Genomic DNA, 576,716 nt, shown 5'->3' with positions numbered 1-576,716 from the left:
ATAGACTTTATTTATGCACCCAGTTGTTGTCTTTAAGCGAAGTTAGTTTAAATGATACATAGTTAACAGTTTTGTCTTTGTTTTATCAAAAAATTTAGAAAAAAAAATGAGTGACGCTTACATATATATTTTGAAAGATATTGCTGGCTTTATGCTGATAGTAATCAATATTTTACTAATCTAGCATAAACATTAATTTGCTACCTCAAAACAGACTTTTTAATGGTTTTTTCTTGTGTGTGCAAGGGACAATTTTTAATATTCTCTGTAGCTTAATCTTCTTGTCTTCAAGCAGTTGAGATTGCAATAGATATACAGTACGACTATATTATTATCATATAGGAAAATGAACTATAAACATTAAATATTGTAAATCCTCTTTTCTACTTCTGAATTTAGCACAGATACTACAACATTCTGCAGCATAAATACAGCACAGATACTAGTATTGTATAACATGGAGCTGACAACTCTGACTTCTGTCACTTAAAGTTGTAACTGCAGTAGTCAGATATGCAATATAAATGCAAATTAAAACTCCTACTATGTCTGTTTAAAACAAAATATATGTGGTCTATATGCAATTCTGGTTAGTGCAGAGAAAAATCTTCCATACTGAATATACTTTAGAGTTTAATTCTGACTGTACTCAGTGCTTTTACCAAGGAATGACTGAAGGTGATTATCTGGGAGAGATGGCCTGGAAGATTCATGAGGAAAGCCTAGAGATTATGGTTGGAGTTCACCATTTAAGCCAAATCTGCTGAGGGAAAGTAGTCACTCATTCTTCCTTTGCCAATACTAAGCATTCTTCCTGTGCTCCAATAAGAAGTATCTTTTATTGCTAAACATACTCAACAAGATTGCCTGCACTGCCTAGGGCCTGAAATATTAGTATAGACTACATGTTAAAACCCTAGATTGCAGACACAGGGACTTTGGGAAAGTGGACTATTTCAGGTAGATGAAGTCGAACGAAAAAGGCATATGCTGGGTAACTAGATTTGTCCTCTTATGGGAAAGTGTTATGAAGCATGGGGCACTAGTGTAAGTACTTGGATCTGAGCCTGAGTTGGTTTTACTTATGATGTGTGGCACATACAAACTATGTTTGTTGTCAGCTTCAACTGGTATTGTTTTGTTCCAGAAAGCATTAAAGATTCTTCTAAGGACTAATTCTGTGGTCATGAAAAGTTTGTAAGAGCTCTCTCCTGGAAATATGGGTAAAGTACTCACCAGTCTCTGGGAAGGAAAGTTTATTTCATTTTTTCCTTATTATTCCCCCACCCCTCATCTGCATACACAAAGGCAAACAAAATCAACTTCTGCCTAAGTCATTGCAAAAAATCAATTTCCGCTGATTGTCCACTTTTACATGAATTTCCAGTGCCTCAGTTGCTCATGATGTTGAAGCACGTACTTCTCAGTCTCATTGTTATTCAGAGTCTTGGCACTGCACCACTGTACTTTCCTGAGCTGTGGAGGCAGGTCAGTGAGGCTTCTTGCAATTCTTCCCAATGACCACCCCCTCTTTTGGTAAATATTGTTGCTGCAAATCAAATAGACTATATAGCAGCTTTGTACTGAAGAAAAGGAGCAGGTGCCATCTCAGTGATAAATCTTGACTCTAAAGCAAGCTTCTTGAATGCTTTTTGGAATGGCTGATTCAAGAGCTGCTACATACATGCAGTGTATTGACTGAAACACCTGCTTTTCCTCTGCATAAAAGGACCTCCTATTGGCTCTAATGTTCACTTCCTGATGCATTGCTTTTTGAAAAAACATTATGTTTGTTCTGTGTGTAAAACCTACTGTTCATTCAGTGAAACTATTCCCATTTGAGAAGCACATGCTGCAAAAGTCATTAAGTACCCACATGTCCTGCGGTGACTTTATGATGCTTCTATCCCCATTTGTCTGTTTAGCCCAGAAATAAGTTTTGCATCTTCAAGAGTGGTTCTGAGACTGAAGGAGAGAGAAGAAGCATGCAGTTTGTTTTCAGAAACTGCACTTGCTCCCTGCATCTTTCTCATAGACTGTGCTGTCTGCAGCACGGACAGATGGTAGAACAGAACTCTCCTTTGCTTTGAGTTAGTTTTGAGCTAGCGGAGCAGAGAAGTTCTGGATTGTGGCTTTTCTTTTTCTTGGACTTATTTAAACCTGCTCTGAACACCCAGAAGAGCACTGGCAGCTTGCACGTGCAGCCCACTGGGCTGGGCCAGGTCCATGGCATTTCCAGTGCCGGAGGGGCTGAGCTAGAGCCCACCAAGAGGACTTCCCGAGTTTGTCATCTCTTCGGATTGGCAAGAGGTTTTATTGTTTAATATTGTTCATATTTTTTTGTGCTGGTGAATGCTTTGCCTGTTAAATAAACAGTTTTTTCCCTCTTTCCTCCAAGGAAATCCTTTTCCCGAACCAGCTGGGGGAGGGAGCTGCTTGAATCTGTCTTCTAGAGGAAATCCATTGGAGGTTTTCTCCCAAATTTGCCCTAAACCAGGACACCCTGACAGAATTTAAATGGATGTAGGTCTCATGCAGAATAATAGGCTCAGCCTTCACATTATTTCCAGTAGAAATGAAATCATAATGTTTAAAAATGTATGGAAAAAAATTTCTGCTTAGTTACATTCCAAGCTTTTTGATGCTAGACTTTTAAAATAAAATACAAAATATATGGTTTTTTTGTCATATTTTTTTTAGGTAAAAAATAAAGACTATCTGGGTCTAACAGATTACTTCTTTCTCCAACTCTGTTCAGAGGAAGTCTTTGCACTGTCTTGAAAGCCATTAGAGCTCAGAGGAATGGTGCCAAAAGACCAGCGCATGAAAGCATGTGTTTTTCCCATAAATGCATTTTTCCTTCCTCTTTACCATTGTTTGACACTGCACTCTGACCTCTCTAAAAATACATATTTGAACATTAGAGCTATTGATATAATTCTTTGCCTGCATGTCCATAACCAGAGTGTTCATTGCTATTGTTGGTTGACTGCACTTGCCATATATTTAAGTAGTTGTCATAGGGCTGGAATTATCTGGTACACTGGATGAATACAAAAAAGTTGACTTTACCACCTTCCTTATGTTTTTGCTTTACAAGATTTATGGATGAGTAATTATGAAGGCAATCCTAGTGGCAAATTAGATTATCATGCACAAACATGCATTTCATATTCTTGAAACTAGAGCCATATGACCTTGTTTTTTGTTTCTAACCAGATGAGAATATCCTGTACTAAAATCTGAGGAAGCAGGTACTGCCTAAACTAAATCCTTCTTTCTGAGTGTACCTAAACAAAGAACATAAAAAGTGGTTCTTATGATAGAAGAAATTGTAAATACAAAACATCAGACCCTGCTAGAAGCTAACCAGAATAGTTCAGTGGTAATTTTTGAACTGTGTATGCCATAGAGACTTTTGTTTTCCTTCTGCTATGCAGAGAGAGTAGCTAGACTTTGATAACTATTAAAAAATATAATATTCTCTAGAATATTGAATTTTCTTGAAGTAATGTTTTTACTTGTAGTTATTTGAACAGGCAAAATACTCTCTGAAAAGCTATACTAGTGGATGCTAGAGATTCCAAAGCAAGATCAAAATTTATATTGCCAGCACAGCATTAATTGTTGTTCCTCTGCATTTTGTTATGGTTACCAGAAATATGGATGGTAGCTTCTCAGAGAATAGAATTCCATCTGAATAATTAATTTCTCTTCTTCATCATATATAGATATATGCTTCTTTAGGAGTAATTGTCCACTTATTTTTTCTGTTCTTACTTGTAAGTATCTCAATTTTGCTGGATCATAATATGCCCAAATTTCAAATAATACAATCTAATAAATTCTGTCATTTTTTTATTTCAACTTTTGGGGTTTTTTTTCTGTTCCTAACATTCCTATCAGAGCAGCAACTATGATGAGATAACAATATAATTTTATGAGAAAAGAAACAGGGACCAAGGGACTTAAGCCAATGAGTCAACGGGAAAGGCAGAATCCAAACCTACTTTCAACCAAATTTGTGACCATGCTTACACTTCCATAACAAGCAGCTTGGTGTTTTGATTGCAGTTCTGAGAATGTATGCAGATTAGATTTCAATTAGGCAGGTTAAAAATGAGTAATATGGAAGCTACTGTAGTGAGAGTTTCTCTGCGTTTTGGCAGTGTAAGGGATCCTTCCCTGAGGATTGTCTGTTACTCCTCCTTGCTAGAAAATGCTACTGCAGATGAACAGCTAATGAAATTACTTGTGACCCAGCATCGACTCTGGCTGGAAACTGGCCTGGTCCATGAAATGTCTTTAAATGACACAATGGTTTCTGCAATGAATATCCAACTGTGCATTCTATGGCCAGCTGCCAGAATTTTGCTCAGCTCCTTATGCAGAAGTCATGATGACAGAACTGGGTTCATTTGCAAACATCAGTCCAACACATCCTGTCTTTATCTACCTGCCTTTATGCTCTCATTTTCTGCACAATTTGCAAGTTCCAGAGCACTTGGGACAGACTATGCAAACAGACTGATTAATTGCCATCCTGATTAATTCTTCTGCACCATCAGTCCTGCATACCAAAGGAACATGCCCATAGGAGTGCCAGGCACAGTGAGCTAAACTAAAATACTATGGCTGAATTTTCCCTTATGGTTGTACTCAGTTTTTTTTTTTTTCATTTTGGTGAAGTGTGTAAGATTTTGCTATAAATAAGAGCAAGAGAAGGAAACAGACATCCAAAATATGAATGCACCAAATAGATTAAGAGGCAGTTGCAGATATTTGAGATAGGATGTGATGATTTCTCTGAAACAATGAAAATGTTCCCGCCTAATGGAAATAATTGTGACCTAATGCTAGAGCTTACTGCCAGCTCCCTAGCATGATAATGTACTGCATGTATAACAAGGATGACAGGGAACTGTGGAAGTATTTAACTTGGAAATAAGGAATAAAATGCAGATAGACAATATGTCATTAATCATGTATGGAATCTGTCAACCACTCAACATCTCTACTCTGGTGAACAAATTACTACCTGCTTTTAAAGACTCAAGAATGATCATAAAGTTGATCTGACATTAAAGTCCAAGTTGGAAAACCTTCCTCGGTTTTGATTTTCAGCCTAAGTTTTCAGATCTGAGAGAAGGTAGATGCCTCTAACTGAAATCTAATGAGATCTACAGGGGATCAGCATCTCACAAAACTACATCCTCACATTTGACCTCCAGAGGCTTATTCTTAATATCCCTGATGAAATAGGACTTATGTCTCAGTAGGTCTGATGATTGGTGTTTTAACTACCTATGCAGAATAGAAAATCAAGCAATAATTATTTTTCTTCCTGAGTTATGTATAGCTAAGGGACCCAAAAATATCTATTAGGTTGTTTCCTGCCACAACAGCCTCTTCTAACACAGCTGCAGAGTATTCATGGGAAGCACTTGATAAAATCACCATGATATCATTAACAGCAACTGTGTTTCTGTCTTGAAATGCTCATCAGAGGAGAAAAATCAAGAAAAATTAAATTTTATTAGAGGTAGATGTGAATATCTTTATTTCCTCATTCTTTTTATATTTCTGGCTGAAAAATATACAAGCTGACTATATGTGGTTTTTTTCAACTGTTTCTTCTTTTCACCTTTTTTTTTTTTTTTTTTACTTAAGTCTGTAGTTACTATAGCAGAAATTTTGAAAATAAAGTCTAGGGAACTGTAGAAGAATTAATGAACTGTAGCTATTTATGTAATTTCCATTAATTACTGGGAGCTTTATGCTAATATCATATTGAGGGAAGACAGACAAGTCAGATGCAAAATGAATAAACACATCATCCACACATCTCACTGACTATGTGTATATCTGATAAAACTGGTCAGATTCTTTCTTTAATCAATCAACCTTTCATCAAGAGTAGAAAAAAAAAATCAGACTGCTTGGCTTGAGAGGCTAAACCCCACTGTTTATGGCTGCTAATTCCCTTGACCTTTCTGCAAAACCTTAAACATATTAATTAATTACAGAGCATTTACTACTATGCTATTTTAAAGATCCTTTTGGCAGTGCAGAAATTATTTGACAGGACAAACTGTGTGAAAATTCCTACCAGAGCAGTAGTCCCAGAACCCCTCTCTCTCGGTCATCTGATTGACCTGAGCTGTTGTCAGCACTGAGCCATCAATGCCGTCCAGTGACCATCCAGACTGGTGATGTGGCATATCACAGACCGACAAAACTTGGCCATTAGAATTTCTCTGGTTTCTACAATTTGATGTATGCTCTTTTCTGCTATCAGAGCTTCTTCTTGTCTAGGTCAAATCTTATGAATAATGGTATAGAGATGCAAGAACTATTCTTCTGACATACAGAAAGTTTATGTTGATGACATTTCACCATGAATAGAAGTCCTGTTGCAAAAGCATTACATGAGCAATACATTTGGCATGAAATTTAAATGCATTTTTTAAATTTGACTATGCATGCACTGCTAGAAAATATCTCTACAGGTATATGCACAGTTCCAAGCATGGACTTTAGTTCCATAATTTCTATAATCTTAACCACAATCTGTCCATGATGATGAATACACATCACTTTGAACTCCTCTTGAATGTTTTGCAGACTCTAAGGGTTAAGTCCCTTTTTCATGAGACAGCCAAGCAGATATTTTTTACGATTTTTGAAGTTAGAGTTGGTACAAAAATCTGTGCCAGAAGACATGTTACTGCCGCCTTCAGCGGCTCCAGGTGGCATTTTCTCCCTTGCCTGGATAGGTCACTGGACAGGCAGATGCATAGTGGTGTGAATGCTCACATTAGGGGGTGGTGAGTCAAGAGTTAGATGTTACTGTTCTTCAGCTTGGGGACACAGAGTATAGGGAGATGCCTTCAAAGGGAGGAGTGTGAAATGCCTGTTTGAGCTCCACAGACCTGAGTGACCTTACTGCAGACAAGACCATGGTGCTGTGCAATAGAAAGTGAAAATCACAAGTTCTCCCTTTTCTACACAGCAATGAAACCTTTGCATGCAGACTATGAGGATGCATAAAATGTGATGGTGCATGTGGTGCTGTGATCAGTAGTCATTGCAACAACAGTGCAAAGACAGATTAATCCAATGTTCTTTTCCATTAACAGCAAAACTGTGGTTATTTATGCTGGTCCTATACCCACAAGATGAAAGGCTGCATTTCAGTTCTATGTTACAGGTCTAGTGGTTGCAAAGTTTAAAAGTGAACAGACCAACAGTATCTTCTGTTCTGAGAAACAGAAGAAGTGAAAAAAAAAAAACCCTGACAGAACTGTTTGCTTGTCTTTCATTGTAATACAGGCCTGTCAAGTCTCATGTGATGAGCATCAGACTTGCTCTTTTACCAACTGCTTTCTCATTCCCTACTGTAGCATCTCCAGTTCATGCATCAGCAGTGTGCTGTCATGTGGCCTGACATGTGAGTCTGGTCTGTTGGGATTTTAAGGATTTGCAGAATCTGTCAAAGTCACAAATCCAAGTATCTATACATCAGTGAAGAATCTTCATCTGTTGCAAATACAACATGGTTTACCTCATGACAAGATTCTATGTACTTTATCTGTCTTTTAGCCTGACAAGAACTACCCACAGATTTTTTTCAATGGCTCTGTATTGGAGATTTGTGCTTGAGACAGATCTTATCTTGGTGCCAAACCCACTATCAATTTCTAGCTTAATTTTAGAACTGTATTTTGTTGATTTATGCTTGGCTTCATGATAAAATAATATTTAAAACTGGAAAGAAACATTCCTGAGGTCTCTGATCACCATTTTCTTGCTCTCTACATTTCCTGTTTACCTAGCCTCATACTTTTTGAGTAAGATCTCATATTTTTTTTTTTTAAGAAATATCTAAAGAAGGCATACCTCAACATTTACATTTTTACAATCATACAATCATAAGCCAGATTTGAAAACATGACAGACTGAGTGAGGGTGAATGACCTTTATTGCTTTGTGAAACACTCGTGACTCCCTTTTTTTCTGTTCCGTGCATCCCAAGTCCAATCTCAGGATAAGCCAAATGGCATGCTGGAGGAAAAGAAACACTGTTTTCTAAAAGGTCAGCAGAAAAAAAGAAAGCTATTTGACCTTATCGAAGAGAACATGACAGACAACATTGTCAAGTGGTACTGATCTTTCATAATCGTTTGAATGATGTACCTTTTAAGAACCTCTATTTTCTTAAATCAAAAACTGAAAGTATTTCTATACTGATCTAAGAATTACAAGAAATGAACCATAAACATTAGTTAACTGTCTTTGCTTATTATTCTCCATATTAACTCAAATTTCTTCTACTTTTGAATCGTACTTACTTGCTAATATTAGCAAATGGCCTACACTTTGAAGTTTTGAAAGCACAGAGAATATTTGCTCCCAATATATGCACTGAACTTGTGAAATTACATTGAACCTGTGTTTATTTATGTAGATGTCTTGTGCAAAATTGAGAAACATCTTTGTTAATATCTCCATCATTTCAGAGTTCACGCACTCAAAACAACTCACTTGGTTACAAACCAGCTGCCTCCTGGTGCCTTTATTATTATATGTTTTCTTACATTTCATATGCAGCTCTGAAAGTTATTATTTATCTTCTATGTGCTGTAGAATAGTGTTTTGGGTTCAAAACCCAAACTGTGCTACAAAGATTAAAAAGTGTCCCCAAAAAAGCTTGTTCTGTGAATCCCATTTAGTATGGGGAAAAAATAATTCCTGTGATTGTAGGTAAAACAAATGAAAAGGAGGTAGTATAATCAATACACCTGAAAATCTAAATTGATATTTATGACTACTCCTCTGGTGCTTCTACTACACCTGGTTAAAAGAATAAGGGATTTTATTAACCTGGACCTCCTGTATGTTAACACCTGGTGAAAATAAATAGTTCATAGAAATTAGGTTTAAAAGGGAGCTTCAAGTACACCGTGCTTCAAAAATATTAATATATGGTGGCCCAGTGATTACTAATCAACCAAAACTGTTGACCCATGAACACAGCACTCTGTGGACAAGAGTATTCAGGAGTATCATCACAGCAGGCCACCATGCTTGAGATACAAAAGCCTGCTGGTGTCTAGCACTATACTATTTCATTTCTCTCCAATACTGTCTTCAAAAGCTCCTGAAGAAGACAGAAGGAAAAAGAGGAAGTTTCTGACAGGCAACAAAGAGATAAAAGTGGAGTAATAAAAAAATTACCCCAGTATCACCTCTTTAACCAACACAAAATGCAAAATGACAGGAACAAGCTGGAGGGACCTTTGAGCAACCTGGTCTAGTGGAGTCCCTGCTCAGTGCAGGGGAGTTAGAACCAGATGATCCCTTCCAACAAACTACTCTATGATTCTTCAAAATCGGTGTTATTTCTGCATTTTTATGCATTTCAAAATTAAAGAAAGAAAAAGTTTTGTTTTCTTTTTTCTTTAACATTTGCACTAGAAGAAAATAAACCCCATGCTTTATAAAAGGACATATGATAATGTAGAAGTAAGATAAGTGCAAATATAATTGAAAGCTATGGAGGATCTTTATCTTGGGATAAATTTGGGAATCTGGCATCATTTAAGTCTTAAATGTCTAATGTATCTGTAAACTTTAAAAGTTTAATACAATAGTAAATCCATATCTATGTTATAAATTCCATAATCAAAAACTTCTCTGAACACTTAAATCAACTGTTTCAAATATTTATTCATCTAGGATTTAAAATGACATTTCTGAATGAAAAATGTTTTATGGAAAACTATAGTTTAATATCTATTCAAGATTATGTGATATATTTATAATACTTTTTAAAACAAAAAGCCCATGAAACAAAATTTTCATAGGAGAAAAAAGCTCTCTGTTTTTTCCCTAACTACAATTGGTAACACATATAATGTGTTTTTAGAGGGAAATGGGTTTTTATTCATGATTTTTAAATCAATAGTATAATCAATAGACTAAATTGCATGCATTAAGAAAACTCAAAAGTGATTTTTAGCACCCATGCAGGTGGGTCTAAAATACTGAGCAAATTCAAGATATCTACAATGTCAGAAAGAGCAACATTCTGTGTTTCATGCAGGAAAGAAGGGTGAGCTCCAAAAAATGCACAATGTCTTTGAAAAATACTTCCTATCTTCCTATTATAGTGGGGTAGGTATAAACAGGTACAAATGAAATAAAAACCTGCAAATCTAGAATGAAATTTCTTCTTATATACACTTTAACCCATATTCATGTCTCTATGACACAATTTGTTTGTGTCACAGCTCCTATGGGTATTTAATTTCATGAATGTATACCACATATGTAAAGTGGATAACCCACCGGGCCAACTGCTGTTTTCATGCTGCCTCAGCCACCACTGCTGCCTTCTCCTGCCCTTTCTTCTGCCTGGGATATGTCCAGCTCTCAAACCTTGGCCAGAGTCACCCATGGCTGATCTTCACTTTCATTGGAGCAGAACTTGCCAAATATTAAATCTGGCTCTAACACCCTTTATACATTTTTCTATCCTGTATGGACCCGTCCATGTAGACCCAAGGTAAATAGGCTTTGCATTAGAGGATGGGGTTATACAAAAGTGCTGAGACAGATATTTAAAACATCTTGAATGATTAGGCACCACCTCATAATGACATCAGTACGGACATCAAAAACGGCTGTCACCATCCAAAAGCGATGTCCACGCGGGGCCATGGCCATGGCACTGCAGCACGACACAGTGCTGCCCCACCCTGTTTGTCAGCAGTCGGACAAAAGCCAGGCGAGGCAAGAGAAAGCAGGACAGCGGAATGCGATGAGAAAACAGCCCAGGGAATGTCATTGTGCAGAGCAAGGACACTGACCAGCAGTCCTCAAGCTGAAGGGTGCTCGGCCGCCCAGCCCCAGCGCTGGAGGTGGGCAACGGGGCGCGGCCATAACGGGACAAGCCGGAATGCAGGACCAGGATAACGGGGTAGGAACGGGATAAAGGGGAGGGAGCGAGATAAAGGGGCGGGAGCGGGATAACGGGGCGGGAGCGAGATAACGGGGCGGGAACGGGATAACGGGGTGGGAACGGGATAACGGGGCGGGAACGGGATAACGGGGCGGGAGCGGGATAACGGGGCGGGAGCGGGATAACGGTGTGGGAGCGGCCCTGCGTCGCGGAGCCTGAGGGCGCCCCCTCCCCCTACCCGCAGAGGGCGCTGTGTAGCGCCGCCGGGGCCCGGGTGAGTCCGCTCCGCTCCACCGAGCGGTTTCCGCAGCCCCCCCCGAGCGCCGCCCGCGCTCTCCAGGCCGGCGCTGCTCCTCTTGGCTGCTGGCGGTCGGGCCGGGAGGGCGGCGCATTCGCCGAGCCGGCGGTGTCTGCTCCGCCCGCTTCGGGCGGACGGGCGCACGGGCACGGCGCACCGCGGCCCCGCCCCACCACAGGGCCCCCGCTCCTCGGCCCCGCCACCCTCTGCGGCCCCGAGACGGGATCGCGGAGCTCCGCGCTCCCCGCGCTGCCCGCTCCGCCCCGCCTGTTCGCGGCCTGGCGCCGAGCACCCCGGGAGCTGTAGTGCCTTCTCCCAGAGCCGAGGGCGGGGGACCCGCGCAGCAGGACTACGACTCCCGGAAGAGCACGGGAGCGAGGGCGGGGCAGGCCGGGGGCGGGGCGGGGACAGCTCCGGTGCTGATCTCGACGCGGGTTTGCCGGCAGAGCCGGGGCGGGCGGCGGAGGCTGTTGGCGTGCGGGAACGAGCGGCAGCCGGCGGGCGGTGGGGCCGCGCCCGACGATGAGGCACGAAGCGCCCATGCAGGTCGGTCCCCGGGCCGGAGCCGAGCGAGGGGGGCGGCGGGCGGGGTGCAGCCGAGAGCCGGGACGGGGCAGGAGCCCCCTCCTCCCGGGCCGCCGGGCCGGCTCTGCTGCTGAGGGCAGAGGGTGAGGATACCCCTTGCGTGTAGGGGGCCCGGGGCATGTGCAAGGGGTCATGTCCCCGGGAGGGTGGGCCCGTCGCGGGGCAGCGGGTGGGTTTCGAGTCACACTCGGGCACATCGAACGGTGTTTTTCAGATACTGCCCCCCGAGCGCCGGTCGCAGCTCTCCTGGGTGGTACTGGCTGTGAGGTGTTGGATGATGAGCTGTACCTCGGTCCTACCGAGGACCGAGGAAGGAAGCAGAGGAAGTTGGCACGATGCCTCCACTTGTGTAGTCATGGAGCAGTTGTCTGCCTACACCGGGGAGAGGTGGCTCGTGGGAGAGCTGGGGGTAGGAAAGAGAGGCCCCTTCTCAGCAGTTTGTATGTATGGAAAGATCATTTCAAAGGTGGCTGAGGGGAGAAAAAAATTAGGAAGTAGGAGATAATTTGTAAATTATCTCTTTTGCCAAGGAAAGAAATAGAAACATTTTTCCTTAGTTTTTCCTATCCTGTTATCACTGGCAATAGTTATGTCTAGACAAGGTATGTTTATAGCAGACATATCCAAACACAATGCAGAAGGGGAAGCCAAAATGCTGCTTACAGATATTTAAGAAGTTACTATAAAATTATGATAAAAAAGGCCAAACAAAGCTATTAGATACAGGAGTTTGCATGACAATTCAGCTCCTATCACTCAGCAAAATTATTAGATATGAGTTCATAGATCTCATAGATCTCTCTCTAATATCATATAATTAGATATGATATTATTACTGTGAGTTTATAGTAGAAGCACTGGAGTACAAGAGCCTGCCAAGCCACTAAGTCCACAGAAAGACTCATATACACCTTTTAGTTAACTGATCTAGCTGCATCTGGAATCTGTAGTCCTCTTTCTGCCACACCCCTTTTTGGAAGTGTACTGTTGAAGTTTGTTAACTTGCTGGTTAGGTATTTACTAACCTCCAGCTCAGACACACTCAGTGTATGCTATTGATAACATCCAGCATCTGCTCCAATATACATCAGTCTAAAGAGCTCTTATTGCATCATGACCAAATTACTAACCAGAGAAACAAGCTAATGTTTTGTTTACTGGTTTTTTTTTTTTTTTTTTTTTTTTTTTTTTTTTTTTTTTTTTTGTTCTTATTTCTGCCATAAGATAAGCTCATCTTTCTTCTAATCTTCCTGTTAACCTTTCTGGGTGTTTTACCTTTTGAACTTGGCTTTTATAAACACACTTGATTAGAATTGTTGCTAATGCTGTCTCACCAGTGCCCTAGACAGTGGCATTAGTATTTCACTTAGTCTCTTAGCCTGATGCAGCTTCTCTGGCAAGCAAAAAGGTACCTAGTCTCATGACCCTGAGTGCCGTACTAAATAGAGTAAATCGCAGAAAGCTTCAGCCATCTCATTTTCATTCTTTCATATTCCCTAGTAAATCTAAATGTATTTCTTCTGGAGTACCTGGGCTGACACAGCTTTTATTTTTTATTTCCATAGCTGCACTATTTTGGTGGCCTCCTAATATCCTGTGTTATACTAACCCTCTTAGGACTGTATCTCTTTTTGTCACTATTGAAAGAAGGGGGTTTTTAAATGCTACCTAGCGTGGAAATATGCTTCTTAAGCTACCCTTTTCATAGACAAAGTAAATTTAGGTTAAAGAAAGAGAAATGAGGGATAATTTGCGAGCTCACCACAAGAATCCAGGTGTTAGAGCCCTGCCAAAACTGTTTTTACTACCTTACATTCTACTGTCCTGGGCATCTCCTGGCAGTGTGGCCATATTCATGCTAGTTTTGCTGATATGAAGCAGGTAGAGCTTCTCTGAAGTGTTTTAGACCTAACATCTCAGTATCTTCTTGGTATTCCTCAACTTTGCCTTTTAGTGTTCTGCTTAAAAAAACCCTTTGCATTTATAACTACATGTTTCTAATTGTGCTGGGATTCATTTACATATATATGCGATGCTGACCCCATAATACCTTGAAGCAGATAAGCTTTTCCTGATGCTGCCAAGTACATTAGTTTACAAGCTGTGCTCTGCAGATGGCTGGCAGTCAGTAAATTCCAAATAAGTGGCTGGTGCATTGTCTACTGAACCCTGTTAATTCTTGTTAATTGGTTAAAAAATAAATTATTAAGATTTGTGAGATTTGTGAGAATTGGCTGTGGTCTACATATGTGGATATCAATGCTGAGATCACAAAAATACAAGAGAGTAAGCAGCTTGCCCAAGATGTAGAAAAGAAGAAAACAAAATCCATAGGACACATCTGAAAGAGTTAAGATTAAAATCCAGTCCTAGATTAATCTGATGTTTCTCCTCAAAAGTAATTAATCTCTTCATGGCTGGGTTATTTGTCACAGTGTTCTTATACATAAGGATTTTGGTAATTTTTTAACTACTCTGATGATGTAAGTTGACCTACAAACAAAAGATGGCTATGTGCAGTGAGTGTCACTCACCTGTACATCCTACATACAGTTTGGTAAGTTAGAGTAATTTAATTTTTCCATTGTATTCCATAGTTTCAATATCCATTGATTATGTTTGACTAATTATATTTTACAAAAGGCAGAAAGATCACCTTGCGAAAGGCTGCATATGCAGGAAACTCTGTTTTTACTAAAATATCAACTAAAGTCAGCTGCTGTATAGACCCTGTATATAGGAAAGAAACATTTCTCTTTCCACTGCAACTATGTATGTATAACCACTCGTCAGTCAGTGCTGTTCCACTCTCATCTGACTGAAGTTATCTGTTAAAAAGGGCCTCAGTTACCCCACTTTCAGAGGTCGGCTGTAACAACACTGGACAGAAAGAGAGTGTTGCACTTTGAAGCAACTTTAAGTTTGCTAATTAGTCTCTATCCTCACTGTACATAGAAGGAAGATATTTCCTCTGGGCTTACTGATGGTCTTTTCCTTTAAGACGTGATTGTTACTAGAGTTTTTAAAAGGAAGCAGCTTATTTGCTAAAGATGTGAAGGAATAAATTTCATTGTTTTCAATGTCAGGTTTTCTTGCCTTTGCACCATATTTTCCAGGGGCAAATCATCCTACACGAAGCATGAAGAGTGGGGTCATGCATATATAAGTGCAAACTAAAGTTATGTGCAGGTCATGAAGGTCACAGCATCTTGCGCTGCTCAAGTAAGAAAGCTGTTCAAATTGATTCTGCCAAAGAGTGAGGCAGGCCAAGGCATAGAGAAAAAGCCCAATGTTTTATTATGATCATGAAGGTGGCAGGTAAACACAGTTTTTCTGACATTTGTTCTCAACCCTGCTCTATTTTCACCTTTTCTTTTGGGATCAAGGAAACAACTAACATGAGACTTGGAAAGCATCTGGGAAGAAAACTCTGCTTAATGATTGAACTTGCCTATGCCCTTGAATAATCCATGTTTAAGGAGTTTGGAGATGTGCTGTAAGCAGGAAAGCATACAAAGTTATCCTTTATTTGTCCTTGCACCATATTCAAACTGGCAACATAACTCCTCCTGGCTTTGATAAGGAGCAAGCATGTGAGATCGCCTGTCTATAGGTTTTCTGTTCATTGTCTTGAGCTTAGACTTCTCAGTCGACTCTCAAGTCTGTCCTAAGTCCTGTAGGAAATGGCTTGAGGCTGCTTTTGGTGCTAATGAAAATAACCCTGTGCATTTTCTCTTCAATTTTACCAAATCAGGGCAAAATTGTACTGAAGAGAAAACTCAGCGTGTTTTGTTGAAAGTGATGCTTGTTTAATATCCATTTAACCTTTGAGAGCAGGTTAGTCAAAATAAAGGTATGTATTAGCGAGGTTTATTTGGTTCTCATCCATGTATGTAATGTTGATTATGGGTGGGAGCACAGCATTCCTAGTGATTGCTTCCAGTATAACTTCCAAAGGTGGAACTTAGCATCATCATGACCTTCTTCATATTTTACAAATGCCTCCAATAGTAGGGAAAACTACTGTCAGGAGTGAACTGACATATTAGTACCTTGGGAAGTGGATTACAGTGCATTCCATACTTAATTTTTAAGTCAGCAGCTTGCATTTAAGAAAGAGAAGTGCTACAGGCTTATTCAAAAAGTTCAAAAGGACCAGGCATCTATATTTCCCTTACAGTCAGCAGAAATACAGATATTCCTTTAGGGTATCATTTAGATTGTGAACATAATGTGGATTGTTCTTGGAAGAATTTGTCTTGTTTGCTTACTACAGAAGGAGTAAGTTTGGGAAGTAATGTCAAAGTCTTAGCAAATGCACGGAGTTTGATATTTCTTTACACTAGTGCAGGCTCATTTGGGTTTTGGACAGGAGAAAAGATCACTGTCAGTAGTCTAGGGAGACTGGTTTGCTAAGCTAAAGTTAGTCTCTCCAAACAGTTTCAATTATTACCTCACTAATCCTCTTAAAGAAATTAGTATTTTCCTATGCCTTTTGCATATTCTAATAAGCAGATATACTCCTGCCTCTGAAATAAAAATAGCTTCAAATCTGTGTTCAACACACCTGTAATTCTGCCTATGATACTGCAAGTAATGACTCCATAAGTTTACGGCACAGTGAAGGTGTTGAGTTTTTTAATTTTTTTTTTTCAGTACTGTTAAGGAAAGTCCTGCATGAGTAATGCAACCACACCAATTTAGAGGAGCACTAAAATTTCTGTGGGTAAAATCTGTCTTTAAAACTATCCACAGGAAATACATTATTACTCAGGAAGGCTACACAATGTACATGGTTTAGCAGGACTATTATTAGAATCCAGGTCTCCTGATTTCTCTGCTCACTGAACCATACTGTTTCTGAAGTGTTAGGCATTAAAGTACATAGGGATGAGTTGGCAGCTTCATAGGATTCAGGGCAGCAAATGGATGAAAGTTTAAACCTCTTTTTATAAATCTTAAGCTGGTTGAAGGAGCTATGTGAAAGGCTTTCTAGGAGATAAAATCAGGCAAGAATATTATATTCCTCCTTGCTACAAGGGGTAACTACTGCTGGCAGCTGCAGCACAACAGAGGGGAGCCAGAAGGGCAATGGAACAGGCTGCTGTAGCAACCCACAGTGGTCACACATCTGGCACCCACAGCCACTGCAGTCTTTGGCCTGATAGACCTCATTGACTTGTTATTGCAAACTCTACACATCATCAGCATGCCCTGTGTTATACTGCTTTATAGCAACTTGTGAGTAGACTCGTTTAATCAATATCTGATTTTCTTTTTCTCATGTTCTAAGCAAAATATCCCCAAGTAGTTATACAATATAGGACAGTAATGAAAATTTCTCTCTTTTATATAGAAATAATAAAGCTGAAAGATTAGTAATGTGTATGCTTGACAATATTCAGGTTTTAATTCTAAATCTTCTTTGCTGCATAGCTGTGGAAGAAATGAATAAATTTTAAGGTCAATGCAAACACTCAGGTTGCAAGCGTGTAGGTACCCAATACTACATTTAATGAAGAAGGTATTTCTGAAATTGAATTCTGAAATAAAATACTCCCTACTCTATAATTTATGAAATATATATCTGACACTGAATTTTCTATTAAAAACTTGCTACTTCCAATGTCTTCTTCAGAGATTTTTGTCCCCACTCCTGTATGCCTCTTCAGTAGCCCAGTAGCTGGCACAATGTTTTTGATGCTATGAGATAGCAGAATTATCTAAAATATTATACATAACTAAACTATAACTAAAACTAAACTATAACTAAAATTTTGCTGAGTGTGAGTTAGTGCACAGCTGTCATCCTGCTTCCATTTGTCCTTTCTGATTGCCCAAATGTATTCTGAGATGCCTAAATTAGAAAGCTTTTATATGAGCTGCTTTACTGTAAGCCTTTATGTTAGGTTATGGTGTCTGTCGTTCTGTCTCAAATCAGCATGCAAAAGTGTTGTTCTTAGAATAATCATAATCAAAGAACTTCCACAGGCTCTCAAAGTACTTGATAATTTTTCTTGAAAACTCAGCTGAAGCACTGTAAGTTCTTTATTTTTGCCATTTGATTTTGGGCAATCTACGTAGAACTTCGGTCACATTTTTACTCTAATAGCTGCGATTTTCCTGAAAGCCTAAGGTATACTTTTTATAAATAGAATCCATGATCTTTGAAGTCCCTAGAGCAAAACAGGTTGCTCTTTAACAGTATTCAGTAATCTGTGCTTATTCAGGTGTTTTATATAGATTAAAAATTGTATTTTAAGAAATGTATTTAAAAATTGTTGATGTCATCCAGCAGGACCTTGACACAGTTGGGAGATGGGCCACTGCAAACCTCAACAAGGCCAAATACAAGGTCTTACACCTGGTTCATGGCAATTCCAGGCACACCCACAGGCTGGGCAGAGAAGTGATTGAGAGGAGCCCTGTGGGGAAAAGCTTGGGGGTGGTGGCTGATGAAAAACTCACCATGAGCCTGCAGTGAGTGCTCCCAGCCCAGAAAGCCATGGGAATCCTGGGCTGCATCCAAAGCAGCTTTGGCCAGCAGATTGAGAGAGGGGTTCTACCCCTCTGCTCTGCTCTGATGAGCTCCCACTGGAGCACTGCATCCAGCCCTGGGGTCCCCAGCACGTTGACAAGGAGTTGTTAAAACAAGTCCAGAGAAGGGCCAGGAGGTTGGTAAGAGGGCTGGAGCACCCCTGCTATGAGGATAGGCTGAGCAAGTTGGGGCTGTTCAGCCTGGAGAAGAGAGAAGCTTCTGTTTGAAAATATACCTACTGTGTCAAAATGAAGCATTGATCTCTTATTTCTCTCTTATACAAATGATATATATTTTATATATTTTTATCTTTTTTACATATTTTCTGGAAACAAATATTTTTAGTGATATAATCAGGAATTCTCCTGGACTTTTAGAATTATTATTTTTTGTTTTGGTACCAGTCACCAGTCATTTTTATATCCTCTATTGCTAGCAGAACTACTGCTAGATACAATAATCACTAAAAATAATTAGATCTCTGTGCATTTCTTGAAGTTCACATTGAAGCACACACATGACTAATCTTTCAAGAAGATTATTCTTTTTGAGCTTCATTGGTATCTGGTATGAAAAACTTCAATAAAATCTAAATGTTTCCATTTTTTATGATAAAAGAGTCAATAAGATATTTCTTTTTTATTTTGAATTACAGATGGCATCCGTTCAAGATTCCAGATATGGCCAGAAAGATACATCTGACCAGAACTTTGATTACATGTTCAAACTGCTCATTATCGGCAACAGCAGTGTTGGAAAAACCTCCTTTTTGTTCCGATATGCTGATGATTCCTTTACATCTGCATTTGTAAGCACGGTTGGGATCGATTTCAAAGTAAAAACGGTTTTCAAAAATGAAAAAAGAATTAAGCTACAGATTTGGGTAAGCTAAAAAATAATTCTGTGAATTAAGCAAACTGTAGTAATTTTGACAGCACAACTGCACTTTTGCTTTAAGTGTCACAACCCTTATATATTTAGAAAGACAGAGCGTAGGAATGAAATAGCAGTTAATTATTTCTTGCATAGTTTTTCTGTCTTGAATATTAGAGTGCAAAGTATTTTTAAGGTATTGAAGTACAGTTCTTTATAATTTATTAAATTCCTTTTGGAAATAATACAGGTTGACACATATTAATATCTGTGTAGTGAGTTATAAATGTCTGTGCAATATGTGGACTATTGAAAGTGATACATGTTATATCAAAGTACCTCGAAACACCAATTTTAAATTTGGTGTCTTCCCTTAAAAAAATTATGAATGCACGTGTGAGCTATAATTGTGGATGTGTAACAGAAGGCATAATTTTTTGTGCTGTCATCCTGATCACCTGAAACATCTCTCATCTTCTGTTGAGGAAGGAAACTTGTGCAAAGAGATAGTTTTACCCAGGCATACAAACCCCTTCCTTCCTTGCCTTTACTTTAGAGAGAGTAGAAAGATACCCAGTGAAGAAAAATGAGATGAAAGGGAATAGGTTTCCCTTTCCACCACTTCTCATCAAAAATAAATTATAGCCAAAACTTTTTCCATAGAATCATAAAATATGAGTTCGGAGGAACCCCATCCTGGCCCTGCACAGAACCAACACAACAATCACTCCATGTGCCTGATAGTCCTGTAAAAAACTTGAATTCTGGCAGATTTGGTGCCATGACCACCTCCCTGGGGACCCTGTTCCAACACCCAGGCACCCTCTGAAAAAGGTGAAAAACCTTTTCCTAATATTCAACCTAAAGCTCCCATGACACAGCTTCATGCCATTCCCTTGCGCCCTGTGACAGGTCATAGAGAGAAGAGATCAGTGCCTGCCCCTTCTCTTCCCCTCACAAAGAGTTTGTAACTGCAGTGGGGTCTCCCCTCAGTCTCCTCCAGGCCGAACAGACCAAGTGAGCTCAGCTGCTCCTCATATGGCTTCCCCTCAAGGATGCTTTCTAATACCTTTGTGTTATTTTTGTATTATGGTGGCCAAACCACACACAGGACTTGAGGTGAAGCTGCCCAGTGCCCATCATGATGCCTTGGAGTGGCTACCTGGAACAGAGGCTAGATAAGATTAAGAGAGTAAAAAGCAAGTATTTATTAAAGGCCTTCAATAGCTACACCTTGGGCAGTCAAAAGCCTCCGGGAGGCTGCACCCAAGATAGACCATGGTCAGGAGTTTTTCAGACAGATATGTTTGGTCCATTTACATATCAGGGGTTAATCCTCCAATTACAGCTGCAGGTAATGAAGTCATATACCCCCAGTTTGCTCCCTGTCCCAACTCACTGTTGTTTGTAATTTCGGGCCTGAGAGAGTAAGGTGTACTTGAGCTTGAGGCCTGTGGTGATTGTTTTCTCTGACCAAAATCTGAAGACAGTAGCTATAAAGTTTTAGAGTTATCCACTGAAACAGAACAGAATTTGAAAAATTTAAAAGCTAAAATCCTAAGGCATCATTCCCCTGAAAACCACAATTCCTCTAGGCCAGAGGAATGCAGAGCAAAGTAGGAGAATCCCTTCCCTTGCCCAGCTGTGCCTGGTGCATCCCAGGACATGGTTTGATTTAGGATAGATTCACTGATACATCCCCTCATTCTTGGGTGATACTAAAAGGAGAGGGAAAAATAGCAAGACCTTTAGTAATGTGGAGCTAGAGCTGCAGGTCTTCCTGGTCCTTGAAGACTTTGAGCAGTGTTCCCTTTTTCCCTTTGTGAAAGATTTTCCTTTTTTTTTTTTTTTTTGGAGCATGAATAGTTTAAAATTCATTTAACAATGGGCAGCCATTAAGTCTCAGAAAATCTTGGTTCAAATCTGACCAGTTAATCTAATATGATTTAAACAGCAGATAAAAGCAGATAAATTGAATATTTTCTTAATATAGTACAATGGAGAATTTCCCAGGGTTCTCTAGACTCTATCTCATTAGGCTTCAGCCCTTGGTACCTCAAATAATTTGTTGTTCTGTTCCTCTAGGAACTAGAACATAGACTTTTTGCCTCTCAACGTTTTTATGCTTAGATTATCACTATTGTCATTAGTATAACAATGGTACATGCTAGGTAACTATATATCACATGAATATAATGTGATACATATATATAGGTATATGTATGTGTATATATATATATAACACTTCAATAACATGCTGATTTAATTTTAGTAGTTTAATGTTGGAGGTCGCATTGACAGAACCGTGTTTTTTTTTATAATGGAGCAATAAGATTGTGTTCATATTACGGATTTTACGCAGTTCTTTTAATTACCAAGTAACCATTACAGAAGGTTTTATTGCTCATGTCTTTCCTAGCAAGAGCAGCAATGTTAGTTTACAAGGTTGTCATGTGATTAGTTTGACACCAGTATATTTTTTGCCTCTCCATGTCACAAATAATGTGCTTAGCTCAAAGCTGTCCAGTGATCTAGATGTGTTATGGTCTATCCCTGGCATAGATGGGATATAGTAGCTGTATTCTTCTCACTTGTAGCAAAATATATTTTGTTGTTCTTTGCATGGCATTAACATGAGAGTCCAAAGAGGCTCTGACAGTTCTTGCCTGAAAAAACCAAAATGATTGAAAAAAACCAAGAGCTCTGTGTTCTTTAGGGAAGAGGAAACAGAGGGTCAGAGCACAGAAGAGACCTTCCTGCTTGAAGAGTCATGTGCCAGGATGTAGGGCTGGAGACAGGACTTCAGATCACACTTTCATAGGAAAGGGTTTTAATTCAAGCTAGCACTGCATCTTTATTTGTGTTGGTGGTTGTTTTTTTGGTGGCTTTTTTTTTTTTTTTTTTTTTTTTTTTTTTTTTTTTTTTTTTTTTTGGGGAGGGGGGGTTTGTGGGCAAGTTGTTTGTTTTCCACTAAATTTCTAATGCCAGTTCTTAAAAGGCCTCCTCATTACTAAATTAACTTAAATAGCAACAGCTCACTTACAGCTGTCTGTGCTTTTTAGATGGAGTGTTCTGTGTTGGAGCATTGTTGCAATTAAGCTTGCTAGTAAATCCTTTGATTGTTGCATCTCTGAGACCTTCAATAAAATTAGTAAGGGATCTCAGAAAGCTATTCTAGTGCACAAAATCTGAAATAGGGCACTATTATCCTGTCTCCTAAGTTATATCCAGAGCAGAATTGTTCTTAATACATGTTGTCTATACATGTAGCTTGTGTCTATATTATATTATACTTTGTTATTTTTATTGGTTATGCAAATAACATTTTAAAATTAATAGTGCTCTTGCAATATCCATTTCCATTTCATTTATTTATTTATCCCTTTATGAAAGACAATTTATATTAGATAGAATATAAAATCAAATTAATTATAGTGAGTGTGATTTGATGTTATATCTGAGTAGAAGCATAAGGTCATAATACTTGCATGAAGTTATAACACTTCCCTCAAAATCAGCGACAAACTATTTGGTGGCATCATGTGATAGCTGATGTTCAGCATATATGAAATAAAATGTTATTGAAAGTCTCACAGTTTTGTAAACTCAGAAGACTGCAGATGCAACTTTAAAATGTGTTTTGAATGACAAAATTAGAACTGAATTACTTTGCCATGCACTTCAGTGAAGAAATACATGGAATGATGCTGCTTTGCTATTCTTGCTTGACAATAAAATGCAGAAATATGTAAATAGTAATGCTGTTAAGTCACTGAAATTCCCTATGTAGATACACAATCAATCCAATCCAATTTTTCCTGTTACAATTTCGTACATATTCTTCTAGGTTATCATTCCTGTTTAATAATGCTTTCAACAAGATACTTTGTGTTCTACTTGAAGCCTGTTGGAGCTTGCAGATTCCATCAGAATAAGATTCTCTTATGCTTACCAGTGAAGGTTATAAACTTGTTTAAAGCTGGGCACTCAAGGAAGCACAGCCATTATTTAATAATAAAATTCACAGTGTATTATCATGGATGAACTAGGAAGGGTTATCAGAATGAGGCAGGTGTTGTTTACATATTGGGATGCCCTGCAAGTCTTTTCTTTGTTTGAGGTTTTTTCTTGCTTGGAGGCAATAGTGTCTTATTCTTGAACTGTCTTCTTTCATTTTTCAAGTCAGGGAGAATGGGCTCCATCTAGTCCTTCCTGTAATAAACAAATAAACATTCCAAATGGTCAGAAAGAGCCTGCTGGGAGCACTGTAACATTTGCTTTTTTTTCCTTCTGAGCCTAACATCATCTTTCCACAGTATTTACTACTGGAATTGAAAGAAGTTCAGAGTTCAAGTGTTATATTTATTAGTGGCAGCATATTACCTTGTCATAGGACCACCATCTGGCCCTGAAATTTTGTTTCACAGCATATTATAAGTGTGACAATCTGCTATGGACTTTAGCAAGACAGAATATTAACATGTCTCTTATTTTTTAGAGGACAGGAATAAAAAAAATGTGATTTACCTAAAAAGATACTGATTTCTCCATTGAAACTATACAAAAATTTTGTAAAGAAAAGTTGTCTGTATGCAGCACATACAGACACAGGATAAAAGCCCATTAAAGGGCTTTAGGATGTTTTACAGTGTCAAATAATAAAAAGTAATATATCTTTCATCCATTTGGTTTGAATTAGTAATATTAAAGGAAAGAGCTGAAACTAGTAGGCTATAAGATTTTCTCACTTTCAAACTTAGACTGAATTTTTAAAAATGATTTCTCATTTATTAATTCAGACAAAAATACATTATATCTAAAATTATTAAAAGCTCAAATGTGTGCAAATCAGAAAATAAAAATAAGAACCTTTTAAATCTCTCTGTGGCTGTAGTGTTGTAAAGCCTTGTATTACTTTTGTGAACTGTCAGTGGTGTAATACAAGTAACAGCCTGCAGTAGTTTATGGGCAAATTATAGGCTTATTTGGGCCATAGAATTTGTAAGCTAACATGTCAAAATAAACCACAGAATAGAGAGGAAAAAATAAGGAAAAATAAAGTCCAGAGATTGGCTCTTAGAAGAAAGCATAACATTTGCAAAGACAGGTCAACATATTTAACTGACAGTTCATCCATACCTTGTCTTTGGCTCATTTTTAAAATCTACTTGATCAGAAGTCTCAGTGATTTCTAATTGATTTCAGTACAAATTTTGTCTGAGGAATAAAGTATCAAGTTTTCCCTCCGTGATTTGTTTATTGCACAAAGAAGTTATAATTGCATTCATACCTGATATCTGATTGTAGCACTTTGGTGCAAATATCAAATAAGACCACTGCTCTGTCTTTTGCTGCTCAGATGGCTTTTTGCTGGGACTAGCTGTAGACTTCAAGGACTGGGTGCAATAATCACATAGAAAGATATCCTCCTAGAGAAGGCAGGATATGTACTGCTGTGTCAGCATGCCCGTCTCAGAAGTGCCCGTGACAGTTTCATTTGATACCCAAAATGTTGCTTCCTTCACATCAACAGCTTCTATAAATCATCATAGGGCTTAGGGACTAAGTGAGGACTAGATTTTGTAAGCTGATTGAGAAAATGCAATGTCATCATTCAATAACTAAAACTATTGTAACTGTTAAAAAAAAATCTATAAATATTAGGCACCTGATTTTTCTCTACAAGCTTCCTAAATAGAATTCAGATTAAAAAAAAAAAAAGTGAGAGTGTGTGTTTGTGTGTGTGTGTGTGTGTGGTAGAAGGGTCTGTAGAGTACCAATATACATGAGTATTATCTTGATATTGAGGTATTTGGAGGGTATTCTGCAGTAACTTAAAAGTGTGGAGGCAGTGCAATATTGCAGAAATACCCTGAAACACTGCCTGTGGCTATAAGAATCAGTTTAAGAATCACTAAATACACTGGTTCAGTAGAAAGATAGTGAAAGCTGAAGCAATAAAAGTGGAGGTAGGAGTAGCATGTGAAGAAAGAGAATACTCGCAAATGTAGCAAGTATTTAATTACAGGATTTCCAATCACATCTGTCTCATCTGATTATTTTTAATTCCTATGATAGGCAGTGCAAACTATATTTCATTATTCCTTTCTCAGCTACTGGTGACAATGTGTAGCTGCTACTTTGAATGCACAATCTTTTTAGATGAGGACAGTAAATCTAATGTTGAAAATGAAACTTCCTCATCTCAGCATGAAAATCAAATGTGTATACTGTAATACATCAGATAAAGTGATGTGAAGAGAGTAATGTAGAATCATGGAATGTGCTGAGTTGGAAAGGACCCATCAGGATCGTCAGGTCTGACTCCTGGCCCCGCACAGGACATCCCGAGTTACATCATGTGCTTGAGAGCATTGTCCAAATGGTGGCACGACCACTTCCATGGGGACACCATTCCAGGGCTGGAATTTGAGATTTCTCTGGATTCAGCTATATTAGTAAATGAAGCGTTCTAAGACTGACCTTAGGCACCGGTATTCAGCTGGTATGGAATAGTTTTTGTCCATATGTTTAAACTCTTTCAGTCTCTGAAAGAGAATGGACACATCTGGATCTTGTATTGGGAAAGGTGTCTGTCTTTTGCTAAGTCCTGGACTCTGCCCAAGAACTGCTAGTGCTTGCAAGCGTGGGTCAAAGCAGCGTGACAAAACATGACGGCAGTTTCACAGCATAGACAAATTTGATAGCCTTCAAGTGCTTCTTGTTACAACTTAATCTGCTGTTACAGGCATGGCCTGAAAGAGCAGCACCTCCAGGCAGACATGAGTAGGGCTGACCTGTCCACTGTGATAAGAAGTGCAATATGTTCACAAACATTGGTCTGTTAGAAGGTCCTAAAGAAACCATTCCCAAGAAAAGATGGTTAATGAGTAATGTAGTTTTGACAGATATAATGCTATTGTCTTTCTAGACTTCTTTTGTTAAATTTTAAGATGCCTTTCAACAGGTAAATGTTATCCAGTTGTTGGATGTGGTTTGCCTGAATTATTTAATTTCTCCTATTTTGCTTATTAATTTCTCCTATTTTGCTTATTTCTACACAAAATAAATCATTGAAGAGCCTGAAAGTTTTGGGGTAGGATCCTAAAAGGCGTGTTCCATTCAGACTTCAGTGCAAAGAGCATATGTTGTACACTTTGTGGGACATGCCATGTTGGTCAGTGATTGTACTTTTAAAAATTCATATGCTATTTATTTAAAATGCAGCACTGGCTGTTCAAATATTTATGAGATATTACAATTTTATTCCTATTTAAAAGTGCCTGTATTGAGAGTATTAAACACTGTCTTTAAACCCAACTCCAAAAAAAGGATGGTGACCATAAGTTCAGCACCCTGTCTAGGCAGTCCTTTGTCCTGATGCTGCATGTTTTCTCTAAAATGCATACCAAAGTGGTTGCAAATTCATGGCCTCAGATAGTTTGGAGAGGAAATGTGAGTCAGTTCTGCAATGTCAGTTCTAAAACTGCAACCAGCATTAAGTTCCCATGTTTTTCTCAATGTTACAACAGTTTTCGAAAGCTTTCTGTAGAGTCTTGGGTTAAGGATTTCACTCTTTTATGAAGTCCTGTACTTTACAGAACCCAGTGCTTACTTCACATAGCTGGATTCTAAATATTCGTTGACAAAGACTCCTGTTACTAGAAAAGTGATACATCTGTATTCAAAGGCATATATTAATTGGAAAGAAAAGGTGTCATTTAGCATAATTGAGATTCCAAATAAGGCTTATCTCACTGTTTAACTTGAAGCTTATATGGGAATTCTTTAAGAGAAACTTATCTAGTGTAAGATCCTTTCCAGCACACTTTTATATAGTGTGTCTTAGGCAGTTTTCTTCATTGGACTCCTGGGAAATGCATCTTGCTATGTTCTAGGCCAACAAATCATCAAACTGCCACACTTCAAATAATTGCAGCTCCCCCTGACCTGTGACCAGACTGCTTTCTGGTATTACATTTTTATAGCTACCTTTACCTGCCACATAATGATCTGCAAGTCACCAGCTTGTGGCTGTCAGAAAGCATATACCAGTGGAAGAACTGTCATGAACCAGCACTTGCACACATGCAAATATCATATAAATGTTACATAGGCCCCATAAAAGCTGGTGATGAGAAAAGAAAAGAGAAGATAGAAGAGCATTTCATAGATGTGTGTCTGAATATTTCTGTATCTGAAAGATTTTTGTTTTGTTTTTTGTTTTTTTCAAGAGAGGAAAAACTTTCAGAGTGGGAAAGAAATAATAAAAGGAATGATTTTGCTGTGGGATCTGGATCAAGAACAGTTACATTGGACTAAATTTGAAAAATAAATAAGCTATTTGTACAAGCTCAACTGAATTCAGAGAATCTGACAGTATACTTTTAAACTGTCAATGTAACTTATACTTACTAAGTTATCATTTTAATAAGCAAAACTAAGCCTGTTTCTAAAATGAAATTGATGTTGATGGCATTCCTAAAAGTGAAATCAACTGTGCTGCAAGGTCCCATGAACCACTTTAGCAGCAAATTGATAACATCTCTACAGTTGCAGTGAATCTACAAAGAACAGCAAAATAGAAGAAGCCCATAAAAGCTCTTTGCTGAATTTTAATAAGATTCATGTTTTAGATTTGAGCAAAATGTTGCACTCTTGCTGTGCAGTTGTTGCTTTGAAATCACAGGACCAGAGCCTTGGACAGGAGCCATAATGTAAATACCATGAGAATGGGAGTGTAGCGATAATATTTAAAGCTCACTTTTGCCGTCTCCTGCTGCTCAATACAAGCTGTTTTTCTGCACTATGTCAGAACATCTTGAAGTCATTCTGAAATTATGCTGGGTTGAAAGGGACACAAGTGACTGAGGGAGGATATGGGGATCGCACAAAAGGACCTAATTTTTATTTAATGCTAGTCAATTTGCATTTTTTTCAGGTAGTAAGCTTAGGTGCATTTTGTAGGAGCACAGAGCCATCAGGGTCTCTAGTCACATGAGGATGTTTGTAGTAGCTTATATAGTAGCCTATATCATGGTCAATGCATGCAGATTTTACATGAGAAATTATAATATCAAACAAAACAACACCTCTGGAGAATTTAGCTCTGTATTTACATTGATATCTGTTGGTCAGATACGAAAAACAGTTAGTATATTGGTTGCAATATTTTTTTTTCTATTAGGGTAACTGCTTTTTGCACTTTTCTTTCTTTTCAGTGTAGTCGAAGGCTAATCTCCTTCAGTCTTTCCTGAATAAACATATTGTTCTTTTGTAATCGTCTTGGTATTTCTGGTTTAACCCAGATTGTTTTATTACTCATTCTTCATAAACAAATTCTTTCCCCAGTTTTTACCTCTTATGACTTTATTTATTCATTAATTGCAGTTTGAGAAATACAGAGAAATTTTACCTCAATGAATTCAGTCAATAACTCAGATGGATGTTGTCAATGGTGTAATTTGCTGACTTCTTTACTCTAAAATTAGTATGGTATCTGTCTATATATGATGGTAGCTGTATATATATAAAGTTCGTTCTTACTTTTCTGGACATGAGGTTATTATTTTTGTGTATTCATAGAAAGAAAAAGGAATTTAGGTCTGCCACAGGAAATCAATTTTTCTCTTGTGACAGCAAGAATGATACTCAGTGGGCATTGTTGCCCCTTAAAGATTAGATACTATTGACTTTGGTTTATTTTATTTGGAAATAAAACCCACTCTGCAAAAACGAATATGAAGTAAACTCTCATAGGGTTTCTGGTTTTCCTTTATAGATGGTTTGGTTTGTTAGGCTAACTACTAAGGCCTATATTTGTTCATCTTAATGAAGCATTCCAGAATGAGCTGAGCTAAATAAAAAACACCTGGATATGTAATATCTCAGAATTCACTTAAAATTAGGACATGTACTTTCTGCAATGTCCGTAAATCTTTTGGGACTGATTATTTCTGACCTCTTCGCCAACAGTTACTCAAATTCTAGTCATCTTACAAGACTTCTTAACAGCCATTGGTGCAATTTACTTCAGGTGCAATTTGTTTGGAGAATTCTGTGATTAGGGTTTCTAGATTTTAGTGGATATGATCACACACAATATAGCATCATGTATGCTAACAGTGAACTAAAAAGGTATCAGCTGAAGTGTGGCAGCATCTCTGCTGACTGGGTGTAAAGGTAAGATTCTTCAACTGTATGAACAAAAGGAATCAAAGTAATTTCCTGCAGAGCACTGATTTCACTACTGGAAAGAAGAGTGGGTGAGGAACTAATGACAAGCTGTTTTGACAGGAGAGGACATCAGACTTCAAATGCATTGTGTAAAGGTTTTAGGACTCAAATAGTAAACTTAACACATAGTAGGTATATGCTAATAATGATTGTATATTATGGTAAGTTGGAAGGCGTTCCCAGTATAGAAGAGGAGATCAGTATATAATACATAAAAAAGCCCCTACTAGCTTTCAAATGTCAGGTAATAGGATTGGAATTTAATTTAATGATATCAAATTCGACACTTCGGGAACAAGAATAAGAAAGTACTTTTTAAAGTATAACTTGTTTAGTTAACAACCACTGAATTAAGGCATGAACTCAGTATATGAGAAAACAAAGAAATTACTATGAACCATCCAAGGAAAAACAGTTAATATGGTTTTTGCATGTGCCTGATGAAATATTTCCAGAGGAAATTGGACTATTTCATTATTTACTGCATTGGAGATACTTCTTATGGAGAAAGAACTTCAAACTGACAACAGGTAAAGAAAAAAGCCTTACTGTACTACATAGAGGAACTAAAGGAAATAGAAGGAGATAAATAATGTAAGTTTCTTTCTCCAGAAAAAAAAGGCAAGACTAGTACTTTAATTTTTTATAAAGCTTGTGGGGTTTGTTTGGTTTTTTTTTTTCCCCCCCACAAACACACTTTATTTTGTCTAAAATGCACAATCCTCCATTGAGAAATAGTTTAGGTGAGAAAAAAATGTGTAAGCAGGCCCATTATTTGCATGTTGTTAATGTGCTGAAGAAACCTGTAACAAATGAACAGGATATATACTGATCATCTGTGTAACAGACAGAGGCATTCATGGTTTGACTTAGAACACTTCTATGGATTTGGGCTGACAAGTGGTACTTGGACCTTTCTGAATGCTCACAATTGCTACTTCCCCAATTGTATGCTTTTATGATATTTTGAATATGGTGGTAGTCTTACATAGAGTACCTAAAGGATTCAGGTATTTGTCTTGCTTCTCTTCTTCATGAGAAAACAACATTTTTTCTGCTCTTGTTTAGACCAATTCCCTTTCAGAATGTCCATCTGTCAGATACTAATAATGCTTTCTTTTCATAGCACTCTGCTTCTGGAAGTTTAATTTATTGAGGGGTTCAAAACAGTGTCAGTAGCTAGCTGCATACCATAAGGTAGAGCTGGTGGCATGTAGCAGAATCACAACAGAAGGAAAAGTGATCAATCGGAAATCAGTCTGGTCTTCGGACGTGATGTGTCTGGAGACAAAGAAGCTCACTAAACAGCTGCTGAGTGTGAACATGTCTTTTGCCATGATGCAGGTAGTATGGAACCTCTCAAGGCAGAAAGACATTTAAAAGATCATATAATGGCAAAGGGGGTTATAGTGGCTTTGGCTGGGAAATGGGAATGCTGGGATAGCCAGTATTGTGCTAATTAGAGGAGAAGAGACAAAAAGAAAGATGTGATGGAAGCATATATGAGGAGTCCTGTGAAAATAAGTGTCAAATCTGAAGTAAGATTGTAATTTGCAGCCTGAAGGATGAAAAGACCTTACAGAAAAGTCAGATAGTCCAGGACAAATGTGTCTATGCTGACGGTTATGAATGCCATTATGGTTGTGTAGAAACAGGAATCTTAAAGCTAACTGGAATAAGCAATGATAGAAGATTGCGTTTGTACATGAAAGAAGCAATGATAGAAGGCATTTGTACAGAACAGTCTTAATTGGACTTCAGCTGTGGAGATTAAGCTTACATATATTTAGAGCTTTTTTTTTTCTTGCTCTAACTGGAAGGCTAAAGCACACTAAAGAATATCCTGTTTTAAACCAGCCATCTTAATAGCTGGTATGCATGAGAAGAATGAGCCTGGGATTTTAAATGGATAGAAAGAATAAAACCTGGAATTCTTCATAAATTTTGTCAGTCCCATACATGTAGATAAGCAATGGCAGTTCTTGGTAAAAAATTATGTGAATCAAGAGAAGTCTGGGCAAACTCATGTTAAGAGATACTCACTGAGAGTATTTATAGAAACAGAAACTACTTCTAGCTCAGGAAACTGGTATGTGGTTGGAGATTGGAGGCATATTAAAAAGGGCTATCATATATGTCCACCTTGTTGCAATTTTCCCTAAATATTTAATAAACACTATTAGAGAGGATACTGACTACATACATTTTTAATTTGACCCAGCAAGACTGGCCATACATACAGGTGTGTTATCTACAAAACAAATCAGTTTTTTGCCTTCTCCCAGGAGAAGCTTCCCTGCTTTTTATGAAGGTATATTTCCTAGCTAGACAGGTGCAAGATAATTCAGTCATGGACATTTTAGTGCTCAGGCCTCCATTACATACAAATGAGTCTTAATACTTTGAAAACGATGGGATCCATGGAAATAGGAAATTTTCCTCCTGGTCCCTTACAACAAAGATTTTTAAGAGCTGTGTGGTAGTAGTTCACAAGTCATCACAGAAGTGGTTGAAGGTAAGGCAGGGCAGGACTGCGGTCTTCTTGTTTCACTGTAGTGAAGGATGCAGAATGGTGAAGGATGTATTCCAGGAAATCTTCTGGTAATACTTGTGCTTTGATTCCCATTTTTAAATATTACTAAGAGCTAGATTTTTTTATTTTGTAGTGTCTGATAGATTACGTACTAGCTTTTATTTACTAAATTATAATTTTTTTTTCTTCTTTTGAAGTGTCAGATATCAACAACTATTTCTATCTGAATTCCTTTAGAAATTCTTGGCTCCAATGCAGTGGTTCTTAGCCATTCGTGTTTGGGACAGTGGTGTCCTCTAGGACAATCAGACAGAGTCTAAGGAAGGAATGCAGATATAAAATGCATTCTCACACATGTAAGTAAGGAAGGAAAATGAGGGAAAAGTAATAGTTTACATGATTAGCCTAGCTAGTACACAAATGCACTAATACACTAGCCTAGTATATTTGACTAGAAATAAAAACTCTTGTGGGGCATCTTGGAAAAATAAGTTGAGTAACCTTGACTTGGAAAGTCAAGGTGTATTTTCCCTGTGCAAACACAGGAGCATTACTCTATCCTATACTACTTTGTATAAACTGTGGGGTTCACTCTGAGTACTACACAGCCCTTGGGACCGAGTCCAGTAATATTTTTCATTTTGTGTTGCCAGCTAGGAAGTAAAATAACATTGCATGACTTTCCTTCTCTGGGTATAAAATAATAAATTAATATATAAACCTTATTTAAGAATAGGAGATATTCAGGCAAGACTGAGTTAAGTGTGGCTCAGGAAACTTGTATTTTGAATATATTCTGGCAAGATGCTAGGGGCTATCTCTGTTTACAATGATGAACATGGATTCATCTTACACAATTTTGTCTCAGTTCAATCACCATTCAAAGCAGTGTTGCAGTCACACAGTATGGTACCACACCAAGGGTCTCTAACATGAAGTAGTGACACAGGGGAACAGCATGATCGTCCTTGCATTTTTAAGTTTGGGGAGTTTTTTATTTGACCTTTGCTTTTTTTTACCTGATTTACTTACGTATAATACAGTGAGAACATGCAGAGTACCCAATGGTTTGCCCTCATTTACAGACCAATGCAGATAAATTGCTGAATACAAAAGTGTATTTGTTTTTTTGTTTCCCCTTGTGTACATATGATCTTAGAAAATGGGGTTCTGTAAGCCAGGAGAACTCACTTCCTTACAGATGTTTTTTTCTGATCATGTAGAAGAAAGACCTACTTAGTTAAGAGTTGCCCAAATATAACTTTCAATAGACCAAAATGAGTGTAACTCATTTTTGTGAGTGTAACTTGTGAGAACTCGAGTTTTCAAAAGTACCTCCTACTATGGTATTTCTCTTGGAAGCATACAGTTAAATCCAGTAATATTGGAATATCTTCTTTAATGTATAAACATGGCCTGTTTAGAATGGAATTTTAAATGCTGGAAGTTTCTTTTATTTTACAAATTTTTATCTGCATAAAATATCCATTGGTGTATTTTCCGTTTTTTTTTTTGTCAGTGGCTGTAACTACAAGCCTAAGTAAGGATTTTTTTCTGAATGTCATATGGATTTTGTCAGTACAAGGGTTTTACATGTACTTGACTGTTTCACAGATTTTGATCACATATGGCTTTTAATCATAGAAAAAAATCTTTCTTTATGACAAACATTTCCAAGACTGAGAGAACTAATGTTGGATCACTGCGATTCATCCCCTTGGTAATCCAAATTGTATCTCAAGGGCTGCCAGACTTTTAGCATTTAGGAGATTAATAGCCTCTGTTTTCTGTTTCTGAAAGGGATTTTGTAGTTGGTCTTTGAGTAGGTTAGGGAGAAACAAAATAAATTTAATAGCTTTTAATGTCCTTGGAAGTCTTAATTCAAGTGATTGACTGTACTTCATCTAGAACCAAATCACCTGTAAATCTCACTTAGCCATTAGTGCTGTGACTATTGTGATTAAGTCAACAGCCAGCTTATATCAAAGTTCACTTCTAACTATTGCATCACAAAATTTTCTCTTACAAAACTGAATTGTTTTCTGGACCTATGATGAGATTTCCACATAGATTTCTAAATCTGGTAAATTTATGGACAGAACTTCCAAACCTGAGGATGTTCACTTTTGAGTAATTCAAGCAAAAAAGCCTTCAGAAAAGCTTCAGAAAGATAAGCAAGTTCTAATTTAATCTGTTCTGAAGTTGTAAATAACTCTTACACAAAGTGACAGGTTTTCAGTTGGTACACAGTTGGTTCTCAGTGTTCTCCCAAAGTGAAAAGAGTCAAGTTAACAAACAAGCTTCATTAGATGGAGATACAGGTGTAAGATTAGAAACTGGAGGAAAGGGAGGTGATTTAGAAGTGGAATCAGAAACTCAAGGTCTTAATAAGCTAAAATTTAGGTATCTGTTTGAAGTTAGTAGTCTACCATGGCTCTATGACTGGTAGCCAGATTTATTTCTTTATTAGCTTTATTTCTGTACTAAAAAGCATCTCTAAAACAAAAGTTCCATCTAAAATTTTCCTCTCTAGAAATATATGTTCTATTAAACAGAGAAAGAAGTGGGCAGAAATATAGTAAAATAGATGCTTATATTTTTGATGTCTGAATCACACCTTTATCAGCTGAAAAAAAAACAGGGAGGCCTTTAACAACAAGAACCAATGGATGAGAGATTAATTTCAGTTTATTCATGGCTTTTCAGAACTTTCGTAAAAATCAATGTACTATAAATTGATGACCACCAGAGCACTTTGGGCAGATTATGAATAGCACAAATTATATTAAGGAGACAGACATGAACCAATGAATCAGTGTTATGCATGTAGAAGCCTCCTGTAGCTGGATGCCATTGCTGAGATGATGCCAATAGTTAATAATATTAGGGAATTTTTAAATTTTGTTTATTAGAACCAAGTGTCTTCATTCACATTCTGTGAACAAAGTTCATGTCTGGTGAAAATAAAGGATTTTTTCAGAAGGAATACTGGGATGGATGGTAATAATTATCAGTCAGGAAAGTTTAGAACTCAAAGATGTGAATATGCCAGTTTTGTTAATTTTTCAGAAATGCTTTGAGAAAAAGCACAGCCATCAAGGTAGAAATTTCAAGTGAAACAATACATCCTAATCCTACTGTGTATGTATCCATTTTAGGGAAAAAATAGAGGTATATTGATTATTTGATCTGATGTCTCTGTGGAGACCAAATGATAGTTTGAATTTTATTTTAATAATGGATATTTATTGGAACACCTTTGCAGCAGAATCCAGAATATTCTAGGAAATCTATACTTTTTGGTCCAGAAAATGGTGCTGATGCTATATTTTTACAAATACCTGCCAATTTCTTTTGGTGTAAGGTAATATTTTCCAATTTTCCTTTGACCTTTGAAGTTAGGTCATAATACCTGTTTCAGGCTGACAGGTTTAAAATCTTCTGTAGACCACTTATAGTTTCCAAAGGTGTTTATAGAATCATGGAATCTTTTGGGTTGAGTATTTGGGAAGAGACCTTAAAGATCATCTAGTTTCAACACCTCTGCTCTGGAGAGGGACACCTTCAACAACACCAGGTTGCTCAAAGCTTCATCCAGCCTGGTTTTGTTTTGAACACTATGGATGGGGCATCCATAGCTTTTTTGGGCAAGCTGTTCAAGCTGAAGCCTCACCATCCTCTTTCCAAAGGAAAGAATTTCTTTCATATATCTAATCTAAATCTGCCTTTGTTCAGTTTAGAGCCATTCCCCCTTGTCCTATCAGTACATGATCTTGTAACCATTCCCTTTCCAGCCTTCTTATAGACTTCAGGTACTGGAAGGTGCAATAAGGCCCCCCCAAAGCCTTCTCTTCTCCAGGCTGAACAACCCCAGCTCTCTTGGCCTTTCCTCACAAACAGGTGCTCAAGACCCCTGATCATTTTGTCTCATCTATACTTGCTTCAACAGATCCAAATCATTCTTATCTTGGAGGCTTGAACTGGAACTTTCTGGCCACACTTCTTTGGATGCAGTCCAGGACACATTTGGCTCTCTGGGCAGTGAGTGCCTATGTCTGGGTCACGTCCAGCCTGTCACCCACCAGCACTCCCAAGTCCTTCTTCTGAGGGCTGCTCTTCATCCATTCACTGCCCAGCCTGTATTTGTTGGGATTGCTCTGGCCCATGTGCAGGACTTTGCACTTGGCCTTATTGAACTTCAAGAGATTCCCATGGGCCATCCTGCCAAGCCTGTCCATGTGCCTCTGGATGACATCCCATCCTTCAGGTGCGTCAAAAGCACCACACATCTTGGTGCTATCTGCAAAGGGTCCACTTGATCCCAATGCCCATGCCACCATGTGTTGTTTGTGATGAACCCTTTCTATGGAGAAAGAGGCTATACTTTAAATTTGATATTTTATAAGCATTCTGGGCGTGATTTTTCATAAGCAAAAGCTGCTTTATCATTGGTAACACAGTGCCTTATAAACAACTTGCTGAGGAGTTTGTATGATTTTTTTAAATCTTAGAATTTTTGATTGGTCACTTTTTATAATGCTTTTAAAAGTTGTCTTTTTTTCCCCAAAATATTCTACAAATATTTTGGTTTTCATGTTTGGAAAAGGACTACATAGACCCCAATAGGACATGAACCAGGCAGCAAAAGGTCTCCTGGGACTATACATTAGATCAGGAAAGAACTTTAGAACAAACTGGCAAGAATGTCTTTGTTTTTTCCTGTTATTTATGGGAGCAGGAATCTGTGCTTCATAACTATAGTTTAGGAAAAAGGTACATAATTAGTTTTCTCAGCAGAAAGTTCTGCTCACCAATCCATTTTTTAATTTGTTTATATTTGTCAGAGAAAATTGTGTAATGCTTGCTGCCATTCCTCTTACTGTTGATTATCTGGACAGTAATTTAATTGTCTTTTGTAGTGTTCTGCATTAGAAGTCTTAAATAGTTTATTTCCTAAAAGCCAGGCATTTCCCTTGAACCCAAGCCAAGATTTTGCAGTATATGACTTAAATAAATGAGCTGCATGTGATACTAATCATTTTGGTTTTATCTCTTTCAGTCTCTGACAGGCTTTGGCACAAATCTGTACTTTTCCATGTCTTTTCAAAATTATTTCTGGGGTTCTTTAAAAAGGGGATTTGTAAGTAATTTTTGTGATTTTTCTTCCATGCCAGTATGCTGCTTATATGCATGAAAACAGCATACTTCTCTCTACCCTCTTCCCTCCATGCACAAGAGCATGTTCAGAAGAAACTCAGTTCTTTGGCTTTGTGCTCCTTCCTGTTGTCAGGGGCTTGCAGAATTTATATCACTTGCAAGTGAAAATCTTAATTTTTAGCTTTAGATCTCAGTTCTGCATCCTCTGTGAGAGTGATTCCTGCTCACACAAATAGGACTATTGCAAAATAGTTAACTTGGGCAAATAGAGACTGGCAGACGGGACAATATTATTTACTCGCTAAAGAGGAGTCCACATTGAATGAAATCATTCAGCTTCAAATGTTACCATCAGTTTATCTCATGGCTAAATATATCTCTCTCTAGTAACAACTAATTCCTAGTGGCAGCTGCCTGTTCTCAAATCACATTTTGTCCCCATGTGCCTGTAACATATGTAGTTAATTATGATAAAGGACCTGGAAATGTTATTAGAGTCCAACCACTCAAAAACCCTCATTAATTGTGTGCAGGGCTATCTGTGATTGGTTACATTGGACACTGAGCATCATCTGTGTACTGTTGTGTCTGCACAGAGAAAAAAATCACGAGAACTAACATGTAGAAAGAAAGCATCTACATTTAATTTGATAAGGAGAATATTGCCTAAGGATCTTCAAAAATAGGAGAAAATTTAATACTGATATTTCAGGACTGTCTAATTTGTGGTGGAATATCTGAAATACTGATATTAGATGAGTGCGTATGTTCCTTTCTTCTTGTTATAAAAAATTACCTTGTCATAAAAAATTGCTATTATTTCTGAGGAATGTTAATACTCTTTTGTTCCCTTCTGAGTTTTTGAGGAAGAAAGGAAGGAGGAAGAATAACATTAGGTGAAGGGTGCCCTTACAGACTTAAGAAACCTTCTGCTTATAACAGCTGAATGTCATGTCTCAGGACTTGTTAGTCTTCTTGTTTGTACACACATCACCTGTTCTTGTACTGTAGGCTGAGATGAGGCCTTCTTTTTTCACAAAAAGAGGTTAAAAAGTGGAAATAGCAGTTAGGGTAGGATTATGTAAGAGAGAAAAAATAAATTTGGGGTTAGAAGCTTACTATGAAATTTTTCTGCTCTTAAAATATCCTTAAATATTGAAGTGTCTCCTCTCTTGTTACTATTTCTTTCTATGAATGTAACTGCATGTTACACTGGATAAGGAGAGATTATCCTTGTGGTTGCTGGGAATGTGCTGTTGGCAAGAATGTGAATAGTGGTGTCTTCCCCACAGCATTGACAAACAACAGAAGAGTGTCCACAGTTTGCATCAGGATTACAGATCAAAGCTGTAATTCTTCAGCTTTCCTCTTGCTTCTTGAGGTTTCTTGTCTCTTACCATGAGGTCTGTGAAGAAATCAGCATATGTGGTCTTCCTGTGTGCCTGCAAATAAATTTATTAAAAGCTGCAACACAAAATTACAGTTGTATCTGATTTTTGCCTTACTTTACACTGGACTTTTAATTGCAATATTTCAGAACTTAATAACTTTGCAGTGTTATTCTCTAATGTTATTTTAAAATAGGGAATTCAGTGGGCAGGGTGTACTTAGCTTAACGAAAAAAAAACTGGGTAACTTTTACTTAAAGCAGCATTTCTCCTCAGATCTTTGCTGTAGAGAAATGCTAAATTACAATCCTAACAGTAAAACAATGGATTTTGTAGAGGTTAGGAGTAGCAAAAAAATGTCTAAGTTTTGTGCTAGCTTGTTGCATAGGGGTAAATAGCATTCTTTTATCTTAAAATGATAGCTTGATATCACAGTATATTAAGTGACTATTTAAATAGTAAAGAATTTCAAGCAAAATTTCCAAAGATTTCCCATAGAATAGAAATCACTTAAGTGTTTTCATGATTAAAAAAAAAAAAAAAAACAAAATGATGTCTGTCAGTACTTGTAAAAAAGGGCAGCTGGTAAGCTGGAAAATCTTGTTCTTCCTAGAAAACAATAATTTTGCATTCATGTGTTTTGCTTTGTTTGCATGTATTTCTTTCACTTCTGGCTTTCAAAACTTCTTAGTGTGTAATTCAATTTAGTTTGTCATTTCATGGTAAGCTAAGTGTGATTATTGTGCCTCATGTTTCTCCTTCTTAAGGGCCAAACTACACAGTGGTAGGAATTAACTGGAACTAACAGCACTAATCATCCCCCTTGGATACATACCAGGAGTAGCTGATTTAGTCTGCTCCATTTTCAGTAAATAGCTCATTACATTCCTCCTCCTATCATTGCATAGGATCTCTGCATTTGCAGTGACTGGATTTTAAATAGGGAATTTAGCACAGATGAAAGATGATAGCTAGTAATTTTAAAATTATCTCATTTTAACACAGTTTCCTTTGGTTTTTCTATGAAGTCTCTCTGTCACTGGGGTATGGCATGCTAGTTTGTGTGAACTGTGAATGACACAGGTACATTTTTGTATTCAGTGTCTTCAAGGAGGCAGCAACTGGAACAAACTTGGTGTGCGGATGCTTCAGTGGTACTGGTGCCTCAGGACGTTTCATAGCGCTGTTGAATTTGGGACAACAACATACAGAGATTAGTGCAAGGCTACTGACAGATGAGAAATAGTTGTTTTTATCATCTAAAATTTAAAAAAATCAAGGGATAGTGTTACTGAGTATGGTGCTGGATGAGCCTTATCTAGTATGGGTTGCCTTTCAGTAGCTAGGAAAGTCCTTTAGGTTCAAAGGTGGAACTGGATTCCTTAGCTATCTTCAATTCATTATATCTTTTTAAGAGCTAAAGTTAATTTTATCTCTTGGTTAACTTAAATTGCTCTATATAAAGCACATGTATACACATACATTTTGTGTGATCTTTAATAATCTACATGTTAATACTATATCACCCTTGATGCTGCTGGAAATTTTGTAGAAGAATTATGTAGCTTTGGGGACTCTATTAGCACAACCCTCTTCATTAACTGCACACACTGTGTTTTCCCTGCCCTCTCACCTTCCTCATGGATGATGTACTTGAGCAAGTTCAGCAGAGGGTTTACAGACTGCCAAGGAAGCTGGAGCTCTTGCATTGTAAGGAGAAACTGTGTGATCTGAACTAGCTGAAGTGTTGTAGGTTCAGAAGGACCTCGGAGCATCCTTCCCATACATGTAAGGAGGTATCAGGCTGTATGTCACAGAATCATAGAATTGTTAAGGTTGGAAAAGACCTTTATGCTCATTAAGTCCAGTCATCAACGGTCCTCCAGAAAGAAATCTATTTCTCTGTATATGGAAAGGTTTTTCTCCACAATAGCAACAGTAAAGTAGTGAAAGAGATTGCTCTGAGACCTTGTGCAATATTTTTTTTTTGAGGTTTTTCAATATACAATTGAACACAGCTCTAAGCAACCTGATCTGTTCTTAGAGATTACCCTGCACAGAGGTGTAGGCTGGGTTAGATGATCTTCCAAGGAGCCTTCCAATCTGAAATAATTTATGGCCCTACAATTAAGTTATGTGTTTAAAGAAAAGGGGCCTGGTGAGAGGAACAGAAGAATACCCAAATACTTCAGTAGTCAGGCATTCAACACAAGAGTTGTAAATGTGCAAGCAATAGCAGAGAAAGTTTAAACCACCTGTCCTGGCTGATGATGATCTACTTCTCTGCTAAGATTCATTTCTTCTTGACTCCTTATTTAATGTGGATTATTTGTAGACTTATTTCAGGTTAGGAAATTTTTAAAGGCATTCATGTTGTCTTTTGTAGTGGCTTATGTAGATGAAAACGCCATTATTTAACATTTACAGATAAAAATATTCTTTCATATAAAATATTTTCCAATATTTTATTTTACTCCCTCCCAGTATGTCAGAAAACTTTTCTGAGGTAGCATATATAGAGCAAGAAACAATCAATGCAATCAGTCAAACTTATATTCTAAATCTCTGATGGCATCATTGGCCCAGAAATAAAGAATACCTTAATTCTTGAAAAAAGTAGTCATTCTGATTAAAAGGCCTTTTTTTCCTTCACACTACCTTACTAATTTTTAATTGATTTGAAAGCAGTTAAAAATGGGCTTTGTCTTCCTTTTCTTTCCACTGTACAAGGGATCCTTTGAATTAAAAGTATTCAGCTTTCTTATCTCATTTTTTTACTCTAGATGTTTTTCTATATCGTCTTTATATTGGTAGAGAACTATTATTTCTTCCTTTTATGGAACTTTTAAAATATTTCCCCTTTACTAGTAGATGAAAAAAGTGCTTTTCAACAAGGCAGCATTATTCATGCTGATTCATCTGTGCTAGTCAGTTTTGAGGCAGAAGCATTTACTGATGATAATGCTACAAAAAATGGTCTTTTGGGGACAGAAGACAAATCCTCCATTTTATTACATTGGTTCAGATGCCAAACATTCCCAAGAACAGTAACAATACAGACCAGTGATATCTTTCAAAAGCTACACTTTGTATATATTTTTTGATCCAGAAATATATTCTGCACAAGCGCTGTTTATAAATAGGTGGAATGCATTCTGGATACTTAGTGAAGTTGATGTTCCTAATTCACTATGAGCAGAAATATGCTGTATGTATTAAATCTCATTCCATGACTGATGCTATCTGCTTTTCAAACAGTTCAGGTGTATTCTTAGTGACCTCCATTCTCTGTTTGGCAAACATTATTCCATGAAGCATCACTGCTGAAAATTACTCAAAAATTGATTTGAGTTCCTAAATAACTGTTGGTGTCTTCTTGGCCACCTGGGCACACCCTGGCTCATGTTCAGCTGCTGTCACCAGCACCCCCAGGTCCTTTCCAGCCACTCTGTCCCAGCCTGTGGCAATGCCTGGGGCTGTTGAGACCCAAGGGCAGGACCTGGCACTTGGCCTTGTTGAACCTGACACCATTGGCCTCAGCCCATCGATGCAGCCTGTCCATATCAGTGCTTGAAATTAGTAATCTTGTGCATCTTCTTTTTTTTTTTTTTTTCTTAAGTTTTGGAATTTTCTTGGTGGAGTTTTTTGTGGTTTGTTTTTTATGGCTTGGGTTTTTTTTTTTTCTTTCTTGTAATTTGTTAGATTTTGTTTGTTTTTGGGGGTTTCTTTTTTTTTACTTTGGTTTGGTTTTGTTGTGGTTTTGGGGCTTTTGTGCGGGGGTTTGTTTTGTTTTGCTGGCTTGTTTTTGTTTTTGCTCTGCAGTTTTTGTAGGGGTTTTTTTGTTTGTTTGTTTTGTTTTGCTATGTTTTGTGGTTTTGTTTTTTCCAGAGGTACGGATAAAGTTCTGCTTTCCTCAAATGGTCATTTTGTAATCAGGACGTGACTGAAGACACAAATGTATCTAAGAGAACAGTGACATAGTTCATATATAAGCAATCTTTTTCCACATTTATTCCTATGGTACTTCATTTTTTTCATAGCAATGACATTTCTTTCCCCTAAAAAGTTCAAGGGCATGTGTGGAAGAAGCAGTAAAAGGAGAACAGGAGCAATTGCATTCCAACCAGATTAAGTGTAACTTGTTTTTGAGTAACTATTTTCACTATTGTTCCAGATCTGCTTCTCAGTAATTAAAAAATGGAGGAAATTCCAAACCTTTTACTTAATATATTACAGAATTGAATACTAACTCTGCATGTGCAGATGGTCATCTCCACTGTGAACTGTTATGCTTTAGTTTAAATGGAAAAATAGAGAATAACTCTACTAGAATATAAATGTCTCTGTGGATACTGAGATTACAATAGTTGTCTTTCTAGCATAAAAGAAGGTAAAACTAATTATTCATGTCCTGTGAGTGACTGATATGAACAGGAAGCAGCAGATCCTGAAAATTCTTCTGATACCCAAGACTGGAAGTCTCAAAGATCAACTGATGTTTTTGTTTGCCTTATGTTGCAGACCCACAAGGCAAACAAGAGCCCAAGTTTGGATTTCCTAACTTAGTGTAGAGCCCAACAGGTCTCATACCGGTAGATTTGACTCTGCTGATATAAGTGCCAAGACCTCCTTCCTCGGCAGCAGAGAGAAGGGAGGGTTTCTCTCACAGTCATGGCTTCATGCAGGATTCAAACCCTAGAGTAACTACTGAGTTATATTGAATCATAGATTCCTATTGTCATATTTGTATCAGAATTTCAATATTCTGTTTTGTGTGTTCCCTTCAGTCCTAGGTGGAAAATAATTTGCCTCACTAAAGAACCCTCCAGAAGATACTTTCATTCTGTTTCTATGTTAAATTTAGGTTTCTCTCTTTAGAGCATATAAAGGGATATGACTTAGATCAGTTTTTAAAAGCCTGTATTTTAACAATGCAGTGCTTATCCGATTTCTTCACTTCTTACAGTCCTACAGGACAGGATTTATAAAACACTTTTTATCTTTATACTTACATAATTTCAGAATTTTACTGTTTCAACTCCTAAGTGGTATATGAAACAACAAGATCATAAATAAGGAGTGTAATTCTCACAAGTAACTGTATTTAATAATTGATGATTTAAGGCAAATAACAGACTTTTTTAGCTGGGAGAAATCACATGAGAGTCATGACAGTTTTTCCTTGCTTTTCTTCTTCCCTAACTTAGCTGTTTTGCATATTATGGACCGAAGTATTGCTTCTCTATGCTACTGCCCGGCTGCCATAGCTTTGACTTACTGTGAACCCATTATGTACAATACTATCTGGACATTTTATGTCCACCAATTTTGCAATAACATTATGATGTGCAACCCTTGCTTATCAGCAAGGCATATGCTTAAACTTCAAAGTCAGTGGAAACTTCGCCTTTATTTCTGTGTACTAAACTTCTCTGCAGATTTTCTGCTGCCAGCTGTCCCAACAATCCAGAACCTTCTTTGCCCTTAAATCTTTTGCATATGATAGTTCAGGGGTCCTTTTGAATGACTCGTTAATATGGGACATTCTTTTCCCACAAGGAATCCAGTGTATGGACTTAAGAGGAAACAGCATAATTCTTTGAAGTTAATGTAATAATAGGATATGATATTCTCATTATAGAGCATCCTTGTTTTATTTAATAAATAAATAATAATTTATTTATTATTGTATTTATTACAATAATAAAAAGAAACTCTCAGAAGAATAATTTTGCAACACGTTGTGGAACATGAAAGCTGTGTGTCATTTAAAGACTCTCCATCAGTCTTTAACTCAGCTGTCAGCCTTTCAGATAGCTTCAGTTGGCATCCTAAGCAGCTGACAGTCTAACAAATCCTTGGCCTGTACTCCTTTGTTTCCCTGCTAATGTATAAGGGAACCTCAGTTGTTTTCTATTGTTATTCAGTGAGTTGATAGTCTTTTCAGATTTTATTTTATTGCCCCTGTCTTTGGCTCCATCCTGATCTGTATATCAGTTTCTGCAGTGTGCTCTCTGGCTGACTTCATAGCATTTCTTCTGTCACACCTGCTTCAAGCTGGGGAACCTGTATGATTCTGTGGTTGGCGTTCCTTTTGTTTTACCTGTCTTCAAACTGTATCTTGCCTTGGAGCATGTGTTTACTTCTCATTGTGCATTTTGGTAGACTTTCTTAACTCTTTTGCTTGACCTTCTAGGTGTTCTTTCTGATCTGGCCACTTTTACTCCTGCTTCTTCTCCCTACAACCTCTGTTAAAGCTGGAGGAAAATGACATTCAGGATTTCCCATCCCCAAGTGCTAACTTAATTTGTGTTTTCAGCTAGCCTCCAATCCCAGCTCAAACAATAACTGAGGATGAAAATCAGAGGATGTCAGTGTTTAAGAGGTAAACCAAGTGTATCAAATTTCTGTAGAGTGTTTACATTCATATATCTATGAATTGATTAGATATTCATGAGCTCTTCAGGCCTTTGTAGTCTCATAGCAGCAAGTCCATAAGTGTTCTTAACATTTCTTCTACAGCAGGACCTGTGCTATGGATAAGCTCTTAAGCATTTTCAGTACACTTCACTTATTTTAGACTAACTTCAAGTGGAACATCTAATTCTGTTGCACTGGGGAAATGCTTCAGGCACTGTGGATTTCTGAGAATACAATACTCTGTGTACAGCACTGAGTTTTGAATCACAGTCATGACCACACCACTGCATATAGAAAGCACTGATCCTGTGCACTTTCACGGTATCAAATTTGTTTGATAAGTGTTTGAGATCCCATTGCATGTGACCTTCATATCATATTAACCCAAGTTACTCTAATCTTAAATTAAATCAATAATGTCTGCCATTCTGCAAGTTATGTACAACCATGATGTCGAATTAATTTCTATAAGGGTACATTCTGGGTAATTGAATAAAAGATTGTTAAGGTGCCTGTTCTGGATCTGGATCAATTTAATACTCCCATGTGTTCTCTTATATTTATGGAAGCATAAATGTCATTAGCAAATAACTCAGCAGTTCCTAAAATGTAGCTGAAAAAGACAACATTTCTAGCAGAATCCTGTTCTTCCAATAACTTAATGTATTTTCCACATGTCTTCATTAGACATACTTTATTTAAACATCAAGCTATAATACACTAAAGGACTACCTTTTTAATATTTAAGTTGTTTCCATAGAAAGTAGTGGAAATGTATTAATTTGTTATTATCCTTGAGACATGGACAAATGCAGAGAGGATGAGTATTTTCCATACTGAGGTATAATACAAGTTGTTTATCACCTTCAGAGGTTTTGTCTAAAACAAAACCAGCAACAACAAACCCCCATAAACAAAACAAAACAAACAAACAGACAAAAATCCCAAAACCCTCAAAGCAAAAAAGAAAAAGGTTTCACATGCATATTATTATCTTAAAATTCCTTAGATAGAGGTTTCATTCATAAAAGGGAAATATAGAACTTTCATATTTCAGTTAAATAATCATAATATTAAAGCTGAGAATTGTGTTGATCTGTTTTTCATGAAATTGAAACAGTTTTCTGATTTTTATTTATGAGCTTTTGAGGAAGTGCTGAATTTTAATAAATGATCCATATTTAAAGCAGATTGTCTAAATAATTTCCTCTCCCTTAGCAGGAAGCTATGGGTAGATATGTTGTAGCTTGAAGAAATCAGTCTTTGTCTCTGCTCACACTGACCTCATTTTTGTAGGAGTTCAAGATACATAGATATTAATTTCTTCCTGGAAGTTGCTTTCTGTTTTTCTTGTCAGATGAATTTCTCAGGATAGATAATGTGGGAATATTGCTACAAATAGTTGTAATTTCTCTAATGTCTGACCTGTCATATCTGGCTAGTTTAATGGACATGAAAGTCTCTTTCTTTAAATCTCTGTTAAGATAATTTCATTAGTGATTTACACAATAAACAGTAAATAAGTGATACTTGACAATTAAAAATATGTAGTTGGACCTTGCTAATGCAAATGTTAATGCAAATGTTGTTATGCAGATCCCCCTTTACAAAAATTCTTTAGGAAAGTAAAGAATTAAAATAAATGTGTGCTTTTCTTCTAGAATTCACATTAATTTGATCTGTTTTTTGAGGAATTAGAATATTCTAAAAGAATAAAAAGATGCAAAGCAGTTGGTGTCACTTCAGTTTGCCATCATTAAAATTATTCTGAAGGTACTGTAAGCCTAATTCTACAGCCCTTACAAAATGATCCATCTGTTGCAGCAGGCTTGAGGATCTTGCTAGAAATCCATATAAATATAAAATCTTGCAATAACTCATGACAAGAAGGAAATTAAAAATGTAGAGAGACAAAATTTTAAATAAGGTAGTTTGCCTGTGCCATGTTTGAAAACATAAATAATTAAAATTGCCCACTCTGAGTGCCTAGGGCCTCCACAAAGAGAAAAATAGTGGACTCTCAACTTAAAAACTGCAGGTAAGTATTCTTTTTTTCATTCTGTAAATTGTAGCAGACTTGGTCAGTGCTTCTTAGACATATGTTGGCTGTATGGTTTAAATCACAGAATTTTCCCTTTTAACTAAATAGAAAATAAATCTCTTAGTAACTGTTAGAAGAACTATACAGACAAGAAACAAAGTACCCACTTAATGTAAGTGATGAAAACCTTCATGCTGACAGAATGTCAGCCTTGAGGGTCATGAACAAAACCAAGAACCAAGCTAATATTAGCTGCTTAGCTCAGGTTAGAAACGTTTATTCATTATCTGGGTTTGAATTGCAATTCCTATATAAAGTGTGGAATTACAATCACATAAATTAAATATATTACTATATTTACTTTTCACTCAATTCTCTTCCTCAAAGCACAGTGTAGAAAAGTATCTATTTGTAATAGTTTAGAAAGAAAGCTGTCAATCAAATGAATCATAATAATTGTCTTATGATAGTTTACGTATAGGTAGGAAAAAATAACCTTCTTTATTTTACTTCATTTACTGGAATCTACAAAATAGTGACCTACAGACCTATTTAGCTCAGGCTAAATTGAAACACAATATTTGGTGTGCTAGTGAAGTAAATATTCACCATAGAAAACAATACAAATCCAACACAAAATAATAAGAAAAGGACAAATTTAAGAGTTTACCTTCTGTACAGATTTTGTTAAAAATCAAAAAAGTATTTTATGAGCTACTCATATTTCTCTAATTTGCAAAGAGGTTCAGCTCAGAAGTTAGTCTATTCAAATAATAAATAATGATTTTCAATGCTTTTCCAGAATTTTCAGCTCAAATTTCCTATTACAAAACAGAAGTTCCAGTAACTCATGTCCAGTAACTCTCCAGTAACTCAGTAGTCAAAATGTTGGTCTCCTTTGATTTTATTCTTTGGGTTTTTTGTAACCTAGTGGCACTGTCAAATATTCAAGATCTACTCTGCTTTTCTTTTTTCCTGATTAAATTAGGGACTGGCTCCTTCTGCTTTTATTCAAAATTTAAATAACCATGGTACAGTAGCACTTGTCAGCTGTGGTGAAAATATTGCCAATTTCATAAAGTGATTATGAAAGAACTCTGTGCAAAGCTCAGTGGCTATTCACCAGCATATAGATGATGGGAAATGCTATTGGGTTTTTGCTGTTAACCTGCAGCAGAGGTTTATCACTATTTTTTTTAGTGTTTGTATTTTTATGAATTTATTATGCAAGTCATAACATAGAAGCATAAAACCCTTTAAAGATCAGCTGGTGTAACTGTTCATGGAAAAGAGAGCCTAGATTTGGTTAAAACAACTATTAAATTGTTAAAAATAAATTGAGGGATTGGAAATGTAAAGGAATTTTATTATAATTATTAATTTTAATTTTTCCCTAGATTCCCAGAATTCTCTGTAGGATACATAAAATATATCAGTACTGGGAACAGATTTTTAAAAATGTGGATGTCAGCAAAGTCTAGCTCAGAAATCCATTCCTCTAACTCAATAAAATGCATTAAAATATTGTTCGATTTAAGTGGCTTCTATGTTCTTTATCTCTATGTTGAATATCCAGCTCATTCCTAATCTATGGGAGTCAAATTCAGTGCTCACTGCTGCCAGGAGTCAGAGCCACTGTTTTCTTCTTCATGCAAAAAGTCCTACCTGTAGGCTCTGGAGATAAGTCTTGTGTTTATCTGTGAAAGACATAAGTCTCCTTTAATGTCTGTCTGCATTCCTAAGGCCAGAGATGAGAGAGGACATTGACTAGGTGTGGAGAGTCAAGTGATAAGAGCACTTTCCTGAAAGGTGGATATTAATTAACAGTCTTCAGCCGTTGGACTGCCCGGGCTTTGATCTCTTTTATGTCCTACCCGGATCCGAGCTGTATCTGTGAGGTTACCACATAAAAATGGTGACTGACACCATAACCACTGAGGGTTTTGTGAGAGAAGTGGCAGTAGCTGCAGTGTTTTGTGCTGAGTTCAATACCGTCAGCACATCAAAAGCTGTTGTTAAGGGAAACTCCTTGGGGTTTAATTACCTGCATTCCTAGTTTGTGATTTCCAAATATATTTATAATAATGAGAGACACTCTTGACCTAAACAGTAGGGGCAAGTTTTACACACATATAATTGCATCATTAAGAGGACTATTAAAATGGTAAGGTGTGGATTTGACATGTGTTGTCAGCCAGGCAAGAAAGGTGTGGATTGTAGATGTGACATTTGAATTCTCTATCATACATGTCCACACAGCAGTGGTACAACTGAGGAGATACTTGATGGTCCCAGAGTTTTAGGAGAGAGGTCATAACCATGTATTTATGTGATGCATCTACAAAAAAGAAATGAGTAATAGCAAATGCTGAAGTATTAACAACTAAATTACCACAAAACACATGAATGTGTATTTGAATATCCAAATAGATATTAGCTGTATCGACAGCCCTTATTAAATGTGGGGAATTTCTTCAAATTAGGACATCTTTTTTGTGTTCAGTTACACATTGTGTAGTTCAAATGACCTTACGTACATTAATGTAATTTATAGATTGCCTTCCAGCAGCATTCATCAGGGGTTGGAAAGAGCATACAACTCACAATTAGATCATTTTCAGAGCACCACTTCATATGACTCATGTTGCACACCTTTGCACAGAAAATATGAATCACAATTATAGTACTGCTCTTCATTTGCAGCACTCTCCATACAGTGCTTCCTGTTTTTCAGGGGTGTACCCGGCTCTGGCTCTAAGCAGTTCAGTGTGATACTACCTAGTGGTGGTAACGGGGCATTTCACAACATGACTATGGGAGACCAATGGCTAACAGTAAGCAGTGTAGCAGAAGGGTATAGCAAAAAACTGAGGTGGGATAGGGCTAAAGGCAGAGCTGAGGAAGCTGCATCATGCACAGTACTAGCAGACATGGAGAGAATGAGAAGAAATAGGGTAGTGTGGGTGAGGGAGTGGATGAAGTGCCATAGCTAGTGAACAGAAGCTGGTTACACTCTGGTGCTGTGCAATGCACAGCTCTTCTTAGTGCAGTGATGTGTGATGAACAGCCAGAGCAGAGCATCCAACTAGCCATCCCCAAACTGAAAAATACTGTGTTGTCACATGTGAGCAGTGGCTGACATTTGGGACAAGAGATACTGAAAATGAAGAGTGTAACTTTCAGCAGGCCTGAAGGCCTAAGATGCTGCAGTGGAGCTGAACCAGAAAGCCTCAGCAAGATGTTTACAGATTCACCTTCTGCTGACAGGTCTTGAATTCACTCTGTAACACATCCTCATTACTGTGGCTGGCAATCACTTTTTGAAGATACTAATTTTCATGGTAAATTTTCAATTTTTAGCAACTTGGGTAAATGGTTCTTTTGATATTCATTGAAGCACATGAGAATCCCCCTAAAAAGATGAAGCATTTATTATCCCTGTCCCTGCTTAAGAAAAAAGCTATTTGAATGTGATAGGTTTTTAATTGGAAAAGAAGTCATGAATAATTCTTAAAAGCTTTGAAATTTAATATAATCTAATCTTTAGCTAAATTTTTGTTGAAGTTATATATTAAATTGATATAGAGTACATTTTTATATACTAAATGTTGGAGGACATTAACTATGCTGTTTTGTCCTAATGACACAGATCGAATTTATAAGTTTATTCTGTATGGTATATAACATACAAAATACAGATACTTATTTTTTACAAAATGCAAGATACTTATTGGGAAAAGTTATCTATATTTACAGAAGTAAACACTTTTAACTGTATCTTTCATAAAATCCAGTCCTTAGCCCTATGTACCTATGTAAATGAATTTTTAATAATACTAGAAATCTTTTTTGTGTATTAATGAGATACCCATTTTGAGTATTAATGAAATACCCAATTACACATCTCTGAGAATTAAAGTAAGTAATATAATAATGTGAGGCATCTTTTTTTTTTTTTTTTCATGGTTAGACATTGTGTTGCAATTACTTTCTTTATGAGAAAAGGCATGGAATGATACTATACAGGAGATTTTACTATTTTAGGAGCAAATAAATGCTGTACTAAGGATATAATCACTTCTCAGAAAGAAAGTTGGAAGGGAAGAGAAAAACTGGCACAGTTGTAAGAGGTCTTGGATTTAATATTCTGTTCTGTGAATGAATTACATAGGTAATTCATTCAAGATATTCTGTTTTAAACATTCCACCTGGGAGATATGCAGTTTGCCTATTTCTTTGTTTTTTACAGATAAACAGGTTATAAATGCACAAAGGAACTTTAAGAGTCAAAGAGAAGACAGAGGGGAAAACACATCATGTTTAAAAGCAAAGTATAGGAGTTTTGTTGAGCACTGAGAAAGAGAAAAATGCAGCCTAAAAGATTTTTCTAGCTTTAGTCTTCAGCATTCTGTTATACAAATTAGAAAATTAAAATATAAACAAACCAACCTCCAAACAATTCTGAACTTTCTAAATTAAGTGAAGTTCTAATAAGAGGCAATGATGGAGTATGAATGATCTTAGGTCATCAGTCAGAACCCAAGTTCATTTATTGTCACTAGTACATCCGGATCTCAGACCCTTGCTCACACTTCCTGCTGCACTTTAGTCAGTTCAGACATTCCTAGCCCTGATCATGCTGCCTGGATCCTGGGGTGATGGTCAGCAGAGAAGAGAGATGTTTGGGTGTTGTGGGTTGAAAGTTTATCACCCATCTTCAACACTGTATTTCTGCCATTTTTGCTTCCTTTGGTAAGATTTAGTCTAAAATATCCTATAAAAAATGGATGTACATTTTTATGCTTGAATCTGTATATGTTTGTTTTTTTAAAGTAGAGTTTATATGCAATGTATAATTATATATAATAGATTTGTTATTAAATGCTTTTGTGGTACACATTATTGAAATGAATTTAATGAGTTACTTTCAGCAGTGTTTCCAAAGATTGTTAATTCACAAGATGTTCTGATAAAATACAGGGTGACTCTGATGTTCCAGTTATTCTATTTTAGATAAGCATATGGCAAGTCTAATAAAATATTTGAGGGCAGAGAGTAATTTTTGTGGTTGGTAATTTTGCTCCAAGTTCAGTTAAATTGTTCTGTGAGATTAAGATCCTTCTTGTGTGCATGAAATGACTAAATTGAGTGTATTTCATTTGAATTTGTGATTTAAAAATATTAATTAGTTATTGATTGAATTTAATATTTCTGTACACTATATAATAAAGTACATCTTGTGCTTCATTCTGAAATATCCATGGTGGAACCACATGAACCTGTTCAATCTTCTTGAACACCTAATGATGACTTACAGAGCTGTCCTCATTCACAGTTTTGAAGATTAAGTATCTAAAGTACTCAGGAACTCCTGTACGTTAGAGAAGCTTGGTTTCAAAATTTTGGAGAACATATACTTCCTGCAGCATCCAGTAACTTTGATGGAACCTGGCACCAAAGAAAATGTAAAATGAAACCAAAAGATTGTTGTATATCCATCTTAGACAAAATTATGTGTCACAAAAAACACGTTTTCATCACATTGAAGATTAAAAGGGAGAGAATGGGGAAAAAGTATCATGTGCTCCTTATATTCATTTGTTGCCTCTGCTCATCCGTAAATGTGACTGTGAAATCCAAAGAAGTTGGGTTTAGGAAAATTAATAACTTCTGTTTGAGCTGTGTGCTGTAGGCTGAAACAGAGACCCCTGGGAGCCTACATGGAGCTTCCTAATAAACAACCCTGGCAAATTATCTTCAAAGCAGCAATCTTTGAGCATGCTTACATGTGAAATGAGCAGACTTTTTTTCCCATCACAGTATAGTAGAAACTATATATTAGGAAAAAGCCCCAACCCTCCTTACTGGGATCAGTTCTCACTTTGATCTTTATTCAAGTCTTCCCTTTAACTGTCAGTCTGCCTTTTCAGTCAAAGAAGCATTTTGTCAGCTGATGGATGATAATTCAGTTATGTCTGCACAATGAAATAACATGTCCCACAATTTAATCAAATCAGGGTAGAAAAAATCTCCAATTTTAATCTAGGATCAAAGAACACGTGGCTTAATGTCTAATAATGCAATTTCCAGTTAATATGCTGGTCAGTGCTATATTCAGTGAACAGATTGCTGGGCTTTCTATTCAGGTTGCAGTAAAGGCAGAGTTTACATCAAGGAAAAATACAGGTCCACCCAAAAAGGTGTCTTTTGCAGTGAAAGAAGCCTGGAGAGGCATTGTTAAGGAACCTGGATTATGTTCTCTGCTGTGTACTTAAAAGTTCACTTAAAATCCAGGTATTTATTGGCATGGCTTTTCACATATTTTTAGTCTAATCTATATTTGAAAAAGAGTCATTTAATGTACCATCATTTACACTTAACTTTGAATTTCTTTGGTAGATAATATATGAATCCAAAATAATTCCAATGTATTAGTATGCTTGCAGATCTGATTCACCCTCCTGAATTTAGCTCTGCTGTTAGATAATTCCTCTCTTTGTTTATAATTAATAAAATGCAAATGTATAAAGGAAAAATTATGGAGAAGTGTATTTCCTTCACCTCTTGCTTTGAGGAGGTCAGTAAGAATTCTAGGACTGTAGGCACAAATTTGCAATGTGAAAAATTTGGTTTCTTCTTCCCTAATATAAAGGCATAATACATAGGGCATGTTTACAAGATGCCACACCTCTTTATAGCACAATAGGAATAGTGGAATAGGTATGATTTTTGTTATATACATATGGTCATATTATATGCATATATACTTATGAATTGCTGTATGTACACAGGAACACTCACCTTCGGCACTATATTGTTGACAAATTAGGAAACCTTACTACTACTACTACTTCTACTACTCTAAAACCACTATTATGTGAGTTATAAGAGTTTTTCCTGGGAAGGAATGGGATAGAGATGTAGTAGAATATGGTGGCTTTCAGGAAGCTTAATTTTGCTGATATTTTAAATTACAGAAAAATATCACAGTATATAAATTGAAGCAGAATTCTTGTGATCTGACATCCACTACTTCAATGTAGTCAGTGGTGCACTATAGGCAGCAAAGCCCTTTGAAAGTTATTTACACTTAATTTGCTTTTAGACTGTTCTTTGACTGTATATAAGCCCAATGTCTGGTTTTGAAGTAGCTAGTGCTTTAATGTAGCTCTGATTATAATTATACTTGCTACAGATTTCACAGCTGGCCATTTTCTGCTTCCATTAGACAGTAATTTCCTATTCCTTTATGATGCATTAAGACAGAATAATTCTGATTTTTGAAAGAACACCTGTCGTTCAAGAATCTCAGCTGAAGAATAACACTAATTATAGTTCATCATATATGATCTAAATCCTACCTCTAGAAATTATTTATACCAGCACATTTTATTTTATTGAAATATTTGCATTCAAAACTTCAAATAAACTTGGCAATCATTCTGCCTGATAATAAATATGAGAATTATATAATATTTGGGAAGGAATTGTGCATTTCACTCAGGCCTTCTACCCTGACAAGTCTAAATCTCTTCATTGTTTTGATTTGGTATTTGGTTTGAGCTCTTGTGATGACATTGCAGTTTCAGTATGAATAGGATTCTACCCCTTTTCTTATATCAGCATAAATGGTTTTGGATTTTTCTAAAAGGTTAATTAATTTACTATTAAAGATCCAGTTTTTCTGTCTTTAAATATACATTTTGTTACATAAATGAAATTAAGCATAGATATGGTGCAACTATGTATCTGCAAAAGCAAGGAGACTTTTTTCTCTCAATGTGTTCTGCTTGAAAATTTCATGTTAATTTATCTCATAATTAACTGTTTCACTTGCTTAAAAAATAAGGCAAAGGAAGATAAAATTAACACTGTGAAATTAAAAACATTGTGAGCTACTCAGAAAACTGAGAGATCTATCTGCTTGGATTTTAAAAGGATCAGTAATTTTTGGGTGAAACATTAGAAGTGAGTCATCAAAAATAATTGCATAAATTCTCAGGTGTAAAGTGGTGGGGTGTCTCAGGCCTTTGTGGATCTTGTGATTTTTAAGCCTGTAAATGTGAACCCAAAACCAGACAGGGACAGCCATGTTTTCTATATCCAAGAAGGTGTTTCAGGAAATGTTTTTATGATTCTGCTACTCACTGGATCCTACAGCCTATGACCTATTTCTAGAGGTAGTTATTTTAAGGTTTTGGCCAGTAATTCCTTGATGCACTTTGATCCAATTACCTGCTGTAATGAATTTTTTCACACAGACATAAAGTTCAGCAATCAAAAAAAAGCAAATCAGCTTGCATCAATAATCCCAAGTGCTAGTATTATTTCTTCAGTAAATTTAGCAGTAAAATAATGAACTTTTTATATGATCTTTTTCATTTAATAGGGACTTATTATTTACTGCCTGGGAGTCACAGCAAACTATTATTCATATGTAAAAGGTAAAGATGTTCATCACTTTTAAATCATAAAGAATTAGCAGCTTCACATTTTTTCTGAAGTTCTAAATGCAAAATATTAGTTTTACAAATTTTGTTAACCGCCACCTCTGTTTCTTCACCTATGTATAAAAAATTAGATTTTCTTAAAAGTCCAAGGAGTAATGTTAGCTCATCTAATATTTGATTCCAGAATGTGATTACTGTTTGAGTCATCATCCAGCAGAGCACCTGAAGCTTGAATTCCTTATAAAAATTACTTCTCTTCATCAAGATTTCTGGAAATGTCTCTTTATCAAAGTGCATCAGCCTACCTATGCATTTATAAAGTTTTTGACATACTTTTTTTGTTAAGAATCAGTCCATGTTCTCTTGCCAGGTTCCATGGACACTTCTAAAACTTTGAAGGCTATTCCTTGAAGTGTAGAGGTCTTGCTGCTCTTTTGTTTGCCTGGTGCTTTTTGAAATATAAATATAGGAGGAAAATTTCCTAGTTAATAAACTTCATCTTTGATACCTTTTCTTTGCTTCACTTATTGCTCTGTTTATTGAAGAAACTCTTGAATAATATTGCTTTCTGTCATAGAGATGAGGTCCGTACCCCCAAACCTGTTAGTGTTTAACAGGATAATGCTCATAAAATCACGCTGTAGCTTTTGGTCAGCCCTGAAAGTGGTCAGACAGTTGTACAGTCTCTTCCAACTGAAATTTTCATGGGACAGTCCCTTCCAAATGAAATTCCCTTTGCCTTTGCTTTTGCCTTTGCCTTTGCCTTTGCCTTTGCCTTTGCCTTTGCCTTTGCCTTTTCCCTTTCCCTTTCCATTTCCCCCCCCTTTCCCTTCCCTTTCATTTCCTTCCATTCCTAGGCTTGGCAATTATGCTTTCTGGTAAGATTGTGTTTTTTCCCCAAAGTTTGATGTTAAAATTACAAAGTCATTAGAATTGCTAAATATGCTTATGCATATGCTAGGCACACAGCTCTCAAACAGTCTGACCTAACAGAAAAAGAGAGACCAAGGGCCAAATTAAATAGCAATTTAGATGATATCTGATTTAATTGTGTCACTTTATGCCAGAATCCCCTAGCAAGAGAAAGCAAATACAGGGGCACTGTACTTGAAATAATTCAAAATTCATAGATTAATCACACCTGACATATTTAACTTCTTTTTACAACTCATTCTTTACTATTCTTTAATAATTTGCTGTTTTAAATTATAACAAAATAACAAACATGATTGGTGGGTGTGCATTAAACAGTGTCAGCTGCTGACACATTTTCATGCTAAATAACTATTTTCTTGTTAGAATAACCAGTGCTCTCTTCAATTACATGTCTTTCATCAAATACCAGGACAATAGAGAAGTGTTCTAAGCATGACCTTTTGATATGCAGCCATAGTTCAGAGGTATTTATTGACAAGCAAGAGAACACAATGTCCTTTTGTTTTGGATGAAAATTATCTATTTTTGGACAAAACCCCACTCTCATATAATGTAGTAGATTAAATTTTTGGATCTATTTAGCATCTTTAAACTTTCTTTCCTTAGTGAAGATATTTTAGGAGTGCTTATAATGTATCTAAGAGTTCCATCTTGCTTTGATGAGAGTTCTTTTTTTGTGACTTTGATCCAGTTTAGAGTTTCCCCAAATTAGTAGATAAATCTTACATGTAGATAATTCTAGCAGCATATTGATAACAAAAGTTTATTTATGTTATAGGGAATGTGTCCTCTTAATTCTAGCACAAGGAAACTAAAGTAATTAAGAGTAAGGAAAAAGTGTTTTCCAGCATCTTGCAAGATTTGGTAATTAAAGACAGGCTTTGAAAGAGTTAGAGTAGTCATCCTAAGTCTAAAAGACTTGGAGCCAGATTCTTGGCCTTCCTTGAATCACCTTTGTTTCAATAACTGTCTGAAAACCATGGTGGACTACTGTGTAGTAAAAAAGAGATAAAAAACTGTTGGAAAACAAAGGATTCAAAAGTGGAAGAGAGAGGTTGGTGGAGAGTGTCTGGAAAACACACATCTCAATAGCTCTGTGTCAGTGTAGGGAACAGTCTCAGGAAATACATGAAGGAGCTGTGTTGCTGATGGAGAGAGAATGATACATTCTGTGCTTTGGATACATCACTGGTGAGGTTCTCCAGAAAAAAACAAGTGCTTCTTCAGCTGAGCCTTAGAGTATAAAATACCTGCCTAAGGTGTGATAAACAAAGAACTTCCAGTTTCCTTTGGTATCTTTTTGCTTTCCCCATGAAACAACGGTGCCACAGACTCAGAGCATACAGAAGTTACCTATAGATCCTCCTACAAGGAAGGCTCTTCCAGACAGCTCTAAAGCAGCATTTTGTTCTCAAGGTAGAAAGAAGCTGTTGTAGCACTGTAGCACTGTAGCCCAGTACTTTTAGTGAGCAGGTATTCTAAAACACAAAGTTCTGCATTTTACCAGTCCTCAGGTAAGTTCTGGATGGGATTGGACTTCTGCCATGCCTGAACTCTTCCAGAAATATTGCATTTATAGTTTGTTACTTAAAGTAGGTAAAATGTGTCTAGTTCTGTGTTGCAAGTTGTCTTATTTCCTTTTTATAGATTTTAAATTTAAAGAAAATATGGCAAAAGTACAAGTTTATAGTAATTCCAGTGAGCCTTTAAACATGTTCTTAAACTTAATATTCTGACTAGAATTGCATTCATTTACTCCTGGGGAGGTTTGGGAGGTTGTTAAAATTTAATAGAAATGTTTCTGTAATTTGTTCCAAATGACAGACACTTCACTGCAGATTTAAACACAGAGGCTTATCTGAAAAGAAAAAGCAGAGGTGGGGAGAGAGTTTCTGGCAAGAGTGGTTGGTTTATGGTTTTAAAATGTCCTTTTTACTATGAGGTCATTTTTCTCTTAGAGTTGGAGTGTTATAAGACTGTGCTTCTAAAAAAGACCCAGAACAAAATGCTAAGCACACAAAATGAGTGCTAAGCTCACTGGTGTCATGAGGAAAGAGTTCCTTATTGAGACCTATTTTCTTAGGTCTCAATAGCCAAGAGGTACTGTTAGCTAATCAGTGGACAAAGATTTGTATAATATTGTAATATGATGGCACTATTATGCAAATTTTTTCAGTGCAATGAGCCACTAACATAGAACTGTTATCAAAATGGTTGGTCAAACTTTTTGCTGTCAGTGGATCCCAATTCATCCTCAATAATAAGGGTAAGTTAATTAAATATGAACAATGAATATTAATAGAGAAAGCCATTAGAGATGCAGAATAGAAATGAATAACAAGGGGAAGAGAAAGATGAAAGGTTATTATTTTGTGAATAAAAAAGTTCTAGAGAGAAGCAGTTAATCAAAAAGATTTATAGCTATATAATCAAAGTACAGAAATGGGAAGAGCAATATATTCTAGCATTCCAATATCCCTTAACATTGTTCTTTGTTTATATGATAGTAGTCAACTTGCCTCTAAGTCTGTTAACTTCCAATATAGATCAGTGGTTTTTTCTGCTCACTGCTAAATGAAAGGCATCTGTGACTCTGTATGTTTCATCTGTCGATGAAACAGCTCTACTTCTTAAATAAGAGGTCTCACAGCATTAGAAATGACCTTTCCAGCAATACCCATCCCACTGTAAGTGTGACAGCTATTGTTTAGTGTCCAAATTAACAAGTACACTCCTGGAGCTTAAGGGCACTTTCTCTGAAGGTTTTCTGTAGTTTAGTATGAGGTTTTTAAGATTACCATCCCTTGTAATGTTATTATAGATCTTATATTTCTTCTTCTTTTCATTGAAATGCAGGTTGTTCTGATCCTCTCAGGCTTTTCCAGAATTCAGTGGAATTTCAGCATTCTGAAATTATTTTGGTTTTAGTAAAAATTTTATTGATAATGCATTAATATCAGTTTGTATTAAAAGTTTTGCCTTTTTTTTTAATTATTCACAAGAGCACATTTTTGATGTCTGAATACAAAAACTAAAAAGAAGAAAAAAAGCTGTTCTTGTACGATCTCAGGAGAGCAGGAGTTTTAAAAAACAAAAACTGTCAAAACTAAGGATATTACATCTTTTTCATGTGCTGTTTCCTGAATGTTAATAACTACCTGTAAAACAAAGATACTTGTCACAGCTTTGCTGGTTTTGATTGTATAGAGCTATTATTTTTTTTTTTTTTCAGAATGGGTCTCTGTTGCTTCATTATTTTCCTGAAAAATATGAGGAAATTTTTACATTTTGATTTTCAAGTATTTCAAAATAATACAAATAGAAAGTTATCTATTTTTTTTCTGTAGATATAGTGACAAACTGCACTTCAATATTAATTACCTTTTAATGTGACTCCTAAAATATACTTGCAATAGTACAGGAAGTGAAAATTAGATTTTATGAGGTCATTATTTCCACTATGTGGTTTTGGTAGCTGTATATAACCCTTGATTTTGTAACACTTGTCATAAAATAGGAAAAAAAAAAAAAGATCTCGAAAGCAAAACCTGAGCCTTTCCAGAAAGAAATTCTTCTTAAGACTTAAGAGGAAGTTTGATTAAAATATAAAAGAGTATTTTAATTTGTTTTACTTTTGAGGATAGTGCCAAGTTCTATTGATCCAATGCATGTCCAAACATGGGAAAGAAGGACAAGAGGAATTAATCCTCACATCCAGCAAATTAGGACAGACGACAGTCAAAGTGAAGATAGGACCAGGAGAAAGCTACAGCCTGTGATGGGAAAAGAGGGGGGCATGCACTGAAATGGCAGCAGGGTTCAAAAATTGAGGCCAGAACTGTTGGCAACTGAGGTCAAGTTCCACTGGGCTAGAAAGGAGACAGTGCTACACTGATTTCCTAAATTTTGTGTGTTAGGAAGGCATGATAGCTGAACTGCAAAGAATTATGTGAGTCTTAAAAATAAAGGAGAGAGAAGAAAGAAAAAAGAGAGAGGAAAGGATAAAAGCATAAAATTTAAAATTATATTAATTTCAGGTGCAATAAGCAGCTCCATAGATGGAGTGAGAGAAAGTTAATCTGGCAGTAAAATACTATTGCAATGCTAGCCCGGACCTTTCTAGGATCCAGTCTCTTAGTGCAGGCTCTTCTGTACCTTTGTCCTGCCAGGACAGCCCCCCAGGGTTGTCAGCCATCTTTGGAATAATGCCTCTCCCCACTGCTCTGAGCCCAGATATTTCCAGCTAGCCCTGCCATGTTCCTGCATCCCTCCTGTTTCAGGAAGGAACTGTCAGCTCTGATTTTGAGGAGAGTTGTAAGGACTAGCACATAAAATTAGCAAGTATGTATTGGCAAGCTCAGTAGCTGGCTTTCCAAGCTCCAAATACCTATATATATTTCTAAAAACACATGTATGCTTTCACAGATACACTCATATATTTATACATGTATAAATACGTGTGTATATATATACACACATATACAGATATGAATATAAAAGACAGACTTCCAGGGAGACAAAAGCCATGAGAAATTTGGAAAGAGCTGCTAACAGAAAATAGGTACATAAGCAAAGACCGAATTGGCAATACACTCTGTTACATCTTTTGTGCATACATTAGCTAAAATAAGCATTTTGAATTGTGTTTTCCTTTCTTTGTTGTAAGTGCTCATCTGTCTGTGTTTCTGTGTGCCTAACGCTTTCTATTGAAAATGCTGTTTGTTGAGAAACAGTGCTCCCGGGATAATCAGCTCCTCCTGCTCCAGCAGCTTTTCTCCTTGTCCACTTTCTATGTGCCCTGCCCGGTTGCTTCTGATATAAACTCACAGCTGCTCTTTCTGGGTGCTTAGCAGTGGGTTTCAGGTAGGTTTTCTCCTCATCTCAAGAGGGGTTTTTCAGAGATCCTCTCTTGCTCCTCCTTGAATAACTTCTTTGGTTGATGTATGTTTGTTTGTTTGTTTGTTTTGTGGGTTTCTTTCTTTTCTTTTTTTTTTTTTTTTTTTTTTTTTTTTTTTTTTTTTTTTTTTCCTTTTGGTTGGTTCTGAGGGGGTGAATATTTGGCTTTTGGAGAGGTTTTTTAGAGGTTTTTTGTGGTTTTTGGTTGGGGGGTTATGGTTTGTCATGCTTTTATTTTCATGCTTTTTTTCCTGAGACTCCAGAAATACTTGAGGAGAGATCAGAAAAATTAGAGAAATTCATACTCTCTTTGATTGAGTATATAAATAACCTTAGGGTAGCAACAGCAGGAAAGAGAAATGAAACTCATTAGGGAGCTGAGGTTCTTGATTGCTGTGCCAGTTTTCTTTACCTTAACAGAAAAATTTGGCTGGCAAATTGAGGATTCACCCAACTCACATTTCTAATTTTATCTTTCTATTTGCCTTGCCTTCAAGTGGTATGGATGTGAAGCAGAGGTATAAATACCATCCAATAAATCCTCCTCTACTCTTTCCAGGTTTGTGGCACATAGAACAAGCTGTATTATGATATAAGTAAAACTTGTAGTGAGAAAGTGGATCTAAAAATGATAATTGTATGTTTGGCATACAGAACAGAAATGCAGATGCACAGAGTCACTTAAGGATGCTAAAAAATAAATTTGTGTTTTGCAGGCTGAACTCTCATGACAGGCTCATTAAAAGTTCTTGCTGCCAAATGCTGTCTGTTTCCACCTCCGGAACTGCCTATGTTAATAATGAGGAACTGCCCTTGCAAGTTATTTGCATAAAGTATTGTTCCTGTCAGTAGTGCAGTGCTAGGTGAGGGTGAGAGGGAGGGCACACAACAGATGAATTCAAGCGTCTAATTTAACCCATTGCAAAAACGCTGGCAAAGTCTAAGCTGGTATGACACATTCTCAATGAAGTCTAGCTTAGCAGGACTTGACAGTAGGAGGAGTTTACTTCTGTTGAGTTAGATAACTGTGCTTTTCAATTAAGAGACAAAATAGTATCTCCAGGATTACTGCCAGAGCCCTGGTTTGTGTTTTGAGACTTTCCAGCCCCCAAAACTCTTAACTTCATGTGAAACACATTATTTCCTCTCAAGTCAGCCAGCTTCCTGTCCTCAAGTGTTTCTACTTTCACAGATAGCTGTTATATGATATCTCTCCAATCCTCTGGGAGCATTGTTGTCGGCAGCTGGTGCATTCCCCATACACTACAGCCTCCAATTATACAGCAGTTTCACAGTAACAATCAGAATCATGACATTATTAAAGAGAGGAACACAGGACAAATACAGATTCATGTGAATACTGTACAAACAACTAACATATCTTTTCTTATTCCTTTATTGTATGTAAAATTTCACAGCTTTAAGTTTAACTCAAATGAAGAGCCAAGGTAATATGGAATTATTTGTCTGCCTATCATTTGATACATATACGATCAGAGGAATCAAAGGAGAGTTTGCCAAAAGCATACCAGATTGCTATCTTTATCAAGAGGCAGAAACAGATATTTTGCATTCAGTCTATACCTCTACCATTCTTCTTTCCCTGTCTACAGATGTATGTGCCCTCTTCAAGACCTTTACTGGTAGAAAAACTTTACTGGTCATTTTAGCTATTGAGTCTCTTGCAAAAAAACCAGTGAATTTTTCTAATATGAAATCATACACATCGAGCATATATATGGAGCACAAAAATATTTGCAGATGACTAATCTCTATTATACATGAAAAGCATCAGTTAAGAAAAGAAGCCCAACAAAGCATACTAGAGGCATCAAAACATGAAAAGTAAATCTGTGCAAGTATCAGAGTCTTCCAAATATTCAAGACTGTGGGCTATTAGCTAATGGGCTGTATACAATGCTCAGAAAATGGACAATTTCTAAAGTACTGTGACCACTAAACCTTATAATAATGTTATTTAATAATTAAAATCTGATGCCTAATAAAAAAGATTCACAAAGATAGGATCAGCTAACCAGAAGTAAATGGAATAGTGTATCTGTATTAAAAATTGAATTTATGAATGTAATATTTGAAAATATTTCTTGTAGTTGCTGAGATTTGTGTGTGTTTGTGTGTGTGTTTTGTCTAAGATTTCTAAAATACCTCTATTTGTCTTTTGTGTGTGGTAGTTTTCATAAAGCATTCCCTCACCCTCTTTCATTCCCTTCTACATTTCCACTCGTTTAATAAATAATCATCTGTTTTTACCAGACATTAACTACATGAATGAAGAAGTCCCCAACATGATCTATGCGTCTTGTTTTCTGCTCATCAAAGATAAAAATGTACGGCATTGTTTAAAATGCCAGTCAATAATAGGTCAAATTTTATTCTTCCTCGGGGTTATTTTATTTCATTTGCTTAGAAATAAACATCAGTCAATGCAAGTACAGATGTTATATTTTAGAATTTAAATCTAAGAAGACAGTCATCAGATCAATTCTGTGGTCTTGCCAAATAGACTAAGAATACAGCAGCAGACAGTAACCCCACCTGAACTGGAAAAGGTTTTCTTCAAGTACAAGTATATTAGAGTACCTGAGGATACAATCATAGTGATGTACAACTATAAAGATGATAAAATATGAAATAAATTATTTTCTGCTTTGTTCTTCCATAAGAATAAAAGCTAATAAACAGAAAGACCATATACATAGTATTATCTGTTTGAAATAAACAAAATGAGTGTAGTAAAATATAATATTTCATATTGAAGTTTATTATTTTTCTAGTGTGCTATCTCTCCTGTCAAATGGTATTTAAGTTCCTTGATAGTCATATGAAAGGACCTATCCTTGGGGCAGCTATGAAGATATTCTTGCCTGAATACAAAGAACATGCTTATGAATGTGTGGGACACAAAAGTTTTGACACATTGGTTATTTATGTTTGGGTTCATTTCTTACATGGTTATAAAAACTTTACTGCATAAATTTTGCATTAAGCCTATTAAAATTTTAATTGTTTCTTCATAGCAAGTGAATATAAAATAATGCAAAGAAGAATGATTATCTATATGTGGAACTAATCTAATCCCCTTTATTAATGGTCATCCATCTATGCCATGTATACTGAAATATCACTTTTAGAAAATATTTTTTTATCATCCTATTAACATAGCATTAGAAATTCTATGAATTTAGAATTATGAATTAGAATTTGAGAACAACTCCAAATACCTGGCTCCTTCCCAGACTGAGAAACTTGAGTCTAGACAAACATCTGTCCCAAAGTCAGTCAGTGTTTGGATCTTTATCTGCAGCTTCCTGCCCCTTTGTGTAAAATCATTTAAGAGCTTTCATCTTGATTTGTCATCTTTTAAACTATTTTTTTATTTTCATTATTTATTTTTATAATCAAGAGTTTCTAAGCCCACCCTACATGGCTTCACACTGAACAGAAAATAGTTGGTGTCTGGGACAGAAAGTGTCATTGACTAATGGCTTTATTGATAGGGCTTTTCAGTCTTATCTACAGGTGGGCTTCAGTGGGGGAAACCACCCAGAGCAAAATAAAATTGTCTTCAGTAAAAGTGGCCTCCTGCTTATCATACTATCATTCTAATCAAACATGTCTCTAACTAAAAACTAAGCAGATAGACATTGATAAAATTTGTTTGAAAATCCTCTCCTGGACAGGCCAAATGCTTGCTGTGGACCATATTTTGCTTCTGTCCCTCCTAGATGTTTTTTCTAATAAAAAATCAAATAAATGAAACCAACAACAACCAAAAACCCACAAACTCAAACAACAACCCAACAAACAGAAAAAGTGGAAAAAAAAGAGCTTTTTTTATAAATGAAATATGCACAGGTTTAGTGCATATCTTAATACTTTAATATTCAGGAGCACCAGAACATCTGGGAGCAGCTATCTAAGCTCCAGACCACAGCTGGTAGAGGCTCAGCCAGTTCAGAGCATAAACAGAAACAGTTTAGGTCTGTCTGGCCTTTCCCACCAAGATGTAACCTAACTTCATGTGAGACCTGCTAAAGTCTAGCTACTACTTTAGCTTTCCATCTTGAATCACTGAACCTACTTCAAAGCAGCAGCTACTGTAATCCAGGACAAACAGGAATCATATATTCTACCTAATGTTAGTTTCAGTGATGCCCTTGGATATGTTTTTTAATCTAAAAACGTTTTCTGTTGCACGTATAATCTCCTTATTTTATTACTTTATGAAATAGATGATATATATGCAGAAATGGAGGTCTACCTAATCTATTTTTTAGTTGTTCACAAGGGAGTACTTCTAGACCAGAAACTATTTCAGAAAACACACCAAATATGTTTGTTACTGCTTAGTCTTCTTTGTAGGAAGGTAAATGAAATGGATTTATCTATTTAATTTTCTAGCTATTGAAAAAAAATTGGAAATAATTATATTAATTTTCAAAGTTTGTTAAAATTAAATTTGCACAGATGATCTGTTAATTACAGGATTGCACTGAAATATGTCTCCTGCAATGCTATTAATATTAATGGCTTAAAATATTAAATAGGTAGACTGGAACATGAAATAGTTATGTATTTCCTGTATTTCAGATATTGCTATTGTGTCTCAATTTAGTGCAGACATAGGAGGTTGTATTACAGAATCAGAGAATACTTACTGTTGGGAAAGACCCCTGGAGATCATCCTGTCCAACCCCTGGGCCAGTGTGAGGTCATCCAGAGAAGGTGACACAGGAACACATCCAGTTGGGGGTTGAGTTTCTCCAGAGAGGGACACTCCACAACCACCTTGGGCAGCCTGCTCCAGTGCCACCCTCAATGTAAAGAAGTTCTTCATCAAGCTGAGGTTAAACTTTTTGTGCTTAGTTTATGGCCATTGTTCCTTGTCCTATAAGTGGGCACCACTGAAAAGTCTAGTACCATCCTCTTGGCACATGTCTTGAAATATTTATATTATATTAATAAAAGCATTAATGAGACCTGCTGCCAACCTTCTTTTCTCTAGACTGAACTCTATTCTGGATATTGCATTAAATATATTGAAAGCTTGTTGGTCCCCTGAAAACTTTTTAATGGATATAAGGAAAACAAGGAATAGGAGATAAGACTAACATTTCTACATTTCTTGCTTTAAAGACAGTTGGTTAAGATGAGGGAGAAAACTAGGTTGATAGCAAATTTCTTTTTTTTTTTTTTTTTTTTTTTTTTTGCCAGATATCATCCATTTTTAAGAGCACTGCCATACAGGTGTTTTTTTTGGTCAGCAGTAAGATGTATTGGTGCTCGATGACATGAGCACCTGTGGATTAAAATCACAAGAACAGAACAATTAGACATTGCCTTTTTGTTCCAGATGTTTCCTGTCTTCAGGAACCATCCTGTTCTTGTAATGAAGGTCCTAAGGAAGTTATTTTGTTCCAGCATTTTATTCACATTTTACTTCTGCCATACTGGGAAGACACAAGGCAGGATCAGAAGAGAAAGTTCTTACCCAACTCTCAGGGTGAATAAAATGAATCACTAATGACTCAGATTATATGGGTTGACAGGGGGCCATGCCTTTCTGTTGCTCTCCACTCTCCCCTCGTAACAGAATTGATATGTCCCTCCTGTTATGATCCAATGCAGAGTTCTCATATTTGTACTTTCAGGATTACAGAGTTGTACAATAACTCTTTATTTTCTATAAAAGAAAAAAAAAAGAAAACAAAAAGTTGTCAATTTATGTGCAATGTAAAATTTTTGTTTGTTATTGTTTCAGGACACAGCAGGCCAGGAGAGGTACAGAACAATTACCACAGCTTACTACCGGGGTGCAATGGGCTTCATTTTAATGTATGACATCACAAATGAAGACTCTTTCAATGCTGTTCAGGATTGGTAAGTAAAAATTGGTAAAAATTGGAATTTATATTAAATAAATACTCAGAGAGTATGTTTGATAGCATTTATCTGCTGTGACAATGTAAATTATTTTGGAAAACTTACTGCCAGTTAATGCTCAAGCATTCCTGTACCTGAATATATGGTGGTGGGTTTTTTTTTTTCAGTCAGAAAAGACAATGAATATTTTAAAATGCTTTGCATATAATTAATTGTAACTATTGTGTTTTCTGTAAATTCAGTTCATGTACATTACTGATACTACTAAAACCACAAACATGCTAATGTGGAGACTAACTGCTAAGATACCAGAAAGTGTTCCCATAACTTTATGGAAAAAAATGAGATACCATTTGAGGGTCACTTTTGAATTTAATTTTTTTATCTGTAGCTGGATATACGTTGTTTTATCCATCCTGTGAATCAAGTGTTAAAATGAGTGAACTTTATCAGAATACCAGAACCCCTAGAATGGATGGAATTTGTGTTACCTGGTCTTATGTGAACATACGGATGTCTCTATGAAAGTGGAGATATCATTTTAATCACACATGAGTCAGTCAGCCTCCAGACAATTTAAAGCTTTTTAAAGTAAAGCTAGCATAAAAGGAAATCCAGAGTTTCCCTCAGTGATTTTTTTCCTTTATGTGTTATTTTAATATCCAAGACCCTTTCGTCAGTTTTCTGAGTGATATGAATAATATTTGTAATGTGTACTCCACATGCTCTCTTGCATGTAGTTCCCACAGTTCTTTCAAACTGTGTTTGAAAGAGGATTTTGTTTGGAGTTTGTGTGATTTGTTTCAGTATATTTCTCTGGCTTTTGAAAATTTATTTTAAGGTATGTTCTAGTGTATACTTCTTTCAGGAGAGACAAGGTCAGAAGCATGTTTCACACTTAAAAAGTAATGATGCTGTGATGCCTGTTTTTAACAGAAATAGTTACACAGCATTAAACTATCCAAGAAAAATAATTTTCTCTCTTTCATACTCTTCTGCTTATCATTGTGGTAGAAGGTGTCACTTTCCCTCTCAACATCTGGAGTTTTTCTTGGTCTGTATAAGATGAGATTGGTCATGTATCACTCTGAAAATAATAACTGAAAACCTCAGCTTGACTCTGCTGCAGTAAAATGGGATCTTGGGTTGCCTAACATTTCCCATGTAAGCACCAGGGATGTAATAATTTACAGTCCTCCAGGGAAAAGGGGCAACTCCAGACTGTGTCCCAACATTTCTCCATCAAGTTATCTGTATGCTTCTATACCAAATTGCTCTTATGAGCAACTCCTTCCATTTTTGAGAGAATCTATAAACTTGCATGAGTAGTATAGATTGAGTAACTATCTTTGAACAATTTAATATATCTGAGTGGAGTCTCTGTTTGATACTCCAAGAGGAAGGAACCTTTGCTCCCTGTGAGTTATGACAAAGGGATGTTTTGCCCATGTTTTACAAGTATAAGTATAGTATAAGTACTTGCTATTACACATTTGTGACTACTACTCTGTTCAACAGCATGAGACAGAATCTCCTACCTAACAGGAGTTAGCTGAAAGTGCTAATTCATAGATGCTGCTGCAAAAGTTTAACAAAACAGGAGATCAAGGAGTACATCAATCTCCCAGCTGAACCTGCAGATGTGACTGCCAATGGCACTGCTTCCTGGCCCTGCCAGAAGAAGCACTTTCTTGCTTTGTCCTGTTTTTCATTGTCCATGGACTGATTCTATTCTAGCACTGGGTTGATAATGTCTTGCCTTGGACCAGCTGTGATCTGAAAATTTCAATGTCCCATCTCCAGGCAAACCAGATGGCATGCCACGTGTTATCTCTCTTCCTCTAACACAAAGACTCCTTTTATAGCAAGTGTAAATATGAGTACTTATTATTAATTTTCCCACCTATTTGTTTTCCAGTCTCCTAGATCTGTTATGTTTGGCACTCTGTCTCCTGGTAAAAAGTAACTAGGCTTCATGCTAATTAAAAAGAAAAAAGTCACTGTAAAATGAAGCAAGAAAATATTTTAAAGCTACAGAGTTCTCAAGTAGATTAATTATGAAATATGATTCTTCAACCATTTTTATCTAGAAGTTTTACAAAGAGTTGACAGCTCTTATAGAAATTTGGTAGAAAGAAGGGATTGCAGTATTATGTGTCGAGAGCTACTGAGAAGTCATCTGCATGATGAAAGGAATGACAGATATGCTGAGTGCCTCACTTGTCGGGATGAGACATAGATTTGCCTGTTATTTGTATTTTTAGTATCATAAGCCCAGTTGCTGTTCTGCTGTTCTTCCTTTTTTTCATTACTCCCATCTCACAGCTCATAACTAATTTTGATCAGCCCTGGCTTCAATTTTGATAGTAATTGCACAACTTGCTTCTGAATATGAGAAAAGTTAAAGAAAACTGGCAATTACTAATGCTGCAGAAAAGCAAGTATGGCTATGTGCGGGTATCTGTGTCTTTGTGAAAGTTACAGGAGGAGAGAGCAAGGGCTTTTAAGTCTTTTCAGTCCTTTTCTCTGTCATAAATGTGCCTGTCTAAGCAGTAGTCCCTTTTTGTATACATGGACAACAGGTGAAGTCCAAGTTCAGATCACATCACATCAGCTTCAAGATTTGATCTAGAAACTGCACTGCAGTCAAGACAATGAATCTTGTACCTTTTAGGTACAGGTACCTTTTAGTTTTGGATAAAAGACTTTGGTTTAAAATGTGTGTTGGGATGATTTTTTATATTAAAAGATAGTTTTTGCAGCCTGGAATATAACTGACATTTCTCCATTTTAACTACAGATATAGATAAATAATATTTGTACCTCTAGATACCATATCTAAGTCAGCATATATCTATTCAACTGTGAAAAATTCTATAGCCAATGTTACTATTAACATTTTACATTTATAAAATCAATATCCATAATTTTATCTAAATCTATTAGCACCTATATATGTAATATGTAGCCAATAATTCAGAGAGAGTGGATTTGTGCTGAAGTCTGTCTGCTAGCAAAAAGAGCAAATCAAACATGCTTTGACTCAGCAGTTCTTCGATGGAACTCTCCCCAGGATCTGAAACTGCCTTTACTAAGAGGCTTTTTCTTTCAGAAATGCAGCTAATGCTGCAAGATGTGTACCTTGAAATAGCTTGATGCACTTTGGTCATGTCATCCTAAAGAGATGAAGATTTTGGGAATGGATATATTTGCTTCAAATAGGAATCAGTTGCAGGGCATAATTTTCTGCTTGCCTGAGTTTTAAAATAGAAAAAGGGTATAAGCAAATAACCAAAACTTCCCATTTAGCTGAATTCTTAAGACAGCATCCACATGTTTCAACAAAGTGGTCTAGTGGGATCTATTTTCTTTAGAAATTCTTTCTATTTAAATTTGAAGGAGAAATAGGTGAATGTTGAGAGTGGCTCGATGCCATGTCAATGAGTAATTTTTAGTTCAGCTGTAATGTCACAGTGCTTGCATTAATTCCTGTTTTGTACTAGCATCTGTAGTATCTACATTTGTTAGCCTTTTCTCTCTATATATTTCACTTGGAGGTGCTATGCCCCTTTTCATCTCAGTGTTTCACTGCACATAAGTCGTGTCCTTAATGGCAGTGGTCCGTTATGGTAGAAAGGAGAGGGTGAAGGTTTTGTACCGTCTTTGCAGCTGGTACCAACTTAATATGCTGAGTTCTGTAGAAGTTCCAGGCAAATAAATGTCTCTGAGTTGAAGTTAAACCTGGTTTTATAAGTACTTTTCTAGACATCTAATGAATTAATTGGAAGGATTTGAAATGTTTCAGCATGTTTCTAATGCAATATCTTACCTAGGTCAGAAACAGCAGGTATCTAAAACATTATCTAAAAGGCTGAAGTTTTATGTTCTAGGTTGAAACCCTCTATGTGAAACTTCTCTAGGTGTGAAGGATGAATGGGGATAGAACACATGGTATAGTTTTTTACACTCACTCTACGTTGCTCCTCTGCCCCTGAAAACATTCTCCCAACTACAAATGTTTGTCCAGCAATATTTTTATCACAGTCTGGTGACTGCTGAAGACACTGCTGTGGAGGGCTCCCTTATGCATGAATTCAAAAATCAAGATTTTCGCATTCCTGAAATCTCAGATACAGGGGTGTTTCCTCAGGAAACACATAAGGCTATTGAGCTATTGATCTGTTTTGTAAACCTGTCAAGGTGTACAAAATTGGCTTTTCCTGCATTTTTGGCTGAGGTCTATAGGAGTAAGGAAGAAAGTATGCTAGGAAACACCTTGATTACCCTTACCCTTTAAAAATATAGCATTTGTGAAAAATTATATGATAGATGTTTTTTAATGTCCCTGTTGGAAAGATAATGGTTACACATCTTCTTAAAGAATTCAGAGGGTCTTCCATGAAAGATATTTATCTTTCCTTTTCTTCTTTGCTTTTTCTAAGATGTCATTTTAACTGCCCCCTTCTCCCCTGCTGCAGACTGCTCAAGCTCATGATCTTTGAAAAGAAATCAACTGGCTCAAAGTTTTGTACATGCCATAAAGTATTACCCTCTCTTATCACTGACATTGCCAATGTATGGCTTTAGGAAAACTCTCCAAGAAAAAGGACAAACATATACCTGTTTTTCTAAAGGCTTTTCTTGATAACATTTGATGTTAGGATTAAGCATCACTCTAGCCTGAACTATTTGCTTTGATAAAGATACTTATATTTTTCTTCCAACTAAACCCTGAATTTAAATATATACATTACAAATAGGAATTTCTGCAAATCCTAATCAAAATGGTGTCTTGAAAATAGTAAACCATTGACTTAAAAGTACAAACCTTATGAGAAAATGTTTTCTGTGGGTTTACTGCCCAAAAACTAATTCATGCATTATAACAGTTAATCAGGAAAGACAGATGTTAAGTTTTCATGGTATTTTTCATTCTTTGCTGTCTTTATGCCCTTAAACCATAGAGAGAAAAAAGTCTGTGGAACAGAAAATTTTTGTATGTGCTCATTGGTCCTATTGGCTCTTACTCATACTTGCCCCTTTCATTTATTTTGTTGTGGGACTAAGGGCTTCTGTAGGTTTTACACCACTCCCTGGAACCTCCTTCACTGTAAATGTGACATTTTCTTTGATTATAGGCAGCCACCCAGTATCAGGGTGTCCATTCAGCTGTCCTCAGCTGCATCAAACCCTACTGATGCTGCCAGTGGGAAGTCTAATAAGAAAGAGGAGTAAATACTGACAGAGTTCCCTCAGGGTGTACTATGTCCTTCTTTTCCCTCTAATTTAAGCTCAGGCAGTGCAGTCAGTAAGTCACTGACAGCAATCACACACTCAGGTCCTACTCAGTCACCGACTGGTGGGTGCAGCTCCTTAGTGGAGCTTGTGTCAACAACATGCTTCAGGATTAAGCCACTCTTGACTTCCTAATTCACTTAAATAGCTTTCTGTATATTAATATCTACCAGCTGACATGCTTGTGGATAAGGGCAGCTGTTGGCCATAACTAGACATTAGCTATTGCCACCACATTGCAGTCTCCTTGTTAGCACCAGTTGCAGACTGGCAGCTACATCCTGAGTGTGGCTGCAACTTCTAAAAGCATGCACCTTTTTCTACAGCTGCCACTCCTGCAGATAAGGGCTGAAGTTCTGGGGATTGATTTCTTCTCTTCTTGTTGTACCTGGTCTGTGGTAAGGAAGGATGCATCACTCCTTTCCTAAGACCCTTTTCCTCAGTCATAGAAATGTGGAGGTCTGTCTGATATGAAATGGCCAGAATCTTTTACCTGGGAAAACATGACAAACTAGCAAATTATGCCTTGCTGCTACCTACATCTGGTAAGAGGAGAGTTCTGGCTTAACTATCCCCATAAACTTGCTTTGTTGGACTGTAAATTTCACAGTGGAGAGTTATTGTGCAGTTGATGAGGTAATGCAAATAGTCAGCCATTCAGAGAACTGTTGTTCATTAAAGGAGGTGTCTTCCAATCTGTACCACATCCTGCTCTTCTTTAGATATGATCACAGAGGGTTACACTGAGGTGGATAAAAGCAAACCAGATGATCAGATAAGTATCTGAATGCTGCTGGGCCGAACTTCTATCCATTAATTAGATCATGCTAAAGTACTCTTAATGAGATTTTCAGTTTTGTCTGTTTTTTCCTACATCAGTGCTTTTATTTTTCAAAAGGTTAAAGTGGAAAATACCTCTGACAAGCTAGTGGTGAGATGCTGGAGTATCAGAAAGATAAACAAACTTAGTGATGGTAAAATATAACAGTATGCTAAAGAAGGTACATGAAACGCTTAGTTTAATATTTAGCAAGTCTGTCCATTTTATAGTTACACACTGACAATAATAAAAGAAACAAACTCTGGTAAATTTTAATCAACACACAATGTTTATTTTTGTTAGCAATAGAAGTCTTACAATCTTGTGGCAATAGTAGTTTTTGTTGGCTGAGCAGTTAACTAATACACTCTTCTTATCTCCCTGTAACTGTATGTTGACAGAGTTACACAGTTGCTCAGCATTCCCAAATGAAAACTCTGCTGCCAGCCAACAACACGACTAATCAGGGACTTAGTAATGTCCCTGAACAGTTTCTACTCTCATCTGAAGCTGCAGATTCTTTTCTCAGTACTCTAATATTCTGAATTTGTTACTCTTCAGAGGAATATCACGATCCCTGTAGCTTGAAATTTGTTGATGGAGCTGTTCCTTTGGGGTTTCAATTTTGCATATATCTTCTGCGGGTTGGGATATCTCAGTAGCAATGACTGCAGTTTCAGTCATGCAGCCTAGATGATTTTTGTTCAAAATCTCAAAAAAAAACAGACTGTGTGAGTCAGTAGTAAAGCAGTGTACAACTTTGTGGGCAGCATGAAGTTCAACTGAGTCCTTCTCCCTCATGAACTTTCTCACCTTTGCTCCCCTCTCCCCTCCTTTCTTCTGCACATGATTTCAAGATGCCCTGTTTCAAGTGTCAAGCCTTGTCATTTGTGCAAGTATATTAGTTATGTGGGATACAGTCTATATGTGGAGGAGTACAACAAGATTTATTGGAATTGATCCCTCTGGTCAAAAACTGCCATTAATGTTCTTGTATTGAAACATAAACTGCAATGTGACACAGCAATGTGACCTGCTGGTAGTGTTTATTTTCAAAGCATATCCAAATGCTAGTTAGGTGATTTAGGTTGTCTTTCACCAGAACATTGCAAAGCCTTGATCATTAAACCAAGGCATTTATAGTGAATGCTTAATAATGATGGTTTTCAGCCTTCATTTTAAGTCAATTTTTTCCAATCTCATTTATTGTGCTGTGCTATGCTAGCCATAAAATTCTTAATTAAGAAAATATTAAGAAAATAAAGCCTTAATTGTAACTACAGCTTAGTATCATCATCATTCTGCCAAGGATCCCTAAAATAACTTGTCTGTCCTCTTCGTGTCAGGTGACAGCATGTTAAAGTCAAATAAACATTTCTGATTTGGTAGACTTATGAATATAAAGTCATTATAAAATAAGGAAAAGAAAGGGAAAAATATTTTCATTCCAAATTAAAATTTCTACATTTACGCAGTGCTCACTCTTATTTCCCACAATACAAGAAGCATTACAGTCTCTTTAAGTAGGACAAAAACCCTGCCTGCTATTTGGACCAAGATTTAGGATGTTTATTAAATATGCTTTAGCAGAAAACATACTTTAAAAGCACTGAATTTATCTAGATATTGTGAGAACGGGCAATAAAATCTGCACCTTCAAGGTCACAAACTGGTTTTAAAACTCCCCACAGGGACCAGAGGAGGGACTGGCTTTCTGCTTTAATCCTTCTCTGTGCTGGCCACTGAGCAACTGAGGACCACCTCAGTGGCTGAATATGTTGCAGTTGCCTTTGGCAAATAATGCAGCACCACAGAAACCTGCGATCAAGCTGAGATGTCCCAGCGAGAGTCTGGGATAACAGTGTTTCCAATACATAAATTAAATTGCCTCACCCATACTTGGATATCATGGTGTAGTGCTGAGTTCTACATACAAATTATTCTTGCAAAACTATGCAGCTGTCCCTGAGATTAGACCCCACACATGTTGCTTTAGAAATTTAGGACTGACCATCACAAGGGGTCAGGCAGTGGCAGCTCAGTGATAACATGTGTAAAGTATTTAATCTCTGCATCACTGCTTTAGCAGGAGATTGACAGCTACAGCTTTACTGGAGTTGAGGATATGGTTTTATTTAAGCTGGGGAGAGGGAAGTTGAAGGCATTGGTCTGTGCACAACTGTGGGAAACAGCAAGGAAAGTGTGGAAAAGCAGATACTGCTGCACAGCAGATTAGTTTTAACATTGCCAAGGACAGTAGTGACTTTATTCTTTCTTCTTTCTTGATACCATTGGGATTTTAAAAAAATCAAACTAAAAGTTGATTCTCACATGAAAACACGAGAAAAGTTGTACCTGTCCAATGTTCATAGCAGGGAAGGCTTTCCTAAGCTCTTCACTTCCCTCTATGGTAGCAAATGTGCTCTGCCATAAGTTCACATCATGAAGAACTCCAAGGAGAAAAATAAATCAATGTTTTTTATCTTCAATTGCCTTCTCCCACTCATATGATACATCTCTACTTACAGTGCTTTGTACACAACAAGAGAAAAGAAAATGTTATATCAATTAAAAAGCAATTCATACCGAACGGCTCCCTTGGAAAACCATAATATCAACAAAACTGATTTCAGGCCCAGTTTGGCAGACAAATCTGCATGACATTTTCAGTTTTTCTATATCTGCATGATATCCCCAGTTTTGTTTTTTAAAATAGGGCATTTAGATAATGCCTGGAACAGGCTTACCTAGAGACAGAGGCCAAGCAAAGTTAAAAAGATAAAAACAGATATATTATCAAAGGACCTTCAGGTATATTAAGGGCAGACAAATCCTCCTCAAGGGACTACACCAAAGATGGACAATGATCATGAGTTTTTCAGACAGATATAAGTTTGGTCTATTTTCATACCAGGAGTTAATTCTCCAATTATTGCTTCAGGTAATGAAGTCATATACCCACAGTTCTCTCCCCCCACTCCGATTCACTTTTGTTTATACTTTCCAGGGCCTGAGGCAGAGGGTGTCCTTGGTTCTGAGGCTTAAAAGGATTGCTTTGTCTGTCCAAAATGCGAAGAGATCTTACTAATGCTCTATGGAGTTCAGAGTTATACACTAATGCAGTACAGGATCTGAAAAATATAAAACCTAAAATCTTAAGGTACACTGAGCGAGAAAATGAGCATCTGTCACCACCTAGTCTGTCATGAGGTGGTTGTTTTTTTCTATTGTTCCTGGAGGGAAAAACAAATACATACTAATTGAACATATTAAATTCTTACTTAGATATGTGCGTACATTACAGAGGCAAAGTGTGCTAAAGAAAGCAAAAATGAAGTAAATGAAGTAAATTCTGCTTCAAAACAATTCTGAAGAAAGTACAAGACTCTAGCAGTTTCTTTTGCTGGTCAGTGAGAGGAGCCTGTGTATTACAGCTCGCTTGTTACAAGCCAGAGTTGCAGACCTGACTGTTACAGCCTCTGGGAGAAAGAGAGAGAACAAAATATAAGCCAGGCAGAATGGACAGGAATACAAACCCTCCTTTGATGTAATATTTAGCATTAGTCCTTTCAGTATAACAGAGCTGAGTGTTACGGCCTCTGGGAGAGAGGGAGAGAACAAAATATGAGCCAGGCAGAATGGATGGCAATACAAGCCTTCCTTTGATGTAATATTTAGTATCAGTCCTTTTGGTTTTGCTTGCTTGGAGAGAATCAGCAAATACACCATAAAGACTCAATGACAAGAAACCTGCACCTGCAATTAAAAAAAAAAAAAAAGAAAAAGAAAAAGAAAAAGAAAAAATTGTTTATGTAAGCTGTAGTAAAGTTGAGAGAAATAATACATATTTTACTTACTCTATATATATATGACTTATATATATATATAAAAGATATATATATAAAATATAACTTTTGCATTAAATTTTTAGATGTGTAAATTGAAATTTGCCATTTTAGCCTCTCTCCTTATTTAGTACATCCTTTTAAATCTACATATTTTCTGAGCTTTTAAACTACAAATGCTCAATTCTTTGCCTAGAAGTTAAAGTTACAATTCAAGCAGATTTAAATTAACCCCTGGTATGAAAATAGATTCCTTCATAGATCAAGGAAAATCAGTATTGGTAGTTCATCTGAGATAACAAATGCTTGTTCAGTTTTTATGATCTTCTCAGAGTTTTGTTGTGTATGCATATTTGAGTGAGCAGATTACAAAAAATATAGAGAAGTAACTAAGAATGATTAGGAAATGTTTCCTCTGGCAACTCATACAATATCTGGTAATAGAGATATTTATATTCCGAAAGTCATGGGTGTTTAAAATGACTTTCCAGTCTCCATGGAAACTCTACTGAGTTAGTTACTGCAGTCACAGCTTAGATATATAAACAAAAGCAAGACTATGATGGCTAGAGGGAAAGTCTGCGTTTATCTGAGGTTGTTAAAGGGCTTTTCATTTTGTCTGCAATAGCAAACCTGTCTTCCAATCCAGTGGGCTATTAAAAATCCAAAACTTAATCTTTGTTTTCACATTTAAGTTAAGGTTTTATACTTTCATACTTTAAATAGTTAATTAGGTGTCTTGAATTTACTTTCCCAAGAGAGAACTCGCAGGACTCATATTTTCAAGAATTTTGGGATATGTTACAAGCTGTTTTATGAAACTATCTAAACTGCAAACTTTGAGCTAAAGCTGAATTTGTTTTAATTCCAGCTCTGTTGTCTCTTTCTCAATAAAGTTATACAACGAAATCTATTCAGAGCTTACAAGAGCTGTCCTGTCAGCTTTATTTGAAGTATCCCAGGAGGAAGATGGGAACTGTGGAAGAGAGTGACAAAACTGTTATTCTCTTTAAGATTCCAAAAAATGATGCTGATCTACTTAGCAAACAGGGAGTGCAGACAGAGAAAGTGAATGGTCTGAGGCCCTGTCTCCTTTTCAGCAAAGATGGCAAAATCCTCAATGAACAGAAAGGAAATTTTTAAAGAAGGCATCTGAAAAAATAAATAGATTCTCTAAGTCAGTCAAAGGGAAGCAAAGAAGTTTGTCCAGAGTGAGTTGTGTTGAAGAGTTGTTTGCTCGGTTTTTTTGTTTGCTTGATTTGGATTTTGTGGGTTTTGTTTGTTTGTTTGTTTGGTTGGTTGTTTTGTTTTGTTTTGTTTTGTTTTGTTTTGTTTTGTTTTGTTTTGTAGAGAAGAACTGGAATGTAATTAGGCATCCTTCTGAGCTTTCCTCAAGCCAGGTTCTGCAGTGGGTGAAGGGCAGAAACTTGCTGAAGGCCACAGTACTTGCAGAGAAGTGGGGATCACAGATCTGTGGGAGATATCACAGGGACCTGTGGGAAGCAGAAAATGCCATTAATCAGAGGGAGGTGAGTGAGACCTGTGGAATAAGGCAGTTTGAGCACCCACTCTGACTGGGATGAAGCAAGTGGGCTCACACACTAAAATCACTGAGGAATGGTTGCTGGAAGCTTGTCTTTGTTTGGTATATCTTTTATTGGTCTTTATTTAATTCATATGTCCCCTCATGCTGATTTCCCTTCTTAGTCTCTATTGCATCACTTCAAAAATAATTTGTCACAGTATTCTGGTTGCCTTCCATATCCTTTGTTTTTGTTGCTGTTAGTTTTAATCCTGAAACCAGAGCACCAACCTCTTCTTGAGAAGCATCTTCCAAAAAAGGGGTTTATCCCCTCCTCACTTAACTGGTGAACGATTTTGTGGGAAGGCTCAAAGGAGGAAGGAAAAAGGCTTTTGCAAGAAAGAAGAGTGCTGAGACTGTGAACACTTCATAAAGTAGAAGTAGATTTGTAAAATACATTTAAACAAATCTTGAAATGTTTCTGTTTTCACTTAGAGCCTGCCAGAGCCCACTATTGAACACATGTATTGCTGGAACATTTCTGACAGAGATTTTTTGCATTTCAGTCTGATTTTTTTTTAAATAATAAATTGCCGAAGTTTAGTTTTCTAAGTGCAAAGGTTATCTTGAAAACAATGCAACAAAACACCAAACCAGAGTATTTCAATATTGATCTGGTATATTCGTACCACAAATCAGGAGCTGATAATGACAGTCCCTTCTCCGCAAAATTGTTTCCTGAGCAGTGACAGCTAGCAGGCACTTTCAAAGAACACTCAGCTTCAAACAACAGAGAGCTGTGTTCTCCCAGAAGTGCAGGAATGGCTTGGAAAAGCACAACTATCCCCACTTGTATGCACAGCTCTCTGCTGTAAGAACATTGCCAGGTCTTCTCCCTGGGCAATAATAACTCACTGTGCTCTGAAGGAGCAGTTTCAAGTACTGCTGTTCATCCCATAAGTTACTTAAAGGTGATGAATACAAAGGCTTGTGTTAAATAGTGTGTAGCTTAGTGTAGTTTATATTTCCATGAGGTGTGCTAAGTGAGGACAGCTGGACACTGTCTTCTCTAGCCCATTGTCCTATACAGAGGAAATGTTTAAATTTGCTTTTATGGCTTCCAGACTAAAACTTCCTTATCTGGAGCTACCTTATTCCTCAAGCACAGACAGAGCTTGCTATTTTCTCTTCCAGCTCAGCCAGCCAGAAAGAACTGAGGTAGTATTTTGAAGTTTAAAGTTGCATTGTATGCACACGTTGGATTAAGATGCTCTTGTAGCAGCCCACAGATTGCACAGATCCCTGTCACAGCTTCATTTCCTGCAGGTGATTTTTGCCTTTGTAAAGGCAAAATACTCCTGGTGTGCAGCATTCTTACCAATATACAGTATATTGAAATCAGTTTATAGATTTATTTAATAAAGGTGTTGGAGAAAATGAATAAAAATTAAGCTTTACGAGCTGCAAGAACTGTCAAGGTGTATACTGATTCTTGTTTCATAGAATATTCAAATGATTACCTTCTTCTATGATGTATATACGTGTACAATATGTTTCTATATTTTCTATGCTTATTCATCTTTTTAATAGTCAAGCAGAGTGAACACTGATCTCTTCTATACTTGGACTGACTTGGACTAAAATTTTGATTTCAATTTTCCAAAAAAAGAATAATATTCTAGCAGTAAAAGCTATAAGGACGTGAATGCCATGATAAAGTAACTATTTTGATATTTGAATATATCTATGTGGTTTTTTAGTAGGGATTACTCATATTACTATTAACTAAAAACTCCCAGAAAAGTGGAACTGCTTTCTTATGTAGTAATACTTCAAAAGAAAAACAAACTCTATACATTCTGCATAAGAATCCTGGGAAGGGAAGAACTTAATAACAAAAATGTTTAGATTCACTTTTCAGCATGATTAAGTCAATCATTTAATACAGATTTCGTAACCTTCATTTTTTATTGTATTGGTTTTTGGAGTTTTTTGTTTATGCTGAAGGCATTGTTGCACTTTCCAAGGTTGACTTAATTGAAAATTATTGATTCATTACATTGGTTGCTCTCCGTTTTTTATTTTTTCTTTTTCACAGTCATGGCCAGTTCCATACACATAAAAAACTGGTGTAGAGAGAGCTGAAGTCCTCCACACTTAAAAATCAGGTCTTAAATATCTTTTGCTTTTACTTTTTCAGCTATAACTAAGGCCATCAAGGATGGAATCAGCCAATCCTTCTTAACTGAGTATCTGAAAAATATGAATGCTTGGAGTATTACTTTTTTTTATAATTAGCATTTAATCAGCATTTTTAGCATTTCCTTTGATTGCCATTTCATGATTTATTATTTTTAATTGAATTTTGCATTCATAAAAAACCTCAGGAAACTAAGGAAACAAAAGGAGAGATTCTGTTCATTTCTGTAAAGAACGTGAACATACCTTACCCTGAAGTATGTAATTTGCTTCTGAGCCTAAGCAATGAAGACTGCTGGCAATGTCCTCTAGTTTTGTTTAGCATCTAAAGCAGGGGGGAAATGGGGGTGGGGTGTGTGAAATCAAAAGACATGAAAAAATTGAGATTAAATTTTTGCTGCTATATCAGGTAACTATTTTGTTGTGGGTTTTTTCTGATTATTTTCTGTTCACATAAAAGTGTTAACCAGGATACTTGGTGGATGAAGATTGTTTGGTTGGGCTCTGGCTTTTGGGAAGGTGGCTATATAATAAAGAAAAAAGCCTGACTGTAAAATAAGAGGCCCAAATGTCTAAAGAATGAGGGTGGGGGGTGGCATGTATGTTAAGAGTGAGAATAGTGAGAACTGTACTTAAGAAGGATAGGAAAAACATAGTAAGAATCACTCTTTTGAGGAAAGAGAATGAAGAAATAAAGTTGTTCTGGTGGGCTTTCATCAGGGCAGCAGCACTGCCTGTTCTTATTCCAGACACTCCCCATTTTGTCAAACTCCAGTGTCCCCATGGATGTCAGACAAGCAGTGCACATTTTGTGCATTTGTGCACCTTTTGCTCACCGCGATGCAAAAGGGCAGGGCTGCTCAGCCTGTAGGCCAGGGACAATTTTAAGCCAGAGCAAGCTGTCATATATAGAAGCTGTAAGAGTTTTTCTCTTCAGCTAGGGCAATGCCAGGACTGGCCAAGCTTCCTGGACTGGCAGCATCCTTGATGCTACCACCAGAACTTTAGACCTCCATGGAATAAGACACAATAATAAATGAAGGTGTAGACCAATTCCAGAAAAATTAAAAGGAAAAATATAATGTTCAGAGAAAAAAAAAAAAAAAAGGTCAAAATATATACTACCTGACATGTAAAACTGTGGAGATGAAAAAGATACAATACAGTGGAGCTGAGCCTGTTTCTTTCTCCAGATATTTTTTTCCTTTTTTCTGTGTATTAATTCATGGCAGCAGCAGTGAATATTCATTTATTTAATGACAATATGTAATCATGTGTCTGTAACTTAGTGAACAGCTAGCAAATGTGTTATAAGCTAGTAACACAAAAAACACTGGAGAGTGTGTTAAGCAAAGCACATCCAAACATTTGGTGTCTTACACACATTGAAGAGAGAGACACTGGGTTTTAAGGCATCTAGAAAAACTGCAGCCAACATGTTACTTTTCATGGTAACGAAAAGCATGTGGCCACCTTCCTTCCACAAGCTACTTAGGTCATTTGTAGATCAGCATCAATACTGTTCAGTTTTTTTTGGCTATACCTCACTGTTGTGAAAGAGTGTGATGTGAATGATGCAAGGAATGCATCCAGAGTGCTTCATTGTTATTTTGAAATATGTATGACTGTTAAAGGAGTACTTGGAAAATTAGCAGTGGAACTCCATTTTTCACTATCAAGAACTGAAGAAATAATTGGATTTCATCTCTTTAGCTTAAGTGACTCTGCTTTTGATGTGCAACCTGTGCACTATCACTTTTCCCTGATACATTTCAACAGGATTTTTGGTGTTGCTGATCTGTACTGAGCTGTGAGGAAAAAAAAAAGTCTAGAGAAGAGTGGGTTCAGAAGCATGAAAAAAAAATGTTTTACATAACATTTGTACACCATTGACATAAAATTCATATACCATTGACAGGAAGGAAAGCGTTAATCTTTAGCGAGACAGATTTAATTAGACTAATAGAAGCATATGAGAATGAGGGCTCTAAAATATAGTACTTATGCATATATGTCAATACATAACAGGAAAAGCAGATGAACTTTGGGACATTATGAACTGCAAAGAGATTATAGCCTAATTGTTGACACTTCATCCATATGAATGATTTTTATGATGGATTTTCAGACCCTTTGCAAGAGTGTCAACAATTATCTGGTCTGAACCTGGTACACAGTGAAAAAGGACAAAGAAATAAATGCTCTGATAATAACTTTGAGTTGTGCTGTGCCAGATACGTGCCCAGTGTTTTAAAGACAGGTGGGTCCCTGTACATAGATAGGGAGCACATCCTATTAGACTAGCAGCTGGATACATGGCTGGGCTGGGAAAGTTCTGATTCTCTGTCCAAACAGAAAAAAAAAATTAGTCTGTCTGAGTATCTTTATACCTCCAAAATAATATTTTTACTGAGTAAGATCTGAAGGGAAGAGAGGGGAGGGGTTGGTGTGAAATACCAGAGTGAAATAAATGTTTTGTTGTCCCTTAAAACTGGAAACACTTTTTGATGAAAGGGATTTGTGGCTTGCAAATGACTCAATTCCGTTTTGTTTCCAAAGGTCAGAAATACCTTTTTTTTTTTTTTTTCATTTTAAATGTTTTCAGACACATACCTTGACAGCTAAAAATATCTCCTTTTTTAAAAAATGCATGTAATATTACAATCTCAAGAGCAAGTATTTAGAAGAAAATGCTGAGGTTCGTTGTATTCTTAGAGTGAATGTGCAAAAATATAACCTTTTAATTATTAAATATTATATTTATATCTATATATCATTATATAAATATTATATTTATATACTATATACTATATACTATATACTATATTAGATATTAGATATTAGATATTAGATATTAGATATTAGATATTAGATATTATAGATATCTTTTTATATGTATATTATATATAAATAGTATTGTTATTTTATTTATATATTTTATTATTATTAAATATATTTCCTAGCAAGAAACATATCCTACCACAAACAAATCTATCTATTCTCCCTGAAAGTTACTAAAAAATGTATGGCTTCAGAAAATATGATATATACAATGAGCTTAACAATTACTCTTAAGATTATGTTATCATTAGATATGATGATATTAAGTAACTTTATGCAGTTTTCAATTATTTCCTTCATCTACAGGTCCAGTTGAATTTAATTTATGAGTTCTATTGCCTTGCTTTCTTTCTGCTCCTTGTCTTGCTTGGAAAGCTTGGGCTTTCAGTGATGCCAAGGAATACAGAATAAATACACCCAAAATAGTTTGGATCAGATAATTGATATACGCACCAGACAGGCAATCTGACTGCTTCATCACTGCAGCAGTGATGCTGCATTGCACTGTATTATTTAGATATCCAGACTATCTAGGAGGTTCCCAAAATAAGTAACACGTGATGCTGTAAACATGTTGTCCATCTGTATTTGTGTGTTTATCAATCGTACAATAATGATCCTTTTTCCCTTTCCTGATATCCTGAAGTTTAGTAGAATATGATGAGAAAGGTAGATTGATTTAGTTACAGTTACCCCTCTGCTGTTAATGCACTGCATTCAAGGTCTTCACAGATCTGATTGCTGGTTGTATTAGGCTTCATGAAAAAATGCTGTGTAAAATGTCTGTTCCCACAAAAATAAACCTTTGGAGCTGAGATGGTGGAAGACAAAATAAAGCTGAACATCTGCACTTGTCTCAGGAACTCTGTCTGTAGGTTAAAGTTTTGTAATGGGATGAGGAGTGGCTGTTTCCATAAACATTTTTTTACCTATATTAATTGTTATTTGAAAGAAGACCAAAATATCGACCAAAATATGTTTAGTGTTCGCAAGTAGTTTATATGCATTGGAAACAAATTCTTGTTGAGGAGATGATGACATCCCTTTTTCTTTTCTGTTCACAACTATTTTTTCATTTGAAAGGCTTAGAGATATAGAGGAAACAAAGTAATGCATTTGATAAATAAATAAATTCAAAAAATAAAGATTCGGTGTTGATAGGAAGACCTTTTTCTATAAACTTTGCATATATAGATCCACCTTAAATCTATACAGCAGCTGGAAATAGGTCAACATCTTGTTGTTTGATGAAAGAATTCAAACCTGTTTCCAAGGTAACCAATCCCATCCTCTACAAATCTCTGGCATGCTTCTACCTGTTTTGTGAAGATGAATGCTCCTCTCATTTCCTGAGGTATAGCTTGAACTTTAACACACACATGTACACACACACCACATGCTGCTTTGTTTCCACTGTGATGAAAGAGACAACAAAAGTAAATAGGAGTTAGTTAATATTTAAACTGTTAATGCAGGTGTCTCAGTAGCACATTCATAGAGCTTTTGTAAGTGGTGCCAAGCAGCCCTTGAACAAACAGCTTTTACAGGAATGGCAGATTAATTTTGGATGAATTTCTGGGTACTTGGGCGTGAGGTCAATATCATCTTCTTTGTTCTCTGCTCTCTACACAGAGATGGACTAAGATGGATACTGTATTCTGTGGAGAGTAATGAGGATGTGTCAATAGAAGCAAATGATATTCACTAATGCCATTTAGTGCATAAACTGCCATGTCTCTATCACATTAGGTAGCTGCTCCACACATCTGCATGTAAAGACAGAACATTTATTTTAGCAAATTTTCTTTGCACGTTCCAAGTGCATCTACACATTAAAACATTTTCTGCAAAAGTTCAGAAAGATCATTTTTTGGTTTAAAGTTGCATTTTATTTTGAGACAGTAAGTCTTTGAGAAGATTGGAACACAAAATATGTGGCAGTAGAACATAGAAGAATACAGAGTAATGGAGATGTGTCAGGCACTAAAAAACCTCTTGCAAAAATATCTTCTTTTATCTGGAAAAAACTGTGAACATGATATCTCACTGAGGATGTTCTGAGTATTCCCACTATATTAAAGAAAGCATATTCAACTTTATTTTACTTTTGCCTTATTTATTTACATATTGACCACATAGGCAGTTTAGAGTTTCCTAAATGGTTGACAGAGTAAAGTAAAACATAGTAATTGCTGCAAGATGAAAACTGCTCTTGCTCCGGAAGCATTTATCTCTGTAATCGAAGCTGTACAGAGTTTCAGTGCAAGGTGCATAATTCAAGGAGAAGCAGTGAAGTTAATTCATGTTAATTTTATAAAAAATCATGTTTCTCTGCCTCTTCTGTAAAATGTCTTTTACCAATCAGCATGAAACATATCTGCCTATATCATCAGGAATGCAAAACCCAACATTCTACATAGGCATATTTATTTTAAAATTATTTATTTTGCAATTTTATTTAATTGCAAGCTGTTCAATATAGCTGTTCAATTCATATAGCCATGACCTCTTTAGGTCTTTTATAATAGCCTTGCACATTTTGGCCACAGGACTCACTGTTATTTTAAAAACTGCTTATTATCTTGTTCATACAGAAAAATGCACTTTATGTTCAGTAAATTTCTCTTTTAGTGAAGTTTTACTGCTTACCAGTAAACATTGCTGTTGGTAAGTTCTCAGGTCACTACTGGATGTGTTTGTTTTTTTTTTTTTTCACTGTTGATCTCTATTTATATTTCTAGTCCAAAGTTTATTTTTTCTCTGCTTATATATAGCATCTCCAAACTCTTAAAAGTCTATTTACTTTCTATAGGTGTTGCATATTAATCAACGTTCATTTGCCTTCAGATCTCTGTAAATTTAGATGATTAAGCAATATAATAAAATGGGGGTTTTAATAATAGAATCAAATTCCCTTAACTTTGAATATCTCTTAATTTAGGTTTTAGTCCATCAAGTCTCTATGATAATCAAATAAGAGAAATAAGAACCTGGGAGGGTTTATAGTGATTATACAGGGGATTGAACTGCTGTCTTTGCTTTGACTGAGGATTGAACCATGCCTTTGCTTAGACTGAGGAAGGATTGAAAGCACCTGGATTAGACTGGATGTCTAGGCTTTCAGATGCTGAAGTTAAAAGTATTGAATTCTAGCCTTGCCATATTTTATTTTGGATTTAGGACTGCTCACAGCTCCACATAAAAAACTGTAGACATTCAGGATGAAAATATCCATCTGAGGCTACTTTTTTTTTTTTTTTTTTTTTTTTTTGGTATCTGATTGGAGTTTTTGAAAATGTCTTAGAGTATTCTCTACTGTTACTTCATCTACCATAATTTTTAAATTCAGGTTATAATCGAAGGTTATAATCCTTTATTATTTTTCCCAAGAGTCTAATCTTTTTTTCTATCTTGTTTCTGTCCTCTCTCTTCTCCTAATTTATCTCTCAACTGTTGCATTAAAATGTAGCAAGTGGAATGAATAATCCTTGTTCTTTATAATACTTCTTAATTCTATCAGGCCTTAGATTCGTTTTGTCACTTTGTAACCTGCACTTAGTTTTTGGTCACTGCTGCCCCAGTCTTCTTTTCTTTAGAAACACTATCTAGTCAGTTATCTCAAAGCTCATGTTTATGTATTTTCCCAGAAGGTAACACGTTGCACTCAGTTGTATTAAATTCCATCTCATTGATTTCAGATTGCTCCATAAGTCTAACAAAGCCACTTAGAATTTTGATCCTGTTCACTGCAATTCTTGCAAATACTTCCCCCCAGCATGGCCTCTACAGAATAAATCAGTGTATTTCCTATTTTGTCATCCAGATCATTAATATAACAACAAATGGAATTGACACCCTATGTTCAAACTGCCTTTCTAGCATTCCTACCTAACCTGAGAGCAAATTTAAAATTTAATATAATTTTTTAATTTTTTTTTTATAATCTTATTTGCATATTTACTTTGCTGCTATATCAAGAGGAATCACAGGCATTTCCATATAGTGATTAGACAAGGGGAAATGAATCAAAAATAAAAGAGGTAAAATTTAGATATTAGGTGGAAATACGTTACCATGAACATGGTGAGGCACTGGAATAGGTTGCTCAGGGAGGTTGTGGATGTCCCATTCCTGGAAGTGCTGGATCAGGTTTGGAGCAACCTAATGTAGTGAGAGGTGTCCCTGCCCATTGCAGAGCAGTTGGAACTAGAAGATTTTTAAGGTTCCTTCCAACCCAAACCATTCTTTGATACCATGATTCTTTGCATAATTAGTAGAATAATTTGTATTATCCGAACAAAAACTAAATCCTTCAGTTTTATACAAAAATCAAATACCAAAATTGTCAGCATGCACAGTGGTATTGTAATTGTGATGATCTAAAGATATAAGTAGAGAGACATTGATATGCAAAGGTGTTAATTTTATTGAGTCACTCAGTGTATTGAAAAAAACAGAGACCACTTTGGGTTGCCTTGTTGCTTGAAGTCATGCCACAGTAGAGGCAGGATACAAACTGATATGTTTAAAATGCACAATATTGTTACAAATATTTTTATAGGGAAGGGTTGTTGAACTGAAAAAAACCCAAAACATACTTTGTCTGCTTAGACAACAATTAGATCAGAGGGACCTTCTCCCACTACATATTTGTTTTTTGCTGTAAAGCACCCCAAAAGTGTTCTGCCACTGAACAAGTCCCTGCAGGATGTATTTTGTTGTGTTTCCCTGAGCCCATAGTTCCCTGTGAAAAATGGCTGGAGAAAGCACTGACTAATCTCATGAGTTGTTCAAGCTGTCCTTCCTATCATCTTCAGAGAACATCATGTTTCTGCTGTGCATGGATTCAAAGACTATTAAGCATCTTTTTCTATTAATCTACAGTTACTTGAAAACTTGTACCTTCAGTGTTTTGGGTTTTTGTAAGAACTACTTGGCTATGGGGGGTTGAAAACATCCCTGTTATCCATATTTGTCAGAAAACTTTGATTTACTTAATTATGTACCAAAGTAGACATCTCCACGTTGTGTATGGCAATTGGTATTATATTTAATGGGAAAATTACATGTTGAGCATGAATAAAAGTATTCATGCCATGTAAAATGCTGAAGTCCAGAAAAAAAAATTAAATATTCTTCTTTTTGAGACCTACAAATTTTTAAGTCTTATATGCTGTTCTTGGATAAAATGATTGTTTTTTGGCTTCCATTTGCTACATTTAATTTCTTTTTTTGTTGTTATTTCCATCTGTCAGTTACAACAAGCTAGCTTAATTAAGACTTTTAGCTTGTACTCATGTGCCCTAAACTGGACTTAATTCTGACTTGCAGCTAAGAATGCTTGGGAACACCAGAGCATTCTTTCATTCAGGTACCAGGCAGCTGCATTCTTCTCAGTTATTAATTACACCGTAAAGCAACAGAATGATTTTTTTGGTACATTTTGAAAACTTGAAAAATAGCTGAACAGTTTTCAGAATTAATATGTCATGCTTCTGTCAGTGAAACTGATAAATTCATTTATTTTAATCTAAAGTAAAAGCAAATGTAGCAATCATTGGTTATAGGTACATAGGACATTAACAGTTCACGGGACAACAAAAATTCCAATTTCCATGTCATACAGTGTGTTTTTTCTCAAGTCTTGTTTTATCTCAAGGCTGATTTTATTTATACTTTTCTGTGCCAGAGGGACTGTTCTGAGCAAGCTTCTGTAAAAAAGTTTATATATTGGACCTACTGGGCTTTTACACTGTAAATAACTCAGTTTAGGCAAGATGGAGCCTGTTCTATGTATTTAAAGATAGAAGACCAAGAAACAGCCAAAACAAACACTCCCCCAACCTCCAAATATGAAGATTTGACCTCCAAGAAAATTCAAGGAGTTCTTTGAGTAAGGATTTCTTTTGGGAATAGATTGGGTTTATGACATTTGGGAACTGTGAGAAAAATTAATATCTCAAATTTAATTTCTATTGTGACCTCAGCTTTGAGCACATTTTTTGTATGTGAAAGACACTGCATCAAAGATACATGAGATACTCTCCTTAAAAAATGAAAAAATAAATAAAACAACAGAAACACCCAAAAGAGCACTGCTGACAAACCCATGAAATTGGCTAATGACCTTGGACAAGAGGTTTTTTTTTAGTATTCTCAACCATGTTATGCTTGCAGCTAGCATTTTGCTTAGTTATTTAACTATTGCACTGTATTGAACATTGATTTTTGTTAGGCACCTTGCAATGACACTTGAGGTTTTCCTAAGTGATTGTAGTTAATTTAGACTTCATTAGAGAAGGTTAGTCATACAGATTATTCCTTCTAATGTGCCTGTTTTAAATTTATAAACACTAAATTTTAGTAACTGTGACTCTGTCCATTCATTTTGATTCCTTCACTCATGCAGAAATGTCTCAGTCTCATTTTTCATCCTGACAATCTAATCCGGGATTTTCCATGTGCTTTCATTTTATGTTGTTTTTCACAATGTTATTTTTACTGTCTCACAGTAAAAATGGAGACATTGCTGCTCTTTTTTAACCAAATTAAATGTTTTCTCTTTGTCTTGTGTTTCCTATCCAGCTCTTATTCGATAATGGCATTTTAAGGCTTGTACTTTAGTAATTTTCTTGGGTTTACTGCACAAACATCTGCAATAGTCTGAGATGTTACTTCCCTGCATCACCTATGTTTAGCTGCTCTTCCTTTATATTCTTGCTATACACAATTCAGCAGGACAACACAGCAGCTCAACCAGCTCATAGCCCAGATCCACAGTTTATCCTCAGTTAAGTTTATATATTGCTGTGGGTGAAAATATCTGAGAAAATATCTATTATGTTTAGTCTCTTACACTAAACCTCCAGCAGAAAAATAGCTAGGTGAATGGGTTTTCATGTGTCCAAACCCTTGAACTTCTTTTAAATGTTTCAAAATTTTAATAGTCCAAAGAAACTGTGTCAACCAAATGGTTCATAACCAATAGGAAAGCTATTACTGAACTTTATGAATTTCTTCAGAGTACTTCAACTGCATGTTCCGTAAGGGTTTTTGTACAAAAGAAATCTTATTCTATTTAACCCTGTAGAATCTGACATAGCATCCTAGAAAGTACAATAAATATCAAGAGTTTACATTCTGCTTTTATTTTATTACTAACACTTTAGAATGCTATGAACTGGGGAGTGCGTGTATGTGTATTTTATTATGCCTACATAAGCACCCTACATAGCTTATATTCAGCCTTTAGCACAGCTGTTTCTCTGTGATGCAGAGATTTGTTCCCCATTCAGGTGTAATAACTATTTCATTTACAAGAACTCATGAAGTGTCCTGCTTCCATGAACACAATAGAAGCAAGCAAGAGCCACAGTTCTTCTTGTGTGTCAGTACATGAAATTCCCCCATCTTCCTCCTGCATCTATATCTGGCTCTGGTAACATCTCTTGCTCCAATTTGCCCCTAAGAACAAGACAGCTACAAACCTATACTATGTTGTATTCCCATGTGCTTTGCTCTAACCTGCAGTCTGGCTTAATCCTTGGCCTTTTCATCAGTGTTTGCAGCTCTCTTTGTTGTTTTCAAGTCTGATGTAGGATGTGACATACCGTTATGTTAATTGCTGCATATTAGTACAAAAAAAAAAAAAATTCTGCCTAAAAGAGTCTGAGTCTGAGTGAAGCATGGGCACAAGCTTACAGAAAAAACACAGGATGCCAGTGAAACAGTAAGAATTAGTGTAATGAATTCAGTCCTAGCATGCAATGAATTGGCTATTCATTGAAGAGGGACATGACTACACAGGTTATTTATCAGCAGAGATTTAAAGGAGGATAAAGTAATGCTGTTTTTGTACAAAAGACAGATTGGGAGAATGTGTAGAGGTTACTATTAGAATAATGAAACATGTTGTCAGTCCAGGCTTCTGACTCACGTCAAAGGTGAGGTTTGGTGGCATCTTTACATATAAGAAATGTGAGGGGTTTTGTACAGAAATATTCCAACCAGTAGCAGTTATCTGGGATTTCAGAGAAAGAATAAAATCTTTCTTCCATCTGTTTTGTTTTGTACTTAAAGATTGAGTCAGATCCTATCAAGATCATTTCAAGGTCAAATATGTGGATGTTTGATGTCTGAATATCACACACTGTAGTGAAGACCCTCAGGAAGCTGTGAAAATGAGAAGCTTGTAGTTCTTCTCATGGCTTGTGGGCAATATTAAATGGAGGATTAAATGGATCTATTCTAATTGATAGTCCCAAGATAGATTCATAAATCCATATTGAGATACCTGAAGAACCAAGCTAGTTTAGCAGAACTCAAGACCCAAATTCACAGATCAGCATAACATGACTCTAAATTCTAGATGTCCGTTCCCTGAAAATGTCATCAACTTTGAGTATTGCAGCACCATATACATTGCTACCAAACCCTGTTAGGACACTACAGTTACCATCTGTCTGTGATTTACATAGTAATACTTCAGATTACAAATAGAAATACTTTTCTTCCTCTTGTCCTAGTTTGAGAATGAATAGTTATGATGTGTCTGCTTTTTCTTTGACTTCTCTGATCAAAGGTGTTAGACCTCCTGCTCTTCATAATGAGGGACTACCTGTGCCACCTTACTCCCTGACATGAATTTGCAGGAAGCAGTAACACCCTGTTACATACAGAATTAGAGCCCAGATGTCCTGATGCTTGCAGAGTGACACTTAACAGCACAAGCAACACTGACTGTTTTACCATTAATCCTTTAGCTAAAGATCTGCACACAAGGAATGAGTGTGCAGCACACCTGAGGTATAATTTGGGAGAAAAGCTGTTTGCACCATCTTTCAGAATCAAGACAGAGGGCATTATCCTCAGTTTCCTTTTATGCTGTTGTAGTGGACAGTCTCTCTTCTCTCAGCTGTTTAGCCTTTATACCTGCATTAGAATGTATTATGTATTCTTTTTAAAACCCTGAACAAAGGTCAGGGATAGAGGCCTGTAGGGATCAATTGTGCATTACCTATTGTTTCTCTGCATGAGGTTTTTATAAGATAAGTCATTTATTTGATTGCTAGGTATTCTTAAAGTGGTTGGCTAGAAAGCTTTGAACTTCAGTGAACTAAAAAAAGCAAGCTGTTCATTTAATCAGCACATTTAATTCATCCTGCTTTGCATGCTGTGCCACACTGTCTTCTTTCCATATAAGGATTCTGTGGTATCTTCCTGCAGCACCCCTGCCTCTCTTCTGCAAGCAGCTGAAGATGGCTTTGTGCATATTGCTTATATATATGCTATAGGCCCAACTACTTTTTGGTATGCAATGTAGCAGCTACCTCCTTCTTATATATCTCTTCTTTTCAGGTGAGTTGTTTATATTCAAGGTTTCTTATTTTCTTTTTTTTTTCCTTCACACTGACTGAGAGCATGTTCTTAATTTATCTTGCTTTTAAATATTTATCTTTGCGCTGTGTAACTAAGTGGGAAGAGAATCAGCAAACTGAGTTTTGGTTATATTAAGAATTTATATAATTTTAAAGTGTCTTCTACCTTTAGATATTTCATTTTGTTTATTACTGTTAATTCATCAGATTTCTCTTTAAGCAGCCATTGTTTAGAGTGCCATGAGGATTTTCTAATGCTATGCAAAAATTTTAGAAAAACCTTCAAGAATAACTGAGGAAAGGGGAAAATATTTCTAATTTAGCAATCATATTATATTAAGAAAAAATAGAGCATATTTGTTCCAGGAATAAGGCTATCTATTTTTTCTCTCAGCCTCACTCACTGACACATGATACATAAATATGTAACATGTAATTTTCAAAAAAAATTAATAGGACCTTTTGTGTCACTTTCAGTAGTCTTTATTTTTTTAATGTGGTTTACCTTTATATTCAAAATTGTTTAAGTGCAGAGAGGTGCTTCAGAGCTTTCAGAGATTATCTACCACAAATGTTAGAAAAGGTACTTGATTATCACTTAGTATCTCTTCATTAATACCCCTTTTTCAACTGAATGGCTTTCAGATAACTCATAATTTGCTTCAGTCACATCCTCTCTTCCATTCTAAATCCTTCCCCTGCCAGATATCCAGAGAAAAAAGTTAAAATTTGTTTATGGAATGATTGATCTATTCAGTACTGCTGTGACAAACAGGAAAGGAGGATACAAGATTTAAGCCTTGCTGTTCAAATTATCTTCTCTTTTTCCAAGTGGAGGACTGCAGCTATAAATGCTCTCCTAGAGGTCAGGGGGCTGCCATGAGAAGCACTAGGTCCAAGGGGCCAGCCTTTTTACTCTGAGTATACTCTGCATGTCCCCCAGGGGCTCTGTGGCTCTCAAGAAAAGAGGGTAGATCAATTGCATTGCAATTTAAGTAGTAGTTCAGTTGCATTCTGCTTCCCCTCCCAAACCTCCCACATCTTTGCCTCAGGTTGGCCTTGGATTGCATCAATTAATTTATATGGACTTGACTGTCTGTCTGAGAGAGTTAGTCATCATTTGTGTCTTTGAACACAAGCCTTGATAAGACTGTACACCCTGCTTGAAATTTCTTTTCTTTTTTTGATTGTGGGTTTTTTTTTTTTGTGTTAAAAGAGCATTGATCTTCTCTTCACCCCTTGATGTGTCCCATACGCAATTCCCCAGTCTGTAAATCCACAATCCATTGCACAAAAGCCTACTCACTGAGGGCACCTTGTGTCTGTGAGCAGAGCTATCAACTAAGTCCTCATTTTAGAGGTCTGGAGGTGACCTTTTAGCAGCCTTAGTAAAATCTTGAAATCTACCCTCACACTACAGTAAAATTTGGCAAAGCCAAACTGGAGGAACTGACCACTTCAACTTCAGTCAGTGTCTGTGATCAGCGACCCCCCCTGCTTACAGAGTTAAATGAGCTCAGAGCAGCACACATTGCTATGAAGACAGTGAGGGCTAGCTAAAGTTTCTGAGGTGTAAATGTTTTATACCAAATGATTTCTTACTCTAATCCCAGCAGATGATGTGTATACATACAAAGGCATGTATAAATGATGCCAGATTTGCTGTAACCACCCATTCATCTGCGAACAACAGAGACCTCACTTTCAAATGTTGCTATGAAGTTTTTAGCTTCATTGAAATACAGGAATTTTTCCAGATTACATCAGCCAAAGCCTCTCTTTGTTGTGGGACCTGGTGGTTAATACCATCCAGCTTTTCAGATCTGTTGTTCTTCCCTTTAAATCTTTCTTAGCTCTTCTGGTCAGTGTAGGAAAACACAGGGTTATTCCCCCAGACACGCTCACTGTGGTTAAGGTGCAATTTTGGGCAAAGAGATCAAGTGATGAAAAGAGGCTGAGTGGCAGGTGGTTGCCTTCCAAAAACCCTTCCACAGTTCTGCCATGCACACAGATGTGTACTCAGCTGACCACGGAGTCTGCCACAAACCAAGCCCAGCATTTTTCCTTCTTCCTCTTCTCCATAGCTTATAAAGACCCGATGACCAGCTCATTCATTCACAATTACTCATTTGAAATTGCAGACATTAATTTCTGGCCATATGTAGGAAATGTTTTATTCTTTTGATCTTTCAGTACATTACTTCACTCTGCTCCACAATACAGAGCAATTCTACTGATGAATTTTTGATTTTCTGATGCTTGTCCTTATAATCTTTCCATACAAAGATTACTGTCCACCCAAACACCTGTTTAATGAACATGATTGTGTCCTCTTAGAGGTGTGTTTACCCACTGAAGTCAGTGATGAAGTCCCAATAAAACAACATTAAACTGTTCTGCTTTCTTTTTTTGTTTTACCAGAAGGAAGCTGTAACCTTTGAAATATGTTAGTGAACATGGTTCAAACAGTATGCTTTAAAGACCTCACAGGGAAAGTGAGATAAACTTTAATTTTTGAAAGTTCAACATGAGCCCAAGGAGAGGGCTCTAGCTTGTTGAAATGCCACTGTGTTCAGTTTTCAAGAGTATTAAAAAGTTTTACATCCAATCTCCATGGATATTTTACTAGAAAGTTGTACTTATGCCTGCATGTATTGCTATTAACTTCTGCAATACTCAGGCTTTTGGGGAAAAACATGCTATTTTGGTTTGCAGAATTGTGATGGAGAAGAAAATTCAAATATATACTAGCCAGGGCTTGAGAGGCGAAGATATAGATATAGATATAGATATAGATATATATGAAATTATCGATATATATATATATGTATGAAATTATGGATATATATATATATCCATAATAGATATGGATATATATATCCATATAGATACATATACCCATATGTATCTATAAACCCATTTTTTGATTTGTGAATCAGGTAGTAGCACTACTGACATTTGGAATGAATACACAACCCTTTTTATCCCCTTAAAAAAAAAATCTTATTTTCTTTTTAATCCTAGAAATAAAATCTGAAGTCTAATGCCTCCCTCCATCTTCTGTGCGTCAGCAGGAATAAAGCTGCAGTTTACTTGCTTGCAGTGTGAGTCAGCAAGACAATCCTGCCACCCTGTGCCAGACAGGATGTAGACAGGGAAATGGTTTTTACTGTTGTCTTTGGCTACAGAATGAATTTTGATCAGCAGTACCCCAAAAGCAAAATGTGGTCAGACAAATTGAAAATTTACACTCATTACCTCAAAGGAGAAAAAAAAAAACCAAACTACCAACCCCCCAAAACTCCCAGTACAATTGCATAACTCATACTTGACTAGTTAACCAGTTAGCATCAGTTAACCATGAGATAAAAATAGATGCTATTTTGCCAATCCAGTTCCAGGTATCTGTGACAAAAGTCAGAAGTGCACATGTTCAACTGAAAACTAGGCCACATTTCAAAATTTTGGACCTCAAATCCCTTGTATTTGCAAGTGTATAGCCACACAGGGAAATTACTTCCAAAGAGGTATGATTGCAAGGACACAATGGAGAATCAAAATTTAATGCCTCAGTATAGTTCTGAATGTTTCCATTGCTCTGCTTCCAGAGAATAACAGGGTAAACAGCCTTAAAGAACAAATGCTACTAAGATTTATATAGATTTTGTGTAGAATAATAGTAACAGAAGAAACATATCCTTGATATTTTAGTAAAACAATGCTATCTCTCTTATCAAAAAGAAGTAAAATAATTTACATGATTGCCCTGATACTTGCAGGATTCATGAATCCTTAACAAGGAGAGGTCATGATAATTTATCAAAAGTGGCTTCAATAACCTGGTAAGTTTTTTCAGTGATTACATTTAGGTATGATTTGTTTCAGCTCCATCTCTAATACTCAAACACAGGCATTTCAGGACTCAATTTATGTGCATATAAGACTGAGTTGTTTTTGAAAGAGTTAATGTAAAATACCAAATGAAAAATATAATCCAAAATTATCTAAGAAAACTGGACATAAGAGAAGTAATAGCACAGTTCATTTAAACTTGAAAAAAAAAAGAAAGCTAAAACAATACAGGAAGTGAAATCCAAAGAAGTGAATTTGATAAGTGAGAGAAACTTGGAAGTCATTCCTCATGAAAGAGGTAGAAAGGGATTAAGAGTGACAAATGTGCAATGCATTTCATAATGATATTTGACAGTAAAAAGTCAGGGTCAACTCAGAGTTCCTGAGAGTTGATTAATCAGAAGTTCCTTAAAATAGGGATGTCCTGTTGGCAGATACTTGCCATATATATTGTAAATATGAATCTGGACTTGCTATTTAAAAGAAAAGATGAAAAAATAAATAATCCTGTGTGATCCAGCTCAATGATTGCTATAAAACTTTCAATACTGGTACAAAACAAAAGAACTTAACCATGCCTTTAAGAACTTCACTATTGCCAAAATGCCAGCTCTCTGGGGCTGGAGATGAGACGCTAGTCAGTAATCCCAGGTGCAAGAGCCTTTTTGGTAGGCAGTGCAGTCCTTGGTTAGGGGATTGTCATAGGTGCAGTAAAGAGGAAAGTATTAGATATGAGAGTCTAGGACCAAAAGAACTTGTTCAGCATCAGTATTGCTTGCTTAGCTATATTTTTTTATATTATTAAAAGCCCATCAGTTTAAGAAAGAAAAAAAGAAAATGAGGACACATACATATCTGTCTGTACCTGTTTCCTTATATATATTCTTATATATAAGAATACAAAATAGCAAGCAAAAAAAATTTTAAGTGACAGCAAATTGCTCATTTACTTGAAAATACAATATACACAAACAGATGCTGTAGTTGTTTTAGTAAATTTTTTCATAACTCCCTTGTTTTAGAGCTCTGTTTTTCAAATATGAGAGTTAGGATCAGCTGGATTGATTAGGGTCATCACTTGGAATTCCAGCGACAGTCTAGGCAATCAACATAAATTGGTGATAAACAGAATCATTTATATGGAAGCATCTGGAACATGAAAACAAGGGAATAATCAAAAGATGTCCAAGTACAGTCTGTATTTTGCCTTTTATTGTTTCCATGAATATTATTTTCCTATAAAGACTTTTTTCCATCTCTTTTCAAACCCCTTTTTTTGGATTGTCTTCAGTCTGCATGTGTGGTAGCAGCTTTGAAGGATGATAATTTAATGGTGGGTTTCTCAGTGGGGAGAAAATTAAAATGTATGGCCTTTTGTCTGTGTGGCGAGTTGTTAAATCACTTCCCACAATATGACACAGCTTGTGGCATTATACATGACATAAAAACTCTTCATTAACACGTGTCCTACTGTGAAAAATGTGCTATATTAGTTGGTCTGCCCATAAGTAAACCTTGCTGCAAGAGAGGATTTTGTACTCCTGTGAATAAGAATTAAATATTGAGATGTACTTTATATTGTTTTATCTTGACAAAAAATACAAGGAAGTTGCTTGGAAGATCTCTTTTCCCTTGTGTCTAACACACTATTTTTATCTATTATTCACTGGTTTCATAAATATCCGTTCTACTTTTCTATGCAAAAAGCCTGTGAAGCCAGTATATACTACACACCAGAAAAGGAAGAAATTACAAGGACTGACAAGGAATTTACTCTCTCTTAATGAATTCAGCATACCTTCAGCCAAAGCCCACCTTGCCTTGGATTAGGTTGTGAACTCCCTCACAAATTCTCTGTTCTCTGTCTCTGTGACAAAGCAGTCTGCAGTGTGTGCAATGCCAGGTGTACTGTGTGTGGTGACCTTACTGTGCTGAGGGCTGAGGTGTGCTGGCTGTGTAGGTACAGGAAAACACCCCACCTGGAGGGCTTTTACTCTAAAGAGGGGGCCATCATAGCTCAAGCACAGGAGGTACTGGGGAGGAAGGATAGAGAGCATAGTACTAATTTAGAGCTTTTTTTTTATTATTATTTTAACTTAAGTCTTTTTTATTTTTATCAATGCCACAATTTCATACTGAGCTCTTGCTACACTGATATTGGAAAGCAGTTTCAAGGTGTATTTGACAGGTGTGAAAAAAGCAGTTTGCAAAGATTGTGCCAAAGATGCCAAAACCGAGGACATCTACAATCTGATTAGCAGAAATTGAGTATGCCCTGGAGGCTTCTGGTTCTTCATTCTTACTCCAACTAAAGTATGTAAAAGTTATATGTTATGTAAAGTATGATTTTTACATACTTAGAGTCCAAACTTAATGTCTTTTGCCAACACTATATTAATTTGGCATCATAGACCATTATCCAATTGATTTGAATTTTAGTGTCAGAAAACAATTTTCAGACAATAACAGACACTTGGTGCTCTTATTTGAAACAACACTGTACAGAAAAGGCACCAAAGCTAATACATGAACTCTTCTAAAAAATATTTGTATATTATATGAAAGGTGAAATGTAACTCAATAAAGTACTCAGCAGAGAACTCTGGATGGGAAGACACTTCCATGGGCAGAGTAGGAACAGCTAGAGATGGTTGACTAGAAAGACAATTCTGGTTGATGAACATCTATAATGCCTTACCTCTCATCCTAATTACCAGACAGAATTGTGTAATTATTAATCTATGTCAGTCGTTATTATATTCTACTAAATGCAGTAGACTGGGTAAGCATATACTTCCTCATTACAATTATGGTAATGGAATATCACCAAGAATAAATAAGAATAAATGTCATAAACACACAAAGAACATCAGCTCTTACATCTTAACTGTTAACTCTGCTTTCTATCTTTTTTTTTTGTTTGTAGATAATTAAAGTTTTTTGCAAAATGTTGCATTTCCTTGCATAAGGTTATAAAAATGCACATATTAAAGATCAGCTCAGTTTTATCTCCAAAAGAAGTGGATTAATTTTGAATAACTTTACAGCCTGTCAAAACTGAAATGTAGCACCAGGTTTTCTAAAATGAAGTTATGGCCTCGGAAATTTGTAGTGAAGGATTTTTTCATTAAAGTAGACCCAATTCTTACGAGAACAACGAAAACCTGTGATGATCTGGCTAATGTGCATTTTGACTAGCTTTCTGGCTGATAATGAACCAGAAAATTGTTAGTGTCACACCTGTCATGCAGGTCCTGCATCATCAGTCTATCTTCCTCTAAGGAAAGGTTAAATGTGCATTCTTTCTTTGCACAGTGTGCACTCTTTGGCTCTGCACAAGGAAGATAAAGGCTGTCATAAGAGTGGTGAATAATTGGTATTGTTCTGGTTTCTTCAATATCAGTGTTTTTTTTCACAAACATTAGGCATTTTTCTTCATTTGCCCTTCAATCCAGACAGAAAACACAGTATTGTATAAACAACAACTGACACATCAGATACTGTCAGTTTTGAGCAATATTCATATATCCTGCTCTGTTGCAAGCATAGAGGGGCCTCACCTGGGCTAAGACGAAAACCTCTTCACTGCGGGTGGCTCCATTGACCCTGCAGGTGCCCCCTTTGACTCCCTACACACCCCACACTTGCACAGTCAGACCAGGTTTCCTCACTGGCTCTCCTACCTTTCCCATAGCAGAGTCTCAGACATCCACAGAAGAGGCTCAGACATCTGTACCCTTAAAATAATTTAATCATGGTGCAGAAACAAATTAACAGCTCAAGCTGATGCCTTTGAGAAGGGACACCTAATAAAGATGTGCTAGGCTTTTATAGCCTGAGAGTCTAAGCTCTCAAAAGTCTGGGGTGATCAGTTCCTGTTGTGTCTGATTGTCTAGTCACCTGGCTGACACCACAGGTTCCTGGGTTTTTTGTTATGCAAAGAGTAGCTCAGGTTTCCTTTTCCTTGAGCTCCTGCCACCCAGAGTACAATATGCAGCTCGAACTGCCCTGCTTACCAAGCTATCCACACTAAACATATCCTTAGCTCATCCACTTCTCCCACGATTCTTTTCCTCTTGCTGTGTTGTGATATTAAGGGTGGAGTAAGTTTACTTTTCATTTTCATCCTCCTTTCATTGCTCTTCTCCATCCATTTTCAGTACTCTGTTGCTGGGATGTCTTTACCTATTCTCTTTCATACATTAATAAGCACTTGCAGTCAGTAGGTGCAGTGCTATCACAGAAAATAAATATCACAAATTCAATATATCATTAATTCTGGAGAGGCATGAAGCTGCTAGAATGTCAGCTGGGTTTTAAACCCTCCTTGGGAATGACTGAGATGCAATTTCCTCATTCTGGTCACATGTTCATCTACATCAGCTTTTTTATTTTGATAAATATTTTCTTTATCCATTGCTCCCCATGATTTTCAGTAATGGTTTCATTAATTATTAAGGAGTTCATAAATGCAAGAGATAAAACTATTTATATTAGCCACAATCCTGAAGGTTTCAACTGCTGCCCCAGGGCCACTGTCCCACCCAGGGCAGCAGCACACTGGTCTGCAGGTAGAGCACACCAGAAAGATGAAACAAGTAGAAAAATTGCAAAAGTTGCAGATATCCAGATTTTCCTTGTCAGTAGAGGAGGAAAGATCCTGAACAGTTTCTTAAAGATAATTCTGTTTCTGTGTATGGCTCCAGCTTTTCATTAGTTCAATTAAAATCTGGCAAATGTTAGCATATTCTTTTTATTATTACTGACATTATTACTAATTTTTTCTAGTATATTCGTATGTCAATAACTGTGGCCACAAAAATCTAGTATTCAAGTACACCAGGAGCCTTTGCTGTGTTTTTTGCTAAGACTGCTTCAAAATTTTAACCTTAGTACTCTCTTCAAAATTCTAATTAGAGAGCTAAGTTGGGGTTTTGGTTGGTAGGTTTATATTTTTGAATGGCTTGTCTCCTACTAATACTAGATTGTTTACTGGAGAACAGATGAAAAGCCTGAGGCCACCTCTCTCCCTGGCCTGCCTGCAGCAAGGTCTAAGCACCCAGTGCAGAGCAGCTGGTACAGACCCAGATTCCAAATGACCATCAAGACTGAGCATTGCAGTCATTTAATGTGCCATACAGAATAATCCTACATATGCCCCATTTTCATAATATCCAAAAGATAAGTGTGAAAGAGACAGGGGATGGTAAACTCCAAGATGCTGGGGCATTCTTAAGGCACATAACCTATCAGTATTGCTGGGAATAATAAGAGTTCAGGTGACACAGAGAGCATGGGAAAAAGAATGGAGCATATGGTGTACACTGAAGTGTAGAAAACACTTGGTTGTATGAAGGAGCCCTCAGACTCACTCTGTGGAAAACCTGGCTTGAATGGGAAGTGTGTCAGAGCTCCTCACAGACAAGGAGAGTGGGAAAGGATTCATGGCATAATTCCATCTGAAAAAATGTGAATGACAGAGCTTCCCCTTACCATCCCTGTCCATATTAGGAGTTTGAGAGGCTAGTGGTGTGTCTTCCCACATCACAGGATGGAGACAAAGGGAAGGGGCAAAGAAACCCTTCCTTACTTCAATTACAGAAGGAAAATTATGTCTCCTGACAAAGCTGGAGAGCAGCCCTTCCTGCTCAGAGAGGCACAACACTTGGCACAGTCTTTAGCAAATAAAGGCAGGAAGTTCAGTTGGGGACACTGAACACTTTTGGAAACCCCTCCAAACTCATAGTTGCTTCTCTGATACTTTGTCTTACCAAATAAATAAACTGAGAAAGAATAGATAACCTGGGTTCCACCTGAGATCCCACCACTACACTGTGACCTCTAATACTTCAGCTAGTGGACTTTGCAGTCACTCTGCTGTAGATAGACAGCAGAATTTTAAGGATTAATCAGTGGACTCAACATAACAGTAATTAAAAAAAACCAAAAAATCCAGTTTGGTAGAGGTTTCTTTAATTTGGTTTTGGTTTGTTTGAAGCTTTTTGCATAGCTTTGAGTTTTTTTATTTCTTTTTCCTGGCAAGACGATGCACCCCAGTTCATTGAGTACTCCTTTTATAAATCAAAACATCAGAAGTACAACATGTTTCCTGAACTTACTGGAATAAGCATTATACATAGCCCCCTCTGGAGCATTTTCATTAGGTTGTTTCTCTTGCTGTCTATGCATGTGACTTACTACATGATTAATCTAAAAAGCCTGTAAAAAGAGCCTACCAGCGTCTTTATGGTAGGCAAGCGTCCTTGGAGGACTTGGTCCAAAGAGTGGTGAATAGATTGAGGCTATCTAAAAGTTCATATTCCTGGTATATTTGCTCTATGTCTTTAGTGAATATATTTCCTTGCCTTCCATGCAGTCTGTGGGTGAAAATATTACAGGTTATATAAATATTTAGCCTGTATATAGATGAGTTAGTAAAAAGTGATAATCTGAAGGGATTCAGAGTAAACTCAAGGTATGCCAGCAGTGGGAGCAACCTGAAATATATTGAGTGCAGCAAACAGCAGGTTTGCTTTCCATAGCAATTTCTTCAGGAAACAATGCAGTGTCATAGTCAAATTAAGCCTGAACTCAGGGGAAAATATATACTGCTGGATCTGACTAAGAGGGGAGAGGTTGCTGCAGCTCCATATCCCAGGTCCAACCAGTAGTGAAGTTGAAGGTCTATTCCCGGAATGCCCTGTGCACATAACTTACAAAGGTACAACTTATATATATATATATATATATATATATATATATATATATACATATACATATATATACATGCCCATATACAGATACATTGCAGACAACAACACCCAGGACCACCCAGAGTGCTCCCACAAACACCAAAAGCATCATCATCCACACACTGCTCCCCTCCAAAACAGTGCAGCATCCAAGAATGAGAATATGTACAGCATCCATTCATGAGAATATGAATCTGTGGAGACACACACACTGCGGCTCCCATCAGCTGGGCTTAAAAACTCAATCTGCCCAGTAGCTGCCCCTGGATCCCAGTCTCCTCAGTTTCTGACACCTGGACATAAGCCTCCAGTGTTGACTTGCAGTGATGGGTTTCATGCTGGACAGTGGGCTGGGACTTTCTTGGAACAACCTTGGAAGAGACCTGGATGTGGTGTCCAGGTATTTTTCTGATAATTTAGTAACCTGCTTTAGCACAATCCTGCTCCACCAGGCTAGTGGACATAGGCTTTAGATAATCTGATGTTTCCTGCAATAGGCCTGAGAGCAACCAGGGCCAGGATATTATCTGGGCTCTCTCTCCTGCCATAATCTCTCTGTGCTTCTTTTGGATGTACAGATAAGCTTTTATCACCTAATCTAATGCGAACAGTCTGGTTTCCTCAGGAGTAACATCAGAGTAGCTCCCCCATATTGATTTGTGCTATCTGCCTTGTCTTCCAGCATCTCAGCTGCCTCAGCCAGATGGGATTGTGTGTTCCTGAACCCCACTCTGTCACACTGCAGAGCATTCCCTGCAAGCTGACCAAGAGCACATACAGGCCCCCTGCCATTGTTGCCTGGGCAATTATTTGAAGATCTCACTGTTTTAAGATAAGCCAATAGGATTGCTTTTGTTTGCATTCAGCAAGTGCTCTTTTCTGTCCAGGGGTTGGTAGAATTACAGTACAGGGAGAACTAGCATGGTGTTGATCATGGAAAGAAATGGATCATTCCACTCCTCCATTAATCTGCCCCTCTGGAGTCTATACATTATAAAAATTCAAGTATGATGCAGATTGCCTGCCTACCATAAAACTAGAAAGGGAAAGATTTACAGGGTAAATTACTACTGACATACACCAGGTCACTGAGAGTGAACAGGAACTGTCTTTTTCAGCTTACTGCAAACACAATCATGTCTTCAATCTTCCTGAAGCTGAAGTTCTTTACAAGGACAACTGTTTGTGTTTTGGATTAATCAGAAGCCCTGGTCATTTGAAAGGTTATGTAGGCAAGGAACAGCAAAATCTCTTTTTTTTTCAAGTGACCTATGTGTTGGCTTGGATGGAGAATTGTGGGAATCAAAACCTACAGAAGCCAACAGTGGAACTATATGTATAAAAGAAAACATAACAGTGATAAGCCTATTATATCCTTTGAATCAAGCTTCTGCTGATGTGGTGTGGGGCGTGAATACATTTGATTTATTTTCAGACAGTTATATTTTTGAGCTACTGAGTTGTTTGCAAAATGTAAGCCTTTGGATTTGTTTGCAAGGACAAGATCCCTTCTTGTTACTTAAAAAATATAACTAGAAGATGAGACAAAAGCAAGACAGATTAAAAAAAAAGTCTATGAATAAAATAAGTTGCTTTAGTAATGAGAAGAATTTGAATGCACATATTTGTAGTTGTAGAATAAAAAAATCACATCTGGCTGCAATAAAATGAAGGGACCTTACATTCTTAATGAAAGAAACTGATGTAAAGCTCTGGAGGCAAAGTCTGCAAAACATGGCTGAATGAATGCTCTTTACACTTGTCTGAGGATATTTCTTCAGGCTGTATTTCTTCATCAGTTTATTCTATTTCAACTTTACAGATTATGTAAGTAATTCCTTCTGTAAAGCTTAATATCTTTTCTGTATATTTTTCTTTTGAAGTATATTTGATTTCCTGCTGGCATAAAGGGAATAAATTGGCTCCCAACTAATAACTGTTCAGAGCTAAGCTCTTCTAGAGTCCTTAATGGACTAATATACTCTGACATTTGAGGTACTAGTATTGCAAAGTTTCTGTGGTGACCAATGTAGTTCGACTTAAAAAACACAATAATAATTCTACTTTGCTTAACCACTCAGCATGATTCCAAACAGACATTTCCACCAAAGTGAAAGCATGTTGTCCTTTTTTTCTGAGAAATGGTATCTTTAGAAAAATATAAATGTATGGAGAAGTCTGACTTCTTTTTGGTCACAGTACCTTACACCTACTCAAATTACTATTAAAACAGACTTAAAGTAGCACAGTGTCTACTTCTTGAAGAAAAGATCAGGTCAGGTCTAAGGGAACAATCTGTAGCACAAAATATCTGGGACTTGCTTCAGCTTCTTTTTGGTCACTGTGATAAAATGAAACATTCCTAAAAGCAGTGATCCTTCCCTTTAAGTTTCTCTGCCTGTCACTGCAAACCCATCAGACGTGGCCTAGAGGTTTTTTGACTCATGCATGGAACCTGTAGGCAATGGCATTGGACCCAGGGTCACAGTGATAGCTATAGCAGCGTTTGCCCATGGCCATTCCTCTGGTTTTGCAGTAAGCAAAGCCAGCTGGGGAGATTTGACCCATTTTCTGTCTTTTTCTAGAATCAGTTGTCAAACTAGATCATGATCTTTTTTTTTGAATGTAAGACTTTGCAGACAGGGGTCTCAATGAGAAGGGATGATGGCTGTGTTATGAGAATGAGTCACTAGTGAATGTACCCATGCAGTACCCATGCAGACCAGCTTCCAAGACATTTAGGTGACAGATTTTTGAAGCTGTTTCATCTTTTGTCAAAGAGACTTCGAGAAAAAAGTCCATCATATGCCACAGGATCCATTTCCAGGGTGTCCTCTCATAAATGTGTAGTTACAGAAATTAGATTCTGTTCTATTGCCATTTTCCCAAGCACTCTCGTATTGTCCAAGGAGGGAGGGAGGGAGGAAATGGTGTGGGACAGGCCGGCAGAAAGAGGTATACTGTCTATCTTTTTCTCTCTCCATTGATCATTGATCCCACCAAAAACTTAGAGCCTAGAGCCAGACATAGTCACAAACCCAAGACAAAGTGTAGGTGCTTGGAGTATATTTCCTGCATCCTGTGTTACCTTCAAGGGCACATACTGCTCCCAGTCAGAAGGTGGTAACCAGCAGAATCACTCTTGGCTGAGCCTGGAGACAGCCATGGAGCTTTTCTTCTACAGAGCAGATCTGGGTACCAGCAGAATGGTGGCAGGCAAAAACTGATAGGTACCATGAGTATGGTTCCAAGTCACCCATTATCTGCTCACATTCAAAGAAAGCACTGTTAAGCTGTTTCACCACCAGCACTCATGGTCCCTATGGTGTTTTAAGGCCTCAAATACTTCCATTCAGCTGCAGTCATGGTTAATGCTTGTATAATTTAAATGGGAGGTAAATCAGAGTTCAAACTCAGTCCCTGCCCATGGCTTAATGTACGATGTAAGTGTTGCTGACCTTCTAGTAGATCAAAGACCTGCAGAGGAATGTGCTGGAGAGAAACAACAGAAGGAAGACAGCCTATCTCTGAAATTTTTGGTTTTGCTGCTAAATTTACATCCTGATCTCAAAAGTAAAAGACAAGAAATTAATAGGTTGCTGATTTTTCTTTCAGAGCTCTGTTTTTAGATTATAAGGTTTGTATTAAAATGTGAAAATGGGAGAAAGTATAATCTCTTCTTTCTAAAAGTAAAGGAAGAATGTTGATGACAGGAGAAAATATTAATTTTAGCGAGCAAAAGTAAAACCTGTGTTGATACTATCTTTGTAATAGTAATATCTGACAGATAATCCTTAGTTTATTCAAAATCTGTAATTAAACAGAATCATGTTACCCTAGTTGTCAAAATCAGTTTTGTCTCTTTCTTCTTTTTGCAGCTCTGTTTGAAATGAAGGGGAATTTGTTTTGCTTTGACTCCTCTCTCTCCTTTTCTCTTTTAAGGTCAACTCAAATCAAAACGTACTCTTGGGATAATGCCCAGGTTATTTTGGTTGGCAACAAATGTGACATGGAGGATGAAAGGGTAATCTTTGCTGAGAGGGGAAGACATTTAGCGGAGCAGCTTGGTAAGAAATGACTCAACAAAAGCTTTCTGGTTTCTTATGAGAATGCACAAATTAATTTCATTTATTGCTACAATACTTGCAAATACATGTTCATGACACATTCATTGTAAAGGAATAGTCACACACTGCTTCCCTTTTATTTCTACAGCCTTTTACAGCTCCTTTTTGGAGCAAGGAAACAAGTAAATCAAAAAACCCCAATGAAGCGCTGTCCTCTCAAAAAAAAAAAAAAAAAAAAAACAACTTACTAGACTTTTTTGCAACTTGAGTAGATTTGTGTTATGATTAGCAATACCAATAATCCAGAACAGAAATATGCTGCTGTCCAATTCAAGTCCCACTGCTAACACTTCATCCACTGATCTACTGTACATTCACAGAACTGTAGATTTGAACTTGTTTCATAAAGTCTCCCCGTGGGAAGCAAATCTGTACACACAGAAAATTGCCAAGCTGTGAGCACCTTTGCTGTTTCTGTTTCTACACAACAGTGTTATCCTTTCATACCATGAAATGTTTTTGAAGTGATACTGGCCAAACTTTAATGGAAAATCTCCAGAGCATCATTGTAATAATTCTACCCAGCCTCTTTTTTCCTTCAAGTTTCCTGATCTCTGGAGAGTAAGCTCAGCAGGTGTGTAAATCAAACTCTGGCATTGTTAGAGGTCAATTTATGTACAGGGAATCACAAATTACAGGCATGGATTTGTTAATGTTTTTTAAAACTATGTATGTGTGGTAAAAGCTCAGTCTGGTCAAAATATGTGTAGCCAAGATCTCCTTGTCACTATTGCTATGGTAGGTAGAAGAAAGGATGTTTTAATAGAGGATATGATCTCATGCTGGTGGTTCTTAAGTCATGCATATTCATAGGTCAATGATCTTATTTTTTAAAAATACCGTTTTCCACTTGCACAATTACTTTTCCTGGTAAACAATTTCATCAGAATAATATACCTTCCTATTGTATCTGTCTTAATAAGTGTTGCATACTTAAGAAAAAGAGCTCCTTGAATGAATACATTAATGATTACTGTAAGTTAGTCTTTGAAAGATGACAGGAAATATTTAACAGAAGACTATCCAGAAAACTTACCAATATTTGTAAAGAATTAAGTTTCTCAAACTACTTGCAACCAAACAATTAACAGGGGATATTTTTTTGCAGAAATACATGTCATATTTTTATATATTTTTCTATCTCTGTTCTTCCCATTTCTAATGTTTACTCATTGTACTAGGAGATAGCAATGTGTATACATTGGACAAAGAGATCCCAAAAATCTAACTGTATACTTTGACCATGAATTTTGACAAGGTGCTGAAATGTTTAGCAACAACCATAAATTTTCACTATAAAGTTTGAATTTTTTTTAAAGTCACATAAAAAAATCTGAATTTCTATTCCTTGAACCATATTCCTATTAAAAAAAAATTAATGCAATGAATTGACAAGGCGTCCCCAAGGTCATGAATTCATCAAGACAATAAGGAACTTTGCATGTTTTACAGTCAAGAATCCTCAGATGTAATAACCAATGCTTGAAAAAAAGAAAAAAGGGTAATGAGATAGATAACAAAACTCATGTTTCAGGCTTTAAAGCAAATTCTAATTCCTGGGGTTTAAAATTCAATCTTTATGGAAGAAGATTATCCTCTATTTCCATATTTATCTACTCAGGGGGTTTCTTTTCTCAGATATATATCCTGTGGCTATCTCAAGGGCAGATAATTTTATTAGAAAACTTGTGTCTCTGATTTAGTCATTTACTGTAGTCAGACTGCACACACAAATGTTTACATGTTTCCTCTACAGCTACAATAATTTCTTAAATCTGCCCAGAGACTGAGTGGGATGATGTCAGGAACACCAGAAGAAAGACTTTCCCCTAACTGTAGTAGGTGCACTGGCCTTGCTGGCTGGTTTGGAGGGCATCCATTGTTATCCACATGGGACTGTCTTTTGTTTCTCTGGCAGTAAGTTGATAACAGCTCTTACAGACAAGTTTTAAAAATAACAATATAGATTTTTCTGTCCAGCCAGACATTTTAAAACTGTAGGCCCTTTGAACACAATGTTGATCACAGACACAAGCCAATAAGATTCATGAGTGCTGTACAAAAACTACACTGTGACACCCTCTGTTCTCAAGTGTGGTTTTATTTTCAGCCCTTGTTTATTTGAAGACACTGAGAAAATGAGCACATGCACCTTTTGGGGTGAATATTCAGAAGGTCAAAAAGAGCACTGGGAATTTCACTCTTTGGGGAACATGGTGTTCTGTTGAGAACTGTTGTTGGAAAATGGGGCCTACTTCTGGCTGCTGACCTCTCTGAAAAGTGTGGCCTTAAAGTTTATTAACAAGGTGTAATTATTCATTTCTTTAAATCTCTGTGCTGGCTTATTTCTCAAGTGTAACCCAAACAAGGTGTTTAAATGAACCAAAAATAAGTCTCATTACCGTTGGAGGAGGTCTGCTGAACTAGTCAAGTACCCTGTGGTACATCTGCATACCTTTTTCATAGCACTACTCAACGTTCACAAAAGAATGAAGGAATAGTTAGGAACCCAGACCTCACCTTGAAGAAAAATTACAGAATTTTATGAGGTCAGAATCTGTCTTGTTTGCTTTGAAGATTTTTTTTTTAATTTATTGTTAATATAATGACATTGACAATACCACTATGGATCATAGCTACAAGCAGTGTTGTAGGTGTTTTGTGGAAGATGTGAACTGGCAAACATGCAGCGATACTTTCTCTGACCATAGAAAATTATATGTGTGGGTCTCACAAACCAAATGCAATACATTTATATTCAATATAGGCCTTTTGTAATTTTTTTTTTCATGGATTTGTACAATGATGTCTTTGAAGACATATAGAATCAAACCACCCACAGCATCCTTTAAATATGCACAGTTTATCTGTTAGCTAGTGCTCCTTTGAATTAGCCCCCTGATAGTTTAATTTTATTTTTCTTTACTGTTATATTCTTACAAACAGTGTACAATTGTTTGTTGTTACCTGCTCTGTACCTCTCCAGGTTTCAGAGAGCTCTGTCATATTCCCTTTTTCTCCATAAGGTAATTCTCAGAATATTTAATTGTTCCAGGCATAAAGACACAAAGACATATATTAGTCATTCCTTATCATCCTATTCAGTACTTTTTTAAAGTGTTTTTTCAGAAATCAGTTCATGGTCATTTAACACAATAGCATCATTAACAGGCTAAGGTTAGAAGGAAATGAAAATAGATGAGATCAAATAAAGTCACATAACTTTTCCTCATATAAATATTATTCCAAGAATGTGTAGAAATGTAACAAACCAGCCAATGGAGATAATTAATGCAAGGTTAGTATTGATTTGGTAATGACAGCAAATACATTTAAAGAAGTTTATTCACTAATCATTATAAAAAATGGTATGGAATATAATTTTTATGATATTTTCTGTCTTCAGGAATATTTGGTTTGAGCAGTACATGGATTGGCTATTGAGTGATTAGAAATATAGTCAGCACTTACAAGCTTTAAAGCATTTTAGTAAGACAAGAGTTGGAATTGGTGAGAAAATTGCATGCAATCTTGCCACCTGAATTGCTCACACAGTTTTCTGAGATATTGATCTCATGCCTTTCAGCAAAAATCATACATTCATAAAAGTTGGTATCAATTATCAAAAGAGAAATAAAAGGAGTGACTCGCAGGTGGCTTCATGTATTGTTTCTTCTATTCATGGTCTGTATGATATATTCATATTGTAATCTACCTATGGATTTGCCTAAGAATTAGCAGGTAGAGATGTGCACAGACCTTTGAATAGAGTCTGAATAACTGCACAGGGAAATGAATAGCTGCATATACAATTTGACATACAGTTTTTCCATTAACTTGGGACACTCTACTGTGCCTGCTAATTAGATACATCAATTTTTATGTGCTCTTTGGTTTCTCAGGTTCTTCTTATGCTTTGCCATCCAGGATCAACTGTGGCTGGGGGCATTCATCATGTCTAAACATGCCCTAGGTTGCACTTGCCTGTTTTCTAAATTTGTCCTGGCATGCTCTTTCTCCTAGAGGCCAACAGCCAATGTCAGAAAACAAAATGAAACAGGCCTTTCTGGATGAGCTCTCACATTCTCTTCTGCAAGGGGCAGCAGAAACTAGGCCTCACACTGTATTCAGGGAACCTGCAAAGGGCTATGAATATTATGTGTGTCATGGTCAGCAGTGCCTGTGACTTCAGTGCACCTCCACAGCTTGTCACTGAGAGAGATAGTAATTTTACCCCACAGGTGTAACTACATACCTTATCACCATATTTTCTCTTCTTATTTGGGTGACCTCTTCCTTTAAGTCTTTGCTTTATCTTTCCTTCCTTCCTTCCTTCCTTCCTTCCTTCCTTCCTTCCTTCCTTCCTTCCTTCCTTCCTTCCTTCCTTCCTTCCTTCCTCTCCTCTCCTCTCCTCTCCTCTCCTCTCCTCTCCTCTCCTCTCCTCTCCTCTCCTCTCCTCTCCTCTCCTCTCCTCTCCTCTCCTCTCCTCTCCTCTCCTCTCCTCTCCTCTCCTCTCCTCTCCTCTCCTCTCCTCTCTCCTCTCCTCTCCTCTCCTCTCCTCTCCTCTCCTCTCCTCTCCTCTCCTCTCCTCTCCTCTCCTCTCCTCTCCTCTCCTCTCCTCTCCTCTCCTCTCCTCTCCTCTCCTCTCCTCTCCTCTCCTCTCCTCTCCTCTCCTCTCCTCTCCTCTCCTCTCCTCTCCTCTCCTCTCCTCTCCTCTCCTCTCCTCTCCTCTCCTCTCCTCTCCTGTCTTCTTTCTCTTCTTTCTCTTCTTTCTCTTCTTTCTCTTCTCTTTCTCTTATCTTTTTCTTCTTTATTTTTTCTTTATTTTTCTTTTATTTCTACTTCCTTTTTTTCTCTCTCTCCTTCTCTTGTTTCCCAGTGCTTTGAAAATAATTTCCACCACAAACAATAGGAAAAATTCTTAGTTCAAACAGAATCATCCTTCCCTGACTATTTAGCTTTCATTTTGTTCTTGGCTCATATATTTATGTAGGTAATGGTTTTGCCAAGGAGACAACAGAGACAGGATTGAGCTGTGATTGCATTTCTTCAAATTAAACCATTTAGCATGCCAGTAAGCCTGAAAGTGGGGCATTTGTCAGTGTTGGTGTCAGGTCTTACAGAGGGTGCAATTGTATGTGGTCTGACCCAGCCTGCAAGAGCAGACCTGCTGCTGAGATGGAACAGGAACACAACTGATTTCTGGAGCCTTCCAGGGTTGGGGCACAAGGCAGCATCAGGGCTGGGGTGCACCTTCAATTGCCAGGGGTATGAGCCCTGGGGGGTAACACGTACATTAGGCAACTGTGGATATGCTGTGCTAGGCAGCTGTGAGTTTAGGCACTGAACTGAAGAGACATTTTTAGTGCTGTAATTTTGGCATGTAAATCAGGAACCAAGTGGGAACTGACACCTCAGCACACAGGTTGCTAGAACAGCAAGTTCTGTTTTGCCTCTGTGGCTGACTGGAGACTCCAGACACAAGGCAGGGTCACCCATAGCTTAGAGAGCATGGACATATGGCTGAATCTAAATTTGCATTAAAAATGAAAATTGGGTTGTGCCACAATATGCCAGTTCAAACTCCCATCCTTCACTGTTTTTTAGCTCTTTTTAATGGGCAAATGTTAGTTCCAGGGGAAAGATGCAGACTGACAGCACTGACAAATACCAGTCTTCTGTTTAGCTACAGCACAGACAGGATATTGGCAGAGCAATTACAGGCTCCTGTCCCCAGGATGTTCTTTTACTGACAGGAAAGCCAACCTGCTGTTGCTTTCACATACTGGGAGCTGCATTACAGCAAAGTTATTTAATAACAATGAGGAGCAAGGGTTTGTTTAGCACATGTCTCCTGTAAACACACACAAAAATAAATCTTTGCCAGAATTCTAATTTATTACCCAAATGCCCTCATTTAAAAAGTATCTAGAAATAACAAACAAAATCAAAACAACTGTAATTTATATGAAACCTTCTGTTCCAAAAGACTGGAAAATGAGATGTTAGCTAGAGCATGACCAGTAACAGCCCCTTGGGTCTCCCCATTCTGCCACAGCTGACAGTCCCTCTTTAGCTTTGTTCTTGTTAATAAATTCAGCCATCCTAAAGACTGGATAAATACCTTAGCATTTCTGTTAATAATGTTTATCTTCCTTTTAATTCCCTATCTTGAGTGGTGATAAAGCACTGAGATAATATTAGCAGAGTCCTGTTCTGAGGCTCAATGTTGTTTTAATAATTTTCTGTTCATAGTCCAGCACTTGGGCATGTTAGCACAGCAGAGATCCTATCCTACTGATCTAGAGAGCAAAGCACAGCAAACCAGAACTGCTGCCATAACCACATAGTTGCTGATGTAGGAGATACTTTGAAGAACAGCAGTGGTCTCCAGCTACTTTCAGCCCAGTTTCCTAGGAGAGATGACCTTTGCAGTCATGCTATGTGTGTCCTTTCTCTCTTTGACTAAAAAATATTGACAGTTCTGAGGAAGTGGACATCTGAGTAGAGGAGAAAGGTCTTGCAGTTGCCTTGACAGCCTGTAATGTGAATCCGAAACTTATTAGATACTATTCATATCAGGCAAGAAGGTAAGTGCCTGCCAGTGCCCCCTCAGAACTACCCACAGGATGCAATTTTAAGAAATTAAGGTCTTTTTATCTCCTCTCCTTTATATACAAAGATATTGTTAAATTATTAATTCCCATGATTTCCTGGAGGTTGCCTTTTACATCCTACTCTTACAAAGGGAGCAGCTTCCTGCAGCCATTCCTTGCTCTGATGCTGCAGTCTCCTACTTCTCCTCACAATTCTGGATTGAACAAGATGCTGACAAAAGCAGCACTAAGGACCACAGCTCAAGCTGGCCTTCATGAAAGTTAAGAAAGATAGTTTTTGAGGGAACATGTCCTTGTGGACATCTGTAAAACATAACATCAGGGGTGATAAGTTAAAATGTCTTTATTGTAGAAAAACACTCTGAAGCCAAAATGCCTCCTGCTCAACTTGTGAAACATCACCGTAGATCTTGTCTGTATTGTCTGTGGAAATGTTCTTAAAATTTGCTGTCTAGCCTGTGCTCTTGATGTCATGTTTTCTCAGAAAGATGAGAGGGTGCAGAATGTTCTTCTATTTGCATATGACTCTGCTTTCTGGGCTTTTTTCTTTCCTGTGTTTTGAAAGCAGACATAAATAAGTGTTAATGAGCAGTTGTGAAGGAGCCTCTACAGAGCCAGCACATATATGAAGCAAAGAGGGTACAAAGTCAGTAATTCTGGCTGTGTGTATGATTCAGGAAAGCCATCTAAATGCTCTGTGTGCATTGTAGATGACCAGGTGAACAACAGAACTGTGCCAGTGCCCTGTCTTGCTCTGCTGCTGTAGTGCTCTGTAGGAGAAGCCAAGAGCTTGCCAGCTTTCTGTGAGTCAGTAGTAGAAAAAGAGGGAATCAGCAAAGGAAAACAGAATTAAACACAAAATAAGCATTTAAAATATCATATTACACGTTCCACACGCGTGTATATATATACACCACATGCGTGGTATATATGTTCAGGCAACACTCTGATGTGTTGGATTTTCTGAGTTTCAGCTCTCTTCTGCCTGACCTACCCATTTACCTCTTGGGCTTGTCATGTCTTTGCAATAATCTCCTCTGCCTGGCCTCATCCACATCAGCAGTACAGATCACAGGTGGTGGGAACATGGTGTTCCTTGAGCTCTGCTTCCCTGGGCAGCACCAGATAGCTGCCTCACTTCACACTTATACCCTCATGGAAAATATTTTCTCCCAATTAATAATGAGCAGTGGAAAAAATCCCTGCAAAAAGTATTAAAAATCATAGAACTTTGGCTGCCATACATATGGGATTTATGAAGCTTAGGGTGTCTAAGAGCCATTAGTAAAATAATTGCAGGATGAGTCAGGAGAGAAGGAGCTGTCATGGGGAAAAAAGATCTGCAAAATATTCCATAAGAAAATGAAAAAAGACAGAATTCAAGTGCGGATTCCAGGCACACTCTGCTAGGAAAAATTCTGTATATCTCCTTGAAACTGTTCCACAGGCAGGGTTTTGGTTAAACAATCAAATCAGCCAAAAAACCAATCCTATTTGTTGGGGTATCTTGCACAAGGTAATACTCCCATGAGAAATTGAATCCCTTGCCCAGGACAATCAGTTGCTGTTTGGGTACCTACAGGAGCCTCTCTTGCAAGGGTCTTTGTAATGGTGTCTTTGGCTGCATCAGATGAGATTCTGAGCTCCTGTTCTGCTGAATTTTTGTAATCCAGTTGGTCCTACCTGCTCAGTACATACCACAATGCTTTGACAGTGATTACCAGAAACTGCAAAAAGCTTTTCTTAACTGTCTTAATTGGCTTCAAAAGACTCTTCTATGTTACCATTTCCACACCTGTGAGAACAGTGTCTTACCTATGTGCAGCTGCATCTGTTTTACAGCAGGAACTGCCTGGAAGGAGCTCACATGTATGCCCCATTCTCTTCTTGGGAAGATGGATGTTTAGTTGCACATTCAAGCATATAAAAACCACCATATAAACCACAAGCATATAAAGACCAGTATCATAGGTCTATACACAGAAGGAGCTGTTTGGGCTAATTTCCCAGACTGTTCAGAATTCCCACCTGTACAGTTCCAGTAAAGAATACAGCATTAGTTTTATTGTGGAGGCAATTGGGTGCTCAATCATTTTCTTTCAGATCTGTCCATTGTTTCATCTGTGCAGCAAAGACTAGCCTAGCAGGTCCAGGCAATTAATGTCCATGTTGATGGAATACCCCCATAGCCTGATATACAACTACATCACTGCTATGACTGCAATTTCCTTCTTATATCAGAATCATACCTGAAATTCCATAGAAACCTCCACAGTATTTTATTTGAATCAATTATTTTGTGCTTGACACTCTGTAACCCTCCATTTAATCTGGAGAATGGGTGCCTTGTAAGTTTTTCATGATGTTCTGCAAACCATCCTCACCAAGATAGTGGAGTGATCTTATCCTTGTTACAGAAGTTCTTGGCATGGGCCTCCTCTGTGACTCTTTTCCTTTCATTTTCTGCTTTTCTCTATCTAGATCTCTTATCTAGATACCATATCTGCTATTTCATGATCATCTGATATGCTCATTCCATCTTTATAACTGTAAAACTGTTCCACTCCTAAATTTTCTTTAGATTCAGTGTTCTTCCTATCATCTCCAAAGCTTTGATGCACCATTCCCCGATTGCTACTCAGCCCTTCTGTCCTATGATTCTGCTTGTTCCTCTGTGGAACAGCTGCTTTCCTCCTCCTTCCTGTGGAGAAGACACTAAGAGTTGTGGAAGATTCTTGACTGCATTTCCGGGCTAGATCTGCATCTGGGTTTCAACACAGCATACTGAAATTGTAGAGGATCTTCCTTTCCCCAAGCAGCTCCCAAATTATCTGAACAGCTTTCTCCTGCATGGAGCTCTGCAGGAGGGCCAAAGCCACCAGCAAGTGATGCTACACTGTCTTTCCTCATTTTCCTTCTATTTTAGAGCAAATGAAATGTGCGAGCAATGCTAAACTAAAACAGTATCTTATAGATTAAAACTATATCCTTGTATGTAATTTTTGTAGAAAGTCTTTTATTATTCACAGTTTTCCTGCTTTGCAGAAAAATGTGGAATGGAAAAGTTTTTATGACAGTGTATTCTCATACTGGTGATCTTACCCTTACACTTCTTCCTGATGCTAACAGAAGTCATATGGCCAAATAAATACCTGTACAATATTTGTAGCTCTTGTTATCTAATCTGCCTATGAACACTGCTTAGCTCCTATACCTTTAAACATTTTAGTAGTTCAGTCCAGCACCTTACCTAAATTAAAAATACAAAAAAAATTCAGAGCAGAGTTGAGTTTGTACATTGCTTATTACTTCTTGCTGGGTTATCATGTCAAGCTAAATATAATTATTTGCAGTAATTCTAGGGTAGAACTCAAATTGCAAAAGCTGCATGGACAACAGCTTTAGGACTGAATGTGTAGATTACATTCTCTTTAGATGACATACTGAGTATGTATTACTAATGATACCAAAGTACTTGCATTTAAATATCATGTGGCTTTTCAAAACAGAAAAAAAACATTTTAAAAAATCAAACCAAACCACCAGACCTGCAAAGATTTGTTTTCTGTCCTTCTGCCAGGAATTTCAAGTAATTGAAATTTTCTGACAGGGATTTTTCTCATACTTAAAGACAGTGGTAATTGCACATTAATATTCAGATTTAATCAGAAGGAATCAAAATAATTATGCAAAGAGTAAAACAGACTGTGCAAAGGCTTCTGTAAAGCTACCAGTGAATCAGATGTTTTGTAAACCATTTCAATATTGAACCCATAGGTAGTGGAAAGACAGGAATGGAAGAAAGTTTTGAACTATCAGGGAACGGGTGAGCAATGTCCTAACTTGGGAAAAATGTGGGAAAAGTCCTAGAAAACAATAAATTAAAGAACACAAATGCTTTGCAAAGGAAACAAGCATGTGGGAAGACCCAGCACTGGCAGAAGCTTTCTAGGTTGCAGGCTGACTGCCAAGCTGCAAACCTGGCCTAGATGGCCTGGACAAACATGTGGGAGGTGAGATGTGGTACAAATGGGGGCAGAGAAGAGAACTTAGTAAAACTGTCTCTGGAGGGCTTAGAAAAGCTGTCTCTGCTCCGTAAAAACTTTCTGTGTCCCTTAAGGGCTAAGGATAGCTCTGGTTTTTGCCTTTGGGCTAATCATTTGGAATGAATAGGTAAAAAGTCCTTCTGTACAAATTAATTAAGATGTTTTCTTCCTTATGTGCATTTCTGTTGTTTGGGTTTTTTGGTTTTTTTTTTCTTTTTTTATTAGTTCTCTTTGTGGAGTTGGGAATCCTTTTGGTCCCATGGATTCACATCTAACTTTAGTAACTAACTTTAGTAACTATCAAATTACAAAAATCTTTTCTTGTCTTGCTTGGTTTTTTACCTGACTTTTCCAAGTGTCATTTTGTATTTTGGCACCCCTTAATAACACAATGGAAATGGCTGTTTCCAACTGAATAATGCTCAGAGGAACATAATAGCTAGAGATGGAGCAGCAGATTACTTGTTCCCAAGGGCTGTAAATATAGGGCTTTCCTAAAATAATTCTCTGAAACAGGTATCAAGTTTTAGATTAAAATGTGTTAAAGTAGAATTTTTCTAAGGGAATATGTTTGGAGTAGTCCTGACTTCATCCAGCCGTGTATAAAGCCAGTAGCACTAGTGTACTTTGATTGTGTTACAATTTTAACTGCTCTTCTTTCACATGTGTGCTCTCAAGTGTTTCCTTTCTGAGTGTCTCTTGCTCAAGAGAAGTTTGTACGTTTACTGGAGATACCGAAATATGCCTAGAACATAAACGTGTTCTTTATTTTCTTAGGATTTGAATTTTTTGAAACAAGTGCCAAGGAAAACATTAATGTCAAGCAGACGTTTGAGCGACTTGTGGATATCATCTGTGACAAAATGTCAGAAAGTCTGGAGACGAATCCCACCATTGCTGCCAGCAACCAGAACACACAGCTAAAGGACACCCCTCCTCCACAGCAGCCCAACTGCAGCTGCTAATGCAACTATCAGCAAAGGCAGCTCCAGTGTGTTCTATTGCCAACAGAGTATTTACGAATGGTTTATATGCCTTTATTTATACTGTCTTATTAATTTATTTGGGAGAACAGTCTTGTTTTACATCAGCTGTTTGGATGTGCATATGGGGATAGAGCAGTTTTTAGTCTGAAAGGATGATCCATATTTTAGAACCTGGCTTTTGCATGCAGGGTGTATATTAATTCCTGTTCTCTTTCTACTGTTTTATGTCACACTTCAGCTGGTGCCATGTCCTCAGACCATGTTTGCCTATAATTGTCTCTTGCTTCATCATTTTCAAGTTATATAGTTGAATTTTTAGAGTAGTGGTCAGGGTGTTAGCTTCCTGATGCCACTGTACATTTTCCTGACTGAAAATGAATTTAGAAGTATTCTTGTAGTGAGCAAATCCCTCATTCTGCCAGGTCACTTGTATGAGGGACATTTCCTGGAGCACATTGCCTTGCAAAATCCACACTCACTATGTTACACATCCTGGCTGACTGAAAACTCCAGAAATCAGAAGTTAGGTCCTGGGCCCAAAACCATCAAAATTTCCAGCTGTTCATCAACAATTTCCAACTGGATGTGGATATTCAGTCCAGAGTCTCAGAGATATTAGGTGCTTCATTCTGTTTGGACAGCTAGAGTATTTACTTTTACATAGGAGCTGCATGTCTAATTAATAATTTTCTGAAACTGGACTTAATTCCTCATTCCATCATTATGGAGATCTCAGTCTTACCTACCCCTGTAGTAGAAGGCTAGTTAGCTCTTTCCATGTCTGCCTGCATGAGACATTAACCACACAGTCCTATATTATGTCTGACAGAGCCAAATCCATTGTGTTTGGTTGTTCATAGCCAAAAGCTGCCTTGTCACATTGCTGTCAAACCTGCATGCTTCAGTTTTCAGAAATTTCATCTCCCATTCAGTCACTGAGACAGCTACCACCACAGTGGCTATAAATGTCTGTATTTTACTCAGATCTATTGCAGAAATGCTGATGGTGTCAGTGAACTGAAGTTTGACCTGATTTTTTTGCATTTATTTTGACAAGAGAATTAGGATTTTTAAAACTTTAGGAGAAATAAAACTGTCAACATTTCTAATCTTAGGCTGAATACATTGAAAATATCAGCAAAAAAAAAAGTGAAGATAGTTGAATAAAGTACACAAATTCTTTTATGGTAAAGTGTTAAAATAGTTATATTTTACAGTTTTTACTCCTCTAGTAATTGGTGGAAGTTTCTTAAATCAGTGTCCTGAAGTACTTTGTACAACTGCTTTACTTGCATCATAGTGACTTTTTTTAGCTGAACAGCATAACTGAAGAAGCCCTGATTATTTTATTTTTCCAATTAGACAGAATTTAAGACAAGGCTGAAATTTTATAAACTGTCAGCAATGGGAAAAATCTGAAAAATAAAATAAAAGGAAGTAACACATAGTACATTGAATGACTCACAACTACAAAGAAATCCTTCTTTACAGTTTATGTTTTTTGAAGGTAACTTATGTAACTCCTGATACACACTAAGAGAAAATGGCCTCTTTTTAAAAATTGATTAAATAAGCTAAATACACTTTGACACAATAAAAGTTACTTCCAAACAAGGCACATATACACATGTAAATAGGATATGCCAGGAGGATTCTACCTGGGCTGCCTAAGTTAAATTAATAAATGCTGTCTTCATTCTGTGTCTTCAAACTATGTCTGTCTGTTAGGTAGTTTATTCAAGTAGTTTTCCCCCTAGTATACATTTACCTCCATAAAGAGAAAGCACCCTCCTTTTTAGAGTGGAGGACCAGCCAGGTGGAATATGTTATGTTCTATCCAAACCATGTCCTTTCTCTCTCCAGAGTGCTTCTTTTCCCTCCCCATTAAAGATAGCATGTTGCTAAGTGTGTTGAGAGGCTTTCACTAGTACATTTTCACCCCGTAGGTGCCAGCTGATTGGAAAAAACAGAAGTGGTACAAAGCTGAGCAAGTTTCATTTGAGATGTCTGCTGGGCAGTTTTCCATGAGCTCCTTGTTATGTCAGTGAGTCCTGCTCACGAAGGAGCAGGAAAGCCTTGAGACAGAATTAAGCTTCAGTTCTCAAGTTCTTTAGACGAGTCTTAGATTGTATTATTAGTCTGAACCATATCAGGCAAGAAGGGGAGAGACATAATCACGTTGACAAGGATCTTGGGCATATCCTGAATCATGCAGCTTGGCAAGAAGTGCAAGTATTCTTCCAGCTTTGCTCTGAGATATATGATGTGAAATTGTCATCTCCTGTGCACAGTGCATTAAGGAAAAAAAGACTTCAATGTGTCCCTTGCTGCAGTCACACTTTGCTTGTATTCCATTGCAATGAATAACCTGCCTGGTTATGACCATTTAGACTTGGTGGTAGAAACACATTATTAGCATATATCTTTTTAAACAAATTGAGTGGTAGATAAAAAGTTCTTTACATAAATGGGATTAATGAATTGCTTTTCATTTTGCATCAGGAGTCTAGGAAGAAGAGTAACTGCAAAATCTAAGGAAAACCACTGCTTCAAGTTTCTGAGGCAACTAACCTGCTAGGCCTCCACATGTTTGGCCTTCTGCATGAGATGGGGTGGCTGGAGGAAGCAGCTATCAGAGTAGTGTTGTTCCTTACAGTGCTAAAAATGTGTTAAAAGGAAAAAGCTTATCTGAAATACAACAGCAGAGAATGAGTCTGTATCTAAAATCTCCTCAACTAACACTCAGACGGTTGTCATGGAGTTGAGTGTTAGATTAATTTTTAAAATGTTCAAATAAAATATTTGGAGTTTTTCAAGATAAGACTAAAACCCTAGGAAAATCACTCAACCCTCTCAGTTGACACTGTTTTGAGTAGAAGGTTGGAAAGGATGACCTGCTGTGGTCCCATCAAACCAAATTTATCCTACCATTACTTTCACTGCAATTGAAAATGTGTGGAAGTTCAAGCAGGCTTTTTCTTTTCAAACTGGGTTACCTACTGTCAGAAAAGTAGGCTCTGATATTCCATCACAGGTTGGCTTTTGCAGTCACATGCTTCATGGCAATATTGAGTTTTCTGCTATAAAGTTGGTCACATTTAGATCATGAGCATCATGATCTCAGTACCTCTCTCTAGTCGAACTTGCCTTTTGTAGAGAAACAATAAAGACAGAAAACCTTTTGAGATGTAACTTACCAAGCATTCCTCAAATATTCCAAGAATTCTGAGGGGACTAGCAGTGTTAGAATTTTCATTCTATGTAAACTTATTCCTTGGTCTTCTATGGGATAGATTATCCAACAGCAGCCTGTGTCAACCTGTTTCAGTTCCTCTTGACTACAGGATAGAACTGCAGTTTTCTTAAATTCAGGTAGGCTGAACATTTTTGAAGAACCTGTCACAACTTGATCAAGGGCCTAAATTTAAACAATCAATACCTTGTTCTTCACATATATCCAGTAGTCACTGATTATGAGTTCCTGGAGGAGACAAGCAGGTTTTGGTTATATCCCTGATCTATCCAGTGGAGTGGCACAATTCCTTCACATACCAGGCTACAAAGCACCATATTTTGTGATGGAAGAGGGGAGGGCTCAGATGAAAACTGGGATAGCAGAAACAAAACTACTTTCAGCCTCATCATAAATATTAGTGAAAAAGTTCTTGCACACCTTTCATTAATTTGTACTTTCAACATAGAAATAAGAATGAATGTCACAGCAAATCATTGGTCCTGCCATACATACCCCCTTCAGCAGAAATTTATCACTTGGTGAAATACAGCAGTTAATACACAGATTATGTTAAATTTCTGAGAGATGAAATGCCTTTGGGCAGAGAGTCCTGAGCTACATAGTGCCAGCTGAAGCTGAACTAATACTACACAATCCTTTTTCCGAGTTATGATCCAGACTAAAGCTTATAGCAGCTGGCTAATCCTGTGCATGGGCCATGCACCAGCCTTATCATGCTCTGACAATGTGCTGTTTTCTGCACCTTCAAGCTGCTGGTCAGAAAATACCTTGGGAGCACCCAGGAACATGGGGATTGAGTGGTTCCTGCGGTGCCTCTGGCACCAACCTGCCAAAAAGCTAGCCAGCCCTGCTGGATTGAATATTCAGATGCATGTTTTTGATTATTTTAAGAGTTCATGTTCACAAGTTACAAGTGCAACTGACTTAATACTGTGTCTGTTATTTTTGGTGGTGGTGATTAGTTTATTTAGTCTTGTTCATTTGGTGTTTTAAATAAATATGAACTAGCCTAATTTTCTGTCAAAAAATACTCTTTCACTCTGAACAGCTATGTAAGTGACTGTTAACTGAAATTCTTTGTTCCATTGTGCTTATACTTAATGCAACATCTAGAGAAATTACCTGAGGCCGCATCTATGTGGCCTTTTCCAGAGCACGAGTCTGAAAGATTTTTTTTTCCCAGTCTGCTCAGTTTCGCTGTACCATCTTCATCTTCTTTATTTTAGAAATGAAGTGCTATTTCAGGATGCACAAATTTTGCTGGAGTTTAATCCTTACTTTGAGAATGCATTAAATTTGCCATTTTTAGGGGAAAAAAAGTAACAAAAATTCTACAGTTGGTGGTTATGCATTTGTTTCTTCAGAGCAGACAAATGATGTTGCAATTGCATTCCAAGAGAAACCCCCTTACAAACTCCACCTCTCCAAAGCTACTGTTTTCTATATTTGTTTTTAGAGAAGAAAGTTTTATTATTTACATTTTTACAGGCATCAATTAAATTTCATGTCTGAGAGACCGATTCCTCCTTGGCCTGTTTCATATAGACTCACAATGTATGAGCCTAGTTCTTCTTTAGCATGACAGATTTAGCAATGTGAGACCATGAGTTTAAAGCCTCATAGATGCATCCTCAGGGGGTTTAGCAACGTATCTTCACCTATACCAACAGGGGAATAATTTGCACCATTGATCCATACATTCTGACTCCAGATTCTCCAAGGCTGATCACTTGTCCAGTCTCATTTAAAAAGGCAACATATTTCAATTATTTGAATGAACTCTGCCAGTTTGATTTAGGGGTAAATGTAGCTCACCTTTGCAAATTAAGTTTTCTCTTTTTTTTTTCCTTTTGTTTATCCATGGGTGTTCAGTGAAGCAGAATTTGTGACTACGCACATCTTATATGCACATATATACAGTAGTACATCTTTGATACTCATTCATATGTTCAGTGCCACTTTTCCAAAATTTATCCTTAAGTTGTCATTATTGCTGGAAATCAAATGTGTTACCATTTGAAGACCATAGGTTTATTAACCATGGTTCCAGCAGAGGTAGGTGGCTTGTCATTTGTACAATGAAGTACTTGGTATCTGATCTGGGGGGGAAGCAAAAGTCCTGATTTTCCCATAACTTCATGTTCACCTATAAAACACAAATATGAAACATTGTTTACCACTTCTGGTGATAAATTTCCTCAAGTAATTCTGACATGTACCTGCAACTAGTGATATATGAAATGTTTGTGCTGTAACTCCTGTTTGGTATTTTGTCAGTAATGTCAGATGTGTTGTGACTCAGTTGGATCGTCACAATGTGTAACCTATATACTAGCATTCGTGTATGTCAAATGTCTTACATGTTGCATGAAAAAAATGTTATAAAAATAGATATTTTTTCTATTTTGGAATACCTCAAGACTGAGGAATCATGGGCCAATAAGTGCAATATTTAATTATTTACTCAGTGTATATAAACTTGTGTGAAAGGGAGAAGCATCATGTATGTGTGATAAGCTGTTGATGATGCCTGTGTGGCTTAAGATTTCTAGTAAATGTACACGTCTTGTAGAAATATTATATAGTAAACACTTTACAAGTGTAGTGTAAGAATTCCTAAGTAACTTAAGCTATTTTTCATATATGAGACTATGGTTAAAGATATTTGTATGTTTATTGCAAGTGCATGTCAATTTTACTTTTAGAGTTCTGAGTGTCCTTTTTTGAGAATTGTCATGTTACACCAACACTAGTGGGACAGGCCTTCTGTCAGAAAATGCTTTAAACCATTTATAAACTGTCTGCCTATACTTTTTAAAGCAGTTCTCTAGAAGCACTAAAAGAACCTCTTAGAGCTCAGCATTTATGGTGAGTTAATTATTTATTCTTAAAGAGTCAGTTACATGCTCTGTCTGCCTCTATTGCATAATATCATGTGGACATGTTTTCTTTAATCTGACACAGTTAATTCATAATACTTACCTGAAATAATAAATAGGGGTACCCAATATTCTTGCAGATGACTTGGCAGACTTTGTTTGGTGCCCTGGTTTAACATGTTTGCAAACAGCTTCAAGGTCACAGTCAGCAGCACAGCAGAGTGGAAGGTGACCTTAATTGGTCACTTTTGACAATTAAGTTTCTTAAGTTCTCTAGAAACTAAAGATGGAAGATACCTCCTTAAAGATACTGACCCACATTCTTCACTCCATTTTTACATGGCCTTCAAAGTTCAGCATTTCCAGTATTAGGAGTAAAGCTGAGGTACAAATGGAAACAAAATGCAGGCTAGAATCTAACCCCGAAATTAAAAGGAGACATCCAATAATTTATTTACTCCTACTTACTTGCATAATTCTAATGGTTTTCTAAGAACATGAGCAAGGCCATCAATACTCAGCAACACCCTTGGGTACATTTGGGACCTTAAACCCTGAATCACTGATCTGCCATGGGTTCCCAGCTGTGCCCATAGAGCCTGCAGAAAAGCTCATTCTGATAATTTTTGCTAAATCTCCAGCTTCAAAGGCATGTGTCATCTGCATTATGAATTTACTAAACAGAGACGGGTCACTGAGTCTGGGCCACGGGGAAGAACTGGGGAATTGGTTTTGCCAGACAATTTTCCTAAAAAATATATATTCATTAATGCCACGCTAAAAAGTACATAAGTAGATTTTTAATTTTATTTAATGCATTTTTGTGACAATATATGAGGTTGAATAAGTTATGGTTTTTTGTTGCTTTGTTTTGGTTTTTTTTAATTTGCTTGATCTGGAAAAGAATGAAATTCTAAGGCCTACTGGAAACCAGTATCATGGGTTTCCTTTCTGATGTCATCAAACACATTCTCTGAGAAAGCAAAGTAGCCAAATTGCATTAAGTAGCACATGACAGTACTTGCAATGACCTGAAAAGTCCTTAAAAAACTTTTTTTGTACCTAATGCCATTAAAACTTCTGCAAATTTATATAGACCAGAGTGAAATGAAAATGTATGTAGATAGAAATTTGGGATTGCTTAATATAAAAAGGAAATTATTGGCATCATTGTTGCTGAGCAACAAAGTTAGAGTCAGAATATGAGGTACCACTGAAATGGAAATGTACAGCCTGCTACAGGACTCCCAAAACTTTTTATTGTTAAGTGACCTGACAGTTCAAGGGCTGGCAGTTAATTTTACCTAGTTTTTATAATTCCTCATAGACATGTGATTACATGCACGAAAATAAATGCATTCCTTGATAACATGTAGCTGTTCTGGTTCTCTCAAACCAGCGTGTTTGCTGAACTGTTCTTGAATAAAAATTGAAGTATATGTTTAGGATACCTTTGTGAGGGGGTGAGACTCAATCTGTGCCTTCTCCCCCAACTCTTACTGCAATATAGCTAGTGTGATTTTAAAAAATAGGTTAGCTAAAATGCTGCTGGGTGATAAATTTTGTGAATTTTCTCCATAAATCCATGGAAGCTGTTGTCTGAATGTTCAGTACAAGTTTTATCCACATGGAGAGTTTAATTCTGTGCTGACGTAGCAACCATGTGTATTCCATTGGAAATTCTTTTTGTATGTGACTTCTGTATACCAAGTGGATTTTTTTTTGTTTGATTTTTTGCTGAAAGTTTTTTTTTTTTTTCCTTTTGCAGTTACAATAAATATTCAAGAGACTATATTCATTAATATCTCAGTTGTGGTGTCATGGTCTTACACCCCACCCCTCTCCCTCCATTTATTTCCTTTTACTTACTAAAATTGGAAAACAATAACTTCATTTTTGACTAAATGATCGACAAACATACCACATCTGCAATAATTCATTTCACTAATATCCTCACAGTAGCACTAGTGACTTAGTGACTGTAGCTCTGTATGAATTCCATAGAATTCTATGGGAATTTTGCCCTAATAGTATGAAAGAGAAACATTTGTTAGACATTTCCCTAGCAAAAGCACACTTCCTCTAAGCTGACTTTAAAATAGGGCAACATTTTTCTTTTGATTTTTTTCACTGTCTAAACTGCTTAACAGAATATGTGCTTTTTGTAAGCTGTTGTTACTTGATCATGTAATCTTAGTTCAAATGCACCATCTCAGTTGTGGTGGGTGGTTATTTCACACAAATTATGATGCATCACTCTCCAGTTTTTGCTTTTTCCAACACTTACACACACACTTGTGCTAGTTTGAACCCTGCTGTGACTCCTGAATTTATTTTCCCTCCACATAAATCCTAATCTTCAATCAATCTATTGATCAGGTTGCACCATCCCCTGTCCCCCTCAACTCCTGTGAGCAGGTGCCTACATACAAAATCCTTTAGCATGTTCTACTGTGTTCCAGCCAAATCCCCCTATTTTTTCTAGTATATTTACATGTCATCTGCAAAATATCTCATGATAATTGCTTAATTTTCTCTCAACATTGAGTGCTTCCATGCTTGCTGTTTGTGATCCTGTATCTCTAGACAGGCTTTTGCTGAAGGTTCTGTTTGTGCAGCTTACTTCCTTCACACATAGATCATCTCTTTTTAGCATGGACTCTTGTCATCAAATCACGTCTGAGAATGAAATTCCTTCATTCCTTCCAGATATTGGCAAATGTAGTGTCTTTTTCATCTACCTCCCTCATTCCATTGCTCTCTGAGATTTCTGCTAATGTACTTGCTTTGTGTATTACGGAGAGTGGAAGACAAGAAAATGAAATGTAAGAGGGGAAAGATAACAGGGAAAAAAAAGATCATTTCTGATGGATACCTTGGAATGAGAGAATTTTTGAACTGATTTTATTTTGAACATGCTGAAACTTTTAAAGAACTATACTAGGGAAAATCACAGATGGGTAGATGGGAACAGTGATCTACCAGGATGAAACCTCTCTCAGCAATAGGTATTTCTTGCTCAAGGAATACAATTTTTATCCTATTTCCAGTCAGAAGGCTGAAGACAAAATGTTTCTGACTAACCCCCCCCCCCCCAAAAAAAAAAAAAAGGTCAAACAGGCAGAATATCCCAGTGAAGTAAGAGTGGGTGACTTAGCATTGTGATCCACCAAAACTGAGAAAAACAAACTGTGGCTTACACCTAACTGAGGGGACTCAGCAAGGTAATGGAAAACTGAGGGTTAGCTGTTTTTTGTATAGATCTGTGCAACTCTTTAGTTGCAAAGTGAAAAACAGAGGTGCCATCAAAAATCTGAAGTGTCTTTCTACACCTCTGTACCTGTTGGCACGAATGCAAGATCCTGAAGAAATTAACTGTAAGACAGAAGATTTACAACTTAACTGTCTCATGTAAAAAAGGTTTGTGCTTTAAACCATGGTGAACACAGGTCATCAGCGGCAGGCACAGGCTGTAGGAAGCTGGTATGAGATCCTGTTCTCTATGATATCCCAGCCAGAGTGTCTTCCATTGGGTCTGGTCCTAATGCTCCACTGGAGTTGGAGAAGCTAAAGGTGCTGAATGAGTGGCAGGATGAAAAGACTCCAGCCCTGGCTAAGCCTAGGAGTGAACCCAGGCAACTCTGCAACCCACTGCAGTGCAATGGAAAATGAGACCAGAGACTATTCCAGAAAAATTGTGTGAAAGGTCCAAAGCCCACCCAAACTCACGATTGTTAGGAAGATAAAAAACATTGTCTTCAAGAGTTAGACACTCTGGTATCACACTGTTCACTTCCCAACAGCTGCCCCTGAGGAGGCTATCTGGGGCCCCCACAAGAAGCACCATGGTTTCCTGAGGAGATACAGCCTTTTCCACATGTTCAAGCACATGTGAAGAGTGACCTTGGACTGCCAAATTATCACCCCCATTGAGGCAGTGTAGCTAATCCAAATTAATTGTGCTGGGTGCAGACAATCAGCATGCTCACAGCAGAGCAGCTTCATGCTGGGGGCCCTACAGGGTGTTCTGAGGCCCCAGGAAGTGCATACTCTCGTTTCAAATCAATGCCTGTGGTTAGAAAACAAGCCCATGAATAGCTGCAGAACATCTGGGGATGTCACACAGAATAACTGTGTCTAACCAGACTAGAGACTTTAAAGCTTCGATAGGGTTCTAGGAATAAAAAACTCTGCCCTGCTTGCCTTTCAAGAAGATTTGCCCTAAGAGATATGTCTTCATTTTTACTGTTTTCTTTAATACTTTTCCAAGCAGGAGAAGGCTTAGCCCCTGACCCCAGCAGCTCCAGCCCCTGTGCAGACCAGCACCACAGTGCACACAGCCCAGCCACCCGTGCCCTGCAGCCATTGGCTCAGGCAGCATCTGCTCAGTGTCTCAAGTGGGACCTGCCTTTGGGCCATCTCTTTTATTTCTGTTGGGGTACAACACCACAAATTGTGTGGAAAATACAGCCCACTTCAAACTGAAGTTTCTCTCTTCAGTGATTAACAATAGGGAGATGAGTTTTCTGGTGCCTTTGCTGCATGAGGGCACATAACCATCCACATGCCACCTGGCATAGCAGAAAAACACCAAGGTTTTACTCTATAACTGCTAACATGGAGTGAATCTGTGGGAGGGGTTCCTGCTCTCCCTTGGGAGGCAGCAGCAGTCTAGAAAAGGTTGCCAATCAACTGCTGCTCTCCGCCCCAGGAGAGCTGTCCATCAATGCTTGGTACTCTCCCCAGTTCCAGAAAGTTCAGTTATTCTGTTATCCCCATTGGCTCCTGTTAGAATACCACTCCTCCTCTGTACCCCGATTGGTTCTCTGTATGTCACCCCACTCTGTCTCCCCGCCTTTACCCGTTGGCTGTTTTGTACCCTAACCACGCCCACTTCTTTGCCCTTAATACCCAGCCCCGCCTTCCCTCAGGGCTCCCTGAAGTTTGCTCCCTCTTAGAGCGCTTGTGTCCCTCGTCTCCTCCTCCTGTTCCTGCGCCTCTCCTACAATAAAGCCTCTAGGAATACAGCTACTCCGGAGTCCTCTCGTTCGTACGGTGGAGCTATCCGGGTCCCGCCACCTCCTCCCCGCGGACCGGTCAGCCGAGGGTTTTCCCCCGGACAGGCTGGGCACCCGGGTGAAGCCTGGAGGACTTAAAATTTAATACACGAATCTTGCTTTGTGTCTATGCAGGATTAAAATATCTTCACTTACATTGCAGACAAGCCGGTTAAATAGCTTCCTTTTATCTTGCAGGGAGTGGGGACCATCTACAAGGATGGAGGTACTTGGTGTCCATAGCAAGCCTACAGGAGGTCATTCAACCTTGAGCACACACAGGATTTCAGATACAGCCATTCATTCATTTCAGGAGTCCTATGCCTTTGGTCAATAGTCTGGCTGCTATCTGCTTTTATTGTATGAGTTTTCTGTACCATGGTATTAGGGGACATAAGGATCTGGTCCTGGGATAAACATTTCTATCTGAAAATTGTCTAATTCCTCTTCTGCATGTGGCTCCCAGTTTTCTACTAATTCTACTAATTATTTTCCTGACATGTAATAATAGAGATTCCCAAACCATTAGAGGAGGGATTTCTTTTTATTTCCTTATCAGATAATATTTTCATTATTACATTTCAGAGGAAGCCAGAAAGACAATTTATTAGTCTGCTAAGCTTTCTTTCTTGCCTTACCAATCTTGGCTAAATATAATCCATGTCTGCAAAGTCCCATAATGCACAAATCACTAACTCAGAGCGGCAGGTACCTGGCAACTGCTAACCAAAGAAAAGGGAGAAATCACAGAACTACATTTTGACATTTTGGAGATGTGCTGGCAACGGGCATCCCTCCTGCACTGGGCTCATTGGTGGGTTGGGTAAGAAGCCTTAGTGTCTCAGTGCTAAGCAAACAGACTCTTTCTCCTCCATTCACCACTTATATTCCAAAGACAAACTGTCCTTTTTATGGGGCTGGGATGATGCTATGTGAGGTGTTTTTTTTTTTTTGTTTTTTTTTTTTTTTTTTTAATGATGTCACAAACCAGAAAAAAAAATAATTGTACCAGGAGAGCTGTAGATAAATGTTGCACTCAAATAATATGCATACATGAATGATGATCATGACAGACAAGCCACAGAGAAAAGGAGCTGGGCCTGGATAGTTCAGGTGACCACAGATACCATGCAAAGCTACTTCCAAGTATAAGCAATGGAAACTATGATTTTTTGGACAGCTACATTTCTGGCTGTCTATTTGCCTTCACCCTTCATGATCCAGGCATGAGGTTTCTGCATTTTCTCAAAGGTGCTGCTACAATGCAACAGTGGGGAATCACGCAGCTAATGGTCTTAGAGTGCTAAAAGAAGGTATGGGGAAAGGGAAAAAGAAAGGTGTGTGTGTAAGACTTGCAAAAGTCTTGGTATAAAGGCAATACTCTTCAAGAGTAGGACTAAAGTTAGTAAATCAACAATGACCTAGTCCTTTTGTCCATTTTAGCAGTCTAAGGATTTTTGGCTCATCAGAGCCTTGATACAAGCACTTCATAAATCTTGCTGTGGGTCCTACACCCTTGGCTATGCGTACCTAGGTACAGAGATCCCTGGGGGTGGTCAATAGAACTTGCTGCTGGAGCCTCACTCTGCTGTGATCCATTCCAGTGGTCCACTGCTGTGATCCATGACCAATGTTCAAACTAGCTGTGTTATTTCAGCATAACTTTGAACTGCCTGGTAATGACAGGCTCATTTAAAAAAAAAAATTGCTTTCCTTCCCTGTTTTTCTTTTTCTTTGCATTGAAATGAAAATCAGATGACAGAAATATCTTTTAACTCATCATCTTTTCTGGTCTCACAGCAAGAACCTTCCTTTGTATTATTCCAATGGCCCATATAGGTGCTACAGGCTAAAATCTCCCCCAGCTGCCTTCCAGTCCCCTCTCCCTCTGCCCCTTGGGAAGGAGAGATGGGTGCCTCTCTGTGCAGCTCATGATTGCATTCCATAGCCCTCTAATGTGTGTGTGCGGCACTGTGCTGTGCAGTGCAGCTGCTCCCCACCACCTGGCAGGGACCTGTCCTGTCACCTGTCACCTGCCACACAGCAGAACATTTGGCCTTGGGAGCAATCTTTTGTCATGTCAGCTTTCATGGGAAGATTTCAGTTTTTAAGCCATTCACTCAACCCCGGGCTGCTGCTCAGCCTGGTAAACAGATTGAGCTATCCCATCTTCTACTACTTTCTTTATCTCTGTATTTGAATGTCAGGCTTGAGAACTAAGCCTGGCTGTATTTTCTGGTTGTGCATTACCCCACTCATTCCCTGCAAGACACATGCAAGCAGGCACGCAACACTGTCTCTTGGTATAAGAGGGGTTGATCCCTAAGAGGCTATCCTAACCAGGGCAAGAGTTAAAGTGAGGGCTCAGAGAGTTTGCAATGCACACTGCTGCACCAGTGACTGTGTACAGTCACTCTGTCTTCCTGACCCCTGGTTAACAGTGGCTGGATATGAGCCAGGGTGTGCCCAGGTGGCCAAGAAGGCCAATGGCACCCTGGCCTGGATCAGCAATGGTGTGGCCAGCAGGAGCAGGGCAGGGATTGTCCCCCTGTGCTGGGCACTGGTGAGGCCACACCTCCAGTGCTGTGTCCAGCTCTGGGCCCCTCACTCCAAGAAAGACACTGAGGAGCTGGAGTAAGTCCAGAGAAGGAGCTGGGCAGGGGAAGGGTCTGGAGCACAAGTCCTGTGAGAAGCAGCTGAGGGAGCTGGGGATGTTTATCCTGGAGAAAAGAAGGTGACCCATTGCTCTTTATAAGTACATGAAAGGAGGTTTTAGCAAGGTGGGGGTCAATCTCTTCTCACAAGTAACATGCAACAAGACGAGGAAATGGCCTCAAGTTGTGTTGCGGAGGTTTAGACTGGGGAGTAGGAAAGATTTCTTCACTGAAAGGGTGGTTAGACATTGGAATAGCCTGCTCAGGGAACTGGTGGGAGCACCAACGCCAGAAGTCTGCAAAAGACGTGCAGGTATGGCACTCGAGGACATGGTTTAGTGGTGGACTTGACAGTGCTGGGTTGAGGATTCCACTTTATCTTAAGCATCTTTCCTAGCCTAACAGGTGTTATGACTCTATTCTATGATTCCTGTGCCTTACTCCACCACAGCTGGGTGCTGGAGGACAGGCATGTGCTAGGCACAGCGCAGCTCTGAAAACAAAAAGGGTCATGCCTGAGACATGCGCACTTTGCCCGAACTCTGCCCCGGCGGTTCCCGTTCCGAGCGCAGCAGGACGGGATAACCCCGCCTGGAGCTGCCGGGGCTGCGCGGGCGGCGGGGACGGCAGAGGGAGCGCCGGAGCCGCGCAGCGCATCCTAGCTGCACCGGGCCTCGCGGCACGAAGCGGGGGCTGCGGTGCCCCTTCCACACCTTGGGAGCCTCTCCGTAGGTCGCTCCCTCCTGCAGCTTGCCTTTACGCGTGTACCTAGCTTTCCCCGTTTTCCTGCTCAGAAACAGAGGTAGGAGGGCTGTGCTACCGACGCCAGAAATGAGTGGCCTCGCTTGTCCACGATGTGGCGACAAGGTTTTTTCTTAGTTTGTTGCCGTCTGATGGATGCCTGAGAGATATCCTTATCTGCTACTTTTAACCTTCACAGATCCAATCGTGGGAAAGATTTCTGCTCCACTCCAGCCCTTTCCATTTTTTTTTCCCATGCGTTCCCCATCCTGCTCCTCCCACAGCACACATTTTGGTGGCAGCTGCTAACACTTTTCAACTCTGCATTTAATTAAAGAGTTCAATATTGTCATTCTTGTAATTTCCCAAACCATGAGTCTGACTTGTGGAAAGCTGTGAAATAGGCGCCTAAAAATCATATAATACATTGGCTTCATCCCTTCTATTGTCTGGTACATAGGGCTTCTTGTCGGTACTTCAAGTGCATCTGAGATGTGTGTTTAAATGTGTGTTAGTGTGTGTGTGCTTAGGTGAAGGACAGAAAGAGCAAGAAGGAGAAATGCTTCATGCTGTCACCTCTCAAGAGGAAGAAAAAAAGAGTCTCTAGACAAAAATTATCAAAGATGGTCTTCTTCTATCCCTTGTGGGTACTCTGGTCTGCAACTTCCCATTTCAGCTCAGCACCACAGTGCCGCATCTGCTTATGACACCTCCCACATTGTAAGCCTTTCTACAAGCACCAAGGGCTAAAAACTCCCTGGAGAATTAGTGCTAATGGATTATTTAATCGTTTCTTACCAACTCTAAGGCAAGAAATTATAGTTCCATTGCCAGAAACAACTCGATATTGACAAGCTTGGAGGTTTACTCAAAATTCTGTGGTTTTTTCAGGCAAAAGGTTAGTTATGCATTTGCCAACATTTCCAGATGGGTTCACAGGGTCACCCTAATAGGCTTTCCTGTTCAGGTCCTGCAATTCAGACAGAAGCAGGAGCTGCTGCTGCACAGGGCACACAGCCTGTTGTGGCCTGGGCAAGAGGCTAGGAGGCAGGAAGAGCTTCTCACCCACAGCAGCTACAGAGAGAGTGAAACAAACAGCTTTAATGGGGACCCCACAATCTCATGTTCCTTATTAACTCATTGCTCAGGAGAAGTGGGCCTACTCCTGATTGTGCTCCTCTACCTGGGCAGTACACCACATGGGGATGTGGAGAGATTAGGGACAGGATGGCCCTACTCTTCATCGAGCACAGACTGTGAACATCTCAGGCCTCCTCATCCTTTTTTCAACCCAGATATGGGGACCACCAGGTTTGGAGGCCCGGGGCAGGCATTTACATTAAATAGAGGTTTATAGCTTCAAGAGAGAGCAGAACTGGCTGCAAATTCTCAACTGATCACCTTCTAAAATATATGGGGCTCCTGCCCCATTCCTGTATAGGAGAAGTGACTGGTTTTCTGCTCTCTTCCCCCATAGCTCAAATGTGCCCCCAAACAGCTAGAAGGCAGGGTGAAAAGATGCTCAGTTCAGACAGATGCACAATTCTCCTGTCCTCACTTGTGAGCCTCACAGGTTTCCCAGCCCCAGCTTCATGGTGTCAGCAAGAAAGGTAGCTAAGAACACAAAGGCTTCATGTGGTACCTAGTGCTGTGCCCTCTTAACCTCTCTTGTATACAATGCAGAAATATCTCTTAAGAGACCCACATGCAAAGCATGAATGCCAGTGCTGCCTTCCAGAGTCATCACCTCCAGAAAGGATGCTAATCTGATTTCTGAGGGTCTTAGGAAAGGAATATGTGCTCTTGCCCTTTGTGACTAAGTGGAAGAGAAAGATGGCTGAGGGAAAGGGCACTGCCAATGCTGCTGCGCAAAAATTTGCTCATGGAGCAGGGACGGAGGGCAGAATTTATGTGCCATTCAAAACTTACTAAAGCTATGGGTTTCTCCCTCCCAATCTTCCCCGTCACTTCTCATTTAAAGATACGACTCCTCCTATAATCCCTTTTTTTTCCCAAGGGAGACATGCTGGCACAGCATACAGCCCTCAGACAGCTTTGCTGTGCAGGATCTGTGTTCTCAGATCACAGTATTCTGCCTTAATATGCCTGCAGAAAGCAATTAGAAGAAATACTTCAGCTCCAATTTATATAGCAATGTCAGTAATCATTGCTCACAAGAGCATGAAGCATTATAAACAGGAAAATAAAACCCCAGAAATGGAGGCAGAACAACTCATTTGAGGCACGAGTTGGCTCTGCACTGGCTTTTCATGTGGATGGCTGCTGTGACCTGCCAAGGGACTTTCCATGCCCACAATCACTCTCTTATGCCTTTGCCTTGTCTTGGCTGTCATTTGCTTGCTGTACTGGCCAAGGCTTTGTCTCTGAATGATGTGTCTGAGATATAAACATCACACTTTCCTAGCAGGCCAAGAGCAGCCTGGGAAGACTCATCCCTGCTCTCAACAGTTCTTGCATCTCCTACAGTTTCCACCTTCTCTCACTTTCTCAGTTTAAACTGACTGGGGAGGTCCCACAGCAGAGCAGGGTCTCAGCTGTCAGACAGGGGACAGGTGCTTGCAACTGTAAGAGGCAGCATGGCAGAGGTTGCAAATTTAGACCTTACTGAGACACCTGGAAGGGAACAAAGCCATTTATTAAGTGGTTGGGTGGAGGAAATGTCATATAAGAATTAGGAAGTATCAGGTTCAGAAAAGATTTTGAAAATTTGCAGATACTGAATGAAAAGTGAAAACAGTAAGAAAAGCTGAAACAGAGAACATGGACGCAATTTCAGACCATGGAAGCATCTTATCTTTCCTACTGGGAAGCTCTGTTGCTGCTTCTTTTTGAACAAGAGAAGATGCTGCCCTGGTGCCCTTCTCAAAGGGAAGCAGAGCTTTGTGGGATGGGAAGGGCAGGATGATCAGAGCTAAACATTGTGTAACCTGTAGTTATTCACATCCATGTTCTGCACCTGTAGTTGATGAGGGACCTTGTAGGCCTGCTGGTAGTTCCGACAGCAGACTAGCCCCAGGGACAGCACCAGTGCTCTTATGGGGTCAGTTGCTCCCCTGCTGCCTGCCCTAATGCTCAGTGAAGACCACTTTGGTGCAGAACCAGAAATGTAGAGGCCCATTAGTGACTACACAGAATACTGCAACATGGCCCAGTGATTCCAAGAAGCTGGAGAGCTGTAAAAATATGCTGGACTTGGTAACCATATCTGCAGTGGGAGCATAGTCTGCTTCTGCAGGAGTGCCTTTGTTGGTGGCCAGAGGGCACAGATACAGTGATAGAAAATCTTCAGTCAGCAGTCCCTCCCAGCAAAATCCTGAATGGACGAGTTTTACAGAGTGAGAGACATTTCTTGTCATTTCAGTGTAAAATCTCTTCCCCAGACTCGAGGGTTTTACTGTTAGCTCTCCCAAATTCTCTTAACATTAAATCACACACTGACATGTGGAGGAAAAATAAATGTCTTGGGCTTTCCATGGGGATCATAGAATTGCAGAATCATAGAATGGTTTGAGTTGGAAGGGACCTTAAATATTATCTACTGTCAACCCTGCCCCATCATGGGACCATATTGCAATCTTATAAATATTCTACAGTCTCCTTAATGTCTCAGAACTCAGGCTGAAGCCTCTTTCTCAATTTATATTAGGCTTTTGAAGATTAAAGTTTTACCTGTATTATAGCCACTTAGTGTTCATCCAAAATGCCACTGTTTTCAGGTTTAAAACAGGAGGAACTATGGAAAATATGTTTTCACTGTTGAGTTACTGTAATCACTCTTTCTGGAGCAAGTTCACAGTGTGTCACATTTTCACCTCTCAGCAATGCAGAAGAGCCTTCCAGAAGAGTCAGCTTCTGTTATGCTGTGCTTCTCTGGCCCATCAAACACTTTTCATAGGCCCACAGTAGAAAGAGGAAGGCAATTAATAATATAAACTAATAATATAATATAACATGATTTAAAGAAATAGTTATTGAATGCTAAGTACTTCCATTTTTTTTACATTCCTACATGTTTTTTGGTTTTGGGGTTTTTTGTTTGTTTGTTTTTGATTTTTGGTTTGGTTTTTTTTTTTTTTTTTTTGTGTCCAGCTGGTTTTCAGGTTTTTAAAATAGTTTTGGATCAACAGAGCAACAGAAATTCAAGTCTGCTGTTACAATGTGCTATCAAAGGTTACCTTGCTTCTGCAAAAAGGTCAGAATTTACACAAAAAGAAGAGAAAAACAGTAGCAGCAGCAGCATGTATAAATAGATGTGTTCAACAAGTAATAGCAATTAACACAGTACAGCACACAGTGCTTAGTAAATGTGTGAAGCCTGATTCACCTTTTGAATAATGTTAAACATGAGTATCTCAATAAAACTTTAAAATTATCTACTGCAATGCTACCAGTTCACAGTGTGTTATTTTCAAAAATGGCATTTTAGTGCGGGTGCATGTGGAATGAAGTCCAGCATGTGCAGGCCAGTAGGTGTGTTATTTGCTTCAGAACATGGTAGTGATACAATGGCTAAGCAGAAAATCCTCATTCATTTAAATTCTTGCTCTGCTTTTTTTATGCATTGAGATCAGTGGGTGTGCCTCAGGGGCATTTCTTTTTAAGATTTAGGAAACCAGGGGGGAGAGGAGAGGAGAGGAGAGGAGAGGAGAGGAGAGGAGAGGAGAGGAGAGGAGAGGAGAGGAGAGGAGAGGAGAGGAGAGGAGAGGAGAGGAGAGGAGAGGAGAGGAGAGGAGAGGAGAGGAGAGGAGAGGAGAGGAGAGGAGAGGAGAGGAGAGGAGAGGAGAGGAGAGGAGAGGAGAGGAGAGGAGAGGAGAGGAGAGGAGAGGAGAGGAGAGGAGAGGAGAGGAGAGGAGAGGAGAGGAGAGGAGAGGAGAGGAGAGGAGAGGAGAGGAGAGGAGAGGAGAGGAGAGGAGAGGTCTGAAGAAGCGCTGCCAAAGTCTGTGAAAACCAAAGAGGGACACAGAGAGAGAGACACACAGAGCAGCTTTTCTGACAGGTGTCTGTGTATGGTAATTTCAGAAAAAGCTGAAGGTATTGGTGGTCTTATATTATGTCTCTGGTCCATCAGAAGCAACCACATTGGTATTACTTTTCAAAGGTCTGTTTGCTGTATGAGCTCTCCTCTCTGTCATAGAGCATAAGATTAGGTACCTGCACCATCCACTTCTTTCCCCAGGACCATTTACACCAAAGCATAACCTGTATATGCTTAGTTGTGACCCTCTTGCACGCCAACAAGGCTTTCTAGGAGATCACACTGTCACTGTGCTGTTACCTAGTTTAAGGTTCTCAAAGATCCCTCTCTTTCCTACACAGAAATGCTCTTCAGATTTAGGGGGGTGTTGACCATGCTCAGGTACTCTTTATGCAAATGAAGCCTGCTCTAAAATGCTGCTAGGCTGACAGCTGCACTGACTGATTCCTCACTCAGCATGGAAACCTGGGCAATGTCTAATGTACAGACTTGACGTGGTACTTCCTTGTCCTCAGTAGCACCTTTGAGCCCTTGCTCAGACACCCAGGGGCTTTCCTGTCTTACCAGCTCAGACAGAACTCCTGCATATAAGTGAATTTCACTTTTGAAGATGATGATTAATAAAGAATGAATTTTACTGCAGCTGGGAAGCCTGTCTGTCCAGCTCTGACAAAAATTTCCCTATAGAGAAAGAAATCTCTTCAGAATAAGCGGTTTCTTCAAAAGAAAGATAAAACAGTTTGGAATAAGAGCTTAAAAAAAAAGTATCCAACTACTTGAATATAATACTGGAATATCTTCTGGTTTTAGCCAAACTGCTTTGAGTAACTACATGTAAGTAAATGAGGTGGGAGCTGGAGATTTTGGCTCTTCTTAGTTAATATTACCAAACCCACAAAGAATTCCTGCCACCACTTTCAGTAGCTACAGTGCTTCCTTCCCCAGTACTGACAGCTTCCTTCCCCACCAGATGACATCGCTGGATTCACGTTGCCTGTTTCATACGTGACATGCTAAGTAGAGACCTTCTTTAAAACAGGCATTTATGTGTCACTTGCTATTCAGCTATGCTATCAAAAAAACACAGTTTGAATACATAAGGGCATGAAATAAAACACTGAATAATTTTCTCTGACACTATAATTCTCAAGTTGAAAATGCTGCAAGTTCCTGGAGCAATGCAGCCTGGTTTTATCACCACAAGCACATCTGAAAACACAGCTCAGGGCTATTTTATATTCCTCAGCGTGACAACCTCGACCAGTACCTCTGGAAGCACGAATCACATCTCAAGGCAATGTGCCCAGCTAACCCACTGCTGACTGCTGGGCTGGAAAACCTCACATGTTTTCCTATTGCAGGAGCTGCTAAAATGTGGAGATATCAACAGAGGAAAAAAAAAAAAAGAGAATAAGAAAAATACCTCTCATGCCCACAAACGTGCATGTTTTCAGCTTTCAGCTTGTTTTCACATTAGACAATGCATTTCCAGTATTTAGAGAAAATAATTTCTTTCATAAATGAATTTACCGCCATCAGCTTCCTGAAAGCAAGCTTAAATCAGTTATCCATAGCAGTCATTTAAAACCCTCCATGTTTCTAAGCCTGCATAGCTTTAGGTAGAAGAAAAAAAACACACTTTAGGCATGTAACTGCGCATGCCCATGAGGTCTACATAGCAAGATTTTTACTTTCAATTGACTAAATTATGTTATGACCAGGTGGCACTGCCATTCTTTAAAGCAACATGTGATGCTGGTTGCGTTGGAGGTGATTCAAAAGAGGCAATGAGCTAAAATTATAGCACGCATTCTCTGGTTCCTGTTGTTCTCATTAGCAGCCTAAATTTCCAATGTACATTTATGATTCTAGTTGTAGGAGAGCTAGATACAATTCGCACCTGCATAGGTGGTACAGGAAGAACGGTGCTCTGCTTACGTCTCACTTACAAGCAGTATTTTGAACAGCTTACCTAGTTTGTACTGATTCTTGGAAAGAATTGCACCTATTTTTGAAGAAAGCAAAACCATTGCACAAACAGTGGTTTACAGTGGTCCTGCCAGGTGACAGCACAGATTCAGACCTAACCATGGCCTCTACTTGAATGTGGCAAAGATGTCAGCTTCATCTCCCTGTTCTGTCCCAAACATCTTAAATTGCTGGATGGAGCATAGGATTTTGGCCAAGCTAGAGACTTCAAGCTTTTGCAGGGTATCAAGAAAAATGGACACATCAAACCAAAATATCTTCTTGCTTATGCTCGTCCATAGCATCAAGTCATGAAAGAAGCAGGAACTTAAAGATATGTGTTAACCTTATCACTCTGCATATTCTCCACCCATTCAAAACTTTCAAGTGCTGTAAGAGAAAGTTGTGAAATAAATAGCCTCTGGCATAATTTTTGCTTTCATACCAGGGTGCCTTCTGTGTGGCTGAATTAAAAGCCTGTGTCAAGATGTTATACTGCTACAGGATGTGAAGTCTGAGTCTGTTGTGAAAAAAGGCTTTGAGAAGTTTGTCAATGGATGTCAATCCTGTGGGGCTTTGGGAATAATCTTTTCTCCACAGCAGAAGGAAGCTGGGTCTGGCCAACTCCAAGGGGCCTGGACATGAGCAACCCAAGGCAAAGGTCTGCCGTGGTCAGACTGATAGCCATATGCTGCAGAAAAATGGGAAAAGAAGGTGCTATAATTTTGCCTGGGACAGGCTGGTTTACATTACTTTAATGGGAATCACACACACTCACCTGAGAGCTGTGCCTGGCCTGTGCAGGCAAACGAGGTTATACCTGTTTGCCTTGCCCTACCACTGCTGCTTCTATACAGATATCCATAATCATCAGATGTTGCAATGAGAAAGCAGAAAACAACACTACTTCATTTTTCCTACCTATAAAAAGACATGAGGTCATTAGGCTTTGTTTCATTTCCCCTTTTTTTGGTACATTACATATACCTGTTCAGAAGTTAGAGTTGAGAAAAGAGGATGGAAGGTATCAGTCATTGCTTCGATTGGGTTGGTATTAACATGTCACCAGGGGCATCAGGGGATTCATCAAAGTCAGGAATAGCAGGTGACTCACAGGCAGTGTCTGTGCTTTTGTACATGTCTGGTTCAGGTAATGTATTCACTCATTGGATTTTATGTGTCATGCAAGTGAGATGGATTTGTCAAGGCTGAATCTGGGTTTAGCTGTTGGAGTAGAGCCTCCACATGGCTCCCTGAAATGGCTGCACCCAGGACACTAAAAAGCACAGTGTTCATTGTCCCAGGAGGAACATCCATGGCTGTGGCTCACTGCACAGACACACCCTCAAAGAGCTTGTTCAATGGTTTGTGCTGCAGAATCCCCACCCTAATACTTGCACTCTGATCTAGGTCAGCAAACTTTTTTGTTATGGTTGTAGCTGACAGAGACTGTGGGAAGAACTTTGTGCCTTGCAGTCACTGCTTTTCTACATCCCTGAAGGAAAATGGAATATCTTTTCTCTCTCTCACCCTCCATCTTTTCTGGTTTCTTCTCCAGTGTGGCAGATGGAATCTTCTCAGAGACGGACAAGATTCCCCAAGGAGTGCCTTGCTCTGTATCAGGTGTGAGTGAGTTATGAGTGTCCTGGGGTACTGGTGGAGTGATCTCTGCCTACTCAGCAGCTGCCTGTTCATTTCAGCAGCAAAGAACAGTATACAGTTTTCAATGCTGTCTCTAATTAAATACTGGAAAGATGACCAGGACTAGTACTAAGGCACCCAGACACAATATGGCTACTACCATATTTCCCCATGTTCCAGGTACTACCCACTCTACAGAGGAAATTCCTTTGGCTGGGAGATCCCTCTATGACATTGGCCAAAGCCCTGGGCTTTCTTCAGAAGCCAGAGGAAGACAGTTTGCACAGCAGTGCCCGGTTTTTAGTTACTTTTCTATTGCATTGCAGGACCCCTCTTCTGGAACAAAGACCGAGGCTCCTGTCAGAACCTGATGCCCCGTGTCCAGGTCAGCCACTGCTCTCAGACATTGTTCTCTGCTTGAAACTTTCCTGTGAAGAGCTCTCTGAAGCTCTCTGAAGCTCAGTGGCCCCACCTACATTTTGGTGCCAGATGAAATTACTTAGACCCAGCCAATTGACCCCTTTGCCATGCTAGAGGGTGAGCCTGTCTGCAGACACCAACTTCCCTCTAGAAGGAGAACAAACCACTCAACTTGGTCACTCTTGCAGATCTGGTTCTTGGTGGGTCTGAGCACAGCACTTCCACCTAGACAGCACAAAGTAAGGCATCATGTGCGCATCAAAACTTCTTTTTTTCCACTCAGCCCACTCCTGGTTGTGGCTATCTTTCCAAGTGCAGTGTGAGGAGAGGTAGAATCAAACAGGGCTTCATAGCATGGTCTAGATCCTATAAGCCTAGATTTAATAGGTATCCTTGCAGTTAGTAATAAACTTCTGCCCTGTCTCTCCCAGACAAATAACTTCATTGGAGGCAGATGTTCTTTACACAGATGCAGCTCAAAATATGGGCTTGAGGCCAAGTTTTATCCTTTTCCAATTGGATCACCAGGCACTGAGAACCAGCCTTTAAAAATTTTTACACTGCTGGGCTTCCTTGATCCATCCCATTATTATACCTGGGTCCTTGAGTTTGTTTAGTTTCCTACTGTGCTGACATCTGTCAAGCTCAGCTTTTTACCTTCTTTTTTTTCGGTTGTTGTTTTTGTTACATTTCTCCAAGCAGAGGAAAAGTCTGCTGGGTGGTTCAGGGCAAGATGTCTTCCTTGTTCTAATGGACCACAGCCTCTTGCTCATTGAACAGCAGAGAGCCTGTGTGCATGCACAGTGACCCTCCCCACTCCATCCTTCACAAAGGCATGGATCGATTCCGTGTGAATGCAGCTACACCTATCTGGGAGGGTGGGAGTATGTGATGACAGCACACCATTCACACTGTGCTGGCTGCTACACTGTCTGATGAGTGTCATCTCCACTGTTTGTGAAGATGCCTTTCTTGTGCAGAGACACAGGAAGGGAGCAGGCACCAAACATTAGTGCCTGCTTCCGTGCACATTTCTGTGTCTTTGCACAACTGAACCTTCAGTGTCAGTGTCATCAATGATGCTGGGCTTTGTGTGGCAAAGGTTGACTCATGGGCAATGTTCCCTGTGGGTGACTGCGCTCTGGGAGAAGAACCTTCCCAAAGGATACAGGAGGCAGGTCAGAGATCCCACATGCTCTGTGTGTACTCCATCCAGAGTAATCAGAAAGAAACAAGCACTTCCTGCAATCTGAAGTGAGATAGCTTATGCTTTGATGAGAGAATGGGGCCAAAATCCTTTTGTTTAGATGATGCAAGGGTTTATTTTTAATACAGCATCAAAGGTACAATTTATGTTTAAAAATACCTATTGTGGAATGATTAAATTATGTTTACCAGGAAGAAAAATCTGAAGAAGTTTTTTTTTTGGAAACTCAGAGCCAAGAGAAGAATGTTTGTCTGTTACACACCAGTATCACTCACTTCAGGTATCCATTCCAAGCAACAAAATATGATAGAGATGAGTTGTCCCATTCTAGCAAGCAAAGAGAGCAGAACAACCACTTCACAGTGCTTAAACAAGGAAGCTGAAAGTGTGAGAGTATCAAGATGATGACATATGAAATATAAAGAAAGAAACCTTATGGGACCAGGGAAAACCAACAGTGAATGCTCCAGCCTAAGAGGAAAGGACCCATGTGTTCAGAAATGCTGTGACTGCAAACAGTTGCTGGGAGGAAATATGTGAGAAGTGATAATGAAATGTGCTGAATATGATGAACTGCACTTAAAATGCAGTTGATAAATGGCTTAGTTCTGTAGAGCTGTGAAAGAAGCGGATTTGGAGGGTGGTCAGAGTGAGGCTGTAGCCCCTTCTTTGGCTCTGCAACCTCTTCCAGCTCCTCCTGTCCTCTTGGAGGCTAAGAATCACTTTGGGTAACAGGTTTTCCAGTAGCACTCTAGCTATTGGAAGAGGAGTAGATTTTTAATCCCTTTTTCAGTGCCTGACAGGAAAAGGAGGTAACAGAGAGTATGTAAAATAGGAAAATGAATATGCTGTTAAAAAAGCCACAGTGTTAGGCCTTTGCCCTCTGCTTATAGCACAGGATTGGTGGGACAAAAAAAACACTCTGTTATTAAAAGTGCCCCAGATAATATGCATTATTTGAACCAAAATGGGTTGGCATAAACATGGCTTTGGGCAGCAATGTTGGTAGTAAGTCCCTGGAGAAGGGTAGGACAGGGGCTCCAGTTTCTTTGCCAGAGTTGCTGCTGCAAGTTCCAGGCTTGCACAGGATCCCCACTGATCTCCAAGAAAATTACTGACCATTGCAGATAAACAGATGCAGATTTCATGTTTTGACTCAGGGTTTTTAAGATGGCCCTGTCAAATCTTACTGCCAATAAATTTGTCATTAACAAAAGCCACAGATAAACAGTGACAGAATTCTGCAATTTTGTTCCATTTTTATCAGAGAGCCACCTCTGCTTTCTCTCTTCATCTAGATTAATAAAAAAAAGAAAAGAAAAAAGAAAAAGAGAAAAAAAAAGTCATTAAATAAAAAGAGGAGGCAGTATTTTATCACCCACTCTAGCCTACACAGCCAGCCTCTGTGACCACTTGGTTGTCTTGCTTTTTCTGCAGCAAGGGTGAACCCTGAGCCAATGGCAGTGTGAACTTTTCATATTTTTCTAGATGAGTGTCAAATTTAAAGTCTACTTTAAAAATTGAAATGCCTCTACCTGTTTGATCCTTGAGACTTTCTTCACTGCCCCAATATGGACTATATGACACGCTTTTAAAGTGCAGGCAGAATTCAGTCTGTTGCATGATTTCCCCATGGCTCTGTTCCTGTGAGCCATCTTAAGCAATTTCTGAGCTCTGTTCTTCATATGTAATGCAAGAACATCTCTTTTTGTATGTGCCTCTGTGAGTGTGTGTCTTTGTTACCAATTGTGCTTAGCTACACGATTGTCTTGAGTCTTGCTTCTAAGCCATATGCACTTTGCTGCTTATATTCAGAGCAAGGGGAATGGTGCCTCAGGACTGTGCTTATCCCCCAGCCCTATGCCCCCTGCAGCAGAGCTGGAGCTGTGGGACCAGCCACATCAGTGCAGAGCTCCCTGCTGCAGCTTCTACTGGCAAAGGTCAGGTCAGTCAGGGCCTGCAGGACTTGCATTGCATCTGTCAATAAACACTAACAGGTTCCCTCTTGCTGACATTTTTTGCAAGGGATGTCCTTTCTTATAGGTAGTCTGATGAGAGGTTCACTCCTGGTCACTGCTGGAATTGCTCTAGGGCACACACACTAATTGGCTATGGAGAGCTCCTGTTTTCTGCAGAGCACAACTGTCGCACTAGAGAAGCATAGTCATCCATACATTCACACAGAATTTCCTCTTTTCAACCAGTATCTATAGCTATATCTAGTCTATCATCTATGCCTATATAATCTATTGATCTGTCTATCATCTATCTATCTATCTATCTATCTATCTATCTATCTATCTATCTATCATTTATATCTATCTCTATCTGGGTGCATATTCATCTATGTGCTTTTTCACACCAAGCATAGATTAGAAACACAATAATCTTCCTTGAGGAGTTAGTTTCAAAAGCTCAATTGAGTATTAGTGATTTCTGTACTGTAAAAGCTTTTCAGAAAGCCCTAACTTGCAGACATGCACCACTTCTACCAAACTAAAGCTTTTTAACAGATGTCAAACAACCAACCTGCCTTCTTGACATGGATAATTGCTCAAAGTAATCAGGCATTCATTTCCCTCAGTATTGGAGGAAGTTGCTAGTTTATGTTGGTGAGAAGAGATGATAAAATAAGTTGTAGAGGGACTAAAATAGGATCCTAATCTGCCATGCCAATGTTCAACACAGATGTTTTCCAGGGCCTGACTTACTCCACACAAGCTATCCTGTAGATGTTATTCCAAGGACTCTTTTCCTTTCTTGTGCCAGAAGTGTGACAACAGAATGTTCCTCCCTCACCCTGTAAGGATGCTGTGGCCCCTGTGTCTCAATGCTTGCTGGGTGTGCAGCTTTACTGCTACCCTAAAGGTGTTCCCAGCATCCCTTTATCCACCATTTATTTCCCTCTGTGCTCAGATACTCACTATAACATAATTCCTCAGCCAGGATTATGCCCTTGTGTACTTCCCTGCATCAGCCATTCCTGAGAGATACCTAGGTGGGAGTTTGTGACCAGGCAAGCAGCAGAGCCAGGTACCTTTGCAGTGTGTCCAGGAGGCTGCAGGGCACCAAGACCCAGGCACTCCTTACTTTGCTGCAACCTGCCTCATGAAAAAACTCAGGCTTTTTTAGCTGTTACTTAAGAGATTCTCAGAAACCTCATGTTTTCCTCTCCTCTAAGAAGCATGATTGTGCTGCTGTGCCAGCCGTGCTGCAGTTGTCAAGGTTGTGTTCCCTATTGTGTATTTGTTTTCTCTTCCTGGAGAACCTTCATGTCACATTCACCTTATATGGTGCCTTCACTTTTTGTCATCTACCACTATTAGCTACAGCAAGAAGAACACATTTCCATTCACTTTTACACACAGAGCACTCCTTCCCAGAGCTATGGTGTAAGAGCAGCTGTGTGGATCTGCAGACATGCCCTTTGGCTGTGACAGAAGATAACGTGGCTGAGCCCCACTTTCCTACTGTATTAATTATTAATGAACCTGGACATAAGAGCGATTCATCTGAAGTAGCACAAAGAAAAAAGGAATGATTCATACCTGCCCTTGCTAATGCTTTCAGATTTGCTGGATTTCCAGCGGCCCAAAATTAAATCCCCATACCCTCCCTTTTTCTTTCTAAATCAGGTACAAAGCTCTATCCAGCTAGAGGAAATTTCAGCTTATCAGAGGCAGAGTGGTCTCTATATGACACCATCAAGTCACATACAAAACAGTCCAATAGCAATACCTGGAAATACAACATGGGGTTTTGGATAGGAAGTCTACTACAAAGGGCTTTCTGATCTATTTTTCACAATAGCATGCTGTTCTGTACTGAAATGAACGTGTAGAGATTAGCATGTGCCCAAAGCAGTGTTTTCCTCCCACCATAAGCACAAAAAAAATCCCATTGCATCGGCCAGTGACTGGCTAAGCTGCTCCTCTGCAGTGCCTTGGCAGCAGCACAGCAGCAGGATATGCAACCCAGGGTTGTGGCACAGCCGGCAGCACCCCTGCATTGAGGGTCCCTGGAGGCGCACCGCCTGTCCCCAGAAAACAGTGGAAATGCACTGCCTGCTGCTGGCTAGCTACTGAAAGGGTGGTGGGGCGTGTCACTGGGATTTCATCTCCATTCCTCCTGAATCCTGTACAGCAGAGGAAAATTTGGATACCACCATGAGGATACCTTTTGCTAAAAGCAGCCAAATTCTAATGTCTTCTCCCCAGGGAAATAAACACCATTAGTGATGCCAGGGAGAGCTGCAACTATAAGGAGAGCTGCAGGACTCTGCAGAAATGCATCAGAAAATTGATCAAATTTATCTAAAAAAGACCCTCCAAGTTTTTAGGTTGGCTGTGGGAAACAACAGTACTGGCATCCCAAAACATCACCCCCCCCCCACACTCATCCCCATGAAACAGTGCCATTGCTCTTGGTTATGATTTCCACCACTCCCCAAGCACAAAGTTCTGAGGATCCTGCAGCACATTAAAACTGTCAGAGAAAAATCCTGCACCACTACACACAGTTTCTGCAGCCTGGCAGCTTGTGCAACCTGATCGGCAGCAGAGGAGCTCCAGGACTGCTGTTGCAGGCATCCCACAAGGAAACAGTGCTGAGGGCACCCACTCATCCGGGCTGGTGGAGCACTGGAACAGCAAACCCGGGAAACCAGACGGTCTGAGGCTTGTTGCCAACTTATCAGAGACAAAAGCTGAATGGTTCTGCAAGAGCATATCTTTAAGGGAGTCCCCACTAGTCTCTCCAGACAGCAGCAGGTTTGGGAGAAGCACTGGAAGGTATTAATATTTATGGAGGGAATTCTGGTGAGGAAAAAATGGACCATGATAGCAAACATTTCTAATGAAGCATGAACTTGAGAGTTACTTTACTTACCTGCAGGGAAAAGACACCAAACTATTACTAGTTCAGTTAGAAGTCATGCTTCTGAAGGTTTTTTCAGCTTCTACAGAATAATGAATAAATTGAATACTAATACTACTTATTATTAATTACTGTCTGTGGAGGAGGATGCTAGGAGACAGCCCATGTCCTGTGCCCCTGCTGGAGACACTATCTGTGTCTCACAGCTGCCCTGACTTTGCTGTGCTCTTGAGTGCTGCAGATCAGAGGCTCCAAATGGTGTAGCACCTCACTCCCATTTGAGAAGATAAGATTTAAAGGTCTTTGAAATTTACAGAGTGCACCAGCTGGCTGGCCCCAAGTGAGGGGGCAATGATACTCCATAGCAACCCACAGGAGCACAGCAGGTTTCTCTCTGGGGCAGCTGCACTTTACAGCACTTGTGAGAGTTTTGGGGTGCATTTCAGCCTCAGGGCACTGGCAGTTTTCAGGGATATCCACCCCTCTAATGACTTCAGAGCAGCTGGCACCACAGCCTGCATGCCGCACTGTGCACTGAGCTCTGAGCCGTGACTCTGGCTGCACCACTACATGGGCAAGGAGCAACTGTGCAGCCCAGAACATCAGTGTGTAACAGACACAGCTCACAGTGACAGGTTTTAGTTGTGATTGGCTGTTCCTTAATCATCCCCAGAGCAGCAATGGCTGTGGTTGAGTCACTCCTTGAGTGAGGGCTTTTTTCTTGCTTTTTCCCTCCCCTCACTACACAAGCCTGTCCACTTCTTCTCAATTTGAAGGCCTGTATGCCTACTGCACAGAAGAACTTCAGAGGACACAGCTGGAGGTTGTATCCCTGCTAAGAAATGTCAAAATGCAGAGCCAGATTGCAATAATCTCTTATTCAAACATTTTTTTGGTCCTTTTCCCTCCATACATTTTCTTAAAACATTTCCTCCTTCTCTCTCCTCACTTGTGTGTTTCACTGGGTTTCATACTCCACTTCAAGGCAACCCCAGACAGATCACTTTTGATAGGTTTCAATGAGATCTTGTCTTGGTTTAACCCCAGCCATCAACCAAGCTCTACAAGCTGCTTCTCCACAAATGGGGCTGGGAGGGAATCAGAAGGGTAGAAGCTGGAGAACTCATGAGCTGAGGTACAGACACTTTAATAGGGAAAGCAAAAGCTGTGCACGCAAGCAAAGAAAAACAAGGTATGAATTCACTGCTTGCCATGGGCAGGCAGGAGTTCAGCCATCTCCAAGAGAGCAGGGCCTAATCACACATAATGGTGACTTGGGAAGACAAACTCCTCACTCCAAATGTCCCCCTTTCCTCCTCTTCCCCCACTTTATATAGTGAGCATGATGCCACGTGGTCTGGAATCTCCCTTTGCTCAGCTGGGGTCACCTGTCCTGGCTGTATGTCCTCCCAGCTTCCGAGGCACTCCCAGTCCCCTCACCACCATGGCAGTAGAAGAAGCAGAAAAGGCCTTGGCTCTGTGAGAGCCCTGCTCAGCCATAACAAAAACATCTCTGTATTGTCAGCCCCAGCACAAATCTAAAACACAGCCCCTGTGAAGACAATTAACTCTACCTCAGAGAAAACCAGCACACAGTAAAATAACAAATTTAACTTAGGTTCTTAAGAGACTTGGTTATTAGCTTTCTGGAGTCTCAGAAGATTCTGAGGATTTTAAGCTAACTTTAACTGTCTCTGCCTAGCCCCATGCAATGATGGCTTACAGGCATTTGCTGCAAGCCAAGTCCAACATCTGTACAAAGCACGCCTCTGTAGTTTGACTACCACACGCTGCAAAACCTCTGTCTTGTTTTCTAGACTTCTTCAGACAAAAAAACGGTCTCTGCTGCATATTAGAAATGCTGATATTGTAGGCATCTAAACTCAATGGATGTTGGAGAAGGATGGCGGTAGAACTGGAAGTAACATAATTGATGAGTTTCTCATCTCAGTATTTGCTGTCTTCCCAGCTCATCAGCACTAGTTAATTAACGTTACCTGGAGTCCTATGTCTTCTCCCTCTTGCTTTCACTAGGGGCTGTTTACTCAGGTGTGATATCTCCCACGCTAAGGGCTTGTTTATCTGAGACAGTCATCCCACATTTTTAGTCTTTAAAGCTGAGATTAACCCTGCATTGTATCAAACAATTTTTAGATTTTTATATATAGATCTTAACTACATAAACAGTTTTTACCAGTAACTTCAAAGAACTCAAAATATTTGCTTTGCAAAAAGTCAAAAAAGATACACTTTTGTACCCAAGGAACTGAGACAAAAATCAAACTCTGTTCTGCTAATGTCCATATTCAAACTATGGGATGTCTTTGATGAGATGATATTATTTTAGTTGGAGAGAATTTCTCCCTGCTCAGGTTTTGCTCCCAGTTTGTCACTCCAATTTCTGTTTGGACTTCCTATCCCCCTTTATTACTTTTGCAGATTTCTTAACCAGTTTGACTGGAGGAAGCTAGAGATTTTCTTTATTCTACAGACTAAACTAAACTGAACTAAGGCTTTTATAACATCTTTGAACTTTTTTCTATTTTTTTTCCCCTGGAAAAACCTAAGCAAAATTAATCACAGCTGGAGAGAAATTGGACTGATCATTCCAGTAAACACTACGTGTGCTAGTAACTGTGACTTTCATTTTCCACATTGCAGAGACATTTAGCAAACAAAGCTGCAGCTATTCAGACTATTTGTCTCATTAGGAAATAGAAGAGTCATTTGTTCATAAATACATTGAAGTGCTACAGCAGCAGCTGTGTGTACTGAAACAGGGGACACATTTTGGTTTTGCTCTGAAACTTCTCTATTCTGATTCATTATTTCCATGCACAGAGACTGACAAAGTAATACCAGAGACTGTAGGAAGGAAGCCATGAGCTACTGCTGCCAGCTTCAGGCTTATGCATGGCTGTGGTACCTGATCTGCTTACTGAAAAGGTTTTAGTACTGTCAACAATAATTTGGGACTCCTTCTTCCTTATAATAATAGACATGATGTATGCAAGCCATTTTCTTATTAGGGCTCCTGGAAACATGCAAGGAGAAGCCTGACAGGAGTGACAGACGTCATCTAATTTATCCACTCACTGCAGCATCCTTCATCTTCCCCACACAGAACTTATCAGCATTTTCTGACACAAAGGTGTGAATGAAAAAGTAGTCCTAAGAATTCATTCTCCTTGCAAACTAATCCCTAAACCCAAAGAAGGACCTAAGAGACTTAAAGAAAAAAATGAACATAGGTTTGTTTTTTTTTAATTCAACCATGAACTATTTTCAGTTAAGCAAAGAGTCCCACAAAACATCACACTGATCCTGAAAGCCAGGCACCTAAAAAGTCCCTGAAAACCACTTTAAGATTTGGACTCATGTTAAGACCATATTTCTTCCTCAAGAAAACACTATAATTTAAGAATTTTATTTTTAAGACCAGTTTCTTTTTATCATCCATTTGGAACAGAGATTGTGACAATGTTTAACTGTGGTACATTTTCTTTTTTGTTTGTTTGGTTTGGTTATGTTTCTTTGTTGTATCCCAGCATATTGCTCCTCTAGACAATCTCTAGACATCTAGTTTCTTTAAAGCCATTGAAGCCAGTGGTAAAATTTTCTGAAAACAAAGACTGTATGCCTTTATATAACTATAACTATATATGCGATGCATAACTATACGTCACACCTTTGTGAATTAGGTTCCTTAAATAATACCATATTTGATTGACTTTTCTGATTTGCTCATATTTATTTTGTATTATCTATGCAAACCACTATTCTGACAAAATATGATAATCAAATTATTCTGGAAATGTGTTTTCTCTTAAGCTGTCAAAACTATGGGATGCATGTAAAAAAAGTTAACTTTCAAAAAAAATTAAATGCAGTAACTAGGCAGAATCAACACATGCTTTTATTTCCATTGCATATAAAATTTCATATGAAGGTATTGATGTACAGTACTAACCCATAGGCTGTAAGAGAGGCTAAGAAACCAGTGAAAGAATAGCCATGTGCAATGTTCACACAAGTTGCCACTCTCAAGACATCCCCAAAGAAAATACCGAATTAAAACAGTAACAAGAAATTGTTCAGGATATCTGTTGTTGTAGTGTCCCTTTTAGACCATATAAAACAAAAGCATTCGAATTCCTTTGGGCCAGGGCTGCTAAAATCTACAGTTTGTGTCAAAAAGGAGATTCTGCTTTTTCTTGGAAAAGAATCTCTCCTTTCATGAATAAGTTGCAAGTTACATGGGCTGGGCATCACTGGAATGGAGAAGAGGTTTTTACCTCACTCTGGCAAATTCAGTGATACCAGCTCTGAGTTATCTGGAGCAATGTGACAAGTCAAACAGCAAGAGTTGCTCAGTCCAACCTGCAAACCTAATAGTAGTGTTATTGAAACATCTAACAGTTTACTGCTCTTCTGGAGAGCTAGTGCACAATGCTACACACACCTGCACAAAGCGTTAGCTACACCTATATAAAATAAACTTTGGCTACTTGTAACACTAATATTGGAAAGCATTTCCAAGACTGAAGTTGTATATCCTACTATGGATTCTGCTTATACAGTGATCATTTGTGCTACTAAAGAAGAGACATTACAGACAATTGTAAAAGTGTATGAGTTACACCCTCTTAATTCTGATCATTCCATTTCACAAGATGCATTAAAATCAAACGTTTATTAGAGATGCTTTCCAAAGCTGTTTCAGTGCATTTCAGCACTGAAATGCAGCATCAATTATTTATCTTTTTTAGGAACAAAAAATGGTTGCAATAATCCCCAATTACAGGCTGTAAAAAGATATTCAGAGACAATACAATTACATTACCAGAAGTCTGCAAAAGCTTGAACTTCCAGCAGGGTCAAGAATGAAAATTTATTGTAGAATTACACATATTAGCTTGTAAGAGTATCCCCCATCAGTCAGCAACTAAAAATATGATAGAAATGCCCAGCCCCAGCCCCAAGGCTACCTTACTTTCAAATGCAGCTTAAACAAGAAAATATTGTTTAAAGTTAAGGCACAGCCCTGGGACCAAAGACCTGCAGCTTTTTAAATTGATATATCTTTATGTATTTTATACTTTTCTTGAATCTTCCATAAATGAGCTCTATGGTGACACTGAATATATTACAGGAGAAGAAATGTACAAGGAATATGTATACACGATAGTCATTCTCTCACCAAGAGTTTCCAGATACAGCAACACCACCCTGATAAGGATGATGTTATAATAAGAACTGATAATTTACAATCAACATTACAGTATGTACATTACAATAAATACATGGTTGTAAACAGAGACAAACAAGACTGTATTACAGGTAAGGTCATTTGGTGAGAAAAATGTATGGCACAAAAAATAAATAACGCATTTGAAAAGAACTGTCAAAGCTTTCTATAAAATCCATTTCATTCAAGTTTTTTAACTTCTGAATGCTATTTGTTCTATCTATATTATTTTGTTATCCTTCTTTAATGACACAAAACAACTTAAGAATTTAAATACAGCATTACTGAGTACAGCAACTTGCAAGCTAAAGTGTACTGTTATAAACAAGGTGATTTTTCTTTTTTCCTCCCACTCAATATCCACTCACTGCATTTTTTATGGCAAAAATATTAACAACACATAAAGCCACTTGTAGATTGTATTGTTTTAAAGCAGTGAACAATGCTAAAACATACTTTGGCAAAAGAGGGAAAAAAAGATTGTACAGTGCATTATATCCCCAACTCTAAGAAATGGTATCATTTTCTATGATTTGATTGTCCACATGTACAGGTGTATATCTCACAATATGGTTTTATGTCTATTTACTTTCAATTAGTGCAGAAACAAAACCTTCCAGGTCCTACTTGTTATTCTGGAATTTATATTGCTTTTCCACTACTGAGGTTCCAGGCACTCTTGGGGGCTGAAAGGACTTTTAGATGGATCAGGTTCAGCAAGAAATAATGAAAAAAAGAAAAAAAAAAGGAATTAAAAAAAAAGTCAAAACACAAAAAAATCACATGAATTATCTTAATTCTTTTACTCTTTCTGCATCTTCTGTGCTAAGGCCCTGTACAGGCTAATGGTAAAGAAAATTATGACCTGGATATAGAAGAATGCAAAATTTATTTAAAAGTTGAACTATTAGCTAATTAGTTTAAAACAAGCTTTTATTCTAGGTTTCTGGTAATTTAAAAGTACCTGCATTCATATCTGCAAATTTGCTACAAAAAAATCCAAAGGGAAAATAATGGCTGCTTCTATCAACTTTTGTTAAGAAATTATCTTGATATTATCATTTTAACAGAATTTTGCAACATGGGAATCTGTTAGCCTCCCTAGGAAACTATTTCCCATCTTCTACACTCAAAACTACAATTCTAATGAAGAGTAAAGTGGAGGAAATAAAATCATTTCTTCCATGTGACCAAACATCAAGACTGAAAAATGACAAATATGAACTCCCACCTCCCTTTAGCTTTCCAAGTTACCAAGGAAGCTTTCAGTACCAATCAAACTGAAAGGTAGGATTCTCTTAGCACATACTGGATAAAGGATGAAAAGATCTAAGATTGAAATAATATGGAGAAAACTAGAACTCTGATGATGCACTGCTCACTTACACAATAATATAAAAAGACAAGACTGGCCTGGCTCTTCTACCAACAAAGACATGAAAAAATAACACTAATCGTAATTTTTATGTAGCACACCTCTCAGATTAGCAAATGGTTTAACTAGATAGCTACCCAGATTAAAAGTTACTGGGAGTCATAAATTGGACATATTACACTAATGATTTTTTGCACCAGAACAAATATTTCATACATTGTATTCGTCTGTTCTGATTTAGCAGTCTATAGCTCCCAGACACAAGCAGTCTGAAAAACCATGTTTCAGAGGAACAAAATTTATTAGAATAGCAAAAGAGGTGCTTTTGTACTGATGACAATTCATTACTCTTTTTACAGGCTCTGGTCCTGTAAATCCTAATGTTAGTGGTCCCAGCTGGTATCACCGAGACCACTTCTTGTAGTAAGACAGAGTTGGCAAGATCAGGCTACTATGAGGGCAAAAGCACTATATAAGTCCACTAACACATTTGGGAAAATTGATGAAAAAACAAATAAACAAAGAAAGCTATTCTATTGAAAAAGTTTTGTGCAACACAAATACTCATGGAACTCACTGATATATAAAACAATAGACATTTACAGCTCAATATTACCATGACATTTTAAGGTGCCAAACAAAATTAAAAAAAGAGAATTAAAAAAAAAAAAAAAACCTACAAGTATTATCCAGTGTAGTACAGATTTGTACTAAAAACTTGTAAGTTACTCTTTGGAAAAAAAAATAACCAGTGGCAGATGAAAGTGGGGTTTTTTTAAATATAATACCTTGGTATATTTAATAAAAGTGAGCTCTAAAAAAGATCTCTCTTTCACATATTATACAAAATGGTGAGGTTAGTGCAACCCACTGGGTCACATTTTTTTCAGTCATGTTTCAGAAGATTAGAAATTAGAAAATTATGTAATTTTCACAGCTTATATTTATGTTGGTAACAGAATCCATTTGTGTCCCATCATTTTTTGTGAATTTGTTTTCCAGTAGGAACCTCAATGTCTTTTCTGTCTGTTTCTTCCACAGATGAACGTTAACAAATATCTTACAATACAATACAACGAATTCAAAAATTATCAAAGCACACCAACATTTGTTTGGCAGGTGGTACTCCTCGGAAAGCATTTGCTTTATTTAATGGAATCTGCCAAATAGAGAACTTATTAAAATGTAATTTATGGATGCTCTCCCCCTGCTTTCTGAGAGCATGGAGGTGAAAATGCTGTTTACAATATTCCTGAGTGCCAAACTGAATCATCAGCTTCAGTTTTGATCAACAATCATTCTGGCAGATAACACCAACTTCTGACCATGGTTGTAGTATGTGACATATACTTTGGAAATCATTACCTACATTAAAAAAAAAAAGAAAATAAAAATAAAAAATCCATAACAAAACTGAAAATGCCCCTGACCCCATCTCACAAAAAATAAATTAAAAAAAACAAAAAAAAAAAAAAAACAACAAAAAAAAACTAAACCAAACCAAAACAAAACAAAGCAAAAAAAAACCCCAAAAAAATAAAAAAAAAAAAAAAAAGAAAAAAGAGAGTGAGAAAGAGGAAAAGAAAGGGAGTGAGCAAGAGAGATAAAGACTGAGTTTTCATTGTTATGTGTCAGAAGAATGTTCTTCTACCATACAAGGCTCTGCTGTTTGGTTCTCGTCCTCTTCCACTTCTTCCCCTACTTGTTCATCAAGAGGAATTTCAGTAGATTCTGAATCCTGGGTGCAAAGAGTCTTGGAGTCACTGAAGCTGGTGTCTTCTTCTACTTGACTTCCACTGTCCTTTTCGGTGTCTGACTCACCGTCTTCCTCCAGCGTTAGTTCAAACTGGAATTTTTCAGTTTGACCCTGATTTCCCTCTTCCTTTTCTTCAGGTGCAGGAGAGGGACTTCTAGGGATTGTGCTCTGGTACCATTCTCGATTGTCCTCCAGTGTATCTAAGATATCCTGGGCATCTGGGTGAACGAGATCTGCCCACGTCTCCCACAAGGGATGAACAATGTAATCTATAAAACCCACCTGTTTCAAATAATGCAAGAATATGATTAATCACAGAGAAATGAATAAGTCATGCAAAGTATGAGAAATATAATGTTAGGAAGAGACACAAGATACATTACCCTTAGAAGTGGCTGAAAGGAAACCATACTAGTTTATAAAATAGATAAGGTCTTTTACTTTTCGGAAGTCTGATCCAGGATACTGGATAATGGCATGGAAAGGAGTTGTTTTCAAGCAAACTGCTCATTCCAAACAACTCCACTGCATCTAGTGAGCTAAATACCCGCTTTATATTTAATTATGTTTTCGAAGGAAACCCCAATCAGCTGTACAATAATCTCTTTTGGCATGTATGCTGCTTTTCAGGTCAGGACAGTGGTGGAATCCCTTCAGCAAACACACTGCCACACACTGTGTTTTCACAGTAAAATCCTCAATTTGCTTCACTTACTACTGAGGAGCTGAATCCATCAACTCAGAAGAAGAGAAGAAAAAAGTGCTTTCAGAAATTGTTCAAAACAAGACTATTTACCATCCTTTTCTTCTAAATGGTTTAACTACTTTATAAAATCAATTACCTGTGATTTTTCTACAGATGCATTGTGCTTATCACACATGGGACTTATCTCCATTCCCCTCTCTCGTTCCCGGTCTCCCTGACGGAAAAATTCCTCCATTATTCTATCTGTCCATTGGCGGTAGAGATGGAGCGGCTTGGTAGGGTTGCTCAGATCTGCACAGTGCACCATATTCTGAAGAACCTAGAATACATTGAACACCTGTGGTGTTATTGCGATGAAGAAAAGCAGCTCCTTTTTTATTTACATTTCTGGTGACTGTAAAACAAAATCTTGAAAATACACGTAATGAAAAATTTATTCTAAACAGCCAAAACTTATGTGCTTGTGTGCTTTTCACACTTGCAGTAACATCCATGAATTACGTGGCTTCTGCTGCTTCTGCCATTATAAAGGTCACAAAATCCTTGTGAGAAAGAGAATCACTTTTTGATAATTTGAAGGGAAGGCCAAAGCCTCTTTTAGTCCTGAACTACCCTAGCGCTTTGTTAGTCTCCCAGAGAGTCAGTTAAACCATGTCACTTAGACCAGGGAGGAAACAGAGGGAAACAGCAAATCACGGTGTAATAGAGAGAGCTCTAATCCATGCTGGAGAATGGGGAAAACAATGTTATTAAGTATGCAATACAAGTGAACATTTTCAGATGCATTTCCTTACTTGAATCCTGTCTGAATAGTTATCAAGAAGCAAGACACCAGAACTGGTCACTTTTTTAGTTTCAACCATAGTTTTTAAATCAGCCAGTAGATTCATATGCTTAGACATATCTGTTGCAAGTACCTAGAAAAAAACAACAAAAAAAAAGAAGACTATGTAAATTATTCTACTGGGGTTTTTTGAAAAATAATATAAATCAAAATTTTTGGAAGGAACCCAATACATGATACAAGTAAGAGTCCTATATGTTCATAATAGTAGGTTCTCTTTTTTTTTTTTTTTTTAAGAACATGACAAAATCATTGTTCAGTATTGCTCAAAATGAACTGATCAGCCCACATTCATTATTAATTCAGTAGCAAATTTCTAACTGTAATGGTAGAATGGCATCATGTCAGTACAAAACCAGCTTGAAACAGAATGGTATACCTTCCAGAAATGCATAGAAAGTGAGTGAAACTTAAAAGAACCCACTATTTGTATTTGGGTAAGATGTGACAAAACTTCAAACTTTCACTTCATTGTTTACAGATCTGATGACATGAAATTTATCAAAAAATGCTTCTGTGCTTTATTATTCAATACCCTAGCTCCATGGAAGACAGAGTCTCAAAACTCACAATGTCAATGACCATTTTCCTCAATGATTGTCTCTGTTTTTTGGTCAAATTCTGGAAAATGTCACAATTTTCTTCCTGCAGCAGCTTGAAACCCACAGCCAAGTGATGATTCTCCAGTACTGATGAGTCATTGTACATCAAGGCGAGTTCAGAATCTGCAATAACAGTCGCAGGGCAGAAGGTTATTAAAGCCTGTGCTTCTACCAAATCCCTTAAGATATTTTTCAAATTCATTACATGAATAACAAGATTTACAGATAAACTTTTAGTAGCAGCCCTGAAAGTTACAGAATTATTGACTGAATAACTTACTGGGTCAGGCCAAAGTTGAGCAAAACAAAGAAAAAAGGCTTTGCATGAACATGTGCCTGGAGTGGCAAGTTAGAAAAAATATAAGAAAGGTTATTTTTAGAATAAATTTTCATATCTGCATGAGGTAACTTAGAAGATATTATATGCACAATATATGCATAAACACACCTCAACTAAAACACACTGATGTGTTGTCGTCTCACGCCTCTCTCCCTTCACAACACCTACAATTTTACTGTTAGTCAAGTTTCAGCTTCCTAGCACTTTTACCTGGGAACACATAGCTGAGACTTTTCTACAGGTCTGCTGTGGAGCACAAGCTTCTTGGTTTTCAAATAATGTCTTTCTGCAGTTATCTAAGACGCTCAGATGCCTAGTGAACTAGGCTTACAGTCATTAGTCCATCACAACTGAAGGCTGATAGAATGGTAACAAGCTTCTGTCTTTTTCATGTAATTTCATGTGGTGTGAAACTGCAGGCAGTGGCCTTGTCTGCTGCCTTGTGTTTGGGCATGGTCAGTCCCTGGTGCTCTCTGTAATACTGTCTTCACCAATGGAATTATTCTTACCTCAGTCACCCCATATGACTGTGAGAATAACACACACTTCCCAGCCATGCCTCTGCTAAGGCACACCTGTAAGGTCAGTTTAGACCTGATCAACAGACATCTCTGTAAAATCAAAGCAGTCTGCAGAGCTTTAGCTTTAATCCAGGAATGCTGCACAGGAAACTTGCACATGCTTCAAGATACAGCTTGTAAATAAATCTATCACAAAAATCTCAAATACTTTTTATGCAATCATGCTTTTCCTGTGCTATATTAACTTCTGTTTATTACAGCTGTTCTAGCCTAAGTCTAAACATACATCAGTGTATTCCACTCTTAGTCCTCTTTTCTTCTTTTACAGCAGCCATGTTTTAAAATGCTTCTGGTTCAATGGGAGGTCTCTAAAGCTTTGATCTTCAAATTTCATTAATCTCATTATCTATTCTCCTGCTGTCTTCCTCTCCTGTCTTGAATAAGTCGATCTTGAATCAGGAAAATCTTCCTCTGCCTTTCCTTATCCCAAAGACAGCAAAACCATAATAGCAGAAGCAGAAAGAAAGCAAGTTTGTAAAATGATCTCTCTTTCATCTTTCACAGAACACATACAAAGCTTGCATACTTGTTTTTCTCATGCAGAAAACAGGCACTAGTTTATTTTCCTTTCAAACAGCCTTCTAATTTGCTTCAACTGCAAAACAATCCACATTGCCAAAATATTTTGGAAGAGCTGGAGCTACAGACACAGCTAAAATGCACTCAACTTCAAAATGGGTGCAAAAATGGAAGAAAGTTCCCCCTCTGTAACACATTGTAAGATTCAGGAATATTTTTCTGGAAGGACAGAGTTACAGTGGTAAAATAAACATCTCCTCTGATGCTAATATACTTCATATTTGTTTGTTCTTTAATAGCATTCAAGAGGGATCCATTTAGTTGACAACTCTGTAATAAACTTTAAATAGGAAAATAATAGTCAGAAAAGTCACAAAATTAATTATAAAAAAAGAAAATATGGCAAATATATACATTTACATACAATATATATATTCAAGTAACTACATCTATAATTTTTAATACATTCTTATATTTAGTGAAATCTTAATACACTGTTCAGTTAATTGGAAAAACAAAATTAGATGGAAGCAAATTATTTTCTAGAGGTTAGGAAAATTTTGGATTTGAGAAACCAACATTAGATGATCTTTTTCTGTCTCTGTTCCTGCAGTTTCTTCCTTGTACACAGAACAATTTAAAATAAACAAAATCTCTTTGTATCTTTCAGCCTTGCAACAGCAGTTTCAATTACTGTTTTTACTTGACTGACACATAAGCCTCCTTTATCAAAAGCTGAATTGAGAAAAACAAGTTATATTTTCTAAGCTGGTAATTATCAGCATGAGTATGACTCCTACATTAGCTGAATTTCAATCTGTCTAACTAGAAGTAAAAGCTTTATGCACCAATACTCATCCCTTCAACTAAGTTAACACTCTTAAACCTAAACAATTCATTGGTTTCCTCACAGAACCTTGGAGCCACCAGTATAACCTGGTACTCAATTTCTGACTCAACAAGCAAGGAAAAAGCTTTACTTACACATGCCCACTCTTAAGAATTCAATTAAGAATTCTTTGGTTTTGCACAAAGCTTGATTCACTTTCTGCCTGCACTGCTGAACTGTACTGGTCCCCAGTAAAGCACAAAAAACCCAGAGTCAATCTTAATCCTCTTTCATGAAGATGAGTCATCAAATTCAATTTCATTTTAGGGTGGCACTTAGGCCATTGAGACAAACAAAACTAGGTGCAGGCTAAACTGAAGTGCGTATCTTATTTGAATATACAGCAGCAATGAGTCAGAGGAGGAGTCCCTTCTTCAAACTCTACCGCTGATTTGGGGTCATTGTATTTTAACCCCTGTGAAATAGATTCTGCCCATGTGCAGAAGTGACAGTATCTATAAATGTGCAACCAGATGGGTCAAATACACAGCCCTATGTATGTTTCTATTTCTGTTGCTTTTTCTTCTTTTGTGTTTGGATTACTGGTATTATTTAAACTTTGCACTTCTGGGTCAGTTATCATAAAAGGAGAAGTTGTCAGAGCGCAGAAGAAATAACATAGTATGATGGAACTTGTACTGACCTACAAATGGAAATAGTGACATAAGGCAACAAAATCCAAGCAAGTTGCCACTGGGGCAACAAACCATTGAGTAAATATGTAATGATCAAGTTCAATAAAGTTAACAGTTTTTCTTTCAGTAGATGAATGATGCGATAGAGGTTCAGCAATGTTGCCAACAACAGCCTTGAGGAATGCACACTGTGCAATGTACACTGGGTTTCAAATTTGGAGATGACATAAGGGTCAGAAAAAAACAAATAAGTTTATCATAGCTGCAGAAACAGGGTGAGGAAACAGTCTACAAAGCATGAGAGATCAAAAGCCAAGTACAGGATCCAGGCAGAAATCCTGTACTTGTCCTCACTGTCTGTTTGCTAAAAAGAAACTTGCTTTTCTGCTTTCTGAATTTCTATCCTTGGTTATGTCATATGTTTCCAATATAAACACATAAACTCTTTTTTTTTTTTTTTTTAATCTTCCTTCATTCTCTTTCTAAAACTTCATCTACTTAATGGGATCAACTATATTTCCAGGAGAGAAAACATGCCAGGTTTATAGTTTGAAACAATGCCAGGTTTATAGTTTATACCTTAGTAATTCTTGCTAGTGTACTATGTAAATAATTTCTGAAGTTAGAAAAACTGCAAAGTAATATCAGGTTTAAAATATAAACATCTATCTATTTACTGAGAAAAGTTAGAGACAGAAGCAAACAAGAAATGAAATTGGTATTTTTCAGGTTATGTCTGTGCTATGTGCAGACCTCACAGCAAATTTCTGAGAAAACCCCTGAACATCAAACTTACTTGTGTTGATAAGAAATTGGTTTGAAACCCCAGGATGATCTACATCATGTATTGCGCTGGCAAAAATTGCTGCAAGAATCTCCAAATCAGTGAATACGGCCTAGAATATAATGAAACAGAATTTACAATCACCAAACAGTGAAAAAGTGTTTTCAATAAAAAGGATTCTACTTGAATCTGGATGTGAGCAGCCAAAACACTTTTAAAATATACCATGATCTCTAGAGACTTTACACACAAGCTATCAAGCCCTTTGTAAAATCATCAATTATGTAGAATTTAATAAATACTTAAACTTTTGCCAAAGTAAAGTAATTCGTACTTCATATAGAGAGCAGCCCTAAATTCTGCCACAACTGAAGTATTTTCAACTTCAGTCTGTAAATAAATCCACATTTATTAGGCAATTAAGTACAGGTTTCTAACTTATAGCACAAATTAAAGTTAATATTTCAGCCTGACTCCTCTGTATCATCCTGTACTTGAAAGATGCACATCTCCTACATAAAGGAAATAGGGACAGACTACACATCATCTCACTTAGCATTTACTGATTTTCCATTTGTAGAGATTACTAGGAAGATAGGAAAAGAGGACAGCAATGGACAGGAATGGGATGTCACTGAGCCCAGTGCCCTGTTGTCAGAAGCACCCACATGATGAAAAGGCTTTCAAAATTGATCAAGGACAGCTCAGAAGTGCCAAGACCAGCAGTGGCACTGGGCAGACATTGCCATTTCACCAGCTAAAGCTCTGCTGAGAAGAAGGCCATGAGGAAAAAAACAGACAGAAAAAAAAAAAAACAAAAACCCAGAATTGTACTGATGACAGCTGTGTGGTTAAGCCAGTAGTGTTTTAAGAACATTATCTGATCTTTCTTCTTGAAAGCAGGAAAATCTTTCTCAAGAGATTTCCAAGTCTTTGAGGATCGAAACCTGCCAATAATCTCAAGGTCCACTTATAACCCTCTTTTTAAGACGAAGGTAAAACAGATGTATTTCAGTAATATGAAATATTGACCATTATAGGAGAGTCAAAATGCAGCCCTTCTTTAAAATGAAGGTAAATCCTTTCAAACTAATAAAATTTCTACTGTTTCCTTTACTTGAATTTTTCTAACTGCTTGCTGGGATATATCAACATCAACATTTGCTACGTTAAGACCTGAACTGTGCTTAAAAAAGCATCCTTCACATCCTTTCACATCCTTCTACTTCAGAGATTTAAGAACTTTCAAGAAGAGAATTGCTACAAAAAGAATAGATTAATTTTTTTCCCCAAAAAATTTGAAATATTTATCGGGGGGAGGGGTGTAAAAAAAAGAGGTAGTCCACTGAAACTTTAGTACATGTTCCAGTCTGTCTTAGAAATAAATACAAAAGTCTTTCCGGATCAGAATAAACTTTTCTAAGAAATTCCACTTACTGTGGTTAGGTAGAATCTCACATGGGAAATAACTACAGAAGAGGATGTAGCATAAATAACATGGTAGAAACAAGATATGCATTGTGTTACAGTGAAAAAAGATTATGACAGCAAAAATTTCCATGATTTAAAATGAAATGAATTGATGTTTTCTGCACAATATTTACATGCAACTTTGATCCTCACAAAAGGTCTTCAAAAGAACAGAATTCATTAAATAAATGCTAAGATTTCTTTTAAAAACATTGCAGAAACTAAGATCTTTAGTTTAGAAGACTCTGAGTGCATCCCCTTCTCTCACGACTGCCCCTTTTCTTCTTCACTGTAGTTTACCTCTAATGCTGGGGTTGATAGTAGGACATGGGTTGACTGAACAACATCTGCAGCATGTATGTTATTGTGGTATGCCACATCTGCATGGTAGTGGTCTTCCAGGGTCATCAAGTAAGTTATTAAAGTATCTACTGGAATCTTAAAAGTTTTTAACAAGTCCCGCTCCTATAAAAGTAAAGGAAAAACAATTAGATTTCAAAGCACAGAACAGTCTCCAAGATAAGAAAAAAAGCAGCATGACTGCTCATACTTGCCTGAAAAATAGTGTGCATGATGACAGTCAGAGGTCTGTTACCAGATAACTCTGCTACTCTGAAAACCTGAAGGCCCCACTTGTTCAAATCTTCAAGTTCCTACAGTAAAATCAAGCAATGAACAGGTTGAAACCTAACACAAAAAATTGTGCAATTTTTGAGAGAAGCAATTATAAACAGAGGACTCATTAAGACCTGGCCACTGTGCACCTGACATGCTGAACTTTGCAAGGGCTAAGCTCTAAACTCTGCAGCTGCTACTAATCTTGCAATATCGGAATTTACATCTACCCATTTTTCAGATTTTATTAGTCTAAGCAGGAAAGACTGCCTCTTAAGTGGATTGCTCCAGGAGGAAAAGCTCTACAGTATCTTGAATGAGTTTAACTAACACACTTTGCTATCTCACTGTCCATTGACAATGAAGTTCAGCGAGGAGAAAACCTCCAGAAATGTGGCAATTCTGCTTCTCTCTCCCTAGTTCTCAGAAACACTCTTCAAATAAGATTCCTGAAAATGCTAGAAGAGGCATAATTCAATCAAAGGTCCCTTTATACCAAGTTATTACCAAGTAGTCAGCTGCTGGTGCAAAAATAAGAAATTTTATTAAAAAATAAGAGAAGGAATGCACATAAAATGATACAGCTAAAAACAGGAAGGGTAGTCTAATGCTATATACCCTTGTGCATTTAAAAAAAATAAGTTTGGTATCTATACATTTCCATTCCTGTGACATTATACAATATGTTTACTCTTCAATCTTCAGATACTATTTATGAATAGGAAGCTTTCTTAATGCATACACAAGTGCTAATTTACATTCCATCTCCAGATGATATTGTCCTCATGTTGAAATTAACCCTTATAGTCTGATTCTGATTTTACTTGCTATTCTTCCACTCCAACAAATTTGGATTATTTCAAGTGATATAAAGGCTTGGTGCTGCAGCTTAAAATCAATGTGTATAAGCAGAGAACAATAAGCAGAACAATACTGAAAAGTCCACACTCTGTTTATATAGTTTCAAGGATATATATATTCTCTACCTTGGCAAGGACATCTTCTTGGTCTGTTTTAACTCCAAACCTGGGAATACTGGAATTAGTTAGGCTGGAGCTGTGCATGAGTTTTTTGACTCCACTGATCTGAGACATTGGCCTCTTCTTTTTCTCTTTCTCCTTCTGTGTCGGAGAAGGGATTTCGACTTCATGTTGCTTGTCTTCAAAAGAATGAATAAAAAGAGAGTAATTTAAAAAAGATTATAAATATTATAAAATTCATATAATTGTGCAACTGTTGAGTTGCACCTTCTGGACTTTTAATTCTTAGAAAAACCTCTTTTAAGATTTTGCAATAGATTCTTTCTGTCAAGGTCACTAAACCCATGAGAAGTTAAATATAGACCTATACTTCAGTAAAAGCAGATCTCTTTTACTCAAATTGCTTCATTATTTCTGAATTGGCTTTAAAAATAATTGTGTGACTGTCTAATTACCACTTCTGCCATATCCCTAGTGCTGAAGAAAGGGTCAATCATCTCAGTATAAAAATGTTATTACAACTGCACAAGAATACACTTTGCAAGAAAAAATAATTTTCTTTCTTTTTTCAGGAGAAACATTCTCTGAAATTGTATTTCAAAACTCTCTATGTGTGTCTTCATGTAAACCTTTCGAAAACGTTTTCAGGACTCGAAGACTCGAAGAATTTAATACTTGTGGACTGGTCCTGTCTACCGAGACTGTACAACTTGGAAAGCCTTTTGTGCTTTCCAAGTCACATCTACAAGCACTTTGGATTGCTGGTAGTTCATGCCACCAATGTAGCATTTCTGCACCTCCCAACTAGAGTCAGTAACAATGACAAAATGAGAGAGTGCTTTGTTAACCACTGAATTTTGCTATGGGCTTTTGCCTCCATAGCAGTATCAGCAGCATCACTTAATAAAATTTATCAACATATGTGACAGCAAAACTTTAGACAAGAATTAAACTGAGAATAAAATATATTTAGGCAACTGCCATAGGATTGCCACAAAATCAGTATGGGGTTGTGGAGCACTGCAAACATCTGCTCCAAAGAAACCCAAGTTAGTGCAATGAAGGGCTTTTCTGAAAAAAAAAAAAAAAAAAAAAAAAAACTACTGAGAACATGAATTATTTTTTGTTTCTTTTATTCATACTGTATTTCAACCTAGAGTTTAATGACTCCCTTCAAATTACCTCTTTTACTGAAATGTACCTCCACCTTTTCTAGACCTCAAGGAATATACCAGTAAACCCACAAAAATCCAGAAAAGATGTTTCTGACACGGAGATGAGCCAAAACAGCTAAAAAAACCTTAAATCAAAATAAAATTTGAAAAGAAAGTAAGAAAAATTGGGATTTTTACATGTGCATTTTTTTCCTTTCTGCAATATTCATTTCCAATACAGACTTTAAACCAGATGAGGTTAGCAAGTCCATTTCTAATTATGAGCTCATTGTGTATTTGCTTCTTCACTTTCTTTTCTTACTTTTCTTTTTTTAATTACTTTTTAGCAGATACATTTAATGGATACCTCAAATTCCAAACAAATCACAATGAAGTAGAGACTTTGGAAATGTCACCAGTTTGTAGCCTGCAGCACTGAGTCCCCATACTGCCCCACCATACTTCACCACTCTCCTTGTAAGGAGAAAAAGGGGAGGTGGAGCATGGCAGCCCTTCTCTGGTGCAAACTGACAACAGATGAGGAGCTATGACTTGTGCCTGTGCTTTGATGTTTATAGTTTCAGTCATATGCACAAAGTTTAGACCCATCAAACAGAGGTTTGTTAGCTGAGCTGTCAGACAAACTCAAGTGAAAGGAAGTGTCTGTCTGAATGACTTGAGATCTCCAGAGAAACTCCGTGGGACTGCTTCTTCTTTTGCAACTTTGAGCACACAGGGCTGTGCCCATCTGAACATCCAGAAAAGACAGCTAGCCGTTTTGACCCTGCTTATGCTATGTTCAATTAGAGGTTCTAAACCTTTTCCATTCATAGAAAACAGGTTAATATGCTGAAAAAGGAAACTTTGCATATTATTATACACAATGTAGGAGACTTATGTCATATACACAGATTATATTTCTTATCATTGTAAATAACTTCAAATATTCATATAGCCCTAAAGGAAACAGGTTTTGGGTTGTGGGTTTTTTTTTTTGTTTTGTTTTGTTGTTTTTTTTTTTTTTTTTTTTTTTTTTGTTTGTTTGTTTTGTTTTGTCTTTTTTTTTCTTTTTTTTTTTTCTTATAAGAAGAACAGAAAACCCTTTCCTAACTTACAAATGTGAGAAAGTTGTAGATATTGAGGAGGTTAAGTTATGTATTAAAAAATAAGTTAGATAATAAACTCATTAAATACTTCTAGGGAGAGAAAGTTTTCTCTCTGCATAGATGTTCAGAACCTATATACTTAGGCTGCATATTTTGAAAATATTGAAGCAATACATCTGTATATGAGGTGTTTTCACTATTGTGCTTCTCTTATACCTACAATTCTAATTTCATGCAGACAGAAAACAATACCCATGGTCCAGTAAATTAGAAGTGATTGCCTTTCCAGCCCTCTTTCTGCTCATGACTGAGATCTCATATGAAAGGCTGATGGATGCATTTCTTTATTGTCAAAGTAAGTCTTAAGCTTTCAAGTGAAAGCAAGCAGAAGCTGGCATCTCAGTCTCCACAGCCTAAGTGGGTCATCCTTTCAGGCAACTGCACACTGTGGTTTTCAGAGCATCTGAAGCTGGGCAATATTGCTTGTCCATGACAGAGGCTTATCCCTTTCCCACTGTGTGAAACCCTGCTGTGCTGCAGCAGTTGGCACACTGCTGCAACCATATGCCCCCTGAAAAGACACATTCAACCATCCATTTTGGACAGCGTGACAGGACAAAAAGTACTTCACAGAAACCCCACTTCTTTCAAAAAAGCCACAAAAAGCACCAGCTATGGTATCTCATACAGAATAAGATGGATATTAATATGTACTTTTTAAAGTACTTGTTATCCTAATTTAGATGAATTTGACTGTGCCTCTCTTATTACACTGTCTTTATGAACCAATGGTATTTTGCTCAAAACATATTTTGAGATGGGTATAGTATCTTTATCTTCACATTCAAAATCAGCAATATGGAAGTTTTCTTGATTTTCATGACTTTTAAGGAAAAAAAATCCATTGTTAAGGAACCATATTCTTTGTAATATTGTGTTGGGCTTTTATTAATGCTCACATCCCAGCATGCCATGATTTTGAGCTGCAAAAAACTTACTGGAAAAAGTCTATTCAGATGTTTATTTAGTCACATGCACCTAACTGTGCATGTACAGGCAGGGAATACCAAAATATCTTAACTGCTTGCTGTGAGATTTTATGAGGTTACATGTGCTTATGTGCTTCTAGCACACTGAAACCTCTACAATAATTCCAGTAGGAAAATATAGTGGTAGAATTCTCTTATATATATATATATATATATATATATAAAATTACCACTCTGAGATTAGCCCAATTATATATATATATATAATTACCACTCTGAGATTAGCCCAATTGGTTAGTGCATGAGGCAAATAAAGCCAGGTTGTACGTTTGAGCCCTGTATGAGCCATTCACTTTTAGAGTTGGACTTGATGATCCTTGTGTGATCCTGAGTTGTCTTTCCAACTCAGAAGGATATTCTGTGAATCTCTGTAATTTCTTATAATTCATTATATTAATTATCTTAATACGGTATAAATATAATAGTTGTAATATGTACATGAATATTTATCTGCAATTACACATACAGGAAAATCACCTACACAAAGTAATTGAACTGTGAAGAAGTGGATCTAACCTGATTTCTCTGCACAAATGCTGACAACAATATGCTAAATGCACAGTTTCTGAAAGCAGAAAGTAATATGGAAATGCACTTGTTTTTAGGTTCTAACACAGCCAAGAGAGACTTAAAAACCCCCAAAGGCAAAAAAGCTCTTCATAGTCTTACCTAAGAAAGTGTTTGATATATATTCTGAGACCTGATTGCCCGACCTGCTCATTTCAGAGAGGTGGGTTAGCTCACGGTTGAGCATTCTTTTAAACTGCAAAAGAAAACAAAAATTGTAAAGTTAGCTACATCAAGATATATTTTAGTTAGAATAAGAAAATGCAGTCACTTTGTAACTGGGGAAAGAACATGGCATTGAGAATATATACTAAATTAAGACAACTATGAAAGCAGAAATCACATGTACCAATGATCTACCCAACCAACTTACTCATGGATTGGACAATGTCATTCTTAACCTCCTACAATACACCACAGTGATTCAATGACTAAGGTACAGTGTCCTACTAGTAACTGAAAACTCTACGGCATTTGCACACACACAAGTTATAATATTGTCTTTCCAACTTTTCAATTTTAATTTGGAAGTAAATATAAATGTATTTATGTTGGAGCTGTTCTCTACTACTTTTCTCACAATATTTACAAATTAATCTCTTTTTGCATTTTTTGCAATTCATTAGGTAACATTTCAAGTCTATCTTACCTCTCATAATTAATCTACTTAAAATTACTTGAAAATATTGCTCCAAACAATCCAAATATCTTATTGATTTCATACTAGCCAATAGGAAAAGAGTTAGGTTTTGTTGTCTCTGACGTGAAATTGTAATATTCAACCAATGACTTGACCATTCCACTGTCTCGGAAAACTGCAAGCGAGAAACATTGGGGTAGAAAATACCCATCTGTGGAAACACCTTCTATTTCCCTCTTAGTTAGCAATTCACTCTAGGCAGTCCATAGGATAGAAGCAGATACTAATATTCCATGAAATGTATAATTAATTAGGTACACATCACTGAGCCTTTCTTGATTTCTTCTAGACTCCAGGGTGAAATGATATCCTGTGGTATTATTCTTGACAGGTTAATTGCATAATATAGCTCTGTCTTAGGTACATTTTCAATGATTATAGCTCTGCCTTGATATTACCAACAAACAGAAGTCAGCAATACTTAGTAATAATTCAAACTTTTGCCACTGAAAATTGGCATGCATATGTCACTATTGAATTTTGCCTCCTATTGTGCCATTCTTTTATTTTGTTGTTAGATTTCTCAGTCATCTTTTCTCTTAACAAAGCAAAATGATTTGTGCCACTTTCAGAATCACCTTTTACTTTCTTCATGCAGTCATGACTACCCACTATATCAAGGAGTATATACATGTAAACATTCCTCTGTGTTCAAAACTGGTAATTTATAGTTTATTCTTCTTCAAAGGAGATAAACCACTATAGTGAATATTAACCATCATATTTCCATTCCACTGGAATCATCAAAGCTACTTCTTCAAAGTAGCCTTGCATAGTGAAAGGTGTTATTTTCTTCACAATATCTTTGTAACCCACCAATTACCATATTGCTTACAATGTGACCAACAAAATTACCTTTAATAAAACATTCTAACCATTAGCCACTGCATTTTCCTGCCATCTTGATGTGTCATCAGCTCAGGAAGTTCCAGAGCTACAAAGACTGAATCCTACTTTAGTCACAAGCCAAAGGCTCATCTTTGATCTCAGATAGAGCGATGTGCTACAAATTGCTCAACACATGTCTGAAAATTAGAACCATACTGCAAACACAGCTACACATACTATGAGAACTACAGAGCTATGCATTCTAGACAAAAACAGTCTCAATGTCTTCAGCAAAGTCTAATGTTTATCACCAACATCAAATGCTGAAAAATCAAGCCAAGTTTACCAAGCAATAAAATGACTGGTCCAAAAATACCAAGACCTTTTTTTAAAAGTCTGTCTTTAAACTTTTAAACACTTAAGTCATGCTTACACACTTTTTCTTCTGTTCCCACAAAAGGTGAGAAACTGTAATATATAAGACAAAAAACTGAAGATGTAATGGAATAGCTTGTCTCTAGACAGCATCCAGACACTGCAGCTTCAAATTAAATATTGAATATAGGAATATTAATAAAATACCAGGAGCAGACAAAAGCACAATAACTTCCAGGAATGTCATCAGTTTATCCATTAGTACTTCAATATTCTCTCTTCCTTAATTTAATTAGCTAGTTCACTGAATCCTAACTTCAATAGATCTTCATCTGCCTGGTTGTTTCTTAGTAAACACTTCTACATAATGCCCAACTTGGTGTTGCTCCTTTTTGCTGCAGAAAAACACTAATTGTGTCATGTTCCACACTCGGGGAACATCTAGCTACCACTGGCATGTACTCTTCAGGATGTCTTCTTAAAAGTTTTCCATCCTTGAAAGAGGAACAAATCAGTATTTGCAGGTACCTGACACAGGAAATAGGAAGGATTCGCCCCCCCCCCCCCCCCCCCCCCCCCCCCCCCCCCGGATAAAAAATTTACCTGCAAGGAGTGCATGGAGAGGTTTGTTATTACATACTGGGAATCATCTTATGGAACTTATGGAGCATATATTCTCTAAGAATTTTCAGCTCAGTATTTGTTGTATGAATATCCACAGCAAACGGAAGGTACATAACATTATTTTCTAGTGCTATGTTCCCCACTAGTCTGATGCCAACCCTCATCTTCCCACCTCCCATCACCCCACAAGTCAACAGAACATGAGTAGAACTCAACCATCTGCATGAGAACTGCAGAATAGTCTGTATTACTGCTGAACAAGTGTGTAAAGTGAAACAAGTCCCTCAGCCTCTGCAAGGCCTTCCTGCTGAGAGCAAATTCAATTGGAGATGCCTTTGGCTTTGAAGAACTGTAGCTGCCCAATTTCCTCATACTCTTTCACATGTTGCTGACACCACAGGACCAAGACTTTAATTGACATGAAAACTTCTGGACTAAGCAGGAGTTTAGAGAACTGTTTTGATTTTTCTAATTATCTGACAAGGCCTTACAACCGTCATTGCCACGGAATCAGATGAAGCTGAAGACCATATGCAGATCATCAGCAGTTGCTGATGCAAAACAATAATGCTCTTTGAGAATATTAAAAAAAATCAAACATGAGAGACAAACAGCAATCAAGCTATTCAGGCATTTTTTTGTTTATACTCTGTTTCACTGTATTGGTACATTGCTCAGTCCCCTTACATTTCATAACTTGCCTTTTGAGGAAAAAAATCCTTTTTCTAAGAAAACAGCAATCAAAACAGCAAAACCAAATTTAACCCTATTATTTTTCCCAGTTTTACCTATTTCTCAAAGATTTAATTTGGGCCCAAGTGCACCCATGCATAGTAACTGTTTCAAAGATCCACGTCTTACACAGCTCTGCACAATTACTTTATAATGAAATTTGCCTCTCACATGGCTCCCACAAGTTCTTATTGCCAGCCAGAGAAGTTGGTTACATCAGCCAACACTGTTTTATTTATCCAAGAAACACCCTTAAGTGCATGAAACTTAGCTAGAATCAACAATCTCATATTGGAAATAACACGTTGCATGTTATATTCTAAACAAGTCAAAGAGAACATAAAACCACCTTGTTCTTAACAGCAGTATATATTAAAGATGATATTTTGAATAAGAATTTTAAAAATCTGAATGCCATATACTTTCCAAATTCAAGAAAATAAATCATAAAGATCAAAACTCTTGATATTAATAAACATTTAAACAATACAATTTAATTATGATATTGTGAGCTCAGCATGGAGAGGAAGCAGAGGTTTTTGGCTGATCTATGCATATATTGTATTTTTGTCAGAAAGAAAGATTTTCACACATCCCACTAGGCATTGTTAAGTTGGAAAAATGACACATGCATCGCTTTGGAATATGACAGTCCTTGACTATATCCTTAGAAAATCACCCTGAAAATGAACTGGCAATAAAATGCCAATTAAGTCAATTATACAGTTCTTCACTGCCAAATACTGATGTCAGAGTAATGGAGTCATAAGCTCTTTTCTAAAACAAATCCTGAAAATATTTCCTTAAGCAAAATTTTTAAATTTTCATTTGTTTCTATTTATTTTAGATTTTAATCTCAGCTGGGGTTAGGGGGATGGGGGAAATAAGACAACAGATACAACAGAGCATTCAAATAACATTAAACACAAATACAACAGAGCATTCAAATAACATTAAAAATGTTTCTAAAGTGAAAAGAGTAGATGTGCACCTTTATCTTCCTTTATAAACCTAAGAAATCTTCTGTAGCAAAAACTGTAATATATGAGAATAAAGGTATAATACATTAATGATAATGAACTGAGAACGATTTCCTAAATTGTTTTAAGTTCCCAAGAAGAGGTTTGTTGTTTAGGTCTTTCTGGGCTAAAGCCCAGTGTGTGCACATCTCTGTAGCTATATTACTACTCTCAGCCTAGGATAAGCATACATGGAGGAGTTTTTTTGAAAAATAAGATACTTTTCTGATGCCACAAAGACAAAGACAAACTTTTGGAATAACCATGTTCCCAGATGGCAATCAGAGCATTGATACATTTTTTGGAAGAATTTCAAGGTATGTTAGAAAGAATCACCAACTCCAAGATCCAAATAAAGTTGATTCATGGCCACGAACAAGTTTGGACCACACGCTTTATATATATATATGGGTTATTGTTTACACTTTAGAAGATTTTACAAATTTTCTATAAAGTTCTTGACTAAATAACAAAGAGCTTAAGTAAAGAAGCAGCCAGCAGTTAGTTGTGTCAAGAGGAAGCACACAGAACCACTCTTGCTGTAGACTCCCTGCAGCAGCAGGGTCACTTCCATGCAGGTTTTCTGTTCCTGTAGAGAAACCTGCTGCATCCCGGGGACTGTAAAGAGGCTGTCTCCAACACAGCCTTTGGCACGAATACTGAAGGTGAAGCTAGAGTTAGAAGGCAGTCCATGGACCAAAAAGCCCAGTCCTGCCTGGCCTTCAGTTTGAGCATTTATCAAGTTCCAAGTCCAGTGGAGGCTAGAATAAAAATGCTCAAGAGTGACAGGGGACTCTCACAGCACTGGCTCCCAAACCCACAGGGCCAAGATCCAAGTTTCAGCCTTTGTGGCTGCCTCTTTTCTAGGTAACATTTCTAAAATCTTACATGAAATAGAATACAATCATGGAACATACTATTAATACTTGGAACATTCAACTTACATGACTATGTTTTGTTTCTGAAATACCTACCTATGTTATTTTTAAAATATACTTGTATCTCAAAAATAAACTAGATATATAAAATATTACTAGATTTGAAAAGCTTGTATTCTACAATATAACAAGGAATTTTAAATAAGTCAGCCTTACAAATTAACATAAGGCTTCTGTCTGCACTGCTTATCGATGCAAAACTATCTTTAATTTTAGCAGCATTCTAAATACATAAACAGCATTCTTAATAGCTAAAGGTTTGTGTTGGAAGCCCATGGGATTAATTAGTATCAAGGTCAGGCACTGTTTTTTATAATGAGCTACAGAAAGGCAGATATCCCTAAGGCTGTCATTGTGATAGAGGTGCTCATTTTTTTCAGTAAAAGATACTCAACAAAAGCCAGGGATAAACATTTTCCAAAATATAATTCACAGGAGATAAAGTACAGCCTGAAGCACACAGAAATATGTGTATAATAAGGGATAGAAACATATACAGTGTTATATCTTATATTACAAACAATGAGAATAAGATACATCTTTTATATTACAATCTGAGAATAAGATATATCAATCTTCAGAATTTCATAAATTCTCTACATAATTGTTTTGAATGTCACAAAGAACAGAACGTCTTTGCTTCTTCTCGCATTTTTGCTCTTACAAAAACACTGTAATAAAATTGTGCTCAAGGACAACTTAGCTTAGTAACTAAAATCATTGTCTGTAGACAGTATAGGTCACTCTCTATACAAAGAACATTTTTTCCCCACGTGTACTCAATTACACCTACCATGGTCTCTGCTAAACTTCACTTAGGAAAAAAAAAAAAGTCTATGAATTCTAAAGGCTAAAGAGTAAGAGTGAAGTTTAATTTTTTGTTTTTTTAACTGGTGATTGAATTTTTCTGATTTAGCAAGAGGAACATGACAACAGCTGCCTAGAAATGGAGGAAATACTTTCTAGTAAATTACAATAAATTACTTTTAGCTGAAATGCAAAGTAATTTCATCTCATTGTTTTGGCAAACAAGAAAGTAATCTACCTAGCTAGTATAATGGGATGAATTTCTTCACAGATGACTGATCAAAATCCTTGGTAATATTTTGTAACAATTCAGCATTAGCTGAAAGTACTCATAATTGGACATAATCAGGCTTTGCACTTCTATTTTAAAATACATATATCTATTGTAAAAGTAGGTATTAATAAAAGAAAGCATAAGAAATTCAATTGTGTAAATATAATGCTCGTGCTATTTTTAGTCATTTAATTCAACATATGCCTTATTTAGTTTAGGAGAAATCAGAATTTCTTTAAAGCAGACTGATTTGGTACCTTTATTGTATGTCAAGCACAGGATAATTTTTTTTTGCATACTCAATAATAATTATAAAAGTATAAAAGCAGCAGCGTTTTTCTTAAGCACAAACATAATTTTTTAGGAATAAACCAAAGCTCAGATGTGGTTTTCTATTAAGTGGATTTCAGTTCTGTGTGTTGACAGGCACACTGATTTAACTCTTTAATGCTAAATTTTCCATAAAAGAGATAAAGCTTATTGCATTTTCTAGCAGTATTGCTATTTCAAGCTAGTTCACACTGCCCCATGTAACAATATAGATCAGTATTAAAAGATGGCACTTTCCAATTTTTTAATCAATAAGCTGTCACACTCACAGAGGCTACCAAAAATGCTGTTGAAACACAGTGTTCATAATTTCACCTTTCTTCAGCTATTAAAACCAGTATGAGTCATGCATCCACCCATTATCCTCAGCTTCTTTACTCATGCTCTTTTCTATTGTATAGTATCTCTGTTTTGGGGTATTTGGCATTTTAAAAAAACATTTTAATGGCTAGAAATACAGTTTTGTAGAAACCTTTTTCTGATAGAACACAAAACTGTTCTGAATTTCTTTGGCTTTAGACTTGGTCTAATCATTCACTGAAGTAATATTATTTTAAAAGTCCCAGCACAGTTTCTAAGAAAGACTATACTGTGCAGTTCATTCTTCTTGCTGAACAAAGACTTGTCTGATTTTTTACTTCAAATTAATCATATCACCCACAAATCCTCATGCGATCCAGTGATCATGCAATCATGCACCATAAATCAAAGTTCTTAAAAGGTAAAACAAAAACCTACCTTTATGTAGCCCCAAGAAACTGAGAGTAAATAGTTTGCCTCAGGCATTTTTGATTTTTTCTATACTACCAATCTAAGCTATCAGTTCTTTGCTATCTGACACTGCAAAAGACTTCCAAGAATCAAGATTTTGTCTTCCCTCTCCTAATTCTTTTTGCTGGTCTTCAGGTTCTCAGCAACTGTGTGCTCAGGACGCATACTGAAATGAAATCCAACCGTGTGGTCTTCCGATTGTATAAATGCCATTTATGAAACTCCAAGCATTCAGCGGCAACGTTGAAGACACATATTGTACGAGCTGAAGAAATTTCTGAAGAGCTAGGGATATGCATATTTCCTGAACACCAGGATTTAATGAATAATGTATGTCAAGATGCTCAGCTGCTCAAAGACTTGCTCTATCAACAGCTACCAAATAAGGACCTGAAGAGGAAGCCACAGACAGTGGCAGCGATCCCTCCCATAGAGCCATACTAGCAGCCAATAGTGTGTCACCCTAAAATATATACATCCGCAGGGCTGGTGTCATGATGTACGGTAATTTCCCGTTGGCTGATTCTGGGGACTCTCCTAGGCATGGGATGGGATATTTCTTTTTTTCTTTTTTTTTTTTTTTTCCCTGACAGCAAATGCCCTTTCCTAATGGCATCCCTGCCTGCAGCATTCACATGCCATTCAAAAATAATTGGGCTAAAGTCTCGTCACTTCAGCAGCATTTACCAGTTTTCAACAGACACACCATCCAAGCAGTCAAAATTAGTATTATGCATACATCTGTCTGGATTGCTTAGTGGGTTTATTTTTTCATATGGAAGAAAAATATATTGTGAGGTGTTTTTTTATGGGGAAGAAACCCAACATAAATAGATCTATCTTGTTTCTTGAGTAGTTTATGATGTACCTTAAAAATGAAAATATTTGGCTTTTATGCCATATACATTAAAAACTGATCTACTTCAGAATATTGGGCCAGGCTGCTAATGCTTTTTTATTTAAAGAGATAAACGCAGTTACTATTAAACTAAAGCAAGTCACATGTCTTACAATTCCCAGTAAATGTTAATTCTATGGAGATGTAAAAAAGTGAGATAAGAGTCCTCAAATTTTCACTGTATTTATTCAACTTTTGCTTTTTGCCTCAGCAGATTATTATAATCAATTACTACTATACATCATTGAAAAAAAGAAGGGATTAATTGAAAGTGGAGTTTGTCAGTGAGCTGACTCAAGCATTAAATAAAAGATCCCACCATCTGCCACTCAGAGACCAAAACTTGAAAGGAGGAATATATTATGCCCACGGCAGGGGGGGTGGAACTAGATGGTCTTTAAAGTCCCTTCCATCCCAAGCCATTCTATAGTTCTCTGATTATCTTGCTCCACTCTGTGCAAGCACATGCATTACTTCAGCAAATTTCTGAGTCTTTTTGTGTCAAAAGCAAGCGAGAGTGACAATGGGTAAATGCCTAAGGACAAGCTGAATGAGGTGCAGCATTCAGCCTAATCCCACACTGCTGATTCATTGGAAGATGCTGACTGAGAATGGTCATAAGAGAGGTTTTGGCTGAAGTAGTCAGCAACACTAAGTGCTTCAAAAAGAATTGAACTTGTAAAGATCAATAGGGCAAAATATGATATCAACAAATCTCTTCCTTACAGGAGAGAAACCTAGAGCAGTATGAAAACTGGGTACAATCAACAGATCATCAGTATTTAAAGTATTTTCATGTGGAAGGCATACTGTTTGCCTTAGAATAGATAATATAAAACATTTCTGACACATTTTAATATTCACAGTTATACTTGGTCTGAATCTATGAAGCTAAATGTATATAAAACAATTGCGTTTTGAAAACAGACCTGGGGTTACTAGACACTCAGCAAGACATTAAAGAAGTCAAAAGGTACTCGAAGAAAATATTTCTCCTGATTCTTCCAGCTCAACTTCATAATGCTGAATATAAATCTTCTCTACATCTGTGTTTCATTGTCTTCCTATCATCCACAAGAGAGCACTGCTGCCACCTACCCAGCATCAACACAGACCTGGAAAAATGATGCCTTTCTTCAGGAGGCAATTTCAAGCATGACTTAGAAAATGGTAAAATAACTTTTGGCTACTTTAGGAATTAAGTGGGTATGAAATTTTGTATGCAAGAGGTTGTATGAGAAGACATGAGAAAGTCAAGATTTAAATATTTTTTTTTCTTACTTTGCTACTAAAGGCTGCTTCCTCATGAAATATTAACAACTCTTCCCCAAGAACTGTTTCCAAAAGAACTTGATTCAGATAAAAACATTTAAAATGTCTGGTATGTAAATTATACCAGCTGTAAAGCATGTAGTAAAAAGTCATCAAATTTTTTTTCTTCCCCACTAATGTATGAGACACAGATATTAGTCTTTATAAGAATTATAAAGGGTTACAGTAGGTAGAATTTATTGAAGAATGGTGTTTATCAAGTTATTAGCTAGGTAATTTTGATATAAAAAACAGGAAAAAACATTTCCCTCCAATGTAAGTATACATTACATCAATTCACTATAGTTCCATATTAATTATACTGATCAGCAATTACACCTGATTCAGACTGCTTATTACTGACTTGTATTATTTTTTCAATACCCATAGTCTCAACCTCATAAAATTAACGATTGCTGTAATAGAATTTAATTGTATGACTTCACTGAGTTAGAAAGTATGCCCCCTGACTTTGGCCATATGATCTTAGATGAGGAGAGTCAGGAAATTCAAACCAGCTATGATTTACAAGAATAGTTTTGGTTGATTTTCCTCCTGAATTCCCAGGTTACAATCATTGTATAACTAGCTTTAGAGGAGGTTATGGTGGATAGATGAGTACATGGCAAATAGCTGCCACTAACTAAATACCTAGAGGAATTCAAGATAAGAAAACCAAAATTTAGAGATTCTTGTTTTTTGTACAAATATACATCCATGAAGATAAAACATGGGGGAAGGAAGGACATAATGACATTTTCTATAATGGTTCCAATCAATCAGAGTATATGGAAATGGGAAAGGTGTAATTTGAAATTATAGTAAGTGAGTAATAAAATAATTCAGGGAAAAAAAAAAAAAAAGCAAGTTTTTAATGAGTACTGCTATGTGTTTTGAAAGAATCAAGACAATGACCTTGAAAGACTCAAAGATGATGAAGTCCCTTAACAACCTTAGCAAATGTTAGCTATTATTTAATCAATGATTCTGGACAACCTTCTCCAAAGAAGTCATAAAAGTAGGTGGCAGAGATCCCAGGAGCTGCAATGTTCGGTTTTAGCATACTTTTAAAGACTTTAAAAATGTTAATTTGTGCTAATTAAAATTCACAAGCAGGATGGATGGGTATGTTCAGACCACTTCATGAAACCCCAGTCCTGGGTATAATGACAGAAGAGCTGATATACACATATTCCATGTTTTTGCTCAATATAGAAGTGAGACTTAAAAGAGCAATTAATGCCAGTCAGTATCATTTATGTGTTTGAGCATGTAATATTCTTATACAGTCATAGAGCATTAGATTTATAACTGTAAAATATTCTGCACCACTCCCAATGTTGAGAAGGCACACTGAGTGGGCTAAGAATCTGATTATAGACTCATTCCTAATGGTCATAAACAGGCTGTTTTCATCTAATGGGACTGTTTTAAGTAAGGCCTTGCATTATTTGAAACTGTTTTATGGTACTAAATTTCTTTGTTGGTGATCTGCAATTCATCACTACCATGAAGATTTCCAGTGTAAAAATTTCCTGAGAACAGAAACAACTGGGAGGAGGGGTGGTTCATGGGATAAATTGTGAGGATGTGAAAGTCACCACCAGCAGCCTTGCTTATTTAGAATGTTGACATCATTCATGTAAACTACAGTTCAGGTAATTCAAGGGGAAAACAAAATACAGTTCAGGGAATTTAATGTCTGCAAGGACACCCACCATCAATAAGGAACACGGTTCACGACTAGGTAAACGACACTGAAGAAAGCAAGAACCCTGCAGAGTATGTAAAGTCACAACAGGGCATTTCATGGTGATACTGTCACCCCCTAAAACCTGTGTCTTCTGTGTCTCTAAATAAAAAGAGGCTCTAAGCCTCTTATTCTGGCAACATACATAATGGAACAGTGCATAGAGCTTTAGTGTATCTTTTCCTAATTTCTATTAAGTGCATTGTGTAGGAAAAAATACTTGAAAATATTATTAATGTGACAGAGAAAATCTTCTGTAATAAAATAAAAACCTCAGTCTATTTAACTTATAAGCCCACAGCTAATGTGGAGAATCATGAAAATAAGAAAACACAGCACACCAGACCTAATTCTCTAGCACAAAGGAAGCAACAAAAAGCAATGGAAGGCAGCTGAAACTGCTTCAAACCAACTGGGCTGAAACCAACAAACACTACAAGATGACATAGGGAAGGTCAGTGGTACCCTGGGTGTAGTAGGAAGAACATTGCCAGCATGTCACAGAGGGTGATCCTGCCCCGTTACTCAGTCCCTCACCAGGAGGGCTGTGTCCAGTTCTGGGCTCCTCAGGACAAGAAAGACATGAGAGTCCTGGAACAAGTCCGGAAGAGGGAAGCAAAGATGATTTGGGGGCTGGAGCATCTCTTTCACAACGAAAGGCTGAGAGAGCTGGGCATGTTCAGCTTCAAGAAGAAAAGATTGAGAGGGAACCTCATCAATGTATGCAATATCTAAAGGGAGGATGTTAAAAGGATGGACCAGGCTCTTCTCAGTGGTGCCAAGAAATAGGACAAGAGACAATGGGCAGAAACTGATGCACGGAAAGTTCCCCCTGAACATGAGGAAGTACCTTACTATGTGGGTGACTGCACAGGAACAGACTGCCGGAGAGGCTGTGTAGTCTCCCTCACTGGACATATTCAAGCACCATCTGGACTCAATCCCATGCAATGTGCTTCAGGATGGTTCTGCAAGAAGGTGGGACCAGATGACCCACTGGGGTCACTTTCAACCTTATATTCTGATTCTGTGATTCAGTTGCAGTACTTTTATGAACTGTCACATGGGAGACTTACCACCTTGGTCTTTCCTACTACAGGTAAGTGATGGGTAATACAAAAATGTACTTAGCTTTGAGGGAAGAAGAGTGCTCTCAAATGCAACCCTTAGATTGACTATGAAATTGCACTAAGAGCATTTTGAGAGATGTCTGAGCATCAATTCTGAATACAAGTGTGCTGGACGTAATGCATATTGTCTAGTAAACAGCAAAAAGTAAAGCAAAGAAGTAGACATCTAAGCATAATCACCAGTTTTAGTTTTCAAGGTTTGCATTACAAACAAGAACAGATTGCCTGAACAAATTCTATATGCCAAATGAAGAGCCTTTGAAAACATGAAAAACAAGGCCTGTGGCAGGTGGTTAGAACTAGATAATCTTTAAGATCCCTTCCAACCCAAACATTTCTATGATTCTATGATTTTTAGACTGATCTTCACACATCAGAGAACAGCAATAATCACCCATATCAAATCCAGCTCCTACTCGTCACAAACGCAGAACTGTTTTCACAGCATTAGCCAGCTCCATCTGTGAGTTGTGCTGGTATGTACACCACCAGAAAGCTTCCCCACAAAATGGAGAGTCTACTCAGTGCTAGAAGACCACAGCAGAAAAGAATGGTCATTTCATCCACCAAGCAAGAGCACGTATCAGCCAAAACCCAGAGCCGGAATAGAGGAAGCAGCAGGACAGCCAGAGAAAAGAAAACTAGGCTGAATCAACTAGCCGCACCAAAATCCTCTGGGTTCCACATAAGAATCCAGGCTAGGACAGAAACTGTAGGATTTAAGTAAAAAGTCCCAGAGAAACAATTAGTAATTTTACAAATATAAGAAGTTGTTTCAACTGCAGCAACCAGCTGCCACACTGGTTGGTGGGGGGACAGAGAAAAAGCATGGGTCTTATGCTGATATCAAAAAGAGATGAACTTCACTGGTGGCTGACAACTGATGACAGTAAGTGGAACACATCTCCAGTTCTTCTGAAGGAAGTTTTAAGTGTGCTAACTGTAGCATGATTATACTGCTGTAAAAAGGTTTTCTTGAAAGCCTTCTGCCTGTCAAAATTACACTTGTTAAAAATTACAGAATAGTCTATGCAGTATCATTTTTCAGATATTTTTATTTGGAATATATAATTCTTATGCATAAAATATAAAAATGTTATGTTGCTAAACAAACTGAGATGACGATGTTCTTCTGAACTATTATAGGGAAAATATGTAGCAAAACCCAGAAGCTAAGGTGTTTAATAAAGAGTAAGGTTCCCTTATTATTTTAAATTTAACAAAGAAAAAAAAATTAATACATTCTGATAAGATACGTAATTCAGTGTTTGTATTTACTGCCCTCTAGTGATAATAAAAGCATTAGCTATGAATATGTAGGAACATGAAGCTTTTTTCAGATCATAAATGTCACAACATAGCTCACTAATTTTCAACCATACCAGGGCAGGGTCTTTACAGGTATTCTCTACAGCTGCAGCATTTTCAATAGACACTTGTGAGGAATTGTACATGCAACAGAAACAACACCTATTTCAACTCTTATTTTGGGGATCACTGTCAATTCTTTAAGACACAATATATACTAATCATTCTCTTGAAAGTTTTCCACATAACGACAGAGTACATGTGTATGCAATAGTCTCTAAAAAACACCCTACACTATATGGAGTTTAATTTCAACAAATATTAAACCTTTTACAATATTCTGCTATGTATTTATTTCCCCCTGACTGTAATCCTATCAAAACTATGTAAATTACAAAGAAGCTACTGTTAAAACATAATTTAGATCAGAGAAAGGTCGGCCAGGGTGTGACAAGCTGTAGTTATGACAGCAGATTTCAGGAGACAGAAAGCAGTAACAAATAGTTCAGGTGGTTATTGCTCTGACAGAATATTGGCAACTGACACATCAATGATCCTAAAAACGCAGAATTGTATGAAAACCTTATTTCTATTTTTTAATGTAAAATGCACCCTGCAAGTAAATAAGCACCCTGTATTTACCATAACATAGCCATGTAAGAAGTTTATACCAATATTATACATTTTTGCACATAGCTATATCCAGGAAAAGTGCAAAGAGGTGTAATACTTAATTCAGAGAGCTGCAATGGCACACTTATCCTAAGACTGATACAGCTATACCACTACAATCCCAAACAGGGATTCCTAGCTCATACAGAAAGCTGGTTTGCTATGTAAGAACAAACCTCAGCTTTTTTACAGGTATTGCTGGATTAATCTTACTTCTCCTGTATCATGGCATTCTTATTTTAATGATGTGTTCCTACTGCAGACCTTGCCAAAGTCAAGCTTTAACAGTTCATCAGAAATACTGCTGAATGGTTGTAATTTCACCATAAAAGAAATGTGTTTTTCATCCCTCTTTGTACAGCTGTGGGGAAAAAAAAAAAGATTCCACATTCAAAACCAGAGATTTGTGGAATATGAAGTGATTACTAACACTGCAACAAGCTCAATACAGCTCTGATAAACATGCCTTAGCAAATGCCCACAAATCACACACTGTAGATACCAACATTTTGAAAGCAAACTGCAAGTTGTTTCATGCAATTTTGTTGGTTCACACTCCAGTTCTTATTAAACCATGGGTGTTGTATTTCTTATTAAAATGTATGTGATAGCATCATTGTTCTTTCAAGGAAGAAATGATAATACTCATTTCAATGTGTCCTTCATACCTTTCATTTGATTATTTATTTAGATGCTAGAAATATGCTCCACACCTATAGAGATTCACAAAATAATGAACATCTATTCATTTGGAACAAGAGAAACAACTAGTCTCATCCATTACACCCTTGTCTCATGCATATAGAGAAACAAAACAAAATTTCATGCTTGTTTTTCTGTGGAAGTGAGCATTTCACCTGAATGCCTCTAGGTAAAATTAAGCAAGCAATCACAAAACCCAAGTGGTTTCCAGTCCCACATTCAGGCGTACTGTGAAGTTGGGTTTATGGCTCCACATGAGGGAGATGGAGACATGATAACATAACCAGGCTAAAGGCAGCTCTGTAGTTTCCTGAATAGCATACTTATTACCACTGTGATTTAAATCCCTCTTACAAGAAGTCTCAATATTTGCATGAGGCAGCTTGTGGTACGTTTCATTACTCCTTGCCTATAGATACCAGAGATTTGCCTCCCATGCTACACACAGAAACCGAGTGCCTTTAGGGTCTTTGCTTCTCACGTGGTAGTGACAGTGCACGCTGGGTGCTGCTGCATTCCGATCACGTGGACTGGCTCTGCTCCACTGTCTGGTGCTCAGCTAATGAGCCATGAATGAGTTCACACAGAGCCAGGGCTTAGCAGGTTCAGACCAGGCCATGCTGGGAGATGTTGGCCAAACACTGAGCATGCGACTCACCCACACCTGACAGTGAACACTCCTTGCAGTCCCAAGCCACCAAGTCCCCTTTTGAGATTCTTCCACGAATGCAGACCTGCATCACTCCATCCCAAGAGTGTTTTGCTCCTTCCTACTCCATAGTATAGGTTGTTGTGAGACAGATGTATTAACTCAGAACCATTCTTGTGCTACAAGGCTCAAACCTCACCAGCTCAGAGTCCATGGGCTACAGCCAGAAGCCCTTCCAAATACAGCCATTTTTACACCAGGTTTTAGCTACAACAGAGCTACAACTCACACAACTCCTACATCTACTAATCTCCAACACAGTTATCGCAACAGTAGAAATTTTGTAGGGGTCCTCTCACCTGCATGAATTTCTCTTCTTTTTGTGAAACTAATCTAACACCAAAGCAGGCACCATGAGTATCTTAAGTCATTTGAGTACAAACTACGTTTGAGTATAAACATACACATTTCTCATTAACGTTGTAGAAATGGATTTTAGGTGGATTTTAGTCATCCTCCAGGGGTATTTTTTCAATATTTTTATATTATTCACAACTGACTGTTCAAATGTAGAAAATGCTTTTTTGCTAATTTTCTACAAGAATTATTGTAGAAATATTTTATGTATAATTGTATTTCATGTTGCTCCTGAAAAACATCAATTTGACAATAAATCCATATTTCCAAACAAACCGTTTGATAGTTAAATCAATATTTTCTTTTAAAATACTCCAATGTGGCTTGTATTTAGCAGTTTCCACTGTGTACTGTAACACCATACAGTAATCCCCTTTTGCAAACACTGCTTTTATGCATGGTTTATAATCACTTAATATTTTGTACTTAACAATCATTAAAAGTACATTCATAACAAATTAATATACTTTAGCTTTGATAATTTAGTTCACTTATGAACTTACATAGCACAGAAAAGCCTTAAAGAAAACTTCATTTAAAATTAAAAACCTCTGTTTAACCAATGATAACCCATAAATGATTTCTTCTTTTCTGAACACTAAACTGATGAATCTTGTCATTCATACAAAATTTGAAGTGAAAAGTAGATTAAAAAACATGAAAGTAATGTTGCATACTGAAAATTGATTAGGCTCCACTAACTGAAATCCAACATTAGATTGAGCTATATTCTTTGAAGGACTTGCAATATGGATACAAAATGCACAGACATTATTAAAGTAAAAGACTGTCTATTGATCTTTCATTATTATTAGGCATTTTAACAGGAAACAACGTATTTTTCATATTTCAGTCTTCTTAGATAGGTACTCTTATGTCTCTATAAAAATCATCCCTAATTTGAAAAACATCTTAAAATCACACAAAACCAATAAGGGCTAAATAGGTATGGCATCATCATCTTTGGCTCACATTTTCATTAGTTAAAAAAAACCAACCTGGGAAACTTTGCCTGCTTTTTTGCCCATTTACATGCAATATTTGGAGCAGCTCAAAAAGCTCTGAGCAGCACATGAAACACCGGAAAGATCTCGGCAGATGCAGAAAGACATCAGCCTACACAGTTACATGGGAACACATGCAGAAGCCGACTTTTGCCCTGACAAGGACAGAAACATTAAAAATGCTCACAGTCTTTGTCTAAATAAGTTTTCTCCAGTCTTCCAAAGAAGCTCCTGTGTAAAAGCTGATTCTATCAGCTCTTTATCAAAGTGACAGCAATGACAAATAAAACTAACTTTGGGTTCCATTCCCAGCCTGATGAAATAAATGTAAAGATTCTCACTAGCTCCAGCTAGTTGAAGTCACACAAAGTTTTCAAATATCCCAGGCAACAGGAGTGATGCACTGGTACATCAGTCCTGCCCACCCCTGTCCAATGCCATCTTTTGTTCAATCTCCAAACCAGACAAAAAAAACCTGAAACCGTGTAATAAATGCAGTTCATCCATGCAGGACTGTAAAGTTAGCCAGGAGTTTATGCCTCATTTAAGGCAAAATCCATTCAAAATGATATGCAATATTTGATAACTTCAGTGAATATTTAAATTAATTTTCATACTCATTTCATAAGATTGATACACCTATATTGTTAATTACTGCTTAATTTACTGCTACACATGTAAAAATCATAATCCTAGCTTAACAAAAACAAAATGTTGAACCAAAATGTTTCTCATTTTTAGATTGTTTCCTCTGTGCATTAGGTGGTGAGAATTCCCAATATTACCCCATCCAGTGTAAGCACAACACATACTTTTCATGACTAAAATGAGGATTCGCCTTGTCTATTTTCTAGTGCACCTCTATATTTGTCACCTCGTATTAAAATACTAGTATAAGTTCCTAATACCAGTTAAAGTCACACGTCTTGATTAGAAAATTTTCTGAGAGAGAAAGGCCTATGAAGCAAAGCAGAGTGATTTGTCCAAGTCTGGAAACAGACTTCTCAAAAGACCCAGGTAGTCAAGAAGTACAAGTCAAAAAGGATCTTATCCCTTCCAGGGCTGCTACCTATGAGTCCATAAGCAACAATCAGCAGACACAGTACAGGTCAGTGTACTGTGTATAGTGTACTCTCACCATTCAATAACATTATGTGCAACACCCAAAGGTAAGACGCAGGATGTGGGGGTGAAAAGAGATGCTGGAGAACACAAAAGATTTGTAGGCAGCATGCTATTTCACAATAGCCAAGACACTGCAGAAGGAAACAAAGAAAAAAACCAAAACAAAACAAAACAAAAAACCCATGTAACTCTTCCCTCAAGAGTAATTAAGGCACAGTTTCCTACTTAGCCACATGATTGAAATGACAGGTTGTAATAAGATTTAAAACTCAACATCTGTCCTCTCATTTTGCCTCTGATCAGTAAGGCAGCTTTAGTTTTCTACAACTGGGACATTTTTCAAGCTCTTATAACAATTTCAAGAACAAACCAAAAGTGCCTACATACATCAGCATGCTTTTATTTACATGACATCTTTTAGATCTATACAATCTAAAAAGACACATGAGCACAGGAGTAGTATCTAGCTGAAAAGACAAAACACTACCACATAGTTATCAAACTATTTTTCCTCCTGCAGATTTATTTTATCCTAACAGCACAGTTTTATTTTGTATTATCATTCCTATAACCTATCTATCTTTCACAGACCTAGGAAAAAAAATCAAATTACAGAGGTATATTCCTGACCACAAAAAAAAAAAAAAAGGTTTAGCTTCCAAATGCCAAGATTTGTTTTTGCACAAATTTTTAGAGCACTTTATCATCTTATATTTAAAATTTAGCTGCTGCATTTTTAAAATAGATGTATGTACAGAAAGCTGTGCTACAAATGCCAAGTTCTGACTACATATCAAAAACTTCTTCATCCTGAAACCTTTTGAGCAACAACCAAAATGAGCTGCAGAAAATCCATCCCGGCTAGAAAATGCACATCAGTTTTTACTGATGATAAGAAAGGGGTGGGGGGTGAAAAACTACCAAATTTCAAAATGTAATCTTACCTGGGTCCAGTATTTAGGCAGGCAAAACTTTGCCCATGCTTCAGAGTACAGGAAAAATGTCAGTCATTTTACTGAGAAATCTAGGTATTGGGCTTTAAAGTTTATGTAGCCAAACAGATATTCAGTGATTTGTCAAAAAATTAATCACATTAATAACTCTAGTACTAAACATGCTTTTAAGTTCTCCACCTGAAACTTCCATTGCAAGCAAAAAAATAATTGTTTTTAAGGCATTCTTACAGATTTAATTTCATTTTTTGTTTTTTTAAAACTGTTTTCCTGAAAGGAGTGCATAACAGAAAGACTCTGACAGGTACACGTAGAATAGTTTTGTAAAAGCATCAAGGATACTTTCTGGCTTCTTGCTGAGACACCATAGCCTACACTTACTACAAAATGGCACACTCATCTCTGCTTGTTGCTTTGGCCACGGCATAGGTCAGGCTTGCCATGGACCTGTTTGTTTAGGACAGGCCCAGGCACTTCCTATCTTGGTGCCTGGATCAGCAAGGCGAACATTCACAGCAGCAGCAGTCACAGGAGCTGCCACCCTCTGCCGAGGAGATCAGCAAGCAGCAGAGGGCAGAAATGCAGAGGAATCGAAGCACTCTCCCTGCAACACCAAACACAAGGTCTGCTTTGACACATGTTATATCTCATGCAAAAAAATGCATCTGAATTAGGCTGAAGAACTACTTTTAAGCTCCAGTTCTCTGCGGCAGAAGTTGAACAGGGCTAAGGCTAAGAGGGAAGAATCCAGATAACTACAGGTTTAGAAAGCCAAATAAACACTGCACATTGCAAGGATTCAAGTATCTGTCAGTCCCCTGGTTCTGAGATGCTGCTATTGAATCTCAAAGAAGTGAGCAGGTTTATTCAAATAATAAGAGCTCAGTAAAGAAACATCCTTACAAATATGCTCATAATTAACCTTCAAATATAATTATTTTATTCATTCATTCCAGCAACCAAACTGAAAACATTGATTCATGTGTACTTCTAGAGGAAGTCCCTTTGTGCATGGGGAAAGAACAGCCAAAACCAAAGTGTTGGAGACTCTCATAACTACTCATGCATCATTTTTAATGTATCAGGGTGTCCCCATTGTACATGTGGTAACAAAATCACCAATGCCACTATTGTGGCCACAAACTTTATCAACAGTAGCCAAGAATCACACTACTGCTGACATACTCAACAACATCAACCACATGTAAAGCCAGCAGTAGTACACCTGCATAACCATTTGCAGAACCAAAGAGTAATTTTATTTATTTATTTTTTAAAGTTATCAAGTCATTAAAAAAACAAACTCAAATGTTCCTTGTATTCATTATTACTTATCACAGTGCCAATAAAGTTTGGCAAACACATCAACTACTCAAAATATTATTACATGTGTAAAAGAAGTTTGTTTTTTGCCTTGGCAATTTTTCATTAAAACATACTTGAAGATGCACAGGTCCACAGTGTCCATCCAGCAGCCTGCTTTTTATTTGTTTCTGTTCTACAGACTGTTTTCTACTCTATTAGTGAAAGAGCACTATCCTGCTATTTCTTTTTTTCTTACTCTAAGCTCTACTGTGCCTTCTACTCAGAGTTGTGCTACTTTTTCCATATACTAGAGATGAAGTTTGTAGAAATACTACTAAAGAGCATAAACTAAATAAAACCTAGGATGCTTATATTTCCTTTGTACTGATCAGCTCTGAAAACAATCAACTGCTTTCTTATGTCAGCAAGTACACAAGAATCACATCCTCACTTATTAAAAACTGCTCTTCATTTCGATGATCCTTGAAGCACCAAAGGTGGGGGGCAATATATTATGAAAAGTCATAATTTCTATAAAAAATAATCCTTCCATTTACATTTTACAATGCTCAATATAAACCACTACACCGGGAGAGAGTAGGAAAAAATATCTGCCACCTTCATATCTAGTCCCTGCAATTGAAATACCTTCTTAAGTACCGACTGGTGCAGGGGTTCCGAATCTATTGACAGGTATTGGTATAGAACAAGAGAATTTTATTTTATTATAAAATTCTACCTACCCAGTTTGGAGTTCTCTTCTTAGAATTTGATTTATGGTAACTAAAGCAACTTTATTGCTATTCATTTTACTCTTGGTCATTAGAAAAAGACATCTCTGTCATAACAGCTGATTCTGGATCACAAACATCATGTTTTTGAAAATATTAGTATCTTAGCTGACAGTGTGAGGTTGTCTGTAACCCTGGATAAAACTACTGCATTAAGGCTGTACAGTCAATCTTGAACACAAATCAGATAACCTGGTTTAAATACATTAACGCCTGCTTTTACAGGTCCTCTAAATCACATAAACAAATTCAATTAAAAACCACACATTTTTACATGCATCAAAAAATATTCCTGGACTTACACATCTGGGTAAAATGACTGACGTAGTGGAATGGTTAGGAGGTTGAAGTTAACTGTACGTATTTCCTGTAAGGCTTGGCTGTTTATTCCAGAATAAAATTAACATTGACTTCATTTTGCATAAACCAGCAGCAATTCTGAGTGGAAGGTTTAGTCGATGGTATTGTCTTGCTGTAGGATCTTATACAAGTATTCAACCTTGAGCAATTCAAGCTCATTTTCATCAGCTGGCCATATGTTAGTGGACTACAACTTAATAAAAGCAGCAAGCTGTTTAAATTTTCTAGTTTCTAGAGTATCTTGTAATCAGGCCTGACACATTAGCTTGATTTAATACTGCTCAACTGCTGGCGATTGTAGATGGTACTGCTGTCTGTGCAGTTCCTTTTCAACACCTGGAGCAGGCAAACAGAGAGAACAACAGGCAGAACTTGAAGTTGCCCTAGCACAGCAATGCCTCCCTTGGCTGTCGACCCGACCCAGATGAAGCAGCAGTCCCCCACGGCAGCACATCATGCCCACCAGGCACATAACAGGGGAGTCACAGGGCAGGTTCACCTTTGACCTGCTCAGAGGTGAACATGCTCCAGAGGCAGGTGCTGGCCACCACCCTGCTCACATGGTTTCAAGGCAGGATGAGTAGCATCAATTTCCATCATGCCTTAGCTTGCCTAGATTCAGTTTTGTAGTTCACATGGGGACCCATTGTGAGTTAACTGGGATCAATTTCTATTGAAATAAGCTTTATTAAAAAAAAAAAAAAAAACAACCAAAAAACACCAGACAAACAAAGAAAAAATCACAGACTGGGAAATACCCATCTACAATATACTTAATCCTGTGGTGAGTGTCCTAAACATGTAAAATTTTAGCAGATGATACCAAAACCCCTACTAATAAAACTAAAACAGGAGAACAATAGAACAATTTTATAGAACAGCGTCATCTTTATGAGACAAAGACTGAAGTGACATTTCAGCAAATACCACATTTGTTGTACCAAAACTTCATATAATAGTAGAAGCTGCCTCTTATTAGAAACACAAAATTGATTTACAAAAAAAAACAAACAAACAAAAAAAAAAAAAGGATGGCCACTGCTTTCCTAAATTCTTCACATGTTACAGTCTAACCCTGACTAAAGCATCACCCTACCAGGATTACAATGATAGCATTCTTGGCTCTAAATACCATCACAAGGAGCCACAAGTATTTAGATATTTCTTATACCTTTCAGTAGTCATGAATATCACCTTATAACTGAAGGAAGTTATTAGATATGCATACCCATGAAAAACCTTTCAAAATAAGAGCTTTTGGGGGAAAAAAATTGTAAATGCCTAAAAAAAAGGCACAATGATGTCTGCATCTTAACTAAATAATACAATTCCTGAAAAAAAATCATAATTTTAAAATCTGTTATTATGATGGTTGAAAATAATGTAGTTTTCCCACATTAAACCCTAGTTATTTACCCGGTAACACTTTGTCTGTTTTTTCTGTCCCATTATGCTAAAGGAAAGAATATTTCATACTGGTATTTCCTATAATTAAAGAGGCTACAATAAAGGTTTGTTTGTTTGTTAGCATGGACCATTTGTTTATATTTATGGGAAAAAATTATCAAGTTAGGACTGAGAAACTCTGCAATCTTAGAAGCAGCTAAAAAGCTGGAAAGTGTTAAATAATATCAACCCTCTGAGAGGTATAATGCCTTTTTTACACATCTCTTACATCCAGAACCTTTTAAAAAGCAGTGAATGAGAGATGCAAAAACCTACTTTTCCTATAAAATTTAACATACAAAATGAATCTGTGAGATTCAGAGTTCCTATCTTGTTTTTGAGCCTTGAAATACCAGTGTTCTTTCTATCAACTGTTATGTCTATGAACTCTACGCTCCTTTCCACTGGTGCAGAACTGGATAGCCTGTGCTGGATAATTCTGTTGGACAAAAGTCACAAAAAATGTGGATGAGGCTGACACTCCCACAGATCCAAGATGTTTTGAAATCACAACTGCCTGCTTGTCATGGCCGAGGAGGCCAGTGATTGCCATTATGTACAAGGAGTAAGGGCTGCTTACAGCTCAGTTGCCTTGAGCTTCACTCACCACACACATTTACTTCACTCTCCTAGCAGAAAAAACTCTGTTTCATTATTTTTCTCATTTGTCAGCAACCCCACAACCCCTATGGAAGCAGCAGGATTTGTACAGAAGAGATTCAGCCACACCTGAAGTGGCACCACTACTCCATCCACTTCTTTCTGAGAAGATGGAGGTGTCCATAAATGATAAAGAGGGGCTGGTGCAAAGCATCTGCAGGAAGGCAAGTTTCACCCTTTATCTTGCTGCAGCACATCCCTGTACAGTACAGCAAGGAAAGTGCTATCTCCTTTTATTTTTTTATGTATACATATATGTACACCTCACTCATCACTGCAGTTACCCCAGAGCAAGTCTCCTGCTCTCCAGAAGCATGAGAAGTCTTACATGAGAGCAAGTAAAGTTGTGTACAGGGAACTGCACTCAAGCCCAGAGGTCTTAAAATTCTTTCAGTCTGGCTTCAGTGAATGGAAAGCGAGCAGTTTTCCAACAAAATTAGTTCTTCCTTACCTCCACAATATTCTTGCCCTTTTCTTTTGCTATAAAGTACAACAAAATTGGGGAAGCCACACAAGTGTGCATTAACTAAACTTTAGGCTTGCCACTTACCAGTATACCTTTACTTTGTCACTGTACGAATGGAAATCTTTAATGAATAAAAAATTTCCTGATGCTGCACTGAACAAGCAGTTTCTGGCTAACAGCTGCCCCTTAATCACATTCTTAATCACAAGCAGCACTCTAAAGAGCTAACCAAATCCTCAGATTTTCTTCAAGAGATCTGAGAATTTAAGACCCAATTAAACTATAATGTCACCCAGCCAAAAGCAATGGCATTGCCAGACATTATATAAGAAGACTGCCACATAACAAATCCTATATTTACGCATGAAAACAACAAATTTCTTTTCTAGTGATATGTTTCCAGTACCTATTTTTTATATGCAGTAGCTAACCCAAGTGAATGACCAATGTATAATTCCTCTTAAGTGGATATAACATATTATCTTCTCCCTTAACTGGAAACAGGTCAATTTAACCAGTGGCTGTGACAGAGGAGACAATTTTACTCTGGCTGAGTTTCCACATTTGGAAAAACCAATGCAAAAATATTATGCTTTTACATACAAAAGGTGATTTCTGAAGGCAAGCTCCTCACTGTGCCATGAACCTAACCCCACAGCTGGAAGCAAGAACACAAAAAAGACAACAGTAAAATCTAGCCTGTTAACAAAAGACTCAGTCACATTGATTAGTTCTAGACATAGCCTATCTAGGACCATACAAAAGTACCGGCCACCACAGCACTTATGCTTTTTCACAGAACAAGACAAAATAAAACAGATGGATGGACTAAATCAGAAGTCAGTCTGTCATCAGCTCCATTTTTTCTGGGCCTGGGTAAACTCAGAGAGCTACTGTCAGCCTGGGGTAACACGATAATGCTTCTCCATTCAGTGGGGGATTTTATCTAAGAGCTGCCAAGGAGCTCTGCTCTGCTTTTTTCACCCCAGCAAGGGTCATGCTGGAATGCTGGCAGCAGGGCTTTCCTAGGAAAACACAGTGAAGGTAACACAGCACCTCTGTTTGAAGCATTTTAGGGTTTATACATGGTCCATTATTTGACCTAAGTAATGAATTTAGCCTCACTCTTTCCCCAGGTATTATGTTAGTCAGTCACCCATTACCTCTGTGAGCTTTTTAGTGCTGAAAAGATGAGAGGAAAAATATTTTTTAGCATTAAGAAAATATGATTACAAACGAGCTCAAAGTAGCAGAGGAGGAAATGTAAAAAAAAAAAAAAAAGTAACTGAACAGATTTCAAGTTGCCTTCAAGTATCATTTTGGTTTACATTAAATATTTACAGGTAAGTAATTTTACAGGTTAAGTAATTTTTAAAAAATAAAGTATCATTAAGATTATTGTTTAGATGTACATAGTAGGTGACAAGTACAGAACTATAAATATAAGCCCTGTGTTACATTAGGGTAAGCTGGTTGATAAAATTGATACTTTGGGTATTTTCAAATCACCAAAAGAAATTTCAATTTTTTTAAAAAAAGTAAATAGCACTAGTAACTGTCTGTAAATAGACTTCTACGCTAATCTGTAAGCAATTGCACATACTGGTATACAACCTGGACAATTATAAGTCTATATTTAAAAAGCAGATTTGTAGTTAACATGGTCCGACTAAATGAAATCAAATTTTTCTTGGCTCTAACACCTAAAAGAGATTCCTGGACAAGGGCATTCACCTGCACTTGTAGTGGGAAAGAAGTGCCCTATGACTGACATCTTCTGTACTCTTGCTCTTTACCAGTTATTAGCAAATCCTGCAAAAAACATCATCTGCAGGAGAGCTAAAGCTGAAACAAAAATGACTGAGTTCGAAACTTTTCCCATGTCTAAGTTCAGATATTAGACACATAAAGCATCCAACAGGAGATGCTTGCAAAATCACGATTACAGAAGCGAAAATACACTTTTGCAAACAAGTTTCATTATAGAAACTCCTCCATTTTTGACTAATCTACAAATAATGCTAACGGAGAGGAGTTGCTACATTTTTATTACTGGAATTTTTAATTTATATATTGTCTATCACAGAATAACTCTCAGATCCATAAACTAGGTAGCGGTAAACTTCATAGTGGAAGAAGACAGTTCTTCTCCCAGAGAATTTAAAATCTATTAAATATTGCTTTAATATTATTTAGCAGGTAAAAAACCCAGGATGCTATGCATAAAAAAAAACAAAACCACAACTATTAAAAAAAATAAGCATAAAATCATCACTCTGCAAATTGGAAATTTTAAAATATCATTTGCTTGTATATGTGCATCAAAGTGCAGCTGTATCTAAAGTTAGAAATCACAATCAACAAGTTAGTAGCCTCCTAAACCCCATATTTTTATATTTTTCAGGAGATTACTCACAATTCAGTCTAACAAGAAGTGATATGGGTTGGGATACGTGGAAATGTGAACAGTTAAACAATGACATCTAATTATGCCTTGGGATCCTATCTCTAATGACCCAGATTTGTAAACTATATCCTAAAATTATTTTTTATCTGTTCAAGAAAGCATTACCCAGAAAAACACAACAATACTACAGTCCACTAACACCAGGCAATATTAAGAGTACATCATACAGAAAACCAGTTCTCCAAAAATGAAAGACATTTTAGTAAATTTTCTATATTTAAGGTGCTTCTTCTATGTTTGCTTTGGAACCTTTCGAAACTTTAAAGGGTTTCTAGAGGAGAACGAAGATGACAAACTTCCTGCGCTTTTGAAAAGCTGGTTTTCTCTTGCTAGTACCCAATTTCAGAAGCTAGCACTGTAAGTAAACACCAAGTACTGCAAGATTTATAACAACACAATGACAAGTGACACTACAACTACATATTATGTCCTTTCAAAATCATAGTAATTTACAATCTATGCCTATGGGTGCACCAGAGATCCATCCATCAGTTACTTCACATGCAATGGCTGGAAGCATTTGGAAATCTTTGTGTCATTGAGATGGCTGGGAAATGGGAAATTATCTGGATATTCCAGTCATACTGATGTAATGTGGCAGCCAAGCATCACAGCAGGCTTCCTACAGAACACACCTACAGACAGCTTTCAATGTTTTTGGGTAACACTTAGTCCCACAACATACCAGGGCACATCCAGAGGTTGTGGATAGCACCCTGTCACTACTGCTTTAATCAAATTTAAGTAGGGAGAAGAAGGATCTTATGTATCTGCGTCATTCCACTTTCTGTCATCCAAAGCCATGAGCTGGCACGTCATAGACTACTGCTAATTGAGCATGAGGGGCATTTAAACAAAACAAATATCCCTGGACTGGGATATGCTAATGCTAGTCCTACGCAAGCATTACAACAGTAAAGAGATTCCAAACAGATGAAGCCAACCGTTCAGACTGTCAGCTCACTGCAGAGAAGAGGACTGGAGTTAAGACTCACTCCTTGGATTACTCCAAGCATTCAGGACGTAAAATACTGCTCCCACCCCAGGTTTGTTTGGTTTTTTTTTTTTTTTTCTGTTCTACGGCAGCTTTTCCACAATGGGAAAAGTTCTTACCTAGTGCAGAGTTCAATTCTTACACCACCCCTTATATCTTGCATTTGTTCACATAAATAAAGAAAACAAATACTGATGAAAATGCTGTTGCATACAAAATAAAGGGGAGAGAAATAAGTAAGGGAAGTAGCTGTAAGTCCACGGGGAAAAACACCACACCAGCAGTCAGTCTTGTGGGTTGGATCTTTGAGAAATCCAGACAAAAAGAAAGAGAGAAACACTGTAAGAAACTATGTTCTTCTGTACAACCAACATTCCTTTTCTTGACTTTCTCATCTGATTTTACAGGACTACTCTTCAGATAGAGAACAGAGTACTCTTGCATGTTCACTTCTGTACTGAAGTTCTCAGCCTTGAGCAAAACTTTTCTTCTTCAGTTTCTCAATAAGGTGAAATAGTACAATTTCTATATGCCTCACTGAGAGGTTGAAGTTTGCAGTTATATTACAACAGGAGGTATTGCATGGGTATAACAGGAGATATTGCTGGGTATGTTTCAGTAATAAGAATTAAAATTATTCTTTAGAATAACCTGCTGTAACCCGAAATGAAAATCCTCCTGCACTAATTTTTCTCACACTATGGTATAGGCTTCCTGGTTTATATTCAAGATTGTTCATATTCTGGTTAGTGGCACAGATTTAGACTTTGTTGTTGTTTTTGGTTTGGATTTTTTTGGTTTTTTTGTCTGTTCTTTGGGTTTTTAAAATTATCTTACCAACCAAAACAAAAACTTCCTAAATGAGGAGGTTTGAAAGATCACTGAAAGATAACACAAATTTGTATACAAGCAGTTAGATTTCCAAAAAGAAAGTGAAAATGCTTACTTACTCAAACAAGTACAAACAAAACATAGTATCAAAATCAGTAGCACCTCTGGGTCTACTTAGAGATGTAAATCAGTTGTCAAATTTTATTTTTAAAATGTCCTCTTTTTGTAAAAATCTGAATATACTTGGCAAACCCTAAAAAACATTGATTTGCAATTAATTTTACCTCATTCTAGTAACAGCTTACCCTCACTGTTATTCAAATGCACTGCATATCTTATCTATTATAGGGAGTTAAGAAATAAATACTTGAAGAAAATGCAGCATTTTGTGAAAGAATGGTTATACAAACATCACAAGTCAGGAAATAGACAGGTGTTCAAACTTATTAGAAAGAAAAGACCAGGTTGCATGTGTCTGTCTGATCTCACTCCCTTTGGAAACAAAGTCTCAGATTCATACAGTGCTGAAACAGCCTTGGAAACTCTTGACTTTGTAACTTACCAATGCATATACAATAGGTACTAGTAACAAGATCTTTTAGCTGCAATAAAAACTGAAAATGCAGTTCTGAGAATAGCATAATGCCAGGCAAGAAACTCTTAAAACAGAGATCGAATTGGTGCTAAGAGTCCCTAAAGCCAAGAAATAAAAGTACAGGGAATATTACATTGTGGGATTAAACTACAAGTGTGCAGATACTTCATATCTGGCATGCAGGCATACTTCAACAGGAACTTAAAAACAGTCAATAACAAAGAGCAGATACTTGGTAAGAGCAGTCAAAGCAAGACAGTAGAGTATTAAGAAGGCATAAGCTGAGTCAAAAAAAAACTATCTTCCAACTTAAAATATTAATTACAACTGAAATGATTAAAAGATGCTAAAATATCATCAGTTGCCTTTGCAAACGTAAGAGTAGGAAAACTAGCTTATTTAATTAAAGCTTTCTTATAATTTCTAATTGTATATGTTGCTGTTCAAGTACTCAGTTGATGAAAAATATAAAAATAAATTTTGAAGTAACACAGACTTTTATTAATTCACCTTAAAAAAAAACCCAAAAAAAAACAACAAAAAAAAAAAAAAAAAAAAAAACCAAACCAAAACAAACAAACAAACAAAAAAAACCCTCCAGAAATGTACCTGCATATTTCTTACAAATCAAAATCAGGAAAAAAAAGTTTACTTATGGATGAAAGATGTCGAAACTCAATTTCAAATTGCAAAACCAAAGCACATACAGACCATAGCAGATCCTGGCACAGAGTTCCCAGATAATGCAAATCCTCAGCTTCCAGGATGTGCACAATCTGTTGCAGAAGCACACCTCTGGATGTAGGTGTCTATTGTGATGGCACTTTGGTTGAGAGCACGTTTTTTCATAACAAATAGTATTATGAGAGGTGTCATCATCATTGTTTACAAGTAGAATCCACCATACAGCTCATCTGGGCTCAGGAACTATCTTTATCACCTTTCATACTGCTTTCTACACAGTTTCTAGGAAAAATCTAGAAAAGTTTCTAGGTAGTATTCTATATGGGGTTCTGTGAAAAGAAGGAGCAACTGAAGAGATAATTGCCAGCAGCCCTGAACAATCTCTTTTTGTTTTTAAACTAACACAAACAAGAAAGCAGTATAGCTTTACAAAACCTGCGTCACTTTCACAACTTGCACTGAAATTTAAAAGAATTGGTGTATAAAACCACAACAGAACCCGCTCCCGCTCCCAAGACTACGTTTGGACACTGCTTGTCCAGGTCAAGTCTCTCCGCTCGGGGCCGTTCCAGCGCCTTGGCCCCTCCGGCCGCCCCTGACCCTGCAAAGCCGCGGCTGCCGCGACCCCCCGCCCGCGCTCAAGGAGGAGCGGGACGGCGGGATCGAGCCCGCGGGCTCCTACCTTGTTCGAGGCCATTTCGCTGACGGAGTGCCTGGTCTGCAGGGTCTCCAGCTGGTCCAGGCACCAGTCCAGCTCCTCCATGGTCTCGCTAGCCAGTTTTTGGTAGGCCTCCTCTGCGAAAAGACAGGGAAAGGCGCGTTCAGTTCGCAAGCGTTTCACAGGGCTCACGGGGAGTAGTGCCAGCGCGCCCATCCTCTGCTGTCCGGTGCCCGGACATGGGCGCTGGTCCCTCATTCTGCCGGCGCGGGCAGCGGCTCTGCCCCTCCGCTGGGCCGCGCTCTGCGGAGACACCGGGGCTGCGCGGGCAAGTAACTTCGGTCCTGCCGGGCTCGCCCCTTGCCTCAGCTCGCCGCCCACCCCGGGGCCGCTGCCGCCTGCAGCGCCGCCCCCTCGAGGGAGGTGTCCGGCTCCGCTCCGCGCCCCGGCACCGCGGCGGGGCAAGCACGGTGCGGGGCTGCACGCAGCGCGGGGCCACGGCTGCTGAGGGCACCCACAGCCATCCACTCTCCGCCGGCAGGAGCGCTGAGCCGTCCTCCCCGTCCTTCTCTTACCTACCGACCGCGGCATCATCAGAAATTAACCGGGTAACCTTTATAGAAGCGTGGGTGAAGGTGTAAGAGCACATGTAAGTGCTCCGAACAACGCCGGCCCGCCGAAGCGCCAGCTGTCAAAGCAGTGCTCAAATAACTGCAGTCGTATTTGTTGTAACCCAAAGCCTGTGTGTGTGTGTGTGTGTGTGTGTGCTAGAGCAGGCACAAAATATTGCATGCTGACTGTAAGCAGAAAAGAACAGATGAAAAGGTTTTGGAACTGGATATAGGAATACAATATGGGAAATGAACCCAATAATGGTATGGAAAACCATGGTTTAACCTAAATTGCTAAATATTCAATTGGAACTGTCTTGCAGAAGTTTCAGTTAAAGACAGGAAGATATACCCTTCTTCAGCAACTCCCCAACAACAGGAAATCTGTTGTCAGTATGCAAATAATTTTAGAAAAATAATCCTATATATAGAGTGCAAGCCTCCCTACCAAGCCTGGCTATTTTTTATTCTAATGTAGATCTGAAGGCAAGAATGCTTCTCCACATTGAACTCAGAGCTGAGTGAGTTTTAGCCCAGGTATCCCGTCTTGCAAGCTGTGTATCTGAAACATCAAGTTTTGAAACTGCTGGCATGGACACATCTAGATCAGCTACATGCAAACATTCCTCCAAGGCAGAGAAATATTTCTTCAGGGCACTGGTTATGAACATCTATAACATTTCCCTTGACTTGTTTCACATCTATAACATCTCTCTTAACTTGTTTCATATCAAATTAACCTTATTTTTAAAATGTCAGACAAGCAAAAAGTCAGGAAAAGAAATTAACTAAAATTCCTTTTCAAATTAAACATCCCAGCACGGACTACTGTCAAATAGCTCAGTGCATTACTGTACAACATCCTGGATGCTAGACCTGTATCTTTTTATGTTTCAGAACACATGCTCAGAAACTTCAGGTTCCCTCACAACTTTTAAACTTCACATACTTGTGGCTATTGCAAAAACACCCCAAAATTTTGAATAAAGTTCACTATCATCTGAAAAAAAAAAAGTAACACAGGAAGAAGTTTGAATTGAGATTAATTGGCAGAACCATTTAATGAAAATTTTGCAGTGCTTGCCACTTCAGTAAACACATTAAGCAACACTCAACAAAAACCTTTCCCATTAAACTGTAAACTCTGTCATTCAGATGCATACTTACTACAAATGCTGTCTCATCCAAAGGAATTTCCTGGCCAATAAAGCCAGGATTTCCAGCCTGTTTATCTATTGAAAGAGAATCCATGATGGTCTATAATACAACACACATCACAGATCACAAGTTCTTGAACACAGTAAAACAAATTTGTATGATATTATTTTCCTGCTAGCCTGAAGCCTGCCCAACAGCAATTCTTGAAAATCAGATACTGGGAACCATGTTTTTCTTAACAAGATATTCCTTCTTAACGTCCCTTCTAATATTTAAGAGAGTATGTAGATAAGGTTTTTTTCCCCAAGTATGAAAACAACAAAATAAACTCAAGGGATAAAATATTCAGGTAAAACTAATAAAATGTTTGCTATTTATTTAGCAAAAATATATACATTACCAATGACACCTTACATTCAGGAATCTTTGTCTACTATTTACCTTACCAGTACATCTCAAAGCACATTAGAAAGCACAATCCATCACTCACAAGTATGTCACCCCCAGGTTGCTTCTCACAATCTCCCACTTCAAGACTGCCACACTTCAAGAGTCTGTGACTGCCATGGGGACCTGACTGACCACTCAGGCTAAGTAAAATTCTGATGGCCAATGCTAGGCTTAAGACTTGCTGGACTTGGCACCTCCTGACAATTCTTAGAACTCAGAGCTGTCAGACCAATCTTAAATGGAAATAAAAGGTTTTCTAAATGATGGCAAAGTACCCATCAAATAAGCACACCTGCAGTTCTGAAGGGCAGAACAACCGTAGGAAAGCTTTTTTCTGAACAGTACCAAAGCTCTAAATTTGGCCCACACTTTTGTTGTTATACAATGTGGTGGAAAATGTTGAGGTTAACAGCTTTTCAAATATAACACTCTGGTGCCACTAAGCTAAGAATAAAAGAATAATTATCAGCTGTGCAGCTTTGAGAACCTCAAAACACTGTTTCTGACTTCTCTGTTACCTCTAAGATAGCACCCTGTAATTAGATCCAGGACTGATCTACCAATAGGTTTTTTTTTTTTTTTGTTTTAGACACACGATTAATCTTCCCCACCCAGATGATGAAGTCTTAAAACATATTAACTTCTGAAAATGAGAGGCATCTTGAAATCTCAAAGGTTCTTTTATGTCTCATTAGGCTCTAATATAAGGAAGAGACGTATTAACACCAGCTGCTTTAAGAATTTGCATGTTATTTTGTATATGTTTTTAGAAAAAAAGGAAGTGACAGCAAGTGTTCTCTTTTCAGTTTACAGTTTACAGGTTACAGGCAATTCCAATATATGTAGCTTTCAGTATGGTACATAGGGAAAAAAATCAAAGGCTAGCAGAAAGAAAAAGCTCTACCATAATCATTTGGCACTGCAAAGCTATTTTTTTAAAGCGTATTCTATTGTCTGTGTTTATAGAAGTCTTGATTCTTAGCACAGTGCCTAACACACCACCATAGATGGCTGTACTTTAACTCACATGATTATTTGGGAACAATTTCTGTTCAAAAATTTGGAAAGGAAAAAATTACTATATGGCAATACTTATGTAAAGTGTCCACTTTATGTAATGGTTTGTCATGATTTTCATATATGTTATTCTGCTACTCCTGGAGAACAAAAAGCAATATTATACTTTTCCACTCAAGTAGAAAGGCACTCAAGTGTATTTGTAGTAATCTTTGTAGTATTTTAATGAATTTCAAAAGAGCAAAATCAAAAGAGCAAAATCAAAAAATAAGTACAGATTCTTCATTATTGTCTGATCAGTTGAGATCATCTAAGTGACACAAAGATCCTGGAAAAGAGTTGACTCAGCAAGCACACAGTGAAGGCCTTTGACAACTTGCCTTAAAATGGGAGTGTCTTGGAGGCATGACAAGTACTCTGCTAAGCAGTGATGTGATCCAGAGAGTCTTGGCATGTGTACTGTCTTTTGGAGCTGCAGGCTGCTGAAAACCTCCAGGCTAAATAAACAGAAGATCTAACCAGAAAAGGAAAATCAAAGAAGGTGTGCGCCCCCTGATAAACAATGCTAAAAATAAACTGGTAACAACACATGAAAAGAAAGTTGAGGTTCTCAACAATTTTTTGTCACAATCTTCATTTCTCTCTTTGCATACCTCTTGAGAGGACAGACAGATGGATGGGGACTGGGATAGCAAAGCCCTTATAAGGGAAGATCATGTTTGTGACCACCTAAGGACCCCTAACATAGATAAGTCTATGGGACCTAATGGGATACATCCCAGAGTCTTCAATTAAATGTCCGATATAGTTACCAAGCCACTCTTCATGATATTTGAAAAGTCATGGCAGTCAGATGAGAAGTCCTTCATGACTGGAAAACAGGAAACATTGTGCCCATCTTTAAAAAGGGTAGAAAGAGTACCCTGGAAACTACTGACCTGTCAAAGTTACTTCTGTGCCTGGGAAGATCATGGAACAAATCCTCCTGGAAGCTGTGCTAAGGCACATGGAGGACAGGGAGATGATTTGAGACACCAGCACAGCTTCACCAAGGGTAAGTCCTGTCTTAGTAATCCAGTGGCCTTTTGTAGTGGACTGGCTGCATCAGTGGACAAGGGAAGGGGTGTGGATGTTCTGGACTTCTGTAAATCCTTTGACATGATCCCTCACAATATCCTACTCTCTAAATTGGAGAAATGGATTTGTGGACTATTAGATGGATAATAAATTGGTTAGATGGTCACATCCAGAGGGTTGTGGCCAAGGACTCAGAATCCCAATGGACATCAGTGACAAGTGGTGCCGTAAGGGGTCTGCACTGGGACCAGAGTTATTTAATATCTTCATCAGCGATCAAGTGCACCCTCAGCAAATTTGCAGATGACCCCAAGCTGAGTGGTGCCGTTGACACACCTGAATGATGGGATGTCATCCAGAGGGACCTGGACAAGCTGGGAACATGTGGCCCATGGGAACTCCATGAGATTTACTAGACCAAGTGCTTGTGCTGCATCTGGGTTGAGGTAATCCCTGGTATCAACATAGGCTGGGGATGAACAGTTCCACAGCAGCCCTGCCCAGAAGGACCTGGGGGTGCTGGTGGCTGAGAGGCTGGACATGACCCAGCCATGGCACTCACAGCCCAGAGAGCCAAACATGTCCTGGGCTGCATCCAGAGCAGTGTGGGCAGCAGGGCCAGGGAGGGGATTCTGCCCCTCTGCTCTGCTCTGCTGAGACCCCACCTGCAGTGCTGCATCAGCTCTGGGGTCACAGCACAGGAAGGACATGGAACTGCTCAAGCAAGTCCAGAGGAGGCCAGAAGCATGATCCACAAGCATGATCAGAGGGATGGAGCACCTCTCCTATGAGGAAAGACTGCGTTGGGATAATTTAGCCTGGAAAAGAGAAGGCTTTGAGGTGACCTAATTGTGGTTTTCCTGTACCTCAAGGGAACCATTAAGGGAGATGGAGAGAGGCTTTTTACAAGTGAATGTAGTGACAGGACAAGGGGGAATGGCTTCAAATTGAAAGAAAATAGGTTTATATTAGGTATTGGGAGGAGGTCTTTATTGCAAGGGTGGTGAGACACTGGAACAGGTTGTCCAGAAAAGCTGTGGATGCCCCATCCCAGGAAGTGTTCAAAGCCAGGTTGGATGGAGCTCTGAGAAATCTGGTCTGGTAAAAAGTGGCCTTGCCCACGGCAGGAGGTTTAGAAGTAGATGATCTTCCAACCCATCATTTTATGATTCTATGATCTACTGTGAGATTTAGACCCTGGACACCATCCCTGAATTTTCTGTCCATCTTTTTGCTCTTCAGCCTACTGAGTTTGGAGCAACGGAATTGCAGAAGCAAGATTTTCAGTTTCTCTTACAACTACCATTTCAATAAAATCCTCAGAGGTTCAAATCAGTAAGTTTTTCTGTAAATGAAGATGTTCATACTTAGGGACTTAAGTGATGACCTAAAATTGAAGTGACTGATATATTTAGTCAATATTGATAGTTTCTATTAATTATAGGCATGTTAGCTCTTATTCAGCACAGAGATAGTATCCATTTTCTTGCAACTTATTTTTTTTATATCTACTGAGAAAATCACACATATTGTGACTTAAAAGGCTATTTTTAAGGAGTGTTTACATGTGTTACTGTTGATAAAATGTAATTATGAAAGACACTTCTGTTCGACATCTAGAAATTTTTGCACATCTCTCCACAATCACAGGCAAACCAATACCCTTTATCAGGTTTTAGAATGAGCATCTGGGAAAACCACTCAGCTGCAGCAGGTTTCTCAGCAAGTGTCTTTATGGTCCCACTCATAACACTCATTTTTTCCATGCTAGGAATATCTCCAAGTTTCTTCTTAAGGTAAAGAAAATATTGCTTGTACATGTTAGTAGCTTTACACATAGAGACTATCGAAATGACAAGGATATACTGCTTTATACAAATAGCACTAGCTTTAGGCTGTGAAAACTGCCTTATCTCCTTGAACAGAGAAGGTAGAAACTTTCAAGTTATAATAGGAGGAAAATTATTAATTCCAGTTATGCTCAAATTGTCAAAATACTTGATTATAGTTACATAATAAAAAAAGGAGTGCATAAAGAATTGTAGAAACAAAACACCTCTTAAATGAGGATTTAGGAAAAAAGTAATTTTTATTCCTGAAACAGATTTTATTTCTCTCATGGTCTTAGAACAAACCAAATATCTCATGCAACAATATCTCTGCATACTAAGACTCTATGTCAAGGGCAAAAGGATAAAAAGTATATGTTTGTATTGTTACAAATCCAGGTAACAGGAACACTGCAGATATCTAGGAAGAACTTACTGGGCTCTTGAAACAGGCCTATAACACTAAGTATAGAGTAAATAAAACACTTCTGATTCCTTTATAACAAAGAACTGTATCATTAAGCTCTCACTATGTGGCTTGGTTTCTCTGTGTGGGACTGCTAACTTGTGCTGGCTTTTTTTTTTTTTTCTGTAATAATTTTATGTATTTATTGGAAAAAACGTCTGGAACAAAGTTACTCATACTGATATAAATTGCCCCAAAGTCTAGACGAATTTCTGCTTGAAGTATTTGCAAATTTGTCTAAACAAACAGTCTTGAGATGCCATACTAAGGCAGAATATATATAAAAAAGTGTTTTCTGTTGAAGCCAAGCAGAAAAACATGCATACAGTGCAGACAGTATATTTAAATTTATTGCCTCAATGACAAAGCACACCAAAATTTTGCAGTGTGAATGTTTAAATCTACTCTTTTCTATTATCAAATATCCAGAAAGGCCAAATGAATGTATTTTTGTTACCAGTTATCCCTGCCCAGTGCTCCTTTCCCCTCTGATCAATTTGGCAAAGTACTAACACATTCCTTACTCCACTGCCTATAAGAATTTGCCAGAAGCACCACTGTCACTTACTCACTGACAAAAAGGAGTAAGCCTTTTCATCAAGCAATCAGCTTGCCCAAAATGAAGAAAAAGAAGGAAGCTCTTGATTTTCAAGTAGCTCATGTAGCACCATGTCCTTTTAATGTATTTTTATTATTTTTTAATGAAAAAACTTAATTTTGAGAAAAGATGTGTTTCTTTTTAAAATCTCTTTTTCTCCCAACACCTATGAAAGAATTGTGTCAATTATATTCCTTTGTCAACAAGGAGTTCAATAATGGATTCATTGCTCAAGTTGCTTTCTTATCCTATTTTTATATCATAGAAAAAATATTTCTTCTAGTGGAGAGGATATATCCTCAAACCAGTTTCCCCTGTAGCTGTAAGCCAGTTTCTTTCCAAGAAGGATACTGCTGTTGATTCAACATAATGACAGAAGTGAAAGATTTTCAAAGTGGAACAAAATCAGAGGCAATAGGCACAAACTAAACAGGGTGCTCCCTCTGAAGATTGCAAAACTTTCACTTTGAGGGTGACTGAACACTGGCACAGGTTGTTCCGTGGAGTCTCTATGCTTGTAAATCTTCAAAAGGCGTCAGGACATAATCTAGGCAACCAGCTACAGCTGGCACTGCCTAAGCAGGGGGATTGGACTATGTGGCCTGCAGAAGTTCCTTTCAGCTTCCACCATTCTTTGATTAAATTAGCAACTGAGAAAAAAAAGCCATTTGCAAAAAGTGTGTGGTTCAAATGGCAATCCTGTCATGTTTGCAATTCTGTAATAGTCTTGGTTCCTGCTAGAAGGGATCAAAGGATATTACACACTGTTTCCATCAGGATTTTGCTGAAGAGCTCTTTTCATCTATATTGATATGGACATTATGATGAAAAAAAAGAAATAAAAATCACTAAATGTAAATGTGTAAAATTTCACTATTAAAAAGACCACAGTTTTGTTTTCCTGCTTTCTTAGGACATATAATCTGAACACAAAGGAACAGCTCAAGTTTTTATCTAAAACAGCTCATTAGAGATGCATGATACTGCTAAGATCAAGTAATTTAACTGATGGCAAGACTGAGCAGAGAGAGGTTTTATCTCAGAACCTCAGATATTGCAAGAGAGCAGAAAGTTCTCAGCCTTGCCCCAGCTGTGTAGCAGGAAGAATGCTTTCTTTCCAACAAAGCAAAAGGAGAAATACAAGAATACACAAATTCAATCATCTTTATTCCTGAAAGCAGAAGAAAGGGCAGTAGCATGAATGAACTTTTCTTCTTTCTTTCTGTGAAGCTCTTCTTCCCTCCACACACAATTAGCTGTTGTGTTTACATAGCACAGAGGCACTACACTTTTTCACTCTTCCCTAAAATAAGAACAGAGGCAACTGGCAAACATCCCTTTTAGCTTCAATATTTATTTAGTTTTTAAAGCTTTGTTCCCAGGTGAAGTGGTGTCTGAATCAGCCTTTGGGTTAACAGCACACTCCTTATCACTGAACTCTCATGCCCTACTAATGACAATGGAAAAATGTGAAATTCTTGTCTGAATGGATACTCTTGACAGATTATTCCCAGTGAACAAGTGCTGAATCAGGCCCTTGCTCTACAAAAGGTACAGATCATCTCCTTCATCTCTTGTAAAATTCCATACTTCTCTGTGACAGTGCTGAAGAAGTGAATAATCCTTTTGCCTAAAAGTATAAGACTAAGATGGTAGATAAACTCTAGTTTTAATTAGGTAATTCTGATAGAACTTTTACTATTGTCACCAGTATTTTTATGATCTCCTTGGTTTTAGCATAACTACTTATAAATATATTCAAAATATTTTTCTAGTAGTACTCAAGAGATGTATTCAGGATTAGATGGTACAAATCCATCAAAATTTGGGGTCTTCTCCCCTATTTTTTTTCTGTTAATGTTCTTCTGATATGGATAAATAGGAAGCTTCTCCCCTTCTAGACCTGCAAGTGCCCAGTATAATTTTTCTTCTCATTTTGCTTTGTGTCAAACCACAGGATAATATAAAAGACAAAGAACATAATAAGTAAAAATCAAAATAGAAATTTAAAAAAACCCAACCCAAGTAATATGATTTAATATACAAAACACAAAATTGAATCATGAAAGCTATCAAAACCTTTGTTTTTTAAAGAAGGAAAAGAAAAAAGTAACCGTTTTAGTCCCAGTAACATTCATGTGTGGACTTCAAGTGATGGATGGATTCATGTGTGGATTTCCAGTGACTGCATTTTAAAATCAAAATAAAATGTCCTGAGATCTAGGGGCCAGCACCACTTTTCTCCTGAAGAATTACAGCATCAACAGCTGATTGGAGCAGAGCTCCTCTACATGTTGCCGGTGAAATCAGTTCACCCAAGAGAAATGTAAGTCTTTCAACATTTTTCAGGGAAGCATAGGCATTTTAAATGTCATCAGTTAAAATGCAAGTATTGGGAAATAAGATACATACAACTTTTAAACTATATTATTAAGCAGGCAGCTCCAGGATGGATCCACCACGGGCCAAGGCTGAGTCTGTCAGTGACAGTGGCAATACCTCTGGGATAGTGTATTTGAGAGGAAAAAAGTTGTGCAGAAGCAAATTGTGGCCAGAAAAGAGTGGGGTGAGGATATGTGACAGGAGCAGCTTTGAAGACACCAAGGTCAATGCAGAAGGAAGGTTAGGAGGTGCTCCAGGTGCCAGAGCTGAGATTGCCCTGCAGCCTGTGGTGCAGACATGGGGAGGTAGCTGCAGCCCGTGGAGGAGACCCATGCTGGAGCAGCTGGATGCCTGGGAGTCAGCTGTGACCCCATAGGTAACCTGTGCTGGAGTAAGGTCCTGGCAGGGACCTGTGACTCTGTGGGGGACCCGTCCTGGAGCAGGCTGCACCTGAAGGACTGCAACCTGTAGAAGCAACACATGCTGGAGCAGTTTGTGAAGAACTGCAGTCAGCAGGAAGGGCTCACATAGGGGAAGTACACAGAGAATTGTCTCCCATGGGAGATATCCCATGATGGAGCAGGTGAAGGAGTCCTGTCTTGAGGAAGAAGCAGTGACAGAAACAATGTGTGATGAACTAACCATAACCTCCATTACCCACTCCCCTGCAGCACTGGAGGGGAAGAGGTAGAGGAAACTGGGAAAAAAGTTAAGCACAGGAAGTAGGGGACAAGGTGGAAAGGTGATTTTAAGATTTTGAGATTTTAAGATTTGAGTTTTAATTCTCATTATCCTACTTTGATGTGATTGTTAATAAACTAAACTAATTTTCCCAAGTTGAGCCTGTTTTACCTGTGATGGTAACTAATGAGTAATCTCTTTCTGGCCTTATCTCAACCTTTTGTTAGTCTTTCTCTCCCTGTCCATTTGAGGGAAGGAGTGATAGAGCAGGTTTGCTGGGCACTCGTGTCCAGCAGCATGCACATCATGCTTATTGTACCTGCTAGAGGGAAATCCCCTGTTGCATCCTGGTTTGGGTTCATATTAGAGGTTCTGATATATGTTAGTTAGCCGGTTCTGTGTACCCCTGTGCACTCCCCATGTTTTCCCGCCCTCCCCCCAGGGTGGCCCACTCCGGGTCTCTTATCATTAGAGCATCACCCTGCCAGTCCTGTAACCACCCCCCTCTGCACTCCGGAGAGTTCGGTGTCTGTTACCCCATTCCCGCAACCCCATTCGCCCCGGAGCCCCATGTCCACCCCTGTCACGTCCCCGTTGGTTACCCCGGTCCATGCCACTCCCCCGTAGCCTGCCCCCTATAAAACTCCATGAGTTCCTTTGTTTGGGGCCATTTTGTCCACACGGTGCTGTAGAGCGAGTCGCGGCTCTCCACCGCAGCTCCCCACGGCAGATAAAAGCTCTCCAGCCGACCATGCCAACAGAGTGGACAATTCCTTCCTTCTTTGTCTTGTCCCTCGCACACGGCAGCAGAACGCGGCCAGCCCACCCCGGTGTGCGGAATGCAGCAGCGCCTGGGACCAGCGGCACCCCAGTCCCACCGAGAAACAACGCCCGTGCCAGGCTCGCTGGAGCTGCCTGGGACCAGGGAAGAACAAAGCAACACTGCAAGTGGCGTCCAACGTAGGGGCCACAGCCAGCACGAAGCCACCGGCGCAGGTAGAGATTCACCGCAAAGCACTGGCAAGCTGTGCGGACAGCCGCTGCTGCCGTTACGGGGCCACGCCGCTGACCAGCGAGCGCCGCCACCCAGCCGAGTGAGCTGCGGTCCGTGCCGAAACAGTGCTTTGTGCCGGACTGAAAACAGTAGCGCAGACTCCCTGAAGTAGTACATCAGTGAAATCTCCACCACACCCGAGGAAAGCACGCAGTGTTTCCCTGCGTGGGAGAGGAAGCGCAATTTTTCACAGCCACGGAAAGCCGAAGAGAAGCCATTTCCCAGGAGCTGAGGACACTGCTTGCAGTTTTTGTTTGCGGAGATTCAGGTTTGGTGAGTAATTAGTGGTAGGGACGGAGCCAGCTAATACTCTCCTTCACGTGGGTGCGCTTTGCCGCATTCCTGGGGCAAGGGGATGCGCAGTGCACAGTGCGAGCGGCAGCCACTGGGCTCTTTCACCTTTTTTGGTTTTTTTTCTGCTTTTTCTGCAATCAGGGGTGAGGTTGGGTGGGTGGAAATAGCATGGGGACCATGCTAACCACCCAACAGAAGGAATTCTATACCCAAGTTAAAGAAATTCTATTGGTGAAGGGCCCCTATCCCAAAAGTTCTGTTAAAAATTTTGTTTGATGGCTGTGCTTTTCCTTCCCATGCATTTCCGCGGAGGACGCCCACAAAAAACAGTTCTGGGAGCGGGTGGGAGCAAATGCAAGTTAGCGGAGGGAATCAAACGCAGGGATCCCTCCGTGAAAGATTGCTTCCTTAAGCTCCATGTGTTAATTTGGGAGGTTGTAAAAGCAGAGAGCGTGCGGGATGCGAGCCGGGAAGGGAAAAAAACATCGGACAAAACTGTTCCCCCTGAACCCGTTTCCCCACCTTCCTCTCCTACCCCTTCTTCCACTAACTCAGGTGCGCAGGGGGGAGTACTCTGCCACTCTAAAGCGCAGGGCAGCTCCACAAACGTGGGCCGTGCTCCTGGCTCCCCCGAGCCCCCTCGGCGCCCCCGCCTCAGCGAAATTGGCCACTTTGCTGAGGAATTGACCCCAAACCCTTTTTCCAATCCCTTTTCCCCAGTTAAGAATCCCAGTTTTGGTGCTACCCCACGCAGTTCTGTTTCTCTGAATCCTTTTCTTTGTTCCCCTGAGGAAGCTGCGGCCATGTGGTCGGTGCCTTTGTCTCCACAAGATGGAGGATGGCCATGTAGGGGGGCTTCTTCTTCCCACAACCCCTTTCTCTCCTTTGTTCCCTGTGTCCCCACCTTTGACCCAACCCCCTCCTGCTTCCCTGTGGGTGTGGGCACCGCCCCCTTGGGAGATAGGTTACTCCCCCACCCACTGTTCCCCCTCATGTGGGCAGTCCCTCCAGTCCTTTACATGTTCTCCCAGTTGCATCATCAACCCCGCCCTCTCCCTCCAAGGAGAGCTCTGCTATCTCCGCCCCGCTGCCTCAGGAAGGGGACAGCCCCTGTCCTGTCCCCAGTGCCCTACCTCCATCTTCCCATGGGCCCCAGAGATCCTGAGGGGGGGAGAGGAGGGAGAGGGGAGCGGGAGTCCCTGCCCCCATATTCCCATGGTTCCTGGAGACCCAAGAGGAGGGAAGCAGGGGGAGGGGGGAGCAGGAGCAGGTTTCTGAGCCTTTTGCAGATTCCATGGATTGGGTCAAAGGGACAGTTGAGAGGCATGTAGAGGGATCAGAGGTCCAAGACAAGCTTGTCCCAGAAACAACATCCATGAATGCTGAAACACAGCTTGAGATCCCAGAAAAGCCCAGAAACCACGTGGTCGCCTTGGCTGCTGTGCCTCCAAAGAACTTTGCTCCGAGGCAGTCTCCATCAAAACGCCAATGCTTCCACTGTGATTGGAAGGGACATTTTGTAATCCAATATCCATTTTTTGGGAGGGCACCCCCAGGGACAGCGGGTGGGATGGCGGGGAGGGAGACCCCACTTTCCCAAAAAACTGAAAGAGGAACGCTAATTTGCCTCATGTAAAGATAAAAATAAGGCAGGCCACAGCACCTCAAGGGGAGCTGTGATTTATCAAGTAGTGCAGGTGGTGAGTCGCAACATCAGAGTGCCTGTGAGTGCAGCAGATGACCTCTCTAACTGGGTGGTGGCATCAAACCACAGGCGCTGCAAGGAGAAAAGAAATTCTACATCTCTTTAAAAAATGTTTTTTCCCCAAAGCCACAGAAAAATCCCCTCAGCTACCCCAGTCTGTTTGTGCCCCCCGTCCACGTGTTTGTAATAAAGTTGTTGTCCCAGTTCCCCTATCCCCAAACACCCAGAGAAGAGCCAGTCCCAGCATCATCACAGTGAGCCCTCTCCATCTGCAAAGGGCAGACGCTGCAGCAGCAGAAGAAAACACCAGGAGAAGAAGCTGAGTGACCAGACAAGCAGCGAAGACGACCAAATAGCCATCCTTTTTCATATATTGAACAACAGGGACATGTTGCATCCTGGGTTTGGGTTCAGGTTAGGTGTTCTGATATGTGTTAGTTAGCTGGTTCTGTGCACCCCCTGTGTTTCCCCTCCTGCGGTGGTCCGCTCTGGGTTACTTACCATTGGAGCTCACCATGCCAGTCCTGTAACCACCCCCCTGCCCACTCCGGAGATTTCGGTGTCTGTTACCCTGTTCCCGCAACCCCATTCGCCCCGGAGCACTGTGTCCGCCCCTGTCACATCCCCGTTGGTTACCCCAGTCCATGTCACACCCCCTGTAGCCTGTCCCCACTGGGCAAGGGGGACTTCCGCCCTCTAAACCCCATGAGTTCCTTTGTTTGGGGCCATTTTGTCCACACGGTGCTGGGGAGCGAGTCACGGCTCTCCACTGCAGCTCCCTGTGGCAAATAAAAGCTCTCCAGCCAACCATGCAGACAGAGTGGACAGTTCCTTCCCTCATTGTCTTGTCCCTCGCACACAGCAGCAGAACGCAGCCGACCCACCTCGGTGTGCGGAATGCAGCAGCGCCTGGGACCAGCAGTGCCGCGGTCCCACTGAGAAGTAGTGCCCTTGCTGGGCCCTCCGGAGGTGCCCGGGACCGGGAAAAACAATGCAACACTGCAGTCCCCGATATGAGGAATTAAAAAATACCAAATATAGTTATGATGAGCATTTTCTTTGATTGTTTTGGAAGTCATTGTGGTAGATAATGAAATTCAATGAGGAATATAGGAAAGGATTGAAAAAGAATGAGATTAGCTATAAAACAAGAAGAGATGCTCAATTTGGTCAGACTCCATAATGAGACAATGAATTTTCCAAAAGGGAAAATGGTATAAACTGGAAAATAGTCATTAGATTATAAAACTTTTCAACTGGAAAACAGCAGCAAAAACCACAGCTCCAATGAATTCTTGTGCATAACTTCCACTGACTGCAACAAACCAGAATTTCACTGAAGTGTCACTCCAGAGTTGTCAGGAGTGATAGAAGGACTGATTAATAGAGACTGTAAAATGACAGTGGTGGTTGTGTTTTCTTTTTTGACTTCTTAAGATATGGCCTCACCAGTGCCCAGTACAGGGGGACAATCTCTGCTCTGATCCTGCTGACCACACCATTGCTGATCCAGGCCAGGATGCCATTGGCCTTCTTGGTATCATGTTCAGCTTGTGTTCAGCTGCTGTCACCAGCGCCCCCAGGTCCTTTCCAGTCACTCTGCCCCAGCCTGTGGCACTGCCTGGGGTTGTTGTGACCCAAGGGCAGGACCTGGCACTTGGCCTTGTTGAACCTCATACTGTCAGTTTCAGCCCATCTATCTCACATCTCCAAGCCCCTCTATAAAGCCTTCCAATACTACTATCCAACATGATGTGGGTAAACTTACTGAGGGTACACTAATTCCCATAATTCAGATAATCAATAAAGATACTGAAAAGGATTGGGCCCAATTCTGAGTCCTGAGAAACACTGCTAGTGACCAAAATCAATTAAAAAGTGATTATTTAAAAAAAAAAATCTTTAAGAAAGCTTATTAGAAACAAACACAGCAATCTAGAACAAGTAGCTGAATGTTCTGCTATAAGAAACTTTAAATCAGGCTTTGATTATCAGGTAAATTCTCTTAACCTCTGTGACACAAGTATTGTTGTGACTCTAGATTGCTTCTTAATGAATTTTGCAACCTACTTTAAATATGGAAGAGTGTTCTGATTTAAATTCTGTTTGGTCCAGTGTAAAGGTCACTCTTTTTTTTAAGGCAAGGAGAGTGTTTTGTTTGCAGAGGTATAGTTTTAACACCTTATCTTCTAAAACACAGTACATCTCTGCAAAGGAAATAATAGAAAAATAAATGGCTACATCTTAGCCAATAGATAGACATCAGATTTTAATAGTGGCACACTGATTTACTGTAGGTGAGGATGTGGCCTGTAGCTTACATTTGTTTATACAAATGAATTCAGCCTCAGGAGTAAGAAGATAAGTCTGTAAAGTTAGACCAGCAAACAGGTCAAGCCATGTGTTCCAGCAGGTTTAGACAAGTGGTCAAGGCATTGAAATGTGAAAGCCAAAAATGAGTGTTTTACATAATCTACAAAGTTACCTCATATTACAAACCTTAAAACAATTCATTGTCATCACAACATTTTTCTCATAGAGAAGTAACAGTGCCTGAGCTTGGTTGACTGCTGATGGCCCTGCTTGCCAGGCACAGGAAGCTGGTGAACTGCAGCTTGGGCCACCCTGGTGTGTCTAACATGAACAGTCACAGAATGAGGCTGTGCTGGACTCTGTGCTGCAGAGCTCATGGCAGGAAGGTATGTGCTGTGTAGAAAATCAGATAATCTGATTTTCTCCTCTGGGATGGTTCAGTCCAGTAAACTACATGCACCTTACAGTCATCAAAGTCACATATTTTTTACCTCCTGCCAGAGATGCTTCATAGAATCATGGAACAGTTCAAGTTGGAAGGGACCTTTTAAAGATTGTCTAGTCCAAACCTCTTGCAATGAACAGAGACATCTTCAACTGGATCAGTTTGTTTAGAGCCCTGTCCAACCTGAATTATTCCTACAGAAATTCTGTCCTGTAAAATTCTGAGGCCAACTCATAACTTCTTCTAGAATTCAGATGATCTTTGCTTTGACTATGGATAGGTAAAGACCTAAGTAGTTAAAAATGTTTGGGCTTTTCATATAGGATGAGGACAAATGCACCTTCAATCTCTCCCATCCCTTTAAATTGAAGGAGAAAAATATTAGAGCAGCGTCTAAAGGAATATGTATAGATAAAGAGTAGGAGAAGTACATAAAAAAAGTTTAGTGACAAGAAAACAAGATAGATTCAACCCACCAAAGAACTCTAACGTTACAGATGACAAATCTGAATTGGCAGAAGACCACTTTTGAGAACACTGCTAAAGTTTAATAAATAGCATGTATATAAGGATATAACAATTCTTTTACCAATCCACAGGGAGCTCCACAATTACTCTTGTCATCCACCTCCATGTGCCAGCAAAGAGGTTTTTAGATTTAGTAGAAAACCACAAGAATGACAGCCATTAGAAAAAAAATGGAAAGGACTGGGATTAATTTCTTTATATTCCAAAGAGAACTCTGTCTATACCTGGAAATGACAATCCTTTCTGAAGTGCTGCATGTAGCATGCTCAGTAAATTTGTAAGGAGAAAGCCCAAAGGAAGCTCAGCTTGCTGCTGCAGATTAATGAAATGCTTTGAACTACGGGCAATATGCACACCCAAATTACATAATGTAATGCAGTATTTGAGCTGCTCCACACAGTAGAAGCCAATTATTTTTGGCAAGCATCCTCATCATGCCTTCCAGCTCCCCATCCTTAACATGTAGATTATTGCCACATGAAAAGAACCCAGACAAAAATTTTATAATTCCTTACAGATGAAGATCAAGTGGAAGAAATACTCAACATTTTTGAGTAAGATTTCACATAAGAGTATCATTCATCTGCTCACAGGTGTTATCAGTATAGCTTTTTGCAAGCAAGAATAACAGCTGAAAATTCAGTTTATCTAAATTTATGGTGCCTATGAGTCCAGTGACTTTTTGTTTTACTACAGAGAAATAAAGTGAGACAATGGGAAATATGAATTACATTACATGTAAAAATCAAATAACTATAATTCTTTTCATGGACTTGTACATTTCTACAGAAGCTTGGTCACTAACTGGTTTAAGATAGTAATTATACATACTATAGTAATGCTAAAGGAGTTAAAAAACTGAACATCAAGTCTCTACTGATACTTACTGAAGAACATTACGTTAAGACACAGTCCACAATCTAAGCTATCTGTACTCCAACAGAAAGGCATAGAGGGGGAAAATAAGTTATGAAATCTATACATATACCTTGTTTATCCACAAGTGTGACCAGAGATCAGATCTCTGAAATATTCAGCTCAGGATTCCACCTAGGAATCACAGTTATCTAGAAGTAATGTGATTAAAAATGATTCTCAGGTACCCTGTTAGCTTCAAAAGCTTCTTCTATTTTTCCTTCATACAACAAGAATAATTTTGGAGCACAATTTGACTTGCATCACCAGTTACACAAGAATAATTCTGGGGCAAAATATGACTTGCAGCTAAAGTTAATATAGTAATGGCAGCAAGCTCTCAGAGAAAATAAAAGACATATCTAACTCAAGTGTTCCATAACACTGCACCACCAAGGGCTGTGATACTTGAATGACAGACTTCACTGTACACAAAAGAGCAAAATGTTATGCTTGGGAAGGGAGCAAGTGTTTAACTTAGATCTGCTGCAATAAATAAAAATATAGGAAGTTTCTGGTTGAGTCTGCTAGGGAATCAAATTTAAAAAATAAGATCTTCTTGCTTATCATAAGAAAACTTTACTATTAGCAAAGTAGTTAGGTGGAAGAAGAAATTCATGATGAAAGAGAATGTGAGAAGAAATGCAATCTCCCTAGCATTCAGGTGGACTATGGTAAACTGTGGCATTCACATTCTCTGGACAGAGAGACATAATTCTGTCTGTCAGGAGAAGCACAGGGAGAAGAAGAGAAGACAATCTTTATCTCTGCTCCTTTTTTCCTCCATTTGGAATGTGGTATGGAGATTGTTTACCTGAAGTGATTGCTTGATTGGATTCTGGTGAAGGTTGTTTGGGTTCAATGACCAATCGGATCCAGCTGTGTCTTGGACTCTCAGCAGAGAGTCACGAGTTTGTTAGTAGTTGATAGGTAAATAAGAAATAAGTATGTAGAATAGGATAGTCTCTCTTTATATAGTATATGAATGTATATGTAATGTAGTATAGTTTTAATAAAGATATCCTTCAGCCTTCTGATCTGGAGCCAGACATCATCATTTCTTCCCCGTCGGGGTTGCCCTTTTTTAGTATAGTAAACTTGCCACCCGGCTCTGACCAACAAAGGTCACGATTTGTTGGTACAAATACAATTAGCGGCTTACAATATAGTCATCAGCCATGAGTCCTGCATCAGATCTGATAAAAAAATCAAAGGTTGGGCAAAGCAGAAAAACCCACATTGTTGCCACATTGTTTAACATGATAAGGAGGGCTGTGCAATTAGCTCTGTTAGAAAATGAAACTTATTACTAAGAAGGAAAGGATATCAGATGATAATATTTTTAATCAACATCATCCACACAACAGAAGTCCTGAGATGCTTGGGCTATGCAGCCACAAAGTGACAGAGGAGGAATATGCTGAAGGAAGTGGGCTCCTAAAGGAATTTTGCTCTCTGTTTTTCCATGGAGAAATTTGGAATGCAGAAAAACAGAGAGTTCTGTCATATTTCTTTTAAACTCTAAATTATCATTCCACCAGAAATAGATTAAACTTATTTCAGCAAAATTTCTAATGTTTGCTGCACTTTTAAAAATATTTAAATATAAAATGATATTTTATAATATGTCACTTAAGCAGGTATGAACTTTTGGATGGGGATAAGAGCACACTACTCAACATTGAAGAACAAGTCCAAAACAAAAGTGTTTCTTGGAACCAGGGTTTGTATTTACCTAATCCATCACAAATGAATCTCCTACCTACTGAAACTGGTCCTGAATTATACAGCTGGAAGTAGAAACTTTTATCATCCCACAACAGATTCAAAAATGATTCAGTCCTAATACATAGCTAAAGCACATTTCATGTGATTGTAGCTCATATTTGAAATTATTTTGGAAATCTACAGACAACTATTACCCAAAAGGAAAAGGTTGTCATGGTGAGCTCAGTACCACTGTATATCTGACATCATTACTCCCACAGATGAGTGCAGCATTGGGGCATGTCCTTAGATCCTCACACTTGGTGATGTCCTGAAAAAGACCAAGGTTAATTTTCCCTTCAATCATATTTTCTCTCCTACTTTAAGATAAATGAGAGAGCAGTTTTGGCTTGTTCATGATTTAAAATAATTTTGATTACTTCTGTTTACTATTTTAGATGCAAATAATTCAGCTAATATCTTCAACAGCTCTAAGTTGCTCCCAAAATTCAGCACTGAATTTATAATTTTCTTACTTTTCTTTCTTTTTGCTTTTTACATTGACATTGGTTTATACTCCCTTCATATAAACTACAAAGGATTTCACTGTGCTGCTGTACTTGACAAATACCTATTGAGAAGTGCTTCACAGTCTGCCCAGATTAGCATTTTTAATCACTATAAATAGACTGGTGTAAGGACAGTCAATGAGTCTCTAATATGCATAAACATTCAGAATCACTCACCCAAATTCACGACATCTGTGGCAACAAAGTGCATGAAGGTAGTCAGTGGTGAGATGTTAAGAAGAAAAATCCTGTGCTCCACACTATCATTTAAAGATTTGAGACCAGTTTATCACTGTGCATCGCACACATAAATTCAGTCTGCCCTGCCATGTCTTTCTAAATCAGAATCACAGAAGCACAGATTAAGCTGAGCTGGAAAGAACCCACAAGAATCATCAAGTCCCACTACTGGGCCTGCACAGCACCATCCCCAAGAATCCCACCACATACCAAGAACATTGTCTATATAAGACTCTTTTACTTAAACATTAATTGCAAATCTCCATGAACATCCATGAATGGTGTGTAGTCAAGTTTAACATTAATTTCACCTTTGCCTCAATTATGAATATCCTTTAAAAAGGATTTTAGCTTCCATTATATAAACTTTCTTTTTTTTTTTTTTTTTTTTTTTTTTAATGAAAGACTGATATATAAATTCTCACCAAAGAAATATAAACTATTCTTCAAGTTCCTGCATTCCAGCCAGGTGATACTCAAATAAAGGTTTTCCCAGAAGGCTATTTTTTTATTTCTCAGTCAGACTATAATTAAACAAAGATAAAATATACAACAAATGTACTTTTCTGATTCCATGTGGAACCTCCTTCATTGTGTGAAAGATTCCTAACAGAGCAGTGCATACTGCAATATAATTAAAATTTGGAATCCCACAACAAGTATTACAACACTAATGAGGTAAATAATAATGTCAGCCAACATCCTCTGCTAAGAAGGTTGAAAGAGTAAGGGATAATAGATGTGAATAGACTTCAAAGAGAATGCCAAGTTCAAATATAAACAAACCTAAAGCACATAAAATTTAAATTAGGGCTTTGCAGTGATGTCATGTTGCAGTATGATGTCAGCCCTGAAGAAAACAAGGTACAGAAAAGTGACGCATTTTTGTCCAAAGCCCACAAGAAAGGACTGTGTCTTTCCAATAAAACAAAAGAAAATTAAATTAAATGCAGTACCCAGGGCAGGATGCTTATTATTTTTTAAGCTATTACTCTGTAAGTGGCAGCATATTCATTTCTTTCTTCTTCTTTGTCTGTTGGAGCTCACTGACACAAAAGGAATATTTTTGGAACAGTTAATGTAGCTCCATGCACACAATGCCAATGAAACAAAAGGATGTTATTGATTTTATGGTTTCTTTCCAGCTGTGTTTTTGATGTTCAGATAAAGTACTTAGGAAAAGTAGTTTATTCTTTTATCACCAAGTTAAACGCAAGCATGACCTTTAAAAACTCTCTATAATGACCTTCATGGATGTCTAATGGTTTTTTATTGTTGAACATATCCTGAGCTATTTCATTATTTCACTGAATATGCTTACACAGCCTGCATACCCCATTTAGCTATTATTTCTCTTATTGGAAATTATGAAAAACTCATAATGATTTACAAGGAATTCATGTATTTAACTATCAGAAGTCACAAATAAACATTAAACATGCAGTTTTATTCTTAGAGTTTCCTTGAATTCAAAGTCAGAGCTATTTAATAAGAGCACAACCCTAATCATTATTATCTTTAAACAAAGTCACCAAAGAACTTTAAATCGTACACCTGGCTAACAATGAGGCATGGCTTTTCTAATTTTTCTCAAAATATTGCCAAAAAGACCCTAGATTTTATTGTTTATATCGATTGAGTGTAACTTACTTTATGCTTTAAAGCCTATTGCTTTTTCTTTTCATGTTGTTAGCATTGATTTGCAGAACCTAATAGTTCAGGCTTGTACAGGCAAATCTAGAAAATAAATAGCTCCTCTTATGAGGTATTACATGTGTTAACCTGATCAGTAGGAGACCTGTAAACATCAATGCAATTCCAGTAAAAGTAACAAAAGCATCATTAAGGTACAAAGAAACATGTTTATTAGATACTTCTTAGAAACATTTTCAGGGCTTTCGTTAGAATATACCCAGCATGTGCTTCATGGCAGCAGGATCTGGCAATTGGCATGACCTTGGTCATAACTTTCACCAAGAAAATAGATAACAGAACAATTTCAAAACTTTGTGAAAACATTAATATAGACCTGATCCCCCTAACTTGCTCAGTCTCTGTATGTTCACATTATTCATAACACCCCTCTTATGGCTACTTCTTTTCTAATGTGCCAAAAAATTAGCCATTTGTATTAGGGTTTAAATACTTTACAAGATATCTTTCAATCTCATTCCTGACTCAGTCCTGAGACATTACTTATCTGGTCTCTTCACCTTTAAACTGTGACATTTGCAATTCTACTGCAGTTTCACACATGCAGGGTCTTATCTATATGTTAGGAAAACTATACCATTCTTACTGAAATTATGCCCCTATGTTCCAATTGCTGTTATGTATTTAAAACTGCTAAATTGAAAACTGCTGCTGTTTCGTGTCAACTGCCTCTCATGCCAAATAATGCCATCAAAGTGATTTCTTGTTCATAATTTCATCATTCCTTTCTTCTGAATCTACCCATCTTCTTCCTTTACATTCTAATAATAATAAAAGCCTCTTTGAGACACAGACCAGCAGCTATAGCTTATTAGTACAAGCCCTCATCTAGGCCTGGAGCTACTTTACTGGTACAGTGGTACTGACAACAAAAAAGGAGACTTCTCTTGTTATTAAATCAGTGATGCCAACAATCAAGAACATCAGAGTGTGGACTCAGGCACCTTCAGAAACACTGAGAAGTCCCATTTTAAAAAGTTGATTAACTACAACTAGTAAATTCTTCCAATACTAAAATATTTATTGTTTTTCAGACTTTAGTTGGAATGAGTTAGTCCTGACACTGCAAATTATAATCAGGTAACAAAAATATGTCAGCCTAACATCCTTAGTATTTTGACTTTTTCACACAGAAGGTCCAGCTAACTTCACTGCTTCTGTTACAGCCTTCCTACCTCTAATTGTGCAACAGGATAAATAGTCAACATCCAGATTTAAAACAAAATCTTCTAGGATGCTCATGTTAAGTGTTAACTCTGTTCTAGATTTAAACATCTGCATAGGATAGAACTGGTGGAGGGCCAAATGTACAGAAATTATATATGTGCTCATTATTTTCCCAAGTTGACTATATCAGCAATATTCTTTTACAGTGTTTTCCTTTTTAAAAAGCAGGTAAATCTAGAATTGGTAATCCTTTAAGAAAAACTGAGTGTCTTTCTAAGATTCTGATTCTGAAAGGTAGCAAAACACTATTGTGCTGTTATCTTTCAAAACATCATTGATACCAGAGGTATTACTGCATGAGAATATTCAGGATGCTTGCAAGAGGCACCAGTTACAAGAAATCTCCTGTGCAAGGTTCCCTGAAGGTGACTGTGCCATAGACACTGTGCAGAATGGCAACCACTTCACACAGCAGCAGCTCAGTTTGGAGACAATGTACTGACAAAGACCACAAGAAGGAAATGGTATTTTCTAATATACATCAGTGCTGGGTGACTAGTCCTGGGAAACACAGTCAGACCTATGCTTCTGTGACTCATGTCTTTATTACATTATGTATTTTCTAGTTAAATTGATAAGGCCACACTATAAATACTATGTGTATTAATCATGTAAATTTTATTACATGAAGTGATGGAAACACAACCACTTCCAGTCCTTGTAGATCTTATACCTTTATGATATCAAAAAAAAATAAAGTCCTCCATTATGATATTTTAAGCAAATTTATCAGAAATGTGAAAGATAAAAACTACTAATGAGTATTTATAATAATAACTACTAGATAACTAATCTAACTAATGATAACAGCTATCTAATTCAATAATTCACATGGTAAATGTTAAAATTCGAGGTAGAGTCACTCAACTTATTTCAAGGACAGCTCAGTTACAATAAAGCTACTGTTACAATTAATGTACATTGAAATAGTTCTGATACAGCCTAAGGATTTTATATGGTTAATGAAATCAGGTCAAGCACCAAATAAAGGGCTATAGGTAATACCACTTGCATTGTCCTTAGCTGAATTATTTCCTGGAGCACAGTATCTAAATGCAGGAAATTTGTTATTAAAGGGATTTGGAAAATCCCTTTGGAGAAATACAGAAAGTATCACTGTAAATTCTGTCTCTCTTTCTCTCTTTTTAATGCATAGTTCTCTTTTTTATGGATTACCAAGCAAATAGATGTGACATTAATACACAGTATCAGATATATGATGTATAGTCTTAGGTTGAAGAAAACTGTAAAATAACTAGGAAAATTAAATAGAAGCTAAGCAAACTGGGAGTGTTTTACAATGGTTGATGTGTACTCAGCAAACAAGGGCATTCTCATTTCAGGGCAACCACTGCTCTCTGGGAAATTAGTTTAAAACTGTTTCATTTAAGTAAATTCATGTCCACATCCATAAGGCTATGGAAAGCTAGCCAATTTAAGCAGCATTCAGTTATAATCCACTTATAGAGTGCCACAGTTAGACAGGCACAAACTGTCTCTTTCAGCTGCGTTTTCTAGACTATCTCATAAAGTATCTACTTTTAAATCTGAAAATGGGAACTGTTTCATGTTGATAGCAGGGGGATTTTCAGAGATCACAGTGACATGCCCAAAGGCAACACAGGGAAAGGCACACAGAGTTAGAGGATACTCCAAGTAGATTGCTGACTTCTAGATGTAGGAGGAAAGGAGTTTTTTTGATCACATGTTAATGTTCTAAACATGGGAAATTTGCCTCTTTCCTGACACTATTGCTGTATAAGACCCTAATTAATGGCTCTAGGCTTGAAGAACAGAATTCTCACTCATTGCACAGACTCGCAAGATCTTTAGAAAGGTACATATATCCCCATATATGTCTTATGTGCAGTGTATAACTAAAGCCTAAACCAGAAAAAGTGTCATCCTACTGATGCTGTCTCATTTGAAGCCAGTTTTTAAGCATGTATTAAGAAATAGGGACACTAGAAATATCAAACATCAAAAGGAATAAAGCCATAAATAAGACTAAACAGAACAGCTACAAATTTGATGGGGTTGAATAAGACATGCTGAAATTTATTTGCAGGTTGAAAATCACATCTGACACCTGATTGTTGTTGATGATTTTTATGATTTTATACGGATATTGAGGAATTAGAGTAAGTAGTTAATTCATTAATTAAATAGTTAATATGCAAGGAAATATGAAATTATTTCTACATTTTATGAAATTACATCAGTTACTACCACAGTGTATTTTTGAGGTGATTTCAATTAAGAGACTTCCTTTTCTTCCCCATCAAAACACAAATTTAGAGAAGCACCTATATCCTCTTCCTCACACATCCAACAACTACAAATTACTAAGGGAATTGGGATTGTTCAGCCTGAAAAGAGAAAGCTTCAGAGTGGCTTTATTGTGGCTTTTGTTTACATAAAGGCAACTTACAAGAGAGCTGGAGAGGTACATTTAAATGGACAAGCACAGCTTTAAACAGAAAGAAGAGAGGTTTGCATCAGATATCAGAAAGAACTTCTTTACTGTGAGGATAGTGAAGCACTGGAACAGGTTGCCCAGGCAAGTGGATGCCCTGTTCCTGAAAGTGTTCAGGGCCAGGTTGGATAAGGCTGTCAGCAGCCTAGCCAAGTCGAGGTGTCCCTGCCCATGGCAGAGGGTTTGGAAGAAGATGATCTCTAAGGTGCCTTCCAGCCAAACCGTTCCATGTTTCTACAAACATGAACACGCAGATTGCAGACACGTAAGAACTCGGCTCCAGCTGCGGGCCATGTCGGTGGCGCAGCTCTGGCTATGTGTGCCCTATTTGGAATGTTACCGGGCACAGCTCGAGTCAGGGGCGGCGGAGGAGCGGGACGGACGCTCCGAGCACCCCTTCCCCACTCGGCAGCCCTCGCTTCTGCTGGCGTCAGTGCCATCGCTTGTCGCACCGCCGGCCGCCGCAGCCCCTGGACCGTGCCCTCCGGCCGGCCTCATCCCGTCCAGCCCTGTCCCCGACAGCTCCTGGTGCCGGACGAGCAGTTTTTCCCTTACACGGGTTACCCGGCCTGGAGCCGGCTCTCATCCTCGCCATCGGCAGAGAGCGTTCCGGGGGAGCACGGGCTGAGCAGGCGGCGGGCCGCAGGACCTCCGGGCAGCCGGCACCACGGGGAGTTCAGTCGAGAGACAGGGAAAAGTTGTTTTCCTAAAGGCACTGAAAGTTTGAACAATGCGGTTTCAAGCCGAAGTGTCTAAAACATTCACTCCGAGGGGCTGTGTCTTTCCCCTTCCATGGTGGTGTCCTGTCACACCTAGCATCTCTGTTTTTGACAGCATGCCACCTAACTACAGCAGCAGGAGGATGAGAAGTACCTGGCACCGTACAGTTGTTTTAGCACCATGGGTGATGGGGTTTGACAACTGGCAATATTCCTTGGGGAGTATTTAAGCTATAGGGATGCAATGCTTTTATGTTCAAGATGATGCTGGGAAAACTGAGTGGAAAGAACAGGCATTAAGAAGTGTGTGTGGCAGCTAGGAGGTCAAGGCCACTGATATGCAGGCAGGATATTGCACGAAATTGCAGACGCTCTGTTGTAGAAAAAAAAAGGGGAAAAGAACTGAGAATTTATGAGATAAACCACATTCCAAGCCTGAACTAGTGAGCAAACTAGGGAAAGTTTGGGAAACTAAGGGAAAGGAGGACAGTGATTAGTTTGTCAGATGGCGTGATGACATCAGGTCTTACAGGACTTGCACTGAAATCTGCAACACCCGTATAGTGTGTCAGTCTGATGCACACCTCATAACATGTGACTTGGCTGATTGTGAGTTACCTTTATCAGCTGTTGCTATAAATGTCCCAAAATGTTTTTTCTTACGTGCTTTCCTCTCCTGTCCAAACCTTTACTCACAACCCTTTAAACAACACTTTATGTGTTGTTTATACCTCCCCAATATATTCTATGTATACTCATATGTATAAAATCCATCAAACTCAATTTTATAAAATTAGCCCAGTTTATTTCCTTGAATGTAAAGCAAAATTACTCTCTGAATGAAATGTATTAGCATCATTTAAGCCCCAAGTTTTTTACATACTGATACCAATTCCTGGATTGTTTCTGATTTTACAGTCAGATACATTTTAACAAACAGTTTGCAACTGATGTACTGTGAACGTAATGAATCATTAGCACTCCCATCCACCCAAAAGCGAGAGACAAATGTTCAGTCCTAGCAAAAACACTTGAAACTCCATTACTTTTCAAAATAATTACAGCTGCTGGTCCTGTGTATGACTTCAGTCCACAAAGTGGGAAGTGGCACTTGGACTTGCAGAGGCAAAGCATAACAGACTGGCAGAGATGTAGACACTCCTGCTGCAACTGAGGTTCTTGCATTGTTTCATTGTAATATCTGCACTTCACAAATATTCTTGTTACTTCTGCTTTAGAAAGCTTTTCTTCAAGTCGATGGTTATGCACAGATAATGAGATAGAAAAAGCATATAGAAATTATACATATTCATTTTCTGCTAGTAAGCACATCACTTATTTTAGATTTTTTTTTTTTTCCTATTACGGGAAGTGAGTAATTTCCACAGAAAGCAAAAGGCTCAAAAAGGTTGAATTAGAATAGAAAGGAGTGGAAATTTAGCAGCATTTTCTTAGTATGATAGTCATATATTATTCTTGATTGTGGTGACAGCTGTCTCTTACAAGAATGAAGACAATGTAAGGGAAAAAATAGAAAAACAGACCCTGTCCTATATCTACACTCTTCAAAATAGTGATTCTTCTCCAGAAGGTCAGATGTGTTATAAAATTGTCCTGCTGCATCAACAGGATTAAGCTAGAGCTGGCCTTTGCTTAAAAAAGACTGAAAAAATTGTCAAAAATGGTTTGAGGCAACCAGGCTTAATCCATTTACAGACAAGCTCCCTAAAGCCATGACTAAATTCCTTAATTTTTAAAATTGGACTGTTGTTGTTGTCAGTCTTCCAGATACAGCAATAAAGGTGCAAATGCAGACCAGCCATCACCTTTTTCAATGAGAAGAACTATAATACTACCAAGTGGTAAATTGTGAGAGGACTGCTATCGTTCATACCACCTTTTTAGTGAGGTAAAAATACAGAGAAAGAGAAACTGAAAAAATTAAGTCAAATCTTGGCCAGGCCTGAAAAAATGTAATCAAATTCTGCTCACTGGGATTGCTACTTCAATTCCAGACTGGGCAGTCAAACCAAGAGCAGCAACTGACTAATCAGTGCAATTAAACCCAGATTTCCATTCATTAAAATATACTTTAAAAAATTGTTAAGATTCATGCATAATGGTTAATAGAATATTGGAAAACAATTTTTAAACAGAATTCACTCTTTATATTGAATGCACCCATTTTAAGATCCAGAGGAACTGATAGCTCTAAATGTGGAGTTTTATGGCAAAAGTCATAAAACTTTTGTGATGAACTTCCTGTGATGAATTCAAGAGTCTCTGGCTCTGAGAAAATAATGTATTAATCTTTGTTTATGTATAGATATCAAAAGAAATTCAGAAGTTACTGGGAGGATTCTGAGATTAAGCTTATAAAAATTCTGTTTGTGTAACTCTTTCAAATGAGATAAGATTTTTATTTGTCTAGGATGTAGAATCCATTTAAGATCATCAATATAGCAGCAAAGACTAAAAATGATCCCTACAGCATATAAAGTGCTTTGTCTGTGCACTTACAGAAGTAAATAAAATTTTAAAATCTACTCTTCTTATTATTATATTAAAAAAAAATAAACTTATAATGATTTTGAGTCCAATATGAAAGTAGTAGAATGTTGAACTGGCAGGTAACTACCTATACAAAGTAAATATGTATGGATATTCTCAGTTCAGTCAGAGAGAAAAAGAGAGAGATTCTACCAGGCTAAGCCTGGGAAAGAGTTGGAAAGGAATGTAAATAATTCACTCTCTCTTGTTGTTCACATTGTTTATAGATATATTCTGCCACCATGTGTCATTCACTGCGCACCAATGGTGTGAGATGTTTTTTACTTTAAGACCAATGAAATTAGTCTTCACGATGTTCTCTTTAAAAAGAGCAATGTATTTGAAATAAATCAGTTTTCTTCTCGCCTTCTGAATTGGAGTCTTTCTTTCCCATCCTGCCTCAACAGCGACAAATATGTACAGTGTTTCAGGATTGGATAACAATATATTAAACTGAAAGTAAAACAATTTAAAAATTAGAAGCCAAATTATATTTTTTCCCCAGAATTAGTAGCCAGAAGATGTTTCTTTCCTCAGATATAATTTTTGGCTGCGTGTTTCTGATAAATCCACCTAACAGACTCCTGCACAATGACAACCACTGATCCATGTTCTTGCCTTAGGAGTAGCCTTGAAATTCCATTCCCATTTACAGCTGTGGTGGACTACATTCTGTTTTGGTAACATTTCCATTTCATAGAAGAGCCTGACATTTATTTGTCAGCTACACATTTCGAAAGTGTTAGTAACACTAACATTAAAACCTGTGTTTTCATATTACAGGAGTTCCTGTAATGGCGAGAAGCAAAAATTGCAGCCTTGAAATATGGCCAGATAGAAATAGTGGCCATGTTAGTATCATGAATAACATTCTCTTAATGGAGAAACCCTTTACAGAAGAACACAGGAAGCAGAAAGCCTTCTGACCTCCATTGCCCCTTTAAAGGACAGTTTCTGTTTCCAGCCTCAGCTAACAGAACAGATTGTATGAAGTGAACAAAGTCAAGAAAACTATTTTCTGAGTCCTGTTCCTCTGCTAAACAAATTCATGACTAAACATTAGATGTGGGGAACAATGTTCTCTATGAAAAAGCTCATGTTTTAGTTTACTGTGCTGGTTGCATAGACTAAAGCCTTTGTTAATGATCCTGACTGTCACCTGGTAACTGTTCATTCTCCACCAACACAACCAGCAACACAACACAGAGACGAGTTTGAGAACTTCTAGTAGCAATCTTGTGTAAAGGAAAGTGTTGAGTATGGTCTTCAAATGTGTGATAACTTTTATTTAAAGCGATGTTGCTACTGATGCTAGGGATTTGACCATAGGTAAACCAGTTTTGATGTGCTAGCCATGAATCTGTGAGACTGTGGGCTTTAGACTGGGGATTTACTAACACCGGGCATTTATTCTGGTGGATGAAAGTCGCACTGTACTTCTTAATCTCTGTTGGTGTCTGCTCACTAAACAGAATGAGCTGAGAGGTATTTATATGTCTTGTAGTCTCCCTCATTTGCAAGGCTGCCTGAGAATGCACTAGGGAAGCTCTTTACCTGCACTGAAATATTAACACTAGCTTCCAAATAACCTTGTCTAAGCACTGTCAGATGAGGAGCTAATCAATAACTCTGACAATAAAATGGTAATCTGCCTTTTCCATTAACTTGCTGAACAATGTAAAAAAATAACATTAATTACTTTTTAGTAGGAGAAAGATGGATTTTTTACAGTGTATTTTTGACTGATGGAGTTGTAACTTTGAAAGAGCTAGGTTTTTAAAGAAAATTTTTATTATATTTTGATTTTATTCTATGGAATTTTAGTCTTTAGAATATTTATACAAACCTATTTATTTTGCAAAGGTAATGTGGCTATAGTAGATGTTTTATAATTTAGCTCTTCAGGATTGAGCTGTGATTGGAAATAATGCTTGCAGAACTGATCTCTCACAGAACCAGCAATGCATACCGTTTTCAAAAATAAATGCTTATAAGCAAATTTATGTATATTATGAAGTAGGAATATCTATTTATATTAACAACCAATCTTCAAAGAAATTCTTGGAAAATATGTGCAATTTTTTATAGCCCTTCTTTTATAGAGAAGACCAACATCTTTTTTGGAGAAAAATGTCTTGAAAGTAGAACTGGAAAGTATTTCAGCACACCAGGTCTTACCACAAACATATTATTTGTTGAATATATTTGTTTAAGCATCAACTCTGTCTTTCAGTGGGTATGTTTAGACAATAGTATTTGTGGAACAGAATTGTGCCCTTCTCTTTTGGAGTGTGTAGTGACACTACAAGGAGTCTTTTTCTTCCTAGTGTCTTCCCACATCATGGCTTCTCACTGCACCATATCTTAAAGCCACCCCTGCCTCCTAGGGAAGAAATAAACCAAACACAAAACAGAAGTCAAGGGAGTATAAATCTGCAAGGAGGGTGGAACTGCACTAGACCAAAAAAAAGTGTTGTAAAAAATTTATTCGTGCTGCAATTTCAGATTTTACTCAGCAAAGCAGAAACTGGCAGATTTCATAATGAGAATCAGCAGAAGCAAGGCAAACAGGCTTTGGTTTCACAATATCATACAGTGAATATCTATGGCTGATAGGTAACATGCTTACATATATTTCCAAGCAGCAGAAACATGTGATAACTACATGGTTTAACCACTTGACTGTTGTTTTCCCATGTGAAAGGCATATGCATACTATCTAAGTCAGCTGCTTGCTCTTTGAAAATACCACCTCAAACTGCAAAAGCATATATTGCTGTAGGACTATTGCTTCTCTGCTCACTTCCTTTATGCCATAGGTTTTCAAGATTGTATGAGGAATGACAAGATTCAAACAAACAGATCAGATTGTGATGAGATTAATGAGATGAAATTTTATGAGATGCAAATTCTCTTTATCTTATATCTGATATGCAAAAAATATTTTGAGATTCACCCCCAAACTCACCACAAAAAAAAAAAAAAAAAAAAAAAAAAAAAAAAAAAAAAAAAAAAAAAAAAAAAAGGAGGAAGCCACCAGAGAAAAATGTATTTCTGCATCTGAAATGCTGAAATAGGTCATACACACAATTAGGGGGTCAGGTAGCATTTGTCATTGCTTGTATTAGCTGCAATCCAATTTAAAATAACTAACCTACACAAAATTCTGATTTTTATTTTTCACTTTGAAAAGCAGAGTTCAAACCCAGTAGTATTAATAGCAGAACCAACCGCATCTACAATAACATTAACAACAATGCTAAAGACTCTTCCCAAACCAAATACTGTTTTCTTTCCCATTAGTTGACTTCTGTCATCTGTTGGACCTTCCCAAATCCCACTGACAACATTTAGGTTGCTCAGCTTTCCAGGTTTTGAAATTCTTGTTTGATTTTCTCCTTCATTTCTATGGCACAGACTTCTTCCTAGGCTTTTTATTCTAGTCATCTTTGTACTCCTTAAATGAAAGACTAATTAGTCAATAGTTCCTATAGTATGTGCTCTAAGTTATTAGCATATGACTTACTTGGTACAAGGGGAATTTGTAAATGCTTGCTAATCCAATAGTCACTTCTGTAATATGCTTCTGATTTAATTCACATTTTTTTAGTATAGTAGTAAGTAATATAATGGCTAAATTCACTTGCATGGATATAATCCCACCTTGCTTATTGTAATTAAGAAAATAAACCTTTTATTTTTATCATAATATCCTATGATTTAAGAGATAGATCCTAAATTTTTGTCTCTCATCTGTATTTTTTATTTGGCTTAACATCTGTCCAAATTCATATCTAATATAAACATTCAAATATAAATATCATTGCAGAAATTAATTTAAAATACTGTGTGCAGAAAGAATAATTAATCAGATTGGCAATTTTATGCTAACATTTGATGCAAATATTTGGGAATAATTTTTAATGTTTCATAAAAACTAAAGCTATATGCATGTGACCACAGCTGCTTTATTAACTCAGAATATCATCATAATGGCAATAAAATCAAGACTTTCCTAGTACAAAAGCAGTTTGCCTCTACTCAGAGATAATCTTCTTAATGGTAAGCTGATTAAGGACTATGGCAAAAGAATGTAAATTTTAAAATTTTATTAACAGAAAGCAAGAGTCATTGAGCTATGAAAACCTGTGTCCTGGTTCAAGGTAAATTTGGGAGAGAATCCCCAAAGGGGGTCCTCTAGAAGGCAGATTGAACTGGCCCCTCCCCCAACCGGTTCGGGGAAAAATACTTCCCTGGAGAAAAGTGGAAAAAACTGTTTATTAAACAAGAAAACCTAAACAATATTAAACAATGAAATTTCTTGCTGCTTTAAAAGAGAGACAAACTCAGAAAAAAATCCCCCCCACACCCCAGGCTGCAGCTCGGCTCACTCACTCTCTGATCACTCCCTCCGGCGCTGGAAATGCCGCGGCCCAGGCCCGGCCCGCTGGGCCGCAGGTGCGAGCTGCTGCTGCTCTTCTGGGTGTTCAGTCCAGAGCAGGTTTGAGCAGGTCCAAAGAAAAGGAAAAAAACACAGGCCAGGGAACTTCTTTGCCTCAGCTAGCTAAAACTAACTAAAAAGCAAAGGAGAGCTCTGTCTCGCTGTCTGTCTGTCTGCCGACAAGACAGTCCAGGAGAAGGAACGTGGAGGAGTGAGTGCAGTTTCTGAAAACAAACTCCGCGCTTCTTCTCCCTCCCTTCACTCCTGGAACAAGTCTTAAAGGTGCAAAACTTATTATTCAGCATAAATAGAACAGACGATTGGGGTTAAAAGCATCATACAGTCAACCTAGGACAACCTGTCTGAATACTATAGTTTGGGTTTGATTAGGAAATTTTAAAGTCATACCTTGGCACATTTCACACTTCAAGTGAAAGTTCTCCAGTAAGAACTACTGTTTCTTTCACTGCCTCCCATCATCTCCCCCAAAGTCCCAAAGTCAAATTTGGTAAAATTTTCACTGCAACTCTTCCCTGACAAGTTTCTGCTAGAGAATACTTTAGAATGTTTGGGACTATGCTAGGCCACTCACTGCTGGTGTTTCTCATGGACAGTGACACCAAAGTAATGTCCACTGGATAACTCAAGATTTTGCACAGGCAGTGTAGGGGTTTAGGGCCTGTGTAGAGCATGTGGGTTCCCTGAGACACCTGCTTGCCTTCCCTGACTATAAAGAATGCATGTGGTTGTTTAGAGGGATTTGATATCAAGAGAGCCAACTGGAAGCATGAAGCACAGGGGCAAGTCTGAATATATTACTGTATGCAAATCAGTTGCTTCCATTCTGACTAGTTCACACTATCAGCTATTTTCCGAGCTGAGTTACCTAACATTGGAAAAAGAGGTCTTTTTGTAACTTTTGGCTTGAGAGCAGAAGACTGAATTTTAGGCATTGCTTATTCTTGAAATTTTTAGTCCTAGTTCCTGAGAAAGTGCAGTAGACACAAGTGGCTGTTCCTACCATCAGACCTGGAATTACACCTTTCAGTTGAAGATGAGTCATTTTGCAGGATGTAAAGCAAAATACATGAGGCCAGAGAGAGAAAATACAGAAAAGGGAGGCTTTGTTGTAGCTTGTCTCCAGGGTTGTCTGACCATGGCTTCTGGCTGCTCTGATTCACTGCTGTGTTCAAGCTCCTTACTCAGGAACCTGCATATAACAAAAGCAGAACTCATGCACTTTAATGGATGATTTCAATGTAACCCTTAATTTTAAAACAGATGCTCAGGAAAGTGAATAGGCTTGAATAGGCTAGTTTCTCTGTAATCTGTTAAAGGAAAAAATATCCACTTTGAAATAAATCTTTTCAACTGGACAGGTGAAAATGTGTCCCTGATAAGAAATGTCAGAAGCTGGATGAAGATGTGAAAAGAAGATACACTCAGACTACATCCAAGTCATACCAGAAACCACACCTGCTTCAGTTTTATTTTCTATATTCATCAGACAAAGGACTGCATTTGTAATGGGAAGGAGAAAAATGACACAGGCAAGAGTCCTATTTTTCTTTCTGATTCTTCTCAACTCTGTCCTAAAAACCAAACTATTTCTTCTTTTCAGTTTTTCTGCTATTATGAAAACAATAAATACAGTCTGGGGCCATGTACAGTTCTCTGCTGTGCTACACTACCAGTGCCTGTAAGGGACACAGGCTGAAAGAAGAAGCACATGAAGCTTGTCACCTTGTCTCTCTTTCCAGTGAAGTGGACAGTTTGGGTGAAATAGTAATATAAGGACTTTTACTGGTGCAGCAAAATATGACACCAAATTGAAAGTAAGAAGAAAAGATTTAAGTGGGGTTGCATATCAGATTATTGATGTGAAGATTGATAATGCCTCTGATGTTTTCTTTTTAAATGGATCCCTAGTCTAACTCCAAGATATGTGAGTCTGAAAGAAAATCAAGGCTCTACTACACTGCAGTCTTATGAAAAGTAACCTGAAGTGCTAGATGAAGATAAAAAGCAAAGGTCAGCCCTATGATGGGTTCTAGTCTCTATGCACTTTAATAACCACCACATATTTCTAAGGAAACAGACTGCTGAAAAATTGAATTCATACACAAGGTCTAAGTGTTCTCATCTACACACTGCAAAACATCTCCTTTTATTTTCTAATTTTTGTTTCAAGTAGTTAGGTTTAATTACATGGACATTCTTGCCAGGAATCTCGTAAACTATGACATATATTACTTTGTTTAACTTTCTATTTTGTGAAAGCTTACATATTTGCCTCTCATGTATCAGTGTTGAACAGCACTATTCAAATATAGAGAATATCTGTTTTGTGCCCTGGTTTTATTCACTTCCTTGAATGTGAGATGATACATGAACAGCTTATCTGGTTCAAAACCATGTCAGTCCTCTTCCTGCTGTTCTGCCTTAAGGTTAATCACTGTTTTACAAACCCACTCATCCTAAAAGAACCCTACATATAGATTTAATTTGAAGGATTTGAGTTAGAAAACTTTTGCAACATTAATTAAAAATCCACAAATCAAGATAAAGAAAGCCTTCAGCAAACCTTCACAGTTTTACCCTGTTAATAACAACCTCTTCCCTAAACTAATGGGGATGAACTTGAGACAATACTTTTCTGAAAAGGAAAACCAGTTTATTAAATGACTCCATTTAAGCAGCTATTTTTAAAAATTGTAGCGCATGAAAGTACTGCAGCAGCTGTGACACTGAGAATTTTTTTTATGAATGCAAGCAAATATGGCTTCAATTTATTAATATCAAATGCTCACAAACTCTGCATTTGCAAGGGATAAAGTTGCTAATTCAGCCCCAAAGATAAGGAAGTGACTTTGAAGGTCTGAGTGGGGAGCTGACTGGAAGATCTCTGATGCCTTACCTGTTAGGTGCATACCTTACTTCCTATGGGTCAGGGGACATATGAATGAATTTCAGTCTGAATGTAATTTGTGCCCTGTATCTCAAAAAGCAATATGATTTTTTTTGTGTTGTGGCTAACAAGGCTATAAATGAGATAACTCTCTGGTGATCATGAGCTAGATAAGGACTTTTAATGATTAACTGAAAAGAGTATCTGATGTAAATATGGCTGTTTCCCAAATCTGTCATATTTATGAAAATATTATTGATTGTTTAAGAAAGCAATATACAGGTCACTTTAAAGTGCTTTTCACCGTAATGATGGGGAACTGGTTCAACTCCACTAGAATTGTTCAACTCCACTAAACCAGATGATTATCAAACCTATATTCAAAACATTTGTTGGGAAAATTGTGAGCTTGTTTTGCAAAAATGAGATAGCTGAAACTAGTTAAAACAACCAACAGCTGCACTGCTACTTGGTTACTGAACTTTATGGATCAGATGGAGGGATTTTAATGGAAACTAAATCTAAATATGCTCTGAACTGCAAAATATAAATGTTTCTTTTTCTCAATTATTAGAATTCATAGAAACATAAAACGGTTTGGGTTAGAAAAGACTTTAAAGATCATCTAGTTTCAACACCTTCCACTAGACCAGGTTGCTCAGAGCCCCTGCTCAAACACATCCAGGGATGGGGCATTCAGATCTTCTCTGGGCAACCTGTTCCAGGGCCTCATCACCCTCAGAATATTTCTTCTAATGTCTACTGTAAATCTGCCCTCTTTCAGCTTAAAACCATTTCCCCTTTCCTATCATGACAAACCCTTGTAAAGAGTCCCTCTTCAGCTTTCCTGTATGCCCCTTTATGTACTTGAAGGCTTGTACTTGATCTTACTTATTTAAGATCACCCGCCACTTCTCTGAACATAGCACAGCTCTATCAGCCTGTCCTCACAGGAGAGGTGTTCCAGCTCTCTCTGATCATCCCTGATAATGGCTTCCTCTGGACTGGCTCAAGAAGGTACAAGTCTTTCTTATGCTGGGGGGCCCAGGTCTCCAGGTGAGGTCTCATGCAATGACTTCAGCATGAGTCGACACTGTCTCTGACAATATATATCATCATAAGCAAACTCTGGAAGTCTGGACTGGATGAGTGGACAGAATTGTAGTATAAAACTTTTAAGCTCAATCCTTGAGTCACAGATAGTTCCTTTTTTTTTTTTTTTTGAAAACAAAGTATTTGTATTTCACTGGTTCTGTTAAAAGAGTTACTGTCAGTTTGAAATGACATACCAGAAAATATGATTCATGGTGAGAGAAACCTCTCTTTTGGTTGAAGTACAGAACACCAAGCATGAGAGAACTGTTTAGCAAACCCTGTTATTCCAGGCTGGTCTTAGTCATGAGAGAGACATGGCACCTGTAAGAAATTCATATCCATTTGAAGCCTTCTAATAGGAGTAAATTTTCATATCTGCTTGTTCACACTGACAATAGTTAAAACTGATATTTACATCCTAGAATCTAAAGAAAGTATGAAAGCTGTCATCTAAAAATTCTATTTCTCCCATGTCCTGCCCCCTAATTTGTCTGCAAAAGGAGCACTCAGCACGCTTTAGCATAATTGTCTGATAATGAACATGATGTTGTATGTCAATGATATTCATTAGGTTCTTTCAACACAGTTTCCAATAGGGATTCATGTGGATATATTGAATAGAAAAGACTTAATTTTGATCACAACTGCTACATATTTACATTGAAAAATCACCATAAATTTTAAGGCTGCCATGGTGGCTGTTGCTTCTAAGAATTTGAACAGATGATTCCGGTGCTGCTTCACTTCTCAATGTCATAGTTTCTTACTTTTTTGCTAAGGTATGCTGACACAGATTTATGCCTCATAGTGAATTCTTAAAACAACAAATGAGAGAATTTTGCTCTTGCTTTTTTAGTTACTTGGCTTTACTAGATTGCTTTTCATGTTTGCTTTGTTGGTACCCCCATATCTTCTGCAGTAATTCCCTTCTGTTATTATCCCTTTCCTCAGAGAGAATCTTTCCAGAGACACATCTTTCTGGAAGTTTAGCAACATAAAATCTCCATCTTAAGTGTCTCTTTTCTGGTTTATCATCAATATAGCTTAGTGACACTTGCCCTCTAGTCACCTAGATTGCTAGCTTGCCAGTAAGTTCTTGCTGGGATTGCAAGCTGAGCCATCTGGATGACATGATGTGGCTCTACCCTAGCTGGTGTATTTTTCTGGATACTCCTTGACACAAATTCTGAGAGCAGCAAAACCAGGAGGATTTCTCAGCAGGAAGGATCTCTATAAGCTATATTTTGAATGTTGCCCCCAAGTATTCAAAAAACTTAGTAGCATCTGAAAGGGCTTTCAATTATTCTGTGAATTGTAGCAGAAGTGTTTTTAATCTTCCTTCTTAATATACTGCTGTTAAGATGTTTTACTAGGATTCTATATGCCCCAAGAACAAACCTATGCATATTTCTGCACCGATGCCATTAAATTTTTTGCCATGGAAATATGAAAAACCAGCTCATAACAAAGAACAGGCAAACTCTTTTATGCAAACTAGTATCCAGCCTCAATTTCCATTCAACAGGCAAAATGAATTGTAGCTATTTTCATGCTTTATAGTGGCTTAATATCTTTGTTATATCATTAAAGTCTTTCAACCACTTATATCCAGTGCACACAGGTTCCAGGTCAATGCATAATTTGGGCACAGAAATTCCAGCAGCATCTCTGAGAAATCAGACTAAACTAAATTAGATTAAATTATCCTTACTATTCTTTGCCTTTTCTTGCTGCCTTTGAATTTATTGGCAAAGAAGAATTTTCTAGATAAATTGGAGAGCTGACTGTAGTACCTTCTTTCTAACTTTAAAATTTCAGATGGCTGACATGTAGACTGCACTCTGAGGATTAACTGAATGGAAACCTTCAGATCAGGGAGAATTTAAAAAGAGCAACAGCATCTTCCAACAGAGAGTGTTTTGGGTCCTGCTGTCTGAACAGCTTCTCCTGCTGGAGAAAAGAAGTTGACCTCAGGCAAATAGCTGTGGGAGAGCATGTAAGGTAGTGCTCACAGGCATGCACATCTTCTCTTTCAGTTATCATTTTCTTTTACTGTCATGAATTTCACTATGTTTTCTAAAGTGTGTCCCTTGGAGTTAAAGAAAGAGCCCTATATTTGAGTATCTCTGTCTCCAGTTAACATATTTCTGGATTACTCTGCTGTGAAACAAATCACAAAATCAAAAATAGATGTAATATCCATAACTGAAATAGTTTATAGAGAGCAATTTGAAAACAATGCCCAGAATTACCTCTTCAAGAAATACATTAACAAAGGATCATTAATATAATTGGTCTACTTATATAGTATATCTTCTTTCTATTATTTAATTAACATGATGTGTTTCTATTTATAGTATAGATTCAAACACATAACTTTCTGTCCCCTGATGAGCTCTACCCACAAATGTTCATATTGTATGAGTTCCTAGAAGAATAAAACTATAGACAACTGCCAAGACCGGGTCCTTTTAAGACGAGAAGTTAGCTGAAAAAACCCATTGATTTTAACACATTCCAGAGCCTAACGGCAGAAACTATTGAACATTGGAAAGCTACACTGCTCCTCAAAATTGTTGAAGTGCCTTTTTTTTTCTTAGAGATACAAATGTATAATTCAATTAAAAATATGAGGATTTTGAAAATTATGGAAAATTGCATTTCTGGTTGTGGTTGAAATGATAATTTGCCTGTTTAGTAAGTGTCTGTATATTTTCATCAAGAAGAAAAGCAAATGCTCTTTCACTCTGACAGAACACAATCGAGAAAGTAACACCTGGAAAATTACACAATATAAGTTGTGAATTAACATTACGTAAAAAATATGGGGTCCAATAAAGTGTATTTCCCTAAAGACAACCAAGACCAAGTTGTCATCAAAATAACCAAAGTAGTGTGGGGTAAAATTTTCAAGAAAATTTAATGTAATTTACATTGCTAGTCTTGTTTTTAAGTCAATGTTTCCTTAAAAATAATACTATATTTTAAAAGGAAATTTCTTTCTCATACAAATGTTATAAAAATTGGATTTACAATTCTAAATCGGAAAATTCAGTTTTGAAATTTTCTCCTCATAGCATAAACACTTTTAGAGTTATAAAGTGCATAAGCACTTTGTGTCTGCATAGCTACAGAGCTCTATGTCCCAAAAAGAAAGATGAATGGATTCCTCATATCAGTTTTTTATATTAGATTTCCTTGCAAAAAGTTACTAATGAATTTAGTAATGACATGGTCACACACTGGTGGGTAAGGAAAAAGAATTGGGAAAGAACTTAAATTAAAACTAGAATAATAAAATAGAAATCAGAAGTTAACAGGACAGAACACTAGAAGTCACCAATTTGAGTCCCTATGTGACTCAAAAACTCAAAAGCTCTTTAATAAAACAAGGATATGAAGCAATATAAGTATATGAAACAATATATGTTTACTATTATAAAATGCATTTTTCAGTTACATGCTTTTTTAAATAAATTATTCTTACCTGTTATAGTTGCTTTGTTAATAGATGGTTGGCTACACATTGGTGATCTTCTATTAAAAAGGAAATGAAAAAGGTTTAAGCCTGATAAATTCACTGGTGACAGAATTCTTGAACAATACAATAGAAAATACATTACCTGGGAATTTATTTGGGAACTTCAGAACAGGAATATTTTAGGAACTTACAGGTTTATTAAAAGCCTGTCTAATCACATCTACAGCAAATTTTAAATAATTTGAAATGTGACTTATAAACATATACAAAAGACATTATTTTCTTTGGAATGCTAATTACTTCTAGGTCTTGAGATGCATGTTTTGGGTGAGGGAAATAACTTCACTACATTTTCCAGTGTAACTAACATTAGTTAATTGTGATGCTGTAACATGACTGGAGAGAGATCATATTTATGCTGCCTAATTTATTGTTATGAATTACTGTGGATTGGTAGGGTATCACTACCTTGGATGAGCGAAGTAGAGTTCTAGGTTCAGATCATGCAAGCGAGTGCAGCTGTCTGCTCACTGTTTCATTTGCAATACTCAGACTGAGCCTGAATGGTCATCTTTGAATGATCTTAGACATATGACTACTTTATTTAAAATCACATAAGGTGAAAAACCTATTCCAAGTTTATGAAAGGACAACAACTGCAAGATCAATTAGAAGTCAAGGGGGCTATTGTCTCAGCTACCAACTGTAATATCTTTAAGGGATTAATAAACTTATTCCTCATCATTGTTTTATGCAGGTTTTGTGGCACAGACTGAAATCTATAACTCCTATTTGTCTTCTTAGCTTACATTAAAAAAGTATCACTGCAAAAAGTTCAGTGGCCAAAAAGTGACACTCACTTGCTGGGTGCCCGGTCTTGTAAATTGGTTAATGCAGCAAAGTTATTCCGGACAGTACGCAGGCTGGCCAGAACCTGGAACAAAAAAAGTGGTTTCAGTATCAATTTCTGCACAAGTGAGACTGATCTATCTCTGCTCCACTGTGCTGAAAGAAAATGGAAAGCACATTGCAAAACCACTGTAAAAGGTTTCCTGGGCAGGTTAGTCTGGAACCTTTGGCTATTATTTAACAATAATATGTCTGTAATACAGAGGCAGTAGTTTACCTCTATTTTTTTGTTCCCCTCATAAACAACTCATTATCTGTCTGAAGGCACAGGCTGACTTGCAGGGGAGGAAAGTTTTTTACATAATTCTACTTATTTCTTTAAAATAATAAGAAAAACATTTGAGTCTGGAAGATAATAGCCCATTCAACCCTAATACTTCATGCATAAGAAATAATTACAAAATCTTAATTTGCAGTTCAGTCCCCATAAACTTCAAAGGACAAAGGAAATGAGACTGTCTAGACTGCCAGGAAAAGTAAAAAGTAAGTGTCTCCTCTAAGAGGCACAGTTGATTTAGGGACTTAGTGCAGAAGGGCAGAGAAAGAGGAAGTTCTCCCCTGAGAATGCAGGAAAAATCTGCAGGCTCTTACAAGCTTTACCCATTGGGAAAGACAACATAGATGAACTGCTTCCTTTCTGGACTTAATTTCATGCAAGATAGCAGACAGTGAATGCAGTGGAGTGTCTTCTTGTTATAAGTGGCATAGGCACTCTCTTCTGAAGGCAGTTAGATAACACACAAAAGTTGTTTTTTTTGCCATGTGAGGGTGAAAAGATGAACTTCTCTGTCAGGGAGAGGTTGTTCAGCTGATGTCAGAGAGAAACCATGAGTTGATTTGAGCTAGGCTGAAAATGGGAGAAAGCAGCAACACTAATCACTGGTATATCTTTGCAGAAGTTGACCATTTTTTTTTTCTCAGCCCAGACTGGGCTGGGTTTCTGGTGAACCCATCTGAAGAATAACAAAAGCAGTGATGGGAAGCTGAGTTTCAGAGATCTGAGTTGAGGAGGGCACAACCCTCTTTTCATAGCACCTTAAATGTATACAGGAGGTAGGAAGTAAGTAGGACACCAAAGAAAAAAAGAATAAATTAATGAAAGTTTGTAACAGAAAGTATTTAAGAAATAGCAATGACTGGCAGTGGTCAAGCTATTGGAGGTAATTTCCAATGAAGTTAAGATAATAAATACATTTGGCTAACTAAACAACATTAATTTTGTTATGTTTTTCTTTCGAAAAATCAGGAAGCAAACTGACTTATTTTTAATTCAGCATGGATTAAAACAAATTATATATGTCATCAAATTTGTATATTCAGGGTACAGTGGAGATTTCAGAGTATTTTATAAAAGGCTCTTGCTTAATATTTTCTCTGCTAGTAAAAGATGATGGTTTTATTCATGATAAGAACGTGATTGAGTCTTATAAACACTGAATCTCTTTGCAATATAATTAAATGTGTAATAAAGTATTTAATTAATATTCTTTTAATAGCTTATTATTTGACCAAAGCAACCTGCATAGTGTGGCTGAAGCTGCCACATATGCTTATATGTGGCATATATATTTCATATATATATGACATATGATGTATATTATATGATCTATAAAATATATATTATATATACATTGCATTCTTATAATATTCTTATTTGACAGTGCTGTGTGACTCGACCTTTCTCTTTCCATTCACCTTCAATAGCATATGACCTCATAATTACAGTAATTTAACTTTAATTCCTATCTGTTTTGGAGTAAAACCGATCATCATGAGTTCAAGGCAAAACAATGTTAACTTTTCATACTTTATAAGGAAGCTCTCTTGTGAAAAACTGTGGCTTTTTAATCTGAATTATAAAGAATTTTGAACTAGTGTTTGATAAACCAGAATCTGAATAGAAAAAACAAACCTGGTTTTGTAATGGAACATAAGTGTTTTGGGTAAAATTTACCACATGTCTAAAAATCTCATTGTATTTAATTCATAAAAGATGTTAAAGTGGAGAAATTGTAATTAGAAAAATAACAGAATAACAGGAGTCAAAGATTTGTCTTAATCATCACTGCCTGCTACAGTATTTGGAAGAGATCAAAGGTGTTTGTCATGCTGTTGCGCTCCAACTTTTCAGATAATCAAGAAGTATTAAGAAAGAGAGGTATAGTTAAGAGAGTGGGAGGATTATGACTTTCTGTTAAAACACTTTTCTTGTTTCAGGCAAACATATATAATATCAAGAATGGAAAACAACTGGTTTGGACACTTTGTTTTTAAATTACAAGGCCATGTGAGAAATATGATAAAGCTGTTCCTACCTGAGCAAATGGTGTCACAATCAAGTCATCTCCATGTCTGAAAAAAAAATAAGCAGAGTTGTGAGTTAGGTATCACAAAAAATTGCTGCTTTAACAGAAAGAAAATCAAGTTTTACAAAGTTACACTTTGTTATTGCTACTCTTTGAAAAGCAAGTATCAACTTAGTTATTGCCCAACTGCCTGGTAAGTCTTTGGGAACGTTGGCAGACCACCCACTTTCTGTGCTGTGGGTATGGCAGGTGACTGACCATCCAGGATTAATGATGACAGACATGTTATCCCAAAGGACAGAGGTGAATGCTCCAAAAGTGACTCTATGGAGGGTTGTCACCAGACTTGTGTGGACAGAACAAGTGAATGGCTGGGAAGCACATCACAGATGAAGAAAAACCTACTAAAACTTCCAAACTGACTGAGACTTCTGTAGTTATATGGCCTGTGACCAAGGGAGTGCTGTCACTGTGGCAATCTCACCTCCATGGCGGGGATACATGGGACAAGGTGCCAGGATAACACACCATGGGACAAAAGGCAGGAAGAGAAAGTAGGGTTCCTACTCTTCAGCATGAAAAACTGCTACTTGAAATGTTTGTCAAAAACTACAGTCCCGTAAACACAAGTAGACAGAAGGGCATAAATATAATCTGCAGGACTGAGGATATAGAGTCAAAACATAGGGACACAGAAAATTTGGCATTTTCAGTTATCATATCCAGTATATGTCAGCAATCAAGGTGAAAAGAAATTTTCCAAAGGCAAAAATACAATAAGTTTTAAATTTTCTTGTACTTCCCTGTAGTGAATTTATCATAAGTACAAGTTGCAACTTCTAACAGAAACTACCAATGATTTGGTGCTATTTTAATGTTAGTTAAGTTTAAGCATAAAATATCAGTTTTGAACATTGGATTTCCAGTCCATGAAAATCTAATTAGAAAAAGGCTGATAAATGGAAAAATTTGACTTGTGTTTGACTTGCTACAACATTATTCTTATAATTTATATACTGTCCACAAGATAGTAATGGTTTGCAGATATTGCAAGAACCTAATTAAAAAGTAGTAGGTGCAATCTGTACCACTGTACAATCAGTCTGTAAGGATGAAACAAAACTCCCCAATATTCAAGATCATGAGAATGTTAAATAACCATTTTTATTATCATCTCTTTTTATTCCTTTTGTAATAGAAGAATGGATTTTTAAACACCCTGTGGAAGAAATCTGCACTTTGAACACAGTCTTTGCAGGAGTGGTTGGAATAGGGTGTTCTTTCAGGTGAAACCACAGGCCCAGACTGGACAGAAAGCATATAAGCCTGACTCTTAGAATGAACCAAAAGAAACATTTACCTCCATGGGAGGAACTCAGAGGCTTTAATTGTTCTGGGAAGCCAAATCCAATCAGGTATAACAGACAACATGAATCAGCCCAGAGCATTAACAGGAGAGTTAATGATCAGCTGGATTTAATGCCTCTTTATGTTTTCATTGGGTCAGGAAAACATCGGCAAATGCCCTTCACTATAATTTTAGATAAGGGTTGCCTAATGAATTACACAAAGGCTTTAGCAGAAGATAAGCCAAGTGCTTTTTTTTTTTTTTTTTTTTTTTTTTTTTTTTTTTTTTTTTTTGTCCTGTTCTCCACTGAAAGAGAGTGTGACTATGCTACTTCGCTTTCAGGAAAATTATGCTCTTTGTCTTCAAGTCCTGTGAAATGGCATTGTCTGATATGTGATAGCTGGCTTAAATATTTCTCAGTAGTCCTTTAATTTCTTATCTTTTATAAAGGATATTTTTATTATTTTCATAGAGCTACTTCAGTTTTTACTTCTTTTTTAACATTTAAAGGGGGTCCAGCTCAAAATATAAAACCAAATTTTAGTGATCTAGTCTAATCTGCACATTCAGAAATTATGAAAGGCCAGAATTATGAAGATGAAAGTGTTTACAGGTAGCAGAAGCACTGGACAAAGAATAAAAATATTCAGTTGTTTCTACCTGTAAATAAGACAGTGGAGAGATGGAGATGGTTCTTTCCAGCATCTGTCAGTGGCAAACACTCTTAATGCCCAATATATGACACAAATGCGCAAAATATTCACCAGTGCCTTAAAGTACCAGACAATTTCTGAAACATAGTCACTAACAGTTAACTGCAGATTGGCAAAAAATATGAAAATAAGATTGTCCTCCTCAAAATCTCTTGTGGGATTATTTATTGTAGATCGTGCTTCCTCTCTTTCCCATTTAGCCCCTGTTTGCCACTCCTTGGATGCTGAGGCACCCATAAAAGGCAACAGCTACATTTTCTTGGCTTTCTGCCCTGGAGGATCTTTTATTCTTTTATGTAAAATAATATGATGTCACTTTTCTCATTTTCAAACATGATTCTGCTTGAGTTGTTTCTGGACTGCATTTCAATGAAGAACACTAATATCATAACATAGCTTGTTATTCTTTAGAAAAAGCATGATTAAGTAATAATTTAATGTACGGAAATCAAGCCAGGACTTAATTTTCACTTTTCAAATCCTCCTTGTGTCAAGAGCAAGAAATCTGGATATTATCATTATTTTGGTGAATCTGATACTGAAAGTACAGATATCCACAGATTTCGCAAAATAGTTTAGCACTCACCAGACCACTTGAACTGCAATGCAATCGTAAAAGGTGGTGAGCAATCTTTGATCCACATTGGGTCAGAAAATCTGGACAAGGTGAGAGGGTTCAAAAATAGAGCAGACACATCCAAAGAAGCTGTGGTAATTTTAATATAGAATAGCAAGAACATATGATTCAAAATGCCATTGATACACAGTGTACTAGTTGATACACTAGTGTAATAAACACTACAATGTATCAGTGTCCTCCTTTCTAGATGACATGGAAGCTGATGGGTGATTTGTTCTGGATTCCAGATAGGATAGTGCTACACGTCTCTATTTAGAATCAAGAGGGAGTGTAAATACTTCAATATGTCACAAGCTTCTAAATATAGACAGAGGTATTAGCTTTTAAAGTTAGAAGAAATTGTTCACATCAGTGTTAGACTCTTTTAACTAGAATGCCTGGCATATTTGTTCACATCTTCATTTTTCAAAGAAAATACAAGTTTGAAAACAGAATATTTTTACAGAGCCCCAAAATTTAAAATTATCTGTTCTCTGCCACCAAAGAACATTGCTAAAATATGCACCAGCCTACATGAAATTAATGACTCTTACATAAAACAAAAGCGAAATTCTCTCTAGCAGACCGAAGATTATACACACATCGCAAGCTATTTGCCACAGTAAAGTGGTGAAGCCTAGACTTCTGCAAATTTCTGACTTTTTCTTCATAACATTTCCTATGTGACACTTGAACTTTCACCATATAGCCAACACTGATCCCCTCCCTAAAGAGGAGATGGAAGTTCTATATTAAGTCAGAAGTTAGTTGAACATGTTCAGTATAAAAGTTCTGCTTTCTTTCCTCAGGATTTGCACAATTTATCTCTTCTATCCCAATTGTAGAACAGTAATTAACTTTTCCCCTAATAATAAGGAACTTAGAGATGCATGGACAGACAGAGAAGCAGGCAGGAAGATTAACCCAAGGATAAGACAGGGTGACTGCATAACCTTTACTTCATAATTAAGCTGTCATAATTTAATATAGCATCTAATAAGGGAAGTAATTAGAGAGATATTCTGCAGACCTATCAGGATACACTTAAAAAATAGTGGATGTTTTTTATAGTGGCTAGAAAAAACTCACTACATCCATTAAGGAGAAGGAAATCCCAGGCTTTAGAGACCATGAGGAGTGAGGGACTTGCCACTGTGGAGCTTCACAGGGAAGGTACTTAAGGTTTGTCTTTCTAAAGGTCATAGTAAAGAGAGATTAAGGTTTTCTAGGTCTTTCTGGACTTCACATGAATATCAACTGGGTGATCTTGAGGAAATGCATTGAAGTTATGAGATATAAACAGGATAAAGAGGAGCTCTGCTTTATTTAAATAGAGGGGAGAAAACATACAACACATATTTACACCAGTTTGACACAAATATACCAGTCTAAAGTATGATTTTATTGGTTTGCAACACTGCCCCCATTGAATCACAACTTTCTTATATTCTCAAGAGAAGTACTGGCTGAGGATGCTGGTCAGGCCTTGAATCCAACTGGCATTGTCCATGCTGGATTCTCTGGCTACAAACTTTGGACAGAGACCATTTGAAAGAATAAAGCTGCCAACTGAATTGAAAAGCCCAAGAGGACAGTGGCTGTATGGAATCCCTGAATGAAGCTCCACATCAAGAGCTGAAGCTTTCATCACACTGTCATATGAATTTATTCTATTTTTAAAGAATTGTATAAGAAAGAAGATAGACACTAAGGTAGTCTTCTTTTTCGGTCAGAAAAAATATGGCAGCTGCCTTTTGCAGTGTAAACATCTGGATTTGGATAAAACATAGCATCCACTCATTTCTGTTTACAAGTTTGTATATTTACTGTCCAATAGTGTTTCTCAGCTTAGATGAGACATTTGTGTTTTGTTTGCATATATGCTGGAACTCAATTATACCATATACAAAACCACACATGAAAGACAGAGAATAAGCTAATGGAGTACTCTAACTGCCAGGATTTTCTTTTTTGTCCCAATAACATTTCCTAGGTGAAGCCAAATATGCACACAAAAAACATATGAATTAAGTATGGTGAAGTATTCACATTGCTCAGATTCACATTTTAGCCGCGGTGAGAGATGATTCTAGATTTCACCCTGATATGGCAATGGTAATGGTACTAGCTATCAGAAGTTGTGCTTTAAGGACAGTGAGCAGCAGTGGCTGCCTGTTCCATGCAACTTGATCTTAATTCTCATCATCTGCATTTGGAAAATACAAATGGGTTGATTGCAAAATGGATTTTGTGATGTCAGAAATCACAGTGCTCCAAGACAGCTTATTCTGCAGGAATAGTGCTTAAGCAATGTCATCTCAATTTTTAAAGACTTTGAGAAAAAAATTTCTAGTCCTGAGATAGCTTAGGCCTGGGTCAAAAAGCCAAGACTAAATAAGTGTGTGTGGCAGCTCTTAATGTTTTGCCCACATTACAAAATGGGGTTACATATTTTCCTAGATAGCCAGTGGGTTATAAGTGATTTGCATGTCTTTGAAAGGGTAAGCACAATCTGGGGGATGATTGGGCATCTCAGGCAGGGGATAGAGTCTATGACACTGTGAGCAGGCTGGTATTTAGGTTTAGAGAACAAGCAATTAAAATTGATATCAGAGCCATGAGATATAGAGGAGGGGGTTGCTTTTCCCAGAGCATTTTATTTCTGTGAACATGTATGTAAGAGGATTGTTAAAAAGAGCTACTTGAAATCACAGAAATTAGACCCTGAATGAAGCAGACTCAACAACTATTGTCTGAGTATTTCAGATCACCACAATTTTCTGTAACACTGTGCAGTTATGTCCTCCTGATACATCATCTAATTCAGCAACACAGCTAGCCCTAATTAGTGAAAAAGTATTGCTGTAAAATTGGGAGTTCAGTACAGTTAATTTAATCAAGCTTAACCAGATGAAGGAGGATTGGCTCCGAAAAGCAACAGCACCTGAGATGTCCATTATCCTAGCCAAAAGAACGCTGGTTATAGTAATTCTCCTTGGACTGTCTAACTTATCAAGTGAGATTTAGAAAGATAGACTAAAGGGAGAAAAAAATTCTCCAGCATAACTGTCACTAGTAAAAACTTCAGATATAAGTCTTTCCAAAGACCTCAATTGACTTCATAGGGAGCATAAATCAAGTTACTCCACTATGATGTTCATGAAGAAAACAATTGTCTTTCTTACAGAGATCAAAAAAACCTCAAAAGATTGAATTATTACATTTGGTTAATACACATATGTTATGTACTAAAATACCTAGAGTCTTCTAGATACAACTTGTATTTTATATAAGAAAATACTTTAATTTTTCATGTCACCTTTTTAGCATCTCAGATCCCAAAGATAGACTTGGTTAGGCTTGAAAGAAGTCATTGAATTCTTGAAATCTAGCCTGTTGCAGTCATCAGTGCTAGGTTACCCAAACTGCAATCTTAATTCAAGCTGAACTGCATTAGCACCCAAAGTTAGAAGCTCTCTCAAGACTTGGAAAGACAAAAGGACCACATCTCTTACAGACTAAGGAACTGGAAAGGAATAGTGTTAGCAATTCTAAATCAGTATTTTGAGACTTAATCCAGAGCCTATTAGGTACATACTATCTGGCTATGTGTGCACCTCACTGTGCATTAATAGCTCCCTTTCATAGTGCCTCTACTTTTGACCAGATTTAAAAAAAAAAAAAAACAACAGGTTTTGCTGGGTGACAAGGGCTATTTTAGGTCTCAGTGACAGTGATCTGAACTAAGACCCATCAAATCTGGAGCTTCATTCAGAATTGCTGGATGAGCTGGAATCAGAATTGGCTATCTCAAAAGACCAGGAATTATTACTGTTTTTTCCCATCCAATATAATGTGCTGTAGGAACACGACTAGGCTTCTTGCATCTACCAAGAAAGTTTCCAACACCTTTGGTAGAGTTTGACGACCACCAGGATCTCTTATGTCAGTCCCAGCTATTTTGCTCAGAAGCTTAAACCTCTTCCAAAGACATTGTCCTCACACATTTGGCTTGTGTAATCTGCCTGAGGAAATCACACAGGTAGTGATATAGTAGACCACCACAGTAGGATGCTAGCATAATGTGTAACATAAAAAACCAACGATAACTCAAGAAATAATTTGTATCATATTGCCCTAGTCATTCACCAAGCTTCAATGCTTTAATCCTGTCATTATATAGCAGACCATTTAGATTACAACTGAATGGTGGGCAACTAACTGAGCAACTGGCCTCTATTAATTCTGACAATTATTCAGTCCTGAAGGGAAACAGAGCATGGCCTTGCCAGAGTGTATCACTGCTGCAGGTGGTTTTCTTTCTGAAATCAGAAGGTAGTCTGCCTGGGGGTCACTGAGGCAATGGCAAGGGAAAAGAAGTTACAGCAGTGTGGGGCTTTGTTTTGTGTATTGAAGGAGAAGCTGGATTAAGCCAGAGGAGATAGGACTTTGAATGAGAAAAATGCTGAACTCAATCAGAGGAGTCCAGGCCAACTCAGCAGTGCCAATATTGGACTGTTCATACAACCAAAATCATCATTTAGCTATATCAAGCCTGGAAAACAAAGAGGCATCAGAGACTACAGAGTAGTTCTGTTTTCTTCTCAGGTTTGAGAAAATTAGTGATTGGGTTTGTATACATGAATGGAAGCAATCAAGTTAGTGCCACTTAATGAGTTACCATTAGTGAGTTTTGATTGCATTGCTGACACACATAAACTTTTATCTTGTATCAAATTAAAATGAAATGTGTTTCCTGTAACTGCTTTTAATCATTAGGTATTTGGTTGTTTGCTTGTCCCTGTCCCACATGCTTAAGTGTTTAAAACTGATATGGGTGTGTTACTTCTGAAGAATAAGACTACATGACTTTCCATGTAAGCCTCCTACTGATGCAGGCTGAAAGATTCCCTCCTTAAAAAAAATAGTAGAGCTGCTGAGGACAAGGCACTCATCCAATTCAACGCACCCTGAGAGAGCTTCTTATCAGCCAGCCACAGAGATTTTCAAAGTTTATAAAAAAATGGTCCCTTAACTAAATTCAGAGGTCCCTAAACGTAGGTAAGAAGAAACTGACTTCAAGAAAAACAAGACAAAAACATCAGATTTTCAGACTGTACACTTTCAGGGATTGAACTCTACAACTAACTCAGCATTAGTGCCATTAAAAGAATTCAGAACATTTAGTTTGTGCCCTGAAGTGTGGAATGACAGCTAATGTTTTTCTAAGTTTTGAAATAAATTTGACCTGCACACGAAGGTGATCACTGAACCAGAAAAACAGTCCGAAAGAGATCCCCCCAAAACATTCAAGTCCCCTTTTATAAAGCTGCCTCTCTTCACACTGCTTCTATCCTTTAGCATTGCAGGCACACAAAATGCACGTCTATCCTCCCCTCCACTGCTGATCAGTGTTGCAAGCCCAGGGAGTAGTGGTGTTGTGATGTACCTGAAATCCCAGCTAAGAATTTGGTTTGGTACCATATTTTTAAGAACACGCCATCTGTGACTGAAAAGATGTAGGAATTCAGTCTGGTTAGGTTGTAGCTTCAGTAATCACTTGTTATTTTCCTTCAAACAGCTGTTGTTTCCAGAGAAGGGAAGAAAAACACCTAAAACATTTAAAGTATTTAAAGGGGAAGCAATGTGTTTAACAACTGAGACTTATGTTTGGAAAATTGTAAGGTTTTAGCAATCTCACACAAAACCAATCATGATTCTGTATTGATTGAAAATAAATACAATATATTTTCATTTCATCAAGAAAAATTCTCCCCTGAATAACAAGCAGATAGTCTTCTCCATGCAAAAATGCTTTCTTTTTGTTTTCCAACATAACCAATTTCCTGATCAACAAATAAAGTTAACACAAATTTATTATTCAACTTTAAGCTACTTGCATTCTAAGTTGAGTACTTTGTTTTGAATTTCTCCTGTAAAATGTGTCAACCAGAAAAGACAGTCATATTTTTTTTTTCAAAGTTTTTTTCGTTTATAGCTCAAAGTATACTGTAAGTGATTTGAAAATTACTTAGATTAATTTAAGCTGCAACCTGGAACTTCTTTTAAGGATCTTAAAAAAAAAAAAAAAATAAAAACACAAAGAAGCAAAATATTTGTCTGTTTTTTCTAAAGTGATGTAACTACATTTCTTTACATGAACAAATGACTCAAGCAACTGAATATATTTTTTAAATTAAAGATTGTTTCTAAACAAAGTCACACATAGAAAATGCTTCTTATTTAGAGCAGGCTGAACTTTGAAGTTTAATTGTTCATTATCAGCCAGTAATAATGACAAAATAATAATATTAGAGATTCCTAGAAAAGAATATTATTGAAAAGAATTTCAGCTGCAAATTTTCTGGAGAATAGATAATTATTTCTAATTTTTTAAACTGAAGTGCAATTACTCTCAGTAAACACATCTTGTCTGCTGTCCTAGAATCTTGGCTAGCACCTTTCATGAAAAAGATGTATTTTTTCTCCATAACTTAAGATTCATAATTACAATATTTGATTAATAAAAGGCCTTACTGGTTCAGAAAAAAAAGAAAAAGCTTGCCTTTGGGGATGAGAAAATATATCCTCTGTAACTGTAGCTGTAGGGAAAATGTCCTGGAGAAAACTTCATCCTCTTTCTTTTATCATAGACAGCAGCAGAGGGATGCTGTCATCCACAGAAGTTACTGACTGAGTAGGTTGTCCAGGTCGGGGAATGGGTGTATGGTGGCCATTTAGCAAATCACCAGATCAGTGACCCTGCAGTTCCCCACAGCTCCTTGGCTGGGTTCTGCTTCTTTTTTTTTGCATACAAGCAAGTTTTAATAGAAATCAGCAAATTTTGTGTAATAATAATAGTTGGAGCTTATAGTGATAAGCTGATGAAGAAAACAATGCTGCCCTTCTCTAAAGAAAGCTGTAAAACTCCCCCAGCAGTTGCTTTTTTTGAGTGAGGTTCAGCTGGCCAAGTCCTGAGGAAACCAGAATATCTGTGCTGTACTGTGTTCTGAGAGCTTGTGGAAATGGGAGAAGAAAAGACTTAAATGAGAGGTCAGAAGATGTCTTCTTACACTCAGAAGACACAGTGGAGTTTGGGCAGACTACTGTCTACTGAGAATGTCTACTGAGAATGTCTTGGTCTTCTGGTCTAGACTGCTATCCTCTGGTCTGCTTTTTCAGAATCACAGGGGGATTATACATGTTTTTGCCCTTCAGAGTGGCATAAAACCTATTTTTTAACCTGATTAGAGACCTGGGTTCTGCTAAAACAGAAATTCTCTACTGATTTGATCTCTTCCTCCATTAACCAGGGCAGTGATCCCTTACCAAGAGAGAGTATAAAAAGTGTTATCACTTCAACCTCTTCCTGCATTTGTAAGTTCTGGACAGCCACTGCAGTTCAAACAAGTCCACCTTATGTAATCAGACCACCTCAGCAAGACATCCACACAGCTCTCTGCATCACTAATGTCTTCAAATATAGGTCTGACAATTTTTCCAATAATAACGTTTCACATCTTTCATCTAGATACTACTTCCTTTCTCCTCTGTGTTACTGTTGGAACCTTTTTTGGGTTTTTTTTTTTTGTTTTCCATTCTTTATTCTTCTTCCCTTTAAACTTGTTTTCCTGTCTTTCATCACAGATCCTGAACTATAATCCTTCATATTGTCTCACTACCCCTCACTGCCTCATTCAGTTACTTCTTTTTATCTTGCACATCCTTTTCTCTGCTGGAAATCCCACAGAGATGCTTCAAAACACACATGTGCTCATCTGCCTTGGACCTTGTATCTTCCTGCCTAAACTATTCACCTCTCCAGTTCACAAACTTTAGCAGCCTTCCCTAGTCTCTGTATATAATCTCCATGTCCTAGTTTTATTATTGTCAAAGATCATATTATTTCTTCCAAGGGATAATTAAAACAATGTTACTGACCCCCACTTCAATTTATGTCCTTTTCTTTTCTTACACTGAGCTGCTTTTTCTTCCAAACTGCACCCACAATAGTCCCACCAATCTTCTATCATCAAAGCAGCCTTGCACTCATCCTATCTTTTTATTCTTTTCCATAACTAATTAATGAAAATATACTTTAGATTCTCTGATTTAAAAAAAAAAAATCCACCTGCCCTTTCTCTGCCCTTATTTCTTTACTTTCCATCTCAACTCCATGAATGAAACTCCCTTTGCTTTCTCTGTGAGGTTAACTATTTTGAGCATAGCAACTCACACTGTATCTTCTTCTGGGGATAGTATCTGACTGTATTTGTCTCTTGGTTATTATCTTTGACTTTATAGGTCCTTTGTAGCAGAGCCCATCTTTTCATTTTGGGTTTGCAAACAACTGAGCACAACTTGTTCCCTGCCTTGGTTGGAGCTGCATATATAGTAAATAATGACACAATGAATTTAGCACTTTAGCACTGCCATCCACTGGCTGTCTTAACATGACATTCCACATCTGACTAAAATTTTGAAACATTGCTACTGACTGGAAAGTATTATTCTAAGTTCAGTATTTCAGAGTAATGAAAATGCCAGAATTCTTTTTGTTCTACCCTTTCAAATACAAGACGTATGCTTTTTGAGGTGTCTTTTTCTTTACAAAGTGAAATATTGAGGCTGGTTGAAGAATCAGGGAATCTAGACTAAACTGCTGTGTACAATTAATTGACTTACATTACCTGAATGATGTGTATATTTTGTAATATACATTGCTCATGTTTTAAAAACAAACAATACTTAAGCATGTATATAGATGCAAAAGGAAATAGAATAATTTGACACTAATCTAAAATTTGTGTACTTCCTCTGTCAACTCCACTCTGTCAAGTGGAACTTTCATCTTCCACTTCATTTAGCAAGGTTGTGAATCAGAATTGTTTCTTTATTTTAATAATATTTGATGGGTTTTCTTTCCATAAGCACATTCAGTTTATGGTTGAATACATACATAAGGACTTTTGTGACTTTTATCTTTTATTCCTTGTGATTTTATCTTTTTTAACTTTCCCCTATTTTATTCCCTGTCTTTCTTTCACTTAATTTCTGTGATACAGCCAAGCTTATTATAATTAGGCTTATTGATAAATGATTAATATTCCATGGTGAGAACAACTTGCCTTTTACATTTCCTAATGTGCTCTCCTCCAAAACAGTGGCAGGAATATTTACCTTCTTAGTACAAAGGTTCATCTGAGACGAGAGATTGTGATAATCTATCCAGATGTGAGGTCAAATAAATTTTATATGTAAATGTGTTTCCAGAAAAATTTGAAAAGAAAATAGAGAGGGGGAAAAAAGGGGGAAAATGTGTGCTGTTTCAGTAATTATATTGTTTATCCAATTTACTGCCATGTCCTGAAATATTACCCAAAATTCTAGGAAATTAAGTGGATTGTGAGTTCAAGGATGGAGCACTAATTGAATTTTTCATTGAAATGACTCATCTAAGCAATGCAGTCAGCTGGATTGTCCTCCTGAATGTAAAAATCTTTGCAAATGTTATCCTGGTACTGGTGCCATAATAAAAGCTTCAACCTTCTCCCTCCAAAAAAAATCTGTCAGAGGAAGATTTGCTATTCCCAAGAAAAATGCATATTTTTTATAAAAAAACAAGCTGATTTTTTCTTGTTCTAACCCATTTAGTCTCAACAAAAACTGGTCACATTTGGCACAAAGATTATTGAGTATTTCAATCCACAGATCTTAACTGAGTCATAGACCTTACACTAACCCTCTCTAAAGGCAGGAAACGTTCTTACCTTGAAACACTATATAGAAAAAGAGCTATAATTAAACAAAGCAACAGTTCTAAAAATTATATAAGCTGAAAAAAAAATAGAGTGTTTATTTATGACTTTAAGTTAAATATCAGGTCTAATTTCACTCATTTTTATGAAAACTCTTATTCTTTTTTTGTGCCTACTTTTATTTAGATGGTATTGATTGGTCTTTGCCTCATTAAAAACCAGCATTCACTGTGATATCCTGTCAAGCCTGTTCCTTTATTTTAGATATATATTTGAACCATAAACACCAATTTGGCAGTGCAAATTGGAGCCATTTAGGCAAAAAAAAAAAAAAAAGCAAACATAAAATAGTTAATAATTTCTCCTAATTAGAAGTGATTAGAAGATGGAACATTTAAATATTTTTGGCATTTTACTAATAAACAGAGAGTTGCATGACTTCCACTACACATGGAACTTGGGATCCACACATACTTGAAAAGCATGACTTACTAGCAGAAAATACACACTTCACAGAATAGTGAGAGAGGACAGAATAAGCTTAAAAAGGTCTTTTGTTAGAATTTTGTCTTTTAGTTAAGATGGTATTTGAAATAATTTTTTCTCTCTCAAATATATTATTTTCTCCCAGCTGGTAAATCTTTTGTCTAAAAACATAAAAGACCCCAGTTGGAAATAAATGGAATGTATTTCTTAAAATTATGAAGAAGCATAAATTGAGTTTGTATTGTTTCTCTTGAAAATAAGAGCCAGAAAATAGCTCTCCTTACCATTTTAGTACACCAGTATTGACTATCATTATTATTCTGTCAAAGCTAGTAGAGTGCATAAACATGTCAAGTGCACCCTCATGATATCTTTCAAAAAGCTGCAGGAACAAGTATAATCTTCATTAAAGAAATAAACAAACAATTTGCCATTACTTCACTAGCATAAGTGATTACAGTCTGACTTAAAAAAAATTTCTCGTGGCTGCAAAAGTCTTGATATTGGACAAATGATAGACTAGAAGTATTTTATAAGGTACTTACATATCACTGGCAATGGAGGAATTCCTGGACATAGACTTTGGAGACAGATCATAATCACTGTCTGACCGGTAAAGGAAAGACTCCCTACGTTGGCTGTGGACAAAATTTGCCTGAAGAATTAGCCCTGACCCTGGGCTTGTCATGGGGTCCAAGGGACTTCGTCCTGATGATGTACCATTGTCTACATCGAAACTGCAAAAAGAAGAGAATTTTTTTTATGTTATTGACCTAAGAATTTTAAAATATAATAAACACCCTTCTGACAAATTATCATAACTAATTGCATCTTGATAGTAGTGGAGAAATAAAGACCTGGTCCTGTCCACTGCTATGAAAAAACACAAACCACACAAGAGAGATACTTTAAAATTACTGATAAACAAAAAACCCCCCAAGGCTGAAGTAAAAGAAAATTGGCAGAGAAAAATCCCATTCTATTAGAAATACAGGAAGCTTTCTACTTTCTGCATGTAGAGTATCCATGAGCTCTATACCAGAGGAAACATTATATTTCACTATTTAATTCTTCAGATCCCGACTCTCCTGAGCTGGACACCAATTATCCTGTCTCCCATTGCTAATCCTAATATTTTGTTACTACAAAAATATTTCAAGTACATACTTTATCTTGTCCCAGTAAACAAAGTGCTGCGGTGGCATTAAGGCATATGCATGTGCTGGAGCACATCTGCAGGCATTAGATTTGTTGTTTTACAAATGATGGAAGCAGTGAGTCCTTTGTTAATGGCCAAGCAGCAGAACTTCTGTAGCCATTTGTGTCTTTGAACTACACAGTTTAGATTCAGCACTTTTGGTTATTGTGTTTGGTATGAAGAGTGGTAAAGAGGCTTATCATTCCTAGAGAACACTTTTCTCTAGAGAGGCTGAAGGACGACGGAACAGAAAGAAAAAGGAGAGAGTAGATGCTATTTTACATAGACAGTAAAATTTCTACAAAGGGCTTTGAAAATCAGTGCAGAGACCTTGAACAGGAGTCTGCAAACAACACTGGTACAGGGTGGGTGGTACTGAGAGGATGCGTTCATGGCAATCTGTGTTGCTTGAGAGCCCGAACAGCTCCATTTGATAGTGTATGGAGGCTTTTTGCAGTATGTGGCTTCATGTTTGGATGCCTTGTGGTATGCAGTCTGAGAGCGGATTAGCAAGACTAGCTGTCGAGGCTCATTTGCCATACTAATGGGGACAAAAATAACACTGCTAAAACATTTAAGAATGAGGGATAATATATTTTTTTCACATTTTTTTCGCATAATTTTTTAAACATAGGTAAGTGTTAGCAGCATATTATGCATTTTTGCTGAACCCATATAAAGTATTCATTTTGAAAATGGTGTTCATTTGAAGGACACCCACAGGTTTCCATGTACAGCTAAGGACAGCAGAAAACATGCAGTGCAAGTCAGCTGTTGATTAGACTTCAGGCTAGCACAAGTGTCATAGCTGGTACATGCTACTTTGTACCAGCTTATCTCCCATTGACCTGAGGTTTCAATGAGGTTGCTACTTCAATCCTTCGCTGAAGTGACAGGATTCCCATGACCATTTTTTCCTTTTCTAAATGAACTAATCAAAGAAACATATATTGCTTATTTTGACACAGATGCACATGGCCTGGCAGAGGATAGATTTTTGTTTCATTATTTATTTCACTGTTTATTTTTACTTTGCACATTTTTTCTAGAACTGCAAGCTTACTGCCACATTCAGACTATATTATTTTCTTTGTATTTACCACTCAGACTATATTATTTTCTTTGTATTTACCACTTACAGTTTGAATGTAGAAAAACAAGTGTAGTTGGTTTGTTTGTTTCTCTTTTTAAAAAAAATAAATACAGAAAATATTATTTTAAAACTTCAGGAGAGTACAATAATTTAATTCTCTTTTCACTGCAGTTTTCAGAACAATTACCTGTCATTAAATCCAAACACATACATTTCTTCCCAGGACTGATTTGATTTGATTATGCCTGTATCTTAAAATGTCCTACTGCTTTATGAACCTCAAACTAAGAAATCTTAAACCATGAGACAACAAATTAGACTCTGCCACCAGCCTTCTAGGTGATCTTGGACTGTGCAGAGTTCTTCTTTGCCTTTCATTTCCCCTATTTTTGTGATGCATCTGTGAATGCATCTGTGAAATCTCCTCACAAGGAGTATTTGAGAATATATTGGAAAGCTCAAGATACCATGAACACTACAGTAAAATGTCCCTTGCAGCTTCTAGTGTCATTCATTCATAACCACATTGCCATTGTTACTAGCATGACTACTATCACTTGTTATCAATCAATGTCTTTTTAGCTTGAATTCCTAAATATTGCAGGAACACAAAATAATCAAAATGGTAATGAAGGGTTTAGCTCATCATATTCAAATTTCCTAACATTAATATTTTGTTTCCTGAATAACTTTTATGCCCTTTAAACAGCTTCAAGAAAACACAAACTCCTAATCAATACATAGTCTGCATATCTTGTTTTTCTATTGAGGGCAGGAGGGCAGATAATTCCTGCAATTTTAGGTAAAACAGAAGACTGTTCTCAGTAAGACTAAATTCTTCAATGGCAGTATCTTTTCAAATATATATGAACTTAAAGTTAAAGGCTGGATATAAATAAATGAAGATTAATGTAAGTCCCTCTCACAGAATGAAAATTTTGAATAAAGAGTTAATACTAAATTGATTTCTTTAACAGTGGACTTAAATATTCAACTGAATCAAAAGTATTCAGTTGGATTAAAGAAATATGGTTTTATTTGCAATTTTCTTTTATTTTCTTCATCCCCCTTTTGTGGACACAACATGAATATTATATTACCAGTCTTATTTCTTCCAGTCAGAAACTAAGACAGGCTTCTACAAATGATTTCACTGTCAGATTGTAACATAGTCAATTTTTAAAATTTAGAAGTCTCTTAGGTGAAACTGCAGTTTCACCAGCTGGGAGAGGTCCTTTGTTTTGCATCTCCAGGAAAGGACAAACTTGTACAAGACATTGCTGTTGCAACAGAAATTTTATCCTGTTGTCCTGCATGGCGACCACTAGATGGGTGTAAAAAGTAAAAAACAGGATCCAAATATATCAGCTGGATTTGCCTCATGCTGTTCCAAGAAAACGTCTTTTCTGAACCTATGCATCAAGAAAAATAGTGTTCAGCTCTACAATTAAAGGAAAGTGTGAATACAGAAATATTTTTAAAGAAACCCATGTTTATAATAAAAAATTTCTGAAATGTTATAGTATTTAGATATTTCTTAGACATTTGCCAACACTTTCAGATACAAAAGTTTGTAGAATTCTATATCAAAAGAAGAGTTATTACAATGAAAATCATATAAATTGTTTCTTTGTCTGAATCACAAGTGTTATTTTTAAGAAGCTGTACTTCTGACTACGCTGTATCAAAAGAAGAGAGAATCAGAACCCTTCCACTCCAGTTCTTTGCTCTTTGTTGTTGCATATACTGGAAAAATCAAAAATTTAAGACACAAAATAGGACAGGCTCTTTAACTTGCCTGAACAGAATTTGCTAAAAGACATCTGTGCTTGCTTCATATTTATCTTTTCACTCTCAATAGGTTTAAATCCACAGCAAGAATATGCTGTGAATTAGAAAGAACAGAGAAACAGAACATCTTCATGGAAGTTGTTGCTAAAGAGGACAGGAACTCTTTTGCTTTCATTTCACAGGTAGTAAGTGGAAGTTTAAAGACAGAATTTTACACCATTACTCTGCAGCCAGCTCTGGGCACTTTGCATAACACATGCAAACTGAAACTGCCTTTGGTGACAGAAGGATTTGGCACAGACATCACAGAATTTTATAGGTTCAAAGAGCTTTGCTGCAACTTCAGAGACTCCAAAGCCCTGAAAAGCCAACGATAATTCAGCAGCTTTTGTGTCTGCATTTTGACAAAATGTTTTAAGGCATTAGCGGATAGTGTTTATCTTTAGAGCCTGCCTTATTCAATGTTCAATGCTGACAAACTTGACATGAGACGAAATTCAGAGTTTTTTTCCTTGTTTGGCTATTCATCTTGTTTGCACTTCTTGCCCACTTTCTGTCATCCAGGCTCTGCATTAAGACGAGGACAAAACAGAGTGATTTGCTCCTAACACAACAAGTACAAATAACACCACAGGCAAACATTAGGAAGATTATTAGAGATTTGCTTCAGACAATACTAGGACTCTGTTGCAAGAACCAGAGAGGTTCTGGATCCTGAATCTTAGCAGCACTTTTTCATTGTTAATGACTGCACAGCTTCTTTGCATAATAAAAGAAACAGTGGACTTCCTTTTGAGTCCCTAAAAAATGGTTTCCTACTCTCTGCCATGCTGCTAAAAGAAAAAATGTGGAGGCCTGTATATAAAATATAGATTTTAGTTACATAAGGAATAATACCATCATAATCACTATACCCAAGAGTTTATAATTAAGGCTGCATAGAAAATCTTAGTGTTGGTTTTCCTTAGTACTGAGAATTTAGCCTAATCCTGCAGCATTTTTTTTTGGGAGGGGGTTAATTTTCTTTACTTTTTGTGTGTTTTTTTTTTAGAGAAATATGCAATAGTAGGAGAGAAAAGGAAATAAATTTCACCCTAGAATTAAGAACTTACTAGACTTTTTAAGAATGCAAATTGTATTCCTGCTATTCCCCTTAAAGTGTCTCCCCACTTTCATCATGGAAACTACAGGGAGGGAGAGTCAAATTAATTGAACCTCTTGGGGACGTCTTATCTTTTAAGGCCATCTTTAGCATTACAGAGTGACAGAGGGACAGTTCTAGAGGAGCAATTTTTTTCCCCCATCAAAGAAGCCCATTGTCCTAGTGTCAAGCAATCTCTCCAGCCATCTGTGCTATGACCTATATACTCATCTCAATGTCTTCACTTCCAAGAAGTGAAGCTTCTTCTTGCAGTGTCCTGCTTTTTCACCTGGTAGCACAATCCAAATATAACACAAAATAGGTGCATTTGGTGTAGCAGTTGTAATTCACTGAAATTATCAGAGAAGACCTGCCCTGCAGCAACTCCCTTTGAGCAGGATCCAATTTAGAGAAAAAGCAAGGTAATAAAACGATAAGGTTCCAAGGAAAGGGCAAACTTTTTATTGTTTGTGCCCCAGGACAGGAGTCCATCTCTGAGGAAGGAAGCCTTAGCAACTGGAGAAAGGGAAGGAATGGATGCTGCCTTCAAAAGCAGAACTGCTTGGATTGCTTCAGATTTAAAGCAGTGGGTCACCATAGCTGATGGCATGCACCATGAGTATGGAGAATTGTAGAGAAAGGCCAGATTGTACCTGTATCTAAGACTGCTCACTAGGTCTTTGTGATTTCACTTGGGCCTTTTTGTTGCTTATTAATAAACTAAGCATTAAATTGAGACAACAGCTGACTTGGGTGTCCCTTTTATTTTGTCAGGCATATTTATCCCTAAGAGAGAGATGAAACTTTAGAACTCTCTTTATCATAAAGAAATAAGTTGTCACTAGTCTGCTCCTGCCACAGGCTCCCAGAAGATTTTAGATATTGATAGGCTAACCTGCAGCATCAGAAAAAAAACAAGTAAAAACCAAGTAAAACTAAATAATTGGATTTATATATTTAATACCAAGCTAATTACTTGTTGAGGCCTTTCAAAATGTTTCCTTACTGACAGTGTCTACCCAGTGATGCAGAAAAGTCCACATCTGTGATCTCTTTTCTTTCCATCTTTTCCCCCAAGACTACTTAAAAAACCAAAAAACCCAAAAACAAAAAACCCAAACAAAAAAAAGCCACCAAAAAAACCAAGCCAAACAAAAAAATCCAAAACAACAAAAAAACCCCTCAGTAAAATGAGGGAAGAAAAATAAAAACATTTGTATTGATATAGAAGGAATATAATACCTACTCTCTACATTTGAAGAAAGAAGTGTTTATATATGAACTGATATTTTTATATTCTTTGTAGCAAAATGAAGAAAAATTTTTGCCTTCCATTAGTTAAAATATTTCCAGTCAATTGTAACCAAATGATATTAAAAGGAACATATGATCTAAATCTGAATTTTCATGTACCACAGTAGAATTCAAGCCAATTATCTGGTTGTGGCTTTGAGTTTCCAGTTCAGCGATTCAGAAAGCAAACCCTGTGATTAATGCCATATTTAGAAGTGATGTGGGTAGATTTTCCTGTATCAAAATTCCAAGCAAAAAATAAAATACAGCATTTTGTGATTGTTTTTTTAGCAGTAGAACTTGGCTTTTGTTCTTGGCATTAACTCTTTTTAGAAACATTTGCGTGAACAAGGCTTAATATTAGGTCTAAAATTACAAGACTTAGTATTAAAAACCCAGGAAATGGACAAATAGAAGATGTGTAGGATGAAAAACAAGCAGACTGGTTTGTAAGAACTGGTCAACTCAAACATGTTAACAGAGTTAACTATTATCTATGCTATTTATCTTCTGGGTCATACTTTTCTAGCAAGCATCTCAAGAAATCCAATCTCTCAAAATAAACTGCTTCATATTTTGTTATGAAGTTTCCAAGCAATGAGTTTCCTGGGAAGACTATTCAATTTCTTTGGTACTTTAGCTTTGAATTGTTTCCTGGTACTCAACTGAAGATGTGCTTTCCACAATGTTACCTCATTATTCCTAATTGTACCTCAGTGGTCTATCCATTTGGCAGCAAATACTTTTTTAAAGCATATATTACATCAACTTGCCTCTGTGCTCAGCTGTATCAGGATTCCCTTTGTTATTCCTTATATTTTTTTCCTCAGAGAGAATATCTTCCCTCACCTGGCAAGTTTAGTTCTCTAAACTGGGTCTTGGGAGTGAACTTCTTTCTACTAATATGATGCTCAAACTGAATGCCAGATTCCAGATCATATCACCTGGCAAGTTTAGTTCTCTAAACTGGGTCTTGGGAGTGAACTTTTTTCTACTAATATGATGCTCAAACTGAATGCCAGATTCCAGATCATATCACATGGATTTGATGTTTTGATGTTTCTTTGAAACTGTATAATAACAATTTAAACAAGAACCACAAGAGAAATGAAATTAAAAATAATTTCCAAGAAATGTGGTAATCTGTACATGCTTTTATTAAATTTAAGTCACTTTGTATGGTTCTCCTGATCTAATAGATCTAAGGGGATTAATATTCCTACTTTTCGATAATAAAAAAAGCCACCAAGACAGTAACTCTTTTTTCCCAGTGCTTCTGCTAAAATCTGTGGCAGCTTGAGATCTGAATGAGAAAACCTGCAGAAAATGTTGAAGAATTAGAAGTATTTTAAGCAATCTGAGAAAAAGAATGTTGAAAAACAGAACCACTTGATCCAGACATGAGAAAGACTAGGCAGCAAGCCCTGGGGTGCTCCAAGTATCCCACGAGCCTGCTGGTCCCTGCCACCCCCATATGCCATTGCTGCAGGTACTCTTCACCTGCATTTCTAGGATTGCACTCTCAGCCGGAGTGATGGTTCTCTGTTCTACTACTGTCATTATTTGATTGCAGTGACACATTGCAGTATCACCATTCACTTAAATCATTCCATAATCCTATGGGTTTATGATTCTATGATCCCCAGGGTTGGGGAATCTACAACTTTCCTGGGCAACTTGTTCCAGTGCCTCACCACCCTTACAGTAAAGAATTTTTTCCTAATATCTAATCCAACCACCTGCTTTCTTTTACTTTGAAGCCATTCCTCCTTTTCCTGTGAATTTGCATACTCTTGTAAATGGTCTCTCTCCATTCTTCCAGTAAATTCCCTTTGGGTACTTGGAGACTGCAATTAGGTCACCCCAAAGCCCTCTCTTTTCCAGGCTCTACAAACTTAACTCTCTTAGTATTTCCTAATAGGAGAGGTGCTCCATCCCTCTGATCATCTTTGTGGCCTTCTCTGGATTCTGTCCAGCAGTTCCATGTCCTCCTTTTGTGCTGTGACCCCAGAGCTGATGCAGCACTGCAGGTGGGGTCTCAGCAGAGCAGAGGGGCAGAATCCCCTCCCTCCCCTGCTGCCCACACTGCTATGGATGCAGCTCAGGACACATGTGGCTCTCTGGGGTATGAGTGCCCATGGCTGGGTCATGTCCAGCCTCACAAGTCCTTCTCCCTGGAGCTGCTCTTGATCTGTTCATCCCCTCAGGTGTTGCCCTGACCAGCACACTGGTCAAGTCCAGCACACTGCACTTGGTCTTACTAAACTTGTTAAGATTCCCATGCACTTCAGCCTATTTAGGTTCCTCTGGACGGCATAAATACTGAACTATCTTCAGATGTTTTTTAAAAAATCACTTTACCTAGTTTATTTAAGTTCAAGAATTTTTTTTTTCTTTCCAGGGTGAGTTTTGATTCAAATATACCAACTTCTTTTTCTCCACCATTACTCTTAGGGCAGTATTTGGATGCTAGGATACAAAACCAACTTGCACTAAGTGTGACCATGTGGAATAAATTTACTGTAATGCGCAGTGCCATTAATGTTATCTTATTTTAAATGTAGTAGAATAAAATTTCAAAGCATATCAAAATGCTTATTTATAAATTAATAAAAATATGCAAATCATCCACCAAGCATGTTTCCTAACCCTAGTTAAAATGCAGTTTCCCTAAGATATTAGCAGAACATGGTTGAGAACCAAGATGGTACCAGAGATGAAAAATTCAATACACTGAAAGAGCTCAGCCTCCTCTTTCTGCGAATCCAGTCAGATGCCATTATGAAAAGCGATTAAATTGCTTATATAATCTTTGTGAATTACTGGTGTGATAAAGCAAATGTAGGAAAACAGGGAGTTTCTCAGACCTATAATATTTAAATCAACACTCTATAGTACTGATGAAAACACAGAGTCCATATAATAAGTAAAAATATTCCAAGCGATAACACTAATATTCATTACGAAGTTTCCTAGCAAAACGTCTTCCTGAGGCATCATGATATACAACCCCAATGGTGATAAATGCTAGGTCACAGAAGATATGGTTACACCTACCTTGTGTAGGCAAAGATCTTTTGCAAGGAGTACCTGTGACAGAAGGTGGCTGGACTAAGCGTTCGTGGTTACTTCATGCTATTTTCCCATATCAGAAAATACAGCACAGAATGATAGAACCATAGACTGGTTTGGTTTGGAAGGGACCAAAAAATTATCTCGTTTCAGCCCACCTGCCATGAGCAGGAATACACCTTCCACCAGATCAGGTTTCTTTGATCTCCATCCAACCTGACCTTGAACACTTCCAGGGATGGGACATTCACAATGTTTCAGGGCAACATGTTCCAGAGGCTTACCATCCTCACAAAGAGGAATTTCTTCCTAACATCTAATCTGAAGTTATCCTTCTTCATCTCAACACCATTACCTTGTCTCTTGTCATTACATTCTCTTATAAAACATCTCTCTTGAATGTTCTTGTAGGCCCCCTTCAGGTACTGGAAGGTGTTCTAACGTCTCCCTGGTGTTCTATATCTCCCTTCTCTTCTCTAGGTTGAATAAGCTCAGCTATCTCAGCCTGTTCCCCTAGAAGAGGCCCAGGTCCTTCTTAGAAAGGGATCCAGTGAGCCAGATGGTATGACCATTATGACAAGAGGACCCACAATCCTCAGTATCACTTAGTTCATAATTATTAAATCTTTGCACAACTGACCTTAAGCAACCCTTTCTTCAAAAATTGTGCATTGAAGAAAATGGGTAAGGGCTGTGTACAGAAAGGTCCAAAGAGAAGAAGCTCTAAAGCCCAAACTATGGGGACCTTGCACATAGAAGATGATTTGTTTCACCAGTACAATGTGCACACATAAATATCAACATGAAATCAAGGCCAGCTTCAGAGAAAGGTGGACAGGAGACAGCTAGATAAGAAATTGCAGTTGTTTCTTTAGGTATGGTTCTAGATTGCCCATGAAAGCTTTAGGTAAAGGATGTAAAATTATATTTGAAAGGAAACATTTTTTTTTTCTACCATTGTAGCATTCCTCTCATTGCAATAAGCAATTGCTGGCAATAAATCACAAAAAAAATTCTGCTTCCACAGGAATTTGTGTTGGGATATGTTAATAGCAATTATGACTGACGGAAAGCTATATATTTTGTAAAGGGTGAAAGCTCAAGGTACTAAGACCTTTAGAGTTCTAAAATTTTTCTGCTTTAGTTTAGCGAAATTGTTTCATCCTTTCCACTTCAGTTCATTTCAGCTCTTTAAATCCTGAATATTGGATTTTTTTTTTTTAGTTTCTATTTTGTTATATTGAATTATTTTTATTTTATACTGTATTTTTGTATTTAGTTTACCAAATGTGCTAGATTTTTGTCTCTTCCTCTTCCATAGACTTCTACTAAATGCATCAAGATATATGTAGTGATTTGATTTTTGAGGAAGTTCTTTACCACATCCAAGCAACAACCTTTAAAGGATAACAAGTTCAGAAGCTAACCTTGGAAGATTGCTAAGATGAATTACCTCTTGCGTATGCACTCACACTTGTGTTAGACCCTGATCACATTCACTGAGTGCATGTAATTTCGAAGATAATTCATGTCACAAGTCCAAAGCAAATTATAATCTACAATAATGAATCATTTAGGTCTTGTTTTTCCTGATTTTTAGGATATTATTTTAATGTTAAATGTATTATTACAATGCCTAATAGCATTACCTAGGAGGGATGTCTGGTGTTCCACAGTATAGGACTGTGTTTTCTTGTTGCTAAATCACAAAATTCTGTGCTGCAATTTTCTTTCCAAGTTTTTAAGAGGCAAAGAGGGTCAACTGTTGATAGAAAGTGACAGAGGAAATAATATTTTTTCATATCTAAGACATTCTGGAAACTGTTTTGTAAGATACTCTAGTGACTCATATTTTGTTGTACAAAGTAGGGTTTAGCCAAGTGTCTGCAAAATGTGGTTTTTTACTGATTCTGTGAACCTCTTCATAAATTTCAAAAGGTTATAAGTATAGGCCAAGCTTAAGTCTGTCACCTCATGTATCATCATTATTGAAAAAAATCTGAAGTGCTACTGTAGTATTTTTCACAAATCTCCTGTCTTGCCCAGAGTCTCAGAGGACTCTGAGGAAGAAGCCCCTCTTGGGGGGTGGTATTTGTGTCTTTCACCACAGAAGACAGGTACTGATCAAAGGGCTACCAAGAAGTAAGAGTGATTTTATTATCAGGAACTGGAAAGAATTGCTCCAGCTGCAAAGCACCTGAACCAATGACTTACACCAACTTTATCCTGCATCACCAGTTAAGTATTTTTCATTCTTGAGGTATCCACATGCTTAAGCCATGAACACTCACAAACACAGATTAACTCAAAACCTCTGAGCAGCTACTGCTCAGGATGGATCAAAGGTCCATCAAATTCACTGTTCTCTCTCTACGAGTGCCAAAAGTGAATGCCAATGGAAAATGGTAAGAAGGAGCAAGTAGAAGTGCTACATCTTCCTTGTAACCCAGCCCCTCCTCATTTGCTCACTCTTTCATTGAAACAATGCTCTGAATACAAGAGTCATTCCATGCCAAGGAGATAAAAACCCAAAGTCCTGTACAACATATTTTAAATGTTTGAGTTAGGTAATACTTTCATTTTAATCTCTGTGGTTTAGTACCTATTAAGTAAGGATGATACAATTCCTTCTATCACAAGGGCAAGGTGAAAATTAATTTATTCATCTGTGAGAAGCAGTGAAGTGTCATAGTGGTGAGCAGCGCAGAAAAGCTAATGAAAGCACTAGAGCTGCCTTTACAATACATTTGAACATCAGATTGTCAATAAAGTATGTGACCATATAATGAGAAGCAAGAAAATGATAATATACTGAATATCTTATTAATTGAATTGCATTTGTTTTGAGCACTCAGTGAAGTAAAAATAATATAGAACCACATAGGTAAAGTATAAAATTATTTATGCACAGGACTAACCTAAAGTTCCAAAGACATATGCAATATTGACTTTTGTGCTTGACTTTTGAGTCATAATAACATGGATATCAAGTTATTGTGTATACATTTGAGCACATGTTGAAGACCCTTGCATTTACTATTGCTTATCTCCAGTTTTCTATTTCAGCCTGATGTAGTACTGCTGACAGCTGTTAATGGCAGACCATCAGAAATCTGACTTCAAATGTAGTGTTGCAGGTTTACCTTCTAACAATTAGTACATTAATGAAGAAGAACACATTCCATTTTGGTTATAATGAATATTTGATTAACTTCATCTTCTGCTCATCCTCAAAATCATTGTAACTTCATTCACAGTCTCATTTTGATGAACTACTACTGTAATATAGCGTGTTCTTGTTACAATTTCTTGTGCATGTTCTTGTTACAATTTCTTGTGCTCCTGTATTGACTGTTTCTACCAGCTGCTATAAGATCCCTATCGAGCACATGACTCCTGGACTCTAAAAGCAAATGTGACAAAGCAAAACCTACAGAGCTATAAATTTAGTGCTTTACCTATTAGTAAAACAAAGAAAATATTGTGTGGCATAAAGTTACTATACATATGATACAATTCTCATTTGGTGAAATATCTAAATGAACAGAAGTCTGAAAATGCTCAAGGACTATTAAAAATTTTAACTAAAAATGAGAGAAAGCCTCTAACACTGGTTGCTACAGTCTTCAGATGCCAGATACAGTGCTAAGCTAAGTGTGCCTCATCAAAGAAATTAGTCTTTCTCTCATAAAGGAATGTAGTAACAGAAAGGCCAATTTACATTGCTTGTAGCAAGACATTTTTCTTCCAGTATTAAATAAACCTACAAGCAGATTATATGCAGTTAATTGAAAGGGAAGCTGCAAAAAATATACTTTTTTAAAATAAATGTGAGTGACCTGGCAAGCCAAAGCTGTTAAAAATTACTGTGTATTGCAAAACAAAATAGTTTGTGAAATTCTTCTCACAGAACAAGACCAAATCATTCTATTAAAATTTACAACTCAGTCTTGTGCCATGCAAAAATATATACCTGTAGATCTATCAAGGCCAGCTAAAAATTTCTCGTCAGTTACAGAGTTATCTGTAAGCACAAAGCAGTTCCATAGTATAAGATTTGTGCTCCATTTTGCACTAAAAATCTGGGAGAGATGATTGCTTTCTACTCGTTTCGTCGATTAACTGTCCTTCCTGTTGTAACAATTCTTCTTCTGCCATTCTCCATCGGGCAAAATGCACTGCCTTTTTTCATCCTTTCCACAAGCCCCTCCCCAAACACCAAAAGAATGTATGTTTAAACTAACATAAATCACTGCAAAGTCTGGACAAATCATAACAATTATTATAGATTATAGAGTTTCTTAGGACAAAATGATTAATATGAAGTATGTTTACAAATAGAAAAAAAAATCAAAAGCATTTTTTTGATCTTGATGTCATTACTAAAATTGGCATAGGATACGCCATAATTGCTGGTGCCAAGTAGGTGATTATATCACTCAGGAAACATCACAAAATGCACAATCCAAGAGCGCAAAAGAAAATCCATCATCTCTCATTAGCCCCTACAGATGAAAAAATGTCAGTGTAACATTGTTGATTTTGGAACAACATCGTCAACTATTTTCCCCTGATGTCTTGTTATTTCATCCTGTGAAGAGTTCCCAGTTGAATCAACAATTTTGCCAAATAAAAACTACTTTTTAGGCAGTGCTTTTCAGCAAAACTCAGCCGAGGTACCCAAAGCCCTGCCATACTGCCCACACACGGTGGTGGTGATGTGCTCTCATAGCTGGCGCCACTGTAGATGCACCATCCATCACCTTGTTCTGCTGTAAAACTTGCATACAGTCTTTGGCTCTTAAGGAGAAACCTTAAGCAGATGGGAAAGGGGTCCCAGGCTACTGAAGGAGGGACAAACTATCAGGATATCCTTTGTTACATTTGTTTCTTTTTTGGGAATACAGTAGAATAAGAGGATACTAAAACCAGTTCTCTCCCTGGGTGAGTCATCCTGACTAAATCATTTTATCCTCTTCTATGCTTACATTTCCCTACCTGCAAAATGGGAACTTCATAAGGAACCAAGTTCTGAAGCTTAAAATCAACCAAAACAAAATAAATTAAAAACTACATATTACCTAAAATTAATAGTAATTAATTTTAGTAGTGGGAGATTTAATTTGGTAGTAGGAGTTTACAAAAGGTAACAAGAGAAGTATCAGAAACATTGTTTTTTAGGGTGCATCAAAAGCAGGTATAGGTGAGGAAAGGAGAAATTTAGAAAATTTACTAGTTTTCCTCATAGAAAACCTGTGAAGGAATAGGAAGAATAGAAGACTAGCTTATTTACTTGCTTTGGTACATATGCTTTTCAAGATCCCCTCCATAAAAATGCAGCAGAAGACATTAGAATGGGTATTTCTGTAACTTTTCTATGTAAAAGAAGAGAATAATGCAGAAAAAATACAAGAGAAAAAAAAGACAACAAAATAAACCATCAGCAAACAAACAAACATCCTTCACCAAACAATTATTACAAGAAATTTCATTTAAAAAAATTAGAAAACAAAGGAGAACATCTTTCTCACTTCAGGTTAGAAGCTGACTAGATTTTTTGAAAATGTGGTTTTATTTTTTGCCCCACCAAGCTGTAGTTCTATAAGACAAAGAAAACCATTCTGAATTCTCATTTCAGATAGAATTAAATGGTTTGTTTGGTTCTGTTTGGTTTCCGGTATTTTTCAGAACAGTAACAGAAAGGACTAAATAAATTTTTTAAAAAAAGTTAAATGGACAATTAATGCACCAGATGAAACATTACTGAGGTGTAAAGGAGAAAAACCTGTCAGTGGCTAAATATGTGCTTAGAATACCCTACTACACAGCCCTGCTAAGACAGCACATGGACAAGTATCTCCTCCTGGGAATCTTGTAGTTTTGCATTAAGGAAGCCTTGTCAGTACATATCTTCCCACAGTATTCTTTTTTTTACCCCTCCCAGCCATGGTTTTGTTGCCCACAGACCTTTTTGTCTATCCATGAGAAACACAGGCTATTAAAAACATAGCAGGTTTGTGTACTATTTTCCTCTGAAATCTTTCCGTGATTGTTAATAATTAAGGCAATGAAAACAGAAACCAATTTATATCTGACTTCTCCAATGCATGAATGAAGTACCATTAAGTAAATACAGTTTTTGCTAATGAACTTCAGTGTCAATATAGAAGTGCAGCATAAATATATAAGGATTTGTACAATTTAAGGGATAGCATGCTTGAAAAATTAAATGTTTGATTAAAACAAAATAAATTCCTCAATGAGTATTAAAAGAAGGGAGGTAAGGCAGAGAATTTTTGCTTATAATTCAAATATTAAAGTTCATACCATTCCCTGGCATGTGAGAAAGTAAAATAAACAATTATGGGAATATCTGAAGAATATCTGAATCTTCAAGAACTATTAGATTATGCAGTAATGTTTGTAATCGTCTCTATATTCTATCCTTTATGGGAAGCTGGATTGAATTTATTTTCAAAGCACCTGCAATAAAAAATATTGCACAAGACCTCATTCTGCAAAGCTAAATTTCAGGAAACGGGTCCTTTAATTTACCATCAATGAATACAGTATCTGAGGCTAATTCAACATCAAATGAACTAGAAAGTAAATCTGAAACCAGATCCTGGTTCTGAGCCACAGAGAGATAGCAAGGTCAAAGAGTTTCAGAAGTCTGCTCTCAAAATCAATATTCACCAATATTTTTATGGTAAGATCCTTCGTAAGATTCACACACTTTAAAAAGAGGAGCAGCTGACAAAAGGGGAATGGACTGGACATGTGTGGAGAAGGGAGAGGAAACAATAAAGCATCTTTAAGCAAGCTCATCCCTTTTAGAGAATATCTATCTCCAGCAAATGAAATTATATTTATCAATACTTCATATTAAAGATTTGAGAAAAGGGATGTGCTAGTGAGTAAAAGTACATTCCAAGCTGATAGCCCTTAAATTTTCTTCTCTAGATAAAAAAAAAAAAAAAACTGAAATAGAATTTCAATTATTATCACAATTTTATTATTACTTTATTTAAGTGGTCTCTTCTGAGGATTTTTGAAAGCAAATGGAAAGTTCTTGAACTCTTCACTTTTTGATTCTATATTTCCAATTGCCAACAAGTATTTAAACTAAAATAACATCTTATTTTGAAGTAAAAGCCCAAATATTACTATACTCAATACCTCAAATAGAAAAAAGGAAAAATTGAGAAGGCAGAGAGAGCAGCTGGCCTATCTGAATGTTAAAAAAGACACAGTGTTTTGCTTTCAGTTACAATGAATCATACAGAACTTCTATTTCTAGTACCAGGAACCAATAAGAACATAACTACTGGTTAGGAAATCAATCAGTTTTAGGTGATGAAGTCAAACATTCTGAGGAGCTACTGGAAATGGAAAAATGCATGCTTCTCATCCATCTAGAGCTATGTAATGATACATGTGCCATACTAACGGCATGAATACAAAGCAAAACTTTACTTTTGAAATCAATAATTGTAAGATAATTATAAATGTTATAAATGCACAATATCAGAAACAAAGTCATATGGTCATCTTACTAACACAGGGAGAAACTGTGGGGGAGGGAAGTCTTTCTGTGGTGGAAAAGCTGTTTGGACAAGATGAAAGGCTGTGATGGCTTTACAAAATATCATTTCCTAGTTATTCATTTCCAGCCTTTTTCAAGAATGGATATTCTAAGGAGAAAAATGCATTGCTTCACAGCTGTGAACATCCTGCTTGCCAAAAATGCTAATGTAATTACTATCGTGAATCAAAGAAAAACTGTGGCACTGCTGATAAATATGAGTAAGACCTAAACCCTGCCATGTTTGCCACATCCCTGGAAGTCTTCAGGGCTGTGCAGGATGGGGCTGTCAGTAACCTGACCTAACAGAGGAAAGGTGTCTCTGCCCATGACAAGGAGGTTGCAGACAGATGATCTTTAAGGTCCCTTCCAACACAAACCATTCTAACCTTCTGTGGCTTTATGGAAATGCAGATCTCTACAGGTGAAATTCAGATTCATTGGGAAGGGCTCTCTGTAACAGTAAGAACATCAGTTACAAACTGACTGATAACAGGATCACAGTTGTAAGAGAAAAAATCCTTTTAATAGGCAATTGTGGTATTTGAGTTACCACAAATGCTAAGAGTTTATGAAGGCTGACACTACCACTAGGGGTTCAAAGAGTGATTCCTAATGTTTTCCCAGCTCACGTCTCTGACCCTTAAATAATGGAAAACATATGCCAGCAATTAGGTCACTAATCATAGTGTTACCAAGCATAAAAACAGTGCCGGTGCCAATATCAACTGAGTCACTTAATATATTTTCTCAAATGTCCTGGACTCTACATGGCACCAAACCTAAACAGTCATTTTGGTCATACTGAAACCTAGGCAAGAATAGATCTTTCCTTAACAGCATGGAGGTCAGAGCACTGAGCACTGAGGTAACTATCATGTCTTGACTAATGTCAAAAGGGACATTAAAACAAAAACCAAAACAGAGATTAGCTTGACCAGTGTTCCCTAGAGGATAAATCAAAAACAAGCTTTTGCAGACTAGGCTGCAAAGGACACAGCTTCAATATCACTGAACCAGCCAGCATCATTTTCCAGCTCATTAAATGAAGGACATCTGAACAGTTTGCTTGAGAATTGACACAGAGTAGGTTGAACTTTTGAAAAGTAATTAATTATGCAATGGTAGTGTCTATCACTGATGATCAGCAAATTTAGACCAAGGGGTCCCATTGGCTTTGATTCTTATATTCTCTTCTCACACCTTTCAAAAATATTCTAACTTTTAAATGACCCTTATGCTGTGTATATTTCCCCTTGAATGCTGTAATTCCACCCCCCCCCCCCCACACAGTGTCAATTACTCCTTGATTCTTGACAGATTTCCTCTATGTGTGGGTAAAAATGAAAGGTTATTATCACCAGGATTTCCTGTAATTTCAGGTAACAGTGGTAACAGCCTGGTACACAGTTTTACTGTCTTTGGATTCTAAATCACAGATTTCTTTCTATTGTGAAATATATTTTGAACTGTCAGCAATTTAAGGCAGACAAAACTATCAAATCAGGATTTAAATATACTAAAGAGAGGGAGAAGGTAACAAAGATAACAATCTGCTCACCTCTTTGGACACTGACTGTTTTCTAGATCTAATAGAGTAGTTGTAGAAATGGGCACTGAACAGTAATACTGAAACTTTGGAGGTACTGGGATACTTACAGTGCAGGTTTTGGTGTATCGTAAGCTGCATACTAGGGAAATATTACATTTCAAATTTTAAAATTCTGTTTATTAAAGCATAAGAAAAGAACTGAGAGTTATGAAAGAATATAAAGACAGAGCCAAAATGTTCCCTATCCAAGACACAAACCAAAGAGTTACTTGACCAGAATGTTTTTTCTTCCCTTATCACAGGAAAGGCACACATCTACTATCTCATTATCTTATTCATGCAGAGGTTTATACTGCAGAATAAAGGCAGAAAAGAAGTCAGGGAAACATGTTATTCAATCTGGACAGAAATGAATCACAATAGTTCATGACACACAACCAATTCTCCTTTCAGCCCTGTTCTGTTGAAAGAACACAATCAGGACTGGTTTGACTTTTTCAGAATCTCTGAAAAAAATTAAATTGCGAAACAGTGGGTATTAAAAGGTTAATAAACCTAAAGAAATTTAGAAAATAATGGAACAAGAGAAAGAATAGGAGCCAGGAATGAAAAGCTATCAAAACCCAATTTTCTGCTGCTGTAAATAAGCATTTACTTAATTTATAGTGCAGATATTTTTTTCCATTTAAATGTTGTTCCCAAGCAAACAAGATGCCAGGACTGAGCAGAATATATTTGAAACTGCGACCTGTATTATGAATTGTTTCATGTCCAGGTGTTGAATGACTGGCAAGAGATAAAAAGAATAGTAGGAAATTAAATTATTTTAGTCTATATATTTCAATTTCAGAATTCAGTACTATTTTAAGACTAAAGTTATGTAAAATTGAGGTTACATAAAGAAAACATGAAACTCATTTGGAAGCCCTAACAATATCTCTGTAAATGTTCCTTTCAATCTAGCTGCCTACTGCAAAGTAGTTTCAAGCCATGCTTTACAGAAGCATGCTCAAATGAAATTATGTTTGTACATTTTTAATTGCTTTCACATCACTGAAAATTATTTGAAGAAAACTTGTGCTACAATGAGCTACAATGAGTGGGAAAGGGGTCTTTAGTCTCCAGCATCAGCAAAGGATCCCTTCAGGGCTTTAAGAACAGGCCAGTAAGAACGTATGGTGGGTTTTTTCCCATTTCCACTACTGAACTTAGGGTAACTCTGTTTGTTTGGTAGCCAAAATAAGCATGCAAGGAGTGCAACAAGGGACTAATATGGCCTCTGCCACTAAGAAACATCTGCTGATGAGTATAACCAGAACATCTACAAGCTGAGGTACTGATGTTACTGCTGTTCTTTTGTGACCTGACATTTTCATTTGTCATAGGCAAATATGTTCCATTTTACCCTTATTGGGTCTCTAAGATGAAGCTTAAATAGAAGTCTCGCACTCTTACTGCAAGCATAAGCCTGCTGACTTTTAATTGTTCATCTTTACTTAATCATATTTCTCTCCACAAAATAGGGCTATACCTGCCAACATTTTAAAATGCAGTTTCAGATTTAACAGATGAAAAATAACTAAAAACTGCACACAGGAATCAGACAAAATCTATCCAGCATCTGTGAAACAGCATTTCAGTCCATCAAATGTCCTTCCTCTGTATTACCTTTTTCCTGTGTACACTACAACACCAGCAGATATTATCACACAATCTTTATGCAAAACATGCATAGTAAATATACATATTAATCAAGAATAAGACAAGAATAAGAAGTAAATACACCCAGAAAGATATCTTTTTTTGCTCTTTTTTTTCAAGGCAAAACTTGAAAAAACAGGTTTTTTTGATCACACAGGGAAAATTAACAACACAAGTTTGCACAGCTGTCTAAACTTGAAGGTCAGGCCTTCTAGAAGTCCCTGGGGAGAGAGCTCAGAGGAAATCTGGGAACACCTGTCTGCATTAGGATGTAATTTCTGATTTTCTGAACAGCCTTCTGGACTTACATGAATTCCCTTGTTGACTATGCTAGCATAGGTGAAAGGATTGTCTTAAAATGGTAAGATTTTCAAAGCACCAGATTTTTCCTCACCTTTTAATTTGTGAAATTTACAGTATTTTCTATAATAATTAAATCTTTAATTTTTAAATGTGAGAGCTGAGAATGTTGTGTGACTATTAGACTTGAGCACATAAAAATTACTCAATCTATACTAAGGGAGAAGACAATAGAAGATTGATGAAAGATTTTTATGAAAGAAAAATATTTGACTGGAACAAAAGTTAGAATTGGAAAAAGAAAAAAGGTATTTATGTATAGAGTTTAATTCAGACACCTCAGGATGGCATGCAATGAAATCAGCAAGATTAAATACTAGTAAAACCAAGAGGTTCACTTCTGGAAATGTGATACACTTCACTTGATCTCATAGAACATAAGGAGTGCAGGCTTTATCACACTGTGGCTTCTCACAATAAATGTGAAGATATACCACTTGTGAGAGGTAAATAAAATTTTTTGTTCACTGGAAACACCTGGAAAATACATAGATACAAGCAAGGAAAGTGTAAATTATACCGTATAATATAGATTATATATTTCAAGTAGATATGCACATTTCCACAAAAGGACTTTTGACCAACTTTACGGGCATCACACATCTAAGGTGCAAATATAGTAAAAGGATGAAACTGATTTGAGCATGTCTGTATTCATGATACAGCAATAAGGGTGTCAAACAATTTAGGAGATGTTGAACCAGGAAGGATGGAAGCTGCAATAATGCAATTGCTCAGTTTTAGGCATAAAAATACCTATTTTATATCTAGAAGTTTTGAAGGCTAAAATTGAAACAAGTATTTTTTTCATTAAGTGAAGTTAACAATATGAAAAGAACAGTTTTCTGGCAGTCTTGCAAAGGTAAATTTTAATGGCATTCAAATGGCAAAGGCTATTTCTAACTCAGTTGGAAAGGAAACTCGGACAGAAAATGTGCAAATGGGAGGAAGTAAAGGTAAACTAGTTACAGTGTCAGAGCTCAGTAATAAGGCATATATAGAGGGCTAGAACAAGAGAAAAATAGATGTTGGTTAAGTCAAGGAAAGACCACATATCAAATGAAAGCACGGCTCACAAGCTTAAAACTACTAAATGTGGAAACCTCTGAGACAATAAAGATGATTATGAATATGAATATAAAGCTCTGAGAAGAAGATGATCTTATATAACTGATCTTGTGTAGGTGACACTTCAGGGCAGCAGCACCCAAGGAGCTTTCATAGTGACTGGTTGTTTACTTCTCAGTATATACCTCTTGTAAAGAATTTCCTAAAAGCACTTACTGCAATCTGCCCTGATGTGTGTGGGGATGGATGCTGGCAGCAGCTATGAGATGTAGTACAACACCACGTGGAATTAGTCACTGTCCACAAGCAGCCTGTCATGGTGTCAGAGGGTTAACTGGCCTTGTTACAGCACCATCCCACCAGCCTCCAGGGCAGTACAGCAAGCGCCAACATGCAACTCTTTGCCATGCGTTGTACTGTAGGAATGCAGTACTTGTGTCCTTTTTCTGAAACTTGTTTTGGGTACACATCATAGAGAGACAGTTTCAGTAGGTTATTATATAACTGCATATGGAAAGTTCTTCAAAATTTAGATAATTAACTGATATAACTACCCCAAAATTACAATTATTAAAAGAAATTTAAGGATAAATTTCAGAAGTACTGAAAGGTATTTTCATTTTAAAAAATTCCTTTTTTTCTAGTCTAAGCTAATTTTTATTCAAATAGTTTATTTGAATAATGATTTTCAATTACTAAATTGAAACAAAGTACCATGAAGCTACAAGAATTTTGTTAAATTGATCTGTGCTGGATGTATTTTGAGAGATCTGACAAAGAGAAAGGAAGTTTTTAATGTTTCTGAAGCAACCATCTTTTTTTTTTTTTTTAATGCTTAACACTTTGATAAAAGGGGGAAAGTTATTTCTTAAATAACTATTAAAAAATTATTTTTGAATTAGTACATGAGGTTTTGAGTCTATTTATAAAGGCACCAAAAAGTGCTGTAATAAAGCTTGCAAATGAAATAGAGAAGCAACAAATTTAAGTAATGGGTTCTTTGTGCCTCTCAAATCCTTGAAAATGAGGTCAGATGAACAAATCTGTTTCTGCCATTTAGCTTCTGAAACTGTTCTGCCATTTTATACATTATAGATCTGAAAAGCTTTCATGATTTTTGATGAAAGAAAAATATTTAAAAGGTCATATAATATTATACTATGCATCTATCTAAGTCATTAATGCCCTCAATCTTCCTTTCGTATCAGCCATGGTACCAAATGAAGAAGTGCAGAAATCTACTTCTGGCTGTGTAATGTGAGCTAAGAAACATACTCTAGGGCATATTAGTCTGAATTAGAAACTACCATAGCTGAAATCTGATGGGAATCACAATAATGAGATTAAGTAATTTGTGCTGTCATTGGAATGACATCACTGCTTAGTGATTTCATGGTTGTGAATTGACCTCACTTTGACTGCAAGGTTCTTTCAATACTATATTTAGCCCAAGTAGGTTCTTGCTGTTGTGTTCTAATACTTCCTATTCCATACTGGACTTCCCTTATTTTATGTGGATCTTCCCCTTATATTAGAAGATAATAGTAAAACTACTAAATATTAAAGCATTTATTCAGCATAAGCTAATTTAGTTGCATCAGAAAGAATTAATCTGGCTATATATGCATACTGCAGGTGTCACATACAAGTTAGATTTCATGAGTGGTGCTTAGGCTGATTAAACCATTGACATCAAGAGTGCCTCTTTCTGAGGCAGGCATCTAAAATATGTCACAGACACGTCATACCCTGAAAGCAAATATTTCTCTCCACCAAGAGGTTACTAGACCAGGTATGATAAAAATCTGTCTAGATGAGGTGAATCCCACCTATTATGCTTTACACTATAATTGTGCCTCTCAGAATACAAGGTAGGGAGAAAGATAACCTCTCAGTGTGGAATTAGATACAAACAAATGGTTCAGACATGGTGTAATGGAAGGCAAGGACTTGCCTTATGGCAACTCAGCATTGATTCAAGTTGTGACTACCTTCTATCCTCATTTGAACCAGCTGTGAATGGGCTTTTCGTCATTCGGCTGAGCTGTCAATTGAACTCCTCATGGAACTTGCTGTCCTCTCCCTTATTTCACACTAGGGACAGACACTGAAGTGCCACATCTTCACTGGGCCTCATGGTTGTTAGATTTGAACAGAGCTTTGTCCACAAGCTGATAACATACCAGATGTGCTCAAGGAGAAGGTGTGAGAACTGTGCTGTAAAGACAAGATTATATTTTCAGGAAAACTGAAAGTGGATTATTAATACACTCAAGTGAGTGGCAGAGAACTAAATTGTGTGGTTGTGTGTGGTGGAGAAAGAATTTTACATAAGTTAATATGGATGCAGCTTCAAAGAAAGTATCTTGTAGGAAGTGCCTTTCTTTGCTGGAGTCACACTTTGCAATTTGTTCTCTTTGGCAGGATTTGCAATGTTTGTTTATTTTTTTAAAAAAAATCCACATATCCTATAAAAATCCACAATTTCTATATGGAGTTCTTATCACATTAATGTTAAAGTAACTGGATTTTATTATTGCAATGCTAATTCTTCTACTCTACAAAAATACAGATATGGGAACATGCCAAAAAAAATAGCTAGAAAACCCAGTAAAAATTATTTAAAAATATAGCTCAACCTGAAATGGCAGTCAAAAAAGCTAACAGCATACTGGACATCAACAAAGGTGCTGAGAAAAAAAAAAAAACAGGTATAATTTTACCACTTTGTGAGAACTTTGGTGTGTTCATGTCTTGGATAATGCCTGCCTTGATCTTTGTATTTCAAGGACACAGCAGTCTTTGACAAAATACAATGAATGGGAGCTAAAATGATCAAGAGATGGGGCAGTAGCCTGTTTAGGGAAATATAAGAAAGCTACAACTTTTCCATTTCTAAAAGAAAAGGCTCAGGAGGTTATAACTGAACATCACAGAATCATGAAGCTGTTGTATAAGTGAATGCAGACTCTTTCACAAAATGCTGCAATGACAGAACTCATTTTAAAGCACGCTAAAGAAAATGGCTTTCCTAGATAGGCAAAAGATTGTCAGAAGGCTGTAGGGGAAGTCAGTTTATTGGCAAATTCAGAAAAGACATTAGGTAAATCTGTAGGCAAACAGGTACATAGACGATCTGAAAAAGAGAAGCCCAGGGTGAACCCTGTAACATCCCTAATACAACACCAGTTAATGTTGGGCAACAGGATGGACTGCAGAAACTGCACAGGTACTCAAGTATTCCTGTTGCTACAGGTGATAACAGAATACTCGGTTAGGAAGACTATTGGCCAGGCCCATGTCTTATTCTGTTAGAAAATAGACTACTTGATAATTTCAAAATCTACCACAACTTTGTTGACAAAACTGCAATTTTTCCCTTTCATTTTGTAAAAATAATACTTGTTAACATATTGCACTATGGAAAATAGTGTCATGCTGACTTTGCAGACTTCCTCACTAGCACGGAGCAATAAATAAAAGCATATATACCACCTTGAATTTATATGGTTGTCTTGATTTGATGTCCATACTGCTTACAAAAGCCTATTTATCTTAATGAAGTCACCTATGAAGTCCATCAAAGTCAGACTTCATGTAGGAAAGACTATATCTATAGCTTGCAAGCTTTTCTCAACTTTCAGAAATCCCATAATTTTACATATGATACTTGTACTTCAATCCCTACCTACGAGTTTGAATGGTGTGCAGCTTGCATTGAACTTTCCCAGAGCACTCTATTCAATACCTTCAACTACTAAAAGTGCAATTGGATATTATGTGAGGTCCCAACCCTCTTTTGTTTAAGAGCAGTTTTATAAGATATGGCAACAAGGGACAAGTAATATCACCAACAATGCCTCACACAGACAATTATAATACTCTAGAGGAAAAGAAATTCACTCAACAAGGAAATAAAAAGCCTTAACCCTTTAGCAGCCAAGTGATATGAATGCTGTTAATATTGTTCACAGTTATATTTACCTATGTTAACATTCTCTGCCCCGTAGACAAAGATTCCTTCAAGGAGTACCCTGGTTTTGGTGTTGATGTCACCAGTAGTGGGATTCCCATCCTGGAAATCAGCAGCTAACTTTAAATACAGGTCTGATAATAATAACCTAGAAGTATATGACTCATTCAGTGTCATTTATTGAATATATTAATCATCTTTGTAATGGCAATAGGCTTGTTAGCACCAAGGGATTAACCAAGGAACTGAATTATTTTGGGATGGCCAGTTACAAAGCAGTGTGATGTGGCCACAGCTTCCTCCTGTCAGACAGGGCTACCAAAAGATTGGGTCACACTTTTTCCAGAGTTCCACTTCATGGTACCTTTAAATCAGGAAAGCAGTGCACCTACCTGAGGTCAGCATAGCTGAACGTCAGCTTGTTTGTTTGTTCTAGCTCTTCTGCCCCAGAAACAATGCTAGTCACTGATGTCAAGTCACAAGAATTTTGCTCTCGCTATTCAATAAAATTTTATTACCATCCCTCTTGTGATCCACATATTAAAGGTTAGAGAAAGTCCATACAAGAGATAAGTTTTGTCCCACTTATCTATAAATATGTCATAGACTGAGAAATACATATTTGACAACATCTTTCAGTAATTTCCATCATATTGCATACAAGCAATATCACTCACTTCTAGAGCTAAGTAAGAACAGATGCATTGTTTCACACAATACCACAGACTCTATTGTTGAAGACCTCTGCTCTCTGGGTTTAGACAGGTCACTAGACAGGCTGTGCCCTTTGCAGGTAAATCTACCCTAAGTTCCAAAACCCAGAAAAGCCTGAACTGGTCAGTGTTACAAAAACAAAATAAACTCAGTAATGCCAACTCACAGAGTAAACATGTAACTATCTCTAGTCACATAATGCAGAAAGAATTGTGGAAAAAAGCTGACAATACTCCAGAGGCTTATAGCTCTTTTGGCTAGTTATATGTATCATGAAACACGAAGGCTGATAAACTGCACTATTTACAGGCAGTAGGTTCTGTCCAACAACTGAGGCTGCTTTCTTGACTTGCCATCAAGCAAGCATTCTCAACTTCTCATTTAAACTTCCAAAATTCTGATTCAATTCTTCCAAATAGATTTTTTTTTTATATGTTCAAACTTTTCTTTCATTACAAAAGGAAAAAATCAACAGAAATATGACATTTTCAGTAGAACACTACTGCTTTACTGTTCAGTGGCAAATAGTCAAGAAAATGTAATCATATTATCATTTGTCTGTCTCAGCCAAAGTTTAATTTACTGTGATTTCTTTACTTCCTTGTTATTCCTTCTCTGGAATAAAATGACTCATCAATTGTCTTAGTTGAAAAGTCTGCACAAACATTTATCCCTTCTAGATTATTCTCTAGAAGATTTATGATATAACACCATACTTCACAATCACACCCTGAATGTAGGAATGAGTGGGAATGTGTGGAAGAATTGAGCAGCAATAACATAACAGGTAATAACCCTTATATAAGTCACTTTCTTGTTCTGTATAAATACTAACCATCTGCTTTTTCTTCAGTCACCATAACATCGAGATAAATTTTCCAGGCCACAAGGGCAAGAGAAGATTTGCCTACAGACCTTATCATCACAGTAAAGAGCAGCCATCCCCAACCCATTCACCTTTAAAGCAGAGGCATCAGCACAGCCTGGGCCTGCCTGCATCTGCTCAAAGCCAGATGGGGTACTCATCATAGCACCACCAGTGAGATATCTCCACCAAAGGAGTTACCCTTTGATTGCTTTCTAATATTGATACTGAAAAGAATATCATGCTTTTACCACACGTATGCTTTTACACTGAACTTACTGTATTTTTTGGAGAAAGAGTGAGTCTGATTTCAGGGCACCAAGAGCAGAGGTTTCTCTATCTTATCTTTACATCTCTTCTGTCCTTTCACTGGCCTCTGTGTGTTGGGAGCCTGACTTCTGATCCTCACAGGAACTTTATTCACATGAGAAATGGTAGAGGAAATCCTGGGATCATTTTTTCTCAAACCCTTGCAAAAGGGGTATCCATACTTTAAAACAGTCCTGTCAGTCAAGTCCCTGTGCTCTTGAGACCCATCTTCTCCTTCCTCCTGGGCACTTCTGATCCTCCTACATAGAGTGAGATCACTATATCAACAGATTCAAAAAAGATAATTATGCTCTTCCTGTCTTCTGGCCTGAACACCTACCAATGCTTCTGATTTAACCCTGATTTAACTTTTCCCTAAGCATTAATATGGTGGCAAGACTATAGTGTTGTTACTCTCTCCTAGAGAGCTGCAGGAAGGTGCTGACCCATGGGTACAAACCCACAGACTCAGGCAACAACGCACACAAAGCAAAGTCAAACAGACAGTTTGGAAACTGGTCCTGCTCAGGCCCTTGAAGGTGGCTGGCTGGGCAGCGTGGGTAGGGTGGGCTGGTCTCAGCTGCCACCTCCCCAGAGGCAGCCAGCAGCTGAGCTCGGTGTGGGCAGCCAGCAGTTCGCTCCCATTCTCTCTTATCTCTGCAGTCTTGTTTTCCCTCTGGTTGGGACAGGGCCTGCCTGGCTTTGCTCCACACCACCACAGAACAGCATGTACCCTCTCCAGTAGCCTTCAAGTATCTCCCTGAGAGCTACCTCTGAGCTCAGGTCATGTTCCCAAACAGCAGGGTAGCAGAGGACTTCCAGCTTACAACCAGCAGAACAGGTATTCTCAGATATCAGATTAGCACTATGACTAAAGGCAACAGCAACAAAAGAAAGGCAGGAAGGCATTTTAGACAGAATACTTGGTGCTTAAATTAGTCTGCAACTATTAGTTACAAGGATTTTTTTTTTCTTCTAAACTATTTTTTTTCCTGCAAGAATTAACGGAGGCAGTCAACAACAACAACAAAAAAAGGGCAAACTTAATCAGAGGTCCTGATTTATTTGCACAGTTGTACGTAACAGCGAAGGTATGTATGTTTTAGCTCACTTCCTTGGAGACACCCTGCAGAATGTAGCAAATTAGCAATATTTAGTTTACCAACATGGCATTGAATTTTAATAAAGACATAGAGACACTACTTACTGCATTTATTTCAGCAGAACTCTGCCTTAGCACTTTCTGAGAACAACTAGGACTACTCTTTAGATTGAGTAGTGTACTTGTTTAATTTCCTTTTACTACAAAATGGTTTAAGTAAAAGATAACTGGAAGAAATTTCTAACTGCTTTAACAGTAATACTGGCATGGCTTTAGCTCAGAGTCAAAATTATTTGAAACATAAAGGTTTTATAAGGCTAATATTTAATTAACTGGATGTATGTCCTCACAAAGAACTGTATTTAGTCACTAGTCTATCCCTCAGTAACACATCAGCCATTTATATATTAGAAAAAAGCTATATTTTAAAACACTTCTTTTAAACCTGTAAAATATAGCTCTGAACAATTAGTCTAATATGTGTTTATTAAAATTGTGGTCGTTTTACTAAGTCACAGGGAGAAGAACAAAATGTGGGACACATTAAGAGAGTAAATTAATTTATTTCTCATACTTCATAGAAATCTGTCCTGTCAGTGCCTACCAAGTTTTAAAAAGCATGAAGTGATGCTTAAAAAACATAAAAAAAAATAATTATTCAAAAGAGAAAGCTTTGCTGATTCATAACTAAAAAATATGCAAAAAAATTATACAGACAGATCAATATCACAAACTACTTCTACTCCTTTAAGACTCAGAGAGCAGGGGAAACACATGAAGCATAATACAGCACAGTCTTACACATGCTGCTACAAAGTCTGCTGTTTCCCAGGATACATCTCTACCAGTAAGTCTATTTATGCAGCGAAACTACATGTAAGCATCCCAAAATAGCTCACACAGCCTATAACTTCATTTTACTCTCCAGCCACTAGAAATGCAAGATTTGTGTTGTGTGTTTCTCTTACTGAAATAAGTGTACTGAAGATTTTTAGATGACATCTCTAACTGTAAGGAGTATACCCGACTGCTGAATGGGTAAAACCTTGTAACATGTTACAAAAAGTATGAAAAGGATTATCTTTTTAAAAATTATAGGCACTGTATTTTATAACAAAAAGCTACATAATTTTGTTTCTTACTAATAATTGTGCAACTCAGCAGCTGAACACCTTCAATAACTATGCAATATCTATCAAATCAAAATTAAAGCCTGTGACTTTCTTGGGACATATCTCTGTGTCATAATAGGAAGGAGAGCCTGAAAGAAACAAGTGAACCACATTACCACATTGCGTCGGCAGTCCTTAAGGAGCTGGTAGATCGGGATCTTGGCTTCATAACAATGCTCATTTTGAAAAATTCCTTCAGTCACACGTCAGTTGTCCTTAAAAAGATCATTCTCAAAGTGCTCAATTTCAGAGAATTTTTAAAAATCCTCTGCTTTTTAACACCCTCCAAATCCGTCTTGTGTAAAAATCCAGGCTGTGGAGGAAGAATTCTAACATGCTGCAACTCCTTCCTTTTTCATGCTGAGTTTACTCTAGCACTGTGCTGTTCGGAAATGACAGTGCTTTTCTCCTCTGTCTTGTATTGCCCTGGGAGGAACTAGTCTATTTTGAACCTATTCTCCTTTCAGGTCACATGAGAATGAAGGCAGCGGAAAAGAGTCCCTATCTCTTTCTTTCAGTTTGATAACAACAGGTTTAAAGGTCAATAACATTAAAAAAAAAAAAAAAAGAAAAAAAAAAAAAAGGAAGAAACAATAGTTCTGGATAATAAATGAAAGAAAAGGATGAATGTAAGTTACAGCAACATTTCTGAGTTTGCAAAGAAATTCCACTTACAGACATGCTAGATAAATTAGTCCCTGTGGAGTAAAGAGAGGAACAAAGATTTTTTTCATTCCAAATCAGCCAAAACCCTTACCCAGAAATGTAATTCTTCCCTTTCTCTTTCTCCTAACCCTTGCTCAGATACTGTGAAATAGTTCTATTATCTAACTTCACAAACCAGAAAGTATTCCCTGTCTGAAAGACATTCAGAACACTGTGGGGAAGTTAAGTAAAAATTAGATTCCTTGTTGACTGTTAAAGTCAAACACACATACAGATGGTGATTGTTATTAATCACTGAAGGACAAAATACCTTACTTGAAGAACTACAATATGACTTCCTTTCTGCTGTACTTCAGTTATCTTTTCCTGTTATAATAATTACATTAATAGTTTATGCATTACAAAAATATTGCATTTATAATTTCTAATAAAAAAAATTCAAAAAATCTTTGAGAGTTAATTCCTATGTTAATATATTTGATATATTTCAGCATTAAAAGAGGGGGAAATTCAGCAAATAAGATAGGGGTTATATTGCTTAATTTATACATTTTTGAAAATGCTCTGAAGAGTGTTAGAATTGGTTTTAAACTGAAAGAACAAATTTATTGTAGAACAAGTGTTTACATGCTTAATAGCCATTCCTTTGCAGTCTCTACAGGTTTTGCAGTACATTATTTTGGATGGGAGTGAAATAATGAAATAATGAAAACAAGCACTGAAGATTATTTTTATAAAATTTATATAGGCTTGGCAAATAGAAGGAAAATATGATAAATAGATTATGCATCAAAAGAGCAAAAAATTAATCTATTTTTGATTAATTAATTTTTAATTAATTTTTGATTAATTAATAGTTTGTAAGGCTCCCTACAACTTTTGCACTTTATTTTATGACAGTACAATAAAATGTATTCCCAACTACACTGTATATCACTAGAAAAGATCCTAACTTGCCTAGAGGCTTTTGACGGTAATCTGCATACAAATTGTTCCACAACAGCAGAAGTAATGTTAATAATGGTTCTTGCTCTGCGTTCTGTTCTTCATGTTTTCCATGTTTTCTGGCACCTGTCTCTCAAATATCACTTAGTGACTTGCAAAGGACCTTTTGTAGTAGTTCTATGGAATCAAAAAAGTTAGCATCAATGAATGGAAAAGACATCTGTAGTAAATTTAGCTCTAAGGGTCATACATAGGACCTTTATTAACAGTTGGGTCTGTTACTGTGCAGGTCACACATCTATAGAAGTGCACATAAATCAGGTACCATGTTGTAAAACTTTTTTATTCCTTTAGCAGATAGAATAGGTCATTAAAAAAAAACAGATAAAATAGAGATCATTGACTGTTGCAGAATACCTGATCATTTTAAAGCTGTTTTTTTTAGTTTTGTTGATTATTTATAATTTATAAATATAAACATTATTCCAATTTTACACAGAAAAACAAAATTAAGCAAAACAGAGCTTCTGACTAAGTTTTTTTGCAGTACCATACTGAAATTGAATATTCAAAGACTATTTCTGTTTTGTCACAAAGTAAATATCTCAGGATGGTCTGTTTTCAGTAGTATATCAAACAAGATGCTGCCTTTTACTTGTAGTTACTAGAAATATAACTAGAAATATTAACATACATATATACTAAGCACTACTATACATTATAAATACATTTTAGTTGCAGGTACTCAATCTGAGTCACTGTTTTTCAATGGCAATTCAGAAAAAAAAGTCCTCATGGGGTCACAGCTCTCCATCTCATTAACTAACACCCACTGCAAACCTGCTTTGTTAGTCTCCATCCTCAGCTCTTTAGAAATAACCTCCTGTTCTCCAAGTGCCTACTAACTTCAACTACTATGAAATATATATTAAGCAACCATACTTCAAGTGGCCAAATCAGAGACTGTCTTCAAGGAGCAACCTCAGACTCATAGGCTTCCCACAAAAAAAGGGAATGTACCAGCAGGGAGATCACAGACCTCTAGGGAATGTTCTAGGGAAATTAATCAGCTGACTTTGTGGAAGCAAAGGAACCTCTTAATATTCATCATGAGAAAGGGCAATCTTTTTCTAGAGAGGTTTCTAGAGAACTCATTAGAACAACTTTGGCAGTTACAATAGGTTCTAATTCGTACATAAAATCTGTTGTGCTACAATTAACAACAGAGGCAGATTTGTCTAAGTTTTATGTAAAGATAGGAGAATACTAGTCCACTGTGCTCATAGAAGATGATGTAGCATTTATTTTTGTATTTGGCATGAGGTCAAATAATAAAAACTCTCAATTTCTCATTATTTGAGGAATTAAGAGAAAAAAGAATTAAGGAAAATTAAGAGACTAAATAAAATTGTTTAAATACCTGATTTGTGCATGTAATCTTGTAACTTAAAAAGAACCCCTAACAATCCCATATTTATTTTCCTTTTTTTCCTTTTATTTTTTTTTATGGTGGCAGGAAAAAAGCTTTGGAAGAGAAGTCTTAGGATGCCATCACGTTTAAGGCAAGTGATGATTGTATAATAAAAGTAATGAAGAAATTATTTAAAATTAATGAAACTACTTAAAGATGGAGATATTCAGTACTACGAAATATACTAATAATAAAAGAATCAAGAAAAGCAATAATATTTTTTATCTGCATGTAACATCAACCGAGGTTTTAGCTGTATAGTTAAAAGGTCTAAGGAAAATAGACACAGAAACCAAACCCCGTTAAATGAAAAGTGTGCTGGATTCAGCCCACTTTGAGCAAGCTTACATTTTAGTTACCTTTCTTCAAATTAGTAACTAATTGAATTATACCAGTGCTACAGTGCAAAGAATTGAAAATTAAAATGAATTGCCAGAAGCATGGCTTATGGAATGAGGTACAGGACTGATTCTTTTGTTCCATGCTTGGGAACATCTCTTTCTTCAGGGTATGGAAAACTCGCTGAAACATTCAGAATTTTGTCTTCCTAGTTCGTAAAACAAGGATAACCCACATAATGCTGCTTGAAAAGCACTTGGACATCATACTGATGAAAAATGCAATAGGAGACAGGTTATTTTTGTTGCTCTATACTAGCTGAAGAAATGGATTCACAACTTCAAGCCTTCAGATATGAATAACAACTGGGCTCTTAAGTGTGGAGCTTGGAATATACATTACCAAATGAAAGCTATAAAACAATCTGCTGCCTTTTGATATGCAATCTTAGTTTTGCCTTGGGTTTTTTTTTTTTTTTCAAGCAGGATAGCTAAAATATCTTTAAAAACCTGGAGCTGGGCTCATTCACTTAGGATTGTCCATGCCATTTTTTACTGTTGCATCTAGTCTTGCTCACAGTTTGTATCTTTCCTTTCTTCATATACACTTTCCAGATTCTACATTTATGTGAAATACAGTTTTCAATAAATAAAGAATATGCATTTAAACTTGAAATCAAATTTCTAGTCTGCTGGAGCACACATTTCATCGTTGGAAACATTTTTTCACAAACTAAGCACCACAAAAATTAGTTCTGTGAAACTCTTGAGTTGCACAGTTCATTCTAGTTCATCCACAGAACTAGATTATCCTCGTATTGTCCTGTACTGCATAATAAGCTGAAGGACAGAAAAGATTAATAAAATATTCTTATATTACCTACATGAGTGGGTCTGAGAACTAGTAGTGCAGGCGTAGGTTCAGGAGACGTATCTTTCCTAAACAAGTATTAAGTCAGAGAATTTGAGAAAAAAATTTTTGACCCAGCTGCGGATTTTGCCACTGTTCAACATAGTAAGTGATTTTAAAAACACTTTTTGTAGGGTTGGAATTCCAGAAAACTAAACTTTGCCATTCATGTCTAGATAACTCCTTTTGACTGGAGTTCTTTAACAAAGAGGAAAAAGTTACACATAACTGCATAAGTAAGAACACTAAAAAATATAATGATAACTAGAGATTAGAATTCATAAGAATTAAAAAAGGCAAACCAAAGGGCACAGCAGAAACATGACGTATGTCACTGGTGTTTCCTTTCTGTATCCACTTGCATCTAGCTGCCTGGATTGAGCTACCTAACTTATAAATATGGTTTATTAGCTCAGAGCCTGCTGTGTAAACAAAGTTACTACATGCTCTACAAAGGCCTTACACACAATTAAATGTGCAAAACTCCTCATAGACCTTATGACAGAGAGGGTCTTCTGTAAGAATACCCAATTCTAATATGATGCTTATCTGAAAATGCTTGATCTGTTTCCTTTGAAGCTGCCAGGTGCTGCTGGCTGAGCTGTACCATGAGCAGTAAAGGAGGTAAGAGTCACAGAGAGGCCTCACAGTGCCTCACTCCTTTATGTAGCAAAGTCAGGTTCTTGATATATATATGTCAGACTGAAAACGTGTCCTTCTGCCTTCACTTCTGCCTACTTTTAATTCCGTTTAATCAGTTATGCAATTAGAGGTTAGCAACCTCAGTACTAACTGACCATTGTTGGTCTGCATAGATTCCATTGCAAAAATAAAAATAGAACCTGTGCAAATCTTCATTGCTAGAGATTCAAAAAGAAAATGAAAAGAGATAGTTTTTAGGAGTAGGAGAATACTTTTTTTCAGAGAAACATTATATTCTAGGCAAACAGTACCACCAGCTATGCTGTGGTCTGTCATTAAGGTGGAATAAATTATATCTGCTAATGTTGGATTAACGCTGTATACCAACAAATAGCCTAAAATTAAATACTACCCTACTAGCAGACTTTGAACATCAGCTGAGCTAAGGCTGCCTAGCGTGTCAGGCTGTTTTCCTCTTTTTTTTTTTTAATAAACATAAAAATTCCCCCCAGATGGAACCATAGATATATCTATCTATATCTATATCATCTATATCTATATCATCTATATCTATATCTATATCTATCTATATCAATATCTAAACACATAGACATAAAAATACAGGTTGCGTTATAAAAACATTGACTTTTGTCAAATCTAAATGGGGTTACTGCAGTAATACAGGACTAATTACAAGGTTATAAGGACAAATCTATCAATGTTTCCATCAGACCTTCTGTTTTTGAACTATTTGCTCCACACAAACTCAGATTATAATTTCTTAGCTAAATAGTTGCTTAAAAAATAAAAATTGGTGGTTCATACTCAACTCAGTAGGGAGTTAAGAAGTAGCTATAGTTTCCAAGAATAATATGCCAGCTTTTTTAGGCTAAAAGAAAGTAGACTCATATTTTTTTTCTTTCTTTCTTTCTTTCTTTTTTTTTTTTTCCAAATGAAGCAGTGGCTGCTTGGAAAGGCAAGAGAGAATTGTATTCCTTTTACAAAGCTTTCATAATTATGAATGGTCCTGAACAAAGTTACTCTCGAGTGCCAGGCTATCAGAGAACCATTATATTTTGTAAGACATGCCTTCTTTCATCATCATCTTATTCAGAACAATGGGATAGTGTGAGATTAATTGAGGTTAGTGTGAGGTTGGAAGACTCTTAGGAATACCACCATTTCAAGACAATGGATGCATTTCAAGAGTACACACAGACCACCGTTTCAAGCAAAGAAAACTTGTATGTGCAATTTGAAAATTTATACTTAAATTTTAAGCATGTTAGCTAGCCTTATATAGTAAAGTGCTTTCTTTTTTCCTATTTTGTCTTGTTTAGAACAAAAAGCAAACATTAGCAGAAAAGCTGCCCAACCCAACATTAATCAACCAACAAATAATCAACCAACAATTAATCTGCCCAACCAACATTAATCAAAAATAAATGTTTAACATTTTGTCTTTTTGGAAACAATAAACTTCTACTGTCAGAAAGCCATCCTGAAAGCAAATCTGTGGTGAGGTAACCACATTAGTGTAACAGAAGAGTTCTCTACAAAACAGTAGAGTGGATTTCTCCATGTCCTTCACTGGAAACTTGGCATCCACAGGTATGGGATCACGGCCTGAATGAGTCAGACATGGATAAGACTCTTGTTTGGTAGAATGACATCATCCATACTTCTAAGTCCTTCAGAAAAATGTCAGGAACTAAAATTAAATTTAAATTATGCATTATGTTACAAAGCCTTTCTTGAAGAGGAAGTACACCTCTATAACACTTAAGTTTCAAAAAATCCACTTGAATTTGTATAAAATTTGCTACTCATATTTCACTTCTGTTTGTTTTTAAGGTATGGAAAACTCCAAAGCATGGCTTGTATGAGGTGAAAAAGGAAAAAAAAAACCTAAACATTTTATATGAACACTCAAAAGTACAAAATGTGTTTGACTTTTAATGTGAAACCTATAATTAAAGGAAAAAAACTATGTATTTAAAAAAGTTGCAAGTTACTGGGGAGTTTCTATAAGAACAAATGAAGGTTACATTGAGAGTACATTACTTGTCATGAATTATTCACTGAAAGTTAAACAAGGCACACTAAGAAAGGAGTTTTCTCACTAGCTGTGAGCTGCCAGAGGATTGGTTGCTCATTTAACTGGTCAGCTAGGCTCCTGCTAGAGACATCTTTGTTAGGCACTTGCTGGGGTAGTCTGTTTCCATGATTCAGACATCTATTTTAAGACAGACAGAACTGCTCCTCTCAGCTGTCTAGCTATCCTTCTGTGGACTATGGCTTCCTGCCTATTTTATGTTAGAAACCTAAGTTTTGGGCAACTCAAGATGTACTTAATAAATTCTACGTTACCAGAATAAAACCGATAGGTTTATATAACAGGGGGATTGTAGATTTTTGCCTCACAGCTCTCTTACTTGTAGCAGTTGAACTGAATGTAGATAGGATTAATTTTTTTTCCTTTTATAGAAATAGAAACTTTTACATATTTTCATATTTGGCCTCACATCATATTTGGATTTTGTGAGAGGTGAACAATGCCAAGGCACCACTGCCCCAATCCATATTTAATGTAGTCAAAAAAAAAAAAAAAAAAAAAAAAAAAAAAAAAAAAAAAAAAAAAAAAGCTGCACTTCTGACCTCTCCCCTCCTTCCTTCCCGGGGGAGGAAAAGCAAACTGATCAAAAGAAATACCCATGTATATAGTACAGCAGTTATGCCTACCACTGAAAACTCACATAAGACCTAATTCTTCTGAATATTCAGGCATCTGGAGGGAGAGATACAGTATGTTCTTATATTCATTGATTCTAAATTTCTTCTCAGTTTAGGACTAATTTGTTAGATCTAGATGAATTCTTTATTCCATATTTATATGTTTGAATGTCCCCTTATTAAACAATGTACCAGGCACAAGAAAACCATGTTGCACTATAAATCTTAGCAACGCTGGCTGTAAATACCACCAGAGATGACAGTAGCCAGAAACTTCATGTTCTTGTGGGAATTTAAATTGCCTGAATTGGATGTTGCCAGTGAATTGCCATGGACAATGTGCATCTTTCCTCTTTACTCTCCTATGAGTAAGAGATACTTTGTGTGTCATCAAACATGTCATAGCTTAGCCTAGTGTATGGATATACACAGAGGAATACATAAGTATATAGACCTCAACATACTTCCTGCTCAGGAGAGCAATTCTGAGACCAGTACAGTTTCACTTCATACCTAGCTAGTGTTTTACATATGTAGCCTTCTAATAAGCAAATCAATCTATTCTTTTCTCTTGATGGTCTCCTTCAGTATCTGATTAGCAAAGCTATCTCTGTTTTTAACACTGAATTCAATCCAGCTAACTTCCTTCTAGGTATTTGCTGCTATGTTAAACGCAGAAAGAGAGAATCTCTGGCTGAAATAAGATGAAAGACATTAAATCTTCCTCTTTCTTTATTTAGGGTGTTATTTTTTTAATTAAGTGGGCTTCATCAACTGTATAGCATATTTCCTTAGGAAAAAAAAAAAAAAAAAAAAATCATAGAAACATAGGATGGCTTGGGTTAGAAGGGATCTTAAATATGACCTACTTCCAACCCTTCTACCATTGGCAGGGGCACCTTCCACTGGACCAGTCTACTCAGAGCCTCACCAAACCTGGCCATGAACAAAGCCAGGAAAAGGGCATTCAAAATTTCTCTGAGCAACTTGTTCCAGTGCCTCACTACCATCTGAATAAATAATTTCTTCCTAATATCTAATCTAATTCCCTCCTTTTTTTAATCTTAAAAATCTTATTCTATCACTATCTGTCGCTGTAAAAAGCTGTTCTCTCTCTTTTTTTTTAAGTCACTTTAACTATTAGAAGGCTGAAATGTGGTCTTACTGGAGCCTTCTTCTCTCCAGGTTTAATAACCCCAATACTCTCAGCCTCTTTTCACAGAAAAGGAACTCCAGCCTGTTCATTATCTCTGTCGTCTCCTCTGGACTTGCTCCAACAGGTCCTTCCTGTGCTGGGACCCCAGAGCTGATGCAGCACTGCAGGTGGGGTCTCGCCAGAGCAGAGCAGAGGGGCAGAATCCCTCACCACTCTCTGCTGACCACATTGCCTTGGATGTAGCCCAGGACATGTTTGGCTTTCTGGGCTGCAAGGGTACATTGCTGGGTCATGTCCAGCTTTTCAGCCATAAGAACTTCCAAGTCCTTCTTGGCAGGGCTGCTCTCAATAAGTGTTACTCCCAGTCCTGTACTCATATCTAGGACTGCTCTGACTGTGGTGCAGCACTTGCACTTTGACTTTTTAACATCCTTAACTTCTCATGGTCTCAGTTCTCAAGGTTGTCCTGGTGCCCCTGGATGGCATCCCATCTTTCTGTAGCGTCACCTGCACTGCTCAGCTTCCTGTGACTGCAAATGTACTGAGGGTGCACTCAGTCCCACTGCCTCTGACACAGATAAAGATACTGAAGAGCCTAAGTCTCAAGACAGCCCTGAGGGACACCACTCATCACTGGGCCTCCATCTGGACACAGAGCCATTGACTGCAACTCTCTGGCTGCATTCATCTCACCCTTTTCATAGTTTAACCTTAAAATCCAACTCCAAATCTCCAGCTTGGAGTTTTTGATTGCATGTGAAACTGTGTTTAAAGTTTTCAGAAGCTTTGTAGATATCTGAACATTGCTTCCATGAGAATCTATTCCATGAATATAAAGAAAAGAAATCTAAATTGCAGCAGTCCTTATTTGAAACAACTTAATTCATGCAGCACGTCTAACAGAATGTGTTCACTGTTGGTTAAGACCATATGGGCTGTATTTCAGTGTGTTTGCACAAAACCTACAAAAACCAGAGTCAACCCTTTTAAATTACTGTAAGCATTTCACATGTAATTTTGAAGGATGGTTTGTTTGCTTTCCTTTTTTACATGTCTAAAGGCGGGTTAAAAAATAAAACAGACTGGGGTGAAAAGACACTTCAGAATTTTTTTTAATTATCACCTGAGATTACCTATGAAAATGCTGAAAAAAAAAATCTATGATTTCTCTATGTGAAAGCTTACATGAAGATTCATTTATAGAAAATTTTGGAAAAATTTATTCTACAAATATTGCAATAATGAATTTTTTTTCTTTTATAATTCACTATAGTAAAAATTCACAAAATGGTTTTGTATTTTTTATTGCAAACATTGCTAAAGACAACTACTGACATTAAATGTTAGCTGTAATATTGGCTGTATACTGACTTTAAATGTTGACTGTATATTCTTTTAATTTACATGCTCATATGCACATATTTCATAACTTATAATTTAATTTGAACTAACTTTCAAAATACACTGGCAGGTTTACAAATCCCAGCAAGATGCACATTACTGTCTCTGGAATATGAAGTTACAAAATGTAGGAATTTATTTTTGCTGTTTAAGCAATTTTGTATGTGTAAATAAAGTCAGTCTTGCAAAGTCAATCCAGCTGATCATCATCCAAATAAAGTGGCATTTAAGAAGAGAGAAACTGGCAGGGAATTTTTTCCGTCCTGTTTCTATCTATTGTGTTCTATTATTTTGGACGAGAACACAACTAAATTATTCACTTTTGCCTTTTACAACTTAAAAAGTCTTGGCATCTAAACCCTTTCTCAGCTAGGATGACATTTTTGCAAAGACAAGGATGAACTACTAAGCTGCTTTGCTTGAAAAGTTCTTGACCTATTACATATTGCTCTGACTGCAGGATGAAAAACTAGGATTTCTTCAGTGTTTATTTTAAACTGTATATAAGAGTGTTGATAAATTTAATACTGCTATGAATATTTGGAGCTTAGTTACCCCATCTCTTTTCTCCAAAGTCTTCCAAGCAGCATACTGGAAGTTCTGTTTTCCTTCCAGCATAGCAGTGTTCCCCTCAAGCAGTCTGTTGCTTACTTTCTTTATGACTCTTGGCCAGATGGTTAAAAAAAATCTTAATTTTAGAGAAAGCTCTGTGCAGAAATCTTTATTCTGAAAAAGCTTACACAGAACCACTTATAGCAACCACTAATTCTGGTAATATTCTTTCTCAGAGGCATTTAAGGAAAACAAAGATTAAAAAACTTTTCTAATAATTAATACATTTTCAACCACCTAGACCAATACAAAAGTATTATCTTAACTCAAGAAACTGAGAAAAGCCCATTTCAAAACCATGACTACTTGAATTATGATCACATTTCTCAGCTTTGCACTTTATGCAAAGGTTCATGTCCTCTTGTCTGAGGATAAGCATGAGGTTTTTTTTAATACAGACCCTCTGTATGCCAGTCCCAGCAAATGAAGCACTAGGAAGTGTGGCTGAGTTGCCTGACACAGACATGTGCCAGGCTGCACATTACTGGAGGCTCAGAGGTCTCAGGGAAGAGGCTGAGCTTTCAGGAATGCAACGTGCCTTCAGATCTACTCATTCACAGCCTTGATAGGGATGACCAAAAATTTCTGAAATATAGGTCAGTAGATATTTTTACTAAGTATCAGTTCTTGACTTCTAGAAGAGTATGGATGTTGGAGAAGGATTGCTTTTGTTTTCAAAATAAATCTGGCTAAGTCCTGTCCTTCTAAGATCTGAATGAAAGTTTTCAAATATGTAGGTACCGACAATCAAACCTGTAGTGCCAAAATAAGTCAGAGTTCAAATATATTAATGTTCTAAGTTCTTAATCAAAGAAAGACATTTATAGTGATGTCAGATTTTCAGAAAAAGATGTCTCTCAAGAAATGATTTGACAGTGCTAGAATAAAACAAACCCACAGGAAAACAAAACAAAACAAAAGAGCACTCAAGAAGAAAGAGATGCTGAAAAGGAAACAAATAACAGGTCTGTGGAGACCAAAAAGAGAGAAACAGCATCTATAGAATAGAAGGCGATGAGTGGGATTGTAAGGAAAATATATGCTTGAAAATAACAATGACTCTGTGGTTCTATTAATTTTAGTGTCCAACAGAATGACAACTTTCAATTCCCTGTTTTGCCCTTTGCATGTCACATTGAGGGATGAGATACAACAAAGCTCCTCTTGCTTTTGACCTTCCTCCATTGCTTCAGAAAGATGATTCTAGGTTGCAGAACTTGTCTATTTTGATTCACATGGTTTCTATGATGATGGCCAGTGCAAGGGATAAAGTATACTACAATAATGAGAATCCATGGATTTTCATTAAAAAAAAAAACAAAAAAACAAAACAAAAAACCCAACTGATTGAGATAGTTTTGGAGATGCATTGCATTCTTAATAGATGAAAATATTCTACATTAAAAACTTCATTTTGTGGGTCTAAGACTTTTGCCTTTAAGCTCTCTCAAGTCTTTCTGGCTTGGCTTTGCTTTGTTTTTTGGAGAATAACATTTTAAATAGGCCTCCTTCAACTCTGTAAACACCTTATGGCTAAGGGTTTTACGGAGCATTAGAGAACAAAAAAATGCATTGGAGCTTAAGAATAATATGAGTAATTTCCCTGACAAAAAGCTCTTTTCAACTCTTATCAACAAACAAAATCTTAATGAAGAAAAGCCATTGAACATCAGAATAGTTAAATCACTTTTCTAAACAATCTTTTAGGCCTCTCCTATAATACAGTCTTCCTTTCATCCTTTATGTATCCTGTGTTTGGTGTAATTTTAGTTTGAACATGAAATTTATTTAATGTTTTGTCTGTTGCAGTATGTAATGAAATAAATAACTTGAATCTTTCTCTCCTGTAGAGATTTATCCACAGATATATGGAATGGAAAGAACTTTAATAATTCAAATTTGTGGTGTAGACATGAATCTCTGGTTTAAATATGAATATGCATGACACCACAACATTCAAAGTTATCCCACTTCAGCTCTTTTAAGAGAGGCCCTTTTGATAAGGCAGAGCAGCTACAATAGAGTGAGACAACCTGTTGTTCTTCCCTTAGTAGGCATTTCTGTGAAAAAAGTAATAATTTTCCCTAAAGTGGAAAACATGACACATATTGCAAAAAAAAGTACTACTAATACTATCACTGTTACATGAAAAGTAATGTTAAAATTATAATTTCCAATGATACTTGACTCGCATTTCTTCAATTTAGACTTCAGATTCACTTCCCTTACAGTTTGTCATCTTGCTCATGTCTGAAATCAGTCTGGGATCTCTTTCAGGCTCAGCTGATGGGCCATTATTCCTGAACAACTAAGCCTTGCTACAGCAAACATAACTATTAAGTACACAAAGTGTTATTTAACTGCTCAATATATTTAGTTGACATGACAGATTTTAGGTACACACACTGATTTTTATTTTTACTGTGTTACAATTGATTTACAAATTGAAGTTGGTGATTGCTAATAACACTTTCCTGCCTCATTTTGCATTGTAACTTCAGCAAATACTGACTCTAACCACTCAGTAAACTGATGTCTTATTTACACCATTAGAGAAAAAAAAATAAAAACAAAGCAATAATGTATCATGATACTCTTGTTTAAAGTCAGTTTGCAGAAAGATTAAGACAGAAGCCTCACCAAACAAAAATGCCCTTATGTTTAAAAAACAAAACATATAACTAGCAAGAACAAAATATAAAATGAATAATAAACCAAATGCATCTGCAGCTTTTGTAATTAGTTTTCTATTTGAATGAACAGCTGAAGAACCTCTTCATATCTCAGGGTTGGTTTTTTATTTTATGTGTTCCACTGTCACGTCTCTCTTTTAATATATAAGTTAGAAATACAACTATACTGGACTATCTATGTCAAGTATCCAGTTGAATTTTGTGCTAAATGATTCCCTAAATCTTTTGCAGTCCATGTATTTCCATGGTTTTAATCAACTTGGATTATTCATTCTGATATGTCACTTCCTGATTATGATCTCAGCAAGATAGGTTCAGTTCAGTCAACTTTGTTTCCTATGGCTCTTGGAAAACATTTTTCCTTGTAAATTTACTGGTGTAAGTAGAAAGAAGCTGAACTACCTCAGAATTTTTTTCCCTGACCACTATCTTATCTATTTTTTAATATTTTATATAGAAAGAAATCTCACAAGATATGCAAATATCAAAGTTGAACCAAATTAAATAGACGCCAAAAAGCCAATCCTGAAATTATTTTTCCTGTACTTCTATCTAACATGTCAGTAGACCCTAACTACAGTGTGCTGCAGAACATTCTTCATGAATTTGAGCGCATACCAAATTACAGGTAAAATGTACATTGTTTCTATAGTGTATGTGGCTTCTGTTTAATACACTCAGGAATATTCAACATTGATCAAATCTTAGAGCTGCACTGTACTGTCCATTTTAACTAGCCCTCAAATTTTTGTTTTTGTTTTTGAGCAGAAAAAATGCAAGTTTTGTTTTGAACTAAAAATGGAAAAGAACAACAACAAAAACTCTTGACTTCCTTATCAGCAAACACTAACCTTTTGTACCATTTCAAAATGATAGAAGATTAAATGCAAGATTTCAAGGTGATGTTTTACACAAACTAAATTTTACAGCATTGACTAATTCACTTTACAGCAGTTCTAAGAGGGAGGAGATGAAGCAGTACTGGTTTACTGTTCATTACTCCAAAGGGTGCAGACCTCCAAACCCATGTGGAGCAGGAATGTTTTTTTTTGGTCTTGTGAGCTGCTATTCTAGGAAATTTCAGTGCCTGCAGGCCACTTGGGTGGCCTGGATAGTACAGCAAGTGAATTTGTAAATTAAATTTCCAGCAGTATTGCTTAAATGGTATTTCCTTTGTTAAAACTTTCTTTAGAGAGCCTTTAAGTTTTTGTTATATTTTTCGTTATATTTAGAGGCATCAACAGGTGCTTTGCAAATTCTGAATATTTGCCAACAAGAATCACAAATATTTTTTTTTTTAGTGATACTAAATTCACCATGGTAGAGTAAGTTCCAAAATAAATGAATGCCACTCCAATTTCAATGGCTGTGAGAGATACAGAATGGATAAAAAATTATGTAAAATTTTATGAATATGGTTTGAGGCTGGAAAGAGAAAATTTCTGTGTGCTAGCACCAGTGGCCTGCCATGTTTGTCAATGCTAAGGGTTTGCCATAAAATTTTGCCTTGAAAACTGTAATGAAGCTTTTACTCACTATAGGCATCTGCATCCTGGTTTTACTGGTTAGTGGCAACCTGGGGTGGCTCTGACCTATGCCTGACCATTACACATATTACTAGTTATTTCTTAGATAAATATTTATAATCAGTTAATTTATATTACTGGAAGAGAATGCATATCATGTTCTCTTGAACTCGGTAAGGTATAACCATGAAGGTAACTCACCAGGCTAGAGTGTTACCTCCAAGAACTCCGGTCTTTAAGGAGCTCCAAATATTGTTTTGCTATAAACAGACATTACAGATCAGAAGGCTCTAGGCAGGTGGGAGACAATTTCAGCCCTTCAAAACAGAGAAATGAAAAAATTGAGCTGGAGCAGTATGATGTAGTTTTTGCTACAGAGTTAATAGACAGAGATCTCATTGTCTCTTCCATTGCAGACTATTGCCCCCTTAACATTTTTTTCTCATTTCCACTCTTTGATCTATAGTTTCCTGTCATGTTGCCAAATAAAAATATCAAATCTATAGAAGTTAATTCTGTGACTCTTCTGAATTTTCTGTAGTTAACCATTTAGTGACACAAGAAAGAAGGTAACTAAAGCAGGCAATTCATTAGCCAGAAATAAATTCCCAAAACATGGCAGAAAATCTACAGTGACTTTAATTAAGGAATAGGATAACAACTACATTTAAAAAATATTTAGGTTATACATAAAAGTATTAAATACAGAAGAACTAAAGATGTAAAAATTAAAAAGAAGAAAAAAAAATACCATTCCTTCAGGATGTAGAACCACAAGGCCTTTCTAACATTACATTCATACTTTACTTTACTAGAAGATCCAATATAAATGCAAAAATAATGCTGTTGCCCAAAGTTAGGATAAGCACTGTGGACTTCAAGTGCGGATGTCCAAGAACACTTTATATTGTTACCACAGAGAGTTTTACATTGCTTTACATTATCACCATAACTTCTAAAGCTGCTATTTTGAAGTGACTTTGTAAACCTGAAGGGCTGCCATGAACAAGCTCATGTCTTACTGAAACAATATGTACTTGGAAGCAGTTTTATCCTTTTATAGTAACAGAGTGTATGACATTTAACGGTGAATTAAATGTTCCAGGATCAAATAAATATCTTGCACCAAAAGTAAATGTTATCTAAACCATTTAGAAGCATCATGTGAGAAAATATTTACAATGAATTGCTAATATAATCCATCAACTTTTCTTTATCAAAGTCAAGAACCTGGTGAACTGCAAATCAATTAGATAGCCCTACACTGCAATAAATAATTTTCACTGCATCCTCTGAGTGCTTTTTATTCTCCTTCATTTAAACTTACATTAGCTACTGTAAACCATAATCACAACGACATGTTAATTCAAAATAAATTGTCCAAATTATAAAAATAACTTCTTGGTCAAAGACCAGTTGTTTCTTTAAAAGGATGAAGAGAGTAAAAATCCAGGAAATCTTTCTCTTAGTGGAAAGAGCAAGCACAGTTTTTCCAGGACTGTCTGCTCCTTTCCCTACTTCCTAAACCAGTTGCATTAGACAGCTGGGAAATCTGCATTTTGGAAGAATGTCAGGGAAGAAACTGATGAGTTTTGCATGACAACATTAGTCTAGGTGAAATAATGCTACCTAACAGTTCTCTACTTTGAACCCAAAAAAGTGCCCTGCATAGGGCACTACAATGACCACTCTGGGTCACACATCCACTCCGTGCAATGAAAACTAGAATTTTAGATAGCTAAATATTTCGAGGTGTGGCTGTCAAAGTCACAGTATTCTGCCTTGCTACCCTCTGAAATGATAGTTCCAGTCTCACAGACTAAGTATTTTCCTTAAAGTTTCTAGAGTCCAGGTTTTAGATTAAAATCTCAACTGCATCTTAAGGAAGTTCCTAGCTTTTCTGGTTCTGATAAACCCTTTAAGATTTAGATAAGGAAAAAAGAAAGGCTTTTTACACAAACTCTTAGGATTCTCCAAGATATAGCTAAAAAACAGTTGAAGTTGACTGTACTGTAATATATGCAAGCCCAAAACAATATATTCCTGTATAAAATTTGATAAATCTATTTTAATGCAGTAAAAAGGCTTATGCCCTTCTTGGTTTGAATGCTACTGTGGACCACCTGAGCCCTGAAGAGTATTTTGGCACCTCATATTCCATTCCAGGGAGCAGGAGTGGTTAGTGTTACTGACATGGCCCTGTCACAGAATCACAGAATTAACTAGGTTGGAAAACACCTTGGAGATTATTAAGTCCAGCCTAAAACCTAAAACCACCTTGTCAACAAAACCATGGCACTGAGTGCCATATCCAGTCTCTTTTTAACACACCTTCAGGGATGGTGATTCCATCACTTCCCTGGGCAGCTCATTCCAATGCTTCTCAACCACTCTTTCTGTCAAGAATTTTTTCTCTAATGTCTAGCCTAAAATTTCCTTGGCACAGCTTAAGACTGTGCCCTCTGTCCTGTTTCTGATTGCCTGGGAGAAGAGTCAGACCAGCACCTGGCTACAGCCTCCTTGCCATGTCACACCATCTAGTCACAGTTCACCAGATGAAAAGATTTCTGGGTTGTTTTATTCACTATGCAGATTCAACGATGGAAAAATCATAAGCCCCACATAGTACTCACTAAAATCAGAGGAGCTAGCACTTTCTGATAATATCAAGCTACCTAAAAAAGAGGTTTTAAATCAGATTTTTACAAAAATATATAGTGTGTGACTTTCAGAATTTATAATGCAGACATATCATTGTATAATTAGATGTTTAACAGACAGTACCTAATATGTATTACTTCATACTACTATATTTATATTTAAATATTACATGAATTTATGGGTTAATATATGGTGCACGTAGTAATACAGACTGAAAATTATGTACACTATAAATAAAACTTTATATTTTAATTGTAGTCTAATAGGCGTAGTCAAGCATGAAGAACTGTGACAACAAAACTTAAATCTTTTGTGTATCACAGACACATCTGTTCCTCTGTATTTGAGGATGAAATTTTGTCAGTATCGTGAAACAGATTTTTAATGGCATAACACAACATTTTGCTATTGGCCCCACCTATAAATTAATATAACACCTGTTTAAAATAATTTTATTCTTATCTGTAAACAGTAAGCCCTATTTTGGCATAAATGTGTGCTTGTATTTGTATTTGTATTGTATAACTACTCTGTCTAAAATTCCTTTTGTCTCCTATGACAGCAAGCAGAGTTTATTGTAAAACAGAACTACATGTATTTTTATGCCAAAATGAGATAAGCCTCAAATATGTCATGTTCCAGGTTCCAAATAACACTTTACTGTGTCATGTGGGAGAGAGCTTAAACAAAGACTGTGGCCAAGAGGAGACGTGGAACAAACACCATTTGCCACTTACACGCTCATTAAGACTGCACAACTACCTTATTAAGGGAGTCATCTGGATGCCAGGATCAATGCTAAGAAATTACATTCCCTTTATATCTCTTTTTGTCTCCTTTTTTCCCCTCTTTTTTTCTCCCTTCTATTTGAAACAGAAACATTTCTTCACAAATCAACATTTTCTTTCAGAAGCTTCATAAGATTAGCCACATATACTAGACTAGTGTAAATTTCTTCCTGATTCTCAGGTGCCAATGGTGCTTCTCTTGAGGAGCCCATTACTTCTAGATGTGGCATGGCAAGCTCATGTTTTTCTTATAGGATGTTTAAAAGACACTTAATTTTCTCCTTTGCCATCAGTAGAAGCCTAACTCAGAGGACTTTGTTTCCACTGTTTCAGTGACATAACCTAGTTTCCAAATTATCAGTTTTCTGATTTTTCAATAGAAAAATGGTTTAATAGAGTGCAAATGATGTTGAAACACTTGACTTAGCCTCTAGCGCATGATATAAATCAGATGAACTTTGTTGCTTAAAATAACCGGTTTTTCTGAGTTTCCAGTTTAATGTTTGCATGATGATATTTGCATTTTCTTATGTCACAAGGAAGAATAAGAAGTAAAGAAAAATTATGTAATTGGTAAAGAAGTGAAGAAAATGATGCAACCTAGAATCTTAAGTACATTTCATACACTTGGGAAAACCAAGTAAATTTAAGAATTCACCCACATCTATTAGTACCTATGAAGGTAAAAAATGCATTTGTTTCACAGTGCCACGCAAAGCTTGTGCCTTACACCAGAGCTGTCTGAGCAGCAGATTCTGCTCCATCTGCAATGACCACTTCCCTGCAGCTGCTAATTGAGTTGGATTCACAGGGTAACTCATAGCACCTATCAAAGTAATGTATATGTAGCTTCAGCTGGAGTTATAAATTTATTTATTTATTTCTTGTATTTGTCCCTTTGCTTCACCTACATACACGTCATAACAAGAAAAAAAGTGAGGCCTCCCATCCTCCATCTGAAGAAAATTATTTCCCCTTTAAACATTTTTTTTTTCAATTTCTGGTTTCTTTACTTGCTAAAGAACTTCAGTTAATGTTAACAAGAGTTTATCTGATCCTGGTGTTTGTTCAACTGTGTCATTTACTTTTACAACTGCAACAGAAATTTGTACCAAAGCCTGTGAAAGCTAAGTCTCTGAGGAGCCAAGTATCAACTGGAAATGTTGCAAAGGTAAAACAAATAAAGGAAAATCAAGTTCATTTGGACAAACAATAAAGTGCTTTATTCAGCTTCTTCCTGGAAAACTTCTCATAGTTTGTACACTTCAGTGTAGGAAACACCCACATGTGTGTGTGCAGACCCACATGTGTATGTGTGCAGACTGTTTATCTAGCACACATGTATATAATGATCAAGTGTATGGGTATGTTGATGGGAAACATCTATCTCCTCCTACTGCTAAAAGCCCCCATATCTTCAGCTGCATGGATTATGACATATTTCCTGAATTACTTCCTAGCCTTCTAATGAGTCAGAAATCCTGAAGACACTATAAGAAAAGAAAACCTGAATAACATTTTATGTTTTCTTATCTAAAAATAAAAATGATCTTCCCATAGAAAACTATGTAAAACTGTTTAGTACAAGGTTGGGTGTTTTTTTCTTTCAAAAATGCAAAATTTCTAGTGAGACTGAAATTCTGAAATGAATACTGAAATGATCCTTGTTGTCTTTACACAATACAGTATCCTTGTAAACTTCTCTGAGAAAAGAGAATGGGGAGAGATGAACTAAAAAGTACACAGTAATGGAAGTTAGACTACCCAACAGGGTTAAGAACACAGAATATCTAGCCTGGCCAGTCCAGACACCACTAGGAATGAGAGGTTACCACTTAAAACCAGTTAATCAGCAAGTCTGTTAATCTACATCAGAAACGAGATAGAGGGGAATAATGTAAGTTTAATAATGGATTTCTTTTTCCTTGAGAATAGTAATATTATGATTCTACATCTATTGTCCTCATCAGAATCTCTGTGTTTGCTCCTAGTCATTCTGCATTAGAAAGAGCATTGAGATAGGAGAAGGTGTTAAGAGATTGGCAACATGAATGATGGACACAAAATTTTTCCATGTGAAAAGATTAGTGAGAAAGCTGATGAAAAAGAGTGACCTACAAATATATAAAACAACAAATCCTTGGGTCACAATACGTCTACTATTGGGAAAATTAAACACCAGGATGAAGAAAATCTTGTACATTGCATGGGGTTCATCTGTGGAAGTGAGTATAAAAAAATACTGCAAAAGAAAAAATCAGCATTTTTTTTTATTGTATAATGATCAGCATTTACTGTGAATAAGTAAAATACTCAGATTTTCTAGGCTAAGTAATACATACAATAAGGAGAGTTCTGGCATACACATACACAGGAGCTACTGAAGATGTTGAGGAGATCATCCCTCAAGGAAGATTATACTGTAACCACCAAGTTTCTTACTGTTCCCATTCAAATATTTGCTGATGACTGCTGGAGAGACTAAGAGCTGGATTAGCTTGCATGGACCACCCATGTACTGAAGTATAACTGCCCCTACTGCTGAGAGCACCACACTGGTGTTTGTGCCAGACCCCTCTAGGTGGGCAGGAGCCTCTGTTTTTCACTCCTATTTTCTTTTATTGCCCCATGAAGAAAGGTGCTTTAGAGCATTAAAATACCTTTCAGCATATTAGTGAAGTTTCAATTAATACTCACAAATTCCTCTCATAGAGACAACTGAAGCATAAAATGACCTGCAGATTATTAGGCTTCTAGGTCACAGAAATCAATTATATTTACTAATTCCAATAGGAAATGTCAGTTTTCCATTAAAAACAAAGAAAACAAAAACAACTTTTCAGATTCACAATGGAAAAAAGCAAATTCTAGAATGCCATAAAATAAACATTAATATGTTACCCTTGTATTACTTTTCTTATTTAATGAAGTATCTAGAAAATAATTACAACACTTGGACATGGTACATGCTGAATTTATGTCAGCTTGTTCCTGATGTATTCGGTATCAGATTGAATGATAGGTCTATTTATAGTGCTCTGAGAATTTGTGATACATCAGGGAATTACAAGCCAGATACTTCTGACATTTACATAAATATCCATGGACATCTACAATTTGTAAATCAAACTGAGTATTTCCTGGCATTTATGGTTAGTGCAATCTTTTAATGCATCCCAAGAGATGTTAGTGTCTGGGCCTAGCTCCATCTTGAAGGCTGGCTTTGTGTGGCCATGTTTTAGCCACAAACAGCAAAGACCAGCCATTTATTTACTGTAAACTGTAGCAACACTAGTCATCATACTTTACCTCACTCTGTATGAAGGAATGTTTCCTGTGGTTATTAATAGAAGATCTGGCTTTGGCTGTCAAAACATATTTAAACATAAATTTGAAAAAATTTGTTAATAAAATGCCTTTGATATACTTCTGTTTTCTGTTTATTTCACCGTAATTAAATCACTTTCAAGGCTGCAGCAAGAACGACAAAATCCCACTGAATAAGCACTCAGGTAACACTAATTGGAAGCAGCAATAAGAAACCCTGATGGATTCAACCTGTCCCACTGTGATAGATTCACTTAACCTATCTGTATGATGATCAGCTATATAAAAAAAAAAAATAATAATCAAAAGCCTTATCTTATGAACAAGGTACTTCTCTGCAGGTTTTTCTTGCTTTTTGTGACCTAAGGACTGGAGCTTGACTTTCTGAGCTGTTAGGAAATTGTATAGAGATTATATTTATTCACTATAAGGGACTCTGTAGGCAGTTTTAACAAGGAGGTAAGTCTGCAGCAACACTGTGATTCACTTGCACCTGGTCTCCCACTGCTTCTTAATCTGACTTGCAATATACCTTGCTATTTTGCCACTTTTCCCAAGACTTCAAGTCAACATTGCCAAATATCTGAATTGGATAGATGATATTTCGGCATGTAAATTCATCTAAAATAAGTCTGAGTGAGGTTCAAAACATCCCTTTAGTGGTGACATGGCATTCTATGAATTACAGAACATGAACAGCTAAATATGAAGTCAAATGTATGATTCATGATGTTCATTAGAAAAGTTCACAATTATGCATTCAAATATTTTATTTCCCAGAAAATGTTGAATGGCTTGTCAAATAGGACCAAGATATTTCCAGTGAGCTGGGACTCTAATACCTAAAAAATAAAATAATAAATTTTAATCTGGTTTTGATTTCCATTTCATCACCAAACTTGTAATATACCAAAAAGTTCTAATATTACGTTCTTTTCACTAAGACAGCTATGACATAATTAAGAAATCCCCTTAGAGAAGGAATTCCTGAAAACTGTTGTTTAAGAGAGATATACCACTTTCCAGCCCAGTTCCCAAGAGTTTAGTGGCTTGGAGTACAATTATCTGGCAGGAGGGAATCTACCTTCTTATGTACTAATGCTGTGAGCAGCTGGCTGCAGAAGTGGTGTTGGCAGTAGTTTCAGCCACATGATTGTTTCTCTAGTCCAGGGAACTATGCCAAATGGCAGCCAAAGAAGAAAAACAGAAAGAAAGCAGAGCAAAAGAAAATCACTTCACCCAGCAAAGAACCTCTCTTTCTTTTCCAGATGAAGGTATAAATGTCATGATTATTGTTTCAGGAATTGTATCTCCACAGCTAACTGAATGAAGATGTAGTTCTGACAATGTAATACTTACTAATAATTTGATTATTCAATTTAATGCATATTATTGACGTGCCATTTCTCCATAGCACCCATTTTACTTTGGAGCTTACCATCTTTACAAAACTGTCTCCACAGAAAGGTTTTACTCAGCAGATAGTCCTGTGATTTTCACAAATGATGAAACAACTCACATATAGTGGGAAAAGAAGACTTAATCACAGCCAGGCAGATCCTGATGCCTCTGGAGGATCTTCTAAGTGGTCCTGAGGACCTGTCACTAGGTCAGTGGGAGGTGTGTTTAATATCTAGCTGGGCTGAGTGTCATGGAACATGTTCTTATTCATATATTTCAGTAATGTGCAATTTTGATAGGTGCTTTAGTTCTGTGACAGGATTTAGAGATCATGAAAAAAGCTTCTAAAGTTTCTATGTTAATTTTTCAGAGGTTTCATGAGGCTCAAAAGCTTAACTGTGCTGTTATTAGGATATCGTTTTTACCATCACATCTAGTGCTATTTTCTTGAGCAAATCTAAAAGCAGCAGGAAAACCGTATCCTTATTTGCATTTCAGTAAGTGAAGTGTGCTTTGATTAGAGAGACTTAGGGCTTTAAAATGAAAGAAAAAAAAAGGGAGAGGGGATAAAAAAAGGAAAAGAGGTGATCTAATCTGTGTTATGGAAACAAAAATAAAGATGTACACTTTTTTTTTTTGTATTGGAGTAGAAGAATGTTCATCTTCCTGAGAACAGAGTGGGTACACATCCCTACAAAACTAAACAACCCTCCTCCTCCAGCCTGCAAGAAGTTGTGTAAAATGTGAAAAGTTTTGGTGGTCTCCTGAGTCTGCTCTCTGTAAAAAACTGACTCCTGGCCTTGGCGTTATATCTAATTCTGTGAATATTTGCATTTCTAGTGTAGAATCAATCATAAGTGTATCTACCAGCTCTTTTAGTGTACTTTGTTTTTGTTCAGTTCAATTTGCTGAAGTTTTAAGACATGGGTTATTTGATGGGACAGGTGGAGTAAGAAGAGCTCTAACTGACTGCATTGCATTCCAGCTCTTCCTAGAAAAATTGCTTTGTTTCAAGGCATATTTTTCTCCAAACCTGGGAAAACTTGCATCAGCCTGAGTCTTCTGTTATCTTCTGAAAGCACTTCCTGATGAGCAAAGAAACTCAATTCACTATTTTGCTATGAGGTAACATTCTAATTTGCCTGTAAGGGACATCAATGTATCACAGAATCTCCCCGAAATTAAGTATATAAAATAAAACATGATGGCCTATTTAACCAATAGATGGTGAGTATCTCACAAAAGAAACATTCTGGTTTTTTCTCAAAATGTAAGAAAAGAAAATTTTAAATTATGGCAAACTTCACCATTTAAATGGCTTGCTGAACAATGTTCACCATGGAATGCATGGACAGCACTGTCACATATATAGTTTTAGAAACTAACGTCCCTTGACATCAAATGGTTGAGTACTGTGAGCAGAACTGTCAGTGGATATAAACAAGGTTATTAAATTACATAGGCACTGAGTACCGTAAAATTTTGTAGTAAATTTCTAAATATAACCTACTGTGTGAATGGAGCCATGGCAGTGACATGGCAATATATATATATTAAGGATTTTAATTTCTCCTCTTAGAGACTTACAGTTAAATGAAACAGCAATAGCAAAGACTATGGCTCAAATTCAGTAATACAACTATGACTTTTATTTTTTTTAATTCTCTTCAACCTCATCCTAGTTCTTAAATGCTCCTGAAAAACAAATATGTAACACTCTAGGGTAACACAAAATTTATTCACACCTCTGGACTTTCAACAGTTTCCTTGTTTTTTTTTGTTCTTTTTTTTTTTTTTTTAGTTTAATTAACAACTTTTAAGAATATTTTCACTTTGCTATATTGAAAAATTAGAAAAAGTGCAATATGTAAATAACAATGAAAATAATCAGACCCTATATTAACATGTTACATGAAACATGTTTGGTTTTGTCTTTAAAGCAATTAGATAGATAAATAGAAATATAAATAGATATAGATATATTGATATAAATTTGTAAAAGAAACATAAGCAGCTTACTTTAAGCAAGAAAATCCCTTAAGATTTCTTAAGGGAATCTCAAATGAAATCTATGATCTAATTCTGAACAGATTCTAATACCTTTAACTGTTATTATTATTTTTGTCATAAACCTAGCTCCCTCTGTATAAACAGACTAACTTTTACAAAAGAAAATACTGAGAGAAATTGGACAGCAGCTAGCGAGTTTTTTTAAACTATATATATATACACAGTGTTTGCTATCAGTAATCTTTCATAAAGCATTTATACTCTGAAGCATTTTGTATTGCACATGTCTGCAAATAATTTTGAATGTTGCATTGATTAAAAATTTTTTATTATGATATGTAGTAAGGTTTTCAATTCATTATATTCAAATGGAAGGATTGTAAGAGTTTTTATTTGAAAATGTACATTAATCTGTAAGGAAGGAATCTGTAATAAATGTAAGGAAGTTGAAGAACAAATATTGGTTCAATTACCAAAAGTAATGTGACAAATTATGGAAATCAAGCATTGATACTGCTATTTTTAGACAGTAATTTAGGAAAAAATACAATTTGTGTGTTTTTCTCATTTGCTAAACTTACTTTCAAATATGTTTAAAATAAAATTAATTAATAAATATGATTGTCTGGCAAAAGCCTCACAACTCTAAATATTAATTCAGGTATGGTACTCTATACTAGTGTGTCATATTTTTAATTAAATATGCTAACTCATAAGTACTGAGAATACTTACAATTAATATTTTCATAAGAACATTGACATAAATGTTAATCTACCTTTTCCCCCAACTTGGTATGCTAAAAATATTCAAAGGTATCATTTACTTAAAAAGTGCAGTTGCATACACTTCCATGATCACTTGTTCACAGTATTTTTTCTTATACAGAAACAATACCTTTTTTCCTGATATACCATGTTCAAGCACAACCTTTACGAGCTCAAGAGAATCACAATTAATACAAGCCATTTCCATTTTTTGATATACTGTAATGCTCTAAAAGAATAAAAAAGATCCACAGTTGCAACTATTACCACTGTCAATTGCACTGTAAGCCACCAGAAGAGATACCTGTAGGACTTCAAAAAGCGAAATCTCATCTTATTTCTTGGAGATGAACGAGGCATATAGGCTCCAAAAGGATCCCACAGAAAGGCCATGGGAAAAACTAATTCTAAAACTGTCTAATAAGTATATCCCTGAGGGGAACAGGACAGTAGTGCTGCAAGTGCCACACACTAATCATGAAACGCTCGTAACTGTGTAAGGGTACGTCCTTTTCCTATGGTATGCTTTGGCAGAGACGTGGCTGGCTGAGAGCACAGGCTAAAGGGATAACTGGGATTTCCTGCTGAGTGAGGCTTGCCCTTTGCATAAACATCTCCTATATTCAGGGCTCTTATCGCATTATTCAAGTGAGAACTCTTATGGTAAACCCTTAGATAGTTACAGCAGCCACTAAAGAACACAGAACTATGGAGCTAAGGGAGACCAGAAATAGCCAATGCTCTGATTATTCACTGCTGCCCAGACAAAACCCCTCAAATTCTTAACAAAGTATTTTTAATATGGATCCTATTTGAACAACCTATTCCAACTGACATCAGGCAGATAAGGGTACAGAGAGGAAAAAAGCCAAATGAACACCCCCCCCCCCAAATTAAAATCTGCTGCATCACTCAATGTGTGCCCCCAGCACAGCAAGAAGCTAGTAAACAGGGAGCAAAACTGCTGCTGAAAACACAATCACAAAGCCCTCAATTGCGTCTTTGTTTAATTCTTAACTCTTTTCAAGTGTGTTTTCCATCCTCACAGTTTCTTAAGAGAATCAATTTATAACATTAAGCAGCTTTCCTGAGAGGGCTTAATGATCTACAAGAGATCAGCCACTCTAAGAAAGTAAGTCTCAGTCTGGTAGATAATTTTCAGGCCTCTTCACAGCTTTTCTCAATGACATCACTCCTGCGTTGTATTACCACCAGTGACATTGAGAATTTAACTCAGTTCCTTCCTACCTGAGGTCATTGCAGTTCAGTGTCTTTTTACTGTTTGTTTGGCTGGCTGGCTTTTCACTTCATTTTGTTTTATTATTTATTTATTTATTCAAGCCTCAACTCTCGCATACAGTTGTTTCAGCCTACCTTAAGTAGTGCTAAAAGCAAGTGGCTGTCACCCTGGCTATGATCTCTCAACACTGGTAGGCAGAGTATTCTCCCCTTCCAGTGAAGTTGAAACAAAATAAATTCAGATATTTTTATTCATAAGAAATGTGATCAAGAAGAAACTGAGTATTCATCCAGAGCAAGGTTAAAGATAAAAATTTAGAATTACTCAGGGCTTTACCAAAAAAGTTCAGAGACTTAGAAAAATGAATTTCTAGGAAAAAATGACGACTATGCATCAATTTTCTGATAAAATGTACTGTTTTCATGGTAAAGTGTACTATGAGTAAGTACACTCTTCAGAAATATTATAAATATAACTGGCTGTATTGTCCTCCTTGGAGGAACAATTTTTCTCCTTTTACATTGAGAAATGTGCTACAGCATCAACTGACAGTATCTTCACATCATAAGTTTTCGATATGTGGGATTCATAGGTGAAAGCCTTAAGGCCAAAACTAATTTTTTGTTTGAGCACTTAAAAGTATAGACTATATAATTGAATGAAAATATTGTAGCAAGTAATTTTCAAAGGAATATAATTGAAATCATTCCCACAGTGATTAGTAAGGTACCTTCTGAGTATCATAAGCTATAGTCTTCTTCAAAATGATGATATTATTAACGTCTGACTGATTAATAGATCACCTTAATCATGCCTGAATAATACTGAATGTGAGCATTGACAAAATCAATATTTTGCTTCTGGCAAATAAAGCCAAGGTAGGCTGTATTTTTATAATTGTATCCTAAGTATCTTAATATTGCCAGTTTTTTTCCTTTTTACATTCTGTTTCTAAAAATGATTTTGTACAACATATTAACACAGCAGTAACATTTGCCTTTTTATTTCTTTTAATAAAGAAAACTGAACCAAATAATCTGAACACACTTATTGTGAGTTCTCTTTCCTCCTTGGTGGCTTTCCTTCACTGTAGCACTAAATCTTCTAATGAAGGCAACCACAATAAGGTCATAGAAATAAGCCTCTTACGAGATTAGTAAAGACTAAATTTATACCTTGATATCAAAACCACTTATTGTCACTGTGTAGTGGCATGCAGTAAATCACTGTACCAAAGCATGTCCCAGTGCTTACAGAAATTCAAAGAAATGAAGAAGCAAATAAGTCTGTAATACACCTTGACTTTTACAGAGAGGTTGCTAGACTCTTACAGCCATTTCCTTTTTCTTTCAGACCAAAACAAAACATTTCTAGGAATACTCAAATAATATAAAATTATTTGACATGAAGTTGCTTTTTAGAAGTGAGGTTTTTTTTAAAAAAAATAGCTAAATAGTGTGAGTAAACAAACTCATAGTTTTATATAAAAGAGGTGTAATCAGTCATTGCATTTAATGATAATACATACCTCTTATAGAAATGAACGCTGTAACAAAAAATTATGGTGCAATATCTTTGACATTCTATGCAATTTTGTGATTGCAACTTCTGTTCCACATTTTTTGACAGATAGTGAGATATCAGCACCACACTCTAGTTCCTTAATGGTACCCCTGTAGTGTGCTATGATGGCTTTAGGTTTACAGGATCCACAAAGGTGAATTTTTAGAAACTGTTTAACTATTCTCTCATAGATGTCAACTACTACTTTATATGGAAAAGTTTAGTATCAATAAATAGCAAAATAACATTTAGCATGATTAAAAATTTGAAACTTAAAGTAACAATGAGCACATAATCCCACAAGAAATTAGGGTTTATTTTGGTCATTTGAAGTCAGGTAAGTGTAAAACTTCCTGTAAGTAACTAGGTCTGGTCATTAGCATAAATACCCTCACAGGCGTGGTATACTTTCCTATTTTGACAGATGATGTAGTAGTGGTAGATGTAGGAAGCAGAAGGTGTGTGGTTCTATTGTATTCAGTGTTATACCTTGAGAGAAAGGATGTTACAGTTCCTATTGTGACAATGGCAATGGCATGGCTGAGTTGGAATCTACCGGTCAAACTAAAGGAAAAGAAGGAACTGCACAAAACGATGAAGCTAAGATGGGTGACATAGGAAGAGTATAGAGGAGGATGGCAAAGCTGGAGCTGAACTTGTCAAGGAACACAAAGAACACCAAGAAGGGCTCCTATGGCTATGTTAACCAGAAAAGGAAGGTCAAATAAGGAGTAATGGCCTCTGTTGAACAAAGCCATAAAACTGGTAACAAGGATGAGGAAAAGGCTGAGATACTCAACAATATTTTTGCCTTGGGCTTCAGTGATAGCCTCTCTTCTCACACTTCTCAAGTGGATGGACAGGAGGATGGGGACTTGGGGAGCAAAGTCCATCCCACTGTAAGTAAAGATCAGATTGGTGACCACCTGAAGACCCTGAATGTACATAAATCAATGGGACCTGGTAAAATTCATCCCAGAGTCCTGAGGGAAAGGGCAGCTGTAGGTACCAAGCCACTCTCCATGATTGAACAGTCATGGCAGTCCCAGGAGACTGGAAAAGGGGAAACATTGTGCCCATCTTTTAAAAGGATAAAAAGGAGGACTCTGGAGGTATCAATCTGTCAGCCAGTACAGGAAGGATATGGACTTGTTGGAGCAAGTCCAGAGGAGGTCACAAGGATTATAAGAGGGACGGGTGAATCTCCTGTGAGGAAAGACTGTGATAATTGTGTTTGCTCAACTTGGAAAAGAGAAGGCTTTGGGGTGACCTTACATTACCTGAAGGGAATACGAGAGCTGTAGTGACAGGACAAGAAGGAATGGTTTCAAACTGAAAGAGAGTAGGTTTAGATTAGGTATTAGGAGGAAGTTCTTCGCTGGGAGGGTGATGCAGCAGTGGAATGGGTTGCCCAGAGAAGCAGTGGATGCCACATCCCTGGAAGTGTCCGAAGCCAGACTGGATGGAGCTCTGACTAACCTGGTCTAGTGGGAGGTGTCCCTGGCCATGGCAGGGAGGTCAGAACTGGATGATATTTAAGGTCCCTTCTAACTCAAATAATTCTATGTTTATATGGTTCTATGATATAAACTCTGTCATGTGGTTTAAAAAATTCTTACTTATCAACAACTGGAAACTTGAAAAGAGTTCAATCTGAGGTCATTACAACAGGCAGGATGATTTACATTGGCATACAGCATTTTACAGATGCTTCTCTCAGAGTTATTCCTTCTGTTTTCAAACATTGTCTTATGGTTTTGTTAGACACCTCCAAACAAAATGCCACTGAATTTTGTACAGCTAGAATCAAATATTTACCCACCATTTCAAAGATATATCTTGCACAATTCAAATTACAAATAATTTAATAGTATTAATGTAAATTTTGTTGTGGACTAGATATTTTCCCAGCTTTTTTACTTTCTGTCTTGCTATCAAAACAAATGAAACACAACCTCCAAAACAAGAATTATGAGGAAACAATTTGAATATAGGATAAATTTACATTCTAATTTTCCCCAGTAGAATGATGTGTGTTCGTTTTCACATAGAGATACCTGAATAAAAGTTTATGCTGGAAAGCTAAAAATATGTAAGGCCTAGAATTATATAAAATTATTTTCTATATTTCATTTACGTTTTGAACTACTTTAAGTTTATTTTTAAAAAATTCTTCTAACTTCCATTTTTTACATTATTCCTTTATTCAGAATATTATAATTCATAACATAGGTCTTTTCCTCTGTAAAAAGTATCCTGAAATTTGAAGTATTCCTTTTTCACCTGAGAAAAAAGGGTCACCCTAAACAAAAAAAACCCTACCCAAATCTGACTGAGTTGTAAACAGAAAACCTGAACTTTCAACTCCCCTCAAAAGGCAAGCAGATTTTCTTCAGTCTTTCATTTTTTCCATCACCCTGATCTATTTTAACACCTCAGCAAGTCTGAATATATATTGTTTTTGATACCAGTTTGGCTCTATTAAAGTGTACAATGCAAAATAAATCACAAGTTGTTTCATTTGGGATGAAATATCAAGAAAAAGGCATGCTGTCTCCACGTTTTGTTTTGTAGACTTAAATAGTCTGCCCAAGACTAGTATCTATTTGCACTGCAAATGCTTTCTGATTATTATTATTTATCATCCCTTCTTAGATTTAGTGCTAAATCCTGCAGTCTGTGTCTGTGAAAAAAATCTGGCTAAAATATTTCTGTAAGGCTTTTTTATTGAGCAACAGTTTCTGAAGTGGCTGGTAGTAGTGACACTTCTTTTGTGATTCCATAAGAATGCTCTACTGATGGCTTAACACTTAATCACTTTTTGCGATTTGCAAAGATTCGGCATGGCCTGTAGCCCTTCTGTCAAAAGGGTTTCTCACATATCTAGCCTACTACAATTGTGAACTTCTGATCATTTTAATGATCTCCCAGATTCCTATAAAATGATTGCTCTAAAGGATTAAAAATTATCTAGAAGGAGGACATACAAATATGCACACACAAGCATGTACTTACTTACTTTTGTAATTAGAAAATATATATTAATTCTGAAAACATCATAAAATATCTGGATTTTGCTTTTTCGGTAACTTTTATAGTAATGTATTTATTGCTAGTGCTAGTTTTACAGATACAACCCAATTTGAAATGCATGTTATAAAGGATTTTGTCTCATCAATCATAACTATTTTTGGCTTCTCATATATTTATTGTGTGGAAATTATTGTAAATAGCGATGACTAATTTAAAGTGAGAGGAAGTTTGATGCTCTTGCCATTGTCACCAGAGTCATTTGATGAAGCTCTCGCTCAGAAAGTAAAATGACTGTCTGTGCTGCAAGCAAATCACATGAATAGATAAGTGTATGAAGGATTAAAAAAGTGTGAAATTCTTTCCTACAGATTAAGGTACTAATACTGGAGAGCAAGAAGAGAGTTGTCAAAAATATACCAGCCTAAGCAGATAGCTCTTCCATTAGTCATGCATACAGATGCTACCTACTATAGGTGACAGATATCATCAAAAAGGGAATATCAGAATGAAAACCAGGAGAGACCTGCACTCAGAAATAAGTTATTTTAATAATGAAAGTGTTAAGCCATGCAGCAATGTTAAGAGTATTGAAATACCTAGCAGAGTTTTTATGAAATTTGCACCAGCTTTTACTGAGCAAGGTTTTTGTCTGAATTTGTCTGACAACCCCTGCAGCCTGTGTAAACACATTATCCTTGGTACACACTACTGTGGTTATCTATGGACATTATACAAGCAGTGAGCACTGATCTTCAGCTTTAGAGTTATAAACTACAGAATTCTGTATAAAACATGCTTGAAAGTATTTTTTTAATGGTAGCCAGATTAAACTTTTTATATAAATGCCATAATTTCTAGTAATTTTCCAAGAAATTTTATTTTATTTATTAAATCTATATTTACAAAAAAAAAGTTTTGCATAAGAAATGTGTGTTTTAGTAATTGATTTTTAAGTCACTGCTGAAATCAAAGCTTTTCTGTTTATCTGTTCTCTCAAAGGATGCTGATAAACTTCAAGGACAAATAACGTCTCTAGAACTACTGAGGAACCTAATTTTAGTACAAATGAAATTGAAGAGCTTGTGCAAACGATTACCAGGCACCTTTGACTCATGTTTGGAGCTGGCTTATTGAAAGGGAATTTCACAGATAAACTAAATGTATATTCAGCAGATTACCTAGGAAGCCTTTCCATTTTTTGTTTGATTCCACAAAGATCTGTCAGAGAATTATAGTCGTTACTTGCCCTGAACACTTGAAATCCTATGCTTTTAGTGGGATTTCAAAAACTATTTGGCAGGAGCACATTCTACTTCTAGGTGACTGCAACAGAAGCGGCAACAGAGTCACTTAGATAAGAGCTAATTTGAGAAGTGCCTTAGGACAAGGGCAAAAAATGGGACATCTCTGGACAGTGCTGAGATGCGAAAGAACTAAGCTTAGTTTATAGTCTACTTTTCAATTTACTGAATGTGCTGTTAACACACATGATGCTGTTTGCATCATGCATAATATTAAGTGATATTTTGTAAAGGTGGAAATAAAGATCCTGCTTCAGTGCCTGAGGAGCAGAATATAGAATTTGCTGCTAGCAAGATTTGGGAAATCTGAGTCTTAAAGTCTGTACAACTCAGCCCCGTTTGTCTGTGTGACAGTGAAAAAAGCATGGATCAATTCTCCTGCTGCTCAGATAGGTACATCCCTCTGTCTTTTAAAGATGATGAACAACATTTATAAGTAATTTCTTAAACAGAAACGTTTGTCTTATGCATCAAAATCTTACTCAGAAGAAAGGAACAATTAGAGGAACGGCATTAGGTCTGCCCAGGACACACTTATTAGAGAATTAGCAAACTGTGGTTTACCTTTAGTCTCCAAGAAAATATACCCTGTGAAAATGAGTAGAGTGAATTGGTAGTCAACATGGCTACCAGTCAAAATACTGGAAAATCCCAGAAGTGATGCCTGCAAGGAAAAAGTGGAGATAATTCTCTTGTCTCCATGCATAAATATTGATTCAAAACTCACATTTCCCCTATATTGTTAAAGGCTTAAAGGAACAAATTGACTTAACCAATATTCTACATATTTTATATTCAAAAGAACTGTTAAATAAAGTATTCAATAGAACACTTTAGGTACCTATATTGTGTGTTTCAATAGTTTATCAAAATGTTATCAAAATTAAAACTATCCATCTGTAAATAAGTGTTTTTTCATGCAGTGAAAATGGAAGTTGAAGTGGGAAACTTAGATGCTTTAACCTAAACCTAAAAGGATATCAGTACCTGAACTAGGACCAAAATCTTGCTTAACACATGACTCTAATGTATAATAATAATTCATAATTTATAGTAATGTAAATGTAATAAACTTAACTTTGAAACTAGGAATTATATTGCAGATAGGAAAAACTATTATATTTAGTTTTTAATAATTTTTCATTATATTTATTCCCATTCAATTTATGCTTAAGTATATGAAAATCAAGACAATTATATTTATAATTAATTCCTTTAGCTCTACTGACTTATTTAATTGCACAGTCCTAACACAAGAATTATTATATTAGATAATGAGAACAGCTTATTTAGATTTTATGTTGAAAGTACTATCATAAAGTTCCTAGCATAAATTATGAAAATTAATTTAGGAAAAGGATGAAAGAGGTAATGCTTGGCATTACAAGTTACCCTAAAAACTGAACAGATATGAAAGTAATATTAGACCTCTTGTTACTGCAGGTGAGTTAAGAAAATTCATTAAGAATTTACTGAAACATTCTTGACAGAAATAAAAAAAAATGATGCAAAACTATAGAGTAATTATTTTGGTCACTTTGTGTTGAAAGCATGTCAAAACTACATATAAAGCCATAAAGATAACAAGTGACATGGTCTAGGACCACCTGTTCCAGGTGACCTTGCTTGAGCAGGGGGGCTGGACTAAAGGATTTCCAGAGGTGGCTTCCAGCCTGATAGATTCTGTGATGATGTAAAGCAGTCCCACTTTTGACAAGTTTTGATATCATGAAAGCTATGGGATTTCAGAAGTGTTTTAACATGCCTGCAAAGCATCTCTCCCTCTCTAGAAACATGCTTCCATGCCCTCTGGTGTTCAATATAATAAAAAATGTTACTTTCAGAACTTACTTCTAAAATAATAAGACATCCATAACCAGGTCATTTTCTTCCTTTGGAGGGGTTTGTTCAGCTAGCTGCCACCAGATGTATCTGTGTGGTGAACTCAGCTGATCTTTAAGCTACAGCTGGCTCTTGGCTGCAGTAGCTCCGATGCCTCTCACACATACACAGATCACATCTTAATTCAGAGGGTTGTCCTAACTGGAGCAAGCTCCTTCCCTTTACTCTTAAGGGCTTAAAACCCTCAGAAAACAGGAGTTAGACAACATTTTTAAAGGAAGCATAATTCCTAGCATTTAAAAATGTGAGCTGTGTAAAATTCAAAGCACTAAACATATTATTCAGTCTCAACATGATGTGACTGTACGGTAGTAGTAACAAATGAACCAATTTAAAGATGATTGCAGCAGTATGGCTGACTTATGCCTCTCTTCTTAGTAGCTGAGGTTGAAACATATTTTTTCTTAAAAAAGAAAAAGCAGCAGCCATCTGTATTTTACTTGCATATACCGCTTCAGTATTTGAAATTGTGAGGAATATTGGGACCATCTCCAATACACAATTCCATACCAACTGCTGACATGCATGCCCAGCATGAATCATAAATTAGAATTTAATTCAGCAGCTTGGGAATACCAGTAAGTTTGTGCTCAATAAGAAAGGATCAAATCCTGGATATATGAACAGAAAAAACTGTACATTTTCAAGTTGTGACATGGCTCAGAGTCTTGCTCAAGGGCAGTTCTTTGTCACTGGCCACTTGATGTTGTCATGCTTACCGCACCCTGGCCCAGTGGAAAGGGGCACACTGCCACCTTCCAGCTCCAACAAGGCAGCCCATTATTTCAACAGCCAGAGCTAAGTCTTCATATATACTTAAAAAAAAAACCCAACCAAACCCTGAGAATTTCACTTACCATGAAAAAATAAAGTTAAACTCCAAACATATTCACTACTAATACCCCTTCATCTTGTCTGTTACTAAAAAAAAGAATGGAAACTGAAGACTAATTCTAAACAAAAAAAAACAAAAACAAAAACAAACAAACAAACAAAAAAAAAAAAAAAAAAAACAACACAAAAAATTTAGACAGTGGATCTGAAATGGAGACAGTGAAAATTTCTTTTCCTCTCAGACCCTGACAGAATTGAAAATGCTGATTTCCTTCTATCCCACAAATTTTTAAAATGGTTCTTTTGAAAATGAAAATAGGAAAAGTACTATCACCATTTACCATGATATGAGGCTGCAAGACACAGACTGCCTATAGAGAATTCAGATACAGTTGTTCATCCATGATTATTTCCTTTCACATGAACATGTGAATAATAGATTTATATAAAGTTTTCTACCCCAAAGAATTTGACTAGAAAGTTGGAACAGTAGAACAAAGATCCAAACAGATTTTTTTTTTATTCTTTTCAGAAAGAAAATATGAAAAACTATCAATGAGAACACATGAAAAAAATTAGCAGTGGACATTCCCCAAACAGATAAACACAGTGATGCTACTTTTGGATAACCTTTGGAAAAAAGTTATTTACCAAGTACTTTTTTCACATTATTTCAGATTACAAACTCAGATTAGATTATTTTGCACTATGCTGTCTTTTACTTATTTGTACAGCAAAATTTTATTTTTTAGTAAGTATATTTGTTTCTTAGTTTCACACATAAAATTATAGAGAATGCAGTATGTGTGTGTGTGTGTGTGTGTGTGTGTGTGTGTGTGTGTGTGTGTGTGTGTGTTTAGAAGCCAACAAAGCCCTTTGTTCAGAAGCAGAATGGCAATATTGCTTCATGAGAAGCCAAGGCCCAAGAAAGAGCAAGGTACCAGTCCTGGAGTCAGATGCATCTAGCTGAAATTTGAGTTTGAAGAAGATTTAATTAAAGCCACAGAAAAGGATAAGAAAAGGGCTCCACGCAGAATGATGTAGTACTCTGAGAAAATAAGGGAAGATGGAAATCTACCAGAAGAACTGTAAAAACAGGTTGGAGTTATCAGACAAGAAAGGAATAGGAGATGTTACAAGAAGCACAGAGATGACAGAGGAAATACAACTGAAGAAACCTCTGGTTTCAAATTCAAATAATTTCTGGGGAAGAGAAGAGATATTTCTAGACTTAAATATTTTGCCACTTTCTTTTATTTCCAATTCATGGGAGAAATTGCTTCATTACTATATATGTGTTTTGGTGAGAGAAGAAATATGTATTTCAACCATTTTCCATCAAAAATTATTTTCCCCTTATAACAAAGTCTTGGTGAAAGCCCATGCAATAGGCTTGAAATACATTATGTGACTTTGGCTTCATATACCTTGGAAATTTGTGCTAGGCTTTTATAGTTGCATTAACTAGTACAGAAAATTTATTCATGCTAAATATAGAAATTTGGAACAGAGTTACTAGTACTTTTATGAGCACAAGTAAAAGGAAAATAGAGATCTGAAAGTTCCTAGCAGTGATTATCAACTTGGTTTCATAACAGGTTTTTTTTCTCTATTTTCAAGGTGTAAGTCAGCACTTCTGTTGCTCAATATTCTCAAATTATGTAGAAGTTGTGATTATATATTGTATTGCAAGGTTACATTTGAAAAAAAAAGGAGAATACTATGCTGATTTGCAAAATTGGTTGCCAGTATGCCAAAACATCTTTATCAGCTTCACAGTTCTGGGGAACATACAATATTTAGTTGAATGAATAAAGACATTTTGGAAATTAGTTCAATGATATTTCTGTAAATGGACAGTTGATGGTAACAGAAAAAGCTGAGTCATCAGTCAATCATGGCTGAAACCAGGAAATGCAGCTCTAGAGTACATTGATTTTATGTCTATTATGCTGGTAATAAATCTTCAAGACATTTTACCAATCTGATCAAGTTTTAACTCAATATAAGTCACTTAGTATCACTTAATATTTTTTTTCTGTTTTATAATAAAGACTTTGCTGATTATTAATGTTTCTCCTAATTTTTTTTATTTTGTCAATATTTCTCCTCATTAGAAGTCCGGATATTTAAAATATTTTCAACTGTAAACTTTTCTGATGGATTACCTCTAAGAATCAGTTGAAATGCATCTGTTAAATTGGATATAAGTGAAAAAAATGTGTTCTCCATAAAATATGAGATTTTGGTGCCTGTGGAGCTGCCTTTCTAAGACTGAGACAGATTTACTGTGTCTGTCCACACTGTGCATTCACTGTCTTTTTCTGGTAAAAAATCCCAAACCTAACAATTTTTCAATAATGTTAGTATTTTGGCAGTGTCATGGATTATTCTGCCCATTTGACATTACACAGAAAATGTCACCCCCAGAATAGGTGTAGGCTGCCTGGCTCACCTCATATTATAATGGTCTAGTCACTTGACAACTAAAGACACTACTGAATTAAGTTAATGCCATGAACTCTGCTGAGTTTTCCTCCCTAGTTTTAAGTGTTGAAATTCCATCTTGCCCCAAAATTATTGCACAGTGACGTTGGTATAGCCATTATTTGACAAGAATAATGCTTTTCAGCTAACTTCAAAGTGAAAGACAAAATAAAACACTGCCGAATAAGTACTAATGCTGCAAGGACTTACAAGTTTCTCTTACAGCATCCTGCAAAAAGATCATCTTATTTACAAGATAATTTAAAATTTAGTGAAGCTGTTTTCTAGAGCAGATGTTAGGAGTGTAGAAAGAGTGCCCTGGCATTTCAAATTCAAAGTGTACCTGTGATTTTCTATGCTATTCATCTGCTATGGTCTGATAACTATGACTGATATTAAGCCTTCTATTTTAACAAAACTATTAGTCCCTGTCAGCAAAAGCTTCTTACGTAAATCCAATAATACCTATTATTTTTTTAACATAATTGCCTCCACTCATGAATAATAACATTTAATAATGTAACTATGTTCATGAAGACATGCAAAACATTCAATTAAAAAAATATCAAACCAGGATAAGAAAAAAAATACTTTGTTTTCCAGGATTCCAGTACATTAAACACAAGAGTCAAGTTTAATACATTATCTCAGACATGTTAGCAATTGGCTTCTGTGAAGGGAACAGAACATTGGAGCCACTTGACGTTGAAAGTCTAATTTCTGGATTCTTAATTCAAAATGTTTTGCATGGCTTTGTTTTAGGGCCTTGGGTGGGATTATGTAGCCAGCTGTGTAGCAGACCATTTTTCACTTACTAAGAGCAACTATATAACATTCGCATATTACATTGGCTACTTAGTTTTATGTAATTGCTGTATTTGTTACAAAACTGTCTATCACATGATAGAATGAAGGAAGTGGTAATTCTGTTCTCTTCTGGTGACAGCGCTGGGAAGTTTAGTGGGCAAAATGGAGAATCCCTCATTCCATGTCTACAATAAACTCACACATCTCGGCACTGTCTCAACTAGCCTTGATTCAAAAATCTTCAACAGAATTGGATTAGACAAACTCTTCCTTGTCCTTTGAGGTCTCTTATCGGTTACTGGGGGGAAATACAGAGAACTCTTGTTTTCTACTAGACCTTTTATTAATCCAGTCCTGACTGTTTAGCCAATTAATATTATTATTTCAGTTAGTATTTGTTAAATTTTTCTGCTAATTTCAGTTAATGTTTGTTAATTTTTTTAAGTTTATATTATTTAAAAAGTATTCACCTTTTTTTTTTTTATTTCAAGCAGCCAAGATGCAAAGAGGACTTCTTGTGTTAAAAGTGCACACTGAGAATTAGAATCTGTATACACAATTACCAATATTTTCAATACCTATTCTTGAAGAAAAAACAGGCTAAATTAAAATGTCTGTAACTATGAAAATACCTTTGTCCTCCTTGTACATTGTTGTGCATTGTGCTTTATGGAAAGGACCTTATACACCTTTTACCCACTGAAGTCTACATCATCCACTAAGATGAAGCTGCAGAGGGGAAAGTAAGTATGGACAGATAAGAGAATAATGTCTCACAGCTATGTAGTAAATACAAGGGGAAATTATAGAAATTGAAGATTGACCTTAGTAAGGAAATTGAAGGCAGAAGAAGAAAAAATTATAGCAGTTATAATTTCTTCATATTCTGGGTACCTGAGTTAGCTTTGCTAATGTGCTAATGTTCATAATCACAGATGAAGGTAAAGAAAGATTTTTGAAAACAAGTAAAGAAGTTTACTACAAACCTTAAAGACATTCAACCAAGTACACAAAATTAAGAATGAAACTTTGATCTTACTTGTTCTCTATTTGGTACCCATTTACAGAAAGAAAGCAATATTAGACCCTCATCAATCAGACCCCATTGTGAAGGAAATAAAAACTTCTGCTGTACAGTATTCAAGTATTGCAGCAATGAACCATGGACTCACACACTCGGTGGAAGGGTCTCAGAAACTCATCTCTCCCAATCTCCTGCTGGCAGTGGGATATCACCAATACTGAGTATTCCAGACATTATTCACCTACTTGAGTCTGAGAAATTTACAAAGATGAAGAACTGACAGCATATCCAGGTGTCGATGGAACACTGCACTACCCTCACAGTTGGGGGAAAAAAAAAAAAAAAAACCCAACGTATTTCAAAACCAGATACAAAGACCCAAAGTCAATTTGTGACCATTTTTCCTATTTAGAGCACTGTTCACTATGAAGAACATATGCAAGCTATGTCACTGCTTGCAGCTATCCTTCACTAGCTGTTATTAGCCTGTTACTACTAGCTTCAGACTATTAGATCCCTCCTTAGTTCCTCTTTCCTACTTGAGTAAACTTGAACATCTCTTTAGTCCTTCTTGCAAGCTCCCTTACTGGATCTCTGATGGCTTTTCCACATCCCTCTTTAATTGTATCCCAGAACTACAGGAAGTATTTCAGAAACTCACAATTTATGATGAAAATAACTGCTTTCATTGATCTGCTGGCCACAGATCACTTAATGTATCTCAGTATGTAGCTTGTTTTGCTCACGATGAAAGTGTGCTATTAGCCCATATTCAACCAGTTGTCCATCAAAATCTGCAGGTGCTTTTCAGTAGAATTGCCAGTTAGGTATTTACTCCATACATGGGTTATTGTGACCCGGCACCATGTGTTTCTCCTTACTGAACTTCATAAGGTTAGCTCAATCCTCCTGTCACTCACACCACACGAATTGCTGACATTTGTCATGTTAGTCACTTTCCTTTTGCCCCACAAATCAAAATGCCTCCTGGATGTGCTTTGCTTGTTTTGGAATACATATAGTCTTATGTTTATTTCATTCTTTAAATCCCAAAAGCTATTTATCACGCATGTGGAGTCTGAAATAAAATACTGAATATTTAAAAGTTATTAATTATTTAGTGCTATTTCTAAATTATTTTGAATTTAAAAGACTGAATGAAAAAGTTCAAGTGAACATCAGACCAATAACCAAGTAATGAATCAATTTTCCTGCATTGGTAAAGTCAGATTAGAAGCTGTTTAATTCTTCAAAAACTTACACATGTATTGGCAGCAATCTATATTTCACATGTGCATTTAAACCATCAACTCTTAACTATGCATAATCATCTTAAATTCTTAAAAATAAAATTTCTGACTTCAAGGATAATTTTGGGATCTCCAAACTTTCCTCTTTTAGCAAATAGGATCTCAGGAGCTTGAACACTCTCAACAGCAACATTTCAATTTCTAAATCAACCCTTATTGCAGTAGTCACTATACATGCACATAGCAAAGAAGCAAGCCTCCATTTCATAAAATGAAAATTATGGGATATTCTTCTATGGAATTTTAAAAAATTGTTGACTTCTCATCTGGTATTCTTCATTGTTTCTGGTAACTCAAGAAACTGTTCTAGATAGCTTTACTTGTTCCTATTGCAAAAAAAACAAAAAAACAAAACAAAACAAAACAAAACAAAACAAAAACAAAACAAAAACAAAAAACCCAAACAAACAAAAAAACCCCCCCAAAAAACCAAACAAAAACGCCAAAAAAAAAAAACCAACAAACCCTATTGTTTCAACATGAAAAGAATTTCCCTCACTTACTTTCAGTTATTTAAAAGTTAGCTTAATTTGAAATATTTTGACTAATCTGTGTATAGTAATGAACAAAGAAAGACATCTTGAAAATGTGATCAATTTCACTTATCTTAAAAGTCAGGTTTGGACAAAACTTTAGAGGTGCCCCCTCTCTTTTAAGTACTCATAAAATAAATGTAGGTGATTATTAACAAAGATGCTTTGCTTTTAAATTACTGGGTTGGGAGCTGAATCACAATCCAATTAATTATTCTTAGGATGTAGCTGTATTAATTTAATTTCTTTTACTTGCTAAGTCCCTTTTCTTCAAGTTTCTAAACTTAAAAACACATTCTTTTTCACTAAAGAAATTATTTAAGAAACACACATAAAGGATACAAATTTAATTTGATATTATGACTATCAAGGCTTATTTTCATTTTAACCTATACTTTTAAACTCTTTTCTTCATTGTGGAATATTGGATTGCAGGGTATGTATTCTACACTTATCTTGCTACACAGGAACTCAAACACATAGTGTTGCTTCTTACTGCAAGCACCTTTTTTCACACAACTCATTATGCAGTGGTTGGAGGATTGTCTTTCCCATTTTCCAAACAATCATTTTGTTGGCCAATTTATTACCGATTTTCAAATTCTCAATACACCTGGCTCTGTCATGCCTTGCAAATGAGGGATTGGGAGTGGGGCATTTGTTTCTTGGTTCTCTGTCAGGTGTGGGAAGAGAGGGGAATTGGGCTAGGAAGTGTCCTGCTTCGTGGGTCTAAAGTGCCACAGCATCATGGGAGAGACTAGTACATTACTAGAGAATTACAGTGGACCTATCTCAGATAAATTGTCATAAAATTTGCTCTTTTTTATAAAAGCAGCATATTCTGTTGTGATAAATCAGCAGACTATGGCCCATTACAGCTGTCATCTTGAGGAAAGCGCATTTAGTGACAGTCTTGGTATTGCCTTGTGTTTGATATTTCCTTTGGGAGATATTTTGTGATAAAGAATCCACATTCCTAATAATCTTATTTTGTGAAGCTGAATACTATTCCTTGAAAATGCTCTTTTCAGCAGTTCAGATCTAGCTTCCCTTTGATAAGTAACATTTCTTCAATAGATATGTTATTTCAGAGAGCTGCCATATCACGTTTCAGAAGTAATCAGTACTAAGAATATCTACCCCATGCATTTACTTTTTCATCAGTAAAACAATAGCTTATCTCAAAATTCAACAGCAGTATTTCTTCTTATCTCTGCTTATTATGATTAACTGCAATACCCAGGAACTTTCAAAGTGAACTAGGGCTCAGGGTTACTAGCTGTGAACCAAGAACATTCCTGCCATACAGAAGATCTTACATTCAAATAATTCCAATGGGCCAAGCACAATCAAGTAAACAATATCAGAAGGAAAAATTAATCTAAATTTATTAAAGCTGATATTTATGTTTACACTTTTTTTTTTTTTTTTTTTTTTTTTTTTTTTTTTTTAAATACAGCCTTTTATAAAGTGCTTTTATGTACACCTTGAAATTCAACAGAAAATCTTTGGGTTCCCAAACTTTTCTTATTAAACTGAGCGTAATTCAGAATTATCTATTTCTGCAATATCTCTACGCAGAAAATACACTGATATGATTGTTTTCCCAGCCTGAAAAGATGTATTAGTGATCCGCTCTAATAACAGCAACATTTTAGGAAACACAGTTAACAAGTATCAGTATGGTAGTGTCATTTGAGTGATGTTTAAGTCACAAGAAAAAGCATTCTATTAAAATGTTTGAAGAGAGACCAAAGTCATTATGCCATATGCTATCTTGAAATTGTTAAAAGGTTTAATCACAACAGCACTAAAGCAGATGCAAATGAAAGATGTGTGTGAGCTATTGCTGTAATACAGAGGACTGTATTTTTTTGTGTGGAAAAATCCTGGAAAAAATTTAGAGTTATTTAATGAACCAGCAAAGCATAGAAAACTCTTTTTCTTCAAATTATTTGTATCACTGAATAGCCACCTGCAATAGTATACTGATGAAAGAGAGAGAAAAAAAAACTACCGGTAGAAGAGAGCAGACTGATCAGAAGTGATCGTAAATACAAATAACTATATGATTTATAAATTGGAAAGTAAATTTGAAAATAACATGAGGGAAGCTACAGCTATATACCTCAGTATTTGAGCATGTAAGAAAAATCTTAGCTGAGTTTTTGTGTAAGGGGAGATAAAGGGAAATAGTCAAATCTACTACTCAGCTCTCAACCAGTTTTTGAAAGCTTGTATCATCTTTGGCCAAATTACTAGTCTAGGAAATTTAAATGTATACTATTCTGGCCCAGTTTCTGAAGCACTGTGATCTCATTAGTAGAAATATCTAAAAATTGATTCTTTTGGAATTTCTTTGGAAATTTTTCAGTTACATTAAAGTAACCTAATGCATCTGCACTACTCCCTTAAATGACTCATATGCCCACAGGAATGTTAGTAGCTGAAAAACAACTATTAATTATCTCTTATGCAAGACCGAGGTGAAATTCAGGAGTGTGTGAGAATTGGGACTGGCTGAGACATAGTTTTCCCCATAGCAGCCCTCACAGTGCTGTGCTTTGCAGTGGTACCTAGGAAGATATTGACAAGATACCTGTGTTTTGGGACTGCTGGGAAGTGCTGGCTCTCCCAACATGCCCTCCCTGCATCAGTAGGCTGGGGATGGGCAAAATCAAGGAAGGGGGCACAGCTGACCAAAGGGTTATTCCTACCTATAGGATTTGCTCTGCAGCAAAAGCTAAGCGAAAGAACAAAGAAAAGGGGCTATTTACTCTTCATATTTATTGCCTGAAGAAACCTCTATCTTTTCTGAAGCCCTGCTTTCCAAGAAGTGGCTGATCACCTGCTGGTGGGAAATAGAGAAGAAAATATATTTCTTCCTTTGCTTCCACACAGCCTTTGCTTTTACTTTATTAAACTGTTTTTATTTTGACCTACAAGGTTTTCCATCTTATTTTCTGTCCCTACTTTTCTGCTGAGGTGGGTGTGTGGTGGGCACCTGGCATCCAGCTGTGGTCAACTCATCACAGCATGTTAGTAGAAGTAATAAGTAGAAGTAGTAAGACCACATGCAGAATCCCCATGGCTCACACACAACAGCTCTCCTATCAGACAGAAGGCTTCATGTTGACTGATAGCTGCTGTCACTCAGTATGCTTAGTGTTGCTCATTGATCCCACATTTAAACTTCCCTTTGCATATTCCTATAGCCCATCACAATAAACAAAGCTCAGTTAGCAGTTCAGCCCACTGATAACTATGATAGATTGTTTATCCCATTCTCCCGCAAACGCTTTCTGTACAGCCCATTACCAGCCATGTTCTGCCTCAGGCATTTGTAAAAAATGAGGGGTGAGGGGATGAGGGTTGTTAATGGCATCATCTTAGTGTACGCTGGCTAATTACCACACTGCTGTTAGGAGACCTGGTTACAAGTGTAATAGGAAATAGGTATGCTTCCATTGCTGCTTCTTGCATTATGGTTTTGCATTATTTTCTGTAGATTATAAATAGAAAGGTTAAACTTCCATGGTGTTCCTATTTATTAACCAAGTTTTAATATTCTAAAATATTTCTTCAAAGTGAAGGAATAGAAGTAACTAAATAAAAATTTTAAAAATATTAAATTAATTCTGACAATTGTGGCTTGTAAATATTTTGTGGAAATACCCTCTTATGACAAATAAATAAATAAATACAAATATAAATTTTTTTTTTACTCATGTAAACTCAATGAGAACAACATCCTTTGATGAAGATTTCCATACCTTAACCACACATTTCATGGAAGGGTGTCTTCCCTGTTCCTGACCAGTGCTTTGTCATTGTTCTGAAAAAGATACTGAGCAGCTGTTTTCCAGCCACATTCCTCGTCTTTCTCAAACTTTCCAGTTGTTCTTCTTTTCTAAGCTGAAAATCCCTAGTCTTTGTTCAGTTTCTCAGATGTTCCTCCTATTCATCATGTTTGCTATCTTTTTCTCTAGCTTTTTCAACTACTCTTTTTTTTAAATCAAAAGAAATCAGAGCATCTAACATCCAAAACATGGTCACAATATAGCTATAAAATAATGGCATGAAGTTTCCCTTTCCGTTCCTTACGTTTTTCATCATAACTCCAGATATAATTTTATTCTTTGGCTTCTAAACAATGCTAACATAATTTATTTATGTTTAATGTTTTCAGGGGGCTATTAAAACATTAAGATTTTGTTTCTGAATGAAACTTGGTATTTAAGAGCTCTAATTTTTTTTCACACATCTTAACCTCATATTTATAAGTTTTTATTTAAACCTGTTCTTTCGTTAAATATCCAGCACACTGAGGTCCTTTCCAAGCTTGTTTCTGTTGGTATATTTGAGATGGAGTATCACCACCATGTTTGTTATTCACCACAGTCTACAAGTCCTTTCTTAATAGCTCTTTGCAGAGCTGCCCACCTATTTACACAGTCTGTTTCTTCTTTCTGAACACTTTGTATTTGTCTACACTGAATTTCATCTGGATTTGATTTCAGCTATGACGCTAAGCCTTTTGACCCCTCCTCAGATTGTCATTGTATTTCTTCCTGTTTCACCACTTAAATCAAGATATCCACATAAGTTCATTTAATTCACCCTACTTGACATTAAATGTTTGCTATTTTCTGAAAATACATTTAAATTTAAAGATGGATACTCAGTTTATACTAATTTAATCCAAACCACCGTAACTGCTTTGCTTGCAAGTCTCTCAGGGAATAGTAGCATAGCTTTCCTCAATATTAGTCGAGTTATCCTGCTAAAGAGCATTACATTAGTTGGTCATAATTTGCCCTGGTCCAAAAAGCTTGTCAGGGCTTCTTTTCAACTTAATTGTCTACCAGGTGCATATAAAATGATTGTGTGAAAAATTATTAAGGAACCTTCTCATCATGAAGACTAAGGCTCAAATATGCAGCTACACTTAAAAAGTTTTCATTCTTCTTCAAATCCAGACTGTTGTGTAACTTTTTAGGCTATGACAAGCCACAGGCTAAATGTTTTAGCTTTAAATTTTGACAGAAAATATATCATTAAAAAGACAGAAATAGTAGAAGGTACTACTGCCTCACTAAACTAGAAGGTAAATTAATACCCAGAACCAAATCTAGACATGGCTGGGGTTCAGAAATTTATTAACAAACAGATCAAACATAATTTTTATGAGCAGAACAGCTGGCTGAGAGCATTGATTGAGAGTTTGAGCTACCTGATTTTACTTTCTGTATGCCTGTCCAAGCTCTCAATTTGCAATAGTTGAGACTGAAGGTGAGGAACTTTTTTCTTCTGACTGCAAAAGACAAGAGCTGTTACCAAAGATCAATTAAATGAGGTAGCATAGCCCTGTGCCTCAGCTATCAGTATGACTGCTGTACTTCAGGCAGCTCTTCCCTCAGCCTTTAAGGATGGAGCGTTGTATGTCATTATTTCTCTTGATGTATCTCACTGTATAAAAATAAAGAATTGTTATCTAGGTAATTCCTTAAAGATGTTCAGTTAAAGCTACTAAAAAGTGAGGCTGTCAATTGTCTAAAATTGGTTGCTAGTGACAGAACTGCTTTGTTCTTAGGACTGAAACAGCATTTTACATTCTCACTGGTATAATGACAGCCTTCAAATCTCAGAACTTTTTCTGGCACATCTCCATGTGCCTAAATCTACCATCAACCATCGACGTATTTGCCTGCAATACAGTGTTACCTAAGCCAGGTGATTTAGGAAATATCAGTACTTGGTTTCAGAACATTGCTTTCAGTGAAGAGAAAGTTTGAAATCAGACCCTATTTTAAAGCTAAATTATTATAAAGAAAAATTACTCAATTGTTCTTACTCTTTCCCCCTCACCCTCAACCACTGCTACTGACTATGTAATATTTAATTACTGGTTAGCAAACTACATTCTAAACACAACAGGCCACGCACACTTCATTAATATCTTTCCATTACTTATTACTGCAACCAAAAAACCCAACTATTTATTTCTAAGCTATTTTGATATTCTGTGAGTCATTGTAATTCCTGAAAAAAAAACACTGTCATAATTTCTTTGCAGGACTAATTCTACTTTTGCTCAGATTGCTCCCAAACCAGGTTGACACCATACAGGGCAATAGAGGATGAGGTAGAAAAAGAAATGGGAATTTTACAGTAATGAACAGAATTGTAAATCAGTTGAGGGACTTCCTCAGTTTGCCACTACACTTTTTTGATCACACAATAACCTACTAAAGCAGCATCTCTTTCAAATGCTCTGAAGTTTAATTTCAAAAATAATCTACCCAATGTAGAGTTAAAACAGGAAAAACTGAAAGAATATGACACAGTTTTCATATGATAAAGCAACACACTTTAGAATTGCACCAAAATAAAAGCAGTTTTTAGAGAGCATTTCAGACAAAACAGAGTAGTAAAATGTTGTAATGCAAGATCTGCTTGGGAAATGAAGTTGCTCACGCCAAATGAGAACAGAGCAGAAATAAACTAAACAGATGTTCAGCTCCCTGGTTTGTGTCTGCTTGTGCCACAGATTAAGAAGCACTAATGACAGGGTTTAATACTCATGTTTTATATCAATATCTGACTTGCCAAGTGCTCCTTAAGTTGTCACTTCCAGCTCTACTGGGCCACCAAAGCACTGCATTAACAGCGTGCATGATATATTGTATTTAAAAGAAAAATATTTTCCCCCTACACGTTGGATATAATTTCCCCTCTGGGGTTCTTTTTTTTTCTTTTTTTTTTGAGCAGGAAAAAACAGGTTTTCCTTCTTGGAACAGGGTGAGCTCTGCAACATGATTCACCATACATTGGGATTCACTGATTGTTTCATTCTGTTTCTATGGACATGAAGATATATCTAAAACATTGTCATTAGTCTAAGTCCTACCCATTGTGACATTGGAATTTAAACATTTAACAGATATCATTACAAAATGGCAACTGGCTTGGTGATTCGACAAAACCTCTGATTTGTACTCCTGGGAAGGACAATATCAGGAACAATCTTTTTGCTTCAACTGGTAGTATTGCAATCCCAGAATTTCATCCTATTCCAGAACATAATACTAATTATTAATGCAGAAATTTCAAGTGACACAAGATTTTAAAAGGCTTGCATATAGGTTAATTGAAATGTATTTGGTATTAGAAACCTGAAATGTTTCTCCTATTTGTTGGGGATTTTTTTTATTAGCATGTGGAAGACTTATAAAAATCTAAAATCAAAAATCTCCTTTGCAACAAATATTTGACATATTTCCTCCTAAAGACAATATGGAATTATCAAATGGAATATCTTCAAGGAATTTGGTGTTATACATTACTGTAAAAGGTATTAGTTTACAAGACACACTGGGAAACATCTAGCTAGCACTACTGCGATAGAGAAATTCTTGTCTTAGTTTTGGTGACAGCCATGAAAACAAGCATTACATAATTTCAAAATGTATATATTTGTGGTGTGTCTATTTAGAAGGTTTATATGTTCAAATGTAAGTGATTGGTTTTTCTCTAAAAAGAGACCTGTACTTATCAGCATAATTCATAGTTCTAACTCTACAACCTCAATATATCTACGTCTCACCTCCTGAGTCCCTTGTTATAAAAGATGCAATTACTTTCCCAAGCCTTGATGATATTTTTGCATTGATGACAAAAACAAAGTCAGCAAAGAGACACCTTGCATGTCAAGCAACACAAAGTGTGATCTTTGAGAAAAACTCTTGTATCTCATACACCCACTGAAAGCAAGAATAAACAAATGCTACCTAATGGCAAACAATACCCATAAAAGTTCTTCTATTCACACTCTGCACTTTTTTCCTATTAGTCATGAAAAGTCTTGTTGCAAATCCTTCCTCTGAAAGACTAATTTGGTGTGTTTGGAGGTAGAAGCATTCTCAGTGACCCAATCATCTTAAATGTTGCATGGTTGACTTCAAGTTATGGCTTCAAGGTTACAATAAATATTTTCATTTCCACTATATAAATACTCTCATTTGTCTTAATCTTTTTAAATAGTTTGAATTCTACTCTCTTACAAGCTCCTAAATAATACTTGACATGACAATACTAATAATTATATTTTGCTTAGAAATTCTTCACCTACAATTTTTACAAGTCCTGCCTCAAAGTAATGCACTGAAAAATGTGACCCATATGTGTTTTGTATATACTTCAAATTAACTTGTACATAGAACCTCTTCTCCCTGAAAAAGTCAGCAAGTAGTCCTGTGTACTATAAGAAGTACATTCCCGCACTGTTGTTCATGAGTTTTCTAAAGAAGGTCAAACTACAAGTAGAAAACAATGAAAGTGTGGAAGATCTTCAATTATTTATTATTTTGTTTTTAAACTGATTTGGATTTGAGCTGTCACTAAAGGAAGAATGGACAGTCACACAATGCATCAACCTCCTAAAAAAACAGAGACCAAAGTATTACATCAATATAATAAAGGTTAAAAACTTAACTAGAACAGTTATTAAACAAGAGAGCATCATCTTTCTAAAAGGCAGTAGTGCTGCAGCCTCCAGACTGGTGTGACACCTTAGAAAGGCCATGGAAATGGAGACTGACAGATATGTCATATCATATTTACCAGATGCTAGCACCAGCCTCCATATTCTTTAAAGACACCTGAGATTGGAATGAATTTCCCACTCTTAATGCCATGTAACAGAGGAAATTTCTCTGGCTTACAGACAAAAAATGAATCACTGGTTGTAAAATCAAGTTATGCATTTGTACAAGATCATTTGTAATTCTGTTGCTTTGTTGGTTTGTTTTTTCTCCCCAGTATATCACCAGCTCTGATGAAGTTATATTGATATGTACTCAGCAAACACAGATGTCCACATGGTGTGGGATCACCAACAGACCAGAGAAATATACCCTTCTAATACCAAAATCAAAGCTCAAGCTTTAGCATAGCCTGAAACTATCCTAGGACAATGAAATAAAATCTTGGGAAAAATTATGTATTACACTGATTTTTCAAACTGTAAACAATTAAGAGGAAATTAGATTTTGTAGCAAAATCATAGGGCTCTCTAAGCATTACAATAAAAGGTACTCAACATTTTTGTATTACTGTGGTTACCTTTCTAGCAGTATTTTTTTAAATTAACATCAGAAATATTATGGAAAAGTACTGTTTGTTTGGTTTTTTTTTTCAATTGGAGAAAGGTTTTCATTGAAGTTTTCCAGTAGATTTTTCATTCTCCTAGTCAGAATTTGCATTCTCTATTTAAAATCTACATATAACCTGGTAATTTCAAGAAAAAGTACCATGAAATATATAAATACATGAAAGATTTTGGACTATAAATATTGATTTCACCTGAAATTACTTGGGGTAAGGCAGCTAGTATAAAAGTTCTTTTTTTTTCTTAAGGCAGCTTTTTTCATTAGAATCTCTTTCTTTTCTCTTTTTCTTTTTTTTTTTTTTATTTTTTTAATTTCAAAAATACTGTGCTAAAACACTAATCAGATATCACCATTTCTCTGATTTTACATGGAACTTTGCATCCTTTTTTTTTTATGGTGGGACAAAATCAAGGGAGAGCAATTTTTTCACACAAGATGTTTCAGTACCTCTTTTAATTCCATCAATAAAGAAAATTTCTCTTCATGTCACAGTTTGATAAAATTGGATGGAAATTCTGTCCCAATGAACAATATGCAAAAAAGGTGTATAAACTACTTTGCTAAAATATGTAACAAATATATTCCAGAGAAAAAGATAGAAGGTATCTAATGTCATACATAATGCACATAATATCTGACAAATTGGATTAAGAAATAATTTGTCAGTAGTCAAATTCCTAGTATGTTTTTTATCTGAAATTTAAAGATAATACCTTTAGTTTCACCTTTTATCCCTGAAAAACTTTTGAATTATTGGTAACTGCACACACATACAGCACAAATATAATTTTCTGCTGCTATAATTTTTTCTGTTACCTGGTATTGTACCTTTTTCTTTTTTTATTACACTTCTCTTCCATGATTCAATACTGAGCACACAAACAGCAAAATGTTTTTTATAGCACACCCCTTCTCCCCCTCTCTCTACACAAAAGCACAGAAGTTTTAAAGGCAGCAAGCTGTAGACAATGCAAACACTTTGCTGAAGAATAATAAAGTCTCATACCGTCTCCTTTGCTGTTTAATATCAATTGGCTTGTTAATAGCATAAGATGATCCATGAGTGCAAGCATTCTGGAATCTAGCCACTTTCCCCAGAGCCAGGTGGTCACAGCTGGGTGGTAAAGTCATTTTATCCCAACAGAAGCAGCACAAGACTAACAGCCCAAAGGATGCATTCCTGGGAAAACTGGAAACAAAATGTTACGTAATCAACATCATTGAAGTATGCTGCTCCAAAGGAGCTGAGCAGTCCTGTGCAAATGATCCTCATCTCAGCTGCATCAGTCACCATCATGGATGCAGGAAGTTAGCTGTTTATTTCCACCCAGTCATATTCCAACCAATTACTGATTAATCAGATAAAGTAGAAAGTCACTCAGGAACAGATTCCCTCACCTGTGGACACTAACCCTAATAATTTTTATTTTCTATTTTTTTTTCCCCTCTATTTTTTTTTTGGGGGGGGGGGAGTGGGGGAGACTGACCATAAGCATAGTTTAATCAGTTAAGACTAATATCTGAAAAAGCCACAGACTGAATTCACTTTGAAGAAGCAGGTGGCCCTGAAGAGATGTTTTTGCATATATCAAAAGGAAGAAGCAGGATCTACCCAGTAATAGACTTGAAATGGTCAAATAATATTTAAGATTCATGATATGAACTCAGACTGATTAGATTTGCTCCACAAATTATTTCCAAATTTTATCTCTATGAAGACTAAATGAAGAACATGTAATTTATTATATATTTTATGAAGTTTCATATTCTGAGGTATGTTTCTTATTGAATAACAAAGCATTTTCCACTAATACAAAGTAATAAAATGTGAATAACCCTTCGAAGAATCTACTCTGTCTCTGAAAAACAGCAATATATAAAGTTGTTTTCTCATATCTATAAGACATTTTATACAATTCAACAACTCAAAATTATCCATGGAATTGCCTTTATTTATGAGACTACATCTACTTGGCCTCCACTACCTCAGTCTCTGTGCAATGTTCTTAGAGGTACCAACTACAAAAAAAATCCAGGAAAGTATTATGACAGTGCTACTTTCACACACAATAAAATTATGAAGTACATTTTACACTGTAGCATGAAAATTGGAAGGATAGAAAGATATTTATGTCCAGCACAGAAAAAAAACTATCATGGAGAAGTGGAAAACTTCATGGAAAACTATCATGGAGAAGTGGAAAACTATCATGGAGAAGTGGAAAACTATTTTGTGTGTATCATGTGTAAGTATTATAAGAACCTCAATCTATATATCTAGTATTAATCCCCTTAAATTCCCAGCATTAAATCAAAGGAGGTTGCAAAGCTGGAAACCTAACAGGAAGCAAAAGAAAAGAAAAGAAAGAACGATATGGCACCTTGTGAGAACAATGGGCACAGGACACTTACCAAAAGGGCAATACCCTATGCCTTGCTCCAGAGGTTGTGACATTTACTTTTCCCAGGCTGCAGTTCACTAGAGAAGGAAAAAGAAGTGAATGACGAGAATGTGCCCAATATACCTCAGAGGTAGCAGAGGTGTCCTACAAATGGGAAGCAGGATGCCTTGCCTTGGAACTGCTAAAATGAAGTGCAATCAGGAATTCAAAAGTTCAGATGCATCAGAGGGGTGCTCTGGCCTGCAATCACAATGCACCTGGTCCATGTGCTGACACCCTCAGTGCCTTGCTGGAAACAGAAGCAATTTGTCATGGACCCTTGGCAGGAGTCAAAGTGTTCAAAGGATGATGATGAAAAAAACAGGCAAAAGGTGGACAGTCATCCATACTGTGTGTTTTCCTTGCATCTAATACAAATTATAAATGTAATGCATAAGACTTTTTATAGGTTGTTCTTAATTCTATTTGTGTCCTGAAACTGTTTTGTCTGTATAACTTTGCACAGCTATTACAAGACTGAATTCAATCCAGGCAAACTTTCTATTGCATTAACACCCACTCTAAGTAAAGAGGAATCCATTCTCTTGGAAAGATGAAAATGTGACTGATGTGAGCTGAAAATCTGCACTAGTCTTTTAACTGTGACATTAGTATAAGGCTACATCTGATTCTACTTGGGTCATAAAATACCAGCAGTTAAAAAATCTTTCAGAAACTACTTCAGCTTTGTACAACAGAAAGTTAAAATAAATAAATATATCTAACCTAAGCCTCAAGTAGCCATTATCCAACTTGCAAATACAATTACTATGAAGAAAAAAAACCCCAAGCTAAAAAACAAGCATTATTATTATTATTATGCCTATTATCTCTGTAGTTAAGAAAGAAAAAGAAAGGAGAAAAAGGCAGGGAAAGCAGGCTTAACTAAAAATAATCTAAGAAAAATCAGATCAGAGGAAAATCAGAGGGTTTTTCCTCAGTTGTGGCTTGTTTATTGGGTTCTTGTTTTGTTGTGGTTTTTTTCTTTTTTGTTTATATTTGGGGTTTATTTAAGTGAAACTAAAGTTGATTTTAAGCCAGTATTTTTATATATGGAACAGTTTCTTCCTTGTGAATGAAATGGAATAGTTTATTTTCATTTCATAATGGGTACATACGCACAACTGGAAATATTTTTCCAGATACAAAATTGATTTAATTTATGCATTGAAGATTCTTCACCAAAGAAGGAATTAAAATATGTACAACAGCACTTCAGAAGCCATGCTGTGTCAGTAAATGCTCCATTGCAGTGCTGATGCCTGCACCCCAGCCACCAGGTTGCCCTCAGCAGCACTAGACTGGAAGAACTGGGAGGCTCCAAACTTCCTCCCAGTAATGTGTTTTTGAAGGCCATGAAAATTTACTGGGAAATTTACAGCAAATAATATTTTCCCATCTCATGGCCTGGGGTCACATGTGGGATGGAATATTATATCCACTGTAAAGCACTTTCTTCAAATCTGAACAGCCTATTGGACATGACAATTTTTATCTTATTTGGGTAGATTCAAAGTATGGAGCTATTATAATTTTGAAGTCTCATGGATACCAGACATGCTCCATGGAACTTGTCTGTGAGCTCTTTTGTTCCTCCATGAAGGATGAATTTTTGAAAACAACACATTATACACATCTTCAGATTTAACACCTTTGTACAGTATGCAGCCAGAAAAAGTGAACTCTGACATAATGTTTCCAAAATAATGAATCTGCAGGTAATTAGACCATATTTAAAATAGTCTCAAGGGAAATTTCAGTGGAAAAGTTAGCATTAGGATATATCAAGGCATTTTGAGATTGGATTGACTTTTGTGGAATTTTGGCAGAAAAATTAAAACCACTTAATCTTGATATCTTAAGAGCAATCTAAATTTTTCCATGAAGATGTGGTCTTCAAAAATTCTCTAAAATCAACATTTATGTGAAATAAATATCTTCAATTTTTGAATCTGATATATTTAAATTGATGTAAAACTAATCCATCTAAGATTTTACTGTGTGGATGGATATCGATATTTTGGATTGCCACACACCTTAATTTAAATATCTCAAAATACTTGACAAAAATGAAATGAAATTTAATCATAGTTTTTTCACATAATATCATTGAAGATTCAAGTATTAATCAAACATCTTCCTATTTACTTGCCTTATGAAAAGCTTTTCAACATTTTTTTAAATTTTAACTTAAAAAGTTACATTTTTTATTACCCTTTATTCCTATACCAAAGTCTCAGTAAAATACTAACCTTGTGTCTTTTAAGGAATTACATTTATTTTGGCATATGGTATATTTGTCTTACTATTTTTATGTATCAAATTTTAACAATATTTGCAAAACTTTGCAAAAGTTTGACATTGGGAAATAATTAGATATTAAAGAATAATTAGAAAATCATCTCTTGCTGTATGAGAGAAAATCACATAAGATTTTGACCCCTATTACTCCTATTACTACTGTTAGATTGCAGAGTTTTGACTAGATGGTCTCAGCCAATGCCATGGGCTTCACTAGACTAGCAAACATTTTAAGGAAAGGTCAGGTGTTCCTCACATTCACAGCCCAAATATATAGAAAGATTTTTCTTCATCTGTATAGTGTCAGTTTCTATCTATTGACTAGACTTTTTCCTTGTGGCAAGAATTTTTTTCCCAGAAATATGACTGAAAAAGAATCAACAGATAACATGAAAATGGTTTGGCAACATGTGACAAACTTTTCTGATGAAGTTATGGTCTCTCCAGAATACAATTATAATTAAGGACCTTCATTTATAGATTAATAGACTAGACAAAGCTCCTCTTCCCATGATTGCTTTGAAGATTTTCCCTCCATATGTATGTGTTTATTTGTCTAAATAACTAGTTAAAATATTGCTGTTGAACATTTCCTGACTGCTGAATAAACTCTAAATGGAAAGGCAAAAGAAATGCGAGAATACAAGTGTTATTTCAACACATATCTTCTTGATTGATGAATATTTGATTGTCTCTCCCACTTTTTAGAGAATGAATTTCCTAAAAAATGTAGTGCTAATTTACTTAAAAAGAAGACTATTGCTTGAATTGTCCAAAACTATTTGCATGGATTTTTAATTAAGTGTTAATTGGTGGTAATCTGAGATAGTATGCCATAGATTTATGGCACACTACATAGTGCTAGCCAAAGCAAACACACAAACAAAAATTCGTAACATATGGATCATATAATAAAGTTGTGAATAAGAAACAGCTCTTGCTTATACCACTGCACAGATTGCATAGACATATTGTGAGTCTTTCTATTACATATGGGGACAATGAAAATGCTTTTATATAGTCTACGTCAAATACATACTGGAAAAGACTCCCCAGTTCAAAGGAGTTAGACAAATATTCAGTAACAGCATATACTTGGCTTCAGTTTTTAATGTTTGGATTTGTCTTATAAAGATGGATCAGGTTTTAACATATGTTCTTTTAACTCTGCCAATACACTTTTGCTATTGAAATGTAGAGCTACCTGCTGCTTGAAGACCCGTTTTTCTCAATTGACTCCTACACACTTTTGCTTCCTTTTATCTCATTAAATAACTCAGGGAATCATTAATGAAGACCTTCTATTCTCTACTGCACACATCATTAAGCCTTTAGAATAGTTGCAGTGGGTCCATTCAGCTCAGCACCCCATGCAACACTAGCCCAGAAGCCTGACCTTTATTTGGCATGCATCTTACCAATAAAACCAAAAAGGTTTGAAAGATTGAATTTCAGCTATCTCATTGCAAGGAAATCACATTCTTCTGACAGAAAAATTATATAAGGGCATAAAATAGCTGATGAATAGAAGCAATTAAAAATCAGGAGTTCTTATTAAATTCAATCTGCAAGCATAGATAGTGTCACTGTATATAATATTACTCATTACAAGACATATAATATTACTCATTACAACACAGTAATACTGCAGTAATTACACAGCAGAAAAATTCTGTTTATTCATCTCACCAAATGAACAACTTCCTTGAACTGCTACTACTATATTTAGAATATCAAGTTAGCATTGCCAATGTTGTTTACTGAGTAGGCAAACGAAGATATAATAGAAATGTTAGTTGCTGGTAATATGCATTACTTCTATGGCATACTAAGTACAAATTTGTCTATTTAGGATTAAATTTTATATTTTGTATAGATTAATAATCAAGTATTTTCTTAGTCCAATTTTTTAGGTACCATTTAATATGTGAGATGTGTTGACATGTCACAACTGTTATCACCTCTGTTATTTTTATTTATTCTATTTATTTATTCTATTTTATTTATAATGTCTTGGTTTCAGCGGGAGTAGATTACTTTCTTCTCAGTAGCTGTTACAGTGCTGTGTTTAGGATTCAGGTGAAAATAGTGTTGCTAACACACTGATGTTTTGTTTTTGCCAAGTTGTGCTTGTCCTAAGTCAAAGACTTTTATTTTTCCCTTGTCTCATGCTCTACCAGTGAGGACATACGCAAAAAAAACCACCAAAAAACCCTAACAAAACTGGGATGGAGCACAGCCAGGACAGGTGATCCAAACTGACTAAAGAGGTATTCCACACCACAGAAGTCATGCCTAGGATGTAAACTGGAGTGAATTACCTGGAAGCGTGGCTGATCTAGGTTCAGAAACATGGATCTGACTTCAGTCAGCAGGTCATGAAAAATTGTACTGTGCATCACTTAGTTTTTTTTTCTTTTTATTTTCATACTTATTATTTAAAATTATTATATTATTTTATTTTCAATTATTAAACTGTTCTTATCTCAATATACAAGTTTTACTTCCATTCTCCTCCCCATTCCATTGCAGGGGGCAGCAAGGAGAAGAGAAAAGGGGTTGAGCAAATGGCAGCATGATGTTATCTGTAGCTGGGTTGAAAACCATGGCAAATGTACAGGTTTTATATCAGGCTATGTAGTTCACTACAGGTTTCCACAGATAATTAATTTTCAAGAAAGATATTTTCCATCAGAAACTGTCAATTTGTAAAGGTTATGACTTCTGGTTAGTTTTCAACTTTTTTTTTTTTTTTAAGTGACAACTCCATGAAGAAAGTGAAGAACTGTGCTGTCCTCTTTAACACTGACATTACAAAGGCCTTTTGATTCCCATAGATAAACTCTAAGGAATAGATATCCCTACTTGGCATAAATTCATCCCAACATTCCATGACATTTTAAAATTTATAGTATAGATCTAATAGTATTCTTCATCTCTTCTCAGAATGATATAACCAGGCTGTCTTAAAACCATCCTATAGAACAAAACAACATAAAACAAAACTCACAGTGATATTGTCCATATGGCTGTCACACCCCACACAAATCACACATGAGAGAAAGAGCAGAAGGATGTGCCTTTAACTTAACCTAACTGTTGGGAAAAATCCTTTCCTGAAGGCAAAAGGAGTCTTAATTCTACATTGCCAAGGAAAAAGGAGGAACTCTTGCACTAAAAACAGAGTGATCTAGCATAATTACAGGATATATCTTGATATATGTTGTAACAAGCTGAGTTCTTCTTACTCTGAGAAATTTTCACAGTACCTTGTTTACAGCACTGTTTAACATGATCTATCACTCTAAAGAGTTAAGGATTTGTCGAGGAATCAATATTTAAATATTTTTTCTTATATTTAAAAATAAAATAACTCGAGATCCTGAGTGTCTTACAACAGTTTTGACTGCCACAACCTGTCAGAGCTGAGCCTGGATAAAGGTACATGTGTGTACATACACATAACTGAGCTGCTTCCAGCTTCCCTCCTGCTCTTGTGTGGATTAGGGTGCTCATTTGAGCCCCTGGTGAACTGATTCCAGTTACTAATTGAAAGAGCAAAGAAAGCTGTCATGTTTTGCTAAGATGAGTATTCAAAGTTCTAGAATGAAAGAAATTATTCCCGAAGAGTATTGATATAGTTTCCATTAAAAGTGCCTAATGCAACATCCACAAATGTAATGTCTAGGATAGTGATTGTTGCATCCTGGGATTGGGTTTTAGGGGTTCTTATTTGTGTTAGCTAGCTGAGTCCTGGGTACTCCCGCGCTTCCCCCGTGTCGTTCCCCTCCTCGCGGTTTCTGGCCCCATGCTGCCTGCTGTTGGGCTTTCCCCTCTGCCGCTCCTGTAACCACTCCTCCATCCGGCCCCGGGAAACCCCATGCCTGCCACCCCATCCCCACGATCCCACTCAGCACGAGGCTCGGTGTCCGCCCCTGCGATTCCCTGATTGGTTGCTGCCCTACATCATCACTGGGGGGCAGTGTCTGCCCTCCCTATCACATCCCCTATATCATCCCGCTTCCTCCCGGGTCCCGCCGCCATTTCCCCCACGTGGAGTGGGAAGTGCGGATTGCTAGCCCCCCACCACAGCTCTAAGTGACAATAAAGCCTTCCTGCCTTCCTCGTGGGTGATCTGGACATTCCTTCACTCTTTACCTCGGATCCTGTAGCACGGGCAAGAGAACCCGGCAGACCCCAACCCACGTGCCGGTGCCAGCGGCACGTGGGAGACAAATGGCGAACCCAGAAGTCCGGGGGGAGGCGGCACCAGAGGGTGTCGGAGCTGCCCCGGACCGGGGAGAAAGAGAAAACGCCGCAAGTGATGTCTACCTTTAACCAGGGTATCATGGGATCCTTTGTACCTCTTCTGTGGAACTGCTGAACATTAATTTGTCTTTCTGATGAGTGATATGACCAAAAAGATGCCATAAAAAAACCCCACAAAATAAAACAATTAGATCATTAGTTTGCAAATTAAATACCAGAAATACATAGCATATATTTTTGGCATTGATCTTTCTGTGTCTGACAATAGAAGAGTTGCCATAATTTTAGATGTTCAGGTTACTGTAAAGATAAGTGTAGACCCAGATATTATACTGTTGAACACTTCAGAAAAATGAACAAAGGAATTAATTTTTTTTACCAGTCAGGACTCACAATGTTCTATAGCCAGTGGGACAGAGTTACTTTTTAAAAGGGTAAAAAAAAGGGAAGGGGATTCTCCACAAAAACCAGTGAAGATAAAATAAGAAACTGTCCTGTCAGCCTCAATGAATATATAAGGTTAAAGTCCTTTGTAAAAGCTCACAATTAAACATCTGAAGACTATCAGTTCATGTATGCACAGTCAAAATTAACTTTATTAAATAAGGATAATTTAATTCTTTATAAATCTAGAATGTCAAAATTTGCAACACATGTTTCTTAATGCTTTTCTTTTGGTATGGAATTTTAAGTATGTTGTAGCAGATGAAGCAAATTGAAAATACGAGAATATTCCCAGTTATGAAAATACTGCATAAATCAAAGTCTGTATAGAAAAAAACAAATCCCCTTTTTTCCACAGAGATCTTTTAAGTTCTGCACTTTAGCTATTCACTATGATAGCTGTAACACTTTGTGCTGCACCAACCATATTGACTATTGAACTCTTTTCCTTGATACCATCATCCCAAATTTTAATCTCTGCTACAAATAAACTTCATGCACTGCAGAGAAAATTACATGCTGATTTGCAACTGAAATGAACAGAGAATCTGCTTCCACATACAGGGACACAGTTTCTGTGTTGCTGCATGTAGGGTGACAGGTATGCTATTATGATTTGCTTTTTATAATAAAAGAGCAGTTTTATTTCTCATGCAGGAAGTGGTGAAAAAAGTTTCATTTCCCCTTTTCAAAGTGCTTAAATAATTAGTATTTAGTCATCCTCTCTTCCACTATAATGGATGCACCTGTTTGTAATCTATGTCTATCATGGAGAAGTTCTGATTTCTATCATGACAAAATGCAAGCCACCATCACTTCCTAGAAAATATTTCTTTTTAAAATGGCTTCGTTGTATGAAATAAGTCATACTGCTTCATGGGCTGAGCTGCAGAGCAAGAGTTAAGGAGAACAATAGGGTCACTAAGTATTTGCAAATATTACTTCACACTCCTTCCAAAATTCATGAGCATATATTGAAGACCAATATAAAAGTGAGGAGAAACATTAAAATTGAGCTATTATCTCATTTTTGTATTGTAAATAATTGTTAATGCATAATAATTTAAGTAAAGTAAATAACATTCATCACAAAGCTCTTGAAGCTTTGTACTAAAAGGCTGGTTTTCCTTTCATGACCATAAATTTGAAGTCCATTTAAATTTCTCATTTGAACTGCTAAAGACTACCAGTTAAAGGCTACTTACTTCTGTGTTATCAGAGACTTAAACTAGTGGAGAAAATGAAATAAATCTGCTCTGTAATGTTGACATTAATTAGAACGTTATAAATACAAATGCTAAGGTGACCTTTGTCAACACTTTCATGTTTTCTATGGCTTGAAGTTAAACCTAAGAACAGCACCAGATGACACATGATGTCATCTTAAGTATAATTACAGCAGGTAAAATGCCTGGGAAAAATTTCAGGAAATTGCCTAGCAAGCCCTGAGAGAAAAGGAGGCAAGTTATTTTCAGGGCAGGAGTTGGGCAAGTTATAAAGATCACAGTCCCTTTTGTTTTATGTAAGTGTCAGTGTAGATTCAATTGTGGAAAACTGATAGATTTTACCCTCTCAGGATGGTGGAAATGAGGGGTGCCAGCATAATCAGTCCGACTGTAATCCAGTCTTAAATTTGTCACATGATCCCACTAACTTTATATTAGCTGTTTGATGCAGCTGAACATCATGTTGCTTGTTAGAGCATTTTGAGAACTGCTCTGTCTCCAAGATAGACTCTGAGAGTTTTACTTGAATGTGGATATGTGGATAGAACAAGCCTTCATTTTGATGAAAGAGATACTCACAGATACACTCTGTGATCATAGCAGGACAGAATTCTCTGTGTGAACTTAGTCTTGTAATCTATTCTGACAAATTTGGTCACCTTTTTTCCCTACCCAGAAATCACAGAGAAGACTCTCTCTACTGTTGTTCTTTTGATACAATAAAGCATGGATGAAATTAAAATTTTGCAGATGTTACCAATTAATTATTACCTTGATTTCAGTGGAGTTTTGTTACTTTAGTAACTGATTTCAGTTGGTGTGGCTGTGAAAAGTCATTTCGGGAGGTTTAGCCATTATTGTGGTCGAAGCCTTTGTGCACTTCCAGTTAAGGAAGTAGCCATTTGGAAAAGAATACTGCATAAAGAAGTGATATAAGCAGAGCAGTTTGAAAAAGGCCTAAATGAAACTGCTCATGAATGACATGGAGTTGAATTTAAGTCTAAGGAAGTAACACAGTGCAAAGAGAAACCTTCTTTGGAATAAAGCATATAACAGAGTCAGTTGTAGTGGAGGCTTTTGGATGTCAAAATAATGTGAAATCAGACCTCAGAACTGCATGAACACAGAATGAATTTGTACTCAGGATGTACTCACTGTACATCATAGTTCCGTTTCAGAACAAGACATGGTCTTATCCAAATACAGTTTCAGAATATGGTGGAATTTTCTGTTGAGAACCCCAGCAACTCAAAACCACAAGAGTGAAAATGGTTTATGTCTGACAAGTAATTTCCATGCCAAACTCTTGAAGCAAAAAAGGTTAAGATGTAAGAAGAAAGAATAAAATTTTGCAGGATAACATCATGATATAGTGGAGTGGTATACAATTTATGTGTACAACATATAAATATGATCTCAAAATACGGTTTTTCACTTTTTAGAAGACTAAAGTATTTGTAAAAACAGGACAATTTTTTGTTTTGTTTTCTGGAAGCTGCCAGTGAACAACAAGGTTGGGAATAACAAACAGAGCACGTGCCCAAAGGATATCTGGAACAGGGGAGAAGATGGGGAATAGAGTCATGCTGATAAAACAAGGCAGGTTGTGCTGAGTTGAAAGGGTAGAGAGTAAGACAATAAAGCCCATTTCCACTCAACAATGCTGAAAGTTTCCTGTGCATCTCTGATGACAGGGTGCAGACTAGCATACTGGACTGTGTTTGCTTCTTCCGGGTCCAAAATGAAAGAAAGTATAAGCACACAACTTGTAGAAGAGTCGGGAAACAGGCTACTCTTCTGGTCTAAAAAAGGTGAGTGATTCAGAAAAATTTACCAAAGCATTACTATCCTCACATTGGTCACAAACCCAAAACTAAATGGAAAAACACAGGATCTGTAATTTCCCTCTAGATACCTTGCAAGTTCTATATGCAAGAAGGTTACTGTACCAAAGTCATCTAGCTCTATAGTGTAAAGTTATTTGTATTAGGATTATGTAGGAGACTGAGCAAACTATATTATGTTAGTTATTTTACATGCATTCCAAATATGGAAAGTATGCAACAACCTTAAAGTTATCTGATGTCATCCTAAACATGTGAGAGTACTTACCTCAAAATGAGATATGAACAAAGATTTTGAGCTTATCTTAGCTGCAACAACACAAACCAGGTACATTTCCATTTCTGCTGTCACCATCTGTAGCACACACTACCCATGATTGCTCCTCTTTTATTAGCCCATTTGCTCCAAAACAATTTGCTACTCCTGTCCTTATGACTTCACAGCCTTAATTCCTGTAACAGCCTGTTAGAAGATACATTATTTGGTCTTTTGAAGAACACATTCTCAGTGCTTAATTCTGTTTCTATACTATAATAAAACAAGTTTTGGAATGACAAAGAAAATGCATTTAAAACCCAGTAAAAGCCCATGGTATGCTGGGCAACAAAGGTTTCATAAAAAAAAAAAAAAAACACCTCAAGCTTTTAAGTCAATAAGATTCTGCTACTAAATACATGATTTGCATACATTTTTCCTCTAGCAGAAAGAGCAGCTGCATATTAAATTGGTTTGACAAAGCATTTTAGGAAAATATCAGCAGAAATTGCTAGAATTTAAAATGCCAATATTTAAACCCAAAAAAGATTGGGTTAAAAAAAATTAAAACTAGAAACAACTCTAAAGCAAGGCTGCATTCTATTTCAGTTTGATCTGTGTTTATGAGAATGCAATTGTGTTTGCACCATTTGTCAACATTGTCACTTGTGCATGCATGAACTACTGTAAGACATTATGTGTATACACAAAATATTACCTAAATAGTACAATTGGCACAGTTGAATGGTCCCTGCAGAAATAAATAAAAGATCTCACTTGAAATAAGTCTGTTTCTTTATTTTGCTTGGTACAAAAGAAACTCATTCTACCTTTCAAGCCCCAATTCCTTCCCTCTTAAGGCACCCTTTCTGAATGGTTCTATTATTTGTGCCTTGAGGATGGCAATACAGAGATCACAGCAGGCAGTTCTCAACAGGCTCCTAGTCAAAAAACTCACAAAAGTCAGATTCAACCTAATTTTCTATCAGAAAGCATACAGATCCATGCAATCTGCTAGCACTAGAAAATAAGATGCTGCCAGGCCCATGTGTCATGGCTGATTTTTACTATACCACAGAACTCCCTTCTCTCCCTCAAAGGGTATTTTACAAGAATTTTAAAGTCATGTGGAATGGACATATTCAAACACAGGTGTGTTTTATACATATTTATCTATATACAAAAATACATGTTTAACCTCTCTCCTTTACATATGATATATTAGTCTGAAGTAAAATATTGTGGAACATGGTGTTGAAAGCTTTACAGGATTTTACTGGTTATTTAAATGGTTTTGCTTTTTTATTTTAACCAGAACTGCGGAGCAAACTTTTTCCAAAGGAAAAAAAAAATCAATTTGAAAGATAGTTTCTATTCCACAACAGCTCAGAGCAAGACGTACTATTTTAGTATCTTGAGCAGCAAAATGTAGAAACAACTTGCATGAATTTTTAAACTCCTTATAATGAAACCTTAGTGAATTTTCTAATTTCCCTATTCAGCTAATCACTTGCTATACTAAAATCCTTGTATTGCAGTCTACAGGTTGATTTGGTAACATACTCCTTATCAAAACATTTTTTGCCTGAAGAATGTTATCTCATATACATCTGAAAAATAACATCTATTATGAAAATATGTTATATGTATATAAAATACTTAAAAATTATATGTATATAAAATATGTCTTTATCATAATGTTAGCCATTATTTTTCTCCCTGATATTCTTGAAACAAGTACTGAAGCCTTAAAAATCTCAGTACAGAGTCACTATGTAGACTCACTAAGAAGTCATTAATTGAACACTTAAAATGTGGAAAAACCCAGCATGTGTGCTTCTGATTTGTTGTTCTTGTTGCTTCTCTAAACTTATTTTATTGTCTTTTAATTAGAGGAATATCTGAGTTTTTCAGTTAGGTTAAATAATTTAGTTATGTACAATACAGAGAAATTTCAATTAACAATAAACATTATAATCTCCTATTTTTAGAGATTATAACTTATAACTGTAACTTTTGAAGGTAATCTGAAGTTGTTTAGGTATTAAAAAGCTAAATTAGACATTTTTTAAAATGAGGGAAATACTAAAATATTGCTTCTATTCTTTTTACTTTTAATCAAGATGGTCTTCACCCATCATTGCAAAATTTGCAGTTAGTACTGTTTAGTCTTGTCCTCGTTAGCCTTTGAATCTTTCTTAAAGTAATTTTTTTTGAGCTGTTTTAGTTTTCATTTTCCAAACTATCTAGCTCAAAAATAATTTAACTTTTTAATCCATGGTTTCAGATATATGTGCACTTGTATATATGTATGTGTGTCAACACAAATATAGTGAAATTTAATGTAGGCAGTGTATAATTAGGCAAACTAAATTCATACAAGATTAAAATTTATAATTATTTTTCAGATGTGTCAGAAAAGCTTTAGTGTCTAGCAAGCACAAGAACTTGAGTTTTGGAGTGGAACATGTAGAGATTCCTAGGCCAGTATGAGTCCTGGAGCATTTACCAGTGTGACACCAGTACTACAAAGGTCAGGTAGATAGATGAAATTCATCTCTGCTAGCATGTCAGCCTTCCATGGTCATGTCCAGGACCCCTGGAATCCCCTTAGCACCGTTAAACTTTCAAAAACTCAGTTTTGGAGAATGATTACAGAGGACATCACCACTTCAAATATCTTTGGTTAGGCCCTGAAGAGCACTGGCGTGTGAGATTCATATTTCTGCTGTAAAAACATTCATTTGTACCATTTTCCTTGTAATTATCCTCAGTCTCCTCCTCTGTTGTTTCTCTTTTTCCTGTCCTTGGCCTTCTAACTAAAAGTTGCCAGTCCTAGCCTGGCTAAGGCTGCTTCCTGCATTCTTGTAACTGTAGCTACAATGGAAGCTATCAGTAATAGCTTCATAAATAGCTTCAATTGAGCACAGACAATGTATTTTGGAGAAGTTCAGAAGGCCATCTGTTCTACTGCTTCATCAAATGGTTGTGAGACAAACTAAAAAGAACCACGGTTAAAGGCATTTTCCCCTGTTTTTTGTTGCAGTGTGCAGCTACGCAAACGGAGCAAAAAGGCTTTGTGAATTTGAGATGGGAGTTTCTGTTTCCTAAACCTAAAGCTGGAGTTTCTATTCTGTATTTTTACGTGTATTCATCCTTTCCCCTGGAGTTATTCCCATTGGATTTTACCTATAATGTATTCATACTGGGCATTGTTCTATTGGTTTCACCTTATCTCTTATTTTCCCCTATTTAACCTGTAACTCAACCCCTGACCATTGTCACTTGTACGTGCGGCGATCGAGCAAATACAACCTACTTTGGACTGCACACAAGTGTCCAATCTCTTGAGTCTCTTTATCCCGGTCATGATCGTGCTCTCTAAATAGCTCTGTCTGTATCAAACAAACCACAAAGGTGTTTGTTGCTTCTCTCCGGCTACTCCCGGAAGCACCTGGCCAGCACCCCGGAAAAGAGTAGCCGGGCGAAAACAAGGAAGTTGGAGAGAGAAAAGAACAAAGCAACAGCTTTTCACTTTTTACTATTGCCTTGTAATTGCCTTGTTTCCCTTCAAGGAAGCAAGATCAGATTGTACTATAGTAATTGTACTTCACTGCTTCAGGTACCTTGTGTCACACCTTTTCCAAAAGGGCAGTTTCCTCCAGCTTTGATATGAGCCAAATAACTTTCAAACATAGAGATTTCTGCCACGAAAACTCTCTGGGTATGTATTTCAGCCTTATAGCAAATAGAAGATCCTTTACCATAATAGTGTGTCCCTAGACCTTGGAGAGGAGGCAGCACTGCCTGCAGTTCACCTGGGCAGTCTGGCAGTGCCATCAGCATTCATACATCATGTACTGTTCTTCTAAATGGGTTCTCTCACCAATTTTACACAAACTAATCCTCTGTAATGGGTGCATTGCTTCAATTAAAGAAAGAAACGTAGATAAGCATGTAAACCAAAGCAAATTCTTACCAAATAGACCTTCATTTTTGTTGTCTTGATTTTTACCTCTTTCATTGAACTTCAAGAAGGCAGAGAGGAATGTTAGGAAGAAAAGGACAGAATACTTACCTAGAAAATAGAACATTAAGAAAGAAATCATTAGAACACAGAAGCTTACAATTTTTACTTATATCAGTAGCATATAAAAATACTTACAGAGGCCCTAGAAAAAATTATTGTTTCTCCTAAGGCATTTTAATTATGAATTAATGTGAAGTTAGCACATACATACAGGACACTATGTTTCTTTGGATATTCAAAAATATTTCTGAATTTTGTTAAGAATTTTGTTTCTTAGAATATTTAAAATTTAATACAGCATTTATTTTTGACACCTTCTGTACAAAATATTTATATCTTTCTGTGGACAACATAATAAAAATTTTTATTTCAATTATTATTTATTTCAATTTTTATTACAATTACTACAGTCACTACAGTCATTAGCTTCTAGTATATATTTTTGTGCAGTTGAATCTAAAATCAGTTTTACTTTATTATTGTTGAATATAACTATATTTACTTATATCAAAACATGCAAGTAAACAAACTTTGAGTTCTCATATCTTCATAGAAAATGTAGGTTTTCAGTAATTGTGCATACAGATAGATTAAATTTAGATAGATTAAAAGTGAAATATTGAAGGTATTTTAAAATCACTAAAGTTTCTTTGCTATTTAATTCCATCAAAAATATTCACAAAACAAACTGGAAAAAGAAAAGGATTATAAAATTACTTGCGTTTTAGAAAGAACTATGTAAGAGGATATAAAAATGCTCTGCATTTCAAATATGACTAGACAACCAGGATTTTTACCAGTGCTCAGTAAAGAATTAGTGTTTTAAAAAATATCTTCAGTAGTCTGAAAACATGTGTGCTGTCATCTCAGTTACATATGCACAAAAACTCCTGGCCAAATAAAGCTCTCCACAAGTAAAAAACAGAAAACCAAAGAAAAGTAATCCCTATTAATCAGTATTGCTGAATTTACAACCTATTATACTTTCAGCAGAAATACGGTGAAAATATCATTAACGAATGCCTGAAAGCTCAGTCCAGAAGTGACGCTGAAGAGTCTCATGAGGAATACAAGGTTATATAAAAGTGAATTTGACACATATTAGAAGCCATTGCTGTTAAACACTTCCCTCTATGCTTTCCTGTTCATCATTTTCCAGCCCTGCTTTGATTCTCTTTCTCTCCGCAAATACCACACTCCCTGCTGGTGTTGTAGACAAGCTTAACACCTGGACACTCTAGACTTCATATCTACCTCCTCTTGGTATTGCCAACACCAAAAGACTCATGAGACTCCAAGCACAATGCAATCCAGATGTCAATCAGTGACTGGGGCAAAATGGTGACAACAGCAGAGGAAAGAAGTTATTTGTTAGAGGTCCTATAAATTCTCATGATAGCAATTGTGTGTGTATGATACATTGCTACAAAAGCTGATATTATATTTTATTAAGAACACTGTTTTTTTCTCTATTTAATAGTTTTGCTTAATGATTTAGAAATGGAAATTAGTAACAAAATTCTAGAAGAAAAGTGTGGCAAAAAGCCTTTTATTAGACTTAAATTAGAGCTCTTACAAAACTGAAGTTTATATCGGACATAACTCTTAGGGGGAAAAAAACCCAGGAATAGAAATTTTTTCTGGAATACGTACAGCATTCAGTAGAAAAAGGCTGAAAGGACCGTAAGTGGCTGAAGGAATGAATATTATTAACTAAATTTCTCAGTACATGAAGGCTAAAAGTATTTATAATCAGGACAACCTGACAACTGACACTTCCATATTTGACAGGTTGACTTACATTTTGTAGGTTGACTTACATTTTCACTGTTTGTCAAAACAGGTTTTTAAGACATCTCTTTTGCTCTCATTACATCTATTCTTTTGCCCTTAGGGGATAGTAGAAATAAGATTATAAGAAAATACCTGTGACAAATGCCACAAGGAATATTTTCATATTAAGGCCAAAAGAAAGATCAGCAGCAGTAAAAAATCCTCATTTTAAAGTGTGGGTTTTTTTCTGTTTTAACACATTAAGGCAGTATGCTTTACTGGTGTAGAGTACAGCTAACTTTGCCAAGCAGTGCAAATAGATTTAGATATTTCTTCAGATCCAGAGGATCAAAATATGATGCACATCCCTGTATATTCACAATAGCACAATCTATCTCCCTCTTTCCTCATGTTTGCTTCAGTAATAAAAGAGCTTCAAAGCAGTTCTTAGAAAGAGACAAAGATTTTTTTATGTCATACAACCAGCAAAGGGGTAAGGGTAACTGCTTTAGCTTTAATTTACTTAAGGAGGCTATAAATGTATAAAGCTAGAACATTTATGATTTCAAATAGCCAGACCTTCAAAAGATACCAGCTTCTGACAAAGAGTTGTAGGTTTACTTGTTGAACTACAGCAGCAACAATTCATACCCTGCTGGGTTCTGGGAAGTGTCAAAGCTTCTGCTAGCAGACCTAGGCGCAGGAAAAACTGGGAAGTTGTGCTGTGTAATTGTATTGGACAGAGTCAAGCCCAAGTGAATGTGTTCCCTTTCTCAGTGCGACTTATTAGCCCAGGTTAATGTGTTAACTTCCTCAGTGGACTTATTAGATTGTCTGCTAGACTGGCTTTTATCTCAGGCACTTCAGACTGTTAATGGAGCCATCACAGAACTTTTCCCTTGACAGTAGGAAACTGGTGAGAGTTGAATAGAGGAATGTCTTGCTGAGACACGTAGTGAGGAATGGTGAGTGAACAGGGCCTGGATAGCAGGGATAAGGGGAGAGAGACATAATTACTGTACTCAACTACCTATGGAAAGGATATAGGGAGGTAAAGTTGAACTCTTCCCAGCCATTCATGGATATAATATTTGTCTACCATTATTTATTTTGCCAGTCAGACATGCCCCCTGACATGTCCATGAGAAGGACACATCCAGGAAGCACTTGGCAGTCAGTATTTCTATGTTGATATTTGTATATATCTGCAGATGGAGGATTGAAAGGATGAGCTTCTGTTATCATTTAGATGAAATTTTCTCATAGTTTAAATATTACAGCCGAAATCATCGTAAAGGTCAAAATTACATACAACTTCAGAAAGTTCCATCTTTGTAAACCTATTTTCTTTACATGCAAGAGAGAGCGTGCACATTTATAATGTTCAAATGTTGGCATTGAAGAATAGATTCTCAGTGGGTGCTGTTGCAGAACTAATTAAAGCCACAGCTGGAGGAAGAATTACAAAGACAAGAAGAAATCTGGAGCAATTAATTTCTCCCCACAAATATATTAAAATCCTCTCAGACTTTTCTGTAGAAACCAGATGAAAAAGTATAATTTGCTTCTCACTAGACTGCAGAATAAAAATGCTTGGATAATGAATATTTGAAAACTGACTGCTATATGGCACTGCCACAACACACTGAGCATTAGCTGTCCTTCTACTCTTTCATTTGTTTGTCTTAGTAAAGGAGATCAAAGATGTCCACTCTGAAAAGAATGGTTCTCAAATGCTGATGGCAGATATTAGGCAGAGAAAGTCATCTTTGCATGCTTCTGCTTTTAGGTTATGACAGCATAACTCTGACAGAAAGAGGAATTGACAACAGAAGAGGCATGTATGGGCTAATGTTGCATGAGTATTCATCATAAAAATAAAATGTTATTTGCTGTCTACAGCAGTATTTCTACCATCCAATACTGTTTTCTTTCCTCTTCCCAGACATATTCTGTCTTTTGTATACTTCTCTGTGCTTAGTTTTGTGTAAAGTCACTTCTTTCAGGTCCTACAGGGATACTGTGTGGCTGTGTGGAGTGACTGAGAGTTGCAGTTCTGGCTGCATCTGATAATCCTGCTCGCTGCAACAGCTCTGATGCAAGGGACATTAGGCCTTTTAGGAAAGCCTACCAGGTAGCCTACCATGCCTACCAGGTAAGATAAAGCAGTGATAAGGTCCACCTATGAATACAAAATTTACACTACTATTTATTTGAGCCTTAATTATGAGCATACCTTAATGTGCTCCCACTTGAGCATTATGTACGCTTCTAAATCACATAATTGAAAATCATGATGGCTAGAGAAGAAAATATGTTTCAAAAAGATTAATTAAAGGATCTTAGAGAAGTTGTAGTATTGAATTGCCTTCTATCTACTGCTGCTCTGCCTTCTTCACCACTGCAATTCCCCTCTTCACAACTTTCCCTATATTTAAAGAGTGGGTGTGGTAGCTGTAATTCCAAGTTTTCAAGCATTTCAGTGAAAAAACATACCTCTGGGAAATAAATACAAGTAATCTAATAAATACACGATAACCTAATCTCAGAGCTCTTTTTTTTTAAGACTATGTATTACTTTGTGCATAACTATATGACTATTCTAGCAGTAAGACGCTACCAATATGAAATTTCTGATATATTTTGCAGGACTTCATTCCAAAGAAAAGAACATGTAATGCACTATATTTTAAGGATTTCAAAAGTTGCTACGGCAATGAAAATCCTGTGTTATTCTCAGAAGTTAGGAAAAATGGCCAATATCACCGACATACAATCAAGATAAAAGAAACCATGTTATATTTGTTAAAGGGAAAGAACACAAAAAGGAGTATACTTCAGGAGGTATGGATAATAAGATTCTGCTAGTACCAGCCTCATCCACAGACACCATATTTACCAATCAGTAGTTATTTTGATGCATGTATCCTTTTCTCAGTAATATTTACAGAGGTAGGATAAGGAAGTCTTACATGAGAAACTGCTGTTGTATTGCCCATAACCAGTGACACAGCACTTCCCAGAAATATCTTAAGGGACAAGCAGGTGAATGCAATGCTGGAAACACTTAGGAAATAAAATACACTTACAGCACAACTGCTTCCCACAAGTCCTAGCTGAACCAACTAGGTTGGTGTGTCATTCATGCTATCCAGCACCAGATCAAATCTGAGAACTAGTAATCTAAAGTTGCCTTACAATATAGGGGAAACAGCTCTCTGTTTAGCAAAAGTTACCCAGGCAAATATTTCAAATGTTTAGGCCATAACACATGGCTAAAACACTAATTCTACAGTAAATATTCCTGTGTGGGGCTGGTTAACTCCTCCACTTCCTGGAGGAGTCTCACAAAAAGCAGGGATAGTCTATAGTCAGATAGTGACAAGGGATAATGGCTTAAAATTGCAAGGCATGTTTAGATTAGATGTTAGTAAGAAATTGTCTACTCAGAGCTTGCTGAAGCACTGAAGAATGCCATGCATTCCCTATCCCTGGAAGTGTTCAAGGTCAAGTTAGACGGGGTCCTGAATAACCTGATCTAGCAGGTGACGTCCGTACCCGTGACATAGAGTTTGGAACTAGATAACCTTTAAGGTCCCTTCCAGCACAAACCATTCTATGATTCTATGATGCTAATTCTCATTTATATGCACCCTGATTTCAAACTGTTAGAGACTCCAGAAACACTTGCACTTTGTAGGCACTGCATTATGAAGAGTCATTGATATAAAAACTGATGAGCATTCTTTAGGATAATTGTGAATATAAATGAAGCGCAATACATCTTATAATCTTTATAGCATCACTATAACTTTTTTCCTAGGCAACTATAAAAAAAAACATAAGGAGAAAAGTTCCTTAATTCCAGGGCTTAGCAAACCATCCAGGTTTTGTTTTCATTTGCTTTGAATTATTTAACATCTTAATTACAGATGCATAGAATACAAAATTCATATAGACTTACAAGTTGTTAAGTTACTCAGAGCAGCAGTCACCAATGTGACAATACTGATTGGCAAAAAAACCCCATTCACTGTTCTACCCGTGTCTAATTAATTCAAAGTGACATCCATCTCTGTCCTTTTGGATATCTCAGAATAGTGTTATTTACTAGCAAAATGCAGTTAATTTAACTTCTTATTACTAAGAGTATTAAATTTTTCTATAATAAATGTCTTTTAAACAAATTGCTTAGATACATAAAATAATAGTCATAGATATATAATTGCTTAGATACAATAATTGGCATAGATATATAATAGCCAATTTTGGATCTGTTGATTGAGATAATAATTGGTGAATGTTACAACTGTATACAACATACATTAAATATAAAGAGATGCAAATTTATATCTAGAAATACTGAATTCCACATGCATTGCTTGGCATCCACAAGCTGCTGAGTGCTGTAAAAAAATCTGTAAACTGGCTTCTGGGTACTAAAACATATCAAAATTACACTCCCTATAGATTATCTACACTAATTTTCACTATACTTTCTTCTTAGTTCATAGTTGCAATGTGCAAACACTTTAAGCTAATATGAAATACTAAGTGATTTTCTTAAAACGGGATAAAAATCAAAAAATATCCTGGGACAAAAAATAATGTCTGTTAGCATGGTTGGTGTAAAGTTTTCAATAATATTATTTACAGATGCCTCTTTACAGGTGTATTTAGATAGTTCTTCTTATGTCATGAAATCTTGTAATGTAATTACTGAAAGTAATAATGCATAATAATCTTGCCTGGTTGTAGCAGAGTATCTCTTTGTCTTATACCATCATGAGGGATAAAACTTACCCTAGGTCAGAATGGGGTGCTATAGTTTTAAAATAAAAATAAACAACATTTCTTCCCTCTTTCATTACATATATACATACATTTCACATTCATTACAGCATCCATGTAATTAAAGATTTCAAAACAGCACCCACATTGAGAGAGTGAACTGAAAAAACTACCTGTATGTTGACATTTTCTGGTTCCCCAATACTCACTTGAAATTTTTTTTTAAATAATTAGATACATATTTTCTCTTCTGAAATGTGAAGTCCATGACTGTAAGACAGGAAATCTGTTTGCTTATTGTTTGTATCCAGTAAGTTTGCATAATCTGGGGCAAATTGCTTCACTTTCTTGTCCTTTAATTTGTATGTTATGTTTCTAATAGCTGGCACTTTATTTTGTACAAATGGGAATTCTGGCCTTTAAAATAAAATACTTTACTGAAAGTTATACAGTGTTTTTGTCTGTAAGTGTCAATAATTAGGGCACCAAAACCAATCCATCTGTAGTGTCTCATGTCTCTTGATATTAAACCGCCCAGAAGAAAAATACATTTAGGATCTAAGAGCTGAAATAGCCTTCACTACATTTTGATAAATGTTTTAACCTTTCTGCAGATCTACCCTCAATACCCACATATGTTGATTCCAGTCTAAAATATGTGTTAAAAATGCAGCAGATAATACATTTTCTCCCTCTCAAATTTCTCAAGAAAAATTCAGGAGCTTGCAGTCACCTGCATTCAGTAGGTTTTATTTAATGCTTTATATACTGTGTTATTTTAGTACATGTACATAAAACTCAGAATAGTGGGATTTAAGAGAGCTCTGGAGATTCCTGCTAAAAGTAGGGCAAAACCCTGTGATGCTTTTAAGAAAGAAATGTGGCAAGTTGGTGGAAGGCAGTCAAATTTTTAGTATTTCTTCACTTTCATTGGAGTTCTCATAAAATTTCTATAGACTACTTGTCACAAATAGCAAATCAATCTATTTCTCCCTCAATGCTTAAAAAGATACTTCCAAACGTCCAATGAAACATGGAGCTGCTGTGCTCCTGCTGCTGCTTTCACCTTTTGTACACCTATAAATTCCATCTAGCTCTTGCCTGGATCCAGTAGAGCAAGTGGAAAGAAGCAAAATCCCAAGATGTTTAATCTTGAAAATTTCAGTATTTGTTGGGAAGAGCCATGATCCTGCAAGTGGACCTACATGTTTTGGCTGGATCACCTCTGTCTGGATATACACCTGTATCACAGAATCATAGAATAGTGAGTAGAATGGTTCTGGTTGGAAGGGGCCCTTAAAGGTCACCCAGTGCAACCCCCTTGGTCATGAGCAGGGACATCTTTCACTAGATCAGGTTACTCAGAGGCCCGTCCAGCTTTATCGTGCATGTTTCCAGGAAAAGGGCATCCACCATCTCTGTGGGCAACCTGTTACATTGTTTCACTAACCTTATCCCAAAAAAATTCTTTTTTATAGCTAGGCTGAATTGTACCTCTTTCAGTGCTGTCTTTTCTTTCCACGTTCTCACTAATAAATCAAATATGATTTGCTCTAGTTCTCTGCTTTTCTGAACACTTTGAAAAAAAATAGCGCTTTCAAACTGAAAAATCAAGCAGGTTGTCTTTGAAAATAATTGATAAGATAATACAGTTTTCTATTAAATGGAAATTAAAGTTATTTTCATTGGTGTTCACTATTTTTGCAATATGCACACACTACCTACATCTACCATATTTGCCATGTATTTTTCTGATATAACTGCTGCAATTCCAGATATAAATGAATATCCACATGAAAAATTCAAGTTTCATTTTAAAATGATTGTATTGAAACAACTAATTGAAGACAATTTTGTCAAAAAGTAAAGTTTCAGAGAAAAGGATGCTCAACTTAATTGGGAAGAAGTTGATGAACACAGATTTCATTCCTCTGAATTTATGACTAATGGAAGAGTAGCAAAGTCAGAACAGAGTCTTAGCAGACTTTTATGAATCAGTAATTGTAAAAATTCAGAACAGAATATAGATTCAAAATTACATGAGTATATTATACATTCTTCTTTGTACACTGACTCTCAGGTTACCTTTACGTTGCAGAAAATTAAAAGCATAATGTGCTCCTCACAGGAGGAACACCCACAGAAGATATCTTCCAAATTGCTTTCAGCATTCCCAGTGCCAGTAATGTCACGTTGCCTCAAAAGCTGTAATTTGCTTAGCTAACTTCTGACATCTATGAGGGTCCCATCCCCTCAAAATTTTATTATTTCCAATAATTATTTCCAATTAAAAGCTGACCATTATAAGTTTGCAATATCAGGACCATGATTACTAGAATTCACTCATTTCTAGGATATTTTTTATGACTTTTTTTTTTTTTTAGGTATAAAATAAATAATAAAATAAACGTTTATTTCCTATTAACTTTTATTCAAATTCACAACCAAATCAGCTGAGATTTTTTTTGGTAGGGTTTGGAGTTATTTGGGTCTGATTGAGAAAATCTTTCTCTTGCCACAGAAATTCTATGCTTTCTTTCATATTTTCCTGCATGCTTTGTTAAACAGCCTTTAAGACAGATGCCACCTGTGCCCTGAACAGCAGTGCCTGTTGCCAAGGAAACAATACCTTTCTCTCCCATTCTCTTCTCTTCTCTCCCCCTCTCCTTATTCACATGCCTCAGCATTAAGGACAAATAGAAAAAGACTTCCATGATTGCTAGCATATGAAAAAAATAGCACCTTCAAATACTTGCATAAAGTAGAATAGCATTCCAATAATACCAAAAATTTTGAAGTCCTGTTTGCAAAAATGCAAATTACACATCATGACTTTCCATTAAAATTCTATTTTGCCATCAATATATCTGATAGATATATCTATGGATGATAGGATATTTGTAAGTGTTATACTCTTACTACGAGCTGTAGAATGCAGAATGTTGATCCTGCTCAGCCATCCACACAGAAATAAAGATACTTTGAAGATGAGCTGAAGAGAATGCTCTGAAGAAAAAGTTCTTTACCATAACTACCTGTGGCCCAGTGGAAAAATTCACTTAGACTGCTTACAATGGGATGCAACCACAGGTAAAAATATTTTTCTTACCTGTACAGTCATTTATTTGCAATGATAACAAATTTAAACAGTAAAACTGGACCAAAGTAAACTTTGTATTCTTATCATGACGGGTTTCCTACAAGATTCTTGTTTCCCAATAGCTCACTCCTATTTCTCTGAGCACCTAAACAAGGGGTGAAGAAACCTGACTTGCAGATGTTTAACTGCATTTTCCTAGAGCCAAAGGAATACACCTGCACACTATTATCTCACTGCATGTTTTTTAGGAAACAAAACCAGTTTTTTGTTGTAAAAAAACAAAAACAGAAGATGAGGCCAAGTTCCATTTAGTCATTAACACAAAGCCACAGAGTAAAAAAACAAATGCAGAAAAAGACCCAGAAATGGATATCGTTACTCAGCTGCTAGAGAAATCATATTCCCACTGCAACAATAACTGCATCCATTTCTGGCTCCAGCAGACAGAGCAGGAATTACAACCAGACAGTAAATGTTGTTTTCAAACTTTTCAATGCCATTAGGAAATAGCAGACAGAGATGCTGCCAGGGCTGTGGGTGCACCAAGCAGTTATGCCTGTTCTTCCCAGGCTTGGGAACGGGGCTTCTCCCTCTCCAGGAACTGGGGCAGTCCTGTCTCTCACTGCTCTTCTAACATGTGAAACCTCACAACCAGTTTGCTTCAATGGCTGAATGTGCAACCCAGAACAGCATCCTGCTGCTCACCACTGCTGATCAGGGATATGGAAGAAAACGGTCTTTTACTATGAGGAAATCTTTCCTCAAATCTTTACTATGAGGAAATCTTTCCTCAAATCTTTACTATGAGGAAATCTTTCCCAAAGTTCTCCTGCAAAACCTTTTTGTTTTCTCAATTTAAAAATAAACAAAACCACTGCATCTATTATTCAAGTTATTAATAACTTGATAGAAAACAGATCTCATTTATTGATGTGCCACATATTGTGCTCAGGTATTTTGTGCCTGCAGGTGAGGATACCTTTACAAACAAAGAAGAGCATCCCAAATAAGAAAATGCTGCAGTCATGAAGGGACTTACACTAGTCCTCTGCTGCAACAGAGTCATGGTGCTTATACTTAAAGCTTTAAAACCAGTATTACTTAGTCTAATAATTTCAAGTTTGGAAGAAGTTTGTAATGGCAAGTTAATTTAGGATTTCTTCCAGAAATCTTCAAAAAAAATTTTTTTTTAAGCAGAATTTATTGGAGGTGATCTTCTTAAACATATTTTCCCTACTGGATCTCCTGGCATACTGTGTGATCTCCTCCAGGGACAGCAGCAATAAATCCATTGGTGTGCTCGGACGGCCAATAGTACTTTACAAAATGAGTCCATTTAACACCTGACGTTGTATATTTAACTCCACTAATAAACCTGATAATTAATGATTTGGATACTTCCTGCATATGTTTTGAAATATTTTTATACCAACTGAATATTGTGCATAATATAATATTTATATTATTTTATTCTAAAATACTCCAGATGAGTTAAATACACTAGAGTGTATTTAAAGTGTATTTACACTTAAGGTTTTGTAGGTCTTTCCATTATAAGGCCATATATATATACAATTAGAAAGGGATTTAATCTCCTTTACTTTGCAACAAAATTAATTTACAGAGAGAAATAAGCAAACTATAAGCTTAATTTAATTCTTAAAATCCTTAACAAAAGGCCAAAGAAACTATTATTTCCGTAAGTACATTCATATGAAAAATAATATTAATGTTTTAAAGAACACTGTAAGCACAAAACATTTTTAAGCCCATATTTTAGCTTGCCTAACATAACAAAATAAACATGTCAGTAAAATTAATAAGTACCATACCAGATTATTTCTATTATATACTTTTATCAGATACATATCTAATTTATTCAATAAATAGAAAATAGTAAATATCTATGACTAGAAGTAGTATTTTCATAGTGTTCCAAAACCATTCACTTATAACTCTGTAAAAAGCATTTTAGGCTTTTCTGGCAATATTTTTCTCAGTCACAGAAGATGAAAATAACCTGCTAATGACCAAATAAACATGCCCAAGTAATTTTATTTACTTGCTACTGTTCCTCTTCAATAATGGAAGATATTTTTTTCCTCCTTAACGTTAAAAATTTTAACAGACTTTCATCACAACCCATAGATTGTCACAGTAGGAAATAATACAATCAGATCCAAGTAACAAAGCTATATTTTCTTTTTCTTTCTTACATATTCCAGTCCTACCAAGAGGTGATGTTGAGAAGTTGAAAAGAATAAGAATAAATCTGAGTGTACTGTGAACTATGACATCAAGCCAAATTATCTGCATCTAGGTGAACAACATCCCCACTGAAAACATATCAATAGATGATTTAGTCTTTCATGATAACAGACTTCGTTCTTATAATGTAAAACTATGCTTCATTTCTAATGCAGTATCTCACAAGATGTGTAAGAGTTAGAGAACAGAAATGGCATGAGCATATTCTACAAAAGAGCAATGGGACTTCCTTAATGCAGCACATCTTGAAGCACTGAAATTTTTTAACTCTGGCAGCAGATGGATTGCTACAGCTCAGAGGGACATGCAGATAGGTTCTAACACTTTAGTGTGATTCAAAGAGCCTTGGGGGTGATTCCAGAGCATTCTATTTTGTTAATTTAGGGGTTTTTTTTTTTGAGAAGTGGTGGGAAAATAGCCATTTCTTTAGCACAAAAACTGCATGCATACTAAAAGAAGCATATCTTACTAATGTAGTAGCAACTTTATGAATGTTTTCAGGTAATCAAATCTTTCAAGACATCTTTTTCTTAGATTTAACAACAGCACTGTGCTACTAGTACAGCTTTTTCTTGTTTTTATTTTCCAAAGTAGGATCTCTAAAGTTTACCAATGTGCTGTGGGCTATCAATACACAAAAAAACAGCACTTAAATTATTATAGATTTAATAGATGTCGTGATGAGCTGTGGTTTTATACCTTGCCTTTACAGTAGTTTTCAGTAGTGAAAGTATAGTTTCCCTATAAAGAATGCATAGTCAGAGCAGTGCCTGAATGAGTTTTTTTTCACTTTAGACAACTATTACATAAGATCCCACAGTTGCCTTGGCATTACTCATGTGTACCACAGTCTGTGGAATAACAGATAATGACGGACATGCAGGCTGTACTTTAAGCAACACAAATTGCATTAGAAATTGTGAAGCTAAAACTGACTACTGTGATCACCTAATCCAACTCATTGAATAAAGAAGATTGTTAAATCAAAATAAATTAATCCTGTTTGAAAGAGAACATATCACTAAAACGTGCTGTTGAAGGATCTGTGCAAATGTTGGTAAATTATTTGTAAAATATCTATTTAAATATTCTATTTAAAACGCAGATATTGTTTCTAAAGTTAATTTTCTAGCTTCATCTATCAGTCATTCAAACTTCTAATATTTTTGTAATATATATCTTCCCCTATTAAACTATTGTGTTGTTATCCATATGTCTGTACTGCCACCGGACTACCTTTCAATTCTTTGCTGGAGAAGTAAAATTGGTTAAACTCTTTCATTTAATCAGTACATATTATTTTTTACAATTTTCTAATTTTTGGGTTTTTTTTACAAGTTGATTTCTGTTCTGTCTGCTCCACCAATGAAAGAACAAAACTATTAATTAAATCCATTTATTTCCTTAATATTGTTAGACTTAACAGCTTTCATCTGATACAATATAAAAGTGAATTGCTAAGATGATTCACCTACAGTTTTCTAAAAATTCTCTTAATTCTCTTGGATATCCAGACCTCTTTGCATCCTTTCACTTTATGAGGTTTCTACACTGATTAGTTTCTAGTTTGTAAACTTTATACTCAAACACTGTCTTTGTCACAATTCATGTACAATTGTTTGAAATAAGTATTTGTCTTCCTCAATCAAAATGTTTCAGCTTGAATACAAACTTTGTAATAAAGATGAGTGTAAGTTCTCAGGGCATTTGAAAAGTTGAATATTTTTGCAGGTGTCAGTTTGTTAGTACATATTAGGATCAAAGGTAGTTAGCACCTTCTGCTTATCTCAATACAATTCTTGAGCTCAGAGCACTGGTATATCCCTGTTCCTGACATAACATAATCCTGAAATTATAGGAAACTTTAGGGAATCCATAAACAATACTTTATAAAGGATAAACTATTATTTCACAAATTAAAGTTGAATGATTTTATTTGAATATTTAATCCTTCTTTCTCCTTCGTAAGAGCATAAATCTTTGCTCTGCAGCATCAGTTAAGAAACCTGTAGGGTTTTCTGTTGCAAAATTATTCTGAAAAAGTCAGTATCATAGTTTCAGCCTTTCAACTCCATGCATTACCAAGGATATAGCTTACTACTTCCCTTCAGAGATAAAATTTTCAGCTTAGCTTTTTTTTTTTTTTTTTTTTTTTTTTCTTTTCTTTTCTTTTTTTTTTGGTTTTTTTTTTTTTTTTGCCTTGGTACGGTCACTGATTTCTCAGTCTGGTGGGTTAAAAAGATTGTAAAGATAATTTTTTACAAAACAAGAAGTCTAGTCATTCTGGTAAATCCTGAAGGGAAGAGAGCTCATCAGCTCATCATTGTTCATTTAGCAGTATCTGTTATTCTAAGAATACCAGAAAATGTCCACCAGCTGAATTAAGAATTTATTTTTCTATGAATATTCTTTCTGGAAAGGCTGCTAAAAGAGGAGCATAAAATTAATTTTCTTTGCTTCTTGATTGCCTCTCACAAATACATTATAGAAGTATGCATAGCATCAATTCAAATACCAATATTTTCAGAAAATATATCATCAGGGAAAGAAAAGAAGGCAAATATGTAGCATATAAATCAGCATGATTTTGAAACAGAAAATAATTGGAATTGTCTTATGTCTTGATCTTCAGAAATAAAATATTTTTTGCTTTCTCACAGATCATGTTTATTACCAGATACTTAGGTTAGGTACCAAGGGTAGTTAGAGAAATTTTCTTTTCACTGTTTAAAGTACAGACTGGACTAGGCATCATGACAAGACTAATAGGGACCCATGTTTCTATGAAGTGACTCAGGCTTGCAAGATGAAATTGTGTTGGTACTGTTTAACACTTGTGCTTAAATTATAAGTATACAAAATTAACATATTGCAAAAAATAAAGAGTTTGGAATCCTAGTGAATTCAGCCTAGTAAAACAACTTCTTGAAATCTCCACTGAAATCATCATTGAAATCTTGCATTGGCTGCAAGTTCCACCTATGTCTTTTACACAACCATTCATTTAAGTTATTTATTAGGTAGCTGGGAACAAATTGTTTTATCTGACTCAGCTTGCACATAGGTAAAAGGGAGGTTAAACTTCAAAGAAAAAGCTGTTAGACAAGGCTGTATTATTAGTTATCGTTAATCAAGCAGAACAAATCTTGGCGGCATTCTACAGCAGGGGGAGCTCCAAGACAGGCTGTGCGAGCCTTGCTCCACAGTCAGGAGTGTGATAAGGGAGAGGAATGCAGGAGAGAGGAATTTGATGGTGAAAAGTCAGGAAGTATTTTTTAAACATATGTGAGAGAGAAATACAAAAGAATTCACCGAGGGTATCTCAAAACACGATCCCAAATACAGACATTATCTTGTGGATTATAATTTTTAGAATTAGATAGCTCCTACGTAGAACTATGTCCTGAGGTGGGGAGGAGGCAAAAGGAAGGTCACTGACAAACATGAAAAGCATTTTGACAGATCCTCTAAAGGAAGAGTTTCAGAAAAGCAAGCTCTGAATTTATCAGCGATTTCTTCTAAGAACAACAAAAGCATGTGAAGAAGAAATATCTTCACTTTCCCCACATACTTCACAAATAATTTATATCTCAGTAAGCTGTACTAGATTTTGTTGGTGTCTTCATGTTGATTTTATCCTTCTTTAATTTTTAATTTGAACATTTCTTTTCCAAACTCTTCTAGCTTTTTTTTTTTTTTAATGTTTGGTTTTTGTTTGGGTTTCTTTTATCATGATTATTGCCTTACTCATTAACCTTAGCCTTGGGGCCAGATAATTAAAAAAGAAAAAAAATCTGCAGTTTTAGCTATTTAAGCAATTATCTAGATAAACTTGAAATGTGATGAAATTCTCAGCATTTATCTGCTGAAAGCTATGAAAATCCTATGTGAGAGTGGAAAATTGTTTTCAGAAGATCATGGCCACAAGATTCTTTCTCTGCAATACCAGCTCTGATTGTAGAGCTAAAAGTAATGTAGGGCTATTAAGAAACTATGCATCACAGTGTCGTAAAAAAAAAAAAATATTAAGTTCTGTATAGATACATATAAAAAAGGCAAAGATAATAAAAGAGAAAAAAATAAAAGTAATATGCTCAGAATATTATCATCTTAGCTTTTGAAATTAACAGGTAGTCACTGGTGAAAATTCATCTGCATTAGTATTGGCTTCTTTTTTTTTTTTAATAATGTATACTGCACACAATTCTATTATAGAGAAAAAAAAATTCCAAATGGGAACATGAAAAATGAAGAAATTAAAAAAACTATAGTAAGTATTTTTGATTCATGAGTCAAAGCAAAAGAAAATCTTATACAATTAAGTTCAATTACCAGTTGTTTCCCACATTTACTAGGTAATCATTTACACATTTCAAGGAAATAAGTAAAATGTACAAAATTGATGAACATCTCAAGATAATTCTATGAACAGCAACAACAATTGTGAATAGGAGACATTGTGAGCACGTGTAAGAGGGCAATGACATAGAGAATCTATTTATTAAATTTTCTTATCCTGGAAGTGTCATTTCCTTGCCTCAATAGCTGTGGAAAACAAGGAAATGTCCACTAACTTTTAGGCTGTAAAGAGTACTCTGAACTGTTTTGTGTGCAGGTGAGGGAACTCCTCACATGGACTCTGCAGTAAGTCAGCTGGCATTTGGAAGCTTATCTGGCTATACCTCTCCTGACAATAAAATGCTAATGCTAAAACCCTAATCCTAAAAATATTTGGCTTCTTTTGAAATCCACTACTGCACCTGATTCTGTATTAATCTCACAGCAGGCAAACACACAGACCAATTAAAACACTGGTTCCTGAATATCTTTTATAATTTTATTGCATGTATACTATGGCCATCACTGTTGATCCTCTAAGACAAAGTAAGACTCAGATTACACACACTGTGCTTTTTTAATAACTCTGAAAATTTCATTTAACCTGTAACCAGAGACAGTGATTGGTCCCATAATTCTAGTGCTGAAGGTTTTTCCAACATTAGACTGTACAGGACTTCTGTACAAAAATGATGACTTTGCAGTTGAGGCTGAACAGCTTTAGTTTCATCACTGAAGATTTCTCCTGCCTAAACCTCCAATGACTAAGCCAGGATATTAGTTTCATGCTAGGTCTTAATTACATTCATCTTACTCAGTTTGGGAAACTACAGCAGTGTTGAACTGCTAAGAGCAGTTCTGCCACTGAGAGATAAGCTACCACTTTTAAAATAGAGTTTACAGAGCCTGAAAGAGACATGACACAAACCCTGGGTCTAATTTACATAACATATTTGTTTCCTTCCTGAGAAATCATACTAAAAAGCTGTTGAAAAAATGAACAAAAAGTAGATGCTGTCTGTGCTGACCTGCAAAGTGCTGAAAGAGTAAAAGGACACAGTTCCCTCCTTAACTCTGGCACAGAAATGTAATTAGAGACTGAATTTCCTTATCATCCCCTCATCTTCCTTCCCACCATCCTATACCATTTTCAAGACTCTAAATTTCTTATTAGGAATAGAGAAGCAAATTTGGCTTTAAACAGTAAAAACAAAACAAAACAAAAATAATGAATCTACCACATATAGAAAAAAAGACTGAAAAAACCCCAGCATTATGAATCAAAGACATCAATTTTCTAAATCCAGTAATTTCTACAGGCCCCTGTGAGTTACTGTACTTAATACACTCTACAAATATATGAGAATGCTGTTCTATCAAAACCCCTAAAATTTAAAGCAGAAAACCACAGAAAGTAACTGGTCGGATAGACAAAGGAATCAGTAGTAATAGAGATCTGATAAGCTCAATTGTTTTATATTTTAGCTATTTAAATAACAAAAGATAATTAAAACTAAGGAAATAACTTCTCATTTCAAGTTTTATGTTAACAGAAATGTGGTTTTTGTGTGTTGTCTTTTTCTCAATATCAGAAAAAGAACACAGAGAGCTACTAAAACTCAAATGCTTTATTTCTGTGCCAGAGATCAGAATATTCTGAAATTAAAACCCAGAAATGAAAGGTGTTAGGGCTTGCAGAGCCATGGAGTTAAAGATATTAGATGACAGCGTCAAATCTATTCCCTCCCTCACGTATGGGGGAAAAAATTCTGGAAAACCAAGATAAATAAAACAACATAAAAAAAGAATGTTGTGATACAGATGTGTGAGAGTGCACATGCAAAAGCGAGACTCTGCCACTTTAAAGATTGTATTTACACCTTTTTAGAACATCAAAAGTAAACTTAAAAAGGAAAACAAACAAGTAACACAAAGTATATCATCAGTTTCTCAATAAATGTTTGCCCTTTTAACAGGTTTCAGAGTGCACCTGAAATAATGTCTTGACTTTATTGTTGTTTGTTTCAAGTTTTAGGTTATTTTTCATCAGCAATATCCCACTTAGTTGGATTCCTTAGTTGGACTAGGAGTTTGGGGTCTTAAATAAAAATAAATGGGCACAAAGATGAAAAATGTTTTAATTCATTAGGCAATTCATCATGGGAAATAAAGTAGGCAGATAAATTGCTATAAGTCTAAGTTGAGAGTAAGGAACTGAATAATTATATAATCTTTCAGCTCTGTCATACAGATTCTGCAGAGTTTCTATAGTTAGGCTCGCACAAACCTTTTTTAAATTTTTTTCATACTCAAACAATTTGGTACACCTTTGCACTAAACATCTAATGAATGGCTTTGTTAAATGGTGCAATACACAGCAGTAAGAGAATGCACAGTTATATTATTTTTCATCCAAGGTAAGTTCAAACATCACTTTAGAATATGGTCTATGAGCCTGACCAATAGGAGGTAGTTCCAGGTTTCCCTGGATTTTCTTCTCTCAGTTTATCTCAATCTTCTAGGATTTATTGTGTTCAAAAACAACGATATTTTTCCATGTTTGGCCAAGCAACTATTTTTCTATTTTGTTCAGTCCCAGTGAAGAAACTTGAAATATATTTTCATATACTTATCCAAGAATCAAAAAGAGTACTTCTAATAAAAGGGATTAAAAGTGACAGAAATGTTCTGAAGCTAGCTGCCCTTTCAAATCACTGCTACTGCATACCTGGACCTGCCAGATGCTATCGGATGCTGGAGACCAGGCACAGGCAATTGGTGGGAAGTACAAGGATTCACATGCTGCAGGATGCTGTAGGACAGGCACATTTCCACTTGGAAACTGACACTTGGCAGCCTAGTAAAAAAATGCCTGAGATACACCACTGCTACCTTCTTACAGAGCTCTTGCAGAGCATGCTCTTATAGAGCAGCGTGACTTTCAGATGAAGGCCGAACCTGGTCCACATTGTCTCATTACTTATTTATGTTGTTTTAACAATACAAGGTTATTATTAATTTCTGCAGAACTGAAGCTAAAACAGAAGAAATATTCAGAGTAAAACATAAAAAGTCTTCAACCTGACAGCTAAATCTTCACAAATTAGTGTTGAAAAATGGTTTCAGTTCACCACAGTTCAGAGTAAATATGTATGACAGAGTGTAAACCAATTTGGGTTAATTTTTCTTGGTTTCTTGAAAATATTTGTTGGCTATGTTGAATAATTCTTAAATAGACCTGTCTTGTACATATTAGTATAACAACAAGTTTAACAGATTATTTACAATATTTTAAAATTCTGCTTCAGTACACTGAAAAGTATGAATTCTTATCTGAGTAGTAAAAAAGTCTTATAGTTTTAAAATTCTAAGCACATTCTCCAGCCAAATGAAGCAATGTTTTTTCTGGCTACTCTTTCCTATGCTGAGTTAACCATAAAATATACTGCTCACATGGTTACCCCCAAACCAAAGAGCGCATTCACACACTCATATGAAACCAGTACTTAGTGAACCCATCTCATTATTTTCTTAGTAAACAGTATCAAGAACTGAAAATCCTTGTTTAGGGAATATTTTATTGGCCATGTTATATAGGGCAAAAGTTGTTCATAACTTGCAGCACCTCAGGTACGCATAAAATATGTACATGAAATCTCTCCATCACTGCCACTGAAAGTTTTATAGCTTGTCATTACCAATACTTTGAAATCACTATGACCCAAAAGAAAACCAGACAATAAATATAATTCCTAATTTTTGTAGAAGCTGTTTAAAAATTTTCCCAGTTGTAATAGCTACTTCAAAATCTGTTGAAAAACTTTAAAGCACTGTTTAACATTTTTCAAAATAATAACAGGATAGTCTCTTTTCCTGTTTAATATAAATATAATAGAAGTATTGTCATATTATTAGGTATCAAACCATTTAAAAATAGTGGCCAAATAATGACAGTGAAAATACTTGGTAGAGAATCATCAGGAGAAAGTGAAACCTACCCCAACATGTTTATGTCTATGACACCACACCACATGACTATCTGAAATAATATTTATGTAAGTAATTTTTTCATGAACTGCAGAATACCAGTGAGAGTACAGTGTGTTGGAGAGGGCAGACAATGCCAATGGGGAAAAGAAGAAGGACCCAGCTTAACTCCAATACGAAAAGTAGTTCACTAACCAAGACTTTAAAGGATAATATTAATCATTATAAGCAGCCAAAATAGCTTAAAATCTTGCCAGATCATTATGACTTTCATTGGCAAAACAACCAATCAGATACAGGTTGAAACTGAAAGCTGTATGTTTCATCTATTTTGAGTTTAGCAAAACTTTAGGTAGTGCTTTATGTGACATACACAGGAATGAAACAGGTAGGCCTGAGTTAGATTAAATTAATATTTAACTGACTAAATATAGAAAGAAATTTCTCTCAAGTAGTAATACCACATCTTGAATAAAGTCCTTTAGACTGTATCACATTTCCATTACAGTCTTGAAATTAAGTATGAAGTGACTAAGTGTTGATTTTATAAGTAGAAAAGTGATGAAAAACATTTAAGAGAGACAGGTTAACAGGCAATTGATATTGTAACCTGGAAGCTGAGAATAACACTGTGAAAATACACTGATTGATTATTCACCTTGTTCTCTGCGTTTAGACAAGAAGCTTGCATAATTTGGAGCCAGGGTGGTTTGGCCTAGATGCTATTTTAAAGATAATGATGCCCAAAACCTGAAACACATTTCCTGCTCATTGGATATCATACATGACAGATCAATTAGGTTACTTAAAATCTTCATAAAGTTTCTGGATGTATGTGATCCTGCATCAAACTGCTACATAATGATCTCTTCAGTTACCTTCCTCTCTTTCATTCTGATAGAAATAATAACATCCATTCAATTCAATTTTCAAAATTATTTTTCAGGCAATCAATATGAAAGCTAATTTAAGAATAACGGATGAATATATTAAATATTAAAGGAACACCTGTAAATTGGATGATAATTGAGTAAATTATGCAGATACTCAGAAGCCATAGAAGAGTAAATATATGTGATTTTTTTCAAATTTAAAATGACAACTGCCAACATTTAGCAACGTGAAGGGCCTCTCACTGTTGTCAGGACCTTTATTTTTCTGTATCAATACACAGTTAGTTGCTGAACATAACAGCAACAACAAACTTAATCCCTATCTCCAAGTCCAAGACTCCACAGAAAAGAACCTGACATTGGCAGACCCAGATAAATTAATACAGCCAAGAAAGCAAATTAAGATAATGGCATGGTATTGGTCAGTATGGTAGGGAGCAGGTATAACATATCAGAAGTCATGTAATTGTTTAGATATTCTCTGTGTTGTGGTACTGAGAGAGGCATAAAGACTTACCTAAGAACCTGTGCAATATTTATCATCAGAGCAGAAAACTACTTTATTGAAATTAAATAGGCTTGATTTACATTCAGCAGTCAGGGGATAGATGTGAAAAAAAAAAAAAAGAGGAGCAGATAGGCAAATTAATTTTTCATTTCCATTTGACTGCTTCTGAAAATTAATACCTTTTTTTGGACTTTCTTCAGACTGTTCTCATGGAAAATAAAAATACAAGCAAGGCACTGGAGATTTTGATTCTCCCCTCCAGTTCAGGTACATAACTTCCTGTATCAAAATCAATAGGCATTAGACACTTAAATGCACAACACTATGGCCAGAACAATTGATGCTGAGAAAAAGATCAGTGATCTTAGGTGTGCTAGCAGGCTGTATATAAAAAGATTTGGCTTTTTGGCACTTTATTTTTTCTCCTTTATTCCAGATATTTGTGATACATAATTTTTCTTCTGTTTTAGTACTGATTAATAAGGCACCAGGTGATAATTTTAGATTTGGCCTGAATTCTCGAAGAACAATAGGCCAACTAGTCTCTCAGCTAATTCTGTGTGGATACCGCTTCAAAATTCATGAATATATATTCAAACTAGAAAACAAAAAGTAGTATAGAATAAGAAGGAATGTAAGATGTGACAAACTCAACTACATGCAGAAAGTAAGAGTATGAGAAAAGCTTACTTTCATTTTCTCTTTTTATGTAGAAATAATGAATGAATAATTATTTGAAATATTCATTTAACCTTTGCAATTCTTGTTTAAAAAATTCTCAAAGAAGTTCTGGTGAAGCTGTGAGATAAACACATAGTCTAAAAAGTAATGCTAGAAAGTGCTAGAAAGTATAATAACAAACAGGTAATGGACTGAACTTAAATTGTAATGTTCTTATGTGACTTCATAAATTACAATGTCAGAAGTAAGTTTTTTGTTGTTTCTTTTCCCCCTCCCAAATAGATGGATTCAAATGTAGATTACCTGCCTATAATCTTTTATGATTGCAATTGATTCCTAGACTATATATGCAAAAATAAGATAAATATGCTATATTTATATAACTTTTTTAAAGATAGCAGAATCTAAGGGAAAAAAAAAAAACAAGGTTGTTTAAATTCACAATTCTTCTACTAAAATACAAATACAAAGAAATAAAAGAGTTCCATTCTAAATGCTTTTTCAGCTAATTTAAAGAACAATATAAATTCATTTAAAAATAGAGAAGTCTCTGAAACATAATAGAACAATATGAGGAAACCACCCTGGCACCAATTTACTCAGTCTAGGACTATAAAAAGTGCAGAGAACCCAAGCATACATCCTGCATGTGGTTTTCCTTGGCATTATTTACTTCAGGAAATGTTCCTGCCTGCTGTATAAAATCTGGCCAGTGTTCATGCAGAGCACTGGGACGCAGGATTATGATGAAATTCTTAACATTATAAAAGGCACAAAAAGCACAAGAAAGGGATACTTCCTCTGCAGCCTGCATATTGTTTTTCAGACAGACAAAAAGAAGGAAAATTTAGTCCTGCTAAATAGACTATGACAAAATATGGCACTTGCTCTGTAGAATCATTATGATGTTCATGTTACACATACTGGAGCTGTGTAGAAAATCACCAGTGGGTCCAACCAATGTCACTAATGGGTTAAAAGTACGGAATATTTTTAACAATTCTTTGTACCTCTAAAGACTTTGTCTCAAACACTTTTTAAAATCCTCAGCTGTAGGAGATCAATGAGAAAGTTGACATTGGCCTCAGCAAGATCTGATGTTTCACTTCAGATCTTCATGAAAATTTTAAGATATTATTTATTACTATAAAATTTGAAAATGCTAAGGCATTTTCCTGTAGAATGTCAATAATCATGTATGGTTCCACCATATATATGTTTGAAAGCATAAGGATTTTCAATCTTCCAACACAAAACAAAGGACAGAGAACAGCAGAACTGAACTTCAGGGATGCACAGCTCACAAACTCTATAAAAAAAGCCTCTATTCTATCAATGTAGTTCAAATTTCTCTTCAGGATTCACTTGAAATGTCAGCTGTTCCCAAGTAAGAAACAAACATTTCTACACAAACTCTATGAGAAATTACAAGGGGCCTTTTCAAGCAACAGACTGTAGATGCTTTCTACTACATTTTGCAGCTGTCATTTCAAAACCTCACATTCTTGGGCTGTTAGATAATTGCCTCCACATCAGCTATTCTCTGTTCCAGTGTAAAGGTGACTTGCATGCAAAGCAAGTCATGTACTCTGATTATTTTAAAGTCTGAAATTATTGCTCTCAGGGATTTTCTTCTTTAAATAATGAAAAAACACCATTACTTGACTTATTTTAAACAGCATTTTGTTAAAGTAAACTTCATCATTAATTGTTATAATCTGAAGGGCTTCTTGTTTCTCTTCCGATACCTGAATTTTAGGATTTTCTCCATAAGCATACTTTTCCTGTTATTCTTCACAAAGAAGGCATTTTTACTTCCATTTCTTTCTTGTCTTAGAGAGAGATTTTCAAAATTAATGCAATGTTCTTTATATAATTTACAAGACTTATGACCTTTAATGCTGTTTCTGAAATTTTTTTGGGGAAAAAAAGCCATTTTCTCCAGAAAATTTATATGATATATTGAAGTTCTGCAGGTACAGTTAAAGTAATTCCCTTAATAAAGATCAGTGTGCTCCCATTCAGTCTTTTTATTTCTGCTCACCAAGCTTGTCTCCTACCTCACATTACTTTTCAGCTCTTTCATTTACTGTTGAATACTAACCCTTTCATTGTGCTGAGTTTCAGATATAATTTACTTTTTAAATTATCCCTTCGCAATTTAAAAAGTAGCTTTCATTTAGGAATGATGGTTAGACAATTACAAGGATTTCAACAGAAAGTACCTTATCAACCGTAGTTCCAGTTTTCTAACAACTAGACATAGATGTGTAAATATGCATATTTATTGTTATCTTCAAGCTTCATACAAAGAGAAAGTAGTATTAATCAGCACATTTTTCTACAAATCTACGATATTTCTACAAAGTTGGTAGGAATTTAATTGTTCATCATATCGCTAAACAGTCTGACAAGACCTTGAATTTCTTTCTAAAATGTCAGCTAAGAAAATAACTGCAAGAATCTCAACTTTTAATTACACAGCCTATTCCCAGCATCTCTAGGGAAAATTGAAAATGCAATGCAGTGCTGAGCCCATTTCATATCTGTAGTTGCCCACTGCAGTAGGCCACCACAAGTAACAGTGGGGATCCAGGGAGGCAAGGGAGTTCCTCAGACTGGCAAGAAAGAACAAGCTGCCAGGGAAGCACAGTCTGCTTGAACAGACAGCATGTCTTCTCCTCTTCTACACACAGAGATTGGAAGGCTGCATCCCCTCATATGACGGTGGAATGTTGAGGATGGTTCTGTACGTGAACAGTGACTCGTTTAAACAGCAAATTTACTACTACCAGCTCCTCACAGGCAGTAGCAAGGGAAGCAATTTCATCATTCTAGGGCACACAGTGCAACTCAGCAACTGGAACATATTACAGTTTTTTGTTCTGGAATACAAACCTCATCTTCATTACTAAGGGGCCTCAAGCATCAACCCAACAGCAAAGACAAGGATTTTTGGGGTTTAAATCTAGCAGTATTATATAAAAATTTAGGAAATATTTTTTTAAATTTTTAATCCCTCAAGGATAAAATACAGTTGATTAAAATTAGTAAATTCCTGCAGTTTTTTCACACAAAATGAAGGTACTGCTAAACGCCACAGAATTAGAGAAGTTCCTCTTTCCTCACTGCCTTCACTGCTCAACTTTATACCACTAAAAAAAAAAAAAAAAAAAAAGCCTGAAAAGGGAACATAGAAAACAAAGCAGCAATACAGTCTGTACCGTCCGTACAAACTATGCATATGGTTTACCACTAACTCACTCTTCCTAACTTCTCTGAGGAACTGAACACCCAATTTAATTTTTGCAACAAATATTTTTGCTCTTATACCAGATTAATAAAAAGTTTACTTTAGTTAAGTAATACATTAAAATCAGTATTTTGCTAGCATCAGAAATAGACTTTTCTCAGTGCACATTTTCTTCCAAGAATCAGAATATTGAGGCATGGCAAATTAGTAACATGTACAGACTGAGACCTCCTTCCTCTCTGAGACCAGAAAAAACACTGCTGTATGAACCAATTACCTGGCTGTGATGCTAGCCCACTGCACAAGTACTTCTGCCAAGTCTTCAGCTCCAGCTACCATGCACTCATTTTTCAAATGCTGAGGCTCAGTTATTTATTCAGGACAGCTTATTTAAAGAGCTAAATAATTGGTGGAGTCAGACCACATTTGGCCTCCAGAATTCCTTGGATGTCTGACCTCTAGAAGTGTACAAAAATTTATTACAAAATGTACAAGTCTGGAGTGGGACTGCAGAGGATATTTGCCTTGACAAGCTCTCTGTCAATGCCAGATCAGGGGTGCTGTCAAAGCCAGAAAGACATTCACCCCGTCATTTTTTTTTTATGAGATGACCAATAACACAGCCACAACAGCTTGTAAAACATCCAATACATTTCCGTAAAATGCTTCCTAATACTATTTCATGGCATCTTAACACAAAGTACTTGTTTTTAGATCTCTTTCCATTAAATAGCTTGTAGGGACATTTTCTTACTAGTAATCTCCCATTACAGTTATGACACAATACTGCATTTACTTCTGCTGTACTTCCCTACAAAATATATTTATTTTTCAGTATATTTTTTTACTGCTTTCCTTTCATGTACATTTTTCTTAATGTATGCCTTTAAAGAAGATTTATCACTTAGTGCATGTAAAACAATGCAGAAATTGCTCAAAATGAGTAACAGTAGAACCATACAGGTAATGTAATTTATTTTTACACACATTCACAGACGCAGAGGAGCACAGAGCCACAATGGGAGAAGTGATACCCCAATAGCCCAGTCACAGAAAAGGAATCCTCACGTAGCCCCTCCCTGGAGAACTGATGGCAGAAGCTCCTCACTGCACCTTACAGACTGAAGGCTTACTGTCACGGGACATGGGACAAGTTACGGGAAGAGTTACAAGTATCAGGGAAGAGCACTTTGGGATTGGATGAGACAGCCTGAGATGTGCAGGGCAGGAAGAAAAAGCGAGGGAAAATACAGATAAAATAGTTTGCAGAGGAGCAAACATGGTAAAATAGAGGGATAAGGGGTTAAAGCAGGTTGTTGATTCCCTTGTCTGACTATGCCCTTTGCCAAATCCCCAGAGTCTGTTCTGTCTGCTTACTAAACTGCACATCTTACTCTATTCCTAGGAAAGGGGCTTCTATGGCAAAGCCTTCTTTTGGCATTTAATGCCAAAACAAATGGGGCCAGAAAGCTTATAGATGTGTCAAAGTCCCTGCATATTTGTCAACAACCATCAAGACAAGCTAGCCAGTGAGCAGTCTGAGTGGCCTGGGAGCCATGTGCTGCAAGTGAGGCACCTGGAGAAGGCAGCTACCAGGGGATCCAAGTTATGGCTGATCTGCATATGTGAGTGTCTGAGTTGAAGGCAGCAGAGCCCGCTATGGTTTGATCGGGCTGGGTCTCAAAGCCTGATCATGAGGAGATCCAAAGTGTGTGCACACATGCACACTGACAGAAATGAGGAAACAAGGCACCAGCTGCTGGACACATAACTACTGGGTCTTCAGTCCAGCCTCTAGAGGGGCCCACCAACATATGCATGTCCCAATAACAGACCTTCATCCTGATCAGCTAGACGAGGACATGAGATGCAAACAGAGATGTTTGGGCTTGCCTTGAATGCCAAGTGGTTTTATCTGTGCCGATATGCATGGCCATGACCATGATCATGTTCTTATCAGTGCTGCACCCCACTGAGTACCAATGGGTGAGGCACACTCATGCTGCATCCAGGCTGGCCCTGACAACACCAACCTGCAGCATCTCACTTCTTCCAGGCATGGATGAAGTTACAAAATCATTTGCAAACCTGTATGCATTGTTACACTGTAAACCTTACAGCAAAACAAATGTTACATCCCATAAGGCTGGAAGGACAATTCAAAAGAGAAATTACTACATTGTTTCCAGAATAAAAATCAAGACCAGTGGAGAATAGAAATCGTTGATGCAATCAACATTCATGTTGCTGGAAACTTTAGTATCCATGACTAACTTAGTAAATAAGTATGAATTACTTACTCCTTCTTTGTTTTTAGTGTTATAGAAGAAAGAAGAAAAAACAATCTGTTCAATCAGATCTTTGGTGGATGGTTTCATTTGAGCTGTGGAGGAGTTTTCAGTAATTAATAGCCAGCTGCACATCCTGATACAATGCCAGATGGGTCCTGCGTCATTAAGTATTACTGAAACAAGTTGCTATTTATCAGGTAATGGTCCAGGAAAATAAATCCTTGGAAAAGCAAAACAGTTTTCTTAAGAGGCAAAGATTTATTTAAGGATTAACCTGTTGGTCATCATTTAATTCCATTTAAGAAAAAGTAACTGCATAAAATACTCTTTCTTGTGCAAATTATTAATATATGAGAGGAACAGAATCTAGTACTAATCTGCATTTCCTATTCAAAATAAGTTCTTTTGACAAAATTATAACACTGTTGATCATTAGAATTCCCTGATATTCCTTTTAAGATGTTACTTTTTAGTTATTTATAGATTTGCCCAAAATTATTCACACAGCCAGAATTGTTTATTACAATTGGGTATAAATCCAAAGATTATTCATTATTGACATTTTAGTTTTGTAAAATGAGATTTCTGAGCTCCCGTGTGATAATGGGTCACCTACTCTCAGACACCCACACTCTTCAAAGCTGATTTCTACAGGCACCTCCCTCAATTTCGGCAGTGCTTAGCTCTGAGCTTTGAAGACAGATTAGTAAAAAGACCATTCCCAACAGCAAAAAAGTCAATTTGAACAGTATATGTATTATATTTTGTACTACTGAAGAACTAGAAATGCTGGATGGTTAGTTTCTGAATACTGCAAATTACTACCCCACATCAATGGACAGTACTTCATATTCCAAATCCCTATCTATAGAAGAGACTTTGTCAGTGCTGTAACACCTCTGCTTTAAATCTCTGTAAAGCACATAACTTCTAAAATGGGAAGAGTTCAAGAAGAAATAGGCCTTTTCAAATCTGGTGCAGATTTTAAATTGTTTATTTTGAACAAGAAGAGCTGGGGTGTCAACAGAAGAAGAAATATTGGGCAACTGCCAAGGCAGTGAAGGGATAAGGTGTACTGTGGAAGCTACATTGTGCTTTTGTGCATTTGGAACAAGTAACTCACACTCATAGGAATGCCAACTTTCCAGTCACCATAAGGTGAAAATTACCAAAATTGCAACATTTCCTGTCTTTTTTTTCCTTTAAATCTTCTTGTTTTTAACAAGATTAGGTTTGTTTTCATGCAAGCGCATAAACCACGGTTTTGTCTTTGCTACAAAGGTGACATATATGATGCTAAATTTACTCAAACAGCTGCATGTGAAATCATGCCGTAGTACATTCTGTAAACTTCAATGAGAGGAAACAGGGACTCTATTAAAAAAGCCTCTTTGCAACTACTCAATTTGCATAACAAGTTCATGAGAATGTAACTGGTGATTTCCACATTCCCCATCATTAAACTTTTTGAACATTTGAGATTTACAAGGCACAATCTGTTTGGTACAGTCAGGAAAAATATTTAAACACTTTTAAATACTTTTGTAAATGTAAATATTCCAACTCTGAATCAGACTAACTAGAGTTATGTCCCACTATATGGAGGTTATGTCTCACTATATGGAGGTGCATGAATTAAGGACAGATAATTGCTGATAATGACTTTGTCTTTAAAAGTGGGTATAAAATTTCTGGCCTTATATTTCTATTCCTGCCTATCCCTGGTTCTCAATGGAAAGAAACCCAAGAAAAAAAAAAAGTTTTCTCTATAGTATAAATGACAAGACAGAAAAAAAATTAACTGTAAAAAAAAAAAAATTCTATATCAGGAACATTAAAAACTGTAAGAAAAAAAGTCCAAACCACTAATAGTCATCTTTACTGTCAGGTACTATCTTTCCATCTGAGCACAGATAAATAAAAGGCAAGGAACTGCATAACATCCAGAAATTTTTAAGATATGTTTTTTCTAAGGTTTTGCAATGGACTCATTCAAAAGAGGGCAAAACAAGGTTAAAGGCCGACAAACAATTGCCATCAGCCTCAAAGATGGTTTCTTTTTTACATATGATAAAAAAAAAACTTCCTTTAAAAAAACAAGAACATGAACAAGATTTTCTTCAGTGAGAAACTGATAATATCTAACAATACCCAGTATTCCCTGACCAAGTTTCATAAATCTAAATTTCAGTGAGTAACCAGTTCAGAAAAAAATATTATATTACATTCCAAGTAAAAATGGAGGATGTTCTCCATACAACAGGTTGTTGTAACTTGAGGGATTTCCTGACAAAGGATGTTGAAGATGAAAGAGTTTACAAAATTCCAGAAGACACTGGACAAAAACTTAGGAAATACCTGAGGGAAAATAATTGGAGGTTGGGAGAGTAGTTGTGGGAAGTATCATATTGCACTTTCTTCTGTGAACATCTGTTTAAAAGCCTGGATACTAGTCTGGAGGTATCATGGGTTTCACCCATTACATCCATTCCTAAAGTACCATTACACAATATAACTGACCATATACAATAAGATTTAACTTAAACAGTTTTATCTGGAGAAGATGAAGTAGCATGAACTACAGTACAAGGCAGAAAGCACTAGAGTAGAAAACAGAAGTTAAGCTTCAGGACCCCACAAACATTTTGTCCTTGTTGTGCACTTTTCTCTACCTTTGAATTCTACCCCAATCCTGTCCCTGAATCTGGATTAAACTCTTCGAGGCAGAGGTTATTTCCTACTGTGAATTCCAACAATGCCAGCTATCAAAAAAAAAAAATCTTAATCTTAATTATAATCTTTACACTCAACTGAAATAATAACAAACAGCATATTTTTAAAAACACTACAGGTAAAACTGTTTCCTGTGCTTCCATTTATCCTCCTGTAAATTTGGTACACAGAAAGGAATGATATTAATTACCTTTCCAAAATTACCCTCGATATTTTTATAGGAAGCACAATATTAAATCTAAAAAATTTACCATTTAAATGACATATCCTAGAAAATATAGAAATAAAATAAATAAGGGACTATAAAAACAAACCTTCAGTTCTCTAATGCAATAAATGTTTTTAATAATAAGCTACTTGTGCAAACATAAAAATATATTTAAAATATGATGTTCCTGATTTCTTTCTAGATTAGTGTTCATTATACAACTGGGCCACTCTTACACAAAAGTGAGAGAAAAACCTTAGAACTGCAGATCCAAATTCCAGATTTCTTAAGAGAAAACTATTTTCCAACTTCTGTGAAAATGAACATGTTACTTCCCACCTTTTCCCCCACTCCTGTCCCCTTGCTTCCTTCCCACCCCCCTTATCCCTTCCTCCCCCCCCCCCCCCCCCCCGCAAAAAAACAACTTCTAACTCCTACAGAGAAAGGTATGTATTCTATCATTTTCAAGACTGGGCAGGTGGTGAAGGTGGAGGTTTAGGGGGGACAGGAGGGGTGGAAAGTGACAATACTATAGTTTAAATAGAAACTAAAATATACCTTTAGCATTTAGGTTAGGAGTTGTCTTGTATCTTTCTAGCTCCAAGCCTGATAGTCAGAGAAAATCACTGTCTTATCAAGGGAGATTTGGGAAATACTCAAAATTCATATTTATCTATAATCTTCTCACATGAACTGTCACAGAAGACAGTTTGATAGCCTAGAACCTTTTGTGGTCCTTCCCAAATCTAAACCAGTGTGACTTGTGCAATAGCATCATATTCAAGAATTGGTGTCAAACATACCATGCAAGCTGCTAAGATGAAGACAGAATTGGGCAAAGCTGTGTCTTCTCAGTATTTGAAAGAGCTCTATTAACCTCTGACACATACTCCTTCCTGCAAAGCATCCTAAAAAGCCCAGCACTTTATATCTGCAAATGCCATATTGTATATACTGGTAGTAATAGCTGCTATAAAAATAATGAAAATTAAGATACTAGATTGTCATTACAGACATTTCATTATTTACTCCAAAGGAAGGAATTGAAATAAAGACAGACCTTAATGATTCTGTGATTCTAAGTGTAAAATAAACTTAAAACCAGATATAGCCTTAGTGTCCTTACGACTGAGAAACACACAGGATGCTTAATGGAGCATGTAAAAATGAAAATCTCAAATATTCTATCATGGGGTTCTCTTAATCCTTTCAACAATCACACTTTGTATTGTTATGTTCTAATTTAGTGGGACAATAAATAAGAAGTGTGAGAAAATCGCAGTAGATGATATTGTGCTCTTTAGTATGTTGCAAATATATTGATACCCTTGAGATTTATACGCCTTCTCATTTCTCTCAGATTTTAAATTAATGTGTTTTTATTGTTAACAAACTTAGCCTGTATCTGTTGAAGAAAATCATGAAGTAGAAAGGTATTTCACAGTGGAACGTCTAAAGATAAATGACTTTAATCCGTTAATGGTAGTTATAAAAATTTGGTTCAGAAAGACTGTGTTTACATTATACATAAAATGGTAGGTTAAAGCACCTTAAAGTGACAAATGAGCACTTGTTTTCTCTAGAAGTTTTTCTACTTTTCTGAAAATTTCAAGAAATCCATGTTTGACCAAAGCAAATCACAATAAAAATCAAAGCTTCATTAGTCCTTCCTTCTTAGTTTAACAATATAATATATCACCTCTTCTGGTTGAGCTGGAGGCAGAAGCATTCTTGCTATCTTAAGAAATAAAGCTATACCATTTTCTCAGGAAGAAAAATTCCAGCCAGTAATTCCTACCTATATTCCCAAAACAATTTCAGCCTTCCTAAAAGTGCCACAGAAAAATTAGGTATTTCAATTTAGTTTATTTGCAATTTTTCATTTAATTATTCCTTATTTCAAAGAAAGAATAAAAGGTGTTACATCAAAATTAACCAAAATATCTTTGTCTCTCAAAAAAATGCTACAAAATGCACAATTAACCATCTAGAATTATCACCATCAAGCTTGATAATCTATGATTTCCTCTTATCTACTGACTCCCATCTTCTTTTCAAAAAGAAGTCTGGGTGAAATGTAAAATTTCAACTTTTTAAATAATCTTAATAGATAAGATTTAGTGAAAATTCAAATATTTTAATTGGCATAAGACTCTAAGGCTTGTGAAAAAGATCTTCCCAAAACACTTAAGCCACAGAGTGGCATTGAATATAAAGCTCTGTCAAGAATAATTAGTGCATGAAAACAGAGGCCACTGTCTAATTTACACACACACACACACACACACACACACACACATATATATATATATGTCTATTTAAATATTAAATTTTTCTTATGACTCATGTACAGGGCAGACTCAACAAAAACCAAAATGTTAATATTAATATTTAATCTATTAGATTAATAATCAGCTCAGAAAAGAAGAAAATAATGTACTTTAAGAACCCTGCAAAAAAAGTCAGTAGTTCCAGAGTGGTATCATAGACTGTTACAGATTCCATCTCTACACTTTTAATGGGTGTTACTACCAACATGTAATTTTAAGCTAGTTAATATATTGTGAGAATATAGTTTCAAAACTATATTCAGAATGCTAAAAATAAAAAAAAAAAGTTTGACCTCCAAGAGCTGCCATCCTTTAACAGAGGACATTATCATGAGTAATAAGCATACTGCAGCTTTGATGAGTGTGAGCCTCAGGTCTTCCACCACACACAGTTCATTGAGTTGAGTACTGGGCTGTGGGGCAATTTGACTTTCTCTTGCCACAGCATAACAGCTAAAGACTTTAGGGAATCCCTGAGAACACAGCAGCTCAGTCAATATGCTATTTCTTGTATAAAGGGAGGGGGCCACTTCCAGGCAGAAACCCTAATGGGACTCGGTGTCCTGTTTAAGACAATAAAACACTGTTTGACACAATATCTTTTTGTTTCTTATTCCTAAAAGGCAAAATGTTTATCCTCAGGAATTTGGTTTGACATTGAAAAGTATACAAGCAATGAACTTACTAATTTTGGTGATAGCTAAAAATAAAATAATTCTGGGCTATTATATTAAATGAAAATCTATCCAGACACAGTTTTGAAATTCACAACCTGGAGCTGAAAACATACACAATAATGCTTTGACTTTGACAAATATTTAGCAAGCTCAGCTCTCTTTGACTCATGCCTATATATTCTAAAATTAGAATAATTTCACTGGTTCCAAAAATCAAACTCTTTTGCCAGGAAGTGATTTTTTTTTAAATTTTAGTTTAATTAAAAAAAAATCCCTGAATTTTTAATTAAGCACAGATATCATTGTATTTTGTGGGATAGGCATTTGGATTATTTTAAATACCCACTTTTAACCAAGATTTTTCATTCAAGCATGTTGAATTCATTAGATCAGGATTCAGATACAAAAGAAATTGCAGTGAAAGGAAAAAGTGAGAGAACCCCATCTCACACACGAAAGTAAAAAGAGGTCACTAATTTAAAAATTGAAACCATTCTTTTTCATTTTCCTCAACCTGTCTCAGTATGTTGTTCTGTGCTCAGCAGTGTGAGTGGTTGGAAAATCATGATTATGGTATCTCAGGCTGAGGATAAGAAATGATTGGCTCCTTCTGTAGTAACATATATCAATTTAAAGAGAAAAAATTAAAGAAATAAAACTTTATTTAAACCCTGTTAACAATTGCTAGAGAAAAAGAGAAAAAAAAAAGGGAAGGAAAAGGGGAACAATAATCCTACCTGATGTTTAATAATTTTAGAATTATAAAACAAAACTCACTCAAAAAAATCTCAATGTGAAGTCTTTGTTCTGCAGAATCAAGCCTTTAAAAAATTCAGTTTACCGATTACTGTACAATTTTCAAAGATACTTATGTAGATCATTTGAGAACCATGACACAAGTTTTCATTACTGCCATTAGAATGGAAAAAGCATTTTAAACTGTTAAATGTTTTAAACATTTTTAGGGAATAAAAATAAAAATAAAATCAGGTATGCAGGGTTCTTTGCTCCTACAATCATGGCAATTCCTCATATACCTTTTGAAAATATTTGTCTTAACAGAAATCTATCAGAGACAGCAACTACTTTGTAGTGCTTCTGCAAATTATTTAACACTGGCACAATTTTCAAATTACCCACATTCTTTATTTTAAAAATATCTAGAGCATCATTATCTCACCTAATTCTTTTCAGAACCTAATCAGTCATTCCCCTAAATCTACCCTGAGTTTTTGTGTTTCCACTGCACCCATTATCTTTTAGCCACTTCAAGTTAGAATTCTATTTGATATTCAGTCAGAATAGATTCATGACTACTGGAAAGTAAAAGACCATTTACTATGGAAGACTTTACTTATCCTTACATTCCTTGTAGCTATGTGCATTTTATCCTGATAGCAGATCCATAAGATTATTCTGTAATTAATATGATCCGTTAATATTTCATTACTTTGCCTTGAGTTTTTGTTTGTTCCTTCCTGACTGTGATGAGAACACAGGTCCTTTTTTACCAAAAACTTAGTCCAGAAATCTGCACACAATCCTTTTTTTAGTAAGATATAAATGTGCAAATAAAAGGGCTTAATGATGACACAGTAGAAGTGAAGTCCAATTACATTGAAACAGGTGTCTGATGTGTTGCAAAGTGAAAGATATCATTAGGACTAGAGAAAAACGAGAAGAGCAGTCACATGGGTCCTTAAGAGTGATACCAGTAACATTTGGTGAGAATAATAGCTGCTGACGTCTCAATGAAATTAGCTACAGGAGAGCTGGATTATGAGGCACTGAAATAGTACTCTGAGAACTCAGAACTGACCTATTATCCACATACAGAGCTAAAAAGCCCTACTGGGTACTAAAAGCTCACCAATGAGAATACAATTCACTAGAAACTTTCTGGTATTTATAGTCACAGTCTATACACAAAAGTAGGGTATGGGAGAAAAAAATTATGCAATGAGTATTCTGAAATTTCTGCTGAAGATATTGAATCTTGACTGGGGGGGGAACACACCAAGAAAATAAGGTGAGATGGCTGCTAGTTTGCCATTTTTCAGAAAATGTCTTCTCAAGAATCTACTACCCCTAAAAAATTAAGGTGAGAAAATGCTTTATTAGGTTCCAGCAGCAGTCATGCTTTCCATCCTGGATGTTATTGGTATCAGTGTTCTATAATGCTTGCAGCAAGATGAGCAGCAAGAACTATATAGAAAAAACATATCAGGGATACTAATGTTGTCTTATGAAGAAAAGAGGTAAGTATTTTATAGAAACTAAAAGCAACTGAAAATATAATCATAAAACTACTGCAAATAATAGTAAAATATGAAATGTAATGCAAATAAGCACCAAATGTACCAAGCATTATTGAAGGAATAAAAAATAATGCACTCTTAAATATGACTCAAATTACATGCTTGAAATGTTATCTGGAAGCTGTTGAAACAAACACCTATAAAAATTATCTTTTAAAATATCTATCCTTTCTGTCTAGTGAGGAGAAAGAAAAAATATGTAACATACTGCCAAATACTCAAGCTAAATCAAAATAGAAGCCATTTCAAAATTGAATGAGATTAAAAAAAACATAGTATGCTTGTCACTTTATTTCAGATATTATGTTACAATAGAATATGCACAAAGGAACTAAAGTGATATAAAATTTCACCCAAATAATTCATGAATAATGTAAGAGAAAATTAGGCTGTCAGTAAAAGATACACAAGATCTTACTAGCAGTTTAGCATGTTAGCAAAAAAAAACCCTTAATATATTACTTTAGGTTACTTAGTTTATTAGAAAACATTTGAATTAAGAAATTACAGAAAAGTACGCATTTTGTCTGAGTGTATAATACATACAGAAAATCTTCAGCAGAAATAATAGAATTATTCTATTTGTGATGCATGGATAATAAGTACACTGTTTACTGTACTTTTTATTTAATAGATTAATATCTTGAGACTATTTTAGAGAGATATTTCATACCAGATCAGGTTGAAAATACTTGAATTACACAGCATAGTGAAATTGAAAGCTATCATCAAAGTTATGTTCAATTATAGAAAGCAGTTGTGCTCAGCCATGTTAGTTTTTTTGATCCAAAATAGGTGTAAGCCCTAAATATTAAAGGATTATAAAATAATCTAACAAGGAAAAGGGAAAAGAAGTTTGTAAATAATACTGCTGAAGTAAATAGATTTTTGATTTAGTTATCTCATAAAAAAACCCTTAAAAATCAATTTGGATTATTCATAAATTATTTTTAATCTGTTTTCTCACTGAGATGAAAAACCTATTGAGAAACATTCTATATAAAATGTAATGTCTCAGCAAAAAGGACTGCAATAAAGACCCATAAGATTACTATGTGGCCTAGTATTAAGTGCATTCTACAAGTCTGTGCAATGTGAGAAAATAAATTCTCTGGATTCTTTCTCTTATTTTTGGTGGACAAGGATACCATCAGAACCATAAACTCATTTGAGCTTGGCAGACTACTCCAGCACAGAACTACCTTTATCCAATGAACTACCTTTTTACACACTGAAATTACTAATGCAATTTTAGCCAAAAGTGCTCTTGGTATTGATGCAAACCAAAGAATGGTTTTCAAAGAATGCCTTGGTGAAAAAGTTTTCTACTGTTGCAACTCTCATTTTCAAAAGTTCAAATGTCTTTTGGAACTTTCTTCATGGATCTAATATTATACCAAGAATCTGCTTTGTTCATAGTTTCATCAATTTTTTCCCTTGTTTGTGTAAATTTAAATGAAGTAGCTGATCACTAGCCTGTAGCAATTCATTTTTGAAAAGGTAAATAATTCATGTATTTTAAAAAAATTAATAGTTAATATACACTGAGAACCCAAATGTATATAAAATATAATTTAAAATATACTTAAATATTAAGTTTATACATTTTACATATCACTTATACTTACTTATACAAGCAGTTGCATTACTAAAAGAATTCTACCAGATCCTTGTTATTCCAAAAATTTAGTCCTCAAAAATGGCAGGTAAAAAAATGCAAATAAACAAAGAAAGCAAATGCAAAAAAATCCCCCACCAACAAATAAAAAAAAAAGTACTTAAATGAATTCATTCACCAGAATGGATTTTTTATCTCCTCTGCTGTCACAGGCTCCACATCATACAAACCTCTTCACGGCTATTTTTAACATACAACAGTCAATTATTTTCATGCCTTTCTCCAATATCCTATTGAAAGTCTGTTCCAGTGGCCAATTAAACCTCATTGATTTCTTCTATTTTGCCAACACAGCTCTAACAGAGAAGTATTAGAAAAATCCAGTGGTCTGTAGCTAAATCTGCCTAGCCATTTTGGTTAAACTTGCCCTTAAAACTCTGCAACAGTAGAGGAGCCGCAGGCGAGATACTTCTTTTATCATCTCAAGCACAACTTTATCAAGGGTTACTTTTCTAAAATTATGTTGTGTTTTTTTTTTTTTTAATAAGAATTCTCTTAGACTCTGACATCTCCTATCATTGCAGATATGTATTTAGAATGCAAAAGTTATCCCATATTTGCCATTCAATTTCACAGTGTGTTTGGAATTCTGATGTTCAGAAGTTGAAAACCTATGTGCAATAACAATGCAGATCACTGAATACACTTGCACACCATTTTTTTTATTTCCCTGTCCTGACTTCTAATGTAAATGAAAACAATTCAATCATATCATATATTGTTTTCTCCAGGAAAGGAAACTGTCTTGATTCATAACAGAAAGTCTCACTTGAAAATCCTTGACTGTAGCTACCTAAATGTCATGGCAGACAGGTGAAGCTCCTAATGACTGGAAAAATGAAAAAGTTGCATCAATTATTAAAAAGAGTGAAAAGAGTACTCTAGGTACTACTGACTGTTAGCTTCACCTGTTCCTGGGAAGATCATGAAGCAATCCTCCTAGAAACTGTGCTAATGTTGTTGGAGGACCTGGACGTGATTCAGGACAGCCAGCATGGCTTCACCAAGGGCAACCTGCCTGACCAACCTGGTGGCCTTTTATGATGAAATGACTGCGTCAGTAAAAAAAGGAAGGGCTATGGATGTCCTGGGCTTCTGTAAAGTCTTTGACATGGTACCCCACAACACCCTTCTCTCCAAATTGGAGAGATGAATTTCATGGATAGACTATCTAGTGGATGAGAAATTGGCTGGATGGCTGCATTCAGAGAGTAGTGGTAACCAGCTCAATGTCTAGATGGAGATCAGTGATGAGTGGTGTCCCACAGAGATTTATACTGGGACCTGGACTGATTATTATCTACATCAATTTCATAGTAGGATCAAGTAAGTTTGCAGATGACTCCAAGATGAGTGGGATCATTGACATCACTGAATATCAACCAGAGAGACCTGGACAAGCTCAAGAAGTGAATTCATGTGAATTTTATGAGGTTGAACAAGGCCAGGTACAAAGTCTTGAATTTGAGTTGGGGCAACAATAAACAACAACATAGGCTGGTAGATAAAATGATTGAGAGCAGCCCTCCCCAGAAGGACTTGGGGGTGCTGGTGGATGAGAGGCTGGAAATGACCCAGCCATGGGTACTCACAGCCCAGAGAAGCAAACATGTCAGGGCTGCCTCCAGAGCACTGTGGGCAGCAGGGCCAGGGAGGGGATTCTGCTCCTCTGCTCTGCTCTGCTCTGCTCTGCTCTGCTCTGCTCTGCTCTGCTCTGCTCTGCTCTGGTGAGACCAAACCTGGAGTAGAGTGTCCAGGTCTGGAGTGCTCAGCACGTGACAGAAAGACGTGGACTTGTTGGCGTGAGTTCAGAACAGGGCCATGAAGATGATCAGAGGGGTAGAACAGCTTAACAAAAAAAGGCTAAAAGAACTGGGGTTGTTCATCATGGTCACAAGGGTGACCTTTCAGTACTGAGCGGGAACTTATAAGAAAGATGGGGACAGACCTTTCAACATAGTTATAGGACAAAGGGTAATGGTTTTTAAAGCTGAAAGAAGGTAGGCTCAGTCTAGAACTAAGGGAAAAAATTTTTGTAATGAGAGTAGCAAAATATTGGAACTTGTCTAGAGAGGTGGTGGATGTCCTTTTCCTGGAAACATTTAATGTCAAGCTGGAAATGGGCTCTGAGTAACCTTATGTAGTTGAAAGTGTCCCTGTTTACTCTGGAGGGGGTTGGACTAGATGACCTTTAAAGGTCCCCTCCAACCCAAACCATTATTTGATTCTGTGTGATACCCTAAGAGACTCAGATCACTAAAAAAAAGGCCTTCATTACTTTTTTAAGACATGCAAACACATCTGTGCTTTTTTCAAAGCATCCCCTAACAAACATTAATGTTAGCGCAAAACTTATCCAGGATGCCAAAAACTCTTTTGATATCAGAAATCCAATACATCTTAAAGCCTGTAGCACTCACTGCTACTATGACAAATCTCATTCCAAATGTATCTATGTGTCCTAAACTTACATTCTTGATACTCATGAGGTATCACGAGTACTCAGCATTTTTATAGCACTTCAAACACTGGTGAAAGCTAGAAAATAAGAGTAGTTTTTTATGAAATTTAGGAATGCATTCTGTGTTTTCTGTAATGGACAGTTGAAATACTGAGCACATTTTTGATGAAAATATTACATCATTGTTGCTCTGAGATATTCTGGTACTTTCCCAATCCTGTCTCTTACCTACACTATTGATAATGTGGAAGGATAACACAACTGGACTAGACTGCCATTCTGTAAGGGCATTCCTCTTCAAGAGCTCAGAGGCAGCTAAAGCACTTAAGATCTGTATGATGGATTCTTGAAAGTATTCAGACTGATGTTAAGAGATTAACATCTCTGGCTATCAGAGATAAGGATTAATCATCACTGCAGACATTCTGTCTGTGTTTCTGTCCTGACCAGGTCTACATGGATAATGGTTGGACTCTCCTATTTCTCACCCATGTGTAATAACGGACTGGCATTTTCACTGCTATTTTTGTCACAGTATACCTGAATTGCAAAAGTTGCTGCATGAAGCTGAGATACCTCCCTCTCTAGTGATGCAGCAGCACGAGCTCAGTTTGAGTTTGAGGGTATAGGAGGTGGGAAGCACTGAGCAGACATATAGCTCTACAAGGGCTTTGTCTGGCCACTGCCAAGACTCAGAAGACAAACTGAAGGTGTTTTCTAACCAAGACTGTTATATGAAAGATCTTAAGTTTTAAAATTATATCATCTAAGGTTTGGTTGAAAGCAGAAGACAGGTTCCAAAGCTATAAAAGGGGGTAAACAGATATATATGATCATGTAGGCTTCATTTCTTTAAGAAACCAGGAAAAAAAAAAAAAAACATATATAAATACTTTTATATATATAGACATATATATAAGAGCCTCAAAGCAATTCTTCCTACCTAGCATTCTGTATCTATTCACTTGATTAAAATCCAGTAAAATAACCTGTGAATATATGGAAAGTAAATGGCATTTCAGGAAAGAAGTGAACTTAAACTCACAGTCACAAGTATGTTTGTGTATTTTATATTTTCCAAGTAAAAGAAATCTTCATTAAGAGTACTAGATAAGGAGATATGCATTTTTGGGTGCTTGGTTTTTTTTTAGTATCAGGGATGACAAAAATGAAACATTTCAATGAAAGTTACAAAGAGAAAGACTGAAAATTTGCAGGTGTGTTTGTTTTTACCAGTTATTTATATTTTTATTCTAATACAGATGCCAGTATCTGTGTGACCAGATTTTTCTATATACAAGTTCTAAAGACAGATTCTGATACATTATACTGTATTCTGTTCCAGGAAATACTTTCATTTTGCTTCTCTGATTTTTTTTTTTTTTATATATTGTATAAAAAATGAAACAATGACCTGAACATCTGATCTTCTACTAGAATTGCATGCAGCCATGGTTCATTATGCAAAAAACTTCTTAAAACTTTTATTCATAGTCACTTTGCAGGGGATAAGCAATGCTCTAAATCATCTTCTTTAAAATCCTTCTTCCACTTCATGGAACAAACAAGTGAGTCTCTATCTGGTACAATCCCTACCTTATTATGACTTAATCTCTGATTCCTGCTTGGTTGCCATAAATAGGCAGATATTAGCTCAGCTGCAGCTCAGCATGCATACCTTTTTGTGACTGTGGCATTCCCAGTGGCAGTTGCTTCACCACAAGCCACATCTCCTTGCAAAATGAAATCCTACAGAAAAAAATATGATTAGGCTTTGAGAATTATACAGTATATAGAGATTCCTCTCTGACTAAAATATATGTATAGTATATAGCTCACCAATCTGTGATTCAATGATTAAGCATAATAGCATTTAAAATTTGAAAATACTTATTATACATATAACCAACATTGTACCTTAACTATATTTTTATCCAAATATAGTGTCTAACAGCCCAAACTGAACCCGCTAGTAAAAATCTGCCTAATGTTGCAAAGGGTAATTTCAGTATTTGTGGGCTGGATATTCAAAATACTGTTGAATTAGAAAGGGGAATACAAAACCAAAAATGCAGCAGTATTTTTCTTGTCTGGCCAGTTTCTAGGATTATACCTTCACAGGACAGGTTACTCTGTCACAGATACTCCATGAGAAAGACCACATTCTATGCTAGTTATTTAAAAAGATGGAAAATTCTATGGGGAAACTGCACAGCGTCTGCTTTACTTTTACCCTGAAGAGCATTCCCAAGACATTTAAGGTGAAAAATCCAAACAGTAAGAAAGAAAGAAGTTGATTTGTAACCTTCCCCAGATCTTCAAGATTTCAGTGTTAAAGAAAAAAAAAACCTACACTCTCTCAGCCTTTGAGATAACCAGTAAGAAATGTGGAAGGGCTGAAGTTATGTCAAAAAAATAAGTGGATGTAGGGCTGGGTATGTCTCAGCCTCTACATGAAAATACGCTATTCTCTACAATACTATCCTAAAATTCAAGGAATTTATCTCCCACTTTTCTCCCAGGTGTTAATTTCTTCATACCTCAAAACTCTAAGTAGCTTGTGGAGAAAGCGATAATTTTTATTTCACCTTGTGTTTTGTGTTTATATGACAATAAAACTTTTGAAAACTACAAAGATGACATGATGGATGCCAGACGAAAAAATTGTCATACAGTAGAATAAACACAGGAGCCAAATATAGCAAATGAAATTGGGTTCAGACCCACTGTTCACAAATCAAAATATTGAGGAAAGGCAAGACATAGAAGCCAAATAGCAGTTAGAGGCCATGTTTGTTGGGACAGTTATGCCATGAGACCTATTGCATGAAATTATATCCTATAATGGGCAGGGAAAAAAACATGAGTGACAGATTTCAAGACAGTTGCTGGGAACTTTTGGATCCCCCATAAGCTGAAAAGCATTGGATAAAATACCTCTATCTGAGTTTAAGGATTAAATAAAGCATCTGAAGTTGGAAGACTAAGTAATTATTTAGATGTCTAGATAAAAATATGAATGAACGGATGCAAACAAATACAAAGCTTAATATATTTACTTCTCACACTGGTATTATTTTAGTAAATAAATCTGCTAGTGGAGGATGGTGTGATTTGTAGGTTGTTATTTCACTAAATATAACCTATTAAAATTGCTTTTTTTGTCATGAATATGTAGATTTTAGTTTAATTGAGCACTGATTTCCATACATTTCTGAATGTATCAAGATACTGAAAGTGGCATGATACTTGTCCCTCTGTCTGAAGTTCTGAGAGTGGGAATGAATAACATGCCTCACTCTTTTTTCGATGATTACATTTACTCTGTTTAAGACAAATTATCCCAAGAAGTAACAATGGAAGATGACATTCTTAAATTCGCCTTGAAAACAAAACTTAAAAAATGGCCTAAGATGCACAAAATCTTAGATCTGGAGAATGGATTGAGAGCAGCTTTGGGAAAAGAGACTTTGGGGTATTTGTGAACAAAAGCTCAATGTGACTCAGCCATCTGCACTTGCAGCCCAGAAAGCCAGACCTGTCCTGGGCTGCATCCAGAGCAGTGTGGGCAGCAGGGCCAGGGAGGGGATTCTGCTGCTCTGCTCTGGTGAGACCCAACCTGCAGTGCCGCATTCAGTTTTGGAGTTCTGAGCATCAAAAGGACATGGTCCTAGAGGAGGGCCACAAAAATTATTAGATGGAGAGAACATCCCCCCACAAGATGAAAAGCTGAGAGAGTTGGGGCTGTCCACCCTGGAGAAAAGAAGGCTCTGGGGAGTTCTTGTAGATCTTATATAGAAGGGAACCTAAAGCCAGAGTGACTTTTTACAAAGACATAGACAAGGACGAATGGCTTTAAACTGAAAAGGAAGAGGTTCAGTTTAGATATTAGGAATAAATTTCTTACTGTGGGAGTGGTGTAACACTGGAACATGTTGCCCACAAATTGTGGATTCTCTGTCCCTAGAGGAGTTCAAGATGAAACAGGATGAAGCTCTGGGTAACCTGGCCAAAGTTCGTACCCATGGCATGAAGGTTGCAGCTAGATGAATCCTTAAAGTTCTTCTAACATAAACCATTCTGTGATTCTATGATCTTTTTTATCAAGATAATTTTTTACTGGTCAATATTCAGTAAAAATAAAAAATAGCAACTGAAGTCCAGATCCATCAAACTAAATCTTCTTAAAAGAGCAGTCAAAACCACAGTCAACCTGCTTTTTTTTTTAATATATCTGAAACATTTATCTGTAAACTAAATGAAAATAACACTTCAATCAATCATTTGGTAACTAAAATTGACTCACTTCACTGAGGGCATTCCTTGCTCCCTGAAGGCATTATTTGCCTATAGAGAATATAGCTGGATACTGTAGAGGGGTAGGCTGTCATAGATGCAAAGGCAAACAAAACCAAATTTTGAAACATCTTTACCCTAGTATCTATGTGCATATATCACTGGGGTCTATAAGCCTCGGAGCATGATGCTTCTACTATTACCAGAAAGGCTACTTCACCATGAAGGGTTTGCCCTGTTCTGAATCTCCAAGTATATAAAAAATCAGCTATACTTTTTTTCCAGTTTAAAGGAAGTTAAACTGAATTTTTTCCTTGTTTATGAGTAACAGAGGATATACTGACATCAACGGAAAAAAAATTTGCTCTTAAAAAACTGATGGTTTAAGAACTTGACCTTTAAAATCTGTTCAAATAAATTTGTAAAGAAAAATAAATCCATTAATAATGTGAATAAGACACATGAAAAGAATGGAATATAAAATGTTAGGATGCAATATGGAATTCCTTTTTTTTTCCCTTAAATTGTTCTAAAGATCACGTTTTAATTCAAATAAGCATAGAGCTGACCTTAGAATTTCACCAAATAACTGTTGTGCCAAGCCCAACAACTTGCGAAGGACACAGAAATGTTCTGTAAGGGTTACATCTATGTGATAATCTATACAATTTAAACCTCAGCTACTGAGATTAAAAATGTATCCACATGTCAGATCAAACCTGTGGTAGTGACTAAAGCTAAGAATTTGGTCAGTGTTATACAAAAAACATTACATAAGGAGCTAGATTTTATTGCACATGGGAAGAGTTAAAGTCATCTCTTTTCACCTCTTTAAGAATTATCTGTTTTCATGATGGGAACAAGCAATCATCCGTCATACCAAAGTAAACCAATTAAAAGGAGACAATATGAATAATGCAATCTAAACTGATCGCTTCAGACAATTTAAAATATGAAGCCATGCCACTAGAGAAAAAAAATCTTCCACATTTTTTGCAATGTTACTGAGTAAAGTTATTTGGTAAAATTAAAATTTTTTACATAAGTTGAATCTTTTTTGAGAGATTAACTAAGCCAAATAGAACTAAAAGGAACAGATTCCTTCACATAACTGAATTTGAGACTTGGGTATACACAATTTCACTATAGCTTTCCAGAGGTTGAATACCTTTAATATTTGGGAAATTGTTTTATTCAGTTCACAATACCAGAAGAGTTACTGTCTAAATAAGGCAAAATACAAATTTTCGGATCATTTTTTACTACACATTTTTAAAAGGAGTAATAAATTCTCAAAGTAATCTAGGAATATCAATGCAGCTAGTTGTAAAATTAGAGAAATAAATGCCCTTTCTCTTAATATATTTGCATTCTTCATAGTTTAAATGGATAAGCCACTTAAAAATAGTTTCTTTAGAAAAATTATTCATTCCTTTTTCAGATGCTGTGCCTGATATTATCCACTCCTTTGAAGCCTTTTATTTCATGCCCTCCATTTTGCTAATTCCATGGAGTGAGTCACAGTGGGAAAATTACTCTGTTTATTAACAACTACTGACAAGTAGCTTTTACTGGAAATATTCTTGTATTTTGTAATGGTTAAAATAACAATTATCTTAAATCATTCTGCTATGATCAAAGAGTTAAGTGAGTCACAAAAAATATCTAGCAGCATGTACTTAGTTCAGGTTTCAGCAGGCAATACTGAATCAATATTATAACAAAAGTTACCATTTAGTATAGTGTGTCCCGGAAACCTAACTAATTCTATTTCAATGAGATGAAAATACAATAAGCTGTAATTGATAACTGTTTACCAACCTTCTTAATTTTCTGTTAGCTTTCACTATATTTATGTTCTCTCCCCCTCTCTCTACTCTTCTCCCTGCCTACAAATACTGTGTCGAAAATATCAAACAAAATAGTCAATCTTCACTTACAGACCTGGACAATCCTTTGGCTGTATATGAATGCCAAAAGCATGGATTTCAAGTAAGTCTGCTAATTTACCATTTTATTTAACACTATAAATTCTTTTTTCAGTCGGAGCCATTTCTCAGGGAATAAAGACCACAGCCACTAAATTCAGGCCACAATGTTTAGAAACAATATAAGCACCCACTAAACCACTTACAAAATACTTTCTAAATTAAACAAATACCTTATAAATGAAATTGCTTATAAATAACAAATATGTAATCAGTCATACTTAATGTAGTAATACCTTAATTGGGTTTGAAGTTTTTTTCTTAATTATTAAATTATACCTAGTAGGTAGTGGTGCAGGGTAGTTTTTGCTGCATGAAATTGCAGTATGGATTAACTCTTCCCAAAGAAATGGCAACTCTTTTTTAGTGTTAAGAATGCAGTTAAGAGTAAAAGACTGTAGAAAAACTGCATGAACATTCAACTGGTATTTATGAGTAGAAGAAGAAGTTTAGTTTCTACTATTGTGACTTGATTAATATAATCAGGATTATATTAAGTGACAGCAAGACTTTCAGCAAGTTTATAGGATGCTTCAAAAAATTACTTTAACTTAGCCTTAAAATGACTGGGTAAAATATGTTCCCTACTCATAATGAGACATAGTGTGTCAAAGTGTTTTCAAACCAAATTGACAAAAACAGTAGTACATCAAAAGGATCAAGAGAGGCAATAACAGCTTCATTTGCAGATTATATGCTGAGGACAGAAGACCAGAAGACAAGGCTTGGCAAGATCCACATTTCAAATATAAAAAAGTTTAGTTTGAGTCAGTTTTGGTAATTATTAACATAATAGTAATCTGAAAACACAGGTTATGTGATCTCATTATTCTGGAAAAATAGATTAGAATCCCAACAGCATACTCATCTATCTAGAACATCCAAACTGATAAATTAGAGTTTAAATTAGCTTGTATGGTTAAATTATCTTGCCTGTGCAGAAATTTTACATGCAAATGTGCCATAACTATTGTATGGAAGACTATAGAGCACTTCTGTGGTAAGGGGTATTTTACATACACATACATAAATACATATCTAACCCACCCATCAGGGGTGCTGGCAGGCTTAGCTGAGTATGGTATCTGAAGTACTTTCAATTTTCACATGCAAGCATTACAGTAAATCAAATGACTGCTAATATAAAAAAAAAAAAAAAAGAAAAGAACCCTTGCCCTGCTTCCAAATAGCAGAAATTATTTTATCTCTTATCTGATATTCAGCATGCTGAATGCTGGTTAGATGCTACTGGGCAGATAAGGTATTATAAATACAAAGGAAAAGGCTTAACATATCGTAAAATGAAACTCTTTGTTTCAGTCAATATCCTAATACATCCCACTACATTAATTCTAACTTGAGAAATAGACTTCAACTATGCCCAGAGAAAAGTTTCACCTGTCACTGAGCATAAGAAAACAGGGATTTAGGTGACCTTTCATATTTAGCAGTACTGTCAAAATCTACTGCTCAGAGTACGTTCTTTGCTCTTAAAGTTTGCTTCTTCTTTTAAGAATTTTTTTTCCCCTAAATTCAGGTTCAAATCCAGACTTCCAAAGGATAAACTGAGATGTTTCTCTAGTGTTTTTCTTTTAGATATAAAATATGTGAAAGCTGATTAAATACTGTATTGAAATGCAGTTGGGAAAGAACCCTTTTTTTCTTTCCCCACTATAAAGTATAAATAATAAAATTCTTCTAGAAAAAGCAGATGCATAAATATTGCATAAAACATTTCAGTTAGAAGTGAACACTTATGCCATGAGAAGGGCATAGCACTGGTCAGATTCAGTTCCCCATGATAACTTCATGAGCTGAGGTGACTCATCACATTCCTAAGAGCATAACAAAAAGCTGATTTCAGGAATTAGCATAATATCTTCATTTTTCCATCAATTTTCTTTACAGTTACATTTTACTTTTATAAACTAGAATAACTTGCATAATAATGGAAAGCCAGACCAGTTTTGGCTGGCTGAAAATCATGTAGCATTCCATAAGAGGCAAAAATTAAAAAAAAATTGCATAATTATTTTAGAATACTGGCAAAACCAGAAGATTGAAGTCTATTAACAATTGCATTATTTCAGGGATTTACTAATCACAGAATCATCTGACTTGGAAAGGACCTTGAATATCATGGACTCCAACCTTAAACTGACCACCTTGTCAACTACACCAAAGAACTAAGTGTCATGTCTAGTTATTTCTTGAACACCTCAGAGATGGTGACTTCACCATCTCCCTGTGCAGCACATTTTGAAACTTAACAACACATCCAGTGAAGATATTCTTCCTGATGTCCCAGTTGAATCCCCTAAGGCCATGTCCTCTTATCCTGCCACGTGTTTCCTGGGAGAAGAGGTCAATCCCCACATGGCTGCAATCTCCTTTCAGGCAGTTCTGAAGTGTGATAACGTCACCCTGAGCCTCCTTTTCTCCAAGATAAATACCCCCAGCTCCCTCACTTCCATTGCCCTTCTCTGGCCTTGCTCCAGCACCTCAGGGACTTTCTTGAAGCTCAGAGCTGGACACAAGATTCGAGGGTGGCCTCATCAGCACAGAAGCAAAGTACTGGGGGACAATCCTGCCCTGGTCCTGCTGGTCACACCATTGCTGATCCAGGCCAGGCTGCCATTGGCCTTCTTGGCCACCTGGGCACACCCTGGCTCGTGTTCAGCTGCTGCTGATGAGCACCCCCAGGTCCTTTTTCTCTGGACAGCTTTCCTGCCACTCTGCCCCATCCTGGGGCACTGCCTGGGGTTATTGTGACCCAAGGGCAGCACCGGGCACTGGCCTTGTTGAACCTCACACCATCTGCCTCAGCCCATGATCCAGCCTGCCCAGATCCCTCTGCAGGGACTTCCTGCCCTCCAGCACAACAACCCTCCCACCCAGCTTGGTGTCATTTGTGAATTTACTGAGGGTGCACTCAAAGCCCTCACTCAGATCATCAGTAAAGAAACTGAACAGGGCTGATCCCAATCCTGAGCTCAGGGAATTTCACTCATGACTATCACCAACTGGATGTCATTCCATTCACAGCCACTTTCTGGGCCCAGCCATCCTGACAGATTTTAACCCAGCAAGGGGTGCACCTGTTCACTCCATGGGCAGTCAGCTTTCCCAGGAGAATGCTGTGGCAAACAGTGTTGCTGTGGGAAAACCTTCCCTGCAGCCCAGGTAGTCTACATCCACTGCCTTTCCCTCATCCACTGGGCAGGTCACCCAGTTATAAAAGGCAATCAGGTCGATCACATAGAACCTGCCTTTCCAAAGTCAGGCTGACAGGCCTGTAGTTCCCCAGGACTAGCTGGATTCCTTCCAGCTCTTCTTGTGGATGGCCATCAAACTGGCCAGCCTGCAGTCATCCATGACCTCCCCTGTTACACAGCACTAACGATAAATCATGTTATTGATGACAATAAGAAATTTTTGAAAAAACAGTTAAAAATAAAATTTATATGAGGCAAAGGGTAATGTGTATAACCATGCATTTGCACTGTTTTTCATTTAAGTATATAGAACAATAACACTCAAGTAAATATGGGGGGATTAAAGGAACCAAGAGAGGATTTTTTTTTCTTTTATTCACTGCTCTGAAAAGCAAACGAAATTTTATTCAATCTTAATAGGCTGCAATTTGATAGAAAATGATGAAAAGTCACAGGTTACATTTTGATTCTGAAGTTAAGGTATTAACCTGTGGATTAATTTCAAATCTTTGCCAGTTTAAAGGTAGACATGCTTTTTCTACTTCTATTTTCCATATGGTAAAACTAAAAGGCACATGCAGTAGCTGTTTATGCAATTAAGCAAGCTAAAATTGGTTTGTCATCACAAAAACAGATAGAATGCAATGGAAAGGAAAGCCAGGTTACATAACTCAGCAGTAAATGTTTCTAAAATAATTTCCAGATTGAATGGCAGTAGGCTACATACTGTTGATACATAATTTATGCTGTATAGTGTGTAATGTGGTAAGTAGCTATAAAATCCTACTCCTCCAATTATCACCCCAAATGTGTTAGTACTTCCAGGCCTAACTTCATCCTCACCAGGACATCACTTCCTCCAACCACTGCACCTCTTTAATGTATTTTACATTTGCTCCTCTGTTATCCAAACTCTGAAACAGTTGCAGACAAAATACCCTATTTTGCTTACTCCAGTCTCCACTTTCTAAGCCATTTAGAGTCTATTTACATTACAGCTACATTTATCTGTCTGATATAGTTGTGCTCCCAGTCATACTGCCTAGGAACATACACATTTTATTGCTGCTTTTTGCCAGCAGTCCATTCCTACCTTTTGCTAAAATTATCAGGAGAGTTCAGATACTGGAATTTTCACTACATTTATTAAAGGTTATGGATTCCAAATCCAACCCTGCTCTATAGGCCATTACCTTTTTGGCTGTTCTTTCCCTAAATCCAAATAGAGGGCCTAACACAAAAGACACATCCACTCCCTTGGCTTGTTACACAACATTAAATCCTGGATATTCAAAACAATAAATTGTATTTCAGAAAGGTTCAGATTTTTATTCCCCACAACTCTTTCTCTCCATATTCCATGCAAGACAAGCAGGAACTAGCACACGAAGGCAAAATGCATGTCTCTAAGGTAAAGAAAATAACTTTAAAATCACTTATCTAGTTCGAAAATATTTGGTTCTGCATGCTCATAGAGGTTACAAACATCATGAAGCATATGACACAGGCCAAAGGACACCTTTGATGTGCTGCATCAGCACTGAAGAAACATTATTAAAGATGATCAACTAGCATTTGTATTAATAAATATAAAACTATTTGTGTCCCATGAAATATATTCTTTCTTTTATCTTCATTGTCATTCTCTAAAGGACATCTGAAAGTAGCATGAGAGAGTGTATATATATACAGATCATTTCACGACAATTTCTACTCTTGCAAGAGAAGGATAGCACACCTTACAGTCACTGCATGGATTTTTGAAGGTTCAGAATTAAAAGAAAACCAATGACTCACGACTTAACATCCTGACACTCAACTCAAAATGCCCTGACACTCAAATGCACTCAAAAATGCCCCTTACAGACCTACTGTAGCATGAATAAGCAAACTTGCCTATTCTCTGAGAGCTGACATGAACAACTAAAAACATTTGCATTCTAAATTAAGGCTTGTGATTAGGTAACCACAAATGCAGGCAGAAACCATGGTATGATTTGCATCCAGTTAAAGTAGCAAATATAGAACATATAATTATCTTATGTCTTCCAATCAAACACTTCTGCTGGGCTTCCCCAGACAATGGGCTCACATACTGTCACAGACAGCAAGGGCTGGCAAGGAGCAGACAGGGAAGACAGATAACCAGCTTCTAGAGAAGATAAATGAAAAACGGACGGTTCGTTCCTAGCATCTTTCAGCAGACTTCACTGTTCATGTTTAAAAAATTCTTGGTCAGGAGATTAACCTGTGGGTTAAGGAGTGCTTAAAACGTTTCTCTATGTTAATAAAAGGAGAAGTAAACCATATTCTTAGAAGAAAATGGAAGCGCTTTCCCTGTCAGGTGCGGGCGCACCTGCAGTGTCCTTTCCAGCACACTCTGCTAAAAAAAAACCGCCAAAAAGGAAGATGAAACACATCCGAGATCTCGCTAGTAATTCTGGGCGGAGGGGTGCGGTTTGAAGCTGGCTCTCACCGGCCTTTACAGAGCCAGAAACGGTCTCACGGCAAGGCGGTACCAGATCTAATTAAGAACATAAACAGAGGCGCCGGCAGCAGCGCGCGCCCGCTAATTGTCCGCTCGGCGCGCGGCGCCGCCCCTCGGCGGTGACGCGCGGCGCGCGGGCGCTGCCATTGGCGGCGTGCGGGCGGTGACGACGGCGCGGCCCCGGCGTGTCCCGGCGGCGCGGCCGCCCCGGCTTGGCCCGCGCCTGGCCCCGGCCCCGGCCCCGCCCCCGGCCCCGGCCCCGGCCCCGGCCCGCCGCACGCTCTGCCCTGCGGCCGGCTCCTCTGCCGGCCTGCGGCTCGTGGGCTGGTTCGCTTCAGAGGCATCCAAAACGGGTTTGCTTCCAGTGTTCTGAAAGACTTGGTATTTAAACAAAGGGCAAAAGTTTTATGGGGAAGTAGTTTTGCCTTAGCTAACAATCTTCATTAAGCACTAACCAAGACACTAATTCCAGCATCAGGAAGAAGACGTGACGCAACAACCCCTGGTAGAATTTATAAGCAAGTTGACTGCACTGTATTGCAAGGCAAGTAGAAAGATATTTCAGTCAGGAAGAACTATAGATGCCTGTGATTCAAAGAGGAAACAGATGTTTTAATGATGATAAAGGGATTTTAATGCTATATGATTGTCTTTCAAACGGCCACATTTGAAAACCTCTCGTACAAAAACATTTTACAGCATTTACGCATATCTTTAATAAATGATTACTGAATTGCCATATGAATGAGCATTTTTTCAGGTCACTTGAAAGTATAAATACATATGTTCTATGACAAACAAACCATAGGGGGAAAATATACCTTTGTTATTTTCTTCAAATCAGGTTAAGAAAGAAATGTGAATAACTGTTCCTTTGACACAGGAAGAAAATACATCACGTTGCTCAAAATAGTTACGTAAGAAGACATTACCATAACAATACAATTTATGTGACTTGCCTATTTTGCAAATATAAAGAAGTGCTAAACTCATATTACTTCATCACTACTACCTCTGTCTGATTTTCAGTTTTCTCATAGCTCTGGTAGTCCACACTTGACATTTATTTAGGTAAAAACATAGCATCTGGTAGTTGCCACAGTATTTTGCAAACAAGCAGTTTAAGAGTATAATGTGTATTGATTACTCACCATATCCATGAATGCCTCCTAAAGGGGAAATTATTCACATGCATCATGTTCAGAGGTCTTCCAACATTAGTGTTTTCCTTGTCAGACTGATTTATCTGTTACGGTATTCATAGATGCATGCCAGAACAACTGCATGAGCAGTCAACAGCAGGGGTTATTGCAAGAATTACTGTAATCCACAAAAATAAAAATTCCCAGGATCCAGTGAAAGACTTCTCACAGGGTTTTCTAGGTACACGTCCATCCATTTATGCATCACTTGCTATTTTAAAAAAAACATTAAACTAATCAGTATACAGAAACTGTTCTGACAATGCCAACAGTTTGCCTTGATAAAAATCCAAGTGCTTTGACTGTGAATTAAAGCATCTTCATATGCAGCATTTTGGACAGTTGGAAAAGGTTAGTTAAAAGATAGTTTCTTGCCATCTGTGCCAAATCAGTGTTTAGGGAGAGATGTGTAACTTCAGACTGCTTTGCCATGTTCAGAAATGAATACTGCTTTTTCTTCTTTCTTAGACACATATTCATCAATGATCAATTTAATGCAGTTTTCCTTTCTTACGAGCCTGGGGAACAGAAGGATTTTTAATAGCCTCGTACAACAACCCCAAACTTCTTTCTGAATTTGATACTGTTACTTTGTTTCTTCAGCTAAGAAAGAAGGAAGGAAGTATGCTTTTTCCACTCCATAGGACAGGACTACAGTTAGATACCATCAAAGGTTATGATCATGTCATGATCAAATTCATTTTTGCTGTCTAACCCCGTAATAAGGCTGCCTGCTCCCTTTAAGTGAAATGACTAAGCTATTGACTCTCACTGCAGAGTCTAGTTCTGTTTTGATATTATACTGTATATAAACCCACGTGCATCAATTTGTATGTTTCAAAACGAAAGCAAAGCTATAAGTCCCATGTTACCTAAGCATTCTTTCTCTGCTGTCCTTTTTTCCCAATTCAGCTCCCAGACAGTAGTTATCACTCCTTACGCTCTGGCAAACATCCTCGGGAAGATTCTTAAGCCCAGGCTACAGAGACGGCATCTATTTTGAAGCAATGCAGAGTGAACAGGCTCACACTTCCCTTTCCCGGGCCAGAATTTTCAGCCTGCCCTCGGGCTGCTGGTCTCCTCGCCCAGCAGCAGCAGCAGCCGCGGCAGCCCCGGACAGTGTCGGGCTGCGTGGCACTAGTCCTGCAGCAGACTGGGCTCGGCTGCGGAGAGGGCTCTGCCTGGCAGAGGCTATGCTGGCGTCAAGGGGGCCCTCTAGGTGGGTTCTCCCGGCACCGCGCAACCTGCCCTGCCGCTCCCACCCGCCCGGCATGGAGGGGAAGGACGGGGCACTAGCGGAAGAGCCTTTCTGAGGACGGCCCGTGCCTCCAGGATGACAGAAAATTTTGCATAGAAGTGCAAAAATCTGCAGGAAAAGAGACGCGCAGGAAGCAGAGTTCACCATGTTGATCTGTACTGCGATGTAAAAGATTCCTAGACTTTTATACTTCAGCATATCCAGGGCATACATTGTTTGCTTGCCATTCTTCTAAATGGTTTACCCTGTACTAAGGCTTCTTAAACTTCTAACGACCCCTTGCCCTTTTGGACAGGAAATCCTGCAGTATGGAAGCCAGCTGCAACTTCAATGACATTAAAACGTGTGATAAGACTTTGTATTTGATTAGGGTGTGGGTGAACTTGGGAGTAACATGATAAGCAATTGCACGTCACATTTGTATAGATCCTATTTCCTTAAGATCATTTCTGCTGCTTGTCACAACCCTATTCTACAATACCCCAAATTAGCCCTAGTAGAGTTGATGCCATTCTGAAAAAAGAATAAAATATTAAAGTACTTGAATGTCACAGTGTATTGACAGTGAAATGGCATTTATTTCAATTCAGTAATAAAAAGGGAGCCTACACTGCCACACACATTTTTATATTACTCAATATTTGTATATTACTGATATTACTACCTATTTGAAGACTTACAGCACAAAAGTACGACAGATTACAAAATTTAAAGGGGCTCTAGCATCATTTATGTTCTACTACTCTATAGAGAATGTGGCTTTTTTTTTTTGTCATTTAAGTACATCCATGATAGAAAGCATACTCTGAGAATTAGAAATAATGAGAATGAAAGTTAGCATTTTTCACAAAAATGCTACAAAACAAAATGTGTAATTGTTCAGTAAAGATAAATATGGTATGACTTTAAAGAGACCAGGTGAGCTGTTACAACTAGGTTATGTTCATGTTTTATGTAAAAAGCACCCCTATACCACAGCTCCCAATTAGTTTGGTAATTTATACCAGAGACACTTGAAGAGAATATAAACAAAACTCTAAAAGCTGAAACATCGCATGATTAATCTGAATATGAAAAAAAATCATATATATTCCAGTTATCTACTGCTTTCTCTAAGCTAGATAAACTTATTGTGAAATATTAACTGTAGCAAATGCTACACAAATCTGCACCATCATTACTATTTCATACTGCATTTATCTCACTGCATGCTTGCCTGATCACTCAGTCACTGACATTTTCAACACTGGACTTACATAATGACTTGTACTATCCTGAGAAATAGCTTCTCAGCACTGACCTGTCACTTACAACATTTGAAATCTGTGAATGAGTCTATTCTGCATATGTATTACAATTTCTCTCTTTTTCTTTAGTGTTAAGTTCAGCACAAAGCATAGCACCCATTGACTCAGCTAATTTCATTCAGAAGCAGAGTTGCAGAAGGAGTGTGGGCGTATACAAAGTTACTATACAGTATTACAAACCAGATAAAGAACTCACCAGCAAAACGGAGTGCGCAATATATAGGCTTTCCAGAGCAGGGATAAATTAAAGCTAGAGACTTTTACCCGGTAAAATAGGTTGCCTTGTGAAATTCTTCCTGTTCAAGCCCATAATACTTGCCAACCACTCTGCATTTAAAAAAACCAAACAAAAACAACAAGGCAAAAACAACAACAACAACGAGCAACAAACAAATAAAATTGGAAGCAGATTTTAATTTGATTCCTTGGTTACCAGAAGAGTGCTCTGACCACTAGAATTCAGGCTATATGACAGTGAGTCCATCTTCCTCATTCGAGCAGAATCTCGACTAGGCATGAAGTTGGAGGGTGGATAACATAGACACAAGAGGAGTCTACAAGTGATTATGACTCTTCCCTGATGTGAAGGAACCCTAGACTCCAGTCATTATACAAAGTCTTCTTGACTATTTTCCACTGGATTAGTTAGGACAATGTACGTTTATAGTAGGAACCAGATTATCTGGTACCACTTCTCACTTCCAATAGTAGCTGCATTGGACTACTGAGTGAGGATCTATCCTCTTTCTCTCAATAGTCTTGGGAATCTTTCAGTTCTTGTTGCCCAGTGAAATATCTAAAGAGGGAGGATTAAAGAATATGTCCTATTAACCTTATTTTTAATCAGGCTATTAATGCTGCAAAATTGGAAACACCTTTCCATTCTGTTTTTTCTGAGAAGGCAAACCAAAGAGAGGATTATTTTCATCTCTATTTTTATGCATTCTTCCTCCCACAGCACTCAGATTTTCAATTACTAGCCATACCACAAAATTCACTTAAAAATTGACTAAGGTCTATGTCTGTTAAACTGAAGTCCTCTAGAATATTTTCTATACTCCTCACATAGATGCACTAGCAGATACCAGAGGAAGAGTTTCCCTTGTGACATTTCTGGCCATTATCCTGCATAGAATGGTTTGGGTTGGAAGGCACCTTTAAAGGTCATTTAGTCCTAAACCCCTGCAATGACAGGGACATCTTCAGCTAGATCAGGATTTTTAGAGCCCTGTCCAACCTGACCTTGAATGTTTCCAGGGATGGGTCATCTACCAGCTCTCTGGGGAATCTGTTCCAGTATTTCACATTGTAAGAAATTTCTTTCCTACACCTATTCTGAATAAACTCTCTTTTATTTTAAAACCTTGTATCCCATGTCCTATCACTGCATGCCTTTCTAAATGATGACAGTACTAAACCTCTTCTAGCAGTGTTGTATTTTTAATACAAAACTCAACAAAACCAATGAAAATATATAATAAGAACTGTTCTAGCAGTGTTAGATTTTTAATACAAAACTTAACAAAACCAATAAAAATATATAATACAGACGTACACATCCTGAGAAGAAAATTGCACCTGGGGCATATAGGACTAACATTTGTATGCCTAGTCCAAATTTTCCAAAGAGATCAGTTTAATTTACTGCATCTTTTGATTTTTATGAAATGGGGGCAAAAAAAAAAGTAATTTGATAAAATATTTTGCTTAAAATACAGTAATACACAGTGCAATACATGTATCTGGAAAGGTAACGATAATTCTTAAAGCAATACTGAAAAGCAATCTCCTAATATAAGTTCAGAGAAATTTCATCAGTGTCATTATTAAATAGTAATAATGACCAATGGCAGATTTTTTAAGACTATGCAAGATGAGCTGGTGACTTAAACCAGTAGATTCTGGATAAATATCAATTAAAAAAGTCTTATCAAACTTTTTAATTCCATAAACAGTTTCAAAATGCCCCCCAAGTTACAAATGGTTGTGGAGCCTGAAATATGCTACCACTAAAAAGAAGAGTTTCTGGAGATCAACTCCAGTGCATGTAATAAATATATTGCTGACACAACTGACCAGTGCAGATGGTAATTTCAAGCTTTGGGAAGATGGCTGAAATAAAAATTCTTATTAAAAAAAATTAAAAGGGATAGCCTTTTTGCATGCACTTTTAAGGAATAAAAGGTAAAGAGATTTTTTAAAAGAGAAAAATTAGCACTCACCTAAATCCTAATATCTATTCATTTGCAATATTATGGAAATATAAGACATAGATGTGAAACATGTCCACATTTGGGATTAATTTCTATATTTTGAGTGTTAGGACGGCATCATTATTTATAAACTTTCCATGAAGACCACATAGATTAAAATATCAGTGTGGTTAATGAAGTGGTAAGAAATGTATTCCACTGCACATAGTTGAAGAAAATCATCCAAATGATAGGTCGTTAGTCATACAACTTTTTAGGTCCCCACAAGTTGTCTTCAGTAATACTAGCATAGAAAGTAAAGGCACAAATTCATCTCAACAGAATCCTCATCAGACTGAGCAGATAAACCCAGTGAGCTCCTTAACACACCTTATACTTTGCTCACAAGCAAGTGTTATATGAGTGCACGTCAAGACAAGAAACTTAGGATTCTGTCCTGTGGTCTTCCTCTGCCATCTGCCCTGCAAGTAAATTAGCTCTCTATTGGACCCCCTTCTGGAGTAAGGAAAGTCTATCTTAAGAATGAAAAACCTAGAAGCACTTAGAAGTGCAATTTCTAAGTGGAACTTAGAAGCACTTGCTACAACCAGTCCAGATCACAGTAGTTTCTCTCTATTCTCCCTATACAGTCTTGTAAAATCCCTACAGAGCTTCCACCCTCAGATATTTTCATGATGAATCATAAGACAAGCCACGTGCATTTGGTGTCATGCTACAGAAGCATCACCCCAGTGCGTTCTGACAGAGTCTCACATGATTTCAGACACTTTGAACTGAAAAATGACAGAAATTTTTTTTTTCCTGTACCCAGAGAGGTCTAAATGAGCACTATGCAGTGGGGAAATAACCCACACCACATAACTTGCCCCGAGGGCTTGAGAACTTAGAGTCATAATTATCGCATTGAAATGACTACTAAAAGACAAAACTTCAAAAAACATATAGTTCAGTTTTGAACAACAATCATGAATTAGGTAATGTTGCTAAGAGCTTGCGGCTATCCCTTAAGAACAAAAAGAGCTTAGTTATCAAGTATATTTTTGTTCTGAAAATGATGTGCTGAACTATAAATGTAATTTGAGCAGAACATTCTCCATCCAAGCCCCAGCCCTTTTTGAAGTCCAAAAAATCTTCAGGTCAGAAACTTTGAAAAATGAACATTTTATGTGTCTTCTATTAAATTCTTAGCTTGTTCTGTGTCTCTCTGTTTTCCTTTCAATGAGAGCAAGAGATTTTTTTCAGGTAATCTCATTTTAAAATGTCAAATCTTCTTAGCTGTTTAAAAAATAGTTATTTTTCCTCATCTCGTTTAGTAAGCATCTGTTGTTGTTATACTTTTGTTGTGCCATTTATGTTTTATAACTGATAAAAAAAAATCCTTAAGGCTCCACAGATGTAAACTGGCATAGAAGGAGTGGTGTGGAAAAGAATGCCAGGGCATCTCAGGGAGATTAAACTATCTTTTGATCTCATTTGAAGAGAAGTAATCTTCTGTCCTGAATACCACTGGTTGGTGATACCTGAAGAAAAATAAATGTCCTTCATAGCAACATACCTCCTTAGATTAAGCACCACTGGTTTTGCTCAAAGACTCGTATCTTACTATTGCATAAGACAGTGTTCAGATGCCTTAAAGATCATTCCAGAAATATAAACAGAAACTTTACATCTATGCAAAAGAAATGTAAATAAGAGGTGCAGATTATTGTTCTCTCTTTTCCCATTGTATCCTTTTTTCTACCCACTGACTGACCAATGAATCTTCTTTGCCTTAAAAAAAGCAAGAAAAGCAACTATTCTAGTTTGTTGACAGAATACAGACTTAACGTATTAAAATAAGTGACAGTTCAGACTCATGTTTATCAAGTTATTTTGCTTCCTGTGTCCTAGCTATCTTATTTTTGGCCAGAAGCAGAGCTTGAGCTCTCTGTAAGGAATCATGTTACTGCTATGGAATATGGGCCTGGTAACACACTCCCAGTTTGGATACATGTCTGCTATGAATCAGGAAGAGACTTCCAGTAACCACAAATTGTAAAATTTTACCTCAGTGAAAATATTAGATATTACTAAAATTCCCAATGACAGTTTGGCAGCAGTTATTCAAGAAAAAAAATTGTATGTTTTCACAGCTGTAAAATGGAAACCATGAGAAAATGATGACAGTTTTTTATTTATATAATGTTAGCAAACTGAAGTCAGATTAAAATACTTCCAGCAAATATTCATGACCTGTTCTATAATATGGAGATTATTGTGCATTATTTTGGTCAACTGCATTTCAAATAGAACACAGTTCATAGTATTTGTATCTTAAATGAGAAGGTAGGATGAAATTTTACTTGGTAATACTTTTTTTTTTTTTTTTTTACCATATCTGGTAATGTTTGCATTACATTCTTTACTCCGTTTCACATTAGTTTAGTGAAGATGGCTTCTTCCTATATTTCCAAGCATGATATATTATTCTGAACATAAGTATATTTCGTAACAGGAATGATAACTACCTGAATTGTACAATTCAGTTATAATTTACAACAAGAAACAGAGAAAAAGGACTTTTCTTGACAATTCTTGTGGAATCTTACTTAGACATACTTTATTTTGACACTTTCCTGTCTAGGTAATTTCTTTTATGGGATGGGGAAGGAAAAGCAGTAGAATGGACACATGTAAAACACAGGACAATGCTTTGAGATATTTTTTACTGAAATATCATTTCTCCTAATATATCTTATATCAAGTATGCTTTCTGATGTCAAATACACAGTTCAGTCAACTAAATTTAAATTTATGATTTATAGTATGGATTAGACATTTGAATTTGGACATTTGAATATAGTATGGTTTAGACATTCTTAATAATCTCAAAATGCTTCTTGAAGATCTAAATTGTAGATGAACCATTAGAATCATTAATGGTCCAATAAAATAATTCTGTTTTTTCTGGAGCTGTTTATTCATCAAAATTTTTTCTTGTTATTTTTCAGATGGAAATAGACATACTGCAATTCTTTTCCATTTAAGAAAAAAAAAATTAATATTTTCTGTGTGAGGATTCCTAAAACTTCTTCAGATGCCTTAATGAATTTTGCAATTTTTATTATTATTTTCATAATAAATAACTTCCAGCTTTCTATCAAATATACCTTTGATATACCTTTTCTGTGGAAAAAAAACCCCAAAATTACGCGCCTTACTGTAATTTCTTTCTGAAATGAGAATATGAAGTTGGATATTTGAGGGGTAATGTACACTAATGAATGAAAATCTTTTTTATTTTATGTGATTTGCCTTGGTTTTGTTGCTTTTAATTTTATTTATAAGCAAATAATTTCTGCCTGTTTGTAACTTAGTCAGCAATAAATGTATTATGTCAAAACCTTCAGGCCTTGCAAAATCAAACCATTTCAACATTGAAATTATGTCACAAAAAAGGTTAGCAGTTATGAAAGTAATATGAGTGATGTTGAGTCACTGAACTTGCTTTTCAGTTGTGGTCAGCTTATTGCTTATTGTCATCAATAGACTTTCTATTTTCTTTCATAGTTTCAAAAAATGTCAGGACGTCAAACATGTAAGCTTTACATTCTCTCCTACTGAACTACTGCAAGATCCTGTAATCTGATTCTTCTCTGTAGTGATAGTTTCCTAACACTGAGTCATATGAAAATGTCACTAGTGCACTCCATGAACAAAAGTACTAAGTGAAATATTTGAACTCTAGTAGCACTTTACTTAGGAAATAATACTACCTTCTTGCAGTCCTTTTTTTCTTCTGTTACTACTTCCTAATCTACCTTAAAATTCCTTACTTATACTCATGTTTTCTAATTTAAATAGCAATTTCCCTAGTAACATTATAACAAAAATCACGTCTATGAGTCCACCGACTATTTTGTCTGCAAAAGAAGGTTGCAGAGCAAATTAATTTAGTAAACACATAACAATTTTATCCAATTTTATATTTGTCTTGATGACTAAGAACTCTTCAAAAGTCTTCAAAACTTTTTTTCTTTTTCTTTAGTAAATGAAAAAGGCTGTGTACATGTCTAGATCATTGCTGATATCTTAAAATACAAGTAACATGTTTAATATTATTCTGTTCCTGATTTTAAAATTTTATTAACAATCCTTACTATAAGAGTGAGATTTCCTATACCAGTTCTTTCAAAGTTCTTGAACAAAGGTCATCCAGTCCCCTTAAGAGCATTATTGCATGAGATTTGTTTCCAGATAAATTGTAGTAATTTATATGTAAATACCTTTTTTCCTATTATCTATCATGCCTGTCTTGATGCTTAAAATAATTTCCCTTATTAACACTATGCATCTTTTTCTTTCTGTTCTTTCATTGAATATTGATAAAGAAATTGATTTATCTTGTCAGACTATTCAGCCCTTACAATATTTTACAGACTTTTCTATGCAACACAAACACTAGAAGTTTTTAAGTTTCTCATAATATCATAATTCCTGGTATTGATCCCAGGAAATATTCCCCCTACACAATTTTTTTATCTATATGGAACATCTTCCTTTTCATGTTCAGTACTCTCTTCAATTCATCAAACTGTAATTCCCCTGCCCCTACCAGTGGATGTACAAATCCCAGAGAGCTAATTTCTGCAAGCCGACAATTTTTATTTTCTAATTGCCTTTGTCTCTAGAACCAGTTCAACAACCTCCAGGCATCTGCAGACCACCTTTCATGCACAAATATGTAATGTTGTTTACCCACCTTTACACAGATGTACTGATAAATAATTCTTTAGACAGGAATTATCATGATAATTACCCTTTGTACACAAGTACATTTTTTTCCTTTTTGTCAGATGTAGCCAAAACATGAATTTGTGATTGTGTATTCTATTTCTGGCAATTTCTAGCATTAAGTGACAACTTGTATTCTGACAAAGATACATAAATTTATAACTTGAATTAGAGGATGAGAACTGAAACTCACACTTGAAAAGACATTGAAGCCTGAGTCAACTTCTTAAGTAAAAGCTGTTTAAGAATTAACATATAATTTAAATTGCTGAGTGCCCAAAGGAAAGCTAATTCAGATAACAGTTCTGTTTCCCAGCTAAATATAAAAAGAAAAAAACCCCTAGACTTTTTCTAGTATCAAGAAATTCTCTCTGTCCCAGGTATAGTATACAGAAGTTGCTCTAATATATACTGCTGAATAAAAACTTGTTTATGCATATGCAGCTGGGATGTAGCTATGGACAAGTACTTAATTGTAGAATAGCTTTTTATAGGTACATAGAACCACAGATGCTTAGGGTTACTAAGAAACATGGAAAATACAAGATCTCAAACAGTTTACCATCCTAAAATAAGTAGAAAACAGAGGGAAATTATTATTCATTACATAGAGAAGTGGACTAAAACGTTCTTAACATAAGTAGGATAATAAGCTGATTATAAAGTACTTAATGAGATTTGTAAGATGAAAATGGGCCAATATTCCCTGTATACAAAGCCATTCTTAGTTTCTTTTTAATTTATTATTTAAAGGAGTACAATAAAGAGCAAACATGTGACAATCTAAGTAGCAAAACTCTCTGATTTGCAGACTGAAGTACAAATTCACATGAGATTAGGGCAGCCTTTCTAAAGTTTGAAGTCCAAGTCCTACTGCATTTACATCACTAAAAATGCTGAATACCCCCATGCCATCCATGGTGTTAATCACTAACTGTGCGATTGTGGACAAACTGAGAAGTTCTGGAGCCTCACTGATTATTTCCTCAAATATATTTGGGAAAAATGGAAGTCTTCCCTCACAATATACCTCAGCCTGTTAAAAGTATAATGCTTAGAAACTGCTGCTTTTAGGAAGCACACAAAACATAAAAATTCACCTTCTTTTTCCTATATGCTCTCAAAGTTTTTGAAGAACAGATTCCTAAATTGAGAATCTCTGAGACAGACAACAGCTTTAGGTGACAGCTCAACTACAGACTCTTCTCTTGTCAGTCTACTTCAGAAAAATCCCTCCATTTTGCAAATTATTTGTCTGATGAGATGGTGAAATGTGATAGGACCCATACACTTTAAGTCAGACATATATTTGAAGCCTTTGCAGGATCAGTTGAATCTAGGCCTAGTTCCCTGTTATCCCTGAAGACTAATGGCAAGGCATTGCACTATATCCTATATTTGCATACTAAATTTTAGATCAAGGGAATTTTAGTCAGGGGAAGTTGAGAATTAAATCATTACTGCAAACATAATACACCCCTTTGACATTTGATTTTTTTTTTCCTTGCAGTTGATGGCTGAAAAAAAGAACCTATCACTGGTACAAAGGCAGACATCAAAAGGTCCAGTCAGAAGATTAGGTCTGTAAAGACATGCCCTCTGATCAATAGCTATTAACACTTGGGAAATCTGGAAAGCTCTCATGACATAGATCAGTTTTACAGTACTTTGCCAATATAACCCATGAGAAACATGGAAACTTTTTAACATTATGGAAAGCCAGGGCAGCACTGCTTGAACTATAAACACTTACTTGTCATGCTATGTTTGAGCCATTGTAACCATGCTGCTTTTGCTATTTATTCAAAAATACAGATATTAAAACAATATTGTAGTATAAATGTCAAGTGCAATGTAGACAAAATCTAAGAGATTAGAAGAAAAGATTAGTCAAGAAAACAGATGCATTTTAAAGTTATATTCCCTGAAATATACATTTTCCAGGCTTACTTTTAATTAAAGTTACTAGAATACTATTATTTCCTGGTAGTCTGATAAGTAGCCATAATTCCTCTAAAATCAAGTATTAAAAGCTCTTATGTGTCCCTTCACATGACATTCTCCAATAAAGTTGAAAATTGGATAATTCACTAAAATAAAGAAAGTGAGCATGTTTTCAAAGCCTATTTTGCTGATGTTCCCTATTTTCAAAACTAGGCAGATAATTTTTGATAATTAAATGGAATAAAAATACTCATCTGAATAAAACCCAAATATTTTTTCCTGAGAAAGTGATGCTCATAACATGTATTTTCTGAAGTGTTCGGAGAAGGGTCTGATTTTTTCTCTCTATAGCTTAAAAGGTTGTGTGTATGAAGAAACAGAACAGCTGTTATTAGTAACAGAATCACAGAATCACAGAATAATGAGGTTGGAAGAGACCTCTAAGATCATTAAGTCCACCCTAACACCTCAGCTAGACTATAGCACCAAGTGCCATGTCCAGTCTTTTTTTAAACACGTCCAGAGACGGTGATTCTACCACCTCCCTGGGAAGACAATTCCAGTGCTTTATTATTCTTTCGGTGAAAAATTTCTTCCTAATATCCAACCTCTACCTTCCCTGATGTAGCCTGAGACTGTGTCCCCTTGTTCTGTCAGTGGCTGCCCTGTGGGAGAGACCGACCCCCACCTGCCTACAACCTCCCTTCAGGAAGTTGTAGAGAGCAGTAAGGTCACCTCTAAGCCTCCTCTTCTCCAGGCTAAACAACCCCAGTTCCTTCAAACATTGCTCATAGGGTTTGTGTTCCAAGCCCCTCACCAGCCTCGTTGCCCTCCTCTGGACATGCTCAAGCATCTCAATGTCCTTCCTAAGCTGAGAGGCCCAGAACTGGACACAGCACACGAGATGTATCCTCACCAGTGCTGAGTACAGGGGAAGAATGACCTCCCTGCTCCTGCTGGCCACACCATTCCTGATATAGGCCAGGATGCCATTGGCCTTCTTGGCCACCAAGGCACACTGCTGGCTCATATCCAACCGGCTGTCGACCAGCACCCCCAGGTCCCTTTCCGCCTGTGTCCAGCCACACAGTCCCCAGCCTGTAACGCTGTAGGGCCACACACATATTTTTCTGAATAAATTAAATTTAATCCTTAAAGTTGGATATGTTTACATTCTCAAATATTCTCCCTCAGTTAATGTAGGTAACTGGGGACAGTACTATCTCACTGGTCCCTACAAAATGATAGTGAAGTTATACATATAATTTCTTACTCCTCTCATGATTTGCATGTTATAACAATGAAACACTAGTCCATGCCAAAGGTATTTATTGTATGATAGCTCATTGTGGAAGTGATCTTTAGAACACAACATGTAAGAAAGAAGCATGATATACTTTCTATTGCATATACTAAGCTAATACTGAGAAACTACTGAATGACTTCTCCAAGAAACACTGTCTTAGGTTACCAACTAAATAAACCTGTTAACGAAATGTCATTACAACTAAAGCCTGATGCCAGCATCTGAGTATTTTATATCTTCTCCCAGTGTTTTGTCAGGTACTAACTTTAAGCTTGTTCCAATACTGAAATAAATAGAAAACTGTTGTTTTACTATTTTCTTCAATTTATTAATATACTTCACTGCCAGTTCATCCATAAAACTATCACTCTCTAGAAAATATTCTGTGGAGAAAAGAATGCATGAATTTCATATCTTGCACTTGACAGGGTTCAAACAGATCTTTTGTATTATTTTAGAGATTGCTGTGATTATGACCACAAGTTTGCTGCTTATAACATCAGAAAATTTTCAATTTCCTCAAGCAAGGTTGAGTTGCAAAATGCTTGTCAAAAATGGTTCTAAACACTCATTTAAATCCATGTTTAAACTCTAAAAGTAAAACATAGACTACCTGAAAAATTAAGAGGGGTTTTCTTTTCTGGCTGTTTTTTAATCACTTGAAAGGCCATGGTGCAATAATTTCTTCCTAAAAAAATGAATAGAAGTTTTGATTTCCCAAAAGAAAAGGTGAAGGCCAAATTAATGTTTTTCAAAACTACTAGAATAACAGAATTACCTAAATTAAGACTGAACATTTGAAATTGTCCTCTAAAGGGCTGGACATAGAGCAGCTCCACTGAATGAATAGGAATTTGGAAAGTTCAAATGTTGAAAAATCAGGCTAATTGACTATGCTGGTAACACTGAAACCCAGGTTTGACTTTTTTTTCATTGGAACATGCCATAAAATAGCATACAAATCATACCCAACATAAAATTGCTACTTCAAGAATGAGGTAGCTGTTGTAAATTTCATCTGCACAGAAACAGTGACATCTGTATGGAAGGGAATATTAACTAAACCCAAGACCACCTGCTCCTCTTCTCAGTCTAGTCCTTAGAAAGCATTACAGAAATGGACATGAAACTCCCAGTTCTATTATTTGAGCAGTAGGTACCTCTTTTTTGCTTATTCTTCAGAGAGCTCACAACTGAACTTAGAAAACTAAGTTAATAATAATATAACTTAGAAAATTAATTTATATCATTTCTTATGTGGAACAGAAATTTGAAAAAATCTGAAAATCTGAAAACATCTTTAGATTCACAAGCAATAAAGTTCACAGGAAATTTTCCAACTTATTTTACAATTACTGTTGTAGCAATAACTATTTAAAATAAGTAATCATGTAGTCTTGTAGCATAAACATATAGTATTTTTCCCAGAAGTCAAGAAGTTATGTATAATTGAAGAAGAAGATTTCTAAGCTGAGAGCTGCTGCACTGTAATAGACCCAAATGGAATTTCTGATGGTAAATCAAGTGATGTGAAATCTTGGCTTGTAGATTTTCTATAATTAATCCAGGATGTTTAAAATTTTTACTTGCAGTCTCTATTGCAACTTAATCTTGACACAAAAGTATGTTTCAAACAATTGTACGTAAATTTATTAGAAGGTAAAAGGTAGAAATTGAAGTTTAATGAAACATCATTTCATAATGAGTCCACTGGTTGAAATATTCTTATACTTTCTATTCTAGGATATTTCATAGGCTTATGGATATATTCCGAATCCTTAATTTACAGTGCTTTTCTTTCAGTCTTTTTACATTTCTCTGTGCTAATATTTCAGCAGTACATCAATATCTTCTACACATAAGGAATTATGTGTATATATGTTCTTATACCATATAAGAAATCATTATTAAGGCTTTTATAAAAAATTATACATAAATACTGTGAAAGAGGATGACAGAAAGTTCAATATAATTTTTTTATTTTAGCATTGTACAATACCTGGTCTATCCTACACAAAGAAAGCACTCCCAGAGAGCACATTTTCAATCTCATTTAGATCTCTTATACCATGTTGTGAAGATTAATTATTCTTCATAATGTGTTTTAAAGATGTAAGGCTATCTGTGGCTGCCAAATATAATTAATCTAGTTAATACACCAACAGTGCCTGTAATACTGTTCAATAATAAATTCCTTTGTGATGCTTATATGAGTTTGATGGCCAATTGCAATTAAGCAGTGGAGTGTGCTATTTTTAAACTGTGACAAGCTTCCTGGAAGATCATTTCATCACCTTTCATGAATTTTTTAAAGATTCTATATGTAATATGAGAAAATGGACAAATATCTGAACATGTTAGGAAGAAGTACTTAAATAGCTTTTGACTAACTAGAGACTTAATACACTATCAGCAAGAATGTCATGTGAAAAAAATTACAATTGAAAATATTTTTAAACCATAAGCTCTTAATACATTTCTTAACAGAGCTGAAGGTTGTACAGAAGAGCATTTCTTTATTTTCAGAAAGTAGTCATGGAACTGGGATCTCATATGCCAAAGAAGATCCTATGAAAGGTAGTCTTTTTTATTACCAAGGCAGTTAATGCCACATTCCTCAAAATTATTTGATAAAATTTCAGAATAATTTGATAGAATTTCAGAAATATTTGATAAAATGTCTTTGGGATTGGACAAGGAAGTTTTATGGAAACAAGCCTCTTCATGTGCTCTAAATTTATTGAGATGTTTTAAACATTTGTTATGGAATCTTATTACATTGACCCAGATGAAGTATTTAGACACGACCTCTGTTTTATAGCAAGAAAAAGACAGCTGCCATAAGATGCAGTATGCCCTAAACACTCATGTTTTAGCTATGAAGTTGGTAGCAGTATTGAAACCAGATATATTCTGTCACACCTAAAATAATCATCATGCAAATATTTGTAATAAAAAATATCAATACATAAGATTTTTTAAAAGTCTGAAGATATAAATGAATCTTGTAAAATTTGAGGAATGTTCTTAAGGAAGGCTTAAGAATATACTCTTCTCCATGTGCATTTTAGATAGGCATGCATTCATTTTTCTAGGAAAGGTACTTTTTACATAGCTTCTGTAATTTTTTTCATTGCTCATAAAAAACTTTTTTTCCACAAAATTCAACTTAATTTCAGCAGAAATGCAAAGAAAATATAATTACAGATTTGGGGGACAAAATTATTAGCTTGTCATATAAGAATACTCCCTCCTCCCACCAGCCGTAAGTCTCTATATTTTTCCTTAGAAAAAAAGTTCTAGAAAATAGACACTTTTTTTGAGTTTTACAAGTGTTCATACCATAACTATTTCACACGTGAATAACATTTCTGTAGAAATCTCAAGGCAAGACCTGGAGGACACAGGTTAAGCATTTTCTGAAGTCCTAGTCCATCTGTATACATTCATTAAAAGTTATGTAACTTTCAGGTCTCTAGGCAATTTATAAGCACCTACATCGATAGACTGAAATAGCTGAAAATATTAGAGCAAAACTATGTTCAAAACTATGCCTGGACTGTCTGGTAATTAGCTCACAAGCATATTGAAAAGAAAGCTCATAAATAATAACACATTTATTCCAGAAAAGCAATGATCTGAAACAGCCAATGTTTAAAATAAATTATAAATACACAGATTTCCAAAAGTAAAAGCCCTTAACTGTGATATGGAAAAGATTCTGACACAATTGAGCAAAGCATGTAAGAAGGTACTGTAAAGGTTTCCTGCAGCTTATGGCATGTCTGTAAAAATGGAAAATATAAATTGTCTGTCTTTCTTTTGAAGAAAAGTAAATAAATTCTTAGGAAAATCAGCCAGTTCTGGTTTACTGTTGGTTTTTGTTTGTTTTGTCTGGGTTTTGTGTGGGTGTGGTGTGTTTGGTTAGTTTGTTTTCAATATAGAGAAGCAAGCAATGCTTCACTGATCAACATTTATACTGAGCTGAAGGTTAGACTGTCAGCATTTCTGCAAGCCCATATATCTGAATTAATAATTGTCTTTCAGATACTGATGAGCTACAAAATCGTTGCAATGCCGTTCAAAGTCATGAAGGCATAGAACAGACCAGGTTGGAATGGACTTCAGAAGATCATCTTGTCCAATCTTTCCAGGGAAAGAGATCTTGTACTTGGAAAAAAAAAAAAAAAAAAAAAAAAAAAAGTTACAAAGCAGAGTGGAGGAGTTGAAAACACAAAAAAAATCTTTTCTTATTGTTACTATTATTGTCCCCTGGAATTGTCTGTTGGATATATAAAATATTTCAGTTCTTACATTTTAAACCTGAGAGATCACTATAGGCAGCAATTTTTAAAAAGAAACAAATGTCAACAAAGTCTAGCCCATTAATTTTTTCAGTTATCCCAGTAAAATGTAGTTTAAACTTTTCAGTTCCTTGCTTGTTTTTTCTTTTGGTTTCGAAGGGGGTTATTTATGTTTTGTGGGGCTTTTTGAGTGATTAGTTTTAAAATATCTTAATATATCTTCCTTTCTTTGTACAGTGATGGAAGATTGTCATAGCTTTCCCTGCCAGGTTAGAAAGCATATCAATGTTAAGTATTTTAGTGCTGTGTTTTCTCAGGTAGTCTTTCCACACTTAATATCTAATAATTATTTTTTAAAATTATCCAATAATGTCCTTTATAGGATGTGGTGTGGTTTTGTCTGCTCAAAGCTTTAGTGCAGGTAAATTGTACTATATGCTGTTCCATTTGGATAATAAATTCAATTCCTTTCAATACCACCACCACCACCACCAACCAAAACTTCTGAAGAACAAGATGAATCTCTGTCAAAAGGCTTTACCAATAAAAAATATTCAGGTAGGAATACCTTACTAGCTTTAAATATAAAACTGTTCCTATTTAGGCCTTTAATAAGTCCTATCCTGTAGCAGTCCTGTAGATGGCATGAAAATATTCTCCATACTTCCAAATCATTCTTTGAAACAGCTGTGGACTGCACTTTTTGAAGTAATGTATCAAGAACTGGACAATCTTCTGGTTATGGTCACCAAATAACCTCAGACACAAAGATTCAAACTGTGAGTTTGTCTATCTCCGCACTCAGATTTTTTGATCAATACATATATAGGAGGAAGAATGAACTTCCGTAGCTACCAACGCTTTGTCACCTGTGACACTGCAGTCTCAGCATAGGCTGTGTTCACACTGCACAAAGACAGCGCATGAGCCACCAGGATTTGGAGCCAAAGTCTCTCCATGGCTCTTTTCCAGACCACTCCAGCTACTTCTCTCTAAGACAAAATCAGGATAGGGTCCTGAAATAGTTCATCCTGAGGATGAGTTCCAGCAAGTGATATAGACCAGAATGCATCAAATTTGTTCTCCTTTGACCTACACAATCCTCCACTGCTACCCTAGAATCTTCTATCCCCAAATACTACTAAAAGCCTTCATGCAAAAGCCCAAGCCACGCAGTGTAAAAGCAACACTGTGGTCGGCTGCAATACACCCTGTGTTACCATTTATTATTTCAAACACTTCCAATTATATGTATAAAAAATAATTATTACCTTGCTGTCTTAACAGTATCACGTAGAGGGAATTCAGAGCCAAATGGTATGCAAAGACAGCCCACCTTAGGGTCCTGAGCAGCATGGGCCAATCTGTATCATTTAATTTATACCTCATACTCAGTAACTGATGCATTTTTCAGGATGGATGGAAGATTTCTTCAATCTTTGTAGAGCTCATTCTGTGAGACAGTTGACTAGACAGCTGTGAAATGGCCTTAGGTCTCAATCCAAAATGCACTCAGAATACTAGGCAGAAGTTATCCTGATAACATGGGATAAAAGTTCTTCAAATACAGACAGAAGAGACTTACTCCCCTAATTTTTTGGAGATATTTAAACAAATATTTAAATCTTAAAAATTTAATATAATTTAAATTAGCAAATGGAAATAATTTCAATAATTTAAATATTTCAATCACTGATTTAATTTTTTTTAATTTTTCTGGTATTTTACCTAAAGAAATTTTCATCTCCTTAAAGTTCACACTTATTTTTACTAATCAAAGACATACTGTAACTGTGTATATTTGAAGCAATTCCACAGTTCAGTAGCCATTTATTTTTCATACTCTTTTATGATGTTAAAATATTAAATGCCACCATTTAAAATTTGATGACACCATCTTTTATTTAAAGTTTCCGGAAAACCGCTTTTCACTGGAAACTAAAATTCTATTATAATACAAAACTCAGCATTTTCTGTTTGCTGTTTATTAGAGTTGGTTTTTATAGAAAATAATTATTATGCTATAGATATTTAAAGATAATAAGTGGTGGATATGGATTTCAACTAGCATGCAAATAATTGAAAGTATAGCAAGAGACTTCTTTGTATCCTTTAAGACTTCATAACTGATATTCATCCTTCAGGGTGTTTAGAGGATTCTGTGTTTGGGTTTGGTTTGGGTTTTTTTGTTGTTTTGGGTTGGTTTTTTGTTTTTGTTTTGTTTTGTTTTGTTTTCTTAAAATGATTAGGAGAAGAAGAAGGAAAAGGAAAATTATAGCTGGTAAAGCAAAAAAGCTAATCAGATTTCCTATTTCATTATTGACAAAACAGTCTGACAAAATAAATATTTTTAATCACTTTTTTTTTTTTCATTCAGCTGTGAAGAATAAGCTACTGCTTCTTACAGCTAATTTAACTTTTCAGCATAGTGATTTTAAATGCCTGGTCAGGTATTAGGATAACTTTAACTTTCTGCAAGTTTTGACAGTAGATGGAATAGAAATGAAACTATTCCTTCTAAATACTGTGGCTGGATGTTTTGGTTTGGGCTTTTTGGGCCTGATTTGGGCTTTTTTAAAATTTTTATTTCTTATGACACAGAAAGACTATTATAATCTGCAGTAGTATGTATTGCCACCTTAGGGGCTTTTTTTGGCATTGTATGAGTCTACCAGGATGTCCATAGCATGTTGCCAAAGCTTGAACAAGACTCTTAGTGTTACATCAGTTTTATGGAGTAGCATTCTTTTTAAAATGGTTCTTTGTACATTGTTTCATAAATAAGCCTGTTTTGGTTCTAAACCTGGTGACAAGACAAACTTATTTGAAATGCCTGATAACAATAGTAATACCATTTTCTGAAGCAAAAGTCCCCAAGGTAACATTTTTTTAATCCAAAACTACACTTAGGACATGTGTTGTAAAAATTTTCTAAATAAATCTGACATTTTTTTACAATGTAAAGGAGGTGGAAACAGGAAGTTTTTTGAACTAACATTTCCTGGCATTAAATAGTTGATTTCTTGGACTGTGTAAAAGACTAATTTTATGTCCTTAGGCAAGCAGCTTCCAATAGTCGTAACTTACACTGTGGTGGCTGTGTAGTGCTAAATATAATTAATAGATATTTCAGTTGCTGGCAGCTGGAAATGCATTTCCAGTTACGCTTATAGATTTCACCACATTTTATTTATTTTGCTGTCACTGTTTCATATTTTTCATCAACTGATACCCTAGAAGTAAAATTTCGCAAGTTTGCAAGTACTGTTTTCATGATGTGGTATATCAGAGGGAATACTAATATTAAATCATATTATTTGAAATATTGCACTTTAATCCTTTTGATTCGGAGATTCTATGTTTTTTATGCTTTTAGGCAATTGCTTATCTTTGTTTGCTGTTACAATAGAAGTAATAGTTACAAGATACATTAACTTCTGTAATGTCATCCTTGATACTGTCAATAAACAAATTAATACTGGATTTACAAAGAAAGGGGTATGCATTCTTTCCTATTTGAAGGGAACTAAGTACATTTCTTGCTGTTCTTCAGTGTAAAGATATATTACACATTCTTAAGTTTTTGGGGGCAAGAAGAGAATAAAATAGACTAAAAGTAATGAGAAAAAGTGAGAGGTAAGTTTTAATTGTTAAGACAATAATAAAGAGGCTATACCAAATGGCAGAAATAAAACTAATAGAGAAATTAAATATAAAACAAAGGGATTTTGACCACAGCCTTTTACAGTACTAACTTAAGAAAAACACTCAAGAGCAATTTGTCTTGAGCATTTTACATAAATTCATTATCACTTCTGTGTTGTAAATGGAATGGTCTTTCTCTCATCAGTGTCTGTAATGTTTTTCTGTCTTTGCCCTCTACTGCTTTTTGCTGTAAAATTGTTTTAGCTGGTGCCATTCTTCAGTGACCCTTGCCTGTACCTGCCAGCCAAGCAGATTCCAAATAAAAAATAATATTAAATAATTAAATGCTGCATCATTATAGATCTATATGGAGAGCAAGAACAAAAGTCACCTGCCCAGGTGACTGAGGTTTTTTGATTTTCCTGTATTTCCATCTTGCTAATTAATATCTTTGCCATGCAGAGGTGATATATCTTTATTGGAGACAGCTCTTGTCTCTACTGTGGCCACTGCCTGGAGCTGGGGGCTAGGTATGAGCGCTGCTCAGGAACTGTTAAATCATCATCCCCTGATTAAACCTGTCTGCTATAGCTTGATCAGATGATGAGTTGCCAGTGCTGTACCTGCTGTGACAACTCACACATTGGCTTCCAGATTTGACCACAAAATCTGCTGCTCTTGCCTTGTTGATGCAGGAAACCTTGAGTTTTAGAAAGTTTGAGTGTATCATTATTTTGGTAGGCTGCCAAATGTTTCTGAAGAAGATAGCAGAAGGGAAATGGTACTTAAAGCAGTATAATTAAGCTAGCACTGAGAAGAATTCATCAGAAAGAGGAACTTCTCTTTCCAGAGTGATTTGACACTGCTGAATTTTAAGAAAACTTGGATGGGTATTTTTGCAAATATTGGAGATATGAGAAACTTATTTTGTTTTGTAACTCTTTGTATAACACTGTTATATTTGTAACTCTTCGTATAACACTGCTAATTCAGAAGCAAAAAAAAATTTAAAAACAACAGAAAAAGAACATGTTGCACTATAGGTTTTATAGAAAACCTGCTACAGAAAATTCTCAGAGTTTTCAGCTGGAGAGTAGAAAGAAACCGCAGGATGCTGATTGCAATTTTTGCTCATTTTAATACCTACGGTGTTCTGATTTTGACAATTCTACATTCTTTAAATTATAATCCAGACTAAGGTGGTGAGAGCAGAAGGAAGGGGACAAGGACAAAGCATGTTAAGAATTAAAGGAGGTAAAAGAGGATATTTTGCTTTGACCTCATTATCTATAAAATGAAAATTGGACCTGTTGCCCTGCAGTTCATGAAAGGCTAAACAGACTGAGGAAGTGCTAAAGCAGACTGCATGCTTAGACTCTGTTTCCAGTAATCCTAGTTATCCCCTGTTAAAGGAATCAGCAGTGTTTTGAGAAATGCATTTTGAATCTCAATGCTGACACATGCAGAGGAAGAACTTGTACTTCATCTTCCTATATCACAATTAAATAAATTTTTAAACATTTACATATTGGAAAGCATGGCTGTTCACTGTCACTTAAATTTTATGTTTATAAATGTAAAAAGTTTTAGTTTGTTCCAGATTCAAAGAAAATATTAATATTCCTTCTTCCTAAGAGCCAATTCCCATTTTCCAGCCAGATCTGGGTATTCAGATACTACTTTTATCCAGTGAAAGCACAAATTATTTTCTATTAGCTCTCCCTTGCAGATGCATATTCTCATTTTCTTCTTCCCCTTGTCTAGACATCTATCCCCTTTTTCTCTCCTCATTTCTAAGGATATCAGGCATCATTAATAGGCATGCACACTACTTGCAATACTGTAGCATACTTTTTTCAAGGCAGTACAGTATTAAATATGCCTATCAACAGTTCACTGTGTACAGCATCGTATTTCACACAAAGTATTTTGGAAAATAATGTTAATGACAGTTTATTTAGGAAGAAAGCTAGAAACTCCTTTGCTGCATTTTATGTCCCTGACAATGTCTACTGCTTCTCTTATTTCAGATGGAGTTATCTCACCTGCTTCAGCATGGTCCCCAAACTGAAAAATCAAAGAGATTTTTGATATTAGTACATCTCACCACTGAACTGTACATTACTGCTTGTCATCTTACTTGAGTGAGCTCACTGATGAATCCAGTACTGGATAACTGAGAAACATAGGATCACAGAATCATTTAGGTTGGAAAAGACTCTTAAGATCATCAAGACTGATGGTTAGCCCAAGTCCATCACTGAACCATGTCCCCAAGGGCCACATCCACACAGTTTTGAACACTTCCAGCGACACTTATTCTACCACTTTCCCAGGCAGCCTGGTCCAATGCCTGACCACACTTCAATGAAGAAATTTTTCTTAATATCCAATTTAAACCTCCCCTGGTACAATTCAAGGCCATTTCCTCTTATCTCTTCCTCTTAAGAGATAAGTCTGTTGTTAGCTGAGAGAGGAGGACAACCCCCACCTTCTACAGCCTCCTTTCAGGCAGTTGTAGAGAGTTGTAGAGAGTGATAAGGTCACTCCTGAACCTCCTTTTCTCCAGGCTAAACACCCCCAGCTCCCTCAGCTGCTCCTCACAGGACTTGTGCTCCAGACCCTTCCCCAGCTCCATTGCCTTCTCTGGACTCACTCCAGCTCCTCAGTGTCTTTCTTGCAGTGAGGGGCCCAGAGCTGGTCACAGCACTGGAGGTGTGGCCTCACCAGTGCCCAGCACAGGGGGACAATCCCTGCTCTGTTCCTGCTGGCCACACCATTGCTGATCCAGGCCAGGATGCCATTGGCCTTCTTGGCCACCTGGGCACACCCTGGCTCATGTTCAGCTGCTGTCAGTCAGCATCCCCAGGTCCTTTTCCACAGGGCAGCTTTCCAGCCACTCTGTTCTAAGTTTGTATGGTCGGTGGACTCTTGCTGGATGCCAGGTACTCACCTATCCCTGTGCCACAGGATAGGGGTGAGAAACAAAAGGCTCATGAATTGAGGTAAAGACAGGGAGATATTGCTCACCAACTATCATCACAGATAAAAGAATCTCAGCTTCAGGATATTAATTGAATTTATTGTCACTCAAAATCAGAACAGGATGATGAGAAGTAAAATTAATCTTAAAATATCTTCCCCAGTCCTAACCTCCTTCCCAGGGTTCACCTCCTCCCCTACAGCAGCACAGGAGATGAGGAATGGAGGTTACTCTCATTTCAACACAGGTTATTTCTGCTGCTGCTCAGGGAGAGAAGTCCTTCCCTTGCTCCAAAGTGGGGTCACTCCCAAAGGAGAGGTCTCCCCAGATTTCTCCAGCATGATTCCTTCTCACAGACCCAAGTTCTTCATGGGTATTTACCTGCGCCAGTGTGGGTTTCCTTCATGGACTGCAAGTGGATCTCTGCATCCCCAGGGACCTCCATGGGTTGTGGGGGCACAGCTGCCTCACCATGATGTTGTCTACACCACAAGCTGCAGGGGAACCTCAGCTCTGGCCCCTGGAGCACCTCCTGCCCCACCTCTGCACTGACCTTGGTGTCTGCAGAGTTGTTCCTCTCATATATTCTCACTCTTCTCTGAGAGTGACTACAACTGCATAATAAGGTTTTCTTCATCTTATATATGCTATCACAAAGGTTGTTTGGCCTTAGCTAGTGGAGGGTCCATCTTGGAGCCAGCTGTCATTGGCTCGGACACAGGGGAAGCTTCGCATAGCTTCTGACAGAAGCCACTCCTGTAAATTCTCCACCACTCCTCCCACCCCACTTCCAAAACCTGGCTATGCAAACCCAATACAGCCTGTGGCACTGCCTGGGGTTGTTGTGACCTATGGGCAGGGCACTGTACCTTGTTGAACCTCACACCACTGGCCTCAGCCCATCGATGCAGCCTGCCCAGATCCCTCTGCAGAGCCTTCCTGCCCTCCAGCAGATCAACACTCCTGCCCAACTTGGTTTTGTACGCAAACTGACTGAAGTTGTCCAAATCCTCTTGTCCAGATGATCAATAAAGACATTAAACAGAGCTGACCCTGATACTGAGCCCTAGGGAACTGCACTGGTGACTGACTGCCAGCTGGATGTAACTCCATTCACCTCCACTTTCTGGGCTCAGCTATCCAGATAGGTTTTTTAGCCAGTGCACAGCACACCCATCTAAGCCCTAAGTAGCCATTTTCTCCATGTGAATGCTATGGGAGACAGTGTCGAAGCCTTTACTGAAGTCCAGGCACAGAACATCCACAGCCTTTCCTTCATCGACTGAGTGGGTCCCCCTGTCATAGAAGGAGGTCAAACAGCACCTGCCTTCCACAAACCCCTTCTGGCAGAGCCTGGTCCTCTGGTTGTCCTGCACATGCCACATGGCACTCCAGATGAGCTGCTCTCTGACCTTCCCTGGTACTGAGGTCAGAGATGCACAGAGATGTCAAAAAATCAAGATCCACTTCTGTACCTCATTCATTTCTAAAACACAGAAGTTTCATTCTCTCCAAGCACTTGTATGTTTGATTGTCATTATGCAAAGCAGACAGTCAAGATCATAGCACTGTTGCAGGAAGGATTTGCTAATAGAAATATATGAAGGTTTGGAATTGTCTTTTAAAGGAAATGCAGACTTAAGAAAAGTCAGCACTAGATTTGTTCATTTTTTTTCCATAAAAGGTAACTAAATGCTTGTCTTATAAAAGTATACATATACAGACTAATTTTAATTTCAATAAATGTAGATACTGAGAGCAAATATGGTTGTTTCATCTCTGGCTATAAAAATCTAATTGTTTTAAAAGATATATTGTTTTCATCTTCAGGTTCTAACAAGAAAATTGCTGAGTTAAAAAGCTTCCTACTGATAATCCATATTCATGCTTATAATCCCTATGAATTTAACTCCCTTTTTGTTTGTAAAGTGTCATGGGCTTTCTTGGCTTAAAGCACTATGGCTTGTAATTAGCTAAGCTATGTCAAATACATGAAAAACTTCCAAGGCCAGCCTGAATATAATAACTATGTTGATATGTTCCTCATTAATATGGCAACAAAGTGGTAGTTTTGACTTCATTTTTGAGTCTGCAGAGTTCCAGATTTCTTATTTATAGCAAGCACTGTAAGGAGGTATGATACATGCTGGAATGGAATTCAGTTAAAGACATCAGCAAAGGTTTTATCAAGGACACTAAAAAGGGCACTCAAAAACCAAGGCAGCAATTTAAGAAAAGAAAATAAAAGACATGGTTATATTCCAAACCCACTTTCTTTTTACTGATGGGTCTGAAAGATGTTAATGGCAACTACCAGAGATCATTGAATGTGGTCTGTAACCCACAGCTATAAAAAGCTAATTCCAAGGAGTGTTTCAAACACTTTTGGGCTCAGCAATAAGGACAATTAACAGAGGGCAAATAACAGATGTGAGGAACTGTGAGTTTCTTACCGGTATCTCTGGTACAGTGAATAATTGATTACAGAGATGATAAAACTTATCATTGACACTACTGAGAGAATTAACTTCTGGGTGGTCAGGTCAAGGTCAAGGTCAAGATTGGCCACACAGTCTTGCATTAAGAAGTCACACTCCCAACACACAGTTTTTTTTCCATTCAATCTGTCATTGAAAATAATCACACTAAGAAATTCATCTAGACCTTGAGGTAAGTTACAAATCTGAATATTTTAATTTGCAATGATACAGATCAGTTTCACTATGAAAATTCACTTCAGTTTCAGAAGGAAAAATCTAACTTTACTTAGAAGTGAAGAAATATTTTTATATTACATAGATAAAACACAATCATAAAAAATAAAATATTTTAAAAATTGCAGTACCTTCTGCATAGACAGATTTCTCCAAATAATTAGAAAAAATGACTGCCAAATATCTGAAAGACTGCAAACTAATAAATGTAATGTAACCAGCATGACAACTTGTTCCTCCCATTTTGCCTTCAAATCCATTCTGAAATAAAGCCTTATAGAAACCCAAAAGTAGCATTTTTTTTTCATTGGAACAACTTATTATATTTTTGTTTGGTGTTCGTATTGAAATAGTTTTCTGATATACCCTTTGCATCTGTCTGCTATAAAATAATTTTGAAAGTCACTGGGATTTTTCCATAGAATTTTCCATAGAAGACAAAACTGATGTCATAGTATATAAAATCTCTAAGGCAGTTGTTTTAAAAATAAGATCTTAAGATAACAATTAGGCCATAACTTACACACACATGCATTAGCCACCTAATTTCACAAAATTTTCATGAAAGGTTAATCTAGTAAAGGAATAGGAATTATTAATATATCATATCTCACATAGGAAAGTGGAAAAGAGAGTTTAAAGTTCAAAGCATTTGCTTTTATAAGTGATCAAATTGTCCTTATTCAGAAAAGAATATTATATAAATATCTAACAATTTTTTTATATGAATTATGGCTGTGGAAATTGCAAAAGTTCCCTTTTTATAGTAATGTTGGGCAAGTATTATTTGTCTTTCAGAACCATCTTCTTTCAAAATGAATTTAGCACACATCAAGTAAGAAGAAAATATTAATCTGTAATTATTAGTTTATATCTTTTATTGACACACTGTAAAAAAAAGACTAAGACATTCACTTAGAATGTGATTAGGGAAAAAAGAAAAGGAAAACAGAAAAATAGAAAACCTTAGCTCTGACGATGAGTTAGGAATATTTGAAGTAGGTGCACACCCTCATGTCAGATAGCATAAGGTGGTAATGAGATCATCTCAAGCAGCTTTGAGAGAGACATTGAGTACACCTGAATGATGCTTGATCAATAAAGATGCCTTTTCATCAATAAGGCTGACCCAGACCACAGAGTGGATTCTTCCCTTAGAGTTCACTCTCAATCCAAAAACAAATCTCCTAAGCATCTGCCAACAATGTATTCCCAGCCATGCCCCTGGGAAAAGATTCACTTTCTCCTATTGCTCTGGTCTGGTCACTCATCCTTGCTTTACTCAGAATTTTTGCCTAGCTCTCTTCATGCTGTGGTCTCCCTGACTTTTTCCCTCTTAGGTTCTCTCATGTCCCACTCACCTTTACCTATTCTCTGCAATAGTACAAACAGTCTGTTCTCCAGAGCTTCATCTATTCAGTGTGAAGAGGTTAGACCAAGGTGAATGGGCAGCCTTCATTCATGCAGCCTGTGTGCAGAACTTTACACAAAGAGGCAGCAAATCACAACCAACAAAACAAATTATGAAAGACATCTCACTTCCTTTAAAGAACAGAACTCTCTTCTTTGTAACCCATGTTATCAAATTATATATACTCATTGAAATATTGGACAACTTTTCAAAAGTCTAGTATAAATATTATTGAGAAAAACAATGACATCTAGTGACAAGACAGAAAATCACAACTCTGTCTTCCTTATGCAGGACTAAATGAATACACATTCACCTCTACACTTGTGACCACAATATACTCCCTCAAGCTTCAAGATGAACTGCTTTTCATGTTAAAAATCAGCACAAAAGAAAAACAAAACAAGACTTAAATTGTCTTGCTTGCTTTAATCTGTATACAGTAGCATTTAAACGTGCAACACCTTAGTTTTGCAAAGTAAATGTCCCCCAGATTATAAATTCTTACACACTGGCATGTTCAGAAAACAGTAAATTATAACTTGCACTTGACAGACTCTTTTGTAAAATTAGCAAAAAAAGTGTGCTATGTTTACTTTTACGTCTTGCCCCCAACATGGTTGCTACACTAAGAAATTTAAGAATTTATATTATTATACCCACAACATAAAGAATAAGATAAAAACTTCATGGTAGCTGCAGTTATAGATTGAAATACATGAGTTCAGCAACATTAGTTTCTGTAATTTTTTTCTAAACAATTTTTATTTTTCTAGGTTTTCTTTCTCCAGAAGGCATAACTTCCCTCATAGTGTCCAAGAGTGTAAATAAATTTCTGGGAAATACAACTTGTACTCACATTTCTGCATGTCAGTTCTTCATAATGTTGTTTGTATACTGTGGAACTTTTTCTGGTTTTACTTTACTAACTTTGTGTTACTAACTTTTGTTAGTAACTTGTGTTACTAACATAACATTTACACAATGTCACTAACGTAACATTGTGTAAAACAACATCTGTATTATTTAGCAGTTCATTTTATGTTCTATTTATTATGTGTTACACAAAATGTACCAAACATCACATCATTGTAATGTAGGTGGCTCTACATTCTACATTGTATCATTCTAGACTCCTTTCTTGATGTCCTTGATGGGAAATTTGTTACTGAAACCTATAGTTCTTATTTTCACAACATCTACATTATCCAGTGTGTTCTACATATCATCTTATGGTTCTTCCCTTTTTTCTGATAAAATTTAAAATTAACTTGGTTGTTTCAGTAATGATACAGTAATTTAATTGTCTATTTCCTTGTTAGAGAAAAAATGCACATAATATTCCAGGCCATTTTAGTTCAGGAAAATACTGGAGCGTATTTCTGCAATGTGTATTTTTATCCCAATAGCTCATATATGCATATGAATTCTATTGGATAATTATGAAATTTAGACATATTTGCAAATGTGTTCTGAAAAGTAACACAAATGAAAATGTACTCAAATTTTGTGCTGACCTTAGATCATCATTCTCCTATTATGTATGTAAAGAACACTGTTGGAAATTCCTAAAAACAGGCATTGTGAAATAAACAATTTATTTATAAGCATGCTTGTTTGCATTAAAAGAAGTGGACAAAGATGTTTTGTCTTTTGAGTCTGCACTAAGTTTTAAACAGAGCACCTCTAAAGGCATTAAAAGAATTAGTAAACACATCTAATTTCATTTTAATTCCATGCTGACTCTGAGAGAAGCACCAGAGAACTTTGGAAAAAGCAAACACAATATCTACAACAGCAAATTCTTACTATTAATCATACTTGTCAAAATAAAGGTTCTAGGATTCTAGTTTAAAGACTTCTCCATCTACTCTGTTTTTTTCCTGCCTAAAAAACCAACATTTAAGTATTAATAAATTAATAAATTATTAATAAAATAGGTGGCATCCTTTAGATACAAAAAGTGTTGTTACTAATTACAATGGAAAATCTCAACCACCAACATAGCTAAAGTTTAGGATGATGATAAAATAATATAGTATTAAAAAAACTCTAGTTTGCCTAACAAGAAGCAAATTTTATAAAATTAGGGGTATTTACAAGAAATTATACTATAAACTCCATTTGTTTTTCCACTTTAGAAATAAAGTATGAAATTTGTAATTGTAGCTGCAAAATATGAAATGGCTTATTTAGTTATCTGGTCCATATGGTTCTTCAGGGTGACAACAGTTATATATAACCTATTATTATATATTTGGCCAAACTTTACATTTCAGAAAAAAAAGTAATTTTTCACTTATTTCAGAGTTCTTTTTCTGTATGACCCATGTTGTGGTGCTGTTGTTTAAGGAATACAAGCATGCTCTCTTTCTGTATATATACAGAAAATTTGCAAAATCAGCAAATTAGATAAAAAAGCCCACAGTTCAAGGTTGCATCTATATTTGTGTTATAGTTTGGCTTGAGAGTGCATTGTGAAACTAGCCCACCTTTACCACTTTGTTGTGCATATCAAAACACACACTAGTCCTGTAGTATGTAAATAGAACTTAAACAAAGTGAAACCAGATGGTAGGTACCAGGTCTGTGTACACAGAGCTCTGTGCCCAGTGGGACACAAGTAGAAATAATCTCAAGTACAAGCAATGTAGGCACTGGTTTATCAGTACCAACTGCTTGAAGCTGCAGTAACCTCCCTATTATACCCTATTTGCCACTTAAATTACAGCCTAAGAGGTCTTTAAGAGATTATAATCCCTCTGAGCAAACTCCTGAAAAACACTGAGGGTGTCTAAAGCTGCTCTGTAGAAATCACAAACTAATGTTTGTTTTACCACATACTATCATTGAGACTAACTTCTTAGTAGAAGAGTTCCTAACACCTATGCTGCATGAAGTGAATTTTCCAATCTTACTTGATACTGATCTAGGAACACCCAAAGAGATCTGGATACAGTCTCCTCCCAGTCTCCAGAGAGAGCAGGTCATGCTTTAAGAACACAGGCATAGAAAAGAGTAACTGACAGATGACTCTGCATATGAATTTCTAACATGGAACAGTAGAAGTCCAGGAATCTTGTCCAGAGTAAACTGGGGAGGGTACAAACAAAGAAAAGTGAGCTTTCACTACAGAAGAGCAGTAGAGCCCAGTCCAGTAATTCACATCTTCAACACATATAAAATATCTGTATAGTTAATGTAAGTCTGTTGGTTCCTGAATGTGTTGATGCTTCCTAAGGCAGTACATGTATAGACTGATACGTATCAGTTGCAAATAGAGATGAAAATTGTCATCTTCAGTCTTGCACCTTGCAAATTTTCTTAATTTATTTTCTCTATTTCCTAGTATGAAGTGAAAATATAACTTCTGACAATACAGCATTGTTTAGCATGAATTTTAAAGCAGCTCATGTACCAAATATAATCCAGAAAATGGTTCATCAGAATTGCTGGAATATAAAAATGCCTGTGTGTTTCACTTTTCACTCATGTCTGCCAGTACTATAGTTCATAAAGACCACAAAAATGTCATAATTATACAGGATTTTTGTGTATCATTTGGATCATGAGATATTTCATAATACAATTGTATCTATGCTTTAGATCACTGATGCTCATGTAAATTGTAAAACTACATATATTTATCAATTTCCAACCACCCAGGGTTAAAGTGGTTTATAGCATGTTTTAATGCAAATGTATAACTTAACCATGCAAATTAGCCACTAGTAGCCTTAAATGTTGTATTTTTCTTTAAATGTTTACAATTTCCTTTAAAAATAGGGCTTGCTATAGTTTGCTGAATCACATCACTAGAGCTCAGAATATCAATTTCTGAAAATCCTGAACAGCTTATTTTTTCTTTCCGAACATCACGTGAGCATAGCATTTAGTAAATAGTTTGCATTCTCTCCTAGTTTTGTTCCTTAAAACTCTTTGCATATAAGCTTCAAGAACTTTGGAGGAAGTTCTCATATATTTACTGATTTCTTGCTATAAATCTTCATGTAGGTCTGTAATTTTTTTTAAACCACAGCATTCAAAGTAACTCATCTGACTTCAGATTTGCAGTAAAATAAAAGTAATGAGCCAATAGCATCACTAGCTGAAAACACTGCCGTTAAATCACTTACAGGTTCTCTCACTTGAGTTCTAAACATGGAAAAGTACCATGAATTTTGCCTTAGTTTCCACTCATCTGAAACAGCATGTGCCAGAGAAGAGGACAAGAGCATACTTGTTGATGTGCTCCTACAGATATCATGCAAAATCCAGAGAACACAGCAGAAAGATTTAATTACACATGACAGTAATTTCTGATGAGTTAAAAATCTCAAGACATTAAAAGATTTTGCATATACTCACTGGACATATGAATTCATAGAAGGGCACAATGCAAACACCCACCAAACTATATGCTTCTTGAGAAATGCTACTTAATATAAAAAGCAAAAAAACAAAAAGAGACATTAAATATCTATGCAGAGGCACATGTACATATTAGCATCCTAAAAATGCCAGTGGACCACAATATTGTACTCACAAATTTTGTACTGGCAAAAGGTTCCAGCCAAAACATATTCTTAGATTTGCAACTTAGACTGCAGTCATCATGAATAGTCACAAATAATTTAAAAATAGTCTCATATCAGCTTTGCTTTCCAATTTTCCCTCTTAACTTTGGAAAATCACAACTTTTAAGGTCTAAAAAGACTTGCAAAATTCTTCTACCTACCCTACATTCAAATTTTCAGAGTCAGTTGATACAGAAAAATATATTGAAAAAGGTTTTATTTGTATTATATACAACCAGTTGTATTTCTAAGCAGGTTGTTTAAAAGGTTAAGAGTTTATATTTTTTATGCAGTTTTATGCTCTAATTTCAGATAATGATACCCTGAAATTCTAACTCTTTACAGTATCTTAGCCCAAAAAAAATTTTTAAATATTTAACAATAAATAACCTTATATATTCGTAGATCCAATTTTTCAATTCCATGTGTTGCCTACCTTTGACAGGTTAAAAAAGAAAAAAAAAAAAACCAACAACATAGCACAAAATTTACTTGATCAACTTTGCAAAAGATCAGTCAATAATCAAACTGAAACAATACTTCAGTCCTCAAACACACAGCCATGTGACATATAATGGGGAGAGAAAAACATCTAACACTTCAAAATCATTTCAAACTACTAAATCATGAGGCATTCTTTTGTTTTCAGTTCTTGCAGAGAGGAGGGGAAAAAAATCCAAGAAGAACACAGGAGAAATGTCTTGATGAGTAGAAATTTCTAAGCTGTGAATTTCTTGCTTGAGCTTCAGTACAGGTTACCAGAACAGATCCACTTGTGTAAAATAGTCTCGAAATTGTTGTATGCACAAGCATGAATGGGGGGAAAAACCAACAACAAAAAAAAAAACCCAAACCAAAATACCAAAACCAGAAACTGCAAAAACAAAAACCAAAAGCCCCTGAAACAAACCCCAAGCTAATCTTATGACCAATTACTTCTATTTCTGCATAGGGTTGATCCATACTCTGGTAGAGCTGTTCTTAATTGTTTTATGTTGCTGTATATAAATGTTTCAATTCCTTTGCGTCTGCAGGCATAATAAATCAGTACTCCACAGCAACAAGGATACCTGAGCATTTGTTAGGTGCAGAAAGGTTTCAGTACCTGTTCAAACTAGAGGTAAGAATGTGATTTGATACAAAAGGTCTGTTATGACTCTAGGAAATGTAAGACATTAATTTGTTTCACACCATGTTCTGTTTGTTGTGAGCTACTTCTGCACAGCAAAAAACAGTGTCAGGATCCAGACCAGACTGAGATATATTATGTATTTATAAAATAGCAGTAAAGCTGCTGTGCTGGGTGTTGTAATGCTCTGCCCAGTAACCTGGTTACAATAGTAATTGGCTTTTCTTTTTTCTTATCTATAGCACAAATGCACTTTCGCCAACCTAGGAATTTTGTGGTTCCAGCAAACATGTCCATCTGTCCATGATGTGTATAACAAAGCTGGAAGGATGAGTATATAGTCTTTGTCTTTTTGACTTTCCTTATCCCAGTCACGATATACATCTAGAACAGCCAGAACACCATCAGAAAAAGGTGGGAGCAAAGATTTTAGCCCAAACTAAAACTCCTAACAGCAGACATATATAGCTTAAGTTCAGTCAAAACAGTAAACAGTCCCACTTCACACAGTCTTTTTATTGTAATCATTACACTAGCTTTTGAAAATTACTTACATCAAGCCAAAAAAAAAAAAAAAAAAATACAGATCATGATTTGCCCTAATAATAGGAAAAAAAAATAATTACAGAGCTCTTAAGGATTCCCCATAAGATTAATATTATCTTCCAACATATGCTATTTTCCAATATATCCTCTAAAAGTCTTAGCAGGCTGGGAAATGTGCCTGCTGCCTATTGCTGTGGAAACTTCCACCTAGATGATGGGAGTCTAAAAGCTATTTCACAGGCAAATCGCATGAAGTGCTTCGTACAGATTACTGAATATATCCACAGAAAACAAAATTAATGTTATTATTTTTTAAAAAATACCAAAGAAGGGGAAAAACAAGAAATAAAAGGAACGCAAAGAATAATTTCTTTTTCATCCCAGTTCTCAAGAATCTCAAAATAAAATTGGAGGCCCTAGGTCTGCACAGAAGTCTACAAAAGCCTGAAATCACTATTGAGATGATAACAGTATCCATATGCTGAGGAGCACTAAAACTTTATAATCACTTAATTAAGTATAAAACAATTATAATTTTTAATACTGTGTAGTTCCAGGATTTTTTGTTGGATTTAGTTGATTTGTGACTTCACTGAAATAATTCAATAGTGTGTGTCAGCAGGGAGCAGCCATTCTACCTACACAAATATGCCAAGAAAATTCACTTCTAAGCCACAGGTTCTCTCTCCTTCCACTTGTGTGTTATTTTACAGAACAGAGCAGTAAATACCCCTAACATGTGTTTCGGTTTACAAGACAGTGTTAATATTATCAAATATCTTTAAATATGAATTTTTGAGGTAGATTACTTGTTCCACTCTATGTTATAGTATTAAGTTGGCTAAGCATTTAAAATTATTAATAGTTCACAGCTGCAAACATTAAAAAGTAAATATATACCTTGAATAGTAAATATTTCTTGTGGCTGACAATGGAAAACATGAGAGTATTACCCTCTTTGTACCAGCCCATGTGGTGCTCTTGGTTGTCACCTGATCAACTGAGGTCTTTGTGTGTTCTCTAATTTCCAAAAAACTTGAGAATGTTTGCATTCTTCCTGTTAGGAAGCAACATTAAGAATAATCCAGAAATTGAACTGGAATATTAGGACTCTACAAGGATTACTGGAAATTAAGCTATGTTAGCCAAATTATTCATATTTATTTCATGGCATCAAAAGGACTTCAAAATTCTTTGCAAGCTTCATCCTTTGCTTAATGTAATTGTACTAGGATTGCAGAAATCATAGCAAAATTAACCAAAAAGCAGAAGCATATATTCTCTGTATCAACTTCAGCAAGTTTAGTTGTTGGGTTTTTTGCTTTGAAACATTATAACTAATGCTTAGATATAAGAAAAACAGAGTTTCACAGAGCACACTGAGCTTCACAACACCAAAAGACATAATTGTCGGTCTGCCAACAAACTGACAACCTAACTGTGCTGTGTATGAGATATTACACAACAAAAAAATAATTATGAGCTTAGTATCATTAAAGAACTAATTTGATATCATTAAACTTACATTGCTTGCTTGCTTTCTTATTAATTATAAAGACTTGAAAATATGCTATAAAAGTAATGCAAATATTCAGATGGAAAATAATATATCACAGGAGTTATTTTTCCTCAGTTTAATTTATCAAGGGCTTTATAGAGTATCCATTTATTTTCCTCTTTATTTATAAAATAAGGACTTCCAACTAGCCTAAGGCTGGCTGTTTAACTACTAAATTTGCAGCAAAATAAATAGGAGCTAAGAAACAATGACTTATCCACAGACATGATCCTCCTGTCATCTGCATTACACATTATCTTTTAAACATTAGGATCTCATGTGCAGGATGCTGTCTCTCACTGTCCCTTTGGTTTTCAGTGCATGCAACTAAGGATGCAACTACCCAAAGCAAATTATTAGGGAATAATTGCTGAATATTTTAAATATAAAAACATGGTTGTATTTTTCTTTTCTGTCTAAGTCTTATACATTCGGTCTGATAATATGAATCCAAAGTTGTTAGCATTCTAAAACAACCTTTCTGTTGCTACTTTTTCTTCTGCTCAAAACCAGCATCCATCATTTTGTATTCTTAAAAGCAACAGAAATTAACCACCTCATATGCTATCACCAATGATATAAGCATTGGAACAAAGAAGCAGAGTTGGCATTTCTGAGAGCCCACAGGGAATCCTACTGATGAAACTGTTCCGAGCAAAATAATTTTTGTGTCATAAACGGGGGAAAAAATCCCAATACAATTGAACTAAAACTTTTTTATTATTTATGTATGACATTCATACAAAATAAAAAATAATAATCAAACTTTGCACTGTGCAAAGTCACATGAGCAGTAGAGGATTACTCCTCTAAGTCTAATAGCAGGACATTGTCTACCACCACTTCAGAAAGGCTTTTGACAATGTCTCCCATAAGTTCTTCAGAAACAATCCAATGGGGCATGGGTTGGATGAGTAGACAGTGAAGCAGATTTAAAACTGGTGGAATAGCCGGATTCATACAGATGTGATCCATAGCATGAAGCCTAGTCGAGGCCAACATCTAATTCTGTATCCTAGGCACTGGATCCAGCTTTGCTCAATGTCCTCGTTATTCTGGATGACGGGGCAGAGCATAGCCTCAAGAAGTTTGCCAATGACTCAAAACTGGAAAGTGTGGTTTATACACCCAGAGGTTCATGCTTCCATCTAAAGGAATCTCAAAAGGCTGGAGGAACAGGCTGACAGGAACCTCCTGTAGTTACACAAGGAATAGAGCAATAGAGCAGTAGCTGCTGGGGGCCACCCTGTTGGAAAGCAGCTTTCCTTCAAAGGCCCAGGGGGTCCTAGAGAACACAAAGCTGAATATGAGCCAGTGCTGTCCCCTTATGGCAAAGAGGGTTCAAGGCCTCTGGGAAGAGAGTTGCCACCAGATCAAGAGATGTGATCCTTCCCCTCTGCTCAGCACTGATGAAGCCATGTGTGGAGTATTGTGCCCAGGACAAGAGAAATATGTAACTCTTTAAAAGAGTTCAGGAAAGGACCACTAATATGATCAAGGGTTTGGAGTATCTCTCACACAAAGACAGACTGGTAAACCTGGGACTGTTAAGCCTCGAGAAGACAATCAAAGGGTTTGGGCTGTCATATCAATGTATACAAATATCTGCAGGCATGTTACAAAGAAGATGGAGTCAGGCTCCTCCCAGCAGTGCTGAGCAAAAAGAACAGAGGCAAGGGGTACTAAAACAAAAGTGCTTCCCTTTGAATATCAGGAAACATTTTCTTCTTGCTGTGAGGGTGAGCACAGGCACAGGTTGCCTTGAGAGGTTGTGGAGGCACCATCCTTGGATATACTCAGGGGTCCTCTGGAGGTTGTTCTGGGCAACCTGTTCTAGGTGACCTTGCTTGAGAGGAAGGTTGGATTAGATGACCTTCAGAGGTCCCTTGTAGCCTCAACAATTCTGTGGGTCTATATAAAAACATACTCAACAAATAAGTCTAATTTACATTTAATAGAGATTAATTCATCTTTCTTGTATAAATATATTGATAAACTATTGTGTCATTTAAAATGCCTTTTTACAAAACTTCATATGCTTGTCAAGGAGCTTCTCTTTTTTGACATGTCTTTTTAATACTAAACTTAAATAAATTAGTCAAAAAATATTATTTGTTTTAAAAAAATTAAAATTTTAAAAGTTGCCACATGAAATTATTATAAATCATGCATGTTTTCTTTAAATCCCATTAAAAAAAAAAACTGATTATTTTTCAACTCATTTATGTTCTGTAGACTGCTTTAAGCACTAATTGTATACTTTCTTCATCTTCCTCTGAAATTTTTTTTTTTCCTAGAATATAATTTCTCTATGGCCCTTTTAGCATTTCTAGAGTAGCACAGTAACCCTTCTGGTATTTGTATAATAGCTGAAAAACAATCTCAAATTTGACAAGACAAAATCAATTTCTTTTATAACTTTGCTTACTAATAATAGTTATTTCCATTCTCAGGAAAAAAAAACCAAATAAAATCTGTCTGTTATATATAGAAATTGTTGTTCTATTATGCTTTTTCTTTTTCAACTATGAAATACAAAAGCAACAAGATTTTCCTTAGAAAACATCTGCACTTAAAAGTTAGAAAGATTTTTTTTAAGTACTTTACTTATATATCTTATCCATGTACATCTGTTTGTCAAAAGTTGTGTCCTATAATATCAAAAGAACAAGGTTGATGGTAGGAAAAAGAAAGCTCACAGTGTGGTTTCATACCTTATGGTATGTTTGCTACATATAAACATTCTGCCTCAAATTTTGTCCTAAATTACTGCCTAGACCAACAGGAAATTGCTTTATTCCAGTTTTAGCATTTCTGTATGAGCTGCTTTTTAGTATATTCAAGACAACAAGTCAAGACAACAATGAATATTGTAAATTAGCAAAGCACATCATCTTTCATCCACTATTATAGTAATTACTTTAATGACAATAATGAACTAAAATATATATATACAATAATGGATTTGTTTCAAGTCTTTGTTCTACAAATAATAGGGACTAATTACCTTATGAAAAGAAATCCAAGTCACTATTAAGTTTTCTTTAAAGATTGTAATTATAATCTACATTGTTTCATGACTCACTTTTTCTAACAGTGGTGGAATACTGCTGCTAAGAAAATCTGAAATTACTTCTATATAGTATTTTCTCTTCTTTTTGCTGCAGTGCTCTTAGAAAGCCACATGACAGAGCTTCATAGATAAATCTTCTTTGAGGAGGTAGGACTTCATAGGCAAGCTCAGGTAACTAGGCTCTATCCAAAATGAAAAATTTATCATGATCACCTACATAATTACCTACCTAATTCTAATTGTCTAAAAACAATGGATTACTTTTTCTCTCTCTCATTGATGCTACTATATCATTGTCTTACACTGTTTCTAACACTGCACTCTATTACTATTATTAATGAATTTTAATATTACCACAGCATACCCCAAATATTGCTCAACCTAACATCCTTTATGAATTAATTCTTTTAATCTCTGTAGTCACTATACTGGTCCTTTACAGCCCCAAAATAATTAGCAGCGAATATACTTGTATTCATACCAGTAACTTGCACCCTCTGAAGTGCATGTTTCAATTGCCTTTTGTTGCTTCTTTCCTGATAAATTTGACAACTTCATATGGTGAATTATTTGCACTGGTAGCCCAAATGACAAATTGAGCTTTGCCATATGCTTCCAAACTCAATCACAGAACTCTAGGCTAAGTATATTCCAAAGCATCTGGCAAGCCAGAATGTATAAATTGAAGATCTAGCTATGATAGGGCTCAGGCCAGGAAAGTAGAGGCAGCATAGTAACTATAAAACTGAAACACTGACCAGTCTTCCTGTAGTTACAAGTTTTTACTGGTTTATTGCTCTGTGGTGTTTGCTTATATGCTCATTTTTACTATGCAATAGACAAGAAACAATGCAATATGGCTTTTTTTTTCTTAGAAGAGTCAGTTCTCACATTAACCAAGGCTCTGCACTCAGTGTGAGTGATGATTTTTAAAACACACAATACCTGGGCTTGTCCAACAAATATCCTTTTACCAAGGATTATACTTCTATGATACTTTAGATTTTAAAAAAGAGAAAACAGCCTCCCTCTCACACCACTCTTTTTCCTTTTTTTTCCTTCTTTTTCCTTCTTTTTCTTTTATTTCCTTCTGCTTTACTGCTGGAAACACACTCGTAATTATACTTCTATGATACTTTAGATTTTAAAAAAGAGGAAAAAAAACAGCCTCCCTCTCACACCACTCTTTTTCCTTCTTTTTCCTTTATTTCTTTCTGCTTTACTGCTGGATATACACTCGTAATGAGTGACATGATATAACCTGGGAAGGCTTCAGACCTACTGTCCAAAGTGCAATGAGAATCATTGCAAATTTGTCTTCCTTCAGTTCTCATTAGAATTTCCCATTTTTGCATTCTTACTTAGAACTCAGCAAACTTACAAAAAGACTGCATATCTGCTCTGTTCAAACACATTTCTCAGCAGAGTAAAAAGGAGTCAGTGAGGCTAATCCTTATTACATTCTTCTTCCTAAAACTTGAGTAGAGTATCTGTGCAAGCAGCTACTGTCAGAGGGAGCCAGGGAAGCAACAGCAGAGGAGGACCAAACAGCACAGACCAACTTCCAAAATGCTGCTCAAAGCACAACAACGTGTGGCTAAATACTTCTGTATAGGTTTATATTGTTTAATTATGTGGAAAAGAGACAGTAGAGTACTGGAACATGGGGCATCAATGATAAACATATGGAAAACAGGGAACATACTGTAAATTCACATGGTGATTTGTTCCACTATAACAAGAGCTGAAGTCATAACAGCTCATTAATTGTTAACTTTTAATCATTTGTTAATTCAGACATTCTGACCTGCCAATAAATTTTTCAGGATCTCTCAATACAGAATATCCTAATTGGCATAACCAATATAGATTAAAGAAGGTATGCAGCAGCCATTGCTGTTTTATGTGGCTTTACTTTAATGACTTGCAATAAACATATGCTTTTTATATACATATAAAGATACAGCTCCATGAACCCGTAAGTCAGCTAGATACATTTCAAAGTCAGTCAAACTCTGTTGACTGTTTTAATTTTTCTATTTGATAGATTTACCTCATACTCTAACCAAGTTATAGACAGTCAGGTGAAGAGTGTTAATTTGCTACAAAAAAATGCCAGATATGCACAAAAAATACCAGATAAGGATAAACATAATTAATAAAATTATATCATTTAACAAAGGGTAGAAATAACTACCTGAACACACAAAACCACCTGAAATATTTCCAGAGGAAAGCAGGTAGAAAGTCAGTGAAGTCAGTTATAACATAAAATTTTAGCCACATTTTATGCCTTCATCAGTAGATTAAATGTTGTATTATAACACTATCCCAAAATGTCCTCTACAGTGTGAGGAAAACGTGATAGCTTTTCAACAAAATTTATATAATAAACAATCAGTGATCACAAAAAAATCTCTACTCATCTTTAATCTTAAATACTGTGAAATTCCTGGGAAATTGTTTTTACCTGACAGCAGGCCACTGCCTGTTTGCTATTCTTTTGAATAAAAGAGCCACTTTTTTGTCTTACACATTTCTGATGCATGTCACACACGTGCCAAGTTAAAGCACTACGGGCAACAGCAGTGGAATTTACATTATTCCACCAGAAAAAGGAAAAAAAACACCACAGTCCACACCTGAAACAATTCCTTCTTAAACATTCTTTTTCTGACTATTCAACAACAACAAACTTTTAGCAAATACAACATAATATGTCCATATCCTAAAAAATTGAAAATCTTCTGCTTTGTAATTATTTAATGGCAAGATAAATCCACCTAGGCAAGAGGCACAGCATGGTATTTTAATTTACTTTTTGCAATAACAAAAAAGGCTAGTTTGAGCAATAAAACAAGACTAAGATATTCCCAAATCTCTGCTAGTAAGCATTACCAGTGTTGTACAGTCCCACCCAGCCCCAGCTCATACCTATACTAAGTTCTTGGTCTTAAACGCAGAGAAACTTATATATACCCTTTTAGGACAGAAATCAACCCAAGTAAAAGTAATGAGATCAACCAAGTTATCAGAGATTCAAGTATTTAAAGCAAAAGTTTCAAGCTGTTTGAGTTCTTGGGAAAGGTTTTCTAGTTGTTATCCAGATTACTATGGGCACCTTTTGTTTTCCTTTTTCTCATCTCAGTTCAGCCAGTGTTGTTATAAGTAACAAAGAATGTTAAGATACGATGTTGCTTACATTGAAAGCAGGTGTAAAATCTATCAAAAGATGAATTAGTCAGTTTTCCCATGGGATGAGCAATGATAGTAATTCAAAAGAATTTGAGGCTGATGAAGTACTGTCTAGCAGACAGATAAACAATATTCAGGATATATGAAAATGACAGCCAGTTCAGTTAAGCAAGAGAAGTCTTCACAGGACTGTTATTAATTACTGAAAATCATTAAAAGGAAAAGTTTCCTGCCCTTGATACTGTTGATTTTCAGACTTATGTACTGGGGAGTAATTTCAGTCATACATGATACCACTGAATTCATATTAACAGTTCTAAAAATTCTTTTCTATTTGGGAACCCTCCAGGTAGGACTGGTTGGATAGAGACATAAAAACTCTCCAGTCACATGCATACATGGACACAACCTCACTGAGCTGGAGTATAAATTGACTTAGCGTGTTTTTGACTCTCTGACAGAAGAGACTAACAGGTGCTCATGGAAAATGTAAAAATAGAACTTCAAAACAGAATGGCATTTCTCTCAGCATTTCCTGTCAGAATATGGAAAGATGAAGTTGTGGTTAATTACACATCATTATTGTGCCAAATAACTCTCAACAGGCTTTTATCCTTGGATTTTTACCTAAACATATTTGATTGCACATATACTTTGACATTCACATAAATACCTTTATTATGCTGAGAAAAAATAATTTATTTGAAACCTGCTGCCTGATCAGTACTGGGTGATCTGGTTCTTACGTGAGAAATAGCTAGTGACTTTTTCAGATTTCCTCATCATCTCACATCTGTGTATATTTTCATAGAAACCCAAGCTTTTTTCCAAACTGAGGCACTTTAGTCTATCCGATCAATCTTTGCTTTTTTCACTATTTCTTTTCAAATAACTCCTAACAATCTTATCATCTTTTAAGACTCCTGCTTAGCACCAAGGTGATACTTTCAGACAACTACCCACAATGATTGTTAGAACCCAGGAGTGTTATTTAAGGTCCATTGTTAGCTATGCATAGCTAAAGGTTTTTTTTATTCTCTTGTATTCTTGTATTTATTGCCAATGAGCTTTCTTCAACATGTTTCTTCGCATGGAATCACTATTGCTTGATAGCCTTGACTCTAGGAGCTCTTAAAGAGCACAATAAAAAAAGCTATTGTGAAATCCATATATTAAAAAAATAACTGGATCATATTACTTACATGTGCTAACTCATTAAAAAACATCCATTTAAAAAAATAAAAAGGAAAAAACCCAAAGGAAGCTCCAAAGAAACAAGAGTATAAAACTCAACATATCCCCTTCTCCCGCGCAAAAAATCCCAAACCCACCACACCTGTTGTAGATTGCGTTGGTTTAGTCAGGGATTTTATTACTGTTAGTTAGGTTTTTTCCTTGTACCCCTATTTTCCCTCACAGTGGTTTGCTCCAAGTTATTTACCACGGGAGCTCGTGTCACTCAGATCTGTCAATCTTCTCACTTCTCACAGTTTTCTTCTTACATGGTCCTGTCAGTCAGGACAAGGCTTGTCACTCCTTGTAAGGGTGTCAATCTTGTAACCACTCCCTGCTTCTTCATGAAAGTTCTGCATCAATCACCTCACTTTAGCACTTCTATTTGTCCCAGAACACTGTACCCACCTCTGTTATGCTACCATTGGTTGTTATAATCCATGTCACTCCCCTGTCGTTTGTCCCTATAGGGTGAGGCAGGTTTTCACCCCTGTCCACCCACCCCCTACTTAATATGTTGCAAGTTCTTTGTCCATCGCCATTTTGCTTTGCATTGCGCTGAAAGCGATTTGCTCCAACCACGCATGGGGGAATAAAAGTTCTCAGGCTCACAAGCAAAGTGTCCTTCTCTCGTCCCTTCGCTTCCTCTCAGCGTGAAGCTACTGAAGCTGCATTACCCACGGCGGGGCACTCCGCACCATCAGGGAGGCAGGCACCCTAACCCTGGAGCGCCTGCTCATGTGGCAGCTACAGTCTCTCAAAGGCAGCGCTAGCTGGTGCTTTTCGACTGCTTGAGGTCATAGCGGGTAACCGCCGCAGGTGGCACCCAATATGGGGCCGCGCACGAAGACGTAGCGAACGCGATGGAGCTCACCATGAGGCACTCCAGAGCCGCGCAGAGACGCGCTGCTGAACCGAGAGCAGAAGTCGCCGTCTCCGCATGGAAGACAGACTGAAACCGAGAGCATCGGCTCTACGGAGTAAGTCAGTGAAAACTCCACCACCCTCGTAAGGAGTACACAGACTTTTGTCCTGCTGTGGCCATGAGGGAGGGTCGCAAATGACAAAGGGAAACCAACTTTGAGAGCGGTTTCACTCTCAAAAAAAAATTTTGTGGCAGTTTTTTTTCCGAAGTCGCCAGTTTGGTAAGTATTGGTGGCTGGGACAGACCTGACCGAGGGCTTCCTTCACTGGGTATGGGCTGGCCACAATCCCGAGGTAGGGGACACGCTGTGTACAGCGTGAGTAGCCAGCTGCTGGCAACCTTGGCCATTTTTTTCTTTTATTCATTTTTCCTGTGGTGAGGGGTGGGACCGCATGGGTGGGCAGCATGGGAGCCATGCTAACCACTCACCAGAGAGAATTTTATATCCAAGTTAAAGGAATCCTAAGGGTGCGGCGTGGAGGCGTTCCTAAAACTTCAGTTAAGAATTTTGTTTGGTGGTTGTTCTTTACCTTCACAGAGGTCTCAGCAGAGGATGCCAGAAAAAAAACAGTTTTGGAAGCGTGTTGGCACGAAATTAATGGAGGGAATCGAATGCAGAGATTCCTCTGTCAAAGATAGCTTTATTAAGCAGTTTTTCCTGATTTGGGAAGTTGTTAAAATGGAAGGCGCGCAAGACGCCGTCCAGGAAGGGGAAGGAGCACGGCCGCCAGACGGAACCCCAGTTTTCCCTAAACCTGTGTTCCTACCCTCTTTTCCTTCCCTTTCTTCCCCTAAACTGGGTGGGCAGGGGGGAGAACTCCACCAGTCGAAGGTGCAGGACAGCTCCCAGAACACAGACGGTGTTCCTGGCTCCCCTGAATCTGCCCGGCACCCCTGCCCTGACAGCCCGGGCCACGCCGCCAGGAACCCTACCCCTATCCCTCATTCCAATCCCTTTTTCCCAGTTGTGAATCCCAGTTTTGGCGCAGCCCAGCACAGTTCTGTTTCCCTAAACCCTTTCCTTTTTTCCCCCGAAGAAGCACGGCTGCCCGCGTGGCAGGAAACTGTGGCGGCTTTGTCTCCACACCATCAGGGAGGCAGGCGCCCTAACCCTGGAGTGCCCGCTCACGTGGTGGCTACGGCCTCTCAAAGGCAGCGCTAGCTGGTGCTTTTCGACTGCTTGAGGTCGTAGCAGGTAACCGCTGCACACACCCTCTAACGAGTTTGAAGGATACTTTCCTTCTATGAAAGCCCACTGCATTAAAAGGAGTTTTTTTATTCCAAAAACTTTCTGAAGTTTGTTCAGTACAGAATTAAGGCATGCTTGCTAGAAATTCTCTGTATTCTCCAAAAACAAATCTTCCTTCTCTCTCCAAAAACAATTCTATTAAAAATACAGCATTATGTTTGCCACCACCTGATCTTTAGGTAATAACACTGATTTCACGGATAGATGGAAGTAATAGTTTTATGTGTTTGAATTATTTTGGAAATACTGAATGAAAAACATCTGGACACACAAACTTATTAATTTTACTTTTTTTTTTTTTTTTTTTGAGCAGCCATTGGTCTCTGTCTGAAGCAAGCATTAAATTCATCACTTGCAAACAAAAGTTCTCCTGCAAAACATAGCCTAAATTTTTTTTAGTGAACTGTGATAGCAGAAAAATTGTTTTGGTTTTCTCCTCTTGCTTTAACTTTTTTTGAACACTCTCAATCATCTCTCAATCATTTGTCAGGTTATACATCAAATGTTACACACATAAACACTGAGTTCTTTTCAAAAGTAAAAGAAATGGGCTAGAAAAAGCCCATTATCTACCTGTGTGAAACCATAAAACCTGAAACAAGCTCTGATGAACTGAAGGTGTGTTAATAACTTTTAGGTGTTACTCAATACACTTAATTCCAATGTATGATAGAATTTACATAACTTTAGAAATACGAATAAATACTGACCTTTAATACTTGGAATTAGGCTTGATTAATGCAATTAAATTTTGGCTATTTAGAGAGGTATGCAGGGATCTAGACCTTGAGCCAGCCCTGTATTCTTTTCTACAGACTTTGCTGGACTGAAAAATAACACTTGTGGAAAATTACTCTTTTTGTCCAGAAAAATATTTCAAAGAGTCTTTCACTACAAAAATAAAACTTTTCTTAGAAACTGCACATTTTCAGACAACATTAACTTCTATTATACAGCTGTTTCAGCAGAAGGATCTAGTCTTTGAAAATAACTTCACCAGTAACAAAAAGTTTGGGTTTATTTTTTGCACCACAAATATATTCATTTTTTTTCTTTTTTTTTTTTTTTTTGGGGGGTGGTGCAGGGGGAGGGACAGATACTTGGCACAAAAAAATAGCTAATTTTAATTAAACTCTATAGGATTCACTTGTCTTTCATTGAGACTATTAATTCTACTGTTTTCAATAAATATTTTAAATTATAGATATTGAAGGGTTACCAGTCCAAGACTGTTACTTCTCACTTTAGCAACTGGCTTGATTTGCCAAAATTTGTCAAGCACAAAAACTATCAGTTTTTCAGACAGGATATTGATATTATGAATGTAGGAGTTAGTTCTATTTTTCTTTGAAAACACATTGCTGATTAACAGAACTGAAATAGTCCTATATTAGCTCCACCTGAAAATATATTTCTTATTTTTTCTGTGATATTGTACTGCAATGTAGTAGAACTAATTACACTTTAAAAACCCCCACATAGTTAATGGGTTTACCAACGTTGTGTTCTGCTCAGTACATATTCTGTTCTGAGGTATCAAACACTTCAGCAGGGGAGAGCTAGGGCAAGATGCAAATGAACAGGGTTATTTCACTTCAGTTTCCAGAAAAGTAATGGCTATGCAGCATGCTGGTCTTTGTTCCAAAAAGTGCTAGAACTCATAATTATCATGCAGTTTAAATATAAGCATTTGCTTCTTCCACCTCATGTGTCCAATCCTTTTTTTTTTTTTTTTTTTTTTTTTTTTTTTTTTTCCCTGTTTTTCTTTTTCTATATTCTGTCCCTTTTAGCCATGTTAGGGGACATCCTTTTTCTGAAATAGTGTCTGTCTGTATAATCCACATAGTCACTCCCTGGAGGAAGTCCCTTACTAAGTGCCTACTACTAAAATGATATTAAAATCAAATGATAGTCCAGAGAAGGGCCACAAGGATGGTCAGAGGGATGGATCACCTTTGCTGTGAGGAAAGGCTGAGAGAATTGGGTTTGTTCAGACTGGAAAAGAAAAGGCCTAGGGGTGACCTAATTGCAACCTTCCAGTACCTGCAGGGAGCTTACAAGGAAGATGGAGAGAGACTTTTTACATTGACATGTAGTGAGAGGAAAAGGGGCAATGGCTTCAAACTGAAAGAGTGTAAGTTTAGATCAGTATTAGGAAGAAATTCTCCACTGTGAAGCTGGTGAGGCATTGGAACAGGCTGGCCAGAGAAGCTGTTGCTGTCACGTTCCTGGAGGTGTTCAAGGCCAGGTTGGATGGGACTCTGAGCAGTGTGGTCCAATGGAAGGTGTCCCTTGGTGCTCATGGCAGGGGGATTGGAACTAGATGATCTTTAGAGTCCCTTCCAACACAAGACATTCCACGATTGTATGATAGCCACACAACTTTGCCAGTTCTGAACTTGCTCCTCTTTTGATTCAGGTGGATTAGAAAATGGAGAGGAGGTAGACTTCTGACATAGGACATTTAGTAGATTGAGCATCGGCTGTTTCATAGATTTAATTTAGAGGTGCTTACTTTAATCATATTGAACAGTAATAGGGATACTCATCCTAAGTTAAAGTAGTCTGAATTTATGTGGTGAAAATTACCTCCAAAAGAAGTAACAAAAATAAATCTAAAGTATTTGTCATAAAGAGGCATGTTAAAAAGGACTAATTTCATTAGAGATCAGTTAAAACTAATCTTTTTGGTTTTGTTTACTTTTTAGGGTGCTCCTGTTCACTCTCATAGATCCACTGGAAAACCGGAATTTTTTAAATCTTTAACAAATCTCTACTGTTGCAGCTCTTCTGCAAATTTAGCTATGTTGCTATTCCAAAAAGTAGAATATTTACTTTTAACCAACTGCAATGGTTTTCAGTCACTACATATCTGAAATGTGTATTTCTCTAGTGACATACAATACCTAAGTACTTGCATGTAATAAGGAATAAAATTCTGTTAAAGTAAACAAGTAGAACTTCTACTTCCCCTCTTAAATATACCTATGCTATAAATGCAGCATATATTATATGGGTTGTAAGATAACAGTGTTTACAGGAGAAAATTTATTCCTTAAGCAGCTCTAATTCTGGTCTCAGCTGTGGAAGAAGACTTGCTCAGAGCCATGGACAAGGTACCAACCCCAGGCAGCAACACTTCACTGCCAAGTGATCTCTAACCTGAGTGGATTAAACAGCCAGCGGACTGCTTCTGACAACACACCACCCACACCCTTTCCCTGCATGTTCAGACCTGGTCCTCCCCTGGCATCCACAGTCTCCAACTACCAAAAGCAGTGCAGTTCAAAGAGCAATAAAGTCTCACAGCACCAATGTTCAGCTTTGTTCAGTGACTGAGAAGAATCAGTTTGCAAGGAGATTAATTTTTTGCCATGTTTCTGTTAATTCAATACATTCATTCTTCCACACAAATAAAACAGAACTTCTACACTGGACATCTAAGCTGGTCAGAAACAACAATAGATTTTGTTTTCCAAACTAAGTTGGTTTTTATAATTGTTTGATCAGTTTCTAAATGGATGGCTCATTATGATAAAAAAAATTAAATAAAAGCTTTACAATATGCAACTTCAATATATACAAAAAAACTCTCAGGTGAAGGCTTCAACAAACTCAACAAGATAATTTCCTTTGACTACTCTTTGAGACATAAATAGATGGCTTGTGCTTTCTGTCTTTCCTTTTATGTATTGAACTGTTATGTTTTCCTTTGTCTTTCATTCCTGATTTGACTTTTTTTTAAAATATGTTCATTTTATGATTACATGCCTGTTTTCTGAACTGGCAGCAATAAATATTCAAGCATTTGGGTATTTTATTTAAGATATAAAGAAATGGAAACTACATTTAAAAATAATATTTACATTTCTGTTGATCTTAGGTTTTGAACAAAGCTTATTTATAAAACAATAGTGCTGGCAAAAATAATTTAATTTGATTTCTTTTAGCAAAGCTATCATAATATTTTATCCAGCACTCCCTCCACATTTTTCACAGTAAGGAAATGGTCAGCATGACATTAATTTTCTATTTTTTTTTTCCACAGAGTGCAACAGCAAGGAGATTTTCAACTTAATTCAGTTTCCAATAGCTAATTCAAATTTGCTATGTTTAAATTATTTTTCTTTTAAAATGGATTTTTAATTCATTTTTTTTCTTCTTTTTTTTTTTTTTTTTTTACCTCTGGAACAATCTCTGTAGTCATTATTAGTGATCATTACAGTAGGACTGTAATATTTACATTGCCCCAGCTTAAATTTTATAATTAATAAATGTTTCTGCTACCATACAAATAGTCCTCTTTTGCCCTGGAAGAAAAATATTTTGTGCTTCTAATGTCAGTATAAGTAGTAGTAGAATAGGAATGTTTTCTTTTACCTTCCTCCCAATTTTCTGTTTTTCTGAGAGCTGTAAAAAAAGAACAATTTCTTTAGGCAATTTCAGTGAATGTTCTGCAAAATTCAGGGGTCTTACAGGCCTTACAGGTGCAGAAGTAGCAACCTCAGGAAGGTTATTACCCTTACCACATACAAGAGGCATCAGAATGCAAATAGTTTATTTTGCCATAGGGCTTTTAACCCTTATCTACAGAATGAGTCACCACCTATATAATAGAAATTTCATGGAAAGCAAAATCATGAATAAAAACTGTGGATAAATTACTGAAGTTGTGAGTATGGAAATACATACAACAAGAAGCAGAATGGAAAATTAAAATTAATTAAACACCCAGAGAATATAGAAAAAGATATTTGGACTTTAAATTTCCACACTTAAATTCTTTAGTATTTAATTTGTATATCTATTTTCTGAAGGTTCGTGGGGTTTTTTTGGTTTTTTTTTGGTTTTTTTTTTTTTTTTTTTTTGTATTCAGGTCTTTAGTTTAGGTGAGAAAACAGAATCCTGTGCCTTTAAAACACAAAATTTAAAAAAAAAAAAAAAAAAAATAAAAGAGATTTAGACTTTAACAAGTCCTCATAGCCTTTTTAGTTAAATCCCTAATAGGTAACCATTATAGAAATATGTTAAGATCAGCCAAGAGGACTTTCCTGGGAAAGATCCATCTTTTTTTCATCCCAAATGGCTTAGATTACTTTCAAGTAAAAGAAATTATATAGAAAATTAAATATTTAAACATTCTTTCTCAATAACCAGCTGAATGCCTGGAAAATACAATCCCACAAGTTTAAAAAAAAAAAAAAAAAAAGAAAAAAGTGTAATTTCTGCAATGTTGCAAGTTCACCCGTCTTGAATATATTGATAGATGTCTAATGTACATAGTCAGATATTACATGGCTCCAGCATCCCAACATTAGAAAATTCATTCAACTCCCTGTAAATCTCACCTAATATAAATATGGAAGTACAGACACAGCCAAGCATACAGAAAAGTGATTAAGAAGACAACATAAAATGATGGGGTTTTTTTTTTCATTAAAAAATTAACCAAAAAGCCAAACCTGCTCTCAGAAAATACCTACAGGAAAGGCTATAAGGATTTTAAGACAAGCTCTTAAGTGTTGAAAATGCTAAACTTGTTTGTCCAAGCAGCCATAATTTGCCCTTTGGGTACAGCACACATAATGACAGACATGCTCATTAACAGTGATCACAACCATCTTTTCCATCATACCAGTAATACTTTGGGTGAGCTGAACAAATGTATTTTCCAAACAGAGAAAGAGGCAGAAGGCCTCAAACTGAGGAGTTGCCCCATAGCTTTTGAAGAGACTTTAATGCAAAAGACACTGGAAACTGTAATGTAAAAAAGGGAACATACACACTGTATTTAAGAAGGAGCCACTACTTTGTAAACCCATGTGTGACATTTTCTCCACTGCAGAGGATGTCTGTGCCTTTATCAAAGCAGGTAAACTTTTGCACTGATTGCTCTTCCTGTGAATCAGATTCAACTGAGCTTTGGACTGCATAGTCAAGGTTAGTGTGGCACATATGAACTGCTAAATTTGATGACAACCAAGATAAATTTGTTTGGATGTATTTGTCACACTCAACTACACTAATGTTTCAGATTTTTTGCTACAGGTCAGTAGGTACTCTAACAATTATATGTCAAGAACCCCTAAAGTTTTTATTGCTTTAGTTTCTTCTAGAGTTAAAAAGGTCAAAACTGTTTTCTTAGATTACTATAATACCTGGATTGTTGACGCTATAAAAAACTGTGCGTATTTTGTATTCAAAAGATGAAAATAGAACATTTTCTTAATCTGTAGGCAATGACAGCATTTCATACTTCTCAATATTTTTCCAATATTTTCCAAAACATTCCTGAGATAAATATTATGTTTTATGTCAAGTATTTAGAAATTAGAACAATATATTTATAAACAACTTTGCTGACTCAAAAGCATAGCAACTGTGGCATAGCTAAAAGAAATCCCAGAATATTTAGACTCAGTCTCACAACATAATTCATAATTAATGATTAAGTGTTATGATTTAACATTCTATTGAAATAAATTAATTAGGAAGCATTAAAATGCTTCCTAATCCTCACCCAATGATTTTACCCTAAAAAATGAGCTATAAGTTACCAGCATATGCAAAGTTGTAACAGCCTTTTTATAGAAAAGCTGGACTTTTCCTCTTGTAGTTACAAGTAGGAAATTATTATCCAGATTTTTTTTGTGGTAGTATTTTTATATTTTAAACAATTTAAATTAATTTGGAGCCATATCACATTTTAGTCTGAACATGACACTGATCATTTTTATTAGTCATTGCATGAAAATGTAATTATATTCAAACACCATCACTTTAAGGGCAAAAAAACTCCTGAAAAGGTAAAATCACTTCAAATTAATCCAAAAATCTATCATGTTACCTGCAATCATGTCAGGATGAGTATGAAAGCAACTCAGATTTCTAGAGAATTACTGATAAATTAGTAGTTGTTATAGCACACAGAACAGGACTTTGCTACAGAAAGAGTCATAATTTCTCACTCATGAGACTGAATTGTAATAGGTTAATAACAATTGTGTTTAACAACTTCACAGGAATTAAAATAGTCTAAAATTAGATAATCATTGATACTACTGTATGTGGCCTGCATTGCAACCTGTTTGTCAACATACTGAGGCACTATTAGTCTTCTAGCAGTTAAAAGTGATTCAGACAATTTTACTGGCTTTCAGTCAAATTGCTTTCGTATGCACCCAAGCGTTACAATTCTCGTTTTTTCTCCAGCCTTTCTATGCCTCAAATCTTAACACTTCTGAGAAGGCTCCGCTGCTAGATGGTAGAGTTTTGCTTCATACTCTCACCTAGGCTACTTCATCTGTACTCAAATGCCCTAAAACCAGCTGCATTTATACTTCCAGTTGCTCATCTTGAATTCCTTGTCTAAGACTACTGTTCCTCATGAACACATTAATATATCTGTAAAAGATAATATATTTAAGCAGACTACTTTGCAAAAGTCACACCTAAACAGTAAGCTTCTCTGTAAATTATTATATGGATGGAATTAGGTCTGCAAAAGTATCAGTTACCTTTGCAGAATCTATATAAAAAGCTAAGCCTACTCCAGGGCTTAAACATCCTTAAGAGGATTAAATTACATTTTGTGTACCAATTTTGTTTTACAAATGAAGACTGTATCAATTAGTAACTACATCATCTTTCTGTTGAAGAGTTTCTTTCACATATACACTAAATTCTGGAAAAGCCATATTCTTTTCTGATGTAGGCTTTCTGAACTTTCCAACCAAGTTTTCTAAACTTCAGTTCTTGCATGAAGTAACATATGACGCCATATTGGTTATAAAGAAATGACTGCCTTTATAATATTAGGTGATTTCCATTTCAAAGTCATTCTTTTTTGTCTCCTTTATAACTCCTTCTGTGACAATTAAAGCATAATGTTCTGTTACAGAAAGGGTGTGGATGGAAATAGCTGCTATTGAACAGCTTAAATTCATAGCACAAGATTATATGAAGAAAACATTACCAAGCATCTTTTACAGGCCAAGGATTTTATCTGTCCTTGCCATTTAAACAATGATGTTTCATCATATGCATTCAAACTGGTAACATCTTTATATGGGTTTTGAATATTAATAATTTTTTTTGTTTATTTTTGATTGGTGATCGTCTTTGCCCTTTGGACACGCAGCTAGCAGCTTGTGACAAAGAGACAACATACGAAACATTTTTGATTTTGTAAGGCATGTCTACAGCAGTTTTTTAATTAAATGAAGCACATAGTCTGGAGAATTATATAGATATGTATATTAAACTCAACATGGTTCAGTGTTAGTTACTTTTCAAATTGCTTACAATAGTCACATGATGGGATATAATTTTTTTCTTAGTCTACTCCCCTCCCCACTACATGTATTGTTTCTCCTGGCAAATTATTGCTGATAAAAGGTCAAAAGTTTGAAATTGTCACAGGTGTTATGCTATACTAGTGCCACCAGATAGCACCAACTGTTTTGTGGCTCTGGCTGCAACAACTCCCTCTCTGATACATATACATATACATATACATATACATATACATATACATATACATATACATATACATACACATACACATACACATATACATACACATACGCATACACATACGCATATACATATACATATACCTTGCACAGCCACTGCAGACAAACATAGTCAATGCTGTGGTGGTGCGCTCCCCCCAGCCCCAGCTGAAGCCATAATCACCAGTGGGGGCTGTGATGGCTGCACCCAGCTTACTTTAGACCTTGGGGCATGGATGAAACTTGGCATCCGAGGGCTGTTTGGACCAGAGACCCACACATCTTGCTGCTGTGCAACTGTGACTGTAAGCCATGAAGAGTGAGCAGCCCAGGGCCCGGGGGTTGTCCTGCAGGGAGCTGGGCTGCACACCAGGATTTCCTCCTGCGCAGGAATGTCTGTCCAGCTTACACCTCAGGGGTGAGAAATTCCTTGTCGCAGCACATCCTCAGTAAGTGATTAACTACATGTTAAATTTGGACATCTCTGAGTGACACAAAGGATTGATTGTGTATATATAATCCTCCAGACATAAACCACTGTCCATAAACCAAGTCTGCACTGCTAGGACTGGATCCGGCCCCACCTAAACTCCTCTCTGAGAAGTTTAGAAAGCAAGGGGGCCCTGTCTGAAACTCACAGCACAATGAATGGGCCTTCCTGACAGCTTTGTCTGACTCTGCCCTCTATGCTGTAAATAATCGAGCGTACTTTGCCATCAAATCTTGTTAAAACACAGTCACATCTATGGCTGAAATTTGTTACATCAACAAAGCATATCGTAACTTGTTTCTTACATGTGAAGTGCATGATGCCGTCCTTAACACACTCACAGGAGAACCACATGGACGGCACCAGACAGCAACTATTATCCACAAAATGTGAGAAATATTTAAGTACGCAGTGATTCTTAAAATGGTCATCTTGTAGCTGGCATAGCTAACTTAGGTCTTCCAGACATATGTTGCATTCCTTGGAAATGATTGAAACATGCTGTTGTTTAGAAATTTCAAATATTTCTTCTATGGGAAATTATTTTTTTATGTGGGGAATATAGTTCATTGTACAATCATATCTTAGGCATTGTAATGAACATTTTTAGTGATCTGACTGGATTTCTACATTTAAGTATGTGGTCTATTCTATTTCCCATGACAGCATGCATTTACACAAGTCATTATTCTTTTTTTTTGATTCTGTAATGTACCACATGTTACGATTCAAATTAATGCCTTTGGAGAATTTAATTTCTATCATGCAAATGTGCATAATAATGATGAGGTCCAAGAGGCAAATATTTTAAAATTATTTCTATTTTATTGCTTATGACTGTGCTTATGAACCTGCAGCAGATTTTAAAGGTTCTTACAGTTTTGTATGACTGAAAATACAATAGCTAATTTGTCTGATTCTTCATTCAGTGAATCAACCCATTCCCAAAAGAAAATAATATATGCTATCTGTGATTGTATGTGTCTTGTGTAACACAAAACTATGTTTATAGTAAAGGTCAAATAAAGCAATTATTTCCATATATCTGGAAAATTCTTACAACATTAAAATACACATCAGAAATGCATACTTATTTAATGTGGAAATACATTTTTTTTCAAATAAAGATAAAATTACAACATTTATTTTGAATAAAAGTTATTCACTGCTTTATTCTATTTTAAGGAGGAAAAATTAATATATAGACAGATGTTCTTAAAACACTTTTTAGAGATTAATTTTCTAAATTCTAACTTATTCTGGAGATTGTCAGGTTCAGCAGATGCAGATTTATGGCAGATTTTAAGCCAAATAAAGCATAAACCACAAAAAACCCACACATATTTTCAAAATCCATAGTTCACATGTTCAATTACTTTATTCACAATTATTTAGTTGGGTTTCTTTAATTAGCGAGACTATCTCAGAGATAAATTAGTGCATTAAGGAACACTATGAAAGTTTCTTGACATTCCAGCTGCAGTTACTCTGGCCCATAATATATTTAATTATATGCCATTTGTTTTTATATTTTATGACACTTTAAAATATTCCAACTTTATTTGAACAATAAAAGTCTTTTACTAGTAGCCTACAATAACTTTACTCCACTATCAGGAATACACACCTGTTAAGTACTTGTCACAATGAGATTATAACTGATAAGTTCTATGTTATAATAAGAATACTTAATGAGTGGTGATAAATTTGGTGCATTGAAGAATAGCAATGACATGCGATTACTAAGAAAAATGCAATCTAAGATGAAACCAGGTCATAATTAAAACATTATAACATTACCATGAGTGTTTCTTCATTAATAATAAAAAGAAATGAAACAGAGTATATCCCTCTTGTCTTATATTTCACCCTGTGCATGTAAATTTTACTTTTTGCTTATTAATTCTGTATGCGTCCTTTTTTAAACAACTGAATGCAGAGGTTTAGTGAAAGTAAACCATTGAAAATAACAGATAGGAGATCCTGAGTATTTACTAAGAGGGGAACGACCAGAAGAAAAGTTTTCTGCCAATATGAAACATTAGCCACAAACTGTCATTCCCTGTTTGATGACAGAGAAAGAAGAGAGCTTTTTGAGGGTATAGAAGATGGAAATTCAGCACACAACAGATTTACTAAGTTTAGTATATAGTACAATATAGTATAATACAATGTTTAGTATAATATTAATAGACTGCACAGGATAGCAATAGAAGTTTTACAAGACCATTCCCTAAAACTCTGCAGTGAGAGCAGATGACAATATTACCAAGTTTCTCTAGTGACCAAGATCAAACATTAGGAGTGAATGAATGAAAGGACAGGTCTGGCAGCATCCCACCACAGCAGAGGGACCATTGCATACACAGCCTAAGTAACTTGAAGACAGACAACTGTTCAAAGCCTGCACATTTCCCCCAGATCAGGACAGAAATCAGCCTTCTGAAAATGTTTCACTGCTTTTCCAAATAAAGTAGAAGTCTGATAGTACTCTGCCCAATGACAGAGTAAAACTTGCTGGTTCCACTTAACAGTTGCTCCTTAAGGACAGAGATGACCCTTCTCCCAGTCCTCTTTCTAACTTAAATGTTAATTTATCTATTGTTGGAACAAACTCTTGCAAATTTTAAGCTCAGTGTTCTCCTGGATGACCAGTGGGAAAAATCATGTGCAGTACAAAATGAAACAGAAGAATAAAACGTCAAAAAGGTCATGAGATACAGAAGAACTGTCAGAAGACAGAAAAAAATGTAGTAATATGTACAAATCCCAAAGAAGATGAAGCTCTTCAGGAATGTATGAAAGAAAAAGCTAGCTCATTGTTAGACTGCTAAAAAAATTGTAATATCTATTCTCATGACAAACACATCTAAAGATATGAATTACTATAAGAAAACAAAAAGGGAAATATATTTCTGAATATTTTATAACACATTGGAACTTCATTGTTTTGTGTATGTGTCATGGTTCACTTCCATGTCAAACTACGATAGTATGGAACTTATAAAATCTTTAAGGCCAATGTACAGAAGACAAGATACACCAGATGGAGGGAATGGTTAACTTTGCAATACAAATTTGAGCTGTCATAAAACTTTGTGTCAAACTGCAGAAAAAAAACAGGCAGGATCCCATGGGATGGGTCAAAAACAAATAAGCTTTTACTACCAATAAAATAGTAATTTACTCATACAAAGTGAAAATGAAAATAGCAAGTTTCCAAAGTGCAGAGTAATGCAGTAAGGAGCAATGTGGAAGACTGCTTGAGTGTAACAGGCTTGTGTTACACAGTAAACTAAAAAACCTTGTTGCAAAACTTACTGAAACATTTTGCATATTTAAAAAAAAAATCCAGAAAACAGACAATATCACATCACAAGAATACAATATTTAAAACTTTTACAGTCATGTATAATCGCTTGTGATACAACTAGACTAAGATATAATAAAAATTCTGGGGTTCAATAGCACTTTAGCAAAGTGGTTTTAGGTTTTGAGGTAGGTACTAAACAAAAGCACAGGAAAGTTCCTAAACAGGAGCTCTGTTTCACAACTGCTAATTTTTTTACAATTTCTCCCAAAATCTGTCTAACACAGGACATGACATTGAAGACCATAGGTCAGAAAATAGCATGGTCCAGGCATAGTACTTCAGTAACTACAACTTATGAAGAAATTCCAATTTTACAAGGCAAGCAGGTCACATAGGCAAGAAAAAAAGGCTCAATCAAAATGGTTGAGATACATTTTATTTTGAAAGAAAAGGAGAGATACAACAGGTACTTTTATAAGTGAAAATTCCTGCACTACCAAATCTAGTCAGCCAAATCTATTACTCTTTTACTCTGCTCTTCATTGCTCAGTTATTTTTCCCTGTATAATAAAATAAAAACTTAGAATTCTTAGAATTTAGTCTTTGATTGCTCACTCATCTTTCTGAAGTGGTTTTCAATTTCCTACCCAGTAGTAGGAGCTCTCTTTAACACAACTCTCATTTCAGAAAATAAGCATCTTTGCTATTTCTTTCTTTATGGAAAGATTAACTTTTTCTGCATCTGTCTTTCTTCAGCTGTGGAGAAGCAGTATTATTTATCTGTGGTAAATAAATTTGTCAGTAGTTAATACCATTGCGCAGCATTCTTAGCTTACCACAAACCATTCTGTAAAGCATCAGAGGCGCATTATGTTCTCAAAGCTTATTGTTTTTCTCTGCCCCACTAACCTATGTATCCATACAGGCATGCACCTTCTTATGTAATAGAATTTCAAGAGTGGATATGTGGATTGAGTTACCTTATAAAAATTGTATGTCTCTATGAAAATATTGTAAATTAAATTATTTCCTGGGAAAGATTTATGCATCTGTTATGAAGTTATATCTTATGATTTTATGCATCTGTTATATCTTTACATTTATGTGGTTCACGTATTTTTCTAGAAAAGGAGTGTGATAGCTCAGTCTAAAAAGTCTGAAAAAATTGAATAGTCCATTCTAATTTGCCAGGTTTTACCTTGACTAAAACTTTATGCAATATGGGTGATTGGATTTAGAAAGTGTGAATAAAGTTTATGTGAGAAAAACAAGGAAGCAGTAGAAGAAACTGAGTTGGTTGGGGTTTTTTTGTGTTTGTTGTTGTTGTTGTTGTTGTTGTTTTAATTGAATAAGAACAAGTAAGATTACATAGGCATATATGCACTCTATCAATATAGAATTATAGAATATGCTGAGTTGGAAAAGACCCAGCAGGAACATCAAGTCCAACTCCTGGCCAAATGGAGGACACCTCAAGAGTCACACCGTGTGCCTGAGAGTATTATCTAAATGGGGTTTTAACTCTGTCAGGCCTGGTGTTGTGACCACTGCACTGGGGAGCCTGTTCCAGTGCCCAACCACCCTCTGGGGGAAAAATGTTTTCCTGATATCCAACCTAATCATCCCCTGGCTCAGCTTCATGCCATTTCCTTGACTTCTGTAAATGCTTATGAGAGTGAAGAGATCAGTACCTGTCCCTCCATTTTCCCGCACAAAGAAGTTGTAAATTGCACTGAGGTCTCTCCTTAGTCTCCTTCAGGCTGAATAAATCAAGTGGCCTGAGCCACTCTTCACATGACTTCCCTTCCAGACATTTCACCATCCTTATGGCCTTCCCCTGGATGCTCTCTAATAGGTTATTGTCTTTTTTTTATTGTGGCACCCAGAGCTGCCCCCAGCACTCGAGGTGAGGCTGCCTCAGTGCAGAGCAGAGCAGGACAATCCCCTCCCTTGCCTGGCTGTGATGCTGTCCCTGATGCCCCCAGGACACACTTGGCCCTCCTGGCTGCCAGGGCACAGCTGGCCCATGTTCAACTAGCCATGGACCAGAACCCCAGGGCCCTTTCCATGTCACTGCTCTCCAGTCTTTCTTTCTTCAGTCTACACACAGCCAGCATGGCCCTGTCTCTGGCGCAGAATCCAGCACTTGCCCCTGTTAAACTACATCTTATTTGATGCAACTCAATAACTTGATGGTAAACATCAACTTACTTAAGCAATCTCTTCTTCTTAAACTCTATATGAAGCCTCATCTCCATGCTGAACAGTTCCAACTCTCCAGGCCTTTCCTCACAGGAGAAGTGTCCCATCCTTCTGATAATTTTTTTTGTCCCTTCTCTGAACCTGCTTCAACAGGTTCATGTAATTCCTCTGCTGGCAACCCCAGAACTGTATGCAGTACTCCAGGTGGGATCTCACCAGCATGGAGTAAAGGGATAGAACCTCCTACAATCTGATGACCATGTTGCTTTGGATGCAGCCCAGTATATATTTGGTTTTCTGAAGTAGTTATTCACTTACTATCTTTTACAGATATCTGCTTTGATGTTTCTTCCTTTTGAAATTACTTCCATATGCCAAAATGTAATTACTTCAGTTCCTGAAAAGCACAGAGTAGTGACAAAGTATTATATATATAAATAGATTTCATATAATCTAAGATTTTAATACCTATGTTTATATATACCTATATACCTATATAAACATAGGTATTAAAAATATTTTAGCAAAATTTATACTGGAAGTTGGAAGAAAAGAGTAGTGATAAAAAATATATTGATTCAGTGTGGTAGAGCTTCATTCTGGTTTCATAGTTGAAATGCACTGAACCAGGCCTTGTAGAATCACATCAAATTAAATAAGTTCCTCTTCTGCAATCTACCTATAGCTAGCACTTGAGGTTTTGCTGTTTTTTGTAATTAGCAGTAAAAGTGCATGAGAAGATATTGTGCAATAAAAATTAAGACAAACTCGGTTTTATGGGTATGCTTATGACAGTTACATTCCCGAAACTTAAAATGGCACACCTTGCCCATATCTATCTAAACTATTTCTAAGGCATCTATCGTTTTCATATCTGAATGCCAAAGTCAATGTAAAATATTTGCTATGGGTGGGGACAAAGACTGACTAAATTCAGATAAAAGTACTCCGTTTAACTGAGCACATACTTGTATTATTAATTGCATTAAATTCTTAGTTTTGGGGGTACATGTTTTTAAAAAACTTCTAAAGAGCACAAGGCCCTGAACATCAGGAAGTACTAAATGAACTCCATAAGAGCTGGAAAGGGAACAGTTTCAAAGGGGAACCCTCACACTGTACCTGTGAATAACAAATCCACTTTATATGACTTAGAAGACAGGCATATATCACTAGCTGCTGTCTCTGAACACATACACAAAAAAAAAAAAATCACAAAAGCAGCAAATGCACTGTCCAAAGTTACATATAATACAGAAAAAAACAACTGGTTGATCATTTTGTATTCACTGAGAAGGATTAAGGCAGCAAACAGAAGTCAAAAAAACAAGCACATATGTTCCATGACTTCATCCTTTCAATTAAACAGATATAATTTAGTTGTTATGTTCCACTGACTTTACTATCCTGCTCCAAATATTTATCTTTCTTGCTTTTCCTCCCTTTACAGAAAGGAATTTTTCATAGACAATTAAGGAAAGCTGACTTTCCACATAAGTTCACTAAGAGTGTAAGATTTAAAGTATCTAAACATCCTTCCACAGATCTTTGGGCAGTGTGTGTGTGAGGGATCACAGACGCTAGATGTCCACACAGATGGGAACTGACAGTCTCTTTCCCTCTCTCCTCACAAATCACAGCGTGTGTGTTCCACCCTTGAGACCCATCCTGCCAAAATGCACTGAGGTAATCAGCCCATTTTTAAAAGCTTTATTAAGAACAAATCAAGACAATCCAGAAACTGATTTGTCAAGCACATACCAAGGGACTTAATTTATCTTGTCCATGTCCAGCTGTAATATGTGCTGTGGAGTCACTAAATTGATGAGATCTTAAAGCAATACAATACAAGATACAATATAAGACAGATTTGTGAGGAAATGGAATTTAGGTTTGCGTAGAGTTTGCTTGAAATCCTGGCCACAAAACTTAAACACTTGTAGTTGCTGTGGTTTTATCCTACAGACTGTAGACTGATATTGTTTAGAGACTGAGAGGAATCCAGGCTAAAAGTTCAAGATAACTAGTTTTAATTTCAGTTTTAGGCAGAACTAACATTCTCAGAAACTGAGGGATATTCTCAGAATTTCTCCAACAAAAATGAAGGCCTTATGCACCTCTGCCAATTAAACCCTTCAATTTCAACTCGGAAGGCTTTTCCTCTCTAAAATCCTTAAAGTAGCAGTTTATCCTTCAAGTGCTTGAATGAATTCAGGGGTAGAGAAGGGAGAGAAGAATAAAAAAAGGAAATCAAGAATGACTGGTAAAATGACTAAAAGTGATAACTGAATTATTACTGTGAAAAGATAATGGTCACGTGATAAAGAAAATGCATTTTGGTGTCAAAAGTTCTACAATCCAAGACATTACAGTGAGTGAGCTATAGACTATGATAAAAAAGGGAGAGAAATGGATTGCCAAAACGATTCATGAAACTCCCACTCACTTCTTGACTGTATGTGAATGCTGTTTCAGAACCTTGAAATCAGGGAGCTAGGTACAATCTAAATTAGGGAGTTTTAGCACTCTGGATCTGTGGTGGCTGTTTGGCATCACTGCAACACACAGCAGTATCTTTAGTGTCATACATTTACTTCTTATGCTATCTATTTACATAACCTAATCACTAGGAAAAAAAAAGAAAATTAAAAAAAATCAAATTAATGACATTTTGCAAAGTCAGAATGGCTTACCAGCTTACTCGTGGTTTGAATAAGATCATGCTATTAAAAATTTTAATGCCTGTATGAACAGTGCACTAAACAAAAAAGATGTATACATGAATTCAACAGCTTCTCTTAAATTACAAAACCATTACATTAGAAATAGATTATATTAGAAATATAAGAAAAATAAAGCAGAGATGTTCATTACTACAGTGGGCCAAACTAACCCCGGAATGGATATTTCATAGTATAACATTTTGAATTAAGGTTACAACTACTCCATTTTCAAATGCACTGTTTTCCTATAAGCGGTCTAAAGTTCTATATATGCAAATGGAATTAAAACCACTATAGAGCCTATGTAGCCACAGGTCTATCACATAGCACCTCAGTTTTCTGACTAGATAACCAAGTGAGGACATATCAGAAACTTTAGATTTTATGGTCTTTGGCAACAAATAAATTTTGCATGTCCTTTGTAAGCCCACAAGCCCCTAAGTCTGATCATGTATGTCATTGCTTTGTCACTTCATAAACATTGTTCTTTGCAGGTTCTCAGGTAACTCATTGTAACTTGTTGCTTAACTCTATACTTCTCTACTTGCTGGAAAAAAAACATTATTACCCTGATCAGCCTGTCTTATAAATCATAACAATGAGGTATTTATTTCAGGTCTAATATTTCACATATTTGGGAAAACCTCAAGTGTTTTCTACATTCATCATGGTGAAAAAGGCATTCTACACAAACTTCTGAAGCTCATTAAAGAAAGTGAATTTAAACAAAATTTCACTTTTTAATGCTATACAAGCCTGTGTATTTTTATGTTGCCCAATCATTTTTGTTAACTTCATATTTGTCCCCTTTCTTTGTCTGTCATACTGGACTGCCTACACATGCATAATCACACATGATAATTTCCTTCTCTACAGCTTCCAAATTTTTTTTCATCTAACATTGTAAGCCAGATCTGCCTGAATTGCTTTTTTAACCTGCACATTGTTATGTACAGGAAGTTTTATATATTATTTAACACAGAACAGCAGTTGGGATTTATGCATAATTGTTAAAAAACATCAAATATGCTGATTTCATTCTGGATATTTCATTTTCTATTTTACACATGCAATATCTGAACAGGTATATTTGTTTCAAAAAAGTATTCTTAAATTATTAAAGCACATGTTTTTTCTTATGCTTTTCAGTGGTAAAAATATTATTTTATACAAGAAGTACTTTACATAAATACATACATAGTAAAGATTTAAGCACACTAGTATACAATGTGCAATGCACATATCAATCACATAGCTATAGTGTATATTTAATTTTAGACAAATGAAGATAAACTTCAAGAGCATATTCACTTGCTGCTTAGAATGCATGACTTGCTTTCTTTGAACATATGTCATCACCCTCCTCTCTTTATATTACATTTTTGTTAGAGAAATAATTGGCAGGGGGGGTAGGGAAGAACTCACAAGCAAAAAACCCAAACATCTCAGACCATCAAAGCAAACACAAATGTGTTTTTGAGTTACAATAACCTCATATAAAACATCTTTTGAAACAATAATTTTAAAAGTACTGAAATAATACTGCTGTTTTACATGAAATAGATCCAAAAAATGAATGTCCTTTTTAGATTTGATCACAAACACATCTAAGAAGTGATCAAGTTACCAAAGAAATACTATAGTGAATCATTTACCAAGGGCTTCCCTTACCACCTTTCCTGTTTTTCTAGCAACTGCTTTAATAAAAACCACTGTTTCACATGAAATATGTATTGCTATCATTCTTCTTTATCATGCCCTTCTAAATTTGAGCACTGTTAAAAGATAGACTTACGTCATTCTGCTAAGAGGCTAAGGGGTCCAAAATTGTCAATAAAAAGAATAAAATATTTTCAACAGGCACATTAAAGAAAAGAATTGCCAAGTCACTCTGGCCAGAACAGTACAGAATGAAATAAGTACTTTTTTTTATTTTGGAGGGAAAGGAAAGAATGGAGTTATTACCTAAGAAATCAGAGGAAATTGAGCAGCCTTATATTTACAAGGAAATATATATTTTCTGACTTCATATTTATTACTATTTAAAACCTCTAGACTGCAATTAAGTTTAGTCACAAGTTAGAAAGTTGTCTTTTTCAACCAGAGACATTAATGTAGAGATCAAACCTAGAAACAGAAACACAAACATCATGGAGATAAATATTCCATTTAAAAAATTAATATTTTATTTCAACCACCTCAGCGCTTACCAGGTATGTGCCACAGTGAAACGACGCTGTTTTGGTATGTTGCTATTTAAAAACATCCTTCTCAAGAGCCTTGGAGAATTTCGAGGAGAAATAACTGGACACAGCCGGGGAGAAGCAGGTGAAGATTTTCGAGTTGTCCTGGACTTTTCATGTTGCAACAGGTTTTCCCTCAGGGTCTTCACAAGATCTTCATTTAGCCATGGATTTTGACTGTGTGTATTATCCACTTCAGGAACAGGTAAATTGTCTGGACTTGTCTGCTGAGCCATGTTTCTCAAGCAACTTTGTTATTAAGGTCTAATACAATCAAATGTTGGCCTAACTGCTTAAAATATTTCTCTTCTAAATCAGTTCCCAAGAACTCTTCAAAGACCCTGCACCAGTTCAGCCTATTCTGTTTTCAACATGGTGTTGCCTGCCCTTAACGTCTTTCTATAGATAATGATCTACAAAGGAAAAAGCAAGCTAACTCCTCCACAGAAACCGATTAAACATTACCACTCCTTTCACAGCCCTGCTGCCAAAGATCACTTCTGAGTTATCATAGCAAGTGAGCATGGGAGGAAGAAATTGCTTTAGCACAACCTTTATCAGAGCTGTAAAGCTGCCTGTTAAACTATCGTAACTAATGTGCTGCAGCTGCTTGAGTGACTTCTGGTTATGTACATAAAAAGTGCTGGAGGAGGGCTTAAACATCAGATGTGTGCTCCTTTTGTTTGATTATTCTTTCCTTTGCGTATTCCTGAACCTCCAGGGAGGTGGAGAAAAAGGGGGACTGCTGAATAACCTCTTCTGTTTTTTCTAGTATCTACCATGCTCATCTTTGTCCCCAGGAAGAATTTAACATTCCAAATTTTTACCTATTAAGCTAAAAAATGCTACAATTAAATAGTGCAAAAGGGCTTCGTTTCTGCGTTCTCCTCCCTGCCCTTGAGTCAGTTTATCACAACCAGTTTTCAAATGCATTTAGGAAAGTCAGATACTTGTTACCTTATATTTTTCAGAAAAGCAAACCTAACATTTAAGAGATGCACGTAAAATAAAACTATGACAGTTACTACTAGCAGTTTAATGAGATGTTCTTATTTTAGTATTTTCATCATAGTATTACCACTGTTTGAACTAAGGAAATGCCTTTTTTCTATACACAGATGATGGGGAAATAAAATATCAAAAGCTATTCAAAGAGAACTTCCAGAAGATAAAAAGGCAAAACTACTTGCATTTATTTGGTGAATGCATACAGCTAATAAATTTCATATTTATTTTCATGTAATTATGCAAATAAGATGGTTTAATTTTATGATACAACAACACCTTTGTCAAAGAAATCTGAGCCTTATACTTTTTTACATTTTTAATAAAATAACTAACTTCATTTATTACGGAAGACAAAGATTTTATAAACATGTTAAATTGTGTTGATAACTTACTAGCAGCAGATGAACTGTAATAAAGGGAAGCAGGTGAAAATTTGCTTAAAGTTTTGTTTTACAGCAACAGTAACAACAACAGTCTTCAGTTATAACCATATTTCCTGTTCATCCTACAGGAATAAAGAATCAACATTTTGTCAGAGATTTCTCTGTGAGAGATATCTTTGTAAAATCAGAACACTGGTTTCATATAATTTTCGTTGTTACAATATATTGTTCCTCTTATACTTTGTCTTAGAATTTCCTTTGTGAATAAGAATTTTCTTTGAAGCACACAGTGTCTTGGCTTTTAGTGAGATGAAGGGTGTTTACAATTGCATGACCAGGTGTGAAAGGCAAATACTGCTCCCTGTTTTGCAGCAAAATCAGAAATCCTGCGAAAGCAGCTTTCTCTCACAATAGAGAGGAATCACCTTTGTACTTAGCACTGAAGCCACAATTCCTGATGAGGATTATAAAGGGAACATCATGATGCTGACAGCAGTAGATGAGAACAGCAGAGGAAAGGTCAGTTTACATTAAGAATGACATTGCTATCAGGTGTCAACCCCATTATGTAGACAAGTTTTAACTGTACTGTGTCATATGTGAAATTTGATAGCAATGTATTTGCAAATTTAACTCTGTATTGAACAGCACTACAGAATGCAGAAATCATTGTGCATTGTTTTTGTGTATTTTTCTAAGATTTTATAGAAAATGTAATCATTATGGAAAAATGAACACTGACCAAAGAACAAAGCCCAGATACTATTAAAACTACAAAAACCAAAATTTTAAGCTGTTTCATTAAGAATAAAATTAAAACTGGAAATAAGCTGTTATTTCACAGACAGACAAAGAATTTTATTAAATCATAACTAACACATAACTACCACAATAACTGCTTCCACATCTTCTTAATTGGAAGAATAGTACACACAGAACTCATCTTCAACAAGTAGACAAAATAAAAGTATGATATATTAAAATATTTTTAACTGTGAAGAACAAACATATCACCTTCTGTTAGACTGTTATTTTTTCTTCTTTAGTAGAAAACACTAGCAATTGCATAATAACTCCAAGTACTTCTTTTAGATAATGCAGTCTGTATAATGAGACTTATGTTCTTTTATGCTATGAAATACTGCCATCTGATGTCTGTTCCAAAGCATGGTCTTCAGACAACTGCAGTAGCTTTATAAAACTAGTCAAGCTGACCCATTGGAGATCAACAATCAATGATGTCATTAAGACAATTAACATTTATCATAGTGGACCTGGGATCATATTTTAAGGTGTTCTATATTTCAAAGGTAATTATGGAAGAGGAAAGCATTAGTCCATGAATCAGAAGTTTTATTACCCTGGTTTTTAAACTAAGTCAACAAGGGCCATTGACACCTTGCATTACAGGTATTGAGAGTTTGTTACATTTTCAAAGAGGTAAGATATCATGTATATAGAACAGCAGGATAAGTCCTTTTAACAGAAGAAATGAACCAAGTCATTATTTGCATGAATACCTAATGAAATGCTTTTCCTGACTGTGTTAGTAGGTTAATTTTCTGCACATAGACTATCCATGTTCCAGATACCTCATTTTGGCATATCTTCCTCCTCCTTGTCCAGGAAGGAAAAAGAAAAGCTATGAAAAGTTTCAAGCATGCTCATAAATTTAAAGCCTGTGGACTGATTTTATTATAAAATAGAAACATGAAAAGTCTTCACTGTAAAAAAAAAAAAGCAGAGATCTAACTTCCAGCAACATCAAATAAGCATTATGTGAGTTAGACAAAATGCTCAGGTTAAGAGTCTGTAACTGGGGGAAGATAAAGCAGAAAAATAGCAGTAGCATGAGGTGTTTACACAGGTACTAAAATGATCATTTGAAAGAAAACTGTTCCATAAAGAAAAAAAATAGCATTTCCAGTTTAAGTTGTTAAAAAAAAAGACAGCAAAGCACTTCTTTTTCTATAAAGATTAATTAAGAAACAGACTTACTAGACTGTGTTTTAATAAAAACATCTCATTTTCTTACAAAGATCACAAAAATTGTTAATAAAACTTCGAAAAATTTCCACCAGAAAAGTATTTTTACATGCTTTTATTCTGATGAGTTAATTTTCTGGGCTTTTGCCTATTGAAATGAAATCACTGAAAATTTCTATTAAATTCAAAGTGTATATATATATATATATATATAGGTCCTTTTGAAATAAGAAATTTGAGAGCTGATACATACCTAATTTACAAAAGTTTATCTTGACAGTCCTTTTAGCATGTTGTATTGTCTTATTTAAAGGCACAGATAGTTAAATCTAATTTTGCAGATAAATTATATATAGTCACATCTCACAGGTAAAAGTTATAACAAGAACAGATGTAATTCTGTCTACTATACATTCAGTTGATTCATTATAAAGCTCAAGACAAAAGCATAGAATTAGAATCTCCTAACAAGGGAAATTCATTACAAAAAAATCTAGAAGTTCCAGTAGCTATTACTGTCTTCCAGTGACCACCTAAAGATACTAAAAAATGAAATTAAAGTTTTCAGTTCTTGTACTTTTCACAAATTTTCCTAAGAAATATGTACCGTATGAAAAATGTACTTTAAAAAAATAGAGGCTTAAAGTGCTTACTTTTCTGTTAATTACAAAGACTTTCTGAGCTGCAGCATCTAGAAAGAATAAGTAAATTGGTTCTGCAGAGAATACTGTGCAAGATTAAACATGTATTTGATCTTACATAAAAGAAAATAAATAAGGATTTAAAGTACTTTCTTTGTAACAATTACTTTGAACACAGAGTATGATAAACTTACTTTAATTTTTAACTGCTAATCAACATATAAAATCTATCATGTGATCGTGTCTATTTCAAATTACCTTGAACAGTGTTTTTCTTATTAGAGAATAAGTGCAGTCACTTGGAAGGAGCAGAACTTTTTTTGCATCTTACTTGGGACCAAGTAGAGAATTCCAGAGACATAGGAATGCAAGCCAAAAACAACCCTCCAATGTGTTACTTCTTTGAAAGCAAGCAGATCAGTATCATAGGATCACAGAAGGTGATAATGATCAAGCCTGCTCTCCTGCTTAAAGCAGGAGCAGCTGTAAGGTCAGACCACACTGAGGCACTAGGGCACCTAAGAGTGGCACAGAAGTGAAGAGAAAAGAAGAAAAAGTCGGAGGTGGTTGTGAAGAATGGCTGGTATGCCATGGTTTAATTTCCTGGAGCAAAAAAGGTATGGGGTGACATAAGAGAATTGTTCCAGATAAAGTAGAAAATAAGAATCTTGGATAGCAATATGATTCTTATTTGGAAAGAAAGGTTGATAAATTAATTGAGGAGCATAGTAGTGAGGAAGAAAAGGATAAAAGAAGAAATTATCAGGTGATAGAAGTCTTAATAAAATGTTATGTGTTAGCAAAGTTCAATACCTGTCAATTGCCACATTCTCAAAGAGCTGGGATGGTATTCATGGATTTGCCACTTGCAGGGTAATGTTTATGAGACTGTTTTCCTAGCACTTTCCTAGCATGGCCTGCTGAGGAGACCATAGGTACTATGCAGCTTACTACAGGCAACTAAGAAGGGGATTAGCTGCACTTAGCACAGAAATGACAGGCATACACCAAGAGATAAAGCCTTTAACAGACCAAAGTACAAGAAACACATGCACCTCTAAATATTCAAAGGAAATTCTAGGCTGCTGTATTCACTTTTTGTCTTTGATCTGAGTACACTTTTAACATCCTAACAGAACAATGTACTTAAAATGGCATTAAAACACCTTTCAAAATCATAATCAGACACACATATATTTACAAATATATTCTCAAAAGAGGAACAGAATACACATGAAACTGGGTATGATATGTTTAGCACTATAATAAAACCATTTGCTGTCACTTAAAATTCTAGAGCACTTCCATTCTTGAGAAGTTTCTAAAAAATGTTTCAGAATATCAGTTCAAATTCACTTTGCAAGTCAGTAAAACATGACTTCATAAATCATGTTTGCAAATGTTGTCATGCTTCTACAAAAACAAACAAACAAAAAAACCCACATTTTATGGGGTAAGATTAAGGGAAATTAATGTACTTCTACATAATTATGTCAAAGAAAAGGCAGGAGTGTTAGGCAGCATTTCTGCCACTGCAATGCTCAAATATATCTGATCGCTGTTAGTTAATTCCAAGGAAGGACTTGGCCCACATGAGCAAAAAACAATTACAAGCATAAATTGCTTTGAAGAGCAGTCCTGAGGAGAAGGGAAAGGAAAGGTCAGTGGAAAGGACACAGCACAGAAGGAACCATGCTGAGTCCAATCCCCTAGTCTGTGTTTCATAGGGATATAGACTTCATTTAAAATCATAGCAGCTAAGCAAGTTTTTCGTTGTAATCCTAGATCTCTTAAGGGTAGACTCATGGTAGATACTGTTAGAACCTTTAGAAAACTGTATAGCCTAATCTTGGGAGCATAATTTTGCCTATTGATAGCAGTGAATAGATCACGGCTTTGTAAAAATCTAGGATAAGGATTATAAAGTATCATAAGTAGTTGCAAAAAAAGTACATCAACATTCCAGATTCCTAAACTTTAGAGTTTATTTTTTAAGTTAGCACAAGCAATATGTCTTACCAAACTAGACTTAACCCAGGCTCTCCAAGCATAGTGGTTAAGCCAGAATGTAATGCATAAATAAACATGTACATTTCTCTGAGGTCAGACACATGCACAGAGAGTTTACTTTATAAGAAATCTACACCATCTGCTGTATTTCAAATAATTTGTCATTTTGATCATGCACTAACAGCTGAGAAGAATTCAAAGAAATATTTACAAAACTGTGAGAGATTAGAAGAAAAGAATATGAGTCTAAAAGTCTACATTAAGATTGCCTTAATGAGTCTTAATAACTAATTCATTGTCTGGAGATGAGCTACTACTTAATGGCAAAAAAAATAAGTGCATTAAAAGAGGAACATAGCTATTTAACAAGGTTTAATATCACAGGATGCCTCAGAGCCTGGGAAGTCCTTTTTAGGTTGTGGAACTTATAAATGCTTCTGTTCAAACCCATTATTGTAAGTTGGTTTTTACAAGTCTGAAGTTTCTAAAATTTTGAGTACAAAATAAAATGAAACATCAAAAAAACTATTCATACAATTCACTTGGAATAATTTCTGTATCTTTTCTACAGATGTTAAGCTGGTCACTTGGCAGATTTGAAAGAATTGGAACATAATTAACACAAAGGATTCTATTCTACAGTGTTATTAAGAATTGGCACCCTGAAAGAATTTCAAGGGAAAAAAATTTCTTCCCTACATGGAAAAGTTTGGGATTGTGATACTTTAAATGCATAACACTTTTTTCTTTATAGAATTGCCTCAGAAAGTATGAATTTCAGAAACCTCTCTGGAATCAACAGTAGGTGTTTGTGTGCTTGCCAATTTTATAGTGTGTATTTCTTAATCTTAAGTAGGACTTAAGTTACATAAATCTTTTATCAAAATTTGATTCTATCTTGCAGAATTCTACTCTGCAGTTTTAAATACTGTTACATTTTTTTAAATGTACTTGGAAAGAAACCTTCAAAACTCCTTTTGGTTGCATATGCCTTATAAATTTTTGTATAGTAAGAGATCGGTTTTGTATGAGACTAGAGCTTGGTGCACAGTATAGAAAGTTATAAATATAGGTATAAGTAATGTCCCAGAGAAAAATGGAAACAAAGTGGGCATTTTACTGCATCTACCTAGAAAATAATTTATTGAGGTACATCATATGGCAATCGTAATTACAGAAGAATAAAAATCTATTTAAATATAAAATATATTTATTTAAATCTGAAATATATTTAAATCTGAAGATATGTTTAAATCTTCACATTTAAATCTGCTATCAGATAATCCAAACGACTGCAGTACTCTGTGAGGTAAAGAAAACTGTTATATTTAGGCAAAAAAAAAATTAGCAGAGCTTTAAGATCACCTGATAGACTGGCCAAAATTATTACTATAGAGAGTTTTTCACTGAGCCTATGTCTATTGACTTCAAATGGGGACAGGAACAATCTCTAGAACTATGAAAATGAAATAAGAAGTCATCAGTCCTCTGTCACCCTCTACAGGAAAAATCCTAAACCAGAGTTCTTAAAGGCAGAATTAAACAAATCTGTACCAGCACTTCACAACTGATTTAAGGGACACCTGTATATTCGGAGAAGTTCAATGTTTCAAACACTCTTGTCAGATATAACTGTAATCAAAATGTCTCTTTTTTAATTTATAAAACTGAGGGCAAGAACAATCAGCAGATCTTTACAGAATATTATAGTATTTGTGTTACAATCACACCCCTGGATTACTGACTGAAACCAAATCATACTAACTTTACATAAAAAATTATATGAATCATATAATTATAATAATCATATAATTATATATATGAATCAAAAATTATATGAATCATAAAAAATTAAATGAAAGAGTTGTAATTGCAGAATCCAAAATTCTAAGCTGAAATTTATATTATACTTTCTATGCTTCTTCTATTTAATGTTAGCAAGGAACACACATAAAACTCACTAAAAAAAAATTTATAAATGTAATAAATGTTATAAAAAAATTAGTTTTATAATTCTGCCTTTTGTTTCTTATTTTCACAGTGTCTTGGGGTTTTATTATATTTGAAATAATTAGATATCATCCTAAGATAACCATTAAGAATAAATATTGAGTCTATACCTTGATCCTGTGAGGCCATGGAATCTGAAAAACAGGGAAATGAGGAAGTGGATGAAGGTTCTACTGGAATAGAAGGATTGCCTAGGGCAGGGCAGCCCACCCCTTCATCGCAGTCTCCTCAAATATAAATAAAAGAAGGATACTAGTCCCCTTTTTAGAGGAATGGAGGGCCCAATATGCCAACCAGACCCAACCCATCGGGAGGTGTATTATCACTGAGATCCAGGTAAGGGATGTCACCAAGAAACTTCCTAGCCTGATTCAGCACATGGATTATTACGCTCTAATGGTTTTCTAGGTGAGCAGTGTTGAGCTCCCAACAGAAAAGTTGTGGACAATCAAGACAGAACTCAGGGCCTTGGGACAGCTGGTCAAGGGACCTGGGGCACATGCTGTATTCTCTTCTGTCCTGCCATTTGCTCTGAATGATGGAGCAAGAAACAGGATAATCATGTAGATGGATATCTGGCTTTGAGACAAGTGTTACCAGACAAAAAATGGGGTTTTGATCACAGTCAGTTTAAACAACAGCAAGCCTGCTGGTAAAAAATGGGGCTGCCCCAAATGTGGAAAAGGATCTTAGCTGACAAGCTAGCAGGGCTTGTTGAGAGACCTTAAACCAGATTTGAATTATCAGGTAATAGGGGGTTGGGAATATTTCCAGCCTTGAAGAGACAAGGTGTGGGAACGGCAGAGCTATAGTGACCACCCCAGTAGCAAAAGGAGGCTTGAGCAAGCACAAATAGTGAAAGACTTAATTACAAAACAGGACTATAGGGCAACCCTTTGCAATCCTACTGGGATATTGACACAACCAAATGTAAACCAATACTTGCAGTATGGTGAACAAACAGGATGAAATATAGATCTGTGTACAGTCACAGGACTTTGATCTCATTGTGATCAAAGAAGGTGATCCTGCTCATCTACTCAGCTCTGGTGAGACCTCACGTGGAGTGCTGTGCTCAGTTCTGTGCTCCTCAGGACAACAGAGACATGAAGCTGGGCCTGTTCAACCTGAAGAAGAGATGACTGAGAGGGGAACTTGTCAGTGTATACAGGTATGTGACAGAAGAGGATGGACCAGGCTGTTCTCAGTGGTGCCAAACAGGACAAAAGGCAACAAACAGAAATTGATGCACAGAAATTCCACATGGACAATAAGGAAGAAAGAACTTCTTTACTGTGCAGGTGGCCTACAGAGCACTGGAACAGTTGTCTAGAGAGGCTGTGGAGTCTCCCACACAGAAGATATTCCAGAACTGTCTGGACACACATGCTCTAGGATGGCCCTGCTTGAGCAGAGATGTTGTACGAAGTTAACCCCTTACAACTTTTACTGTTCTGTGATTTTGTCATTTTAAAACCAAAGGAAAAGAATGCACTAAGAAAAACCTAAATTCTCCCTGAAGGTGATATTATTTTCATTTCTAAGAGAATGGTATCTACGTGTATATATCAAAAGACAGGCAAAAGACAGACACTTTCCAATTGATTAATTGGAAAGTGTGGAACCTGAATATTTCGTAAATGGTGCTAAATAAGGGGTAAATATGGTCTGGGATAGAGTTAATTTTGGCTGGAATATAGTTAATTTTCTTTCTAGTAGCTGTACAGTGCTGTTTTTTTGGATTCAATATGAGACTAACATTGATAAAACACTGATGGCTTTAATTGTTGCTAAGTAGTAGTTATTCTAAGTCAAAGACTTCCCTGTTTCTCACACCCAGCCAAAAAGAAAGCTGGAGACACACAAGCTGACCCAAACTGGCCAAGGGAACATACAATATGACATCATGCTTAGTACATTAAAAAAGTAGGAAAGCTGGCTGGAGGCCACCGCTTAGAAAGTGGTATCGATCAGGGAGTGATAAGCAATTGCACTGGGCATCACTTGTTTTGTGCATTCCGACTTTATTATTATTATTATTATTATTATAAGTATTATTATTTACTTCCTTTTCTGTGCCATTAAACGGTCTTTATCTCAATTCGTTTCCTCACCTTTACTCTTCCAGGTCTGTGGGATGCTGGCATTAAACCACAGCAGTGCTATTCCAATTTTCCATGCTGCAACTGCCATTTTCCCTCTTAATTTTTGTCTTCTGAACATAGCTAGAAATTATGACCTGCAGTACAGGTAAGGGGAGGCACAGCTGCAAGTCATACAGTATAGAACAAGAGAAAGGCTGGACTTGATTAAAAATGTGATCCAGGTTTTAAAGTAGAGGAAGCAAAGCAGAAGTTTAAAATAGCAGGGGTTTTGTCAATGTCTCTTGAGTAAGAGTGGCAGGGAAGAAAACACCATGTTTACTGGAAAAACCAAAATTCTAGAGGAGAGTAAAATAACACACAAGAGTTGGCAAGATCTTCTCAAAGTCAATGAAAGTGAAGATCCTTAATCAAATTTAATTAATTCAAGACCCTCTCTAGTACAACCAGTGTTACTTATCTCAGTTGAACTGTATCTTCTTGTAAACACTGGTCAGTAGAAAAAGTTTGATTAACACTTTCCTTCTGAAGGGGCAAAATCTGTATATTTCAATCAGAGTTAAGCATGTTGTGCCCGATCATTCTAGGTAATATTGGAAGCACTGAATGGCTTCAGCCAGCAGTTCTTTTCCTCACAGGACATTAATCAGTTCATAGAACTTTTTTTTTTCAGTTATGAAATTAGAAGCACCAAGCATAATTTCTTGTGTGCACTGTTTTAAAGTGACTGGAGGATGGGAGAAATGACAGGTCAGCTGTGTGAGAGGCAAAGTGGTAGGCACTAGGCTGAAACTGTAAAATCTGCTTGTAGCTGAGCTCCTCTGAGTGCCTGTAAATAAACACTGTATGGCAAACATGCTCACTGCAGGGGCAAGCTGAGCAAGTATGGAACATAGGAATCCAGAGAGAAAGAAAAAGCATAGTACCTGAAACCTCCCTCACACTCATTAGCAATATTTTTGGACTTTTTTTTTTAATTTTGCTTTACACTGAATTTAGCGTGAAGGTACTCTCTTGCACTTTGTTGCTATTCAGTGACATTCAACAGTTTGACTGTTTTTAGCAGTGAAATTACTAGTAGTTTTTAACCTATAATAAAAGTTTGCTTTCTTTGTTCAAACACATTTAGTCTTAAACACTGACAAATCTGAATTTCTATTTTTAACCTACATCTCCAGGCTGCTACAGAATCTGAGTTTTCTGCATCTGCAACAGAGAGCTACAGTTGTGACACCAGACTGGGGGTGGTTGATAAGTGGAAGGCAAGGCTGCTATTTGGGACATAAAAGTATTTTGATGCCAGAATTGTCAAGGAGTTCAACAATGATTAAGTGCAAAATGTTATAGCTGGAATGGAATAACTCCATGCAGTAGGTACAGGAAAAGCCACCCAGAAAAGACCAGAGTGGACAAGAACTTATTTAGCAAGCTAATAAGCTTCCACAGTTTGTCCTTGCAGCAATGAAGGCCACATATTTATCTGTATCAACAAAATTGGTCTCAGCAGACTGAATAAAGTGATTTTCACCATCTTAAGACCACATGGAGAATAGCACGCTAACTTTTGGGCTTCTAAGTGCAAGAAAGACACTGACATAGTGGAACAAGTCCAGAGAATGACTCAAAGACTAAGAAAAGTAGGTTTGTTCATCTGTAAGGAAAGAAAATTAAGTTGGGACCTCAGCACTGTCTGCAACCACTTAATAGGAAGGTGTGGAGAAGAGGGAGTGAGACTCACAGCAGAACTGCACAGGTAAGTGGCAGTAGATACAAGCTGGAACATGTTATATTCTGACTGGATGTATAAAAAAAGAATTCCCATGAGGATGGCTGGACATCGCAACACACTGTCCCAAAAGGCTGTAGAAACTCTACCCATGGAGGTACTCAAAACCCAAGTAGGGAGTGCCTGAGCAACATGCTGTAGCAGGAGGCTGGCTAGAGATCTCAGGAACATATGGGACTCTCTGAGTCTGCATGCTGCCTTATCACTCACAATTATGGACCAGAGAATTTTTAAAAATTAATACAGGTTTTCATAATTAGGTTAAGTCCACAATAATACACTGCAAATATATAAGAAAAACAGAATGCAAGCAAATACAGCAGAGGCAAACTCATCTACAAGATTATGTCTAAGGAAAGGTGACATGCTAAATATTTTGTTCTGTTTTCTGATATGGGGACAGGGCATGACATGAAGCTAGTGGGGATGAAGTTCAAAGATGAACAATTCAGTTATTTATGTAACACATAGTTTATCTCTGGAAGTCTTTGTGAAGAGTGGCTACAGATAACAAAAGTTTGTATGAGCTGAAAGGCATAGTAAACAAGTTCATGGGAAAGAAATCCATGTCACTGTTAATTCAATAGGATCCACATCCTGCATAGAAGATTCAAAAATGAAAATGGCTGAGAGATGAAAATGTCTTAAGTAGGCTTATCATATATGCTTGTGCTGTTCTTACACTTTTTCTTAAAAGACTTTTTCTTAGAAACTTGCCTATGGAGAAAATCACAGTCAAAAAATAAATTCTGGACTTGACGAACCATTGCCCTCTCCACAAACAACTGTTCTGGAAGAGTTAACAGTGGTCTCCATTTAATAGTTAAAAGTCATGGTAACATGCAAGAGGGAAAAGCTAGCAAAAAAGAATTTCTGAAATGGAAACTGTAGAGATTTGAAGAAGAGTAATTTGAGTTTTAACTTCATGTGAAGAGGAAAAAAGAGGAGGAATAAATGTATTCAATAATATGTTTAGGAACAAAAGGAAAAACCCCAGTTGAATAAAACTAGACTTTTTAAATAATAGTGTTCTGCGTATTACAGCAGAGACAAAAAATGAGAACACCAAAAGACAACAATAGATACCTCAAGACATCAGAATAAGCATAAGATTTGTTTGTGGACAGGAAGTGAGAGTAAGGAATTTAGAAACATGCTTAAAGTGGAGGATTTTCAGAGTGCAGTTTTCAAAAACTGTATTGCAAGCCTGAAAGATTAGGTATGCTAAAGTACCAAGAGAGTAAAATGAATATAAGAATATGCAGATTTCTGTGAAATTATAAAGGATTGATGAAAATTTATAGTGATGACTCCCAATAGCTGTTATTGCAAATGCCATTTCTTATAAATTTGCTAGTTTTTAGCCATCTTCAATTCTGAATGGACTTGGAGTGCATCACTTCCACTAAGTGAATCTGGATTTATATTTGATATGAAATTAAGTTATTTCAAGGGAGAAAACACTTCCATATCCACTTGCATAAAACATGATTGTTGGGCTAAAAAATAACAGTAATGTAATCATTCCCAAAGAAACACAGAGACTTTCAGAGACTTCTAATGACAATGTCATAATCTTTTCAAAGTATCAGTTGAGGATAAAGCATTTTAAAAATTCATTTCCCCTTACCAGAACTGCCATATTAAGAACACTGCACAGCAGGAGAGATGTCTCACCTTTGAAAGTATTTAAGAAGACTGCTTTAAGAATACAGAAATATAGTATAAAAGTCTATTGAATATACTTCTTGCAACATTGCCACAGATTTTTATACACTTCTTATCATCAACTGCAGTAAGTGTATGATAATACAAATCCCATTCTTCTGTCATAAAGGGAGTGAGTATTCAGTTTGTTTCTCTCAGACCACAATTAAGAAAATTACATTTCTTGATTATATTAATGGAGCACATACTGCACTAAAAACGTGTTCTCTAACCTTTTTCAACAAGTACCAATGTTTTCATACTTAAAAGAGCCAACAAGTGGATAAATGAAATCTTTCTCTTTGCATATGACAAAGACTGCCTTTCATATATACCTCTTTATATTTTAAAATAAAATATTCATAATTCAAAGGACTTAAAACACATATAGCTAGGTTACTTTTACAGGATATGAAAACTCACACAGAGGTAAGGAAACTGCCTTCATAGTGTTAAAACATGTCTTAAGAAGTCCTTTTATTAGTACTGATGAAAGAAGGTTTAACATTCTCATTAATTGAAAGAAAAACAACAAACAACCAAGTTGTTATTCTTAAACCAACTATGAAACAGTTCCAGAGAAGGCAGTCTTCAAAAGTGTAATTTCTGTATTTCCTTTTTCAGTAATTAGGTAAGTAACCTGTAGTTAATGCATCTCTTTTCTTTACCAGCAGAAAAAAATAAAATTATACCTTTTTTACAGGCACCAGTGTAAAAATATGGCTCTCTGGCACTCTGTGTTGTAATCAAATTTATTTTTAAAAGGTTACTTTTATTGCAAAAGTAACATTATTCAAACACAGATTTAGAAACAAACACACACAAAAAAAAAAAAAAAAAGAAAAAAAAAAAATAGTTCCTGAAGCCCGAGTGGTCTCACAGGTAGAAGTACAGAAGAAAAATTAGTGGCCTGAAGCTCTGCAGTCAAAAACATGGGAGTTAAAGTAGAGTTTTGACAAGTAAAGTCACCAAGACCTGTACACTGTCTTTCATTTTTCCTGAGACTCTACAGATTGTGATCACCATATGCATAAAATGAAAATAGCATATCACATCTCTACAAATAACCCCATGCTGCATTATGAAGAAAGAAAAAAAAAAAAATCTGAGATTTTGGTTACTGCATTTTCTGTCCTAGGTCGTCATCGTACTTGCACTAAGGAAAAAAGAAACCTGCATGCAACAGCATTTACTCCCATCTAACAGTAGAGGGGGCCCACTTCCTTAGAAAAAGATCCGGGCTTTGGCCTCAACAAAGTCGAATTTTGTCTTTACTACTACTACTAGTGAAATGGAAAACGTGAAAAAACACTTGCAAGCATATTATAGAAGAAAGTTACTGTGTATTGAAAATAAACAGTTTTTTTAAACTCCTCATAAGCTCTGATTTACTGGGAAAGCCCATCCTAATTTTTCCTAAATTGTTTATATTTTATAAAAAGAGGTGCAGAACAGGAGTCAGAATAATAAAAAGAAGGAACGACTTTACAACACACAGTTACAACTGTCTACCCAGGGTAAGCATAAATTTCCTATCCAGAAAAAGGATTGATTCACATTTGGGTCATGTTCTTAATTATTTGCTTCAAGAAAATTAAAAATAAATAAGACCATGACCCCATATTCTTTAAATTAGCTCAGTGGTACCATAATGATCAAATCAGCCGACCATCAGATCCTACCGAGGATCCTTAGAAATCTTTCTTTCTAGTTCTTCCCACTGAAAATGTAATCACCATTCCACAAAACAAAAATTGCAATTTCCAAATTTTCTCTTCTTCCCTTTAATTAATGGAGTAGCAATCATAAACATATTGCTTGAGGTGTGATTTAAATACCAACATGCAAAACCAATACTACCTCTGCTTGGTGTTTAAATTTTCAAACTTTACCCTATTATTAAAAAAAACCACAACAAAATATGTCCTCTTTTTTTTATCTGCATATTGACACCCTAATAATAGCATTTATCTATTTCCAATGGTTGAATTTCTTTGTCATCCAATAACAGTGGCATGTATTTTATTATAATGGTATCTCTTAGTTGTTTCTTGGGAGAGGGGAGAAATGTCTTACTAAATATATTTAACAATGTTCAAGTTAGTTCAGAATAGTTCTTTGAATGCTCCAATGAAGCATCATAAGCAGGTAACAAGAAACAGTGGTGAGGTATACTAGTAATACACACCAAAAAGAGGGCTTCAGAATAATATTAAGCAAGTTTTTCTTGTAGGAAATAAATAACATTCTGATTAGTACTAGCACTTTTGTAAGACTGAAATTGAAATGTTAGATTTTGTTCAAATGAAAAAGTATTTTGCTTCAATTATATCAAAAGCTATTCTTGGGTGTCTCTTTGTTCTTTTTGATGTTATAACACACAACCTCTTTCTGGAACACTGCTCAAAATTATAACTGTAGTTCACTCTACTATGTCAACACATGATTTTCTCTTCAATCCTCACAGCAGAATACAGTGTCCCCCCCCTATGGCAGTTAAAATGTCACATTTCCAAACTAGTCCCAGAAGCTAGTTTTCAAAACCAAAACCAAATAAATTACATAGATACTTGTGATTTTGGCACACCACTAGAAACTAACCAGTTATCCACATAGTTAAAATTAGGTAAGCTACAAAATAAAATGTTACAGGCAAAGCTTCATAAGTAAATAGGTACACGTGTGCACAGGGTGGTTAGGCAGTTAAAAGGGGGCTTGAAAGAAATTTGTTCACACGTCAAGCACATCCAGCTCTCAGAATATGAAGCAACAACAAGATCTTATGAAAGCTATTCATTTTTTATATGGCCATCTATTAGTCATTTCTTATGTAACATAATAAACATTTTTACAGAAAAGAAAAAACAAACAAAACCAAAAACAACAGAAATCCAGGCAACCTAACGGATTTGGACATGTAAAATATTTGGTTTTGCCATAGATTTGCAATAAGAGCTAAACCAAATGAAGAAAAAAAGAGGAGAAAGAGACATTCAACAGCTAAATGACAGAATAATTGTATTCAATAGTATTTTTTAAAAACCTAACTACCAGAGAACTGAACTTTTCCTTAAACTATACATGTCAGCTCTTCAGCAGAATTATTTGTTATGGATGCTCAAATTTATTTTAAAGTTGCTACAATGTGGGAACCTGGATTCTTCTCTGCTAAAATTAGCTCCAGACAAATTTTTCCTTAGAACAAAGTACTGGTACAAAGTGCAGAAAAGAATTACACAAAACTCAGATGCTCAGAATGTTACTCCATTGTAGACTAAAATGGTCACTTTTTGAAATGAAGTCTCCTTGCTTCTCAAACCATGCATTTTTTACCTTTTCCTTTGAATCAGCCTTATCATTTGCACAGTAAATCAGGTGAGAAAGATGTATCATTTGAAATTATTCCCACCAAAATCTCCACAGAATCCCAATTAATTTACAACTTAATTAAATACAGAAATTAGTATATTCTATGTCATCTGGAGTAAAGGAGGCAGCTGGAGGGTAGATTTATTAAACCTGCCCTGAAATAGCAGACAAGACTTCAAGAGATTCTACAGGTGTAAATAAACGGGTATCCCTCTCTTGAAACTTAATTTTATAAGACAAAGTTTTTAAACATGGATAGAGGATTAAACATAAACATCTATATATTTCTAAGTAACTGTCTACACTTATTTTTTGGCAATTATAGAGATGTGGGATTTTTAGCTTCTCTTGGAATATTTTCCATAGATCAAATATTGCATTTTGATGTGAAGAACAGTTTTATTAATAAAAGTATAAACAAATAATAATAATTTAAATTAATTTTTTTCAATTAACATTATCCAAAATAAGCCTTCAGCTAGAAGTAAAGGGTCTCAGGTTAAAATATTAAATATCATGCTACCAAAAATGCCTCAATATGTTTAGTCTGATTATGTTAATGTCTTAAGGAGAATGTGAGTTTTTTTTCATAATGACTTTGGAAGAAATTGACCAATTAAAGGAAGAAACTGTAAAGATTAAGAAAGTTAAAGCAACGTTATTTATTGATTGTAAATTCTGTAAGGCAGCTAGGTAAGGGATAAAAATTTGCAGCTTCACTAAGTAGGCTTACTGTGAACTTTGCATCTGAAGGACACACATGGAATAGAATATTTATGGATGACGCAACTTCATTTAAAATATTTATTTTGAGAACATACTGCTTCAGACACCAGAACAAATAAACCGGAAGACCCCAATCTGTAGCTAAGCAGGCTCTCTTACTTCTGCTGTTCCTTAAGCTAATTTTTCAAGTTTAGGAAAGGGTAGTCTGGGTTATTAATAAGGCATGCTGTCAGGACTATAGACTTTCTACACCTACCATTGGCTCACATTAGAATTAGTATTTATTTCTTAGAAAACAAAGCTTTGATACTGATGCACTCCTCCCTAAATTTGCATATACTCTGAACTAGCATGAATTTCTGTAGAGCTGTTGCAGACAGTTCAGACATGAGATCACAGATCTGATTTTTGTAAGTTAGTTTGAGATCAGTTTGAATTGTTATCCTGAAATGAGATATATATCCTAACAGTCTTATGATGTAAAACATGTACAATACAGCAGTTGAATCAACAAATGCTTATTAAGAACTTAAAATTACAGTTACAGTTTGAAGAAATACTGAAATATTATCAAAACTCTGTATAGAGAAGCATAAAATTATTTATGCTGCAAATATTCTAGGAAAGTGATGGACTGCATCCTCTTTTACCAAGAACCAGCTTTACTGCACATTTTTTCTAGTTGTAACTTCAGGAATTGACCAAAAGTTATATTCAATGAAACAGTTAACTGGTTAAATTTTCTATTCTAGTGATTTACATTGTGTGTCGATTATTACTTTCCAAAGTAACAGCATTCTGCTGTCATTATACTTCCTGATCCAATCTAAAAATGTAATCTCTGTTCTCTACTTTTACTTTTTCAGGAGAACTGACTGCTAACTCCTGTTTGCTGGAGTCAGCTTCTTTGCTGGCTTGACAGGAAATGACACAAAGCACCCCACACTCATATTTCTTCTTGGAGTGGCCTGCACAAATAAGAAAAAAACTCCCTGTGCCTTGCTACTTAAAATATCTTTAAACACAGAAACTCAAGGCAGAAAATAGTATCAGTTTACTAGTAGGAGAAGATACAGATGCTACCTTGCAGCTCCATTTCCTACAGTATGATACTGAGTTTGGATCTGATTCTATTTATGATTGCAAATTATACTTGTGTCATTGAATAGTATTTAATTAATTTTAGATGGGGTATAGGGATATTTAATTTTTTTCAAGATTAAACACTTTTTTAAAAAATGGCCTACATTCTTTCAGTCACTCTTTGTAGTTGACATTAAATAAGAGTTTCCTCAAGGAAACTTGTGTTTACACATATGATTACACAGGTACAAATTTTTATGACAAATAATAAGAAATATTTTTAGAGTGTTCAGGATAAAAGGTATTCAGCTTGCAGATGCAAAATATTACTATGCCAAATATTCCCATTGTTCCCAAGGTAGTCCTGCAATGCTGAATAGATGTGAAAACAAATAATTCAATTGGATGCCTAAAGCAGCCAAGATTTCTCTTGAAAAATCTGCCATCTGTCTTACAATACTGTGACCATAATCTTCACCAGCTGTCTGATGATGAAATGTAAATTAAGATTATATATGAATGCTAAAATAATATTTTAGCATTTCGGATATACAGACATAAACAGATATACAGATATATACAATGACATGGACATGCAGACATATACAAGTACCAAAAAAATTCTATTATAGAGTGAACTTTAATTCAAGGATGAGATACTTTGCACATATAAATATGGGTCAGCAATCTTTAAACTACTAAAATGTTAATAACAAAGGCAGGCATTCCTATTGCCCATATATGCCCCTGTCCACACCAAAGGCTGTAAGCTATTGTTGTGGCAAAACTATCATTAAAATGTACAAAGTCAATAAAAAACAGAAAGTGAAACATTCAAAATTAATGTAAGAAAATATTATTCTGTCTTTATTCCTGCCAGCTGAAGCTCATATACTTTTTAATAATGTGAAAAGTTATCTAAAATTTGGCAGTATCTCCAAGTAATCACTTTCGTGAAAAGCATTACAAACTTGTTTTTCATTGAGCTGGAAGAATAATTACTGTCAACAAAAAATGAAATGTTGTAGTGCACAACATGACCTTGTACAGTAAAAGTGTTTTAAATGGCAATAAACACAGTTTGGGGAAATGTGATGGTGGTTTTGCTACATTATATCTATGAGGGTTCTACTTATGTATAGTAATGACAAATTATCATTTCAATTTGTTCTGTCAGGTTCCTGTCAAAAAAAAGGCAGGTTAAACACCAGGGATTGCAACCAAAACTGCAGTAAAATTGATCATACAAAGAAAAATAGTAACGAACCACAGCTTTTTTCAGCCAGCTGTATTGTCCCAAGCCCACAAAAGTTTCATCAGAAGAATAGCAAAAAATAGTAAATTGTACTGTTTCAAACATTTCAATATTTTTAACTCAATTCCACAAAAAAAAAAATAATCCAAATGTACATTTTGAATTTAAAAATGTCTCGTCTTGGTAATGAGTCTTGATTATGTTTTTTTCAATAACGAGCTATTGCATAGGTATAACTAGATTGCCATCATTATAGTGTTGAAATATTAGAACTTTAAGTGAAGAAAATATTAAAATGTTATATAGCCACTATTGGAAAAAAATGTAGATTTACAAGAATTATTCACTACAATTCTGTCTCTGTCTTCCTCAAAGATTTCTTGGTCCCTTTTATATACCTTTAGTATTAACTTTTTGATATCTAACCTTGAATTTTATCATTGAAAACCTGGGTTTAAATTTACTGTGTTCTAGATCACCCTGTAGGATTCTGCTGATATTTCATCTTCATTATCATGTCAGTGTTTTTGTAATCTCAGTTAAAAGCTATCTGTCAGAGCCTGGTTTTACTGTCCAAACTCTGTTTACACAATAATAAAATGATGTGATATTCTCCTAGAAATACTTACATTGGAGGTTCTCTACCAGAAATCAGCTGAAATTAGTTTTTGACATTTTCAGGTAGGTCTTACTCAGTGTTATGCTGATTCTTCACTATCTTAAATTTACTAAATCAGAGTATTATATAGATAAAAGTCAAACAGTTCAAGCAATGGAAAGAATAAAATGGTAAGAATTTCTTAGCCACATTTATTATCTCATTTAAAAACCATATTAAATATATAAACGCAAAAAGAAAAATAAAGAGGGTGGATATATCATAAAGTATCAAAATATGCTGCATATCCCACAGAAGACTGTTAAAGAAACAACTCACACATGAGCATTTCTTCAAAGAGAGTAATCATCAACAAAGGTTTGCATGGCAGTATTCTTCAATCCTTTGTATAGTGCAACATCATCTTAGCTGTCCTTTCTGAAGTATCTCATCCTCTGAGTACAAAGATTTCTAAATTGCACTATGATAAAAATATTATTTTAAATTAACCTGAACTACAAATTATAATTTGTGTTATCGTTTCCACCAGGTACTATTCAGCATCCTTTCCCTTCTCTAGGGAAACACACAATCTCAAGTGTTTAAGGAAATATGAGTCATATAATAGGCTGTCTACTAAAGGGCTGCACATATGAGTTTGTTGTAAAAAAAAAAAATTAGAATTCAGTGTTCTACAGACTTCTACAATTACATATACATTGTATCACCACTCTTCCATAGACCCTTAATATTAAATTCTAGAAATATCCTATTACCTACATGATGGTACCTAAGGTACCAGACAAAGTAATATTTTGATGAAAACTATAAAAGGCCTGGGCAAAAACCACAGCTGTATCTCATTTCACTGTTCAATATTTCACAATTTATGATATACCCTGATATGGGATGTCTAGATTGACATGTAAGTCACCAGACTTTCATTAGCCTTTCAATTTACAGAAGGTGGTAGAGCAGAATTTAAGCTAACTACCTAGTTAGAGAAATAACCTCTGCTTCCATAGGTGTCTTCCTCTGTAGTTAGAAATTTAGAAAGTTTTTCTCAGGAGACTTGCAGAATTTGTTTATTTTGTTTTGTTGGTTTTTTTAAATTAATAATATGGTAGGTAAATTGGTTTTATAAAAAGCAAAGCAATGAAAGGCATACTATTAGGTTAGGTACTTACTCTCTGCTCTTCAGACAGCACACCTTCTCCCTGTACTAAATAGAATACCTCACAGTAGAAATGACAGTATCATTTGGCAAAACTACCAGCAAAAGAGCGTTCACAACTTTTTATAAAAAACATATCTTGTGACAAAAAACAAAACCACACACACATCAAAAAAACAAAAACCAAACCAAACCAAACCAAACAAAACCACAAAAAAAACCCCAAACAAACAAACAACAAAAAACCCAGGAGACCACATTGGATATTATATTATACTTAGATTTTGGAAAATGGCAACTCTTTTTAAAAGCTGTTTGTCATCTTGGAAACTTTATCCTTTAATTAAGAGTACTTCAGATTACACAGCTAGATTGGGGGTTTTTATTGTCAATTCTATGTTAAGTAGTAAGGAAGTGAAGAGTGACCATAGCTGATTATCAAACAACAAGGCATAATTCAGAAGACAAAACACATTCATAGATTGCAAAACTGTCCATTTACCTGCATTTTTAAAGGAGTTCTGTCTTTCTCATGAAACTGGGGGAAAACACTGAGGAACAAATTCTCATCACCATATTAAAACGGGACTGGACTTACAGTTTAATTTCTTATATGGAGAGTCATATATAAACTACATAATAGGTAACTTGGCATATAATAATATATAATAATTGAATAATAGATAGATTGACAGAACTTGTGCTTGATAACCATTCTCTGGGTAGATCTCTTTCATAATCTCTAAGGTGAAACTTAAAACATAGACCTGATGCATGTTCCAGTGCTCTGTTTCCAGTTTCAGTTTCCAGTTTATTTGTAGGAATTCCCACTGTAGGTTTAGAAAGTAAGAAAGACTTCCCTCTTTTTTGCTCATCACTTTTTCTGCCAAATAATGAAAGCAGGAATAGAGAACATCCCAATATATCCCAAATTTACAAGAAGTTAATTTTACAACTGTATTTATCAAACCTGTTATTTATACAGCTACAGCAAGAATAAATTACATATGGAATTTGAGATTGATCCCTAAGGAAAATGTTGGTTTTTCTAGACTTCCTATTCAGTGAAAGTGTAGAACACTTATGTCTGTTAAACCAAATGCTCTATAAAGTGACTACTGATTTATTTTATTTCAATTTCTTCCTAATATATTTTCTCATGTGCATATATAATCTCTATTTTAATAAAGGTGTCACAATCATAATTAATGTACATTGCTTAGTCTCAAGACATTTTATATTTAATCTACTATTACTAAGTCTATAATTTTCATTATGTTCTAAACATAGAGACAGTAGAATGTCCCTGCTTCATACACAGACAACAAAAGCAGTGTGATTACTCTTAATAGTAACACAGAATAGCTGTTTGTTCAGACATGTAACTTACATTTATAACTTCTCTGTTGCTGGTCTTTTTATATTCTTCGAATAAATTGCCAGAAACGCACATATACATGAGTGTTCACATAATACATATACATGTACCAATATTATATATTCACATAAATATAAGAACACATTAATATTTGAAAAAATTCTTGCCAAGCCTATCTACCCAAATATTATATATTTCAAGATTCACTCTATTGAATTATCTTAAGGACAAATACTTGTTGAACAGCCCAAATTTCTGACCTTTTTTATTTTTTCATTTGGAAGAATGCAGTATTTCTAAAGGTGAAGCAGATTTTATGTGCAGAAGAAGCCTATATGAACAGTACTATATAGAATTACCATCACGTATCCAAAGCCTAAATGTCTGTTATTTACCCATTGTATATAACTATATTAACTAATTGCTGGGAATTAAGCTAATATATAAGGTTTGTATTGACACTATCCCAGTACCAAATTGTTTTCCACCCTAACCTGACAGAAAATGTGGAGTGTCTTATTCTTCAGTTGCAGTCTTTCCTCAACTATCATCTCCTCACATACCTAGTAAGAAATTATTTTGTGTTAACTCTAAAAGAAACTTTTCAAGAGATTCACCTACACAAAACTTGAATATTATTTTGCATGTTCTTTCATTTTAGCTGGCAATATTCATGCAAGTAATTTTTGAATCTTCAAAATGGGAGTTTTGTGAGGGCTTTATGAATAATTGAGGTACTTTGCAGGCTATAGCCTCTGCACAGTGTGCTAGAAATTTTTTGGTTTGTAATCCCACTTCATTGTAAATGAGTTATTTGTAGTTCTTTCCCCAGTCAAGTGTAGGGAAATACCTTTTTTATATCACTGAATTAAAAGGAAAAATAAACAGAGAAAAAATTATTAAATTTAAATAAATTATAATTCAATAAATTATATATCACTAGAAATAAATTCTATTTCAATAAGTTGAAATAAATATATATATTATATCATTTCAATTATAAATTGAAATAAATCTAATTGTTGCACAAATATCTAATACTTCTCAAAGTACCCCTGATAAATCAAGTTCACAAATTTCCTCTGATTACTATGATATTAATGTTAGCCAAGAAGGTCTAAAAGTGATGGTTTTGACAAAAAAAAAGTAGAGGATGTGTCATAATGTGATAAAATGTAGTGGTGTGGAAGTCTCACTGTCAAACAGTTGAATGAGGTAGTTGAGGACAATCATCACCCACGTGTTGGTGAAACAGACCTTCCTGGCAAAATAAACATAGAGTTTCACTGGAATGCTGAACATGCTATGAAAATATCTGGAGCTACATTTCTCTTTTATTGATAGATAAATTCTAGACGTGCTGGAAGACATCCCTCAGGGCTTTTTTTCACATTTCACTTACAAATGGATTACAGCACAAGTACCATTTCATATTTATCAAAAAATCATGCTATAGGATTCCTACTGAAATGCATCATAAACCAAAAATATTTAGAAAAATAAATATGAAATAAAAGACATCAAGTCCTAGAGCATATATATGATCCTAAGCCTATAGAATTCCCCAAATAAATCCATATGATGCAGAACTCCTCTATACAGGGTTGAGGTTAGATGGAGCAAGGATGGTACAGCCTGGAGGAAACTGAGAGGAGATCCCATTGTAGTTACAACTTCCTTGTGAGGGGAAGAGGAGGGGCAGGCACTGATCTCTTCTCTCCAGTGGCCAGTGACAGGACCGAGGCCAGTGAAATTACCTGAAGTTGTGTCAGGGGAGGTTCAGGCTGGATATTAGGAAAGGTCTTTTCATCCAGAGGGTGGCTAGGCACTGGAAAAAGCTCCCCAGAGAAGTGGTCACAGCACTGCTCAAGGAGTGTTTGGGCAATGCTCTCAAGCGCATGGTGTGATTCCTGAGGTGTCCTGCACAGGCCCAGGAGCTGAAGTCAAGGATCCTTTTGGGTCCATTCCAAGTCAGGCTATTCTATGATTCTGTTAACCAAACAAAACTGAACATAGTTGCCTAGAAGTATGAATACATTCTGTAACTGATACTTGTTCAGGACTGTTCTGTGCAATGCAATAGGTGCACACTGAAATTAAAAACTCTTTTTTCAGATCTCAGATGCAACTTTTCTTATCCATCTGCTAAGATACTAACATCCAGATTGTCATTAATTTATATATACTTTATTCATACAGAACACTGCTGCAAAGAAAATTAGCTAATCTCCTGTTGTCTTTTCCCCCTTTCTGTAGTATCAAATAGAAGCTGCTCCTTTCAAGGTTGGTCATTAGTTATTCCCTCCTTATCTATGTCTTACTTCCTCTGTTAAAACTCCCACTTGCAAATCAGCTCAGGATATCAACTCACAATTAACACTTGTCAAATTTTCAAACAAGTTGGAAATGTTCTTCTTACAGCTAGTGAGAAATCCACCAGAGAGTAATTTGCTCAACTAACACATTGCTCTCCAGTGGAGTGACTGCTTTTCCTTGATATTTGCAAAAATATTGATAATATTCTATATGAATATGACTTCAAGTTATTAAGCCTGACGAGTAAACAATTCAGCATGGGATCAAGTACTGTAGATTTAATTGCAAACCATACATCGAGCCTATTCAGATGACAGGTAATATCCACTATTAGCATTTCATAGAAAAAAATCCTCCAATATCAAATGTAAGGGCTGACATCTGAAACATAAAAAATATTTTGAAACAAGAGCTACTTAAAATTAGCATCTGCACCACTTACAGTACACATAAATTTTACTGGTGTTAAATTTTAATATTTCCCCAAAGGCCATTAAGTTCCTTCTAAGTAATTAAAGAAAAGGTGATTTTATCTGACTCCACCACCTTCCTCTCACTCAGATACCTTTCTGCTTGTGCCAAGAAGCAAAAGTGCTCACAGATCATACAGAAATCCATAAAACTCAGAAGCATTTACAAAATCAGTGGAAGCAGAAATGTAAGTTCATATAATTTAAAAGCTGTACAGTGCAAGCACTGGAGAAATGCTTTCCTTCTGAGAATGAACATAATCAGAGGGAGATGCTTTTTTGGTATCATCAATATCAATATATCATCAATATATTGGTATTTTTCAATTACACTGTTTAGATAAATACTAAAAAAAACTGATTTATTGTGTTGATACAATATTCCAAGACACTGCAGGTAAGATGTTTGCCTCCACAATTATAAGTGACAAGAAGGTTTATCTGTGGAAGGAAATCTTTTCGTGACACCTTGAAATTCTGATCTAGACTGTTTCCCATAAGTACTGCCTCTTTTCCTTGCATCTCCAATCCTTTCCATATACCTAAATTCTAGAATCTTTTGACTTATTACAGGACAGTTTGATCTTTGGAATGACTCATCAATCCATCTGAGGCTTCAACACTATCAAAACTAAGGCACTGGTAGCCTAATAACAGATATAGAGAGGCTATAAATAACCACTTTCTTTTATTGAGTCAGTTTTGAAAGTAATACACATTTTCTGGCTTCTAAAATTTGATATTGTGTCTCAATAAAAGAATGCTTCGTATCATTTTGAATAACCAGCTACATTCTATTCATATAAAATTAGATTTATGCAATATATAAGGTGCCAGAAATTGGGATTTTTTTCTAATAAATTTGAGAAAAGTTTGTGCTAGCTTCAAAATGTAACACCTAATAATGTAAAAGACACAAAATATATCTTACATATTTTATTTTCCACCTATGTAACATTTTTATTAATTAAAACACATACATGTGTGAAATTTACATATCAATCATATGTATATTATACTAGCTGTCCTATATAGTAAATAAATTGTATATTTAGAATTTATAAATATTATTAAATCTTAATTTATGTAGGCCAAATATATATTTTTTATCCACCATAGCTTATCCTAGCGCCTTTGGTTGGAACTCTGGAACTAATGGGGGGAAAAACAGAGTTCATGACCTTTGAAAGAAGAGACAGGCAATTCTAGAGGACTACAACAACATCATGAGCCTATATGGAGAGAAAGTTAGAAAGGCCAAAGCCCAACTAGCACCTAAACTGGCTACTGTAGTAAAAGACAACTAAAAATGTTTCTAATACATCAGCAACAAGAAGAGGATCAAGGAGAACTTCCAGCCTTGATTGGTGACAAAGAGTGAGAAAAAGGCTGAGGCACTTAATGCCTTCTTTGCCTCAGTCTTTGTTAATAAGACTTGGTTCTTTGGGTATCCACTCTCTAAGCTGGAAGACTGGGACAGGAAGCTGAATAAAGCCCCCATAATCCAGGAGGAAATAGTTAGCCACCTCCCAGACCACTATGACCCGCACAAGTCTGTGGGGCCAGATGGGATCCACCCAGAGGTCCTGAGCCCACAGAAGTGCTCACCAGGCCACATTCAAGTATTTACCTGCCATCCTGCTCAACTGGGCAGATCCCAGTTGACTGGACATTGGCAAATCTGATGCCCCTCTACAAGAAGGGTCAGAAGGAGAACCCAGGGAACTACAGATCTCGATCCAGGGAAAGTCAAGGACCAAACAATCTTGAATGTGACCCTACAGCAAGTGCAAGGGGGTTGGGAACAGCCAGCATAAGTTCCATGCCAGGAAAGGCAGGTCTTGTTTGACCAGCCTAATCTCCTTTTACAACAAAGGAGACCTGCTGAATGGGTGAGAGAGAGGTTGTGGATGTCATCTGCCTGGCCTTCAGTAAAGACTCTGACACCATTTCCTACTTGGGAAAGTTTCCTTCTTGGGAAACCAGCTGTTCAAGACTTGGATGGCTCACTCTTTCCTGGGTTAAAAACTGTCTGGATGGCTAGGCCAAGAGAGTGGAGGTGAACAGACCTATACCCAGTTGGCAGCCAGTCACCATTGGTGCTCCCAAGATCAGTATCAGGGCCAGTCCTGTTTAACATTTTTATTGATCATCTGAACAAGGGGACTGAGTGTGCCCCCAGTCACTCTGCAGATGACACCAGGTTGGGTAGGATTGTTGATCTGCTGGAGGGCAGGAAGATCTCAGAAGGATCTGGGCAGGCTGGATCAATGGGCCAAGGCCAGTGGTGTGAGGTTCAACAAGGCCCAGTGCCGCCAGGTCCTACTCTTGAATCACAAAAACACCATATACAGCACTACAGTTCTGGGGCAGCATCACTGGGAAAGCTGCCCAGTGGAAAAGGACCTGGGAGTGCTGGTGACAGCAGCTGAACGTGAGCCAGGGTGTGCCCAGGTGGCCAAGAAGGCCAATGGCAGCCTGGCCTGGATCAGCAATGGTGTGGCCAGCAGGAGCAGGGCAGGGATTGTCCCCCTGGACTGGGCACTGGTGAGGCCACACCTCCAGTGCTGTGTCCAGCACTGGACCCCTCACTGCAAGAAAGACACTGAGGAGCTGGAACGAGTCCAGGGAAGGGCAATGGAGGTAGGGAAGGGTCTCCACAGGAAAAAAAGGACACAGGACACAAGTCCTATGAGGAGCAGCTGAGGGTGTTTAGCCTGGATTAAAGGAGGCTCAGGTGTGATCTTACCACTCTCTACAACTGCCTGAAAGAAAGCTGTAGCCAGGTGGAGATTGGCCTCTTCTCCTGGGTATCAAGTGAGAGGACAAGAGGAAATTGTTTGGATTTTAGTAGATAATTCTCCATCAAAAGGATTGTCTAGCATTGTAAGAGGCTGCCCAGGGAAGTGGCTGAGTCACCATCTCTAGAGGTTTTTAAAAGACATGTAGATGTACCCTTGGGGACATGGTTTAGTGATGGACTTGGCAGTGCTGGATTAGTAGTTGGACTCAACAATCTTAAGGGCCTTTTCCAATCTAAACAAATCTACAATAAAAACACAACACTAAAAATTCTCTGGACTTAATCCAGTTCCTTTCAAATCCACCAAAATAACATAATCATTGCAGCAGATTTTATTTATGTGAATTTTAGGAATTACTGAAAAAGGAGTTATTTTAACTACAGTTTTCAGAAACACATTTTAAAGTTTAGAACAATTATAGAAATGAAATTATCTTCTTTAAAATGCATAAAATTAAACTTAGGGCAAACCAAATTTAATAATATATAAAGAACAAAAAGAGACACTAAGTATGTTGAGGAAGATATAATCACAAGTGAAATTAAAGCTGAAAGATCCAGCTGGGAAATTAAGTGTTTTCAAAGTAACTTATTTTTTAGTCTCTGATAAAATCCTTATTGTTAATACGATCCATGTCATAAACTCAAATAGCTATGTAAGTCCTAGAACAATTTCTTAGAAGCAAAGAAATGGGTATATGTTTAATACACACAGTTAATTATCATTATTACCTAGAATAAAGATAGGAAAGCAGAAATCAATGTTTCCAAACTATTCAATATCAGTGTTTTGTAAGTTTTAATTTCTGCTCAAGACATGCAATTTTACATATATATTGTGGTAAGAACTTTGAAAACAGAATATTAACAGTACCTTAGTCTGTCTTTAAGCATATTTTTTCCTGCTGAGGCATACATATTCACAAACGTATTTTATTTTCTTACACAGCTTTCACATATGGGGTACGAGTTGATCATCTGGACATATATCCTTTCTTACAGGCAAGAAACTACAAAAATGGAGATCAGATACTGAAGAACTTACGCCTGTAGTATCAAATTCTTTGCACTTATGAAATCAGCAAAAAGCACAGGATGTCCTGGCATGTCTATTTATTTTTCTACTGAAAATGGGGTGTTCTACTCTAAAAGTCATCACTCACTTTAAACTTATTTTTTGCAAACAAGCTATTCCAGGAGGTTTAAAATAATTGCTTGCTAAGTTTGTAATACATTCAACTCTTCAGAACATGAAGTTATTATTGAGATATTCATTATGAATTTTCATTGATTATTTTAATTTAAAGTTGTGGGATTTTTTTCTTTCTACAATAATATTTTTTTTCCTGAGCTGCAAATTAGGGTAAATCTGGAGAATCAAAAATCTGTAAATAAATTTAAATAATTTAATAAATTAAATAAAAATTAACACTTCAGTACATTTGAGCTAGAGTAAGAATGGGGGTAAATTGCTACTAGAATTGTTACTTGATACCCTGCTTTTAGAACATGTGTTCAGTCCATCATATCACATTGCTAATGACTGCAAACACTGCTGTCACAGAGCAGCATCTTGGAAAAGCATTTCTTACCTGAATAAAACTATACAGCTAGAAATGTTAGAACGATTTGAATTTTATACTGGATAACTCTCTTTTGATTCTCCTTTTTTATTAGGTGAGAAGGGCACAGAAGTGATGAAGTTAGCTTTGCAATGTTAAAGCTCATATTTAACTGAAGTCTTTTAGTAGCAACAGAAGCATTTTTCCTTAGAAATAAGCTTGTAAAGACGGTTATGCTCTGGTACCTCTTGGCCTTATCACCTCCCTGTTTAAAAGTCTAAAGAGACAAAGTTTACTGAAATTCAGACTTCAATCAGTTTATTACACATAGCTCTTGGAAGGAGAATTAGACTTGAAAGTAGGAGTGTTTCTTTTTCACTATCTGGCACGTGGTAAATTGCATTACCTTAAACTTAATGTAAAGTATATAAAGTAAGAATTGAAGTGATTAAGTTCTGTAATTTGCAATAAATTGACATCTACTTAAGCATAATTTTTCAGATAATATTCAATTTATGCTCCCTTAAAATTTTTTTAATATCATATATTTTGAGGACAGAAAATGCACATATGTTTCAATCTGCTCATTTCTCTAATTTTCTGTACCAGTTTAATTTCCTAGTTCTTTCAATTTTGGTCCCATCGTCTCAAACTAAGTTTTTTTTCTCTGACCTGTGCTTCAAATTACACAAGTTTCCTTACTCTTAATAAGGGCAGCTATAAATTTAACAAAAGATAGGTTCTTTAAATAGCAATAGAATCAACTACTTTAATTTGCATTATAGGCCCCAAGGTTTTCTAAAACAATACAAAAGATATTTGTCATATCTGACTATTTTCTTCTTCCTTGATCCAGTCATTAATTTTTCAACTGCATTTATTCTCATTAAAAGTTAAATAGGTCTAAAAAGAGTTAATGTACATTCTGGACAAGTGTATAGAGAACTTTTACAGTTGAAATTTTGCTGATATAATTTTGCTTCTGAGTGTGATCCATGTAAGGACTAGTCAGTTGTTTCTTTCATTAGATTATGCTATATTGCTGCATTATTTAATAGACATAAGAATTTCACAATTAATAATTTAATTATTTTCTTTATATTTCACCCTAAGAAAAGAGGCACTTCAAGTTACTTACTTAGTTTGTTTCCTTTGAGTATGCATTTCTTAAAAAAAAAAAAAAAAAAAACAACAAAACTATATATTTTATTTTTATGCTACCCTGCACTTATATTACACTAACACTTCTACTACTACTATAGCATCAATGTTTGCCCATTACTTCAATGGGACTATCAAGTCCCAGGCTTTTCTTCTAGGTGTTTATAGACTTCTAAATGTTGCATCAAAAGTTTTAGCAATCTAATAGGGCTTCCTACAGACCCTATACTACATGTTACTTGATGTAAATAAAGCTGTTTTGATTATAGTAATTTTTCATGCTTCATGAGCTCAAAGTACTTGATATCAATTTGGGGATTTGCAAGAACACAATTGGTGGAAACTGTAGAACTTCAGCATTAGGTAGCAGTGTTGTTGAAGAGCATTTCAGATTACTGTGCATTAAAAGACATTCATGATAGGCTACTTCCACGCTGTTGGAAAAAAAAAATCAATCATCAAACTAGGATAAATATACGAGGCATATCTTGCAGAACACTTAGTATATGCCTCTGCTCTATGCACATCCAGCATAGCACTGAAGGCTTGAAACAGTTTTGGACATGTCACGTAATGAAAGGTATGTATTAGAAATGGGAAGGGTGTAAAAGAAAGGAACTACCACATTAGACCACCAAAAATGTGGGAAAAAAAAAAAAAGACAGAAAACAGAGAGAGAAAGACAGAGAGAAAGATAGACAGAGAGAAAGCAAAAGAGAAAGCAAGAGAGCAAGCAAGAAAGAAAATATCTGCAACAGGTACAGCTGATTCTGTTATGAGCTCTCTTCCAGCTATGAAATCTCTCATCTTTAAGATTCTAAGCCAATAAACGGATGATATTTTTTGCCATCCAGTTTTTAAATGTCTATATAAAAAGTCTGCTATGCCTTTAGAAAAAAAGTTACTTTGAATATTGTACAACCTCTCCAAAAGAAAAATACAGTGCTAAGAGAAAATCCTCATAAATTCAAGGAAATCTAATAGTCTTCAGGAGATCAACATGGGAAGATAGCTTATTTGTACTTTCCTAATGACATATAGAGTTTCTGGCAGTATAAGGTGGAAGGAAAACTACTTTGCTCAGAACAATCTCCTGCCATACATCTAAGATTGTGCTCTTTTGACCACACTAGGAAAATTTATATTTTCCAGCTGAACACCCTTCCTGTTACTATTAGCAACTGTTAGAGTCATTAAGCATGACTGTAAATTTATTTATTTCGTAAGGAAAGACAACAAATCACTACAGAGCTAGATTGACAGAAGCTAGTGAGAACACTGGCCAAAAAATGGTGAGACTAGCGAGAAAATTTTAGTGAAAATTTAGTGGTAGGCTCTGTTTCCTCCTATCAATTTCTATCCAATATCTTTGTTTCTTAGTGTCCTCAGAATGTTACTAGTTGTTAATGTTATCAGTTTCTTAAGCATTTTCGTAAGTCACACTAAAGGAAAACAGGAATTCAGGTAAGTAACTGAGTAATTTGTATTTTATGCTATTAAGTATTCTTTACTCACTGATGAAAATAAAATAGATCTTTTGTGCAATTTTTGTAATGTTAAATATCCCAGAGACATTTTTCTGCTCACACATGGGAAACCCTATAAACAATGTAGATATATCAAAATACCTATCTTAACTGTAAGATGTTTTTATTCTCAGCCAAGCACAGATTATGCCTAAAAATTTCTAGAACATTGCTGCATAGAGAAATGGATTTGTTGTTAATCTAAGGTTTTTAAGTCAAAAGAGGGAAATTAAATAAACATTAGTTCCTGGAGCACATCTCTACATCCAGCCGCCCTTTATATCATTATCCTGTCATTGGATAGGACATTACTAATGTTTTATTTGATGTTCTCTCAAGTGTTTGAGAGAGACACAGAGAAAGAGCGCCCACAAGTGCATCCACATAGAAGCACCTCAAATCTGTGGTATTTTTTATTCAATATTATAACAGTCAGGAAACTGTTCAACAGAATGTTTATCCTCCTTCCATATATTTTCTCACTAGCAGCATGTCCTTTCACTTCTATAAAAAGTCTGTTTCTTGAGAACCTAACTTTGCCTTGAAATACTTCATGCTATTTCATTTCCTAAGTGGAGAGAAAAAAATAAGTAAAAAAACAGAGGAAGTTTATGAGTTTAACCTAAAATTATGAGTGTAGAGGTAATAATTGCAAACAAAGATAGTTTATCTTTAACTAATTACCTTTACAAAACAGTAAAGGTTATATGAATAGCAGCTGCTTTGACTCTCATTACTTTTTATAATCATCTGATGTAAACAAGCACAAATGTGACCACATGTCAAAATACAGGTCTGAAAAACTGTAGTGATAACTGAGTGATGATCATCCAATGGTTTCACAGTTCCACAATCAGACATGAGAATTTCATCCCCCTGTTATAACATATCCTAGAAGAGTGGAAAATAAACCTTTGCCTCATGAGCTCTGTATTTAATATAAACTTATTACGAATTGAACCTCTCTAAATTTACATAGTTGAACTTAATTCTCTGTGACTGAATGTGTTTCAGTTGTCTTTGCATGTGGGTGTTAAAATACACATCCAAATAATTTTTGGATGTTTTGAGGTTTTTATTACCCCCCCCACCCCCATATATTTCCAAGTACTCATTTTACACTACTACTTCTTCATGTGAATAATGCTCGAAGACTTTGGTTCAGGAGGAATAACTAAACAAAGCTAAGCTCTTATCACATTTGAATTTTCTAGTGACTTTCAAGTCCTCAAAGACGGTAGCTTTTTGTGCTTTTTTCTCTCTAAGCTTCTCTTGTTATGTTAGATGAGCTTATGAGAAGTTTTCTACACTGCACAGTCCAGAACAATTTTTTTTCCAGGGAGGTAAAATTTTGAAACATCTTTTGGAAGAGCTTATAATGGCAATGGCAAAAAGAAAAAAAGTAATTGGGATTTCAAAATCCAGTTTGCAGTCTCCAGTTTTCATGGCATTGTGTCATGAAAACCGAAACTTTAGAATGGCATAACTGAAACCTTAGAATACTGGAAGCAACAGAAAGTCAAGCTCAGCAGTCAGAGCATAGGTTCAAGTATTGGACCAGAGATTTTTGAATGAGGTTTGGTTTTCATTGTTTTAATTTCTGGAATTAGAAGGGTGGATATATGGCCCAGAGAAAATCATTCCAATCACACTTATTTTTCCTGTCTGGAACTATATAGGCCTTAGATCACCTAGGCCAAGGCAGGAGGGGCAAGAGTGGAAATATTCATAACATCTCTGAGAGATACTAAAGTCCTCAACAAACTATTTGATTGGAAATCACGGTGCTATTTTCCTGTCTTTATTTCTCCTGAGTATTCTTGCAGGTGAACTCTCTCCCTGAAAGCAGAGAGAAAGGATGTTACAGATCCCAGACAAGGAGAGAGTGAGGGGATAGTCTATGTAAACTAATCTACCAAAGGAATCAGTCATTCCTCTAATTGTGTATGTAATAAATGGCACTTGAAAACAACACTAAGAGCACTAGACTTCCCAGTAGACCTGTGAAATAGCTATTACACATTTGTGAGACTGCACCGAGGGAAATATGCTACCTCCCTGATCAGAGAATGGATTTAAAGAAGATGGAGCGAGTCTCTTGGAAGTGCACAATGATATCATGTGAAGCAAAGGACACAAGTCAGAACATAGCAAATTCAGACTAGATATTGGAAAAGTGTTTTACCATGGAATAGTCAAATCCTGAAACAGTTTGTCCAGAGAGACTGTAGAACCTCTTTTCCTGGGAGTGTTCAAGACTGAACTGAACACTGCACTGGGCAATCTGTTCTCAATAGATCTTCTTTGAGCAATGGTTGGACCAAGTGACTTACAAAGGTCCTTTCCAACATAAATCATTCCATGATTCCATGATTGTATAGTGCTATATTGTATAGTGCTATAATTTCTCTTTGGCCCTTTCATATTTGTTTGCATGTACTAAGTTAACTGAGCAGGCAGATTTGTCTTATTTATCATCAGTGTGTGGTTATTTTTCTTTACTGGAACATACTTTTACTAAAAGATACTTCATAACTTTGGCACAAATGCTGTCATGTAATACTGTAATACAGACCTTTTTAAAATAACTGAAAGTAGCCAGGCACATACACACAATGGCAGCCACATTACTAAGCTAAAGGTATAGTTTGACATCTCCAGAACAGGACATGTTAAGTAATTAGGAACACACAGGAAACAGGACATATACCTCTAAAAAGAATTTGAGGAGTGAACAATGTGGGCCATGTCCTAGCTATTAACTGTGATTAGTAATTGCTATTAGTAGACAGCTATTGCTTCCCTCCTCTAATCCTTGCTATATACAACTTAAGGTCTTAAAGCATCAAGGAAGAGATGCAGGTAACAGGATCAAAACAAATATTAACAGAATTTAAAATCCTACCTATATATTTTCATTCCTATTAGCAAATGTTATTGTCACCTTGACACCTTTAAATATGTAGTCTAAACATGCATTATTAAATCTAATTTCTAATTACTGAATCTAGTTTCATTAGATTACTGGAAGAGCTTTGGATTTGATCCTGAAATTGTGGTAGATCCACTCTAATACCAAAAAATCCTTTTATTCTAAGAAATAAGCTGTATTCTTGTTCATGCAAATAAAGCTCATCTCTTCTAGATCTGCTGAATACCTTATACTGACTATGTGGAAGTAACATTGACATTATTCACATTGGCAAGGACCAAGCTACTTTCAAATCACCCTATCAACTGACACAGAGTGATGTTTGTCCAACCCCCTTTTTCATGAAACCTTCGCCTTCCAGTAGCAAAAAATAAATTCTTGGAATTTGTCCATTGAGGCAAACTATTTAGAAGTCAAATGGTATTGCCTTGCTTTCCTGTATGTTCCCAGCTTCCTCTCACATTCATAGTTTTAACACAAATCTCGCAGGTTTTCCTGCTAGCTCCAAAGTCTTCTCTAAAGGAAAACTAAAATATAGTTAAAATTCTTTAACTCTGTTTAAAATTACTTTTAAAGAAACTTACTAAGGTTGCTTCAGTATTTTACACAAATGTTCCACCTAAATTACCCTTCAGCCGTGCACCTGATGTCTCCACATGTTTACAGCATCAGCTGAGCTTCACTGACCTGACACCATGAGCTTGTATGTTCAACGGACATCTTCACTAATGCTCAAATAATATTGCTATATTAAAGCAGATTTAAAATATATGAACATATTAAAAAGTTATGTTAATAATTTTATGGTAGAACTTCATATGGCTACATCTTTTTTAAAAAGTGTTTAAATCCTGATTATTCTCTGTTTGATCACGAAGAAATTGTCCTGTTAAATTATCAGGTGTATACTTATTAAATTAAGAAATCTGAACCATTCATTCTCAGCAACATTCATATTAAAATATATTTGAATAAGTGAATTTTTAAAGCTCATATTTTTACATGTTCCAACAGCATGAAAATTAATGCTACTCATATAGTTCAGGTCACATAACTCTAACAATAAGAAAATGTAAGCCTTTCAAAACATGAAAATAACACCCTTAATAGTCACTTACTTAAAATATTGACAACATAAGTTTCTTATTTAATTTATCTCTACAGACAATTATAAAGAACAGTAATCCAACATTTACTAAGATGTAAAATTGATTTGTGTCTTTGAGGTAGGGATACCATATGCCAATTATCTTAACATCTTGGGTGCCAGTACTACATAGTAGTAAACAAAGCAAAAATACACTGCCAGACAAGTAAACAACAAAATTCTAAATTAGAAGCTGCTACTAAATTCTGAGAATGTTATTTATGGGCCTGTAAGTTGGCAAACACTCTTCTTCCTTTTTCTTTGTTTGTGTGGAAGTAGCTAAGACATTATCTAAGACATATCAAGAGGAGCTTTCCAAACCAAGCAGAAGGAAGGAATGGGGCTTAGGATGGAAAGAGGTGTGCATTTTATTGGAGAACCAAACAGATTTGCAAAGCAGCCATTATTTTTATAGCTCTATATGTAGATAAAGCCCAAGAGTTTATCTATCTAAATTATTAGAGTGGTATACAATATCCCAGACCTCAGAAAGTCAAGAAACTAATGCATAAACCTTTCTTCTCCTAATACAGAATAAGGCCTCTGGGCAACTGAAATGTTATGCTGCATTCAATTTTGAGTGTTATTCTGGTTTATTAGCTATTATTGAGTGGTATAAGGACAAGATTGACACTTCAAGAAAAACAACAGTACTTTAGAGCAATCTTCATATGTAAAGAATGTAGTAATGAATGCTACTTGGTCAGACCGAGTCCCATAGATGAAAGGGAAAGATAGCAAGTAGATTTTTTTGACAGCAACTAATTTTAATAAAAGTAGTTTTTTAAACTTTTTTTCACTTATGAAAGTAGTTTTTTGAACAGAAAGCAATAGGGAACGAACACAAGGATTACTGGATTGTAAAACCTAGTGTTGCCTCACCATTGCATAGATGTTTATATTTAATTACAGATGAAAAGTTGTTTTTGTGAAATCCTAGGCCAAAACAACACTGGAGATAAAATTTATAGAGAACATATTGTAAAATAGTAATTGTCTGGGAAACCTGACAAAAAGAAACTAAGAGACTAAGATTTATTTTAAATATACAACATCCTGGGAAATTCCATGACTAGTGAAATTAGGACTGATGGTGTTTGTTCTCTAATTTTTCCAGTCTGAAATTTCAGTAGTGAAAAAAAAGATGAAATGGCAAGATGATTTGATTGACATATGACTAATGACCTTTAAAAATGCTAAGGTGGGGTTTGAACAACTAGCCTGTGTATATAGACCATGCAACAGTGCTAGTTATGTGCGAAGAGGTACCTGAAATTTATGAAGATAACCATAATATCTTCATTTATTACACAGAATATTTTGTACTATCAACTAGAAAATTATTTGAGTTTAAGTATTTCTTTCCCAATTCCACAACTACTATTTATTATTCATAGTTCTTTTTATTCTAAAAATCTAAAATTATCTAAAAATTCACTTCAGCATGAACATATAATTACCCTGTTTCTGTTTTTTTTTTTTTACATAATAGAAAATATTGTCAGAGAGAGATTAAATGACTTGCACAAGACAACACAGTAAACAACTGGCAAAAACCCCTGGATCACAGATAATCACAGTCATCTTCTTGACTATCCTGATTTTTGTACAGCTCTCCTGTATATCAATTCAAAGCACTTACCTTCTCATTTAAAAATGCAGGAATAATCTTGACTTTTAAGCAAAATTCATTAGTCGATGATCCTGATATATCCTTCTGTGTAATGAAATGCTACTTGTATTCCTTGAAGGAACTACAGCACTGTTCTAAATAAGTTGAGTGCAAAGTTAGTGATGGTCATGAAGAGACAGAGAAAGCATTGGAATGATTATAAGCAGTATTTAATATCACAAACTACAAGCACATAGTGTTTTTCAACTAATTCAGTTTAGAATCTTTGCTAGCTGATTTTACCTTTTAAATGTTAACTCTCTCCAGTTTGAATAATAAAGATGTACTAGTCAATTCTAACTCAAATTTTAGCATATGTAATTTCTCCTTTTAATTTCTTTTAAAAAATGTAACTGTTACATATTTTTAAGTTCTCTACCGAACTTAAAAGAGAAAATACTTCAAAGTTGTATATTTGGCTTAAGTGTCCTTTATGGTTTTCATTGAGGTTTTCAGTACTGTGATATGTGTAGAGTGAAACAAAATAAATTCTGGAAAAACAATTACATAGATTCAATTTTTTGACATTTGAGACATCAGTGTAATATACTACCCCTATCTTTTGATGCATTTTCCATACTTTTATACACAATTTTCCCCAGTTCTAGACAGTTTTATCCACCATATTCAGAGTAATTTGAGGTCTTCTGAAACACAAGCTTGTATTTACTTATACCACAATAAATCCAAAGGAATCCATTCAGAAATGTTCTTCTAAAAACAGTTGAAATAGGAGAGAAATATAAAAATATCTAAATTTGAAAAGGGAACTGCAATACTTTTAAAAGGACAGGTGTCTTACAAAAATTTTGGGGGTTTTTGCAAGTCACTGCTTTTACAAGAATAATAAGAAGATATTTTTCTTTGCTTTCTATACAAAAAAAGAGGGGGAAAAATAGTAATTGATTAAAACCTTGACATGAAAGTCCTTGAAAGACCATCCCTTTTCTGGTATTTCTTGAATATATTTGTAAAGCAATTTGTTACAGTTCTCTTTGCATTTCCATGCTATAGTTGCTAGCTTCATTCAAGATGTTTTACTCTAAGACTTTATTCTAAGAAAGTCATTTGATGGTGAATTACATTGAACTTCTTTACTCTGCTTTGCTTTACTACTTCCAAAAGGGAAGCACATCTTAAGCATTTTTACTAATCCCATAAAATTAAAATAAAATCCAGCAACCTCAGTTAAGCAGCATGTCCTGTCAAAACAATATTTTTATTATAAGAATGAAGGCTTAAAAAACAAAAATACTTTTAATATTGAAGTTTTAATTCCTATTTAAAGAGGTGTCATATGAATTGTATTTTAAAATGACCCTGAAATCCTAATAAAAGGAATAGTATGTGTAGTCTCCCTTTCCACCTTGACTTAGTATCTCCTCAGTAACTAATCACTTATCACTAATCACTTAATGTTGAATATATTCAAGCCAATCATTATGATTTATAAAAATTAAACTTTTTTGCAACTAGAAAACAGAAATTCAGCACTCAGTCTTAAAGGCCAAAAATACTAGACCCCTAGAGGGTTTTTTTATATAAAAGAAACAGAAATGTAGCGAAAAAAGCTTCAAATTGAACATTTGTTAATTTTTGAAGCTTATTATTTTTTCTTTCAAATCTTACATGGTGAAAATTTTATCATGAACTTCAGACAAGAATGAGTTCACAGAAGGGATACAAATGTGTAGCAACAGAACAGCCATGTGGAAACCAAATATATTAAAAGATATATTTAAAGATTACTTCTTCAAAAATATAGTTCTAGTTTACAATTGCTGAATGTCTTTTTATTTCTTGATTATAAATGCAGTGGAAATGAGGTTACTGTTAGGTAGAAATACAGCAAACACTGCCAGAGAATATTCAAGTATGTCTTTTTCAGATTGATGGCCAAGGCTCCATAATAAGGAATGAGATGCACCACAGAAACACACAAAGCAATCTTCGTTCAGAAAGGATTCTATTATTTATTCATCAAGCATATCACGCTATAAAAATCTGATTATTCAGGAAATCAAAAATCTACAGAGTCCCTCAGTATCAAGTATTGTCCTTCTGCCCACCATTCTCTCCATAAATCCTTTATTCACAATGTCTGTTTAAAATTCAAGTGCAAGCGTCTTTCTACTAAAAGGAAGTGGTTCCAGCTACCAAATATGAAGTCCGAATAATAAATTGATTCTTCAGATTCAACATCTTTCTGATTTTGACAGAGAATTTGATTTTAAAACAGATGCCTGTTACAGTCACCAAGGGAAAAATAGGCATTGGTAAGCTACACATTGAAAAATAAATCCACAGCTCATTTAAAGGGGAACAATAGACTAGTAGATGACGGAGTCCACCCTCTGGCTAAGAAACCATTAGCCTATTTTCTCAACTAAGCCCATTCAAACTAACAAGACCCTAAACCTGGATTTGCCAGACTGTCTCCCACCCCCCCCCCCCCCCCCCCCGAGCTCTCATTATTTTAATTAACTTTGTGAAAACATCATACAAATTACGTCCTTCCCGCTCGGCAGCAGCGCTGAAGGTTCCCGGGGAACGCGGGCAGCTCGAGCTAGGAGGGGCAGCCGGGGAGGCAGCGGAGCGGCGCCGGGTGCAGGGGAAGCGCGGCCCCGCTGCCCACCCCGCTCACGGCTCCGTGCTGGCACAGACGCCGTCCCGCTCCCACCCACGTGTTTCGTGGCCGCTTTTCCACCCACAGACAGGAGTGTACGGGACGACGCGGCGCCGCCCGTGCCCCGGTCACACCCGCTTCAGGCGAACCCTGCCCGGGGGCTCCTTGCAGCGTCCCAGCCCGGGGTCAGGGGCCCCAGCACGGCAGCGCAGCCCCAGCCCACCTCCCTTTCGCAGCCTCCGCAACCGCAGGGTACCCCTTCCTTATCCTTGCCGCCGGGGGAAGCGAGGCCGGTCGGACGGGGGTCCCGTTGTGCCCACCCCTCAGCGGCTGCCGATGAATCCCGTCCCCGCGGCCGGGAGCGGCGCTCCTCCGCCGCATCCCCACACGCGCGGTCGGAGCGCTGGGCCAAGCCCTCTCCTACCGTCTGAGTCCCTGGAAGGAGGAGGGCCACGACATCCGCGATTTTTTCAAGCCGGGCCGGTGGCCGGTCTCCACGGCGTAGGAGGCGCGGTCCATGGCTTGGCAGTAGAGGTACCGCTCCGTGTCGGAGTAGCCGCGGTGCCTGACGCGAGCCCCGGCCAGGCAGCGGCCCCGCGAGACGGGAGACGGCTGCGGCTGCCCGGGGTGCTGCTGGTGCTGGAGGAACTGGTGCTGTCGCAGCTGCGGTGGGTAGTGCTGATCTTGCCGCCACAGATGCTTCGGGGCTTTGAGACCCCCGCTACCGTCGCTGCCGCCGTCGCTGCCGCTGGGCATCGCGGTCAAGCCGCTGCTGCTCTCTGCCTCCATGCTGCCGGCGGTCGGGCCGCGCCGGGCGGGCGGGCAGGGGCGGCGGCTGCCGCCTTTCTGCGGGCAGCGGCAAGGAAACTGTGCTGAAAAGTTGGACAGCTCCTGCCGCGCCACCCCTCGCCCGACTGTGGGAGCGGCCGGGGCAGCCGCGCCGCCGGGTCTTGACTGCTCCGCGGGAGGGGAGGCGGGGAGAGGGGGAGGAGGAGGAGAGGAGGGGCTGGCATCCCGCTCGGAAATATTTAAAGCCAGGCTGGAGCCCAGGCGGGAGAGAGCAGACCCCACAGGGGGCGGTGGTCAGGGAGCGCTGCGATGTGAGGGAGGTGGGAGAGGGCGCGACGAGGATGCCGACAGGGCGCGGGGGTGGGAATGGGACCGGGAGTGAATGCGGAGGGGTTCAGTGCCGCTGATGCTGCAGCCCGCCTCTCCTGAGGCGCGCCTGTCTCTTCCTGAGGTCGTGGCTGCTGACCGGACAGGACTCCCTCCAGAGGGACTCTCGCTGCCAGGCGACAGCAGGTGGAAAAGTTGCTCACGCCCCTGTTCACCGAGAACTTTGAGGTGGTTTAAAAATGGGTTCTCGTTGCTTAAACACCCTCCTCCCGCCACCCTTTATTCTCTATATCGTGCTTCCAGTCCACATCAGGTTCAGAAATCGTGTTTCCCAACTTGAAACCTTCCCCTGGTCTTCGCCGATGAGTAAGCTCCCTCCCCGCAAGGAGTAAGACTGGCTGCAAATCAAGGCGAGGAAGGTTTAATATAGCGATGCTGAGCCTACTGCTACAGAGAAGCTTTTATATGACATGCCACTAGCTTCAGGACTTTGTAGCTGCCGCGGGAAAAAATGATTTAAAGTTAAAATCTGCAGAACAGGAACTTCATACTAAAGAGATCTTTTTAATTAGTTTTACATTTCAAATTCTTTTGTGCTCATGTACAAGCAATAATTCACACTGGAAGGGAATTGCTTTTTTTTTTTTTTTTAAAGCATTGATATTTGTTCTGTGTGGTAATATTCCAAAATCTAGCAGTTGTTATTCAGGGCAAAATTATAATATCCACCTTCCTGATAAAATATGAAAAGGACACATGCAAGTGTTCATTTGGAAACTATTAATATGAATTTGTTTGGTCTTTCTGTTTGCCAGAGTATCAGTACTAAGCAGTACTAATCAGTACTAAGAAAGCATTGCAAAAATATCTCTCCTACAGTATCTTAACAAAAACATACATTTTCTTCTAATCAGTGTTCATCTACTCATTAGACTGTTCTGATTAGCTTCATGCACAACTTCTACTTCCTCAATCAGAAAATTGATCTTGCCAATCCTTTTCCCTTTCCATGACAGGTCTGCAATCATTTTAATCCTCATAAATTTTTCTCTGAACTTAATTTTTTATTAATGCAAAAAGTACACTTATGACAACTCTTTAACGTATTGATGTACTTTTTTTCTGTTCTCCATCTTAAAAGTCAGCATTCCTTTCTAAACATACAGTGCTCCTTAAATTAAGACTCACCCTCCAAACATGTACATACAAGATTTTGTTGGGCAAAACTCCCAGCCTGTGTTTCTTTGAGTCATGAGTTCATAGATAATCCTGGTAATCACACACCATCCCTTCAGGTCTTCTCTCTTGCCCTAAAAACTGTTAGTTTCAGCAAAAATACCCCAGAAAATAATACATTTAAATAAATATTATAAGTACCTGAAAAAAGACAAAGTAGTACTTCCATTGAAGGAAACTTGAACTTGAGCTCACATTTGTCAAGTTTTCCTGATTTTTATCCAGACATCTAAGACTATTTCCAAGCCAGACATCTTAGATGCTCCATTTTCTCTGCTGTGTTGGGCTGTGTCAGTTTTGACAGCATGTACAGGAGACAAAAATGGGGCAATGAAAAGAGAAAGACTCAAGTCAGACAACAGGAGAGAATTCTACCTGAAATGTAACAGTGGGGATAATTGCATCATGGAATATAGGCATATAGGATGCAATTCTGTGAAAAACCCAGAGAAGAGAAATAACTTTTTATCCTTGTTAACCTCTAGACGGATATTGCAAGGGGACTGTATTTCACAATTGCTAGTTTTCTCTACCTTAAATTTAGACAAAACTTCTGTGATCAATTGTGCTATAATTGCACAGAATCACAGAACTGCCATTTGGAAGGGCCTTGGTAAGATTGTCCAATCTAATCTCAAACTCATAATGGGCTTATCATCAATACTAGATCACATCAGCTACAGCTTTCTCTGAATCTCAAAAGTCTTCAACTGAAATTCACCAGCCTTTGTGCCTGCTATGATGCTTCACCACATCCCTAATGAAGACAATTTTCCTGATGTTCAATCTGAACCTCCCAATCAGGGGCCCTTGCCCCTCGTTAAACAGCATGCCACCACTGACAAGACCTTAAATTTGTTTTTTTCAACTAATCTTCCCATAGCTGCAGGCTGCCTTTAGATTACCTCTTACCTCCTCCACACCAGCCCAGGAAGCTCTGTCCCCTCAAGCACTCATCACTGGTCGTGTGCCCTTGGCCATCCTGGTAGCCTCTTCTGGCATTCCCATTCATCCACTGCCTGCAGTCACTTTGGCACATAGTTTGCTTTTTTTATTATGAAAACTGCACTGTTCAGCTGTTATCCACCCTACAGTCCACTAAAGCTCCCAGATCCTTTCCAGTGGGGCCATAATCTAGTCAGTCACTTGACAGCCTGTACTTCAGGTTATCCTGTCTGAGTGCCAAACTCTACACTTCAACATGGGCTCTGGTGTCAGCCCCTTCTGGTGATGTATGATTTACCACTTGCCAGCCAGATTCTGAAAGACCATTCTCTACACTTCAGTCCTACCTGCCATTCATCCAGTTGAGACTTCCTCAGTTTCAAAATTAAAATGTTTTGAGGGATTATTTCAAAATCCTTACTAAACTGAAGGTGTGTTACACCCACTGTTCTGTATCCCAAACAGTCTTTTCATAATGGAACACAATCAGGTCAAACACACATTATTTGCTTTTGGTAAATCTTCGGTAAAAATTTTAGTCCTATCTTCCTGCTTTTAGAAAATAGATTTAGAAAGTGCGCTTGGAGCTTTCCGGCAATACGTGTGAGACCAGTAAATCTGTAGTAGTTCCATTATTTTTCTTGCCTTTCTTAAGAGTGGGTGTGACAGTGACCTTTTCCCAGCTGACAGAGATTTCCCTTAACCACCATCACTTTCCACAGACAACAACCAGCAGCCTCATAGATGCCCTTTGGTTTGACACTGGCATTGCATTTTGGCAACGAACTTACATTTGAGCTCATAAGGCACTTTTGGTATTCCCCATTCAGTCTCATATTTTCAGAGTTTGTCCAATGTTTTAGACACTAAGTTCAATTAGACAGATAATCAAAGCATATTAGCATTTTAAATTTAAAAAAATGGTCTCTGAGAAACACAGAAAATACAGCAGAAGTACAACCTCCTATACAATAAAATGTCAATACTTGCACAAGTAGAAGTTGAAGTACTTCATTAGAATTAATCATGAAATCTACATGAATTCTTAATTCTCTTCTGACTATTTTTGATTTGGTTTTTGTTGTTGGTTGAATGGGGTTTTTTTTCTTTTTATTTTTCTATTTCTAGTGGATTGTATGTGTGTGTCTCTTTCTTGTGCAGAAACCTTACTGTACCTTCATGCCAATGAAATTTCATAAAAGTAGTCTCTTTTTTTAATAACAGCATTGGTGTATTTCATTTGAATGCCCATTTTACAGTATTAAAAATAATGTGGTTCTGAATTTACAAAGTGTTTTTCAAAAACTTTGTCAAAAAAACACAAATAGAATGTTGCTACAGTATTTCACACAAATAGAATCTGCACCATAGGGCACAAGACATGGCATAGTAAAAAGGCCATGTATAGAGTATATGTAAAAAAGTATAAATATGTTCAGATACTATTAAATATCTGAATTTCATTTCCCCTACCAATCTTTTTATTTAAATTTTAAAAAGAACATTTACATGACCAGCTTTTTATTACGCCAGTGTGCTAAGACCATGCACAAACAACATTTACACAAAATATTTATATTTCCCTGCAAAATACAATATATAAATGGGAGCTAGCAGCATTATCTAAAAATCAAACAAACAGACAAATAAAAAGAGAGGTATATAATACCTTTTTGTCAATATTTTATATATGAAGTCAAGACAAGTTTTTTTCTTACTTGCCTAGCTTATTTCACACAGAATCCTCAGAAGCACTAAGTATGGTGATGACTCAATAGCAATAGAACAGTCTACATTTGAGAATTGTAACTGAAAATTATTTAGAAGAATGCCTTTCTTTCCATTTTCCTAGAACATGCCTGAGCCTCCTCACAAGAAACTAGGAACTCCTTGGTGAGTTGAGGCTCAAATATAAGAACTACTTCTCCGGCCACACCCAACTTGAGAGCCTTGCCTTGGTATCATGTACACAGAGCTTTCTGTGTACATGATACCAAAATGCACAAACCTTTCAAATACTTTTTTAAAAGCATGTCCTTGCTTTCAAGAAGTACTTAGAATAATAGAAAGAATTGTTCTCAAAAAATAACAATTCCATTTGCTTTTGTAGATTTGTTTACAAAGGTTTTGATAATATTTTCAAAGCTCTCTTCAGCTGATGGTGCTAGTATTCACAGTGTACTAGATAAACTGCTGTATCACTTACTCCTTCAGAACAGCACTGCAATTCTTTACAGACATTTGTGACAGTACTGCACTAAAGATAAGTAGTTCTGACATACAGAAAAATAATGGGGAACCCCTTATTTTTTACCTTCCTGGCATAATAATGACACACAGTTCTTAAAAACCAGTCTTTTGTTTTTAGCCAAAATATAAGGGAAATATATTACCTAAGTGCAATAGAAAAAAAATCACAATTGAGATAAAAACATATCATTGAAGGAGACAACAGTATATTAAGGAGATAACCAGTATAAGTTTAGAATTGATTAGAAAGAAATTATTCAGCTATTCAATTAAGAAGCTAACAGTATCGCCCCACTTCATGTCAGAGAAGGTGCTTTTTTAATAGTTTACAGACCTTGTAAACAGTGGTAAAGTAAGAGGAAATAACTTGCATCATCTCTACAACAAAAGAAACAATGGTAACACCTGAATATAAATGACAGTACATTTTGTTCGGTAGAATTCACCACTGACTTCAGCATTGATATTAGTCCTGTTGTAATTCAGTGCAATTGCACTTAAGAAACTGTACCACATCTTACATATTACACTGAGATCTTTTCAGTCCAATGAGATTGAATTCCAGATACAGTGCAGAGTCGCTAGCTGTTCATATAAATTTTTGTATCACATCTGACTCATAAGACAGAAACACATTCCTGCTGCTAGCAATGTAAAAGGAATTCAGCAGATCATCATTCTATAACTCAACAGAAAGCATGAATTATTAAAGAGGAAAAAATGAGTGCTTAAAAAGTAGAGTACTAAATAAATATAGAATATTTTATTAGTTGAGTGACTTCAAATCCTAGAAAAAGAAAATATTACAATAATATACCCATATAGGTATCACACAATCTGTTTGTAGAATGTTTTTTCCATTACACAAACGTCTTTGCCATTGTAAACAAGGGGCAGTATGACTAAGACTATGACATTCAATATGTATTCTGAAATCCTACTGCAGAAAGTAATTAACAACCAATAGTCTTTTTTTGTTGAATGCCTTTTGTAAATAATGGAATGACTCCATAATCTAATTCTACTGAAATTACTATTAACATGACAAAGAGGGGATTAATCTAGAACTAAAAAAATATGCAAGTTTGATTCTTATTATATATTAAGAAGGCTTTCCAGTTTGTGAAAGATATTCCTTCAGGTAGTTCCATGGGGATTTATTTTTTATATATTTTTAAGTGAGGAATAATACTTTCCAGTTTAAAAAAAATAACCCCAACATGGCAATCTTATGAGCTATCTTATCTGGTGTCTTCTATACATAAATATAACAAAAGTGCTTAATTTATTACCCTATATATGATATTTTTGAGTGCTTTTTAACTTTTCCTGTGTTTAGTCACAATGGATTCAAAGATCTACTTAGAATCAGTGATATAGATACCAATTAATTTATAATATAAAGCAAAAGAGAAATCATATCCATGTAAGTATTTACTACAATACAAAGTACTACATACCTTTCAAAATCTGAATATAAACCCAAAGCTAACAATTTCATGTAAGCACACAATTTCTATTTCTTATGGAGTTTATGCATACCAGGAGGCTGTTTCTTTGCATTTATTGACATTTCAATTGTAAAAGCATAACTTTTCTGTACAGATTGTATTCTTGCTTTTTGTATTAATGTACTGAGTTTAGTCCAGTGCAATACATTCATCACAACCCAGACACAGAGAAATATCTTGACATACAAAGCCAACCCTCTCCTTTTACCCAGGTAGTTTAAAATATGTCAAGTATGTAAGAACCAAGTATTTGATAGTGCAGCTACATGGACCACAAAGCTAAAGCCTGGGCTTTGACACCCCCAGGCTGGTGCAGGGCTCTACTGATGAAAAGCTGAGCTGACTGAGATGAAAGGCATTTTGCACCCACTAAGTTCACCATTTCATGTAACCTCCCACTTGGAGCAGTGAGCAAAGACTCCCTCTATTTCAGAAGCATGTTGAAAACCACACGCTCAATTCGCCCTAGCACTATATAATTACTGAACGTAAAAGGGGACAGATCTTAACATTTACTTGACTGCCTTGATTTGCAGCTGGAGTAGGAAACAACAGCAGCAGTTATTATTTTACCAGTTGGATAGCACAAGAGGGAGAGGAGGGATTTAGCACAGTTAGTACTCTTCCCATTGCCTCTTCTTCACTTTACCACAGCAGCAAATTAAACGAAGCATAAACACTAAGACCTCCTCTGTGGAGTTTCTTTTTTATGTAGCAATAGGAGATGGTGCTACATTGACTGAAAGTTTTTTCCAAAGTAGTTTCCAGATAATATAGCTACTCTTCATCATCCATTGATCATGAAAAACATCACTAATTGAGCGGTCAACCCACTCTGAACAAGGTTTGAAGGATAAAGATACTTCTGCAGTTTCTTTTACATTCTGTCAATTGAATTACTGATCTGCTCACTTCAGACAGAGGACAATGGGTGGCATCCAAAATATTTTTTTAGGTTTATACTTGTATGGAATAGTGACTTCATGTTTTTAGGTATTTATGAGCATTTCATTTCTGTAAGACATTATTGCACAGCTTGAAATCCTCTTGATTTTACTCTGACTTCTGACAAACACAAAAGTCTACCAGTTAAAAAAAAATCTCTTCAACATAATTGCACTAAATTCTTGGCAAAAAAAAAAAAAAAACAACATGAAACTGTACTAAAATAACAAACATTAGGACAAAAACTTACAAAAAACCACAAAATGGAGCACTCCAGACAAAATCCAAGGCAGATGAGTTTTGCATGATTTAAAGTTTTCATCAATCTCTTTTATAAAGCTGCTAGAAAATTTAAATTCAAATTGAAAAAGATTGAGCTTTTGAATAAAGATAGATAAGCTATTTATTCAGAACTAGGCAGTATAATTCTAGGGGTCCTTTCTATTACCCAAGCCATATGTGAAACTTACTACTCATTGTCTTAATGTGTTTCAAATTTTCTGATCAGAGTTTGGGTTACTGAACCCTCCCTTATATCTGCTATTTAAATTCTCTAAAGATACAAAGTCAAACAAAAAAAAATAGACTTTACTATATATTTCATCAATTCAACTGAACCAATATTTCTGATTAGGTTAATGTTGAAACAACTCTTTTAATTAGATATTTTTCTCTCTTCACCTTTTTAATTTCTTTAAGCTCTCACTCAGCTTTAACAGTTTAACAGTCTCCAACTTTATCAAGCAAGATACAAAGAAAAAGTAAAAATGTTTTTAAATTAGCTTTAAAGTAGTCACTTTTCAGGAATAGCAGTACATGTATTTTGGCTGACTATTCTCAGGTAGTAAGAAGGCAAATGAATGGAAAAGTTCATGCCAATAGATTCGAGTTAATTACACTCAAGTCCTTCTGAAAATGTATGTTATTTTATTTTATTTGTATTTCTAAATAAAGCAGTAGGTTCTATAACCATCATTAGAATGAATAATAGAGTTTATTTTCTTCTTGGAAACAGCATTGAGAATAAAATTACATTCATCTGTATCATATATTTCTCTTACTAGACTTACTTAACATGTACCTAATCTTAACTTTTGGTCAGATACAGACCAAAATTTTAAAATATAATTCATTGAAACTAATTAAAGTGTAAAAATCTATAATGGAGAAGAAACTTCATATTTTTAATTATATACTCCAGAATAATGATTGTTCATTTTTTAAAAATAAACCATTATTCAGCAAGCAAGTCATATAGATGTAATTTTTCTTAACAAATTACATTTCCAGTTAAAACATCCTTTATTACTTTTTTTTAGTGAATCAAAAATGTCAAGAATTTGAACAATAAAATATAATTTTGCACACCAATGGATTACTTGTTATTTAAATGAAGGATAGAGGAGAAAGTAGCATCCATTAATGTGTGTGAGTGTAAATATTGGCAATTTAATTTCCCTTCTGTAGTTTTTCAAAGTAAAGGTCCATATTGAAGGCTGTTAAGTTCAAGACTAAAAAATGGTTTAAAGCATTATTCATCAAAATTGTCATTTGTCATGTTATACTTTCTGAAATACCCTGGTGCTATTAATGGCTTTATTTTCTGAGCTCAGGTCATATTGGTTTGACAGTCCTCCAGCTAAAACCACTAGGAGGTTTTTCTGCTGTTTTCATTGAAACTTGGATTGTTCAGCTCATATTTGAGCTACAAGTGAACATTATGTAAATTGCAGTACTTGCCTGAAGCCTCTGTAATATATCAGGTTTAGTTATACTCTGAAAATATGAAACTTCATTGGCTTAAAATTCTGTCACATTTGTCGAATTAATCACTTGCATAAGAAGAGTACTGCCCTCCAGAGACAAATGTGAAAGATCTCATAGGCAACTGTTTGCCCAGTAAAATGCCATGTTTTTCAAATTACTTTCACAGAGGTGTTGGAATGCTTTTATCTGATCTTATCACTTCAGCTAGCACCCACCCATTCTCTTCACCTCCTTCTTTCCTCTCACCAGTATTTTCAAGTGGAGAGAAATAGAGATTGAATTATTAAAACATACTTTTCTGTCTTCTAAAAAAATAAAACAGAAATTTGAGCTTCTACTTGATATTTGCAGAATTTATAAACCCTATAGGGATGCTAGCCAGTTTTTCACTATCCAAAGCAGCAATCACAAAGAGAAACCATTCCCAGCTGTGTCTCTCCTGGATCAGTGTTAACTGAAGCACTGAAGCTCATCATCAGCTTTACAGAGGCAATACTAGACTTAGAAATTATTACCTCTTTTAGAGGACTGTGACTGCATGCTGCTTGTACTAACATGGCCCAGTGCAATCAGAATGTGTTAATTTTGTACTCAAAAAGGGATTAAGATGGGGTCAAGGATACTGGAAACTATCAATGCCCAGCTGCTATTGTTAGAACGTGATCAACACCTCACAATTAAGGGGGAACTCTTGGAAAATTTTATATTTCCATTTTTGTTACTGGTTGTTTGGTGATTATACATCTCAATGTTTCTTTAATAGGGAACTCTTTAAAGAAAGAATGTTCACACATTCAGTATCATGAGGGTATTCATGAGCAAAACAGCACCTTTCCAGGCACATAAATGTTGCTAATGAATACTTTCCCAAAACTGTGTGTTATCTATAGAAGCAACAAATACTGCAATATCTACTTACAGAATAAATTAAGTACCGGTTTATTTTCTCATAATTTAAAATAACAAAAAATTGGTTTCGTTAAAATGTGAATTTTATATACAATCAAACACCTCATACATTAGGGAATCCGGATTTTGAGCGCCACTGATCACTCAGGTGATGAAATCATCACTTTTGATCTTATTCATGATGGATAGCTAATATTCATTTAATGTTGAAGTAAAAACCACCGCCAGTAGCTCAACACTCATGATTTCTCTGACTGATAGTGCTCAGTAAGAAATTGTAATCCACTTACTGCTTTTATTACTTAAATAATTGCTGACAGTAAATGCTGTCATAAAACTGGTGGTGTTGGGAAATTTCACTTGAAATGATGAGAGAAAAAAATCCAACTTCTAAGTGAATTTTATATTCATAGTTCATTCTCTTTCACCACTCTACCGGTATTAAAAATATTCCCGCTGTTTTCCAAAGCATTTTGCACTCTTCAATGTGTTGTGGCATGCCGTCCTAATTCTTAGTTAAGAGCAGTGTATAACAGACACATTTTTGTTATGTAACTATGTAGCTATTGAGCATCAGACAGGTCTTGATCTTTCATACAGAAAATTCTATAGAAGGAGAAATTATATTAATTTAAACAGTTTCAACAATATAATTTACTAATTTTCATCACAGTTCCCTGGTACTCCCCATTACTTCAGTCATACTCCATGCACCTTTTATTATCCTTGACAAAATGTATGAAAATGTTAGTATAGCTTTTCCAGGAGATTTCTTTGCTTGTCTTCGCCTTGCTTCTTGGCAAATGTCTTACCACACTCAAGCTTGCCTTAAAAATTTGACCTTCTGTGTTTGTACAGGGAGAAGTTTTCTCCAAACATCTTCAAAAATTTTTCTGGTGTGCAGGCTATTGATCTAATAACCTTTCTAAGCTATCTATATTATTTAAAGTAATTTTATTTTTTAATTAAAAAAAGCAGGTAACAATTATTGAATTCCCTGTGCTAAAGGTCCTAGTCCTACCACCTGGAATCAAATGAATGATCAATAAAAAGTTGTTTTGTTTTGTTTTTTATTGGATTTCTAAATAAGCTTAAAAAAAGAGAGCTCACAATTTTTTTTTTTTTCTCATTGTAATGGCAATAGCATCTAATGAATTGGTGCAAATGAAAGTAACAATTACTACTGCTGTATTAGAGGACTATGTTACTTCTATTATCCTGCACTATCATCAAGGCTCATTGGAAAATATTCTACAGAGGCTTTGCAAATATTTGATTTAATTGACTATGCTGACACTGAGACTGAAGTGCGGAGATTTATAGCCATTTGAAGTGCAGCTGTTCAAAGGTCTAAATTAAAATTAAAAAGTTTGAGGCTTGGATGTCGCTTCTCTGACTTCAATTACTTTTAACTACACTACTGCCAATGATATTTAACCTGAAATGCAGAAACCTCAAATGCTTTTTGAAAATTGCAACAACTGCAATTGTGTTTCAGTTTTCTTTAATACACGTTCTCTGACATTACTGTCCTGGTCACCTCTGGCTACTTCTGCTCAATATTTAAAGTAACTTGAACAATTTATTCCTGGATTTTTTCAACACATTTCAAGGTATGTTTCTTGTCTTTACTTGGGCTTTGATAGACTGGTCTCACCAATATTTTTAATTTTCTTTTTTTTATCTCTGGAGCTTTTTTAGAGGAGGTTTTATTTTCAAAATTCAAGGTGTATCAAGTCTAGGCAAAAAAAAACACAATATTGAACTCACCGTCCTCAGATAAAGGGGAAACTTTTACACATATAAACTCCTAGAAATTCCTCACCTTTCTTGTAAATTGCAGATTTCACATCTGTCAACAGGTGTTATGTAAGGGCAAGCACATATCAAAGGAATAATGGCCCTTAAATTCAGCCTGTAATTGAAATGGTACTTACATTTGACTTGAGATTTGGGATGCTCAGGTTCTATTGACAGTAATGGAGATCCCGAAAACCACAACAGACACGATTTGTTTATGCACTAAGACATTTGGCAAGAAGAAAAATCCTCTGAGGCCAGGTCATCAGAACTATAGAAAACTTTCTAATACAAATTCAGTATTAACTAATATTGAAAGAAATATAACTCTCAAGGATATTCATCTGTAGGGATGAAGCTGTTTTTCAGGTTGGCGACCTATACTTTATTTTGTAAATCTTCTCTAAAGTACATGTAACCTTTGCTTTATCCAGGAAACCAGTAATAATCACCTGAAATATAAGCATGTTAATGAAGAGCTTAAAGATTTTTAACTACAGAAAACCCAACTTTTCTTGCCTGATGTTGTTATCTTTATATTAGGGGTTTAAAGGCTTTTAAAATGTCTCTCTTTTTTTTTTTTTTTTTTTTTTTTTTTTTTTTTTCTTTTTGTGTAATTTCCTCCTCTACTATTAAAATTTCCTCCTCTATATTAAAAATACCGTAGTTCTATTGCATTTTTAAATAATTGCTATCTAGCATGTAATTTTTACTTAATGGAGAAAATCTTAAGATTTTTTTTCCTCTGTTTTCAATTAAGCCTAAATTTACAGAACTATCTCCAGAGAAAACCCTAGATTTCTGATATCTTTATATTAATCTCCCACACAGCTTTTAGCACCTCTGTGTAGTCCACATCCTGTCACCACTTCATTTAAAAGGATTTTGCCACCATCTCTTCATGCAGAAGAATCAGTCTTTGCAAGATTCTTCTAAATTTTCTAAATGTTCTAAATCAAGAAATTTTAGCATCAAACATAAACGTGATGAAAGCGTAGATATTGCCAGAATTTACACCAACTAATCTGTGAATCAAAAAGCACAATTATATACTCACATTTGATGCAGAAGAGCAATTGCTACTGATTCATGCATACATAAAAAATGAAGCGTATCAACAGCAATATTTGAGGTTAAGAATTTTTTAATATGTTTTACTTTTGCAAATGTGAAATATGATTAGGCCTTTGATTGTGGAAAATAACTAGTATGACATCAAGCTTTACTTCTGTTTATTGAATATCTTGCTGTAGTTTTCTCTCTATATATATCAAGTGGTGCTATTCCCGTTTAAATTTATGTTACCTATGAAAAACCTGACAATTCATTTCCCACAATAGCAGAAAGCATTAAATAATTTTCTTAACATAAAATATCTTAGAAACTTTGGTACTCAATATAGCATAAGTCACTGATACACATTTTTTAAGTTACTGTATGCAGTCTACTCAAGGTACTCCATCAATCGTGCCTGGGTCTAGTGGTAATCACTTTGAAACAAATTGAACTCAGGTGTTCTGTCAAAGATAAGTTTCAGAAATGGCACAGAACATGAAAGAGAACTATCTTACATTGTGTCAGGCTAAGAAAAGCAGAATATGTGTGATTAATAGATGTTTTAACAGTTTATGGGGAATATAATAAACATCTGTAGGAATGGAAACATCTGGCGGAGAAAGGAGATGTGAACTGAAACAGATTAAGAGAAGGAAACTAAGGAAGGAAATGCTGCAGTATGATTGCAGTCAGAGAAAGACACAACTCCCTCAAACTTTTCAGACAAAGTTGTCATAAAAATCCAATTAATTGTATATAAAACTAGATAAAAGCAGTTGAAAATCCACACTGTTGATTTGTCTCAATTGCAATGTCTCAAATGCTACTGTTCAATGGATTTCTCACAGCTTAGAAAATTATTGACTTATACAGTTATCAAAAATTATTTTTTGGTAAGAATATGCAGACATATCTGATATGTTTGATATGATATGACCATAGAGCGTCATAATGAAACATTTAATTGTAAGGGCTGTGAGGTTTAGTATTCATCTAATCACACTTTTCTCATCATCAAGATGTTGTATTTAATCAACCTGTCCCCTGTATCAGAAAAAAGAAAAGAGTTAGCTTTGAATTAAAGAAAATTATAGTTGAAAAGGGTTGTGGCAAGAGAGAACAGAATAAAACTATTATCTAGCCATTATCTAGAGTGCACAGAAACTTATTTTGTTGAAAGTAATAACAGTCAACCAGATCTTACTATATCACATGGAGGAATTTAACTTCTTACCCAGAAGTTAAAGCAACAGATCTAAGAAAAACATCACATAAAATGTATTTACTGCTTGGGAAGAGGTAAAACCAGAGTCACAGCCTTTCATGGCTTAGCCCTTCTACTTTTTTCCCTATAACAATAGCAAAAAAACTATCTGTCCATATATTTTTTCAAAATAGTTTTGAAATTCTTTCCTTCAATCTCCACTTTATAGATTTCATGTCTTTTAAAGAAGATGATTTTATGGAAAGATAAACTATGGTGATTTTTCTGAAGAGGATCTGATTAATTTTCTTCTCAGTGACCTAATATCCAGTCTTTATCTGATGTGACAGAGAAATCAGAAGATAACCTGAAGCCTTAAACTAGAAACAGAAAAATAAAGTTAGTAGTTAAATGAATTTACTTAAAAAACTGTTCTCAGACAGTACACCTAGTGTAAAATATGTACGTGGAAATCACTTGCTATGCTGGATCATTTCAATGTATCATTTTAATTACAAATGCAAGGAAAACAACTTCCTGTTTTCTGAAGATCCCATTTATTCCCCTATGTTCCAAACTGGAATATTATTCATTTTCTGCTCTATGAGTTTTCCACTTCATTTTTTAAATGGGAATAAAAGAATCAAAATTTGACTTTCTCAATAAGCTTTATACTTAATTATATATATGAGATTATATTATTTAAATTGAAAAATTGCTCCATAGTGAAAAGAAAATTAAGTTTCATCAGTAAGAAAATAAAATTATCTTTTTCTCTAAATAAAATTTCAAAATATTATGTAATTTAATGAAATAACATTTTGGTAAAACTTTCACATTTTGCAAATTCTTTTTCCATTGCAACAATGTGTAATCCTACAAGTGAAATGCCTTATCACCTCTATCTAAATTATTCTATATATACTTGGGTGTTATATTTTACAATATTTAAACATCAATCTTGAAAACTGTTGGATGTTCAAATTCCAAAGTGACATCTGGAATCTGCTCTAACAGCATCATTTGATAGTAATGTGAATTGTTACTGAAAATATGTTAAATTATAAAACAAATTAAGGCCTTGCTATGTGCATGCTTATGTATTAGTTAAGCTATGGTTATCAATTGTCTGAACATGGATGAAATTTCTGCAGAATCAAGCTGAAGAAATGCATGCTATTAACAGATGGCCATGGTCTAGAAAAAGAAAAACTATTACAATGCATTTTGTGAGAGAATGACTACACTTAATGAGACCAAGAATTCTTCTGGACGGCATCCTGTAACCTGCACTGGTCATAAGCAGGGAGCTGACAAAAGAAAGAACTGGACAGCCGTAATTTATTTACTTACAAAGGCATGTAACCTCCTAAAAATCCACCCACTTCCCTCTCAGAGAAATTTTTAGCCAAGGATAGCTTAAGTTATATAGAAAATAAGGACATAAAACACCAGCCAATTTTACTATGAACTGTATTTTCTAATTACTAGGTTATGTGATCAGTTGCTTCTCTCCACACAATTGTACTGAAGTGATGTAAGAAATGTTGACAACTTCTTGATTCCCTACACAGCCCAGACCCTTTCTTTGCCTATGCAACTCCTTGTCACTTGCAAATTTAGAGAAAGAATCACCATTGACAATAAAACCAGTCTTAACAGAGATCATATGAAAGAACATAGCAACTCTGCACACAGACCCATAGAAAGATGTAAATGCTCAGAATTAATATGTTTCTGATTTGATTTTCTTTCTCATGTGCTTTGGCTGCTCAGAGACCAGGCATTATTCTACATACAACCACACCAATTGCTTCTGAGCTGCTCTATGCTCTCCCTCAACAATCAAACATATCCTTCTGGGCCAAGGCAGCTTGGATGAAATTGTCCCAAAAGCTGGATTCACCCACAACTGCTGGCTATATATGCTTATATGGGCTTATATGCTGCTGCTGTGAAGGTGATTGAAATGTCAGTCAGAGAGAGCCCAACACATCTTCACTGGTGAAGCTAATGTAAAAGAATAATTTCCAACATGAAAAGATTCTTGTGAAATGTATTCCTCTGTCTGGATAGACTTTCTGATTTCTTTTGTCATATCTAAATTGATGTAAATATGACATAGTGAAAAAGTATATATTAAGATATTATTGTGCTATGCATTACTTTTCACATTGCTCTGATTCACTATGTTCAGTTTCGCACAATTTTGAATAGTGTGTGAATTTGGGTTTGGCTGACTGCCCAAAGAAGTATTTTAAGAAAATAACTACTTTGCTGATTAACTACCCATAAAAACCCAGAATATACCTGAAAATTACAAATATTTTATGAAATATTAATAGAATACATTGACCATTTATGGTACAGAAAGTAAAGCTGTGTTAATGAATGCCCAGCCGTCCTCCACCTCACTGAAACTTTAACCCATTAGAAGCAGTCTTTTACTTCTGAGATATCCCTAAGAAGGTGAACCATTGTAGCTGTAGACCTTGACACCAATAACCGTCTAACCGATGACTATTCAATAGACTAAGAAGAATCATCAAGAGAAATCATTTAAAGGGGTCATTTAGCAAACAAACTGTCTCTTTAAAAAAATCAAATAAGCTATGGAACAAGAAAACAGTCTTTCCTACTCTGTTTAATACAGAGAAAATGATTCAAATGCAAAAACAAAGAACAGAGTATAGTCATATTAAAAATCCCCCTTCCCCCTTTTATGGAATTTATACTGGACTTTCACAAAAATTGAATATTAAAATAATACTTTAATCATAAAAATACTACATAATCAGCCATTGACTCAATTTCTTCTAGTATAAGGGATAAACCGTGATTAAGGGCTTAGAAACAATAGAAGGACATCAAATTGGTTGAACAGAGAACCTCTGATAAAAAAGAAACATAGGTGGTAGAAGAAGAAGCATTTTCAGGTAGGAATACTGAAGTATCCCCTGGCTTTTCAGGCATGGCACCAATAAAGCCAAAGCTCAACTCAGGATGAACCTGGCAACTGAGATGAAGGGTATAAAAAGGTGCATCAAAGTCAAAAATAAGAGAAAGGTAAGCATGGGCTTGCTGCTGAATGGAGTAGCAAACCAAGTGAGAAAGGATGTGTAAAGTGCTGAAGCATCCCAACCCTTCATTTCCTTATTTTCGTGGCAATTTCTGTTCTCAGGCCTCAACCAAAAGCAAAGTTTTGAGAAGGAGAAGATACCATCCACGTGGGGAAAGATCAAGTTAGGTTTAAGTTCCTGGAACCACATAGTATTGTTTAAAATTTTTTCAGATTATCCATTGTTTGAAAGGAACTGTTTCAAAATACATATTTTAAACAATAATTATACTTTCTTTCGTAAACTAAAAAAATACATGCACACATAGACTATTCATACACAATTTACAGTACCAGCTGTTTCCAGTTTATGCTATATAGATAATTAAATAATCAAATTGAAAAATTAGAAATTTTACCATTATGGATTGAAAGAGCAAGAGTTGATCAAAATTCCAACTTTTAAAAAGGATTTCACAATAGTTAATGGACTGAACTGTACACAGTACCTGCTGTCCTCCATGTTCTCCACCTGGGCATCAAATTTAAATAATTCAATTAATGCTAGATGTAAATTTACAAAAATCCTTTTATCTGGGAGATGAGGGGCTGGAGCTAATTGTGTCATCTGAAGTTATCCTCAAGTACTATCCTCAGTTACTATTATGCAAGTAAGTGCTATGATACAAGATCTGCCATCTTCACAGCTTCTTTACATATCTTTAGCACCAAGAAAGTACAGTTCTTGACCAATAGAATTATTTTTATATTATTCTCCAAAATAATTCCAGGTTCCATATAGCACAATAGAAATTATGGACATTGGTCACCAGAATAGAAGAGTCTCTTAAAAGCCAAACCTTGGATTCCACAAACATTGAAGCTTCTAGCATCCATTTAACCTCCAAAATTCCCACTAATTTTTCCCACTGAGAAATATACCACTTAAATGCTAACACAGTTTTGTTTTCCACAATAATCAGATATGTTTTTCTTCACAAGAGATACTGCAGTCAAAATTTGATGTCACTGAGTCAGTATGATACAGGTTCAATGTGAGTCTGGATGCATAACAACAGTAATGTGCTTAACTCCCACTACTAACAATTTAAAACTTTCCAAGACCTGATCAATAAAATTCTCCTTGACATAGCAGGTTTAGCTTAAAATCTGAGATAAATGTAAAGCATATTTTTTCCCCAAGATCTATCCTCAATTAACAGGCAGAATAAAGCAGACACAAAAACAAGAGTCAGAAATGCTCAGATTCTCTTCATAGTTTGATTCCCGGCTTGTTCCTTAGCCTTGGACAGTGGCACTTCCCATTTGTGTGCAAACTTTCCTATGCACAAAATGAAAATAACACAATGTTTTCACTAATTGGAAAAGTTGTCCAAGAGTATAGTGAAGATTTTCTCATGTTTATAATGCTTTTAAAATAAAGAAATAAGCAATAAGAAGATCTAAGAATTATTGTGTTGCTCTTCATTTTTCTTTACTAGCAGGTGACTCAGGGAATACAGATGCTGTTGAAGAGAGCCTAGACTCATGAGCAGCTTTCTGAGTAAAGTTACTACTTGGTAGGTTCACAGCAATAATTCTGAGTTAAAAAATAAATGAAATAACAAATTTTCCCTTTTTTCTCTGTCTTTCTCTTTAAGAAGTATCTAAACCATAGTTCCAACTTATTTTCACTACATACACTATTCTACTGAGTTGCAAATAAATAAACCTGAAGAGCAGATTTTCTCTGATTTTATTTTTATTGTGTGTTACTCAGCTACGGTCTTATTGCTTTTATGATCTCTTGCTAACACTTATTTCTTTAAAACAACGATAAAAATTTAGCATCCTAGCTGTTCTTTTAAAAATAGTTATAGTAAATGAATAACAGCAAACTTATGGCTCAGGATTCCTATATTTCAGTTTCTAACATTTGAAAAAGCTTTTCTTGCTCTGAATACAGAGGACAAAATCTGGTCTTTAAGGTATTCCTTGGACACAAAAAAGACAATGTGCAAGAAAATGATAGGCCTTAAGAATATTTAGCTTGAAACTAGACTCTGATTCTGAATCAGAGTATCATACTTTCAGTGATCATGCTAATAACAATTTGCTAATATTTCTCTTCAAAAACAGATATTTAAAATCTTAAGTTCATCGTGAAAGGGCCTGGGGATTAATTTTAAATCAAGTTTTTATCTGATTTCCAGTATAGAGAGTGTTGATTCTCTTTTTAGTGGATAATAAAACACAGAAGTTTTAAGCAATATAGTAACTTTCTAATCCACAGAACTTAAATTAAGGAAAAACATAAATTAAGACAGAAAGAACATTGCAAAAAAGATACTTCAGAAATTAGCTGTCATGTAAGTTGTTCTTGTAGCTCCCTAGAGTTTCATAAACACAATAATATGCCCACTCTGAGTTGTACATAAGCAATACGAAAGCAATTTAAAATAGATTTTATGCTGTGTAATTATAATAATCTCTCTCAAATGATGTTTGAGCAAAGACTAGGATAAATAGTAGGAAGAGAGTATCCATACCAAATCACAGATAACTAAATGAAACACCAGATTATTTTAGGTATTTTTGTTATGAAAGCCTTTCTAAGTACTTTTTGATTACAAAACAACTTTTTGCTTTCCAATAATGCTTTTAATGAAATCTTCAAGTGTTTGATATTCTCTTATTTCTGGAGTCTACAATGAACATAACATTTTATGCAATGAACATAACATTTTCCACCTAATTTTGTCTGTCACATGTGTTAAAGGACACAACAATCACAGCAACAACTGGGATAGTCCTTTTTCACTGAAAAAGCTATTCTTAAAAGGCAAAACAAAGAAATGCTTCAGTCCCTGACACCTTGGATTTGTACCATGGAAAGGGAAGGTATGATAATTCACAGTGTTCAGCAGGGGCCCACCTTCTCATAACCATTTCTTCTTTGGAGTAAGACAATGCAGAAATTGTTTCCAGAACAAAAGTGACTGAATAGACTTCCATCATATTTCATGGAGCTTTGGATAAATCAATACCAACATTATAGAGAGATTTGATCAATTACCCTAAATCACAAGTACAAATGTTTAAAAAAAGAAATCAAATATATAGTATCACAAATGCTACATAATATAAATATTTGCTAGAATATTGAATCAGGGTGGTCAAATACAGAGGTAAAGAAACTTTTCAAATAGTTATTATAAAGTAGGTAAGATAAAAACCTTAAATATCCTCAAATAAATAACTTTCCATACATAACAGTCCCCCATCATTTTAATACCAGCTGCTTTGGAGAAAGCAAAACCATTCTACCATCAATCATTTCCTATCTGTGCATTCCATATTAAATACCATTATAGCTGTTGCTTACACCAAAGCCATTGGTAAATTTAGTTATAGTTATTTGAGGAAAACTGGCCAAAGCATACACCACACCCCAAACGGCCAAGCTATCCCAGCTTACAGTAAAATATCACACTACACATTCTATAAATATACAGGTTATTGTTTATAAAACAAAAATACAAATAAACATAAACATAAATAATAATAAAACTAAAACTAAAACTAAAATTAAAACTAAAACTAAAACTAAAACTAAAAATAAAAATAAAAATAAAAATAAAAATAAAAATAAAAATGGAATTGACATATTAAAAGCAATTGTCTGCCTGTTTCTAATCTTTCCCATAGAAGATCTGGCAATTATTATATTTCATAATCGTAAGGATGATGCCAGCTGCAGGATCAGCCTACCAATTTTCAAGCACTTGTTCTTATAGTGCAATAAGCATTTTTGCATGTCATACTTCAATAGGAGACAAAAATTTTTTATCTTAGCAATGCTCTTCATTACAGTCTCAGTCTAACCTGTATGAAAAAAAATAAGAATCTGGCTCCGTGTATGCATGGAATGAAATTAGAAGAGTGAAAGAAATGGCAAGGCATGGTCATGTCTCGGAGTCAGAAGGATAAGAGCTTACAAAGTATGAAAGATTAAGAAAAACATTACTGAAAGTTTGCTTTCCAAATTTCTACCTATGCTGCTGTTTGGATTTTGTTTAGTTGTTTTTTTTTTTTAATATAAACTTTGTTTTAATTGCTCTACAAAGCTAGCATACAACTAGAAACAATCCTGTGACAGCATAAAGAGAGGGAAAAATGGAGTGAAAAGGAGAATGAAAATGGGAGCGTGTGTATACAAACATGCATATGTGCATGTCCAGGAATAGAACACATATTTTAAAAACAAATCCACTGTCATTGTTTTTAATTTTGCACATTACAGTCAATTAAATCAAAGCATAAGGGCTTTATAATGCTATTTTTTGATCCTTTTAGTATATTCTCCCAAAACCATACATTTATAATTTACGATGTTTTCTATGGTGAAATTCTTCTGCTTTAGAATGAGTTTCTATGACCCAAATGCTCTTCTACCTTCATTTACCTACTGAAAACAGAGAATCATCACACCCACACTTTGATTCCCTTTCCTCAACGGCGCATTTCAAAAGCAAGGGAGGTAAGCTGCATTTCTACAGACATAATGAGACCCCTAAGTTTATTCACTTTCATGCAGATGGGAAGACAGATAAAAGGATAGGTTTCTCCAGCTGTTTGGCTGGTATAATAAGCATGTAAATGGGAAATTCATAGCTGCTTGAGAGAGAGCTAACAACCAAAAAACAGCACTAAACATCTAGAGAAATTTAATTTCCTGAACAATATTCTTCCTGTATCACTGTAATTGCTCTTTAGCTAAGAAAGAATCGTAAAAGGTAAAGATTTTATATTACAAAGTAAGATCAAAATTACAATTGCTTTTGCTGTTGTATTTAGATTTAGTTTATTTGTTTAAACAGCCCAGCAGTTCCATTCAACAATCTGTCTGCTGTTTCCCTGTCACTCTCAGAATAAATCTTGTTTTGTCCAGCTTCAAAACACATTCCTACCAACCACAGGAATAAATGGCATAGACAGAGTACAAACCTATCTCTTACTGCTGAGGAGAGATTCATACCCACAGAGAAGCCTCTCAAAGAAGTAATCATTCTCTGAGTACAGTTGATAGCTACGCATAGTAACCACAATGTTATTTGAGCAACCTTAGAACAGTCTTTCTCTGGTGTATTTAAATCCAGCCTAGAAAATAACGCAGTGTCCAGAAATTTATAATCACTTAGCTACTTTCATCAGACAATATTTTTCATTCGCCTTTCTAATATTTCTGATGTACCACATCAGTATCACACCTTTTTTTTTTCGCAGTCAGTGTTACTAGAAGCATTGCACTTATTTTGCTTCCATATCTCAGACAATCTTCTCTCCAGACTCCATGGATAAAAACAAAAAATCAAGACACCAACCTATCTTCAAAACAACATTAAATTTCATTACATTTAACTCTCCAAATAATATTTTAATTTGTAATCAATCTAAATGTTTACATGGTTTTGTGGAAGTAGTCAGTATTTCTATGAGCATATTTCAAGAATGGGTCTAACTTCTTAAAAAAATAAAGATATCTAGGAGGAAATAAGATATGGGAAGTGGTATTAAATTCAATGTTAATATTAGCTGGCTTTTTGGCTAAGCACAGTAATGAATACTTATGGGTTTACTCATGTTCTACAAGTCCTACATTTTTTTCATAACTACATTGTTCAGAATATTCTCTCAGAACATATGTTCTAAAATTCTTAAATATTGTATGTTAGCTCTCAGTGTATTCATGTTAACTTTCCCTTATATATTATCATGTCACCAAACATCTGTATTGCCTTCACCATTGTAAGCAAAACTTTCATACTAAACACTTTAAGTTTTGGAAAATAAAGACGGAAAATAGTATATTATCAGAAAATTTAAGAACAGGAAATTTCACTTTAGAAAACATATTCTATAAAAATTCACAAATGTAATAGGAAGAAACTACAATAGAAATCACTATAAACAAATAATTTTAAACCATTTATGTTACAAATAATGTAGACATACAAGAGCAGACAAAATCCCCTCTGGATTTCTTGAAACTAGTTTTGAAGTTGTATAATTTTTTTTAAATTCTGTGTATATAAAGGTCCTTTCATCCTTTACTTCCTCCTTCCTTTCATCATCATAAATGGTTAATCAAGCCTCCAGAAACCTTCATTAGAATATGAAGTATTAATAATGTTCAGAATAAAAATTTTTTAGAGTTTGTTGTACTAGATATGACCAAAATATTTACAACCAGATTTACCAAGTGTCAGGCACAAATTTACAGACATTTTATTTTACTTTTTCATTTATTGGCTTGAGAAAATAAATAAAGTTTTCTCCTAGAAGCAGCATCGGCAGGCCTGTCCCTGCCACAGGAAATATTGAATAAATAAATTACTGGATCTTACCTGCTGGACTCAGCAGCTGTAATGGCAATCAGAGGAGGTATCCTCAGTGGAAGAGTCATGGACCTTGGGATAGTCTCGGTATCATTCTTTTTATCCCAGTCTGCCTGTTCTAACTGCCTGAAAGCCAGTGGGGGAAGCTGAATGTTACGGGACGATAACCTCCGCACAAGATAGGGCTCCATTCCTTGGGAAGGCTCTTCATCCTCAGTGCTGTGATGCAGAGCTTCTTCTGAAACCTATGAAGGCAAAAAGATATCCATCATATAAGAAAATACTCATAATGTTAATTTGATAACTCTTTTATTTCCTTTCTGTAACTTAGTTTATAATAAATACTATTTGCACTTTAATAAAAAGAATGACAAAATACAGTAAAAAATTTCAGGGATTTAAAGAATTTGTGGTTTTAAAAGCAAAGAGAAAGTAGAAGTATTTTTATCATGGGATTAGCACACTGCTATCTAAAATACTTATTTATACCTCTATAGAGAACAAAAGCTTTGCATTAGACAAATTTTTTCCCACAATATATATGCTTCCTTACAAGTTAACTACCTTTTGGAAGAACTGAGGGTCCATAGACTGATAATAAAATTTTCTTTTAAAAAAGTAGCAATCAGAGATTTAAAACTATACATCTCTTGACTAAAATAATGAGAAACTTCATCTTATATTTTCTCAGGGATGCCAATTCCCATCTTTCTTTCTTGCTTACAATAATTTCATGCTAACAGTAAGAGCTGAGCATTTAGAGCAACCACTATAGATCTTAGAACTCTGAAGTTGAGGCCCTAATTAAATCTTTTTTTAAACATTAGTAAACATTATTTTAAATTTAATCATCTAAAGAGATGGCAATATTCCTCTGGGTCAAAGAAGAGTGGCAGATAATTCAGTAAAGAAAACTCCAACTGGTAATGATTTAAAGGGGAAATGTTTGCCCTGAAAGTTTCTGAAACTTTAACAAACAGCTGTTTCTCTCACCATTGTGAGAGAAAATTCCCAAAAAGTTTACTTTTTGGAAAGGGCTTTGGAGCTTGGCAGTGGCTCTGGTGAGAACAGAAGTTATTGCCATGTCTGACAGAGCCAATACCAACCAGCTGCAAGATGGACACCTTGCCTAGCCCATCTGTAGTGGTGGTAGCACCTCTGAGATAACTTATTTCAGAAAGGGAAAAAACCCTTGAGCAAATTCAGTCAGAGAGAGGAATGAGAACATGTGAGAGCAACAGTTCTACAGATGCCCAGGTCAGAGGAGAAGAAGGAACAGGAGGGACTCCAGGCTCCAGAGCTGAGGTTCCCCTGCAGCCCATGGTGCAGACATGGTGAGGTAGCTGTGGCCCTGCAGCCCATGGAGATCCCTGGGGATGCAGAGATCCATCTGCAGCCCCTGGAGGACACCCACACTGGAGCACGTAGATGCCTGAAAGGAAGCTGTAGCTCCATTGGAAGCCCTTGCTGGAGCAGGTTTGCTGTCAGGAATTGTGACCCCCATGGGGAACCCCTACTGAAGCAGCCTGTTGCTGAAGGACTGCACCTTGTGGAAAGGACCCATGCTGGAGCAGAACTGCAGCCTATGGGAGGGACTGAGGCTGTGGAGAATTTTCTCCAATGTGAGGCACCACAAGGTGGAGCAGGGGAAAAGTGTGAGAAGTACTCCCCCAGTGGAGGAGAGAGCAGTGGAAACAACATGATGAACTGCCTGCAGTCCCCATTCCCCATCCTCCTGCTCCACATGGAGAGGACAAGGTAGAGAATTCTGGAGTAAAGTTGAAGCCAGGAAGAAGGGAGGGGCGGTTGGAAAGTGTTTTAAGATTTAATTTAATTTTTCTCACTAACCTGTTCTGATTTGATTGGTAATATATTTAAATTCCTTGGATCAAGTTGGTTTTTCCTGCGATGGTAATGGTGAGTGGCCTCTTCCTAGCTTTATCTCAACCCCTAAGCCTCTCATCATACTCCCTCTCTCCTGTCCAGCTAAGGGAAGTGATAGAGTGGCTTTGGAGTTCACTTGGCATCCTGCCAAGGTCAACCCACCACAGTAACATTAATGAGCGTTCCATTTGTACTTGGAACTTGATCAGTTGCTGTAAGCAAATGGTTTTCAAATTTTAATCATTAAATCTTAATTAATAATTTAGCTATTTTTCTTAATTCAGCTGCAATATAATTTAAGAAAACAAACATTATAAAACAGTATGCATTAATGCAAATACTCTGAAGGAAATCAACAGTAAAATCAATCACTGTAAAAATACGACAGGAATTAATGTGTTATAGTCATCCAGGGAGAAGTTTAACTTCATTCTTGTATTTTCAGTGTGTGCACAGTGTATATTTAAGACAGCTTAATAAATTAAAAACAATAATTAAATTAATTATAGCTCTGCAAGAAATGAAAAATGCTGATATCAAAGCTAAGAATAGTGTCTCACATGAGGACTTTTGATTCATTTAACCAGTTGTGTTTTTTCGAGCCAACTTGAAGCACCATAAAAGTCCTTGAATTGGAGCCACACACAGTCAGAACTAGATAGCTGAATTGAGAAAGTGAATTCACTGGGCAGTTTCTTCAATTCCAATTCAAAAATTAGAGAGTTAGAGGAATATGATCTGAATAAAGCCAGAAAGAAATGGAAAAGTTCTGACACAAATATTAAGGCCAAGCCTTGCAGAAATGAAAAATAGACACCTAATGTTTATTTCAATGACAATGAAAATTAAATCAATTTGTGGAAAAACTGGCGACCTATTCAAGTACAAATGTTCAGGCATCTAAACTAGGAAATGTTCGTCATAATGATTTTATCCATCTTGGGAAATAAAAAAGAAACATGCTTTGGTAGATTTGCCTAATTTTTCAGCATGGTTTCAAGAAGCATTATATGTATCAACAGAATTTTAGTCAATTTATACCAGTATCCCATCATGAAATTGTTGAGCAAGCCTAGCAAAAGCCATTGCTGTCATTACCTCAAAAGCACTCACTAAAAATGAAAAACAAGCTTTGGAATGGCAGGTGTGTCATATCCTACACAAAATGACCCAAGCTCATGATTGCTGATAAAAAAGAAAACAAGAAACAGTTCTGCTCCTGACATTTTCTTATCTCCAAGAATGCACAAAAGAAAAAAATGTTCCTGTAAAGTGTCTGTTCATGAAATCAGTTAAATGGAACATATTAGGCTTTCTTTTTTACCTTAAAGGTCTGGAAGACTCTCTGTTAATCCCTGCCCTGTAACCAATTAACTGAATTCTAGAACATGGCAGCCTTTCAGATACCAATTAACTTACTTCAACATTTTTTGTCCAGAGAAGACTCTGGGCTGGGACATTTAAAGTGTCTGTTCCCCTTTTTTCATTTTTTTCCTTGTTGGTTAACTTAATGCTCAAGGGATCATTTGCTAGCCTTCTAATTAGCAGGCATGTTTCTTAGTTCTTATCAGTAATTGCTCATTAGTAGGCATAGATTTTTGTGCAAAAATAAGCCATTGTAACCTAATGAACAAAAGTCAGCCACCTATCACAAATGACTACTGGTATCCTAAAGTTTTTCCTTTCTCTACCAAGAACAAATAGGCAAATGTGAAAGTACTTTAAAAAACTCAGCGCTGCAGTCATTCTTCTAACAACTTTGACATGCCAGCACAGTGCTCTTTAAAGAATACTAGGCGGGGGGAAAAGTGCCTTGTGTTCTTGCACTTCAATGTCATGTCCAATAGCAGAATTGAATCATAAGTTATCTGAAAAATAGGCTAAAGTAATCACCTCAGTTTGTTTACCTGCAGCCCAGAGGCATGCTGAGTACCAAAGAGCCAGAGGCTCATTTTGGAGGTTTGACACTCTTTCTTCTAATGAATAATAGGAGTTGTTACTATCCCACCTACAAAGCAACTCCTTGACTCAGCTCTGTGACTCAAGACTGGCTTGAGTCAGAAAATAATAATCTCTACCTACAGCTGTAAAAAATAATTCTCTCATTTACAACAGAATATTTAGATGACACACCTAAATAATACTTCTATACTTTTACTCAGAATAAGAAATAATGATTTTGTGCATTATTAAAAGATGATATAGCAGTATTTACTATTACGATAAGTGTTCAAACAATTCCTCTAAGAAGACAGTGGCTAGTGTCTTACACTAAACTTAGTGTTTTACAAACCAGTAATATATTTACAAAGAATAGGTGCTGGCTTGACAGTATTATTATCTGGACTCTCTTTTCTGCTTTACTCTGAATGTTAATGGCACTGGCAATGTTTTCACCATCACCATGCCTTAGTTTCTGTACTGGAGAACTGACACAATTCCCATCAAGGTATGAGTGTTTTTGAGATCCACAACACTATTTATTAGCATAGGTATTTTAGATCTAGACTAAATACTAGACTACTCTTCTTTCAAGCAATACTCTACTTTCCATTCCTACATTGTCTTCACTTCTTCCTCACCAATAACTATTTAAATACTTTGAAAATATAACTCAAGGAAACTATCAAACCAGTAAATGTTCTTGCTTTTGGATTCTCTAATTTTTATTAAAAAATAAATGAGAATATATTATTCACAGACCATTTCAATTATGCATTTTACTGTGACTAGATTTATTGCTATTCATTACTTGCAGTATGGAAAAGGAGAAAACAATGATGATTCACACTCCTAAAATCATAGTTTAATAAAATTAACTTTTATTCTGTCAGGCAATTATTCTCTTTTTTTTTTTTTTTTTTTTTTTTTTTATGATGCAAATATTTTTAGTGAAAAAGACTCTATGTGTGTTTAGAATAATTTTTTGCTATATGTTTCTTCAAGTGGTTTAAAATAATTACACCATTTAAAATGTGATTATGCATCTCAGAATAAATTAAGTACTCATTTACAAAAAAAGATTAAAAATTTTTAGTAACAATATGGTTAATCCAATTGAAATAGTGGAACTGTTAATAGTACAAGGAATGACCATGTTTATTCCTGTTATGTATTTAGAAGGATGAAAATTATATACTTGAGGCAAATGGAAAAGAAATACTTTGCAGATTAACAATATGTAGAGTTTAATAAAGAAAAAATTATTTTAATTCAACAGAACAAATTATTTTCACAGAAAAGGTCTAAAAAATACAGTAAAGGGTCCTTTGTCTCCTTTGAGAATGACGAATCCTGGGAAACACAAGAAGTCTGAAAGAACTGGAAAAACACCTGTTCTAAGAGAACAAATTAGAGGACTCAAATTCCAGTAGAAGAGTGGACCTACAAATATCACACAAAGAAATAAATCATATTACTATACAGATGTAAGAAGAATACAGTGAGTTTGACTTTATAGAAAACCTCCTCAAGTGAACTACTGCCATTTTGGGGGTATATACGACAAAGTTTTGTAACACACTAACATGAAACTGATGACAAAAATAATGCTGTTCGAGTACATCTGTCTCTGAGGCACAGACCCTGGGAATTTCCTACCCAACTTTCAGGTTCCCAGACTCATCTGCATGAGGTTATTCTCAACTTACCAGAAAAATAAGGTCTAACTGAAATAAACACTCCTTGATCCTGAGCTGCATTCTTAAGAATTATAGAATAATTTCATTTGGGAAAGATTTTTCAGATCAATGAGTCCAATTGTAAAACTAAGGCTACCAGGTCCAACAGCAAGCCACATATCTAAGCACCCCATCTGCATGTCTACATCTTCTAAATACTTCCAGGGATTATGACTCAAACACTTTCTTGGGCAGTCTGATCCAACGCTTCACAACACCATCAGTGAAGAAATTTTTCCTAATGTCCAATCCAAACCTCCTGTGGTACATCTTGAGGTTGTTTCCTTTTGTCCTGTCATTTGTTTCCTGGAAAGAAATAGGGTAGGTCTGTCTCAGAGGTTAAGTAGGTCTACCTATCCCAAACGTCAAAACTCCAAGGCTCCAGCCTCAGGACTTTGTGTACTCTTTCAATGTCTTCAGCCCAGGTGCTGATATATTAGACAGTTTTCTTAATCTTATACTTCTTTAATCAGAAAATTTCCCACAAGCTCTTCTTTTTTATCTCTAGCAACTATTCTTCTGACAGCATATTTTTTGAAAATTGTCTGTAGATAGGGATATCCTCAGCAATAAAAACATCATGTCAAAATCAGGAAAAAAAAATAACCAAAGTAAGTTGTTTAAAATCACGTTGATGGTATAGTTTTGAATTTCAGATCTGTTCATATAGGAGATTATGACAAGAGTACTGCATCCTCTGCAGCACATATAATGAAAAACCTGTAGGTATACAGACCTAGGTTTTGTGGGCTTCAGAAAAGCAGAACTACTCTTACTTCAGCTTCATGAAGCATTGTCAGTTGCATAAGAGGACCTCATTCAGTAATAAACTCAAATCCTATGGAATTCATAACTAAGCTACATACTTGTCAGAATGTTCGAAAAATGTTAGTACAAGATTTAGCCCATTAATTATACTTGAAAAATCAAGAAACAAAGGCTCACCCATACTTGCATTAATTGTATAGTAGCTGTTGTTATTAAAAAATGAGTTTGTTTGCTATTATCTGGAATTCTGTAAAGTGTACTCAGGTATACTCGCCTCTGCATGGGAAGGAAGTTGAGATGTACATGTGAAAAAAAATTAAGTTCCTAACATGGAAAAAAGCTTATTCCATCCCATTACCTAAAGAAAAGAGTTATGTGGCATCACTTATATCAAATCTTTCAGGATAAGTGAAAGCTTAGAAACGATTTATTTATTGCTGTAAATGCACCTTTATGACAAGGACATACAAGAGAAAGCTGACAAAATATTAATTAAGACTTTTTAAAAATGTTTTATTTATTAATATTTTATTTATTAAGATTTTATTTATTAAGATTTTTATTTTTTAAGATTTTTCTTTCAGATCCTCATACAAGTGACTTTATTGTCAGAAGTACTGGGATGAAGTCCTTTCACTGATCTCATCCAACTTCCTGAAATAAAACTATTCATTTGTAAAATTTTTCCAATAAATATGCTAACAGAATCATAACATTACAAGCACATTGCAAAATGTTGGGACCCCCTAGTAGTGGAGTTTTATTTTAAGACATAGCCACAGTGAAGTAGTTTACAGAGATCTCTTTTTTTTTTTCCCAAAAGGGAATCAATAATCCAGTTGGAACTCTGAGTATAAAGACTTACCCATGTGTCTTTACCTCCTATTTTTCCACTCTAAGAATCAGAGTTATCTAGCAGGTCATATGATTACTTAGGCATATAGACTAAAATACAGATTTGGCCTCTCTATGTTTCCACTACATATTTTGAAATTTTTCAGATTAGATATTGCCTCAACTGACATTGCCAAATGTGAGCTCCATTCATTTTAACTTGTCTGTTAATACACCCCTCCACCTTTTCTGCCCTGCATATCCCTCCTGAACAGCCTGTAGCCATCCAGCAGGGCACTCCACTCAAGGGACTCACTCCACCAGGTTTCCTTTATGCCAGTTATGTCAAATATTTGAGACTGGGCCAAATTTTATGTATACTCTTATGTCCTCAGAAATGCAAATTAAGCCACATTAACCTCAATATCACTGAAGTAAGTTTTGTCTTTTTTACTACACATACTACCCTTCTTCATTTTTATCATCCTTCGACCACACAAGTATTGGATGACTCAGTTTTTCAGGATATTCATATAAGTGAAAGCATTACAATTTCCCCGTTGCCACAACTAATGAATAATTTTTTGCAGAAAATTTCCAATACCAGCATAAGAAATTAGCATGTTCTAGGAAAGCCTGCAAGAAGAAAAAATATGTAAAAAAATGTTCCTTCCAGCAAGAAAGGATACTTGAGGCTAGTTCCATGATTGTTCCATGATTACATGCTAGACAAGCTTAGGAAACCTAGCTGCTGGGACAAAAGAAACATTACATGAAGAAAAGATACAAACTCATTTCTGAAAATGAGTTTTACCAGAATATGTTTTGTGACTTACTCAGGAAAATCTTTGTCAAGCTGAAGAAAGAAAGCATATAACCCACCAGTATCATGAGTCTAAAATGCTCTTTTTTTAATGTTCTGAAATTACAGGTTTTTCAAAGGCTAAGATCTGGATTAACCTGTCTCCTTATCCTCTCTCTGCAAGTGGAGCTGAATAACACACTAATCTTCCTAACTTGTAGGGAAAATAAATTTCAAATAAATAGGCGTGATATTAAAATATTCCATCCTTTAAAAAATAAGCTATAGAAAAGAATAATATTTAAAAATTATTAGAGCACCTGTTCTAATAATTTATAACAAATTATCAGTTTGAATAGAGATCTCTAGCAGCACCAAAAGAGAAAAACGATAATTTCTGATCTAAATGTAATCCAGCTAAATCATATCTACTCTTGCGTTTGTGATGTTCTAGAAACTTGCAAATTTAAATACACTTCCATAAAGTTTTAGAATTTTATAAAATTTACCAAACTTTAAAAACCAAGGAACAACAAATTTTAAGCAAACATCTAGCATTTTAGGCAAATACCTAACATTAAATTGCTTGAAAGGTTTCATTTTCTTAAAGAAAACACTATCAGAGTTAGTTGATTTAAATAAACAGAGTATAATCTTCTGTAATAATGTAATTATTCTTTGTTGTACTTAAATAAATATTCCTGAAAGATATTGCACTGCTCTTGGCTGGGGTAGAGTTAATTTTCTTCCCAGTGGCTAGCATGGGGCTGTGCTTTGGACTTGTGCTGAACACATAATACAGAATTTTTTTTTTTTGCAGAGCCCACACAGAGCCAAGGCCTTTTCTGCTTCTCCTACCGCCATGGTGGTGAGGGGACTGGGAGTGCCTCGGAAGCTGGGAGGACATACAGCCAGGACAGGTGACCCCAGCTGAGCAAAGGGAGATTCCAGACCATGTGACATCCTACTAAGTACATGAAGTGGGGGAAGAAGGAGGAAGCAGGGAGACATTTGGAGTGAAGAGTTTGTCTTCCCAAATTACCACTGTGTGTTTGGGCCCTTCTCTCTTGGAGATGGCTGAACCTGCCCACAGGAAGCAGTGAATTCATTCCTTGCTTTTCTTTGCTTGTGTGTGAAGCTTTGGTGCTCCCTATTAAGCTGTCTTTTATTTCAGCCCACGAGTTTTCCAGCTTTTACCCTTCCAATTTGCTTTTTCCATCCTGCTGGTGAGAGAGTGAGTAAGCAGCTGCATTGTACTTGTTTGCTGGCTGAGGTTACAACATGACAAACACTAAACTACTGGTAGAGAAATTGGAACCAAAAACTTCTATATATCAAAATTTTATTTTTCAAGTTTTCCAAGGTATTATTTTAATATGATCTTTTTATAGTCAAGGATCAGACCTGCTTTAAAGCAGTCCCGATATGGTTTAAATAGGAAAGCAAGACCATCCTTCTTGTTGAAGTATACTTCTTGAATTTCAAGCTGTTTCTAAGCAACTTCATAAGCAGGGCAATACTAAACTTGACTATATACAGATTTAGAGTAATGACTGTTACTTTAAGAGAATGTTAATATGCAGTTCACTTTACCAGGAAACAGTACAAGGTAAATATGCTTGTATTTTACACTAACAAGAAATACATCACAGAAGCTTCAGAAATTTTCATAATGTACTTTGAAATTGCAACCCAATGTACAGAGCTCATATCCTTTTAGCTCACCAAGATTAAAGTACTGCTTTAACAAGACTTTTAGTTATCATTACTTTACTATTGTTAGCCTAATTTTTACTAGTGTGTTCTGTTGGCCCAATAGTAAGGAATCCACACCAGAAAACTTTTATTCAGAGCAAATAAATATTTGACTCTATTCAGAATAAATAAATACATACAGTTTTAGTTCTGTATTTAAAAAAAGAAATTGTGAGCACCACAGTTTCTTACCTTGTTTGACACAGGGAGATGGCCATACATTCCACATTAGTTCTACACCTACCTCAGTATCCTATCTGATGGCATTTTGAAAGAGAATGATTAGGGAAACTGTGTTAGAAAAAGACCAAGCCTAAAAGTGATTCACCTCCACTTTGCTAATACTCCTTCATTAAAATCAAGTTTAAGATATGCTAACATAGAGGTTTCATTTGGGCTGTTACATTTAGGATTAGAAAGTCATAGTTAATTATATTAATGTGTTTTTTTCAAACTATTTATACAACTTCCTCTTACACTTTGCAATTTTTATTTCTACATTTTCTGCAAAAAATACTCTTCTTGGCTTTTGAATGCATGCTAGTTATTATTTTATTATCTATGTTTTTCTGGATAATACCTAATATTCTATTTGACTTTTTACTGCTGGCTATTGAGGTGATTTTTGCAGATGAACACTAACAATGCCCAGCTCTATTCTGAAATAGGTCATAAAAAACCCCTTTGCCACATACTTATAGAAATTTTATATTTCCCATGTACATTTTTTGTTACTTATCAATAAAGTAGGTCAAGCATAGAATCTTTTGAAGTATCTTACAATCATAGAACTACAGAATTATTTGGGTCAGAATGAAACTTAAAGACCATCTTATTCCAATCCCCTGCCATGGACAGGGAAACCACCCTGGTTACTCAGACCAGGTTACTCAGGCCTCCGTCCCGCCTGAGCTTAAGACTCAAAATCAGTAGAATTATTAATTTCAGGATTTTTTTTTTTTTTCAGAAACTAGCTTTGATCTTTCAATGCATTACCTTGCAAACAGATATCTATAAAGTGCCCAAGTAAAGGTAATTGAGAACAGTCTCTGACAAAGAATCTTTATTTGCACCTTAGTTCAGACTAATTTTTAAAAGGAAGAAAACTACAAATGAGGAAGACATTCTATTTTATATCCTCAGGTCAAAAAGGAAATAGAATTCCTATAGTTTTATATAGGGAATACTTTGAATAATGTTGTTGCAGGAAGACATGTAAATAAATAGCAATATATAGTGATTTATTTAAAATATTGCAATTTCTTGCCATCAATAGCTGTCAATTTGTTGAAACATGAACTAGTAAGACCATCCTGCTCAAGTTAGATGTTCATATTCTATTAAGCAATAATAATCAAAAACTTATTGCATGTAATTGTAAAAATATAACTTGACAAATGCAAGTAAAACAAAGGCCACACAGTAAAAGCTGTAATTTCAGGATGGCCTTCCTTTGTTTGTACATCATTATTTCATTAAAAAAAGCCCTACACAAACTACTGTGTCAATAAAAGTATATGGAAAGTTCTGCTAAAGACATATTAGATAGTTAACAAGGCACTGCATTAATATCTAAATACTCAAAACAAAGAAGACAGGAAAATTAAAAAGGAAAGCAGGAGAATGAATAAAAGTCTTAAAGCAAATCACACCGAGAAACAGAAAGCCAAACAACCACCCAAATATATTCTTTTATTAATAAAGTCAACACTATAAATTTATTACTATAACCATGTTCTCTCCACAAGGCTTATCTTTCTGAAAATCAAAGTACAATTTAAATACAGTTAAATTCTGCTACTTCCATCTACACATAAAAATCTCAGTAGAATAATTATTTGAACTCAGATCTCTTGAACTGCCTAGGTAGGGGTAGAAATTCAAATTATAATGGCATTCGAGATTGTAATCTTATAGAGGGGTCAGATAGGGCTACTACCTCTGTGTTCATGCTTCACTAGGACACTGCTATTGCTTGAGTTAATTCAATCATAGTTCAAGGTAAAAACTTGATATAAACCAGTTCCATAACAAAGACGTCATGCTGAACATTTTATATAATGTTGCACAAGTACACTCTCTTCCAAGAACACTTATGCCATCTGAGTTGAGTAGGAAATTGGTTTTGTATGCCGCCTCACTGTTCCATGTCAGAAATCTTCATATTCCATGACATATGAAAAGTTCTTTCAACGTTTTCATAAAAAGCAATGTTCACAATGTATGTGTTCTCCAACCTTTCTCCTCAGAGTCAAATACTCCAGGACACCACAATGTCCTGGAAACCAAATCAATCAAGAGTGAATTACTTAATTGCTGAGCTTGGAAGAATTCTGTTGTCTAGTTCAAGCTCTGTTCAAGCAAGCTCAGAGAGTAGTTTGTCAGGACAGTGTCAAGTCGGGTTCTGGACTTATCCATAGGCTACTCCTCAGTTGCTCTGGACAACTTGGCCTTCAAACACTTCAAATAGTGTTTGACCATCTCTCAATCAGAAAATAATAATAATAAAAATAATAATAATAATAATAATAATAATAATAATAATAATAATTGTTATTGTTATTGTTATAAAAATACATAGTTAATAAATAAAATTTAAAACATTAAAAATGTGTTTTCTTGTGTTCAGATGAAATGTCATGTGTTTCAATAGTTAATATAAGCCCATCGCTTTTTGCCTTGTCACTAAGCACTACTAAGCAGAAACTGGTTCCATTATGAATACTCCCACAAGAGGCATTTATACACATTGATACCTCACCCCAGAGCCTTCTCTTCTCCAGGCTAAGCAGTTCCAGCCCTCAGCCTTCTCCTGTATGTCACATGCTCAGTTTCCTTAATCATCTTCATGATTCTTTGCGGTACTCATTTAATGATTCATGATTTTCTTGTAGTGGAGCACCCAGAACATAACGCAGCACTCCAGATATGCTTCCAATAGGGCTGAGTAGAGGGAAATAATAGCTCTGCTTGACAAATTAGGAGTGCTTTCACTAATGCTGTCCAGCATCCTCTTAGGCTTTTTTGCTACAAAGACATACTGCTGCCTCGTGCTGAGCTTGTTCACTAGGGTACTCAGGTACTTTTCTGCCCATTTCTTTCCAGATGGCAATCTCCAGTGTGTACTTTGAGTAGTTTGGTGTTTTCCCTCTTGTTATTGGGTCCCATGACCATTCAGCAGCAGACCCACATTTTCCCTATTCTTCCTCTCACTGCTGATGTACCTGTAGAAACTTTTCCTCTTTCTTCTTTATATTTCTCCAGATTCAACTGAACATGAATTTGGCTTTAGCAACCCCATCTTTGTATACTCAAACAGTATTTCTATATTCTACCTAAGTCACATGGCCTTCCTTCCCTTCTTGTATGCTTCCTTTTAATGTTTGAGGTTTATCAGGAATTCAGGAGTTCTTTATTATTATTAGTGCAGACCTCCTTCAACAGCTACTTGATTTTCCCTTTGTTGGCAGGTACTGTTCTTAAGCTTAGAGAAGGTGATCCATGAAAATCTACCAGGTCTCCCAGTCCACTCTTCTCACCAGGGCTGTATCCCATTTCTAGAAAACCCCTTAACAGGCCAAAGCCTATTCTATAGGAGCTGTGGTCTTGTTACTTCTCTTTTCCCTCCTCTCATGATCCTGAACATCCCAAAGTGTTTGCAGCTGAGGCTGCTGCCCACATTCAACTCCTCTTCAGGTCTCCTTGTAAGTATCAGGTCCATTTGACAGCTCCTCCTTGTTGGTACCTTGATTACCTGCAGCAGAAGTTGTCATCAAAGCACTTCAGAAGTCTCCTAGGTTGCATGTGCCTTGTTATAGGACTACTACCTGTAAATGTGAGGCTTCCTCCAGTTCATTTTTGATCTACAACCTATTCTTGACAAGGACATCTGAAGAACACCCCTACCACATCACTGATGTTAGTTTGACGACTAACCCAAATAAATAAGTTTTTAGCTGGCTCATCACCTCACAATATGCAGAGCTCCTTTCCTTTATTCCTGCTGCTCTCCTAAATGAAAGGCAGCTTTCCTCCTCATTTTCCTTCTTAAAGAGCAATTATCGATCCATCACAGCACTCCAGTCATAAAACACAAGGACTTCACTCCCCTGCTGTCCTCACAGAAGGATTTCACTAAAGTATTGGCTGTACTGGGGTAGGCCTTTCTCAATTTCGCCTGTTGAAACAGATCATTGCCTACAACTAATTACTTCTGAGGTGGCTGGGAAGAGACTTACACTTCACCTACATAGATAAGTTACAGACTAGTTCTTGTCCAAATTAAATATAAACCAGAATACCACAAGGCATGTGGAGAGAAAAGCGAGGAATTGAATTATTCTAATGAGAAATCCAGTTTTATATCCAGGGTAATCTTCAGTGAATGACTCATCAGGTCTCATCTACATTTGTATGGCAAATTTCAGTCTCCACAAATTGTTTTCTTTTCTAATGATAAAATTAAATTAAAAATCTCACCACACACTTGTTATGGGATGTTGAAAATGCAAGCTGATACTGTCAGTGGCTACAATAATGAAATAGGGTGTCATAATGCAGGACATGTTCCGATGCAGAGTGAGTTAACCAGTTTTGAACTAGCCCGCAATGACCCAGAAAGAGGGGTAGTCTCCCAAAGTTGTATAGAGCAACAGCAACTACAGCCAGACTAGAGGGGGTGTTTCAGCAGCTGCTCCCTGCAGTAGTAATTTCTAAAAAGAAATAATTACTTCTTTTTTTTTTTTTTTTAGTAGAATTCCATGATGAAGAAAGCTACACTGCTCTAAAGAATCAATTTTCTAAGAGAAGAAGGCAACTCGGATAATCTGCTTAATTTGTCTTATAGTGGTGTAGAATGCTTTGAAGTTCTGACATAACTGAGTTTCGGTATTGAGAAACCCACAAAATTTGGGTCATATTGGAATGCACTGTAAGAGCTGATCATCAAAAATTTTTGTTAAGTGGTAGGTGTGATAGAGGAACACAGTAATACAGGAAATGCTTCACTGAGTATCATTAAGATGGGCAAATCCAGTTGGTTCCTTCTGCCATGGCAGCAGGAAAAACATAGCATGGTCACAAAACTTAACTTTCATTACAGTCCAGACAAGACTGGATGGAATGAGTTGAACCAGCATACCCATTTGCAGGCATCAATAAGCCCTGTGCCTGCCTTGACAAATGCAGTTTTTAGAGGACAAAACAGAGAAGGAAAATAAAGAAGCAGCAGCAAGTATTATATATAATTGCTTGCGTTTTGTGCAGTTTGGGGATGGTAGTATTTTATGAAAGCTGTTTGACTCACAGTGGGGAATCCTTCATTTCCAGCACCTCTTCACTGCCTTTGAACCTTGCCTAGATGTTCAAAGTATGGGGTAGAAGAGAAGAAACGGAATTTCTCAATGTGATAGGTAATCATGTATCAGAGCAGAACTTCAGGAATCCTCAAGTGAAAAAAAGGTTCTGCTGTTACATATTAGACTAAGTGATTCAATTCAATATTACTCCAAGTAATACTTCTGCTCTGTCATATCAAGATACTAAAATTTATCACCATTTTCTCTTATAATACTTTAATATTTTTTATTAGACTATAAAAATGCTTTTCTATCTCTTAGTATCCACTGGCAAAAGTACTGCACTTTTTAAAGATCATTTATTTTCTGAGTAATTTCATTCATTTTTTTGGGGGATTGCATAAAAATTCTACTAGCTCATCTCCTTAGGCACCCATGCATATGTCATGCTTCTTTTTGTTTCAACTTCATATTTTCTTCTGAGAACCCTTAAAACTAAAATGAATCAGCCTGTCCCTGCTGAAAATGTGTACGATTTTTCTCTACTACAAAGCTCTTTCATTACATTATTTCTTGTTCTGGTGCTCTGAATTCTGAAAGCAATGTAACAGATGAGTCACCATCAGCTATCAGTCATTGTCATCTATTCACTTATTGAATTTTGAGGTTCTTTATTAGAAGTTCACACTTTACCTCCCATTTAATCTTAATTCATATTTTGAACTATTTCTAATTGATTTTTTCTGTTTCCATTATTAAACTGCAATAGTTAAGCAACACATAAAATCACTGATGTTGAAAGTTATTACTGTTTATGTACAAAAGCCAAATTATTCACGTGCATTCATATTTTGAATGCATTCAGGACTCAGTACTAACAAAATACCCATACCCCTAGGTGATCGTGCTGTTTCTTCTCTATTCATGTTCATCTGTTGGCTTTTCTTACAGATAACTGTCTGTTTTCTCCTAAAACAGCTGCACTGTACAAGCACCTATCTTTTTGTCAATTTGCTGAATATTTCCTCTTTATATGCAAATAAAACCCCCATAAACTTAAATTTCCCCATCTTGATTTAACAGCATATAAAAGAATACACATATATTTTCAGGCTCTTGTCCCTCTGTCCCTTGTCTTGGGTAAAAATCAATGACATTCCTTCTCCACCTGCACAGCCTTAGAGATATGCTAGATTTTTCTTCCCAGTTCCCATAGTAAATATTCTTGTGGGAGTAAATCGTATATACCCAAAATTATTTTGTCACATATCAGTGCATCCCTAAAATTAGTAAAATTACAGCTTATTGACACTGTTTGAAATTTCTGACATTCCAGAAAATAATTTCTTTCCACTATTATCTTTTGTGAAAAGTTTCTCTCTTTACCATTGTCCTCCCTCAAGCTTATGCAATTCATCATTTATGAATTTTTATGCTTGCTTTTTGCTTGGTTTCAAATGGACTACTGCAACATCATTTCTAGTAAGAGAACTAAATGTCATAATCTTTCTTTTTTCCCCGTGCAATAATTTTAACTCATTATAGACTCAATCTTTTCTAAAATACTTTTAATAATTATTTAATTTGTTTAAAGTAGTCAAATTAATTTCATTTAACTATTTCAGTGTACCTTTTAGGTCTTCATTTGTTCTGCAACCTCCTCTCATTGGACTGCTTCCATAAAAATGATGACAATATGGGATTCCCAAAAGCATCTCCAATTGCTCCAACTGGATTGATAATTTCACATTACAATAAGAATTCCTTGTACTAAATTCAACAGTGTTTTTGTGTTCCTGTGGACATTTTCATGAAGAAGAGGTTGAAATCTAGTGTATTTTTATTTTAAGTCTTTCTTGAGAAGAAGACACAGGAAGGGTTCCTGATTTTCAATTTACAACATTTATCCCTTACATCTTTTCCAAACTCTGCCATTCTTATCATTAGTCTAACTGTGCTTGCATCACTTTTGATGTACTTTAAAATACTAGCAGTAATAACTTATTATAGAAAAATCTTTAAAACCAAATAATTTATTCCTGACACGTTTACAGTAGCTTTTTTATAAGACCTGTAACTCAGAGAAGAAAAAAATTCAGTTTTAAATATATTAGCAAAAGGTCATTTACCTTTAACAAGATGAAATGTTGGATCCTACTCTTGAATCACAAAAACACCACATACACAATAGGTTTGGGACAGCATGGCTGGAAAGCTCCCCTGTGGAAAAGGCCCTGGGGGTGCTGGTGACAGCAGCTGAACGTGAGCCAGGGTGTGCCCAGGTGGTCAAGAAGGCCAATGGCATCCTGGCCTGGATCAGCAATGGTGTGGCCAGCAGGAGCAGGGCAGGGATTGTCCCCCTGTGCTGGGCACTGGTGAGGCCACACCTCCAGTGCTGTGTCCAGCTCTGGGCCCCTCACTGCAAGAAAGACACTGAGGAGCTGGAGGGAGTCCAGAGAAGGCAATGGAGCTGGGGACGGGTCTGGAGCACAAGTCCTGTGAGAAGCAGCTGAGGGAGCTGGGGGTGTTTATCCTGGAGAAAAGGAGGCTCAGGGGAGACTTTATCACTCTCTACAACTGCCTGAAAGGAGGCTGTGGCCAGGTCGATCTTTTCTCTCAAGTAATAAGCAACAGAACAAGAGGAAATGGCCTCAAGTTGTGCCAGAGGAGTTCTAGATTGGATATTAGGAAAAATTTCTTCATTAAAAGGGTTATCAAGCATTGGAGCCAGCTGCTCAGGGAGGTAGTAGAGTCACAATAGAGGTATTTAAAAGACATATAAATGTGGCACTTGGTAGTGTTAAGTTTACAGTTTGACTTAATGATCTTAAAAGGCTTTTGCAACCACAATGATTTTACATTTCTCTCTTCTTTAATCATATTTTGAAGCATAACTCCAACATCTCTATCATGTTTTGTTCCTCACAATAACAGTAGTACATTGAGAATCATTTCAGTTAGAACATAAATAAACCAAGAGGAGGATTATGTTCAAATAATAGCAAGGTAATTTTTTAACTTAATGTGAGAATTAGTGAGGGGGGTTATTTAAATTAAAGATTAATTGAAAAACACTGGGACATAAAAATATAATTTTTGTATTGCATAGCCTAAGAGTTCAACTGTAACTGCTCATTTATTTGTAAGTTCTCTCTCACTGGTGATTATCAATTTTATATAATTCATATAGCTACATACACACAGAGAGAAACAAAAAAACAAAAACAAAAGAAAACATATGTTGCAAATGTCATATATTTAAAGAAAAATCTATACTACATTTATTAAATTAATGCATTATTTTAATTTCCACATTAGATCAGGCTTATAACTAACTATTTCAGGCTTGGTTAGTGGTCAGCAGAAAAAAACAAAACAAAACAAAACAAAACAAAACAAAACAAAGCAACAAAAAAATCCCTATCAGAAGTAGGTGGAAAAAAACCCTTGTAAAACTGAGAACAAAGGAAATCTGATCCCTATAAAGTCTTACCTAACTCTATTAAAGAAATTCATAAACACAGAAACATGAAGTTTTTATCCTTTTCAAGTTTTCTTTCATTCTATTTCTTCAGCATTAATTTTCACAATTTCCAATATTATTCCAGATCTATATAAAAATAATCTATTTATAATCCAAGTATGTAAAATTCGGGGTTAAAACAGTATATTGTGACAATTAATTATGGATTATGTTAATGCATTTAAGACAAAATTCCTGTTGTTTGTTTGGTTTTTCAGTTTTTTTCATCCAGGCTGTGCTCATTTTCCTTCTCTAATGCAAGTGTGAATTCTCCAATAACTTTTAGGACATGAGGTGATCGACAGTTCAAATGATAGGTCCTGGTAAGATCTCAGCAAATCTCACCAATTTGCATCACTGATTCACATAGTATTAATATTTTTAAACAGGTCTGTATAGCCACAAGAATTACTAGCCCAAGATAAATTCTGTGTTTCTAACTACTTTTAAATTTAGACTGATTTTTAAAAGCTATGAATTAATTTTTAAAGTATTCTATTTTTACAGGAATCATGAGCAATGTTAAAGTTGTAGACTGACTCACTGGGTTGCCCTGCCATTGAACCCAAGCTGGAAACACCACTGAAGAGTCTGCTGGCCTGCCAAATTTCCAGGAGTAGTTTTGACAGTTACCATGCCCTTTACCTGTTTTTGCTGTACTCTTGTACTCTTGCCAAACGATTTGGAGAACAAGTTCTATGAGGAGTGTCTGAGGAAGCTGTGGTTGTTTAGCCTGGAAAGCTCAGATGAGATCTAATTGCTCTCTAGAACTTCCTGAAGGGAGGAGGGCGTAATGAGGTGTTAGTCTGTATTTCATCCGCGGTAACAAGTGATAGGACAAGAGCAAATGGCCTGAAGTTGCACCAAGGGAGTTTTAGATTGGATATTAGAAAAAATTTCTGCATTGAGGTGGTGGAACAAGCTGACTAGGCAAATGGGGGAATCATTGTCCCTGGAAGCCTTCAAAAAACATGTAGATGTAGTGCTTAGGGACATGCTTTAGTCTTAATGATTCTGTGATTCTATTTAACTAGAAAAAAAACCCTTGTTGTACTCTGAGTATAACCCACCATGTAGTGTTTTTGGGAAAGCTCATTCATGAATTAGCACTCAATTCCTGGCATCATCCACAATAAAAGAGAAAAATGTTAATCAGTAATGCCCCAATTGCTTTTCTTAGATGTTCCTGTAATTATATGAGCCCTCTAAGCTCTCTAAGTACTTCAGTAAACTTAAGATAATGAAATATTGGAGGAAAATAGATCTTAATATCAAGCATCACTTCAAAGGAAGTAAAATGCCTTTGGAAAAAATCAGATACTTTCACCTAAGGAGTCTCCTGTTGTGAAGATAGGCCTACAGGAGTTAATAACTCTGTATAAAATCCCATAATGCTAACTACATAATCTATGTAGGTATTCCAACATTAATGAACTGGAACAAAATGTCTTTTTACTGAATAATTGTGTCAGTCTCCTGATACATCACAGGTTTCCTATAAATGCCATTAAGTTCAAGAAGAAATAATAGAAATTCACACAGAAAATGATAACCATTCTAAAATAACAAGAGTTATTCCTCGGGTGCTGAACATTTACTTTGTATCAGAGCATTAAAGTTTATTTGGCATATCAAATCGTTCTCTGCTATGAGGCCTCCAATAAAGAACTGTATCATTCAGGAAGCTAACTGCAAGAAGTTAACATCTATGTTTTCATTTTCAATCTCAAGATCTTGAAGTTTGAGGCTTGGGATAGGTAAACTATGTGAGATTGAAAATATCTGACTCTATGTAATCTGTTTTTCCTCATGTATGGGATAGTTAGCTTCCTGTACATTCTCAATGTTAAACTATTTCTAAATGAATGATCAGCAGTTTTATTACTTGCTGCTTTTATGACAAAAAGTATAAGATTTTCAGTGAAAAATTATAATTTAAAATGATTCATAGAAGCTAACCTCAGCAAATAAAAGGGTTTTTTTGGGTGAAAAAACATCATGATGCATAGAAAACATATACCTTAGCTCCATAAGAAAGCAATGTCTTCATTACAGAAAACATACCATTTTGGTCAAATTAATGGGTGTATACAAATAAACTACAGAGCCTAATTTCTGCCCTGTGCATATTTTCCCTTAATGTTTAGTTCCCTCAGGCAGAGAACTGTATGGCATCAGGAAGGAATCAGAATTCACCTCAGTTTTACCTACATAGTATCTGTAGCACTTTCCATGTATTATGAGATGCATTTGATTGGTGCTGCAGGGTAGGTCACAACACATAGATACATTTTACACAGTAACTTCTTTTTCCTCCATTTCTGCATGGGATAATAAGGTTCTCATATGCTCTCAATCACCCAATTACCCGTCAAGTTGCTCAAAGCAGCACTGGGCTACCTCAAAGTGTACTGTATCATCTTGTAGTCATATGGTGTTGTCCAAATACTGCGATCCAACAAAAAAGGAATTATTAAAAATGTCTTAGATCCAGATAAAACAACTAAGGTATCAGTATTTGTACTCTTAAACAAAAATTGGTCCTACAAGCACCTCTTCAACTCTCATGAACTGAAGCTGGTGAAAGGGCTAGAAGGTATGTCCCATGAGGATCAGTTCAGGATTTGGAGTTTGTCTGTTTGGCGAGAAGGAGGCTGAGGGGTGACCTTGTGGCTCTCTGCAGGTTCCTGAGGACGAGAGATGGAGAGAGAGGTGCTGATCTCCTCTCCCTGGTATCCAGTGACGGAACACATAGGAATGGTTCAAAGCTGAGGCAGGGGAGGTTTAGCCCCAACATTAGAGAGCATTTATTCACCAAGACGATGTTATAACCCAGGAACAGGTTTCCTAGAGAGAAGGCCAGTGCCCCCAGTCTGTCAGTGTTTAAGAGACATTTGGACAACAAATGTTAAGGGCATGTTGCCCTTAGCAACATTGCTATAGCTTTTAGTCAGCCCTGAAGTGGTCAGGCAGGTGGACTGGAAGGTCTCTTCCAATTCAACTATTCCTATTCTATTGTATTCTAATTCAGGGAGCAGATCTAAGGTTCTGCCTTTGCTATTTAAGTCCATGTGCCACAGGGACTTGTGCCAAAGGTAAGCTTATATTGCCTCAAAAAGGCTGTTAAACATGAAGAAACTACTGATGAAACAAAGTGGTTCTATCTCAGTTTTCTGGAACATACTAAAAGTTCAGAAAAGAAATTGATGTAATTATAATGTTGATGCAAAAAACTCAAGTAGCTTATAATGAACCTATGAAAGAGTTATGCTTAGATTCTGTGCAATACAAAACTGTGTTTGTACAAATAAGCAGCAGTAAAGATACTAATTTTTAGTTACTGCTGTTTTATCAGTATTGGCAAAACTAGACCCTTGTCTTCTAAATTCTGCTACTCAAATAAAATACACAAACCAAAAAAAAAAAAATCAACATACTACTTCACAGATAGAAACTATTTTATCACTTTACAGGACACTGTGTCACCATCAAGTACAATACTTATTTTAAGTGTACGTTTGCAAGTGAGACTAGGCTTTAATTTAATGTCTTTCCTATACTATGGTACCCAAAAGTGGCCCCAGTATTCAAGGTGAGGCTGCCCCAGAGCAGAGCAGAACCGGCCCCTCCCTTGCCTGGCTGTGATGCTGTCCCTGATGCCCCCAGGACAGCCTTGGCCCTCCTGGCTGCCAGGGCACTGCTGGCTCATGTTCAACTTGCCATGGACCAGAACCCCAGGGCCCCTTCCATGGCACTGCTGTCCAGCCTCTCATTCCCCACTCTGTCTGTACATCCAGCACCCACACCAGGTGCACATCTCAGCATTTACCCGTAAACTTCATACAAACAAGATTCACTTGGGCCCTCTTCTTTATATGAGCTATATCTTGTATGAATTCACTATGCTGTATTACCACATTGCTACTGAATTTTGTGACAAGATGCATGATACATCCTACTGGGTAATAACATAATTTAGCAACCACAAATGAATCATTAGTAGCTGTTTAAAACCACAGTCCTCCGCCTGGCCTCATGTTCCTTTAGAGAACAGTTCAATCCATACCCAATCCCAATTAAGTCTTGCAGACATGGTAAGCGACTGCTCACTTCTCCATCTAAAATTTGAGCATTGGGCTATTTTAACCACTCCCTCTATACTTTTTAACTACTCAAGTTATAACAAGAAAGAAACACTGTAGCTAAGTCTATTAGTCAGCGTTTGTACAGCTTTAGGATTGCTAAAATCTGTGTGAAGAATCCTTGGAAACAAGATTTCAGGTAGGTTTGACATGGATTCCACTGGCAAACTACATGATTTCAGCATTTTTCAGAATGCTAGCAAAAATTTTTCAGAATGCCAGTAAAAAGGCAATGCATGTCTTAAGACTGGAGCAATCAAAATACCCTAACTAACCACTGACACTGGGTAATTTTTGTCAATCAATCTTTACAGCACTTTTACGCATCTTTAAAAACCTTCTGTCTTTCACCTACCTTTTCCTGCCTCCTAAGTTTTTACTAATTATCACTTCTATAATGTCGGATTTTTATTTTGAAGTGTTAACATTAGCAGCAAGTATGTACATGCAAGATTGATGCGAAAAATAAACCTTACATTCATATTTTCCTATCCCAAAGTTATATTTTATTTCTTGCAGTCAACCTTAAAAGTGATAAGAGAACTTAAGTGTGGAATATTTGATTCAACTTTCATAATGCATGTTTCTTCAAAATACTATTTTCAAGGTCATTCATAAAATGGTACTGAGCTTCAGCTTCTTAATAAAATGTTTGAGCAGGTGCAGTGACAGATTGATTCAATTTTTATTTAGAATATCCTCCACAATTACTGTCAAACACAGCAAAATTAACCCACTATATTTACAATTTTAATTAATTTATTCATTCCTTAAATAATTAAAAATGTTATCAGGTTTTCAATTAAAAATATTACTATTCTGACTAAAACATTACAAATAGCCATTTGATGAAGAATTAGAAAGTTAAAGGCCATGATTATTTTTCTAACAAAAGTAATGGCATCAATTAAAATAATATATCACACAGAAGGATTTGTATCTGTTTAAAAAATTTAACAATATAGAAAGGTCAGCAATAAAAAAATCCCCAAATTAGTTTCATGATATGGTAAATAGAGATCTGTTTTTAATACTTCCACCTAGTAATAGTAAAGTTTGTGTTTAGCATCTCCCCCAGAAAAAATAAATCTTGTTGAACCAGTGTGTTAAGTAACTTATTAGACAGCAATTTGCTTATAAGGCATTAATGGAGTGCTTTGGTCAGGAATTGTTCTGAATTTTTAATTCTAACAGGACCTTCACCTTCCAGCTCAAGAGCAGAAGGCCTGGTGGTCTGTCTGAAGGCTAGGGTAAGTCACTCTTGAATACCTGCAAATGAGTTCTAAAGACACCCATCAATGCTCCCACTCACAAGTTTAAGACAAGTTGCTTCTCAAATTTCTAACATGCTCTGCATGCATTAAAAAGAAACAGCAGACAGTTGCAACAAAGCACTGATTGATGACTAAGGTAGAGTGTTGCATCCCAGGTTTGGGTTCAGATTAGGGGTTCTGACATATGTTAGTTAGCTGGTTTGGTGTACCCCTGTGTACCCCCCACAGTGGTTCGCTCCGGGTCACTTACCATTGGAGCATCACCATTCCAGTCCTGTAACCATCCCCCTGTCCACTCCTGAGAGTTACCCCATCCCTCCATTCCCTATTCGTCCTGGAATCCTGTACACACCCCTGTTGTGTCCCCATTGGTTGCCACAGTCCACATCACTCCCCCCTTGTCTGTCCCCATTGGGTGAGGGGGGCTTCCACCCCCGTCAGCCCGCCCCCTATAAAACCCCATGCGCTCTCAGTCCCATCACCATTTTGTCCATGTGGCACTAGGGAGCGATCTCTGTTCTCCATCGCAGCTCCATGCGACAATAAAAGCTCTCCAGCCAACCGCAAGGGCAGGGTGTATCTCCTTCGCCTCTCATCCCAGCACCGCCCACAGAGCACAGCCAGCCCCACCCTGGTGCACAGAACGCAACATCCAGCCCACGCGGCAGCCCTGGTCCCGCCGAGAAACAGCACCCTAGCCGGGCTCTCCAGAGCTGCCCAGGACCGGGGAAAACAACACAACGCTGCAGTAGAGAGATTGCCTATTTTCATTTCCCCTGAGTACAGATTTTCTTTGCCAAATGCTAGTAAAATACAATGCAAGGTATAAGTCCTTGGCTTCTATACAGCATGAACTGAAAATAACTGTTTTGTGTCTTCACAATAAATGCCTCCCTTTTTTTGGCTGCTCTGACAAGTTAGCAGATATTTCTGCCAGTTCATTTTCTAAGTATGTTTTTCTGATCCTTGTTTCTTTTCAACTGCACACACCAATAATGTAAATACTTGAAGTAAAGCCCATTGTTCCTTATGCAGGCAACCCAGAGCAGAAGGGGATAAAACAATGTGAATGTAAAGCTTATCAGGATGCCCTCAGACTCTGTACGCAAAGGTCATGTACTCTATCCTCCCAAAAAATAGTGCCACCCACAAAATAACACATCTGAGCATACATATTTGCTTTCTGCACACATAAGGCTGAATTCACACTTCTTTGAAGATTTATTTTAATTGCCTCTCTTGTTACATCTTGATGTTACGTAAGTGTATTTACTGCCCTTTACTTTTTTATGCTTCCTGAATTTAAGAGGATACAGCACCGAAATTTCCTTCTCTTCAATTATAGAAGCTAGAAAGACAATAGCTTTAAATTAAGACATTCTTGGGTCTTTAAAAAAATCAAAATCCAACAACTAAACACAACACTTTTTTTTCAAAAAATAATTCCATGCTTTTACAATATGAAAAGTGCATAGTTATACAAGAAGAAAATGCACTCATCTAACTCAAAAACTTCAGAAACAATATTTACAGAACTTATCCTTTGTTCTACACTACCTTTTCGACCAGTATATGTAGGATTGTGCATATAATCAAGGGTAGACCAAAATACTAGATAAACCACTATGAAGAAAGGCGTACAGAGCAGTTGAAAAGTGGAGTTCCATTATATGGCATCAAATCCTGAAGGAACTAAGAGCAGTCCAAGGCAACTGGACTTTCAGTGTAACAGAACCAGGTGGAAACAAAATTACTTTAATGGATAAAAATAAAATAGTATCCAAGGTAGCAGTGAACATTTAGGTAGGCCAAATAAGCCATTAATTCAGATGAAGAAAAATTCCATAGAAAGCTAAAGTAATTAAGTTAGAGAGACAAATTAATATCTAGAATTATTCCCCTGAAATAAAATTAGCTAAGCAAAATCTTAGTTTATTCTGTTATTACCAAGGGAATCATTACCAGTTGAAGCTTCCAGCTTCCAGCTCTCAGCTGGTCAGAGAATGGTGGCAACAATGCCATGGTTGTGTGTTTATTCCCTATATGGGCCATTTACTTTAAAGCTGAATTGATGATCCTTGTGGGTCCCTTCCAATTCGGAATATTCTGTTTTGCCTGTCTGCTACACTCTAGCACACATGATAAAATCAATAAATTAATGCTCTCTTTCCAAATAATATCCATGTAGAAAGAACTCTCTTCAAAATGGTCACTTATTCCCAATTCCTGATTGATGGAAAAGGCAGAAACATTTCACATTCCCTAATATCCATATTAATTCTTTAAACTAGGGGGACTCCTTTTTTTTTTAGCCTTCCCCTGTGAAAATACATCCAAAGTCATAACCTGCTTCTTCAGAGAACATGCTCTGTTCCGGCAGAAGCATCCACAATACATATTTTGCCACATTCCCATGGCTATGAAAATAATTTAGTTTGGCTTCTGTTACTCTCTTCATATAAGGAAGTATTAGAAATGGATGCTATTTGAATTCAAATCCATTTAATACAGTTTTATTATATGAATTTGCTTTTATTTTAATTACCACAGAAAATGGGGGGGGGGGGAATGGGATGCTGGTGAGGATATTGTTCATCTGACTTTTAGAATTGCTGTTTTATATCTCCATGAAACAGTGTGGTATGAGCTCACCACTGGCCCTCAAATAATATGCACTGATGCAACACCGTACTGTAGGGTAAAGAGCTGTGGAAGATACTCTTCATATTTCCTAGGATGCAGAGGGGAAATTGGACCACCAGTTTGTAGAACTGGGAAAATGCATCTAACCAAAGTTATCGCTCTTCCCCCTACATCCACTCCTCCTGCTGAAAGTCTTCAGTTATAATATCTTGTCTTCATTCTAAGGCTGTGAAATGCATTCTCTTGGAATCATAGCTAGCAAGTTTTCTTTAGCAACATCCATGCAAAGTAATGCAATCAAATTTATGTTTTATTTGTATATATATATATATATATATATATATATATATATATATATATATGGGGGGGTGGGTATGCAAGAATTCTAGTGGGAATAGTGTCTGGGCATAACAGTACTTGAATGTAGAATTTAGAATTTAGTTCATAAAAATTTCTGTCATTGAACCAGCTTCTGTACAAGAAATTCCTAGCAGAACATTCAGTTTTTATGTGCTGAGTTCTGGTCTCCTGTTTCTGGTGGCCAGCCAAAACCAACCTGTTTAGTGGGTGAATCATAAGCCTATGACTTTATAAAACATTTCATGCTGATAAAATTTTATTATGGAAAGATCACAGATCAACATACATGAACAACATATGCATACTTCATCTCTTTGATATACTTATTTTATCAAATGGGACAATCTAATTTTTAACACTTATTATATATTAGCTTTTCATTCATGCCTCAATCAATTTATGTCCTATTTGAAGTAATCTTTAATTTCTATATTCCCTTTTCCTTTCCCAACCTGTATAACCCACATAAATGATTTATATATTTTTCTGTTACTGTTGTGTTTCAGTTTCATACTTGAATATAATAATATTCAGAATCCCATTATGTTATATGGATCTCTGTCTATCATCATGGTAGAAATGAGGAACAAAGGAGCATAAGTTGCAACTATGCTCTTAAAAGAGCATATGTGTGGCAAAAACTTCTGGAATTTGTAGAGAGATTTAGTGGAGTAGAAACATGTATTTATGAACAAATTCAATATGCAGACTCTTCGTCTTGCCTATGTTGTAAAAATATTTAGAAACATGAAACCTAAAATCATCGTAATGATAGAAATAATGTTTTCAAATACTGAAAATATTTTATTTCTAGTACCAAACATTTTTAATTCTAAATGGATCTTGCCTAATAGATCAATTTCTGTAACAGCCAAAGTAAGAACTCAAAATCAAGCAACTTTTTTCCTTTCATGGAACATTAGATTGATGCAAATGAACACTGTTTCACAATTAACTCTCTTACCAAGAATTTAGATATTACTAAAAATCCATTTGTAAATTTATGGAAATCTGAAGACTATTTCAGTTAAAATTGCAGAATATACATTGGTGGCCAAAGTTGTCAATGACAACGAGGGCTTTTTCAAATACAGTAATAGCAAAAGGAGAACAAAGAATAATGTGGACCTATTAATTACTAAATGAGGGGGGAAGAACCCTGGTAACAGAGGATACAGAGAGGGCAGAGTTACTAAATGTCTTCTTTTCATCAGTCTTCAATGGCCATACCAGGCCTAAGATGTTGACCTGGGTCTCTCTGACTCACAAATCCAGGATAAAGGAATCTTGGAAGGAAGGTTTTCCCTTGGTCAAGGAGGATGCATTCTGAGAATACCTGGGCAAACTTGAGATTGCCAAGTCCATGAGTCTGACAGGATGCATCCCCGAGTGCTGAGAGAGCTGGTGCACACCATAGCAAGTCTAGTCATTATCACCTTTGAAAGGTTGTGAAGATCAGAAGAGGTTCCTGAGTCCTGGAGAGAGCAAATATCACCCCAAAAGAACAAGGAGGACGACACAGGGGCCTAATTTCAGTCAGCCTCAACTCAGTCCCTGAAAGTTCCTGTGGCTGACAAGGTGATCAGGAATAACCAGCACAGATTCACTGCAGATAAGTCATGCCTGACCAAACTGATTGACTTTTATGATTAAACAACTACCTGGATGAAGGAGGGGAGAGCAGTGGAACCTTCACTTCAGCAAGGCTTTTGACATGGTCTCTCACAGCATCCTTGTAGGAAAACTCAAGAGGTGTGGACTGGATGAGTGGACAGTGAGGTGGATTGAGAACTGGCTGAATGGCAGAATCCAGAGGCTTGTAATCACTGGCCCAGGGTCTAGCTGGATGTAATCAATCACTGGTCCAGGGTCTGGTTGGAGGCCTGTCACTGGTGCTGTTACCCAGGGTTCAGCACGGGGCCCAGGACTGTTTAACTTACCAGTGACTTGGGAGAAGGGACAGATGCCTCCTGAGCAAGTTTGCTGAGGATGCAGAGCTGGGAGCAATGGCTGATACCCCAGAGGGCCTTGCAGCCCTTCAGAGGACCTCAACAGGCTGGAGCCATGGGCAGAGAGGAACCTTCTGAAATTCAGCAAAGGCAAATGCAGGGTCCTGCACGTGGGGAAGAACAACCCCAGGCACCAGCACAGGCTGGGCTGACCTGCAGGGAGGCAGCTCTGGGGGTCCTGGTGCCCAACAAGCTGTCCATGAGCCAGCAGCGTGTCCTGGTGGCCAAGAAGGCCAGTGCTATCCTGGGGGGCATTAGGAAGAGCATTGCCAGCAGGTGGAGGGAGGTGATCCTGCCCCTCTACTCAGCCCTGGTAAGGCCTCACCTGGAGTGCTGTGTCCAGTTCTGGTCTCCTCCAGAGACATGGAGCTTCTGAAGCAGATGCAGTAAAGGACAACAAAGATTATTAAGGCATCTAAGGATCTCTCTTGTGGGGAAACGCTGACAGAGCTGGGCCTGTTCTGCCTTGAGAAATGCCTAAGAGAGGACCTGATCAATGTCTATCAGTGTGTGATGGGAGGATGTCAATAGGATGGACCAGGTGGTGCTGAACAATAGGAGAAGAAACATTGGGCAGAAACTGACACACAGAAGTTCCACCTGAATGCAAGGAAGAACTCCTTTACTGTGCAGATGACTAGGCAGTGGGACAGATTTTCCAGAGAGGTTGTGGAGTCTCCCCAATGGAGTCACTCAAGAACCACTTAGATGCAATCATATGTCATATGCTCTAGGACCGCCCTGCTTTATCAGGGAGATTGGCCCAGATGACCCACTTGTGGTCACCTGTTCTGGGATTCTGTGATGTAGATGAATTCCTTACTCTGCATGTCTATTTCAGCATAGCAGCACATCTGTATACAAACAATATAGCAAAAACAATAATATAGTTTTCTACAGATAGAATAACATCAAAGACCATCAAAAATCCCAGACCATTTATGCCTGTGAATCTCATAAAACTTATGTTTTATTATTTTCCTCCAAAATTAAACACTTCAGTGTATTTTATTACCTGATTTACAGAAAGAAATTGCTTCAAAATAGACTGGTTCATGTTTATCAAGTGAATGAGATATCTACATTGGTTTTTTTACTGACAAATTAATTTTTATGGGAAATAAACATAATTCTATCACACCAATTAGTGTATCATTAAAGCAGGTCATTGAGACCAGGATTTACACCATACTTTCAGACACAGAAAGTAGTCAACAGTCTGCAAATCATGAATCTAATTGGCAACACATTGAGACTCACAACATACCCTTTCCTTTTGCACAACTATCTGACCAAAAAAAAAAGCTAAACATGAAAAATAATAACACCACCCTAAAATTAGTATAACCTCCCTAAGTTCCCTGATGAAACCTAAACACTTTAGGCCATTGAAAGTACTCTAACCAGTAGAGATAACAATATTTCAGTAAATGTTCCCATGTGTTTAATATATACTTCATGTGCTAAAAATACCCCATATTGAAAAATTTGTTCTTATCCAATATGAACTACTTGAAAATTATTTTGTGGTGTTTTAAAAGATATTTAATATGATTTTATTATACATTTACAATTAACTATGAGGAAAGATCTTTTCATGTTTAGCAAAAGAGAAAAAATTTGGTGCCTTGCTGTCTGAGAACATGAAAAAATAAAGATTACCAAAAATACTTAATAATAAATTTTGAAAACAAACACAATGCACAACACAAAGATTCATTCCACTGGTGTATTTCAAAACCCTGTCATCACTTCTCCACATTAATTAATGAAAATGTATCAATTAAAAACTGACCCAAATTATCTATTTCATAGTCTTTATATATATGTCTAAAGAATTTATATATAGTGTTTATATAGTCATATTCATATAATCTTTATAAAAAATTACACCACTAAAGCATTGTTGGTTTGAATCAACAGGATTTGGTGAAAAGCTTCTCTTTTCAGATAGCAGAGTTCATGTATATCTGAAACAGAAAGAGGGGAAAAAAGGCATCTCAAAATCTGAAATGATGAAATTAACTCCTTCCTAAAGAAATGCTGTGGCAGAATATTTATGTTTGTTCAATTGCAGAATGTGTTGAGTTTATGGTACTTGCTTTTAAGGTTCAGGCTAAGACAGGCAGGCATTGTAGTAACAAATTGGATGACAGAGCTGGCTACATATCTTGCAAATTTAAAAAACACTTGGACAGGTATCTGAAGAAGAAATAGCTGCCAGCAGTTAAAAGTATTATTTCTCTTTACATCCTATTTGCTGAGGTTGCTACTCATAACACTGACATATCAGCAGAAGGATATTTGTGTTGGCACACAAGTTACTTCAATACAGAATTTAGGGTTTAGGCTGTGGCTCATTATAAACCGATGGTCCTTAGAATTAATAATTTAACTTTTATAAAATTAATCCTAGTGCTGGGCACAAAGCTTGTCTTACAGAGGTGTGCCAAAGGCTCCAGAGGTGATAGGAGCCAATAGGTGAACACAACTGAAATATTTCCAGGGAGTTAAGGCATGTTCTTCTGAAAAGATGACATAGCCAACAGCACAGCTGAAGTACTTCTACACCAATGGGTACAGCTGGACAGCAAAGAGGAGCTGGAAGTCACTGTGCTGCTAAAAGGATATGAACTAGTTGTCATCTCTGAAAGATGGTGGGTTGAATCTCATGATGAGTGTGGCTACCGATGGCTACAGGCTGCTCAGAAGGGACAGGCAGGGCTCTCTGTGGATTGCCCTCTATTTAAGAAATGAATGGAATGTGAAGGGCTCTCTCTGAAGAACAGCCACAAACAGGTCAAAACTTCATGGGTGAGAATCAGAGACTGAGGTAACAAAGGGAACCTTGTGGATGGCATCTGTTAGAGGCTGCCTGATCAGGGGGAGCCTCTTGACAACAGCACCTTCTTGTTCCAGCACAGGAGGCACTGAACTCACCAGATCTCATCCTGCTGGGATGAGATGAACACTTCAACCCCCAACATCTCCTGGAAAAGAAGCACAGTGAGCTGCAGGCAATCCAGGGGACTGCTGGGATGCTCAGGGGATAACTTCCTAAGCCAGGTAATGGACAGCCCTGACAGAAGGGATCTGTTACTGGACCTGATGGTCACCAGTGCAAGTGAGCTCATGGGTGACGTCAAAGATGGAGGCAGCCAGGGCTGCAGTGAACATCACTGGTGGATCTGCAGTCCTGAGGAGTATGGGACAGGTGAAGAACACAGTCAGGACCCTGAATTTTAGGAAAGCAAACTCCAGCTGCTCAAGGAATTAATCAGTAGCTGCCTCACAGACGGGGAGCAGAAACAAGCCGGCAGATCTTTCAGGACATTTTCCAAAAACCACAGCAGCTCTTGACTCTCAGTAAAAAAATTCTGGAAATGAAGGGAAGAAACTGGCATTGATAAGTCAGGACCTGCTGGTTAAACTAAGGGGCAAGAACTCACAAGACAGGACAGGTAACCTGGGAAGAGTATAGTAATGCTGCCTGGTTATGTAGGAATGGAGTCAGCAAGACAAAGGCACAGCTGGTGGTGAGCTTGAGGAGGGACAGCTAGAAAAGGCAGGTCAAAAAAGCATACACTTCTGATGAATGTGGCTGGCAAATTGGTAAAAATAAAGGATGAGGAAGCTGAGGTACTGACAATATCTCTTCCCACACCTCTTGAGTGGGTGAACCTCAAGGTGGGGATGAGGGCAGCAAAGTCCCTCCCACTGTAAGTAAAGATCAGGTTCACAACCACCTGGGGAACCCGAATGTATGTAAGTCTTTAAGGCCTAATGAGATGCATCGCAGATTCCTTGGGGAAAAGTGTGATATAGCTGCCAAGCCATTCTCCATGATATTTGTGAAATCATGGCAGTCAGGAGAACTCCCAGGTGACTGGAAAAAGGGAAACCTTTCACCCAGTGAAAGAGTGAAAGGAGTACCCTGGGAACTACTGACCTGTCAGCCTCCCCTCTCTGCTTGGGAAGGTCATGGAGCAGATCCTCCTAGAAGCTGTGCTAAGGAGGACATGGAGGTGATTTGAGACAGCCGGTACAGCTTCACCAAGAGCAAGTCTTGCCTGACCAATCCAGTGGCCTTTAATGATGGACTGACCAAATCAGTGGATAAGGGAAGTGTTACGAATGTCATTCACCTGGACTTCTGTAAAGTCTTTTGGACAAAGACTCCCCCAACATCCTTCTCTCTGTACAGGAGGGAGAGAGATTTCATTAATGGGTGCAGTAAAATGCTATCACTAGGAATATGTTGGCAAGTGGCCTAGTAGAAATAAGTTTGGGCAAAAAGAGCAGGGAGAGAAAACAGTAACAAGATTTTAATGAAATTCCATGCTTACGAATTTCCTTAGAATAGATTCTATTTTTCAAGTTACTCAGTGAACAAAATTACAAACTGAGTAATTGTGAAGATATAGTGGATCAATGCTCAATACAGATGTGATTCAGAGACAACATTTGTAATTGTAACCTGAACTGTGGGTATAGTGACTACAAAGCACATTAAATTCCTTTTCAGAAATGTTAAAATTTTTACAGCTTAAAGATGCTAGTTTTATTTTACTGCAAATAAATGTCCTATCAGTTGTGTCCTACTAACACAGACATGGAGATCTGTCTCATTTTTACATAGGCATGTAAGTTTTATGTTCTTTAAGAGCACAGAATGAATCCTTTATAACAGAGTGTAAGTTGTCTCATTCTCTACTAAAATACGAACTCTGAAATGGAGGAAAATATTATTTTTCTATAATTTTAATTTTGTCCATGAAAGGCTTGAAAGAAATGAAAAATTAATTTGTACAGTGTGATAAGGCAATTCAAGTGTAAGAGTCCAGTCAGGCCCTGCAGACCAGATGGCTTTTAATTTTCTGGCAATTATGTTGATTGGAAGCCAGGATGTAAACTTCTTATTTTAATCAACTTTAGGCAACTGAGGGTTTTTTCTAATCATAGAAGCAGCTGCACACTGGAAGCATCTCAGTATCAATATTACTGTGTGCAGTAAATATTAGCCAGAACAAGTACCACTATAAACAATAATCTTAAGTAAAGTTCTAGACCATTGACTTTAAAGAGTCCAAAAATGAAAATTTTGGGTTTAATGAATGTGTTATTCTTCATTCTCTGTTTCTGCAACAAAATTTCTGAAAAACACAAAAAAATCTTGGCATGGGGGCACAGCATTAAAAAAAAAGAACAACTAAAAATGTCAGGTCCCTCCTATAAACCAAGTAGGTAAGAATTTAAAATATTCTCTTTTTGGTATACTTTTAACAGAATATATATAGAGAATGTTATTTGTGTTAGCAAGTTAATGATTTGTTTATTTTTTCAAATAAAAAAATAAGTAGAGGATTTAACTTCCAATAAAAATAATATTATAGTATCAAATTAGGAACTATTTATAAAATAAGAAAAACTGGGAGTGTGTTTCAAAAGCTACAAATAGGTTTTTGCATTTACTCAAATAGGCATAATTCCAGAGGATATTAATTAAAAGAAAGAAATGAATTGAAAGTATTTGAACAACTTTGCTTACCTCTTATTTTTATCCTAGGAAGCCTGGAAAATCAGAAAAATTCTAGATTTCCTAGCTGGATTATCTTCTTTGGCAAATTTTACACATTACTATGATAATTAACGTAATATGGGACAAATATTTGTCATGCTTGCAAAAATGGTCACTATTATTGGAAGATGTACTTAGTTTATCCTCATGATATTTTGTCACAGGCCAAAGATATTGTTTTTCCCTCCTGGTCTATTCTTTTATAGTTTTGTTACAATTGTACAAAGAATTCCCCATTCCTAACAGCTCTAAAGTAAACACAGACTATCACAACATACATAAGACAGTGCTTGTGTAAGCATTAGTGAATATATTCCATATTTGCTCCACATAATGCATTTTTAATGCACATTATCTTATGAAAAAACCTGATGTATTGATGAGGTATTGATGTTTCTCAGAATGGACTTCAAACAAATACTAGGCTGCAAGAACACAAGGAAGGGTAGTGACTATTTTGCTCTTCTTTCCTTTTCCTCTTTATATCCATGGACCTGGATATGAAATATGCTGGATTCAGCTTTAAGCCTACCCAGTGCAAGAGGAATAAAGGACAAAATAGAGAGAGTCCAGCAAAAGAAAGGCCACTGGTGTGGCCAGGAATTGAAGTAAATGGCCTCCAAAGGGGAGGCTGAGCTAGGTGGGCTGGCTTGGTCTGGAGAAGAGAAGGCTGAGGCATGGGGTAAACTCACTTCAGACTTCCACAATCTTAAGAGTGATTGAGAGAAGTGGCAGACTGTTTCTTCCCAGGAGTGTCCAGTGAAAGGTCAGAAGGCAGCAATAATAAATTTCACCAAAGAATAACTTGTTGAGCAAAAGGGAGAAACTTCCTAGAGGATGTCCACCACTTGCTTGACCTATGCATGGGAGTTAGGGGATTTTTAAAGTTTTGAATTTCAGAACTCATTGGGAAATCCAGCAAGACTAGAAATGCCTATAATTTCTAATTTCTTCTTCAAATCACTCATTATTTTTTATCAATGCACTGCAGCAAGTCCTCCTCTAAATCATATTTTGAAAGACAAGCCTAGTGTGAAGCTTTGACTGTGTTTCACATTTGATTTCCTAGTCTTTATGCTCTGCTTGTTTTTTTTTCCCAATGTAGATTGAAAAAACAGAGATCAACGATCTGAATTATCAGAAAAAAAATTATCAGCTTATGGATGTGAACCTTGTGGATCACTATCATTATTTAGCACTATTCATGATATATTTTCTTTTTGAGCTATTTTAGACTGAAGAGTTTCAGTGAAGTTTTCTATAATAAGCAATTATCTTTAGAAGATAATTACATATTATTATTCTAGAAAAGCACATTTATGATTAACTACTGAACTGGTAGTTACCATTTCTTTCATTTCACTGAACAGTGCAAGAGTCAAGATCATTAAATTGAACATTAGACCTTTTCGTTAAGGTTCTGGTATTATCCCAGTATTATCACAGCTCTCAGCTACTTATGACTCTTTACCAGACTGATGAAAAATGATGTAAATAACGCACTGTAGCAGCTAATTTGTGTCTATCACATTTCTTTGAACCAGCAGTTATTCAGATAGACTGAAGGCTGTCTAGCAATCATTAGTGCACTTTCAGTGTTACAGAAAAGAGATAACATTGTGTCCACATGCTTCACATTAAAACATTACTGCTTCAATAGGTCTCTGTTACTTGAAATGTTAACTATCTCATTGCCATTTTCATTTCCCCATTTAATATTTTTCTGACACTCTCCTATGTTCCTTATTATCAGAAAATCAGATACATGGCAATAGGATATTGAAATTTTGTCCTTATTATTGTCTAAAATCACTTTATCTGTTACTAGATGCTTCACTTACTGACTCTGTCAGGAATTTTTACTCTAATTATTTACAATTCACTTCATGTTGGCCTTCTTCACTATCAATTTTTTTTTTAATAACTTGAATACAGGTATTTGTAAACAAAGCTGCAGTAAGTGTTCATAAGACAACTAAATGCCAACTAGATTATGTCAAATTTCCCTCTGTTTTGTTAACAAATGTCAGTTCTTCTGTGGTGCAGCATTCATAACTCTGTATTATGATCAGAATATTATTCCAGCCAAGGGACAACATCAAAGATATTGAGTGAAACTTGACACAAACTCATGTTTGTGATAATAGAGTTATATTTTGTGTGTTTACACAATTTTTTGTGCAATTTTGGTTAATAGCGATAGTTTAAAAAGGTAATATGCTTTGAAAACTTTTTTCCTATGTTAAGTTTTCATTTACCAACTCCAGTGTTCTGCTGGCTTGCAACTCAGATCAGTTTTATTTCCTTTTTTAAACTTGACATTACAAAATATTTGGACTGCAGATTAATTAATGCATGTTCTATGAAGACATGCATTATCAACATTTTTAGTAGTCTTATAAGGAATATAATTAT

The 576,716-nt window shown here is 36.4% G+C and overlaps 2 protein-coding genes across 10 annotated transcripts; one reads left to right on the top strand and one right to left on the bottom strand.

The window, feature by feature from the left end:
- Positions 1-11,523: 11,523 nt before the first annotated feature.
- RAB3C (RAB3C, member RAS oncogene family) lies at positions 11,524-127,436 on the top strand. 3 transcript variants are annotated; one of them, XM_053932194.1, is made up of 6 exons: positions 11,524-11,807; positions 19,040-19,267; positions 67,097-67,215; positions 107,664-107,788; positions 119,289-119,502; positions 122,000-127,436. In XM_053932194.1, the coding sequence occupies exons 1-5, from the start codon at positions 11,784-11,786 to the stop codon at positions 119,474-119,476; spliced, it is 684 nt and encodes a 227-aa protein (XP_053788169.1). In that variant the 5' UTR covers positions 11,524-11,783; the 3' UTR covers positions 119,477-119,502; positions 122,000-127,436. The 3 variants fall into 3 exon arrangements, with proteins under 3 accessions (XP_053788169.1, XP_053788168.1, XP_053788170.1); XM_053932193.1 differs by lacking the exon at positions 122,000-127,436 and having other exon boundaries at positions 119,289-119,539; XM_053932195.1 differs by lacking the exons at positions 11,524-11,807; positions 122,000-127,436 and adding an exon at positions 17,019-17,087 and having other exon boundaries at positions 119,289-119,539.
- A 29,949-nt stretch (positions 127,437-157,385) lies between these two features.
- Positions 157,386-516,346, bottom strand: PDE4D (phosphodiesterase 4D). Of its 7 annotated transcripts, XM_053969115.1 has the most exons (17): positions 515,982-516,076; positions 515,375-515,398; positions 345,455-345,466; positions 258,319-258,510; positions 244,859-244,895; positions 242,495-242,568; positions 241,641-241,690; positions 201,010-201,122; positions 170,514-170,607; positions 166,542-166,714; positions 165,495-165,593; positions 165,241-165,405; positions 163,483-163,582; positions 159,691-159,845; positions 159,071-159,193; positions 158,413-158,595; positions 157,386-157,852 (listed from the first exon to the last, which is right to left on the bottom strand). In XM_053969115.1, exons 1-17 carry the CDS (start codon positions 516,074-516,076, stop codon positions 157,439-157,441), a joined length of 2,103 nt encoding a protein of 700 aa, XP_053825090.1. In that variant the 3' UTR covers positions 157,386-157,438. The 7 variants fall into 7 exon arrangements, with proteins under 7 accessions (XP_053825090.1, XP_053825087.1, XP_053825085.1 ...); XM_053969112.1 differs by lacking the exons at positions 345,455-345,466; positions 515,375-515,398; positions 515,982-516,076 and adding exons at positions 474,094-474,236; positions 479,827-479,838; XM_053969110.1 differs by lacking the exons at positions 345,455-345,466; positions 515,375-515,398 and having other exon boundaries at positions 515,982-516,346.
- Between the last annotated feature and the right edge of the window lie 60,370 nt (positions 516,347-576,716).

The sequence above is a fragment of the Vidua chalybeata genome, chromosome Z (genome assembly GCF_026979565.1).
Source record: "Vidua chalybeata isolate OUT-0048 chromosome Z, bVidCha1 merged haplotype, whole genome shotgun sequence".
Lineage (NCBI taxonomy): Eukaryota > Metazoa > Chordata > Aves > Passeriformes > Viduidae > Vidua > Vidua chalybeata.
The sequence above is the reverse complement of the archived record's forward strand: the minus strand, read 5'-3'. Positions and strand labels throughout refer to the sequence as shown.

Excerpts from the sequence above, each read along its gene's own strand:
- RAB3C (XM_053932194.1), top strand. The coding sequence starts at position 11,784 with ATGAGGCACGAAGCGCCCATGCAG. Across the intron at positions 19,268-67,096 it reads GAATTAAGCTACAGATTTGG|GACACAGCAGGCCAGGAGAG; the intron begins GTAAGCTAAAAA and ends TTATTGTTTCAG. Across the intron at positions 107,789-119,288 it reads ACATTTAGCGGAGCAGCTTG|GATTTGAATTTTTTGAAACA; the intron begins GTAAGAAATGAC and ends TTATTTTCTTAG.
- PDE4D (XM_053969110.1), bottom strand. The coding sequence starts at position 516,346 with ATGGAGGCAGAGAGCAGCAGCGGCTTGACCGCGATGCCCAGCGGCAGC. Across the intron at positions 258,511-515,981 it reads TCCTTCCAGGGACTCAGACG|TTTCGATGTAGACAATGGTA; the intron begins GTAGGAGAGGGC and ends TTCTTTTTGCAG. Across the intron at positions 201,123-241,640 it reads TAACAAAGCAACTATAACAG|AGGAGGCCTACCAAAAACTG; the intron begins GTAAGAATAATT and ends GTCTTTTCGCAG.